This window comes from Drosophila mojavensis, unplaced genomic scaffold, assembly GCF_018153725.1.
Source record: "Drosophila mojavensis isolate 15081-1352.22 unplaced genomic scaffold, ASM1815372v1 contig_36, whole genome shotgun sequence".
NCBI classification, from domain to species: Eukaryota; Metazoa; Arthropoda; class Insecta; order Diptera; family Drosophilidae; genus Drosophila; species Drosophila mojavensis.
This window is the reverse complement of record NW_025318858.1, coordinates 8356367-8933082: the sequence shown is the minus strand read 5'-3', so window position 1 is coordinate 8933082 and position 576716 is coordinate 8356367. Positions and strand designations below refer to the sequence as shown.

The 576716-nt window shown below is 36.6% G+C and overlaps 37 protein-coding genes and 3 long non-coding RNA genes across 79 annotated transcripts; 21 read left to right on the top strand and 19 right to left on the bottom strand.

Moving 5' to 3' along the window:
* Positions 1-16623: 16623 nt before the first annotated feature.
* On the bottom strand, positions 16624-18202 carry LOC6576373 (E3 ubiquitin-protein ligase KCMF1). Its single transcript, XM_002002328.3, has one exon. The coding sequence runs from the start codon at positions 17978-17980 to the stop codon at positions 16733-16735; it is 1248 nt and encodes a 415-aa protein (XP_002002364.1). The 5' UTR covers positions 17981-18202; the 3' UTR covers positions 16624-16732.
* Positions 18203-33405: 15203 nt separating this feature from the next.
* Positions 33406-34160, top strand: LOC26528172. Of its 5 annotated transcripts, none has more exons than XR_004363905.2 (3): positions 33406-33458; positions 33798-33846; positions 33961-34160. XR_004363905.2 is itself a non-coding variant. In XM_032729025.1 (3 exons), exons 1-3 carry the CDS (start codon positions 33633-33635, stop codon positions 34087-34089), a joined length of 273 nt encoding a protein of 90 aa, XP_032584916.1. In that variant the 5' UTR covers positions 33618-33632; the 3' UTR covers positions 34090-34160. The 5 variants fall into 5 exon arrangements, 1 of the variants encoding a protein (XP_032584916.1); XR_004363906.2 differs by having other exon boundaries at positions 33444-33462; XR_004363907.2 differs by lacking the exon at positions 33406-33458 and adding an exon at positions 33463-33493.
* A 43-nt stretch (positions 34161-34203) lies between these two features.
* On the bottom strand, positions 34204-35029 carry LOC122757217. 3 transcript variants are annotated; one of them, XR_006357163.1, is made up of 3 exons: positions 34674-34810; positions 34362-34473; positions 34204-34271 (listed from the first exon to the last, which is right to left on the bottom strand). It is a non-coding gene; the product is annotated as an uncharacterized LOC122757217 (long non-coding RNA). The 3 variants fall into 3 exon arrangements; XR_006357162.1 differs by lacking the exon at positions 34674-34810 and adding an exon at positions 34821-35029 and having other exon boundaries at positions 34204-34473; XR_006357161.1 differs by having other exon boundaries at positions 34204-34473.
* A 46-nt stretch (positions 35030-35075) lies between these two features.
* Positions 35076-41455, top strand: LOC26527466. Of its 2 annotated transcripts, none has more exons than XR_006357160.1 (3): positions 35076-35152; positions 40996-41086; positions 41207-41455. It is a non-coding gene; the product is annotated as an uncharacterized LOC26527466 (long non-coding RNA). The 2 variants fall into 2 exon arrangements; XR_001449377.3 differs by having other exon boundaries at positions 35076-35156.
* Positions 41456-43115: 1660 nt separating this feature from the next.
* On the bottom strand, positions 43116-45727 carry LOC6576372 (antifungal protein). 4 transcript variants are annotated; one of them, XM_015165142.3, is made up of 3 exons: positions 43622-43725; positions 43496-43555; positions 43116-43435 (listed from the first exon to the last, which is right to left on the bottom strand). In XM_015165142.3, the coding sequence occupies exons 1-3, from the start codon at positions 43631-43633 to the stop codon at positions 43166-43168; spliced, it is 342 nt and encodes a 113-aa protein (XP_015020628.1). In that variant the 5' UTR covers positions 43634-43725; the 3' UTR covers positions 43116-43165. The 4 variants fall into 4 exon arrangements, with proteins under 4 accessions (XP_015020628.1, XP_032584949.1, XP_015020627.1 ...); XM_032729058.1 differs by lacking the exon at positions 43622-43725 and adding an exon at positions 45622-45648 and having other exon boundaries at positions 43116-43555; XM_015165141.3 differs by having other exon boundaries at positions 43116-43555; positions 43622-43721.
* A 7676-nt stretch (positions 45728-53403) lies between these two features.
* On the top strand, positions 53404-59051 carry LOC6576370 (COP9 signalosome complex subunit 1). Of its 3 annotated transcripts, none has more exons than XM_015165139.3 (2): positions 53404-53765; positions 57599-59051. In XM_015165139.3, exons 1-2 carry the CDS (start codon positions 53751-53753, stop codon positions 58862-58864), a joined length of 1281 nt encoding a protein of 426 aa, XP_015020625.1. In that variant the 5' UTR covers positions 53404-53750; the 3' UTR covers positions 58865-59051. The 3 variants fall into 3 exon arrangements, with proteins under 3 accessions (XP_015020625.1, XP_043864834.1, XP_002002361.1); XM_044008899.1 differs by lacking the exon at positions 53404-53765 and adding an exon at positions 56092-56198; XM_002002325.4 differs by lacking the exon at positions 53404-53765 and adding an exon at positions 57407-57516.
* Positions 59052-63295: 4244 nt separating this feature from the next.
* LOC6576369 (outer mitochondrial transmembrane helix translocase) lies at positions 63296-64887 on the top strand. The gene has a single exon (XM_002002324.4). The coding sequence runs from the start codon at positions 63442-63444 to the stop codon at positions 64591-64593; it is 1152 nt and encodes a 383-aa protein (XP_002002360.2). The 5' UTR covers positions 63296-63441; the 3' UTR covers positions 64594-64887.
* Positions 64888-70693: 5806 nt separating this feature from the next.
* Positions 70694-71987, bottom strand: LOC116803964. Its single transcript, XM_032729310.2, has 2 exons — positions 71540-71987; positions 70694-71038 (listed from the first exon to the last, which is right to left on the bottom strand). The coding sequence occupies exons 1-2, from the start codon at positions 71937-71939 to the stop codon at positions 70872-70874; spliced, it is 567 nt and encodes a 188-aa protein (XP_032585201.1). The 5' UTR covers positions 71940-71987; the 3' UTR covers positions 70694-70871.
* Positions 71988-112299: 40312 nt separating this feature from the next.
* Positions 112300-114810, bottom strand: LOC6576367. 2 transcript variants are annotated; one of them, XM_032729240.2, is made up of 3 exons: positions 114700-114810; positions 112758-114627; positions 112300-112695 (listed from the first exon to the last, which is right to left on the bottom strand). In XM_032729240.2, exons 1-3 carry the CDS (start codon positions 114700-114702, stop codon positions 112325-112327), a joined length of 2244 nt encoding a protein of 747 aa, XP_032585131.1. In that variant the 5' UTR covers positions 114703-114810; the 3' UTR covers positions 112300-112324. The 2 variants fall into 2 exon arrangements, with proteins under 2 accessions (XP_032585131.1, XP_002002358.2); XM_002002322.4 differs by having other exon boundaries at positions 112449-112695; positions 112754-114627.
* A 4973-nt stretch (positions 114811-119783) lies between these two features.
* Positions 119784-120980, top strand: LOC6576366. Its single transcript, XM_002002321.4, has one exon. It carries the CDS (start codon positions 119949-119951, stop codon positions 120720-120722), a length of 774 nt encoding a protein of 257 aa, XP_002002357.1. The 5' UTR covers positions 119784-119948; the 3' UTR covers positions 120723-120980.
* Positions 120981-124822: 3842 nt separating this feature from the next.
* LOC6576365 lies at positions 124823-126249 on the top strand. The gene is made up of 2 exons (XM_002002320.4): positions 124823-125001; positions 125071-126249. The coding sequence occupies exons 1-2, from the start codon at positions 124999-125001 to the stop codon at positions 126172-126174; spliced, it is 1107 nt and encodes a 368-aa protein (XP_002002356.2). The 5' UTR covers positions 124823-124998; the 3' UTR covers positions 126175-126249.
* A 54597-nt stretch (positions 126250-180846) lies between these two features.
* LOC6576364 (sodium-dependent nutrient amino acid transporter 1) lies at positions 180847-191569 on the bottom strand. 3 transcript variants are annotated; one of them, XM_002002319.4, is made up of 7 exons: positions 190922-191569; positions 186266-186361; positions 185839-186151; positions 184271-184535; positions 181891-182632; positions 181281-181557; positions 180847-181201 (listed from the first exon to the last, which is right to left on the bottom strand). In XM_002002319.4, exons 2-7 carry the CDS (start codon positions 186338-186340, stop codon positions 180957-180959), a joined length of 1917 nt encoding a protein of 638 aa, XP_002002355.2. In that variant the 5' UTR covers positions 186341-186361; positions 190922-191569; the 3' UTR covers positions 180847-180956. The 3 variants fall into 3 exon arrangements, with proteins under 3 accessions (XP_002002355.2, XP_015020623.1, XP_015020622.1); XM_015165137.3 differs by lacking the exon at positions 184271-184535 and adding an exon at positions 182756-182993; XM_015165136.3 differs by lacking the exons at positions 185839-186151; positions 186266-186361; positions 190922-191569 and adding an exon at positions 182756-182993 and having other exon boundaries at positions 184271-184357.
* Positions 191570-224970: 33401 nt separating this feature from the next.
* LOC6576363 (protein rolling stone) lies at positions 224971-226660 on the bottom strand. The gene is made up of 4 exons (XM_002002318.4): positions 226434-226660; positions 226146-226359; positions 225261-225564; positions 224971-225198 (listed from the first exon to the last, which is right to left on the bottom strand). Exons 1-4 carry the CDS (start codon positions 226581-226583, stop codon positions 225030-225032), a joined length of 837 nt encoding a protein of 278 aa, XP_002002354.2. The 5' UTR covers positions 226584-226660; the 3' UTR covers positions 224971-225029.
* Positions 226661-231822: 5162 nt separating this feature from the next.
* LOC6576362 lies at positions 231823-234224 on the bottom strand. The gene is made up of 5 exons (XM_002002317.4): positions 234056-234224; positions 233896-233992; positions 233630-233820; positions 232069-232260; positions 231823-231999 (listed from the first exon to the last, which is right to left on the bottom strand). The coding sequence occupies exons 1-5, from the start codon at positions 234119-234121 to the stop codon at positions 231976-231978; spliced, it is 570 nt and encodes a 189-aa protein (XP_002002353.2). The 5' UTR covers positions 234122-234224; the 3' UTR covers positions 231823-231975.
* Positions 234225-239420: 5196 nt separating this feature from the next.
* Positions 239421-242404, bottom strand: LOC6576361 (serine/arginine repetitive matrix protein 1). The gene is made up of 3 exons (XM_002002316.4): positions 242250-242404; positions 239824-240765; positions 239421-239763 (listed from the first exon to the last, which is right to left on the bottom strand). Exons 2-3 carry the CDS (start codon positions 240760-240762, stop codon positions 239704-239706), a joined length of 999 nt encoding a protein of 332 aa, XP_002002352.2. The 5' UTR covers positions 240763-240765; positions 242250-242404; the 3' UTR covers positions 239421-239703.
* An 844-nt stretch (positions 242405-243248) lies between these two features.
* On the bottom strand, positions 243249-244383 carry LOC26527670. Its single transcript, XR_001449376.3, has 2 exons — positions 244107-244383; positions 243249-243773 (listed from the first exon to the last, which is right to left on the bottom strand). It is a non-coding gene; the product is annotated as an uncharacterized LOC26527670 (long non-coding RNA).
* Positions 244384-282746: 38363 nt separating this feature from the next.
* Positions 282747-370786, bottom strand: LOC6576358 (nephrin). The gene is made up of 20 exons (XM_002002313.4): positions 370014-370786; positions 357916-358524; positions 321170-321296; positions 316994-317111; positions 314648-314741; positions 314419-314532; positions 313754-313957; positions 312723-312868; positions 310448-310592; positions 304816-304946; positions 303714-303873; positions 298863-298965; positions 296520-296631; positions 296346-296427; positions 295178-295319; positions 292842-293023; positions 290949-291136; positions 290692-290800; positions 289873-290141; positions 282747-284281 (listed from the first exon to the last, which is right to left on the bottom strand). Exons 2-20 carry the CDS (start codon positions 358151-358153, stop codon positions 283619-283621), a joined length of 3327 nt encoding a protein of 1108 aa, XP_002002349.2. The 5' UTR covers positions 358154-358524; positions 370014-370786; the 3' UTR covers positions 282747-283618.
* Positions 323816-327671, top strand: LOC6576359 (N-acetylgalactosaminyltransferase 4). Of its 4 annotated transcripts, none has more exons than XM_044008513.1 (6): positions 323816-323910; positions 324036-324131; positions 324357-324971; positions 325044-325386; positions 326405-326833; positions 326901-327671. In XM_044008513.1, the coding sequence occupies exons 3-6, from the start codon at positions 324439-324441 to the stop codon at positions 327561-327563; spliced, it is 1968 nt and encodes a 655-aa protein (XP_043864448.1). In that variant the 5' UTR covers positions 323816-323910; positions 324036-324131; positions 324357-324438; the 3' UTR covers positions 327564-327671. The 4 variants fall into 4 exon arrangements, with proteins under 4 accessions (XP_043864448.1, XP_043864451.1, XP_043864449.1 ...); XM_044008516.1 differs by having other exon boundaries at positions 323827-323910; positions 324031-324131; positions 324424-324971; XM_044008514.1 differs by having other exon boundaries at positions 323828-323910; positions 324031-324131; positions 324363-324971.
* Positions 370787-375101: 4315 nt separating the features above from the next.
* Positions 375102-375849, top strand: LOC6576357. The gene is made up of 2 exons (XM_002002312.3): positions 375102-375210; positions 375277-375849. Exons 1-2 carry the CDS (start codon positions 375148-375150, stop codon positions 375781-375783), a joined length of 570 nt encoding a protein of 189 aa, XP_002002348.1. The 5' UTR covers positions 375102-375147; the 3' UTR covers positions 375784-375849.
* A 631-nt stretch (positions 375850-376480) lies between these two features.
* Positions 376481-396549, bottom strand: LOC6576356 (dual oxidase maturation factor 1). Of its 6 annotated transcripts, none has more exons than XM_032728919.2 (8): positions 396496-396549; positions 393559-393780; positions 390381-390578; positions 389635-389692; positions 389414-389548; positions 377851-378282; positions 377212-377782; positions 376481-377145 (listed from the first exon to the last, which is right to left on the bottom strand). In XM_032728919.2, the coding sequence occupies exons 3-8, from the start codon at positions 390543-390545 to the stop codon at positions 377103-377105; spliced, it is 1404 nt and encodes a 467-aa protein (XP_032584810.1). In that variant the 5' UTR covers positions 390546-390578; positions 393559-393780; positions 396496-396549; the 3' UTR covers positions 376481-377102. The 6 variants fall into 6 exon arrangements, with proteins under 6 accessions (XP_032584810.1, XP_043864649.1, XP_002002347.1 ...); XM_044008714.1 differs by having other exon boundaries at positions 396395-396548; XM_002002311.4 differs by having other exon boundaries at positions 396440-396540.
* On the bottom strand, positions 383791-387387 carry LOC122757197. Its single transcript, XM_044008718.1, has 2 exons — positions 385695-387387; positions 383791-385619 (listed from the first exon to the last, which is right to left on the bottom strand). Exon 2 carries the CDS (start codon positions 385559-385561, stop codon positions 384425-384427), a length of 1137 nt encoding a protein of 378 aa, XP_043864653.1. The 5' UTR covers positions 385562-385619; positions 385695-387387; the 3' UTR covers positions 383791-384424.
* A 12281-nt stretch (positions 396550-408830) lies between the features above and the next one.
* LOC6576355 (dynactin subunit 5) lies at positions 408831-409707 on the top strand. Its single transcript, XM_002002310.4, has 3 exons — positions 408831-408979; positions 409051-409350; positions 409411-409707. Exons 1-3 carry the CDS (start codon positions 408932-408934, stop codon positions 409630-409632), a joined length of 570 nt encoding a protein of 189 aa, XP_002002346.1. The 5' UTR covers positions 408831-408931; the 3' UTR covers positions 409633-409707.
* Positions 409349-410497, bottom strand: LOC6576354 (ankyrin repeat domain-containing protein 49). Its single transcript, XM_002002309.4, has 2 exons — positions 410271-410497; positions 409349-410211 (listed from the first exon to the last, which is right to left on the bottom strand). Exons 1-2 carry the CDS (start codon positions 410401-410403, stop codon positions 409700-409702), a joined length of 645 nt encoding a protein of 214 aa, XP_002002345.1. The 5' UTR covers positions 410404-410497; the 3' UTR covers positions 409349-409699.
* Positions 410498-410526: 29 nt separating this feature from the next.
* LOC6576353 (protein Dr1) lies at positions 410527-411310 on the top strand. The gene has a single exon (XM_002002308.4). The coding sequence runs from the start codon at positions 410626-410628 to the stop codon at positions 411235-411237; it is 612 nt and encodes a 203-aa protein (XP_002002344.1). The 5' UTR covers positions 410527-410625; the 3' UTR covers positions 411238-411310.
* Positions 411232-412579, bottom strand: LOC6576352 (probable tRNA(His) guanylyltransferase). The gene is made up of 2 exons (XM_002002307.4): positions 412073-412579; positions 411232-412012 (listed from the first exon to the last, which is right to left on the bottom strand). The coding sequence occupies exons 1-2, from the start codon at positions 412299-412301 to the stop codon at positions 411306-411308; spliced, it is 936 nt and encodes a 311-aa protein (XP_002002343.2). The 5' UTR covers positions 412302-412579; the 3' UTR covers positions 411232-411305.
* Positions 412580-412695: 116 nt separating this feature from the next.
* On the top strand, positions 412696-414359 carry LOC6576351 (mRNA cap guanine-N7 methyltransferase). Its single transcript, XM_002002306.4, has 2 exons — positions 412696-413963; positions 414039-414359. The coding sequence occupies exons 1-2, from the start codon at positions 412784-412786 to the stop codon at positions 414119-414121; spliced, it is 1263 nt and encodes a 420-aa protein (XP_002002342.1). The 5' UTR covers positions 412696-412783; the 3' UTR covers positions 414122-414359.
* An 11999-nt stretch (positions 414360-426358) lies between these two features.
* Positions 426359-448413, top strand: LOC6576350. Its single transcript, XM_002002305.4, has 23 exons — positions 426359-426613; positions 430864-430998; positions 431092-431262; positions 431327-431543; positions 432199-432364; positions 432438-432681; positions 432750-432899; positions 434477-434619; positions 434682-434805; positions 434870-434986; positions 435058-435265; positions 435327-435583; positions 435653-435790; positions 435846-436092; positions 438949-438988; positions 439842-440018; positions 440627-441032; positions 441092-441703; positions 442975-443232; positions 444512-444901; positions 446132-447012; positions 447077-447284; positions 447359-448413. Exons 1-23 carry the CDS (start codon positions 426362-426364, stop codon positions 447719-447721), a joined length of 5904 nt encoding a protein of 1967 aa, XP_002002341.3. The 5' UTR covers positions 426359-426361; the 3' UTR covers positions 447722-448413.
* Positions 432909-434445, top strand: LOC26528206 (sodium/potassium-transporting ATPase subunit beta-1). The gene has a single exon (XM_015165135.3). It carries the CDS (start codon positions 432973-432975, stop codon positions 434362-434364), a length of 1392 nt encoding a protein of 463 aa, XP_015020621.1. The 5' UTR covers positions 432909-432972; the 3' UTR covers positions 434365-434445.
* LOC6576349 (protein yellow) lies at positions 439677-441875 on the top strand. The gene is made up of 3 exons (XM_002002304.4): positions 439677-440018; positions 440627-441032; positions 441092-441875. The coding sequence occupies exons 1-3, from the start codon at positions 439804-439806 to the stop codon at positions 441767-441769; spliced, it is 1299 nt and encodes a 432-aa protein (XP_002002340.1). The 5' UTR covers positions 439677-439803; the 3' UTR covers positions 441770-441875.
* On the bottom strand, positions 441790-443751 carry LOC6576348 (anamorsin homolog). The gene is made up of 3 exons (XM_002002303.4): positions 443523-443751; positions 442965-443461; positions 441790-442007 (listed from the first exon to the last, which is right to left on the bottom strand). Exons 1-3 carry the CDS (start codon positions 443656-443658, stop codon positions 441894-441896), a joined length of 747 nt encoding a protein of 248 aa, XP_002002339.1. The 5' UTR covers positions 443659-443751; the 3' UTR covers positions 441790-441893.
* Positions 448414-453196: 4783 nt separating the features above from the next.
* Positions 453197-453893, top strand: LOC116803822 (putative mitogen-activated protein kinase kinase kinase 7-like). Its single transcript, XM_032728501.1, has 3 exons — positions 453197-453301; positions 453361-453537; positions 453597-453893. The coding sequence occupies exons 1-3, from the start codon at positions 453197-453199 to the stop codon at positions 453891-453893; spliced, it is 579 nt and encodes a 192-aa protein (XP_032584392.1).
* A 725-nt stretch (positions 453894-454618) lies between these two features.
* On the bottom strand, positions 454619-467433 carry LOC6576345 (myosin-VIIa). Of its 2 annotated transcripts, XM_015165133.3 has the most exons (12): positions 467329-467414; positions 467099-467183; positions 463576-463658; positions 462327-462587; positions 461916-462265; positions 461648-461848; positions 458724-461118; positions 457204-458654; positions 455784-457136; positions 455572-455718; positions 455376-455496; positions 454619-455313 (listed from the first exon to the last, which is right to left on the bottom strand). In XM_015165133.3, exons 3-12 carry the CDS (start codon positions 463591-463593, stop codon positions 455107-455109), a joined length of 6504 nt encoding a protein of 2167 aa, XP_015020619.1. In that variant the 5' UTR covers positions 463594-463658; positions 467099-467183; positions 467329-467414; the 3' UTR covers positions 454619-455106. The 2 variants fall into 2 exon arrangements, with proteins under 2 accessions (XP_015020619.1, XP_015020620.1); XM_015165134.3 differs by lacking the exon at positions 467099-467183 and having other exon boundaries at positions 467329-467433.
* Positions 467434-468291: 858 nt separating this feature from the next.
* LOC6576344 (transcription elongation factor S-II) lies at positions 468292-469779 on the bottom strand. 3 transcript variants are annotated; one of them, XM_015165132.3, is made up of 3 exons: positions 469681-469779; positions 469472-469563; positions 468292-469389 (listed from the first exon to the last, which is right to left on the bottom strand). In XM_015165132.3, exons 2-3 carry the CDS (start codon positions 469541-469543, stop codon positions 468490-468492), a joined length of 972 nt encoding a protein of 323 aa, XP_015020618.1. In that variant the 5' UTR covers positions 469544-469563; positions 469681-469779; the 3' UTR covers positions 468292-468489. The 3 variants fall into 3 exon arrangements, with proteins under 3 accessions (XP_015020618.1, XP_043864403.1, XP_043864402.1); XM_044008468.1 differs by having other exon boundaries at positions 469472-469566; positions 469681-469696; XM_044008467.1 differs by having other exon boundaries at positions 469472-469740.
* Positions 469780-469868: 89 nt separating this feature from the next.
* LOC6576342 (ATP-dependent RNA helicase vasa) lies at positions 469869-484708 on the top strand. 5 transcript variants are annotated; one of them, XM_015165129.3, is made up of 9 exons: positions 469886-469987; positions 470466-470554; positions 476327-476371; positions 476428-476854; positions 482367-482590; positions 482646-483389; positions 483470-483683; positions 483746-484014; positions 484233-484708. In XM_015165129.3, the coding sequence occupies exons 3-9, from the start codon at positions 476351-476353 to the stop codon at positions 484281-484283; spliced, it is 1950 nt and encodes a 649-aa protein (XP_015020615.1). In that variant the 5' UTR covers positions 469886-469987; positions 470466-470554; positions 476327-476350; the 3' UTR covers positions 484284-484708. The 5 variants fall into 5 exon arrangements, with proteins under 5 accessions (XP_043864399.1, XP_043864398.1, XP_043864400.1 ...); XM_044008464.1 differs by lacking the exons at positions 482367-482590; positions 482646-483389; positions 483470-483683; positions 483746-484014; positions 484233-484708 and adding exons at positions 470348-470395; positions 477001-478024; positions 479699-481552 and having other exon boundaries at positions 469869-469984; XM_044008463.1 differs by lacking the exons at positions 482367-482590; positions 482646-483389; positions 483470-483683; positions 483746-484014; positions 484233-484708 and adding exons at positions 470290-470347; positions 477001-478024; positions 479699-481552 and having other exon boundaries at positions 469869-469987.
* Positions 472751-479025, bottom strand: LOC6576343 (plasminogen activator inhibitor 1 RNA-binding protein). Of its 2 annotated transcripts, none has more exons than XM_015165131.3 (4): positions 478802-479025; positions 474954-475766; positions 473961-474245; positions 472751-473449 (listed from the first exon to the last, which is right to left on the bottom strand). In XM_015165131.3, the coding sequence occupies exons 2-4, from the start codon at positions 475609-475611 to the stop codon at positions 472962-472964; spliced, it is 1431 nt and encodes a 476-aa protein (XP_015020617.1). In that variant the 5' UTR covers positions 475612-475766; positions 478802-479025; the 3' UTR covers positions 472751-472961. The 2 variants fall into 2 exon arrangements, with proteins under 2 accessions (XP_015020617.1, XP_002002334.1); XM_002002298.4 differs by lacking the exon at positions 478802-479025 and adding an exon at positions 475955-476061.
* A 435-nt stretch (positions 484709-485143) lies between the features above and the next one.
* On the top strand, positions 485144-516680 carry LOC6576341 (anoctamin-8). 8 transcript variants are annotated; one of them, XM_032728974.2, is made up of 19 exons: positions 485144-485232; positions 486043-486577; positions 503622-503874; positions 504468-504838; positions 504933-505225; positions 505288-505443; positions 506947-507012; positions 509004-509139; positions 509201-509331; positions 509402-509704; positions 510972-511301; positions 511411-511755; positions 511833-511921; positions 512225-512362; positions 512844-513171; positions 514956-515054; positions 515511-515925; positions 515982-516127; positions 516194-516680. In XM_032728974.2, the coding sequence occupies exons 2-19, from the start codon at positions 486310-486312 to the stop codon at positions 516425-516427; spliced, it is 4101 nt and encodes a 1366-aa protein (XP_032584865.1). In that variant the 5' UTR covers positions 485144-485232; positions 486043-486309; the 3' UTR covers positions 516428-516680. The 8 variants fall into 8 exon arrangements, with proteins under 8 accessions (XP_032584865.1, XP_032584868.1, XP_043864638.1 ...); XM_032728977.2 differs by having other exon boundaries at positions 485154-485232; positions 486111-486577; XM_032728976.2 differs by having other exon boundaries at positions 485167-485232; positions 486046-486577.
* A 23660-nt stretch (positions 516681-540340) lies between these two features.
* On the top strand, positions 540341-544968 carry LOC6576340 (zinc finger protein 250). Its single transcript, XM_032728693.2, has 2 exons — positions 540341-542340; positions 544123-544968. The coding sequence occupies exons 1-2, from the start codon at positions 541345-541347 to the stop codon at positions 544966-544968; spliced, it is 1842 nt and encodes a 613-aa protein (XP_032584584.1). The 5' UTR covers positions 540341-541344.
* Positions 544969-544997: 29 nt separating this feature from the next.
* On the top strand, positions 544998-546556 carry LOC6576339 (V-type proton ATPase 16 kDa proteolipid subunit). The gene has a single exon (XM_002002294.4). It carries the CDS (start codon positions 545681-545683, stop codon positions 546206-546208), a length of 528 nt encoding a protein of 175 aa, XP_002002330.1. The 5' UTR covers positions 544998-545680; the 3' UTR covers positions 546209-546556.
* An 87-nt stretch (positions 546557-546643) lies between these two features.
* On the top strand, positions 546644-550738 carry LOC6576338 (protein shuttle craft). Of its 2 annotated transcripts, XM_002002293.4 has the most exons (5): positions 546644-546736; positions 546829-547209; positions 547275-549754; positions 549820-550171; positions 550244-550738. In XM_002002293.4, exons 2-5 carry the CDS (start codon positions 546922-546924, stop codon positions 550343-550345), a joined length of 3222 nt encoding a protein of 1073 aa, XP_002002329.1. In that variant the 5' UTR covers positions 546644-546736; positions 546829-546921; the 3' UTR covers positions 550346-550738. The 2 variants fall into 2 exon arrangements, with proteins under 2 accessions (XP_002002329.1, XP_043864528.1); XM_044008593.1 differs by having other exon boundaries at positions 546691-547209.
* Positions 550739-563430: 12692 nt separating this feature from the next.
* Positions 563431-565490, top strand: LOC6576337. Its single transcript, XM_002002292.4, has 2 exons — positions 563431-565229; positions 565292-565490. The coding sequence occupies exon 1, from the start codon at positions 563567-563569 to the stop codon at positions 565166-565168; it is 1602 nt and encodes a 533-aa protein (XP_002002328.1). The 5' UTR covers positions 563431-563566; the 3' UTR covers positions 565169-565229; positions 565292-565490.
* The last annotated feature ends 11226 nt before the right edge of the window (positions 565491-576716 follow it).

Below are 576716 nucleotides of genomic sequence, written 5' to 3'. Positions count from 1 at the left end.
AAAAAAGCCCCACACACATTTTGCATGCAGTGAAATATAATATTTTTGTGACTGTTGGAAACAGAGGAAAATATTGAGAGAAAAATAGAGAAAAGAAAATTGTGTTATTCATGTGGGAATATTTATAATAAAGGTGTAAATCAAATACATAAGAACACTGAAAATCAAATTGAACTAATAATTAAAATCGAAAACTAAAGCAAATAATCCTAATTTAAATATAAATTCAGGTTAGGCGACATTTAAAATTGCAAATGAACTTAGTTTTGCTGTTCAGATATTGAGAGATTTCAAGAATAACCAAAGGAAGATTTAGAATAGCAGAATTTTGAGTGAGATGGGAGGATGAAGATGATTGATATCAGGTGTATACTTGAGTGATATAGTGCTAACAGAAGTGTATGCAATTATGGCTTATATTGGGGATTAGTGTAGGATACTTTTCGAAAAAAAAAAACAACTTTTATTTAGATCACTAACGTAAGCTGCAGTTGTTTAAGTTTTAAGAAAAGCTCTGATATTATATTTATTTTAAATTTCTTATTATATTTGTTTTAAGTAATGCAATGCAATCAGAATTTTTTAAATATTTAAATATTTATTTAAATATTTAAAATAATTAATTAAAAAATATATAATGTTATATAATTAAAATAAAATAATATAATTAAAATATATATTATTATTAATTTATTTTAAAATAAATACGAGAAAAATTCCCTTGATAGTTTCTGTTGCACAGTCTAACAAAAGAAACTTACTCAAATTATATTATTGCGAAAATTTGTGGCAAACTAAAAGTTAAAAGAGAGCAAACTAGAAAATATTGAAGGAAAGTGCCACAATGACAGCCATTTCTCATGTTAGACGCGCTTTTTATGTGCACGGAAATTAAAGTAATCATTTTTTATTGCGCGAACAAACAAAGGCATTATATTTTACAGCATCAACAACAGAGAAAGAACGAAAGGCGAGAGAGAGAGACAAAGATACAAACAACGTCAACTAAAAAGCCGAAGCAAACCGCAAAATGCGCTGAAGGACAATTGAGTGCAGAAATATGGGGCGCTTGAGAAACTTGCAAACGGATACATAGTCCAAACAAGCGAGCAAACCAAAGTAAACCCAACAAAACTAACCCCAGTCTCCAGACCCAGCAACAACAGCAAGAACAACAAGAAAACCCAACGAAGCGACCAGCGGTCGCTGCGACATCGGACCTAGGCAAGAACAAAGACTTTGGCAGCTGCGACAATGACAACAGCGAAATAAAAACATATAAAAACCCGTAGAAAATTGCATTAAAATCTATGGAGTGTGCATAGAACGCGCCGTTAGTGCCACCAATCCCCCAGCCCCCAGCCCCTACGCCCACTGGCCGTGACTCGTGGCCCATGGCCCACTCTCTCACTTACAGAAGCACCGCCCATCTCTGCAGTTCTCAAGCATGAATTGGAGACGGAGACCCATTATGAACTGCACGAGGGAGCACGAAGAAGCGTGGAAATGCACTGGCTAGCAGTGACAGTTCCTACCTCGCCTCCACAGTCTCTCTCCCCCCTTAGCTCTTGATTTTGGGTTTTCGGAACTACGAAACGGCGAACTCGTGAAAAATTAAAGGAAAAAGGATATGACGCCACATTGCAACATGAACGCAAAATTGCGATTTTATTATATTTTAACAATGCACTTCGTTACGTGATTCCCACTAGAAATTGTCCTCAACATGCCTTTGCTACAGCCGGCGCTGCTACAATCCCTCTTCTGTTCCTGCTGCAGCTCCACTTGCTCATCCTGTTTGCTTGTCGCCGTCTGGGGACACTCGAACGAATGCTTCTCTAGTGCCTAGCACCAATGATGGCTATGCATGCGATCCGGTCTCCTGCCAGTTACATAACTTTCAAATTTCACTCACACACTCATATTTTATTTGCTCGAGCATCGTAAATTCATTTTATTCCTTGCATGCGCCAAGCATATTTATTAGAGAACGCATTGTTTGTCCAAAATTTGTAACAATTTGCTTATCAAATGATGCTCCTTTCGGCACAAGTGTATTCTAGCCATCTTCCCATTAGGCCCAAAACATGCAACAAAATAACAAAAAATCAAGTTGAGAACAGCTTGTCATTTGTTATATACCTATATATGTACATATATATGTATGTATGTGTAAATATTTGTGCTGTTAGGTTTATGAAAATTGAGGTTTATGTTATGATATTTAGAGAAATGAAGGAAGAAATAAATATTTTCATTTGCAAATGCATTTCAGCCAACAGTTGAAGACATGAACTTGGCTTCAAAGTTTTATTTGATAAAATTCTTATTTTGAGAAGTTTAGGTTAAATGTCCTTGAAATGTTATTTCTACTGCATGATTGAACATTTTAATATGTATAAAGGAAAAAAGCCAATTAAATATATATTTTACAAACATATTTTACAAATGCAGATGTTGAAAATTTGCAATACGAATACGAATAGTAAAAATTTATATATGTTTACAATAATAATGTAAATATGCTCATTGCAGGCAGAGAGATAATATTTAAATCCAAATTATTTGATATTTGGTTATTATTTATGAAATCCAAACTATTATTAATAAGAAATACAGTTGTTATATATTATTGGTCTACTAATAATTTCTTATATGTTAACACAGATATTTTGCTATTCTGTACAAATTGAAAATGTGAAATTCTGCTCGTTCGTCTAAAGTCAGAGATTTCATAAATTACAAAATATTTCAAATATTTTAATGTTAATTAATTATTTAATTATTAATATTATTATTATTTTTATTTATTTTTCTTTTATAAGATTATAAATAAAATAATTTTTGCATATATATACAATTCAATACTTTATTTTGAATAAACTTATAATCTTCTTTATATAATAAATTATAAACTCTGGTAGCTTGATTTGATATGGTACCAGAAATTTTGTACATTTCAAATGAAATGTGTATTTATTATTGAATGTAAAAAGTAATTTTGTAATAAATACATTTTTAAACACTTATTTAATCTCAATTTAAATTACAAGTTTGATGTTCAAGAATAAAAACCCGAATCTTTAGTAAAGGCTAGAAACATTTAAATGTACCGTTTACTTACTAATTGCTCATAATTTCTATTATTAAGAAATTCCTCATAGAACAAGAATTATTCAATGACTCATTATGCGTGTGCTATGCGTAGTACATATACTGTTGTTTATGACTGTGGAGATAAAGCACAGAATGATTCACATATCAGCTCTCGTTTCTTAATAGTTATGATTTAATATTTATGTTAACATTGATTTGAGCACTTTGTTATTGCTCTGTACATGTGTCAGTAATCAAATATTGAATATTTGACTTTCATTATTATCCAACATTTTTAACAGCCATCATGCTTGAGCAACAATAAAGAAACGTGCTCACAAAGGAAATAACAGAGATTCCTGTTCTATTCGAGGAAATGTGAAATTTGGCAATTTACATTTCTATTGACTATTTGATAAAGGCAATGTAAATAATATTCACATAATACTTACAGTTCAATAGGTCTTGGAAAACAAATAGGTTTTTGTTTTCGACTCATTGCCAATTGTTGCTCAATGATTTATTCAATACAAATATGAGTTTCTTCGAAAGCCCATCCATCTGACATTTATGCTGATTAATTGACAAAATGTGCCAAACATGCGGGTGGCATAAATCACATTGAGAACGAGACTTGACATTGCCAGCAAAAATCAACTTGTAATTGTTGTTGTTGTTGTTGTTGCTGTTGTTGATGCGATGCAGCAATTCGTTTACAATATTTATGCAACTATTAATTGCTTGGCAAATGCTTTAAAATGATTGCCAGCTGTCGGCCAGCTTTTCACTTTAAATGCCAAACAATGTTGGCCATAAATAATGTCGAGCACTCACACACACACACACACACACACACACACACACACACGCAGTCTCTCTCGCATTACATTTTATTTGCTTGCTTTTCATTTGAGCTTCAAAAATATTATTTACACTTTATGACTTCTTTATTTAACACTAATTGCTGCATCTCAAATTTTGAGCACCCAGCAAAAGCAACAAAGCTGCTCCTAGCTCTAGGCCAAGTCCACATTCCAGGCAAAGCTGCTGCCAAAAACGATCCCAATGAGACATAAAAGGTAAACAACAACAATAATTGAATAAAACGTTATGTATTTAGCACCAAAGCTGAATGTGAAATGCTCTAGCTGAAGGCTCTAAAATCGTATGGATGTGCTCAATAACTAAATAATATTTTTAATGACTAAGCAGATTATTTTTCGTTGAGCTTAGAAAGGGATTTAGTAATACTAAATATACCATAAAAAGTGGAGGTCTAATAAATATAGAGCTCAAAAATCTGTATATAAGAAAATCAGAATAAAATTCCTTAAAATAATATACAAAAGTGAAATATAAAACACAACACTTTTCTATAGCGTAAATTGATTAAAAATAAGGTGTCCCACATGAATAAATAAATTTAATCAAATCAGAGCAAAAAGTTATTCATAATAAGCTGTTCTAAATAAAAAGCTATTAGAAGTTGATTACATCTAGAAATCTTATATGATTCTGAACCATATTCTATTCCATAGTTAAACTCTTATATAAGTAAGCAGCATGGAAATTTCAGTAAATTCTCGAAAGTCAGCTAGGTTGTAAGAAATGCGACAGTTCTAGTTAAACTTGTTGTTGCTCAGCTATGTTGCATGAGGTTTGCATTTTTAGGCAATATATCCATATATAATCGTAGAGTATAATTTTGCCAGTTTCTCTACTTTTACATCAAATGACTATTCCTATTTCAGGGCTCTTTGATATGACCAGCAGTTGCAATTACAATTTTTGGTGCAGGCTTTTATAAGATTCGCTCTCAAGTCACCAGCAGCAGCAACAACAAGAAGTACAAACACACCCATACACACACAAACACACATACGCTATAGCACACACACATATGCAGATAATATCGCACAACTTTTGCTTGCGCTTCTCCTGCTTCTTCTTCTTCTTCTTCCTCTTCTGGTTTATTTTAATGCTTCTGCCTTAGCATATGCTTCTTTATGGCTTCTCTTTGGCTCTGTGTAAAGTTTATTTTTCTTACTTGTTATTATTATTATTATTATTATTTTGGCGCTCGTCTTGTTGTTGTTTTTGTTGTTGCTTTGCTTTATACAAGTCTGCATGTGTATGTCTGTGTGTGTGTGTGTGTGTGTATTCTTGTAATTAATTTCGTGCTTCGAAACATCTGCAGCTGTATTTTTACTGCAGCTTCCTCCAAATTACGCATACGCCCCGTGTTGCCTGCATGACGGAGCTGTCTGGGGTTTGGGTTTTCTGGGCGAAAACTTGATGAGTTGGCTTCGTTCCTTATGTTTGTTTCGCTCATTTTATTCTATTCCATTTTATTTTGTTTTGGTTTATTGTGTTTGTTTGCCTTTTTATTTAGCCGACAGCAAACAGCTCGCTTTAAGTTCTTTGCCAATTTGTCTAACTTGATTTAATGCGATAAATAAATATTTGCCAGCCAGGCAAGCAGATGGACAGCCACTGAAATATACAGACAGACACACGGACAGACAGTCGACAGACTCTCTCACAATTGACACAAGAAATTCTTGCAAATATCATAGGCAAAATCTGGGAAAAACGTGGCACAGCTGCTGCAGCAGCACACGGCATAAGTGCAATGTGCCGTTACCGGCACAGCCGGGACATAGCCACAGCCACAGCCACAGTTACAGTTACAGTTACTGACAAAACACAACAGTAGCAGTAGCAGCAGTAACAACAACAATAACAACAAGAATACTGAGCGTAAGCACACAATTGTTGTTGGGACACACATGAGAAGTTGTCGCTAGTCTGTCTGGCATAAGATGGCAAGGCGATCTATACTCTATACTTGAGTAAGTCAGTTGAATATGACGAGTAAACTGAAAGCAACTTTAAACAATTTTACTTCAATTTATATTTGAACTCAAGCTGCGGTCTGAAGATTGTGTTCAGAATTGTATTTATTTTTAATATAAGCTAAGGCTCGAAGAATGTGTTAGATTTTTGTTGATTTGAATAAATAAATATAATAATAATGAAATACATAAAGAGCGATAACTGGCTGTGTCTTGGTTTAATCAAATTTCAAGCTAAGGCTTGTGAATGATTACACTTGACTGTAAAGGTGTTTAGTTGATATTGATCTTTATTCTTTTGACTCTGGGTATTTAGATCCAGACTTATGTATTAATTTAGCCTAGTATAGATAGAGCATTCACATCCTAATAAGGGGCTCAGCATTGGTCTATTGTTTCTTCTTATATATCGCTGAGTTGTAAGGTCAGAGTTCATCTCTTACACGTTCTTATTATATCGCTATAGTTTTATAGGTCTGCGTTCGTCTGTCTTTTTTAGACCACACATGTGACGCTTAGCTATTCCTATTGAGTGCGTGGGAGTCATGTATACGATATTTGTATATTCATGCTTGAACAGCATGAAAGGAGTAAAAATAAGTAAGTAAGTAAAAATAAGTATGTATTTAATCTAAAGCAATGTAGCTAATCAATAGTTTACATGATCATAACAAAGGATACAATCCTTTCACATTATGAGAAAATTTATTCATTATAAGAAATTTATTCTGATGGCTAGAAATTAATGAAGATTTGATTCATTAGATTCAGTGGGCAAAGCTTATATAAGAATTCAAGCAAAAGCTTATGTTCCAATGCGAATTTCCTAAGCTTAACTAGAGTTTTTGGCCATCGTCTGTTGCCTGATATTTATTTATATATTTCTTTCATAATATCTCAGCTTTGACTAGAGCATTTAGACGTCGCGACGTCTCTTGCATCGTCTCCTCGTTTCCGTTGGGTAGTTGCAGCTGCATTTGCCTAACCAGCCGCAATGTCGCGTTGCAAGGTAAACAACTGGCAGACCCACAGGATTTTCCATTACACAAGATATTTGAAGCAGCCTTTGCCTGGCTCGGGTTCTGCAAATGTTATTTTACTTTTCTTTTTTCTATTTCTTGCAACATTTGGTTTGCTAGTTTCTTTAGAGTTTAGAGTTTTGGGTCTCTGGCATAATCTGACGCCTGTCTGCCGATCAAACACTCAAAAATCACGCGGCGCGCAACAACAATTGTTGCAGGGGCAACCGAAAGGGTCGACTGTCGACTAATCCGGCAGGCAGAGCGAGAGCTGCTTGGAGATTTGCCACAGATTTCGCACTTCAATTTCGAAGGTAAGAAAATGTAGTGCTGTCAGCTCAAGTTATTTGTTGTTGCAGTCAGCAATTGTGTCGCGTTGCATGTCGTTTTCCATTCCGATTGTGTCAGTTACATGTTGCAGGCCCCCACTCGACACGCCCCACTGCCGGGCCATGTGCCAAAGACGGCCAATGATTGAGCAGCGCCCAGGCAATTGCACATTGGGCACGTATGCAAACAGTTTGGGGATCAGCCGGGCCAGAGGCACGATGGCTACGCCTCGTTGTGCGTTTTGGTTAGACAAACTTTCGGGCTGCAATTTTGTCAGGCAGCCGGCATGGCAAAAGAAGAAATAGGTAACAACAACAACAACCAAACAAAAAAAAAAAAAAAAAAAAAAAAAAAAAAAAAAAATCTAAACAACACTGCGTACAAGAGAAAATGACAAATTCATTCGTTCGTTTCTCGTTTCTGGTTTCTGGTTGGAATTTTCGGTTTTCTGTTCACCTACCGAACAATTTCCGTTGCATTTTGTGTGCCAAAAAATTGCATTGCAATGCCTAAATACAAAGTAAGCATCAGCAGCAGCAGCAGCAGGAATGGCTCGAAGGACAGGAAACAAACGTCTAAAGCTCTGCCGCTCCTCCTGCTACTCCTGCTGCTCCTGCTGCCTCCTGTTGTCATTGTTAACTTGGCAGTTAGATTCAACAAAAATGTTGCAATGGACCTGCACCGGAAGTGAGTTTTACTAACTAGAATCGACAATAAGTTTCATAGATGGTCGGAGATGGTTTGAAAATATGCATGGCCTTTGATTTGGCATTTTGCAAGTGTTAACCGAGAATTGGGAATTAACAGCCCTCTGGGGCATCCGAATATCCGTCCACAGGGATTTTTGACAATTCACTTTCTTCAATTGAGTATGGCTTCTGAGTTCATTCTGTAACTTCGCATAGTTTTCCAGCTCTCAATTTGTGTTGCCTACTTTTGAGAGTTGCATAGAAACTTGGCCAAGAAATCATCTAGGTTCTTTATTTACTCTCTTCTAATTTGATAAAGCAGTTTGGCTTTAAATTAATAAAATGAAATGTGTTTCAATAGTATAAAATTTGATAATATATAAATATAATTAAAAATAATAATAAAAAAAAGTCTCCTTTATAATATATCTCTGTTTAAAGTATAATATTTAGAGTAAAATAATTTATCTATTTGTTTTTTTTTTTTTTTTAATTTTTTTTTATTTCATTGTTATTTCTGCAAATGTATTCAAGTTAAGTTTGCCACTTTTATATTTTTAATATTTTCTTCGGGTATTTTTGGTTTCATCAGCTTTTGGTACACCACTTATTGCACAAGAAGAGGTTGGCAATTGTGCCACGCCCTCTATTCCTCTATTGTACATGATAAAAGCGCATTCTCGCACACTGGACACAGTGCAGCACATTGTTCTGCTCGAGAGAGAGGGAGTGGGGCAGGAGTGGGAGGGGCGGAGGGGTTAACAGCAGCACAAACGGAACGCGCTGTAAAATATCACACGCTGAAAACGTTTTGTGCCGCATTTGTGTGGCATTTAATGAAATGAATTTTTTGTTTCTCTGCGAATTTTTTGTTCCTTTCTTTTTGGGGGGCCGCGACGTCACATGAAATATGCGCAGAGCGAACAGAGCTTGGACCACAAGAAATGAATGGAAACGAGAATGTAAGAGCCAACAGGCGACTGTGCAAAAAGGTGTTAATGGTCGACTATGAAATTCCATTTGCATTTTCGCACACACCTCGGTCAGAAAAAATTATAAAATTAAAATGAGCATGTGACAAACCAAAAAAAAAAAAAAAAAGAAGTAGAGAATAGATGAAACACAGAAAGAGAGAGAGAGTGAGAGAGTGAGGGAGTAAGAGCAGGGGAGACAGGTATAAAATGCCAAATTTTTAATGTAAATTTTTTTACACTCACTTGTTGTCGTTGTTGTTCTTGTGTTTCCACCTTGCTAAGTAATGGTAATTAGGCGTGGAAAAATCCATTAGCTGCATATACCTGGCAGCCCTTGAGCTGCTGCACCTGCACCTGCTGTGCCAGCTGCATCCGGTGCAGCTCCCAAAGCAACAGACGGCTGCAATTAGCCAGGGCTAAGGCTGGGCTAGGCACAGGCCTGAATGGATTCACACAGTTGCCACTGGCGAAAGCCAGCGGAAATTTTAATAATACTGTTATATATATATATTGAAAAGGTTTAACGTGAGAAGAGAGAGCTAAGAGTTAATTATATATCTGCAGTATTGTTGCCTTATTCTTTTAGGTAAATAAATCTTGTAACCCTTATATTCAGCTATCGAAATAGATTTAAGAACTAATAAAAAAGTAAGCTACAATAATGAAATCCTAATAATTTATTAAGATTTCGATAGGTTAGGACGTGAATTGAATATTAAACTCAAACGACTCGAAGGGCATCTGCTCTTCGTACAGAATCAACTGGCCAAACTCTGTATTCATTATTGATGTATGCTTATACATATACACATATATATTATTATATATATGTATGTATATACGCGAGCATACATATGTCAAAGTCAAGAAGCGATGATTAACTCGGCAGGCTGGTCATTTTTTTTTATTTGGTTTCCTTTTTTTTTTTATTTTTATTTATTTTTCATTTAATCCAGCCGTGAAAATGCTTTACCATAATTGCATAACACTCGAACTGAAAATGTGCGGTTGACAGGCGACATGTCATTTCACCGCAGAGTGGGGCTTTTTTTGTTTGCCTATAGTTCTTTTTGCGTGGGACGGCAACATAATTGTTTTAAATTAATTGCGAATTGTGTATGCAAAAAGCATAAAGTGCACTTCAAATATGTTAAAGGAACAATGCGAAAAGCCTCCGCACAGCGGGTTATTTATTGACCGCAGCAACAACAACAGACACTCGTTTACGCTCTCGCATAACAACAGGCTTAACTCTGGGTACGACTCCTTCTCCCCCTTCTGCTTCATCTCTGAGTCCAACTCCAGTTCGAATTGCAGCTCACATAAATCAAATGAAATTAACTCAAAGCGCACAGCAAGCAAATAGAGTGTTGAATTTTTATAAACCACAAAAGGCGAGACTTACAACACACAGACAGGCGCACACAGACAGGCACTCACTCACACACATGCACACCCAATCATACTTTATTTACTCTATAAAATTTAGAAGCTCGCCGCATAGCGAAGCACATCAAGTGAGACATCAGCTCGACGACAATTTCTTAAATGTTTCGTACAAATGAGAATAGGATCGTGGCTAGCAAATAACATATACAGGCGTGCGCAAGTTGCTTAAACTAATGCAATCGAAAGCTGGGCCATAGACGAACATGAATATACCGTATACCAATAGAAACCTGAAATATGAATCGAGTGAATCAGTTGAACTAACTGAACAGATGATATCAGAAGAGAATAGGATGGAAAACATCTTTAGCTACATATAAGTATTTATAGGTATATTCCCGTAAGATTCCTGCGTCTATCTATATAACATATTCAACTATCCAGCTATATTATCATGAATCTTGTTTAGTTTCAATAACTTCTTCTTCTCCCTCAATTAGAATTTATTAAATCTCATATTTGAAACTTGTTCACTTCATATTTCGCTAGCCTCGGTGAGTTTGGCTAAACTATGCACTTAACTAAATTTAGAGAGCATACATTTTCCACCTGAACTCCTGTCTGGCACACATCACATGTCTACAAAAATCAGTATTATTTTTTCTGTGTGTTTTTTTTTTTTTTTACGCCGAGAAATTGCGCGCTGGTAAAAAAAGGCGAAACGTTTTACGATTTGCCATGTGTGGCAGGACCATAAGACGGACGGACGAACGGCCGGAGCGACGGACGGAAGGAAGCTGCTGGCTGAGTGCGACAGGGGCGTGGGACTGGGGGGAGGGGCAGACCGCCAAGTTCAGCACTTTGGCGAGTCAAGTGCTTTTCATTTTCCGAGCACGTCGCCGCGTCATAAAACAAAAAACGCATGGAGCGCAACGGGGCGGGCACGTTTAGCATATATATTTTCACACTTGCAATCATACTTTAAGCAGATGAACACACGCACACACACACACGCGCACGTTGACACTAGTGATGGGACTTTTGTGGTGAGACAAACGATGTTTACTTAGATTAGAGACTTGAAAGAGAAGCAGCTGCTCGTATCTCTGAAGTGTCTCACAGATATTGCTGACTAAAGCCGGCTTAAGAATATATATATATATATATATTTATTATATATTACTTTAAAATATTTTCTGTTTTTATTGTAGTCAAATTTTGTTTTGAATTGTTAATTATGCTGTGCTGTTTGTCTAGACTTGTTTAGTTAAAAATATCATTTAGAAATTCTTGCCAATATCTCTTTGATAGAGCCTTTACTTTTTTAATGTTTACTCTCTGTTCCTCGACAGCAAATTCTTGTGACTATCAGCAAACTATTTTAAAGTATTTTACACAATAATTAAACATTCAGTAATTGTGATGACTTATTTTATAATAATTCATAATTCAAAAATAAATCCATTCAGCAATTCAATAATTATTATTTAATTTGAAAGACAAATAGAAAATATATTGCTGATTGTTGAAAAAAAAAAAAAAAACAGGATATTTTCCCATATTTACATTTAAAATTTGTAAATTTGAAGTTTATTATAAACGGACTATTAAAAAAAAAAAAAAAATAATAATAATAATAATAATTAAATAAATAAACTTATAGTCCTTTAGCCTGACTGCTTCATAGTCTCCCTCCAGTAACCCAGCATAGTCTATAATGCAGCCTCTGACTTGCCAATTTTTCCTCCCTTTTACATTCTCCTGCTGCTTATTTTTCAATCGAATCGAATCGAGCATAGTTTGCATTGTGCAAAACTCTGTCAGCTCATCTCTAAGAGCGACATGGGATAAGGCCGTGTTATCTTCATTTACACTCACAAAGTCGAGCCATAAAAGTGCGTCGAAATTGTCGCCAAAACTTTTGCTTTCTTAATTTTTTGTCTTCACATGCACTGATAATAATTTTTTTTTTTTTTTTTTTTTGCTTCTTTGTTTGCCTTTGCCTTTTTGGACTTTGTTGCTGTGGCAATCGCAAATGCAAACCCACACACCCACACCCCAAAGCTCAACACTGTATCTCTTTTTTATGTGTGAGCGCACTTTATGAGGAATTCGCTTCAGTTGGTTATTTTATCTTCGGGTTGAAGCGCTCACTCAGTTGTCAACGTGGAGGTTTTAATTAAAAGCTCATAGGTCGACAACGCGCATCATAATTACCAAAACTGACAAAATTTCATAAATAATTTATACAAATAAATTAATATTAATGTTGTCCTGTTGGCGGCCCTAATGGGCCTCACAGCCTCCGCTCCGCTAGACGGGCGGGCGTCTCTGCTTTATGTTCATTATTGTGGCTGACATTGTGAACCGGATTGACTTAGGTTCGCAGTTTGCCTGCTAAACTGACACTAAAAGGATTTGAGCTGCCAGGCCAAGCCGGGGCACGCCCCACCGCCCATTATGCCTGACATTAATGATAGATATTGTTTAGAGTCGGCGAGAATCTATAAATCTGTACATTAAATATGCCCCAATGCGAAATAATAGTAGTTGAAAAGTTCACAGCGCTCTCTCTAATGCTGATGAATGGCCGTCTCTGGGAGTTTGATAAGCCACGTCGAATGCTGCCTAATGGAACTGAAACCAGTCCTCCACACCCCCACACACCCACACCCGCACCCACTTGGTGCCCAACTGCATTGAGTACTAATGCTCCCATTGCTCGTCGTGCTCGTTGTGAAACTTTACTCTGACGAGTTTCAGGGTTGCTTCGTGGTTTCAACTGTTTTGGTTACGTTGGCAACTTTGCATGCGGTTTGTCTCTGGTTTGCATAAGGGTACAACCGTTCGACCATTCGACTAGTCGACACCCGTTGCCATACCACAAATGAATTGCAGGCCAGCTGCAATTGCTGCACTTGATTTGTGGTACGACTTGATGGCTAACAATTATCTGACAACAGTTTGTCCGACCGACCGACTGTCAGCTCCAACTTTGAATTAACTGTGGCTAGCTCGGGCCCGTTGACACATCTGACCAAGCACAGTTAAGATTTAGCCAGAGCATAACATTTGAAGCAAGTCCAAGTGCAACTTGACTAAATACTGCAGCAATTAGCTCGTTTCAATTGATGTTGTTGGCCATGAGTGAGCTAATGGATAGATATTTAATAATTGGCTAAGCAATTGAATTTATTTGAATCATTGTGTTTTATTTAAAAAAAAAAAACGGAAATGGGAAATTTTAATTAACATTATTTATGATTAAATATATATTTATATATATTTATTGCTCAAACATTATAATTTATATTTAAATATTTTTATTTTAATAAATTAGCAACTGAAAAAAAGAAAAAGAATTCTAATTATTTTCACTTAATATTTTATATATTAAATGTGATACATATTAATAATGTTTTTTTTTTTTTTTTTTTTTTTTTTTTTAGTGCTTTATAAATTATTATTTACAATCCCTTATTTTTTATCATTATTTTTTATTTTTTAGTATTTTTTTAATGCTCAGTTTTTTTTCTGTATATAATTTTCAAACTTCTCACTATTTTGTAAATTTTTAGTTTTTTTTATTTTTAAAGTAAATATAAATTATCAGTAGATATTTATTCTTATTTATGTAATTGAATTTACCTATGACACACGATTATATTTAAAGCTTAAAATTAGCATCGGGTTTCGTGTCAATCAGCTTCTGTCAGTGTGCTGTAGCTGATTCATTTATCAATTAAGCGTAATTAGAATTTTACTTTTATTTACTGCTGGGGCAACGCCTTCAGCTGTTCGCTTTGGCTAATTAAAAGCGAAAAATCTTGCCGCCAAAAAATTGATGGGGCGTGGCCTCATTAACCTATTGCCACGGGTCGCCAAGGCACAAAACAGCTAATTGCGCTACCATTTTCCATTTTCTATTTTCCATTCTCAGAGCTGTCAATAGGAAATTTTCCTTTTTTTTATTATGTTAATTTTATTTTTGTTTCTTTTTTTTTAATGGGTGGAGATTTTTTTTAGAATAAGGTTGCGCTCAATTGCTTTTGTAATCAATCAAAGTCAGACGAAATGTGGGTGGTACGTGAGGTTGTGTAAAGCGAGGGGTGGTGAGGGGTGGTGTATGTTTTATGCTATTCTAAGTTGCGCTTCTAAAATGCTGCCAAATTCATCTCCAGCTGCAGCAGCGGCAGCAGCGGCACCAACTGAGAAGGAACCGAAGCCAGAGACTGATGATTGTCATGTGAGCTGCTCCATTTGCTGTTCTGTGGTGTTGACGTGACACTTGAACGACACTTGACGCCCGATAATTGATATCGTAACAGCAAAAGGGTTTACAGAGCGAATAGCGAGTGGGTGTAAGGGGCGGGGCATATACTTGACAAGCTGCTTGTAATTATCGCTGACACATATCGTTGTTGCCGCTGCCGCAGCGATATTCGATGAATCAATGTCAGCCAAATTTACATATTTTCAATTTTCTATTCAAAAAATGATAATACGAGAAACTAAGAAAATAAATGGAATATGTAATCAAATGGGCCGAAATTTACATGAGCTATAAACTACATTAAAATAATCCTATTTTATCTGAAAAAAATACAATTAAATAAAATAATTATATTATAAAACCATCTGAAAGATCTAATATATTCAGATATTTTTGAAATGTTTATAATATCGTGAATATATTTAATTGTATTTATTTATTAATGTTTATTATAGGGCATAGTCGAATCTCTTGAGCTATTCAGCGATCCATTAAAGCGTTGCCAAAAATCGTCATCTTTGTGAATTGCTTGCATTTTATTGGAGCTGCTTTGCCGCTTTCAACTCAACGATATTGGACACGATGGTAAACAGTCTTATAAGCTCTAAGGATACAATCACATTAGCAATGTGTGTGTGTGCGTGTGCGTAGCCCGGTCATTTAATGCAGAGCTTCTGCTAGTACCTGCCTTTTGCTTTACTTTTAATTACCAACTCAAATTACACGGCCAGACACACGTACACACACACACATACACACGCATACAGTTACATTTGGCTGCTATTTTGCAAGAGGGAACAGAAAAACGTTGGAACAGCTGTTTGGCTTGTACTTGGCCGGAATGCCATAAGAGAGGGAGAGAGAGAGCGAGTGAGAGGTAGAGGGAGATACTCATTGAGTTACTCGTGCTACCACGATGCTGGCAGTCCCGAAGAGGAGCAGCTCACGGCTGGTTGGCAGGGCGAGAAAGTAGAACCGCAGAACTAAACTTCAGCAGTCGCCATCGTTTGCTGCACATTTCATTACAATGCCATTGTATTCAAATCCTATTATAAAACGCAAAGCACTGCAGTGGGAGCAAGGGACATGGCGCGAGAAAGAGTGTGGCAGAGAGAGTGGGAGAGAGAGAGAGAGAGAGAGAGAGAGAGAGGGGGGTATGGTAATGCTGCAGCTGGAGAAGTTCGTGTTTGCAGCACGTTTCCACTTTCGCACTTGGTAAACATAAGTTGGCCACGCACAGACACAGACACAGACACAGCCGCCCAACGCTGGGCGTTCCAGATGGGGGTGTGGCAGTGTAACGGAACTGGCTAGTGGAGACGTGAAGGCAGCCCGCCCGTGTGCAACACTCCATAAAATAATTACCAACACCAACGCAGCAGCAGCAGCAGCAGCAGCAGCAGCAGCCCAGCCAGAGATAGGTAAGAAAATGCAATGGCTAAAAAGCGAGTTGGAAACGGCATGAAATAAGCCGACCTTAACCCAACGAAGACCAAAGTGCGAATAGAATTTAGTGAAAACATGTAAAAGAGAATATAATTTATATAAATCTGAAAAATATATTATAAATGGATTTTTATTTTTTATTAAAATTGACTAAAGTAATATTTGAGTTATGGCTTTCTGGGGTTAAGCAGCTGCCCAGGTAAATTCAGTTGGTAAACTGCATAAGCGGAAGAAATTATTCTGTAAGTCAGTCCAAAAGAAATTAAGGCGCAAAATACATATTTGCAGGCGAAGCTGCAATATTCAGCTACGGTAAAATATGCATTTAGATGTGCAAAAATACACAGAAATAAAAAAGGAAAAAAATAGCTGACAAGCACAAAGCTCTCAAGTTCAATAAGCAAAGTCTTAAACTAGGCTGGGGGGTCAGATTAAGCTCTTTGCGCTTAATGTTGGGGGATTATTAGTTAGTATCGTGAATATGAATATTCGATATACATATATATCTCTTAATTGCCCCAAGTTCAAATAAAAGCTGACTCTTCGCCTAGATAAATTTTCACAATAAAATTTTTATATGCGTATCGCTTAAAAATATAATATTACGGAATACATTTAAGGGGAAAGGAGTTTTTTTTCTTTCACTTTTTGCTAATAACAGTTAATCGATATCTTGCTCTTCAGCGCCCGTGAGTGTGCTCTCGTCCAAGGTGACGCCTTGCAGCTCAATATAGCGCAGCTTGCTCTGCGCCGACCAGGGCCTGATCCAAGGCAGCGACATCAGCATCATGATCTGGGATGGTATATACTTGCACGGCAACAGGGACAGCAAATCTTCACTCTTTCTCTCCAGGGATTGCTCAGCATCATCCAGCTCTGGAAAGAGCAGATGCTGTAGGCTCTCTGGCTCCGGTTCTGGCTGTCGTTGCGATTGAGATTGAGATTTGGATTTTTGTGGCAGCTGCAGCTGCTCCTCGCACAGCATGGAGAGCAGCAGGTGCTCGGTGAAGATCGCGTGCTGCTGCCGTTGGTGATTGTCTCTCCGAGTCGCCTCCACGTCGGCTCCGTTCTGCTCCGCCATCCACTGCTGCAGCAGATAGCGATCTGCCTCCGCGTGGTCCAGCACCATGGCAGAGCTGCCGCCATCAGTGGCGCCTATGTGGGCAGGCCCGTTGGTCAGTGCCTCAGGGCTAGCAATGGCTAGTGCAGCAGGGCGTGAACGTGAATCCCCTTCCAGGTAAGTGGCATTCGATTGGCTAAAGCGCAAATCTGGACGCAGGCGCCGCAGCTCCGACAGCTGGTACAGTATGTCGATGCCCGCTTCGGAGTCCACGCGGCTGCTGCTGTTGGAACGCGCTGAGCTGCGGCTAGTGCTGCCATTCTGGTTGCCCGCTGCCGACTGCTGTTGGCGTCGCCGACGACGCGATGCTCGGGCTAAAGCATGACGTAGCGGCGGCGTACTCGGATCCAGCAGATTGGCGTGCTCGATGTGGTTGAGCAGCAAATGGCGTGCCAGGTTGCGGATGGCCACCAGCTCGATTCCCGGCAGTCCGGCGCACATGGGGCACACCACATGGCTGTCGGCCTGGCGATGCAGCGTCACGACATGATCGATCAGCTCCTTGGCCGTGTGCCCGAAGATGCCGCAATAGGGACAGGTATAGCAATTGGGCAGATGCATCAATTCAAGCAGCTCGCCATTGAGCAGCAGTTCAGGCAGCGGCTGATAGGGACGATCCTGCTCGATCAGCAGCTGCATGGGATGCTCAACGCGATGATCCAGCGTCTCCACATGCTGATCATAGCACTCTCCGCACAGGTCATAGTTCACACAACGTAAACAGTGAAACCGCCTGCCATGGAAATTGTGAGTTTGACAGCCATCGCAGCAAAAATTTCGATGGCCCATAGAATTGTCAGGAATGGATTATCAACGATCGCCACTTCTAAATTGGACACAGAATTAATGATCGATTTTTTAGACAGATTAGGAAATGATGCTTGGGGACGAAATTAAGCAAAAATGTGGTCGAAAAAGTCTGGCAAGACGTTTTGGAATTTCAATTATTTATGCTCAAATGACAGATATCAAAATGTACTGTGCGTTAAGCGAGCTCTTAAATTTGTGATATGAATAATTTTTACGGGCATTTCCCAAACGTTAAAATATACATATATTCGATTTACCGAAATTAAAAAAAAAATCACATTTACATGTATTGCAATTATAATTAAATTGTATTTTTTTTATTAAATATTGTACAAAATATTTAATATATATTTAATTATTACTATTTGCAGATTTTCCCCAAGAGACACAAATATCAAAAAAGGAGAGAGAACTACATTTGAACAATGCAATAAATCAGCAGCCGACTCGCTCCCACTTAAGTCAAATGATAAAGAGTTCAGAGAGGGAGAGAGATAGAGAGAGTCGTGAAATGGCAAGTCCTTGAGTCAGGCACCTTGACCATGCTCACCAAAATAATGGCCGCTTCCCATTCCCCGTTAGATATTCCATGCCTGTCGTACTGCTCACACTCACATGCCTCCTATTCAGCATTGCAAATATATATGAAGAAGCACCACAACAGCGATAATGGCAACTGCAGGTAACAGTAATTTCCAAAATTCTCCAATACAGTGGTGGCTGTTTAAATGAGTATATTCTCAGCCGCTCTCAGTTCAATCATTAGCACAGATAATTCCCACTATTTGCACAGAACCAGTAAGTATAATTAGTACTGCTACTCTCTGTGTTGTTTCTAATTAATGTAATAAAAGTAGTTAGTATATATAAAGTGTAAATGAGGTATATTCCGTTTAAGAAATACAACCTTTTTTTTTTTTTTTTTTTTTTAAAAGAGAAAGTGCTTTCCACGTATACATTTTATTCTAGAAATAAACTTTTTTTTGGGGCATATGTATATCCTACTTCCAGTTGGCAACTTTCATTTTAATTTCTGATTAAATTGTATATTAAGTATATAATGTATATAAATAAAACTTCGCTCAGTAGGTGTTGTCGCCTTTTACTCGCACCCTCTCTCTCTCTCTCACTCCCTCTCTCTTTCGCTCAAAAGATCTATCTCTCGCTTACACTTTCGAAACTCGTGGGCGTCTGTCTGCGCTTAACTTTGTTTGACTTTGATGCTGTGTTAAAATATTTTAATTACTTCATTGCCGGCAGCATTATAAAAGTTTACTGTTGCATCATTACATTCTGCTGCTTGGCGGCTGATGTCTGCCACACACAGCCTAACGAAATGAGAGACTGCTACTTGAGTCTATTTAAATTCATACTTATATTTCACACACGCATTAAGCATATAAAAAATACATCGATTTGAATGGAAAGTGGAGCACTAGCAGGAAGATAAAATGTTAGCTAGCTTAGTTAAGTTAATTAACATACACGTATTATGTAAATTGCTCTCAGTTAAGTGTTATACTGGAATGAGGTTTAATCGGTTGCACTGCAAAGTGTATAGCATCTGAACTGCTCACACGTATTGGAAGTGCTGCAATCGGAGCCGTCTCACTTACACTCACAAAATCTTGCTAGTAGTCTCGCTCAACGGTACAAGCTCGAAAAGTTAGAATACCCTTTCGAGCTCTTCACAGCAATTTCTGATGCTTCTGTTCGAGGTGAACAGCTGCCTCACTCACACTAGCGCAGTATTTCTGCCCTACAGCTATCACACTCGCACATATCCGTACTGTGAAATGCGATTACAAGAGAGAATTCAAATTTCTCTTGCGCTTCACTCAATGATCTCTCACACCTCTTAGGCAATGCTAACGGCTATACAATCAGTTCAAATTCATTATTACATTGCCACTTGATCGTCTGTAACTCATTGCAAGTAATACTTGCTTTGGTCTCTATATATTGCCATCATTTGCGTATTTCGTCATTGTACTTAAGTGTGGATCTCGAAAACTTCAGACTTACTTAGAAGTTTTGTGCAATGCCAAATGAAAAGTAAATAAATACGCAGCTTTAGAGTAGCTGCGTCGCATCATTCGTAATGTTGGTCATAAATTTGGAGCAAATATATTGCACATACGCACTGTGACCCGCAGAAGAACTAAACAAATATTGTAGTTGTAGTTGTAGTTGTTCTTGTTGCTGCAATTGTTGTTATTGTTATAGCCAAGTTTGCTTTTGGGACGAGTTGGGTCAGTATAGCGTAAACTGCAGTTGAAATTGCCTTGACATATTGCTTAAAACCAGACCCAACGGAATCACCAGCCTCCCTCTTGTCTTTGTCTGCATAAGTGTGTGTGAGAGTGTGAGTATGTGTATGTGCATGTGTTTGTGTGTGTGCAAACGAGTGTTTGTCAAAAGCATGCAAGTCATTCAACTCAATTTTATTTATTGTGCAACTGCTGTGCGTTGTTTGTTTGCTGAGACAGCACTAACAACTACAACAACAACAACTGCAACAATAACAATAGCAAAGAGCAAAAGCAAGCATAAAACCCAACACACATTCATCTATTTAATTAATAACAAACACTGCACACATGGCACACAAAAGAACCAAAAATGCTAAAATGTCATGCAACTCCATACAGGGCATAAGATCTAATACCCTAGCTAAATAATTTAGCTAATTGTCAGCTTAGTGAGCTTCACTGTACTCAAGTAAGAGATAAATGTAAATGTAAAAATAAATGATCTTCATTAAATACATATGTATAATAAATTAAATTAAATAAATAAATTAATAAAAATTAAAAAAATAAAAATAATAATAATGATAAAAATAAGAATAATAATAAATTAAACATTTGTAAAATATTAATGAGAATATGTTTTTGCCTTCTGCAGTGTAATTATAGTTTGTAGCAAAAACTTGGCTTAATGAAAGTAAGTATGCCACGCCCAGATGTCTGACATGCAGAAATATAGTACATATCTATATAAAACAAACCCATACATATATGTATAGGGCTAAAGCTTTACATAAATTAACTATATGCGTTTATTATAAAAACAATCAGAGCATGTGGCATGTGCCTGGGCATGCTTCAGACTGGCAGTTGCAGTTGCCCAGTGGAGGGGAGCGCAACGAGGGGAATATTATACTTAATATTCACACAAATGTGCGGCGGGCGTTCACAACATGACGCTCAGAATGGCATAAAAAAAAAAAAAATAAAAATAAATAAAAGGAGTTGAGGGCGGAGAGAAGTAGGAATGCAGTCGCTAACTCTCGGCAGGAGTTGCTGCTGCAGCTTGCAGGACAATAGCTGCTGTCAGTTACAATAAAGCGGTATTCGGCAAGGAATTGCCAAGAATGTGGGGCGACAAGGGACCTCGCTTGGGGTTCGAGGGGAAATTGCAAGCAGTCTCGCCAAGTGACATGTGCAGGCAGGCTGTGAGGCAGTGAGGCAGGCAGTGGGGCAGGCAGTCGGGCTGGCTGCATGCAGCAAAGCCTGCCAAACAATAAAGGATAACATTTACACAAGCCGCCCACGCAGACAAACACACGCACACCCACACACACACACATACATACGCACGCATACTCTCACCGAAAAGGGTCATAAAATGCTTTGGCCAAGTTTGCTTTTGTTCTCGTCATCGTCAACGTACTTTTTGGTCTCCATCTCTCTCTCTCTCTCTCTCTCCCTCTGCCTTCTCTCTCCCTCTTTTCTGCCTGCCTGCCTACTGTCTGGCATTGTCTTTATGCTGGTTTAATCTGTGTCAAAAGGCGTGAGTTATTACAAGCCAGCCACGCCCACGCCACGCCCAATAGCCGCTCACACACACACACACACGTAAACGTACGACACACACATACATCCGGCCAGCTGAAAGCATTTGGCCCATTGTCTAGCCGCAGCTGTAGTTGAGTCTGCAACAAGGGAGAGGGGCAGCGGCGGGGTGGCATCGGCGGGCCAGATGCAGGCCAACAGATAGAACTCGGCCAAGTCAAAGGTTTATCTATTGTCAACGGCCTTTGTGTGGCTAGCATAATCAGCTCTCCCTTTGATCGAGCTGCCTATGCGAGACGCTGATGAGCTGCAAAAGCCAACTGCCTCGTCAACTCAATTACTACAGGGCGAGCTACGAAGAAAGCTGAGCCTAAGTATACGATTAGAATCGTCAGATGCACATGCAGACGACAATGCCGTTATGCACTTAAGTTTCAGCACAGATGAAAAGGCCAAGATGCCAACTCTGCATTCATGCCTGCTGGGACGAGTTGGGGCATCCGAATGGAAGAGGAAAGTGACTTTGATGTGCATTGGGAATATTTCTAACATGTAGTTATCTGATTTCTAAATTACTTATTTGAATTCCTAAATATACGTTTTTTTTATTGTATATTATTTTAATTTTTCCTATTTCAATCAATCAGCTCAATCAATAATATGCAGTTATTTACCCTGAATCTTTGTAAAGATCGATAGCTATGTAAGCCCATTCGAGTCTGCTTAGCTTAGAATACATCTTAACTGTACAATTTTACTGTGAAATAAATATATAATAAATGTATGCTATATATGTAAAATATATAAATTTATATTGTTAATTAAAATAATATTGGTAAAATCAAAATAAATAAAAAATATTATAAATAAAAATAATATAAACCATTTTATGTTTCCCAATTATGAAGAAACGGACGATCGTTTCAATAACTGTGCATCATATCTAATCTATAAAATTGTATAGTCCACAGATCATTGAAATACCCATATAGTTTCCTTTATTGCAATAAGCCAACAGTTCAATTTGCATATTTTAGCTTACCCAAAATGTTTTCTCTTTTCACTTTCAAGTCAGCCGAAGCTCAAATTTAATTCTTAAAGCAATTCAGAGCTGAAATAGAGCATTCCAATACATACCCAAATGGCATATATGGTAAAAGTTTTCCACTTAAACAACTATGTCCTCGCAGGTCCTTGAAGCCATTGGATGTGCAATTTAATTGTAGTGACTTTTTTCTCTTTTCCTCTCTCTCCCTCTCTCTCTCCCTCTCTCTCTCCCTCTCTCTCTCTCGCTCTCTCTCTCTCTCTCGGTTACATGCATGCTGTTTGGGCTATAAAAAGTTTAATGAATTAATGAGCTCGTCGGCAATCGACGATTGCGATTGCAATTGCGTAGTACAGTGTGTGCCACGCCTCTAGCCCGCCCTCGAGATACCCCGCACACCGTGTACAGAGAGGAGTATGCTTACTATGCATTTCAGTTTACCGATCAAAGCTATAGGGTATCTGCTAGTTGTGCCGTCTGTGTGAGTTGATTCCAATTTGTTTTACTTACAATTAGCGCCATCGATTGTTTAATAGCAGTTGATTGTAATAAGCCAATATCGTGGAGTCTGCATTTGAATTCAAAATGCGAAATAAGTTCATTAGCAAAACGATGACGCCCGCAGTGGCGCCCCCTGGCGGACGCTCACTTTGTGCGCCGGGCCGGAAATGCCAGCTGCTCTCCGTATGTCGCCTGCCCGCCTGCCGCTTGCCCCACAAGCACAAAGGACAAACACTCGGATTCGCATTGCAATGTTTGCTCGTCTGTCCGGCTGTCCGGCTGTCCTGCTGTCCGGCTGTCGCTCTGTCCGTTTTGTTTAATTTGAGTTTATGCAACTTTTATGCTTATTAATACTTTTATAACCTGCTGGCTGTTAGCTGTTAGCTGCTGGCTGCTGGCTCGTGGCTTCTGGCTGCTGGCTGCTGCCTGGAAACCTCTGGCCAGTTCGCCCCGCTCACAGCTCAGGTAATTGGCAATTTGATTTGAATTTCAATTGGCCAATTTGGACTTGTTTTTGGCCCATAAGAAGTTTTTAAGTGCCCCAAATTGTTAAAGCGTCGCGTGGTCTGATAATCTATGAGGCCATATTGAATGAATTTAATGGCGCGCCGTTAATCGAGAGAAAGATTTATACAGATTCACCCGTAAGATATGCGAATGTGGAAGATGCGCCAAGTCTTCTGTTATTTGTATTATTATTTAATTAATTATATAGAGACTTCTCTCTGTTAATGAAATAAAGCCCGAGCACCGTATAGAAAATATAAATGTATTTATAGAGATATATACTCTTTATACAATATATAATAATAAGAGCTTTTCCCATTTCCAATGATTGAAATATATGTCAGCTTTACCAAACATTTTATTTCTTTGTCATATTTTCATTTGTGAAAAAAAGTACTCTTAGACACATTTCATTAAATTTGTACTTATATATTTACCTAGGCGAGTTTCTATTTACTTTTTACTGATATTAAAACGATTCGACCATAAAAAATCGTTCAAAAGGATTCAATTTTTTTTGTTGCTCTCCATTTTGTTGTACTCCCTATTTACGATTTGTTTGTTGCAATGCAGCAAATGGAGGTCGGTTATAACGAATTGAATTTCATTGTAGTGTTTAAATTTCAATGCGCTTTTTAAGCTGACAATTCTGTTGTTGACAAATCCAGCGCCGTCCCTCAAGTGCAGCCAGGCCCATAGCTAAAGCATACACACACCCACACACACCCACACACACCCACACAGAGATAGACATGGTTTAGGTAGAGCTATAAAGAGCTAAAGGGATGTCGAGCGGCGAGCAGGGGGTGTCTGAAGGGCATCCTTGTCAGTGGTCCAGGGCAGATGCAGTTGCAGTTGCAGTTGCTGCAGCTGCAGCTGCTGGATTTTTATTATCTCAGCATATAAAGCCATTTCAGTTGATATTTGTTAAGTGGATGCCTGGGTCAGCTGGCCACGCCCTCCCGCCAGCATGGTACGCCCACTAAGCAGGAGCTGCGCTAAAAAAAGAAAATACTGTAGATAACTAAAGAGAAAATAACCGTGAAGTTGTATGTTTTGCAGTTCAGTGCATTTTGGTTATTGTAGCAACATTTCTTTCATATGCCCCGCCATTACAACCGTGCCCCTCGCCCACCGCCCACACTTTGCCTGTAAACGAATCAGACTGGCACTGTTGCAGTTGTTGTTGTTGTTGTTGTTGCTGCTGCTGTGTTTGGGCATGGCTTGTAAAAATGTTTTGAAGTGCGGCCGGGCCGAGCCGGTTCTGGCAAATAACCAAATGGATGCATGCTGGTCAACAGCGAATGCCCCGCCCCCTGTGGCACGTTTGTTTCGCGCTCAAGTAGCTCCATTCAGTTTTTTGTATACAAAATGTACTCGCTTTATCAACCCAGGTCCACAAGTTTAGTTCCGACAGTCTCCATTGCTCTCTTCCTCTGTCTCCCTCTCTCTCTCTCTCTCTCTCTTTCTGTTCTCTGTCTCTATCTGTTTTGTTGTCTGCGCTGGAAACTTTTGCCATGGACATCGGCACTCGTGGAACACTCGTTTCTAGTGGAATTAGCAGCTCTAACCTGCCTACTTTGATGCATTAATACTTTAGCAATGAGTAGCAAAGTCGGGAGCACTTACAGTTGAGCCTCGACACAGCTGATGCGTGCACGAAATATAATTAATTAATTACATATACGAATTTAATGAGTAACTACAAAGGAAACAGTTAACATTCAGTTAATAAAAATTAATAAAGAAAAATCAGTAATAATAACAGATAATCATAAACGATTCAAATTAATAAAAATCATTTTATTTATTTATTTATTTATTTGTTAATATGGGACACTTTATTTTTAAGCAATTTACGATATGCAAAAGTGTTGTGTTAATTGCATTTTAATAATTCCAAATTAATTTGATTAATAATTTTACTTTTAATTTCTACTTTTAGCCATGTTCGACTCTATCGTAACTGTAGAGCAGTTGCGCGACAAAAATTTAATGATACCCCATGTCTGTCCCGCACACAGGCTTAACTATGTAGAACAGTTTTCCATGTATTTTCTAAAACTGTTGCAGCGGAAAACGGGATCCAGGGGCGGCAAATGCCAAGCGGATGCAGCTGGTTTTTGGGCGTGGGGTGGGGTGGGGTGGCTTGTGTGTTGGCTGACAGTTGAGGGCAGAGTTGAAAAATGTTTCCAAGTTAAATGAAGCGCATCAAGCGTCAGTCGATAAATTTAAAAGCCAAAGCTATTGACTTGCAGAACAAAAATAAAAGCAAATAATGCGCCGGCCAAGAGGCCAGACGACAGCGAGCGACAGAGGGCGCCACACGTCGCTGCCGCCGCTGCTGCTGCTGCTGCTGCTGCTGCTGCTGCAGAGGCAATTCGAGTGCATGTGCAAGATGTGACATTTCTGCTGACAGCAGCTAAAGCAGCGACGCGACGCCGACGGCTAGGTCCAACGGAAGTCGACGTGTTGACAGCGCCCTCTATGGGGCCATGAGTGCAACAACAACAAAAAAGAGAAGGTGCAGAGAGCGCTGCAGAGAGCACAGTGATTGGCTACTTAACTCTTTGACAACTTGACTGCTCAGCAGCAGCAGCTGCTCACGATAGGTGGACAGAGACCGATCAGCCCCCCTCTACTCACACTCACACTCACTCCATCTCCCTCTCACTCAGGCTCATATGTGAGCATCAGCTAAAGTTGGCAAAAACTTTGTCGTTTGCATGCGAGCAAAGTTTAATAGAAATTCAATTTCTATTATTTTTTTTCTTTTTCTTTTTGTAAATTCTTTTACTTTATTTTCTTTTTTCTTTTATTTTTTTACTTTAGTTGCGCTTGAGCATATGTTGCATGTTTGCATTGAAACAATAAATTTGCTCATGGGCTGGTGTCCGTGTCCAGCTTTGAATTGCTTTGACCTGGGCGAAAAAGTGTTGAGGCGTGCAAAAGTTACGGATTTTTATTATTAGCTTGAAAGTTCAAACTGCTCTGTAAAGTTTCTGCATGCTGCTGCTGGACAGAGTGTGTGTGTGCGTGTGTTGTGTATAAGCGTACGTATGTAAATGTGACTATGTTTGAGTGTTTGAGTGTGTGTGTGTTTGTTGTCAATCGTGCGAAGCTGCTTGTATTATAAATTCCATTTATGGCATTTATAAATCTGTTAGGCCATGAAATCACACATTTATTTAAATTGAAAATGGGGCATGAGAATTAAATAAAAATAAATATTACAATGCATATTATCGCTTGATACAATAGACTTAACTTACAGTATTATACATACTGATGATCCATATAATTAGATTAGCTTAAAAAAAGTTTGTAAACAGTCATTTTGTTCAATTGTAATTGTTGTTGTTGCCCTGAGTTGTTTTTTTTTTTTCTTCGCAAACTTTAACTGTGATAGCGCTCCCTCGTAATATGTTAAATTATTGTCTTTTGCCAACAATCTCTGATAGTTTTCCCTAACAATTCGCATTTGCCTGCTCATTATATTGTTGTTGTTGTTAAATAACAAATTGCATATAAATTGCACTCATTGACGGCAGCGAATCTACATGAAAATATTTTGTATAGCTACTACATAAAATTCATATTTCACAATTTGCAGCCGCTCGAAATGGGGGGCATGTCAAGTGCCTGTACAGTGTACACTGTACACCCTACCTTAGCTCGCTCCAACGCCAACAACAACATAGGCAAGCGCATTGAGAGTTAGCTAGTTGTTGTTGTTGTTGTTGTTGTTGCTGTTGCTGTGCCAAATGACTTGCCTTGGCAGTTCTTGGTTGGCATTTTTGATGAGCCAGCAGCACGTAGCCGCCCCCCTGGACTACACCTGCTTGGCTATACAGTTGGCTGCCGCGTGAGTGAGTGTGACCGAGATAGAGAGAGAGAGAGAGAGAGAGAGAGAGAGAGAGAGAGAGAGAGAGAGAGAGAGAGTGTGGGAGGACTTCAGGACTTTATTAAAATTATATATTTGCATGTTTGTTGCAATTTGAGCGAGACACGAAGCCAGCAGTCTTGCAACAGCAACAGGAACAGCAGCAGCAACTTCAAAAATTGCAATTGCATATGCATTTATAAATATGAAACGCAATTTCGTCAACTCGGAACAAGCAACTAGCAACTTTTTGCTGAAGTCTTGCTCGATTTGATGAGCGGCAAGTGTAAGGGGTAGGCGGCATGGGGGGGGGCGTATGATATGCCTGCTTCTGCGTTTCATTAACAAAGCGCGGACACGCTGGCATTTATTTCAAGTTATATTTCCAAAGAGTCTTAGCACTTCAAGCCAAGGGCCCTTGGAACACCATTAACCCAAGAAAGCCCGCGAGCAAAATTCCCGCCGACTGAGACTAAAAATAATGAATCAGAGATTTTTTAATCGGAGTGTGTATTTAAATAAAGTTGAGTTTAAGTTTAAGTCTTTGAAGGTCATAAAAATCTCATATATGTACAATACTATATGACTGTCATATAGGTTTGAAAATTGATTTTACAAAATAAGTTCAGTAATTATTATTATTAAATATTGTTATTAAATTAATGTAAATTTTAATACCATATATCAAATGAAAGGTATATATGATCTAGCTCCTTTAGTTCAAGACATGTTTCAATTCAATTTTTATTTTCAATTTGTATAATAAAAGCTTCGCCATAACTCTTATTTTTAATTTTTACTATGAAAATTGAAAATAAGAGTTATGATTTGATTTTTATATAAAAATTGATCTGTAATAATTATTATTGATTTTCATCATATAAACTATTTATAATAATTAAAAATAATTTTTTTTTTAAATTACTCAAAAAAAATTTCCTTTTTTTTTTTTTTTTAATTTTTTGCTATAAAAGTTATAATCGTCACAGTCCCTGAAAAATACTAATATATTATACATAATATAATATATTATACTTAATTATTAAATTTTAGGCAATTGAAACATTTAAACATTTATTTCACTTTCTTATTAAACTCTTCAGCAATTATTATATATTTCATGGTATATAATTACTTAATTAGCTCGTAATTATTTGTGTGTAAATAACGTTAATTGAATACCTTTCAAGCTTCTTTTGCCAAGGTGTTAAATTCAAAGCACTTTTCACCTGTGCATTTTTCAGGCCAGATTCAAGAGCTGCAAGTGTTCAGGCGCCCTTACAGGTCGCAGATTCGAGCCACAAATAAGCCGAGCATAAAATGCTAGCAGAGCGAGAGAAAGAGAGAGATAGAGAGAGAGAGAGAGAATGAGTAGGGGTTGGAGCGAGTGCGACAGCTGAGCAGATCTTGGCTGCCTGCTTGCCTGCAGGATAAATGTTTGGCAGGCTGAAAATGTTATGTGTGTGGTAAATTAAATTGAAAAGCATTGCAGGAAATGCGAGCATAATATTTGCGCCTTGTTAGTTTGTCAACGCTTCGCTGGCTCTGAATGATGATGAGGAGCCATGGATAGGGCTGTGTAAAAGAGGGAGAGACAGAAGGAGAGGGAGAGCGAAACTTTGGCATGATGTTGAAACATTTAATGACATTTAACAGGCGGCGCAGCATAATAAAAATTCTAAATAAATATATGTATATGCTCTACTATATGTATATAAAAAGAAATAATTGAAACATCAGCGGGTGCTCTACATACCGCAAAGGCATTTGGCATTTCCCGCAGCAAAAGTTCTCCCCTGCGGAGGAGGAAACTAACTGTTGGCGGGAATGGGGGCGTGGCATAGAAAGTGCGGTGACTGCCAGAATCACGCTTAAGCTCACGATTTATGTGAGATTCTTTAAGCGAAATCCAAGTCAATTAGTTTCCTAATTCGTTTTGCGAAAAGGAATTTATCGATTTTATCTGCAGACGTGCAGAAAGTAGTTAAGAGCAGTTTTTCCAACGACTTTCATCGTTTTCTTCTTCTTTTCTCACTCTATATGTGTGTGTGTGTGTGTCTGTGTGTGTGCGCTTGTTTGTGTATAAGTGCTGATAATGATTCTCGCTGTGCTCGTGTGTGCGCGCCTTAACAATGAGAGCTGTGCATTTTATGTGTGCGACTCTCTGTGGGGTGCGTGAAGCAATAAACAAGCCGCATTGCTCATACGCCATGTGTATGCATGGGCAAGCGTTCGTTCGGCTAAGCGACAGCAAATTAAATTAGATTGCAATTGTTTTGCCAGTCGATTTAAATGCTCAAATAAACAAACAACAAAGCATCCCAGAGACTTCGTGCGAATTCCTCAAGCGACAACAAACAACAGCAAAATATTCCAATGAACTTGTAAGATAATTCGCATACCGAACGAAATTTAAGGACAAACAATCGCTTGAAGAATTTAAGGTATTTATTGACCAATTTTCAATAGATGTGTCCCTCAGATTTAGGAGCAGCGGTATATGAAGGCAACATAATAAAACTATTTTTCAGGTGAATTTAGGTTTATTATGCAAAATAAAGAATCGCAATTTAAAGAGGAAAATGCATGTCGCCAATTAATTTTGCAAATTTAATAAATATTTGAGTTTTAGATTTATATGAAATAACAAAATTTATTTCATTTCATATTTTATATTGTTTATTAATGTAATTTTCCAAATTGCCTTTGACAAGCAAGGACACTCTTATTCTAAAATCAAGAATATATAATAAATATAAATAATAATAATAAATAGTATATATGGTGTTTTAAATTTAAATAAATCTACTCAATTTAACTAATTTATAATGTAGCATACTGGTAGTAAAATTTAAAATTAAATAAAAAAATGTATGAAATATATGAATAAATAAACTAAAAATTGAAGTTAATCGAGAAATGACTAAATAACTTTTCGTACATTTATAATATCTTATAAAGTTTGCTAAGGTAGTACAGTGAACATCGTGTAGCTGACTATATTTGGGTAAGCTCTCTATAATCCCTATAAAGCCGGTACTTCGTGTCGGATTTTGTAGCTCTCGAAAGTATTGTGCACAAATATAAATCATTTTAAAATGAAAAACTTTAGTTATTACTTTGACTTGTGTTTACACTTGTAGCGGCTATGCTGCTTGGGAGGCGGCATGGTGTGTGGGCGTGGGCTTGGCATTCGTTGTCGATAGGCGGACGACTCAATCTGTGGCGGCATCGTCTTAAAGAATTTTTAATTGCTTCAAAAACAAGTTGAATGCTGTTTTATTTATATTTCCGTCGACCGCCGAGGCGACGCTATAGACAAATTCCATTAAACTTTTGGCTTCTAAACTGTGTCAAAGTTGGGGTAGGGTCAAGAGAGAGGAAGAGCGGGAGCGAGGCGATATGGTATGGGAGCCGCTTACTGGTCCGCTGGCTAAGGATAATTCAGTGGCAGCCGCCAGAGAGACGAGCTCAAAAAGTTTTGCGCAAAGTAAACTCAACTGAATGAAATGAAAATGCCACAGAGGCAAAACCAAAAGCCTCAGAGAGTGAACGAGCGGGAGAGAGAGAGAGAGAGAGGGAAGGAGAGTGAGTGAGGGATGTGTGTGCGTATAGTGGATAGAGGGGAGATGGATAGAGGGGAAAGCGAGCGACGCTTGGTGAGCAATCAATTTCTGTTGACGTTGACAACAAGGCAAAAGTCCGGCCAAAGTTAAGGCCAAAAGGAAACCAAAGCCGCTGCACGAAAGAGACGGACTGTGGGAGGCGACAAATCAAAGTCGACGTCGCGTTTTTAAGACGCCTGTCGAATTGTGCCGGAACACGCCCACTAAACGCCTTCAGCTGGCAACTGGCAACGGCAACGGCAACGGCAACGGCAACGGCGATTGCGACTGAGACTGCGGTTGAAGTGTATTTAAAAGTTTGATTAGTTTTTAATGTTTGTGGGAGGCGAAGCTCTTAAGTTTTTCGCTTCGTGTCGCCCTGTAATTTTTATAAACTTTGCATTTCACTTGTTTCCCAGTTTAACTTTAACATTCGAAACGTACATCTATATGCATGTATCTGCATACATCACGGCACATATATATATATTTATTAATGTAGTCTGTTTATGCATATTTATGCAAAAGTCAACTAATCACAAACATATTGCATAAAATAACAATTTCATAAATTGAAACAAAATGTCTAGACTCATTATGCCACCGAAAATGTATGCAATAAAATTATGCAAATTATATTACGAACAACAACAACAAACCAACTACAACAATATGTTGGCGAAATAATTTCTCATATTTGTTGGTGCTGCTGCTGCTGCTGCCGTCGAGGTTTGTCCTTTGTCAAAGTTTATCTAGTTGGCTCTGTTGCGACATTTTGTAAATTCATTTATTCCAAATTTGATTTTCGCATAATACAAATGCCTAATATTTATAATAGTCTTTGTCATTGAATAATAAATAAGAGTGCTCTAGTCGAAAGATAACGACACAGATACAGATACAGATACAGATTCAGATACAGATACAGATACAGATACAGATACAGATACAGATACAGATACAGATACAGATACAGATACAGATACAGATACAGATACAGATACAGATACAGATACAGATACAGATACAGATACAGATACAGATACAGATACAGATACAGATACAGATACAGATACAGATACAGATACAGATACAGATACAGATACAGATACAGATACAGATACAGATACAGATACAGATACAGATACAGATACAGATACAGATACAGATACAGATACAGATACAGATACAGATACAGATACAGATACAGATACAGATACAGATACAGATACAGATACAGATACAGATACAGATACAGATACAGATACAGATACAGATACAGATACAGATACAGATACAGATACAGATACAGATACAGATACAGATACAGATACAGATACAGATACAGATACAGATACAGATACAGATACAGATACAGATACAGATACAGATACAGATACAGATACAGATACAGATACAGATACAGATACAGATACAGATACAGATACAGATACAGATACAGATACAGATACAGATACAGATACAGATACAGATACAGATACAGATACAGATACAGATACAGATACAGATACAGATACAGATACAGATACAGATACAGATACAGATACAGATACAGATACAGATACAGATACAGATACAGATACAGATACAGATACAGATACAGATACAGATACAGATACAGATACAGATACAGATACAGATACAGATACAGATACAGATACAGATACAGATACAGATACAGATACAGATACAGATACAGATACAGATACAGATACAGATACAGATACAGATACAGATACAGATACAGATACAGATACAGATACAGATACAGATACAGATACAGATACAGATACAGATACAGATACAGATACAGATACAGATTCAGATTCAGATTCAGATTCAGATACAGATATTCAATTTGCTCCACTTCAAATGGATCTTTTCCTTTAATACCGGAACAATAGTGTTAAATACAATTTGATCCATTTCAGAGATTTCACTTTAATACAGCGAAATAGAGACATTCATTGCTAATTTGAAGTATTAAACTGAGTTATCCGTATCAAATGGAACAAATTGTATAAAAAGGCGATTCGTCTTAAGTATAGTGCATATCGAGTGTGTTATCGTGTTTTGATACTTTTTAATTGTAATTGACGTAAGTAAGTGCGAAAGCATAGCAAGTGTGTTGAGGTTATGATAATTTCAGTAATTCCATTTTGCTTCTGTAAGCATTTGGCTTCTTTAAGTATTTAATATTAAAAAAAAAAAAAAAAAAATATCCTTCAAAATACGTAGATAAATCGTATCAGAATATCAAATTTCTCTAAAAATGCCTATTGATGCCAAATGCGTCAACGATTTTAAGCCCCCGTTTAGTCGTGCATTCTCGACTAGAGTTTTCTTACTTGTTGTGCCTAAATATTTGTTAGTTGATAAGATTGAGCTGAACATTGGTTGAAAATATAAGTAAATTGAGTTTTTTATGAACTTCCAGAGCATCCAAGAAGTTTCCATTGTCCGTAGGAATGAATTTCAAGTACTGTGTAAGTATATGAGAACATACATGCATGTTTATATAAACTCGTGCGTTTTTACTCTCACTATATTATTCGCTCTCTTTGTTTCTATAACACTCCCTCTCTTTATTTCTATCGCAGTTGCTGCTGTTATCTATGCTGCTAGCCGGCGCTAGCGCTAGACCGACCTCAGACCCGCTCTCAGAGCCGCCTTGCTATAGCCCACCGTGGTGTGGACCTCCCGGCCCACCCGGTACCCAAAATAAGTAGAGTCGTTTATTTTCGTAATTATTTCGTACCATTTGCGAAAACAATTAAACTTCCATAAAGCATACAAATAAGTTTCTTACTGGTAATTTTGTAATGCTCATGTGGCTGGGAACCTTTCAGTAATTAGTACGGATTTTTATTTCCAAGGGAAAACACACATAAAGAGCGCGAGGTTTCATTGCCTGCGGATTGAAATAAACCATTGAGTTTAGAGTTGCGTTTAGGGTCAGCAGACACCAACACAGTCATCAAGAGCAAACACATGCACATACTCTTAATATGAGTCTCGTTTGTGCAGTTAGAATTCAAATAAGAATTTGCCCAGCGGAACGCGCTGTCTTTCTCTTTCTTCCTCTCCCGTCTTATTCACAGTTGCCACCGTACCTGCAATATAAAAATATTTTAAGACAGCATAGTAAATGGGAAGAGAAGGCAAAACAAAAATCGAGAGCGCAACAATAACAACACGTTACACTCTCTGTGCGAGTGCGAGCAGCGTAAATACGAAAGCAGTGTGATCGAGTGAGATGTACATAGATATGTGCAAGTGTAAATGCCAGGGTGATCGAGGGAGATATACATACATATGTCAAAATACATGTTTATGCAATAGTTGCGTTAGAGAAATGTGTGTGTAGATATGAATTATATATGTCAATATGCGCTAGCTGCTTTGGTGATATCAGTAAATTGGCTAATTTTTATAAAAACTGAGTTGAGTGTTTTTATACCGTGAACCCATTGAAAATGGGAAATCAGGGTATAATGGATTTATTTGGAAAATTCAGATAGAGATACAGATACAGATACAGATATTCAATTTTCTCCACTTTAAATGGATATTTTCCTTTAATACTGGAACAATAGTGTAAATTTAATCCATTTCAGAGATTTCACTTTAATACAGCGAAATAGAGACATTCATTGCTAATTTGAAGTATTAAACTGAGTTATCCGTTTCAAATGGAACAAATTGTATAAAAAGGCGATTCGTCTTAAGTATAATGCATATCGAGTGTGTTAACGTGTCGTATACGTGATTTTGATACTTTTTAATTGTAACGTATGTAAGTAAGTGCGAAAGCATAGCAAGTGTGTTGAGGTTATGATAATTTGAGCAATTCCATTTTGCTTCTGCAAGCAATTGGCTTCTTTAAGTATTTAATATTATTAAATAAAAAAATAAAAATTCGTTATAAATACGTAGATAAATCATATCAGAATATCATATTTCTCTTAAAATGCGTATTGATGCCAAATGCTTCAAAGATTTTAAAATTTGTGCTTAGAAATTCATTTAATGTTGATGTTAAATTTCTCACAATTTTTGTTATGGGTATCGATTTTTCTTTTTAACTATACGCCCTTTTTGGCTTTCAGCAGATGGTTATTAAAAATGTTTCCATGATAATTGCAAGTTAACGAAAAGCATCTTTGACATCGTTTAGGACTTCTTCTCCATATCAAGCAAAAAGCGACCCCAACCTTTCCCCAACGAGCAGGTTTCTTTTCGGCCTTATCGCACTCGTCAACAACAATAATAAAAGGCAGTTGGCAAATGCAGCCATAAATTATGAATATGAAAGGCAAGGTGTCTACGTGTATGCGAGTGTGTTTGTTGGGGAGATCCTCGCTCGCCTCCCTTCGGTGCCTCCCTGGGGTCCAATAACGCAAAGAGGCCGCACAAGGCCGTAGGCAATGCAGGGTTAATAGAAAGTATATGTGCCTGTATGTGGGTGTGTGGGCATGTGTAAAAGTTATAAACATTTATGGCAGCTACTTAAAAATGTCAAGCGAAAAAATTATGATAATGATACGTGACATTTGAAAGCAATAACAATTTAGTTAGCACGCACTTTTTGATTACACTCGAAAAGCTCGACCAGGTTTTATTTATGAGTTGCCTACATAAAATTGAAAAATTGCCTTTAAAATTTGTGGGTGTGTTTGTTCATATGAAATACTTACATGAGTGTAATAACAATAATCATAAAGTACACCACCATAGAATGAGGCATTGGTAATAACAATCTAAGCAGCAGAATAGCTAGCCTCGACTCTATAATGCCCTATGATAGAATATTCATTAGAGCATATTAATGTTATAATATATAAAAATTGCATCTTGTTTAATAATACGTTTACTCAGTGCTTACTATTAGCTTCTTAGTGCTGCCCCTTTGTAGCTAAGTTCGTTAAGTTCGTTGAAATCATAAGCATACCCTCTCGCTCTCACTTAGCGGTAGCCTGGACTTTGTTCAGCAGCAGCTAGCTTTATCTCTTTCTCGCTCTTGGACTGAGAGCTAGCAGGCATAAGAAATGAAAAGCGCTGCAAGTAAAGCGCAGGCTCACACGGATAAACAAGCTCTCTCATTAATACTATTGCAACAGTAGGAGGCAATCAAGACAAAATTGAAGCGATTTTGCTCCGTTTCTATATATCGGGCCAGAGCCTAAGCATGACAATGAGTGCAAGTGAGAGAAGAGTAGTAGTGCGAGAGTAGATCCCTTGGAAGGAAACTCTTAGTGTCACGGTCAAGAGTTTGGATTGTGCTGGAATTATGACAGATGTGTCGAAAACAAAAAAAATGCAATCAGTTAGTGGCCAACTTATCGAGTAAATAATAATAATACAAAAAATGTTTGTATTTACATTAAATTAAATAAAAACTTAGTCAAAAGAAAATTTTTAGTTTTGCGTAGGCTATGCATTTTATGAAATTAACAAAGTGTTAGGAGCTGGCGAAGCTGTCCTTGAAGTGGTCAGAGGGAAGGAGGGGCGGCAAAGGTGGGTCTGCGACCAGGCAGCCAGCAGAAACTACAATAATAACAGCAGCAACAACAACAACAACAGCAACAAAGCACACATCCTGTATGTCAACTGAATAATTCGTTGCATGCACAAAAGGCATGCACTCACATCCGGTTTCCTGTCATTCTTTTCGCCACAGAGGGTCGACGAGGTACGCAACGGGAAGAGAGGAGTGAGTGGGAGCGGCGCAGCAAGAGCGAGAGAGCAAATGACCGGCTTGCAATTTATGTCTATGTGTTGGCGGCTGCAGCACGTTCTTGTTGCTGTTGTTGTCTTTATGGCGTGTTTGGTATTTGTTGCAACTTTTGTTTTGAATTCCTGTGGCCTTGTCACACGCTCCAAGCGCTTGCAGTTAAATTTATGTTTTAACAAAAACACACACACATGCATACCCCTTAACGAACAATGAATGCATAAAAGTGTTGCACACAACGCGAACTCTGCGTGCACCGTCTCTCTCTCTCTCTCTCTATTTCGCTCGCTCTCTTGCTTTGCCAGAGCCATACAAATGCATGACAAAGTAACAGCCAGTGAGTGAGAGAGAGAGAGATGGGAAGAGAGTGAAAAAATCAAGTACAGTGACGGCCAAATGCCAGCACCACGTCTCTTGTAAAGCAGCGTATAATCCACTGATTGCTCCCAAGGTTCAGCTTTCAACAATGAAGGACACTCCAAAGGAGTTGGACAATGCGCAGGAGGTGCCGGGACAATGGGAGTGGCACCAGGCAGGGGCATGGCTATGGCCTGTAGCTGTCGGGTCAACGGATGCTGTTGCTCTTTTGTGTCAGGGCACTGAAGTGGGTATACACAGCTTGACAATCAAGTTGACAGCGGGAGTATAATAAATTGAAATTTCACTTGATGTTGCAGGAATGTTCTGAAATTGTTTCTAGTAGCTAAATGTCTCAGATCATACTTATTCGATGCAGTCAAAATGAGGTCTATAATATTAGTACTCTTGGGTCTTTTAACTAGATTTAGGAATCCGAACATTAATGAAGTCTAAAATCAGAAGATAAAAAGCTATTTTTTTTTAAATGTCTGATATTGATTTTGACTGTATTACTATTCCTTTAATATAAATTCAGTGATTGATCTGCTGCAGAAGAAAGTATTTGCTTTCTATTTTAATATATTTAGTTCACTCTGCAGAAGTGTAACTCAGCTTCTACTTAACTGTGGAGGGCTTTCTATTTTATTTTCGCTGCCCTCTGAATGCTGCTGGAGACTTCGTTTTGATGCAGTCTGCAGTTGTCGCCCGAGAGACCTGCCAGAGTTTTGGCATTAATTTTGCATATGAATACGGAATATGGACAACTGGATTTGCTGTAGCTGTTAGCGCTATGCATGAGAATGTTGTGGCTGTTGGAGTAGTCTCGACAAACGCGCCCTGTTGGGTCAGGTCATGCCTCTTTTACACCTTTCTACACTTGTCGCTCTGCTAAGCAAAAGTCTGAGAATCGTCGCATTAGGGCCTCAATTTTCACATTAATTTCGCTTGCAGCTTCGGACATGCTCAATTGGCCAACACTGTCGGCTCATTAGCAACACGAGCCTGCTACGGAAAGCAGCCTAGCAATTCGAGTAGCCCCAAACGCATGCAGATGCAGAGAGGCCATAAGAGCAATAAACTGCTAGCTATGCAACTGCATTGCCTTCTCGAACGTTGGCCAAAAAGAGGAGCCAAACTGTCGTTTGGCTTTGATTTGCCTATTGAATTGCCTGAACTATAGCAGAAGTTTTTAGAGATTGTTTGCTCGATTCTTTCCTATTATAAATGGCAATAGGAGGGAAATAATTTTGCATTTGGTTATTTCTCTATTAGATTTACCATTATTTATCTATTTTACCATTCATTAGTTATTACGCGTATCATGATTATTACCATAATCTTGACCATTATCATTGTGATTATCACAAAACATCATGATTGTTATTTTTATTGGTATTATTGCCCAATTTTTGTCTACTTATATATCAGATCATATATTGTATATAGAATCTTATTATTATCAGCAACATAATTAATATCATTGAAATTACAAATTATATATTGAATTGATTATATTTAATTCATAAAATACTTGTTCATCATTATCGAATCTTGAATAATGTCAATCGTTTTATCATTATGATTAGCATTATAATTCATAATTGTCATCATTAGCCTTTTCACAATTATCATCATTATTATTAGATCAATGCACACTGAGTTAATATCTGCCAATTCATCGAATCGATTTAGAAATTCAATTGAAACGCAAAGCAAAGGAAATGTTTGCATTTTCGTAGAATAAAATGTGCAGCTCAAAAGTATGCAGTATTTAGGAAGTTAGCCGTAAAACGCCCGTAAATCGTCTCAATAAATTTTCAAATCTTTTGCCATTTGCATTTTGTCATATCGCTCGAGCTTCATTAGGCAACTCCCAAGTAAATCAACATAGCTGCCAGACACGCACAAAATTTTCAAATGATATACAACGAGTTACCTGAACTGTAAATGTGTGGAAGTGTGTGTGAGTGTGTGTGTACGTGTGTGTTAAAGTTGCCAACGCAGCAGCAGCTCATTGTCGACTGCTGTTGTTGCTGTTGCTGCTGCATTTAAGTAAAATGAATTGCCTGCAATTTATTTTTGTTGCTTATCATATAAATTGCACTCGCCTGCAAGTCATTATTTGGCACATTTGCGCTCAATGGCTGCACATTGCCTGCCCGCCCACAACCGAAATTTGTGGCAAGTGGGCGTGTCAGTGTGTGTGTGTGCGTGACGAACCGGAAGCCCAGAGATATGCCGGCAAGAACAATAGCAACAACAATTTGGCCAACTGGAGATGCTGCCAGGTGGCCTTTGCACTTGGCTGCGTTTTTAAGCCAAGGCAACGGCGATGCAAGCCAGCCAGTGCTGCCAAAGGAGCCCAGCCAAAGGGCAAAGGTTGCAAAATAGCCATTGGGGATATGCCCGTAACTGGTACTTAAGCAGTTGCTGCTCTTTTATTTACCACTTGCAACCGCCGCACAAATAAATTTCCGGTTTCCTTTGCTTTTCAGAGCACCAAACTGAAATTCTAAAAAAAAAAAAACCCACAACAAAAATAATAATAAATGATAACTGTTTGCTTAATTTTTTTATTGTTATTTATTTATCTCTTTCTGATATGGGATTTGATGGAAAGTTGTTTTTAATTATAGAAAATTCTCGACTTGTTTAGTTGCGTATATGAAGATTTATAAATAATATATAATTATTTCTAGTTTTATAAAAATGAAAATAAACAACTGATAAGAAATATAGAAAGCTCAATAAATACGAATTTGAATTTATTGTTGAGAGCGCGCGTTAGTTATGAAAGGGTTTATCCTAGAGGCACGAAGCACATATGTCGTATCTAATTAATACTAGACTTTGTTTCACTGTCAATAAAAATGAAACTCAATTGTTTCTACATATATTCTTAGGGGAATACTCCACAGCTACCACATTCACAGTCCACATTGACTATTTTTCAGTTAGCCAATGGAATTCAAATGATAGCAAACGGTAACAGGAAATATATATTACAAATGCAATTGCAATTAACATGTCGGATTATTGGGTCAGATAAGAATGACATTTACAAATTGCGCAGTACATACACACACATAAAAAACAAAAACAAATCGAATAAACAACAAAAAAAAAAAACAGAAATAAGAAATTAATATAAGAAATAAAAGTGTTGTCTGCGACCGTGAAATCTGAGAGAGACCAGAGCAGAGATTTCATACAATACGACATACTTGACCCAATAAAGTACGTCCTATCAGAATATTTTATTTACCTTGCCCAACAAATCGCTTTTTGAACGCCAAGCGATCGGCTATTGAAGCATCTGTAATACTCTACTGAGCTCATAAGTAAATCGAAATATTTGTATTCATTTTTATGTGCTGTGCACTCACAGTGAATTTTATATTATTGGGACACACTTTTGGAATGTTTAATCTCAACAAATGTTGTAAAGTTCAGTTGAGCTTTACAGACTGTGCAAATTCTTTTTTTGTTGTATAATGTATTTTGTGTTGTGATTCAAGCTTATTATCTAAATATTTGTTAGTTGACAAGATTGAGCTGAGCATTGGGTGAAAATAACTTCCAGAGCATCCGAGAAGCTTGTAGCATCAGTAAGAATGAATTTCAAGTGCTGTGTAAGTATATGAGAACATACATGCATATTTATATGAACTCATGCGTTTGTGCTCTCACCATCTTATTCGTTCTCTTTATTTCTATCACTCACTCACTCTCTCTCTCTTCTTCTATCGCAGCTGCTGCTGTTATCGCTGCTGCTAGTCGGCGCTAGCGCTAAACCGCGCGCAGAACCGCCTTGCTGGACGTGGCCCGACGAGCCACTACCTCCCTGCGCCCAAGATTTAAGCTGATGTGGCAAAATCTACTGTAATCGACTGCTCGCTACTCCCCACCAGGAGCAAAAATATGTTGAGAGTCGTTTATTTTTCGTAATTATTTCGTGCCATTTGCGAAAACAATTAAACTTCCATAAAGTATACAAATAAGTTTCTTACTGGTAATCCTGTAATGCTCATGTGGGAACCTTTCAGTAATTAGTAGGGTTTTTTTATTTCCAACGCAAAGCACCCAAAAAGAGCGCGAGGTTTCATTGCCTGCGGATTGAAATAAACCATTGAGTTTAGAGTTGCGTTTAGGGTCAGCAGATACCAACAAAGTGCTCAAGAGCAAACACATGCACATACTCGTAATATGAGTCTCGTTTGTGCAGTTAGAATTCAAAGCGGAATTTGCCCAGCGGAACGCACTCTTTCTCTTTCTTCCTCTCATGTCTTATTCACAGTTGCTTCCATTGACCACCGTACCTGCACTCCTTTTCATTGTTGCCAAAGAAAACAAAAATAACTTAAGGCAGCAAAGTAAATGGGAAGACAAAGCAAAACAAAAATCGAGAGCGCAACAATAACAACACGGTACACTCTCTGCGCGAGTGCGAGCAGCGCAAATATGAAAGCAGCCGAATATCGCTTAAGACACACACACACACAAATGAAATGCGAGTGTGATCGAGTGAGATGTACATAGATATGTGCAAGTGTAAATGCCAGGGTGATCGAGGGAGATATATATACATATGCACAAATAAGTGTACATTCAAGCAAAGCCACCAGTAAGCGATGAAACTAGCTTCAGTTGCTTAACGAATGCTGGGTGCGAGCAGGACAACAGGCAGATTTAGAGAAATGTGTGTATGTAGATATAAATTATGTATGTACATATTTCCTTCCTTTGTGAAATCAGTAATCTGGCTAATTTGTATTAAAATAGTACTGAATGTTTTTATTAATACCGTTTATTGAGCATTGAAAATTGTCCACAGTGTAGGCAATGCCACGCTGCAATTAAAAGCGGTGATGATGTGAATGATGTTTCTGATTATGATGTGAGTTGTGGTGATATGGACTGTGATGTGGGTTGTGATGGTAGTTTTGTTGCGGTTTTTGGTATCCACCTCGATTGCCTCCACCACCACCGCGTCGTCCATATTGGGGCGCTGCCAATGAAGTGGCGAAAACCGCAAGTAACGAAAATAATATTATCTATATTCAAATATAATTGAAATATAACTTTTGTTAGCAATATACTCTATATACTCCACCAAAATATTATACTGACCAACAGTTTCATGACGACGACTCTGCCAACAATGAACTCTAGAGCGCACTGTCTGCGTCTTTTAAGTCAAAAATCTCAACTGCCGAACCCACTGCTATCATTTACATACTACATAACTTATACCTGAGCAACTGAACTGCAACCCAAACGAAAACGCACTTATTTATATTTATGCGGGTCGGCTTATCTGCACTGAACATATGCCCTCAAATATGCTGGACTGCCCTTATGCGTATTTTGACCTGTGTTTCCATTTCGGCTTTTTGGAAAATTGAAGATTGCACACCATAAAAGTGGATTAGCTTGGCTCTTTCCCATCCTTCAATATTTAATTGCCATGCGTGTCACATATGTTAATCTAAGTTGGCATTGACACATTCCAGGGTCAGCTATGCAGAGATAGTGTTGTCTAGGAGTCCACCCGTAATATACGAGTAGACTGACGTATTGCATATCAGTGAAGCTATTGAGAATGCTAAGAGATATGTAACGTCTGGCTACCTTATGATTCCCTACAACAAGTTAGACATATTTCGATGTTGGTAAATTTTAGTCAATAAGGTTTATTGACTTTGTTAATATTAATAGCCAGGGCGTCCATGTTGTCCGCCTTGTTGACCGCGACCGCCTTGGCCGAGTCCTTGATGACCGCGATCACCTGGTCCGAATCCTTGTTGACCGCGACCACCTTGGCCGAATCCTTGTTGACCGCGACCACCTTGGCCGAATCCTTGTTGATCGCGACCGCCTTGGCCGAATCCTTGTTTACCGCGATCACCTGGTCCAAATCCTTGTTGACCGTGACCGCCTTGGCCGAAGCCGTGTTGACCGCGATCACCTTGGCCGAATCCCTGTTGACCGTGACCGCCTTGGCCGAAGCCGTGTTGACCGCGATCACCTTGGCCGAATCCCTGTTGACCACCACGCTGGGGTACGGCCAGAACAGCCACGACCAGTGCTAAGAATACGATCTTTCAAAGGAAATAAAAAAATCATAAGTTTTTGAATACAATCCAAGAATCTTTCTGAGAACTTACGAATAATTTCATTTTGAAAATTTGTTGAATTTGATGCAGCGCTTCCAAAAAAGTTCTACTTGGAATGCATCTAGCGCAGGGGCTTTTATACCCGGCTATCGTGAGAGATTGGCATCAAAACATTTGCCGAACAAAAACAAACAACGGAAAAAACAAATTTATTTCTATATATACTATATATTTAATGTACATTGCTTTTCTACTAATATGTACACACATACAGTCTGAAGCTTATCGCGAGCGTCTCTTAAAACTAAGCGACGAAAACAACCAAATTGATTAGATGAATCAGCAAGAATAACAAAAAGCCCCCCAATTCAATTGAGCTGAAATTGACATATATAAAACTTGTCTACTCAAAGTGCAAATGATATGTGAACAAGCTTAGCAAAAATTAATTAAAATTATTAAACACTCCTTTGGTTTATACAGGATACAAAGCAACGTCTTAGTCCTTCTGCGATATTGTTCCTTTAAATAAATTTAAATGCAAAGTAGCTGCTAATTAATCAATTATTATGCAAGATTATACATTCGGTTAGACTGACATGAGATGGTGCAAAGCCATAATACCTTACATGCCCATTCTAATATGTTTAGGGTATAGAGCACTGATAAGCATGCACATACAATTAAAAAAAAAAAAAAAAAAAAAAACAAAAAATAGTAATAAATTTGAAAAATAATGAAAATAAAATACAAAATAAATATAATAAATAAGGAAGCCGTATATATGCACCACATTATATAAAACCAAAAAGTAGATAAATGCAACGAGAAGAGCTTCTTTACTTTGCATTTGCAAGTTGTATTGTATTTGTTTTACAAATGTAATTATTTCTTTATATATCATATTCTATGTAAATGATACGGTCGAGTCGCAATAATTTGTTCCCTACTAAATCAAAAATCGCGTTAAATCGAAAAATATTCTATTCCGTCGAAAAAATGCATTCTCGACAATTAATTTTTAATTTCTGTGTAAATCGAAAAAACACATTTCGAATTATTATTGGGACTCGACTGTACTTGATGCTGTATCAATGTGGCTTCTTTATTTAATATTTGAATTACATAATTTTATATTTTATATAGTTTTACATATTTTATTTATTTATATTTCAATGCGAATTCGTTTTCGAAGTCATTCTTAGCTATTGGCATGATTAAAATTAATTTAATTAAAATTATTTTAGCTCATTCTACGAAAATAATGATTAATATATATTTCAGAACTGCCATGTTTCTTTTTTTCAGAATTACTGACAACGTTTAGCAATTGATAAGAATTGAGAAGTATTGTATTTAATTTGATTAGAGCATAGCATGCTTTAAGGCTGTTTTGATAGCATGAAACTTCATCAAGAGCTGTCCACGAAGCAAACCGCTTCAAGACGAAATACATAATGAGATATATATTCATATGCTCATCTTACGGTAATGTTGAACTGCTGCATTGACATTTTCCTTATTCATTAGCCAAAAACACATTTAAATGTGAATTTTGCATAGTTTCTTAGGATCCCTAACAGTAACAAGAAACATGTATTGTAGCATTCAGTAAGTTTTAGGCCGTATGGCTTATATCTTTATTGAATTTGAATGCTTAATAACGACCGTGATGATTGTGTCCACCGCCGAGGCCATGTTGATTGTGTAAGTTGGCGTGTCCAACGTGTCCGAAGCCCTGCTGACCGTGACCTCCTGGTCCGAAGCCCTGCTGACCGTGACCTCCTGGTCCGAAGCCTTGGTGACCGTGAACTCCTGGTCCGAAGCCTTGGTGACCGTGTCCACCTACTCCGAATCCTGGTTGACCGAGTCCACCTGGTCCGAATCCTGGTTGACCGAGTCCACCTGGTCCATAACCTGGTTGACCAAGTCCACCGCCATGGGGAGCGGCCAAAACAGCCACGATCACGGCAAAGAATACGATCTTTGAAAGTAAATAATATAAGTCATTCGTTTTTGAGTAAATTTTGTGAACGCTCTTGAATACTTACGAATAATTTCATTTTAAAAGTCTGTCGATTTTACTTCAGCACCGCCAAAAATGTTCTAACTGTACAACATTGAACAACGCGCCTTTTTATACACGAAAATCGTGAGAGATTGGCGTCGAAACAATTGCGAAATAAACACAAACAATGGGAAAACCACTAAAAATGATTTTTTCAAATTAATTTTGTATATACAGAATATATAAAAGTGTATATAAAATGTGTTATACATATAAGTCTGAGCTTATCAAGCGCCCCTTGAAGTAATGGAAGTGACGCTGGCAATGAAAGACTCAACGGAATTCGGAAACAATTAAATTGTTGATAAGAACCAATAAAATGGTGTATTGCTTTGGAAAACGAAAACAAAAATATATATACTCAGTTCGTAAACAATACATATGCATTATATTCAATTGCCACGCCTCCTTCTGACTGTTACATAAGCTTTCACAAAACTATCCTGAAATTCTTTTTTTTGTGATTTGTTGCTGTGAATATAGTGGAGCACGTAGAGAAACCTATGCACTTCTTATATTTTTGTCGTAGATGCTTAAAACATGTATTTTCAATATATAGTATTCAAAAGTATATATATAAAAAAAATATTTTATATATATTATAATGTATGTTTTCATAAGTATATATAAAATATATACAGTATATATTTTTTTTATTTTTTTTATTTTTTGATTTATTAAAGCCATACGGGGTAGTTTATAATATCAATATAATATCAAATGGCATACCCATAATTTTATAGCATACTTTAAAGCTGCTGCGATTATTGAACAGGCGACAGAGTTGTCAAAACCATTTTCAGTAATACGTTCCAGATAATAGGCTCACAAAGGGGTTATCGAAAAACCTCGTATGGCTTTAACAAATAAAAAAAAAAAAAAAAAATTTAAAAGCTCTCGTATATATATGTATACCATATTTTTTTAATTGTATGGATTTACACAAATATTACAGAAAATTATAATTAAAAAAATTGATTAATTATATATATAGACATATCCGTTACATAGATATATGTCCGTTTGATGTATTTTGCAATTGGCACAGATATTACAGAAATGTAAATCAAAATTATATTTCATTATAGTTGAATATGTCCATAGGGTTTAAAATATCGGAAAAAATTTATTTCTAACGGATTATAGAGTGTGACAGTCAAATATGTCTATCTCTTTCTCTCTTGCCTACATACAAGCTGCTTCACACACACACAAACATATGTATATATACATATATATAAGAAGCATTTGTAGTAAACAGAACTAAATTATTGGCGTAACAGAAGACACTTGCTCTTAAGCTTTTTAGATTGATGGCTGAGCTTATGGCATAGCACGATTTTGACTATCGGAATCCAGGACAGCGATTCTAGTGGTAAATAGTAAGTACGCATAATGAATCGCCAGAGCAGTCGCAGGGAATCACTGGGAGTGGCTTTTGGAATAATTTCCCCACAGCTGATGCGTTTGCATAAATCCTTTTAAGGCGTTTCGCCACTGACTGTTGCCTGAGGGGGCGGGGGCGGAGGCGGGGGCGGAGGATTGCCGCGACTATGCCAGCGATAGCTGAAGCGAGCTAATTAAAAGCGTTGCCACTAAAATTGTAAGAAAATGTTGCACAGCTTTGTAAAGGATTTGCCACTCACAGCAGTACGCATCCGCATTCGGATACGCAGTATCCGCATCCGCATCCGCATTCGTGTTCGCATCGCAGAATCCGTAATTCGCAGCAGCGACAGCGAGTCGAGTTTTTAATGTTTAACGATTTGTTTTCTTGTCGTGTCGTGATTTGCTTTTGGGGACTTAGATGAATGCATTAAATATTGAAATTAATGGATTTTCCGAGCGCAACAATTTCATTTGTGCTCGCTCAGTTCAGTTCAAATATTCCGTTTAAATAAGCGATAGTACTATCACTTGCCCTCCAATACAAATTTTCCTTTAATCTCAACTCTTCTTTATATATGTACACATTTATATTGTATGTATGTATTTAAACAGTTTATTTGCTCTATAGATAGCTGACCTTTGTTAGTTTGTTCAGCGTAATCTGTTTTGTATTTCTTGTTTTTCTTGGGCTATTTCGTAAATATGTTTCAACTGTGTATAATAATGTGAAAACATATCTATTATATTATATTAGATACACTGTAATAATCTACAAACTATATATATTAACGCGAGAATCAATCAAATAATTGTAGTACCATTAGCAGTAGTGATTTATTTTATATGCACGACTACATGTTACCCTACAAGATTTAAGAAATTTATTTATTTATAGAATTCAACAATAAGCTAAATTTTTGGGATCTTTATTTACTTATTACACTAGTCGTTTTGTAAGCTAAAGAAAATAAAATGGAATAAATAAATATTTATAAATTATTTTTAGATAATTTTAAACATTTCTGGGACATGCATGATTGACAGATACTCTTTAAAAAAACAGCCATATACAGTAGACTAAATAGCTAAAAATACCACATCAATCAATTTGAGGTAATTAACTTGATTAAATGGTAATTGATCAACATTTATTGATCTGTATTTAATATTTTGCGATAAACTGAAATACATACAAAGGGTACAAAGTTTTAGAGTTTCATTTTGTAGATTCGCTATTCATTCAGTATTTATTTGTTGTACAAAATTTGATTAACTTTGGCATACCTCACCTATTTATGCCCTGAACCCATTGAAAATGGGAACCCCATAGAGTATATATATTCTTGATATAGCCCTGTCCGTCCGTCCATCCGTATGAGTGCGTCGATCTCAGAAGTTACAAGAGCTAGAGAGCTGAAATTTAGCATGAATACTCGTGTGTACCATACGCAGTACAAGTTCATCTTATTTTTTTCGAAAACTCATCCGATACCTTTTTTGTCGAGAATAATCGAAAAATTGATTTGGTTTTTTCAGCCTAATTTGAACATTTTCAGACCTCGAGACTTCAGATTTACTGTGTATATAAAGTTGATCGATACAAAGATTTTGTAATTTGGAATGTACACATATTTTAACCATATGATCATGCTCTGAAAGTTTCATTAAGATTGTCCGTCTACAAAAGAAATTATTCAACAAGTAAATTCTCAAAATATTGTCCACACTGCAGCGCTGCTCAAGCGCAGTCGCTGCTAACTACGCAGAGCTCATGATTAATCATGCGTGTGGATGCGTGTGTATGCATGTGTGCATAAAAGAAGCGCAGAATGAGTAGAATATCAACTTGGAGGGTTCAGGGTATCTCCTAGCCGAGCAGTCTCGACTAGAGCCTTCTTATTTGTTTTGAGCTGTAAGACTGCTTGCCATAATATTTTCAATCAATAGTAGCTGCATTCAAAGGGAACGTTGCAAGTTGTTGCTTACCTTTCGCGTTTGCCCTTTTGTTGCAATTTCGCTTTGGACGGGAGCATGCATAACATAAATTTCGCCTTTAAATGCATGGAATATAGCGAAAATTCTATGCATTTTATATAATGCCATTGCCAGTGGCCATGCAGCCACATATATATCTGTATTGCTATACATGTATGCATATATGCGCATCTGTATGTGTGTGTGTCGAGCATATATTTATTATGCTCGTATGCAGATCTGCCTTTGCATTGGACGCCAAATGCATTCGGAGGCATCTTTGAACATGCACAGCCCCTTCGTTTGCTCGCATAGCACTCATCACTCGTCGCCGACACTCTGCTCTGCCCCTGCTCCTTAATCCAGAATGCGCACTCAGCACGCGTTCATTTGATGCGTGGCAGTATGAGAAGGAAAAATTCTGCATGTAAATATAAGCTGGCAACTAGGAACTGTCTTTCGTTTTGATACGGCGTGGTCTACATGCATAAAACATGCCACATGTATCAGCTCGACCCACGCGCGCACACACAGATAGAGAGAGGGAGACAGAGAGGGAGCTAGCATAAAATTTGTCAGTCGCCAGGGCAAGGTGCGTGCCGTTCAGACACACAACACATAACTGGCCAAGGGCAGGACCTGGGGATTCATGGCAACCAAGGACCCAACTGTTAGCTGTTGCCATTTCCGTCTCATTTTCAATAAAGCTCGCAAAACAATTTTAATAAACAAAAGAAATAATTTTCAATGCACTTTGTTGCAATAGCAGCAGCAGCAGCAGCAGCAGCAGCAGCAGCAGCGAGACACATGCGCCCGCATTGCTCTCATAGTCGGAGAGACAAACAGAGACAGAGAAAGCGGGCGCAGGACGGCAGGGCTAGCCTTACAGAAAGCAATACCAAAAATTGGTCCTCCAACAACGTTTCACATAGTTGGCAGCAAAAGTTACGTGCGACAGCCACCCAGTCCACGTTCAACTTTGCGTGGCCAAACACAAAAAAAGGAGTTAAAATAAAAAACAATATAAAATATACCACTGTAAAATAAAATAAAACTAACATGATTTTGGGTTTACATAGTCGACATTTTGCATTCTCTACAAATTTAGAATAAGGTAAATAAGTCACATTTTGTTTGACGAACATAATGAAATACGAAATAATTAGATCTATTTTTATATCTCCGTCAGTCTATCATTAGCTCTAAGTCATTCTTACTCCCACGTCAGTCCTCGTTTTTTTCGGCTATCTGCTTTGTGTGGTTTTTCAAGCTTACTTTCTATATATATCTGAGTCTAGCTGTGATTTTTGTTTTTACATTTCACATTTTTGTGTATTTTACAAATTTGCCCTCTTTTTCTCAGTCTGCAGTACACTTTTTCTTCTTTCTTTACCATTTTTGTTCTGTCTATTTCGCTCCTAGTAGAAGTTTTTATCTCTCTAATAGTGTCTTGCATTTATATCAATTCCTTCAACCCCATTGGCTATATCTTTTCCCTTTATTTTATCTTCCACCATCTTCATTTCCTTGTCTTTCCCAACCTTTCCCTTTTTCTAATATGCATTCCATCTTTGCCTTTCTATTTTAAATATAAATTTTTGTCACTGGTATATCTACTTTTTTCTCTTATGCTTATTTCACTGTCTATCCTGACTTTATATTTAAAATATTCGTCTCTATTATATTACCATTAAATATTTCCCTATCTCTGTCTAGCAATCAATCTCTTTAATTATATCTTAAGCTTGGCTCTGTCTATCTCTTTCTATATTAAATGAATAGCTAGCTCTAGCTCTGTCTATTAATCTGTCTCTCTGATTATATCAAAATCTTGCATCAGTCTCTCACACGCTTTCATTTACTTTCCCTATCCCAACTTGTCTTGTTATTTTAACAGACTTTATTTTTATTTAGAAAGGAAAATATATTAAATAAAGAACAACTGTCTTTGACTAATTCCATTTCCTATTCACTCTCATAGCTAATAGGCTTTTTAAGTACTATCTCACTCGACTGCTCAGAGCTGGCATTGAAAAAACTGCCAAACCTTTGGCTGCTGCGCCCTTCCTTGATGGGAAGGGGAATCACTGGGTGCCTGGCAATGTTGCAGCAAGTTCTGTTTCGAAATTGGCTTATTTGGTATTTTTATGCGCCCGACACACACACATACGCACACTCACACACACACACACACAACCACATGCCCCGCGCTGGCGTTGGCCTTTGTTTTGTAATTGTTTTGAAAGGGGACGGCAGTAGGCGGCAAAAGTTAACGTCATTGTTGCTGCTGCTGCTGTTGTTGTTGCTGTTGCTGTTTCTGCTGCTGCTGCTACTGCGATCCCGACAAGGCTGCAGTCGCAGCAGAAGGACGACGTCCTGGACGTGCAGAACGACATTAGCGGCAACTGTTTTGAGTGCTCCTTCCGTTGTCGGTTCGTTCTTTATAGTCAACTACCCGTTCGTCTACACCCACTCACCCACCCAGCCACTCACCCGCCGTCCATTCGCTTGGCTTTCAAGTGGCATTCGAGTGGCAGCCATTGTGCACATTATGACGGAACTTTGTGTCGCAAAATGCAAATATTTGAAAGGTAATTGAATTTGAACTTTGCCGCTCGAGGTTGCCCATAGTTCTTGTTGTTAGTCGAGTTTTGGGCTATTGCCTGCTCCATGGGCTTCGGGCGAGCGTCCTTAAAGTGCGAGCATCGACGCTGGCTGGCTTAAAGCGCTGCAGCTGCCAAATATTTGCCAATCGGTTTAAATGTTTTATTTACATGATCCAAACGGTCAACACAACGGCTCCAAAAACAAACCGAATCGGGGCCTAAAATCAAACTGAAACGTCACTAGTTCGCACTCTCTCACTCAATTTCTCTCTCTCTCTCTCTCTCTCTCTCTCTCTCTCCTACTCTCCCTCTCTCACACAGTTGCTCTGTTTGCTATACAAATTATAGCCAGTTTACACTCGCATATGGCCCACAAGCAACAACCTCGCCCACAGTTGGCATATTTTCGAGACCGAAGCCAATGGCATTTTCAAAGGCATGAAATGTGCATGCAATTTGATCCAATACAAACCCCAGGGGCAATTGGGGGTTATATACACCTATATATATAAATATATATATGTATATATATTTCTGAACTGTCTTTAGCCTGAATGTCTGTCTGGCCGAGCCGCAGGTGTATTCAGCAATAAATTGTGCTGAAAATAAACAATTATCCATCTAGACATTGCGCTTTCCCCGCTCTCTGTTTTGGGGCAATTGCCCTCGAGGCATTTACTCACTTTCATTTCATAATTATTTGCATGTATTTATATATTATATGTGTGCTTTTGTATTTATGCCATTTGATATATTTATGTATATTATATTTTTATTGCTTTTTGAAAAGAAAAAAAAAAAAAATAAATAAATAAATTAAAAATAAAACCTTTTTCAAATTTGTTTTGATTAATTAATTATATTATATTAACAAATTATTATTAGCGCTAATATGTATAAAAACTAGATACTGAGTTCTATATATTTTCTCCATTATCTCAATTAAATTAAATTAAAATGGAAATATAAATACAAGAAAAATATGCAAATATTATTTTAAAAATTTCACATTTTTCTTGTATTTAGATGTCCATTAATTTTATTGTTTGCAAATTTTTATTTAAATTATCTCTAGGGAAACATCAGTCTTTTTTTTTTTGCATAAAGAGACATTAAAATTGCAATAACTGTAAATAATGATAATAATACAAATTTGCTATTAATAATAATTTTCAGTAGAATCATGATATCGCTTAAAGCAATTTGTTTATTTATTTGATTTATTTGATTGGTTTTGCTTGAATAAATTTACTTATTACGAAAATATTTTGTATGTACATATTTTTTTACATCATTAATATTTTTAGGAAATTCGTCCTTACATTTATAAAAATAATATAATATATTTATAATTATTTTTCCGCTTTCCGATTCTTATTTATTTATATTTATTATTTTATTTCATTAATTTTTTTAGGATATTAATTTTTTCTATATTTATACTAAATTTATAATAATAATCTTATATATATATGATTATTTTTCCGCTTTCCGATTCTTTCTCCAAGCATTCTGTTGTCATTAAAAATAATGTTATTATATGTTAACCCTTTTAGCTATATCCACGCAATTTAATTCCATTTAGATTGGCATAAACATGAACATAAATTCACAAAACAGAAGAAACAACAAAAATTATGATTCTAAATTAGAAAAAAATGGAAAACGCTTTCATGCTGTTCACAAAGGCCAGAAGTTAACTGGACAAGTTCTCTCAGTAACTTGAGGCTGAAAAGATCTGTAGAAAAACTTTATTTTAATGCCAACATTATGAGAAAAACTTGTCAAAGCGGAAAAGAAATGCAAAGAAAATGATAGAAAATGGGAAACTCGCACACGCCCACCTCGACGGCTGGGCGGGGAAGATGATGTTCAGGCCAACAGACATAAAACGCACAGACCAAACTTAATTAGCACAACAACAACAGCAGCACGCACAAAGGGCACAGGTCGAATGGGCGTTTGTGCTGGAGGCGTGACACTGTGACGCATTGCAGCAACAGCAGAAAGCACTAAGTCGAGGTCTCCATGTCCAGCTACAGCAGCTCCAGAGACCGCAGAGGCGTCAGCTCGTCTATTGCTCTTAATTTCCTGTGCTAAAAATGAGGCCAGTGGCTAGTGCCCGGTGGGTGGAGCTTGGTGGATGCTGAGTGGGTTGGTGAGTGGCAAATGAAATTGAAATATAATTAAATTTCACACATAGCCGCAAAAGTGTGGCAACCAAACTGTTGCACATTTTGTTGATCGTAATTATGAGAATGAATGACAGACGAACGCAACGGCACAATGCGGTTCAAGTGCTGCACAAGCAAAGTGCTTCGCGTTGTCCTTGTGCATCCAGTCAAGTGCAGGGACAATAAAGGACTATGCAAAAATGCGAAATAAGTGCTTGAAAAATAAATGCATAGCTCTGCAGCTACACTGCAAACAATTGCAGGGCTCAACAGCAAAGGGTAGCTATTTAAAAACGAAAGTCTAGTGAGTTAAATTTTAATAAAATTAAAGAGAACTTTTGCAACAATTATAATATATAAAGATATATGTATATATATATAAGTTAAGCGCTCCCCCACTAGAGTAGTAGTGATTAGGGGCGCTGAGTTAGGTTCTCATGAACATAAATAGCTGTGTGTAATATTTTTAATATTATTAATAAACTCTCTAAACTCTCTCTCGTCTTAATATGAACTGATCTATATCAGCTCTAATAGTTGGGGCCTCCTCTTGAATGTCTGACTGGATTCTCTGGATTCTCTAGCCTAAGGAGGCTAAGGAGATAGTCGATAGTCTTAACTTATATATTTAAATTTATAATATATTTTATTATTATCATTTGAGTGCTTTAATGCTCTTTAAAGAAGCCGAAATCGATTTGCTGTGCTTTTAATGCCAGCAGCATCGAGTCTATTCATTTCATTTTTATTGTCCTTGTTATTGCGTCGATAATTAATGTCTCGTCTGATGAAGCTCGCCGGTTTTTTTTTCTGCGCAGTCAAATTATTTTTGCTTGCCTTTTTTTGGTAAGTGTAGGCGTGGCCTAATTGGGCTCTTGTAAATTTGACATGCAGATCGGTTGCCTACGCGCCACAATGCGCTGCAGTGCAGTGCAGTATTTAATGGTTTTGAATCTACTCTCTGTGCATATGTGTGTGAGCGCGTGTGGGTGTGGAGTAGACAGCACTATAAATGGCGTCACATTAGTCAAAACATGGGCACAATGTCTGACGTGGACGTCGTGCAAAAGCGAATCTCGCTGGGCCATTCAAAATTTTGATTCAATATTTCGCTGGGTATTTTTTTTGTTTTTGCGTGGCTACTGTCGCGTCGCCGTTGCAAAAAGCAATTGCCACACACACACACACACACGTGCATACCACTGCAGTGGCCTGTACAGGCCACGCCCACTGCACGTCTCCGAACTGGACCGACAATCGAGCGCTAAGCGTCGCTAGATTGCAATTAAAATCGATTTTGTACTTTGATCGGCGCATTTTGATTGCCAAAGCTGTCGTCCAGCCAGAAGAGAACACGCCCACCACCTCTCTGTCTCTCTCGGCCGCTCGCTGCTCATGTGTTGACGTCTATTGTCAATTTGTGTCTGTCAACGTCTGAGCAGCGTTACAGCCATGCATTCACTGCTGTGCGACGGAACGAACAAATTTTAATGAAATTAGAAATTTGCACGCGTCGAAAGTGTCAAACTGAAAGCGATGCCGCCTCTGCCGTCTCCCGTCTCCCATCTGACCTCTGGCTCTGCTCCCCCTCTCATCCCCGCCACCTATATTACATGCCAATTGCAAACATTTTGCGACTGTGATTGCTGTCGGCTGTCGTTCGGCTTCACATCGTCGCTGCGGCTGCAATCTCTTAATCAAAAACTCTCCCCGCCCTAGTCCCTCCACGTTCCGACCGGCTACAATTTAGCGTGAAGTTTGTTTGAGCTGAAATGTAATTATCAGACGATAATTGATAGACTCGCCTATATAAGAGGCGAGCGATATCAAAAGACTTCCTGGAGTGTGAATAGAGCTGGGTTTTCTTTTTTTTTTTAGCATGACCTGAGGTATTTTACTTTGTTTTATACAAGGTACTTTATTAACATTGCAAATATTTAGCATTGTATGTCAACTCACTTTCATTCTGCTTTTTATTAAATTTTGAAATTAAATATATTTTAATATGAAACTCAAAAAAATTAGAGGGCAGAGCCCGATAGTTGAAGATCAATAAAAATTAAGTTACTGATATATTCTCAATGACTTTGGTTAGTATTATACTGTATTTATTTTTTATTATGGGCATAATGTAGCGTCCGACAAAATAATTTTTTTGTTATTTTTTTTATATATATATATATTTTTGTTAATTTTTTTTTTTTTTTTTAATTATTATCTGATTTTACTGATAAAAGAAAAAAAAAAAAAAAAAAAACAATTTTTAAGCCTAACAACCGAATATTTCACTACAAAATTAGTCCGGGTCAACTTCCTTCAACCAATATTTATGCTTCTATCTCAACAATATTAACAACAATTTCCCTTTCCCTTTTATCAGTCACACTATCAAAGCAAAGATTAATAAGGAAATTCAGGTATGCAAAAGCGATATTGTTTCATTCGTTTGCTTTTATCTTTTGGCATGTTTTTTTTCTATGGATCTCTGACTGGCAACGGCATTAACGCCCCGGCCTGGCCGCAACTGAGAAATGGGCTTCCAGGAGTACCAAAGAGTCAAATCAATTTTAAGCATTTTGCACGTTTTTTAAGTTTCACATTTTGCATTTCCACTTCAGTCAAGAGTTATGGGCAAGGGGTGGGGGCGGACTGTCGCTGGTAAATGGCCAACGAGCAGGCCAATAAATTCAGTTAAAGCGACGCATCAATAAACCGTTAAATAGCGGTAACAATTTCTTTGGTTTCGATTTTTCTTTTCTACTTTTCCACTTTCCTTTTTTTTTTTTTTGGCTTTTGAAGTTTTTGGCTCTCCCCTGATTTATGTGTCTCTGATGTCTGCGATTTTTCAAGCTCGGGTAATTTGATTTTTGCATACATTTCTTTTTTTTTTTGGTTGCTAGCCCCTATTGGCCAACTAGCTAGGAAAGGCAACCAGCTCCCAGCGACCCATCGACACCTGCCCCGTCTGCGGCATTGAATTCGATTTGCCAATTTGATTTGTATCTTCGTAATGGAATTTGCTTGTGCACAATTGTTAGCGGCTGCCCATCTGCAGAGATACATGAGCATTTGCTGCACAGCTCAAGTTTCTGAAACCCTGTGTCTCTGTGTGCCACACACGTGCACAAGTGCAGCTTGTCACGTCACCTGGCGGTCAGATTGGCTAGCACGCATGTTTGATTTGCTGTTAAATAGCAGATTATTCGAGCGTACAAATTTCTTGTAGCTGGCAACACTTGTACGCCATCGTCTTCAACACGAAAAGAGAATCTGAAATGAATAAATATGTATATATATATATATATATTGAGAATAGTTTGAGAGAAGAGAGAAATAGAAAAGGAGCTGTGCGTGTAGCCAATTTGATGACATTCTGTGGACTGCATAGGAAATTTCCAGAAAGAGTTAGATATGATTTATTTTGAGGTAACTCAGTAATGTGGAAATACAGTAGAGTCCGACTATAACGACTCCGCTTAACTTATATGAGTAAAATAATATGGTTATAGCGTCTTCCGGGTATAGCTACGGTGCCTTGAGCGTCGGTATAATCGCATTCTACTGTACTATATCTCGATTGCCTACTATGATATGTATTTTTTCTGTTACCAAACTATCAGGCTATGGCTACCACATTAACAATCGAAACAACTCTAGCCTAACTAAAAACTTGTCTTTTCTTTACTCAATTCATCCATCAACGAATTTCGGCTTAAAGAACTTTACAGCGATCTGGTAAACATCGTCCTAAGCATCTGGAATTTTGTTATTTTATATTCTTTATACTCAACACAAATTATTTGAAATATTCCCACAGAGCATTTGTCGTATCTACATAGGTATGATTTCCGGGTCGGTATCGCTGATGTGCAGCGAGAACGAGAGGAGTTTGGTGCGGGCAACGACAGTCTCTCAGTGTCCCATTGTTGAGGATCCGCAAATTGAGTTGGTTAGCTATGCGAAGCGCTATATGGATATTGCCCGTCTGATTCGATTGCGGTTTATAGCGCAGGTGTGTCCCAAGCTGCGCATGGAAGCCCTGGAGCTGGCCATAATTCACGTCAAGAAGACGTACAATGTCAAGATGTACGAGGAGCTGTACCGCACGCTCTGCACTGAGCGGGAGCGCAGCATGAGCGTGGCCGAGGCCCAAGCCGAAGCAGTTGACGAGGCCTCGTCCAGTTCGGGCTCTGCCTCCGGGCAAGCTGGCAAGGCCAAGAGGGAGAGCGGAGAGGCGCACAAATACGACGCATACTGGGTGGAGGACAACACAATGGAGGCAACGCTGCTGCTGCAGGAGCTCGATGCTGAGCTGAACTTTAAGAAATCGAATTCGGGCAGCGCCTATGTGCGTCGCGTTCTGGAGGAGATTGGCGACTACCACGTGAAGAGCGGCAATCTGCAAATGGCCGTGAAGTTCTACGCCCGGACCCGGCCCTATTGCACCAGCAGCGACAATGTGATCGAAATGTTTCGCAATCTAATACGTGTCTCCATTTTCATGGCCAACTGGTGGCATGTGCTCAGCTACATTGACGAGGCCAAGCAGTACGCGCTGGGCTATCCTAACCTGGCGCGCTCCGTGCCCGCCCAGCTCAGCTGTGCCGCTGGCCTGGCCAACATGAGTCTCAAGATCTACAAGACGGCCGCGCACTGCTTCCTGCTGACGCCCTACGATCAGTACGATTACAATAAGATCGTGGCGCCCCAGGATGTGGCAATCTATGCGGGTCTGTGTGGCCTGGCCACCCTGGAGCCGGAGATGCTACGGCTGGGCTGCTTCAACTCCGAGAAATTCAAGCCCTTCTTTGCTCAGTCGCCAATCATGTGGGACATATTGGCCAAGTTTTTCAACAACCAGTTCGATCACTGCGAGCGGCTGCTGCATGAGCTCGAGAGTCGTGTGCGATTGGACATTTACGTGGCACCACACGTGGATGCGCTCTATAGCAAGATCCAGGCACACATTCAGGACAGAAGACACACCTACGTTGCACCCTCAACGGAGAGCTCAGCCACATCGTTGCTAGAGACGAGAGTTACGCAAAAAGAAACGAGCATCTATTTCAAAGACGATTTGTGAAGAACAAACAATGATATCTCTAATCAGATATTGCGGGAGGGGGAGATGAAGTTGATGTGTGTTGACTTTATGGACTAACGAGTTGTACTTTATGGAAATTACTTGTTCACTCTTCGGATTCCGTTCCAAATTTCGTTCGAATTCAGAATAATAAATGGCAAAGCAATAGAAAAGATTTTCTCTTAAAGGCTTGTTCTTTCATTTGTAGCCGAGAGGAGAATCGTCATTATGAATATATTTTTATATATAATTATATATGGTATATCATATATATTGATATATATTGATTGTTGAATGAATATGAATATATTTTAATGAGATTTATATACCTATATAAAGTTTACATAAATACTCATTATAGATATCGCAGATATGCTGTGTAAATAAATATTCTTGAACTAGTGTTTCTCTTTGTCTAGTCTCAATATACATCTTACAATATATATGCAATATATACCTGCCGCCCCAAGCAGAAGAAGAGTTGTGTATGTGTGTGTAGCAATAGTTTTTGGTATAGAAAGCACTCTTACTTCTCGTTCAATGATCGTGTGTAAAGCAACTCTGAGAAAGGTGCCGAGAGCTGAGTTTGAGTCTGAGTCTGAGTGGGAGTTGCATCCTATATAAAAGACTGTAGACTGCAAGGCAGCTTCAGTCGTTGCTCTGATCGTTTGGAATTCAGTCGTGCAGTGCTTCTCATAATTGAGGTAAATAATTAGACATTGAATAAAGTTCATATAAATTAAGCAGAATTGTAATAATTATACTCATAATTTTTAAGGAATAGTTTAATAATTATGCTCTATGTTAATAAGCAAATGATAATAAATGAATTCTGGTAATTTTGATTGCATTTGCAATTTTATGTTAAGAGAATGATATTTTGATCATTGATTGATGATTTTTTGATTACTGATTTTGATCATTTTTATTACACTTAGAATTTTAAATAACTTGTTTAGATATTACTATTCATAGGGATTTTTCTTCTTCTTTATTTTCGCCGCAAAAGCCTTTAATTTTAAATTACTACTTATACACATTATAAGCCCATTCGCAATAAATTGATGTATTAAAAAGCAATAAATTACCAATTTAAAAGCTTTGAATATTTGAAGCAAGTTACACTTTACAGCTTAGTTTCATCGGCTTGATTTTTAAATTAATTTCACCATATACTAAAAATACAATTCACTTCAACAGAATTCTCAATAGTTGCAACTGCAGCACAACAATTCAAGTGAATCACAATTTCAACGAAAACGAAATTTTTATATTATTTATATATATATATATTTTTATATATTATAAAATTCACTCTTTAGCCTTTTTTTTGTTACAAGATTCTATTCTAACTGCGACAAAAGCCAAAGAGTGATAGTGGCTGCAGTTGCTGTGAGCAACAGTGGGAGCTGCAACAACAACAAAAAGCAACAACAACTACAACAAGCTACATAATTAAATTTTCGTGTGCTCAGTAGAACGAACGAGCGAACTTGACGCTCACAAAGGCCAAAGAGTTTGGTACAGGAAACGAAAGAGAGGTTCAAGTAAAAGCAGAAGCAGCAGCACCTAGACCATGCCCACACCCACGCTCACGCCCACATTTTGAATGTCGTTGAGCGGCGCTGAAGAGATTGACGCAAAATCATGAAATATTGCACAGTTGAAGTGATTTTTATGAACTCTTGAAAAGTAGCTGCGAGACCAGCAGAAGAATAAGGAGACGAGCGCTAACGAGCTTAAGCATAAGATGCCTGAGCCCCAAAAGCGCAAAGAAATTGCTTCAAATACGTCCGCATGAAACTAGAAAGATATCAGACTGGACTGCTGCTGTTGTTGCTCATAAGAGCAAAGCAAAGGCTTTGGAAACTGACCTGATTTTCATGAGCAAGGATTAGGCGAGAAAGACATTGAGGAAATGGAGAAACCTTTTTGATAATATTACTAAATTAAGAATTTGAATAGAACAAAATTAGAAGACATTGTGAGTACAATTTGAAAATATGGCTTTAAATATTATAGGAACTGGAAATATTTTAATAAAGTATTACAACTTCTAGATAAATATTTCTATTCTATAAATTAATGCATACAATTTTAAATATTTAAATTTATAAACATTTATTTTATTTGATTATTATTTAATAATTATTATTATTATTAAACATAATTAATAATTGTACTGTAATTTAATATCTCAATTTCTTAATACAATTATGATTTATTAATATTTATTTGTTATATTACATTATTTGTATTGTAAATTGGGTTGTAAATTTAATTTTCATTTATTTATTAAATTACATTATTACAGTCCAAATAATTAAATAGTGTTTACATTTATATAAAATTTTGTTAATGTGTACTTAATTTAATTTAACTACTTTTTATTTTGTATTAATTTTCAGTGAGTAATTAAAAGATTTTATTTATGCTTTAGTTGGAAAACCTTATTAACATATCTAAAACTAAGTTAGGCTACATTTAACTCAGAACTTTTACTGTAAGAAAATCAGCTGGAAAATCATTAATATTGTTATACCCTGAACCCATTTTCAATGGGAAATCAGGGTATAATGGTTTTGTTGAAATGTATATAACAGGCAGAAGGAGGCGTGGCAGACCCCACAAGGTATATATATTCTTGATCAGAGCGACGAGCTGAGTCGATTTGGTCTTGTCCGTATGTATGAACGCGTTGATTTCAGAAGATATAAGAGCTAGAGACTTTCAACCTTATCGAAAGTCAGTTATAAAATTATATCTCCTACATCTTTAGAGCTACAGTCTCCAAATTTTGAATGTATATTGATATGCATTTTATACAATTTTATAATTTCAAATTCCCCCCACCCCTATATCCACCCCCTCACCATCACCTTTGTAAAAGGCGTATTTCAAATACTTTAATAAATCGTATGTCGACAAAAAAGTTATTAAACAATTAATCTCTAAAGTGTGTGTGTATATGTGTGTGTGTGTGTATGCGTGTTTCTTGTGTAAGCAGAAAGACGCGAAAAATTATTGAAATAGCTATTGCTCGAAGGGTTCAGGGGATCTCGTAGTCGAGCACCATCGACTAGAGTTTTCTTACTTGTTTTTATTTCAATTGCTATAAATTAAATTCTATTGATTTAATAAATTTGAAGTTAACTTGCATTATATTTTAAAATATTATTGTAAACAAAATTACAATTATCCAGTTTAATAAAATTAAAAAATTTTTATTAATTAAAATATTTAAAATTAAGTTAAATTAGTTGGACCTTAAAAATTTAATATTTAAAATTTTTAATTTACTACAAAAGTAATAAAAATTCTTCGGTACATTCCCAACTTCTACGACCTACTCTTTCGTAATTTAAAAGCAAAACCATCTAGAAAATATTTTTGTAATAAACGAGCAACTAGAGATTTGTTTTATTTATGTTTGTCTAGTTCTCGGTATTTTTGTGTTTTTTGTTGTGGCACGCTAATAAAGGCTGTCTGGCACCTGGCGCTCGCGAATATTCAGCATTTCATCTTGGCCAACTTCGGCCAGACATTTTGTGTTGAGTAATTCTTTTGTAATGCGGAAGGAAGTGCAAAAAACAACAGCGCGATGCGACTTACGCTGAAGCGGCTGGAGCTGCCACTAGGGGCTGTGGATGGTGATGGGGACGGGGATGGGGCGGAAGAATGGGACTAAAGGCCCTGAAGTCATGTAAGTTGCGACTTAAGAAAACTTTAAAACAAAACTGACCTACGCGTGCGCCCCATAGCTGGACAAAGCTGCGAAGTTTGGCTTAGAGGCACGAGAGTGAAGCGCCTGGACCAGGACCTGGACCTGGACCTGGACCTGGACTGTGGTTCGAGCAAGATAAATTGCTGCAGTGTTTAGTTAATACTTGTGCTGCTGAACGGTTTGCAGCTTGCCCCAAACCCGATACAATTCAATACAAACAAGTCGAAGAAGAAACAGAAACAGTGGCAGCAGGAGGAGCAGCAGCAGCAGGAGGTGCTGCGGCAGCAGGAGCTGTAACAGTAGCAGCTGGCTGGACAAGTTTATCTTTTGTTACATTGACTTCCGCTAAAAGATGCTAAACTAGAAAACATTTTTTGCTTGGCCAGGGCCAGAGCAAACAGGAAAAGTTAAACAAAAATTAAGCGAAGTCGAGCCAAAGCGCTGCTGCTGAAAAAGAAAAGAGCGTATATACACTGAGAGAAATGCATTTAGGCAGCATGAATCAGCGCAAAGTGGGAGGAAAATAATGAAAGAAAATGCAAAGGAATTTTCTTTATTGCAAGTGCTTAATTTTTAGTGATAGTTATATTTATTTTTAAATATTTTTATTAATATTTTTAATTTATTAATTATAGTTAAGAGTAGCAATATTTAATGAATTCTAAGAATTTTCACACTCACATATCTTTTCCTTGTTTGTCAATATTAAAAACGTTTTGTCAGTTCTCTATTTAAAAGTTTGTTTATAATTTTTTTTTTGTAAATCTCTATTTGGAAATTTTGGTTATAATTGTTACGTTGTAGCAGCTGTCAAGCTGCGTCGCATTCCTGTCTTCGAGTGCTACTTGTGAATATGTGTTTTTATAATAGTTGTAAATTGACAATGGAGGGACCCAGTAGAACAGGCTATCAACTAGTAACGCAGCTGGTGCGCATCGGCATCGTAGCCATCGTTACCTATTATTGCGCCACGTGGATAATTAGCTCCGTGGATCCGACCAGCAAGGCCAAAAAGAAGGCCAAGCGGCTGGCCCAGATCCAGCTGAAGAAACTGAACGAGATGACCGGACAGAGCAACAAGCTGAAGCTAAGCGATTTCAATAGCTATGAACTGATGATAGCTTCACATCTGATTGCTCCCGCCGATATCGATGTCAGTTGGTCGGATATTGGCGGCTTGGACTCGGTTATCCAGGAGCTGCGCGAATCCGTGGTGCTGCCCGTGCGGCACAGAGATCTGTTTCAGCGCTCCCAGCTGTGGCGACCTCCCAAAGGTGTTTTGCTCTATGGACCACCCGGTTGTGGCAAGACCTTGATTGCCAAGGCCATGGCCAAGGAGGCGGACATGCGTTTCATCAATCTGGACGTAGCGCTGCTCACCGACAAATGGTATGGTGAGTCGCAGAAGTTGGCTGCCGCCGTCTTTACACTGGCCCACAAACTGCAGCCCTGCATTATATTCATCGATGAGATTGAATCATTCTTGCGCATGCGCGCCGCCGCCGATCACGAGGCGACGGCCATGATGAAGACCCAGTTTATGATGCTGTGGGACGGTCTGCTGAGCAGCTCCAACTGTTCGGTCCTGGTGCTCGGGGCGACGAATCGGCCGCAGGACCTGGATAAGGCGATTCTGCGGCGCATGGCCACACAATTTCACATTGGGCCACCGCTGGAGCGTCAGCGCCTGGCCATACTCCAGGTGATATTGCAGCAGGAGCAGCTGCATCCCACCGTCGACTTGAAGCGCCTAGCCAACCTGACGCCCGGCTATTCGGGCTCGGATTTGCGGGAGTTGTGCCGCCACGCCAGCATCTATCGCATGCGGCAATATATACGGGAGTTGATGATCAAGGAGGGCAGCTGCGTCATCGATGCGAGTACGGTGGACGAAAATGAGCTGGTCATTAGCATGGACGATCTATTAAAATCCCTGGTCAACATGAACATGTCGAAGCTGCAAACGGGCGGCACCTATTTGGCTAAGAATATCGATCTGGACTAGCATATCTGTATATATATATATTTCTATATCTGCATAGTTGTGGGGACAAACGTATATATATATTGATGCATATATATGTGTATATAGATGTCAGCTTAATTATAACAACAATTTGGTAAGAATAGTAATCCTTTTTTTTTAAGAAATCATTTGACTTGATGAAACGAAATTTTACGTTGAGGTATTCCCTGAGGAGTCTGTACAATGTTTGATAAATAAGCTCGGCAAAATTTTTGTGTTTGAAAAGTGAACTTAACTGTATGAATATTAGAAAATAAATTAGTTGTATATTAAGCGCATTTTATATATTCCGCGGAACAGCGGATCTTTCCTTGAAAGAAAGATAATACATTTGTATTGATGGAATATAAAGAAATATAAACGTAGAGTTTTTAATTTAATTATAATAATTATTCAGTTTAATTGCATATAAAATATAACTGTTATAATATAATTTTTTAAATTAATTATAATTTGTTTAATTAATTATATATTTATATATCTATATCTATCATCTCTTCTATAATAATATATTATTTACCCATATTATTAATATTTTTTTTACCCATTTTAATATTATTAATTTTTTTTTCAGTGCTTTGAACTTTTAAGGTATAAATCCTTTAAGCTAAATACAAATATATTTTATATATACTTTTAAATCTTTTATTAATTGTATTCATTCTAAATAGATGTGTTAAGATTTTATTTGTGTCACTGCTTAATTGATGCTTCTTCACTTCACTTCACTTTCAATATTTCACTTTCTCTAGATTATTATATTTACTTTAATTTACAAAAATATTCTTAAAATTATTCTCAGTGTATGGAACTGCTGCTGTTACTGTTGTTTCACTGGCCAGTTGGTCTTCTAGCCTATCCAATATTTTTCACATTTCATAGTGAAGTCTTTTTGGCCCAGTGAAGTGTGTGGCTGAGCAAAGCAGAGGAGGCGAGAAGGAGAATTAAAGGCTGCTATAGAGAGAGAGAGAGAGAGAGAGAGAGAGAGTGAAAGAGATATAGAGTTGCAAGCTGAAAAGAAATCAAAACAACAAACAACTACGACAACAACAAAAATCTTTTATGTAAAATTGAATATTCATAAGTTGCTCCGCACAACAGCAGCAGGCGGGAAGGGGCAAAAGGTAGGTGTGGCAACAGCAGGCAGGAGCAGTAGCAGCAAAAGCAGCAGCAGCAGCAGAAGCAGAAGCAGAACAGCAGCTGCAGCTCAGGATAAAGCCTAGCTGAAGTTGTTGTTGTTGCTGTGGCTGCTGTTGCTGTTGCTGTTTGGACGGCCTGGCAGTTGATTGTTTTTGTGTGTAGTTTTGTTTGGCTGAGTGAACCTGCAGACGCTTACACACACACACACACACACACGCACATGCACATGCACGTATGCAAAAGTTGCCGTTGTTTGCTATTTTGTCATGCAAATTGTATTTATTGCGGCGCAAAGCAACAACCACAACGACTGAGAGACAAGCGCCGCGCCGTTGTAATTGTTTGTTATTTGTCATAGTGTATGTGCGCACGTATGCGTGTGCATGTGTGTGTGTGTGTGTGGCAGCCATTGTAAACAAGAAAATTGACTGCCGCTGGCATCGTGGCCTGGGCAATACGCATCGCTCGCATTTCTATGCAGCATCAACAGCAGCAGCAACAACCACAGCAACAACAACAACAACAACTGCAGCAGCTACTCTATAAAACATGGCAGCAACACAATGCCAAGTCAAGTTTTTCCCGTCTATCGATCAAATATGCAAAATTCAACGTAACTCATACACACACACACACACGCACTCACACACATCCACACAGTCCATTTGCAGGAGCTGAAAAGTATGCTACAATAAGCCGCAGGCGTTGCTACCGCAGGCACTTAATTGCATTAATATCTCAATGTGCACATGAAATGGCATTTTAATAGGTAGCACAGATAGGGAAAGAGAGAGAGAGAGAGAGAGATGGGGATAGGTGAGTTAGAGAGAGAGAAAGACAGAGAGAGAGAGAGAGGTAGGAGGAAAGCAATTATCAGCAAATGCAAATGCAGTTCAGCTAACAAATACAAAACGAAACTGTTTCAATAAAATTCAAATTCAAGGCAGTACTTCAATTGAATTTTACAAAAATATTACAAAATTTCAAAGAGCAGTAGATAACTAGATTGAACCAGCTGCTAATCAATGATCTAAATATTTCCTCATTAAGCGTTATTATTGGCCTGTCTAGCGGCAAAGTATGCGGATAGGTTAGCTATATAGCATGCGAACTAATTGGATATTTTTTAAATATTATTTTTAAGCAGACAAGTACATAAAACGGTTAAATAATTCTGTAAAGTCAAAAATTTTCAATTATTATAAGTAATAAGGCTCATTAAAATAATAAAATCACACACATTGATTTTTGTATAAAAGTTTCTAAAATTAATATAAATAAAAACAAAAAATTCCATTGTGAGTGCCTAAAATAAAATTTACATTTTTTTATTTTACAAATTTTTAAAATATTATTTTCGTTATTATTTAATATAATTTTTTATTTATTTATTTATTTTTTTTAAATATTTATTATTTATTTATTTTAATTGGACCTTTAAAAAACCTTTCAATGAAATTGACACTGCTATTTCTTTTCTTGCTGTGTTCAACTTTTTACATATAAATAAACTAAAATAAGAATAATATTTATAATAATAATATACATTGCTTTTTAAGTGAACTAAGTTGATGAAAATTAAATAAAGGTACAAGTAAATAAATAATTATTTAATTAACTTATGAGTTTAATTTCCTAATAATTATATGTATATTGATTTATGAATTCGTGTAAATATTTTCATATACATATGTATTTTTTATGCATTCTTTTATATTTTTACTTATCTCAAATCTTGCCCAACTGTGGTTTGCCTAACAAATGCATCCAGCCGCATGCGAATACGAAAATGTTGTGCATATATTTCGTGTGTATTAGCTCCATAAATGTACGTTTGTATGTTTGTGTGTGTGTTGTATATATGGCCCGAGAGAGAAAGCTGCACTAATTTGATTTGCAGTCGCAAAAATTTACGATTGCATTGTGGCCACTTGTGGGGTTTATGTCGCTGTCGTAAAACCCTAAAAGCCCCGCTGGCCAGATGAGGCCACTCACAGCTGCCTGCTAAAAGTCATAATTGTGCCAAGACGGAAACTTAACGAGTGCACGAAAGAAAGAGAGAGAGAGAATGAGAGAGAGAGCTGAAGCCTTGCGGCTTACCCGGCAGCCACAATCAATTTACATACTCCGCAGTCATATATAGACACTCAGTCGATAAATTTTAATGCAGCACACGCAGCGAAATCCTTTGCAGGCTAATTCCAACTCGGATATTAACATAATCCCAACCCAAAAAACACTGTACTCGCTGTATAGCATCGCGAAGCGGCATGAAGCATACAAATCCATCAAAGTTTTTGAGTATCTTCCACGCAGTCTCTCTCTCTCTCTCTCTCTCTCTCTCTCTCTCTCCCGCTCGCACTCAATGTGAGCTGTCAGACCGAACTGTGATGTGAATTGCCATAGTCAATGGGAAAATGCGAATAAGAATGTGAATGAGAATGCGAATGTCAATGTGAATGTGAATGAGAATGAGATTGAGAAGAGGAGGGAAGGCGCACCGTGTGGCAAATAAAACTCCGAATCGTAAAACCAGCCACGCATCTTGTTTAGAACTTTTGAGGACTGACACGAAGTTTATGGGCGCATTTGAGAATTCATTTAGACCAAATGATGATTTACCTCATACTTTAGTTGCCAGCCAGCAAAATACTCGTACTTCAAGCGTTTATAGTAGTCAGCAAGTTGGGCTCTGATTGAGCTTCAATTGGTGAGGTGTACGTAAATCTATTGAAGAGACACGATATGTAATCTAAATAAAATAGATATGTCTATCTGTCGTTGATGTGTTGATGGCACTGTATATAGTTGGAAAATCAACTTTATGGGAAGAGTTTACAGATATTACTTTTTGTTTAGAGTAGGGCAACAGCTGAGCATTAGATATGGAATGATATTAATACGAATAATATGTATTCAGATAATATTTAGAGTATAATCAAATTATTTTTCTATTGAAAATACATAAATACAAATTTAATGATGTGTGATTTTGCCACTATTGTATATGTAATATATTTACGCATAAACATCTACTTTACTTTGTCACTGCCTATTCAAATACAGTTTAAATTGCGATTAGTTTAATTTAAATAATTTAATTTATTTTTCATATCAATAAACATTTAAAACGCATGTAGAAACCGTAAGTTATACATTTATAAATTTATGAAATTTATTCACTAATTTATGCTGTTATTTTCAAAATATCAGCTGTAAACATTTAGATTTCCTATTATGATAGGAATTCTGATCTCAGACTGAAGCTAAGAATTTTGGAATATTTTAAATATTTATTTAATTGACAAAAGTCTGCTACTGGGTCATGTTATAGGATTTTTCTGGTACCAAACCTGGATTTAAAAGGTATCTAATCTGTCAGATTTTATAATGAGAGCATGATGTGTTAGTGCATATCTAGTTTAAGGTTCAAGAGACTTGATTGCAGTACAGTCGTATACTTCACTTATTGATATTTCACTGTAGAGTTAATCATTTCATATCTATCACTTATACAGCTCATCGATATTTTAAGATCTTGCTGAAACTACAAAGCGAAACTATTTCATTCATATACTAATTAACTATATTTCTAAGCTGACTTTCAACCACGACACTCAGGGTCAATCACTTTATCAGCTACTCCTTCTTTTATTTACGTCAAGCTTTCAATTAGTTTTGTCTGCCCACACCTACATATAGAGTGCAGACACCAATTCCCCACTGTCAGGTTCTATAATTTATGTGATCTCTCATTCTATTTGAAGTGCGAACGATGAACGTTGACAATTGTTTACAGCTAATTTTAAGTGGCCTTTGCGTTATTTATTGAATTATTAATTAACTGCAATTGCGTAATCAAATTGAATATTACAGCTGTCATCGAGTGGCCGTAAGAGCATTGCCATTAAATTATTTTAATTACATTCATAATTTAATTGATTTTAATGTTGCGGCTATACCACACACTGCTCTTTATACGCAGCACTTCTACCCCCTTTCTTTCACCCCCCACCCAGTGGCATCTACCACTTTGCCCTTGCGTTTCTCTTGGCTTAGAATAATTGCTGACATTTGACATTAATTAAACTTTGCATTGCGAACTTTAAATTATTTAATTGTGAAAGTCAAATGGCGCACTTTCTGTGTCTGTTTTTATTTGTATTTTTGTATGCATTATTTCCTCCTCTTTTTTTTTTTGTATAACTAATTTTATTATGGCACATTAATCATGCGCCGCCTGTTAATAAATATTAATGGCCAATAGCCGCGCTCCGCCAATTGCTAATTTAAGCCATAAAATTGCAACAGCATTTGCATTAAAATGCCCTGATTTATAGCTACCAAACAAAAACGACGACAACAACAACAATAACTTCATTTAAAAACGCGTAAAAAAAAATATTTAAAGCACGAAATATAACAACAATAACATGGCTGAAAAAATATAAACAGCAATTAATTATTTAACAGTTAAAAATGTTATGCTGCTATGTCGAAGAGTGTATGCCCTATAAGTGTATATATGTATATATCGATAATTATTTCTCTTGAAATTAAAAGATAGGAAATATAGCAATTTTTCAATATTTTAATATTCCTAAATGTTTGATGGTTCTAAAGTTTCAAGATGTAATATAAAAAAAAAAAAAAAAAAAAAAATAATTTATTTTTATTTTGTTGCTCTACTGTAAACACGTTTTTATTTTCATTTTTTAAATTTTTGTATAACTCAGTAAAAATCATTATATTTGTAAAAAAAATATAAGAAATTAAGTATAATATATATTAGTTAAAATTGACTTTTAAATTATTAATTGTTGTTGGAGCATTTAAAATAAAATTTTATTCTATTATTATTTTATTTTAAAAATTAGTATTATTTATTTTTATATTGTTCATTTAATATATTTATAAAAATAGTGATAAATATGTTCAGTTACAGAAAAATGAAAAATGATGCATAAACATATTGGATTGTGCAGCTGTTGACAAATGTATCAAAGCCTTTGTTAACCACATATGTATATGCATATGTATAACAAAATCTGCATTAATAAAGTACTTGTAAAGTCGCCATAACAATTGAATAAGCCAGCGGCTTAGACATTTTAAGCTCAGCAGAATGCACTCCATAAATAATTATAGCTTGTTCTATCAGATTGTTTTAGTATGGCATTTAAAACGGCTCTTTCGATGGACCATTTCGAGCATTCGTTGCAACTCCGTTGGGATGGAGTTCGTGTCCTTTGCTGTTGTCGGTCATTAAATGCATCTGCGTGCACTGAAAAAAAAGTGTTTAATAAAAATAAACTGCAAACATCGTTTGAAAAGATACAGTGGGCGGTCTGCACATACAGAAAGAGAGAGAGAGAGGAAGATAGTGAGCGAGGGAGAAAGGAGAGATGAAGGCGGCTGTCGAGGAGGTGCTAGTTCCGCTTTGACCATTTCTATTTCCTTTGGCCATTTCTAGAATTTGCATATTTCATGCCACAATGTATAATATTCATATTTATAAATCTTTTAACTGCACAAAACACAAACGGGACGCATCAAAAAGCCAACGGACAGAAGTGAAAAATGTGCAAATAGGAAATGAAAATGCTACAAAAAAATGGAAATAAAATGTTACAAGAAGCAACAGCAACAGCGACGAGTAGAGCAGCATTCATATTCACATTCACATTCACATTCACACTTTGCGCATAAAAAGGAGACATAAAAATGTGTTGCAACTCTCAACTGAATGAATGAATGAGCGAATGAATATGACTTTGCAACATACCAAGCAGCAGCAGCAGCAGCAGCCGCAAAATAAAAATTCTCTTGCCTTGCATAGTTATGGGGCTAGCTGAGCAGTTGATGGCACGGCGCTGTGATTTTTCATTTGGCCACCAAGCCGTGTCTGCCGCCCGGACCCATCTCCGCATCCGTCCGTGTCCGTTCGCGTCTCCGGCTGCCGGCTGCCGGCTGCCTGGCGACTCTGTCCGGGGCAACAGTTGTGTCAACGGCGGCGGCCAAGGCGGCAGAGCCAAAAAGGCAGCGCGTGCCGCATGCAACTGCACAACTGACCAACAGTCAGACGCCAGATGGAGGATGGTAAATGCCAAGGGCCAGCCAAAGGGAAAACGGAATAGGGAAACGGGCAGCGAAAACTTGCACGAGCAGACGACGCGCCGCTGCATTTATTAAAACAATTTTTGTTTAGCTTTTTAGCCACATGCCACACTCTGTCTTTATATATATATATATATATATATATATATATATATATATATATTTTTTTTTTTTTTTTTTTTTCTTCAGCTATTTTTTTGACATATGAATAATGAATACGGGCTTGAATAATTTTTTTCTCCGTTTGCTAACTTCATAACGAACTCGCTGACAAAATACTGAGGTGAAAAATAAAGTTAGTCGCTTTTTGTAATCCCCCAGAAATGTTATACATTTTACAAATTTAATTGTAATCTAAATGCACCACAGAGTGCTGAAATTCATATGAGATTTGGCATAGAAAAATATTCAGAATAAATGCTTGCGGGCAGAAAATTGATAAACTCTTAAGTATCAAATATATAATAAATTATTTAGAATAATATATTTAAATATTGGGCAGAAAACCTGTCCAAAGACAATCGAAACTACTCTTAAATAATTATTTTTTGGGTAGTATATTGATTGAAAACAGCAGAGCATTTAGCAAATAAAATCCCTTATAATCTACTTATTTGAAAGTCACATAAAATTCTTGATCAATTAGGCCTAGAAGACTCTTAAGAGACTATAATATTTTTACTAAATATGTATATGTATATATACAAAAATTTTGCAAGCTGCTGACAATTTGAAGCAAAGTTTGATCATTATGGAAAATCATATTCACAAAGCAGACGCCTGATAAATGTCTTGGAATATCTATGCCCAAGTCCTCTCTCTCTCTCTCTCTCTCTCTCTTTCTTACTCCCTCTGTTTTATATAAATTTACCTTCTTCACTGCCCGCATATAGCTAGCTGTACATTATATGTATCATACTTGCTGCGTGCAATGCTTTCTTTGATTTTGCTTTATTTCCCATTTGCCTTTCGAGTTTGCAGGCATTTTAATTTTTGCCAAGCACGCGTCGACTGCTTCGCTGCATGCGACTTTTTGGCTGCTTGCAAAAATTAGCGTAGCACACACACACACACACACACACTCACACACTTTACTTAATTTGCTGGCTGCCAATGTTAAAGACACCTGGTCTGTGAGCAAGAGCAGCAGCACCAAAGTTGCAGATGCTGTGCAAAAGTAAAAAAAAGAAGTGAAAATTTGCTGACAGCAAATGTGAAGCGCTGGGCTGCCCATTTGCCAGTCGCAAGTTGGCAGCTGAAAGTTGCAGCCATTGGAGGCAGCCTGTCATCAGCTGTGCTGTCAGGCTACAAATTTGTCTAGCGCTGCGTACGATGATGATGAGTCCTGCTAGAGTCCTCTGACTCCCTGGCGTCCTAATTAGCATCGACTTGATGCAACTGCCAGCCAACTTTGTATGTTGCCTGTTGCCTGATGTCTCCTGCCTGATGCCTGCCTGGAGTCGACGCTTCGTTAGCTGCGCGTATGACATTCTCAATGGGTGCATGCAACAATTATGCAACACTTAGGCGCATGCCGTTCGTTGTCAAGGAAGCTTCATAATTTTTATCAGCTTCCAAGTGGAAGTGCAAAGTAAAGGAATCGACAAGTCATTTAACTTAATTAGCTATTATTTGATGAAAATGTTGCTTGACAGGCGGCTTAGGCACATGCCAGAACTTGGTCTGAAGTGATATTAAGGTGAAATTAAATTTTAAATGATGAAAGGTACAGATACAGATACAGATACAGATACAGATACAGATACAGATACAGATACAGATACAGATACAGATACAGATACAGATACAGATACAGATACAGATACAGATACAGATACAGATACAGATACAGATACAGATACAGATACAGATACAGATACAGATACAGATACAGATACAGATACAGATACAGATACAGATACAGATACAGATACAGATACAGATACAGATACAGATACAGATACAGATACAGATACAGATACAGATACAGATACAGATACAGATACAGATACAGATACAGATACAGATACAGATACAGATACAGATACAGATACAGATACAGATACAGATACAGATACAGATACAGATACAGATACAGATACAGATACAGATACAGATACAGATACAGATACAGATACAGATACAGATACAGATACAGATACAGATACAGATACAGATACAGATACAGATACAGATACAGATACAGATACAGATACAGATACAGATACAGATACAGATACAGATACAGATACAGATACAGATACAGATACAGATACAGATACAGATACAGATACAGATACAGATACAGATACAGATACAGATACAGATACAGATACAGATACAGATACAGATACAGATACAGATACAGATACAGATACAGATACAGATACAGATACAGATACAGATACAGATACAGATACAGATACAGATACAGATACAGATACAGATACAGATACAGATACAGATACAGATACAGATACAGATACAGATACAGATACAGATACAGATACAGATACAGATACAGATACAGATACAGATACAGATACAGATACAGATACAGATACAGATACAGATACAGATACAGATACAGATACAGATACAGATACAGATACAGATACAGATACAGATACAGATACAGATACAGATACAGATACAGATACAGATACAGATACAGATACAGATACAGATACAGATACAGATACAGATACAGATACAGATACAGATACAGATACAGATACAGATACAGATACAGATACAGATACAGATACAGATACAGATACAGATACAGATACAGATACAGATACAGATACAGATACAGATACAGATACAGATACAGATACAGATACAGATACAGATACAGATACAGATACAGATACAGATACAGATACAGATACAGATACAGATACAGATACAGATACAGATACAGATACAGATACAGATACAGATACAGATACAGATACAGATACAGATACAGATACAGATACAGATACAGATACAGATACAGATACAGATACAGATACAGATACAGATACAGATACAGATACAGATACAGATACAGATACAGATACAGATACAGATACAGATACAGATACAGATACAGATACAGATACAGATACAGATACAGATACAGATACAGATACAGATACAGATACAGATACAGATTCAGATTCAGATTCAGATTCAGATTCAGATTCAGATTCAGATTCAGATTCAGATTCAGATACAGATACAGATACAGATACAGATACAGATACAGATACAGATACAGATACAGATACAGATACAGATACAGATACAGATACAGATACAGATACAGATACAGATACAGATACAGATACAGATACAGATACAGATACAGATACAGATACAGATACAGATACAGATACAGATACAGATACAGATACAGATACAGATACAGATACAGATACAGATACAGATACAGATACAGATACAGATACAGATACAGATACAGATACAGATACAGATACAGATACAGATACAGATACAGATACAGATACAGATACAGATACAGATACAGATACAGATACAGATACAGATACAGATACAGATACAGATACAGATACAGATACAGATACAGATACAGATACAGATACAGATACAGATACAGATACAGATACAGATACAGATACAGATACAGATACAGATACAGATACAGATACAGATACAGATACAGATACAGATACAGATACAGATACAGATACAGATACAGATACAGATACAGATACAGATACAGATACAGATACAGATACAGATACAGATACAGATACAGATACAGATACAGATACAGATACAGATACAGATACAGATACAGATACAGATACAGATACAGATACAGATACAGATACAGATACAGATACAGATACAGATACAGATACAGATACAGATACAGATACAGATACAGATACAGATACAGATACAGATACAGATACAGATACAGATACAGATACAGATACAGATACAGATACAGATACAGATACAGATACAGATACAGATACAGATACAGATACAGATACAGATACAGATACAGATACAGATACAGATACAGATACTTTTGAACAAATTGCTTATTAAATATGCTCAAAAGGTGTATATTTAAAACATATTTTTTAAAACAAACGACATAAAAATGAAATGAAAAACCAGATGACAACGGGAAAAACCAAACCGCTCATTTAGTAGCTGAGAACCGAATTCGAATTAGCAGTCGAAAGTTCACGCAAAGCGAAATTAAAAATGAATAGCAGAAAATCGTAAGCCAAATTCGGGAAACTTTCAGTCAAGCGCCAAACGTCCCTAGCATGGCCTAATACCAGCCCCACCCTCTCCTCCAGCCCATCTCTTCGTCTACGCCCACAAAACACGCCCACACAGCGGAAATTTTTAGCGCTGACTTCATTAAAAATGAAATAAAGGAACAAAAATTGCAAGCAAATTCACGACTTGATAAAATGAATGAGTCTGAAAAATGTGCAGGAGAAAGACAGAGGGAGAGAGAGCAGAAGAAAGAAAGGGAGAGAGAGGGGCAGTGTAAAAGTGGCTTCGATTGGATTCAATGGCCGGCGCTTGTATATATCGGGCCGAAAGACCAGTGTAAACTGGCCCAGACCCACCAGCTTAGCCAATAATCAGGAACTGTGGGGCTGGGCGCGGTCTGCCGCTCGGCAGCTAATTTATTACGAGCATTTAACAAGCATACTCATGGGAGGCGCTCAGGAAGGCCGCTTTGATTTATTAGGTGTGTGGTTCCTGCTTGTTTTTTCTCTTTTTTTTTTTTTTCTCTGCCTCCCATTTTTAAAGAGCAGCTCACAGAAAAAAGAAGAAGAGGGAAGAAAAAAAAATGGAAAGGAAATGCCGAAACACTAATGTGAATGTAATTTGTAGTTAATGTGTATTGTTGCCTAGAAATTTGAACACGACCAGCTCTACCCCAACACCAACCCTAACCCCAACCCCAGATACAGTTTGCTGTTTTAATTGTACAAACGGAAAGTTGGCAAACGCTTTAGAAAGTCGGCTTGCGGTCAAGCTGAGTAAGAGTACACGGAGTGCACGTTTCGAGTAAATTTATGCAGAGCGACAAAGAGGGAGAGTATAACGAGAGAAGGAGAGGGAAATAGATAGAATAAAGAATGGAGATTAATCGGAAAGAGCTTATATAGGAGTAAAGCAGTAACGAGAGCAAAGAAATCAAGAGAGTAGAGATAATATGTAGACATAGTAAAGCTTAGAGTGAGAGAGAGAGAGAGAGAGAGAGAGAGAGAGATAGAGAGAGTTGTCAGACATTAGAGATAGTGTACACAGCAAGGTGATAGATAGAGAGAGAAAGTGTGAGGGAGATTCAATCAAATAAGGTATCATTATTCTTTTGCCTGACAAACGCGACTTTGCTGCATTAGAAATAGGCGATCTCAACCTGCGAGTTATTAATGCAAATTTTGACTATTCCGATATCGCACAGCCAATGAGATCAAGTTATGTGATCTTGCGTTTTATAATCTCAGGATTCTTTGGGATAACGTTAGGTGTTCTTTTAAAATATTATGAAAATAGATTCATAGTCTAATTTTCCTATTGTTCGTCTTGGCTCACTTTCTGTTTCGTTTCTTTATTACTGCCCTTCGGTCTGTTTCTCAGTTTATTGATCAAATAATATTTTATTATTCCTGTTATGCAATTTATAGCTGAATAACATTCAAAGACTTCTTGAATTATTTAGAATTCCCATATACTCTTACGTTTAATTTTTAATTATTTTCTCTAGCATTAAATATTCTTTTATTTAAATACTTTTTCAGCTTATATTCCTCAGTTATTCGGTCGATGTTAAATCGCAGTTTCGATGTTACGGAAGTCGTCAGCAGCGCTGCTGACTCCGCTGTTAAAACGTTACCCCAATCGTCTGGCCCTCTCCCACGTCACCACCACGCATTTCTGGTTTGGCTTGACTGTGCGACGATGCCATTAAAGTCCATAAATCACAACATAGCATAGAAATAAATCAAGCCTTTTATTATCAACACATCGCAATGTTTGTTATCGAAAGGGTTATTTATAGTGCTCCAGGGAGCGACGGCCACGAAGGCCACGTGCCAGCCGCTGCTCTGTAATTTCCGACCGGCTGGCTATGCTGTTAATATGCCACGAATTAAAAAGTCGAGCTCAAAGTTCAAGTTCAGCCGCTGGCCGCTTTGCCTACTTTAACACAGACAGACGGGAGACACTCGCACACATTCAGAGAGTCGGAGAGATAGATAGGGGATGTGTGTGTGTGTGTTGCCTTTGCATGTGTGGTTTTAGTGGAGCTCATTAAACAAATCGCATTATGCGCTCTGAAGAATCACAGCTGAAGCATTTGCAGTGCACTAACCCATCACATGCAGGTTGACAGCTGCGCTTCATTACGTTCCAATTGAAGGGCTTAGAAGAAGGACTGACTCACGAGGGCTCTCATATGCCAAATGAATACATCATTAGCTGCCATGAAATGTACTCCCGCACACACACACACACACACACACACACAAGTGGCCAAAGCCAAGCGAGGGACAAAGAATTGCGACGAGCTTTGCTTTCGTTAATGCAACTGGAACTTCATAAACCTGATGCCTGCTGTGTGCTGCCTGCTGCCTGCTGCCTGCTGCCTGCTGCCTAGCTACTGGTCCCTTGTCAACCGCATCCCTGATCCAATTCATTGCACAAGCAGCCCTGGGGCAGCCCTGGCCCGAGCTGGGGCTACTTAAACTTCTTAACTTTCAAGTGCTTATGCGAGTTGTTAACTAATTATGTGCCCAGCAGCACAAGGTTTCAAATACCCTATTTACATAAAACTCCAGCAAGAACAAGCTAAACGACAAGCCAACAATCAAAGTAGTTGCCGATGAGTTTGTAGACTATACATGCATACATACATACATATAGATATATGGGAGCTGAAATGTCAGGCAAATGTAAGTAGCCCTGCTTTATGGTAGAGTATCGTAGAATGATGTTAGTTCAATTGGCCAGGCAAGTGTTTGATAAGAATATTGCCATGGAAATGGCAAATGTAAGCTACACACACACATACACAATTACATGCTTACCCACCTAGTTACACCTGCACACACACACACACACACTCACCTAGCATAAAATCTCATATGATAATTTACCGTGTTTGTTTTATAAGACTATTAGGAACTCGAAAGCAATTAAGGCTTGCCAAAAGGCAAGCCAAGTATGTTATTATTTATGAGCATGTGGGCGTGGCAGATATGCTTACGTACATATATATGTATGTGAATGAATGTGCAAATATGTAAGTGTACGAACTTATACATATATCTCTATGTGGGCCACATTTATCGGCGCGTTTCTAAGCAGCTTGTTGACAAGCAAATTGCAACATAAATTTCGTCTCGAAAATTGCTCAAATAATTGCAATTAATTTATGCAAAATTAATTTTTTAACGGCAATGCCAATGAGAAATGTTCGCTAAACGTTTTCACAGGAAATTTTAAAATCAACATGAATTGAACACAATCAAAAAGTAATTAAGATAGATAACAGCTACTATAAATGTATTGTAGACTCATTAAAAATATTGTAGAAATTGAATTAATATTTTTAACATTATTTTTAATTACTTGAATAAATTAGTCTAGTCATATTAGTCTAATTTTTTAATGTATTAAGTAGTTAGCAATAAATAAAAAAAAAAAATTGAATACATATAATATTAAATAAATTCTATTTAATTGGTATCTTAGAGCACCATCACTAGAAAAATAATAATTTATAAAACTAAAAAAATATTAAAAAAAAATAAAAATGCAAACGCTATTCCTTTCTCAGCTGCATAATACAAAGCCACATAATACAAAATTAACGGCTAGCCATTTTTATTACGCTGACAGTTTAATTTCCTCTGGCTGCGATTTTTAATCAATTTGCATCTAAAATAAATTAATGCGATTCCGGTTTTCGCACAAATTGCACAAATCTAATTAACGCGAGGCGGAAAATGCGCCGCAGACAATGTTGAATAACATTTGAACAGCTGCACAGGAGATGTTGCGGCAGAAGACGACGAATTGAGAATCGTTGTTATCGATGTATCGAGACACTTTGATCAATTCTGTGGCAAGCGCAGGCATATCCAGTTTGTCGGCGAATCTCACTCCTCTCTCTGGGTGTTTGTCGCACCTCGGCATTTTTAATTAACTGTGTTACCTGCAGCCATATTCAAATATAACTCAGCAGCTCGACAGCAGCTGCTCAATAAATTAATTTCCTTTGCTCTTGGCACGCCCACTCTCTTGGCTGGCAAAATTGGAGTTAGCGATGACAGCGTGAAGGACACGGTAAGAGTCTGAATGATTTATTTGGGTTTGATTTTCTCTTTGTATATCTAATATATTGTGTTAGCTGAGATTAATTAACTATTATTTTTATTGTGTCTGAAAGAGCTCTGCTGATTCAAAATAAAAATGTGCATGACATAAAAAAAAAAATATATATATATATATATTTGATTTTAGCTATAATTTTATGAATTAACAGTAATCATGTGTTTTTAAATATAAAAATTATTTAATGACTGCTATTATTAATTTAGAAATGGAATATCAAGAGCATTAGCATAAGATTAAAAATAATCAAATTACTTATTCATATACATACATAAGTAGACTTAATTATGTACATTAAAAAAAAAACATTCTACTAAATGAGTTAAAGATTTAAAATTATAAAACAAAATATTTAATTTAATATTAGGAAAAATGTTTACTGGAAGATCAATTGAATTAAAAAAAAAAAAAAACGAAAAAGTGTATATATATTTATTTTGAATATCTAAAATTTATGCTTATAATTTTATTTAAATAAAACTTTTTAATTAATACAAACATATAATAAAATTTTAGTATAGTAATAATTAAAAACAAATAGATTATCTAACCAATTATAATCAATTTTAGACTTATTTAATAATTTACTTCAGTATATATACCAAATATAAAACACGCTGTCATCAGCGATTTCCATTCGCTTGCTCACCATCTCTAAGCTCGAAGCGAATCGATTTAATTGAGAAATCAAAACATTTGTTGAAAATCTTCGAAATTAACGAAAATTGAGTAACATCAAAAAGTGAGAATCAATTTAGCCTTTGAGCCGAATGCAGCACAATTAATTGTTATGCCACTTGGCCCAGTTCGTGCCCCGTTTTTCTTTTCAGCCATTTGCTTAACGATGCTGAAATTAAGCATCGCAGCAAATTTGGGCTTTATTTAAATGCCAATTGCTTGGGCTGACGGCGAAAGCTTGAACTGAAACTTTGCAGACAATTGAAAGAGAAACGGCCCGAAATGAAGTGCAAATACATATACAAAAAAAAAAAGTGATTGAGAGGAGAGAGGAGGAGGAAAGTAACCCTAAAAGCAATCCAAATAATAAATCACACCTTTGTCACTCAAAGCGCCCCGCTTTCGTTTTTTTTTTGCCTTACTTCTACTACTTTTTTATTTTCAATTAAAAGCTGAAACGCCACCTTAGAAATTGCTTTGCCCTTTCGTCGACGCGACGCCGGGACATGTAATTAGTTGACAAAGGTGTTGTTCGGCAGCTTAATTGAATTTTTATCTCAGCTTGTTCCAAACGCCATTCCGAGAAAGGCTTCAATTAGAACTTGACTCGATTCGAGACGAAAGCACAAAAATATGGTGGGAGGGGTGTGGCGGTGCGGGGTGGAGGACGGGCAATCTGCTCGCAACGGATGCCTGCAGCAGACGTTCAAAGACTGTGCAAACTCTATGCAAATTACGTGGGCATTTTCAAGGGAGCTAAACGATATTTGTGCTAAATAACAATTAGGAAACAAAGGACCCAAATATTTTCAACTCTATTCAAATTAAAGAATTTTGCATAATATTCTTAAGAAATGTTTAATATCCTGAGAGTTACTTACTTTGCTCGAGTAAATATTACCAGTAATGTATTAATTATTTATTTTTAGAGTAATTAAAATTATATCAACATAAAGAGAGCAAAAATAAATTAATGAAAGATATATATATATTTTTTTAATTATTTCATTTTATTTATTTTGTTTATTTAATTTATTTTACTTATTTATTGTTTACTATCATTATGATTTCTTTAATTTATATTTTATTTTATTTTGTTTTTTAAGTTTTGCTTTATTTTCTGTTTACTATTTCCATTTTATTATTCTTTTATTTCATTTATTTTAATTTTTTTATTATATTTATATATTTTTCATTTTATTTTTTAAGTTTTATTTCTTTATTAGTTTATTTTGTTTTCTTGTTTTTTTTTTTCTGTTTTTCTGTTTACTACTTTCATTTTAATATTCACCGGCATAATAGGCATAAATATTCTCTAGTAATTATTTTTCTATTTATTATTAACAGCTTCAATCCTATTAACCTAAAATGCGCGCCTAATTGCTTAGCTTAGGCAATTGATTTGCCAAGTTACTGCAGAATATTTATTCTCTTCTTATTGTTATTTTATTCATATTATAATGATCTCTGCTAATTGGTATTACGATTTTTAAGCTTATTATATACGCTTCCCCACAAATTTCGAAGCGCTCAGATATATAGGAAAGTCTTTAAGGCCACAAATAATTGCCGGGGCCATTGTCAATTTGTGTAGACTCAAGGATTCAAATCATAAATTGGCATTTTTATTCCGAGTCAACAAAACGTGAGAGCGGGGGGAGGAGAGAGAGAGGAGAAAAAAAAAACACTTTTAATTGCTATTACTTACTGGGCTAGGTCTTTGGGGGCGTGGCTGAGTGGCACTGTCGCCTCTGTTGATTGTTGTTGTTATTGTCACAATTGTTGATTTCTCTCTGTGTACGTTTTTTTTTTCTTTCCATTTTTATTTGTTATTCCTAAGCGCTTCATTGTTTCGCTTTTGCTTGTGGTCGGATTTCGATGTCGATTGTTGTTGTTGTTGTTGTCGCAGTTGCTGTTGCTGCTGTCGAGTTGACAATCGTCAGCGTTGTCGTAGTTTGTGGCATCAAACCGCAGCAATGTCAGCATAAGCCGATTGCGTGGCATTTGCCATTGTCCGATTATTGTTCGGCATTTGTCCAGGGGGTTGGGGAGGGTGGTGGTCGTGCCCCCAATGGGGAATTACGCGTAAACACCACCGCACACAAGTCGAATGATAAGTCAATTGCTGTCTACAATTCCCAATCGCCATACCAATGTTAAATAATGAACAGCGTACAGTTGCAGTTGCCACTAAATAAACAATCGACATGCGATTCGCTCTACCAAGAGAAAAGGGGAATAAAAAAAAAACAAGAAAATTGAAAACTTAAGAAAATTGCAAGACACTCTGGCTCTCTGTTATTAACTGCATTCAGTTTCAATTTGCGGCTACGATCTAATTGTGCATTACGTCTTCTCTGTTACGCTCAATATTTACCCACGACACACACACACACACACACACACACACACACACAATCTACCCATACACCCGCACACACATCGCTCAGAGTTAACACAGACCTAGTCGAGTTTTATGGCCAACAATTGCGCTTAAGTGGACCCAACTTTACGAGCTCTCCCACTCGCTTCACTCCCCGCCAGCTATCGACTCTCGACAGGGCATTGGGACTTAGGCTTGGCCTGCTCGAGCTCCTCGCTGCTGCCGGCTCTGCTTGTTATAGAACAATTCAAAATAGCACGCAAGCCAAATCAAGTTATGTCGCATTGGAACTATATGTAAGTGTGTGTGTGTGTGTGTGTGTACGTCTTCTTGTTGCCACTTCGATGTTGACATGCAAACAGTAGCTCGATGCGACAAGTGAGCATTACAAGTGGCAGCTGCTTGATCCAGTTGATACCCTGTAATTTGTAGCCAAAGCCACTTAATCACTGGTGATGAGTGTTAAGGTGATGATGAGTTTGAAGTTAATTGGGTGTGTAGCATACCCTATACAATTTAATTACTTCTGTTGAGTAGTTCATGAAATAAAAATCGTATTTATTAACTTTTTAATTAATGACATTTTAATTTTAAATATTTTTTTTATATTTTCTTAAGATATTTAATATCTTATCTCTTTTTTGATTTTTCACTTTCAATTAGGTAAAATTAGGTAAAAATGTAAGAAAATATGTTGAATACGTTTATGGAATATTCCATACAAAACCTTCTGATACTATTGTATTTTATAAACATTTAATTTTTTTTTATTTGGTCAAAAATAACAAAATTAATTAGTAATTTTTGCTCTGGTTATTAAAATTACAAGGAAAATATTAAAATATTTAAAAAAATATATAAAAACATCAAAAAAAAAAAAAAATATATATATATATATTGCAGCCATATTATTAGATTATGTTCTTACAATAAAAATATGTCATCTCGAAAGTATGCTACAAATTTTACATATTTATTAAACCGCCTGAAAAAACTAAAAAGGATTAGAAAGATAATTGATAATAAATAATTTGATCAAGAAAACAATGCACTGCCCCTTCTTGCACCCAGAGTGAATATATCACTAATCAAAACTTCCTATTCAGTCGCCCACAGTTTTGACTTCAAGCCGGGCCAGAACGAACTAATATGCCCGTTTGGAACATGTTTGAGCGAGCGCCATGCATAGCCTATAGCAATACCCGCAGACAGGTTGAGGCCACTGAATAAACAGTTGCCATGGGAAATTATTAGAGACAAATAAATTAAATTTTATAGCACCGCGGCACTGTAGGTGCCGACGATAGAGGGCGCCACAACGCCAGGCAGACAGGCAGGGCATGGCTTGGCGTGGAATGGCAGGGCTTGCTACAGGGTAAGCCAATATTTTATGACTACTTAATGCGTTGCTGCCGCGACTGGAGTGGCGTGGTGGGCGCACGGTGGGCGGGGTAAATCGTCAATACAATTTTGATTGCCGTTTGTTGGCAATTATGGATTTAGTCGCTTGTTTGGCTGCGCTTAATTGTTATTGTTGTTGTTGTTGTTGTTGTTCGTGTGATTGTTGATTTTTGGGCAAAAACTTTTGGTAAGTTTCAATACATATGCACGTGTGTGTGTGTACGTATTGTACGTGCCAGGGCATTGGCCAAGCTCCGCACTTCAATTTCTTTCAACTCCATTAATGGCACAGCATGCAAACTAAAAGTTAAGTTTTATGCCAGCCAACCCAGCAACAGCATAAACAACAACACGAAACAAAGCCCGGCGCACACACTCAGCAAAGTTATTGGAAGTTCTGCTCCAGCCTCATCCATGCTCCAGCTGCCGCTGTAGTTGTAGCTGACCATCGTCCAGTCTTTCAATTGAACAACCTACTTTTGTTTTGTTTTTTACAAGCACTTTGCAAATATTTATGGGTGAAAGCAGCGTAAACAATAAGCTCATAAACTGCAGCAGCGCTGACGCTGACGTCGGCGTAGACGTCGACAGCGACGGCGACGTCGATGCAGCAGTAAAACGGGACAAAGCGTTTAAATCGATTTTCAAAAATGAATTATGTTTGCCTTTATTAAATACATCTGATATATGTATATTTGTAAATTATGTATATGGACATGTATATATTTTGAATATATAAGCGAACTACTCTATATATTGTTGTATATTTTATTAAAATTTCATGTATACTGTATATATGCTGTAGCAAGCTGTAGGGTATATAAGTTGTTGATATGTGTAATTAAATATAACTGAAATATATTAATTTATGACAAATATGACAAATATCTTGATAGTCTTGTTATTATTATTATTTTGTTTTTTTTTCATTACTCATTTAGCTTTTTTTTTTATATATTTATTTTTTAAATTTCTGTGTATAAATTGTTTCTTCAATTAATTATTTCAGATGAGTATGAAGTTAAAAAAAAAAAAAAAAAAAAAAAGAAATATTATAGTCAAATTCAGAATGAGTAAATATAACTTTAATTTAGAAAAATTTATATTACTTTTATTGGGCATTTATTAGTCGTACCACCCGCAATATAAAGTCATTTTTAATTTAGTTAACAGAGGAGCAGCACGATGAGCGCAAAGTGCGTCATTGTCGGCACTTTTTTTTTTCATCATGTTGTATGTTTTTCACTTTTGTCATATGTCAAAGGATTCACGCACATGCTTATAAAGCTACGTGTGTACGCCAGAGTGTGTATATGTGTGTGTGTGTTGGTGTGTGCCTAAATGCTGGTCACGTGCTGCAGCAAATGCATTTTATAAATTAGCTAAATATTTTGGCAACAGTCTTTGTCTTGCTGCAGCACAGTTTGCCTCGACTATTTGCACAACATTCAGTGAACGAGAGAGATTTCTCATATTCTCGTTGTTGTTGACTAAATATAAGGTAAAGCATATGCATGTGTGCGTGCGTGTGTGTGTGAGTGGGGAGTGTAAGCACAGCAGTGCCATAATTAGAAGGCGTTGCAGCGTAAAATATTTCAAAATTTGCAGGTAAACAAGAGAGGCAAACGACCCAAACATGAACTCATAAACAGTGCTGCAATTAGATAATTTAACAGACAATACTAGAAGGCATAAATGCTTGCAGTGTGCACTCAACACACATAAATATGTGCATCTGTATACACACATATACATATATGTGCCTTGAATGCAGCTGAATGGCTGCACACGCATATCGCTTTAATGATAAATTTCCATTACAATTTAACTGCTAGTCATGTATAATTGTTCGTAATCCTTAATACAAAAGCCCATTGAACTGATTATTGTATTTAGAGCTCACACCCGGCTGCTCTATCTCCCTCTCTCACGCTATCACTCTCCCTCGCATCTCTAATAAACTGACTTTTCTGGCAACACAATGGCCACGCAGGTACAATATGCCAACCTGCCCAACTAACTGATTGCCCCAAATGCCAAATGCAACTAAATGCAAATTTGTAACTATTTATCGAGCACAGAAATTTATCACTGACAAATACAACAGCAAATATACAAAAGCAAAAAAAAAAAAAAAAAAAAAAAAAAAAAATAGGTAACACTAACACTAATACCAACTCATAGCAAGCCAATAACATTTACAAATTGCATTTTCATGTTAAATACAAAATTCAATGCTCTAACTAAAAGTTTCCTGAACATATGATATTAAAAAAAAATTTCTTGTCTGGTTTATTAACAATATAATTTGTACACATGGATGTATATATTATTAGTTAATATATAACTGTTCTAGAAATAAAAAAAAAAAATGTTACCTTTATATGTATATATATATATATATATATATATATATATATATATATATAATATATATGCATATTAATAGATATTTCATGTACATATATATTCACATATATTTTAAATATCTTCCACATATATTTAATATATTTTTAATATTTTAGTATCACAATATAAGCCTATTAACTAAAGACCCAAATCATTTTATAATACATTCCTCACATAAATATAAATATTTATTTGTCTTACTTCTACATATGAGAATGCAGACAAGACAAACTAAAGATAACTCTCACTGACTGAGTATCTCAGAGCAAATCATTTCCATGTCAGACACGACTCTGCACCCACTCGAGCTCGACCTGGTAGAAGCTGACAAATCATGGGACAAATCAGCTAAGAAATGCATAATATAAACTGAGATGCGATAGAGTGCAACAAGAGCTAATTTACATGTGCACATGACAACATTTTCTATTGAACAATGTGTGCGTGAGTGTGTGTGTGTGTGTACGGGGGTGTGTGGCAAGTGCAGCAACTGTTTGTTGTATATTTGATGATTACTAACACACATTCTCTATCGACGAGACTAGCCCTGAAATATCACTCCGAATGGCGTCTGTCCAGAGCGCACGTATTGAATGTGGCAGCAAATGTGTATGTGTGTGTGTGCGTGTGTGTGTGTGTGTGTGTGCTGCTGCTGCTGTGATGCTGTAATCCTAATGAATCCTGCACCTATTTATTTTTCATTGTGGGAAATTGTGCAAATGCCATGACAACATAAGAGCGGGGCGTACAGGGAACGGGCAGCGAGCAGCTGTCACGCCTACTCCAGCTGCCACGCCCACTGACCAAGTGTGCACGCGTGAGTGCATGAGTGTGTGTGTGTGTGTGTGTCCATGTACAATTGTTTAAATGTGCTGTTACAGCAACAAAAAACAAGACGAAATACTGAATTGTTGCTGTTGTTGTTGTTGTTGTGTGTTAGGAATACAACAATGGCCCAGTTGACAGGGGGGCGGGGTCTGCGAATACGTTGAGTATTTGGCAGCAGCTTCATTGGCCTCATTGTTGCTGCCACTGCTGCTGCCACTGCTTCTGCTGCTGCTGCTGCTGCTGTTGTTGCTGCTGCTTTTGGTTGTTTGTGTTTTACATGAGGCATTGTCTCTCATCAGTTTAATTAGTCGCCTCGCTTTTGCTTTGCACTTGCTAAGGCCCAGGCTCAACAAAAATAATAAATGTTTGTATTTTGTTGCTGTCGCTGCTGCTCTTGTTGTTGCTGTTGTTGTTGCCCTTGTCATGTCGGCACAACTATCCAACAGACTGGCTGAGCCGAGCTACTGAGCTGACTAACTACCAAAACATCAGCCCCGACTCAACTCAAGACTCAAGACGCATCACATTTACTATTCGTCTGCATAATTCATGCAGCAGCTTCAATTTCCATAGAGAACACAGAGCAGACAGGAGCAGCGGAATGCCTAGGCGAGAGGGCTAGGGCAGAGCCTCTTAGAGGGGAATAGGTGCAATATGATGTGAAGTCAATAGCTTCTTGATAATTATTTGTTGTACTTTAATTTTCTTTAAGGGAACTTGTGACTTGACTTGGAAATAAGTAGATTATTGTATTGCAAAAGTCTTTAAGTGATATTAGTGAGAAAATTAACATTATGGCAACTCTAAAGCTGCTTCAACATGATAAGCTGAATAATAGATGTATAGAAATTGCATTTGCAATGCTTTGACAGCTTGAACGCAATGCAGCTGGCTCTGGCCTTACAGCAGGTTCCCAGAAGGAGGTCATCGGTCAGCTATGCTTTGAGGTAATAGGAGGATGAAGTGCTAAGGAGATTACTCTCAGCAAGCCATTGCTTCACAGCGCGACTAACATGAAGTTTAATTAAAGGGCAGCGCAGCATATTCAATACAGATAATAAGGCAAGCCAAGCCCAAGATGAAGCTGAGCTGAATGGCTTGGCAGAAAGGCAGCTGATAGATATTAATTTAGCAATTCCATTGTCTATCACAGCTTCAGCAATGCACCCCGCCTAGCAGTGCATCCAAATGATTATACATATATATATGTATATATAAGATTAGCCGGCAAAATGATGTTACATATATATATATGTATACATAAGATTAGCCGGCAATCGTACACGATTTGATCACACCACATACATATATTGAAACATTTCGCCCCTACATATCTAAATACGTATTGAATGCTGTTATCATTCACAAGATTTCTATCAAAACGATTTTTTATTGACATAACACTGAGAATACAAATTTGAACAATATTTTGTGTTTATTATTTGTATGCATTTATTTATTTCCTTTTTTTTCCTTTTGGCACACCGCTGGAAAATATTAGAAACACTCTGTTTCTGTTTGTGATTTGATTTTTATCCCACCTGATATTTATTCAAAAAATATTTTCTAAGCACCCAATGCCCGGGAGTTTGAATGTTCAGCTAAATGTTGCGTCATGTAAATTGTTTTTCTATTTCCATTTTGAAAAATATTTTGATTTCTTTTTACATAAATTGCCACGCCCTTAGCGATTTATATAAAATCCACAGTCACAGACACGTACAAACACGCAGATTTTTGCCTTTTTAATGTATTTGCAATTGCCATTTGAACCTAGTTCAGTTTAGAGACACAAAAGCATAATTATAGAGAAGTTGAGGTTTGTTGAGATGTTGTGTATGTTACGTAACATTATTAAATTAATAGGGAAATTTATAGATATTTAAATTTATATATAATATGTTTTCTAAATTTAAATTAATTTTTTTTTTTATCAATATTATAAATACTGAAACAACATTAAATAGCTAACTTTCTTACATTATTAAAATCCCTGAATGAAATTTTGAAAATAGTTTATATTTTTTTCTTTTATTACTTTCAACCTCCATGTTCGATTACAAATATTCAATTTTCTCAAAATATTTTAGCGAGAGCATCAAGCTCTGGTCATATTCAAAATTGAAGTGCATTTGGTTATTCGTTTTAGGCCAGCTAACAAACATAAAAAATGCAATTTTATGGAACTAGTCTGGCCAACATAGAAATCAATTATATATCTGCGATTCCATCGATGCATTTATGTTTGTTTGAACAACTCTTTCATTGGCTGTTGTGCGGGGTTTTTTTTTTTTTTTTTTTTTTTTTTTTACCAGTCTGCTTGCCTAAAAAAATACTAACACATATTGGCTAAACAATTCTTTGGCGAAATAAATTCAAGTACCGACCAACAGTATGCAGAAATCCTAGTGTCTGGCGATTCGTATTGAAATGTGCATTTAATGGCAGGCGATTGCAGCAGCGTCAGAAATCGGCATTCGCTTCCGTTTAACTGCCTCGTTAGCTCGGCCATCGAAGGCACATAAAAATTGTACGCTCTCTGACTGAAAACGAAAACGCCAAGGCCAGCTTGCCACTACACATAAACCCGTCAGTCTCTGCATCAGCCCATCCCACGTCATGCCACGCCCTCATAGATTTATCGCTTTTATGCGCTGAAAATCACATTAGCCGCGCATAAAACCAAAGAAGCGCGATAAAAATTTTTGAGGAGAAAAATTCATGGATCTGTGCTTCAGCAACACTTCAGCGGACTATCTTTAATACAGGGTGTTTTTTCTTTTTTATTTTATTTTTTTAAGTAAAAGATAAGTTGAAACGTTGCTAAGAGTACAATATATATGACAATTTATTTTATGAAATCACGTATAAAAGATAATTAACAAATAATGCACAATAAACTAAAATAAATAATGATATTAAAGATAATATATTTAATTAAATAGAAGATATAATTGTAATTGGTAAAAAGAAAATTTAAAATAGAATTTATATGTACCAGTTGGTATTATATAAACTTTAATACATTTATCAGGAAATTTAAAAATTTATTGAAATAAATAAATAAAAAATCCGATACAAATATTATATTAAATTACTGTAAATATTTTAATTATTTATTAATTTTATTTTAAAAGCAAAATAATAAAATTTTATAATATATTATATTTCTCTATATTATATATAAAATAAAGTATTTGTAATTTAAAAAAAAATAAAGAAATAAAATAAAAACCAAACTAAAATTATGTTATTTATAGCTAAAGTTTATTATATTATAGCAACAAAATTTTTAGCTTTAATTACTAATTATAATGAAAAAAATTGTGAGTCAGCTTAAATATTAAATTATATATTGTATATAATATTCAAAATTATTTTCTATATATATATATTTTTTTTTTTAAGTTTCTAAACACCCTTTAAAATCGTCCTGTTGTTTCTAGTAAAAATCATTGCGAGATGGCGGCAAACAGAACGAAAGAGAATGAAAGGTTGTGTGTTTGAAATTATAGGGGTGTCTGACGAGCTTACCCCAAGCCCATGGTGAAGTGGGTGGGGGAGGGTTGCAGGGGATCGAGCTAGTTGCACTTTGCCAATGGTGCACATGAAATATGAGTTAAGGAAATTGATGACAAACATTTCAACGTTTATTGCATAAAATTACCATAAAATATTGCACGCAAATATTTCTCTTCTTTTTCTGCGTTCTCTTTTTCCTTTCTTTGCCGCTCGTTATGAATTCTCTGTCGTTTTTCCACGTTTTCAGCCAGCAGCTTTTACTGCTGATTTTTCCACCAAACGGTTAAAGCGATCGACAAAAGCGCAAGGCAGAATAATTGCAACACAAGAAATTGTTGCAGGATGCAGGACAACAGGGGCAACAGTAGCCGCAGCAGCAGCAGCAGCAACAACAACAATGCATAATTTAACATGCTTTAACACTGAAGCAATATTCAGCTATTATCCAAAATTTATACAAATACATATACATATGTATGTGTTTGCTTATATGCATGCAGTTATTTATATTATGCATTGTTTGACGCCATTCGATGGACGCTTGCGGACACAAAGCTCAATGGGGCTTTGTCTCAGCTGGCAGCCATTTAATATTTGCCATATGAATTAATTAATTTATAAAGACCTGCTGAATACACAATATCAAATACCATAATTTGAGCAATTCCGCATGGCTATTCATTGTTTGCGTAGTAATATTGCCACATAATGTTTTTTGCTTTGGAATGGAACGACCCTACAGGATTTATTGTTTAATAGAAGCCAAAGAGTCTTCAAGAGCTAGTGAAATTTGAAATGCAATTAACTAATAATAATAATAATAATAATAATAATAAAATAATCGATCTCGAAAACAATTGAAGGTATATATATGTATATAGGTATCTAAATGTAGCTATATCTATTTCTGTATATTTAATTAATTTTAGACTCCACTGAATAGTTCCCTAGTTTCATAACTAAAGGCTGCCAGCAGCAAATGAATATTTATAGTCAAATATAATGGAAACAAATGAAAATGAAATTAAGAATACAATGAAAATTGTTTGACCCAGTTGAGGACTTTGCAACTTCTAACCAATATGAGAGTTGCATTTGATTTGAAATGGTAAAGAGAGAGTGTGGCAGCTAGTTAAACACCTTGCAACAAAATGTCTGCATTGGCATAATTAAAAATATTACCAGAGTTTCCCCCTGGACGCAGTCGTTGTTCACCTCCACAGAGTTCCTTTGGCAGTGGCATTGCTGGTCACGTCATATTTATCACTACCTGCACTTTATTTTCCAGCCACTATAAATTGTGTTGCCAGCCGCCGGAGGATGCCGTGCACAGGGCAAAACCAGCATGGTTTGAGGGAGAGAGAGGGGGAGGGCTGCGGGTGTTGGTGTCTTCTCGGCTTTGCCATCAACGTTCTGCCGGCTGGCCCCCACAGGCAACATTATTTGACGTAACCAAAGTAATTTTAATTTTCAGTGCGCAGCACTCAGAAAGCAGCCAAGAATACAGGGGTACAGAAAGAGAGCGATAGATAGATAAAGAGAGAGAGAGACAGAGTGATGATGTGGGCCCGGCAAGAGCAAGTGGCACTACAATGCACTCAACTGCAGCTGGGCGTGAGGGATGCAGGGAGACGGGTTACTTAAGCATATTGTAAATAGACTGCATAATGAGCTGCGTTTGCTCTTTGAGACTGACAGGTGGAAATTGAGGTGAAAATGGAAGTCTGATGAGCCAACTGTGGCGGCACAGCCAGCGTGGCTAGGCAATCAGAAATTATTGCTTGCCACTAAATCAAATGACATCAAATGAAATGTAACGAATCGAAGTGGAAAATCGAATATTTATAGCTGAATTTCCTTATTTAGGTAGTACAACTAGCAATATGATCAGTTAGTTGAGTGATGGGACTGCTGAACGAGTAGATATCCTGGAGTGCAGTTTCAAGAACTCGAACTTAGAGTTATGTATTTTTCCATACTCTTAAATCGACAGATTATAAAATATATATAAACTGATCACAAGTTCTTTATGTTTTCATACAAATTTACAAGATAGACGAGACCTAAAAAAAAGAATTAAAGGAGTACATGTATAGAAAAAATAAATTAAAAATAAAAATAAATATATTTTTGAAAGCGATTTTCTACATTTAATTTGTAAAAAATTTGAAATTTGTAATTATATTCATTTTTAAAGAGTATTTTTAAATCTTCAGCTAAAAAATTCGTCATATTTTTACCATAAATCTCTTGGGCTACTTCAATTATCTCACAATTCCAAGTTCTTTATAAAAGTACAAAAGTTTGTTAGAGTTTGACCCATTTTAATCATCATTAAAACTTTTTAAAAATTTGCTCAGCTACCCTTTATTTTACTTTTTGTATTATTTATAATTTCTTTATTTATTATAATTTATTTTATTTATATTTTAATTTGTTTATAGTATTTTATTTGGTTATTTATTTATTTATTTTTTTCATTATAAATTCTATTATACAAAATTACTGCCAATGTTTCACACCCTTTCATTTTTTTTTTTTTTTTCAACTTCATGACATGTGGCTTACACTCCATTCTAGATGATTTGTGCATCAAAAGTAAAAGTTCATTTCATTTCTGTATTTTGATTTTAGCTTCATGTGGTAAATGAAAAATATTTGACAGACTGAAATTGTCAATTTAACATAATTTCGTTTTGGCAAATGCTAAATCAATTAATATAAAGCTAAAGCCAAATTGAAACAAGATGAACTCTAATGGGAAAAGGCTAGAGTATTCAGGGAGGTTGGTATTCGTACTTTCTACTCTATATATGTACATTTTTCCTGTATTGTCCCAAATTGAAAACAACAAATGTCAGCAATTTTATGTTCTAAAAAAGGCAACAAACAACGCAGACAAATACAATGTATAAATGATGATGCGGCTGATGATGAATGCATGTGTGACTGTCTATCTATGTGTTTGTGTGTGTGTGTGTGTTTGTGTGTGTGTGTGTGGAACATCTGTGTATGTAAACCATTGAAGTGTCTTTGTGTTGGTAGCCAAAGTGAATACTAAATTTGCATACGTTGGCTTTACGACTGAGCTGCAGAGTCTTTCGCCTTTCGTCTTCCGTCTGTCCTCTCTCCATCGCCCTGCTGCTCGTTTCCAGTTCGAGTTCCAGTTTTGGCTCACCAAATTGAGTGCTGTCTGTTGTTGGTTTGTTACTCTTCATCAGTTTTGTCCCAGCTCTGCTCAACGCTCATTTCAACTTTTGAGCATTTAGTCAACAGCATTTCCAGCTCAACCACTTGATTGCGGCACTAAATTATATTATGGTCATTACGAAAAGCGAATACGTATACGAATACGAATATGCATACCAGACTTGACTACATTTTGTATACAAAATACATTTGCTTGGGCATCTATTTGTTTTTGCTTGACTTGTGCTTGTAATTTGCATTTAAATATTTATTTAATTTTGTTTTTGGAACTAGCTAGTTAAATTATGAAAACTTGGACAAGCACAGTTAAAATATAAACTCCAATTTCAAATGCAAACGTGCTATATTATTTATGATTAAGATTTGTTCAGTTGACTTAATAATTAATATCACTGTTTGATTTATTCAAAAATACATCAAATTTTTATTTGATTTTATTTTCTTCCCTTTAAAGTCAACAATCATTTTTAAGGTGCATTAAACGCTTTTACATATTTTAATCTAAAGCGAAAGCAGGTGTGTTTATTTTTCTTTCAACGCTCTTCTTAGAAAGTCACTTTGTTTTGATTGCAAAGGCGAATGCCCTCGCCATCTCTGTCTTTAGACGTTTTTTCACTCTTGTTGTTAATTGTTGCGACAGGCAGCTGCAACATATCCGCAGCAATACAAGCTGCAAGTTCGCCATTCACTTCAGACTACATACAGAGAGACAGAGATAGAGAGAGAGAGAGAGAGAGAGAGAGAGGGAGCGAGAGATTGGAGGAGCCGCTCAGTCAGAGTCAGAGGCCACAAACTGTGCTAATTAGCGCAGACAAAGAGCTCGAAAAACTGAGGCAAACTCTTTTGCGTTCTTTGGCAAAGGCGGGCCTGGCAGACATACTATGAGGAAAGCAGACGCAATAATTACAACCGTTAAAACACAAAAGGCAGCGCCACACACATGCGCACATATGCTGTGCGGGCATATATTACGCATACGCCATGCTGCACGTCTGCAGCTTTATGAGGCTGCAGCATTATTGCCGCTGTTGTTCTTGTTGCCTGTTGCCGCTCAAACAAAAGAAGCTGCATACAATGATACAAAATAAAAAAGTCGAAACAACAAGAAAAACAAAAATAAACAGAGCCCGGCTTTGGACAATGCGTCTGATTCAAACACGAAGTCTGAGTCGGCTTGAATAAAAGCTTATTTACAAGGCTTGTGTTAATGCAGCTCGCGGCTATGCAGCACGGACTTTTGTGGTGTCATTTATTTATTATTATTATTATTATTATTATTTTGTTCTTTTTTTTTTCTCCAATTTGGTTTTTCAACTTTACTTCACGGAGTTTATTAATGCAGCCTCTTAGCTGCGAGAAAGTAAAAAGCTTTTACTTGTGAATATAATCAAAACTTAAATAATAAATAGATATTTATGTAAAAGAAACCCAAATGAATAAAATAGTTAAATAAAAACACAGTTAAAGCAATTTTTATTAAAGAAACAAAATAGTAAAATATGGATATATATATGTAACAAGATATAATAACTGATTAAATTAAATCAAACTGCATCCAAATATTTTAGAATATTATTTTATTTATATCTAAAATATAGATATACATCAAATTATACAAAAAATCACTTGACAATCAATTAAATTATTATTTAAGCTGTTGCACAATACTCTGGAAAATCTTTTCCCACTCAGTTCGTAAGCCTTGTCCATTAACCGATTACCTTTAATGAAACTTTTGCCTCATATATAATTCTTTCTTATGCTCTCGGGCTGTGTGCGTGCGATCTACGTACAGGCTCGGCGGTGGAAGCTTTATGTGTGTGTGTGTGTGAACTACAGAGTGAAACTGTTGTTGCATAGTGCGTATAAATTATGTAAGAGGCATCCATAGACGAAATCAGATTCCATGAATTTGCATTTGCACCTAAAAAAAAAAAAAAGAAAACATGCGAAAGCCCAGGCGACGAATCACGTTCCCATGAAATACATATATATAAATATACATATATATGTATATATATAATGTTATATACATGCATTTGCATCGGGGAGCAGGCAGTCTGCATATCTCTATAGTTATATAGGTCTATGTATACATGGGAGCTGGGAGCTGCCTAAGCTTAAGTGCCATTAGGCATTGCAACTGAAGGCTCCGTAGAGTGTTACACAGTTGTTGTGCTCTATGTGTTTGTGAGTGTGAGTGTGTTTGTGTGTGTGATGTACCTTGGCATGCCTCAAAAGTAGCATAATGCATATTTAAAGAGTTGGCTGGCAAGTGCCAAAAATCGAATATTTTAGTCGAACTCTTCACTTCAGCCCTGGAGTTGGCCATTGGCTGCAGCTGCTACTGCTGCTGTTACGACTCCTGCTCTTGCTGCCGCTCCTGCTGCTGCTGTCCCATGGGTCACAACTTGCCACTCAGTGGCACCACCAGTCACTGCCTAACGGTAAACTGCTTAAGTGCATAGGCAGCAGCAGCAGCAGCTTAAGTTGCGTCCCCAGCTTGACTTTTTATGCACATCAAATATGGCCTAGTGCTTTGCATGGGAAGAGTTTTGGACAGTTTAAGACTGACAGAGACCGGGGATTGCACTCAGACAAAACATTGGCGTACAATAATGCAAAATATACACATATATATATATTGACTTTATGGAAACTAGAAATTGATTTGTATATCCTGAAGCTCATTGAAAATGGGAGCTCAGAAAGCAGCTCAGCGCAGGTCAAGGTATTCCTAGTCGGTCATTCCCAATTGGTGATATGGATATGAATTTTTGTTAAATGAAAATCTGTTTCCATATTATTAATTCTGTTCATATTTTCTTTAATCATTTTCACAACGAAAATTTCATAAAAAATATGTAATAAATAAATTGAATACAATAATTTAAATAAATTAAGAATGAATAGATTGCATATTCTTTATAGTCTGCATAGGTACGCTATAATTTTCGTATTTGAATAAAAAATAAACTCAACATAATTAATTTCAATTTGTTTAATTATTTGCAATGGCTGGCAAATGTCAATTGGTTAAAACTCAAAGATGCGCAACGAGATAAATAAATTTCTACAATGCAGAAAATGCGTGGTCCTTAAATAACTTGCCAACATTTGTGCCTGTGTGCGTGTGCGCGTGCTTTACATGCAAACCACAATAAAATGCATATGTCCGAATGTTGGCTATAAATTTTATATTTTACAGCAGCCACTTGGCCTTTTCTGCCTGCCACTTGAGTAATTAAATTCAGCAGCGCGACGTGCTGCCGAGCAAAAGTGGGGATGGGTGGGGAGGGTGGAAAAAAACAATTTGGGGCGTGGCATTAACGCTTTGTGGTTAACATTTTTGTGGTTAAATGAATTTAAAACGCGCATCGCGCGCTTGCCAGGTGCAAAGTGACAACAACAAATTGCCGCCTTTCAGTCTTCAGCGATGGGCCAAAAAGAACGCTGACATATGGAAATGTTCAGATGGATGGTCCAGACCATCTGCATCAGCCAGACACCCAGCCCAGCCCAGCCCCGCCGCGCCCCGCCGCACCCCGCCCAGACACCCAACCAATCACCCAGCAACCAACTGGTTCGTGCTGACTGCCAGAGACGAATTGCTGCCCATTGACATGCAAATTGTGCGAGCTGCAACAACTGCAACAACAACAGCAACAGTAGCAACAACAAAAACAACAACAAAAATATGTTCACAGTTGTTGGTTTATTTTATTATTTATTTATGCTTTTGTTAAACTATTTAATACCCTTTAAACGATTTTAATTTTATTATAGACGTCACAATATTTAATTTAATATACTTTTCTGCAGAATATTTCTATTTAATTTATAAATTATATTAAAAAATTTTTTATTTACATATTATATTTCATATATGCGCAATATTAATACAATATAATATATGTATATATCACATCTACAATAAATTAACATTATGTTCAGCGAAGCATTACATATTTTGCTGCTGCAGAACTCTATGTGTTCATATTAAATCATATACTGTAATAATTAATATTCAATTTAAGTGCATTGATCAATTCTAGCTGCATACTTAGCACATTGGCCCTAACTACCCAGCTAAATGCATTTCCATTTTTAGTTCAACCCACACGTGCGTTTATTATTATTATTGGCATGCGCTTTTGGCTGGCTGCGAACTGAGTTGGCATTTACCAACACTGGCACATCGCTTCACATGTATTTTTATTGAAAATAATTTCAATTCTTTGGCCCCAACCGCTGCCAACGCCGTCTCCTCCACATGCCGCCCCCGGCCGCTTTCGCCTCCTGCTACTGTTGCCGCCTCCTGCTGCTGCTACTGTTGCCGCCTCCTGCTGCTGCTACTGCTGCTGTCGACTGATGAACTTAAATTGACACTTGCTGGAATTTCGATTCGTTTTGTTTGCATTTTTCATTTCATTCGTGTATTTCTCTTGCGCTTTTTCCACGTGCGCATTTTTCTACCTATTTTAATGTAATTTATTTGCAGTTGTAATTGTTGTTGTTCGATTTACAGTGCAAAAAAAGAAATAATATAAAACAACGAATGCAAATTGTTTCTTTAATTGAATCATTTTGGTGCCACGCGTCGGCTATGCCCAACAGGCCGTTGGCCGATATTTTAACATTTATTTACAATAATTTGCGCTTATCATGCGCTTGCAATTAAGAGCATAAAATAATTATTAATTATTGTTGCACGCATTATACAAACTATTTTTGAAGATATTGCGAGGTAAGAGCGCAAAGCAATTAAATTAATTGCAATGTTTTATATCCCCTGTAAATGTTTCAATGGTTTGATCAGAATGCTATACAATACAGATAATTATTTAAGCAAACTGAATTTGAAGAGATCAGCATTAAAAAGTGGATTAACTTTTATATAGAATATGTAAAATGAAATGAAGAATTTATTTCTATTTAATATATATATATATATATATTATTTATACAATTATGCAAAAAAAAAAAAATAAAAAATAAAAATAAAATAAAATTAAATTAAAAAAAAAAATAAAATAAATAAATAAATAAAAACAATAATCCATTTACAGGGCATCTTCTCGTCACTCTTATAATATCTTATTATCTGCTTAAAAAATTATAATTATTTCAAGTTAATCTTGTTAACTTCGTTTTAATCAATTCAATTAAGTTTATTGCGATCAATTGTTTTAATTGAATTATGCTGAAACCAAAATGTGGATAATTGTATTTCAATAATAAATCTGTAAGCAAACAAATTCAAATAATCATCATAGAAAAAATAAAAAATGCATATTTTTTAAATTTTTTAAATTTTAATTTAGAGAACAAAAGAATAGCATAATTAATACGTGCATAGATTTGTTTTTGTGATTGCATTCAATTAAAAATTACTTAAACATACCGCTCAAGCTAAGCCCCGACTAAGCTCGACGTATATATGGAAAAGTCGCCAGGAAAAACGAAGCTCCACTTGTCGCATTTTAATGCTGAGCTAAGAGAAAACTACAAAGCAAGGCAGCAACAAAATAAAGCACTTGTCGCGCTGAATCTAAGTACAACAACATAACACAGCCAAACAACGACTAGGACTTGAAATGGGGGACGGAAAAAAAAATACGGGGGAAAAGCCCGAAAGACTTTTCCTCGTTGACTGTTGTCTGTTTGCCAAGTTTTCTAGCTCTGCATGATAAATGCGGTTTTTTGATGTGCTTTGTGCCCGGGTTTTTGCAATGAAGAATTAGTCGCACAATAGTTAGGTGCTCAGTCGAATGTGCGTGTGTGTGTGGGCGTGGGAGTATGTATGTGTGTGAAAGATGCTTTTAGGAAATGCGAAACAACATTCGTTTCACACATCATTTGCGGCTGCAGCCTAAATGGAGTTTGTTGAACTTCCCATATAACTTCCTTCACCAACTTTGCATTATAACGCCACATTTGCAAAATTCTGCAGAGCCAAAAGTTATTTTTAAATATCTTAAAATATATGTAGTCAATAGTGTATTTACCTGAAATCTACTCTAATTTGTTCTGCTTATAAATTCTCGATGCGAAAACTTGCCGGCTCATCCATTCGATGGGGCAACGTTGTTGCAACTTTTTCTTGATTTCCAGTACTTATTTTCCATGGGGGCGATGTGCTATTGCTTCAGCTTAGGGGCGTGGCAGGTTGTCAGGGCAGGACAACAAAAAATGAAATAAAATAAATAAATAAACATTGGCACAGTGAAGTGAGTGAGTGGCAAACGTTGCTTGGCTTTCAATTAGATTATAATGCAAGTGTGGTGTGCTCGGATTACACAATAGATGAACTGGGCTGAGAACATGCATCTGCGTAGTACTTGCAAGAGAGAGCTGGTTACACTCTACAACTAATTGGCCTAATGAAAGGATTAAGCTACAGAAAGTTGTTTCTAAACGATTTAAATACAGAGAGAGCACTCTGCTAAGAGCTGTCATGACTGAGAAGAGCAATACGATAATCCTATTATTTCATTTTATTTTCTGCCAATTATATTTCCATTAATACTTATAAACTAATACGATCAACTTTTTGGAATTACCATTTTCATTATTTTATTGGCGAATTGAACATTTGTTATGGACAATTTTGCTAAAGTTGGATGAAATTTTATATATTATATATTCATATTTTTTATACTCGATAAATATCGTTATCGTTAGGCTGATTAATTATATTATATTTAATATTTTTTATCGAATAAGTCATCGATAAATTATAATTTTTATAATAATGAATAAATTTAACTTTAAAAACCAATTTGAAATGACGCCAAGACATCTTAGCTAGTATTAATATTTAGTTTCGATAAATGCTTTCTTATTTATTTCGTACACATATTTAACTTTTCTTAATCAATTTTTAGTTACCACAGGTAAATAATATTTCTCGCAATCTAGCAATCTAGTTCAGAGGGAACTTTCCACTTGTATTGCTGATTAGCCCAGTTGTGTTAGTTTCTTTGCCCAGCACTCAGTTAGAAATTCCTTTTCGCAACTCTATTTGTGCTTGGTAAACTCTTTGGCATGCCATGCGCTGAATGTTAAAATTTCAGCTAGTTAGCGCATAGCGACAATGAAGGCACAGCTGGGGCTGCGCTGCAAAGTATGCTACACTTTACAAATCACTTTGTCAGACGCAGATGTCATGTGTCGCCGCTGCCGTCTGTCAACACGTTGCCCGTCACCCAAAAATTCGAACCATTGCTGAGTGGCATTGAGGTTTACCTCAAACCCTCAATTTGACAGGCGACAGGCTGTAGCTGCACTTGTAGCTGTTGCTTTGTTTTTGTTGTTGTTGTTGCTGTTGCTGAAGTTGAAGCCTGAGACAGCCGAGGGACAAATTGTCACGGGGAAAATATCGCACTTAAGTCTGGGCCAGCAAGGTCTTTAAAGAGCTGTATAAAAGCCACAAACATAACAACAAATTGTCACAGAAAAAAAAAAAAAAAAAAAAAAAAATCAAATTATTACTTAATTATACTTAAACGTCGATTACTGCGGGAACACAGCTGCTATGCCATCGTCCAATATTTGTTGCGGATGTCCGCACGTTGAATTCATTAGAAAATAAATAACAAAATATTTGTAACTTGGCTAAATTGGTCACGTCGCCGGCTCTGTGCTCAGGTATAAAGCGGATATTGTAAAATTAAATTGATTCTCTCTCAATTTCTCTTCTCATTCTTACAAACTGTTTGTCTGCCTGTTGCCGCTTGCTTCTTTGTTGTTGTTGTTGTTATTGTTGTGGGTTTTATTTTTCATCCAGCTCGGGGGGAAGGCGGAGGTGCACGGAGCATAATGGAAACGGCATATACAATGTGCATTTATATTGTGGAATAAATAAATCTAATGCCTGTTCATCATTTTCAGCAAGAAAATGTTACAAATTTACGTGACAGATTAGAGAGAAGCGCACGCACACAGAGACAGAGTCAGCAAACGAGCGCCGATGAGAGAGAGAGAGAGAGAGAGAGAGAGAAATGAGAGTGAGAGTGAGAGACAAGTTGTATTTTTCTTCCTTTTTTAATAAATTTCAAATGAAGCTCAGAGGCGACCACAAAATTGAAGTCAGTCAAATTAAATGCGCAATAATGCGCATTCCGACAGTATCAAAGGAATAAATAAATAAATAGAAAAAAAAAAAAAAAAAAAAAATGAGTTTGCTAAATGATTTAAGCAACTAAGCTGAATTGAAATTAAAAAAAAAAAGCAAGGGGAATCCACATTTCAAAGAAATGCTGCGGAACAGCATATTTATCAAAAGATAAATATTGTACTTTATTAATAATTTATGTATAGCAAAAATAATTTTAATTATATACTTTTGAATTGAGTGTATTTTTCCATTAAGATAAAGTATTTTTAGCATAATATAATTTATAATTAATTATTAAAGCATGAATTTAATTTTCCTGATTATATTTTGTATAAAACCATTTTAAATTAATTTTTCCAAACAATTGTAAGCTAGAATATTTTATTATTTAATTTAAACATTTTTGTTATTTTTAAATATTATTTTATTTATTATAAATAATTTTATTTACTATAACAGCAAGAATAACTTTCGAAAATTATAAAGAATATGTTAAAGAATTTTCGAAAGTTATATATATATATATATATATTTTTTTTTATGATCACATTTTTATGTAAATATAACATATAAAATAAACAATATAAATAGGTACACATAACATAATTTATATTCAATTTTTTGGTTTTATTTTATAAGTATGTAATATAAACTTTATATTATTAAAAAAAAAAAACATTTTATTTGGTTAACTACAACCTTTAAAAATTTTCTGTCTACAAATTCTTCCCTTTAAAAAACCTAAGGCATCTAATTAGCACTGATGGCATTTGTATATTGATCAATGCTTCCAAACTATTCCAGCAATACATTCAAGTTTCGCGCAATTGAATTCCATTTGGATGCTGTCAACAAGCACATCAAAAACAACAGCAGCAGGAATAAAAAAATAATAAAAAAAAAAAAAAATTAGGAAAACCAAACAGACATACCAGCAAAAAGCAATCGAAAATGGAAATGGGCATCTGTATGGGAATAGTGGCGTGTTCGAGGGGGGCTCCAGATATGGCAAACAAGCGCAACAATATGTTGCAATTGTCTGGCAGCGAGCGTTACAAAAGTGAAATTCTAACATCATCACGTAGGAAGCCGGACGTAAAAACTAAAAAGAAGAAAAATCCCAAACAAAAAACCAAACTGAAAAATAAAAGCAAAAGGAGCAGCAACCATAGCCGTAGCCGAAGTGGCAGTGGCAGTAACAGCGGTCGCTGGTTTCTGATTTAGCCAAGGGATATGAGTGTTACCATCGCCGTTGCCATGACAATCGCAATCACAACAAGAACAACTCGCAGGACACTGCGAAAAACAACTCGGTATGTATGATTGTGCAGGAGAGACCGAGAGAGGGAGAGTCAAATAGAGAGAGTGAGCGAGTGGGCGAGACTGTGCGAGCGCATCCAGAGCCAAGTATCACGATAATTGCCTTGACGAGGATGAGCTTCAGCATTCTCATATGTACTGCAATTTGAGACAGTAGCAACAACAAAAACAACATGAGTAAAAAAAAGTTTATTCTGAAGCTGAGATACTCTAGCTAAGGTTGAGAGCTTAGAGCAAATAAGTCACTGGACTTTTAGCTAATAGGACCAAAAAAGAAAAAGTATTATATTACAAATTGTTCATCAATTTTATTTTTAGCTGGAGTTAGGCTTATATTTTTTGAAATATAAGCACATAAGTTAAAAGTTCGTTAAGAATGGAAGGCCGCATGAAAATGGGGAATTCATTGGGAGTTAAGTTCATATAAATTTTTACGTGAAAAAAAAAAAAAAAAAAAAACAATCAGAACTCTGCTGGAAAATATTTGCTTAATAAATATTAAAAAAAAGGGTTATTCATAAGGTGAAAAATATGTATATGTAAAAAAATGAATTGAATTTACTATGCTGTTACATTAGATTTTGAAATATTTAAAAAAATGTTTATTGGTTTGTAGCTACTTATATTTATATAAATTATATTTTAATTATTTATATATATTGTCACTATAAAAAAAAAATTGCCAAAAATAATTATTTCATATTGAATATGGTAAATGTATTATTAAAAAATATATTTTATCTATATGTATATTTTTGAAATTAAAGAAAAAACGTGAACTAATTTTTTCCATTAAAATATTGCTGTTCTCCTCCTTCAATTTGTTCAACTAGACTACAAAATTGCAGATACTCTGCTCGTGCCTTGAACAAGGTCACAGCAAATTGGCCGCCAAACAGAAGTATAAAAAACAATACAACAACAACTGAAAATTCGGTGCGACTTCACAGTAGACAGCAACAACAACAACAACTGAAAAAGTCAGCGTCTGAGGATATTTCTGCCGGCTGATTGCAGTCGTTGTATTTGCGCTTTTTATTGTTGCCCTCTGGCAGCTGCTAGAGCAGCGATGCGTAAATTTTGAACTTTTCAAATCAAGACACACTTTTCGCTATGAGTAATTTTTGACATGACCTTGAACTTTGTGGAGAATAGAAAGCCTCATCATTATTAATCAAGTGAAGCAAATAAAAATTTTGCATCTGATGTAAAGTTGATTACAAATATTAAGTATACGCCCCAGCGAACTGACCAATGCAACAACAGCAACAGCAACAGCAACAACAACAGCAACAGCAACAGCAACTGCAGCAATCATAATAGCAAATGCTGACTTTTAATCATTTTCACACTTCGTCTCACTTGGCTGGCAACATGCTCGTTAATCTGTAAGTCATCAGCGTTAATTTGCTTCAACAGCAGCCAACTGCCAGCTGCCAACTGCCAACTGCAGCCAGTAGCAACTGAAGAAGAACAAGAAGAGGATAGAGTAGTAGTCCAAGTTGAGCAAATATTGCGGAGCTGTTGCCAAGGAAATCGCTCTTTCCATCCACTTTATGCAGTCGAAATTTAAGCGAATTAAATATTAAATTCATTTTCATGTCTGAACAAAATGTGACATGACATTCATATACTAGATATGCAAATAGTCAATTAGAGCATTAAGTGATGTGGATTCAAAGTATTTGTGTGTTTAATTTGAAAGACGAATGCTTGCATATCAAGCTAGTTGTGTGTGCTTGTTAACTGCATAATTAAAATCTCGCATATTCGCTCGTTTAGTTGGATTGAGCAACGGAGCGTGAGAGAGCTTTAGCGATTCAGTTAATAACCTCTCATAGATATTTCTATTTCTATTTCAGAGATAGGCACTATCATGCACTTGCATACCCTTTCATTCTCTCCAATGCACAGTGGGAGATTTGATTAATTTGGCACACAATAATAAATAGCTTTATGTAATATTAAAAACAAAATAAAATATTGTTTTCTTTTTAAAATATAGGATTTTTGCAAATTTTTTAAAGTAATATTTTCGCAAGTTTTTTCTTTTTTTAAATTTTATAAATTAAAATAAATTAATTAAAATTAAAATTTTATAATTGCAATGCAGTTTAGTACAGACTTCAATTTATGCAGCTATTATCTTCATCTCTATATCATAGACAGACGCTATCATCACTAAGACATCCTTTCGTTTCTTACCCTGTAGCCTTAGTTTACACAATTGTTAACTATTTATGTATATCTCTCTCTCTCTCTCTCTCTCTCTTGAAATCTGAAATCCACACTAGTCAAACTTCAACTTTGCACTATTTGTACAACTATGCATAACATTAAATTCAATTAAAAAAAAAAAGAAATAAATAGACCAATAAAATAAAATAAAATATACATATATAATATTGGCAAATATTTAATCATTCAAATAACCTGTCAGTTTCATGTTCGAATGAATTATTAAATATGAGCGCAAAGGATTTACATTCATCTACTTTTTACACTTTGATTCCCTGCGGGCTATGCAAATTCGTTAAGTCCATAAAAGTCAATAAAACCCAATAAAGTGAAATCTTTCAGTGGCAAAAGGTGTATGTCTAGACAATTTCTTAACTTTATCTGTTTTTTTTCTTTTTTTTTTTTTCTGATTCTGATTTTATTTGCTTTTTTTTTGCGTGGTTAAAATCGTAAGAGAAAACACTTTACAAGCTCAAACTTTAGTTTATTTTTCTTCAATTCATTTTTTTTTTTTTTTTTTCATCTGCTCGTTCGGTTTGTATTATTACCCGCAGCTAATTTTGCAGCGTCAGCTTTCTGGGCTTGTGCTTTCAGCAATTGCTGCTTGAGTCGATCCATTGTAGATTTTTGCTTGGCTGAAAACTATAGTTTCCTTCGGCCATTGTTTTACACAATACAATGGGCTGTGCCCCAAAAACTTGCCCAATTTCGGCTTGCCATGCTTCACATGCAGACAAACAGCAGGAGAACGAAAGAGCGAGAGGGAGAAATGGAGAGAGAGAGAGAGAGAGAGAGATAGGATGAACTGCAGCTTGTTTTTGCAAGCCCATAGCCCAAGTGGTCTGTGGCCCAGACACATTTTCGACTTTTTTGCTGGGTGGCTTAGAGGGGGGCGCCCACCTCAATTAACATGCATTCAATGCATGCCAGAGCAGACTCTTTTGCATGTGCTTATCTCCATCGTTTAATCAGCGCCTTTGTATGCACTTTCACTTGCGCTCTTTTTGGCCTCCTGCAATTTTCAATGACACTTCAATACAACACACACTCACGCACACACACAGAGGCAGAGAGATGAGTCAATGCTGTGCTCTTATCACAGCCCACTTAAGGGTTGTTAACAGCCCCCGTTCGCTAACCCCTTTCGCCAGCATATTTTCCCTATTGGAGGCGTTTCGCCTATTTTGCACCTTTTGCCAGGCAGACATTGTCAAAATTCATAATTGAACAGTTTTGCCCTAAGCAACTAGATGTGTCTGTGTGAGTGTCTCTGCGTGTGTGTGTGTGTGTGCTAGTCAAGTGCTTTTCCAGTGCGCATTTGCTAGTCGAAAATCTTTCGTTAATAATTCAAGAGCTTTTAATGTCATGAATATTCATAAAATTTTGAGCATGATTTGATTTTATTGCGTATTTTACTTTGTCGTCAACAGAAGCAGCAGCAGCAGTAACAGCCGCAGCAGCAGCAGCAATGACAACAACAACCAGAGCGCATTGAGACAATGAAAAAAGGATGCTTACAACACACACAGACACCCACACACACACACACACAGACAATCTGAAGCACACACTTGTAAATCATATGCTGATGGGATTGTTGTCTATGATATACGATTTAAGTGATTTTTCCGATGAATTTTTTGCTTAGTTGATTTCTGTCCTTAAAAAAAAAATACAGTTTGTTATTTATGATGCTAGCAGAATAATTTAATTATAATAGGTTTAAGTGGCGTTTGATGTGACACAGGATTTAGTTAATGGACAAATGCTTAGAGAAAAAGTACATATATTTAAGCTAAGCTGATTTATATCAGCATTTAAACATATTTCATATTTAAATGGAAAGAAATATTGAGTTAGCAGTTCAAATTTAATATTTAAATATTACTAAATTGAAGCCAGTCAAAGAGAATGCATTAATTAAAGCGAGACGTCAGCAGAAATTTATTTTAATTCAGCATTAATAACTTATACGCTTCATTAAGAGGCTTCACAAGTATTTAAATAAATCTAAATCTATGAAATATATTTAGAAGTATTCAGAAGTATTTAAATAAAACTGAAATATATTTAGATAGCAGCACAAATAAAAATGTACAAATATTTATTACTTATATATATTTATATATTTATTTATTTATATTTATTATTTACAGATTTCCTATTCCTTTCATCACATTCCCTTTCTCTTCTGTCCAGCAACAATAAAGCATAAATGTTGCTTTACCCAAGTCAACATTTGTATTTGACGTTTCTTGCTTTCTCAGAACGTTAAATCACAATATCATTTTAACAAAAGCTCAACATACCGTTATTTAAGTTAACATGTCTTAACTTAACTTGTCTTGCGGCCCCGCCGACCATCCCCCTCTGGACTTGTTCCCCACGTTCGCGCTGTTGCCAACAAACAAGACAACCCTTTAGAATTTTTTACGACCACACGTGCGTTTTGTTTTTCCGCTTCCTTCACCTGCCCGCCCCCTTACCCATATTTGCCTTTCTGCTTCTTTTACCACTTGCACCTTTTCGGGTTTCTTTCGTTTTTTTCTTGTTTTTTTATTCTTTTATCAGCAAAACGACGCACAGTTCGCGAATTTCTTTTTAAAGTTTCGCAAGGCAACTCGTAAATTTAGTGGAAAATGTGTCGTAAAATATATATGTATATCGGTATGTGAGTGTGGGGCGGCCAGGTGCGTGCCAAGGGAATCAAAATGCTCAATTTCTTATCGATTTTCATAGCATATTGGTTAGGGCAAGGGGAAAGGTGTGTGGGAGGGGGAGGGGAGTGGAGTGGGCATTGCTCATTCTCGGCTAATCATTGCGAGTACTTTGATATTCAGTTCAAGTCCATTAAATGGCTATTTGCTTATCAATTTTTGTGTCTGTTAGTTTTTCTTTTTTCACCCACTAACAAAAAGCATCCCCTCCCCCCTCTGCTAAGAGGCAACGACCCCTTTACAAAAGCAATTGTCGCATTGTTGTTGTTTATGGCAACGAATAATTTGGGCACTGGCCATTCAGAGTTGTTCATGCATGGCCAATACGTGACAGTCGCGTCTTTTGTTGTAATTGCGAGCTATGCTAAAAGGACTCCTACTGAATTGGGCGTCGGGCTGGAGTTGGAGTTGGAGAGCCTCCGCACTCAAATGAAATCAAATGATTTGCCGTGCAACTGATTTATGTTTAATTTATAGAGCTGGCTGCCGGCCTGACCGGCATGCAAATAAATTTCAAATGCGATGAAGACATAAACTCGACTCGGCCCAGAGGCGAAACTACAAACGAGGCCCAACAAAGCTTTGACACAGCAAAATAAATAAATAAAAAAAAATACGAAATAAAACAAAACACACAGAAAAATACTACAGAGAGAGAGAGAGAAAGCGTCAGAGAGTAACAGCGTCTGCTCAGCTAAATATAGTGCTGAATACACGACAGACGAACCCGAGAGAGCGAGTGAGAGAGAGAGAGGGAGAGAGATAGACCCGACACGTTGTCCAACTTTTTGCTTGCGGTAGGACAGGACCAACGAAACCGAAACTGAAAAACTGGAGCAACAGCAGCTGCAGCAAATGCCGGCATTTCGCGTATAAGAGAGCACGAACGAGAGAGAACGAACGAGCATACTCGACTGAGAGCGAGAGAGAGAAAGTAAAGGCAGAGGCGACTGAATAGGTATAAAAGGCATAAACTCGGGCACGTTATATTTTGAATTGAGCACAGCATAAATAAGCTAGTAAAAACTAACACAGAAAATGGAAAACCGTTTAGATGTATTATTTGTTCTATCAATTTAATATAGTTTATTTATATGTTAATTTAATATAGCTAAAACAATTTTTTATAAAATTTTTGTTTATATATTTTTAAATATTTTATTTTTATTTTAGATAATAAAAGATATTTAATTTATTCCTTATACTGAAAACAGAAAATATAGACAAATTTTAGTTATTTCTTAATAGCAATGTGTCTTGGGTGTCAATAAAATACAAATAAATATTAAAATTAGTCATAACTGCAGTTATAAGTAATATATTAAAATCTCTTATTAAATATAAAAAAAATAATGTATCTATGAAAAATTTATTAATTTATTAGATATTAAAATTAGTACAAATTAAGCACTGGCAACTGGGGCCTTCTTTGTGAAATAAATAAATATATTTTATGGTCTAATTTAATGTTTAACAGCAAACTTTACTTTAGCTTGCCTAAGGTTTGTGTCATTGCTAAAGCATGTAAACCCTTTTGTGTGCAAGCATAGAACACCTCGATAGAAAATAAATGTTGCAAAAAACTAAATAAATAAATAAATCTAAAAAATTTAATATGTATGTAATATAGAAAATGCATAAATATTGAAAATTATTTTATGATTTTTTCTAAATTATTCATATATAAATTTTATCTTTATATCATGAAAATTTATAAAATGGATTTAGTGATTTTGTATTATTACTTTTTTTTTTTTTTTTTTTTTTTTTACATATTTAATTCCAAGAGAAAATATCCAAATAAATCAAATTTTTGATTCGACTAAGAACAATTTTGACATATATTATGTAGTCTTACATATTATTATTATAACACATTATATTTTTTTAATACATCTAAATACCATAGTATTAAAGTCTAAAATAAATGGTAATCAAATGTGTGATTTGGCAATAAATTTAAATATAATTAGAGATAAATATTTTTATTTATAATATATTTTTTTTTTCAACTATTTCAGCTATACACCCTACAGAAAATCCTTCTATCTACAATATATATGAACATGATATTTTTCGAGCAAATAAAAACCTAAAAATAGAATAAAAATCAATTTATCTATTGTCATCCTCCCACGCATTGGATTCGTGAGTTTTCCATTTGGCCACCCCATTGCGACACTTTGAGTGCATATTTCCGTTGCATTTGTCGCATCGGCGTTTCGTTTGTCAGCCAAAATGCAAATATCGCACTAAACATAAATCGAAGCATTTTCAATAAATCCCCAAAGTGTAGCCCTCCCGCCCCACTCGTTCCCCTGACTCTGCCTGTCGCCCAGCAAAATGAAAAAAGGAAATTGTCAACGATATCTGTGAGACAAGAGAACAGTGTGTTTCACTATTTGCAATTGAATTTGCTGCTGTTGGTGATTTGACACATGCCCCTCCCCCGCACCCCCGCCACCATGAGCTTCTCCTGCTTTGCCAACTCCAGCAGTTTATGGGATATTTGTGCAGCAGCAAATTTAGTTATAGCAGAGCAAAAATTTATTGATTTGAAACGAAATCCGAATCAGCTAAATTTTTTTAAAATTATTTGTGGTATTATAAATAATCTTACTCACTTAATTTTTCAAATCTGTCATAGACTTTATCAGAAGCAACGCTTAAAAAGAATGAAAGCCTTTAAGTCGCTCTACAGTGCCGTTAACGCCAGGCTGGAAAAGACGCATACATATGGAAAAGCAAACCGCGAAAAGCCCTACCAAATGGAAAGCTGAGCCGTGTGGAAACTAACGTAACGGGTCTTTAATCTTCTTAAGTGCAGCCAAAGGCAGCTTTTCCTAGCTCTCTCTCCATTTATGCGCTATCAGCGGCGCAGCTGCTCGCCAACCAGACTGCATTGAGCTTCGCCAATATGGTTTATGGCTGGGCAGTGGAAAGTTTGTCAGGCCTATTTTTGTGAGGCTCTCTTCTCCTTTTTTTTTGTGCCCAGTTCAGTAAAGAAAGTTAAAAGAAAGTGCCAATATATTCACACTTTAAAAGAGGCTTTATAGATGGGGGAGATTTAGTTCAACAAATAATCTATCTATAAGAAGGCTATTCATGATATTGTCTGGTGATATTTTATATTTCAGACTATACGCGATATCTACTTTTCATAAGTTTTTCATTATCAGCACACATATATATAATATATTTTATATTTTATTTTATTTATTTCTTTAACAATGAAAATTCAGAAAATTTCTTATAAATGATCAATGAAAATTCAGAAATTTTTTTAAATATGATCAATTTCTTCTCGAAATAATAGTATTTTACCCGTCGCATTAGCCAACGAAAATAGATGGGATTCCGATCGGCGAATACGACCATTACGAATAGAAAGAAAACCAAAATTTGGATGCACGTTATCAGCGTTCGAAATATGCTAGAGTACCAGCTCTTTCTTTGAGCTCTTAGCTCTGATGGATGGAAATAGTTTTGTTCGTTTGGCAAAATTGCCAATTCGAATTCCCAACGAGCTCCAAATTTTGGATTTGGATGGATTTTTGCAAAGTTCACAGATCTGACAAGACTTGTCTCTGGAAAAATCAGCGAATGCAATTAGTGGAGTGTGATGTAAGCAGCTCATGAACGTACCTACCTCTCGAGGTCTCCTCAACCAGGCTGAAGAGCTCCTGTAGTATACTCCGTTCTGTAGATACTTGTACACCCATTGGCATCTGAGCAGTTGGTGGTTCGCTCTGATCTGCCATACGCAAACGAGGCGAAATGGCATTGACCAGAGCTGTTCTCTTCTGCGGTTTATAAATTGCAACTGTTCGTACATTGTTCGCTTCCACATTTTGCTGCTCTTTCGCCTTCGATTGTCTCTCTTTTACTTGCATTTTTGTTTGACTCATATTCTTTGCAGCTCTATTGCTCTTGATTACGATACTTTTCATTTTCATTATCAACATCTTGAACTTTGTGAACGCGCGTTGTTTCTTGGGCGATGCGCTCGAATCTTTACTGTCCATCATTTCCGCGTTCATCAATTCTTCATCTTCTGTGCCTAACAAGTACACCTGCTCTTCCTCGTCCGTGTCGTTCTCTAACCAGTCTTGCTTTGCTCCATTTTGTTCCGGTTTTTGTTGCTCTTTGCACTTATCCTTAACTTCTTTCCTCTTCTCAATCGGTTTTTTATTTGTGTTTATAACTATTCGTTTTTCTTTTGACTTCTCTGATTTCTTTGCTGTATTTAACTTTTTGTTTGTTATATCTGGCCTCTGCTGCTCATCCGTTTCCGTATCCATTTCCGTATCTTCTAGCCAGTCATTTACTTTCACTTGTTTTATCTTTTCAATTTTAATGTAATGCCGCTGCTTGCCCTTGTCCTTAATTTGTTTTCTTTTTTCAATGGATTTCTTTTTGATAGCATTCAATTTGCCTCTCGGCTCATTTACCTTCGTATTTCTGATTCTTGGTCTAAAATCCATTTTGTTAGACCCGCGAGGTCTAGGAGTTCTATCTGGATCCTCATAGCTCTTCGAATTGGCCACGGGCAATTTTTTGTTCATCTTATCGAGCTTAATACTTACAGCACTTCTCCAAACATTCGATGCGCTCTCGAGCTTTTTCCTGTTTATTCTCTCAGTTTTTCTCACAGTTCTCTTAGTTTGTTTAACATTTCTTTTTAGTTTCAAGTTGATGTTTATTCGCCCCATCTCCGCCGCAGTTTCTCGTCTGCTCGATAAGAGCTTGGAGTTGTTAAAGAACTGTAATATGTCCTTGTTGAGAGGCAGTAACATTTGCTCGTCTCTATAAATGATCTTGGTGGACTTTTGCATTGAAGTTGGTTCAGCGTCAGGCCGGAAACTCTGTTTCTTATGATCGGACAATATGTTTGTTTTGCTCTTTGGTCTATTGGACGAGCGCAGAACCTCTTGAGGGCTCAGCTTTTTACGCTGCAATGGTGATCCGGCTCTCTCTTTGGACTTGCACACCTTACGCTTGTCCTTCACCTTCTTGACAAAGTTCTGTATTCGCTCTATCACCTCTTTGCTGTCGATTAGCTGCACTTGTTCCGCATTGAGCAGATTGTCGAGGTTTCGTTTCTTAAACTCTCCCGTTTTGGGCTGATCCTTAATATGGCCAAATGTGGATGTATTCATGTTGCTATGGGGGAAATTCGAATAGTTTGGCGTTAATCTAGATTCGACCACAACTGGACTATTCGCACTGGGCTGAGGTGCTCCTGGATAGCTGGGCCTGAAGAAGCTCTCCATTTCCATGCCCAGCTCCTCCTTGTGCTTCGTCTGCACCCCAATCTGCTCGCCGTCCACGACCAGCCACTCGGTGTTGTGCGTTTTGTACATCTTATATGTTTTCCTGTTGATTCGAGCGGCTATGTCCATCAACGTGCTCTTCCTGGCCAGTCCGTAGTTATCGACCCGGCACGCAGGCCGCCCACTGGATGAGCTTCGCTTCGGCTTGCCCTCATCGGATTTGCGCGCGCAACAGGCTATATATCTCTGTATGGGAAATTTCGTGTATCTTATCTAGATCTTCATCTATCATTATATATATCATCGAGGTATACGAACCATAGTTTTGCATTGGTGATTATTAAAAAAATATATATATAAAAATTGTTGTTTTGTAATTTTTGACAGCTGTTCTCAGGATGATTCTAATAAAAGTTTTTTAGTTTTTATGTTTCCTTATCGTTTATTTGTCAACCGAATGTTGCCACAATCTTGATACCAATATCAGAAGCTTTTTATCCTTCCGCCATAATTGAAGCTTTAAGTTATGTCCATGGATTTAATTTTGTTGGACGCACAGTTTTCGCCAATCTGTTGACGTTTTAATGCCACCGCTGTCATTGTTGTTGTTGTTGTTGTTATTGTTATTGTTATTGTTGTTATTGGCACTACAGCGTGGGCCGCCTATTTTGCCAACGCGCCACGCCCCCTCAACTTCGCGTAATTTGTGCACCACTTTGGAGCGTAAAACTTTCAAAAAGTCATCAAAAGTTTATGTGTAGCCAGGACCACCTAAGTCGGGACATGATTCCTTCCGGCCGTAACGTAGCCTTGTCTTGCATATGTTTTTTTCTTTTCGTGGAATACCCATTGCAAGTTTCCTTTGAGGAGTATACTAGGTGAATGGAGAGCTAAGGTCTATTATTAGAGATTCCCATTATTTGCTATGGATGGAGCGGAATTTATTGTTCTGATTGGAGTTCTGCTCCACTGAACACTGAAATTTTCAGCTAATCAAGTGTAGTCTTCTCAAATAAGTCATTTATAATTTCATTTATATTCAGGGCCACCTAAATCGAAATAACTGAACTTAGTCTAGTCAATTCTGTCTGTTTTCGTATTTAACTCTTCTATAAGATTCTGAGAGCGTTATTGTTTGCTCTCAATAAGTGAAGCCCTACTCTAACCAACGAAATCTGATTTTCTATTAAGCATTTAAAAACTTATATATATGACAATTTGCATTTTTTAAAAATTATATTAAATGTATTTAAATTAAATCAAACATAGACTTTTGCAAGTACTAATATCCTATACAACTCGAGCTATAAATTTGATTTTTCCTACTCTGATATATTACATTTTTCGAATAGTCTAAACTGCTCTATCATTTTAAACTCATTCTAAGATCTAAGATATGCCAATCTATGTCTACTAAATACTTTTCACTATATGTATTTACAGCATATCTTTTAGTTGACTACATTTGTTAACAATCTTGGCTGGATGAATTTTCAACGCGTTGGCAACTTGAAAATGTAGTTTTGTTGTTGTTGCTTTTGTTGTTGCTGCTGTTTTATTAAAGCCTTTACAAGTTCATTCCAGTGCGCATAATTTTATGAGACGCGACTTTAAGCTCAAACGGTCTGCGCTCTGCGCACTAATTAGCCAGCAGCAAAAGGAAAATGCACTAAAAGTAAACTGATTCGATGCTATCGAGCTGCCATCCTTTGCTATATATATATATATACATATATATGCGTATATAAATTTATATATGCGTATTCTCCAGTCGCTGGTCAGCGCCATCAGTTGGCGCTGCGCTTTGTATTTCTGCTTCGTTTGCGACGCGTTGTAATTGCAAAAGTTTATCTTTATCTGGGCCACGGCCAGCTCAGCAGTGCCGGCAAATGGTCACATTAAAGTAATTACATTCACCGTTCCAACAAAGCTTGCACAGCTTCAGCTTCAGCTTCTGCTTCTGTTTCTTCTTCTTCTTCTTCTTATTTTGCTTTCACAGCATTCACAGCGCTCGCGTTAATTTGTTGCCCATGGTGAAAGAACGGTGAGTGCCATCAACGAAAGAGAGAGAATGAGATTGAGAGAGAGAGAGAGAGAGAGAGAGAGAGAGGGAGAGCGAATGAGTGAGCAAAGAGAGTATTGGTGTGCTCAACACAGCAAAGAAATCTGAGAGATTAGCCGGCTAAGATTGCAGCTAAGGCAACTAAACTGACTACAGTTGAGTTTCCGCTTGGATTTCTTCTAAAGGCGTGCTGAAATAATGCTAAATAGCGCTAACTCCAACCTGTTATGCCACAAGGAACGTTACACTTCTGCTTATTATGTGCTCTATTCAAATTATCCCTGAGGTGGGGATGGAGGGACTATGTGGGGCTCTGTAGGAATGGGCTTACGGTAAGATTTTAGAATATATTTTAGTAATATATAACAAAAATAATTTAATTGTATGACAATTATACAAAAATGATCAATTATTTAATTATTTCTGTAATTATTTCTCTTTCCCATTATCAAGATATCATAATAAAACTAATAAATACATATAAATATATCTATTATATATATATAAATATTGTATTTAAACTATTATTTCATTATAAATTTGTATAATATCTTGGACTATTTAGATTGATTTCTCATCAATCACTAAATCGACCAAGTCACAGAAGACTCTTAGCACCCAGCTTGGCTTCAGTTAAAAGACGAGATCAAACACAATCGAAATTTATTATGAGATAACATACTTTTATATAAGACACATACATGGATATAATTTTTTCGATGCATCATACGATTATACGATATTTTCACTCTATTCATTTGGTTTTCGAATATTAATAATAATTTTATTGAATATAAGAGCAAATACCATGGCCTGGATCTAACGACAGCAGGAATGCAAGGTAACATGACTCTAAGCTTAATTTTTTTTTATTTTATCGCCTTAGCAATACATTGACTACATTTATAAAACATTTATACCAAAGCGAAAAGTGACAAAAACTTGAAGCTTTCACATCTGAAACTTTGGAATATTTCAGTTAAAGTATGAACCTTTCTGTTCAATCCTCTCACCAGAAAAAAAAGGCTGTCGGTTAACTTGAAATCAGTTGCAAAAACCCTCGAGCCGTCACATCAAATAGCGATTGCATGTCCATGCAACACTCAACGCTCTGCGAGTATTTACTAATTCTTTTAGCTTTTGGCAACAAAAAAAAAAAAAAAAAAAAAAATAGAAGGCAGGAAGTGCACCGAGCTCTCACTCCCGTTAGCCGATTTGGTCAGATAAGCCGAGATATGGCACAGAGAGTGTGGCATGCAAAAATCGGGTTGGCTGCTGGCTGGCAGCAAAAGCAAACATTTTGTTTGTGCTAAAAATTTTGTGTGATTTCCCCACGGAAATTGATGATGGTGTTTGCTGAGTCGCAAACGTGTTGGAGGAGTTAAGCGAGACGGCGACGGTGACAGCGACGGCGACGGCCAAGAGACCAAGAGCAATAGAGCCCACCTACAGTGAATTTGTCATTTCCAGTCTAAACGTGCGGACAAACAGGAGCGGTCGTGGTTTCGGCGCGGGGGAGGCGTTGCCTGAGCGGAGCATAGGGACAACTCGAGTCTGAGTGCCTGCCTAGTGGCGCTCGCTACGTACGTTCGATGGTTCGTTTGTTTGCACGGATGTCAGCGCCATAACAACGAGCAGAGTGGGAGAGAGGGGCGCGCCGAGGGGGACAATTGTGGGAGTCGCAGTGCGTGTCGCTTTAACAAACCGGAAGTTACATGCGATGTAATGAAAAACGACAGAGCGGAAGTTGCAATGGGGCACCCAGAGTATACCCAGAATATGGCATACTACTATGTACATGCCCAAACGCACACCCAGAGCGAGCGCCAGGCATGACCATGAGCAGAGTTCTGTGCGTAGTCTGCGGGGGATTCGAGCTGAGCCCGGACTGGGGCGCTGTGCGCTGTGCGCTGTGAGTGAGTTTGCCTTAACGTTCCTGGTATTTATAGACAATTGGTTCGTGATTGTTGACAGCGCACAGCGTCGCCCAGAATGCCATGAACATCGGCATGACCATTGCCCAGCTGACAGTCAAACCAGCAGCCCTTGCTCGCACACACACACACACACACACACACACACACACACATGCAAACCAACTGAGCTGTGCGTAGGCATTTGATTTGTTTTATTTTTTTTTATTTTTCTTTTTTTTTTTTTTTTTTTTTTTTTTTTTTTTGCATGGCTCATAAAAATTCTACGAAATATGTTCGAGCTATGGCATTGAGCTGGCAGGAAATAGTGCGCAGTTCTCCGCTTTGTCAATTGATTTAGCGCTCGTGGCCATAGCAAATACGCAAAATTCCTTTAGACGGGATTGCCAAATGCAAAAAAACAAAAAAGGAGAAAAACAAAAAATGGAAATATATGCAAGCGACAAATATATTTTCCGTTTCCTGGGAATTTCAGCTATGTCTGTGCAATACAGTCTGTCGTTAATAAAGAGCGCAGCGTATGCGATTTTTATGAACTTCATAATTATGGAAACACAACAAGAGCTGCATTGAAGTCGAGTGGAAACACTTTAATTTCTCTTGGGACAGAAAGCAAATATATATATATATATATATATATATATATTTTTTTTTTTCAAATTTTATTTATTACTTGGAAAGTAAGTCGCGGCTAAAAATGTGCGAATTTTAATAATAATTATAGATAATAAAGATACTGAAAATGTAAAGTAAGAATGCTACAATCTTTTAGGGCCGAAAAGCAACAATTATTTTTTATCAACCTCAAGCACATACTTTTTATTTTTAATTTTATTTTTTTGCCAAAACCTTTAAAGAAAATAATCTATTATTATTTTTTTAATCAAATAATCAACATATATATATATATATATATATATATATATATATATATATTTTTTTTTACGACTTATTTACAATTGGAATCGTCTAGCACCTAAAGTGATAGCGTCTGTCTTTTATGTTATGTTATATACATTTTTCGTGTAGTAAAGATAATCAACTCTATAAGACAGGGGAGCCAACGAAAATAGGTTCAAAATTTCAAATCTCTTATAACGAAGAGAATTTTTGATTAATAATGATTAAAATAAATTTATAACTATATTTATTTGGAATGTATAATTTGAGATTTTATAATAACTCAAATAACTATGAAAAAAAATTTTAAATGTAATGATATACAATTAGAACATCTGAAACATACTAAATTTATTACGCATTTATAATATAAAAATTCGAACATCTCTCAATTATAGCTATACAACATTGAACAAATATTTGTTATTACATTTTTGAGCAAATGAAAAATCTTAATTTTTGACAGTCAGAATTATTGATTTTTCTTCATCGTCTCTGATTGTATGGAGCTACAACATTTATTAGTAACCTTTTCCTAAGTACACAACACATACTGCAGATGTAGAAAAAGGCATAGTTCTGACAGATATGAATTAGAACTAAAATATAAAGATTCAAAATTCTCGTGTATATTTATAGAAAAGCCAAACAAAAAATTCAAAACACTAATAATGAATAGGCATTCGTCGTCGAATTCCTGCTATGGGGTAGACCGAACACAGTTGCTACTGCAGGAAGAGACGGCCATGCAAAATAAAGGTCTGTTCAGCGTTATGGACTCAGTGCATCCGAGCTGCGGCGATATGAAAGCGGCAGAGGTGGAACGCATCGTGAGGAAGACACTGCTACAGATGCAGGATCTGTGCCGCTTTGTCGATGTGGAGAATGTATTGAGGTTTGCGGTGCCCAAGGTGCTCTACGACTTGCATGCGTTCGAGCGCCTGACTCTGGAGGTGCAGGAAATGAAGGAAGCCCTCAACTCCTACATACACCACTTCAAGGCAATGGGTAAAGATCTAGCGGAAATATTTCTAGACTTGCACAATATCTATACGAAACTCGATCAACTGGACAGGAATATGCCGAGAAGGTCGCGCGAGAAGCGCGAAAAGTATTTAAAGCGCTTGCGCGAAGCTGAGAATTTCCTCGAGAATGCCAAACACTTTATAGTAAAACAAAAGACGCCCACGCCCACTCCCACCGTCACGCCCACTGCAACGCCCACTGCAACGCCAACGAGCTCGACGCACAAGCAACGCAAGCGGGATAGGCTTGGCGACGTGACGCGGCAAACGCGAAGCGCTGAGAGGCGGGCATTTCTAACGAATATGATAATGGTGAAGAAATCGGACTTCTCCATGGAGCTCAATCGTAACAAAGACTTTTATATGGAAGCTGAAAGGGTTTTGAGAAAAAAGTACTGCAATAAACATGGAGTTCCATGAGATATATACACCAGATATATATATTTAAGGAAACAAAAGAAAATTTTTAGAGTTTATTAAATTATAACTATTGTAAGGATTAAATAAAGATGTTACTAGATAATCGCAATTGGCACTCATTCTAAAGGACTTTGGAAGAAAAAGGACAGCATGGAGATCCATAAGAAATCAGATATATATTTAAAGAAACAACAAAAGATATTAAAGTTTATTAAATTATATTTATTGTAAGAATTAAATAAAGGTGTTACTAGATAATTGTAATTGCCAATCATTTGAAAGGGCTTTGGAAAAAAGACACCAGCAATAAATATAAGGGCAAGGTATATGAAAAACAATTTTCTGTCAATTTTATTAAATTTATTATTTATTAAAGTATAATTATAATTGTAAGTATTAAATAATAATATTTTTATTATATATTTGCAATTGGCATAAAACAAAAGACAATTTTTACAGTTTATTAAATTATAATTATTGTAAGAATAAAATAAATATGTTACTAGTTAATTGCAATTGACACTTATTCTAAAAGGCTTTGTAAAAAAAAAAAAAAAAAAAAAAAAAAAAAAAAAAAAAAAGCAATAAATATAAAGCTATATGAGAAACAAATTTCTGTTCAGTTTATTAAATTTATTATTTATTAAATCATAATTATAATTATTGTATGAATTAAATAACAATTTTATTTGCAATTGGCACAAATCAAAAGAAAATTGTTAGAGCTTCTTAAATTGTAATTATTGTATTTTAAATAAAAATGTTACTAAATAATTGCAATTGACATTAAGTCTGACCTCAAGTAAGCTAACATTTTGGGTTATCTTCGACTCTCTATATGGAGGCAAAACTTAAAAATTGAGGCCAAGACTCAGGCACTGTGGCACAAGTGCTATACAAACAATGCCAAATGCTGTGGTAAGCCACTCGAAAAAAAAAAAAAAAATACAAACATACTTGACTGTGAAATGCTTTGATTGTTACCTGAAGTGTATCTGTATCTCAAGCTCTCTTTCTGTCCCTGTGTGTGTATTGGTGAATTTGCATACGAAACGTTGCCAAAGTGGCAGTTCGATTGGCTTCCTGCTGAATTTCGGTGCTCTTCCATTCCATTACCGACTTCATGCTGACAGCCACACGGGACAGAACAACACTTTAAAGTGTCTGTTCGTGTGTGTATGTGTGTGCTTGTGTGTATTTGTGGCTTTTCCAAGCTCATTTTCTTTTCTTTGGCATTTTCATTTAGGCTGCTAATCGCATACGCAAATTTGAAAATCCAATGGAAAATGTTGTACTGCTTTGTTTCTGGCCAACACAATTGGCTTTGTTATGACGAAATGGCAAAGAAATCAACAGCAATTTAGATGCCTCGACCAAATGCATCATCTATGGCATGCAGCATGCATAATGGCAGCGAGGGTCTACACAAAAATATGTTGAATTCATTTTGAGGAATACTAAAACATTATATTGAATTTATGGAAATTAAAAAAAAAAAAAAAAAAGAATAGGTAGTTAGATGGCTATTATTTTGAGTGCTGCAACTATAATTAAATAAAAATATAATATAAAATAATATAATTTATAGATTAAATAAAATAAATATAAGCATAATACATTGAATAAATTAAAAACGAAAATTAAAATATTCGGTTGCAAATTTATAGAATAAATCCCATTAACATTATTATTTATTATTTCATTTATATATTTATACTTATGTTTTCCTCAATAATATAATTAATATATAATAACTAAATAAAAAACAAAGTACAAATTCTTATTCTTTTAAGTATAATAAATCCCATTAAAAATTTTTAACATATTTTTTCACTAAACAAACAAAAGTACGAGACTTTTTTTTTTCTTAATTAATACAAATGTGTTGAATGAATCCCATTAAAATTATTATTTTTTTTTTTTTTTTAATTATTAGTATAAATAATAAAATAAAATAAAATTAAATTAGTAGATTTTTAGTTCATCAAAGAAAACTTTTCCTCTGCTCAAAAATACTTAATTTTTCTATCCACCCTCGATGTTTTTTTAATGGTTACCAGCTGCTGCTCAGATTGAATTCTTCCGTTGCTTGAGCTACGGGGCTTTTAAGCAGCATGAGATATTGTGGCTGTCTGTCTGAGTGGGGTTAATTCGATTATCGATATCCATAGCAGTAGCAGGCGATAATTGATTTTAGCAAACGCTGCAAACGATTAATTGAACGCAGACTTGGCCCAGAGGCTCAATGGACCAAGGGGACTACAATTGCTTTGCTTCTCCATATAACACTCACACACGCACACATACACTCACTCACATTTATTGCCAAACAATTGAAGCCCAGTGCTTGTGCTATTCCATTGTTGTCTTTTTTACTGCTGAGCTGTATGTGTGTGTGTGTGTGTGTGTGCACTCAAAATAATAGCACAGCACATAGAAGACAAGTACCAGGCTCCACTTTGGGGTGAACTCAGGCTTGACTCCAAGGCAGGCTTGGGCATTGCGCGAGGGAGACGTCAGGCGGTCGGCAGGAGGCATGAGGGGGGAGGCTTGACTGCAGCCTGTAATGGCAGCATTTACTCAATTTTAGTACATAGTAAACGTATTTCTTTTATGGCCTCGAGGTTATTTGTGCACTGCAGACTTTGCTGCGTTCTATATTTATTTTTCAGTGTCCAGTCGCCCAGTGTTCTAGCTTCTGTTTCCAGTTGCCAACTCTCAGTTCCTAGTTCCCATTTACCATGCCCATTCCTATTCTCGTACCCATTCCCATTCCCATTCGTACACAAACACAAAGCTACTATATATCCTGACACAATATAAACGAACTTCGTTTCCTGAGTGGCCATTTTACTGGAAGGCTTTTCATATGTATGTCTAACCACCCATTCGCCTAGCCATACACGTCCATTCGTGCCCCCGCTCCTCCTAGCCCTCACTCAAAACCTTGGCAAATACTCGCAATACAAAATATGATAAAGCACTCGCTAACATCACTGGGGCAGATGCTGTTGTTGTTGTTGTTGCTGTTGTTGTTGTTGCCTTTGCTTCTGGTTTGCTTTTAATTGCTTTGAAGTAAACACTGAGAAATGCCCCTCGGTACATTCATAAATATAATTGCCAGTCAAAAGATGCGGGGGGAGGGCAGCTACAAAAGTTTTCGGATTGCTGCCAAATTAAAGGCCCCGCCATAAGCTTAACCAAAAGTATGTGCACGTGTGTGGATGCCTGATTTAATTTAATAATGCAAAATATTAGTTCATATATTCACAGCCAAAGGTAATTGTATTAGCTATTGTTTAACAGGAATTAAAATAAATAATCTTGTACATGATTTTCATAATTATTTATGTACTTTTATATATTTGTGTTCCATTCGATTTACATGCTATTATATTTAATGATATTTTATTATTATGTATCAATTGTAAATTTTTTTTCTTTTTTTTTGTAATTATGAAAAAATCATTTGGAAAAAAATTAAGCTTTAAATTGTGCTAGAAAAAATATACAGTCAAAAGACTAAAAGCGTTGGCAGCTGCATTAGGCCATAAATTTATGGCCTAAAAAGTAAACAGTAAATAAATGTTTATTGTTTTTGTTTCATTCGTTAGCTTTCGCAGCTCTTTTTGCAATAATTATTTAACGTTTTACATTGTTTAGTCGGCGTTTTTGTTTGCCTGCCTGCCTGTGTATGTGTGTGTGTGTGTGTGAGTGTGTGTGTGTGCGTGTGTGTGTGTGTGTGCGTGTGTGTGTGTGTGTAAACCGGCTTTTGTTTGTTGTAAAGATTTAAAACGATTTGCATATTGTGCAAACGTTTCATGAATGATTCATGAGTATTACCCAAACAGATGCTAACAATGATTCGATTTTCTATGTCGGCAATGTCACAAGGACACGACTCTGAAAATATGATATATATATATATATATAAATGTATATAGAAATATATACATATATAGGTATTTAGTACACTTGGCTAAAAGCCTGAGTATTTAAGTTATGTTTAAAATATAAATATTTATTGATACGAAATTCCATTAATATTTAAAGCTCGCATTCGAATTAAATCCATATAAATTCTATGTTGAAATTTAAATAAATTAATATGCGTGAGCTTAAATGTCAGAATATATACATATATATCTTAAGCTGTGGAAATTTTGTTATTACATATTTTTGTAGAGTTTGCTTTAGCAGAAAAGGTAAATGCAAAGCATCCCGCTTATAGGATACACGCATACACGCACACACACACACACGCAGATTGTAAATAATGGTAAGTATTCAGAATGAAGTTAAAGTTGAGTAAAAAATATTCAGATATATATATATATATTTTATATAGAAACGCGTTGCTTGTAAAACGACTCCCAATCGGGAAGCATCCCATTGCCAGGGCAATGCGTGCGGCAGGAATATGGAAGTCAAATCTTGGGTCTTTAGGAGAAATACTGGCGATCAGACGACATGGCTGTGCACGCAGAATGAAATGATTGCCATTCAGAACAAGCACATTGACGAGCTGGGCATCAATATATTCAATTACACGGAGCCCCATTTCGAGGCAATCGCACAGCCAGACCAAGAAGCAGCAAATGCAGAAATTGCAAGAGAAGTAGGCGAAATAATACCATCGGCGGCAGTCTTTGAACGTATTAGTGCCCAATGTTTGTATCAAGTCGTTAAGCTGAGTCTGGCAGCGAACCCCTTGGATGATGTGATACGTATTTTATGGCCAGGCCTCAGGAGTCGTTTATATCGCGAGCGATTGCACTGCACTAAGCCAAACACAAAGATCGTAAAGACACAAAAGTTGGACAAACTGCTGAATAGCCAACACGTTAAGCAGATAACCAGCCGAGAGGTGTTCGACAGAGCAAAAGTTTCCAATCAGCATCGAATGCCACGCCAAAGTCGAGTTGTTAAGGAGGTACATCGAGCCGCTCGCAAGCAAAGCCAATTGCTGATATGCCTGAAACTGAGCTGGCGCAGGAGACACTGTGTGCCAGGTAGATATGTTGAGATAGAACAAAAGTTGGAGTCCATAAAATCGGAAGTGCCATACACGGAGTCCACTCAAATCGTCCACTGGATTAGTGTGGAGCAACAAGAAATGGTCAGCCCACGACTGCCTCAAATACAGCAAACTTCCACTGGACATCGCATTGAATTCGAGCTGCTTGGGGTTGAATCAAAAGAGCTGCTCCTAAGGGAAACTGACAAGCCCGAAATGCTGACGATTCCAATTAACAGGAATCGCTTGTGGATATACGCATTCTTCTTCCTTATATACACTGTGCTGCTCGTATCGCCCAACATTATTGAGTTTAGCACTTGGTCTTTGGCCGAGGGCTGCGATAGTCCCCTTCAGGCGTCGAGCTATCGACATGGGAATAGTAATTGTCAGATAGGAACTACTTTAAGCAATCATGGATCCGCTGCTACATAGATTATGCCCCTAAATTAGAACTCATTTCGTATGTTGGCATTGTTGAGTAGAGAATAAAGTTCTTAAATTCGCAAATTTGTTTGCATTGCATTGTATCTCTATCTTTGCATCTGAATCTCTTATCAGCTTTTTCTCATCAAAGTCTCTTAGAGGGCAATCTATGGAAAAAACGCTAGCTGAACGTGTCGTGACTATCGTGAGTGGCATTCGTGGCCATCGTGACTGCTTTGTTCGCATAATGAGTCGCAAAGTCAAGTCCCACAGCCGCCGCATGGCAAATGCAAGTCAAACAAATTTAAGTACTTTTATGCGCCATAAGAGGCACCTGATAGAAATCTTTTATTTGAGTAGGTCGCACCAGCCAACCACCCAACCACCTGGCCAAACAAGCAGCTAACCACCCGCTAAGCTACCTATTGCAACGGCTGCAGCGAGCTTTTATCTTACAGTCTAAATGCACTTTGCATATGGCGCTTTTTATTCGCTCTCTCTTTCACACATCTCTCACTCGCTCTCTCTCACTCTTTCTCGCTTATTCTCTCTAGGGTAGCTATCATGTGCGTCTTTCATATCTTTGCGCTTTGTGCGATTTATGAATTAACTTTTTTGAATGAAGTCAACTTGCAATACAAACACACATACAGACAGTGAAAGAGGGTGAGAACGAGAGGGGGGAAGAAAGAGAAAAAAGACATGGCAAATCCTTACAAATGCTAGCAGACATATGTAAAAAAGCTGCGCTGCAATTGCACAAAGTGAAACGGGCTCCCAAAAGCCCCAACCTCTCCTCCCAATAAGATTTTGTAAATGGCGTATAAATAATAAAAAAAAAAATATATATATATATATATAAAAAAAAAAAAAAAAGCCAGCGTGCAGCGTGGAAATTTTTGCAGATTGCTTGAGCGCTGATAAATGGCAACTGCTCCCATGTCTTTGACGCGATTTCTCAACAATTTGAAATACGACGCAACCTCTCCCTCTCTCTCTCTCTGTCTCTGTCTCTCCCTAGTATTCTCACTCATTCTCGCACTCTTTCTGTCGCTCTGCATATCATATTAGTTGAACTTTTGTGCATGCCTATAATTGAAATGCCGCTCTCACTGACTGACTGATTGACTGACTGACTGCTTGACTGTTTGGCTAACTGTCTGTCAGCTTGCCAGTGAGTGAATGACTTGAGTTGCTTTTGGCTTTGCGTTTGTTTTGACATAATTTCCACTTGCCTGCAAAAAGTGCCTGCATTATGTATAGCATCCGCCCATATTTGCTGATTGCATATAGATAGAATTTGTCTTGCGTGTTTACCGAGCTGAGTCTTTGGACCTGCACTGACAGCACGGCTGCATGTTTGCGTCTGTGCGTCTGTGTTTCTCTGTAATGCGGGCAATTGTTTTTTTTTTTCCTTTTCTTCTTCTTTTTTCGGATAAAACCAGATATCATTCTCATGTGAATGGCAAATGCATCAATGCGTAGCTAGATATCTACGCTAAACTAGTTCATTGCTGTTTGAGAGCTTTTAATATTTAACTCACATATGACAAATGCATCTGAATAGCTCTTTGATGCGAATTCGATGTTTGCTCTGAATCCCTGAAACCCTGCGCAGCTGTGCCACTGCATTGAAATAGTTTGTGTCTTTTTGTAAGTCAAATAAGCTAAGCCACAAATGAGCTGCATTTTTTCAGACTTACACAAAGAAGACCCTCTATAAGCGTTTGCCATGTAATATTTAAATATGCTGGGGTTTATTATAAGAGCTTTAAAGTTTGTTAACTAGTGGCACTAGTTCAGATATAAATTAAATAATATAGATTTTCATTATCATCGGGTTTGGTAATAACTAAATTTCTATCCTAAAAACTATATATAAAGACTTCACTTCTTAAAATATTTGAAGTCTCCCATGATGTAATATAGAGTATTATATCATTTTCTACAAGTCAAATATGTTTGATATTTGTATAAATATAAATTAAACTTTCTATATCAGCACCAGTGGAACTAGTTCTAGGTCTAAATTTATAATGCAATTGGAAGAAATATGAATACCAAATCGAAGTGAAGAAAGCAAACTTTTTAACAGAGAACTTGATGGAGGAGGACTGTTAATGAAGTTAAAATAAACAACATTTAGTAGAAAGTTTTGATGTTCATGCGATTCAGCTACACTCGAAAAGTCAAATGAACTGCGTGAGCGATTTAATCGTGAGCTATTTTTGATATTGATTCCGCGTCATGCAAGGCACTTAGTTTGTAACTTCCACAGCTGCAGTGATAAGAATGCGATGAGATTGCAATAATTTGAAAAGTATTTGCTCGAGTCGCTAATATTAATTTCCCCAACTTTGGCCAAAGTACAAAAGTCATGCCCACAAAAAAAGAGAAAAAATTCCTTATATAAAGCTAAAGAAAGAGTGGCCAAAAAAACTCTCAGGAGTCATAATCATTGTGGTGCAGAGCGTGGCAGACTCACGCGAATGTCAAAGTTAATGTGCTTCAATGTCAAATTGGAAAAAAAAGAAATAAAGAAAAAACAGGCAAATAAATCTATGGACTAGCAGCAGTGCTTGATTTGGCCAGGCCTGAAAGAGAGTGAGAAAGAGAGAGAGCGAGAGAGAGAGAAAGAGAGAGAGAGAGAGAAAGAAACAGAAAACCAACGACTAGACGTTTTATGGCTGTCATTGTTGAGCATTCGATTTGAGCCAAGAGGGTACGAGGTTCAAACTCTGCATTAAGAGTGGGGCTTTGTCTTTGTGTCTAGCGGTTAAGTGCTTTGACGCCTATGGCCCCGCCCAATGCACAAACCAAAGCGTCCTTTGACGCGTCTAGCAGCTTGTCCTTTGTTATTTTTTCCTCTCTTTTCATTTTGTTTTTCTTCTCTTTTGTTTTTTGTTTTTTTATAGGGAAGACTAAACATAAAAATTATGTTGCAGTGGTTTTTATTTATGACGCGAGTATGAATTGCTTTTCTCTGCTGCTAAGCTAAAATTTATGTCTCTATTGTTTTGAGCGCATTGCACATCATGAATCAATGATGTGTGATACACACACACATACACATATAGTATATATAATGTATATTTATATTTATACACATATGTGTATGGTATTTATATCTGCATTCTAATTCAATAAGCAAGCTATTCAATAAAGCCGCATCGTACTATAACTCATTAAATATTGCCTCATATGGATAATAAATGGTTTCGCATTTGGTTTATTATTCGATCGATCTGTTGCTGTTAATTGTAATGCATGCCAGGATTTTATGATTGAAATACACATAAGCTGCTCAGCTGTAGATAATTGAACTGTGGTAATATTCCTAAATTCGTGCTGTGTGGCAAAATATTAAGATATAATAATAGTAATAATATAGGCGAGTTACAGTCACAATAGATTTATAGATGAATATGTATATAATGGCATATAACAATTATGTTATGTGTAATGTTAATTTGTAAAATACGTACTTATAAAGTAAGAAATGATTAAAATAAAAATAAAAATGAAATGCTGGAGAAATAATGAAAAAAAGTTAAGAGAAGAGAAGAGCACCGAGTATAGAAGACAGGAAAGCAGCTTTAAACAAGTAAGAAGGCTCCAGTCGAGACTGCTCGACTAGGAGATACCCTGAACCCTCCAAGCTGATACTCTAATCATTCTGCACTTCTTCTATGTACACATACATACACATGCACTTATAAGCGCTCTGCTAACTGCGCAGTAAGCAGCGGCTGCGCTGGGCTGCGCTGCAATGTGGGCAATATTATGACAATTTATTTGTTGAATAATTTCTTTTGTAGACATACAATCTTAATGAAACTTTCAGAGCGTAATCATATGGTTAAAATGTGTGTACATTCTAAAGCACAAGTCTCTAGTACTTGAAATGCGTTTTTTACAAATTGGGGGAGAAGGGGGCGTGGTATCCAAAATCTGTAAATTACAAAATCTTTGTGTCCATTAACTTTATACACAACGCAAATTTGAAGTGTCCAGGTTTAAAAGTGTTCAAACTAGACTGAAAAAACCAAGTCGAGTTTTCGATTATTCTCGATAAAAAAGTTATCGGATGAGTTATCGAAAAAATAAAGCAAACTCGTACTGCCTATGGTATACACGAGTATGCATGTCAAATTTCAGCTCTCTAGCTCTTACATCTTCTGAGATCCTTTTGCTCATACGGACGGACGGACAGACGGACAGGGCTATATCGACTCAGCTCGTCGTCCTGATCAAGAATATATATACTTTATGGGGTCTGCGATGATTCCTTCTGCCTGTTACATACTTTTCACAAAACCATTATACCCTGATTTCCCATTTTCAATGGGTTCAGGGTATAAAAAAGAAACGAAACGAAAGGAATGGAACAGAGAACAGAAGAAGAGCGAAGTGAAGAGCATAGCGTAGAAAAGACTGAAGATTTGGAAAGAAACGAAATGAACGGAATGGCGAAGAACACTGAAGAAAAGAAAAGTGAAGAGAGAGAGAAGACCTAGCTTAAGAAACGAAGCGAAATGATCGGAATGGAGATGAGAACAGACACGATAGAAACGAAGTACTGAAACGAAATGAGAAACAGAATTAAATGACTTCCTATTCTAATATTGCTCATGATTTGAAAAGCTTTTTAACTATTCGAATGTGTTCCCCCAACCTTCATATGTCATAACAGTTTCCTACTTTTAAGAGTTCTGCCAGAAAAGCAATATCAAAATCTTTCTTTTCATTTCCATTCGTCCTTTCGGAAATATTTTCGTATTTTCATCTTTGTTCTTTTTTTTATTTATTTTTTGTTCTCTCACTTCCTTTCATTGGTTTGCATATTTATTTGGCACACACATATATAGGAGGCCATGCTAAGTGCTGCCTGCAACTTGGCTAGCTCTGTTTAATGAACTGTACATGAGGAAATTATATTTTGCCCAGGCAAGCCAACAGCCAGCAGCCAACAGGCAACAGCCAAGAGCAGTACAGATACAAAGAGTGTGGGAAGAGTGTGTCACGCATAGATACAGATACAATCTCACATGCTATACAAATGCACAGTTTAATTTTTGCTTGTCAAGCTTAATTTGCGCTTCAATGCATTGCCTGCCTGCGTGTGTGTGTGAGTGTGATTCTGTGTGTGAGGATTGCATGCACGAATGACAGGACACGGCAGGCGCTGCCACAAGAACAAGAAGAAGAACTCAAGGCAACAGCAACAAGCAGCGACTCTATGCGAGAGCTGGGCAAGAGAAGTTGTTCGCTTGTTCGCTCCGTCAGCATTTGTTAGAGAATGTTGTCATTCGGCTGGCTTGACAGCAATATAATTACAGTGAAGCTTATAAATAACCCGACTTGCATACAGACCCCATACGGTATACATATGATATTCTTTATCAGAGCGACGATCGACTTTGTTTCTAAAAATCGATAACTATTCCTATCGATTTTTATTTGAATTGGCAGCTTTAGTTTTTTTTTGGTATGTTGATCCCCATAAGTAAATAATATTGAAATATCAGTTTATCTAAGGGCTAATGGAATCTCTTAGTCAAGCAGTCTCAACTTATTTGTTGGTTTTTTTTTTTTTTTTTTTTTTTTTTTTTTTAAGAAATTTTTATTTTTTTTTTACATTTATTTATTTATTTTTTTATTTTATTTAAACAGGCTTTTTACTACCTAATTGGCAAGTTGAACATAAGACACAATTATTTACAGTACAACACTACATAAATTTCATAACAATAACAATATACAAAAACATCAACAAACAATAACAATTTTTAAGTAAATCACATTCAATTTTACTTGATACATTTTTATAGGAACCTCGCAGGGAGGTCCTGTGGATGGCACTTCTTGAGTCTTATTTTTCTGGCTACTTTCTTAAGTCTTCTCGCCAAAGGGTTTGGGTGGCCTTCGAGTCTTGCAAAGTAGCTAGCAGCTACCTTTTGCATTACGTCTCCAACTTTGGGGACCCTGAGATCTTTTTCAATGTACATGCGTACCAGGGAGCGTTGCAAATTTGCCGGAGAATTTTTGCTTGCGCAACTCTTATTTTTTTTAGGTTTGATTTTTGCCGCAATTCCATAGATTTGAAGCGCATATCTCCATATGGCGCTGAGTATTGCTTTATAAATTGTCACTTTATTGTATAGTGACTTATTGGCCTATACCCATCTACTTCACTAAGACTCTTTCCAGGCTTTGGGATCATTTTTATCTGCGCTGTCTTCCAGATGTTTGGGAAGTGTCCCAGCCTGAGCATATTGTTTAGGATCAGCACTATAAATAGAAGAGCTTTTTTGGGTAGGAGCTTTTTAATAATATTTATTACCTCTTCCAGTGTGACAAGCCGTACAGGCAGAGTCATCTGGAACGGCATATCCAGCTGCAGCTCAACAGTTCTTTGCGTAGCTTCGTCGGTGTAGTTGAACGGCATGAATCGCTGTTGTAGGCTGTCTGCAAATGTATCATCTTTTTGCTGGCTGGAGTAACACCATCTACCTGCCGTATCATTAATCGGTACTTTTGGAGCTGCAATTTTTTTAAAACGACTTGTGAGCTTCCAAAGGGAGTAGTTGGAAGACGCATCCGTGTCAGCATTTTCCAGCATTTTATCAATACTGCGTTGCTTGATTTTAGCGAGGACCTTTTGTACGCGATTGGAGATTCTTTTATAAATCTGGTGGACGCGTATATCTCCCGTTCTCACATACTCTTTCCTCAGCCTTCTCTTCATTCGCAATAAAGTAGCATCATTTGGGGGCAGCATATCCTGATGATGCTGTCTTGTATGACGTACATATTCTGGGGTCGCGTATGTTTTTACATTTCTAAAATTAGAAATGCGCATATTTAAAAACTTAGATCATTCAGAGTTCAGGGCATCTCCGAGTCGGGCTCCGCAACGAAAGCTTTCATAATTGTTTTGATATTCACTTAGTCACACTTCAAATAGTCAGACTTTATTACATATATTCGTTTTGAAGCTGTTCACAATGTGAAATTATGCCATGCTGTTTGTCATGCCAAAAAATGCTGTTATGAATATAAAATAATTATCAAGTAGACCTTTTGCGATAGTAAAAGCTCCAGAGCAACCGCACAGGACCTTGCATGTCTCGCAGACTGTGATATTATCCACTTCGGAGGGTCGAAAAATTGGATGACATTTGCCATCACTGCTACCAGAGCATACAATATCCGACAATTCGCCTAAAATATCGTAGTTTACAAAATGAAAATAAAATATATATATAAATAAACATATTTATATGCTTAATTATTTATTCATATGCATTTAAAAATGCGAAATTACCAGATATTGTGAACCCGGGATTCAGGCACTTTTCCAACTCTGGAGCCGGATCACCTTCGTTATTCGTATGCACTATTTTTCTTCTATCGTGCTTTTCCATGGAATCGATAAAAGTTTCGTTTACTGTACAATTTTCCAACATTGGGCAGTCAGCGCATATATTTGAATATCGGCTTTTCGCATCTGTGAAAATTTCGAATGATTTGCCACAGATTTTAGAATTTATAGATTGTACCTTAAGCCTTTTATAAGGATGCTTACGTGAACTTAGATAAAGAAATGAACAGCCAAAAAAGATAATCACAATTGTAAATACTTGCATTTTCGAATTGAACTATAATATTTAATATAAGAGAACTGACGATGAATACAAACTCTACGAAACCTTATTTTTTCTTATATATTGGGCAATTCTCTGGTGGCGAATGTGACATTCGTACGTTTTTGAGTTAAAAAAAAACGAATGCCAAAACTTTTTTTTATTTTGACGAATAGTGAATTCTTTGGCTCTTGATTAGCTCTATAGTTGGAGCTAAATCTGATTTCAGGCAAATGTAACTAACAAGAATAATCACAAAAAACCAAGAGGTTATTATGAATAATTTTAAATTATTAAAAATTTGCACATCTTTACAATGTTTTTTATTTGATTCAAAAATATTGAGTAGTTTATTTTTTTTTATTATTTTTTAGTTTTAATCAGGGTCGAAGGTGACGTGTCGAATGACACATTTTTTCCACCATACTTTTTTAATTTTTTTTTTTTTTAATTTGTTTTTTTAATTTGTTAGTAATTTTACATGAATAAAAGCCTTTGAAGTGATTTAAAATATATTCAATTTATTAATTATAATAAAATAGAGAAAATTCGAAGTATCCAATTTCATTGCATGGATTCTCCTTTCTGGAGAAATGCCCATATTTGGAAATAGTTTGCTTGTAAAGGCTTTAATATTGATATTTGACATTTGCAGTGTTCCATTATGCTCGAGGTGTGGAGCATTTAAAATGTGACATCACATGCATTAAAATAAATTATGCAACAAATATGATCAAATCAATATAATTAAACGTAAGGCTTTAGGCAGTAGACAATAATTTTGTTGTTTTATTAAAAATTGTATTATTATATATTATTACTATTTTTTATAATTTTTGTATTTTTACTTATTTACTTAGATCATTTATTTGCATATTGATTTTTAAATTTATTTACCTATTTATTTATATTATGAGTAAGTTGCACTTTTAGCCATAGCAATTGATTCGATCTCCGCGTATTTCAGTTATATTATTGAAATTGATGAGCCTTGCGGTTAAGTTGGCTTACTTTAGTACCTTTGGCTAAATGCAAAATGCGCCACGACCCAAACGGAAGTGGGGCCTAACAACCTCTACTTGATAGGCTATTAGCGATGCCGTCACGGCCAGAGGAGAATAAGGCGAAATAACGCTAGCCACTAATGCGCATTGATTTTCACATTTCCACTGGCGTCATTTTGCATTGTTGTTGCTGCTATTGTTGTTGTTGTTGTTGTTGTTCTTGTTATTGTGGCTGATATATATTTTTTTCCTTCTGTAGCATCTAATGGCAGCGGATGTGGTTAAAAGCATTTGCCCAGCTACCTTTTACATAGACCATTAAATTTGCATTTGACGCTGACTGGCTCGATTGCCCGAACAGGAATTTCCATATATACATGGATATATAAGTATATATAATAGGAGAGGTAAATCAACTTAAAGAGAACTTAAAAACATTTAAATATTTAAGCAGATAGTAACAGACTATGACTATCGGAATAACTGGCATATAATAGTACTTAAAGCATTATAAATATATAAATGAAATTGTAATAAGAATATCTAGCTTTATAGTGAAGCTGCATTCAAGTCGTCTGTTACTGGATGAGATCCTGCTGTGTAAAGATGAGTGAATAAAATTTCTCATTCAGAGCTGGCATCGTTGCATTGCTTTAAAGGCATGAGACATCAATCGGAAATTTAGTATTATTGCATGATCATAATCAAATGGATATATATTTTGTATATTAGATAACTCCATAGCTGGTATATATAGCTCTGATCAATAATACCACTCTCGTTTGGTATTGTATATGTATATTGTATATGACACCGCAAACTTGTCTTTTGTCTCCCACTCTTTCGTTTAATATTTCTTAGCTTGATATATATTTACTAATATTCCAACTCTATGCACTCGAATGCCAATGGAAATCAATCAACTGTGCGCAGTTGCTGCAGTCAGGCATGAAATTGAAAACGCTAAATAGCTATGAAATGCACAGCTTTAAGGAATTTTTCAAAGGATTGCCCTGTGAATGTGTGACTTTTCGTAACCAGTACAAGTGTGACAATCAGGCTACGAATCCTCAACAACAACACTTGAGACCAACAACAACAACAACAACTACAACAACAGCAATAGCAACATGAGCAAAAATGCGCAACGTTCTTTGAGGCGCATTAAACGTAAAGAGGTTGAAGCGTTTGGAGAGTTCTCTGGCCAGAAGCTGTACGTGATTTTATCAAAGAAAAGCAAAATATAAACCGCTTGCCCCCTCCCCGCTCCTGTGCTGACACATTTTGCCCATACCAAGCGGTACGCTTAGCTGTCTGTCTCTTAGCTGAAGGCCCGGCGGCTGCGTCAAAATATGCCGCAATCAGGCTGCAAAACATTTTCATTTATATTTAAATACAAGAAAAGCGGCGCCAGAGATGCGAACGCGTTTTCGATTATGTTTAGATGGTATGTGTGTATTTTTTTGGTCGAGGGTGGACAGCTTATCGACGCCCACGCACATGCTGCCAGAGGGGGGGGGGCGAGCGACAGAGAGGTGGGGCGAATGGCAGAGACTGTATCTGGCTGGGATGTGGGTGCCATATTTATTGCGTGCCATGATTTATTATAATTTTATGCATGAATCTGTGCAAAGTGGTGGGCGTGGTGCTAGGTAAAATGAGCTCAGTGGCCAATCTTTTGACATTGCCAAATGAACGTTGCCTCCAGCTGCCCCCCCAAAGCTCCTCCATTCACAATTGCAGTTCGCAGCATATTCATACATATTCTGCTGCTCTTGTCACAATGGTCGTCAAATCTATTGTGAATAACAGGGAATTTGCTGTACAGTTTTTGATGAACCTTTTATAAGTAATTTTTACTGTAGTGTGTGGTTGAAAATTTATATAGCAATAAATATTTTTATAATAATAAATGCTAGTCATTAATTTTAGATTTGAATGTTCTACTGCAGAATTCAATTTTATTGACAAACTTAACACATGTTTAAATATCATAACTAGCATCAATAAAAATATTTAAGTTATGTATTTATTAATATAATGCAACTTTCCTTATCTGCATTTGTCCTGAATCATATGCTCTTCATTCGCATAACATAGACTCGCTTTCTCTTTCTCTCTCTCCCTCTATCTTCTCAGAGTAATCTTTTAGTATATTAAATGTCTCTCTTCTCTCAAATTTTCTTATCCATCTTTGTCTTGCATCATATACTGTTCATACGCATAATACATGTAGGACCCGTCTCACCCTCTCTCTCACTCTCTCTCTCTCTCTCTATCTTCTAAAAGTCTTTTAGTATATTAAAGGTTTCCTTCTCCCTTTATTCCCTGCAATAGCTCTGATTAGTTTTTTATTTTTGTTTTTGTTTTTGTTTGTAAAAGCTTTTTTTTATTTCGTGCTGCAGCTCAGGAGTACATCAAGAATTTGATCAAAAGAATGAAATTCAAGGCATTGCTGCATACCACACGAACACGCAGCACGCACAATCCAATATATCTATAGTGTATGTATGCACACAGGCACAGGCACACACACCCACATACACACACACACACACACACACACACACATAGTCAGTTGGAGGCAAGCAACACATGAATATTTCACACGCCACACAATGGCATTCGGCAAAAGTGAAAGCGAATGCAAAAGGCCTGCAGATTATAACACTCAATAGTGCCATTTGACATGTGGATGTGTGTAGAGTGTATAGATGTGGGTGTGAGCTATACCCTGTAACAGAGAAATGTAATTTGCTAAGTACTTGAGGAGATTATTAGAGATAATTTACTGGAAATATTCTCAGGCAGAAACTGGACTGTGTTTAGGGTAGCTCAAGTCGTCTTATGTGATTCCACTTGATAACGTCTTTTATTATATAATGATTATGTTTTGAATATTATTTATATTATTTTTCTTTTATTTATTATTTAATTATACATCTTAATTTTCCACATTCCTTATGCTCTCTTAGTAATCTGCTAATACATATCTCTCACATGCATTTTCTTTAAATTACAGGTCATCGCATAGTCTTATATATCCTGCCACACTAGCTCCTGCTGCTGTTGTTGTTATTGTTGTTCTTATTGCTGGTGAGTACAGCGTTTGGTCATTAATTCATATGACGGTACTTTTGCTTCATTGGCTATTCATGCCTTTGTCTCCGTCTCGCTCGCCCTCTCGCCCTCTTCCACTCCCCCACTCGCCCTCTCTTTGTCATGCGTTTTATAGAACCGGCATCGAGCCGTGCAATGTAGCTAAAGCTGAAACCGAGCAGAGCGGCAGTAAAAGGTTAAGTGTCGAATTGCACAGTCACTGCGAGTCCCCAGGTTCAATTATGCATGCATAATTGTTTACACCTACAAGGCGGCGCAATTACTTAAAGGGCAAAATAAATACAAATAATGTGATTAACAGTCGCCCACTTAAGTATGCTACAGTGTGTAACCTGCAACACAACGGGGAATGAGCACTAATCCGATTAAATTTTGTTAAATAAGAGCAGTAGGCAAAGGAATAGAGTAAACTTTATCTAAAGAAAACGTTTCTCCCATAAAGAAGTTTATTTCAATTTAGTCTTTTCTTATAAATCTTATGAATATTAAATTTTTTTCTTTCAGATATCTTAGCTTGCATCCATTGAAATTTCGCGTGATTTGCTTTAAGATCTTGGCCCCATTTTCGGATGCAAAGTGTGCTACAGTTTTTCAGCAAATTTTCTTTTGCAAAATACCGAATTTCAATTTGAATTTTGTTGCAATCTTTTCGGCTTGTTAGCGAGCATTTATGCAGCAGTGAGAGCTGACAGAGAGGCAGAGTGAGAGAGAGTGAGAAGAGGAGTAGCAAGTAGAAAGTTTTCCACTCGCCTCCACAACGTTTGAAATCGGTCTATTTCAAAGTGTTTATGCGGCTACAAAATAAAGTCCAAAGTTTTTGACAAACTTTTGGCCACAGCAGCAACAGCGGCAGCAACTTCTGCGCTTGTCAGCTGGCAGCTAAACTGAAAGGCGGCCCCGATGCAAAATGTTTGCCACTGGGGCAGGGGGTCGGGAGACGTGGCCGGTAGCTGTTTCATAAATTGAAAATTGCACAATTTGAAAAGTATTTGCGCCCAGCTTTAATCAAGACACAGCACAAAGCACAAAGCAAGGCGAACGCGGGCTCAATCAATAAGGCACAAGACACAATTGTCCTGCCTCACTCACATATATATATATATATATATATATATTTATTTATATATGTATGTAGAAGTGTGTCTGTGTGCTGGCCAGGGTTATTAGATAAATGGGCGCCCGGCACGAGAACGTTGGCCAACCGCACGTCGCATTGCGTAGGGCCAGCAACTTGGGCAATGTCTTAATTGATTTAACACGAAATCAGTCAAACGATAATCGAAAATTGCTACGCAAACTGTTTGATTACATGCAATGTCTCCCCTCACTATCTCTCACTCTCTCTCTCTCTCTCTCTCTCTGTCTTTTGTTGGCTGTGCCCATCAATTGACCAGGCCGTAGCAGTGGCCAGTTGGCAGTTGGCAGCGGCATCTTCATCCGGTTTAGCAACGCTTCGCTGCTCTTGCCACAAATAACGGGGCACGTTGACAAAGTTGCTTTGGCCATAATTGAATTTCCACCTTGCCCCTCAAAATTACATGCGCTACGCGGGGGCGTATGAGCAATTGCCGTAATTGTGAATGTTTGCTCATCATTCATAACCACACACACAAACAGAGAGAGAGAGAGAGAGAGAGAGAGAGAGAGAGAGAGAGAGAGCGAGAGAGTCTCGAATTGATTACATTCGCTGCTCGCTCTCTTATCTGCATTCAATTTGCAGCCAAAGACCTTTTGACAAATGCCACTTAATTAGTCAAACTCGTTTTTGTTTATTTTGCGGCAACTTTTCTTTGTTTTTCTTGGACTCGCACCCAAGCTCGCACTCTATCTAGTTTGTTTGTTTTCTTTTTTTTTTTTTTTTTTTTTTTGTTAATGCTAGACGATTAATTTTTATTTAGTTCATTAGTTTATTTCATTATATTGGGTGTTAATCTGGGCATTCATTTACTGCAGCTAATCAAATATTTAGTTGAGCCAAGGAAAACTATTGTAAAAACCTAATTAAAGCAACATTGAAATGTTTGATTATACTAAAACTACACAGACTACACATGGATATATATGCAAATTAAGTCGCTCACAATTGATTTAAATACTATTAAGCCCTATGTCACTTATGTCGCTGCAAATTCCAATTACAGCAAACGCCTGTCATTAATGCCAAAAATAAACCCGCTTAATCCAAAAGCAACAGCTGTGATAAACACAAATTAATATCCAAAAAAATTTAGCGGCACAATATATTTAAAAATATATATCTATATTTGTTTTCTTTTTATGCAAAAACTGACAGCGAATATTATTAATAATATATGCATATATATTTCACACTGACCACAATTTTGAAATGCTTCAAAAACCGATGCTTTTTGCACATAATTCACAGGCAATTTATGTGAACTCCCTCTAGTCTACTCCGCAGCGTTTTTAAAACATAAACATCATCATCATCATCATCATCTCGAATATTTCGTTCTCTCGTTTCCATTAACTTGGCGCAACCACAGAAATATTTATTTTATTTTGTTTTTAAATGCGAATTTTTCCCTCTCTCTACATCGCATTTATTTTTTATTTTACTTTATTTTATTTTTTATGTTTGTTGTTGTAGTTTGTTTTGCCGTCAAACGATTTGCAAAACCAACTTCAGGCCGTTAACAATTGCATTTCAGTTCGGTTTCTGTTCTGTTTGCGTGGACAATTTTATCGACTATGCCCCCTACACCTCTCTCCCCCTCTCTCCCACTATCTCTGTCAGACTCATTCCCACTCTCTGTTGCTGTTGTTTTAAGCATTAAATTTAATTACTCAACAGCGGGCGGCAAACGGCGTGTGAGGCTATAGAAAAAATAACTGCTTTTTTTTTTTAGAGGAAAGAAGCAAAAATACATAAGAGATATTTACACAGCTGCTGCTGCTGCGGCTGCTGTATAATGCACGTTACGAACACGGCAAAGGAGCCTTGACCACATGTGAATGTCCTGTAAATATTAATATTTATGAAAAAATACTTTAAAAAAATAAGAGAATTATAAAATCAACAAACAAATACGTTAAAAAATAAACTGTATGCTAATTAATACCTAAATGGAATACTATAAATGAATTAACAGCAGCTGCTATGGAAAAAACCGTGAAGCATATAAGTGCAATCAAATATGTTTTATGTTAATTCTGATATCGATAGAAAGATATTTCAGAAATTAAATATACAATTTAATTATGGATATACCAATACTTCCTATAATAATACCAATAATTACCTATGATTTATTAAATTATAGGTAATTATTTATACTAGGAAAACATTTTTGCAATTTATATTATTAATGGAAAAAATTAATTAAAAAAGAAATCGTAAAATATTCCGAATTATATAAATTATGCTATGAAATATATTTTTATAGATAATAAATAGTAAAAAAATATTAGCATTTATGTAAAAAATAAGTAACAAATGATTTGTTTATTATATTACTGATGTATATTAAATTACAATTTTTTATCTTTTATATTTTACCTAAAACAAAATTTAATTATTGAAGATTTCTAAATACTTATTATTTTTATTTTCAAGAAATTTCTTCATATATATATATATATATATATATATATATATATATATATATATATTTTTTTTTTTTTTTTTTTTTTTTGCGTAATGTATTACCTGGCAAATAGGTCGTCATATGTTGCATTAATTAACTAAAGCTTAACTTAATCACTCGTTCGTTCAAAGCGAACAGATAAGTTATTGAAAATACAATACATTTGCAAAATTTTAATTGATAGTAAAAACAATACAAATTGCAATTAATTATTTTCGGAGAATGCAATTATTGTGCATTGAAAGCCTAAGCAAACATTTCTGTTGCTGTCGTCTGTATGGCTTAAGCTCTGCAGGACTCTGGCTGAAGGCAAAGACTCATCTAACATTGTATTCAGGCAATTACTGGACTCTACGAATTTATGGCACGATTTGATTTGGCAAGCATTCAGCAGCTGCTTCATTTGGCTCTATCGGCTGTTGGTCAAATGTTTGCCGAGCACGCATTGAATTTAATTAATTTAACACGAAAATCATTCAGGCGATATTTCCGAAACTAAGCGAGAGAAGTCCACGAAATGGCTTATTGACATGCCACTCATCTCTGTATGTATGTGTGTGTGTGTGTGTGTGTGTGTGTGTGTGTGTGCGTGAGCGTGTGTTTGCGTGTGTATGTGTTGGTGTTGAGAGGGAGGTGCGGCTCAAAAAAGCAGCCAAACAAAGGCGGGCATAAATCTCATGCCACCAAAATAGCCTGAACATACAAAATTAGCCCTGGGTGTGTAGCTAAATAATCTTTATCGGAAATTAAGCTCATCGAGTACATATTCGAATTGCCAATTAAGTCCTTTCGTAATAGATAAATCAGCACACAAAATGTTGCAGCAGATAGAGTCATTAATTTAATGAGTTATTCCATTTGATTTGTATAGTAACTTAATATATACATATATTGGATATTCATAATTATTGCAAATACTAATTGATTTGCAATTCGCTATGTCAAATTTAATGTAACTAATTTAATACATTTAATTATTGTTTTCCCAAGAATATTTGTGGGGACACACAAAAGCCAAATGAAACAAGGAATTTATTGATTCAATTTCAGTAAGGAAATTGTATTATTTGAAGTATTTTATTATTGCTATATTTCGTAAGGCTTAAGAGCTTAACAAATAATATATTTAATTGCACTTGCATAACTAAATATGCCAAATAAATATGTAATATTGAGCCATATGAATAATTTAAATTTTGTTAAGTATTTGTAAAATTAACTTTAAAAAATGTTAGAAATTCATAAATCAATAGTTTCTTCATTGTTCAGCTACGTTGAGAGTTTAACTCCCTGTTTAGTCAAACTTCCCACTTTAAAGCCCCATACTCAATCGATTGCAGCTACCAAAATTCCCCAAAATTCGTCTTAAGCTGATGCATGCTGAGCTGTAAATGCAATCTATACCTGGCCAACTATCGAAAGAATTTGATGCCCCAAATCATATCAATCTTTAGGTACGTTATGCAAATCAGAGGAGTCACCGCCAAAAGCAACCGCCACAGGATCCAGACGATGCAGAAGAAATCCGTAATTCGTGTCTGTATAGAGATCTCAGCTTGGTAATAGTGAAGGACTCTACTCTTGTCGATATAATGAGTCGATATATCTATATTAGTAAATAATCGAAATCTATCCACAATATTGAGACTCAGGGAAGAAAAGAGAGCTAAAAGAAGCCCTGCATATATGTATATATATATAATTATTTATTTATTTATTTATATAGTACACTTTAATCAATTTAAATTTAAGAGTACAGCACACATTGCCCTTTTATACTTAAATATAATTATATTTTTATATAATATATCAAAAACTATTACCCATCATAATTCGACTCCAAATTTGTCCTTTAGTTCTTCCTACGGCTTGTGCCCTTTCAGAGGCAATTGTAGCGCATGTAATCACTGCTGTAATAATTCGCCGTGGCCTAATTGCAAAGAGCTGCTGTCATCTCGGATTGTAATTATCTCTGGGAGCGAGGCACTCACTGCTAATTGAACATCACAAATAACTGCGCTTTTACAACTGCTCCGAGAACAATTTGGGACTGGACTGGGCCGAGCGTTGTTGGCATTTGTTTTTCGCTTTTATTGCAATGCATAAAAATCATTAATTACAACAACTTGTCATGAAATTTAAATGCCGCTCGCCGCCTTCACAAACAAAATACAAAATAAGTGAGACAAATATTGGAAAGCAAATTGAATTTTCATATGCGTGGCAAAGGTGAAAGGCATCAGGGGTGCAGGACGTTGGATGAATCAAGGGGATATGCCGCACAACTTTGTAAATGTAGCCAAAAGAGAGAGAGAGAGAGATAGAGAGAGAGAGAGAGAGAGAGAGAGAGACAGGGAGTAAGGGAATGAAGAAACATGGGGTCTGCTCGCAGTTCGTTTGCTTTTTGTATAGCACAGCATTTTGTGCCTGTGTGGCTAGGGCATATACCTACACTTACACATACACACACACGCATGCATGTGAGCTGCACCTACACAGTTTCATTTTATGAGGGCGGCAACATTTTTGCTTTTTATGTTCGACAGATTTTCGTGTTGGTATGTGAAACATGCTGATTCCCAGTGATTACAATTGTTGTGCTGCTGCCGCTGCTTTGGGCTGCCCATAGATGGGGCGGGGCCACGCCCACACCCACACTCACTGTCACAGCCCTGGCCAGAGCCTAGCCCACTCCTTCCACCAGACGCCCCCTGCCCCTTATGACCAGCACTTGGCTCGATGCCGTAAAAAGCACAACGAAAGCAGATAAATAAAAGAACAACAACAACAAAAGCAACAGCAACAACAACAACAACGACCAATAGTCGTGGCAAAAATTTCGCACACAAAAACAAAATGTAAAAGAGGGCAAAAAAAATATATATATATATTTATATGTGTATATATAAATATATATGAATTAATAACAACTACGAAATGCCCTACAAGTGCTTGAAAGAAAGATGCAAAATATAAAGCCAATCAAGCATTATATGAAAATTATTTCCAGTAATTTATATATTAAAATATGTTTTATTTTTATATCGCTTCTTATTTATGCATAAATTTATTATACGAAACTACTTTAAATTGTAATCAAAATTTGTTAAACAATCACTTTTTGTTTGAATAAATAAAATATTAGGTATTATATATTTTGATCAATTAAAATACGTGTTTTATAGAAAATAAATAAAATTATGTAAAAATGATGTACGTAAAAAAAAATTTAAAATAAATTAAATATAAATTGAAACAATAGCAAATAGTAATAAAAAATATATTTACAAAAAATATCCTAAGATAGTAAAAGATGCACAAAAATTTATATTAATATTTTAATTAAATTATTTTAATAAATTAAATATATATAACAATTTTCTTATACAAATTAATAAATTTTTTGAGCTACATAATTTTAATATATTTGATAATTTATAAAATGTATACTGTACAGCATAAGTTCTTTTAATTTTATATAGCTAAACGACCCATTGCTGGGTAGAGTATACAAAACAAAAAGAATGCCATGTTTTTATGCCGCTCGTTACAATTTTCGTGATGTTCTGCTGACAACTCAACAGAGATCAAGTTATTATGTGTGTGCGTGTGTGTGTGTGGGTTGGTGGGTACACACACACACTCACACACATGGTTGTGTATGCGTGTGTGGAGAGCTTTCGGCGCGGTTGTGGCGATCCATATGCAGGGCTGACCAGTCTCTGGCTTCAGCTTTAGCTCTGCCTATGGCTACGGCTCTGACTCTGACTCTGACACTGGACACTGGACACTGGGGCCTGTGTCCGGCCGTTGACAATTAAGGTGAATGAATATTTTAATATTGGCAAACAGATTACACATATGGGCAATGACAATACGCTGGCCAGGACATGACTTGTAGTCGAGGACCACTGCATGGAGCTGTGTGGACCTGCGAAGACCTGCCTGCACTCGAGTAATGGCGTTAAATTTAATTCAATTGAATTGAATTCTTGTTGGCACAATGCATCAAAAGTAAATGCAAAATGCAAAATGCAAAATGCAAAATGTGCGACTGTCTGCCAGCAGACGAAATGTGCATTTATTTTCCGTTTTTCCTCTCTTTTTTTTAAATTTCATATTTTCTGCTTCGGTTGAAAATAATCAAATAAGAGAAATCAACGATATGAAATACAATTGCATATGCTTTTTCTTCAATATTTATTTTCCGCATTGCATTCCCAGTTGCCGTCACAGAATGGCCATAATTAAACGCAAGGCGTTGCCAAAGAACTCTCCTGGGAGTGGCTTATGAAGCCAAAGATGAAGTTCATTTTGGGCTCTGAACCAAATATTAATTAAGAAGATTCAGTAAGAACAGCTCTCAATAATACGGGCATTATCGAGAAGATAATAACACAGAATATTTTATATTCACGCAGATGGAAAGGAAAGAGGTGGAGAGCTCAATTTCCGCTTTATAGTAATTGGAATTGAGAACTCGAATGTAGCTGGCAAGATGAGGCGTGGCAAAAGCGTGAGATAAGTCTGGATTATTTATGACAATATGATATCTCTGAGTAGCTCTTAGCCCGTCTAGAATATCTCTTCTACTCATATTATACATTACAATCTAGATCCCAGAGAAGACCTGCACACACTAAATATTTTCGGTAATTTCTCTTCAACTTAAGTTGCCCAAGCTCTGATCAGTCAGCTACGGTTCTTAGCTGCTAAAATTCTCAATAAGTGCAGATTGATGCACGATGGAACGAGGGAAGGCACAACAGACTCAGGGGAACGTGCTAAATTTCTAATTAAAATTGCCGAAAAACAGCAGCGCAGTACAAAAACTGATTGTTTGCCTATACATACATATATATAAGTTTATATCAGTGCGTGTGTGTGTGTGTGTGTGTATGTGTTCTTCGTGCTGGTGGTGCTGAAAATCAAAAGCCCTTTTGGGCGACTGTAAAAGTTGATGAAAATCGATTTTAATTACAAAGTCAATGCGCGTAATTGCTTTGGCACCTAACTCAAGTGGGCAGCGCACTTTGATGTTTCCATCGCATTCAACACGGACACGCAATTCGCAACGAGTTGGCAGCGCCCATGGCAATTAGTTTAACCCTGCTTAAAGTTCTAGGCGCAATATCAAAAGTAGCAAAGCTGTTGAACAATTTAAAATTTTTTAATGTGGATGAGTGGGAAGAAATTACTTAGAATTAATATAAAAAAAAAAAAAAAAAACTAAAAAAAAAAATATGCTGTAATTAGATTTATATAAAGTTAATTTTATAATAATTACAAATTTTGTATTCATAAACTTGAGCTATTTTATTATTATTATTATTTTTTTTTATTTATTTAAATATTTATATAAATTTGTAATTTTTTTATTTATTTATTATTAGTTTTTTTTTTTTTTTTTCATTTAACAATTTAGTTTTTCTCAAACATTTTTCCTTTCCTGCATAATATGCATAATATAATAAAAAAAAACTTCTTCAACAAACGAATTTACAGTGCATAATTAAATAAAAAACTTCCTCTTCAACTAAATAGTTTACTAGTCCACTGATTATAGTCCCAACAAAAGTTTAACTAAACCAAATAGAATTTTTCTGCTGCAATTGAAAAGTGAATTTTAATTAATTTTTCATTTCAGCCAGCTTTTATATTCTTTTGTGACCAGTGAAAGCGGTTTTAATAACCCCATTATTATGCTGAGGGTTAAAGAGACGCAAATATCAACAGAATTTGCATTGCATAATTTTGTGCGCCAATTATTGCCCAATAAGCGGAAGCGGAATGTTTGTATTTGTTTTGCAACCAGTTGCAATCAATGAATTGCATGGACTTGGAACGAACTACCAAAGCCAAAAGCAAGTGGGCACATGAACGTAGATGGGAGAGAGAGAGAGAGTGGGAAAGAGATGGTGAAGGGGGCCTAAGTAGTGACAAGAGAGGAGGGCAACAAAGGTTGGTCCCACAGCAAGAGAATTTTGGCATTTGTGGCTGCCTATGTGGCATGCATGCATGCATTTACATGCACTTCATGTCTCACTCACACACACACATATACACTCGGGCGATCCATTCACTGCACTATGCGTGCACATGTATGTGTGTGTGTGTGTGTGTGTGTTTATACAGACGAACCAAATTTACTGCACAGTTGCATGTCATTAAAAGCCGCGCATCGCCCAGGCATCGCAGCTCAATTCGATTTCGACTCAATTTCGCCAAAGAAAGTTTAATTTTAATTTTACAACAAATTCATCAAAATAAAATAAGTTTGAAAGCTTGAAAAAAAATAATTTTTTAATAATTTAATAAATAAAACAAATCAAACTTATCCAAAAATGCACTCAAAAAATATAATATATTTAGTTGATAAATTCTATTATTATTAAATTTATTAGTTCTATAGTAATATATAAAAATAAGTAAAATAAAAGAAAATAGTTTTATATGATATTTTCTAGTAAATTTAATTTATTCTTATTCTATAATAGTATACAAAATACTTATTTAAATAAATAAGTTAATTTCAACAAACGTAATTTTTTTTTTTTTTTTACTCTGCTCAAAGCCAAACATATACATACATATTTTATCAATTAAAAATTTTACTTGCATGTTCAAATATTCCACAATGAAAATATCAGGGACCGCAAATAAGTGTTACGCATTTAAAAAAATTGAGGCTCAAAAGTATTCCCAAAAAGAGAGAGGAAAACACACATAAGGATATTTTTTTATGGCGAGTTCAAAAAAAGGATAAACTTTTATTGGTAATTTTTTATAAAAAAATTATTTTTAATTATTAAAATTGATTTTTATGATAAAAATCAAAAATAATTATTACAAAACAATTTTATATAAAAATCAAATCATAAGTCTTATATTTGATTTTTATTATAAAAATCAAAAATAAGAATTATGATTTGATTTTTATTATAAAAATTGAAAATAAAAATTGAATTGAAATATCGCTTGAACTAAAAGAGCTAGATCATATATTTATATATATATATGATCTACGCATTAATACCTTTAATTTGATGTACATACAGTGATTATGCTATATTTGTATGTGTCTCCCCCTCACTTTACCTGCTGACTAGGTACTGGCAAGTGCACAGGGCGAGTGCAATGGGCAAGAGTCTAGCAGATAATTAAATATATATGTATATGCGCATATACATGTACATATTTACATACGTATTATACATCAAATTAAAGGTATTAATGCGTAGATCATATATATATATAAATATATATATATATCTAGCTCTTTTAGTTCAAGCGATATTTCAATTCAATTTTTATTTTCAATTTTTATAATAAAAATCAAATCATAATTCTTATTTTTGATTTTTATAATAAAAATCAAATATAAGACTTATGATTTGATTTTTATATAAAATTGTTTTGTAATAATTATTTTTGATTTGTATCATAAAAATCAATTTTAATTATTAAAAATAATTTTTTTTTAATTTATCAAAAAATAATAATTATTTTTTAATTTTTTCCTATAAAAGTTATAATCGTTACGGTCCCTGGAAAATATTAACACATTCCATTTACACATTGAAAGCGCGCTGAATATCAGAAATATGCAAAAGATAAAATGTAATAGTACAAAAAAAAAAAAAAAAAATGAGTTTTTGATAAAAGAAATTTCACTTTTTGCAACTTTTACATATACAAAATACTCAAAATTGCACCTGAATTAATATTGTACGATTGATAATGTCTTTAATATTAATTTGTAAAAAAAAAAATATATATAGTAAATGTTCCTTAATGATTTAGATATTCGTGAATTTGCGTTGTTTTTCTTTTCTGGAATTTAACAGCTGGCAAATTTAATTAAAGCATTCTCAACCAACAACACACATGCATACACACACACACACACATGCAAAACTTTCAGCTGCAGCAGCCACATTATTGTTCTTGCAGTAATAGTTGTTGTTTTTGCATTTGTTGTTATTGCATTGTCAACAATAAGCAGCATGCGCACCAGTGCACATCCAATGCATAAACAGGCAACGCCCTACCCTGCACCCACGCCTTTAGCCACGCCCCCACACCAACAGACTTGCCAATGCGTTTGCTTGGCTGCACACACAACAAACGCAAATTGCCAGCGCATTTTTTAAACATACTTGATTATATATATAAATACATATATGTTTAATTTTTTCTGCAAAGATTTTAAGGCCGTGTTTTAAAGCTCAATTGGTGCGTTTATTTTATTTTTATACATTTATTTATTTTATACTATTATTATTATTTTTATACCCTGAACCCATTAAAAATGGGAAATCAGGGTATAATGTTTTCTTTTTTTTAAATGTATGTAACAGGCAGAAGGAGGCGTGGCAGACCCCATAAAGTATATATATTCTTGATCAGGGCGACGAGCTGAGTTGATTTAGCCCTGTCCGTCTGTCCATCCGTCCGTCTATCCGTCCGTCGATCTCAGAAGATATAAGAGCATATTTGCTCTATTTTAATTTTATTTTCTTTAAATATCGATAACTTGCCCCGTTATTTTCTTATCGATTAAAAACATTATCGAAAATCAGTTTTAAAATTATATCTCTTTCATCTTTAAAGCTACAGTCTCCAAATTTTAATTGTACACTTATTTGAGTTTTATCCAATTTCGGTTTCGGCCCTTGTGCTTTGGCAAATATATGCATATATATATTATATTCATATTCATAATCATGATGATAGTCCATCCACAAGAAAAGTTATTAAACAATTAACTTCCTATAGTGTGTGAGCGTGTATGCGTGCATATTCGAATATTATTGAAATATCAGATGCTCGAAGGGTTCAGGAGATCTCGTAGTCGAGCAGTCTTGACTAGAGCTTTCTTACTTGTTTATTATTTATTTTTTTAAATATTTTTTTTAAGCTTGAAAAAGAGTTAAAGCACCGACAAAACGTCAAGACAGGAAGCGAAACACCCACAGCCAAAGCAACAACAACAACAACAACAACAACAACAAAAACAGCACTCGCAGCAATCTTGATTTAAATGAAATTTAACTTTGTGCATATTAAAAAAGTTTTGCATTTTCCATACGAAATAAGAAAAGTTTCGGCCTTTCTTTCTATTATTCTCTTTTTTGTCTGTATATATATATATATATATAATATAAAATATATATATATATGTATATATATATTATTTGGATTTTGTAGTTTTGACTTTCGGACGGCAGACGTCTGTAAATTAGATATGCCTAGACTTTCAATTCTCATTTCGATTCAGCTGATGCAGGGACAAAGTTTACAGCAGATAAATTAATTTAGTAGATTGCAGAAACTATGGAAGCCATGTTATAAAGGCTTTAAATTCTGTTTGGACTAATATGTTGAGCTATTTTTTTAATGAGCGATCTCGTTATCAAAAAAAATTTGTTTAATAATAATAATTTTGTAACCTGAATTTACTGAAAAACTAATTAAATTTGTAAAAATAAATATTTGTAGATATTTTAAAATTTTGCATAAGACTGACTGTATAAGACTGAAAAAAAAAATAAAATAAAAATAATAATAATAATAAAAATAATTTTTTTAAATAATAATAGAAGCGAATAATTGATTGAAATAATTTTACCTGGTTCTTAAAACAATATACATAAAATAAAAAGAAATAAAATATAAAATATTTATGAAAATTAAACATAAACTAATATGAAATATTTTATAAGAGTTTTTCAGCTAAAATTTATTAACTCGTATTAACATTGACTTTAAAAGTTTCTTAATGAATTCCCCATTTTACGTATATAAACATCTTTTAAATATAGTGAGTGCCTGTTCCTTAAGATTTCGCTTTTCTGTATAGAATATATACATATGCGTTATATAATATAATCTATTAATATTTGGGTCGTTGGCAACTACTTTGCTGGGAGAAACTTTTTGGCTGTTGCTGCGAACAACTTGGAGAACATTCGCCAAGCAGCTGCAGTGGCTGCTCCTTTTGGCCAGGTATCTGCTTTATTTTATGTTGAATTATGGCTGCTATTGTGAATGTGCAGGTGTCGGAGTAAGTGTGTGTAAGAACAGGTGTAGGTGCTTGTATGTGCATGTGCACGTGTGTGTGTGTGTGTGTTGCTATTTACTTTGGGGGGGCGTGCCATCCGCAACGTGTTTTATTTACAGGCGAGGGCGTGCAAAAAATTAGCAGCCAAAAAGGGGAGCCGGAAATCCAAACCAAATGGCTGCACAGGTAAACTAAAGGAAATAACCGTAGATACAGAAAACTAAGAAACAAGCTGCAAGCAGCGAGCAGCGAACATCGAGAGGCTGTGGCTGCCCACAACTAGCTTATTAAGATTTATGTGAGGTTCTGCTGCTTTCCACCTTTTTTTTCACTTTTTGCAATCTTGCATTGCAAGAGCAGCAGCAGCAGCCACAAAAACAACAACAACTAACAAATACGTGAGTATTGAGCAAATTTGGTGTGTTTCGGCTTTTTTTGCCTGGATATTGTCTAGCCTTTTTCTTTGAGAGGCCGCATGTAAAACAAGTAAGAGGTCAGCTGTAGTCTGCAGTTACAGTTGAAGAACTCTAACACAAAAACTTGAGCAAGAGATAAATGAGAGAGAGAGAGAAAGATATGAAGAGAGTAGATATGAATAAGAAGATAAATATATCAAAGTAAATCAGTCAAGAATGAGAATTGGAAGATACACTGCAATGTGCAAAATATTTACTTAGAATTTGTATAAAATGTATGTATGCTGAAATGATTTGGAATTGAGTCTAGGTAGACTAAATATAATAGAAAATATAATAGAAAAATATAATAGAAGAATTTAATCGAAAGATTTTCGCTCATATTGCTCTAACTTCAAGAAATAATAAATATAGATATATATTTATGAAGATAAAAAAAATATATATTTATAAATATATATTAATTTATTAAAAATAATATGCAAGTAAAAAGTAAGCAAATCATTGCATTGTATTAAATTGAAGTAAAAATAAATAAGTATTTAAATTAATTTAAATAAAATCTAAAAATTTCAAATATTTCCGCCAAGCATGCCAAAATAGCAGTTCGTCTTTATGGCAGCTTCACTGTATTTAGAGATACGCGTATCTATTGCAATAAATTTCAAGTCATAAACATGCTGAAGCACCGTCTTCAATCTGGCATCCCACTGCCGCTCTGCCCCTTCCTCAGCTTGGGCTTTTTTTTAGCGTGGAAAGTGATTTGCGCTTTTCTTATTTTGTGCAGCGCTCTTGATAAATCAAATGCTGTCGTCTTTTGTCGTTTGGCGCAATTGAAGTTGAAGTTGAATCTGAAGTCTGAATTCTGAAGTCTGAGCATCAGCATCAGCATCAGCCTTTAGCCTCAGCATCAGGCTTTAGCATTCTCTAAAAACTCAAGCACAACTCATTGTGGCGCTGCAAAATTGAAGTTCTCATTGATGGCTGGGTGGTGTTCGGGATTGAAAGCGGGCGATAAGGAAGTTAAAATTGTATGGCAGCCGTTGCAGCAACAACAATGGGCCGCACTTTGTCGTTTAGAGCTGGCACTCAAGTGCATTGCCTTGCCATTTTTCTTGGTGCAGATTGCCATGGAGCATCCAGCACCGTTCCACTATTTGGAGCTCAAGTGCTTCGAGTGGCAATTGCCATTGTTGCTGCCTGTCTCATGACGTTGTTTAAAGAATTAGTACAACGCAACACTTTGTCAAAGCCATTCAAACTCACTCACTCACACTCACTCACTCACTCACTCACTGACTCACTCACTCACTCACTGACTCACTCACTCACTCTACGACCGCAGCGTCATAAATCTTCTCAGTTTATTAATTCACGATTAGAGCAACGTAAAGCCGAGTGCCAATTGTAATTAACTGCCGGCTAGATATTGCAGCACCATCGACACACACAGAGATAGAGAGAGATAGAGATAGAGAAAGAGAGAGAGAGAGAAAGTGTGTGTGTGAAACGTGTTACGTAAATCATTTTCAATTGCTTTTCGAGCATTCGTAAAGCATCGAGCTTTCCGATATTCATCTGTCCATTTGTATTGTCGCTCGCTTTTGTTTCGGCGCTACCTGAGAATTTCTGGTCACTTTTTGTTTGCCAGCGGGCGGCAAAATTTGTTTGACATGCGGCGCATTTCTTGATTGCAAAAGCAGATATGCATAGATATAAACGTCTATGTATAGAGCGAGAAGGAGAGAGACTAGCTGAATGCATTTCGATATATTAAAATGCAAAGCGATTGCAATGTTCGATATCAAAAGGCGAACTTTGCAATACATTGCAAAGCAATCGTTAGCAGACGATCAAAACAATTATATGTATGTGCATTTATATATTTCTATATATAGCACAAGAGCAGGAAAAGCTTTATCAAATTCATAGCAAAAAGAAGGAGCTGCTCTTCTACGAATCCATAACAAATTGATTAAGTATTTAGTATTCTTAGAAAAGAAGCTCTCAGATCCACCATTCGCTTGTATCCATCCCAGGCAATTCCTACGAATCATAAAATAAAATTCTTCAACTAATTTCTGCAAGTTCTCAGACTCAACATTTTCACATGAATTTGAATGAATTCAAGTAAATGTATTTATATAGATATTTGTATATATACCAGGTCTATATTTAGCTAATACCCACTTATAAGTATATATGTATAATATCAAAAGCAACTAATTTAGCGCAAACTTTTATTTTCTATTTCTATTTATTCAGAGCTTAAAGACAATATGATATGATAACTACCCTATAGTGTAGGGCACTGAGCTTCTTATAGACTTGATATATTTTCAATATATGTTGCCCTACTTAAAAAATTTCCCTGACTCTCGCTTTTAAAATTAGCTGCAAGTGCTGATCACTTTATTGACTGACGAAACGACCTAAAACTGTCAGATGAGTTAAATTTGTTCAAGGTCTAACTGACAGACGCAGAAACAGCTAAAAATTACAACAAAATAAAATTGCAGAAAAGTTTTATCCCAAATGCTCGCTGACAAAATGCAAAATGCAATTGAAAAGCTGTTGATGAGGCTGAAAGTATGCCAAAGCAGCAAACTAAATGTCCAAAACTATTTACAGCTTATGGAAATGCGTTAGTTAAGTTTGCGATGTTCATAGTTTTCTCAGTGCTTTGGCAGAGTGTGCGGTCAAGGTCGTAGATGAAATAAAAAATGAAAGAAAATAAGTAAGCCAATGTAGAAGAGCAAAGAAATAATCAAGAAATATTTCTACTCGAAATAAATTGAAAAACATGAACTGAGATAATGACATTTTCAGCTAACTAGCTGTTACATACAGTTGCATAATTGCAATGTACCCATTATAAATGGACTACAGAGCAAGTTAGGCAGGAGCGTCAAATGGCAAATGGCAAGTGGCATTAAAACGCAATTGCCAAATTAACACGCGCTTCCTGTAAAAGGCAAAGAAATTTAATTATTTGCAGCATACACACACACACACACAACAAAGTTGTGGGCGTATCTACGTGATCAAATATGCAAATAATTGCAAAATGAAAATGTGTGCGCAAAGTCAAACGAAGAGCTACGCGCCAAGTATCTCAAACAACATTCTCATTTTTTTTCGTAATTTTCTTTTTGCGGAACTGTTTTTGTTTTTCGCTTTAAACAGTGAGGTGGTTAGCGAGGAATGGGGGCGTGGCTGGTGCCATCAATTTATTTGCGCCACGCACGCGAATGCAAACAAATTAAATTGCAAATCATGATTAGCTGGCTCACAGCTTGCAAACACCTCCCTCAGTGCGAGCGCAGCTCGATAAAAGCAACAGAAGTGAAGCATATGGAATGGGTATGACAACGTTATCCGACAAGCACTTCAATATAATCATATATTCATACACACACACACACTCACACAGAGAGACATACATCCGATATGCTGGCAAAACATGCCAACAGCAACTTGTCGGATTTTACTTGGATTTTGCTTTAAATTTGAAGCAAGCGAGAAACATTTTTGGGTCGCGAAGGTTTCACCCGGACGGATATTGCAAGTCATGACTACTCTATAATATGAAAAGTCTCTTGATTTAGCAGTTGAACTAGATAAAGTTGAGATTTTGGTATTAATATTTTGTTGCCAATTTGAATTCTTATGGACATTTATAATACTGCAAAGATAAATTAAATGGGTTATATAAATCTATGGTTATATAGTAATTTAATAGTAATACGATATATATAGTATATCTGTTATAATATAATATAAAATAAATATGAATGTTACGACATGGTAAATATATAATATAATTTAAATAGCAATAAATAAAATATAAAAACCTAATTTTTTTTATTAATATTTGTTGAGCACAACAAACGATGCTACGTCTAACACTAGAATCGAAGAGCTATAATGTGAGCAGTATGTGAAATCTATAAGAGTATCATATTTCTAGAGATTGCCGTCATACGTTCTATTTTCATTTCGTTCCTTAAATGTGACGCAACGGCTTGATCAAGCGAGCAGTTCGAGGATAAGGAGAAATTATCTATGAATATTATTCTAAAGGTCTTCTAGTCTAGTAATTCTAAAGAAATTAATTTTAATATTTTTTAATTGATTTAATACTTATCTGCTAATAATATTTAATATTAAATAATTTAATATTGATATTAAAAATTTTATTTTATTACTATTTAGCTTAACACATTTAACTCTACAAACACTCTTATCAAAGTGAGAAAATAAAAAATTCTATTTTATATTCCAAAAACTAATAATTTTTAATATTTCATATATAATTTATTTTCAATATTTAAATTAATTCTAATATACTATTTTATTTCACATTTTATTCTACCAATACTCTCATCAAAATGAGAGCATTCGAAATTCGATTTATACGCCAGCTACTCCAGCTGCTGCTTGTTGCGCTGCACAACAATTTATGAATTCCATTTTCTATGTATGAGCAGCTCGCAATAACTTGAAATCGCAAGAAAAACAACGCATACCGCATAGCCACGCCCACAATACCCACTGCAGCCACGCCCCAACACACACGCACACATACACATGTCATGCTCGGCAAGTATCGAAACGTGCAAGCATTTCGCTAGCATGCCTCTGTGTGTGTGTGTGTGTGTGTATGTATGTATGTGTGTCGGGTGTGCAATTGAGTGTATGTCTGTGTGTATTGCTTGTGACACGTTTGTTATTATGGTAAATAATTTAAATAATCAAATAACAAAAAAAGAGAGGAAACTAAGCGAGAAATAGCAACAACAACAACAACAACAACAAAATGTCGCAATCGCAGTCGATGTCAACTCTTTGTTAAATTATGTGTGAATTATTTAGCATCAATGCATGTATCGATGCGAAACAGACAGACAGAGAGACAGAGAGAGACAGAGAGAGAGAGACAGAGAGAGAGAGAGAGAGAGAGAGAGACAGACATACAGCAGCAAATGTGCTGTGGTTGCTGTTGGTTTAACAATTGAATTGAATTTGTGGTTCTCGACAATTGGTTTAGCCGCGCGTCGCTGTCAACTCTCTCAACTCTCTTTGTCAATAGTTAAGCCACTTTTGGCAGAGGCAAATTCTTAAAGTGCATTAAGCACTATATATACATATATATATATATATCGCCAGAAATACTTTGATTACAGCTCTAATGAAGCTCACCTGTTGAGCAGCCGTTGATTTACAATAGCAAACGAATGACAAATTTTGCGCACATATTCAATTTCATTTTCCATTTTCATAAATCAAATACCGCATATGTATCTGAATAAAATACCAAGAAGAACAAACATTTGTGTAGCAAGTTCTTGATTGAGCGACAGCTGCTCGGGGACTCCTGCTTCTGCTCCTGCTGCTCCTGCTGCTGACTTTGAGTGCATCTTATTCGACTCAGAGCAAAACCAAATCAAATTAGCCTATGCTTAAGTAGGCTTTCAACAAGTGAACAAAAAAAAATCGAGAGTAGGAGAACCAAAAGTTACCTCAAACTGAATTAACACACAGACAAATACTCATAGATTATATAGGGGGAGGCCTACGAAATGGCTGTTGAGCTTAACCTCGAATAAATATTTACACACGACCCTACCGAAAGGTGGGCACGTACTCCAAGCGAAAAAGCAACAACAACAACATTCGCATGTTATTCAAATTAAGCTGCGTTTTCCTGCCGAAAAAAAAAGAGAGAAAAGTTTTTGGCCATTCCCAGGGGCTGGTGGACGACCCATCCCTTAGCATCTTCCAAGCACTTTAACATGACCTACGCTTCAGTTATTTGTTTGCACAGTGTGTCCAGTTATTGAATTCCACTTGTTTAGCTTGATTTTCTAGTTGTTGTTGTTGTTGCTGCTGCTGCTGTAGCTGCTGTGTAAACGTTGCGAAAAACTTTTGCGTGTTAACAACATTTTTCAATATAAGTTTGTAAACTTTTTGCTCTTCGCACACACACACCCAGACACACACATAAACACACACACACACCCACACCGAAATAGTCGAACATATTTGCCAAAGCCAAAAGTAAAAGTCTATGCGGCAGCAAGTCAAGGATGTCAGTCAGAAGGTCGCCCAACGTTTCTGGCCAAACGAAGTGTTTGTCTGTCTGTCTGCTTGCTTGTCTGTCTATGTGAGTGTGTGTGCATGTATGTGTGAGTGTGTGTGTGTGCACTGCAAGTGGCAGCTAAGATGAACAAATAAACAGAAAAAAACTTGTAGCACAGAAAAGTAAGTAGCGAATTGAAGTGCTATCAGAGTGTTCGACTGGCAGCTACCCTGTAAATATTTATACCTAAATTAAATATATAATAAATATTAAGTAATAATTGCCTCCTCGTTTTATAAAAAATAAATAAAAATAATTTTATGAATAAATAATATTTATAAAATATATTTAATATATAAATATTTAATGAATGCATATATGTAAATATTTATTTATATATTATATTTATATATCCTCCATTAAATATTTCTAATACACTTATGGACAATAATGTTTAATAAATTGATCATAAATATTATTTAACAAAAATATATTTATATATAAATAATATAAGGAAATTGATTATATCATTTAAAAATATTATTACTCACAGAAAATCATATTGCTTTTTATTTACTTTTCTCTAATAATTCACACCAAATATACCCTTTCAACTCAACAACAAAACAGCTCTCAAGGGTGTTTCAGTTAAAGAAAATAGAACCGAACGTAACGAAATTCGATGGCAAAACGAAACTTTCGCTTGATGAATTGAATTGTTGACAAAAAACGAAGCGAAACGAAACGAATCGAAACGAATCGAAAATGAAATGAAATGAAATGAATGAACGAAGCAGCAAAACAGAAGCAAATTGTGTTTATTCAGTCATGTTACAGGTTGGTAAAGGTTAACTTTTATTTCACAAGTACTTATCACACACGCGATAAGCAAACGCCAGTTGTCTGCTGATGGCAGCGTCAGAAGTCGATGTCATACAACACAGTTGAGTATGTAAAAGCTGATCCAAGCCCCAACGGGAAGGGGGCCGCAAGTGCTTGACCCAAAGGTGGCTACGCATAAGCATAGCACTATGTTTACCGAGTGGGAGCTAACGTTAATGCGATTCCAGGAACAGAAACCTTACAAAATGAAATGGAAGACATTCAGGGTCTTTAAAGACAATAGAAGGCAATTAATCTTGTATAAAAAAAAGTCTAAAGAATTACTTGATTGAATAAAGTAATTTATTTAAACAAAAAAAAAAAAAAAAAGAAAGTTTTTGTTTTTTGCCTTTATTACTAATTGATTAAAAATGATAATCGATTTTGTGTTGACACTAAAATCAAAATTTGACTACCTTGAAAAATGCTTATGCAAGCGATATAAAAATTTCATGGCGCTTTTAAGCACATGGTTGACCAGAGAGGTTAAATATTTAAATAGAGTATCTATATGCAGCCATGGCCCACATCTACACGCCCACAACAGAAACATAACGAGACACAACGGCAGCTGGGCGAATCCAGCAAATTGTCTAGATGAAGTTCACTTGCTGCTGCTTCTATTGCCAATGCTGCTGCTGCTGTTGCCAGTGGCCCATAAAAGTAGACTACAGAATATGCTTAAATATGCATTATGCGCTTATATGGGCAGCAGGGGCCGAAGCTGTCCAGCTGAAAGCACAAAACTGAACTCAATACGACTTAAAACTCGATTGCATGTAATGGCACTTAAGCTTACAACACACAGTCTTTCGGTGTGTGCGTGTGCCTGTCTGTGTGTGTGGCACAGGTGCAAATGTAAATGCATCAAATCTGAATTGTATTGGCTGGATGTTATTGAGAAAGAGCAAAGGAGAAAGAGACAGAAAGAGAGAGAGAGGGAAGGAGAGAGAGAGAGTGGAGAGAGCGCGAGTTAGAAAAAAAAAAAAAAAAAACACACACACACACAGAGCATCGACAACTGGCAGCTATATGCTGGCTAAAAAGCATTTCAATTTTCCTACACACAGAATTTTTTTATTTTTTTTCCTCTCAACAGCTTCTTACTAATATGCACCCAATCCCTTGTCCGGTCCCTGTCCCTATCCTTAGCCCGTACCCGAAGCCGGAGTGCCACTTTGGCAAACATTTTGCACAGCCGAAAGAGAGATAGCTAAATTGCTCCAATTGCGACTCCTGCTGCTCCTGCTCGTGACCTTTGCCTCATGTCCACCCATTTCGCACAAATGGCAGCACATTTAAATTTGAATGTGCGATGGAATTGATATTGGAAACTATGCTGAAGGGCGTCTAGTCTGAAAAAAAAAAAAAAAAAAAAATGCGGTGTAGGAAGGGTTTTTGCAATCCAACCAATACACGTGATTAGCAAAAATGTCAATGGCAAAAAGTTGTGCAACAGACCGAGCGAATTTCCACTTCATTTTAAGTGCCTGGCACACTGTGCCAAAGGTCGATTCGTTCGATTTGAGAATACGAAATTATACAAATAAACAGCGCTGTAAATAGCGAACTGAAAAAGATGAGAGTCTCTTAATCGACCACTTACATAAATTGTATGAGTATTAATCAATATGAAAGTAGTCCATTCAATTCCAATTGCCACATTAATAATTGTTGTGCATAAAATTGAATCATAAAATTGTTATTCATAATTTATTTCTACAATGAGCCCAGATCCGACTGTAGAGCCCGTCCTGATCCAATTCGTATCAAACGAACAAGAACTAGTTCTAGTCGAACATCTCGACTCGTTGGTCTTTTGAATTGCTCATATTCCTTGCATAAATTATTCTATCATATGCAGTGTCGTATATCAGGTGCTCCACACCTGAGGCATAATGTAGCACCAAAGAGAGACAGATTTAGCTTTACGTACTTTAATGATATGCTTCCCATGCAAAAAAGGGTTGAAAACGGGAGCATTCGTCAAAATTTAATGTCTTCACAAAACCAAGTAAATTGTTTCTAATTATACAGAAACTTATATAATACAAATATTCCGACTTACATTTAAATGTATAAAAAAAAATATTTAGTATATATAAGAAGTAAAAATATTTTGAAAAATATTTTCATTTGTAATTTATGTTTAAATGAAAATAAAACTAATTTTCTTCATTATTTCAGTTTTCTGCAGATTAAGTAATTTTCTTACTATACTTATAAGATATTGCTAAGCAAATAAAACTATTTATATTTACTGTTTTTCCTGAAAAAGCTATTGAAGCTAAGCTATACAGCCTCACTTCAAAAGTTCGCTGGAAATGCGAAGCATGTAAACCGCTTTTGGACACCAGAAATGACAAACACTAAGAGCGACAACATGGAGTAACAGAAGTAAAAGAAGCAGCGAAAGAAGCGAACAGAGAAGCTGAAAAAAATGTAACTCTCTACATCTTCTCCATTTGTTTGCTCAGACAGTTCGTGCAGCGGAGCACGTGAGAGCCTGGGTAAACTTGATATCCCCTAACAGCATACGTATGCATTCATGTATGTGCGTGTGTGTGTGAGTGTGTGTGTGTGGTTGGAGCTCTGGCTATTTTCATTTGTCCGAAACGTGTTCGGAAATTTAAAAGTTCGCTGTGAAAACGAAAGTGGAGCAATTTTTCGGCTTGTTCGTTGTTTTGAACGTTGCAAATTTATTGAGGCGTGCATGTGTGCAACTATCCCCTTCCCCTCCCCGCCAGCACACACAGAGACGAATTTATTTGCGAGTCTCATTGTTTGTTTATCATAATCAATAAAACTTATTTTGACAAGTTTTTGTGGGCCCAAATGAAACAGCTACTTGGCCAACAACTTGAATAGCCCTGCCTCTCTATTAGCTATGGGCATGGCTGGCAGCCAAATGCAATAGCTATTCATATAATGCATGTACGTGTGTATGTGTGTGTGTGTGTGTGTGTGTGTTTGAGAGTATTTGCGTGGCCGAAACTTTCATAATTTGCATGACATGTGTGGCGCCATCTGCCGGCACCGTTTGTCACAATACAAATTGCCAACAACAGTTGTGCAAACTTCAAAGTGCCCGGAAAATGTCAGAGAAAAGCGTCGCTGTGATTAATTTTGCACTGCACAAGCAGCTGAGGCCGCTGTCTCCTATTCCGCACCACCCAAACCACCGCAGCCCTAGCCGGCCGCCCGTCAAAAACTAATATTTGACTTGGCACATAACAGAACCTGAAATGCTGATACAAAGTAAGAGCAAATAGCTCTGCGAGCACATAGATGATAGATATATTTAATATACATTTCAAAAATATTATTAAGGACTTCATTTCAGATAACATGACTGAACAAATTTATTAATTTTTGTATACAAAATTACAATTTTAATTTTACAATATTCACAAAAAATCAGTATATATGCTAAATTCATAATGACAGACAGAGCAATAAATTATGCTTTCCATTAAGAAATACCATAGCTATGGATCATTTCTCGATGTCTGAAAATAAGTGTCTTTTACTCCCACTCTGAGAAAAAGTCAGAGATCAAGCGATTGCTTCAGTTCTTCAACGATCTCGTTTACGATCAGACAGAAACCTTTTTTATCGCTCTGGTTGGTCTCTAAAGGCGCTCAGAGCAAGACCGATTATTTATGTATGATATTTGCACACATTGACAAAACTCCTAAAAGAGATTGTTAATGCCAATTAAGTCGCTCAATCACGACACACTAGCTAATCAATCAGATTTAACTTTACTATACTTTCGATCATAATAAAATATTTTGAGCATATATACAACATATATAGATATAGCTATATAGATTATACAGATTAATGAAATTAATTGTTGAGAGAATTATATGAAATATAATTGCTTAGTCAGCAAAACAAACTATATAAAGGTATTCTTTCTTATTGACAGTATTTAGCCAGCAGTATTTAATGAAAATTCACTTATAAATAATGAATAAATATACAGTTATTAAGTAACACAATCGTATGTGAACTTATCATACTTTTTTTCAATATATTTTTATTTATTTTTTATTTATTTATTTATTTATTTATTTTTTTTTTTTGCAAGATTTCACACTGAAACATAAACATGTGCAGTTGCCTTTTAACATAATTATGTGAGAGTCGCTGCCAGAGCTCACTCAAACCACAAATATCCATTTAATCAATTTTTCCACATGCGCAGCCGTTAAAGGTGAGTAATTAACATGAAATTGATGGTGGCTAAGGACAAGCAAACATTTGATTGGCCTGTTTGATGCGAGCTGTCGTGGGCTGGGTGGGGTTATTTTACAATATGAATATCAATAAGCTTAATCAATTACAGTTCACGGCCCAAACCAAAAATGCCAAGCAATGCTTAATTTAATTTAAGCATTGCTTAATGGAAACATTTCACGGCTATGTGCAGCGCACAAACCACATTCTCCTTATCATTCATAAGCGGTCACATTTTCAATTACATCTCATTTTTTCACCAGTTTTATTTTTAGTTACTCCTTTTTTTTTTTGGGGAGGCTTTTTTTCATTGCACTCGAATCCAATTTGTAGCCAACTGTTGAAGCTTTTTGTCCACTCACTTTTTTAGCGTCGCAAATGGCCGTTGAAATGTTCATGGCGCACGCGATGCTGCTGCCCAGAGGACCTGGGGGAGCAAGGATGGGCGCATTGGAAACTCAACGGCTGCTCAGCACAGGAATTATTAACGCAATGTGCCGCATTTACATGCAAACAGCACAAAGGCCCCGCCCCCGCCCACTGCTCACCTCATAAGCCCAGCGGCCCGTATTTCAGTATATTTTTTTTTAGTTTTCCTTGTCGCATAAACAAAAAAAAAAAAAGTAAATATAAATATACAAAATAAAAGATGCAAAATTATTGAAAAAACAGCTTCATGAGTAGGAAGAGGCGAACTCGTTTGGTCATTCAGGCATTTGCATTCACGCATTTAATGCTCTTCGCGTCGAACGGGTAACTAAAGTTTTGTTATCTTTTTTGTGGCATCGCCCGAACGTAGCCCTAAGCCAATAATCTGTTAAAAGGGCCAATGCGGCGAAAATCTCTTACTAAGAGTTCATAAATTTATTTTTCTGCAATTTACACAAGTTCAGTGGCTTTATTATAAATTAAACAAAATGAGTAAATGGGATCGTGTAGAGAATTATTTAAGTTTATTCTCCTATATTTTATGATATAAATTAAACGTTATTATTAAAAGCTTTAACACTTAAAACAAAAACAAAAAACAAAAAAAAAACAAATTAAATATAATAAATAAAAAATTAATTAGCTAAAGAAAAATTTAAAAAATTTTAATTTGCTTTCATTAATATAATTCTTTACCCTAATTTTTGTTTTTTTTATTTTTATTTAAAAATACATATTTTATTAATTATGTTTTCTTATTATTTTAAAATAATTGTACAATAGAATTAAATACATAATTTTACATTTAATAATTATAAAATATATATAATTTTTTTTTTTCAACAAAATAATATATATATTTAAATCTATTTGAATTTAACTTGTATTTAAAATAAAGAAGAATATATAATTTAAAATTTTTGATAAATGTTTAATTTACACGAATTTCATATTTTTACAGCAAAATAAATATATTGAAGTTTATAATTAATATTAGGCGTATTAAAATTTCTGTTTGATGTTTTTTAATTTTTATAATATAATAATTATTAAAAATATTAATTTTTAGTTTATTTTTTTTTATTTTCTTGAAACATAAATAAATAATTAAAAATATATATTTTTGGTTACAATCAAATATTTATTTACTTATTCTGTAGTAAATTTTCAGCTTGAGACAAGGGCATTTCATATTTGTGAATTGAAGAATTGCACTTTTTCAAGACTTTTCGTTTTTTGATATTTGTTTATATTAATTTGTTTTCTCTTTTTTAATTTTGTTATTTTACTTTTTTCTTATCGAATGACAAATATAATTAATAGCGCACAAGGCGACAGCGACGGCTGTTGTGCATTGGGCAACAAAAACAATCAATATTCGACAAATGCAGTTGCGCATATAAATTGGTTATTTATTGTTGGTTTAACGCTAGCCGAATAATTTTCAATGCCAAAAAAGCCGTTGCAGCACTGGAAATTGCGCCTTTAAAAAGTGAGAAATCAAAGCGCTCACCATACTGAAATATTATATATGTTTTTTTGTTTTGCGGGCAAAGAGCGCACAAAACTGTTGGCAGTCACGCATCCACAGGAAATTGTATCTAAATTCAATTTATGTGCCAGAAACCTGTCCCGGGCACCATCACATATACCTCTCTCTGTGTGTGTGTGTGTGTCTATCCGTGCGGTTATCTGGGATAGGCCAGAGGCCTGGCATTAGCTGCCGAGCCTCCCATTAAAAGTACGTGTCAAATTAAATTGTTGTGCTCCAAAACAATTGAATTTTGTGCCGTGTTTCATCAGCTGCTGCCCCGACTCCTGCTACTCCTGCTGCTCCTGCTGCTCCTGCTGCTGACTGTGTGGCGCTTCGACTACAGTTGAGCCTGCTACCAACAATTTCATTTTGGCATCTAAATGGTCGAGATTTATATTTATGCGTGCTCCATTTGCTTATGTGTGTGTGCGTGTGTTTTTCTAAAATTATATGTATATATACATAAATACATATATAGGTATACATATATAGGTATATAAATATATTGGTATACTGCTTAAAAAAAACATAATAATAATAAAATAATTTCATATAATAATTTTATTTAATATGTTATTTTAGTGCACTACGTTAAAGAAAAATAGTTTATTGAAAGCGAGCTCTATATCAATAAAATAATAATTTGAGCCCCACACATAATTATTATCATCTTTTGCCTAAACTCCATGACCATATTATTCATCATCATCTTCATGTTCATTTTATAGCTTATATTTTATATTATACTTATAATACATATATTTATATTTATGATTTTTATTCTATTATAACCATGACGACAGTTTTTATCAGTTATATGAGCCCCTGCTGTAAGCCCAAATGAGAGAAGTTAGCTTCATGTTGGTCACATCTGAGCTGAGTTGAGATTCAAAAATCAGCCTTTAAGCTGTATTTGAAGTGGAGTTTTTGATTTCGGCTAGAATGTAATCCGCTGCAGCTATGAAATCCGTTCGCCAATTGCCAAGCATTGCAATTGGAATGAAAACGAGCTGACGAAAGGGCCAGTCAGCCAGCCAGCCAGCCGGCCAGATGATGTGAGAAAAGGAGTCGACGACTCTCGGCTTGGCCGAAACGTGCGCAACTTTTGTCCAAAAGTTGTTGATAGATAAAAAAAAAAAAAAAAACGGGACAAGGGTCACTAGACAAGCAGTAGAGCAAGAGGAGGAGATGGAGGCGCAGAGCAGGGCATGGCACATGGTTACTAGCGTTCAGTGCAGCATCAAGGGACATGGGTAATTATTGAAGACAATGCGCGCTGGGCTGCCAAGTTTGCCTGGAGCCGCAGCTTCTGGCTCAATTTCTCTCCGTATATGTGTGTCCATGCATGTGTGTGTGAGTATATGTTTTTACTGGCCAGGAAGTGCAGTAAATTGTGCGACACAAAAATAGTACCTACGACAGGACAATGGCGTTGAAAATGCGCCATGCAGTGAACAGAGAGGGGGGGTTGGAGTTGATAGACAAAAGAGAAATGCACAGATATACACAGTGGGTAAACAGAGAAACCGAAAGAGAGAGAGTGAGAGAGAGAGAGAGAGAGAGTGAGGTGTGGGGTCAACTATAGTATGCAGGAACATTCAATATGGGTGCCAGTCGGGCGCTTTGCTTAACAGACGCTTGTCAACAGCAGACGTGACTAGACGACGTCGACAACACCAGCAACAGCAACAACAACAACAACAACAGCAGCAGAAACAACAACAAGGAGCGCAACAACTACAGCAACAAGCAGCTGCAAAGACAAAACATGTTAAGGGGATCTGCTTGGTCGAGTGCTTTCAGTGGGTGGCAATGCACGCCCGACTGTTGCTCAAATAAACCCAAGCAATTGCGCATTAAATTGCACTAAGCCAGCTGATGCAGATGCCGCGAACGCGATACGAAAAAAATTGCAAACATATATATATATAGCCTTGTGGCAAAGTTTAATTAAATGACCCCAAGATTGAGAATATTGTAGCTACGCAGTGCATAAATGTTTAAATTAACAAGAATTGCGTTAAACTTAAAAAATCAAAGCATTAAAAAAAAAAAATAATAATAATAATAATAATAAATTTAAAAAAAATTAATTTGAAAAAAAAAATTCATAAAAGTGTTATAAATAAATAAAATAAAATTTTTAAATGATAAATATATATTTTTAAATTTAAGAATCTTTTCAGCCTTAGGAATTATTGAAACTAAAAATAAATTACCAATAAATTATTAAAGAATAATATATTATATTACAATAGTTTAAAATTGTTCGTAAAGTAAAGATAATTATTATATTTATTATATAATAATTAAATATCTTTTATCTTTATTATATAATGGCATCGATCAAGCAATGCCATAATAATTTTACAAATATTTATATACATATATGTACTCTATTTGTTGTGGTTTCACAACACAGAACTTTCTCTTAATAAAAGAACTAGCAAGTATAGCCTATAAGCTTCACAAACTGCAGTAGCTTTGTCTAGAAATCAATCAACTTTGACATTGTAGGGCCCAGCTGAAGTTCATTAAACTGCGCTGCTTTCTTGCATTAAGCTGTAAAAACCCGAGCAGACACCGCCACAGACTGGAGACGCTGCGCGACCGTCTATCTCTGTCTCTGTCTCTGTCTGTCCCTGAACTTAATATGTTGACTCGTGTAAGTCGAGCCACTAAATGAGCATCGAAAAGGCAAACGAAGGAGTCAATTAGAATGAAAATGGAAAAAAATCGAAAGAAACACAAGAGAAAATGTCGCAGACTTAGGCTTATTAGACTCAACAATACTCCTTCATGAAACAATAAGTATTTAACAATTTAAAAAAAAAAGCCTACTATCTAGTTTCTATAGAAAAGAAATTAAATAGACATTATACAAAATCAATATGCTCTCTTTACACTGTGAGCGAGTGAGACGAAATAGAAAATAGTAACAGGAAAAATCGTTTTTAATTAGTCATCGAACAGCTGAAAAGGAGACGAAAGGTAACTAACAAGTATTGGAGGTTAAATGAAAATCGGACTTATCCATGGCAAATATCATATTTCAGTTGTAACTAAATAGAAGCTTGCTGAAAGAGACTTAATAACTCTTTATATAGAAACATTTTTAAAGCGAAATTAATTGCGTTACAAATGGGTTCGAAGTGCAACAGCCAATGGCACTGAACAAGAAATGTTATCAATAAATTTTTGATTATCAATTAAGTGAAGCGTAAATAGAGCATTTAGCATTCAGCATTGAGCACTTGGCCGAATGGCAATTCGAATTGTCGAACTGCTGTGCTGCGGATTTTGGCTATTTCGGTAATCGCAATTTCTGGCTTTTATTTTTGCGCGTTGAAGCGGAAGACGAATTGAGCTAACGGTTTTTTGAGTTACGCGAATATACAACTTCCCTTCAACGTAATAAATATACAAGGCTAGATGATATATATGTATATAGATGTAGATATGTATATATAGATGTGTGAAAGAGATTTATGTGAATGGACATCCGATGCGGCGATAATGCAGCAAGTTGTAATTTTCTATGTATTTGCCGAGTTTAGAGATATAATATGAATTCAAAAAACTTAATGGGATTTTTGTCCATAACATTTTCTGCCCGAAAAAGAACAAATTTTATTTGTAAAATTATCATATGATATATGGCTTGGAAAAGATTCACTAATCAACTTATATTATTTGAATAAGGAGTGAAATAAAAAATAAAAAAAAAATCAAATTAAATATGAATTGAAAAAAAAAAATAAAATAAAATAAAAAATAAATCAGCTCAAAGATAACATGAATATCATATTAATAGCTGCCATGAGTCATTATTACATTTAATTTCTAATATCATTCCTATCAGAAGGCATGCTATTAGTAATACACCCCTATAAATATTCCTTTACACAAAGCCCCTTCGATGTCATTTAGCAAATAAAATAACTGTACTGAGCCCGCCCGAAAGTACTTTTGCAACAGAGTTTGTGACTTTCCTGAGGTGCTGCCCGAGACGTTCTTAAATTGGCATTAAAAAGTATTTAGCATGTTAACAAGCCAGCACTGAATGTGTAGCAGAGGGCGGCGAGGGCGTGAGGCAGGGGCAGCAACCCCTGTGTAAAAATAATAACAAAAATTGATATGAGGCAGAAAGTTCATATGTAAATGCTGTACACACACAGACACACACACACATACACACACATTGGAAGTAAAGCACACATGCAACATAAATATAAACATCTATACGATATGTATATGTTATAGAAATTGGCTTTATAATCGGCTTATGTTTTGATATGGGAACAACAGGCAGACAAACAAGCTTAAATTGAGTCTCGTATATGAAAAAGGAAATAACAACAAGTAGGCGGGCGACGCTTGAAGAGTGACTAACTAACAAATACCTTCCAATTGGAGAATTATTAAAGTCCAATACGAATGTTGCGTATGTTCTGTAGCAGCTCTACTCTATTCATGCACATAACTCTATGAGTAGTATACATATAATATTTTACTAATTATCTCTGGCATACCCCCTTGCATAGCTGACACATTCAGAGGGCATACAAATATATTGTAGCAGGCAAGAGCTAAATTATGTGTATAAATAACATATTTACATTTTACCATAATACTGATTGCAGATATGAAAAGCTGAAAAATATTATTCTCCATTTCACAAACAATTATCGAGCAAATTTAACGAGCAAAATTCTTTTGCCAACATTAAAATTAATTTTTCTAGAGCTTAGTATTTTTCAGTCTAAATTCTTTTAATAATTGCAGGCAATTAATTTTAAAGATACTCGATTTTCTTCTCAATATAAAGGATTTTTTATTGAATTTTTATAAGAACAAACATATAAAAATAATAAATAAATAATTAAGAGATCCAAGAATATTTACTTTAGCTATGAGAGTATAAATATTTAAATATATATTTATATATGTAAACTTATGCCTAGCAAATCCTCTTCTAAAGTCAAAAATTAGTTTCAATAAATGAAACATATATAATTTGATTGCTCAAAGCTGACTTACCAAACAAAATTAAATATAATATTTAAATAAAATATTTTGAAAATATATTTAATAAGTTTTGATGGTATACAAAAGTTGAAATTTATGCACAGCTTTCCCTGTTTTAGTTTTTTGATTAATATTTTATCAGGCCAAATATCAAACACATTTTCAGCCATTCAAGTCAGCTTCCATTCACGCTAGCTAAAGTCCTTTTGCAGTGCTTTGTTGCATCGCCACAAAGTGAAGCGACGCGTTTATTGTTGCCGCCCGACGATAAGAAGCAAAATTCCAAAGATGAAGCGATGGCCAGGAGAAACAACACTCGAGTACCATTTATAATGGTAGCGCGTGCTTCAAGCTGTCACACAGGAGAAGCTATCGTCGAGTTGCCATTGTGGAGGCATCTTCTGTTGCAGCAGCAGCAGAAGCAGCAGCAGCAGCAGAAGCAGCAGCAGCAAATGCAGAAATTAATGCACATTGGGTGAGGGGGGCGGGTTGTTTCAGCGGGTGTGTTGGGGCGAGGTGCAAAGCGGTCCTTGCTGCACTGTCAGACACAAAGGACACTCACACAGCGGGGACAGACGCCGCCACACAAAACAAACGATGTGGTTGCAAATTAGTAGTAAACCACCAACTACATCAAGCGTGAGTCCAGGACTTTGGATCAGCCACGCGGCCTGGGGGGAGGGGGCGTTACACTTAGGTGCAAAAAATATGCAGAGACTACCCAACAGCAGCGGCAGCAGCAGCGTCCCACAGCCAAAGCTTGTGAAATAAGTCAGTCAGCCAGTCAGCCAGAGCTGGCGGCACAGAGAAGGCTGCCTGGGGGCCGCAGGGGTGCAGGCGTGGCTCGGATATGGAGTTGCTGCTGCACAGCGCTCGTCTGATGAAAGGACATCGTGTGCACACAGCTAACAAACAGAATTATTTCGTGCATCCTGAAAACGGATGCATGACAGAGGCGGCCAGAGAGATACACAGCAGCAACAGCAACAGCAACAGCAACAGCAACAGCAACTAAGAACAGCAAGAGTGCAAAGTCTTCAAACAGAACAAACCGAATGTGAAATACTCTATTATATTCAAATTAATAGATAGGGGACTTCTAATAAAACTGCATTAAATATAATTGAATTCGCAGCCGAAGGCCCCTGCTGCCAGTGCTTAACCTTAAGTTAGAGTTAATTTTATATTAATTGTAACTTCTTAATAATAATAATAATAATAATAATAATTGAATTCAAATAAATATATTCATAAGCTTAAGTTTTTTTTTTCTTTTGTTAATCATTGAACACATACTTTACTTATTATTTTTTTTTTTAACTTGTTGAATCTTTTATTTTAGGTTTATTAGACTTTATTTTTTGTTATTATTATTTCTTTTTATTTATTTATTTATTTTAAATTATATGGTCTTTATTTAATTTTATTTTTTTAGGCTTTTATTTTAAGGTTTTAAAGATTGCTGAATTATAATTTAATTAATCTTTTATTTTATGTCTTTAAACTTTATTTAAATTTATTTTTTAAACTCTTACTTTAGGTTTTTTAAGACTTTTTTTTTAATTTAATTTATTTAATCACTTATTTTGGGTTTTTAAAAGTTTCTTAAATTTTACGTAAAAATAATGTTGTTTGTGGTTTTCAAAATTATTATAAAATGATTAAAATTATGTTTCTTTTGTTAAATTTGATCATTAATATATTTTTTATTTTATTTTATTTTTATTCGTTAAAAAATGTCAATTTTCTACTTTTTTTAATTAAAGAATTTAAACGATTAAATATTATTTTGTGTATTTGTGTATTTGTATTATGTATGTAAGCACTTTACATCAGAAATGAAAAACGTCTCTATGTTTATTGAGAAAAGTCTTACGTATGATCGCTTGATCATATGGCAAAGCAAAATCTGTATTCAATTAATAGCTCACTCTATCTGCCTCTCAATTTTCTTAGCTCCCTCTCTCTCACTCACTCTCTCGCTCTAGTCACTGTTGACTTTTCTAAGGCGCTGCTAAACCAGATGGCGTAGCTTTTGCAATAGCCAACAGTCAAAGTGTATCATAAACTGCATTTGGCATCTCTGACACTCAACGCCCCTCTCTCTCTCTCTCTCTTTCTCTCACTGTATAGTGCACACACGCACATACATGATGTCTATCCCACACTGGCGCTGGCCTGATAGTGTTGCCTTAGCACATAAACTATGATGTGGCCATTGTTGTTGCTGGCAGTTGTTAGTAGCGCAGCGAACGTGTGACAAGGCCACAGGAATGCTGCCGGCAACAGCAACGGCAATGGCTAAAACTCAGCCAACAGCAGGACAAACAGAAGCACACAGAGAGAAAGAGAGAGAGAGAGAGAGAGAGAGAGAGAGAGAGGGAGAGAGGGAGAGTGGCAGTGGGAGGAGGCCAAGCAGGAAATACCGGATGTCACCGGATGTGGAACTGTGTGCGCCGTTGTCGTGTGACTTTGGTCATGGTTATGACTCAGGTGTATAGCATGCCTCTGGACTATGCCGTGCTGTTGTCTCCTGCTCTCTGGTGCGACCCATGTCGCCTTTGTGCAGTTGCGCTGTCAGTTAAATGTCAACAGGATATGTGACTATAATAATTTGTTGGCCACGGCACGGCACGGCACAGGCATCCCTCATCCCTCATCCCCCACCCCTCACGGCCCTAAGCAAAGCCAACTATATTTTATGAGGCTGCATTTGCATTGCTATCTATAAGAAGTTTTGAAAACTTTACAGGCATCAAATATAAAAATTATTTATGATCACATCAAGGTATACTAATTACAATTAATTCTTATGCCTTTACCCAAATGTCAACCACATATTGGTTGCCTCTATTTTTCAATTCTACATCAATTCCATTCCATGCAGCATAAATTTGGATTACATTTCCAATTACATTGACAGCACTGCGCATTGCATTGATGCTTTATGGGCTATCATCACATTATGTGCCATAATTAATTAATCATAGGAAATGAAATGCCGCAGACTTTCTCACCTGGCGTATAATTTGAAAATTCCAATTTCCCGCGCCACATTCGCCAATTTGCCGAACGGGCATAAAACCCAATCAGCCCATTGGGCTGGGCTACCTAGTCGACAACAAAGGAAAGTCCCGCGGTGCTATACCCTGCAATGGCAACGAATGGGTAAAGTGGGTATATGAGTTTTCTGTAAATGTTTGTAACATACAGAAATACAAAGAGTTTACTCTTAGTAAGAGCTTAATAAGTTCTCTTCTAATAAACGAATTATATTAAACAAATTCTAAAAAATTAGTCCGATTTAGGATTTTAGTTCTAGATACGCGGACAGACGAACAGCGCACCAAAATATGAAAATATAAATATAAAACTCGAGTTCAATTTACTATACCAAGCCAAAGGCCTTACCATCCAATGCCTTAGCTTTAAGTTAGCGTTAATTAAATCAAATTATTATAAATAAATCTAAGGTATTATCGACGACAATCAGCGCTAATTTCCACGGTATCTCCTAGTCCAGTTCTTGCAATTGCCGCATTCTAACTGATTTCAAAATGTATATTTATTACCGGAAATGTAAAACAACAACAATGATAGCGCCAAGGGGTGACATCAGCCCAGGTGGGGGTAGATACAGCGGTCTGTGGCGAAATGACAACGTTGGCAACAGATGCTACGAATGCTGTATAATGTGGTTAGCTGTCGCTAGATGGCGCCACGGCCACTGTCATTTGGCAATTTATATATATATATGTATATGTATATATATATTGATTTTTTTTTTATTTCAGCCAGAGCACAGGAAATAGTTTTAATTGATTTTGTGCTGCATTTGTTATTACAACGTAAATGAGATTTTATTCGGACAGGCAGAGCCATGTCCGGGCATACGACAGAGTCACAAGAATAACAGCTGCCAAATGCATTTGAAAAATGAAAATAAAGCAGATGACCAAAAAACTCCATTTCAAATCATAACAGAGCCAGAGAAGTGCGAAAGTCAACTTTTTGTGGAGAGTTTTAAAGCGACCGAAAAATTAGATCAAGGTCAGACGATCTATGCAAAGACGAAACAGCAATCTAAAATGCATAAAAAATAATCTACAAAAATGATTTAAATAATCAAAAATGATTTGCTGTTAGTTACAATACATATAATATAAAATAAATATAAATATACTAATTAATAAAAATATAAAATTTAATAAACTTACCAAAATGTTGAAAAATAAATGTATTGTGAAAAAAAAAAACTATATAGTAAGTATTTAGTAAACTTAAAAAATAATGATACATATATTTTTAAATATTATTTTGTTACCAGTTTATCTTATTATTTGTTTATTGATTTGTTTGTTACATTTAGATGTAACTTAGATTCTAGTGAATATATAATTGAAAATCGCTTACACTTTACCTAATCTTCTTTTATATAATTTTAGTATTTTGTTGTTTTGTTCCCTTTTAAGCAGCGTTAATTTTAGCCCTGCAATACACGACTGTGTTGCTGCCAAATGAAAATCCGCGCAGAGCCAAGCATTTGGCCAAAAATTCTGACAGACACCAATGGAGACATAACTTGGCCTGAATTGAGGCAACGGAAATTGGTTCGCTGTGGTTCCCATTTCCCATTCAGCGCTGGCCCCCTGCCCCCTCTCTACATGCTCCCTTCCGCTCTTTCCATTCGCATCCTTGTTTTTGGTTGTTTGTTCAAACAGATGTTGCAGATATTGCCAGAGTTGTTGCTGTTGTTGTTGTTGTTGTTGTTGTTGTTGTTGCTGCTGCTGCTGGTGCTGCTGTTGTTATTTGTTTCGCTGTGGTCGCCATTGGTTCGGTTTAGTTTTTGCGGCCAGAACTTGGGCGCAACTCGAGGGGCGTGCCGCTGGAAGCTTTTTGGCCAAAGATGGGCGCAAATGCCCATTGTAAAGGGGCGTGACCGACTGCTTACTGTGCTTATATTTCGTTTTTCTTTTTTTTTCTGTTTTGTAAAATATGTAATTGTAAAATTCGACCTGAAACTTTGTAGTCTGACAAATTTAATACAAAATGTTGCTAAATGTAAATTTCATGCTGCAAATTAAACCGCAAAACCCCAAAAAATTAAGGGGGAAAATATAATTATTCGCTACGTTTTCAAAATTTACTCCACGAGTTAATTGAGCGGCAAGAAATTTAGCACAAACTGTGGTTCGCAGTCCAATATTTGAACTATTTTTGGAACTAGTTCATTAGAGCTAGTCGAAGAAATACCCTAATGTCCACATTGAAGAGGCGTAAAATAAGTTCGATATGTTCGAAGATTTATTATGGAGATTTATAGAATTTATTAATATAAGTTAATTTTAGAATTTGAGTACTATTTAAAAATATATATGTATATAATTAAAATTAAAAAAAAAAAAAAATCTTTACCCATTTAAATAAAGCTTTCTTAGAAATATTTAAAAATATATATTTAAAATAGCTATATAAATTTTAAGTTCCACTTATCTAAAATATTCACGCGCAAACTATGCGAAAGCCATCGATGTGAACCACTGCCAAAAATTTGCAGTGGTTTTTGGGACGTACAATCGAAATTATTCTAAAATGCGCGCGGCTGAATTTAAGCAAGAACCGCAGCCTATTTATAAACATTTAACAGTATGTATAGGCACGCCCACACACCTACGCACTCACTCACATACGCACTCAAATAGGAATGCGGGTGAATATTCGCGGACTGCATATCCGCTTGTGGTGCACCGCAAACGCTGTGGCCAATCTCCTGTCTCGCGCCCCCCGCCCCACAACCCTTGTCCCTGGCAGTCAATGCTCGACTGACAAGTGTCGGTCGATTGCCTTTTTCGCTTTGCTAGCCAACAAAATAAAAATAAAATGGAGAGAGAGAAAAAAATTGCTCAAATTTATCAAATACCTTACTACCGCACTGCTCTCATGGAATACTCTTCTCCTCTCTCTCTCTCTCACTCTCACTCTCGCTCTCGCTCTTCCACACTATCTTAAATTATTTTTAAAGCATGCTTTTAAAGTACTCTACAAGCTAAGTTTAACACACATACATATGTATACATATATGCATATATGCATTCATATACGTGCCTCTCCTCTCTCTTATTATCCGCTTGCTTACACAGTTTACATGCTTAAGATTCTCTTCATTCCAATCGCACACATACATATATATACATACCTATATACATACATATATACGCATGTTACTATTAGCATGCTCACTTCATTTATTAACCGTAGTTTTTCACTTTATGCTTTACGTGCGTCGTCCGCATGGCTGACAAAAGGAGAAGACACTCTCACGTTTTCTGACTTAGAAGAAGAGTGCCTGTTAGAGAAAATGCGATTGCTATAAAATAAGAATAAACTATAATTTTTGAACTATAGTATTCAACACTTCGTTCATTAAGTTTTAAATGTATTAAAAAACTCATATTACTTTAAAATACAGTCATTTCGCAATCTTTTCTTCACCGCAACAACACTCGTGCAACGATCAAAAAGTTATGTAGGGGGGACAAAGCAAGGACGAAATGCCGCCATAGCGGCATCCCACTCCCTCACAAGCTCACTCAAAGGCGCAACCAACAATGCTAAGGACGCCACAAGTATGCAAATCTTGCGACTGCAAATTAACTTGAGTTTTTAATTTTGCTTAACTTTTGCAAGTATGTTTATAAATGATATTAACACTCGTATATTTCGTGTTTCATTTTACGCAACACACAAATTTCACATTAATGCACTATTGAATCGATTAATATCGAAGAAAATGAAGAACGCACTAAACACAGCTCAGGAGAAACGAAACTTATTCATCGCGTGGTGTTACTTTACAGTTAAGCAAATCACAACCTTACAGATCTGAACGCATGTGTTTGTTGGGTGTGTGCAAACTCACGCGTGTCAAATGAAAGGGCAAAGGTTAACCCAGACCGTGGTTAAGTATACGCACCATTGACGCGCGCAGAGTATCGCCTTTGATGGGCGGCTAATTAGCGTCAAGTCGCTGGAAATTGCTTGCTAATTGGAACATACAAATTTAATTTTGACTCAAGCCTAAACCAATTATCACAATTATTATGCTACAATAGATATCGTTGCATGTCTCAGCCCAATCAGCAAATATCGATAGTCTGCGAACTTAATGGCAGATTGCAAATGGGAGAGAAAAAGATGTTACACTCAGCTAATTATTTATATTAATCAATATATATAATCATATGAATATAGTATTTTTTAACGAGTTTCTTACGAACGCAATCTTCTCTCTCTTCAAATACTCTGAGGTAATTATTTAAATATTTAAAATTTATCTTAATCGTACAAAGGAAATATACTACGCAATAGCAAAATAAAAAGCAATTGCTTTTTTTTCTATGGAAATTCAATTACTTAATTTTTTGCGCACCCCTTTCCACACATACAGACAAACACACACATATGCGAGCGCCATCTGCCAGCCACAAAACAAACATGCAGTCCACACACATACACACACACACCCGCGCAGCGAGATAAGAGAAGAATATGGACGTGCATAGCGGCGCCACCTGTCAGCTCTTCTTAGCACCAGGCATTTGCCAACAAATTCGCGCACACGCCCACCCGCCTCCAGCGCTAAATTACAACACAGAAATGTTCGCAATGTGTGTGCAAGTGCCTGGCACACACTAAAACACAGTTGGCACAATGAAAGAAGAAAACAGAGTAGAAGAGTGCAAAAACTGGAGTCCAAAAAGCACATAGATCCCATCTACCGACCGCTTGCACTCCGCACACATTTGCGGCTCTCCTTGCATGAGTGCGCAACCTTTCTTGCAAGTTGCCAAAAATGTGCTGCCTTTTCATGCTGCTTTGCTCTTCACTGCCATCTGTGGATACCCTGTAAAATAAATATAAAGAGTAGTATAAGCTTAACTGCGTAAGCATATTATTCTTTTGAATATATATATGTATATTTTTTATATGTATATTTTTAGTTATTAACATTTATGAACAAATTCTGATCGAAAGTTTTATTTTGTTAGCATTAGTTCGTGACACGGTGCAATCTCTGTTGAATATGCTTGCGTTTCTCTTCTAGCTCCGCTCTCTGGCTCTCTTTTGTGCACATTGCTTTTTGTTCGCGCGGCTGATGCAAGAGAAATGCGAGCGTGAGAGCGCCAAAGAACCAGAAGACAGGCATATAGAAATAGAGAAAAGAGCGGCGAATGCAGCGCGTGAGCGAGACAGCGATAGCTGACGCGCTTTTTAGCTTTTAGTTAAATAGATTTTTATTTGGATTTCTGCTGTCTGCATGAGTGTGCACATGCGATATTGTGTGAGTGTCAATGTGTGTGTGAGAGTGTGTGTGCAAGAGTGTTAGGTGCTTCTATTTGCTGGACGTACTGCTGATTGGCAATGTGTTAGCCGAATGAAACGAAAAGAAAGATGAACAAAAATAATAGCAGACGTCTTCGACAATCGCTGAAATTGAAAAACTTCGCAGAGCAACGCCCAGACCAAATAACTTAGCTAATTGTATTGGCTAGCCCATTTTCAGGCTTTACATTTACGGTTCAGCTAACGAGTAAATGCTACTCAATGTGCTATCCATAGACAAAATGCATTAAAGAGTCTTAATCAAATAAAAGTCGAAAAAAAAAAAAATTTAAATAAAAAAAAATTAAATATTTTGAATTAAAATATTTTAAATTTAATAAAAAGTAAGTTTTCAGTATACATGATGACCAAATTATATTTGTTTTTCTTTATGTTTATTTAATTATTTAAAATTATTTTTATATACATATTTTATATACTATTTATTAATCCTTCATTTCTTAACCTTTTTTTTTTGTAAAGGTCCCAAAAAGTACGCTAAGCGTGGAAGCCACAACTAAATTGTATCATATAAATACATATCAAAATAATACCCTAATAAAAAATTGTATTTCATTTGATGTGCCCAAAAAGTAACAATATGCTTTATCTAATTTTACATAAACAACAAAATATTTGTATATAAATACGAAACGAAAAGAAAGAAAAACAGACTAAGCGAAGTTTTCCCTGCCTTTTGTTTCACTTCCCCAGCAGGACGCCAAAGAAAAAAAAAAAAACGTAATTATGTTGTATTTATTACGCGAAATAAACCTCCTGTTGCCTTTCATGATAATTACGCAGCCAAGCACAATAAAAAACAACAACAGCAACAAGAAATAACCGCAACTACTTAGCAACATTATACACTTCCGTGCAGCTTCCCAAAAAGGAAAAAAAAAAAAGAGAATAGCACTGGCCGAAACGTAATTATTGTTGCGGTAAATGCCACGCCCCGCGCGGCTCTAGTACCTGCCGCCGCCCATGCACCAGTCTCCCTCTCCCATGTTTCTCTCTTCCTCTCTGCTCTAGCCACTGTTGCTGTCCCTCTTCCACCCACTCGCAACCACAGGCCGTGCTTTTTAATTTCTTTATAAAAATTACAAGCGAGAGAGAGAGAGGGAGAGACTTATAGAGTGAGTGTGTGGGAGCGAGTGAGTGCGACATATATATGACAACGTGCCGCGAAAATTAATCCATTTGCTGTGACAATGACTTTTATGCGGTTTTGCAGCAACACGGCCGCCATCCGGAATCCCGGACTCGGGCGCTCGCTCGTTCGACGCCCCAGCCAGGAAGCCGGACAGTTGCAAAAAGTCAAGCCGCAAGCCAAATGCGGGCGCATAGAGGCCACCAAATAAAACAAGAAAAAAAGAAGAAGAAAAACGAAAGAAAAAAAAAACAAAGTTGTTTTCGCTTAACAATGCCGCGACATGTAAATATTTGGTGACATTTATAAAAAAAAAAAAGAAGAAGAAGAAAAGCTCCCCATCGGTGCTGGCGCCCGTGTCCGTGTCCGGGTCCGGGTCCGAGTCCGGCGTGTCCTTATCAAAGCAATTATCTCTAAGATGGCGTCGTCCGCTGCAAAGTATTTTGGCTCTTCACAGTCTTTGTTTTGCCAGTTGGAAAACGTAACGGAGACAAAGTATACAGCATTTCTCTTGATTTTCATTCTCTTGCCCAAATTCCAAATTGTCAATGTGATGGTCAATTTGTGGCCAGCAGCGAGGAGTGTAAAAATGTCCAGAGGGTGGAAGCGAGGTGTCTCGGAGCTACGAAAAATACTTGTGGTCCAAATAAAACGCAGCTGATTAGAGCAGAAAACTGAAGACCTAACTGAGCTTGCAAGATTAATATAAGTTTGAGTAGATAACTGAGCATGAGATAATGTTTTCAGCAGAGATTTGAAAGGGGCAATATCTTTATGGAAGAGCTGGAATGTTTAATAATTAATAACAGTAATTATAATATGGGAGAACAAATTATTTCTTGGGAACATGAAGTCTTTCCCTGGAACTTGGTTTTTCAATATAATAAACTACATATATTTAATGTAAAATAGCTAAATTTATATATTATTAAATATTTATTTCTTGAAATTTAAATTTAAATTGCGTAAAAAACATATATGCTTATAAATCCTACTTTCTCAAATTATGATATATAGTAACAAAAAAAAAAAAAAAAAAATAAATAAAAATAAAATAGAAATGAATAAATAAAACCAAAAAATAATTTTTTTTTTTAAATTCGTCACATTTAATTCGTACACTTACAAATAGAATATATCAAATAGTTTACACACATATATATATACACATCTTAAAGTAGACATCTTCAGAGATCTGAAACTCAGCCCATGATATTTTGCTTAATGCTGGCCCAGAAGCCTTGTCCTCGCTTGGGCATTAGCTCGTGTTCGATTTGCTTATTGTACTGCTCCCGCAGCAGCGGATCGGAGGGTCCCCAGTTCTTCTTGGGCCTGAAGGCGCCGCAGATCTTCTCGCCCAGCGTATTGCCAGGCTCCCGAATGATGGCGACGAGCATCCAAAGTGGCAGCTGTATAACGCCAAAGGCTGTGATGGACCAGCCAATGCCTGAGAGACAGAAGAGAGGAAGGAAGGAGATGATGATGAATTGAATATTAGTTATTGAGGCAATTATCTGAGGACTTACCATAAGCCCAGGCTGGATACGCTTGATTATTGTAGATGAGCGGCTCATAGGTCGCATAGAAGTAGATCAGAATAATGGTCATGATGAGTGGGGTAAAGATGCCCCAGCATAGCCGCCAATAGAGTCCAACCTTTCTGCCCAGCATGAACTCAATGTCCTTGCACAAACGATCCGTGCCATAGATCCAGCCAATCGTATAGAGCTCTGCAATGCCCAGCACCAAGGCGATCATTGAAGCGCCAAAGAAGTCCACCAATGTGAGCATATACTGACCGCCCTGTAGAGAAGGAATTGATATAAATTAAAAAAATAAAAATTAAAAATAAATAATATATAGAAAAATAAAATATGGAAAAATTATATATATGAATTTAATATATGAAAAAAAAAATTATAAATTATATATAGAAATTATATATAAATTATATATAGAAATTTAATATATAAATAAAAATAAATATATAAATATAAAAATACAAAAAATATTATACAATTATTTTCTTTACATATTAAAAAAAAAATATATATATATGTATATATAAATTAGGATATAGAATATCTTTATATACAAAATGAATAGAAAAATTTATATGTAAATTCCATGTCTTACCGGTGTTATGTACATCAGTCCAATGAAGAAGCTGACGACGGCTATGAGCAGCGAGCATTGCCACTGCTTGAAGTTGGGAAAACGATCGCGAATGGCGGTCACTGTACAGGATGTCATCGCTATGTTCGAGCCGATGCCCAGCACGAAGAGCATGAGGAAGAAGAGCACGGAGAAGATTTGCGGCAGCTGCTTGAACTTGGCTATGGCATCCGGATAGGAAATGAAGGCCAAGCCGGCGCCACCTTTGACCACCTTGCCAATGTCATCGGTGCCAATTTCGTGGGCCAAGTGGCCCAGAATGCCAAAGATCGTGAAGCCCGCCAGGAGCGAGGTGGCTGTGTCCAAGGCGGTCACAATGGTCGCATCCCGGTGCACATTGTGACCGAATTTATTGTACGACGCGTACATGATGATGTTGCCAAAGCAAACGGACAGCGAGTAGAAGCACTGGGTGACCGCCGCGTACCACACCTTCGGATCCAGGATCTTGCCCCAATTGGGCTTGATGAAGTAGTAGATGCCGTCCAGCGAGCCGGGCAGGGTGACGGCGCGTATCAGCAGGACGCCCATGATGACGTACGGGAAGAGGGCCAGGAAATAGGACGCCTTGCCGGAGCTCTTCACGCCGCGTCGTATGATCAGAAAGACGCACAGCCAGGACACGAACAGGCCAATGACCAGGTCCCAGTTGGGCAGGCCAATGCCATCGGCTATCTGGTCCTTCTCACGCAGCACCTCCTTGCTAAGGAATTTAACGGGAAACCACATTAGATTCTGGAGCTTGAGAAACAACGGAAAAATGTCAACATGCATGGCCAACACCCCTCGGAAGACTTATGCCCATAACTAAACCCGAAGCACTTACACATAGTACAGCTCCGAGCTGGATATAATGCGATCTGTATTATTTAGTGTCCCATTCGGTTCATCGCTTGGCTCGCTGGGCGCTGCATTGATACAGTTCTTGCCCCATTCGTCACGGCACGTTGCCCATGGCAACGGACTGTGGAACGAATCGACGAAATATCGACAAAATATGGCAACCAGTGAGGCGTAGTAAGTGCTTAGCATGAACACCTGAAATGCCTGGCCGATGCCAACACCTTAATGATGATATATATTTATTGGAAAGAGTTAATCACAATTTCGATAGATGCCAGAGGTTAGGTCAGTTACATTATTATTATTATGATTATGATTTGATGATATGCTTGCGATAAATGTCGATATTAGTTGAGCGAAACAAAATGTAAATCATTCGACTTTAATTGAAAAAAAAGTTACTAAATTCTCTTAGTTGTAAGTTATAAGAAATTTGAAAATTAGGAATTAATTTAAAGAGGTCATAAGTATATCTTAATTAAAATTAAATTAAGCGTTAGCTTACGATTAATTCAATTAAAAATACAACGGGGTCAATGGACGCACTAACAAGTATTAAATCATTTTCTTGGGAGTGCCCCAATTGAAGATACTCTGAACTCTGTGACGAGCTGAAAATCTCTTTTTCTCTTTCTTTCTTCTTCTTCATAGAAAACTAGTTTAGAAAACGTATTTGTTGAATAATTCTTCGTTTAGTCTAGCTTCTGTGATTTATAAGATCGCTGTACTTATATGAACGGACATGGCTACAACTATATAAAATGTAAAGTCTACCACGCTTCTGTCCGTTTACATATTATTTTATAGAACGTATATACTCTGATATCCGCTATAAAGCCTTATAGGAGGTGGTCTATATAACTCGCTAATGAATTATGGCTGAACAGAGAGGGTATTGATCTATAAACTATATCTACTACGTAATATTTAGTACCCATATCTCATATCTCATCTCATAAATCATATCTCATATATTACATCTCATATCTCATGTCTTATATCTAATATCTCATATCTGACATATCTCATACCTGATATCAAAAATCAAATATCTAATATCTTAACATTAATCATAATTTGATTTGCATTCGAAAGATGTTGATGCACAGACGCCAGTCTTCGGTCTCTTGTCTCAACCGTTAGATTGCTAATTGAAGTGGCCTTGCAACATGTCGCCTATCGTTTGGCTGTTGCAATCGTCTAGGGGCTATTGCAGCATCCTAACCTCCAATACCGTTAATTGCTGTCAATTTAGGCGCCACAGAGGGGAACAACTCGGGTGTCATACTAGGGACTCATTCAATTAACGTCAATAAAGCGAGCATTGAACGGCCATAAACTTGAATCTGGCATTGAATGCCAGAGTGTGTGTCCTCTGTGATAAGATTACCCGAAAAGGCTGATAAAACCCAACAACCAACCAAACCAACACAGCAACAACAACAAGCCATAACAACTACTACTACAACAACACCACAAAGGTAGAAAAGCCACTTACAGAAAATACAGCTCGGCGGATGCAACGCGCTGCCGATGCGTCCCAATCATATTTAAGCTGGAGTTAGCGCCAAAGCTGGAAATGGCGCTGGAGCTGATGTTGCCCTGGCTGGAGGCCACGCAGAGCGCACCCCATTCGGCCTGGCACTCGGACCAGGGCAACGGATTACGGAACGAGTCGTAAAAATAGTTAAGTGTTATGCCCATTATGCCGACGTAGTAGGTGGTCACCAGCGATATGGATATCACCTGTCCAATGCCAACGCCTGGAGATTCGATTATGATACGATAATGGTAAAAATATTATGTATATGATATATGGATTATGAATGAAAATTGGGAATAGCTGTGCATTACGAGAGAGAGAGATAGATAGAGAGAGAGAGAGAGAGAGAGAGAGAGAGAGAGAGAGAGAGAGAGAGCGAGAGAGAGAGACAGAGAGAGAGAGAGAGAGAATCTTCTGATAGGCAACGGATACTGAAAAGTTAGTAGTCTATGGAATGGGAAGATAGAGAAGGAGTCTACATGTTCGACGAACAGTTTATAAAAGTACATATATATATTTTTTAAATCATCCTATATCGAGCAATTATATATGAAAGTAGTAGGAAATTGGTTTATTATTGAAACTATTTGTTCCTTTCATTTTGATAAACGACAATATATTCTCTATATGAAATGCACAGCTATTCCTAATAAATATTACCATATTCGGATGCTATTCTTATGCACTTGCAGCTTGTAGGAATATAGTTGATACGTTTTCATATATGTTTTCATATGATTTAACAATATATTTCTAATATTTTTTCTAAATTCTGGTTATTTTTCTGTTTTTTTTTTTTTTTTTTTTTTTAAGTTTTTAAACTCCGTTAAAAAAAATTGTACTGCTATTTTTATTGCTTCTTGCTTTATTTTTATTACAATTTGTGCTTTTTGCTTTTTTGTTATTTTTGTCCACTCTATATTGTTTCATTTTTTTTATTTAAAAACATTCCTATATAAACATAGTTATACATATTAGATATACATAGTTAGCTTTAACATATTTATATAAATTGTCTAAAAAGGTAAGTTTTTAATTTTTGAACAAAATGTAAAATATTCAACAATATTTTATTTAATATTATTAATTTCAGATACGTTTTCCATTCCATTTTGTATTTAAATTTTTTTAAACAATATGAAAAAAAATAAATAAATAAATTGTTTAGCAAAAAAAAAATTCCGATAGGCTCACAAAAAATGATTGATATGTTCATTTAATTGATTTAGTTCTGCTAAAATATTTAATTTTATTGATATAAATTGATCAATTTAGACATGATCTACGCATGTTTACATATCATATTGGAATCTAAAATAAAAATATTCAACATTCCCCTTTAAATGAAAATCACAAGCAATTTAATCAAATGAAATATATATATCCAAAAACTTTCATGCCTAAACTCTTTATATCTTTCTCTCTCTAGTACATTCCACTTTTGACTGCAAGTGCATAGAGACTTCGACTTGTGGCACTTCGGGCATATAGTGCTCGCCATAATTTCGAAAGTTTTCGCTTACCTTTCATAGCCGGGCACAAATCGAATACCTTCACGGAGCCGCGACTCGAAAACTGTCCAATTACCATTTCCAGATAGTAAATCGGCTTGCCAATTAGGAATAGCACAATGAGATAGGGTATTAGAAAAGCCCCGCCCCCATTATCCAGTGCCGTGAACGGGAAGCGCCACACATTGCCCAAGCCCACAGACATTGCAATGCAGGACATCAGGAACTCCACGCCTTTGCCCCATGTAGCGCGCTCGCCCTGCCGCCCGCCCGTCGATTTGTCAGCTTCCTGTTCGTCCTCTGTTGTCGTCTCTGCTGGCAGTGACTATGCGTGTGAGTGTGTGTGTGTGGGTGGGTGCAGTGGAGTGCATGTGTGCGAATCGAGCGATTAGTTTATAGGTCATTTGAAATTTTCGGCCATAGATTTTGGTACACTTACCGACATGGCCAATGTGCTGGTGGTGCTATTGCCATCGTCGCCCACAAAGCCTGGATTTCGTTGCGACGTTTTCATTGTGAAATCTGCGCACTGGCACTGTGTGGATAGAAGAGACAACGTGAGAGTTTCAGGTGTTCTATGAGCTATGGTTGTGCAATTAACACTGACTGTTGGATTCTGATAGTGGGACAAGCCATAAAACTGACAATCAGATAAAGTAAGAGACTTTTAGACTTTTAAGATAAAAACTGAATTTGCTGGGATAGATGGATGCTTTGATCGACTAATCGATGACCTGTACCTTTGCTTCTGGAATACTTGCAAATTTTAAACTAGGTTTTTGCAAGGCCAAAAAGTTGCTTTAGACATAAGGCAGAAGACAGCCAGTTAAAGTAGAAACAGTATACCTTAATACTAAAAAATTCTATCTATCAAAAGAAGAATTTGTGAGAGATTTCATACACTTATAAGATAAGTAACATAAATGTATGTATACAAAAATCAATAGAAATAGATAGCATTAAAATTAAAATTCAAGCTCAGTTTCGTTGTATTTAAAGGTATTCCTTAATTCATTATTAATTTAATTTCATAAAATTTTATGAATGAATGTCTGCCTGTCTCTCTCTGTGTCTGTCTCTCCCATTCTTCGCCTGTTGCTCTCTCTCTATCTCTCTATCTCTCTCTCTCTTTCTCACCATATCTGCTTGTTGTTCTCTCTCTGTCTCGGTCTCTAACTCTCTCTTTCCATTGATCTCTCTGTTACTGTCTCTCTCTTTCTCTGCACCTCACAATATAATACGCATAAAAATATAAGATTATTTTCGATATTTTCTCAAGCAAAGCCCTTGCACACCCAACTTATGTTGGGTATTCAAAATGATGTCAGTTCCACGAGCTAGAATAGATTGCGACTATTTTAAGATAAAAATCGTAGACAACTTTATATTTGCGAGTCAGCCGAGCGAGTAGAGCGAGCTATACTACTTATAAGCAAAAGAGATAAACTATAAGGAATGATTATATATGTATATATTGCATTATATGTATATGTATACATATTACATATATATATATATATATATATAGACACATACAATGTGGTTTTATTGATCCATTTTGTATTGAAGCAGACCCGACTTTTACAGTTCATTTGCTTTGGGTAAGAACAATTGTTTAATGGACTCAACTAATATCCCGATAAGATAGATGTCAGGAAATGTCAAATAAAATGCAAACAAATCAAAGTAAACACAAATTAGTGCACCTATTAAAATGCAATCACAGCTGATATCTTTTAAAGATGTCTAATACTGAAATTTAGTGTATTGTACGACACGCAAACAAACGCTTACCCCGCCCCCTCCATATGCACAGATAACAATCCCCAACAAGTTTGAATAGCTGTTGTGTTTATTCAACTCCACACCGAACCCATTGGAAGTTGGTAAGCGGGGCATATTGGTTTTAGTAATGTGAATGGAACGAGTTGAAGTAGTTGAGGTCAATTTAATTAAGTTAATAAATTTATAAATGTATATTTATTTATATACTTGTTCTGAATCACTAGCTGAACCTATTCGATCAATTCCATTATATGAATGTATTTACGAACATCTCTCAGATTTCAAATGCGTGACTCTTAAATTTCGCTGCTTAGGTTCTCCCTTACATGAAGAGTAGTTCACTTTTTTGAATAACTCTCTCGATGCAAGGCATCTGCTAGTCGAGCACTACCGTCCAGAGCACCCTCACCGGCATTTTTGTACTGTTCTTGATTTAATGACATAATGAAAAAAAAAAAACATTCTCTTACTTTGTATATTTGACGATTTGTTTAAACAATTTTCACGTCGTTTCATTTATGGCGATTATAAAGCGAATACTATTAATTTTATTTTTAACAGGGTTAACAGCTGTTTGACGTGTGCCAGACCTAACGGTACTCTAGCGAATCAGAAAATGTTGTCAAGATAATAAACTGGCTTTATATAGAACAGAACATCCACTTTTATGGAACATCATTATAAGACAGGTTTTGTTATCAAGAGAAATAAGTTTACTATCTGATAATGTTATTACTGTTATATTATACTAAGAAAACTTTCCCTGAACTAAAAGTGAATAGCACTACTAAAGAGAATAGTCTTCTTTTCGCTCAAAGATTTAAGCTTCATTTATCCATAAAATGTGGCCTTGCACTTAATTCAAGCACAATTAAATATAAATTTAATTTAATATTTATAGCTCTGTGTACTTGACAAATGTTTTAATTCTAAACACAATACGAAGAGCACTTCTTAACATCTCTACCCAGTCTGAATGTCAAATAAAAATAAAATAAAAATGCAAATATAATTTCTGAGAAAGAGCGAAATTCCCACAATTTGGTATCAATTATAAATAGATCTTGCCCATTTCTTGTTGGGTCAATGCTCGGAAATTACAAAATAATTTGTATGATTATTTAATATATGTAATTTATTTAATAAGCCAATGATAGCTCACAAATTCAAGCACTGAATTAACAAATTTCTACGGCTGAACAAAAAGCAACAAATTAACAAAAGCAACAAAAAAAAAGTACCGAAAATAAGCCTCATGCTGTGTTAAAAAAACAGGTTTTTCATGCTGCTTAAGTAAAATGATCTTTCTTTTGTTTATTTTTATTTATTCATTTTATTTATTTATTTTTTTTTTTTAAAAACATAGCCAACATCAGGTGATGAGTCAACATTGTAGTTGGCTAAAAATTATGTTAAAATAATGACTGAAGTACTATGCTTCAAGAGATTCTAGAAACGATCTGACATCAGTGTTCGGCATACGAAAGCAGTTGAGAGCGGTTTCAACTAGTTATTCAGCTGAAGACTTGAAAGTTGTTTTCGGGCAACTCTTCTGGAAAACGGATACAGTCGACAAACTATAAGTATTTAAAGTTCTTCAAGTATCAATTCAACTCTTGACTATTTCATTTAATTATTCAATCAATTTTTGCTGCTCATTCAAACTCTGCTACAGCTTCATTCATTCAAATATTCCACTTCTATACATCAGCATCTTGCCTTTGTTAATGTTATTATCGATTTTTTATTTAAATTCCACTTCATATTTGACAGATACATTATTGAAGGTCTTCCCCTTTGCCAACCGCCCCACAAACCAAGTCAACTGACGCTTGCTCGTCTTATAAAGCGCCCGATATCCCATCCGCTGCATTGGTATGCAAAAACGTGTTTCATATCGTGCTTGTTACGCACCTCGCCAAAAAAAAAAAAAAAAAAAAAAAAAAAAACACACACACACACAAAAAATCGAGATACAAATACAAATATTAATGAGCCACTTGAATACATTGCGTATACGTCACAAATCAAATAGATTTAAGACAAGACAACAAACAAAAACAAGCAGGGAAAAAATTAATACAAATGTTAACTAAAAATATTAAATAAAATTGACTTGAAAGCCGAAATTCAAATACTCTTACTAAATAAAAAAAATAATAATAAATAAAAAAAAATCAATAATAATAAAGAATGAATAATGATAAAGAATAATAAGAAAGAATAAATGAATAATATAAGAAAAAAAAGGAAATACAAAAAAATTAATTACAAATAAAAAAAATTAATGTATATAAAAATTAAATATTTTATATAAAAACCAAACTTAAATCTATTTTAAATTAAATTAAAACAAAGAAGCTTACAACTTAAAAAAAATTCATATATTTATATATTAATAATATATGTATAAATATTAATAATATATTATTAATAATATATTAATAAAGTAGTTTATTATTAATTTGAATATATATATGTATGTTTACATAAATGCCTTTATATTTTAATCTCAATGTAGATGAGCTCAGGCTAATTTACATTTGCTTGGGTTTGGCTTGCCTTTATCAGAATTCATAACATTTTAAGGAAATCGTTAAAAAAAAAAAATACATAAAAATTCAGTTTTTATTTGCTTATATTTGCTTAAATTTTGCAGCTGTGACTCACAATGGAAACAAAGAACTTTTTTATTTAAAACAAAAATTGCTTCAACACATTTGAAATTTCATTTTTTACGCTTTCCGCGTTTTCATTAAATTTTAAAGCCAACAGTGAATTCTTTTTCAGGTTTATTGAATCTAGTAATATCTTTTCAAAGGGGAAGTGTAAACAGATTTAGGCAAATAGACAGTGTCAAAACATCTTCAACTTTTGATCAATATTGACCGACTGAGGTAAGGTAGCAGAAAAAGTAGTATCAGGCGAGGAGTGATAGAAGTAGTAACAGAATTACTAGGAGTGGCAATACTAGTGATAGTAATTGTAGTTACTTTAATAGTAGTTTTAGTAATAGTAGTAAAATACTAGTTCCATTTCTCTATATATCTCCCCTATAGCTACAATCCGTTGACAATTGACAACTCGCCTCACTGACGCTTCAGATTAGCCCTAACTAAAACAAGTTAATGCTCGACTTTTCTGCTGCAACAGTCAACACTGTCTGTCCCTGAGCTTCAAACGGAATACCTCTGTTTCTGTCTCTATCTCTATTTCTGTCTCTGTCTCAGTCTCAGTCTCAGCCTCAACTAGTCACGCGCTTGCGCAGCTGCGTGCTGCAATGAGCCATTGAGAACTTGCTGGGCTTTACCTGGGCTTTAACAGTTCAATGTGTAATTGATATTGTTATTGCTGTTGTTGTTGCTGCTGCAGTTGTTGCTGTTGCAGTTGTTGTTGTTGTTGTTGTTGCTTGTGTAGTGCCTGCTGCCAAAAGCTTCCGCTGCTTGACTTTTTCAGTTGTCTGCGTTTTCTTCTGCTTCTTCTTCTTCTGCAATTAAGCTTATGCTTATTTACAGTTGTTGTTGTTGCTGCTGTTGCTGTTGTAACTTTTGCTGTTGCGAGTTGTAACTGCTTTGAGCCGGTCAAAACAACAACAAAAACAAAACAAAAACCACTTGGCTTTACTCGAATTCAACTTTTAACATTTGGCCCGCGGCTTTCAAGGCTTCAACTTTAACACTCAACTGTTTCTTATATAAACTTTATATATATATTCATATATATGTATATCTTTTCTTTGTACTTATTTCGGCTAATTGCTATAATTGCTAATTATTTATTGCACTTTATGAATCACTGTTCTACTGCTTCTTCTCTTAGGTACTTCCTAGGTGGGCGATTGCAAACGCGTACGATCGAAACCGAAATTTTTGACGACAAGCAGCAGAACGAAAAACCCGTTAGTTTTTAAATTGTGCCGTTAAGTGAGACGACGATCGCTTGGGCAAAGCGCCAGCAGCCAACTGATTGAGCCAAGGCGCAGCTCGGAGGGTTTTATGGCGAACTTGACTTCAACGGCGCACAGTGGGCACAGTTGGCCGAAAATGTTGGCAAAAACTGAATTGGTTTTCATAGAAGAGGTTTTGATGTGGGTAGAAAAAAAAAAGTGGAAAAGTCAGAATAAATATACTTTAATAATTATTTATTTATTTATTAAAAAAAAAAAAGAAAAAAAAGAAAGAGAGAGTTCTCAGTGAGAGTTAACAGACGTGTTTACTATTGTGCTCTTCAATTATTCTTGTTTTCTTAGTTAATTATTTTTATTAAATTTCACATAATTGCGGTTCGGTTGTATATAGCAAATATCTATATTATCCTGTGCAAGGTTTGATCCGTTGTTCACTGCGTTTTTAATAATTTGCTTTTTTAATTTGTGAAGCTTTGTGTGCAGTGTCGGTTCATTAGTTTCATTATTTGCATTTTTGCTTTAGTGTTTCTATTTGTTGGCGCTCTCCCCAGTTCACTCTTTCTAAGTTTGTGTGAGTGTGTGCATAAGTTGCTCTCTTGAATCTTTGATTTTTGTGGTGTGCAAGTATACTCTCTCGCTGAGGACTTTTGATCTGCTCCGTAACGGCTGTTTTTGTTGTTGACTCGCTCTCTCAACATATATTTTCGTTGCGCTCTGTAACGGCTGTTTGTTGTTGGACTCGCTCTCAACACATTTATACCTCTCTTTGTTGTGACATTTCTGTTTACATTCAGTAATTTTGTGATCTATCCCGATTGCCAATATGAGTTGCTGCAAAAAAGCTTGCACTTTCAGGCAAACAGTTGATTCTGCACAAGCGCAATTTATAAGTTGCTGGCTGTGTGATAACATGATGCATACTAAGTGTGCAGGTCTTACTGGGCGTGAATATGACAAGATTATGTCTACTACTAAAGCTGGTAGTGGAGGCATACGCTGGTCTTGTCCGATTTGTTTGGAAAAACAAATAAACTTTTCTAAAATGTATAGTGCTGTGAGGTCTCAGTTTTTAAAACTGAAGAAGATTTCTATGCAGTTGACCAGTGACATGGCTGCTGCTGAGGAAATCTTATATCAGTACGGCTTTGAAAGTCCTCTCTCTCAATTGGATACTCCTTTGTTGTCGGTAACTCCTTCTGTAATAGTACCGTCACCTAATTCGCTTGCTCCTCCCTCACCTTGCGCTTCTGTTTTGTCGTCGGCTCCCAATTCTCTAGATCCTCCTTCACCTTGTCCCATATCTGTTTCTCCTATTGAGGCTTCTATTGAAACTCAAGCCCCTGTCCCAAATTTGGATGCTACTTCTATTGTTGCTCAAACAATGAGTGTCAATAAGTCAGCCTCTCATAGCATTACCTTATCTGTTGTCTCTCCTAGAAAGCAAGTTTTCTTATCTAGGCTTTCATCTGACACTACCATTGAGGCAGTATCGGCTTTTATCTCAAATAAGATTCCGGTTAATGTTTTTATATCGAAGTTTAGTTTCGCGACACCGCGTGAAATTGCTTCGTTCAAAATCAATGTGCCTGTAGAACACTTTAAAACCCTTTGTGACCCTAATTTCTGGCCACCTCATGTAGTTGTTCATGAATTTAAACCCAAAAATCGTAACAGATCGATGCCTATTTCAGTAAATTTACCTTCGGTGCAATCTTCATCAAACGTTGTACCAAAAAACTAAATTACTTACAAACCTCTTCTCAGCTGTCCCTAATAATATTTAAAAAATTTTTGGTCACAATTTTATTGAAAATCATTAAAATATACATATGTAAAAAAAAAAAAAAAAAAAAAAAAAAAACAAATAAATGAGCTAGTCTTTTATATAAGATAAACAATACATACAAAACAACTATTTCTAAGAACTTTTAATCCGAGATGGCTCATTATTATAATATCTAGAATATTTTTATAATGTCATCCATCATTAACTGAAAACACTTGATTTTCTTTTCTTTTATTTTATTTATTTATTATTTATTATTATTTTTTTTTTTTTTTTTCTCCCACTTATTTGCCGCAGTTCCGTTCCCACTGTGCTTTGCGTCGCCAAGCCTTTTTGGGTTGGCTTAAGTACTACAGGCAGAGCGAGCCACAAAATATAGGTGAAAGCTTTGTCTACAGAGCAACAGCTTATGTGGGTTTGTGACGCGACTAAACTGATCTGTTATCGAAGACAGTTTTTCGGCGGCTGTAAAATGATTATCTTAAAATGGTGGGTGACTCGGATAACTGATCTTATACTGACCTCATGCTTAGAGAGTAGTTTGAGAGCAATTGGCTTGGGTAATAAACTGAGAAAACTTATTAGATTATTATAAATATTTAAGATGTCAATAATATAATAATTAAACAAAGTTAAGTATGTGCAGAGCCAGATTTAGATTCTTAGCAAGGCTGGTTTAAGGTTTTATATCTTACAGAAAAACGAAATTGTGAAAATATGATTAGTAACTGTTGTATTTTCAAATCTATCTACATATCTATCTGAAACTTATTTTTGCTTTTGTAATATTTTTTGTTACTATCTTAAATTTTCTAAAAATTATCAAAAGTTAAGGTCAATAATTTAAAAGTAGCTTAGATTATGGAATGATTAAAAACTTTTTTTTTTTCAATTAATAAAGGCTAGAGCTTGAAGCTCTCAAATGCTTCGAATTTAATAATTGACATGCACAACAGACTCAAATCTCTCAATTTATTAATTAAATTTCTTTTCACAAATCTATCTCTGTGACTATCTCTCTATATATATATCTCTATATTTCATTAAAAGATCTCTAAAATGTCATTTGCTTTGTTTTGTCAGGTTTAGTCAACTTGGATGAAGTTTCTTGGTATTTGTTTCCTTTTGCCTTGACTTGGTTTCTGTACAAGTTGCACTTACACTTTTCTCATTAGGCACAAGCCAGTACACACATATACGCACACGCACAGGCACACACATACGCACTTTGGCACACTTGGTTTATTGTTCCAGGGACCGCAGTACAACACAAATTGTTATGATAAAAGTTTTTATCAAGTTTTCATTTTATTTTCGAAAGATGTGTTTTTTCTCTCTGTCCCACTTTTTTTTTGTCGTCTAGCAACGTTGATATAGCATATAAGATAAAGTGGCATACAGATGAGGGAGAGAGAGAGAGAGAGATTGAGAGAGTGAGAGTGTCGCCTAGACTTGAGACAAGTCAAGTAACTGGGCAGCTGAATGCAAAAACAATGCCTCGGGGGCGGCGCTGCCTCATAAAATTTTAACTACTTGCAAAAATACTGCTAACTGGTAAACTTTAAGCCAAAAATCATTAAGTCTGCAGCCTGGACAGCCACTAAAAGAGTTTCCACTTGCCAAGCTTCAAGAAATCCAGGGAGACAGAAAGAGACGGCAAGTGAGTGTAAGAAGGGGTAGTAAAAGTGTGTGAGCGAGAGAGAGGGAGAAACTTGAGCTTCACTTGTTTTTTGCCAACAAATTCGTTGCATAGCCATTTTGTGGTTCTTCCGGGCAGGATTCAGTTTCAGCAACATCCTTCAGTATATGGAACTTTGCCTCTACACGCTACTCGCTACACTCTCCACTCTACTCTATTGCTTGGCATTGTCATTATGACTGGACCTTGGAGACGCTATCAACAGAGATGACTGTGGAGATATTGCGAGACACTGAGAGGGAGGGGAGAGCGGTGTGAAGCATGTGACTGTCTGCTCTTGCGGCTCTCACAACTTTTTAATTGCAATTAAAAACTAAGCAAAAGACTTTTCAAAGCTTTCAACACGTTAGCATGGTATGAACATATAGAATATGTATATATGTATGTATGTAAGAATTGATATGCATAGAAAATACTTAGCATTGACAGAAAATCAACATTGTATTTTAATTAATTAGGAATTCTGGCAATATGAAAAGTACATTTTACATTACTTTTTTATATACATATATTATATGCATATATAATGTATGAATGTATAAAAATGTTCATGATCTAGGCGTACTATAAGCTAAATATGTAATAAAGATATATATATGATTTCTCTGTCTACATCTCTACATCTCTCCTCTGTATTTAATACGAATAATAATCCATAGATTATATGTATATATGTATATATCTATATATAATATTACTCTATCATATCTCTATAAAGTCATTTGTATCCACATATACATATAATATATATGTATAATATCCTCTTTTTTATTACTATCAACCATATTCTCTATCTAATCTCGATGTCCTCTAGGCAATGCCACAAAGAGCAGGAAAATCCCGCTTGTCCAATACCTTTTATCCAACTGCGCCAGACATGCCCAGCGCGATTTCCATTGTCTTGAGCATTTCGAGTAAAAACTCTTTCGCAGGCCTCATCTGGCTGCATTTGCGTGGATTAGAGGCCAACTTATGCCCTGGCAGGCCATGAAAATTCACAGCCAAGAGCGCCAAGAATTTTACGGCTATCCATTTCTATTCGGGCTAATCCCGGGGCCTTGGCTAAAGGCAAAAAAAAAAAAAAAAAAAAATTAAATAAATAAATAAAATAAAAATAAAGCAATTTCACTTAAATTTACGAAATACATTTAAGTGCATTTCTGACCAGTTGCTATTCAAATTTTCTTGCAGCTGCAGCCTCCATTCACCGACTTTTTGTGTGGCTGAAGTAGAAGAAGAAGAAGAAGAAGAAGAAGAACAGGAACATATACATATATAAAATAATTTTTGTCTTTGGAGCCCACTCACATGTTATGTGTAGGTAATCTCCTTTATTACTGCGGCAACTTTTTGTGTGTCTGTGTGTGTGTGTGTGTGTGTGAGCGACATAAAACAGGATTTTGGGGGCAGAGATTTTGTGGCGAGGTGGGCGTGGCAGTTAGAACTTTTGCATAACGCAATGCAAGAGAGCGGCACAAACTGTGAGCATTACGTAAATGTTTATTTTACGAAAATAGAGAGAACGTTAGAGAGCGAGACAGAGACAGCGATAGTGAGAGAAAAGCCACAAGTCATAAAACAAAGTTTTGCGCCCCGAAAATTATATTGTAGATGTCCTTGCCTGATGTCCGTCTGTCCGTCTGTCTGTCTGTCTGTTGGGCTGTTTGCCTGGCCGGAGATGCGCTAATTGAAAATGACTTTTGGGCCATAAAATGTGCATTTGGCTAATGAAAATGCTACACAGCAGCAACAACAGGAGGAGCAGCAGCAGCAGGAGCAGCCTAATTGGCACAATTGAGGCACTTGCCACAAGTAGCTGCCCGATTCATTCAACTAATTTAAGATAACTTGATAACCAAACCCAAGACCACAGCTTGAGACGTTGCTCAAGTAGTGTCCGAGCTCCAAACCTTTTTAAATATGAAATCCACATTGGAATTGGCCAAGCTTAAAATAAACTTAGTTTTTGCTGCCTTTTTGCCTTTTCTCTGTTTTTCTATCTCTCTGTGCTTACCAAGTCGACATTTGTTTTTTATAGCCAAGCGGGCACGCCTCTAAAATTTTATGGTTTCTTTTGCTCCCTTTTTTTTTCCCCTTTTAATGAACATATAATTTTTGGACATTGGACAGACAAGTTTTGGGGACCGTTAAAAACGAAAATATATACATATATATTGTATATAAGAAATTCAGTTAAGTAAAACAGGGTATGAATAACATGCTTCAGAAAAGTCCCGTAAAAGGATCACATGAGTTGCTTAATAATATTAATGTATTTTAAGCATTATATATTATTTTATTAAATATTATTTTATTTTAAATATTACATATTACTATTAAATATTATTATTAAATATTTTCATATCTTAAATATTATATATTATTATACAAAATATTTGTATGTATATAAAAAAATATAAATTGGTAATCTAGTTTGGCCTAGTTTTAAATTTTTAAGTAAGACTTGCAATTATATATTCTTGGCTAAGACGAATGACATATTAAACAAATCTAAACAAATCGCTTAAAGATAAAATTCACATCATAATTATATGATAAACCGCGCTGCTTTTATACAAAATATATATAAATAAACTAAACTTAATAAAAACAGCACACTTGACTTTTTCTACTAGTCGAGTTGATAATTTGCATATTTAGTAAATGCAATAAAAAATTAATGCAATGGCCAATTACAGAATGGGCCAATGACATAAGCTAATTTGTTTTGCCGTCTGCTGTGGCTTTCCCTGGCTCCTGCTTAGCCAATATCCTTGTCAGGCTCTCCTTGGCCGGGCCAGCGCTTGCGGTTTATTCCAGTGTCCGTTTTGCTGTTCAGCTCCCATTACGTGCATTTCCCGCATCGCGTGTCTTTAATGACGCTCAACGGTGACTGCGATTTCGGGCTGCCCGCCCACTTTTTGCATTTTCCAATGCAGCTGCCATAAAATTGCAGCAAGCTTCTGCTCCAAATTGTGCAGTTGATAGTCTATGGAACAGAGAGAGAGAGAGAGAGAGAGAAAGAGGGCGAGTTGAGTGCAGTTTATTAGCTTGCAATTGCAGTTGGAATTGCAGATCGGAACTGCAATGTTGAGGCTTGGCTTCGCTTGCAGCTCAGTTAATCGTTCGGCCTCATTGAGGGCTGCCCCAACTGCAGCGGCACGCAAATTTGTCGCAGGCATTCGGCAGTACGCAACAGGTTGTAGGAGAAGGCATCCAAATGCAGCTGTAGAGAGACTTAGTTATTTAGAAAGCACTCACAGAGAGAGCTTGTTAATATGTTTAACAATTCTTAAAACTACGTAGACTAAGGTAGGTACCGCACTTGGTTTCTGATTGATTTTCTGATTATAAAAATACAATTTAGTTGATTTCCTGATTATAAAAAATATAAATTAGCAGAGAGCTTGGCAGAAAGCCAATACTTGCATAAACAGATTTAGCATCTGTTAGACACTTGCCTAGATTTCCTTCGTCTTTCAATTATATATAAGGAAATTTAGAGTCTGTTAAAAAATGAATGAAATAGCTTTGGTGATCATAAATTAATATATGTATAAAGAAAGCGCATATTAATATATAAACAACAAGTTGATGAGTTAACATCTCTATATACTCACTTTCTTCCACCTAAAAATATGAAAATTATTAATTTTAATATATAAGCAATAGTTAAATCACACAAATTATCTTAAGCTTTTACAAATCTAAAAACACAATTTGAAAAAGAATAGCACAGCTCATGTATGTACAACTTATTTTATTCCTTTTAATTTCGATTTCTTAGATTGCCAAATAAATTGCCGCAGCTCGTGCTTCTTCTTGCAACAAATTAAAAAAATACTGACACACCGTCTGCTTCCTCCTGCTGCTTCATTCCCTTTCCTGCTCATTTTCTTCACTTGTTTAAGTACCCTGAAGGAAATAATTTACAAAATAAAATGTGAATTTTCCAATTAACAAACATTTTGTAACTTTGGCGTTAATTAGTCTCTCATTAGCAGCACGTCAGCCACACATCATTTTAAACATTAAACACACAACGTGTTAACCCTCGCCCTATTACCAAGACACCAAACAATTAAAAACCAACAGCGAGCGAAATTTCGTTGGGCTCAGCCCAGTCGTAAGGCAACCAAAGGCAAATGAAACCGAAATTGAATATGGCTTTAAGTATTTGTTAAACGTTATGGCTGATCATCTCAATTAATAAATAAATTAAGAAATTTGAAATGCAGAGTCAAATGAGTGAGTGAGTGAGTCGCAAGAGCTGCTGACAGACAAGAAAGAAAAAGAATTTATGGTATGTTGCAATTCTTATCTGAATATCATGCAGCATACCATATATACATCTAGAATGTGATTTGTTTGTCAATAATTTATTGCCTTCTCTTCAAAGACTAGCTGAAGCTAGACCTTATAGTGCAGTTCAAGTTCTCTATCTTTCTCTCTCTCTCTCCTTCTCTTTCCTTGACAGCCCGACAACCAAACATTATCATTGGTAAGCCGCAGTGCCTGCAGCACTTTCAAGCCCAAGTGGATGCCAAAGTGGCCGCCAATTTTTCGCGCTTGTTTGACAATTGTTGCGGTGTGGCAAATAAGAAGAAGAAATACATGAAAACCCCATGGCCGACATTTAGTCCATTCGTGCGCGCAACTGCAGCGGAAGCAACGACAGCCTGCTACAGCAGCAGCGTCGACAGCGGCAGCGACTGCACGTGACCATGACAACGATGCCGTCAAACATCCATTCGAACCTCGACTCGCAGCGCACTGCCACTGCTAATGTTGTGCTAGTTGTTATGGCTATTGTTAGACTCGGAGAGCGTCATGCAATACTTTTGCAACTGCTTCTTATTCTAAGTCCTGATGGCGATTCATATACCCTGTGCTCACAAAGAGAGTGAGAGAGAGAAGGATATGCTCCAACAGGTCCCAATGATCATAGATCATATGGCTTTTCACAATATATATTCAACTGATTGTTGCATAGTATTTTCAGCCCCTTTATAGACATCAATGCCTATAAAAATTAGGGATCATTTAAGTACCTTTTGGGTGCATCTCTCTGGCTCTCTCTTTATTTCTGATTCTAATAATAATATAAATACATATATGTTAATAAAAAGGCCACATAGTTTGCAGGGTATCTCTTATTGTATATACCCAGTTTAAAAATACTTTCATTTATATGGCTGTTGCTGCGGTGCGTGCAGTTCACAAGTTTTCAACTTTTAACTGCTCTCCCTCTCACGCATTCGTTGTGTTGCTCTCTCTCTCTCTCTCTCTCTCTCTCTTTTCACACACATAGCGGGCCACCCAGTGGCGCACTTAAACTTGAGTTTAGCTAAGAACATTCGCTAAGAGACCGATGATTGTGATCAGCGTCAGTAATTGTGAATGCCTGGGAAGTAGAGCAAATGATTGTGAATTATGCTCAGAGTTGATATACTAAAAACGTTAATAGAGTGCTTTAAGAGTGTTAGCAAAACTTTTACGAAATGTTAAACATACAAATTGTATGCATACATTTATAAATAAATAATAATAAAAAAATAAAAGCAAAATAAACATAATAAATTTAAGATTAATTTAAATAAATTAAAAATTAAATTAATATATTTATTTATTAATTTTATACACATATATTTATATTTATCAATATTTTATTTTATTAATTATATTTATTATTAATTATATTATTATTTATTTATTTATTATTATTTATTATAATATTTAATATAATACAAATTTGATATAAAACTTAATTTATATGTTATGAAGCAAAATATGTATTGAATATTGATATATGTAGTCTTATATCTTATCCATAGATCGGTATCTAATGAAGGTGATAAAAAATTTATGAATAACTAAAAATGATCAAATTTCGATAAATATTATATAAGATAATATGACCAATAAATAATCAACTTTTCAGAAGCACAATATAGCATGATCATATGACATTATATATAAACCCAAATCGCATATAGGAATTCCCTAATGCACATGAGCATCATTCACCTGGTAGTCTTTAAAATTTACTGATATTTCCGCTCTACTGTTCAATGATAAATAATTCCCTATGAATTTGCATTTTAAGAAGCTTTTGAAGGGCGTTTGCTCGAATGATAATTGCAGCAGCGGAAAATATAAAATGATGATGAAGCGTGGAAAATATATAAATAATGTATATTAATGTTGGCAAAATGCTTCTCAAGGTATTTCGCTTAAGTTTGTTCTTCATCTTCTTCTATTTCTTAGCTTGTCAGCTGTCGCAGCCATTGCGATTTACGGTTATGGCTGCTATGAGAAGCAGCAGGTGTGCCAATCCATACTATGGATGGATGCGAGGCCCTTTGCTATTCAACTTGCCTAATGCGTGTGTGTGTGCATGTGTGTGCGTCTATGTGTGTGTGTGTGTGCATAAAACTCAATGCAAAAATACTTAACAAACATTTATTTGAATTTTCTTATTTTTATTATATATACATATACATATACATATATATATTTGTATGTATTTTTTTTTAGTATTTTCTTGCATGTGGCAAAGCTTCCAACTGCTTTTGTTGTTGTTGTAATAAAAATGCAAATAAGTTTGGATGGGTTGCGTTGTCGATGGCGTATGCAAAGTGCCAAAAGCGAGTGCGGCTTCTCCAACTCTCTCCCCCCCACCCCCCCCTCTCCGTCTCTATCGGTGCCTTTCTCTTGATTTTTCTCTATGCAGCATCAGCAGCCACACACACATCCACATAATTTTAATGCCAATTCAATTTAATGGTTCATTTCATATGAAAATTGTAAAAAGTCATTGCTGGCCGAAAGAGTAAAATACCGAAAAAAAAAAGCAAACTAGAATATAACGTAAGTGAGAATGCTGGCGGCGAAGCTGATCGAGTTATATATACCCTTTAGATAGACTACTTTTGCTGAGCTGTAGATGGATGATGAGAGCGATCTATTATAATCTGCAGAGAAGATGATCTTGGATGATTGAGAGGATATCATCGGAGATGAGGGTATTTGTGATCATGATTGAAAAATCAGTTAATCGATAAATACTGATATCCATATATTGATGTATCTATATTTATTATTATCATAAGCTAGAACTCAGAGCTACAAAATAACAATTAATATATATTAATTGTATTATTATTTAATATTTTTTATTTTTAATATACTTTTTTACTTGCAGAGTATTCGCAAATAAAATGAGGTAAAACCTCCATTCGAAATATTTTCCCTTTTTGCCACTTGGTATTTTGTCATGCGTGGTTTTTCTTAGGGCGTTTTTTGCCGAATGGGTTGGGTAGGGGCTAGAGGTATATCGGTTGGTCCATTGTGTTGATGCAGCTGCGGGTAACAAAAAGAACTTTTCATATACTGCTTCCTCTGTTCCCTATTCTACTTCTCTCACCCTCTCTCTCTCTCACTCATTCTCTCTGAGCATATATAAAGTATATATGTATCGTAATATATATTTGCGTGTACACACACGACGCATTAAATATGCGAAACATGCATTTGCATTTTGATATCACAGAAAGAGAATGTGAAAGAGAGGGAGAGACAGAGAGAGCGAGTTGAATGCGTAGTGAAATACTCACATATCTCGCATCGCACCCTCTTCCTTCGTCTCCTGCGTACGTCGTATTGTAATAGAAAAATCATAAATAGCAAGCATTTAAATGTGAATTTTCCTTGCAGTTAGCCAAGTTGCGATTGGTCCCAACATTCACAATGGCAATTCTGATTTCTTTTTGCAGCTATTCGATTTCCATGTTATAGTGAATTACCGTAATTATGGCAACTAATGCTTTATGTCGATTCTTAAGTTAGAGTAAGTGTTTGCAATTAATGACGGATTTTGTAGCGTATTTAAAAATTATCTGATAAAAGTCAAAAATAAAAAGAAATAAAAACTAAAATTATAGTTTAAAATTATATTTTATAAAATTTTAATAATTTTAATTATTAGGCTTTAGTAGTATAGTAAAAGAAAGTTGAAATAATTAAATAATAATTTTTTATTTAAGAGAATTTTTGATTTATATGCGCGTATGTGCTGTGGTTAATTAAATTAGTAAATACCTTTAAAAATTTAAAACTTCAATTTTTTTTAATTTAAAAAAATCTTTTTTAATGTTACTATTTAATTTAATTTATATATTAAGTTATTTATTAAATAATTTCAAAAATAATAAATATATTAAATTTAAAATATTTGTTTAAATATTACAATAAAAATATTAAATAATTATAAATTTCTATTAATACTACTTTATATATTTAGCTATTTGTTTTAAAATATATTTATTATATATTCTGGCATAGTTCAATTTTGCACTCTATAGAATCCTAAATGAAATTGTATGAAATTATGCTTTTTATAATATGTAATTATAGAGAATTTTTATTATTTATGTATATTAACAATTTATTAATATTTAGCATTAGATATGATTATAAATTAATATCAAATAAAGGCCAAGAATTGAATTTCGATTTAAAAAAGATTAACAACATTTTAGTCTGATCTTCTGTTACGAAATTCTTATGTATTTTAGTATTAGCCTTCGACTTTTATATTTATAGGGTATATAGGGGTATATAGAATACCTTAAATGGTCTATTAGCTATATATAACTCATCTTTACTCCCACCTCCTTTCTTCTGTCATGCAATTCTACGACTTCGTCGTGTGAACATTTTCAATTTAGTGCAGCCATGGAAATGCTGGAAAACTCTATGTAATTTTATTTTTCATAAATTCTTTACACTGCTGGGCTTTCTAAGCAATTTGCAAATATTGAATGGATGTTTTGACCATTTAGCTTAACCTGAAAGCCGGACTAAATTTATTTTTATTTTTTTTTTTCGGTTGAGAACAAAATCAAATGGAATTATGAGAGTATTCAGTTTATATTTGTGTTGAATAAAGGGGAGGGCAGGTGAGGGGAGGCAGGCACGTTCCATAAATCCATTTGAAAGGAGAACTGTTCGTTAGCTTCAGCTCCGACTCTTTGGTGAAAAGAGAGTTTTGTTTACGGAAGTTCCTGTAAATGTTGTTGTTCGCACTCGAAAACCCATTTGCCTTTATGGTCTTGAAAAAGGTTTATCTAACGTGTTGGGCAAGTCGCTCCTAGGAAGCTTTCGAGATTCTATAAAAAAGCGCCACGTGTTTTGCTCTACACATTTCTAGCTATTTTTTTTTTTTTTACTACACTTACCAAATTGAATTCGCGATTTTTTTGGTGTGGACCAACTAGCGGAAATTCCTTTGGTGCTTTTTAGCTTTTTTTTGTTGCTGTTGTTTTGTTTTAGATCTGTGTGTGTGTGCTCCAAACAGATTTTGCAGCTGCAGGGCGCTGGGCGAAGGGGGGCGGGACGCGGCATAAACTTTAAATGTCCTGTAAGTAGGCAATGCGCCGAAAATATGCGGCACGCTAATGGATTTTGGGCTAATGGAAGCGTCGACCTTTAAAATGTAAATAAATGTTTGTTTTCTTTTTTTTTTCCTTTTCGTTCGTCTTCTCTCTGGGTTTTTATTTTTATTTTGTTTGGGTCTCTCGTTCGCGGCTCACCTTGTGCTTAACCCCTTGGCGTCCGACGGCAGAGAGGTTGGTCGAGGTGGGGGCAGACACGTTTGCCGCTTTTAATGCCGCGTAAATTTTGCAGGATAATCCAATAAAGAGATTTTCGCTGTGGCTGCCGTTGACGCCGTTGCCCGTTGGCAAAAATGCTGCTAAAAATTTCCCAGGGACAACGAGCCAGCACACACACATAGACAAACACCCACACACACACACACATACAAGCAACAACAAAAAACAACAACGAACAAATGGTTGTGTAAAAGTTGGCTGAATCTGTAAACAATTGTCGCAGCCCGCTGGATTTTCTACTGCGTCTGGCTTTGGCTGGGATCTGTGTGGTGCGCCTGCTGGCTGCTCCACAAAATGTTTTCTATGCCAATTTCAATTGTTGTTGAGTTTAAAAATAAAAAACAAACGTTTTTCGAGTTTGAGCAGTTGGAAAAAAAATTACGACTTGAGGTGCAAACTAACTGTTTTTCTTGGCATGTTGTTAATGCAAAATAGAGTAAAAGTAAATGCCATACGGCATACTATTTCAGAAGATCCAAAAGCCACCGCCATTTCGAATATCGCACGAGCAGTGGCTGAGATTGCTGACATTGAGAAAGGTCTCACCAGCTCCATCATTGGCATACAGCATAAATAAACAACCATTTTCATCATACGTTTTTCCTAGAATCCATTCTGCTGAGCTAGTCATTCTAATTAATTTCGATCATATTCGCGTTCGCTTTCTTTTTGTTCTTTTTCGACGATCACATTTGCAATGATTAAAATTCTAATTGTTATATGACTTTATCGGGAGAGACTGGAATTATCTCGTTGACTTCTTAGAGTTGCTCAGCGATTTTGATTTGTTAATCATGGGCTGTCTCTCTTTGCTCCGGCGATTGAGAGCTCACAATATTTTGAAACCCAATTGATGAATGACTCTGTCGGGAGAGCTAAAATCTTCTCGATCTCGACATTGTAAGTAATCTATTTCGATTTTAACATTTACGTCAATAATCACTAATTATAGTCATTCGCATGGCAATACATATTCTATTTCCGACGAATACAAATCATGGAAAAAGTCATCCCAATCGGTGCAGTCGTTCCCGAATTAAATTGAACGTAATATACATTGAAATCATTTTCTGGAATAGATTTTGTAATACAAATTGCAAAAGTATTTACATTCATGAGACTGAACTAAATCAGTTGAGCTGCTCTGGGGACAGTTTCGCAAATGGGATGCATACAAAACGAACGCGTTGCGCGTTGGGGAAATGCCATCAGCAGAGCATTCAAATAATTGTTAGAGTCCGTCAGAGATGCTGTAAAACATGTATGTGTGCATGCATATAAATCCGTTTACAGTTAAGCTAGAGTGTTTTATTTAAATCATTTAACACGTGTTTGCGGCTTAAATCTCCGTTTTTTGCGCTTTTTTCATTTGCAACATATTTCGATTATGCCACAAAAGGGCCTCTCAAGTGGATGAAAAGGCCACTAGAGGGCGTTAACTACTTGTTAAAAAAATATTTAAAAAAAACTCGCTGCATAAGTGTAATTTCCGAATAATAATTCATAACAACAACAACAACAGCAGCAGCAGCAACAACAACAACAACAACAACAACAACAACAATCATCGTCATAAAAATTGTTTTCAACAACTAAAACTCATTGAAGCGTTAGTTCATATGCATATTACTCATACGCCCAGTTGAGCAAACACTTGAAAGAGCGCGCCAAAATAAACACAAAATCTCCTTTAAAATAATGTGTATATTTTATTTTTTAGCATGCTGCTTGAAAAGTTGGCTTTGCTGTGAAATTTGAGTTTGGAGTGAGGCCTTAGCATTCTTAAAGTTTTACGATGAAAGCTGAAATCAAAGTATTAATATTTTATTATCTTACAATATTCAGTTTCGGTTATCTGGTTCACCGCAAAACTAACTTAGCTTGAGAAAATTTTGAGTATAGGCAACTAGCCGATGCCCTGAATAGTTATTAATTTTTAATTATTTTTAAATTTAATTACAATTACTTTTTTACTATTTTAACTATTTATTCTACAATAATCTACTTAAAAATAAATATATGCATAGTGAAATAATCAATTTAATAAGTAAATAAATAAATTTTCAAACGTAAAATAAAGTGAGAAGAGGCTTGAAGCTTAAAAGGAAAACTGCCAATTCCAAGGGAAAATCAAGCAGCAAATTCTATTCATTTGTTGTTTTGTATCCTTCGTTGTTGTTGTTGCTGCTACTGCTGTTGCCTTTTCATTTCATTTGATTTCATTACACATTGTAGTCAGGAGTTGAGTGTGCGAAAGACAAAACAAATAGTAGCGAAGCGTTGCGCAAATTCCTTTAGCAAAAAATCAATAAATTTCAAAGGAAATAATTAAGCAAGTAATTGACTTGGATTTCTTTTAGGAATTTCCACATAAATCTCGCTGCTAAGCCAGCGAAAGCTGAGTATCTCTCATTGACTGTATGTGGGTGTGTGTTTATGTGTGTGTGGGTGTGTGGGTGTACGTGTACGTGTGCTGCTGTTGAAATACGAGCTGCTAGCAAGCAAGACGGCGGCGGTCGTCTTGTTAGTTATGTCCCGGCATGTGAACTCAACCAACAGCTAAAAGGATGTGCGCTGTGGGCTCTCAACTAAGTTGCAGTTGCACTTGGACAAAGCGAGAAACAGAGAGAGAAAGAGAGAGAGAGAGAGAGAGAGAGTGAGCGGGAGCGGAAAAGAAAGCAGCGGGCAATTGAGAGATTGGGGCTTCGTGCTGCTGGCTGCTGAGATGAGCATCTATTTTGCAGTTTTCACATGCTTGGAATGCGAACACTTACACTTGGGCAGGGGGTGTTATAAATAGACAAAATAAAAGCCAACGCCTCGAATATTTCGAAATTAAAGCCAACGGCAGTTGCCCAAATATGTTGGCCCGAGTCACATACTTGTCTATGTGAGTGTGTCTGTGTGTGTGTGTGTGTGAGTAGATTGTTTGGTCAGAATGTCGTAGCTAACTAAAACGGTTTTTGCCTTGTTGCCTGTGTGCGCGCTTTAAGCCAACAAATGCTATAGAGTAGAGGCGACACAGTCACACACACACATACACATACACAGAGAGAGAAGGTCAGCAAAAATATTCCTCTCAAATTAAACTGTCCACATTTTTGTGCTGTTTTTATTGTCCCACATAATTGGCTGCCATTGCAGCTGAACAAAAGACGAGCAGCCGAGCCCAGACTGTGCGTGAGCACAAATTATATTTATGCACACATGAAAAAAGTGAAATACGAGTCATGCAATAAACTAACTGATTAGTTTAGAACTTACTTTGGCTTTTTATGGCCGTGTGTGCAAAAAAGAGCTGAGAAATCTAACTGGGATTTTGGAGTAATTTGCATGTAGAAGAGCTACAAGTTTTAAGTATTAAAGGATTAACATTGCGTTTTTCTTAGTTTTATTTTGAGACTACTTCTATGCCAATATATATTCTATATAAGCTCACAATATTTAAATGATCGCATTGCCAGTGCTGAAAAAAATGTTAAATTTGGGAAGAATCGACTACGTTTGCATATAAGTCCAAACAAATGTCTAAAGTCTTTTATTTTTATTTTGAGAAATACATAGTGAGTTTTATAGCTCTGGGATAGCACTAAATGGGTGCGTTTTCAAGAAATTTACAAAAAAATCAAGAAGTTCGCACGCTACAAGAAGTAGATTTTTCTAGGGAAATACACATACATATATGTTTTTCATATATACAGTGAGTAAAATTAATATTCGGATTTTTTATGTTTCAACTTCAAACGCCCATAAAACATGTAATAATAATTGGAATTTAAAAAGTGCATTGATAGAGTTATATATAATAGTTTCTGAAACTATTTTGTAGGCACTAAAATATAAAATTATATAGAAGCAACTGCTTAAACGAATGAATGAATTTGAAAAAGAATACATCGTACATCTATTTTTTCGATAAGCATTTTAAGCATTGCCTGCAAATAACATTTGACTCTCTTATTCATTATGCTCTGCTCACGAAATCAACCGAAGAAATAATATTTCCTCGCTCTCGGCCTGAAAAAGAGCTTCGGTTATGCTAGTTTTTGTTATCGGTTGATCGCATTGAACTCAACGATTTATCTTATGCTCTTTTCTCGAACATCATTTGGGGAGCGATTCGATTGACGTTCGTACAGGGAGACGAAGTAAAATTGAGTCAGTAATAGCTCATCTAGTCAGTAAACGGTCTTCCCATTCATATACACACGCACACACTCAATCCACTTTCGCCATCGACACCAATACCACAACATTTACAAAAGACTTTTTGATTAATCCTAATAGCTCTCTCCTAATCCAACTAATAACGATGCCTAATTGATTTGCCAAATTTGAGAAACTTTTTAAAAATATTTAACTTTTGACTTTTGTCTATTGGCGAGTCTACTCCAACTGCTGCTGCCTTACATATTTATCCTCATTCAAAGAGGATGTGTAAATATTTTGAAACGTGCAGCAGCATATAAAAAAGTTGATATAATTTTCGCTTTTGGCTCTGTAATTTCATTTTACGTGATGCGTGCATAAAAAATTATGTAAATCGACAGTGTGAGAGGGTGTGCTCGTGTGTGTGTGTGCGTGTAAAAGTGTTTGTTTGTGGAGACAACAAAAGTTGCTAATTGTGCGAAAAATTGTGGGCACAAAGTATTATGAACATTTTGTTCCACCCGCATGCTGCTACAAAAAGTTCTGCCCTTCACTTTGCCTTTCGCTCTCCCATCTCTCTCTCCCTCACTCTCTCTGTTATATTCTTGCTCTCTTTTTCTCCCCTCTATCGCTGTCTGGTTTGTCGCTGTCAAATTGTAATTTATACGAGACAGCGGCAACTGCGACTGGAGCTTAACTTTTACAATGCATCAATAAATTACATTATCCTTAATTTCCCGCGTTTTTCCGGTCAACAGAGCGACATTTAACCCGCCCGCAGTTCGTTCGCTCGTCCCGCTGAGCCAGCAAAAATATAAAATAAAATATAAAGACATAAAAAAAAGTAGTGGAAGGACATAGCAGAAGGATAGCTTGCCTGAGTCGGTATGAAAAAGCTGACATTTTATTGAATACATACAAAGTACTAGAGATTATTAAATCAAAAATTTAAAATTCAAAATGAAAAATTTATATATTGGAAAAATTTGTGCTCAATTAGGCTTTAAAATTCTTATTTGCCTAATTTTAGGAGGCGTGAGAGCATCTGGGGTAAGCCTTGCAACAAGATCAAAGATTTTAATACGCTGCAAATGAAGTCAAATTTAATTTCAGTTAGCAAATTGTCCGGCACAAACATAAACTCATTAGTCGACAATCATTTTTCGGCCGCGGGCCACAAAGAGGATACCACAAAATATTCAATATGCCGGACAAGCAGACCAAGCGAGAGAGGAGAAAAAGAGAGTGAGAGAGAGAGAGGGAGTACATCAGATAAACGTTGCCTATGCAAACATCGCTTAATTAAGGTTTAACATTCGACAGTTGGTGGGTTACCTGCCTGCCTGACTGCTTGGCTGGCTGGCTCTCTCTGTGTGTGGGTGTGTGTGTGTGACTCGCCCACATGCCCACGAAGCCAAGCACACTCATAGCCACGCACACACACTCACACAACTCTATGTAATTATGTGCTAAGTGCTCTAGGCACGAGCAAAATCCATTCGATATCGCACAATAGCTATAATCGTATCTGGGGCAGCGGCATCAAAATGAACCCAACGTGAACCCAAATGCGCCAGCTGCATATCAATAAACCCATCATCATTATCGATGCCAACTGCCAACTTGCAACTGGCAAATGCAACGCGACTAACTGACTTTTTCGCAGCAGCAATTCATGCCAAATATCTGCAATTAACAGCAACGCATCATTTATAGATCACACTCGGTCTGCATTCTGTATTCAGAATGGAGAACTCTACTTATGTAAAAAAGAAAGTATTACTTATGTACTTTAAAAATGTGTGTCAAGGGGCGTATACTTTATAAATTATATAAAAGCTTAAATATGAGCACAAAAAAAAAAAAATAAATAAATAAAAAAAATAAATAAATAAAACATATTGATATATTGATATAATATATAAAATGTGAATATTATAAAAAAATATATATATTTACTTAACTAAAATTAAATATAAAATATACTTATATGAAATATCAAATGTTTGCATTTTTTAATTTGATTTAAAAATGATATATAGCATATTTTTAACATAAAATATCAAATGTTGCCAAGGGGCGTATACTTTATAAGTATTATAAAATATGAATTTTTTTTTTTTTTTTTTTTTTTTTTTTAAATAAATATGATAAAAAAATTTATAAATATATATTAACATATTTAAAAATTATAATTAAATTGAAAAAAAAAAAGAAATATATCAATAAACATAACATATTTGCAACATAAAATTTATGCATATTTATAATATACACATAAATCGAAAGAAAATGAAAGAAATATTTAATATACAAGATCAGCATGCCTTTAAGCATTTTAAAATATGTTAGGCTCTATATCCTATACGTTCTGTTCGTGTGCCCCTACTTGGTCTCGGGAGAACAACGAACAACATTTTTGGAGTGATACGACTCAGTAATAGCTCGTCTGGTCAGTGCAAACGGTCTTCACATTCACATTCATATGCTTACGCTCAATTCTCAGGCATCCGACTAGTCGATGCCAATCATGAACGAACTTGTTTTTGCTCTCTAAGCATTTTTTTCTCAAAGTGTAAATTACAGACACCGAATGCGAGTTGTGATTAAAAATTAAATTTAAATATTCAATTTTGAATAGAACGTAAAACTTTTTATATATTTCCGAATAATTTCCAGTTCTTCAAATATTTATTTTGATTTTTTATGAAGCAGCAAAATAATACCTTTGTATGTGGGTACATTTAACCTTTTGGGATTTTGCTAAAAAGCTAAAAGAAATTTTAAAATTTCCATAGGATTTTCTGCGAAATGTATTTTAGGCACAGCCCGACGAAGGTGTTTCTTACTCGTGGGTAATGCAAAGCCCGAGTTTGATGTGTGAGCGAAAGTAACTATTTTTGGCCAGCAAAAGCAGGCAAATAAGGTGCTTTATTTATCAGTCAGTGGCTCGTTGAAAGACCATGCTTTGTTCTTAAAAATAGATTACATTTTGGCCAGCTTTGAGTAGGGCCATGACAGACAGGCAGCCGCTCGCCTGGCATTTCGAGCCACTTTCGCATCATTGCGTAATGGTGCGCAGTAAATAAACAAGAGATAGAAAAGTTGTTAAGCGAAGTTGGGCGATCGATGAAATGTTATGAAAATAATAGATGCGATAATGTTTCAGTTGCATGACACACACACACACGCACAAAGCAACAAGAACAAATGGAAAGTCGAGCAACAAAATGTAAAAAAGGCAAAAGGTTCTTTAATAGCTTCTCGTGCTTTTTGTGATTTTGTTCCATTGTTTGCATATGCAAGTTATTTATTTTGATCAGATTTTACAGGGCATTGCGGAGTAGATGGGAGTAGGGTAATTAGTGGACTTGAGATTATTTAATAAAGCTTATTAAAGCTTATATACTTTCTTCAAACAGCTTCCTCTCCTATTCCATAGCTCAATACAGGGTATCTTGCAGTCAGTCCTTTGAGCAGCTAGAGCGCAACGTTTTTGTCTACTTTGTCTGCATGTCAATGTTAAAAATTTTTATTTTTTACGTTTCAATGAACTTTTAGTGCGACATTAACAAAGCGTCGAGTAGCCAAAAAACGAATGCGACAACCTTTTGCCCAATACTTTTTTGGCTTCTGCTTCTTTCTTTATTGTTCAACGAAATTGTCGTTATGCTGCCTCTCACAAGCCCACTCTGTCGCTCGCTCCCTCTCACCCCTCTCTCTTGCTCTCTGTCTCTTTTTGTTGCTTTGCCATGCTTTATGTACTCCAACAACAACGAGAGCGGCAGCAGCAGCAACGAGCAGAAGAATTTTGATTGTGGCCTTTCTCCTCGTCAATTTGACTTTTTATTTTAATGCAACAAACGAAATCAAAAACAACTTGTTATCATTGTTGTCATTGTGCCATATTTTCGGGCTTTTCATCCCAAGCAAAATACAAATAAAAGTAAAAGGACCAGCGAGGGCGTGGCCTCGCCCATTGTCCTGCCGTTGTCGTTCGTCAATATTTCGCGTGATTGACTTTTCGGGTTAAATTAATTAAGCGTGTGCGTTCTTATTGTTGATTGAATGCTTGCGCAAATGATTGAAGAAGCAGCGGCAGCACCAATACCAACACAGTGACAGGACTGGCCAAAGGAACTTCATAAAATTCCATTTGTATTCTAGGCTAAGGTTGCAGAATAAATGAGCGCTAGCTGAGCTGAATTCATACAAAATATAATTAGAAAATTCAGATCGATTTTTGTATCAAACTTGTTCTGATTTAAATTAAATACATAAATAATAGAAATTGTGAGAAATGGCTGTGCATTAAATAAACCGAAATAATTCGAATTTCCAGCTAAACCGATCCATTATTTATGTATTCAAATTTGGCTAACTTCCCCGTAGGAGAGCTCACAGACCCACCCACCCAGCCCCGCAACTGAAATGACTAAACCAGACGCATATAAAGAAAACTTGCGTTGGATTCGTTGTTCGTTCTACTACTTTCGACTATATATTTCGAGTGCGTCTGAAAGTTTGGCATAAAATTCACAAATTTCATAATGTGGCTGGCAGACATTTATTTCGACGCTAATTACAAACATTTAAAGTTTTAATTAGTTTTCAAACAACAAAAAACAGCGCATGTGTGGGGCGGCAGAAAATTCGAGTAGAGCTTCACTTAAGAGATCAACTCAAGTTATTTCTTTGCTGTTGCTGTTGTTGTTGTTGTTGTTGTTGTTGTTGCCTTTGCAAATTTGTATAATTTAATACATGTCACTAGAGTCGCATAAAAACTGCGATTTCATTTATCGCTGCGCAGCCAAAACAAACAAATAAAAAGACCTAAATAAAAATAAGCATGAAAATGCCATAAACAAATCCCAGCACTGATTGCCACTCATCGTATGAGAAAGAAAAAAAAAGTGGAAATGGAACTGAAAATGAAACTAGTAAAATGGAGAGAAATGAAACTAAAATGGAAATTGGCTTAAAGTGAATGGCCATAAGCAGCTAACAAAATGATTTTGGCCAAACTGAATCGGAGCTAATCAAATTTTCTTGCATTGCACATCAAATGTCGCAAATGTCGCTCTTGTTGTTGACAATTTTCAGTTGGACTGAGACTTAATTGAAGGGTGCCCTCATTGTTGGTGTTCTTGTTGTTGTGTTGTCGACAATGCGAGGCAGTTGAGAATATAAATTCCGAATGAGTTATTTAGTTGACAAGTGGATGGAATGCAAAAAGAGCGTAAAAATAAAGCCAACGAGCGAGTCGCAGCAAATGCAATTTAAATAAATAGTTGTATTAAAAAATAAGCAGCACGGCTCATGGCGGATGTCGCAATGGAGTGGGTGAGAGATCAAGAGAGAGGAGGGAAAACAGAGCGAGGGAGATGTATAGAAAGAGAGACAGAGATAAGGAGAGAGAAATTATCTGAGTTGCATCTGAGTTGTAATGTATTCAACTTTGTTCTACAAATTAGTTTGATCAAACAGTTTCACTTCTTGTTAGTTTGATTCAATTAGGCTAAATTATATTCAATTTTATTCAATTAAACAAACTGATGAAATATATAATTCTTATTTAATTATTTATTTTTCCGCCGTTGATACATTAATTAATTATTTGTTAGCTGTTAACTGTTAATTGACTGAACCTTTATGTCGAAATGGGGAAAACTTATTATAGAAGATATGGTAGAAGTATTAAAATAATTTATTAAAAAATATATATTTTTAAAAATATAAATAAAAACCAAAATATATTATTTTCTTGCGTACTCTATATTCGTATGTTCTTCAATGATTTGTAAGTAAAAGATAAAAATAGTATGATGGGAAAGTAATAAAAAAAAAAATGGGAATAGATTTTTGGATTTTTATTTTATTTTTTTTTTTTTTTTGGAAAACCTTAATATATATATATATATATATATATATATATATATATATATATATATATATATATATAAATATTTTGTTTATTTTCTTAATTAGTTTATTAATCAATGCCTAATAAAGTAAAAAACTTGTCAGTGGGAAAATCGGCAAAAAAAAAAATAATAAATAAAAAAAAAATAAGAGATAAAACTAGTTCTTCAAAAGCTGTTGAACTTCAGGCAAGAATTTATTTTAATTGATATATATTTATATAAATATGCATGTCTAATTAAATATATCTTATTAATAATAATAATATCTTCTTCAACTTTCTTCCTATATAATTTCATAAGTATACAAAATTATCAACTTTAAGTTTATTCAAACTTTTCTTGTCTCGCTTCTTGATTAACCCTAATGCAGTTCAATAAGCTGCTAAACCGCTTTGGATATTTTGTTTAAATGGAGATTTACCGTCTAATGTACTCACGAGAAGAGACAGACAGACTCACACACACACACACACACATATTCACCTAGAACGAATTGCCTCGGCCCGACACATTATTTGCATTCACTTAGCCAGCTGCGGGGCAACCAGGACGTAGTCGACTAGACTAATGTGCCGCCATTAAATCGGCTTGCCCAAAACATTAGCAAAAATGGCGAAAAAAAGATACAAAAAAGGAAACCCCGCAAACTAAATTCAAATTAATGCACAAGCGATCAGGCAGGCGAGCAGGAGGAGAGCGGCAGGGGTGGGGCATTTAGAGGGGTCGCATGCAGAGGACGATGCCAAGCGAAGCGTTAAAAGCCAACACAGAGCTCGACCTCGTTGCACGGCTCAAGCCCCGTTGCGCTCCGTCCGTCCACTTTAAATCCCCACTGAATGCTGTGGCTGCTGCTGCTCCTACTGGTGCTGCTGCTGCTGCTGCTGCTGCTGCTGCTGTAGCTGTAGCTGTAGCTGTAGACAAGTGTGCACTTGTACTTGTAGTTTAGCCAGCGTAAAACATATAAATAAATATGAAAATGAAAATCACACACAAACAACAGCAACAAACACCAAATATTGTCGTCGAGCAGTGCGCCTGTAAGTGTGTGTGTGTGTGTATGTGTGTGGCATGAGTTGTTGCTCCTGCTGCTGCTGCTGCTGCTGCTGCTGCTGCCCCTGCAGTAAAGTGCCATGCATTTGAAATTTTAAGCACAGCGCTGCGTATGATCAACGCTCTCGCTGCTTGTGGCAAGTGAGCGGAAGGCGACGCCGGAACGCAAGGTGGCTGCTTGGCAGGGGGCGTGCCGCGTCGGCCTCGCTCCTGCAGTGGATGGCTGAGTTGTGGGCGTCGCACTGCACATGAAATAATGACAACGGCTATAAAATTTAGTTGGCTTTTTGCGACAAACACAGCAACAGACACAGACTAGGCGCACGTTCCAGAGCACGGCAGACGGGCAATTGAATTAGACTGGAGATTTTGAGAAGGATTTATGAGAGAAAATATTATAAATAATTGTTGAAATTAAAAGTAATAAATAAATCTGGAAAATATACAAAATATATATATATTAAAATATGAATCTGAAATTATTAAAAGCCACTGATAAAATAAATAATAATGTAATATTAAATAATTATCAAAATAATGTTTGCCAAATTGTATTTAAATAACAAATAATAAAAAATATAAATAAATATAATATAAATACATATATAGTCTATATTTAAATCGTTTTGTTTATTTCTTTATTTATTTTTTTATTTTTTTTATTTACACATACATTTGAATATGTGTGTCTATATCTAGAAAAATCATAAATTATTATAAATGTAATATAAAAATATAATATGTACGTGTATAAAACAATAAATAAATCTTTTTATTGTGATTAGTTTTTTGTTTTAATATTTTAAAATTCTTTTTTATTTATTATTATTTTATTTATTACAATTTTTATTCTTATTATAATACATAATAAATTATGAAATGAGAGCGAAAATGATTTTGGGAACATCTACTGCTAATGCAATCGCATTTACTCAAGTGGCTTTTGACGCAGTGTTTCCTGTTGCTGCTGTAGCTGTTTCTGCTGCTGTTGTTGTTGTTGCTGGTAATTGTAGCTGTTGTTGTTGTTGTTGTTTCTGCGCTTCGTTACTGGTGGCTGGCTGAATGTCTTGAATTATTATTCATGAGCGCTTTAATTTATGCTGCAGTTAGAATTAGTGCGCTTTGCATTTTTCGCCATTCGCCCCGTTGTCTCATATGAATGTGAATGTAAGGCGATCTCTTTCACACTGTGTGTGTCTGTGTGTGTGTGTGTGTGTGTGTGTGTGTGTGTGTGTGTGTGTGTGTGTGATTGCCATGCATATGTATGGGCTTCTTTTTGGGCAGCTGTATGTGTTTAGTTTTCGTTGCGGAAGTACTTAAAATGGCATTAATACTTTTATGACTTGTGGCTGAGGCAATCTGCGGTCAGGTGGCACCCACAAACATGGCCATCAAATATTCATAAGCACACATATATATACATACATATATATACAAATCTGTGAGTGAGTCTATGTGTGGCAATGATTGTATTCATTGTATGCATTTATTATGATCAACTGGGGAATTAAATTAGACAGTTTATGTGACAGCAACTGTGCAAGTTCTTATTATGTTTTTAGAAATTGAATTTAGGCTTACAGTACAAATTCAGACGTCGCTTAAGCCTTGGGTTTAATTCTAATTCCACTTCACGTCAAATAGTCAAATATGAAGATTATAGATTATGCCAAAGTACAATCAAAAATTTAATTAAATTAGAATTTCTAGGAACTGTGCCGAGTTAATAGTAGAATTTTCTTGCTATTTGATTAATTTTTTAAGAGCATATAATCTAGTTGAATAACATATAGTATAATTTAATTAAATAAAATGTACACAGTAATTGGTTATTAATATATCAAGCCAAGGGACTTGGACGTAATTCCCCTGTCACTCTAATAGAAAAATAATAAGCTGCGCCAATAGAGTAAATAGTAAATTGTAGACGAATAAGACGGACTACTAATTGCCAGTGCGCAATGAAAGCGAAGCCATATACAGTAAGCACACACACACACACACACACAGGTATGCACACCCACGCCTGGTCATTAAGCAATATAATAATAGGTAAGCGCATTAGGAAACGCCAACTTGTCGGTGCGACTGTCAAGGACACGCCACAATCATTACTCAGAGCCAACACATATACAAGTATTTTTATATATATATATATATATATGTATATATAGATATGATTGTAAAATTGCGTTATACATTTCATTCTCTCTCTCTCTCCCTCTCGCTCTCTTGTCTCTGTCAGCTTTCACAGTTGTAAGTTTCTCGCGCCAAAGTTAATCATACGCTACTTAAAATTACAAATCACCGCAATCAGCAGGACATCAGAGACCAAAAAAAAAAAAAAAAAAAAGCCGTGGCCAAAAACGCAGCCAAGCTGAACGCACGGCACAACTCGTGAAGCTGCTGATGATAATGACGTTGATGATGATGATGATGGCGATGATGATGCTCCAGCTCATGCTGCTCCTGCTGCTCCTGCGGCTCTGGCTGCTGCTGCAAGGATAATAACAGACGGCCTGCTGTGGCAGATTGAACCTTTTTGCGAGCACCTCCTTTTTGCGGCACAGCTCTTAAGTGTTTTAAACAGCGACCATTTAACGGTAATTATTGCAACACTGTGGCACATTTTAAGTGCTGCATGAAGAGTGTGACTGTGTGTGTGTGAGAGCGGAAGAGAGGGAGGCCGAGAGTGAAGGATGGCAGCTGCTGGCCAACGTCCACCTGGCCACAGTTGGCTGCATAAATTTCCAACGCAGCCTTTTACTTAATCCCGTCTATTTTGCAAAAGGATTATCAAGGCAACTTTTTAATTCGCGCCGCCGCCAGCCGCCAGCCACCAGCCACCAGCCGCCAGTCGTGATGTCAGCACTTTTCTGTGGTGGCCGTTTAATGGGCCTCATTTACCCCAACACTATCCAGCATCTGCACCATCTGCACCTGCACTCTGCGCACCTTTGCCGTCCGCCGTTCGCCGTTTACCCAACTCGTCCACAGTTAAGGCCCATTGAAGGCCATTTGATGCGTGGCCAAGTGAGCGTCGGACTTGGCGAGTTTGTAGGACCAAGTGATAATAATTTGAAATGATGGATTTAAGTAGCCATTAAATTGAAGTGAAGCTACATTGAAAGCGTTTCGCGCCATGCACCAAAAAAAAAAAAAAAAAAAAAAAAAAAAAACTGGCAAAGAGTTGGTACATTTGTGCTACAACTTGAGCCGCAGCCGCGACTAAAAAAACATAAATACCTTCAGTTTTGTTGCATTCCACTTTATTATTCTACTTACTTAATATCGCGAGATTAAAGTTTGAGGGATTTAAATGAGAGAAATATTTTGTATATACTGTAAAGTAATTATTGTGAGAGTTATGCTTTTAACAGCGCAGAGTGCTGTAAACGATCTATAGTGAGAGCTATGTTAATAACAGAACATGATTCTGTACAGTAACTACAGTGGGAGTTGTGCTATTAACAGCGTATCATACTGTTAATGCTGGAATCTGGCATTAACATAGAGCAATTCACAATTTCATTTATTATTTTAAACAGCTCAACAAATTGGATGTTGCTTAAAATAAAAACCCAGCTATATGCATACATAAATGATTTGCTGTTTACTTTAAGTATATACGAAATAATATTCAGCTCAATTCTAACAATAGAATTCTTCACTCTATAATAATAAAGGCTTTCATACAATGTATATGCCATAATTATTCGTAGGCTTTCGTAAAGCAGTTTAAGCCACTATCAGATATCGTTCCAAAGCTCAGGCACTTCAATGTGATCAGCGAATAATTTGAAATGACGGATTTAAGCAGCTGTTAAATGAAAGTCGGTAGCAAAGGCAGCAGCAACAATATTAAGAACTCCCTGCTGTCTGAGGCCTGACAAGGCGCCCAGTTTGTGTGCCTCGCTTGCCTCACACACAGACGCACATACATATTGAATGTCAGTGTGTGTGCGGTTGTATTTGCGGTTTATATTTGATGCGCCGTTCAATCAATTCCTTGGCTCCCTCCCCATCCCTGCCATCCTTTCATCTCAATAGTGTGGACTGCTGCTGCAGTGCACGATTCGAGACGCGTCATTATCCTTTCACGCAAAGCAAATGCTACGGCTGAATCTTCAGGAGCCGGAATATTATTGGCTATACGGCTTGAACCGCTTGCCTTGGCCATATCCTGTGACCAGCTCAATCTTTGCATTTGCCTGACGTACGCTTATTTATTTATTTATTTATATTTATTGTCATGCTTGTTTATTGTTTTGCCTCTGATTGGCTTCGGCTGCGATTTCGGTTTGGGTCTCTTTTGATATTGATTTTGGGCTTGGCTTGGCATACCACATACTCGCCTCTCCAATAGGGTAGCTGCGTGTCCGCAGTCTTTTGATTTATTATCATTTATGAATAGTATGGAAATACAAATCAAATTTATATCTTTAAGGCCTTAAATCATTGTGAAAGCAACTTGCCGAAATATATTTAAGTTTCTTTTCATAGAGTATTTTCGTAGTCTGACAAGTTTTTTTTTTTTTTTTCTCTCTCATAAAAAATTTCCACTCAAGCTGGCGACTGTCCCTTTTGCAAATTCTGCTGGCTCATGTCCCGTCTTTTATTTTTTTATATTTTTTTATACCTTCTTCCATTTTTTTTTTTGCGCTTGTATTTTGTATTACTTGGTTGAAATCCCTCTTATTGGCGCATAGATTTATGGTTTTATGCTTAAATGATTGTTTGCTTTGCAAAGGGGCCAGAAAAAGTCCATAAAAAAAGAGGGAAAAGAAACCAAAAAACAAACGCCCATATCAAATGCAAATGCGATAATCAAGTTATAAATTTATGTATTTAAACTCATAAATCGCGGGCGAAAGAGAAAATGTTTTCAAAGTGTAGTGCGTTGCGCCCTCATTTATCGATATACATACATAGGTATATATGAATATGTGTGGGTGTGGGTGTGTGTGTGTGTCACAGTGATATTTATTGCCGGAAATCACATATTTCCGCTCGGTTTTTCGGGGACGACAGAGCCATTAATGAGCACCACAATTAAATTTTTCATTCGGCAAAGTGACATAAAATGAGGTGGAATAATAATAAAAAAAAAAAATAAAATAAAAAATGAGAGAAGAAAACAAAGGAAAATACATAAATGTATGCAAAATATTAAAACAGCAAATCCCTTTATTGTGTGCGGATGTCTCTCCCTCTCTCTCTCACTCTCTCTCTCTCTCTCTCTGTGTGCGCTGCCTTATTTTGCAGGCATAATATAAAACATCCTGTTGCCGGTTAACAGCCGGCTGCCTGGCTGGCTGCCTGACTGCCTGGTTGCCTGCCTTGATTGTTGTTGTTGTCATAAATAACCCAGAAAAAGGTGTAGATTCAGGCGAGTGTGTAAATTGTGTGTGTGACTGGCTTAAATTTGCTGCGTTATTTGCGTCATTTCCGCAGCAAATCAACACGAAAACGCCAAGGACAATACACACACACATGCTCAAAATAACAAAAGCCCCTAAAGTCAACAAAAAGTTTATATGTATATGTTGATTTTAAATGGAATTTATATATAGATATATTCACAAGAGCCTGTCCTGCGTGTCTATGTGTGTGTCTATGTGTGTGTGTGTGTGTCTATGTATGTATGTGGGTTTAATCAGCCAATCAATTTCATATACATATTTTAACACTTCAATGCACTCTAAAGAATCAAGTTTCGTGCCGCTTCACTAGGCCCCAAGCTAAATATATATAAATATATATATTTATTATTATGATTATTATGCAAAGTAGTTTTTGCCTATAGTAAAATATTTCACTATGTTTTTCTGTATTTGATTATGAAGTATTAATTTATAAATAAATTCGCCAAAAGTATTTGGATATTTATATATGCAATATAAATGTTTCAGTATAATATGTATTTTTCATGAATTATTTTTTAAAATACATGAATTCGTATATAATTAAATAAATAGCTATAATACATATTTTCCCATTTATAAATTTATTTATAAAAGTAAATCTATTACAAAGGATTAAGTATTGAAAGTATTTTGTAATATTTGTAAGATTACTTAAATTACATTTATTTCTCTATTTTATTGATAAGTCTTTTTGCTGTTTAATTTTAGATTTACAATTAGTAAATTGTTTTACCTTTCATTAATATTTTCTTCATAAGCGTTTATATTTTTATACCCTGAACCCATTGAAAATGGGAAATCAGGGTATAATGGTTTTGTGAAAAAGTATGTAACGGGCAGAAGGAGGCGTGGCAGACCCCATAAAGTATATATATTCTTGATCAGCGCGACGAGCTGAGTTGATATAGCCCTGTCCGTCTGTCCGTCCGTCCGTCCGTCCGTCCGTCCGTCCGTCCGTCCGTCCGTCCGTCCGTATGAGTGCGTCGATCTCAGAAGTTACAAGAGCTAGAGAGCTGAAATTTGGCATGCATACTCGTGTGTACCATACGCAGTACGAGTTTGCTTTATTTTTTCGATAATTCATCCGATAACTTTTTTATCGAGAATAATCGAAAAATCGGCATTGTTTTTTCTGCTTATTTTGAACACTTTTAGACCTGGAGACTTCAAATTTGCGTTGTATATAAAGTTAATGGATACAAAGATTTTGTAATTTACAGATTTTGGATACCACGCCCCCTTCGCCCCCAATTTGTAAAAAACGCATTTCAAGTACTAGAGACTTGTGCTTTGGAATGTACACACATATTCATCATATGATTACACTCTGAAAGTTTGATTAAGATCTTATGTCTACAAAAGAAATTATTCAACAAATAAATTCTCATAATATTGCCCACACTGCAGCGCAGCCCAAGCGCAGTCGCTGCTTACTGCGCAGTTAGCAGAGCGCAGGCTTTTGCGTGCGTGTGAATGCATGTGTATGTATGTGTGCATAAAAGTGCAGAATGATTAGAATATCAGCTTGGAGGGTTCAGGGTATCTCCTAGTCGAGCAGTCTCGTCTGGAGCCTTCTTACTTGTTTTATATTTTATATTTTGTGTTCAAATATTTTTGTATATTTTTCACTAGAAAAATTGCACAATTATTTAGAGCTAACAAATTAGAGAAGCATTCTTAATTGCTTTAAAAATCACATTAGCTGCACGTTAAGCAATTTAAGAGTGCAGCAAGAAAAACTTGACTATAACAATTGTATGACGATGCGTTTTTATTTTGCATTTTTTTTTTTTCTTTTTTTTTCAGTCCACTTTTTATGCTCGTTGGCTCGTACCTGCAGATCTCTCTCCGCCCGCCGTGGTAATACATTAACTTCTGCTTCGATAAATAAACAAGTTGAGCTACTTAAGATTTAAGTTGCAGTTGTTGTTGTCGAACGAGCGTCGAGTTGTAAGTGTGCACAAATTTATAGTGGGTAGTTTTTAACCGGCACTCAGTGCTTCCTACACCCCCTCCCTTCCCCTTTCCCCTACCCACCTGGCCAACTGTTACCCTTATGAAATGCCCCAGGTATTGCTACAAAATGCACATTACGTATACGCAGCGTATGCGTATTTCAAGCATAAAACCTCTTCTGCACAATGAACAGCAGCGACAGTGACGTCGACGTTGCGCGGCGTACTATAATAAACATATAAATGCTAAAATGTTAAATTAAATTGAATGCAAGAAGGCGGAAATGTTAAAAAATGTTAAAATGTTTTGCGCCTTGTTAGCTACGAGGACGGAGGGAAGCAGAAGAATGCCTCACTTGCTGGCGCTCCCTGGCGTTAGGCGTTGGCAGTTTAAGATGCCGACTTTAAGTGTGCTCTTAGCACTGCACACACACTCACACACACGCTTCCATTTGCCACGCCCATTCAGTGGCTGTCTGGTAAAGTGCAGTCATAAATACGTTAACGTTCGATATGTTTCGACTGCAAGCCAGCTGCAACTAACTGGGCTAAGTGGCTGCACTCACAGTGTTGCCTAAATGTGCCACGCCCCATCCTCCGCTGCACATTCCTAACTGCAGCCGATTCATAACTGTGCATCCATCAACCCGCACTCAGCAGCAAAGCAGTAAAATTTTGTATAAATTGAAGTCACTTAAGTAACTTGATGCCAAACGCCGCTGGCAACATTGGCAGCTCTGGCAACTCTAGCAACGCCTTCTCCCTCTATCTCTCTCTGGTAACTTTAGCAACTGTGACAAACTCTGCCTGCTTGTGTTGACATCAATTTTTCAATAATGTCATTCACACGAACCTCAATATTATGTCAGCCTGAGAGGCACTTGTGGCGCTTGGCTCTGTAATTGCGGATTAATGATACAATGAGCTGAGAAAGGGATAAGAAAAATATATATGTTTTTGTATTTTGACTGAAGTAGATAAAGATTGGTTTTTATATACAAGATTTGAGCTTAAAAAAAAAAAAAAAAAAAAAAAAAAGATAAATAAATAAATTAATTAATTAATTAATAAATAAACAAGCTAACAGACGTATTATAAAAATCCATATGTAAGGAAGATATTTACGATAAACTAGGTAACGAGCTGTAGATAGACATCATAGATAGATAGATAGATAAAGACAGATATTCGATAGATATTCAGGTTAATTAGTTTTTAAAGCATTCACGCTAAAGCAATTATATAGATGCAATTAATATTAAATTTTTTTCGTGTCTAAGATAAAAACATATATATAATTTATTTAAGCACACGTTACGTTTCTAATGTATACGTATATTTGCTCACTTTAGTATCGCATAGTATCCACGCTGAATTCCCTGTATACAAAATGTTATTCAAATTTAATTCAATATTCAACTTGATCTTTACATTTTTGTGGTATAGCCAAGCATAATTATATTTGTTTTGAATTCGTGACTCAATTCAAATATTGAACTTAAAAAAAAAAGTCATAAAATTATCTAAACATATTACAAAGTCAGAAAATAAAAGCAAACAAATTGTGATACACAGCAGCAAGCGAGAGCAAACTTGAGCATAACAATTTGCTTTGCATAATAGAGGGGGAAACGGGGAAAATCGTGTTATATAGATACAAATGTGGGGAGACATTTGGAATTCGTTTTTATTTGAAGGACATGCAAAGCACGTGCCAGCGACATAAACAATAAGGAGAAGATATATAGAGAACTCCTCGAGCTGAAAGAGTTCAAATAGTCAAATGCAATTAATAGTCAACAAATATTTATTTATTGATACTGGTATATTAATTCACTCATAGTTGGACTACTGCAATCTTTTCGCCTTGCGAGCAATACCGACCCGCATTCTATATGTGAAGTATTGCAGGATCGTTAGGGACATCAGGATACATATTATCATGCTCACAGTCACGGCCCCTTGCAAGGGCTTAGCACTAAAGTCTAAGACCTTATAAATAAAGCGTCTGCCAAGGCTGCAATAGTTTTCGATTAAATTTGATCACATTTCAATAAATATTAAATACGCAATGCTTACGGATCTCTGCCGCCGACGCAATAATAGATTATTGCAAACAGAAGATAGAGCATTCCGAACATAACCGGATAAATGAAATGGAACACACGAGTGGGATGTGCAACAACCATGTGATCAATTGTGTTCACCAGTGACGGCAGTACATGCGACCATATATTAAAGAACGTATTCACTTTGAGGGGCCTGGTTCCAGTTTTTTCGTACGGAAAAACAGTCAGCCAATACAAAATGTTAATGGCATACGAAATAACCAGATTGGTGATGGAACTGATCCAATAGCTTCGAACTAAGGCCGTTTGGCTAGCTATACGATAAGGAATATGAAATAAGAAACAATAAGAAATTATATATTTAAAATACAAATAATAAATAATAGCAAAACAGAAGGACATCGACAGCTAATGCTTAAACTGCAAGTTAGAATTAGTTTGAACTAAATTCATTATTAAAAAAATAATAATAATAAGAAAATATATATATTTTTTTAAATGCGATTCAGAGAAGATCCTCTTAAACTGTAACTGTCTTCATCAAACTTTCAGAACGTGATGATAGCAATGAAATGGGTGTCATATGCCAAAGCAGAAGTCTTTAGTACTCATGATATTCATGCAATAAATCTAAAGGGTCTAAGTTGCAGAGCATTTAAAATACGCTTAAAAACGATATCAGCTTATAGAGAACGTCCTAAAACAAAAAACGTAAAGATATAATAAAATCGTGAAGCGATTATACATATAATCTGATATACATAATATCTGATATCTTCGAAGACGTTCATACTGACAGACGAACGGACAGACGGACAACTGCTCGTCGCCCTGATCAAGAGTACATTTTACGCCTCCGTCTGCTAATGGGTTCAAGGTATTAAAAAACACTTACTCATTCTCGCTGGAGCTGCATGATAGGTGCTTACATATAGAGCGCCAGTTAGAGTCGTCACGGCACATAACGTGAATCCCCAATGAGTGAAATAAATGAACCAGTATCCATTGCCAAAGTATTTTATAATGTGTACAAGGAAAATACTGCTGAAAACGATTGCCAAAAACCAACGGTAAATTAGAAAACCGTACGATTTCTCTGACCTTTGCCACTAGTTGTTGAAAGACATAAACAAAACGGCATGATATTATGTGAGATTGCAAACGAAAGACCAAATGCTTTTACTTGTGATTTAAAGAAATCCTCTAGCGCATGATGGCGGCAGCCAAAATGCTTGCACTCAAATTCACTCCAAAAACTGATTGGTTCTTGGCGATAATTTCTATTAATGATCTCGGACATAGAACAAAATTTACAAATTAAAATTTTTAACATAAACAATAAAAAACAACATTTTTTTGATAGAAATGCCAAATCAGGTAGCTACGAGAGCTACAAGTAAACAGCTCCCAATTAACTGGTATTCACACATAAACATGTATTTTTTTGTCATTTTGTTCCGGCACCCCGTTAGACGTCTGTCGAGCCTCTTATATGCGTTGCATAATTAACAGTTACATGATGGTGGGCACGGGCCTAGGACTGTGTCTGGGCCATGTTGTGGTCCCGCTCTGGGGCCAAGCGGCCTGATGCGCTGTGCGGCAAATTACGACATGTGCCTGACATCATTTCCCTTTCCACTTTAGTGGCATAGCCAAGCCCCCGCCCATCATCCTGCTTGTCCTTCACCGTGGCGTAGATCCCACGGCGACGACATCCTTTTGAGCCAAGCAGACACTTTTAATTGAGAGACACTTGGCTGAGTTGTAGCGCGCAATTAAAATGCCATTATATATAAAAACAAGGCTCAAGACCAGCACACTGAGTCTCCTACTAAATAAATGGTAAAAGTTTAAATTTTCTTCAAAATTCAATTTTTTTTTTTTACCGAAAACTATATATTTAAAAAAAAAATTATAAATTGTAAAACTATATACATATAACTAAAATTTTGGAGCATTTTTATTAGAGTGAAAAGTTTTATTTCTAATTATATTTAACAAATGAAATAAATAATAAATCTCATTTAATTAATAAATAATAAATATTTCTGATAAATTAAATTTAGTATAAAAATTAAAAAAAAATTAAATTATATACATTACATGTGATACATTAAAAAAAAAAAAAAAGAAAATATTTTCAAAAATTGTTTAAAATTATATATGCATAGTTTTTATTAATTTTGTTGATATGCACTTTTTTATTAAATTAAAAAATATTAAATACAATATATTTATATAATTTTAATTTAACTTACTTATTTTCTTCAAATATTTATTTATTTATTTATTTTTTTTTTTTTTTTTTATTATTATTTGACTGCCTTGCTCCACTATGCCGTATCTTGCTGAACCCTGCAGCAAGGCTTAGGGCGTGTGTGCGTATGCATGTGTTGTTGTCGTGTATATGTGTGTGACGCACATCGTGACGCGTTTGTTAGGTGGGTGCGTGCAGCTGAAATGGCATCCCAGGGGGTTAGCTTTGGGGCAAGCAACCGTTTCGTTAACTTTACACCGCAGCATAGTTCCAGCGACGCGTTGTGATTTACTTGGAGCAGAGAAATATTTCAATGCGTTGTAGAGCCGATGATGGCAACTATGCTTTGGCAGCGTTGGAAACATTTCTTTTTTTCTTTTATTTCATACGTCTGGTTTGTCCCTTTTTCACTTTCCTAGTTGCTTCATTTTGCTTCTTTTTTTTTTTTTTTTTTTTTTTTTTTTTTTTTGGTTGCTTCCGTAGTGCACAAATCACGCAGTTCTATCAAAATCACATGTAACGCCCACTACCACGCCCGCATTCACCTGCGGGCATTGGAAATGCAAATTTAGTGTAAAAAGTTGAGCAGCCAACGCGTTTCGCTCTCGCTCTTTCACTCCTTGCTGTCTCTCTCGCTCTCTCTCGCTGTATCTGTCTCCCTCTGCTTCTATCTATTTATTGCTGGGTCTGCTCTGCTCCATTTTTTGTGTGTTAGTTTATTTTTGTGGCATTCCAATTGATTTGCCGATTTGCGCATCAATCAAAGAAAATTTGTGCTCCAACTTTGCTTTCATGTGGCTCCATTGTCTGGGGTTTCCTTTTTGGATTTGCCGTCATCGCATTGTTTATATATTGACGGTATGTGAGCAATGGAGATGCGCGGATTACCAACTGACTTGACGTGCCTTTTGTATGGCTTAACGTTAATTTTCTCTTTTCACTGCTGCATTTTCCTTGTTGTTGTTGCTGTTGTTGTTCTAGGAATATTCAAAGCGCTGTCAATTATCTGAGCCCAACTTTTGCCAAAAGACAAATCAATGACAGCTAATCGGCAATTCGAATTTTGAATTGAATATAGTCAAACCCGTTTTCCGAAGAGCTAAGAATCGTTTTTATATATTCTGTAAAATGAGGTTAGCTTCCCTGGAAATGCCCCACTTCTTGGGAAACTAATTTCAGCAATATTAGTGAATTATACGTATGTATAGCAACAGCTAGTTAAGTATTCCTTTTGGCGAGTTTCAATTCGTCTACGGGCTGAATTCCTGAGCGCATAAGCTACCAATTCCATTGGCCTAACCCCAACAATGGCAGCCAATAATGATTTGTAATCTGTGCCAGTTACGAGGTACATGGGACACAGGACACTGCGGATCGAGGCGAGGACATTGGACATGGTTGACTGACTGGCTGGCTCGCTGGCTGCCTGGTTGGCATAGTCTGGCATGTTCCGGTATGGTATGGTATGGTATGGTATGGTATGGCATGGCATGGTTTGGTATGCTGCCACCCACAAGGCTAGGCACAAAATTCAATTTTGCAAAGAAGCAGCGCATTGGCATGCAGGTCGCAAACGTCATCATCGTCGACATCATTGTCAGCTCTTTGGCAGTTTGCCATCAAATTGGCGGATTGGCGGCTTTAAAGTGCGTGCCATGCCATGTTCTATGCCAGCCCAACTCAAGGGTTAAGTGTGTAAATGTAAGCCAGTTCAGCTGAGCGCCATTTTGGCCTTATCGCAATTTACCAAGCGCTTCCTTTAACACACTTAAATAGTCGTGTGGCCCATGCGCCGCACAGTCGAGGGATACTTTTTAAAGCAAAAAGGTAACTCAGCCCCCAGGGCTATGCGTTGGCGTCTCTCACGTGTCATTATCTTAATTTAAGTCAGCCAAGAACCCAGAGCCCAGAGCCCAGAGCCCAGAACCAAAACCCAAAGCCAAACCCAATTCCTCTGCCAGTTAGTGCACCTCACAGCGATAGAAGCTTCTTTTAACTCCCATATCTCTTACTTGAATACACAATTATGTGGTTCACTGTGGCTGTCTGCGTGTGTGTGGGTGTATATATCTAAGGTGTATGGGTAAAAATTAAATTTCTCATGCTAAGAGACAGCAATATCGTTGCTCATCATTATACAGTCAGGCACGGACCGTGGCTTGTTACTATGCATGGCTATATCACGGCTTCAGATTCATCTCGTGTGTATCTAATGCGGCAGGGTATATGCACTATGTGCAGGCGTTTGTCTGAAATAATATTGAATTATGAATAGATATGTGATTTATAGATTATTTACTTTTATTTTATTAATCAAATATATATTTCTCCATATCTTCATAGCCTATTATATATAGAGTATCACGGGTTCGGTCTCACCCAACTAAATTAACATACTTGTTTTTACTCTGTTATTAGACTCGTGGGAGTTCTCGCATGCAATTTGCAATCTTTCCGAGAGCGTGTGCTATGACAGTTTTTGTATATAAGTATATTTATCAAATGCAAACATAAATACATGAGAGCATGTGTGTGTGTGTGTGTGTGTGTGTGTCTGTGTGCATGTGTGTGGGTGTGGTAATGAGGCCTGCGGTGTCGACTCTGTGCGAAGAATATCAACATTTTATTGCACATGAATTTCAAATTTCCAACTCGCGCAGTTTACACATGAAATCAGCCAAGTGTGACAGTTGATGTGACCAATACACCCAGACACTCACAGACACACACACCCACGCACACACACACACACACACATTATATCCGAGTGTATTCTGTTTTGCACATGTCCTGATATTATTGCATTCGCAACGCGGAGCTGTCAAAATCTGCTCGCGCAATGTGCAAATGGATGCAATTTAAAATAGAATTTGTATGTTTTAAACGAATTAAAAAATAAAAAATAAAAAATCTAAGCATGGCAATTTTTAAGTCTGACATGTGTATAAAATTATTTATGGTGCACAAATTTTGCCATATAAAAGACTAATTGGCACAAATCAATTAATAAATTTCAAAATTTCAATCATGCAATTAAAGCTACATAACTAAAAGTTTTGAATTGTTATACTTAATTCGTGAATTCGATTTTTGTACTTAAATTTATATTTTTTTTATTTCTAAACACTAAATATTCTAAAATCTCGAAAAATCTTCTATGTGAAGAGAACAAAATTTGAATATGAAAATTTGACGGAATTTCTGTTTTTTTTTTTTTTTGTTTTTTTTTTTTACATTTAATGAAAAAAAAAGCACGTGTATATCTCCTGTGAAATCAAGTTTTAGCATGGTTTTTCTTAATTATCATTTTCCTCGTTAGGCACATCTGGGATTGCTTGAATGAATGAAGCTTCCTGCTGCCGAAAGTGAATTTTACGTAAAATTTCTTAACACAAATTCAATGTTTCACGCAAAGTTAAATCACACTGCGGTCTAAACTGACTGACTGCATATTGAAAATGTGCATAAATTGGGGCGAGCAGGAGCCACACACACACACACACACACACACACACACACAACTGCACTTATGTAAAGTTACATCCATACATGGCGAGAGACAATCAATTATGCAATGCGAAAAGCCAAGTTGAGTCCACGAATGAAGCAGCACGAAAAATCGAAAGGCATTTGCGTCAACTTCTCAATGAGCATCGAAGTGGGCGGGGCAGGGCAGGGTAAAGGCTAAAGTGAGCACGCCTGCAATGCGCCATAATCGCACCAAACTGAAAGTGCTCCGATTTGGGACAATAACTGGCAACCGGGTAGGCCCGGCCCGGCAGCCTGGCAGCCCGGCAGCCCGGCAGGCAAGCTATTTTGTTTCCTTCTGATTTTTTTTTTTATGTTTTTATTGACAAACTGAAGAACTGTCGACTGGGCGGCTGATGACGATTTTCATTCAATATTTGTGCCTGCATGGAGTTGAGTGTGTGTGAGTGAGTGTGTGTAGCCTGAGCGTGTCAAAAGTTTGTGCCAAAGGCTACACAACAGTTTACACACGGAGCAACAGCACAAAGAGTGCTTGCCGCCTGCAGGGCTCGCTGCACAAAATTTTGCTGACCTCAATATTTGTTCAACTTTTCAGCAACAATTTCGTTATGCGATTTGCCTGCCACACCACGCCACACCCACCTCCCCATCCCTCAAGCCCAGCTGGGGAGTGTCATAAATGCCTGCAGTTTGGCAGTTCTCGACGTGCTTGCTACTGATATTGTTGTTGTTGCTATTGTTGTAGTAGCACTAGTAGTAGTTGTTGTTGTTGTTGTTATTGTTGTTGTTGAGTGAAAGTGTATTTGGTTTATGCAAGTGCCTGAAGTTACTCAGTTTGGTTCGTTTATTGCTTTGATTTGATGCGAAACTTTTGCATGGCATTTACGCCCAACACCAACCCATATCATGTTCTTCTCTATAGCTTGACTCCTAATGGACAGCGTCTTCGTTGGCTTTGGGGTGCAGTCAATTTCGTGCCTCACACAACAATCCAAAGGTTGAGCTGCCGATCAAAGGGTATATGCATTTCGTACAGTTTCACAACCAAAACGGGATCTCTTTTAGTACTCACCAGCATATGCGCTGTAAAGCGAAACATGAGCAGCAGTTGCACCACCGGACCCAAGCAAAACATGGGCAACAGGTACAGAACCTGCGACAAGCCGCTCAGTATCAGCCACTTCCACATGGAGTACAGGAAGCACAGGCATAGCGCTAGATTCGAGAGTATGACCAGACTGCTAACATAAATCAGTTTGCAGCGCTAAGGGTTGCGGGAAAAATGTAGAGTTAAATAGAGTTACAAATAAAACAATGAAGAAGTCTCTAGTTGGGAAGTGCTCGCCGAACAATCACTGAGCTAACGATGCCGAAAGCTACAAAGCTTTTCTTATAAATTAGTACAAAATTAATTAATACAAATTAATTGCTGTTCCAGATAGCATTCATATGAAAACGTTAATAAAATAAAATCCAAGTCTGACTATTTTTCATTTGATATAAAGCTACATATTTATTCACGACATAATTATTATAAATGAAAAAATAATATTAACTATAATTTAATAATATTTATTTTAATATTATTAAATATCATTCATTTTTAATCAATATTATTATCCTTAATATTAGTTTAGTATTCTTTTTGAGCACAATTTACTAATTTAAACCACGATACGATCTTAGCATAACGACCTCATATAATGATTATTTTATATCATTTAATTGTATGCATCATATTAATATTTATAATATAAATATCATTAAACTAAAGCAAATAATTGTTATATTTGTTATTTATGAATATGTTTACTTAATGATTATTAGCACAGTAATAACGATTACTTATTATTTACTAATCATCATCCAGACAACTATCATTATAATTATTATAATTATTTTAATATTATGTTACAATTTCACTCAATATATTCATTTTTAATATTTACCAGAAAATGAGTATGAGGAGCACTGCACTACACTACTGATCAGCAGACGGTTGAGGGGAACGACTGAATCGAAGCTGCAGTATTCGTGTCATTATATAGGGCGAATTTTAGCTCAACAACTGGCGCCTCTCTCTGAGCACACGACCATTGAGCTATGGAAAACGATATTCGACCGTAAGAGACGTAGGTCCCATTCGTTTTTGCTTTGTTTTGTTGAGCGCCTTGAGTTGAACTATTCGTGTGACGCTCTTTTTACGAACATTATTTAAAGAGAGATACGATTAACGTTCCCACAACGAGACTCGGTAAGACTCTCTAATAGCTCATCAAGACAATGCATACAGTCACCGACGCTATCGATGCGATCCCTTGCATACAAATACATACTCATAGCAGCTCAGAGAGCGAAGTGATCAATTGAACTCGTTGAAGAACTGATGCACTCCGTTATTCTCCGAGTCTTTGATCTGAGTATGAGTGGAAGGCACTTATTTGTAGACATCAATAATAAGTATAAATATTAAGAATAATAATAGTACTAAATGAGAAAGATTTTTGCGCAGCTCCTAACAGAAAGCATTGCTGTTTAATTTTCTTCTTTTTTTTTTTTTATGTTATCAACCTCAAATGGTCTCAGCGAATCAGACAAACATATCAAATCAAATTTATACATATATAACTTACCGGCACCAACAAAGCGAGTAAGAAGGGCAGCAGCAATGCCAAATGGTGTCTGAAAAGCGTTTCCAAAAACTGCCATGTTGAGGACTTTAATACTAAATGCATATCCTCATGAGCTATATAAGTAGCCGGTTCCTCATAGACCAAGGGGACATAATAGAACGTGTTGACAGGACCGAAAATGTTAATAGAAGCTACACAGCAATGCAATAGATAAATAGATATAGACGTTGCATATCGTATATAGTAACAATTTGAAGCCAACTTACCTTGTGCCAAATGCTTGAACCGATTTATGACATAGTACATGAATATATTGTGAACGACGAGCATAAGGGCTTCTCGCTTAATGGGAATTATGGCGCGCTAATTAGGATAGATGAAAGAAGACAATGAAATTGACTTCAAGTAAATACTTAATACACTCACGACATAGAGACATAACTGATATAACAGTACAATGACGGCTACTATGCCCTCGTGCACATCGGCCATAATGCTTGACAAGCTGTTAAATTTTGAGCAATTCAGAGAATATAATTTTTAGTGAGTGAAAATGCAAAGATTAATACTTTTTCCAATTGTCAAAAATGATGTAGAGCCTTAACGTGTTTTTTCTTAAAGCCTGTTCTGCTTTTAATGATAATAATTGACGTGCATTTTCATTTTCAATTTCAGTGGCCCTCTGGCTTTTTGTACCCAGTGAAAAGTGAGAAATGAAGAGTGTAAATTATATATAAAAGCTAGATATGAACTGAAATATGAGAGACCCTGAGAGAAGTATTTACGAATATTCTTGATTAGTGTACGACTTAAAACATGGGATTTGTATATATTTTTAAAAGATATATTTATTGCATATATATTAAAAACAAAACAAATTTATAGCCATATTCTTTCAATTCTTTGAATATTTTTCTTATGACTAAATATTTTGCAATCATTTATTAGAGATCGAAAAATCTAAATCAAATTGAATCTGTATTATTCTTATAAATTAACAGACAATTTATGTTTGTTTTTTTTTTTCATCTCTTAATACCCAAATAAAATACAATGAGACTAAAATAAATATATAAATATAATATATTATTTGATATTATAATTTTATGTTTTGTTATGTATAATAATAGCAGTAGATATCTGCTATTCGTTTGCTTTACCACTTTTACTACACTACAATATTCTTAGTAGTTCCACTGCATTCGCATTTTCTGCCTTTCGTCGACCATTTCAATTATTTAATGTTCTTAATGAAGAGCAGCAGCTGGCCGCAAGACTTTTGCATAATGGTTTACAATTACCAATTATCAGATTGTTACATTCAGAGACTAGTTTAGTAGCTGGATAAATTGCAATTGCATAAATCAAAACAGAGTCGTTTAATTTAATTTGTCCAACATGTGTAAATAATGTTCACGTTTCTCTATCTTAACGTTTCATTCTCAAACCAAATTGACTGGCTGTCAGTTTCAGGCAACAACAACAGCTTAACTAAAACAAACGTGCTTAATTTACGTGACCAACTGACTAGTTCAAGTTAAACAAAGAAATGTAGGAGATAATGTGTTTAATTAAAGTTGCTAAAGTTGAAAGCCATAAACTGTGCTCTATACAAAGGGCCAAATGTGTGAGAGTCAATGATAATATAATATAATACATAAAATGGGAATATATTCTTAATAATATATAAACAAGATTATACTAATTATTGCTATATAAGCTAATACATTTATTAAATAATTGCAATTATTGCGTTGCAGGCCAATTTGGTGCTTTTAATTTTAACACGAGCATAGATTTTGTTTCTATTCTTAAATAATAATAAAATGTTAAAAAATAGATTTAAAATTTTGCAATCGTACTATTTCTAAGCTTAAGCACTTTTATATTAAAATACATATTAATGATTTATTTATGTCAAAAATATATATTGTTTATTTTTATAAATTTGATTGATAAATATGTTACCCAAAAATAATAATAATAAAATAATAAAATAAAATAGCTGCATGGTAAAATAAAAAATTAAAAATAAATATTGAAATTAAATATTAAGAAAATATAGAAATAAATAAAATAAATATATACTAAATAATTAACCGATAGCTATAAAATATAAATCATAAATCACATATCTCCGTTAAACTTTATATGCATAGTTAAATGATCTTTTAAACGCACTTATTAAGCTACACATATACGACTTCAACAGCATCCACATAAATATATATATATAAGCTCGTTCGGTGATATCTCGTTATAAATAATGACTACGATTAATTATGATGTAATCCTGACGTCGCTTGTTTAAACAATTTTTCCCCATTCTTCTCTTTTCTTCATTCTTTTTTCAATATTATTATTTTGTTTGTTGTTGCATTAATGTTTTTGGATGCAAATGTTGGAAATTTAATTAAACATTAATCATAGCGCCAAGCGGGCAGCGAGTGCATTAAATTGGCGTCGAGCACATTAATTAACGTTGGCAGCCTTGGTAACTGGGCTGTAAGGGATTTGCGTTATTAATTGAACGATATGCAACGGTTGTTCATGCAGTTGCAAAACCTACAACTTAATGCCATAATGCGGCATATATATATAAATCTATATATAGTTTTCTATATATATACGTATATATATTATGTATATATAGAGAGAGAGTTTTTGTTCGGCTTCCGTTTGTATACTTTCAGCACAACTGTCACGTACGAAATGCTTCACCCAGCCGCTGCACACTTCATCAAAGGAAATTGAGCTTGAATTGATTTTGCGCAGAAACCCACACACTCACAGAAACACTCACACATACATGCGTGCACTCAGTGTGTGTTACCTTGGCCTAATGTGTATCATTTGGCTGGCATTTATCTGCGACCAAATACACAAAGGGGCGGTAATTTTTTACTGGCTGCCTGATCGGTGCGTGCCATTAAAACAAAGGGGCCAACCACTCCCTGGCAACTTAGGTGCTTCGATTCCATTTAAGTTCGTTTTCACTTTTCGCAATTTCTTTACGTTCCGCTTTACTTACTGGTAATCACATTTCAGTCATCCATGATTTCATTTCTATACATTTATTTTATTTTTTTTTTTTATAAGTTATGTTTTTTTTTTTTTTTTTTTTTAGAACTTATTATGGTTAGCACTTATTCGGTTTCTATGGAAGGTTATGTTTTGTTATAGTAAATAAAATAAAATAATATAAATAAATAGAAAATTTATATTTTATGCGTTGTACATATATTAGTTGCAAAAAAATTATAATAATAATAAAACTTAAATTTATTTTTTAAATTAATATTTTTATAATTTTCATGTAAGTTTTGATAACTGTAAAATTAACAATTTTAGTTTGTATTAATATATTTATTTCTATATTTTCTGAATCATTTTCAAACACTCACAAAAAAAAAAATAATAATAATAATAATAAAAATAAAAATAAAATAAATTTAAAAATTCTTATTTAAAGTAATATATCTTCCATAACTAAAATTTCATATAAATTGTTGCCCTAATCTGATTTACTTTAAAGCTGTAAGTGAATTAATTAAAATGCCAACATTTATTGGCTTACTTTCAATAAAGAAAACTTTAAATAGATGACAAGACTTGATGCTTCTTAAATTAGTTTTTAACCTAGTTGTATATGCCCTAAGTCTATTCAAAATGGGAATGGATTTGCTTTTTAATAAATCTTTTCTCTCAAATAGTCCAATTCTGTGGACAGCATTTTCGCTTAAGCTTAACACATATTTCAGTTGACAATCTGGAAAGTCTGCAACAAGTTTACCCTTCCACTTCCAAATACACAAATACAAATGCTGAGAGAGTTGCCCACGCATTTGTTTCAATTTTCATGGAGTAGCAAAAAAGCAGAGCTGAAATTCAGAGTGAGCCACAAACTCATTTACACTTTTAGGCTAAAGCTGTCGGACGCTGAGTAATTTATGCATACAATAGCATTTAAATGCGTTTAGCGACGAGCAACTCAGTCCAGAGTCGAATCGTGTCGAGAGTTAAGTCAAGTCGGGTCGAGTCACTCGGTCAGTCACATAGACAGACAGACAGACAGACAGACAGACAGAAAGAAAGAAAGCATAGCTGGCAATTTGGGTTCCCTTTCATTTTTCACAGCGTTCCTTTCATAAAAGGCAAAACAGTTTCAGCGAAAAGAGGACAGTGGGGGTGATAGAGCGGGGGCTAGAGCTGAAGACAAATGAGCGTAATGGGTGCCAAAAGCCAAAGAGAGACACGGACGACATTTTATGCGACTTTGGGGAATTGTTTAGAAAATTGACAAATTATGGCCATAAGTGGCACGATTAGTTTCTGTTGGCCAAGTGTCCCAAGGTTGTCGCCTTTTCACTTGGCTTCTTTCCACACATATACCCAGGAATATTAGGACTTCATATATACATCTACATCTGCATATACTTATAGATTGTTTCAGTCGCGCTGCGTGTTATTAATAATTCAATTTAGCTGCCTCACAGCAGGCACAGCGGAGCACGCAACGATGAGCGAAATGCAGCCCACACCTGTTCACTCGGCGAAAGCTGTTCCTGTTCCACATTTTCTACCTAACTACCTTGGCCCATACACGCTCTGCTCATTATATATTCATGCAAGTTAAGTGCGAAAGCTCATATGGCGGAATAATAAATTGAATTTGGCCCACAAGCCTGCACAATTGCATAAGTAGCTCCACGTGCTATGCCCATTTATGGCATGCTCCTCATTTATTCTCCCTCTCCCACTCTCGCTCTCTATAGCTCTCTCTCTCTCTCTCTCTCACTCTATCTCTGGGCTCTGCTTGATGTCAGATACAAATGTATCCAAGTCCCGCCACTCACGCAATATTCACCCGCTTCCTGTTTCATCCTGCAGAAAAGCATTTAGTGCTACTCTTGGCTGCCATTAAAGTCTTAGTTTCGAAATTAACTTGAGATATCATTTTCGTTAGATTCAATACAATTGAAATTTATATTACGGCAGCACTTTGGCAGAGGGCGTGACATGCCCTATAAGATATGTAATTAGGATAAATATGACGATGGATTTGGCTCTGTTTTGAATGTTTTAGCTAACTGATTTGATGACTGATTTTTAAATATCGAACCTTGGCTTAGAATTAATCAATGCATACTTTTATCAGGGGGAAAAAAAGTAAGGTATGGTATGGTATTTCCATATAAGTAATAATGAATTCTCAGGTGAATAAAACCCCTACTCCGCATTCGATCGCTCAAAAATAAGGAGTTAAAATAGCTCAGGGTAATGTTGAACACGATTTTGAGTGGGAATTTTCCTATATATATGCGGCAGTTCCGATTCAGTCGTTCCACCTTCCCCTCGGTCGTCAGTCGCCCAAAGCTCATCAGCTTCTTCGAGGTAAATATTAAATATTGATAATTCAATATATAAAGCAGAATCGTAATAGTATTTGTAGCTGTGGATTAACTATTATGCTAATGATCAATGTGATAATCACCTTAAAGTAAATATAATTGGCTAATATTTTTAAAATAAATATATTATTTATGCTTAAAATAAATAGTATGATTATAAACATATTGCTGAATTAAATCGTAGGCTTCGTATTAACACTAAGAGAATTAAACTGTGATTTTCGATATATAAGTAGTAATTAATTACAACTGTAAAATATATTCTACATAAATATATTGTTCCCTCGATATGCTCTATATATTTATACTGAGTCCTTTGAGGGCAATGCAAATATCCTGAAACAAACACTAAATGCAACAATAAAAAAACACGTTCCACATATGTTTTACTTTCACTATCATTTATCTCTATCAATTTATGATAAAAATTAAGTTAAATTTTTTTAAAAGATTAGGTGACGCAGATTTCTAGTAGGACGACATGCAGCACATTTCACAGGTGGTTTCGTAGACAACATTGGGACAATTTCAAGTGGATGGTAGCCTCAGCTAGTGCAGATTTGCCACGATACTGATTGGATTAGGACTAGGACAAAATGCAGCACAGTAGACAGTTAGCATCGTTGACAAGATCTGCAGACAGTTTTTTAGCCGAGGGCACCCTCATTTTCCAGTGCAGACTTTACGCCGCTTGTGGCGACAGCTTTTGGTGACTTTGCAGGCCTAGGGAGATATCACTTGAGTATTATATGTGAGTGGAATCCACCTGAATGACTATCTCACCTGGCGGCGATAGAAATCCTTCTTACACTCTGGCAGTCTACACCATGCTCTTGCTGCTTTCATGACCAACTCCTTGGGCTTGAGGCCGCAGTGCTTGCGTCGATAGGCCCGCAGGAAGTTCAAATAGCCATTGTTTGTGATTGGGCCGGGCTTCTGGCACTTGATTCTCTTCGGACAACATGGCCGGGGCTTCGGACAGCAGGGCCTCGGCTTCGGACAGCAGGGCCTCGGCTTCGGACAGCAACGCCTTTTGCGCTTCGGGCAGCACGGCTTTGGGCAACAGGGTTTCGGGCGGCGTTTCCTTGGTCTGGGACAACACGGCTTAGGGCAACAAGGCTTCGGCTTGCGGCAGCGTGGTTTGGGTTTCGGACAACATGGTTTCGGTGGGGGGCAACATGGCTTCGGCTTTGGACAGCATGGCGACGGACTGCTGGGTTGGGGGCAGCATGGCTTACGGCGACGCTTCTTAGGACAAGGTGATGGGCAGCATGGATTCTTCTTGCGCTTCTTGGGGCAACAGCCGTCGTCCTGGTCATCCGTATCATCCGCATCATCAGCATCATCCGCATCATCAGCATCACTAGCATCATCAGCATCGTCAGCATCGTCAGCATCGTCAGCATCATCAGAATCAGCATCATCCGCGTCATCCATGGCGTCCATGTCCTCGTCTTCATTCTCGCTGGCCTTATCGCTGCCATTCTCGCTCTCCTTGCTGCTGACATCATTATCATCCTCGCCATCGACCTGCATAAACCGATAGTTCCTCCGTTGAGATGGGGTCAGCCTGTTCCACATCTTGCCACCGGTTATCGCATCAGGTACGTCCAGCCCACGTGCCTGCGCTGCGTAATCTCGCATAAAGTTTACAAACCCATTGTTGGTCACGGGCCCTCTGAGAAAGCTCTTTTGAGCTAACAGAATCGCGCTATCGCCCATTTTCTGTTGAGAAAAATTATATTGAATAAAATAAATTGTATTAAAATAAATTATATTATTTTTTATTGAATAAAAAGTGTAGGACTAATATGAATAAACCTAAAATAGATAATATCTCTCAGAGAACTTCGCCTCTGAGCAATTGAAATGGCACCTGCCTTAATATCACAGACAGAAGCAGACTCGGAGAATGTTATAGCCCAAAGACCCCTATAATTTCCATTGTTTAAGGCGCAAATGAGTGGGAAGGGGAGTGGCAGAAAGAGATGTGGAATGTCATCTATGAGTCCTTTAAAGCTTTTCTCTTTAGTTGATGTGAGTTGGATTTCTCCTTATATTTAAACTATCCAAATATGTATTATATTCAGTTGAGGCATTTGGCTTTGATAAGAATATATACAGTCAGTCACAAAAGTATTCGTCTCTATGGGTCCCCTATTAAAGTTCGTTTCTGCTCGATATGTAACAATGAAATCAATCGATCGTTCTCACAAAATGGGGTAGATCAAATATTTATCTATCTATGAATATACGACAATTATTGTGCACAATGCTTTGCCTGACGTTATTGTTTCACTCGATGAAGCTCTTTTGCAGCTAATGGACTAAATTGTGAGAGAGAAGCTGTCAGATGACTGCAAAAGACGAGAGGCGCACTTCAAGGCTTACAAAGAAAAAATCGCTAAAGCCAAGTGGCTTATAATGGAGCAACCTGTGCTTGGAGAATATGTAGAGGAGAAGTGCATCAGACAGCTAGTTGTAAGGGGCTTTATGCTTTTGATTAAGAAATTGACAAGCAGCGGCAACATTTCCAGCTGAAGATGCGAGAGCTGGGTTGGAGCTGAAAGAGGAATTAACAGCACAGAGGGAGCCTGGCTGATGGCGCACTAGAGGTAAGTGCAGAGGGCGTTGAGCGATTATCATTAGCCGCCAGAATAGTTGCCATTTAGCACGCACAACGAGCAGCAGTGGCTGCACTGGCAGCAGCCGCAGCAGCAGCAGCAGCAGAGGCAATGCAACGTGCAGTTGCAACAATGTTTGACTAATTGTTTGCTGTTGTAGCAGCAAAGGTAGAAGCAGGAGAAGCATCAGAAGCAGGAGTAGCAGTGGTAGCAGCTCGACAGATGCAACAAAATTTGCATGCATTGAGCCCTTTGGCCACCCAACCACCCACTCGGCTGCACTGTCAACTGTTGTTGTTGTTGTTGCTGCTGCTGTCTGGTTTGCTGCACGTAGCCGTGCAGTGGCAGCAACTGCAGCAGTAATTGCAACAAACAATTAGCGTCACTTGGATTTATGTTTACGAGCGGCTGCCTCGGCATTATCCCGGCAGAGCCAAAGCCCACACACAGAGCACCCTTCACTTTACTGTTGATGTTGCGTGCGTGTGCAAAGAGAGAGTTGCCTCAATCACAAACTTTTGCTCAAAAAAAACAAAAAAAAAAAAAAAAAAAAAAAAAAATCCATTTATATTATATTGAACTTACCTATTTTTTTTGTTTTATAAATATTTATCTTGATACAATTTTAGAGCACATATACAAAATTTATTACACAAATTTCCAAACACAAACTAAAGGGATATAAAATTAAAAAAAAAAATCGGTTGTTTGTTTCACGAGCTGTGACTAAATACTGAACTACTTAGAAAATGAGTTCCGGTAGCTGCTGTGGGTCACCGATTGATAAAGCATGGAGTACTATGTTTTTAGATTATTTATGATTTAGACTTAAAATATGAAACCCAGCTACTTTGATTGAACTGGTTTCAGTATACCCCGTACTCACGGTAATGGGAGTTTAAGTTCATGTTTGTTGTCTGTCTGTAAACTTGAAATTCTTGACCACAAAATTTAATATCAACAATGGCAAATTGTGGAGATTTATGAAATATACTCTTTTGTTTGTCTTTATATATCGTATTGGATTTTCTGATTGCTCAACTCATTTGCTTATAAGCGGATCTTAAATGCCGAAAGAACTTGGGATGTCAAGAGTGGAATAATTACCCTATTAGTTATTATAGTCCCCCGATTTTGAGTCAACCTGCATGTTATAACCCTGGGAATACCAAATAAGGGTTTAATATAATAGTTTTACTACTCGATATGAGAATGATTTCTGTCGTACTAATTTGTATTGGACTACATCATCCATGGCTTCTAAGGACGTGGGACTAAAGCGCCAACATAGGAAGTTTTTAGCTGCGCTCCTCGCCATTCTCAAAAGCTTTCCACCTACGCGTAAATTAAAATTGAATTTGTCGTCTTTCAGAGCAGTTATACGTGAGCTGAATAGCAATTTAGTTTTTAAAACATATCGGGATGTTTATGTATATTAATATTGACAAATAATCATATTAAGTACTTAGATCAGCACTTGTAGATAAAACACTTCCTTTGATTATCTTGACGAAGGTCTATGAAGCACTATAAAAGAGTTTTCGATCTATCAACAACTCTTCAGACAAATAAAACCAATTCAACTTATTCTTTTAATTTTTATTCATGTGTAGTAGTGGACGTCTTAGTGTGAAAATAATGCTAACAATAAAAATAACAATGAATTTTGAAAAATATTCTCAGCAATGCAAAGATCGAGCGTCTTGCTTTACATTTGAATGCGCTTTGAGTAGCATTCGTTATTTGAGCGGCTTATTGTCGATAGTGAAGGGCATTGCTTCGAATGGACAGACGTACAGATTTATATCCAACTAGGCATAAACAGAACAGCGATTGCTAGTTCAATTTTATGGCGATTAGAATTCTTCTTCTTCTTCTTCTTCTTCAGGTATCAGTAGCTCGCAGCTTGTAAGAATTACGGTTGTCTCTGTGCCCTCTTGATGCGCCCCCCATTTGCGAATTAAGGTAGATTCTATATAATTGCAGCTAGCTCGTTCACCTTTGATAGAAATCGAGTCGGCCAATTGGATTTACTCTCGTTTCATAAAGATCAAGCCCAGGTCTTTGCGATCTTTGTGAAGTTAAACTCAAGCTGCCATTCTGATTGTGCTGCAAAAAAATCAGAATAATGAGAACGACTTTTCATATCCCAATCCATCCCTGAGCTGCCGCCAGCTAAGCCCGTTGATTTATGAATTGGACGCGATTGCAACATCAACGCCTCGACCCAACCAAGCCAAGGCAAGGCAAGGCAAGTGGAGCTAAGCCAGGCGCCAGCAATTGCTTGTAATGAATGTTGTTGCACCATGTAAATGACGTCATTACATGGCAGTGGGGCGTGGCAGGCGTCCAGCTGAAGGCGGCTTTACAGTATATACGATAGCTCGCGCGCGCCTCCGTATTTATCCAGCTAAAATGATTTCTATTTTATTTTTCACTTACCTCAGTTGTAGCAGTTCGACTTAAAGTGAAAGCATCTAAAAAGAAAAGTTCAGACTTACAAAAAAAAATATATATATATATTATTCTTTCATAGGAAAACGTTATGAACTATCCGTGTGTTAAATTTATACTAAAAATTTATGAAAAACTCAGGGCTAAGCTGTGCCCAGTGGTGATTGATAAATCGTGGGCTGCTATGTGAAGAGAAGAAAATTATATAAAAAACCGAAATATAAATATTGTGTATATATTCCTGTTGTATCAAATAAGGATTGATGTCATGATCTACAAAAGCCGAATTACATATATTTACATATATTGTCTATATTCAGATTCATACAGTTTTAGTGGATCCATAGATTCATAGAGAGATTTTCTATTTATCAATTGTTGAGAACAGCAAAGAAATCGTTTATGCCAATCAGGCATAAAAACAACAGAAGCAACAAGAAAGGCAAAAACTATTAGAAACTCGGTTCGTTTTGATTGGATTGAATTGGTTGGGTATTGTGGTTCGACTTCGGCGTCGGCTTCCGTGCGACGCCGCCGGATATAAGGAGCACATCCTGTGCGAGCGTGTGCTGTGGTCTGTGCCTTGGCCTCAGCCAGCGCTTAAATTATGTGCGAGATTGAGAGAGGGAGAGAGAGGAGAAAAACCTTTTCCACTTTTTACACTATGAAGTTTTTTCTGATTCGACTCCTGCAGCTGTTTATTAAAATTGTAAGCCGCAGGCTCTGCGATTAAAACACACACACACACACACACACAGGGCTCGAAAGGATATTGGATACATGATTCAGTATTCAAGATTTCATGTATGCCAGACGGTTTTCTATTATCTCTAAAATGTTATGATTTATTATATGCGGGTTCAAGTTTATGTTTGGGCCATAAATTGTCTGCCCCCAAGGGGGAATCAGAGACGCTGCCGGTTCTTGTCCATAGTCAGAGTCAGAGTCAGCCTTTGGCTGCTCTCTCTCTCTCTATCTCTCTCTCCCTCTCTCTCTCTACCGGCAGCAGTTAAGCCAATTAATTGGCCTTAGATTTATTAGTTTTATTTTTTCACAACCCTTTTTGCCTTGCAACTCTTTAATAGTGAGGCGCGTATGTGTTTTGATTTATTGCGCGAACTATTTCAGCCGAAAACGGAAGTTTAGCTCCTTTGGCACGCACACAGACAAAGCCAGGTAATAATAGTACATGTGTGTGGGTGTATGACTCTCCCTCTTTATGTGTGAGTTCGTTTGCCCGGAAGGCGTGGCATTTGCATATAAATAGATATGTCACCTAAAATATTAGATACATGCGAATTGCCTCGCTTCGCTGAGCCTTCGAGCCAGACAAGTTGTTGCGTGTTCACTCAGCAACAACAACAACAACAACAATAACAACACCAAGGGCGATAATAATAGCAGCAATAGTGGGAGTAAAGACGGTTTTCCATTAAATTAGTCTAAGTGTCAAATGTGACACACAAAATGCTGCTGACACTCATCTTAGCCATTCATTGTATCTAAATTATTAACTAGGTCAAAAGGCAGCACGCGATATTTTTTTTGTTTTTTTTTGTTTTGGTGTTTTTATTAAGAGTCCCGTAAGGAACTGTCACAAGCCAAATGTGAGAAGCGCAATTTATGGGATAAGTTGTCTAAAATATGAAAAATATAAATAATTGCTATAAGTAAATGTTGAATTGAAAATGTATTTTATTTAATTACTTTGAGTGGAAACCCAGATCAAATTGAAGAAAGACAAATTTGTCTAAACTCTTGTAATTCTCTTTTAATGTTATATCATTATTTATATTACCGGAATTACTTGTTCATTTTTAATCATGTGAGGTAGATTAAGAATATTATAAAATAACTTTCTAGATAAAAATTTTAAATTATGGAATACAAAACATTATTTTACGCATAATTCAAACTACTTATTTTAAACTCTATGTTTGCAAATAATAAAATAAAAATAATAAAAAAAAACATTATTTCATTTTGCGCTTTAGAAAAAAAAGGTTTCCTAGTTTATATTTTATAGCTAACTTATTAAATTTTTTTTGGGAATTTTTTGAAATTTTTTATAATTGATAAATATAAATGGTGAAACATCTTTCATAGCTTAAGTTCCCTTATACTTTTATTCTTTAAACTATTATACTGTACTATATTTATTATTAGTTATACACCAAATTCTATGAAATGTACCAAAAATCTCTAGACACTCAGTGCAAACCCCTTTTTGGCCTTCGTCTTATTGCACCTAATTGAAATACATTTTTTGTTGTCCATTTTCTGCACTTGTTATGCTTTTGGCTTTCAACACAAATGTCACATGTGCGTATGCGTGTGTGTGTGTGTGCTTGTGTGCGTGAGCGTAATGCATGCTCAATAGCTTAAATTATGCGTGCGTGTGGAATATGCAATTTGAATGTGAAATAGTTGACATTGGCCACACACGGGCAGAGCCACAAAACAGAACAGAGCAGAGAAGAACAGAGCGGAGCAGAGAAGAGCAGAGCAAAGCAGAGCAGAGCAAAAGCAGAACCGCGCGGCACGAGCCAATTGCACAAAATCAACGCAAAAACCTCAGCAGCATTTAGCAGCGATGCATAAATCATGGAATACTTAACAGTGCACACGCACACACACTACACAAACACACACACACACACACACACACACACTATACGCATATAAATTGGTTGGATGTCCTGCTGCGTAACTGGCTCGCGGTTGTTTTGATTTCGTTTGCAACCTTTAATTAGAAATAGTGCCACATTCTAAATGAGCCGAGGCTACACACCGGGCCGCAGCAAAAACAAATTAAATATTGAAAAACGGAATAATAATTATGATGGCAATCGAAATGGACTGGGGCAGGTGGTTGCAGTTGGGGATATGGGGATATGGGGAGTGCGACCACAGTCATATATATTCATTTTTGCATTTATGCACAAAATTAACTAATTTAAGTGACATACGAAATATTTGGTTGCATTTCGGTCAGCTGCTACAAAAACCAAACGACAAATTCGTGGCATTGCATTGAATTGCCCGCCAATCGAGTTATAATTGACTTAGTTCCTGCAATATAGAACAGCGTGTGCACATTCAGTATTCACTATTCACTATTCACTATTCGGTATTCAGTATTCAGCATTCAGTATTCAGTATTCAGTATTCTGTGCGTACACATCAAAACATGATAAACAGATTCATGCTGCAGCCATCAATTACTAATTAAAATTGTATAAGTATGTTTTAATTGCCGGCGATTGATGTAGTAGATGTCAAATACATACATATATACAAACATAGATAGTTTTAGAGGTATCTATAACGCATAAAATAGATGTTGTTGCCGATTACAATATTCCACCTACAAGGTTTTAATAATTAAATATATTATTTTCGATAACAATATTTCAGCTATTGATAAAATTATTGTACACTTCGGATTAATTCAATCAGACTTTCCATTCAATCATGTAACGTGCTCTCTCGAAAATACCAAAATAATTATTTTTGGCTGAGTTTGCAGAGCATCCAATGTGAATTAGCATTTGATATCACAGGTAAGAGGCATGAAGAGCTTGAAATTGTACACCAAATTCTTGCTTTGAGGGAACAAAATTATAATCGAATGCATAAAAAAATAAATAATAATAATAACAATAATAATAATAACAATAATAATAATATTAGTAATAATAATGTCTAAAAATGTTTTTCTATTTTGATATATAATTGCTTTTGCCATGGCTATTATTTTACCCCCTATATTAATAAACTTTTACTTTCTGAAAACAACAATTTAAATGATTATTAATTGAAACGATTTTTTTTTTTTAATTTTATTATGATTTTTTTTTTTTTTGGTAATAATAATTTTAATTTAATTTAATTTAAATAAGTACATTTGTAGATATATTTTTTAAATTGTATTTAAAAACTTTTGAGCAGCCTTAAACGTTAATTGCTTTAATTCTCTAAATACCACATTGTTAATAAAAAAAAAAGTGAGAATAATTTATATTTTGTTTAGCGAAATATATATTTAATAGATTTTATCGTGTGTTATTTAATATTTGCTCAATATTATTCACAATTTCACCTTTGTTATTGATAAAATAAGAAGAAGTCTATCTGCTCAACATTTTATTAGATTGTATGAGCTATTAAAAGACTTTAAACCAACATTGCGAAATGCAGCTGTAAGTTATATTTATATATATAATATTTATTATTTACCAAATTTATTAATTTTTCTAAAAATTTTCCATATTTTTAACATGTTTTGTATTATTTTATGTAACATTTTTAGCATTTATTTTATTTCAAAATGCTACTAAATAACTCCCTGAGCATAGCACATTGGCATAGAATTTTCCAAGACAAATTTCGTAGCCCGAGAGCAAGATGAATAGTGACTTGGCAATAAGAATGCCTTCGTGACTTCAGCATGATTCAGTTACGCAGGCAATGCAAAGACAAACGATTAGCACGGCCACTTCAAGCTTCACTGGCAGACAGAAGAATTTGCGCTCGTTGGGACTGCGGCGTCTGAGCTGAGCTGCAGGTTAATTGAGTAAGAAATATGCTCACAATCTGGTATGGTATCTGAGCTATGAGACAATGCGGAGCAACAAAGCAATGCAGCTCAGCTGTGCGATATTGTCTGCAAATGAGGGCTAAGCGATATGGATTTAGAAGCAATGCCGCAGATGCTTTCGTTGGCCTACAAAACAGAAATTAACAAAAGAAATAAGCTTAACATTTCCTGCCTCAATGCCAGTCAACCGAGAGCATATGGAAGAGAACAACAAAACAAATACTAGAAAAATGCCAGCTAATAGCCAAAGTCTATTGTCATAGTTGGTTAGATCGTGACCGGGGTCTACTCTCGAAAGACATTCCAATAACTGTACAACATCCGGCCGGGCCACACAATGCCAAAAACGTTTCCAATTTCAATGGCGAAATATTTCTATTTGAACATGAAAATATTTTTAGCAGCAGTTAATATGAGTGCACGTGTGTGTGTGTGCACGCGAATGTGAGCGTATGAGTGTATATGTGTGTGTATATAGAGATCTAAACGACTTTTCACCTGGCAACGACGAGATAACACAATGGCAAAAAAAAAAAAAAAAAAATAGAAGCTTAGCCTATGTGACTGAGCGACTCAACGGTACCCTAAGTACGACGAAAAGCTGCTTTATATCTCTCCTCATATTCGCTTCATGTTATAAATATTATTTAAGGGAAAATACATGTGGATATATATTTTAAATACATATATTTATATGTTGAAGTGAAGGATATCTTCGATAGATTTCTAATTGAGGAAGTATATATAAGATGTTAATTTTAAATAAAAAGATATGATTTCGTCTTGCTGCAGAATTTTCTGATATTATATCAGATGTAAATACATATATAAATACATATATATATATATATATATATATATATATATACATATAAAATAAATTATTTATCTATAACAATAATTATCTCAATATGTTAAATATCAACTATGTCTAATCTGGGTTTCATTTGAATCATCGTCTTATAATAAGTAAAGTTACAAAACTCTCTCAATTCTACATTTTACCATTGAGCAGAAAGAGTATAGACAACCGACTAACAGGAATAACATGCGATGCACTTCTCGACAGAGGTTGGCTGGGTCATGTGTGTATACATATATGAATGGAACCGGTGACGTATGCACTTGACTTGACTTGCACATTTGTGGCGAAAGGCAGCAGGACGAGGAAGAAGTCAATTCGAGCCGCAGTCAAATCCAAAGAAAAATAGTTATTGTTAGGCAAGAGAAGAGATGAGCAGATAGAGTGGATGAGATAGAGAGAGAGAGGAAGAAAATGAGAGAGGGAGAGAACAAGCAAGCAAACCTCTCTAACAAGTTGGCAGCAGTCAGTAAGTAGCTTTATTATGGGATTTTAAGTTATTACACCAGAAGAAGAAGAAGAATAATAAGAATGGAACGACAGAGAGAGAGAGAGAGAGAGAGAGAGTATGAGCTGAGCGTTGGCAAACAGGCAACTGGGTGCCATTGCGAGCCACTCACATATGCAGTTCTTTACACTTGAGCGAGAGAGGCTTACGAATCTGTGATGATATGCACCCACAGCTGCAGAAGGCTGAGCATTTCTCAATATGTAGGTTTTCGATAGTTGTGAGTAACCAGGATTAGAATTTATGTTTGCTTGTCGATGCTGTTAAGTCAGTGTGAGAGATTACTTAAAAGATTGTTGTCCAAATTTTATTCGTCTACAGTTTGAATACCCTCTTGATTAATATTAATAAAAAACATTTTAATCCTCTATTATATATATATATATTAATTGCCAAGTGTTTGGTTCCGGTTCTCAGAATTCACTTTATCTCCTCTTAAACGTAAGGTGATTAGCAACTTTTTACGGTTTTTTTTATTTTTATTTTTTATTTATTTATTTATTTTTTTTTTTTGCCAAGCCGATGCCAGTTGAGTTTTAATCCTCGAAAAGCTGTAGCCTAATGAAATTGCACCGACTCACTGCACAGAGTTTGAGATATTGCTAAGAGCTGGCCAAACAGACCAGCCAACAGTTAATCCTGCCCGCAGCTATTATTATTATGGCATTTTGCTATTCTGAATATTGCTATTGATGTTGCGGGCTTAGCCGCAAACCAACTGAATTTGCAGTTCATTTTGTCTGCAGTCTTCACTTCACTGAGATATTTTGGTTGCCTTTGGCGGAGGCCAGAGTGAAAGCACCGACCGGGCAACTACCCTGTAATGGAGAAAAATTATCCATAATAACATTATATTTTCTACTTAATAATTGATGAATTATATAATAATTTTAAATTTATAGACAAAATTAAAGAAGTCAGTAAACAGTGCTTTATTATGTCATTATTTATATTTTATTATTTTATTATATACATTAATACTAACTAAAATATATAAATTCAATAAGCAATATATTAAATAATAATTTATTTATTATTATATTATTACTATTTTATTACATATATTAACACTAACTTAAATAAATAAATTAATGAAATAATATATTTAATAAAAATGTATATACAAGAAATTAAAATACTGAAACTATTCAGGAAAAGAATTTTATAATTTATATATTTTATTGTTATTTGAAATGCCGTGCTAAAAAAAAAAAATATACTCAGAAATATAAAATATAATATAAATTCAAAATAATTTTCGAATACAATCTTATCAGGACAAGTTGCAATTATTATAATTATTATATTTCCGATTTTAATAACATTTTTTATCTAAGTACAGCTTCTTTAAGATAATTTTTTAATTAAACTTCAATTCTATTAATTGAACATCGATTTTACTGTATAGTCCTCTAATTATATTACACTTCGTTTGAAGCTCAACTCCTGCATATAGATAAGTATCTAAAAATAAATATGTATGTGCGTATATAAGTAAAGGATATTCTCCTGATTCACTTTGTTCTCCTTTGCCTGCTATTATTATGATTTTCCCTTTTATGTGCTGTGTGGCCTCAACCTATTTTATTTTCTGTTTCACTTTTTTTTTCGGCTTCCTGCTTTATATTTTCTGTATTTGTATGGCCTGTAGGCAAGGTGCCTGCTGCTCGAAACCTGTGTTTTTTGTTGTTGTTGTTGTTGTTATTATTATTTTGTAGCGCTGTGCGTTGCCTTTTCCGACTTATCGACATAATTATCTTAAAAAATATGAAATTATATATCGCGCATAAAAAATGCCAACATAAAGAGAGGCTGCAGGAGTGGCAGGAGGAGGAGCGGGAGTTGGAGCTCCCTTGTAGAGGCAGACGAAAAGGAAAGTTCAAGACGAGTGCTAGCCACGCCCCCAGCGCCCTTTGATTATGTGACCGTGATAGCGGCGCTGGGTCGTTGCTGCTGCTGTTGTTGTTGCTGTTCTTGTTGTTGTTGCTGTCCTTGTAAGCTGGAAGAAAGTTAAGGAAACTGGCAAGCACTTCTCATTAGAATGCTCACAGCGCAGATTTGACAAGGCAGCTCGCCTAAATGCAGGTAACGTTTTTCACTTTCCCACACCTACAGCTCTAAGTGAGTGTGAGTGTGCGAGTGTGTGTGTGTGAGCTTGCTTCGTCCCTTACGCGCAGTCACGCAATTTCCCTTTTGGTGCCCTACAATTGCCGTTGCTGTTGTTGTTACAGCTGCGCATTTTTAAACAAGATTAAAGCGCGCACGTCGCCAGGTTGGTAAAGAAAAAAACTGTCGTGACAGGAGACGGCCGGAGTGGGGATTGTGGGGGTGTAAAAAGAAACGGAGATGAAATATTGTTAAAGACACAGGACACAGGAGCGTAGGAGGACGCAGGATTTGCTGACGGCAATTTGTTGACTTGACTGCAAATGTGTCGCATCTTAATGCGTTCTTATTAAATATCTGAGAGCAGCAACAACAACTACAACAACAACAACAAAATAGAAAAGTGTAAAACATTTTGAACTGGAATTCTTTAGAAAATATATATTGCATAATTGTATGGGAACATTTTTGTTAAGAAATTACGAAGTTCAGATTCCATTCAATTGTTGAATTAATTTCATCAAGAGAACATCAAGTATGACAAATTAAAATAGGTGGAAAATCTCATCGTCAAATATTGTATTTTAGGGCATTAATATATTTCGTAGATAAAATATTTATAAATAAATTAAAATAAATAAAGTTATGTTTATTATTTACATTAAACTCAAACTATGAACTTCATTTTCGTATTAAACAGAACCAGAAGATTAAAACCTTACCATTTTTTGTAAACGAAATTCGTGAGTTTATTTAATATTCTAAACTTTATTCATATATGTTTATATTTTCGATTCAATATATTTAAAATGTCGATTCGGTCACTTATGTTGTCAAGCCAATACAACAAACATTGTGGGCGTAAATTCGTTGAAAATTCGCAATAGCTTGGCATGTATATATGCTTTATATATATTGCTTAAATCAATGTACACATAGTATGTAATGAATATGTTGCCTTCATTGAAATAATTAAGCCACAAAAAATGTCGTAGGTGTGCATATCATTGATGACCTAAAAGGACATGTTATGCAACTTTATATAAATATATTTGTATTTGAATGTGGTACATTTATACATATATACATATATAATTTTTTTTTCTCACTTAATTTACATTCTTGCCGTCTGTTGCGCAATAAATTCGTTTAATGGAGTTTAAAATCGGTTGGACAAATTTATTTAAAAAGATAGCGCAACAGGCTTGGAATACCAATGACAAATACCCTGTAACTATATGAGTGAATAATAATAATAATGAATTCTTATGAATAATATTTAACGGCAATAATAATATGAATATATGAAAAATATATAACGGCAAAAATATAAATTTATCATAGCATCAAGGGCTATCTATTGAGCAAAGCATACCCCTTTTAACTAGTGAGTGCACGTATTAACAGGCAATGGGCATTACGCTGTGGGCGTGACAACCTACATGACACTGCGCCCATACATTAAATGTAATTATTTCTTTAATTAAAATATTTAGCACAACAGCAAAAAATAAGAATGAGAGCAGCGAATAAAAAAAAAATCAACTTCGACAGTTTTCGTCTTTTTTTTTTTTTTTTTTTTTGTCGTTGGATTTTACTGTAAACTGTGCGTAACTGTTCATAAAGTTAAATAATTCCCATTAATTGAATTCATTAAAAATATGACTGTATATCTGTGAGCATCAATCTGCTTTGCATATTCATTATGTATCTGAATGTTCAATGAACAGAAAATGTTTTTCTTTGAGTTTGTGAATAAAGAACTAAAGACAATACATAATTAAGTATTTTATGTATTTTATGTATTTAATCATTTATATGTATACATAAGTCACTTTGCAAGGGCAGCTTAAATCTCTTTTCAGTTTCCTCGATGTGATTACGTGGACATTCTTAGAAACTCTCTCTTATCAATCGTTAAGGGAAGTCGGCTAACTAGATTCCCACGAGCTTTATCTGCTCTCCACAACACCTTTAAGGTTTCCGCTTGGCATCTGGGCACTCAACAGTAAATCAAATACAAAATACCGGCACGTGCGTGCCACAGTCACAGAGCAAGTCAGTTGCCTTGACCTAAGCCTAATCAGAAAACTTGCTTTCGTCTCGTTGGACTTTTCTTGGACTTTCTTTAGTGTAGGGCAGAGGGAGCATCGAAAGGCCGCAGAACTTATGACAAAGCAGTTTGCAAATCCTATTGATACATTTTTTAAGTTAAATATGGCCATGATAGAAGGATCTTAGCGGCAGCTATCCTTTTAGCTTCCGGCCGCTTCGACTGTAGCCATCTATAAATCACAGGCCCAAAAGCAGCTCGGACTCTAGCATTGGCTGTGGCTCACAATTTCGACTCCTGTTGCTGCTGCTGCTGGGGCTGTTCCTTCTTCTGTTTTGTGCCACTCTAATCGCATTAAAATCTAAACAGCAAAATCTTTACTACGTGTTCTTGTTAACTTCTACCAGGTTCAGGCGAAAGTAGAGGCGACTCTTTTAACAGCGCCTTCTGTTGTGTCTGGTCATGAATAGAATATGATTACTACATTATGCAGTTAACAGGGTACCGAACTATGAATACGCTCTTTTTTATACTTTATTCAAAATTGTTAGATAAAAAATGTTTATTTTATGTTTTGAGATACTTATTGATATTTAAATTTATTTACCATGTTATAGCTTCATTTATTCATTTATTTGTATTTTTTATAGCATATACAATAATGATTTCAAAGCCTTATGTCTTATTAACAGAATAATTGAAAAAAATTAAAATTAAAATTAAATAAAATAAATAAATAAAAACTCCGAATATAACATAACAAATGAACATATTTAAATTTCTATTTTTATACCCATATATTTTAAAATAATATATAATTGAAATATTTAAAGCCCGCAAAAAAAGAAAATTAAAATAAAAATAAAAATATATAATAATAAATATTAATTAAATTAAAAATTAAATAATAATAAGCATTCAAACTATTCAAATCAAAAAATATTCTATACAAAAAAAAAATAGAAAATATAGGTTAAAAAATATTACAGATTTATTTATTTATTAAATGTAAATCAATTTTAAGACATCAATTAATATTAAAATATTACAGCGGATTTATATTATATATATTGTTTTATATTATATTTTTAACTTATTTTATTTATATTATATTTTTAACTTAAAATTTTAATTTTAAAATATTTTAATACATATATACTTCATTAATAGTAATAATGATAGTTTTTGTTTTCAGATTTGCATATCAGTATTATTTGATTCACCGAGCTTCCCTTCCCCTAGATATTGTTTTCAGTTTAATAATTTGTTTAGAATTTTCACGTGAAACTTGGGCAAATTATTTACTTATGTTGGCTGCTGGAAAAATATTGATGAATTTAGAGCTGTTGCCAACAGTGAGAACCAAAAGTTTTACAACAGGCGCAAATTTAATTTAAATTTGTTTTTCAGCTTGTCCGTTTGTCACCGAAGAATGAGAAACACAGAGAAAGAGAGAGAGAAGAGAAGGATGGCGTAAAAATGACCCCGGGAGAGAATGAGATGGAGATGGGAGAGTTAGTTAAGGTGCGGGCGGTTGGTAAATGGATTTTCTTTTATTTCTGTATGTTTGTTGCTCCAGACTTTCAGACCAACAGCCGCTAGCCCTGGGGGGTTAAGAACTTTGAACTTGCCGCAACTTTCTGGTCGAGGGTTGTTTTCCCTTTTTCCCCCATTTCCCATTTCCTCAACGCTGCCCCAGTCCAGCACAGCATCGGTTGCTGGTTGCCGCATGTGACATCGTTTGATTGCTCATGAAATCGATCGATTGTCGAAACGTGTTGATTGTATTGTTGCCATTGCTGTTGTTGTTGCCATTGTTGTTGTTATTGTTGTTATTTTTGGTCCCCCGCAAAAGCGAAAAGGTCAAAAGTTTCAGCTCGTAAAATTTGGCATACAAAATGAAGTCCCGGCTTTATGATGAAATTATTTAAATACGCTGCAGCAGCAGCATCAGCGTCAGCATCAACATCAGCCGTAGGAGCAGCAGATGGTCATTAAAAATGCATGCAAAGCTCCCCTGGGGTGGGTGGCTGTTACACCCACAGCGCCAGCCACTGCTTGGCTGGTCTCCCCACTCATTTGCCAAGAGTGTGTGGCCCAATTTTGTGTGCATGATTAATCACAGTCATAACTGATATGATATGATTGGAGCCACTTTCGTGCCGTGATTCTGTGATTTGTGCAACTGTTCGCATTAAAATCATATTGATAGGCTCTTCTCTCTCGCTCTGGCTCACGCTCACTTGTCCCAAATGATGGATGCCCCATTTGGCAGCAGAGCTTGTCCCATGCACTGGAATACTCGCATACTCGGATACTCGATACTCGACACACGACACTCGCTCTTCGTTCCATCCACTAATTAGAGTGACACCCAAGTGTCAACGACATTTCAGGATTGTGCGAGTTCTATCAAGCAGTTGGGCGTGCCGCTGTCGTCACATGTTGCTCAGCTCCTTAGCAGGAGTCGAGCTGAGTGGTTAGCTAGAGTGATTGATTGATTGTTGATTCTCAAATGCTGAAGCGCTTAGATATGCCATCCACTATGCACAATACTTGTAGCTAGCTGACTTGGCAGATAATCGAAATTAATTAAATGTTTCGTGAATTGAACGAATTTAGAGGAAAAAAATTTAAATTTAATAAATTAATACAAATTAATACAATGCAAAAAAAAAAAAAACAAGAAGCTCATGAAAAAACTAAAATTTTAAATATCTAAAATCGAATATGAATATTATATATTACATTTAAATGCATATTGTCCACATTATTAAAGTCATGCAAATATATCTATATATTTACTATTGTATTCTGTGCATGTGATCAATATGCCAATTGGATTCGCATTAGAACTCAAACAAATTTCGATTCTATTAGCCACCGCCCCTAGAAAAAAACTAACATTTTGGCATCATTAGCTAAAACACTTTGGGTTTGAGTGTGATAAATGCACAAAAACTGTTGGCAAATGGCGTCAAATATTTTTGTGGTGCCTCCAAACGGCTCATTTTGTGTGCATGTGTGTGTGTGTGTTTGCTATTGCTTCGGCGCTATTAGGCCTCGCTATTGTTCCGCGACTCTGGCTTCCTCATTTTTGCCTAGTCGAGCTTTGTAAACAGGCCACAAATTAATTGATTGTACATCATTTATAAGGCACGCGCTCGCCTCCTCCCGCCCTACATGTTCGCCCATATTGTGTAGTGCAAACAAAAGAAAAAAGTATACGCCATGTGCCATAGCAGAGCATAAAAGTAAATCAAAACTCAACGCTCAATTGCTATGCAAAGTACACGTAAATATAATTTACTTGAGCAATTTTGTGTGCTGTTTCATTGGCTTCCACTTCTCCAGCTACGCTTCTAGCTTCCTGCCCGACAAAAATGTCAAAAAATCAACACAAACGAAAATTTCTCACACATTTTTATGGGCGCCGTTGCCAATGCTTTTTGAGTATTTCAAATCTAATTTATGACATTGAATCAATTTCAAGAGCGTGTCGTGTGTGTGTGGAGTGGAGTGTGTATGATTTTCTTTTGGTTGTCTATATATATATATATATATATTTTATATATATATATATATATATATATATATATATATATATATATATATATATATATATATATAAATATATATATATATACATATATTTTTTTGCGGTCAGCAACGATTTTTCATATTTTGTGCGAATTTTCTTTTTGCTTTCTTTTTTTTTCAATTTTTTTACGCTTCGGCTTCGACCTGGTTGGAAGCTTTCGTTTGATGTCTGCTGTCGTTGGCAAGAAATCGCAGCCCAGCTTTTGCCGTTCGCCCCAGTCTATTTATTTCTTTTTATTTTCTATTTCACTTTTTCTCCTGTTTTTTTTTTTTTTTTTTTTTTTTTTTTTTTTGTGGGGACTTGGATGTTTTTTTTTGGCTATCGCTGGTCGTTGGCCCTTCGTTCCAATGCCAAATTGAAAATTGATGAATGTCCTTGATTGAATTTGATAGGTGCCAAGCACTCAGTGCGGCTATTAATCTCCGCGTAACTTATGATCTGCCAAATGCCCATCGCCACCGACTGCTTCTTATTATTTTCGATTTGTTTGTGTGTGTGTCTCAGTCTGCTTCAGCTGACACTTTAAGCAGACTACAGCGATTGATATGTGGTGGGAGCTGATCAAATTGTTATTTTATGGCCATTATATTAGGGTGTCTGCCCTTGCAAGCTGGGCTGAAGAAGTCACTGGCGACTGCATAGGGTATGTAGATGCCTATGTATATGTACGTATGTATATAGTACAATCGGTATCAACTCATAATTTCATTCGTTCTCCTTTACGCATTTATGTTAATATATATAAAAGCCTTCATATCTGAATCTATTTGTTTTGTGGGTTTGACATTTTATATGAAAGTCCCATGCATGCACTGATCGAATACGTTCCCAATTATTATTATTCACTTTTTATAAAACTGAATAATCTCATAACTCTCAAGAGATATTCTTGCATTTCTTATTGTTTTCTAAGGCATGCAAATAAAAGATCTCATCTCCGTTTCCCCTTAAAAACCACGAAACCTAAATCCAGCACTTTGTAATGGTTTGGATATGTCAAAGTGGTGACGAGGGAGAACGAGAGCGAGACAGTATGTTCAGCTAGATTTATAGGTCTCTTAAAATGTATGACAATTAAAAGTGGAGTTTATCTAATTTATGTTGAGGATTGATCTCGAAAAACTCATCATCAAGTGAGCATTTGAGCTAACGGTAAACACAGTCGTCGGCTGATCGCACATTTGTCTCTAGAATAAGAAACCGAATGTTCTGGATTATGAAATAGACGCAAACATAGAAGCATAAGGAGACATCCAGAACATTCGATATGCAGTAGAAGTAGGTATATAAGCGCGCTGTAAGTCGAGCCAAAGTTCATTCAGCAAGTTCATTGTGTAAGATCAATGTCAGTGTGTCGGCTCGGTTAGTTAAGTTCAAATCGTCGCGGTACGTGAAGAAGTGTACTTGTTACTGAATATTGTGTTAAATAAACTTTTTGCGTTGCGCCTACATATACCGTGTTTCATTTAAGAAAAACCTTCAACAGGTTATGGGCCCAGACAGTGCTAAACGTGTAATGTAGTGTGAAATCGAGTGCAAGTACAAAAGTGAATTAGTGGCAAATTTGTAACTAAATAAAGACAATGAAAATGGAGCCATTAAATATGAGAATTGAACGATTACGCGACAAAGACAATTGGCATTTGTGGTGTTTTTATGATTCGTACGCTATTGGAAGAAGACGACGATGTTCTTGCCGTTTGTGAAGGTAGTTTGACGTGTCCGACACAGGAGTCTGCAACATACGAGAGAGACTCGAAAAGGTTCTTGAAAGCTGATAAGACTGCAAGGAAAATAATTATTCATTCTATCGAGAGAAGACCGATGGAATTGATTGTGAGCTGCAAAACAGCAAGAGAAATGTGGATAAAATTGAACTCAGTGTATGATATGAAATCAGAAGAAAATTTATCGGCTATTCAGAAACAGTTTTTTGATTTCAAATGGATTTAAAGTGAGAGTGTGGACTACAATATTTCAAAGTTGGAAGTTTTGTGGAGCAAGATGAAAAATCTTGGAAGTGCTGTGCCTGAAACAATGTTAATGTCGCGAATCCTGTCATCTTTGCCTCAAAAGTTTAACTATTTTCATAGTGCGTGGGATTCGGTCGAAGACAGCAAAAGAACATTGAACAATTTGACGACTCGTTTAATGACAGAAGAAATGCGGTCAAAAGAACAAGAAGTGGTACCTGAAGAGTCAACAGCGTTAGTCGCCGGCAACGGAAAAAATAAAAGAGAACATGAAAATAAGAAGAAAATTATGAAGTGCTATAACTGCGGCGTGATGGGACATCTGAAGAAGGACTGCTACAGGTGTTATATATGCAAGAAGAAAGGCCACAAGAGCAACACATGTCACCAAAGGAGAAATGCAGGAAGTCAAGCGGAAAATAATCAAGGAGAATCGGGTGAATCATCGAGGAAAGGATTGATTGCGAGCAGGGACGGCAGAGAAGATGACGTGTGGGTGATCGACTTAGGAGCTTCTGATCACATGTCAAGGCGTCGAGATTGGTATTCTACTTATGAAGAATTTTTGGAGCCCCTGAGGATAGGCGTAGGTAACGGTAAATATATCACGGCGCACGGAAAAGGTAATATTGATATTGAAATTTATGTCAATAATAATAAAAGGGCGACGACAATGTTTGATGTTTTGTATGTTCCGGAAATAGTTTACAATTTATTTTCTATTATGTCAGCTGCAAAAAGGGTGTTGATTGTCTTATTAAAAATAAAGGAACACAGTGTTTGTTGAGACGTGATAATAAAATAATTGCAACAGGTTCTAGGTTCGGAAACTTATTAAAATTAGATGCGAATGTTTTGATGCCAAAATTGTGTAATTTAACAAGAAAAATAGAATCGAAAGAAAGTGATTCTTTACAAGTATGGCACGAGAGGTTTTGTCATCAAAACGTTCGACATGTTCGCGATTATTTGAAAAATAAGAATATTGATTTTCTAGAAAATGATTTCTTTTGTGAAGGATGTGCTTATGGGAAGCAGCATCGGCTAACATTTCACAAAAATATTGACCGTGCAACAAAGACACGAGAGATAATTCATACTGATGTTTGCGGTCCGATAGAGGTAGAGTCTATTGGTAAAAAGTTGTATTTTGTTAGCTTTAAAGATGATTATTCAAGTTATCGGGAAGTTTATTTTATACGTCATAAGTCAGAAGTATTTGAAAAACTCCAAATTTTTATTCAGGCAATTCAGAATCAATTTCATGAAAACATTAAAGAAATTCACAGCGATGGGGGTAGAGAATATATTAATAAAGAAGTTAAATTGTTCTTTAATAAGAAGGGAATAAAACATATTGTTAATGCTCCTTATACACCTGAACAGAATGGAGTTGCGGAACGTGAGAATAGAACTATTATTGAAGCTGCACGATCAATGTTGCATTCTAATTCTGAGTTACCATTATTTCTATGGGCAGAAGCAGTAAACACTGCAGTTTATGTAATTAACCGCACAGGTCCAACAAAACATGGGAATAAAACTCCATATGAGTTGTGGTTCAAGAAAGAGCCAGATATCGGAAATCTTAAAATTTTCGGGACTGAATGTTTTGTACATGTACCAAAAGAAAAAAAGGAGAAAATTAGATAAAAAGTCTATTAAAGGATTTATAGTAGGATACGTTGAAAATTGCAAAGGATATCGTGTATATGTTCCAAATATGAGAGATGTAATTATAAGTAGAGATGTATGTTTTAAACCAGAAAACTTTACAGCTCAGTTTAAAAAACCTGAAATTTTAGTTGACAATTCTGAAAGTGAGACTAATGAAAGTGAATACGAAAATAATAAAATTGAAGATGAATCAACTGAACATAATAATAGTGAAATGGGTCGGCGATTGCGAGATAGATCACAGATTCGTATGCCAGATTTTTATGGTTGCCCTGTTACATTTATTACACAAAGCTTGCCTTTAAATTATAATGAAGCGTTAAAGTCTGATGAAAATGTATCTGAACAAAATAATTGTAATGCACCTTACCGCGAAGCAATAGGAAATTTAATGTTTTTACAAGTTGTTTCAAGGCCAGATATAAGTTTTTCTGTTAATGTAGTTTCCCGAGAGCTAGAAAACCCGAAGCAGCATCACTGGACGTTAGTTAAGAGAATATTTCGTTATTTGAAAGGAACGATGGATTTGGGAATTTTATACAGTAAAAATAATAATATTTTTGAGACATATAGTGATGCTGATTATGCAGGTGATAAGAAAACTCGGAAATCTACATCTGGAATTTTGTGTAAATATGCGAATGCTGCAATAACGTGGCAAAGTAAAAAACAACAATGTGTAGCTTTATCAACAACAGAAGCCGAATATGTAAGTGCAGCTCTAGCAAGTAAGGAAATGATATGGCTAAAGAAATTGTTTTTTGATTGTAACATTAATTTAAGTAACTACATCTTGTTTATAGATAATATAAGTGCGATTAAGCTAATCAAAAATCCTGAATTTCATCAACGAAGCAAACATATAGATGTTAAATATAATTTTGTACGCGATTTATTTGAGAAAGATGAGATAGATGTAAGGTATGTAAAGAGTGAAGAGCAGATCGCTGACATTTTTACTAAAGCTTTGCCAAAGCCCAGATTTTTGTATCTAAGAGAGAAATTGGGAATGAAGAATAAGGGACAAATTTGTTATAGAGATGTTGAGTTTTAGGGAGGGTGTTGAGGATTGATCTCGAAAAACTCATCATCAAGTGAGCATTTGAGCTAACGGTAAACACAGTCGTCGGCTGATCGCACATTTGTCTCTAGAATAAGAAACCGAATGTTCTGGATTATGAAATAGACGCAAACATAGAAGCATAAGGAGACATCCAGAACATTCGATATGCAGTAGAAGTAGGTATATAAGCGCGCTGTAAGTCGAGCCAAAGTTCATTCAGCAAGTTCATTGTGTAAGATCAATGTCAGTGTGTCGGCTCGGTTAGTTAAGTTCAAATCGTCGCGGTACGTGAAGAAGTGTACTTGTTACTGAATATTGTGTTAAATAAACTTTTTGCGTTGCGCCTACATATACCGTGTTTCATTTAAGAAAAACCTTCAACAATTTACAAGGTAAACAATTCTGTTGTTAGAGAGTCCAGAAAGAGTCTCTTCAATTTATAGAACCTATATAATATTTTATATATGCATTTTACCTTTAGTACATTGAAGTTAGAGAACCGCTCATTAATTTTGCTCTCAAAATCTTTTCAAGCTCATTTGCTGTACTCTTGATTGTAATTATTCTATATCTATAATATAGAGTTTATAGTTATTTTTATACTCCAACTGTACTTGTGTTGCATTAATTCATCTCGCAGTTACATCTCCCAGAGTTTAGTGCGGGTCTTTAAATATTCTTGAGAATTGCCGACAATTAGACATGTTGAGCACGTCAGGTTTCAATGGCAACGATTGGTTCGATGGGCGGCAGTCACGTGCCGCAGATATTGAAAATTGAATCGGTGCCATTAATGCGCACAAATCTTGACTTTAGCTAACGTCAATGCGATAATGGAAGCGGCAGCAGCAGCAGCAGCAGCAGCAGCGGCAGCAGAAGCTTTACCTGTTTGATGTGAACAGTGGGTGGGGGGAGGTGGGCAGGTGTTGAGACATTGGAGCGACAGATGGCGGAATCTGCTTTGAATTTTTCAACATTTCCGCTTATTATTTTACGTGTCGGATTTGCGTGTCACGCAGCTCCATGCAATGCAACATATATTACAGATAGAACGGCTGGCGAGTGCTGTTACGAGAGAGTCTTATAATTTTATTCTTTTATTACACAGCTAGGTAGGGGGTATTAAATGCCAACATTTATTCAGTGCTCATGTTTATGCAAATTAAAATATGTGCATTCGTATTCAATAAACTTTTAACACAAATTATTTGCATATTATGGCAATGGTCCAATTTAAATTCAATTTTTATTAGCGCATTTAAACAAACTATAAATTGTAACTGTAACTGGATAGATAGCTTTAGCACAAAATTAGCATAAAATTTCAATAAACTGATTTAAAAAAAAAAAAAAAGAATAAATAAAACTGTTTAATGAAGAATTTATTTAAATAATCGGTCTGCTTAATAATGCAGTTAGGCTTTAATGACAGCAATTATGTCAATACAATACATAAATAATTGTTATACTGAATATAAGCTAATCTAGAATAGCGGCAGTTGCAGTTGGAGTATTTATATAAAGGCACATTAAATGAGAGATGAAATTGTAATAAAGTCAGAGAATGATCTGGCGTCTATAATATTCCAATGAGTTAAGCCTAAAAAACAAAAACAAAAAACAAAAAAACAAAAAATCACAGCTGGTGATTAATTAATTATTTTTTAAAATATATATGTAAGCTCCTGCAATATCCGACCTCATTAGAATTTCTACCATCATTATTTCACCTTTAAAATGTTTCTGATTTCCAATGAAATTATCTATAAAAATGTTTGTTTTGCTTCTGCCAAATTGCATGCTAGTTTATATTTTGTTTAAAACAATATTTGAGCGAGTGCTTCAATGGATTTGGCCAATATTACCAGTTCAAACTCTTTGTTTTACTTTATCTACGAAATGTATAAATATTTACATACGCAAACCAAACAAACCGAAATTTCTAAGCAACAATATTGCTCTATACAACACTCGCTCTCTCTCTCTCTCTCTCTCTCTCTCTCTCTCTCTCTCTCTCTCTTTGCGCTTTGTGAGTGAGCGAAAAAGAGATAGAGAGAAATAGAAAGAGACAGGGTGAGAGAGTATTGCCCAACGTTTTTATGACTGCAGTAACTTTGCACCATAAAATAGGATTTCCTACTGAGCCTATTCACAACTTTTCGCATTAGACTTAAGCGCAAAGCTCGCCGCCAGCTTCCGTAGTAAGCCCCACTGCTTTCCCCTCTGGCCGTTCTCAGAAAAAGGGGTCAACCCGTGGCAATTGCAAAGACAGCAGCGCCAAGCGTTTTGGCCCACACACACACACACACAGACACTCACATGGTAATAAAAAACCTATACACATGTGAAATGCTAGCGGGATTTATGGACGTCGCGAATTCACATTCACAGCGCAACTCCCTGCGTTCAACAACCGCCCCGCCCCGCACCGCCCCGCCTCTTAGCTCACACACGTCTTGCGGGCCAGCTCCTAGCCAAAGTTTTGTGTTTTCTCTTTATTTTGCGTTCCTTTTTATTTGTTTTTGCTGTATTTTTTTAAATATTTTTTGTTTTGTTTTTAATAACCAGTCAAATAGCGAAAAGAACCATCAGCCGCTTGTGGTCGTCAGCGCTGCGGTTAGCTCCTTTTTAAAATAATAAAAAATAAAATAAAAACAAACCAGAATACATTAAAAATATTTTTAGTGCAACGAAATTATGGCACTGAGCTACAAAATATAATAAAAATATTTGAAAACTTGGGCACCTGAACTAAATTTATTTATTAAAGTTACATTGAAATATATAATTTATTTTGCATGTATAAGAAATACAAAATAATTTCATATACAAAAATTTAATATATAATAAATTGTAATATTTACTAAATTTGCTTATTTCTATATTATATATGGCTATTATTATTATTACTTTCTTTTTAAATATTTCAACTTTATAATAAAGTTCTTATATAATAAATTGCCTATTATGATATTAATAACTGAATTATTTGTTTAATTGTATTTTTTTTATATTTTTAAATAATTCTTTTAAAAATAAGATAAGATATTTTTCATGAAATTGCCAACAAAAATATTTCTTTAACTGTTTTAAAATGTCATAAATTTGATTTTCTTTTCAACTCAAAAATTTGCAATAATCTGGTTGGACAGTGTGCTCGTTTTTTTATTGTTTTTTTTTTTTTTTTTTTTTTTTTTTTTTTTTTTTTTTTTGTGTCGCTGCGTGTGACGTTGACTTTTATGAGCGTTAACAAAAGCATTTTAATTAAATAAATTCGTGCAGAAACAATTTGGTGTATTTGAAAATGTGTTTTATGCGAACGGAACGCATATAAAAAAGGGAAACGCATGAAACGTGTTTCGGTCAGCAAATTGCGTTGAAAACTGATGCAAAGCAAATGAAAAGAAACAACAGCAACAGCAACAAAGTAAAGAATAAAACAAAGGCTTTAATCCAATGGCAGCCCAAACATTAAGCATTTTCCTAACAGCCTAACAGAGGAATAAATCAACATCGATAATATCGTGCGTCCTTTTTCTTTATAATAAAAATGCTTTATATGTATATGCGATGATGCCAGCTCCGCTTCGACAGCGACTCTGCCTCCGACTCCCCACTCCGACTCCGGCTATGACTCGAGTCGAGTTGGGCAAATCCCAATAAATTGAAAAACAAAATCATTCAATTCAATGGCAGCAAATCAGGCGTAGGCGAGAGAGCGTCCCATAAAAAGGGTTGAGTAGGCGTGGGGCATGGTGCGTACGGCATGAGGCGTGCTATTGGCGTTGAAGGGGAATTTCTCTGCATGGTATGCTACAAATAAGACATCAAGCTTCAAAAGGCAGTGAGATAGCGTATAAAGCTTAGCTCGCTCTTACAGGAAATTTACAAAAAAAAAAAATAAATAAATAAAAAATAAATAAATACAGACATATTTTTAAGATCTCTTTATTTTTGATTAGTGTCAGCAAATTTTCTTTTAGCTCTATAATACTTTATTATTTATTATTATTTTTATATTTCTTTTATATTTATATAAATTTTCTTTAAATATCATTTTGGTTCTATATTTTTATTTATTTATATTTTTATATTTCTCTTATATATATGTATTTTACCTATAAATATTCTCTTTGTTCTACAATATATTTATTCAATTAATATTTGCATAATTTTTTATATTTTTATATAAATTCATTAAACTTTTAGTGTTCAAATCGAATAATTTGATTCATGAATATTTGCCTGGGTCGAAGTTTGCCTCACGCTAACTCACTTTCGCAAAAACCTCTTTCATTAATTTCACTTTTGAACAAATTCGCACAAATTCGAGCAAATGCGAGCAAATAATACCGGGCCATAATTGTGGTTAGACTTGACCTTTTAAGCCGACGGCTTGCATTTACCTTTTGGGCTTTCAGGGTCGCGCCTGGTGCAAAGGTCATCAATGTCGTCGTCAAAGTTTTCGTCAAGTCACGGGCCAAAAGTTTGCCATAAAGTTAAGTAGCAAACAAATACTTGACTACTGCTGCTACGCCTCCTGCTGCTGCTGCTACTCCTGCTGGCTGGCTGGCTGGCTGGCTGGCAGGCGCGTTGTCCAAAGATGAACAAAGAAACTAATTGACTTGGATTAACGCTTCGGCATTCGCTCATAAATCTTTCAATCGAGGGGCGGACGCGGGTCATACAATCTTCTTTTCAAGGTTGTCCACGCTTCAACTTTTCCAGCTCGGCCACAAAATTTTCAAATTGAAATTGCAAAATTGCGCATACGCCATGTATGGCGGGCTCTATATGTGCTGCTGGGCTTTGTGCTTTAAGTTGCTTACAAAATCAATAGGCAAGCGAACCGTATACGCCCCGCCTCCTTTCGCAACCCGCATTGCCACACTGCCGGCCTTTGCCATCTCTCAGTGCACGTATCCGTTTTCGTATACGACTTTCCTGCAAACGCTGGCAAAAATTTATTGTGTGTGAAAATGTGTTGACTTCAACTCAAAAGTTCTCACTCCACCTTACGCTCTCTATCTGTCTCTCTTCTTCGCTTGCTCTCGCTCTCGTTCTCGTTCTCGTTCTCTTGGTATGTCTTACGGCTGCCAAGTTGGATTTATATCTATGTCTTTCGCTCATTGTTTGGTCAAGTTATCGTGCGTGGCGCTTTATGTGTTCCTCGCCCGCTTCTGCTTAATATTGCAAAGTGATTTTCGCATTTTCACAGAGCACCAGCTCAGAGCTCGACTCGACTCGACTCGTGTCGAGCAGTCCACAGATTTATGGCCGCCTTTGATGTATGTTTGTCCCTTTTCGCTGACTCTGCATTTCAGAAAAGAAATAACTAAAGCGAAAATCAAAATAAAAACGCGTCTACATGCAAGCCTTTCCCGCTCTCTCGGCCTTCCTTATTTCCTTTGCTCCGCTGTAAGCATAAACAAATGATTGCATGGGTAATAGGACGAGGGAGCTTAGTCTTCAAGAAACCGTTGTCCCGCTATTAAAAATCACTTTGAGCATTCGGCCGTAGCTCAACAGCAACAACAAAAATAACAACGAAAGAAAGCAACAACATGTCAGAGCAAAATATACCAAAAAAATATGATAAATTGTAGTTTAATCTGAAGAAAATTATGCAAATGTTAAAAAATAACTGATGAAAAACGAGAGCACAAAAAATTATTCAACTTGGCTAGCTGAAATTGAATTACTCTTACCAAACAGCTGAAATTGGATTTTATTTTGAACTGGCAAAGCCTAAAATATAAAAAGATCAAATATTTTGTATGTATATAAAAAAAAAAAAAAAATATTATGTACATAACATTTTGTATTGAATTTAATATTTGTAAAAATTGAAGCAGGGAATTTAAGGTTAATATTCCTATATGTAATCTATCCACATTTCTTGACACTTGAATATAGGAAGTATATATTCTACACTAAATAAGGATTCCTACATTTTCTAATTGACCTTGAGAAATTATTTTCACTATGTTGCTTAAAATATGAATTATTTTAGTACTTGACTTTATGGTTAAAGATTATTTATTTAACCATAAAGTCAAGCTAACCCTTTGAAGTTAGTGTACATTAGCTCTTTCTCAAAAATGTTTCTCGGTTAATGCCAAGAAAAAAGGAGAAGAACGTCAAAGAGCTGTTGGGAAAGGAAAAAGGGTTAACGTAAAATGGTCTCAGTTTTGGTCTCATTATTTGAACATTTCATTTATCTTCTTGAATTGATGGAAACGTAATGAAAATTGGATTATGTTGTAATCATTAGGGTGGGTCGTTGACCGACCCAAAAACAAAAGCAAAGAAAAATGGGAAAAACGGATTGAAATTATTTTAGTTGCTGTTTTATTTTTCTTTTCGTTATATATATATATATATATATATATATATATATATATATATATATATATATATATATATATATATATATATATATATATATATTATTTTTTTCGATTTTTGTTTTTATTAAAGTCTGCGCAATTTGCTGGAGTTTTCTTAACGGAGTCGCAGCATATTTACGTGATTTATGTGCTAGCCATAACAAACCAACAATGTGCCAATAAATCACGCCCACTGGGCGTGCCGAGTCGCGGCTGGGTGGGGGGTTGCGCCGTGCGAGGCCATTCGCGTATCGAGTTGTTCGCCGTTCTGACCGAAAGGTCTTACGACAGCTCAGCCGCGCGCAAATCTAATTGTAAAGTTTTGTAAACTGAGCCAAAAGCCCGCACCACCAGCAAAAAGCCCCAAGACACAAGCCACCATGGCGTCATTATCAATGCGACGGAGACGCGCACGGCGTACGGCATACGGAGTAGGGCATACGGCGTAGGGCATTCGGCGTACAGCGCACAGCGCAGAGCGCACTTCCTCTGCCAAAGCACAATTTCGTGGCAGCCCACTTGGAACCGCACACAGAGAGGGCTGGGTCGAGCAGGCACGCCCCCACTTTCCGTTAGCCGCCTTTCACTTTCAGTGGCGTTCGCTCCGCTGGGGTCTGACTTTACGCTAATTTTAAAGCCATCAATTTGATGGCATTTTGAGTGTTTAAAGTGTGTTTTCAACAATGTCTGATATTTGATATAACAATTATATAAATGCCGTATGCTTATGTCAATAGACAAGCAGCCATAGCCGATAACAAGGCCAGCGGCTTAAGCTGCCACGCTCTGCCCTCTCTCTCTCTCTCTCTCACACACAGTCTTTCTTGAATCGAAATAATAGCTGCAGGCGAGAAAAACATTGACTTTCATTCCCTGCGAAAAACACAATATTTTTATTACGTATACGTCATCAAGAGCAGCAAAGGAAATATAATATATATACACACACATATATATATATATATATATATATATGTATGTATATATTTTTACTTGTTGTTAACTCAGGGCTGAGCATTTAGACAATAGCAAATTAATAATTCGAGCTGGCATACAGATTCCATCAAATAATATTCACATGTAAAGGCAGCTATAAATATTTAAAAAAACAAAATTAATTTTTAATTAAAGACAAATATTTTGCCAGTCAATAATACACGGAAAAAAAATGAAATAAATTCCCAAACACAATATAATAAATATGCAAATAATTTGTAAAAACAAATGCAGACGGAGACGAAACAAAAAATGCAAAAAAAAAATCCAGTTAAAAAATAAAATGACTGAATCAACAGGATTAAGAGGAATAGAGAAGGGACGAGAGCCGAATGGATGTCGATGCTGACATGGAAATGCCTGTGCACACATGTGAGCACAGTATTTTACAGGGTATTAAGCACATGTGATTGGCTTAACCATCAGCATTGTTGGCCAACTCAAGTCTCAATTATTCAGACATTAGTTCGGCAGCGGGCAACTATTGCAAATCACTTGAGTGGGAATTCGTGCCAGCCCTGGGTTAGAAAGCCAAAATTGTAGCCAGGGTGTCCTTAGTGTCATACTAAAGATGCGCAGCAGCAACAAATCCCCAAATCCCCGCTAGCAAATTTATTTTAATTCACTTTTGGACGTAGCCGTTGCTCGTTTGCCTTCTTGTTTTTTGCTTTGTTTTCTTCTTCTTCTTCTTCTTCTTCTTTTTTGTGTGAGGCTTTGACATTGCCAATTTCCTGGGCTATGGCTACTAATGCCCGCTGCTGCTGCCACGTCTTGGCGGCTGACACTTGGCGACATTGAAATGAGCACTTAAGGCAAATACGCCAAGGGCCAAAGGGGATGGTGCCGGCGTAGGCGGTGGCTAGGGCGTAGGCGGTGGCTAGGGCGTAGGCTAGGGCGAGGGCGAGGGCGAAAGCTAAGGCAAACAGCAAACAGAACGCGCTGTGTTATCAAATGTATTTTTATGCTCTTTTGATTTTTATGGGCCTCTGCCAGCAACAATAGAAACACGAACAACAACAACAACAGCAACAACTCTCTAGACAGTTGATAAGTGAGCTGGGGGAATTGAAGAGACGCGTCCAGCTTTGCGTTGCGATTGCCGCCGGGCTGGACACAAAAACCCATGGACAAGCCAAATAGTGCTCCTACAGCTACTTAAAATTAAACAAATTACAACACTGGAGTCGCTTTCGCTCTACACCTCCCCCTCCCCCTCCTCCTCCTCCACGCCATCGCCTTTCCTCTCTCGTTCCCTATGTGCTTACCCTGGCCAAATATTTCACAAACTGTCGTCGAATTGTCCTCAAAGCTGTCAGTCGCATCGTCAAGGATATTCGGGCTGTGCCGTCAAGCGCGTGCTCGAATTAAATGTGCCGTGAAATAAATCCAACAAGAATACCCACACACACACACACACACAGAGAGAGAGCATGTCCTTCAGCAAATGCTGAGCAACTCCAGTTTGGCAGATCTCTATTTGAATATAATTATATGTGTGTACAAACATATTTCAAGTTTATTGTTGTCTGCAGCAGACGCAAACAAAAGTCAATTGAAATTAAAAAACAAATAATGTTCAACTAGAAAAACAAGAAACTGAAAGTAATGAAAATGTGAGCAGCATATGGAAATAATTTTAAAGAAACTTTATTCAATTGAAAAACCTCACGTCTTATCAAATATTTTCTTAATATTTGCCCAAGTTAAAGTTCTTAAAGCATTTGTCAAATCAACACTTCATAACTATGAAGTAAAAGCCAAATGGGAAAGCATTAAATGCCAATGCCAGAGCCAGAGCCAGAGCCAGAACCGGCATGAAAGTGGGCGTGGCCACTGTGAACGTTGCCACATGATTTACTTAATACAATTTTGCTTAGCCATTGCTAATTTATGTGGGGCCCAGGAATGGAACTCAAACTTGAGCTCGACCACTTAATGCCGCAGCAATGTAATAAAAATTCTGCCCAAAATGATCAAGGACAAAGGCCAAAAGGCAGGAGGCAGGAGGCAGGAGGCATAGTACATGGCAAGCAAGCCAAATAAATGTGCCGTTAAATATTTAGTTGATTTAATTATGTGGACAGTTAGGAAATGAAGAAAATGCATGAGCTGTGCATGGGAGAGGGGCGTGGGTGGGAACAGTGATGGGGGGGAATGACCATTAAATCAACCCAAAACTACACATAAAATTTACGAGCGCTCGCTCAGTCGCTCAATGGGGCCTGCCTTGCTTACATGGCATGGAATGTCTTTGGTTATCTGTTGCTAGATGCTTATTTATTACAGCTGCCATATGCCATATGACATAATGGGGGAGGGGCTAGCTATTGTTCTTATTGTAGTTGTTGTTGTTGATTGTGTTCTGTGCCTTTTTCAGCTTGTTTTTGTTTTTTTCTCACTCTCTCCCTCTCTCTCTCCCTCTCTCTCTCTCTTGCCTCTTGTTTTGTAAATTAATTAAACAAATAAAATAATATGTCAGCAGCAGCAGCGGCAGCAGCAGCGGCAGCGGCAGCGGCAGCAAACGGCAATAAATACTAATTTGCCTGTTTCAACACAAATGTCATCTTTGTGTAAAGATAACCAAGGCGTGGGCTGAAAATCTTTGCCTAAATAAGTACAGACATATATAAACAGACACGCACGAGGGTCTATGTATGTGCGTGTGTGTGTGTGTGGGTGAATAGACATAGAGCAAATAGCCTGTTGTCAAGCCAACAGCTGCAGGCCTAGTCAGTCTACTCTGACTTGCGGCTGAGCTGAGTACATAGCAATTTATGCACACAAACACAAACACACACACACACATGCACATGCAATATATATAGATATATATGCTTAGCCATATCAGTTATGATGGGCATTGGCTGGGTTATTAGTTGTTGTGGTAAGCCAGACATTGTTCTTCGGCCAGCCTACATGGGATTGGTATTGGGAATGGCAATTCAATCGCAGCTGGCTTTACATGACGATGACAGCTTCTTGGCTATTTACACACACACACACATAGATACTTGCATACAGTTTTTAAGCGTCTTAGGGTTTAAGCTCTTATCAACATTTGATTGGAAAACCATTGAGAAAAACAAAAATGAATATCAAATGCCAAATGTTTTTCTATTATTAAATTGAGCTTGAAATGCGAATAAATATAATGTTGGTCAATTAAATAGGTTTGATTATTAAATTTAAATTTGATACAACATTTTTACTCCTGCCAGTCGATTTACAGCTTTCATGATGCTGGCATCCAGATTATAAATTTTATATTTATTATACAGCATTTTATTTTACGTTTTTAAAGCTCTCCAAGTGGACTTAAATAGGAAATTTAAATAATAATATTTTTTTTAAATATGACAAATAAAAAAATAAAATAAAAATACCTTTCAGTCTTTCAATTGACCACAGCTAAAATCTTAAATTAGATTCAAAAACATATTAACATATTCTTAAATAAAAATAAAAAAAAAATATTAAAAATATTAACTAAATTTTAAAAATCACATTAAGTAAAAATTTACAGATTTTAAGCTCTTGTTCACCCTAACTGCTTAATTTTTTTTTTTTTATAACAGCATATAGTTTTTTGTTTATTAAAATTATTATTTACCAGATATATCTTTTTAAACTTTTAAAAATAACGAACCTATTCAGATGCGCAGCACTGTTGATGAGGCTATCATATTTGGTAAAAACTGTTGCCGTCAGCTATTGTAAGTATTAAAAAAAAGAAGGGAAAATAAATATTTATATTTATTGATATTGATATATGCTACAAATATTTTAAGTTCTCTTTTCTAAAAAAACTTAAAACTTAAAGCGAAAACATTTTTGTAAACCCAAAGTGTGCGCCATAACACACACACACATATACAGTAATAGGAGTCAAGCGCCAGGCATCGATATGACCACACATTCACACCCACTTTAGGACACACATACACCCACACACACACACACATGGAGAGAGCCAATGCGCAACGTGTCTTGTGCCAAGGTCGACATTTGGCGATGTGGGCCAAACGTGAAGTGCGTTAAAGGCAAACCGAACGGACGCCCACAACAAAACGCAAAAAGGAGGCGTGCCACACACACACAGACACTAATGTGTATGTGTGAGTATTTGTGGGTGTGGGCAAAAGTTATTGTTGGTAATATCAAGACAAAAAGTGTTTATGATATGAAAAATGTTGACAGCAACTGCAGAATAGATATGCTGCGCCCTCAGAGAAAGAGACAGCCAATGGCACACACACAAGCACACACGTATACACACTCACACTCACACACAGAAGCACAGCTAGTGGCTTGTATTATTGCGGCCGTTGTGTGTTTTTGTTGTAGTTTTTATCGTTGCTGCTGACTTTGATGAAAAATATGATTATGTCCTTTATGCGAATGCCTTGCAGTAAAAATAATAATAACACACCACACACTAACACACACACACACACACACATACAGCTGCCTCGTTGGCTTCCGTATCAGATGCGCTCTTCATTTTTGGCAACGTTTTTCATGACTTTGTTCTTGACTTTATTGGCTGCTCGTCTTGGCTGCCTTTGGCTGCCGGCTTCAAAAACTTTGTTGTTGCTGTTGCTGCTGCTGTTGCTGCTGCTGCTGTCATATGTTTGCTTTATTATCGCCATTCGCTCAACCCGTAACAGCGCTAACACTAACCATAACAATAACAGCAATAAGTGCAGCCAAACCGTTGACCCATAAAGTGACAATGTTGCAGGCGAGCAAGCGCGAGCTGTAACGCAACAGCCAACTTCCTTAGGCAGCCCCCCCCCCACGCGTACACGCCCACACTCATACACAGCTTGTCAAACGCTTGATTTCACTTGTTAAATGGCAGGTGGTGGAAATATCTAGCTGGAAAAACTCTTTAAACATTTCCCAACAACATCTTAGGCTAGTCAGATATTGTTGAATTTTTTGTCATATATATCAAAATTTAAATTTTATTAATGATAATAATTTATTTAATATAAAATAGATATTTTTTATTTTAATAAATTTTTGAGAATTCTTCCAGTAGTTCTTAGCAAAGCCTTGACTTCTATTATACATATATTTTAGTTTTCCTAGTAGTTGCTGCACATTTCTTTAAAGAAGAGAAGACTTTGTCATGCTTTGTTGCTAATTATAGCACACACACATACCACTGTAAGATACGATAAGGGTTTTAAATTCCGAGCAGTCATTTGTGAAACCCTTTTTTGGCTTGGCTCTTGCATCACGTGCGCTGCAATAACTTCATTTGCTTTCTATTTGTGTTTCCGAAATTTTCTAGATACCGCAGGGTATACACGTTGGCATGTCTAATTTGTAATTGGTCTAATTCAATTAGAGATTCAAGTAGAGATTTGAGACTCAAATATCTAGCTTGACTATTATTATTATTATTATTATTATTATTATTCTTTATTCAAAAACATTTTTATTATTATTATTCTCAAAAATAAAAAATTCATAAAAATTAAACTTTAAAAATGTTTCACAACAAAAATTATTTTATTTTATAAAATAAAATAAATAATATAATAAATAATAAACATTAATGCAATATACATTTAAAATACATAAATGAGCTTATTGATAAAGAAATGAATATTCAGAAAAATAAGTTTTTGAAATTATTTAAGAATAAAGACAACACTGAAAAATAGCCTAAATCTGAATTAGTTTTAGAAGAAAGTTTGAAGTGAGCCAGGGTATCTACTATTCTAGCCTGCTCGACTGGACCACACTTACTTTGTTTGCTGTTGCAAGTGCTTCCCCTTTTTTTATAAACATATATATATATATTTTTGTTTTGGTTTTAGAGAGATAATTACAAAAAATGTTTTGCGTGCCGCGCACAGCACGATGGGCCGGGTATAATTATGACTCCTGCTGGGGTTTTCCTTCCAAGTGGAGATTGTGGCTTGTGAATGGCTGGGGTTGGGGGCAGTGCTCTGTGTAGATTTCAACAGTTGAAAGTATTTCGTATTGTTTTCATTTGCCTTTTTTTCTTTGCTCTCTCTCTCTCTCTCTCTCTCACCCTCGCCTCTCCTCTTCTCTGCTTGTCAGTTGGTTTTTATGCACTGCGCGTGTGTTTTGTGTTAAATTTGTTGCTTAATTTGAAAAGGCAACCCACGTAGATAAGACATTAAAAAGAAACAGATACGACGAGGAGCAAACGAAAATGCGAGAGTCGAGAGTACTTAAGGCCAAAGCTTGTAAGGGTTTGGGTTATGTCAGACAATTGCTGCTGCTCTGCCGACAGCTGACAGATCTGTCCCCCGCTGTCTGTACAAAGACTTGCAGTCAGCACTGTTTATGGAATATTTTTTCAATTTGCTATGCAAATAAATCTATAGCTGGCTCTGGCTACAGATCAAGCACACATGTTGCGATGCCCGCTTCACTGTGCTGGCCCTCACCTCCTCACCTCCTCCTCCTCCTCCTCCATCCTCCTGCAGCACTTTTGACCAACTGCAGTTTTCATTTTACATTTCGTTTTCTGTCATTTCGATTTACGTGGCGCTGCGGTCTAAAACCTTTACCCTAGCAGTTGAGCACACACACACACACACACACACAACGACGAGCATCTCCATCATCCCCTTAGCTCGCTTGCAACCTGATGCCTGGCCATACCTTTGATGGCTTGCCAAACAGTTGGAATATGATTTTTGCAATTTTCGCATGAACTCAACCAAAAAATTAAACTTGACTATGCTGCAAAATTGTAAAGTTTTTAATACGTTTGGGGCAGCAGCGCCCACTCTGTATGTGTGTGTATGTGTGTGTGTATGTGTGTGTGTGTGTGTGTTTGGGGTGCTTTTTGGAGGCGCGATTGGTCTTTGGGGGCGTGCCAGTTGCCTTTGTCATGCTTGTCAATCTCTGTCCGAGTCAATGAGCAAAAAATACAGAGCTTTGCAATTCTTTCAGTCTCTCTTTTATTCTCATTCGCTCTTTCTCCTTCCGCTGTCTCGCTTGTTTAGCGCAAACATTTCAAATTATTTTAATTAAGGCATTTTAATTAACACACACGCATACAATTACAACTGCTTGTTGCCGCCGCTGTTGCTGTTGTTGCTGTTGTTGTTGTTGTTGTTGTTGTTGCTGTTGTTATTTTAATGTTGTCGCGTTTTTGCATAAATTGTAGAGCCTACTTCAGCGAACGCATACCTTTCTGCCTCCCACCCCTCCATCAATGCTTAGCTGCATGTTGACACAGAATTTAAATTTATATTTCGTGTTGCTATGCTTCTTTTTTTCCCGAATACCCTTAGACTAGGTATTGCTCAAAAGTCATGCAACATGTGGACCCAAAATCTGTTCTTTGGTCTATTTCAAGCTGGACTCACGAATCAAACTTCAAAGTGTAGAAACCCTGATAAATTCATTTAGATTTAAACGTAGATCATTTGAGATTTCAGTCTGAAATACAATGGAGCCTCGATAATTTGTACCCCGCAAAATCAAAAATCGAGATAAATCCAAAAAAAAAAAAAAAAAAAATTCTTTGTAAATCGAAAAAAATTGATCCTCTTGCCATTTCTTACTATCGGTATTCTACTGTACAATCATATATTCATAAGCCATTCGCACTCACGGTCTCGCACTCGGCAGGGTATCTAAATTTCAGTTGAATTTGGTGTCTTCTCTTTATTGCCGCCCGCTGGGCTTGAAGGGGGCGCTCTGGTTCTGCTGCTGCCATTAGTTCAACTTGGCTACGTCTCAGGCTTTGGGGCCTGTAATTTATTGACGTGTTTCTATATAACGATATTTATATACGTACATGCATGCATGTATACATACATATGTGTGTGTGCACATCTACGCATGCAAGCCTTATAAAACATATATACATACATATATACATTTTTAGGGCAACTTGCGCGCTTAGCCATAAATTGTTTTGGCCAGCATATGTATATAAAAAGGCAAAATAAAAAATCTAAATAAAAACACACAAAGTATGGAAAGAGGCCGTTGCGCTAAATTTCATTTCATGCAGCGCTGCGCTTAACAAAATATCCTTGTCGCTCTCTCGCACGCTCGGGGTCAAGTTGACTGAGTGCGTAGAATGAAATTTATGGCAGACGACCACCCAGCCCACCAGCTCCACTCTCCCTCTCTCTCTCTCTGTCGCTCTCTCTGGCTCGCTCTTTCTGCGCGCTTGACATTTTGCAGAACCCTTTATAAATTTTGCGCGGTCAAGTCAACGGTTAATTGAGTTCAAATATGCAATTACACATGCGTTTGTCAGTTGTGGTTGTTGTTGTAGTTGCTGTGCGTCATATGCTTATAATAAATCAAATAATAAAGCTCTGATGTTTTAATTAGAGCTGCTATGAATATATAGAAATAGCAAAAACTATAAAGAGAAAAGCTCATTGAGTGAGGTTGACTAAGGAATACTTTAATATATATGCATTTTTGTGTGTATATAAAATTTATATATCATATAATTCGAATATAATTATTGTGTACTTATGTGACATAACGATCGATCAATATATGAAGAAAATATAGATTCAAATAATTTTCCCTTTACTAGGGATATAAAGTATAATTATTTCTATTTTGTGAATGTTTTTATTAATTTAATATACATTTATTTTATATTAAATAAATAATTTATAAATTCTAGAAAAAAGTACAGAAAATATTTATTATGCCAAAAATATAAATCTTTTGATATTTAATTCTATAAATGGGCTTTCCCACGTTACAAATCCATAGAGTGCATCATAATACCCTTTAGTCCAATTAGATAATCGTAATTAGCTTTAAATTGCAAATGTTTCATGCATTAATTTAGCTAACAAAAACTGTGGCTAGTTTTTAATTAAAAATAAATTGAAATATTGTAAACCAAACCAAAAATATAATATTTATTTTATATATTTATTTAAACTAATAGCTCGATACTCGAGTTGTTTTTATTAGTTAAAGCCACAAAGCAATTGCAACATTAAAGCTTTAGCTAATTGTGACTGATAAAAACCTCATTGCTTCTTCCTCGTCCGCTGCCTCTTCTTGTTTTGTGGGCATGGCGGCGCCTTCTGCTAATGAACATCGATTGCCCGCAGACTAACGTCAGCTGCGAGCTCTCTCTGTGTGTGTGCTTGTGTGTCTGTGTGTGTGTGTGGCTGTCCCACAATCGAAATCGGAATTTAAATTGACTCATTAAAACGAGCAAAAAGCGGGTCGCACGACAATTAAACAAACGCGCGAGCCAACATTTCCTAATGCTTCCCCCATCCTCCAGCACACACACACACACACAGACCAACTTCCCCCTTGATTGAAGCAACTCCCGCCCGCTAAGATTCCTGGCACCTAATATGGGGTCATTAGTTAATTTGCTAAACGGCTTCAGTTGCCCTTTGCATACCCTGGTCAAAGGGACTCTATTGAATTTCTTATGAGATTTGCTAGAGCTGAGAATATTCCCTGATATTCCTAATTGCTTTGCTTCTATACAATACAAAGATTTGGAGTGAGGAGTTTTGAAAGATTATTTACCCACGATACAAATTTGTATTTATATGTTTATGTATCTACATTTGGTACATACATACTTCGAAAGGAATTTAGTTTTATATATATTTATTTGATATACTTATGTAAAACCCTTTAAAGGTAAATCCATTAAAACTTTAATTGAGCATTAACTAAAATAAATATATCAAAAGATCATTTAAGCTTAAAAACTTCTTTAACTAAAAAAAAAAAAAAAAAAAAAAAAAATCAGTAAGATAAATATAATAAATTAAAAAAATGATACAAATATTTGAATTTAACAATGCAAGATAAGTTAATTTTAATTTTTATTATGAAATAAATAAAAAGGCAATATAATACAATTTATTTTTTACATGCAAAATTCATATAGCTTTCACCAACACTCTTATATATGTTTCTTACAACTCTGAACCAATTCTTCACTACTATTAAAAAAGAAATTTTCCCATTCAATTCTTCAACTTCTTCACTCAATTAGTATATTTAATGAAATTTCTTAACAACACTATCTAAACCTAATAGCTAACTAAAAACAATTCTGCTCTCCCATTCACACATACTGACATATAATTGACTTCTATGGATATGCATTATGGGAAAAACAGATTCCCGCTCGAATGTAGGCGTCTATGTACATATATTTTGTCGTTGAATGCATAAACTAAAATGAATTCAGTTAACTAGGGCATGACTGTTTCGGCTAATCAAGGATCTCTGGGGTCCCTTGGTCCCTTGTTCCCTGCTATGTTGTTTTTGTTGTACGGCGCCGTTGCCACTGTCAAGGACGACGTTCACGTCCTTGTTGCCGAATGTTCGTCACCAGCGTCTGTTAATTTATGTGCTCGTACCCAAAGTTCCAGGCAGCGCGACTCTCATTGAGGTTTTTTGTTTTCTTTTTTTTTTTTTTTTTTTTTTTTGGGTGCGTGCCGAGCCGCAATCTGCCCGGGACTATTAGATTTTATTGAGCCGCTGATTTATACAGCGCGCTTCAATTCAATTTCGGTCGGTCGGCGCTCATGGGAGCGGGAGGAGGGACGTCTAACAAAACTTTATAGTCGGGCCAGAGCAGCTTCAAATGGGAATTTAATTTTCACACGGGCGAAAATCGATAAAAGCGCAACGAAAAAAAATAAAATAAAATAATGGAAAAATGGAACCACAGAAAGACAACAACAACAAATACATAAATTACCTGCATAATTTTGTTACAATTTTTGCTATGCAATTTCTATAAAAGCTGCCTTCTCTTTTTCTCTCTCTATCTCCCTCGCTCTTGCTGTCTGTCTGCCCAGTTTTTGCTCAGATAACCGCTGACAAATGGGGCGTGGCGCTTGGGATAGGCATTCGCGTCCATTTTATTTACATTTATTGACCGCACGGACTGAGTGTCTGTGTGTGTGTGTGTCTGTGTGTGTGTCTGCTTTGTATGTTGGGCTAGTCGAGTGGTTGGCATTTCAAACTGTGTAATTTGCAGCACGTGTGAACAGTTTTCTATTAGACGCGCCTGCGATGCCAACACTGGCGTAAATGTGCAAACGGAAGTCAGCAAAATCGTAACGGAAGTGAATTGAAGTGGCCCGCTCTAGCCTGGATTGTGTAATAGATATATGTATCTAGATAAATTAGGAGAGCACTAGAGCTAGTTGAGCTGCGAGCTTGATAACTATATATGGGCTGCCCAGCCCAGTCGAGCAGACAGATATGAATGTGCTGAAATCAGCGGCAGATTGAGATTACAACCAAATCAATTATCTCTCCATATAATATATAATATATGCTATATGAACTCTTTGAACACATATCAAATTCAAATTCTAATTACAGAATTACAAAAATTAGCTATGTGAATGAAAGCAGATGATGTAACATTTGTTTGTTCTAGACTCGTTAATTAATTTTCAGGCTTTTTGGAGTACAACAATTTGGAAATTATGATTTGTGCTGACACACACTATATTTATCGAGAATTTGAGTATGACAAACAAGTTCGATAATTATATATAAGTAGATTGCGCCACATGTTTGCCTTGGTGTCAATTGGTGTTGCTATATAGGTTAACAGCCATACAAATGGTTGTTTGTGTATGTGTATGTAAGTCACACACACACACACACAAGAAAAATGGACACTCATGAGCTAGAGGGTTGTGGGCGAGCTGTCAGCGCGGTTTCCAATTATCCAAAACCCAAATGAATCCGAAAAACTTGTCGGCTGAGGCACATTTCCATGGCACGGCCACAAATCAAAGGCAAGTTTCACTTTTCCTGTCAATTTTGCTACAGTCCAAAAAGTTTCGTGTGGTCAACCACGGCTGGTTCGTCAATTGGGTGGTTGGGTGGTTGGGTTACTTTTCGAACTGCTGAGCTGGCCAGAAATATCTCTCCTGTCCTGTATAAATTTGATTTGCTAATGAGCCGAGTCCAAACCATATGAAATTTAAAATACTTTTTCTCTCTCTCTCTCTATCTCCCTCTCTTACACACACTGGCCTTGGCTTGCCTCCTCGACAGCTCCTGCGGCTTATCAAGTGTGGTATGTTGGCCAACTGTGGTTTTGGCGCCCCCAGAGCTGTGGCACGTATTTGAGCAGCGGTTTTAATTGGTCCAGCTGTGGATGTGGGTCACCCAAAATTATATTTGAACGTGTGATAAATGAATAAGAAAGCTGCAACTTTTTGATTGCCGAGGGAGACCAGCAAGAGCTGCTAAACTAAAGATACCTGCTTCGTTTTAATTGATTATATTTAATCAATAAGTTACAAAGAGTTTGCTTAAGAGTTTACCTAAGTTGTTTAAACTGAGAGAAAATCACAAATTGCTGAACGTGTTTTCAGTTTGAATATGTCAAGCTGGATTTTTAAAGTATAAATAAATAATGAATGCAAGGTTTATAATTAGACAAATATTGAAATTGTAATCTAAATATGTATCAATACTTCTGGTAAACTATGCATATTCTATAATAATATATAAATACAATTTACTTACCCATACCCTCTCACAATCTCCCTTGATTTGCATTTCTAATTCGCAACTCAACTAAAACAAAATGAATTTGTATATTTTTTGTAATAATTAATAATTTTATTTTTACCATTTATCTTAGTATTCTTATTTTTTGTCACATTTCTGATGACTTAGTTAATTTATTTACCAATTTATATGCATAGATTTTCCTTTTGTTTAGCGTAACACACTTTCTTTAAACTTAAAACTCTGTCACTAAATTCTGCTTAAGCGCAATGCGCTCTAACAATTTGCATTATCATTACCTTTTCTATATATATATAGATTTACTTTTACTATGCAGGACATTCCCGATTTCATAAACGGGTACACTCACACCGAATCGAACTGCCTTTACAGTTAGCTGTTGGCCATATCTAAATATACATACAAATACAACAAAAATCGTAGTCTAAATAAATGTTTGCTTTATACAAGTATTTGACTATGCAAGAGGTTATTTATTTACAAGTTGACTTAATCGTAATATTTCTAACTCCAATTTCTTCAAATTTTTTTTTTTTTTTTTTTTTGCTGGGAACATTTTTGCTACAAATAAAATTTTTCTACTAAGTTTCAGAGTCTTTTAGAAGTTGCCTTAATTTTAATTTTAATTTTTACTGATTTTTATTTATAGTTTTCTATTTTTCTTTTCTACACTTTTTTTTCCTGGTAATGTAAATGTAGAGAATTTTCAGTTTATTTGTTTTAAATGATATCCTTTAATCGATATGGTATCGATAAATTTTCGATTTATTGACTGAGTCGCATTTATATTCTCAAATATACAGATATACATATACATACATTGATATGATTCAATAACTAATCTTTGGATATGCGCCTATCGATATTTCTCTTTTGATATTGGAAAAGGATATGCCTCGAAATCTATGCGGAAGATAGGCCAGATGGTCATAATAGAATAGAACTTAGCTATGCACAGCACCTTAACGAGAACAGAACTATAACATATTCATATATACATAGAACTACTTACACACGTATATACATATATATCTATCAGTGTATATGTATATGTATATGATTAACACGATTAGCTGACTATCTAGTCTAGGTTTAGGTCTAGCTGCTTACGTCTGCTTCGCCATAGTCGTAGATTTTGCGTCTAGACGACTTAGACGCAGCTCTCGGGCACACGTTGCGTCATGAGGCAATCCTTAATCGCATTTATGTTGATGTTGTCATCCAAATCCTGTGACGAGTTGCACGAGGTGGTTGTTGTCGAGGTCACGCCCACGCCCATAACGCTGCCCACGCTGCCCAGCAGCAAACTGGAACCGGAGCCCGGCTGATGATGTTGCTGATGATGATGATGTTGCTGCTGCTGCTGCTGCTGTTGCTGATGATGATGATGGCGATTCAAGGTGGCCGTGTGACCCTGCGTATGCTGCAGCCTGCCACTGGCATAGGCATTCAGTATATACCCACCGCCGCTGCCCAGGCCGGGCGGCAGAGTGCCCACGCCGCTGCTGTGCGCCGGCTGCAAATGCGCTGCCAGCGTCGCAGTTGAGGACAGCGATGTGGGCGATCCAATGATGGTGCCACCCATGCCCAGTGTCAATGGCTTCCCGCCACCGCCACTCATGCCCATCCCCATGCCCATGCCCAGGCTGCCCATCATGCTGCTGCTGGGCGAGATGACGGTGCTGCTGCAGCCCCCTCCCACCGCTGCGACGGCGGCCAGCAGCTGCGCTCGCTGTGCATTGATCTGGTTGTAGGTGACCGGCGGATTCGCCGGATCACTGGACAGCGCTGTAGTCGTCGTCATGGCCGGCGCCTGCAAGCATAGATGTGCATGGAAAAGTTAGAAAAGAATCGCTCAACTGGAAAGTTTTCAGTTGCTATTCTAAACCAGCTACAGTCTCTGATATTTGTGCCTGAGTTGCGCCACATTTTGGCAAAGGCATTTTAACAATTTGCCAATGTAACGTGGCTAAATCATTTTAAAACTGTTTCATGTGAAATTTGTATGCACTTTCTCATGGCAGTTGATAAAGCTAGCTGCTATAGATTGGGCATAATATAAATAGATTGGTTCAACATGATTCATTGTTCAAGCAGAAGAGTTAGCTAAAATTAAATTTATCAAAACCAAGCAGTCAAAGTGCAGATTCAATATCTTAAGTTATCGTTATAACTGGATTCTACTGTACTCCATTTTCACGTAGAGCAATTACTCATTATTTAGCTTTTAAATTTTTCGCAAATCACTTGTTATAAACTATATATAATTTAATGCTATTATTTATTTTATTATTCGGTATTTAATAAATCTATGCTAACCACATATTATCGTATCTGTGTGATGTTGTGTTCACAGATTCATTTATATTGTGCTTAATGAACTTTAATCCTATTATGATTTCAAGCGTATTCACATTTTTATCCAAATTGCCCCGAAATGTTGTGAGAGCATGAAAAGCGAATGTTTAATTATCGAAAAATATATTTCTTTATTTTCTTTTATTTTTGGCAGTTTAATTGAAAATTCTAATTGAAAATCTCTCGATGCGATTACCAAATTGCTGAATTGCATTGCTGCTGCTGCTGTTGCTGCTGTTGCTGCTGTTGAGTTGCAGATTTTTCCTCGATTCGCCTGTTTCTGTTATGTTTGCCCATATTTAAAAATATTTAATTAACGAATTGAGTTATGCCCAATATGGGCAACGCACCATGAGCCACGCCCCAACACTGCCTGCTGGTAATTTAAATGTAATTGACATCAGTGCAGCCAAACTCCATTGGCTGCCCCAAGTCCCCACTGCAATACCCAGCAGCCCAGACTGCTGTTTATCTCCGGAACACGTACTTTTTTTCTTAACTTATATGCCTATTGCAGTGAATAAATATTGTAGGGTATATATGAATATAAATTCATAAAGATTTTGCTTTATCGGTTTAATTAAAATTTAAATGCTGAAGCTATTTCGTTAGGCATCTGTCATTAAATTATTACATCATAAAAGCCGTCTCTGTAAGAAACTTTTTATTCGGATCCTAGAGGGTTACTGATTACAGGGTATTTGCTGGACCTTTCTACCTGTGCATAAACTTGTCTCGAGGCTGAATGTGCTTGAACCTCATATGTCAGAGCAGGGTATGTTGTAGGGGAGCCCAAACTGTTAAAGCATTTCAACGTGTTTAATATAAATATTTATTTATTTATATTTTATATACTTATTTATTTTTATGTATTTATTTATTTATATATATATTTATTTTTATTTATTTTTTTATTTATTTATTTACTAAACTTATGTCTGGACCTGTAACACTTAATTTACTTAGTGTCACGCTATATTTAGGTCAAGAACATCACATAAAAAGACTTCAGTTCGTTATATTGGGTATATTTGAGTACATCACAACAATCCTAAAATAGCTGCATTGCATGTGTCTGGCTCATAACAGCTCAAATTATTTACTTTCAAAGTAAACATGTCTGCTTGTTCGGCACTCATTTCTTTACCTACAGAGTATGTCTTGATCGAGCACACCCCATTGCTACTTATTCGACATTTATTTTGGTTTGGCGCTGCGAATGGGCTTATTGTTCTGTTCTGTTTCAGCTTTCAGGTTAGATTAGTAAAATGCATGCAGGATATTCTATTTGCATATAATGCAATACTATTCATATGCATATGGAATATATATGGTATATTATAGAGAGATATGGCTTGCTCTCTGGTCTGTTGTCAACATGCACATATGGTCACGAGCAGGGAGCACTCTAATCGCACTCGGAACAGCTTATGTTAATCTCGGCCATCTCGACCAGTCGAAATCAAAATCCATAAATGAACTCTAATTGCAAATTTAATGAAATGAAAACAAATGGTTGAGCGGGCGCTTCAAATGCGCAGATGCTCCTATCCCGCATTCATAATTAAAGCCAACAACAACAACAGCACCAAATACAATTTTGGAATAATTTATAGAACTAATAAATAGTGCAAACACGTTCGTTGTCCCCAATTTATGCATTTGTTAAAATCATAATTGTATATAAATGTTTTATTTGTTTTTGGTTTTTCAAAAAAGATGAGAAGAGAGAAATTGAATATTTTATATAAGCTTCACACATTGGAATTGGGAAAACGGTGTCAATTGTTTTAGAAATATTTTCTATATAAGATAAAACTTATTTCCGTTACATATGCACAATTAAATTCCAAATATTTATTAAATTTATGAAAGTATTGTAGTGATAATGATTTATAAAATTTAAAATAAATTACAGTTAAAGTGTTCTAGTCAGGAGCTAACTCTTTTAGGGTTTGAGAACTTGAATAGATTGATAAAACTAAGAGCTAAGTAAAGCAAACCTGCAATTGAAGCACCTACGAATACCTTTGAAATCTTTGGGCTTTTAAGAATTGCAAGAGACACGCAGACAGACGACTGGACAGACAAACAAACTGTCGCATAGCCAGATCGGCTTTCCTCTGATCGACATCGCTTAGTCAATTACGTTTCCTGCTATATGCCACATTCTTCTCATCGGTAAATTTATTCCCAGTGACTTTCCCTTTTCTTCTCTCTCACTTTCACACTCATTTTACCTCATTCCCACCCTCTTCACTCTCTTCATTCGCTGTCTGTCTGTCTCACTCACTCACTTACTCTCACTCTCAATTTCACTCTCTCTCTCTCTCTCTCTCTCTCTCTTTGTCACTCACAGTCTCCCTCTCTTTCTTTCCCACTCACTCACCCTATCCTCTTCCCGTTACCGCCTATCCCTCTCTCGCTCTCATCCCATTTAACCATGACAAATTTGCATATTCAAGATTTCAGCGAAAGTTTTCCATTCCACATTCAATCACATTCAACTGATTTACGGTCACAAAGTCCCGTGCGTGCCCTTCTGCCGCTCCCCTTCAGTCAACAGACTGTGTGTTAGCAATATAAAAATACTGAGAATATTGATTGATTATGGCTAGCTCGACATGATGTATTGGGTTTGTTATCGGGCGAAATAAGGAGCGTAGCTTGCAATTACCTTGTCGCTCTAGCTCTTGGCTGGTTGCCTCTTGCCTGTTGCCTGTTGCCTGTTGCCTCTTACCAGTTGCCTGTTGTTTGGTTGCAATGCAGAAATGCTTGCCGCATTATCCCGGGACTTAGTCAATGGCTTTTATTTATAACTCCCGAGCAGGGTGGAAGGGACATGAGGGAGTGGAGTGGAGGGGTGAAAGAGTGAGCGGCTATGCGTCCGCTCTGACAGTTTAAAAGCTTTTTTTAATAAACACCCCTTGGCATGCTTTGGGGCTTTCGGTTTGAGGTTTTTGGGGCTTGGGGTTTTATTTTATTTTATTTTTTATTGGAATTTGATGCCCGTGCTGCGGTTATCCACACTTTTGTTTAGCAATTTGGCAATTTGAGTATTTGATTGGTTTTTCGGTGTAAACTAACCAAAAGCCCCAATAAATGAAAGTGGAACCGAGAAATTGACAACGTGGCTAATAATAACCAACAAAATATGAACCTGACACGAGGCCGTAATTCGAGACCCTCAAAGCTAGCAAAAAAATATTGCCAAAGGCCGAGCCAATCAAATGGCAATGCAAATGTCAAGGCAATCGTCGAGCTGCTGCTTCAATCACTTTTTGCTCATACTCCAAGCAATTCCTGTTTCGCTTGGATTGCCCATTTTAATTATATTCCACAGTTTGCTGATGCTCATATAGCTTTCCCTTTTCCCTTTGCACTTGCAAAGAGGCAAATTTAATTCTCTTTTGCCTATGCTTATAAATTCTGACAGCCAACTACAGAAATGCACAAATATGCGAGTCTAGTTGGCTCGAGATAAAGTTATTCAATTATATTACTAGAGGTTCATTCTCAATAAATTCCAATTGAATGTATATAAAGCAGAGAATTTTGTATATTTAAATCGTTTCAAAACTTTGAGGCTCACAATATCTACAGAGAAAGCAGATATAGATTACCATATGGATATTGCTCAAACGCAATGGTGCTTAATTTTATCCATTTGCTTAATCTGAACAAGTAGGAAAGCTCTAGTCGAGACTGCTCGACTACGAGATCCCCTGAACCCTTCGAGCTACTGATATTTCAATAATTATTCGCACATACACAGACATACGCACGCACGCATAAACACGCATTGGCTGCAGTGGTTGCTTACTATGGGAACTTAATTGCTCAATAACTTTTCTTGTGGATGTACTTTCATCATGGCTATAACATGAATATGCATGCATTTGCCAAAGCATACGACTCTAGTATAGGAAATACGCCTTTTACAAAGGTGTTGGTGAGACGGTGAATATGGGGGTTAGGGGTAAATTAAAATTAAAATAAAAAAAAAAACCGAAATTGTAAGTTTACATTTAATATTTGGAAGCTCTAACTCTAAAGGTGTAGGACATATAATTAAATAACTAGCTTTCGTTAAGGGTTTTAATCGATAAAAAAATATCGGGGGTAGTTATCGATATTTAGAGAAAAACTCGATATGCGCGTGATATACACGGACCTAGGAAAAAAATTTCAAGTCTCTATCTCTTATATCTTCTGAGATCGACGAGTTCATGAATACGGACGGACTGACGGACGGACAGACAGACGGGCAGGGCCAAATCGACTCAGCTCGTCGCCCTGATCAAAATTATATATACTTTGTGGGGTCTCCTACGCCTCCTTCTGCCTGTTACATACTTTTAACAAAACCATTATACCCTGATTTCCCATTTTGAATGGGTTCAAGGTATAAAAAACAGACATACATATATAACCTATATGGAAATTTGTAAGCCAGGTTTAATTCATTTTGATTATTAATTAATCGATTGATTTTCAATGCCACACAAATGATGAAATGAGGGATTGCTATATACACATTAATCTCAGCTCAGTTCGCATTTGATTATTTGATTTACATATTAGCCGAATTTAATTAAATATTTAGTGATTCTAAACTCTCCAGCCGAATCAATGTATATTCTAAATTAAGGTCCATTGAGCTTGTGTATGGATGAGATTCAAGCATACATATATTTGATTTTGCAAACACACAATTTATTATATCAAAAGTATGTCATGTCAGGTTAAGTCAAATAATTCAAGTTTAGAAAAGCTCATATATAATTAAACACATTTAAAGCCTTCTTCAGACAGGTTATAGCTATTATTAATTTGAATTATGCCTGCAGCAGAGTTTGTACTAATCAGCTTAGACTTTAGTCTAATAATATGTACATAAATTTAATATATATGATATATATTATTACTCTTTAGCTCTTCAGCTTCATTTGGCTTCACTGATCCATAATAAATCCTAAAATCCTTATCAGTTCAACAAAAAACAGTTATTGCTCATTTGGTAAAGACGTCAAGGGAGCTACTTACATTGCCATTGGGTGACCATTTGGAAATGCTGCCAACGAGTCCAGCAGCCGATGGCGTTGCAGCTGCTGCCGCTGCTGCTGTTGCTGATGCTGATGCAGATGCTGTAGCTGAGGCTGTTGTCGCCGCAAACTGATGCGCATCGCGGTCGGCTGCAGGGACAGCAGCAGCCACCGCTGTCGATGTGCTGCTGCCGGTGGCGGTGCCGGTGGCTGTGGTGCTGCCGACATTGGAGGCATTGCTGCCGCTGCTGCCGGCGCTGCTGCCGCCAACTGTGCGATTGAAATTTATTGATGTTGCGTTGCCACGATTTTCGGGGGTCCGAGCAGGAGTTACCATGTGAGGATGCGGTTGCGTTTTAGATTGGCAGATACCATCGTTAAAAATATTTACGATTAAAAGAAAATTGCATCCGTTGATTGGATTGGATTGGATTGGTTATTGGTTCCGTTTCGGGTTGGTTTGCCGAGGTGGTTGATGTTGTTGTAGTAGTTGTTGTTGGTCGTATTGTTATGTTGATGGAATTGATTACGATTACGCGTTGTCCGCACAGCAAAAGTCAGGAAAGCCAGACACAGGCACATGGAAAGTAAATGGCGGAAAAGTAGTCATAAGAATTTGATTAAAGTTCAACATGCACTATAAAATATCAAAATGAGCCCCAAAATGGCAGTGTGAATGTCAAGTCGAATGTTGGATACACTTTAAAACTATCTGAATCGGAATTCGAGTTTAGTGATAAACAAAGTAATTTCCATCTTGATGAATATCTTTGTTAATAACTTGAGCTAGCTGAGTTACTCGAAGAGTAAGGGTACTTACCATATTGTGAGGGTATAACATCTGGATCACGTTCATCCTCGACCAAATCCTCAGATGATTTCGTTTTGATGTCCGTGTGCTGCCAGCGTGGCTTCTCCAGGTTGTTGCTCTGCAAAATGTCATCAAACATTATTAATTGCATGCGCATGGCAAATCAGCAAAATAGCTAAAGTGGAGAGCGGAAAGTCGAAAGTGGAAAGTGAAAAGTGAAAAGTGGCAGCAGGTGGAAAAATGAATCTTCCTTTTCTCACACTCACCTTGAAGACGTCGCCCGCTTGGGTGACCACGCCCGCTGCCGTCGCCTTGTTGCCGTGCTGGCGATTGCGTCGCAGATTGTGCACGAATGTAACCACAAAGATGCGTATCGCGATGGCCACCCCAATAATTATGATGGTTAGAACGCTGCCAACAATCACCGGCGACAGCGTTAGCGTCACATCGTCGTCTGTGTGTTATCGGTATTATTGTTGTCATCAGTTATTGTCGTAATTGCAGGTTGACAATCGTCGGTCATAAATCATCGTCAATTTTAGATAGATTGCCATCGGTCGTCGCAAATAGCACACATGGACATCATGTGTGTGTGTGTGTGTGTTTGTGTGTGGGTGTGTGTGAGTGTGTATGCCATTTCCATTCAATTTAACGTTTGACAGTTTTATTTTTAGGCGATTCGTGTGAGCAGCATATGATTAGAAATTTAGTAATGTGAACGTGAGTTATATTTATATTACAAGACACGGTGCACAGTGGAGCGAGTTGCACAAAATTCTGGGTAAAATATAATTATATGTGTCTTGAAAGACTGCTTGGCTTGGAAAATATGATTAAATATAATAGTATATATTAAAAGATTGCTTTGCTTGTTTATTGTATTAAGTCAACTGCAAGACTCAACTTGAAATTGGAAAAATAATACCTAGCTTATCATTATGCCTATTACATTAGATTTGGGATTGAATAGGATTACTAAGACTATAATTTCAGCAATTCGACATGCTGAAAACTTATCTAGCAGCGAATATTAATATAAGAGGGAATATCCCTTTAGAAAATATAATTTAGAAAACTTTGGCATGTTTTTATTTTTATTTTTGTTTTATTAATAATTATTATTATTTTTTTTTTTATATACATTTAACTTAATATATGTTTATTTAATTTTAATTATTTATTATTTTTTGTTTTTAATTTATTATTATTATTATTTTTTATTTATTTATATTTATTTCATGTTAGTTATTTACCATTTATTTATTTTTTATATAATTATTTTATTTTTTTTTTTTTTATTTATTTATTTATTTTTTTTTTATATATATATATTTTATTTATTTAATTTTTTTAGAATTTTTTTCCTATTTTGTATTTTTTGTATTTTTTTTTTTTTTTTGCAGCTCTTTGATATTCTTTTTAATTAATTGTTTTTTTTTTTTTTTTTTTTTTTTTCCTTCTATATTGTATTTAGTTTTGTATTTCAATTTATTTTCTTTATTTTATTGATATTTTTTTTTAGTTTGATTTCTCTATTGCAGCTTTCTGCTTTATAGCGTAGTTTAATCAATGCTTTATGCATTGAAAATCAGCTTTGAATGAATATTATGCAGATAGCTTAAGCTCAGCATTCCTTAAAGTCGTACTCATACTCACATATTTGTTATTCGTCTGTGCAATGGAATATGAGCAATGGAATAACTAACTACTTCATACATATGTATATATGTATATATAATATAACGATATTTTGTTACTGCTGCTCCTGCTGATGCTGCTGCAGTGCAGCTGGCAGATCTGAAAGCAATTTTGCACATATTTCAGGGCAGCAGAGGGTGGCCCAAGCAGAAGTCGGGCTTGTTGATTATGTGAGTACTTCAGATGTGAGTACTAGTACCTGTCAAGTGTCGCTGCCATATGTGGAGTTGCTAGTAGGCGAGTAGACAACAACAAGACTGGCCTGGGATTAAAACATGAAATCACTGAAAAGCAGCTGACTCGGGTGGGCTATGCTCTCAGAGGCTGCTTTTCCGTGTCAAATGCAAGTAGCAGCCCAACAATTCCCATCCATCAATCAAGCCTAGCCAGTCGAGTGTATTTGTGTGTGTAAGTGAATGAGTGTGTGTGTGTGTGTGTTTGTTATGTTGCGTGCCACTCACCTGTCTTGTAAGCCGTTGAACCAATTATGAAATCGGGCAACAGATATGCTGCACTGCGTCCTTTTTGATTGTAGGAATAAATGCGCAGCCTCAACGAGTTGTTCTCCTGCATCATCATCGAGGTGAGCGTGTCCAGATTCTCCAGCGAGAAGAGCGCCTCCTCCGCGTTGCTCAGATTGAATCTGTGCAAAGATTTAGAGCGTCATCATACACATTCGTATTATTACTATCATCATTATGTATTATTAAATCAGCATGGCAAATCAACAGCTCTAAGCCCTTAATCATGTGCAATCAAATGTCAGCTTGGCACTGAAACCCTCTGGCTTATATCTATATATAAATATAGATTCCTTTTTTTTTTTTTTTTTGGCAGCTTACGCCTTTTACATTTCTGCTTGGACTATGCGGCCCAAATTAAGCGAAAACCCCCACAGCCCGCCCAATGCCCCAGACACACACCGAACCGAAGCCCAAATCTAACCGAAGCATTGCTCCAATCATGACCTCAATTTAAATTTGATGGCTTTTGCCTCGTTGCGGCTTTCACTTGTCTCTTGTCTCCTGTCTTCTCTTTTATTTTTTTCTTCTCTTTATTTTTTGGCAAACTCTGAAATATTAGGGTTCAATGTCTACATACATTTTGCATCATTTTTTCATCCCCTGGAATGCTCTCAGCTTGAGGTATTAGAGATTCATGAAGCAATACGTAATACACTGAGCGAAGACTGAGTCTGAATTTATAATTATTGTAATTGAGCCAAAAATGTTGTCTTCTTATAAAAATGTTTATTATTTTCCTTAGCATAAATCAAATAAGACATGGAAAGCATAAGGAATACCCTGAATAAATGGAGGCATATATATTTAACAGCAATAATTTCTCTTCTTTTACACAAATTATAATTCATTATTTATTTCATATTTCATTATTCTTTGTATATATATATTTAAGTTTTTCTATATCTCTATATCTCATGTCATATTCTCTCTACATAATTTTCATTCTGCTCTATCAATTTTATAGAGCATTAAAAGTTCATCTTAGCCCAGCAAATTCTACTCTCTTCTTCTTCCTCATATGCCATTTACATCAACAAACATTTTTACATTGATGAGGACGTTTGTTGCGTTTTAGCGCAATCTCTTTGAATGAGGGTCCTTTGATATTTTTTCTGGAGCTGCTGCCCGCTGCCCAAACAACACATCTCCCCTCAGGCCATTTTGGCATTGTTTTAATAAGCAATATTTATTAAATGTTTGCGGGTTTGCTTCGATTCGTTTCGAGAAAATTTATACATTGCCTGCCGCATAATGTAATCTGTGTGTGGGTGTGTCTGTGTGTGTGTGTGTGTGCATATGAATACGATTCGATTCTTTTTGGGCTTGAGCTCGGTAATAAAATGCGCATCTTTTTAAACACGCATTTGACATGCATATAAATTGTTGATTTGCGCTGGCAAAATGTTTGGAATGGAAGCAACTTGGCCCGAAGTCCCTCTCTTTTACGCCTAATTACACACTCGCCCCTGCTAAGAGCAGGAGGTGTAGTCGCTTTTGACTCGCCTCCTGCCTCTCTGTCTCCCTCTTGCTGTCGCTTCGCAATTGTCCAACTGAAACTGATATTGAATAATATCGCATTCGGGAGGCTGTCAAATGCAGAAAGAAGTTCTCCCCATTGTGTGGGGATGTGGTGGATGCGGGCGTGGGCATGGGAGACCATTATAAATATATCTTTAATTTATAAATTTTATGTAAATAAGCATCTCTATATGCACATATATATATTTATAAATGAGTTTCTATAGATATTCAGGCATTGAACTGTTAAACAAATACAAAACCAAATACAAATGAAATTCTTCGAAGCCATTGAGTAGTATATATGTATATATTGTATATATGTTTGCATTATTACGTATTCGCCCCGTACGTAGCTATTCGATATTTATGTAACATTAAGAAACTCTTACTACACTTAAATTCACACAGTTTATAAATTTGTAGGAGTTATGCATTTTTTTTTTAGTTTTCTCAACTCTTTTTCTTTTTCTTTTATGTTATTAATACACTTGCAACGCAGTTTGATTAACCTCAGGTTATATTTAATCGCATATTTGACTTTTTTGACATATGCTGAAAAGCTGAGCCTTGGGGTGGCAGCCAAGCAAAGTTCCCCAAACGTAATCCGCTTATAAGCAATCCACAGAGGAAAACGTGCTTGCTCTTTATGTCTCCCTGTGTCTGTCTACGTGTGTGCTTGTGTGTGTGTTTGTGTGTGCCCATCCGTTTGTTGTAGTTGTCGGTTTATACGTGTAGCTGATTAATATGCTTACCTGGTAATGCCGGTGCGTGTTGAAAACATTTCGAGCACAAATATTTGCGGCAGGCCGCCATCGTAGCCGGGTATGCATTGTATGTCAACACTCAGTTCGGTGCGATTGAAGATGCTGCAATTGCTGACGCCATTTGGCAGAGCTGCGCCCAGATGGTCGGAATCGGAATTTATGTGGTCCAATGTTTACAGATAGTGCAGCAAGTTAACATGAATGAGAAAGCGAGAAAGCAGGAAAGAAGAGCAATGAACAGTTGTTCTGTTGTTACAGCGAGAGCCCATGAGTGTTTGCTTGTGGCCTTAACGTGTTCAGGCCAGAAGAAAAACCCTCAGCGGGCAGATATACACACAGAAATCAGTTGCTACGGTTAAACAATGCAAATGAATGTAAATAGCCTGGTGCCTTTGGTGTATTTATATTGTATATGCATCGCAGTTGAATTTTAAGACTGTAGACAACAGATGTATCACACTCGGTTAACAGCAATGAGCAATCTACGAATACACCCAAAGACTCTCACTCAAATACTTTCTGTACTCTTCGATCTGCTCTCTCAAACTACTTCTTTTATCGCTCTGATGCCTGCCATGCATCTGTTGCACTCACACCTATATATCTTCAGCTCTCATTACGCTGCTGCATTGCAGACCAATCAGAACAAAGATCGCAAATGGTTGACTCATTTTTCGCTCTCTCCACAGCAATGGCTGATCCGCTAGCGCTGTAAGCTGAGTGAGAGTGGAATAGAGAACGTCACTTAACAGAGCGGCCACTGCTGTTGAGTGCGTGAGAACAAAAAGCATGCTATAAGTGATTGTAGACAACAGACATCTCTCTCCACAGCAATTTCCACTCTGTTAAGTTATTCTGTCTGTTAAGAACAGCCCATTTCCTTACATCGAAGAGTGATAATGGTGTCTGAGCTATATTTTACACTCTCCACAGCAATGCCCTCTGTAATCTCTGTCGTGCATCTCACTTACTCGCACTTATGTTCATTCGTGCTCTGAGCATTTCTGTAGCTCAAATAGAGATTAAAAGCCTGAGCCATTGCTCCAGAACACAGAATGTACAAATACTACAACTGATATATACAGATAAATAAACATAGCAACTTTTCATGTGAATATTTCTTAATATAGCTGTAGTTGAACTACCGATGAATTACCTGCTAAAACAACTTGAAAGAGACAGGGATGCTGCTGTGTTCCCACTTCGTTAGCTGCCCAGCAGGACAGTGTACCATAGTCCTGCAAATATGTCAAGTAAAAAAAATATTTATATACTTATATATATACGTTTTTTCTACGCTTCTTAATTGGTCAAGGTAGATGGCCTTTACCTGATCTGTAACCGGAGTGTACTTTAAAATGCTGCGGCTTCCATTCACACTGAATCGTTCACTGCCCACGTCCAGAGTTTCGCCTGAGTTGTTAAATTTCCAGCGAAATGTTCTGCATGTGTTTGTTGGTTTTATTTTTATCATTGTTGTTGGTGTTGTTATTGTTGTTGTTGTTGTTTGTGTTGCGTTGACATTTTGACAGTTGCGTTGTCAGTGGCAAGCGCATGCAAAAGACAGAAACATCAGTCCAGCCAATGGGCGAATGTCACATGGGAGAGAGAGAGAGAGGCATGTTTGAAAAGTCTTACATTTTTAAAATGGCTCGTTAAAATATTAAAGGTTAAACACATACACAAACACACACAGTATTACAGTTGACCACCGTAGATGAACAGAGTTGACTCCGCTTCGCACATGAAAAGCCTCTTAAAAGGTTAATTATCTCTGGCATATTCGGTTGGACGCTTTCAGTTTTTCTCACGGCTTTAATAAATTATTTATAACTATATGCAAATATATGTAATGAAATCAATCAATAAACTATCTGCAGAAGCATAAAATTGAAAAGAGAAGAGGCTTAACAGCGCTGTTAAAGGTCAACTCTCATTGCCCAGTTAACAGCCACAGAGCGGACAAAATGCGCTAAAAGATTGCGTAGCAGAACACAAAAGAACATACTTAGAGCTAACAGCACCGTTAAATGCCATCGCTCGATTCCACTATAAACATCCAGAGAGCGGTAAGAGTGTGCAATGAATCAGCACAACATTAAACTTATTTATGTTCACAGAAGAGAGCAACAGTGTTAACAGCAGAAAGATGCTATATTACTTTGGCAGCAGAACTAAACGAACCCTTCATGCTGCTCCTTATGTAAAGTCGGAAATGAATTCGATATCCATAGCGGAAAAGCGATGTTAGTGCTCGACTACGCTCTGTTAGCATGAACTAACAGCGAGTATAGCATATCTGTTAAAAAAAAACTCAATATTAATCAATCACAATCTTGCAGCAAACTAACATAAAAGTTTAACGGCAACATTTAGTAATAAATTTTATAATAAATGTACTATTTCTATTCTCAGTGAAAATACTTATAAAATCAACTTTCAGCTTCATTTACATTTTTAAAGATTTTCCGCTTTAATTCTTACTCTACCCAATGATTTGCATTTTTCACGAAATGATACTTTAATTTAAGAATTACACACGACAAAAGCAATGCCGACAAAAAGAGGATCAACAAAATGGCTGACATCGCTGTCAAGCAGTTAAATGCTGATAAATTAACTTGTAGCCGCCCACCTTGGGCTAGCCCAGCGGCGCGCAGCTAGTCCCTCCGCCGGCCTTAAAAAGTATGCAGCCGTTTTTTTTAACGCTCAAGCTGAGCAACGGCCGCGGGCGAGGCTTGCCCCTCTCACTCACACTGCAGCCCGTCCCGCGTCGCCTAGAGCCCGCTCTCGCAGCTGTACCACAACAATTACATAGGGCAGCTGCGCTGCCAGCGGTAACAACGCGCATATTTTGCGCCAGCTAATGATTAATTATTTTAGCATAAAGCGTCAACTCAAGACGCAGCCACAGACACCAACAAAAGCAACAACAGCAACGAAAATAGCAAGCCCTACAACAACAAAAGGAGAAAAACAGAACGAAAAATTGAAATTATATACAAGACAAGGCAGCTGGACAGACGCACAGAGAAAGAGAGAGAGAGAGAGAGAATGAAACATAGGGAGAGGAACGACGCGAGACGAGCATAAAGTCGCTCGACAGGCCACAGCGGTGCGTTGTGGTGCGAAGGCGGCGGCTGGCTCATTAAAAAAACATTAAAGTGGGGCAAATGTGGCAATGCGAATTAACAGAGTCCAGCAGTGAGCGCCAGCGCAGCTGCCTTCCCTCACCCCCACACCCACCCCCTCGCGCTCCACTCACTGTAGCGGCAGCTGCATATTTAAAATAAATTAAAGTGCCTCACATTAGCCAAGGCGTGGCAAGCAGGGACAACGCTTTGAAGTGCCGGCAAATCAAAATATTGCTGAATTTCGCACATTTCCTAACATACAAACAGCATTTTCCGTTTCGCTTACCCATGCAATAACACACAGACACACGCACACCCACACACACATATATATATAGAGATACAGCCATTTGTCAATTTAGCAAACTTCCATGCAACAGGAAACCGGAAGCAATTGCCTACATAACAAAAAAAGAGAGAGAGAAGGAGAGACAAAGCCTTGCCAGCGGCGCGGGAAGGGTTGCAGAGCAATGAATTTTCTTTTGCTGTTTTTCGATTTTTTTTCTTGTTTTTTTTTTTTTTTTTCTGTCAAAACTTACCGTGGCGGTGGATCCGCTTGTATCTCGCATACAACCTCAACAGTCTCATCCTTGGAGGCACCAATTAGTATAACGCGATCCGTGTGCTTGCAAACAGGTGTATCTGAAAGAGAAGCAAAGAGAACAATGTGAATATGTAGTCAAATATATATGTATGTATGAATAAGTGTTAAGGTAAATATATATATATATATATATATATATATATATATATATATATATATATATATATATATATATATATATATATGTATGAACACATATAACAGATATACATAGGTATATGCAATAAATATACATATAATCTTTACTATCATTGTTAGTAAACAATTATTATTATTGTATCAAATAAATAATTATATCAAATAAAAAAAAAAATGCTTTTAAATATTCAGCATAGATTATTCATTCACTATATATTTTTGTTGAAATTTTGAATTATTTATTTGTTTTATATTATTTATTTTACTTTTTTATATTTTTATTTTATTTAATTTATAATTAATTTGTTATTAGCATTAAAAATTGAACTCAACTCAGCACTAATAGCAATAATAAAAACTCGACCAATATAAGTATTTATATCAATATCTATGAAATTAAATATTTCCTATTTATATACCATATTCAATATAGTTATTTTTTTTTTTTACTATTCCGCAAATAGTATTTATTTATTATATTGTATATTTCGAATATTTTATTACTTATTTATTATTCACAACATTAATAAATATCCCTTCAGGCAACGATAATAATTGAATCATTTTCACGGCGAAATCAAATTAATCGCGACTCTCGCGAAATCAATAGTACCAAAAATAATTCATATAGTACACAAGAGAAGACATCTATAGCTACTTTTATAGCAGTAAATTAGCTTGCAAATGCGAAAAAAAAGAAAAGAAAAATAAAAGAACAAAATAAACAATAGCAAGAAAAAAAAGCGCAGAGAAAAATGAGGCAACTCATTTTCTTTTGCTTGCCAAGTTGCTGGGGCGTTGATCACGTTGAGGCAAACGCACAAAAGTGATTTAGACAGCTGGGCGGCTCACTCATCAGTTAGGCTACGAGTGGGCAGAGCAGTGGGGTGCGGTGCGGGGCCGGGCGTAGGAATAGGGGTTGGCAGTCAGTCAGTGTCAAAGGCAACGATGGGTGGCAACGCGTTGGCGTTCTTGTTTACTTGAAATTAATTGATGTGGCAACATGATTTAGTACTCGCAGGTAAATAAGGCGTTCATAAATGTTAAAGGATTATTAGCTGACAGCACACGTGGCGTATGCGTAATTTCACGTTGTTGTCAACAGAACGCCCTCCACCGGCACCCACCACTCCCTCGTACCTTTCATCCATAGCGTTAAAGACCAAAACCCCAACCACCGACCACCAACTCCCAGAACCCCAAAAACCCCCAGCAGAGAAACCAAACGCATTAGCAGTCAGGCAAGTTGAATTTTTGATGAATTGTTTGTCTTAAAAATTTACAAAAGGGCGTAATTAATTAGCCAAAAAATAACAACTCCGCTCTCTTCCTCTTCCTGTTTCGCTTCCCTGTTGTAATTGTTGCTGTTGCTTATTTAAATTACGAGTTCACGAGGGCTGTTTGATCAGTCGACAGCTAATTAGGCAGCACTCGAGACAGCACTTGAATAAGCACTTGTTGCTGGCACAAACGCCCAAAGTTCAATGACATCAAACATAATGTAGGAAATTACATTGCGAGAGAGAGAGAGAGAGATAGAGTGAGAGGGCGATAGAGAGGAGAAAGAGATGGTGGTTAAGAGCGAGAGAGAAAGAAAGGAATAGCAGCAGAGTCATCGAGAGAGAAACATATTTAAAGCCAGACTGAGAGAGAGGGAAAGTCATACAGAGAGAGAGAGAGAGAGAGAGAGAGAGAGAGAGAGAGAGAGAGAGAGAGAGAGAGAGAGAGATAGAAACTGAGCGAAAGCATGTGATTTTGCCTTTGATACTTATCGCAGAGGTTAAAAATGTGAGAAGGCTGAAATAGCTGAAATTCCTCCTGGATTAAATTATGAATAGAATTAATTAGCAAATTAAAAGCAGAAATTTCTATAAATAAACTGGAATTTGGTATTAGTAGTTAAGATAAGCTGAGGTGTTTGTGGAGTGAGTTTTACTCTATGGAACATAAACTGTTGTTAAATAATCAAACTTCTTTCACTTCACAGGGTTTCTTTGCTAGCGCTTAATGCACAAAAATCTGCAGACAAAAATATGCAATATATAAAAAATCGTTGCATAACTTAAGGGGCTGTTACTGCAAACAATGTTTTAATATGTTGTAAATATGTTATGTAACTAATGTTACTTTAAAATAACTATGCAGTGTAAAAGCCACGACGCCAGCGAAATCAAATTATCATTCAGGGATCGACGCGTTCATATATACGAACGGACGGACAGACAGACGAACCACCTCCACACCTCCATCAGTCTGTTACATACACACACAAATTTATTACTATTCAGTGTATAAAAACTGATGCAAATCTGCTTTCTACAGCAGCTGAGCTCCCATGGTCTGTAAACATGTTTAAATACTCTTACATATTAAGCATATTTATACATATAGACTTATTTGTGTACATGTAATGCTTCTTTAAGCATTAGCTGCAATTGAAAAGAAATATAAGTTTGTCGCTTGAACAAAAACCAGCAGACGACAACAGCAGCAGCAGGAGGAGGAGGAGCAGCAGCAGGAGTAGCAGCAGCGGGACTGCTTTGTAGAGGCATTTAATTTATGGCTCGAAGCAATGCGTCAGTCTAGTTGCATGTAGCAAAGAGGAGAAGTAGAAGCGGCATTTGAATTGCTGTTGCAACATGTGTATGGCCCAGAGGCAAGAAAAAAAAATGAGAAAAAAAAAGGACGGGCTACAGACTATATATGCCGCTAAATCCGGCTCCGAAACTCATTATGAGCGCGATCAGCAGCCGAGCGAAGGCGCTTGTCAAATTGCTTGAATTAAAGCGCAGCTGCAGCAGCAGCAGGAGCAGGAGAAGAGCTGAAGCTGAAGCTGCAGCTGGCAACATTTCGCGGCCTGTTAAATTGAAGCATAATTCCGCGGCAGCTGCAGCAGCAGCAATGAAATATGAGGCAACGCATGTGGCAAGCATATGAAAAGCGACTGGATTTTCCAGATAAGCGACGCAAGGCTTTGGATGATGAGCGCTAGCGAGGAGGTTTACTGCTGCCTGCTATAGCTGCTGTATCTGCCGCTGCTGCTGCTGCTGCAAGGATGATGATGAGCGCTAGCGAGGAGGTTTACTGCTGCCTGCTATAGCTGCTGTATCTGCCGCTGCTGCTGCTGCTGCTGCTGCTGCTGTTGGCAAAATGTTGTATTTATGCAAAAAGCGGAATGAAAAATATTTTCACAGCCTTGACTTGCAACTGCGCCACATCGAGACGACGCCGTCGACGAGAGCGACAACAACTCAACTCGAGTTCAGCTCAAGAGCTCCAGTTGTAAAATGAAAACGGTCGAGCGAAACAAAAATGGAAGAAAAAAAAAACTTGCAATACATAAAAAAAAAAAAAAAAAGTAAAGGTTGCTGTGGTGGCGAGGGGAGTGGGCTATAGCGGTGAGGGGAGTGGGCCGTGGTGTCGCCGCTGTAGCCTGACAACGTCGCTGTCTCACTGTGTGATAAGAGACATGGGTCAAAGGGTCAGCCAGAGAGCCAGACAACCAGATAGATGAGGCATTCCAGCAAACTGCGCATAAGACCAACTGATGCGAAGCGAAAACAAAAGAACTGAATGGGATTACAGGGTATATGTGACTTATCTATGATTTTGATATACAGGAAAATAAAGTATAGGCAACAATGCTCGGAGATCCCTTTCAATATGTCTAAATATATATTTTCAATATATGAATATGTTTTGAAACACAGGCAAACAAGTTAAAGGAACAACTCTCTTGGGTCGTGAAGAGTCTTGCGCGTTGATGTAGAGGAGAACAGAGTACAGAAAAGAATTCTCTAGGATTCAAGGATACGGAGGTCTCTCTATATGTCTGATTTATATTTTCTAAAAATTAGACCTCAAGCTGTTCTTTCAGTATATGAATAAACACTCTTGAGTATATGCCTGAACTATTTGTTGAGTATTGTGCTTACTTAGAATATATGAAGAGAGATTTGATACATACATTGACAATCCCAGAGAGTTGTCATGAATATATGTATGAATTCTGGGATTGTAGGGTAGGGCAAATAAATAAATAAATAAATATGTCTGTTCTGTGTTATGAGAAGAGTCTTGAGTCCATTACGTATATGAAGAGAACTTTGATATAAAGACAAACAAAATACGGGCAATAAATCTATAGGAACTCCTGAGCAGCTCTCTATCAACTTGTGAATATATATAGGAAAACATATAGGCAACAACTTTCTGGTATTATAGGGTTAATGCTTGATCTATGTAGTGAGAAGAGTCTTGCGCATCCATTCAATATTTGAAGAGATGATATACAGGAAAGCACAGAATATACCTGATCCATGCTCCCTTGCAGGCAACATCTCTCTATCAACATCTCCTGATCAAAGCATTGAGCACACTCTAGCAGCATCTCTTTATATATGTATGTGTATTCATATGCCCACATATTTATTTTACTCACATTGATCTATGCTCTCTGGAAATATCTTTGAATATAGTTTTGATATGTAGGTAAACAAAGTATAAGCAACATCTCTCTAGATTTAAAGAGTATATGCTTGATCAATATGTCGAGCAGATTCGTGCAGCCTCTCTTTATATATTTATGTAAATTTATATTTATATGTATATATGCGTATATTCTTCTCCACATATTTGTTCTACTCACATTTAACGCGCAGCGGCAACTGATTGCTGACCGTTTCGCCTTCGTCGTTGATGGCGCTGCACGCATAATTTCCGGCATAGTGTTTCGTTATCTTCTGCAGCACCAGGCTCTGATTGGAGCGTATGACGCGAGCCGAGGTATTGTGTTCCAAGTGAATGCCCTGTATGGAATAGTAAAGGATATTTATTGTTCAAGCAAAAATATTATTATTGTTATTGTGGGCTGTGTGAGAAATGTTTGATCAAAGGAATATGAAATATTAAAGAATGGAGGCCCACGAAAGAGTGTGAAAGGCCCAAGTCTCTTATTGAAATTTGGAGCATATTTCAGGCAGATATTATTTATTTTCTGGCACATATATCGACTTCTCTTTGTTAGGAAAAGTTTTCTGTCAGTTGCCGTCAGTATTTGCCAAACATCTATTTTCAATTGATAGACATTCTTCATCTCACTGTCATATTTTCGGCAAACGATTGCAATTTCAATTTGCCTGAGATGTGCGATGCAATCGAGTCGAGCTTGTTAGGCCATTCAGAAAGCCCAACAACTATGGCTGACTTCCATGTCAGCTCGGGCCGTACGTATGCTCTTTACTGATTGATTGAGAGGAAGGAACGAGGCGGCGACTGCAAGTGAGCGACTGCAGCCAAAGCGTTGCTTAAATCAATGCCGCAAATCCCAAAACTATTTTGGGAAATGGAATGGCATATGGCGGACGTCACTCTGTACTCCCTAGCCTCGCCCCCTTGGGCTGACGACGCGTCGGGGCCTTGGTGTGAAATGAATTGAAATGAGCAAATGCAGCAGGGAACAGCAGCAGCAGCAGCAGCAGCAACAGCAACAGCAGCAGCAGCAGGAGCAGGAGCAGGCTCGGCAGGAGCAGCAGCTATACGCAGCTTGCCAATGCTATTGACACTTAAGCAGAAAATGAATGGAAAGCAACCAAGCAGATAGCCGGGGTCAGAGCATCGAGCAGCGAGCGCAGACTCGAGCACGACCTGAAGCTCAGTTCCTGTTGGCATTGCGTATGTGTGTGTGTGTGTGTGTGTCTATTTGGGGTTCTCCATGAGGTTTCATTTCCAGCTGGCTTCACGCGACTTACATTATGTAACCACAACAGTTTCCGCCATTGAGGATTCGATTGTACGTGACACTCGAAGTAAACATCGTCGCCTTCCTTGATATCATCCGGTGTCAGCGTGGAGCCCAGGCGCAGCGTCACCAATGGAGGATCTGCAAACAATTAGAGACAGGTATTAGGTGAGAGCTATAAATTGAGAAATGATTAAGTGTTCATTATAGGCAATGACTTGTCTGAGAGAGGATGCATATGGGTATATACAATTAGTAATTATTTGCTTTATATATTTAAGTTATTACGTATACGTACTATATCTGTATACTTATATATTTATAAACTCTAAAGCCAGGCTCTCTCTCTCTCTCTTTTTTTACTCTTCTTCCTTAACCTTCAACTGCCTAATATATATGCCCTTGCTCTACAATTGATCGCCAACAGCTGCACAAAGAATCGAATTCATATTTTTAACAAATTATTTATAATCATAATTTGTTTTATAAAATGTTTAAGGTAAATAAACTTCAATGAAAATATTAAAATTTAAATAAATAACAAAATTTTTTTATATGTATATTTAAGTAACTTAGAATGATATACTTAGACCCATAAAAACTCCTACTTGATTTATCTTCAATGTATTTTAAAATAAGTACAGGTTCTTTCTTTCTCTCTCTCTCTCTCTCTCTCTCTCTCTCTCTTTCTTTCTCTCTGCTCTTCTTCTCTGACTTTCAACTGCCTAATAAACTGCCTACTATATATATATGCCCTTGCTCTGCAATTGGCCGCCATCAGCTGCGCAATAAGTCAAGTGATCTATTTGATTTAATAGTGCTTGGCAAATATGAGAGCGATTTGCTGCAACGACAGCAACATCAGCATCAGCATCAACATCAACAAAGAGTTATGGCAACAACACAGTCTAATGGCAACTGGCAACTGGCAACTGGCAATTGGGGACAAGTAACTGGGATCGGTTCGCCTGGCCTGGCCGAACATGTGTTGCCGCTTAAGTCGTTTGAATTTGCTTAACGAGCCACAAACTTTGCGACAAACACAGCAAAGCACGGCACAGCACGGCAGGGCAAAGCATAGCACAGCATAGTGTAGAGGACCTTAGAAAGGCTGCGGCCAGCATGTTGAACGTTGAAACGTTGAACGTTCAACGGTTTGAAGGAAGGACGTGCCACGTGCCAACCTTAATATTGTTGAGTTATTGGCGGCCAAAGCCAAACGGCGCCAGTCAAGAGTTAGACGACGACAACGACGACGACGATGGGGCCAAAAGTTTGCTCACTTTTGAATGGCCTCGCAAAGTTTACTCAACACCCCGCCTCTACTCGCCTACTCAGCTATCCTCACCGCCTACAGCCGCCCACCGTCCCCTCCCCTCGCTCCGCGCAAACGTCTGAGCTCTGAGCAGTCGCCTCGCCAATCAGCAAAAGTGCTCGAAAGGGACCCGCTGCAAAAACTCTTTCGTCGAAAGTCGCGACGCCGTATTTCCGCACACATGTTGCAGGCCATTTTTGTGATTATCATTTACCGTTAGCTGCCAGCAAACTGCAAAAATGAAACCAGCAAACTCCCCACCCTTGCGACCCCACCACAACTCTCCACTCTGACGCCTTTTGGTTTCGGGCAATCGATCGAGCCTCCAGCAATTTATGTGCAAATGAAAGTTGTCTTATTATATCACATGAAATGATATATGCGCTGCGATTTGGCCGTTTTAAAGCTAAGCTCAGATGATTTTAAAGCCATAAATTAGCGGCAAACTATTTGGAACTACGAGTTCAGAGTGTACGAGAATCGCTCAACAGCTATGATTTTAATTTATATTTAATTTATAAAATAGGAGCCCATCAATTAATATTATTTATTTGTATACATATTCCAAGAAAAGTTCTCTTTATCATATTTTTAATCTCAGACATAAATTCCTTATACATTTCAACTTTCCATGGCAAGGAACAAACCTTCTTTATATATTCCTTCTATATTCTATTCTCTCGAAATAAACATTTCAAATATTAATATATTGTTTTTATTCATATAGAAATTGCTTTCAATATTTATTTCTTCCGTACCAGTTCTCTCTTTATCGATTGCCTCTCTATACCAACGCTTTCTCTCCTTCATCATTAATCATAGTCTGTCCTATATTTCGGGTAGAAGTACAACCAATACAACAACAAAACACAACTGACAATAATATATTTGTTGTATCCTTTTGCAGCGTAGAGCTTTAAAGTATGGAATTTAAAATAATCTTGGATGATTGCCTGGCTGCCTTCTATATATATATATATGACTATATATATGCACATATATCATATCTAGAGAGCATAAGCTGGCACTTCTATTGCTCTGCTCTGGCGTGCGTCCACTTTAAAAATATCAACTCAAATTGCAGCATTGAGAAAAATATCGCGATGCTTTCGCTTCTCCGAAATGCGAGGCACGCACAGAGCACAAGCGCCAATGTATCCCAGCCATAAACAACGGCCGAGGGACATGCACACACACACACACGTACACACACATACACACACACATAAATATATTGTCTGCGTAGTGCGCTCATGGGAATCTCTATGTCTGTGATTGCATTGCATGTTTTGTTGTCCTGCTGCCTTGTTTGCTGGGGCCACATTATAAATTTTAAAACGAGCGTGTCACATACGCACACACACACACACACACACACATAGCGCGCGCGCACTCGCTCTTACACATAAAGAAAATTATACGTACGGAATGCAGCAGCAGCAGCCCTGCCACGCCCCCCTCAGGCAGACTAGCTGGCTGGCTGGCTGGCTGGCATAAAGCATGGCAAATGGCCTTGCCAAATGCCGTGCCTAAGAAGCCAAAACGAAGTTGGCATAATAACTCAGGCATGATGCTGAATAGAGATATCGCATAGAAATGACAACAACAACAACATCCAGGATAACAACAAGGACATGCCGCACACAACACAACACAACACGACAGCATAAGCAACAAATGCGAAACGATGCGGAACATATTTGCCATGTAAGCTCAAATTAGAAATACGAAAAATAAATAATTGAGATGAAATAGACAGCAGCGACTAGAGAGTGCCCCATAGAGTGCAGAAATCCTTAAGAGAATTTCATATACGAAATATGTGTATGCGAGAGATCAATAGTGCATGAATATTTTTCGTATGACTATTTGCTGAAGGCGCAGCTAGGAGTAGTCTAAGAAGAGATTCCCTCTAATTGAGGTATACATATAAAGAATATTAAAAAAAAAAATTTACTCTAAATAAAAAAATGAAAAAAGATTTATAACTAGCTTCAATATTGCATAAAATTTTATATTAATATTAATTCAAGTATATATGTTGAATAAAAAATAAAGTATGTCTATAATGAAGTTTAATTGGAAATATATATATATATATATATATATATATATATATATATATATATATATATATATATATATATATATATATATATATATATATAAATTCATTTAAATAAATCAAAAATAAATTTATGATTCAAGTCGTAATATTACATAAATTTTATATTAATATTACTTCAAATATATATAAAAATGTATAAAAAATATACACAAACAATAATTATTCAATAGTATATAAACTGTCTCTAATATAAGGGTATACAATTATTTTCCATATACATACTAAAATATATATATCCATATCCCAATTTTCTATATAAATTCATAATGATTTTCTCTACTAAAATATAAATCAAAAACTCTTAAGGCCTTATCCAACAAAATTTCATTATGTACATCATTTTATCAACATCTGCCTGATTAAGACTTAAATCAAGACTATAAAAATGCATGATCATTTTATATGAACTTTTTTAAGACATACTCAAATGTCTGCAGGGTATTACATGCGCTCAAATTAAAAAGCTTAATTTATCTTTAAATATGCATATATTTTACTAGCTTTAAAAATCAAGCGTTTGCATGACATACACACATATGTGCATGTGTGTGCGTGTGCATATTTATATATGAATATACGGTCGTACGTGCTGATCATAAACTTTATTCGCGTCAATGTTACGAGCAGCGTTGCCCAAAAGGCAAAAATAAAACAGCAACAAAATAACAAAACAAACAAATAAAAAATAATTTTCTAAATTATAAAATTTGAAGCCAAGAAGTATGTGTGGAGCATAAAAGATATAATAATAACACCTTATATATACATTTATATAGGTGTACATCTACATATATCAAATACATATGTATGTTTTGTTTAACATCGGGCCTAAACAACAACAACACGTTTTCGTGCTGTGTATTTTGTTCTCTTCTTTTCTTTATTTATTTCTTTTATTTCTTTTTTTTTTTTTTTTTGACGTCAGCAGATTGCAGTAAAAATTTAATATTTGAGGAAGTGAAAAGTAAAGAAACAACATTACGTGATGTGCCGCACACACACATGTGAGACTGTATGTGTGCACAATGTACACACAGTCGAAATAATAAAATACAACGCGACGTATACGTAACGTGAACTCAAACACAACTCTGGCTTTGGCACTTTACGATGTCCGCAGTGCTTACTTAGCCGTCTATTGACCCATTGACTGTACAATTTGGGGCCAACAGCATGGCCGTTTGGCAGTTGGTTAATCTTTAACTACGATCTGAGCTTGGATTTCAGAGCTGTGGCATTAATAACTAAGAAATGTGGGCGGATATAGAATATATGATAAAGTAGAGATAGACCTTGTGAAGCATTGAATATATCTATATGTTTAAATGAATGAACTAGCATTATAAATAATGGAAATACTTTCAAATCTCTTCAGGTAGAACCTATGAGAGTTATGCCTATATTTCACTTTTGTCTAGACTTTTTCTTATAGTATTCACTTATTCGTCACAGATTTCTCACAAAGGACATCTCACATCTATATATATAACTAACATGAGCTTTACCTATTTTTACTTAATCTATTTCATATGCTTTATAACCATATATAACGCAACCATATCTCAACTGTCAATCGTTAATATATGCTTACCTCACCTCAGCCTTCCAAACTTGGCCTAACCTATATCAGCTATACTTGAAACAAAATTACAAGAGCCTGGCCATAACTAGGCAACGAAACATTTACTTTGATATGATTTTGCTTGAGGGGGGTATTTGAGTCTTCTGCTTTGTTTTGGAGTAGGCATAGACATGGGCTAGGTATATGAGTACGTAAAGTCCTTCATATAATTTAAGCGCCTGCCATACATTTTGTTAGCCAACATATTTCATTTGGGGCGCTGAAACGCTCCATGCCAGCGGTCTGAATGCGAAGAGGTGGTGCGGAGTGGGTGGGCGCTGGGGACTCTTTTTGTTTTTTGGGTGGTAACATGGCGGCTGCCTTCTGGCCCATAGCAAATTATTCACAATTTGTCATTTGTCTTTGATTTATTTGCATTTTAAAGGCTTTCAACGGCGACGACGACAGCGACAGCGACGGCGACGGCGACGACGACGACGGCGTAATAAATTTCAGCTGGCTGTCTACCTTTCTGCTAGCTGTCGGCAAATTCTTACCTTTTTTTTTGGGTTATTTTTAGCGGTATACACAGTATATATATATATATTTTAGACTTAAACACAATTTGTAATACTTACAAACGACATTCAATTTCCACATGGTCTCCAAATAGAGGCCGTTCACATTTGGATTTTCCGCACGGCATGTTATCGATTTGCCATCGTCGTCTGTGGTGGGCACAAAGCTCAGCTCGGAGCGTGTCGAGTTCTTTGATATGTCGTCCTGCAAAATGTGTTTCTGCATTAATTAAGTTTCGGACTTAGAGCAAGACAGAGAGAGAGAGAGAGAGAGAGAGAGGGATACCTCACAGGGAGAGAGTGGTGCGCGAGTGTGGATCTCCTTTACACTTACACTAAAAAAATTGTCCTAAGGCGTTCTGTTCATTGTTTTCTTTGTGTGTGTGTGTGTTTCTTCTTCTTCCTTTTTTTTTTTTTTGCAAATTTGTCGAAATATTTTATGTTTGCAATTTAAAATTTATTGCTGTATACTTTGGGTTTTATGTGCCTTGTGTGGGTATTATAAATTTTATAGCGCCAAGCAACAACAACAACAACAACAGCAACAACAACAACACATAATTAGTTGTGCTGTTGTAGTCGTTATTCTTGCTGTTAGTTGAACAGGTCATAAAATTGTTCATTTTTAAACGTGTGTGTGTGTGTGTGAGTGTGAATGTGTGGGTGGTTGGGTGTCGCCCCCTAGCGGCCAGCCACCAAAACTTGCTAAACGGCTGCTAAACCCGTGAAATATGCACATACTACTACATACATGCAAAAGTTACTGCGTCGGGGGCTGGGGTCGGGGGGCGTGGCTGGCTGCCTGTTTGTAGTGCCACGTTTTTCTGCAGTCGCTGCTTCGAGAGGTGTTAATAGCTGAACAGTTGGCGAAATAAATGGGGCATCATAAAAATGTTTTTGGCACTCGAAAAGTTCCTCAGACGAATTCAAAATATTTAAAATATATACAAAAAATTCAAAATATGCGTATGAAACACTTTTTGGGATTTGGGGGGCTTTCTGGATTTTTAATTAACTGAACCGCCCCGCCCCATATATATCCCATTAGCTTTTATGTAGAAGAGTTCAACCCAGTTGACAAGTTTAGGTATTTGAAAAACATTTTGTAGTAATGTAAATAACATGTTTTGGGCCAACTGGAAGTCGGACTCGGACTCGAACTGTCTAATTAGCTGCAATACGTAACGAACGACACGATTGTTGGCCGAGTCGTTGGCCCCAAAAACGTTGATTAATGTCGTGCTCCATATGAAGTTGCTAGACTTTAGTTTTATGCCAGCCATATTCCCATGTCTGCTACACACACAAAGAGGGCACATGGAGTGGGAGAGGGTAAGACACACAAACACACACATCAAAGCCACCCACAACGTCCGCACATTAGAGTGGAAACTAAGGCACCAAAAGGCATGTAGCAAAAGCATGTCTAAAGGCCAGTACATCGGACTGTTTCTGTAATTCTCTCACTCTCTCTCACTCCCTCTTGCTCTCTCTTTCTGCATGTGAGTGTTCGTCTGTCCGCCCTCTGTCTGGCTGCCGTAGACTAGAGGGCGGCCTTTTGCCGCATTACGGCAACTTTATGCCACGTGAAAAACTAGTGAAAAACATTTCCGGCCTTTAAAGGAGTGTAGCTGCAAACGGCAAAGCAATCAGCGCTGGTATGCATAAACGAGTATGCATATAAGGCGGACAGACATGGACATAAACAACAACAGTTTTTCGGGTTCCGGACAACGGCAGGCCCGGACAAGTCAACAGCAAAGCGGCTCAAAAATGAATTGCAACAAAATTGCGCTAAAACTCCCATAAATTTGTCCCAAGTTGAAACAAAACAAAACAAAAAAAAAAAAAAAAAACAAAAACAAAAACCGAAACAAAAACACAAAATACTACAGCAACAACAGCAAATGAAAATGGCAAAAGGAAAAGCGTAGCAAATAAAATGAAAAGCCAAAGGATTGCGGGTGCGGGCGGACGCCGGGGGCGTGGCAGTGGGCTGACATGGCAAGGCGTTGCTGTACGTTGTGTATTGTGGAGTTTATATCACATTATCTGTGTTTATTCTAACGGTGAGTGCGGAGCGCGGCGAGTGTGAGCCACGCCCAGGGACAACAAGTGGGTGTTGCGCCCCCCTATACCCAACGAGCTGCAGTCTGTGTGAGTGTGTGTGTGTTTGTGTATGTGTGCTTGTGGCTTGCCTATGCAAATACAATAACTTATCGTGAGTCAGTCAACAGACCCTTTGGCTGCCCTCCCCCCGCCAGCGTTGGGCCGGGTACGCCAATTGCGGTCAGGTGCGCGTCAAGCCTACTACAGGCCCCCACCTCCTACTCACCTTTGTGCGTCGCAATTGACGTTTTCCCTTGTACCAGGTGATGATGGCATTCGGACGTGAACCGGACGATTCACAGGTGACTTCATACCGTCGATCGGCAATCATTGAACTGGGCGGATCCAGAATTTTAACGGTTAATGGTTTCACTGCGAATAGAGCAGTTTATAACTTATGTAACGGCAATTAAATACACTCTGATAAATTGCTATAGATAGTAAAGTGCATTCAACAGAGATCTTAGAATTAAGTATATATGTAAGTTAACATTTATTAACATATCCTTAACATTTTCTCAACATTCATTGTAAACCCACTTTGCTTGAAGCTATTCCACCACCTAACTGTAGCATGTCAAGTTTATATAAATAATGCGAAGCTTTAACAATTTGTATCTGCTCTACGTACGATAGCATCTAAGCACCGTCTCAACTCAAGTGCTGACTACACACCTGCTCTTACCTGTGCATACCTAATGGCCAGCACGAGTGCAGCTGTAAATGGAGCGAGGTTAATGTTAGGTCTAACGCCCCTTCATTCATTCATTTCATTGTAAACGTGGTAATTATTTAATGGCTACTTGGGCGATACATACATATATACAAATATAGATATATATATATATATATATATGTATTTTGGAGCAATATACAACTTGTTCTTTGTTTATCGTGAAATCATGAAATAAATTGCATTGGATTTGTTTATGTTTATACAACAGCTGTTGACTGAATGTTCTGGAAATAATTAAGAGCTTTTCCCCTGGAACAATCGTATTTTCATTTCACTAATTGAATTGTTTAGATTCAAAGAAAACTTTTCAGTACATCTAGTCGGAGGAAATAGATCAAATGTGATCTAGACTGCATATAATAATATATATAATAATAATATAATAATAATATAAAATAAATAATACTTTACACCGTAATTGCTCAAACTCTTGGGTCACATGGTATATACTATACTATATATATATATATATATATATCGACAGCTCTATCTAGTAGAGTATTGGAATTTGGCCCACTTACAGTGCATGTCCAGTATGAAGCTCTTTTCCTTGGGCTTATCTAATTGCGTATTCAATGCCTGACATGTGAATACGGAATTCAAATCGTTCCGCTGCACCGATGGCCACAACAGTCGATTCTCGATAACATCGCCGGAATTGTGCTCGTTTTGATTGTCGACAAGTAGTCCATTTACGAGCCAGCGGACCTGTGGTTGCGGTCGACCTATCACATCGAGTCGAAAGAGACGAACAGAACAAAAACAATTGTAGATGGGCATATACATATATATGAACAGAGACAGAGAGAGAGAGAGAGAGAGAGGGAGAGCATAGGGTGCGCAAATTAAAAAGTCAAGTTTTGGCAAGGCTAAAATAAAGAAGAAAAAAATATATAAAGCAAAGAAAACGAAAGCAAAGCAAACGAAAACTTTGTGATATTTTCATTTTCGGTCAAACTGCGGCTTGAGGTTTTTTTCCGATTTTTTCCAGTTTTTTTTTTTTTTTTTGCCAAAGTTTTTAAGGAAATTAACCGGAAATTGTCTAGCCGGTCGAGCGGATATACTCATGTGTAGAGAGCAACAACACACACACAAAGAAAAAAAAAGGAAGAAAGAAGACTGTATAAAGAAATGGGGGCGTGTACATTGGCAATGGGGTTAAGCAACGTTAGTTGGGCTTACTTACCGCCCACCACACGACAAGTGATAACAATATCATCGCCCTCCTGCTTGGGACCCAATTGTGTGCCATTCAGTTGACGACCCCAACGGTCCAGTATGATGGGCTGCTCCGGAAGTACTAAAAACAACAGCAACAATTGATAGGTAGATAGGTATATATATATGTGCTATAGAGTGTGTATATATGTGTATGTGTGTGTGTTTGTGTGTGTGTCTGCATTTTGGATACTCACTTATGACAGACAAATTGAAACGGAAGCTCTGTGTTTGAGCTGTGCGAAAATCGACACGACAACGGTAAATGCCTTGATCATGCCTTTTGATATCCTGCAAAATTTCATACGTTAAATTATTATACATGTGTGTGTGAAAGGAAACAGATGATTAGCATACACACAGACTTACATCCACACACCTGCACACCTGCCCACATAATACAATTGTTTCTGCTTGCAGCCATGTAATTTTCAATTATTCCATGTCAACCAAGTCGCACGACTGCGCTGTGGTCGCCCTCTCTCTCTCTCTCTTTCCCTCTGCCAGGGCACTTGAGATATATGTATATCGTAAGCCTCAGTCCGGGCTAAGCGCTCAAGTTGTGGCCAACTAGTTCTCTCAGCTATGGTTTGGTTCGCTTAATTATGCCTGAGTTCAGTCTATGAATGGTTTCAATATGTGTGTGTGTGTGTGTGTGAGTGTTTTTGATAAATGAACTTGTTCGGTAGAACAGTTCAATGCTAGTTCATTGATATTAGCAACCCAACAGGAAATTGCAAAAATCTCGTTTGAACATTGAACTAGTTCTTTTAAGTTATTTTCAGGATAAGAAGAGCTAGTATGGTTCAACTAGTTCTTTTTTATATCCCTTTTGCTGCCTATATGTCTCTACATGAGCTATTATCCATGAACCAGTATAGGCTATTTAGACTAGTTCCGTAAATAATACATAATGTCAATGAATAATGAGTGTCTTCTATTTCAAACCTTATAATCAACATCCACGTAATTTATTACATTTATATTGAACAGAATTTAAATTTTTATATTGAAATTAAAAATTCCAATTTTAAGGGAGTTTATAATTATTCTACTCTCTGCTCATTATTGATATAATCAAACGTATCGTATTCGCTTCAGCGGGAGAATTCTCTAACTACTTGTTCGTAATTTATAGTCGACCTGGCGTTAGGTTAATTTCCTGGCAATTGGATGGCAATTAAAATTCATTTATAAAGTCAACTCCTCACCCAGATGCCAGCCATTTGTCGCACATAATTCATGGGACTATTTGAGTTATATGTGCATGAAGCTATATACATATATATGCACATATGTATATACACATATATAAATTTCTGGTATAACGCTTTGCATTATGAAGCTTCATGCAACCGCGAATGGCAAATTTATTGGAGAATCCTTCAGGCTGCCTCTTCGTGTGCATTTCACATTCATTTTCAACTCCACAGTTGAGTACGTGTGTGTGTGTGTGTGTGTGTGTGTGTGTGTGTGTGTGTGTGTGAACATGCAGCTCGTTAGCCTTCCCAGCAGGTTGTCTTAAGCCAGGAATTGTCCAAGGATTCCAACAGCCAGGAACCGAACCCAAGTCATGTTGGCCTTTAAAAGTCAACGGTTTGTGGCGTCGAGGCGTTAGTTCAAGTAGCTGCCACACACACAGTGTAATGCGTATATGCATGTCTGTCTGTATGAATAAGTGTGTGTGTGTGTGTGTGCATTGCATGACAATAACGGTAAATCAAGTTATCTGTAAACATGCAAGACATTAATAAACATTTCGCGTGCGCGAGGCAATTTAACAACTTTTGATATCTAAATTTGTTTTCGCATTGCTTCAGCCGCAGCCGCAGCCGCAGCCGCAGTCACCGTCGCTGTCGACGTCGCAGTCACCGTCACAGTCGTATTCACAGCTTTCTAACTGTATTCGGCATTCCGCAATCCGACATTTTGCCCATTTACAAAATGTTCGGTACATCCGCTTGCTGTTATTCGCGCTGACTTAATTCTTAGCACGCATTCGCTACGCCAATTGCCATTTGCCATTTTCAGATTTTCCCAATTGGAAAGCCCTTTTCAAATGCTATGGAAACCGCAGTTAACTGAATGCAAAGGCAGTAAACTTTCATTCAATTGAATACCATAATGAACATTATGTATTTGGACTAGGAATGCGTCCTATATCTATATTATATTACACTACAAATCTATTCATAGATTAACGTAAACATTCTAATTATAGAGCATATTCTGGTCCTTTATTCAATCCACTCATACTCCATTTACATTTTCTTCTATCCATTTCTACTCAACGCAACAAACTTCAATTGAATTTTAAAATTGTTGGTAGCCAAATATTTGTGCCCCTTCCACATTTCGTGGAAAGTTTCTTAAATAGTCCAAATGCTTCGAATCGGGTTTTGTATTTCAAGCACAAATGCCCTCTACTCTATGGAATATTTAAAGAATTTCATTTCATTTAGGTCCAAATCGTATTTTCATTCACACACAAAATGAAAGAAGCAAACTGCGAGTTGCTCTTGGTTAACCATGGCGAATCTTACCTTAATTTCCAATGTAGCTGGCTGCGAGTCAAAATGAAATTTGGCACGAGAGCCAAACACCTCCGGAGCTGACCAATGTCTGGGCTGCTCAATGGCCATGGTATCGCGCACATCGAAGCTGCAAGGAGAGCAGAGATAGGGGAGAGAGAAGGAAAATTATTATTATTATCATGCTGGAGCGTAAATATTTTAGTTGCAACAAAATGAAATCGGGTTGATATAAATTCGGGACTTCACACATAGTAGATATAGATATTTTCGAGAAGCTCGGGCTTCAGCTCTTGATTTTATATGTATAATTGAGCTTTTGTTATTCTCATTTTGAGAATTGCGAGCGCCAAAACTAGCCTCATTTATATCTGAACTGCTCATTAGAGAGAGAGAGAGGGAGAGAGAGAGAGAAGAAGAGAGAAAGCGGATGATGCTCTTGCCACGGGCTGGCTGCCAAAATGGAATTTATGGCCCCATAGATAAACATTTTTTCAATTTTCTTCCTCTTGCTGCTGCATTAAATGCGCCAAGTCTTACCTAGGCTAAAACTGCATCAGCAGCAGCATCAGCACACAAAAGGCCATAACACTTAAGACATGGCTAAATGCTGAGCGTTGCAGTTTCATTCAAATGGCCATAAAACTGCCTCGCATTTGAGCTCTGCTCTATTGAACTTTATGCATTTGCAAACAAACAGAATATATATTTGTATATATATATATATATATATATATATATATATATATATATATATTCCTATTGTTTATATGTACATTCCCAATTGGTTTATCCAATTAAAGTTAGTTTTATTTGTTATTTTCCGCAATCATAAATAAATTAAGTTGTTGCCATTTAAAATAAATTCTTTCTGGAATTTGTCGAAATCTACTGCACTTGTATTGCCTTTTTTCAGTATATTATATATTTGTTTTTCATATATTTGATCATATTTTTCTGGCAGAGATAAATTCAATCATGGAGCTTAACAATTTTTATAACAGTAGCAATAGAGTAAATAAAATAAAATTTTCTAAATAAAATGTTGAATTGCGAATGTTACGTTGTTACTTTTATTTAATACTCTCAACAAAAAAAAAAATTAATTTTTTATTTTTTATTTCTATAAACAACACTAAGATTCAAAAATTCTCAGTTTTTTAGTTTGATAATTCGATACTTATTGTAGCTACTTATTTAGGTTTCTTTTATGTATTTATTTATTTAATTATTTGTTTTTTTTTTTTTTTTTTTTGCTTTATTTTTTATATACTATATTTTTTCTTACTAATAAGTATGTGTTACATACATATAAAGAAAAACAATAATTTGTTTAATTAATGTTGGATTCCTTTTCTTTATTAGAAATTTCAAACCTAGTTAATTTTACTATATTGGTTATTTGTCTAAGTATTAAAACAGAAAAAATTTAAAATATATAGAGAAAAACTTTTAATGCATAAAATAGTAGCCGCATACAGAATTAGTTAAGTATCTAATTTAGTATCTGACTAAACAATTTCTATTCAATAATCCTTTATATATTAGCTTATTTACAATTTAATTTATCAGATTCATTTTCTTTATGCTCGCACTTAAGTCATATCAGATAATGGTTTTTGTTTTTAAATTTATGACAACAGTTGTTGGCTGAGTTGCGGAGGCAAAGCTCTTGCCACTACAATGAGTACCAAAAAAGGGAAAGTCAAGTATTGTAGGGGTTAATTGCATTTGTTGTTGTTGTTGTTGTTGCTGTTGCTGTTGCTACTGTTATTGTAGCAGCCACTTTTTGAGAGCCTCTGCGGCAAGTGGGCCGTTAAGCGCACTTTTGTATGCAACACGCAATAATTTATGCGGGCAGCCAACGACAGCGTCGACGTCGACGTCGACGTCAACGGCAACGGCAACGGCGACAGTGCAAAATGCAACAACTTAATTGCTGCGTGCCAAGCGGGCAGCCGTTCAAGTAAAAGCAACAGCCTGAGAGAGAGAGAGAGAGAGAGAGAGAGAGAGAGAGAGAGAGAGTGAGAGAGAGAGGGAAAGAAAGGCCAGGAGAGAGGGAGATGGAGGCAGAGCGAGCACGATTTAGTGTGAAAGCGAGAGCAACGTTAACCCAATTCTCTTCCATTTGCCTTCACTTTCTTCACATTTTTTTTCTTTTTTTCTGCTGGCTGCCATTTTAATTAAAAACTAAAAAAAAAAATAATATTTAAAAAAAAAAAAATTTTAAATGTGGCTAAGCAGAGTGAAACGTGCTGTGGGACTTCTATGGGGCCTTAGCTTAATAACTGCTCTTGGGGGCCTATGCTGCAAATGTTGATGCCCAAATAATACGCTACGTGAACCCGAGCAAATTGAGCGTAATGAAAATGGCCAAAAGCAGAGAGGATGAAATTTAAATTCACTGTGGATGTGGTTACGAATGGAGAGTGCTGACGAAATGCTAATTATATAGAAATGTAAAAAAATATATAAATTATTTTAGATATTTCATCAATGCAGGAATTTAAATATATATAAATATTTGTAGATATTAAATCAATACTTCAATGAGGCTTCTCCAATATAGTTTATTCTTCGTTTCATACCAATCTTTGCCTATAGCCTTACCTTTACATCATCATTGATAAGGAAAATATTAATATCTTTATGTCATTTCAATTTTTATTCTGATTTTTAGCCATATCAATATTCAGTCAATTATTTTTATTATAATAATATATTATATATTGTATATTAGAGCCGAAGGCCATAGTAGCCAGTGCTGTTAAAATTAAGTTAGATCTTAATTTTTAATTATATCTAACTTTATAAAATAAATAAAATAAAAAAAATAAAAAAATATTGTATATTATATAATATATATTATATATTATATATTATATATTATATATTATATATTATATATTATATATTATATATTATATATTATATATTATATATTATATATTATATATTATATATTATATATTATATACTAAAAACTTTGAAACTTTGACTATATATACATATCCTTAAAAACTAAATTTTTTTGAATTTCCACTAAATTTAAATTTAAAAAAAAAAAATAAATAAATAAAAAAATAAAAAAAAAAACTTTTAAAAACTTTTAACAAATATTGAAGCTAGTTGTGCCACTGCTAGTTACCAAGTCAGAACTTCACTTAGTATTCCTAGAGCTAGATATAGCACTTAAATATTGCATTTGACAGCCAAAAGGCGCAACGTGGCGCGAAAATGTCGTGAATGCAATTAGCAGCACAGCTCAAGGGAGTGGGCCAGCTCGACCCATGCACTTTGCAGGGCACTTTCATATGGAGTTCTTTATGAGCTGAACTGATTGTTGTTAGCCAGGCAACAGCAACGAAAACAATGCCAAATAGCCACAAGAATTTGAAGTAGCCGCAAGCTTAGCAACAGCTTAACGATAAGACCTGAATCCATATAAAAGAAATTCAACATCATTTATCCACATAATTCTTGTGGCTTTACGTCTGAGGTTAATTAGGAAATTAGGTAAATATAATTAAGTTAATTTACTGTGAGCTTTGCGACAACTAAAATACACAAACACACACACACAGACACACACATGCACTGGCATACGCACAAAAGTTAAATCACATATCCAGAGAGCAAAGGCCACTTATCAGCTGCCAGGCAGCAGGTGCAAAAAATAAACAGCTTAAGCTTAATACACAAAATGCGTGTACTCAACGGAGGCATACCATGGAATGAAATGTGACATTATTATATATTAATTTATAAAACTTTTATTATATAAAATTGTAATCAACTTAAATTTAAGCAAAGGCATCTAGGGCCTTCTGCTTAATTATAAATATTTTTTACAATGCCGTAAATGAATTACCAGCATAAGCATGTTTATTATATTGTCTCACAAGCCTATATACCCTATTGCCAAAATCTGTTACAGGGCATGGCAGAAAATTACTGTAGCATACTTTTGTACGATGCGGGGCCGCACGATTTAAAAGGCAGCTGCTCTCGAGGCTCGTTTGCATTTAATTAAATGCTTATAAACACACACACACACACACATACACGGAGGCGGACAATAAGCCAATTGAGGCTGGAACTCACACACACATACAAAACAAAAAGAAAGAGAGCGAGCGCGAATGAGAGAGAGAGAGAGAGTGTATGTGTGTGGGGGATAGTACTCACCTATATAGAGGTATGCCCGCATTATCACGAAACCATAAGACCATATAAACATCATGCAGGGGCTCGGCAATGGGGCAGGGCAGCGACACAGATTTGCCCTCGACGGCATCAATGTCCTTCGTTTTCACTGTGCCGATTGTGGTTTGTGGTTGCGGTTGGCATTAGTTGTTTTTGTTGTTGGTGTTGGCACAAAGTCGCCGCCATTTTATTCAGGCAAATTATGTTGTCACGGATTTTTTTTTTTTTTTTTTTGGTTTGGTCAGCAGCATCGTCGTCGTCGTCGTAGTCGGCGCACATGAAAATAGAAAATAAATGCGTAAAATTTGTTAATTAAATGTTCGTTGCCTTTTTAGCATGCGTGGCTGCTTCCACAGAGACACACACACACACCCACACACATGCATATATATATCTAAACATATATAGCGTTGCGTCTGGGGCTTTTAGCAATTAAATGTTGATGCCAGCTTAATTTCTACGTAATTACAAACGCGTAAATTTATATGAAGCGAGCGCACCCTGCGCTTTATTTATTCATAATGCATGCCTGTGCAAATCCCTGTGAAATACACTTTGAGCCACGCCCACTTGGTGCTACCAATGGCTAGCACAAAAAATTTAACGCGAAAATCTGCTAGCAAATAAACCAAACAGTGAAGCTTGAATAAAAAAACAACTGAGGCTTAATTTAATTGCATTTTAGAAAATATAAAAAAATAAATAGATAAATAAATTTAGTTGATTACTATTATTTAACTAGGCATTAGAAGTAAGTAATAAATTTAGAGCCAAAGATGGCAGATTAAAAAATTTTTTCCTGTTTTTTTTTTTACTTTTTTATTTTTTAGTATTTTTGGCTGAGATAGAAAAGCAGAGAACTAAAGCAGATATCAAGCCTAGATATTTGTTCTTTTGAAAATGATCAATGTTATCTTTAGTGTACTAAAAATGAATTAAAATAGTTGTATTATGTCAGTGTTATATTGGAAAATATATAGCAGGAAAAGTATATAAAAAAATAAAAATAAAAAAAAAAACAATTTTTAATGAAATAATAAAATAAAAAAATGTTGTTAAATAGCAAAATCTAAAATGTTAGTTTTGTTAAAATGCCTAAAATCTAAAATATTGATGTTGTTATTTAATTTTAAGTATTTTTTTAATCTTTGATTTGATTGTATTATCATTACTTGTTATTTAATTTAATATTTCTTTATATACTAAAAATATAAACACAATTAATTTTTTTTTAATTTTTAATTTTCTGTCTGTATAGCTATTGCAATTTAATTTACATTATTTATTACTTCTTACTTCCATTTCTACTTATTTCATATTATCTTGCAAAGCTTTGGCCAAATTAATTCCGATTGTGATAGCAAAAAAAAAATCAATGAGTAATATGCGTAATTAATGCACTTAACAACATTTACGATATGCAATGCATGAATCGATGGCTATCAAAGTGAAGACAACAGTTAACAGATAACTGGTGGCACATGATAAGCAAACATTGAGGGATAGATAACACAATACACTGAACAGACTTGCGTGACAACAAATAACAATAATTAAAAGATAAGATAAATACACACAAATAGCTGTCAAATATCTAAATATAAACCCCATTAGCAGCAGCAGCTGTATTTATACTAATTATTTCATTGTGCGTATGCCTAAATCAAATAATATTTTAATTTAATTACTAGCCAATTTAGATAATTTTATTAGATTGCTAACAATGCTTAAATACTATAAAATCAATGTGAATATATATAGTAATATATATACAGATCTGTTACATTTATATTTTATCATTTTTGTTACCGTTGAAAATGTTTCTGTTTTTACAATATTTGGCTTTTATTGCTCTGCTGCGCTTTTAGCCGCGACAACATTTTGGCAGTTGAACCAGCCAAAAGCAGAAGCCCAACTGAAAGCCTCAACAACAAGCAGCCGCAGCTGTCAAATGTGGCCAACTGGCACAGTTGTATTTGTTCGGTTTTCTGTGTGCCTCACAATGGGGCATATCTAATTTTAAATGCAACTCGTAACGTACATCTGATTCAATGCCAACCCTAAAGATCTGTTGCACATCTTAAATATGATATACGAAATCTTATCAGTATATTTTGTTGTCTTATTAGAGCATTAGATATTTGGTATATTTTACTTAATTTTCGCACTTCAGCTTTCATATCAGGCATACAGTTTTGTTGTTATATATATACATATATCTTCATGCAAAAATAAAAATGTCTATTTCACATCATGTGAAAGCAAAGGCTATAAAAAATTGTAAAAAAGAAAAAAAAAAAGCAAAACACGAACTCTACTCTGCCCTCTGCCTCTACCTCTACCGCCTAACTGAACTGGTGCTTCACGGCTGCGTTTTTGGCATTGACTTTATGTGTGTAAATATGAAAAAATGTCATTTTATTGCCACAATGCGTCGAAATTTTGTGAGAATTTATTGCGAATACGCCGCGTTGTACAATAAATATGCGTTTAAATGCGAAACGCGTGTGTGAGCGTGCGTGCGTGTGTGAGTGTGTTAGTGTATTTGCTTAGAATTGTTGGTACAGTGGTGTAGACACAGCTGTCATTGAGCTAAAAGCGCCCCAATGTAAACTGAGTGCAACATCTGCAGAATGATGTATAAACATTGATCGTATCGAGCCAACGAAATGCATAAAATAAATTATTATTAACCATAAACCCGGCTGTAACGGCTCAACAAGGTGAGAAGTTGACGATAAAATATAAAATTTTAATATTTTTTGTATTAAAATATAGAAACACAAAAAGAAAACTGTAGTTCTATAATGTAAAATCATTAATTACTATATCTTTTCTTGCAGTGTAGGTGGCATTATCAGCGCGTCGAATACATTTTGATAAGTTCGCATTAGTTCCGCCAGATGGCGTAAGCGTCAAAGTGCTCGCATCGTACTCGAAACAGGTGAGTGGAAGTGAAAAGTAGTTGGCAGCTGATTTACAGTTAGTTGGGCCTTGGAACGAGATAGATAGCTCTCTGATTGATATTGAAGAACGATGTTCATGCGGCTCGAACTTCAGTTACTAATAACTTATCAGGCAATAAAAAAAATAAAAAAAAAAATAAAAAAAAAACCAAAATATGTTAGAAAAAGTTGCAATTAGATTAATGGACATCGATGCCACGCAGTTGCAGTTGACTCAACGTGTCTGGCCGCTCGGGCCCGAAACCATTCTGAATCATAGCCTCCCAGCAGCACAACGTATTGGCCATGGCCTTAAAGAAGCGCCAGGTGAAGCGGCTGATGCGCAAGCTCATCTTCCTCATAATGATCATCGCCTTCATCTCGCTGCTGACCACGGTGATTGTGGAGAAGCGTCTGAGCAAAGCGAAGCCATCGGAGGAGGTGGACGAAAGTAATTTGGATCCCAATGGGGATCCAATAACGCCGCAATTCCGTGCCGCCAATGTGGAGCCGACACGTCGACAAGCCCGTCCGCCCTTTCAGGATCGCAACTCTGTGCGCGATGGTGGGCACGTTGAGCCAGTGGAGACGACCAAGCCGGAGACATTGAAAATGTTTACGCTGCCAACGCCGCTGGGCGAGCGCAAGGACTGGCACGACTACAAGGCAATGGAAGCGGACAAGGCGCGCGTCGGCCTGGGTGAGCACGGCCAGCCGGCTAGCGTGGATCCCTCGGAGAAGGAGCTGGAGCAGCAGGAGTACCGCAGAAATGGCTTCAATGGCTACCTCTCCGACCGAATCTCGGTGAATCGCTCAGTTCCCGATGTGCGAAAAGAGGCGTAAGCTCAGGTCGAATGCATTCGTACTTCAGTTACTCAGATCTTCTCTGCTCTTCTTTTCTCCTCCCGCAGTTGCAAGACGCGCAAATATCTGGCCAAGCTGCCCAACGTCAGCGTCATCTTCATATTCTACAACGAGCACTTCCAGACGCTGCTCCGCTCCATTTACAGCATCGTCAATCGCACGCCGCCCGAGCTGCTCAAGCAGATTGTGCTCGTCGACGATGGCAGTGAATGGGACACGCTCAAGAAACACTTGGATGACTATGTCGCCCTACAGTGGCCCAAATTGGTGGACGTCGTCCACAATCCCGAGCGACGTGGCCTAATCGGAGCACGCTTAGCGGGCGCCAAGGTGGCCACCGGTGAGGTTATGGTCTTCTTTGACTCGCACATTGAGGTCAATTATAATTGGGTAAGTCAAGGCAACTTTGATGAGAGTGAACTGAGATGAAAAGGGGAGAAAGTGAGTGGGAGAGAGAGAGGTTGAAGGAGAGAGGAAGCAAGAGAAAGTGATAAGGCCTCAAAGAGAAAATCAGGCAGAGGATAGAGATGGTGATGGAGAGAGCAACAAGTGTAACAAATTTGAGTTAGAGAGAGACGGAGAGAGTAATAGATTAATAGAGAGAGAGTGAACGAGGATGAGAGAGAGAAAGTGAAAGTAAAATAGGTTCCAAGACAGAGAAAGAGAGAGATAGAGAGATAGATAATGAGAGGATGAGATGGAGATAGAGAAAGGCGATAAGAAGGAGAGAAAGAGAGATACAAAGAGAGTGAAAAAGGATGCGAGGAAGGGAGAGAATCAGGCAGCTCAGATCTAGAGATGATAGGGAACTAGAGCGAGAGTAAAAGAGAGAGTGAAATGGAATAAGAGAGGAAGTAAATGAGAGAGCGAGAGAGAGAGTGAGAGAGAAAGAGTGAAGCGAGATAATATGAAGAGAGCATGAGAATCAGGCAGAAGAAAGCATTGAAAACATATGAATACAGCAGAAAGTCAAGGGTTGCCCCTTTGACTATAATAATAATACAATAAATAATATAGGAATTATAGCTATTATTATATTGCAAAATAAAACTTTATTAAGAAAGTAACTTGAAGCATAAAGCTGTTTCCATTTGAAACAAACACAAAGAGCTGCGCTGAAAAAGCAGTTAAAGCAGATGCAAGCTTTATATAAGATAAGAACTACTTTTCTGCATTTCCAGTTAATATGAAATTGACATCTTTCAAAGCACCTTGCTTTCTTATTAGTTTAGCTAACAAACTGTAATACCAGCTGAACAAGTGAAGCTTTGAACAGTCATGTAAAGCTTCAATTTATTTAAATTTCTGCAGGTTTTGATTAGTACAGTAAAGCCCACTTGAGCCAGATGAGTCCACAGATTTAGTTAGCAAATAACATATCAACATAAGAGCTCAATTCTCATTCCAGCTGCCGCCGCTCTTAGAGCCCATTGTCATCAACAACAAGATCGCCACGTGTCCCATTGTGGACATCATTGATCACAATAATTTCGCGTATAATGGCGGCTATCAGGAGGGCTCACGGGGCGGCTTCGATTGGCGTTTCTTCTACAAGCAGCTGCCGGTGCTGCCCGAGGATAGCGTGGACAAATCTCTGCCGTATCGCAGTCCCGTCATGATGGGCGGCCTATTCGCCATCAATAGCAAGTGGTTTTGGGATCTGGGTGGCTATGACGATGAGCTGGAGATTTGGGGCGGCGAGCAGTACGAGCTGAGCTTCAAGATCTGGATGTGCGGCGGCATGCTGCTCGATGTGCCCTGCTCTCGCGTCGCGCACATCTTTCGCGGCCAAATGGATCCGCGACCCAATCCACGCAATTACAACTTTGTGGCGCGGGTAAATTGAATAATGAACTGGAGCGAAATTCATGCTGAATTTGGCTAATCAATTCAATCGATTCTAGAATCACAAACGCGTCGCTGAGGTCTGGATGGATGAGTACAAGGAGTTCGTCTATAAGCGCGATCCTGCGACCTACAATAATATCGATGCGGGTGACTTGACGCGACAGCGCGCGGTGCGCGAGCGCTTGCAGTGCAAGTCCTTTGACTGGTACATGAAGGAGGTGGCGCCCGATTTCCTGGTCAAATTCCCGCCAGTGGAGCCGCCCGCTTACGCCTCGGGCGCCGTAGAGAGCCTGGCCTTCAAGGACCAGTGCCTGGACTGCTTGAATCTGGGCTCCAATCACCCCGTCGGCCTGTACGCCTGCGCCCACAATCGCACCCATCCGCAAGAGAACCAAAACTGGGCGCTAACGGCCCATCGCGAGCTGCGACGCTTGGACGACGCCTGCCTGGATGTGCAGGACTCGCACCCGAATGCCACAGTCTGGATGTGGGACTGCCACCATCAAGGTGGCAATCAGTTCTGGTACTACGATCGCAAGCACCAATGGCTGGTCCATGGCCATCACGGCAGGAACTGCCTCGAGGCCTTTGTCGAGAATGGCGTCTCGAAGGTGGTGACCAATCGATGCGATGAGCACAATGAGCGACAGCGCTGGAGGATCGGTCAAGTCAATGACGATCTGCTCGATCGTTTCTTTGAGGGCTTGGACAAGAACTAATTCGTAACGAATAATCTTGGATTCCTGTTGATTTTAGCAGGACACTTCCTATATTAATTTAAAACTATTTAAAATAGCAACTAAATAAAGTCAAAGTCAGATTTCTAAGCACGATGAAACCTCAATGCGAAACAGTAGACGAGCTGAATGAAAAGCAGCTCATCTCTTTCTGCTGCAGCTCGCAAATTGACAGAGATTAGAAATCATGAATAGCCCTGACTAAAGATCGATGAAAGCCCATTAGCTCATTGGCATTTGACTCGGTGCGTCCAGAGTCTCAAAATGAACTTTGCCTGCCAAAATCAACTCTTTCTGGCTTTTTTGTTGTTTTTGTTTTGTGTGTAGCCAGCCATTAGACTGCAATTTGAGGGATGGCGCCGCAACTCTGGCTGTAAAATGCCAATGCATCAAAGGCAAAGATGCATCACGTTGACTGCATTACTAAACGACTTTAAGAGCGGGCTGCCCACCTACCCCTCACCCGGCCGAGGCACTTTGAAAAATGTTACTCAGGTACAAGAGTTGAATTCTCGTTTTTCGGTTGCATTTTTGTGTCGCCTTTGCTTGGCCTTCACTTAACTACGCCAGCACCGACAGCTACACACACAGTCAGAGCCAGGGCCAGAGTCAGAGTCAGAGCTGGAGCAGAGCTCGACAGCTCGTGCATGTTAAAAGCTATTTAAATATGCTCTCTTTGAATGCCTTGATTGGCTCCATGCCAGCCCTAACCATTTCACAGCCAGCCAGCCAGCCAGCCAGCCAGCCAGCTAGTCTTTGCTCCGTTTGCCCAAGCTCTGCCATTGGCTTTGTCTTTGGCTTTGCCTCCAGCTTTGCCTGCCAAAAGAAAAAAAATAGAAGTGAAGAGGAGAAGAAGAGTTGCACCACCCACACACCAAATCAACTCAGGCTCAGCAACTGCTCTCTCTCTCTCTCTCTCTCTCTCTCTGCTCAACCTTTTCGCATGAATTAACCCTATAATTGTTAAAGTACGTCAGGAAGCCAAAAACTTAACCGCAACAGCATTTCGAGCACTATTTATTAGAGCTATAAATAAATTGTTATGGGTAAAGGAAATTTAATTTATAGTCGAATAAAGAAGATGAAAATAGCAAACTGTAATAATCAAATGAAATAACTGTACTTGGCAATTTGGCTAAAGAGAAGCAATTTTTAATTACTCTTAGTTGAATTAACAAACTGTATTAAAATGAAAATTAAAACCGAGTCGAATTCGCCTGCAAAAATATTTAATGTTCTTTAGCTAAAAGTAAAAGTTTGCTAAGCTATTTCCTACTGGGGTTAAGCTAACCTAAATTCTACACACACACACACACACGCACATGTACACTCACATACACTCTCAGTTCATCTGCTCGCACTCGCAAAGCTGTTTCGCTGCACTCGCTTATCGCCTGATATTCTCTAGTGTGCCACGCCCCTCTGCAACAGGCCTCGCCCAGACGCATTGTTGATGCAATTTGAAATGCAAAACTTTAATGGAATTTGCTGCTGCTGCTGCTGCTGCCGCTGCCACTGCTGCTGCGACAATAGTTTTGTGCAACTTTTCAGCATAGACAACTTTTATTTCGAATGCATTTGCCACATACTAACACGCATACATTCTAATGCAGCGCACTCTGCCGGCTTTTAGCTGTACTGTGACGCGATTAAGGGCAAAAAAAAAAAAAAAAAAAAAAAAGAAAAAAAGCTGAAAAACAACATTGAAACATTTTAATTGATATTTAAGTATGGCCATTGCGATTGCTGTGGGGCTTCGCTTATGTAATTGCCGCAGCGTCTTGGGCCCTCCAATTAGCATAAATTCACACACACACACACACAGACGCACTCGCCACATATACTTGCATATATAATTTACCATGACGCAAGCCAATACCACGCCCCCTCTCTGCAATTACAGACGTTTCTCTCTCACTCTCTCACTCAGTAGGTGTATGTGTTATATGTGTGTGTATTTGTTCCCTTATGGAATTCGTTGACTTCATGTCAAAATATTTTTGGTTGACAATTACACGTCACCAGGCGCCCACATGAAAGACTTTCGCCGTCTTTTTGTACATCAGTCACTCGCTCTCTCTCTCTCACACACCCTTTCTCTCTATGTTGATGTATGTGTGATACTTTGCGATTAATCGTCGGGCTCATTAGTGGTGAAAATATTTATGAAGACCGCTGGGAAAACGCAACGTTGTACTCTCATTAAATATACATTGAAATCATTCTTAACTATGTATGTGTGTGTGTGCATGTAGTACATTGCATATGCATATACATATATGCTTATCTCCATAAGTATGTACATATGCTTGTATTTGTGGTTTGTGCGGTTTTTAATTTTGTCTTGAAATGCGCTGCTGCAGTAATGAGAAATTCATTTCGATTGAAGAGCCTCTATATATGCTATATGAATAATCAGAAGAGTAGTCAAAAATTTGCTTTCAGTGTTGGAAAATAGCGAATATATATTTGATAAGGCTCTCCTTAATATTAATTGTATAGCATTTCTAATACCCATTAAATATACATATATACTGAAGTATACTTACTATGCTAAACTCTATCTATTTACAGAGTATTTCTGTTGATATATAATTAATACTAAACAGAACCTTATCAAATTTTAAGATTTATTTTAAGAGTCGCTGACATTAAATTTTACTTCACAATTTGCATTACCGCTCAGATGTTTTCTAAAAAGTTTTTTATTTTTTATAAATGTAAATACCACACCGCTATAGCACCCTTTAGTTTTATGTTTTGCAGCTGCATCTTTACATATTCAAGCTCAAATTTGATTAGCAAAAATCATAAATCTTCAGCAAAAAGTTCATGAATTTTTAATGCTACCTATTTACCCCATAAGTAGGGTAAACAAATTGCACATACTGATAATGCAATACATATATACCAAAATATATACAGCGCATCTAGCTAATAGTGCCTTAATGCTGATAAGCTTTATAGCAATATTTATGAAAATGATTCTCGTTTCATTTCAGTTCAATTAAAAGCATTGAATGATGCAGAGCGCAATACTTTTAATACTTGCTTTAACGATTGTGGTAAGCTATCGTTAGAATACCATGAGCATCGAGAAAATAAATATGCGCTTCGCCTATTTTAGAGCCTTGCCTCAAGATGTGGCACTGATAGCTGACATTAAGCAGTCGGTGGATAATAATAATAATAATAATTAATGTATAATTAAATTAATAAATCATACGAATGTCTAAGATGTCCAGCCCAAAAAAAAAAAAAAAAAAAAAAAAAAAAAAAAAAAAAAAATCTATATAGTAATTTTTTAGATAAGCAGAAAAATATAAATAATAATAATAAGAATATACATATGGATTTCTTTGAATGGGTTTATATGCTCGTATATATACGGCGTTGTCCATATTTGATGAACCCATCTGGTAACCCTATATCTATATCTATCAACAGAGACGTAGCCAATAGGCCGTACTGGCTCAAGGCAGTCATTTGAGAGATTTTCTATTCAAAAAGTTATGTCAAGTAATCTACTCGAAACAAATAAATTATTAATGAATTTTTATTGTTGTATTTTTATTTTAGTAAAAAATAAAAAATAAAAAATCCTGCGTCCCTCAAATATGCCTTATTGGGTTACCAGATGGCTTCGTCGCTTATGTGTATGTGTGTTTGTATGTATATACTAATATATGTATATTCTTGAACTACGTCAAGTCCAACGGGTTATCAACTAATTTTTAATGAGTAGCGGCTATATGCCTAAATATAATTATACATATACATATATATTTATAAATCATTGTATTGCATTTACTGCTGCTTTATAGATATGTCCATTTAAATCCCAACATATATTCTCCCTCAATTAAATGGGCCTCAGACATGTGTTTGACTTTTTGAGCTGCTTTTGCGGTTGCAGTATACAGATCCCTGAACAGTGAGTTGAATAAAAAAGAGATAGAGGCAGCTGAAGTGAACGAGAGTGAGCGAGGCAGAATTTGTGTGCTGCGCGTGTTGTGGTTGGCGCAGTCGTCGCAGCTGCAATTAATTCAGCATTCAATGTAGACTCAAAATGTTTCCAGTGATGTCTAACAAATTCCGAGAAATATATGTGAATCAGCTGTCATAGAGCTATCAATACGCAGAGCTATATTATCTCACGAGAAGAGACAGTTGTATGCCATTTGTTAAGCATTCAGAAAGCAGACGCTGGAGTCACTCAGCGACTCAGCTCTGAGCTCCAGAGAAGAAGCAGAAGTCGAGGACAACGAATTAGCAGTCCATGCCATGCGAAGATCGATGCTCTCTACTCTCTCAGTCAACCTGCTCGAAGTTGAAGACAACTCACATTTCGCTCACTCTCTCGCCTCTCACTTCTCTCAGTTTAGAAACGAGCATATTAAAAATAATCAAATAAATAAAACAATATTGAAATCATGTTAATCCGCTCCAATAGCTAAAGCTTTTAAGCGCCTTTAAGACACTTTAAGACACATTGCAATGCAACCTAACTCTCAACAATTGTTAAAAGTAGAGAAAATTTCATTTCAAGCTAGCTGGAATTTACCTTCACAAATATTTAATATAACAAAATTACTAACCAGATAGAAAATGCTTTTCATGTGCAATTAAAGCTGCAATGGAATTAAAGCCGAGCTGCTGGCCAAAAAATAACCACAAAACGAACATTGCACGCCCATAACAAATGCATGTTTGTTGTATTGCATTTTAAATTTGATCAAATTTCAATTTGGCAAAACAAGAGCCATAACAACTGCAATTGGCTGGGATTGAATATTTTGCAAATGCCACCGAAATGAAATTTGTCTGCAATATGAAAAACACAAAAACTGAATGAAAATCGAATTTAACAATCACAGACAGAGGAGACTGAAGAAGAAGAAGAAGAAGGAGATGGAGAAGTAGTAGCAAAAACAATACTATAAATATGGAAAAGGCAATGCAGTTATGAAATAACCAAAGGAATAATCAAATTCGATTAAAACGTCAAAGTGCAGTTGGGTATTAAGTGCAGTGACTAGAAACAAAACAGAAAGACTATCAAATGATATCTGCAAGTGGCGCCATCTGTTGTTGAGATTAGCTCTTTGATGTGACAGCTAAACATATGAGAGTAGATTATGATGAAATGGAATGGGCTGGCTATGCATAGAAAGAATCAATATGTTGTAAATGTTTTTTAGCAAATTACTGAAAATTCAATAAAATATATATATTTATATTTAGTTTGTCTTACGAAAGCCCAATTTGCATGCACATTTAGAATATACAGAAATTGAGCAGGACAACAAAGAGCAGAAGCCAAAAGTCAAAGAGCTCAACCATGATTTTTATTTGCAGCAGCAGCAACGAGATAAGATAACAATCAATAAGCTGAAAACAAGAAACTGACAAAGCATGGGAATAAACTTGAGTCTAGCTTACATACAATGAGGTTAACAGCAACTGAAAGGATAAAAGGCCGAAGGACGAAGGACGAAGGAGCAGCTAGGGCCAAGCAAACGAGCCAGACCAAGCAAACATAGCAGACAAATAAGCCCACTTTTATAATCAAGTAACAAAAATTCGAAATCTGTGTAGCAGCTAAAGCCAAAGTGAGAGAGGGAGAGAGGTAGATACTGAGCCCCAACCTCTGAACTGACCCAATGAACTCTGCTGCCAGGACTATAGAAAAGTTGATTTTATTCTGCTGCTGCTGCTGCTACTGCTGTTGAAGCTGCTGATGCTGCTACTGCTGCTGCTGTTGCTGTTGCTGCTGCTTCATTTTTATTCAAAATTCTCTGAAAGTTCAGAGGTGTTGACCAGGTTTTCAGCTAAATGTGTTGCGCATATTGAATTTGTTTTAAGTGGCAGCGCTTAAAAAGCAGACCAGCCACACAATTACCTGACAGAGAAGATATTTTAAAATATAATAATAATATATTAATATAAAAATATATAGTAATAATATAAATATAATAGCTACAGTAGAAGAAAAACTAAATCTGAAGAAAAGCTAAGTCTTATAGCCTGTCTACTAGGTATAATTATATCTCTCTATTTTCTTTCTTTCTCTCTTAGATGATCTTAAATTATTATTATTAGTTTTCCTCATCTAAATTCTTTAAATAAATCCTTTCATATAACTTTTGATTCATTCTAAATCAGTCAGCAAATAATCATCAAACATTTTGCAACAGTAAATCTATTTGCATGGACCTCAACTGGATATGTCAGAGCTCTATTTGGCAAGAACAAAAAAAAAAAAAAAAAAAAAAAAAAAAAACTTGTTTGATGCAGCGAGTGCGTAAGCCAACTTTAAGTCTTTGTCCATAAACGGACATTAAATGTGTGTGCGTGTGTGCTGTGTGTGGGAGCTGTTCTTAGCTACTGTGCAGCCTCCCTTTGTGCGACCTAAAAATGAAAAAATCAATACAAGGCAAATACGCTCGAAAATAAAAAAGAAAAGCAAACAGAGAAAACGGAATGAAAAGGTAAAACGTGCATCAGCCGAAACAATTGTAGATAGAGCATCGAAAAACACATAACTATTTTGCATAAAATAAAAGTTTTTTGGGTATTTGCCGTGCGTGTGTGTTGAGTGTGCATAGCTCTGTGTGTGTGTGTGTGTGTGTGTGTGTGTGTGTGTGTGTGTGTGTGTGTGTGTGTGTGTGTGATGTTCAAGCCACACTATTGAGTCATACAAAGCACGTATGTACTTCAGGTCCCCAATGCGGATCTGTGTGTTGTACTTTTGTCTCTGCATTGTTGCCTGTCGTTTGTTTGTTGTCGTCAGACAAAACAAGGCATAAGTAGAGCCCGCCGCAACAACAACAACAACAACAGCAACAACTACTGTTGTGCAACAATAACTGAACAAAAGTGGGCAGGGAAAACAACAGTGAACACAATAAAACAGCACATACATTGACCCAAATTTATGCAATCGAAACTTTAAAGAATCAAATCAAATAACACGACATAAGGGGCAAGTTTTTCATCTCATATGAGAGCGAGAGAGTGGGAGAGGGGGAGAGAGAGAGAAGTAGAGCGCAAACTATGAAAATTGGGTGATATTAAAGCTGACAGTCTGCAAACGAGCTGTGAACGTGGAACGTGGCATTGAGGCAGGCAGCGTCAAGTCATCCGGGTTTGTTGTTGTTGTATTTTATTTCATTTATTTGTATTTTTATTTTTTGTACGCCCTCTGCTTTCATTCATTTATTTCTTTTGTGCACTGTCATTTGCTGAATATTCATATTTTTTGATCCCAAAAACTTATGAATTATGAAATATGCATACAATTGTCTCGCTGTCTGCGCGCATCAAAAATGGGCGAAGTGCAGCTGATAGGCATAGACAGAGAGAGAGAATGAATGGTCGGGGGAGAAGGTGAGAGCGAGCGAGAGCACAGACTGAAATTCACTTTAGATGACAGCAAAACAAAGAGCTGTATCTATATATATATATATATATATATATACTTATATATATTTATATATGTACAGAAATTGCTAAGCACGCATTTTTACAGTTAACCGGCATACCTGGCGTATGCGTAATTGTTTGTTTCTCTCTCTCTCTCACTCACTGTCACACTCTCTCGATGTGCAATGATGCATAGCTGAGAGCTATTGTAAAATTAGGTGACACAATTTCACTTTTCTCTCATCGCCGTTGCCTTTTCTTTTTATTCAGTGTGTGTGTGTGTGTTTTCCACATTTAAAATGCATTTTCTTTGATGGCATTTCAAATGCGTTTCTCGTTGCACATGCAAAAGTGTAAAATATTGTGCATAAATTAAAGTTCTGCATGAATATCAGATATGCGATAGAAGCCAGCTGCAGCCGCAGATCCTTAATGAGATGCAATAAGAGCCTTACGCCACATGCATTTCATTGCATAACTTAGTAATGGGGAGAATATGCCTTTAATAGATAGAGAGAAGTTGATTCTCGAGGCAGATAAAACTAGATAATTTATGGATAATATGTGAATGCTATATTGCCCTGAATTGAACTCCCGTTAAATAAACACAAAATATTATATATAGAAAACTGTGCTAACATATGAAAGAAATTTTTTTTTTATTTTTTTTTATTTTAATATAATTCTAAAAACAAATTCAACAAATCTTTGCTCTAAATTGCAGTTAATTAAATTCTTCTTTGATATTTCCATATTTCCATTTAAGCAATAATTGATATAAACTCTGCATATATTCTTTTTAGAACTTTTGCTGCTCTGCTTCTTCTCCTCTTCCACTCCAGCACTCTCTGCTTTAACAATGAGTTGTTAGGTCTACTGCATAACTACACTCTGCTACACGCATATTCTTTCTTGTTTAACTTGGCCGGCGTAAAAACCTTTAACGCACTTTAGCTATAATGATATTCATGCTGGGCTATTTCCTGGTCTGCTTTCACAAATTTCTATATACATGTCGTCATTTACTGTTTTTTTTTTCACTCTTGTTTCTTTGTGACTTTTGTTGTTGTTGTTGTTCGTGCTGCTGCTTTGGCTGCTTCTCTGCTCAGCTGCTGGCTGTTGTGTCGAGGAAATAACTTACAATTGACCTCGTTAGCCGCTGTCTCATGTGAATGCCGCTTTATGGACTCTGTCTCTATGCATCTTACTTATACCACTTCTTACTCTATCTCTCTATCCGTCTCTTTCTTTCTCGCGCATTGTCTTGCCCACTGTGAAAATGTGTGTCTGACTGACTCTCTCTCCCTCTCTCTCTCTCTCTGTGTAGTGCAATAAGCCGGCTAGTTGGTCGTATTAGTGCTGTGACCTCTTGACTATATCATTTTCTGCTTTTTTCATAAAAGGAAGCTGCCTGCGCCAGCTCAGCTAATGCAGATCCAATTACGCTGAAAAAAAAGAGCGCAGCATCACTGACAAGAGCGAGATGGATATACGAATATGTATGTATATATATGGCATACATGTGTATCTGATATACATGGCCTTGTTGTCTGCGCATAAATGAAGGTTTACATGCGACCCGCTGATAAATATAAATTATTGTGATTATTTCTTGAAAAAGTCGACGCTGCAGTTTTTACTCTCTTTCTCTTCTTCTTCTGCTGCTGCAGTGATTTTTTTTTTTTTAAGAATTATTGCCATCAAAGCGCACAGTTCGACTCGTGCTGAGCTAATTAAATTTAAATTACATTTCGTTTGTTGTGCGTGGCAGATTTTAAAAGGATTCCACGCCCAGTGTTGTGTGGCTTGCAAATAAATTAAAAATGATTGTCTGTGCGGCGATGTAAATATGAAGCATACGCCCCGTTGTGCCACGGCATGCGCCGCATGTTCCATTGCCATTCGTTTCAGCGCGCTGCAAATCAGCGCACATGAAATTTCAACAAGCCAAACGCAATGCTCCCCCAGGACAGACAACAAAGCCACAAAAAAAAGAGAGGGAAAAAAACTTAAACACTCGCTTATACTCACACATGCAACAACAACAACGACAAAATAATATAACTTGTTATCTCTGCAGTTGTTTTTTTTTTCTTTTTTTTTTCGTTTCGTATAAATAACATTTCATATGCCTCGTTTTCGTTTTCGTTTTCGGTGGTTCCCCAGTGTAAATGTAAACACGCTCTTATCAATATATATATATATATGTATGTGTATACTTATGTGAGTGAGTGTACACAAAGTAAAAGTGTGAGGGAGTGTGCCTCTGTGTGTGTGTGTGGGTGTGCGTGTTTGTTTGTGTGCCTGTCAAATGTCATTGCCAGTTGCTTATGTTGCTTTTGGCTAAGCGCGGCACAACAACAACTGCCACACATCACAATAAAATATAAGCATTTATGTTTGATTATTATTTGAAATACTCTAACAATGTGTGGCAACATGAAATAACTGTGAATATGTATTTATATATACTATATATCAGAATTATTAAGATTTCCAATATTATTAATGAATATATTTTTTATAACTAGAACATATGTACCAGCACGTGTGGATGTATGTATACAAATATGATATAGAACTCCCATTAAAAAATAGGTGAAAAGATCTAATCTATAGATTAGCGTTCTTCTACAATAAGTTAACCTTAGATGGTCCAAAATAGTGAATCCTCTAGCTAAGCTGTAATATAATATACCATATTATTTATTTATTATTTTATAATATACCATATTATTGTATATCATAAGAAGAAGAACTTATCCTAAAATTAACTTATTTCATTATTTTTAATTAGAAAGTCAATTTTGAAGAAAAAAAAAAAGGTTAATATAGTTTATCATTAAAATGTACTCAACTAGTATTTTCTCTTTTTGTCATTTAAATACTAAAATATACCAAACTAATATTTTCTCATTAAAGAAATAATTTAATAATATTAAAATATACAAATAAACAAAAAAATAAATAAATAAATGTAGTATGAATTTTATTTTCCTAGTATAATCAAAAGAATATTTTAACATCTGTAAAATTCATTAAATTTTTTACTAAAAACTCTATTCCTTAAGTATTCAGTTGTATATAGGTATATACCACATATAATAAATTTCTGAAACCAATTCTAAATTTGCAATTATTTTTAATATTCAATAAAAATATTATAATCTATATACATTTATATAAAATATGATAAGGTATATATGTTATCATATAAAATATTTTATATTCTTTTATTTATTTATATATTCGTAAAAATATTATATATATTCATATCAAATATTTTAAATTTGTATTATTTTATTTATATACCATACCATATCATATATGATCCATACTCTATGGCAAAACTCTTTTTAATCTCTCTTTCAATCATGAAACAAAGTGTATGCCACAGCTGTCATCAGGAACTGAGTAGGCTTTAACCCAGCTCAGTTGATTTCCTTAACCCACACGATGTGTCATTTCGTTTTAGCTGCTGCCATAAGCCGCAATGGGCAAATGTCATAACTTGGCTCTATGGCAGCAACAATGCTGTCATTGTTGTTGGCCATATAAATGTAGGTTGAATATTGCAATATTTTGCTTTAAAAATGCCAACGCACAAGTGTTAAAATCGCTCATCATATCAACGCTCACAGCTGCCAGCTGCCAGCTGCCAACTGCAAAAGCGGCCAGAGAGGCAAAGATCAGGCGCAGAGGCGGTCGCTATTGAACTTTATATGCACAATATATACGTGTATGTAGTTAAAATATATATGTACATGTATGTGTGTGTATATACATACACATAGATATATACAAACGTTGGCAACAGCAATCCGCTATGTTATGCTGAGCTAAGCATCCGCTCGACTGGCAGCAGCTGCCACCGATTGTTGCGGCCTTTTAAGTCGGCTCAGCCATATAAATTCTGTGCGTGTGTATGCGAATGTGTGTGTGTGTGTGTGGTGTGGCATTGAAATAGCTTCAGCTGACAACAATTGTGGCAAATGTGGCACATCAGCTAGGAAACGACAACAGCCTCGTTATTAGTATGCCAGCCGCAATCTTTAATGCGGCAAAAAATAACTAATATTGCTCAAATTTATATAGAACTTTGGCAACGAGTAATGAAAGTTTGTTTTTATTAATAATCAAATAAACAAAAGAAATGCCAGTTAATTAAAATAATAATAATAAAAGCAATTACAGTGGGCATTCCTTTGCATTACTGCGTTTTCATTTCTTTTCATACAGAAAATGAAATGAACAATTTAGGTATTTTTTATTCATATTTCTTTTTTTGTCCTTCGTTTATTATGCTGAGATTTAATGAACAATTCGTCACAGGCAGTCAAGACTTTAAGTCAACTAAGGTCAAAGCAGCTGGAATGCCAAGTTAATGGCCCGACACCTGCCCGACTGCCAGCTAACTTGGCCAAAACGAAATGAAACAAAACACACACACACACACACACAGAAAGAGATTTACTAACTGACATACCAAACATGTTTTTAGCGGCTAGCCACAAAACTCAGCCAGCTCATAATCTTAAATCTACGTTTTATGAGTAAAGGAGAGAGGCAGAGTAAAAGAGACAGATAGAGAAAGAGAGAGAGAGAGCTGGACGTGAAGGCGTATAAGTCTGGAGCTGCTCCTGCTGCTGCTGCTGCTGCCTTTGGCTTGGCCCAAATACACATAATGATATGCAAATGTGCATGAATAAGTGTGTTGAAGTATGCAACACCCACATACACACACACACACACACACATCAGACTCTGCCATATAGCCCATTGGTGAAGTTGAGGCAGCAGCAACAACAACATCAAAGCAAGGACTTTTCCCGCTGCGTCAGCTAGTTAAGGGTTTAGTGGAGTGAGTAATAGTAGTAGTTGTGCCTTAAGGGTGCGGAGCGAGGGGCAGCCAAAGGGCAGGTCATGTTGAGCTGACCGCGTTAATGAAATGTGCAAATGTACCAATTGACCGAGGCACATTTCGCATACCAAAAACCAAACGAAAGAGCAGGAGAAAAAGCGCAGAGGTGGAATGGGAGAATGTGGAGCAGGGTAGCAGAAGTGGGAGCTAGACACCAGTCGGAGCTCCTTAAACAACTCGACTGTGCCGCCGCTCATTTAGTCATTTGCATATTAAAAGCTTTTGTCGCACAAAGGTTAAATCTAAAGATAAAACACAATATACCTATGCTGCCAGCCATACACATACATATTAATATATTGTATATGTATATATATATACATTGTGTTTTCTTGCCCCAACTGCTGTTGTTGTTAAACATGCGAATCAAGTCTTTGGCTAAAGTCAGACGGCGCAGGGTTTGCGGATATTCCGTTTGAATGTGCGTGTCGATAAAATATTTTACTTTGGCGCTACGCAAACACTTCTGTGGCATTTCCCTGCCACACTGAAATGTTATTATGGAAGCAGAAGCAGAAGTGGGCGTGGGCGAGGGCGTGGGCGTGGGCGTTGGTTGAAGACCACAAATGTTGGGAATTCGCCATTTGGCACACCGAATCACATAGCGAGATTATTGAACATTTAAGATATATATCAAATGAATAATAGATTTTAGTCAATAGTATAAACCTAAAATAGTTTGAAAAGCAAACTTTAGCATTATTTATAATGCAGGTTTCTAATTTAGGTTTTTTTTTATAAATTTAATAAAATATTAAAATCTTAACAAAATAAAAAAAAAATAAAAAATAGTTATAAATCTAAACAAGCCTTTAGAATATGAATCATTTTTTAACTGTGACTAAATATATATAAAATTCACACAACCTGTTAGAGCTTAAATAATTATTTGTTTCAATAAATAAAAAAAAAAAAAAATATATATATATATATATAATAATAAAAAAATAATAAAAATTATATGCATTAAAAAATTTATAAATTTAAAAAGATATATACAAATAAAAGAAATAAATAAAATATATATATAGTATAAGCAATCTTTTAATAATTTTTTATATTTTTTATATTTTACTTTATCTTATATTTTATTTTTATATTTTTAATAGATTTGTATATATTATAAAAGTTTAAAAAAATTATTTTAATTGAAAAATGCCAATTTCATAAAACAAAAATAATAAATTTAAATATAAACTTAAAACTTAAAATTCCTTTAAAACGCATTTCAATTATATAAGCCCAAAGCTCAAATTGGGCACATGAAATGCTCTATGAAACTTTTACAACATTTTACAACTATTTAGCTATGTGTGTGTGCGCTTAATTAAGCATTATTGTTGTTAGAGCTCGTCTCGGAGCGCAGCGCTCAAAATCCAATTAAACCTAAAATGGCAAGAAGTCGACGGCATTGCCGTTGCCGTTGCCCGTTGCCCGTTGCCATTGCCATCGCAATTTAGCCCGTCTGAAAGGATGCCCAATTCCTACGTGACATATGCACAATTTAATTTTTTAATTGCCCAACAAACTTGCCAGCGCAGTCGTAGGTAGTCGTCTATGTCACACAAACACACACACACACACACACACACATGCACACGAGATTTGTAACCTTGAACCCTGACAGTGGCTGAAATTGTAGATGAGGTAAATGCGACAACGACTGCACAGCGACAATTCTTTGACTTGTCTTCTAATAATAAGACAAGGACACTTTTGTTGTTGTTGTTGGCCTTATCTTGGCAGGTCTAGGCGCTGCCTGTCTCACTCTCTCTCTCTCTCTATCTCTCTCTCTCTCCCACTGTCTGTTCCTTTCTTTGTCTTTCGCTTTGCTTTCAACGTTTAAGTTGCGCTTTATACTAATAAGCAAAAGTGTCTAACGTAGCGTAACTAAATGCGAAAGGCAAACATTTCATTAACAAACACGCACAAAAGTGGGCGGGGCTGTGCTTGGGGGCTGTTAGACAGCACGACCCCCTACTCGCCCGGTTGACAGTTATGTGTGTAATATTTTTCTTTTTCCTCTCAGAGCTTCTCTACCCCAAAAGGCCGACCGACTGTCTTCCTTGTCTAGCGAACATGTATGTATATGTGCACACTTATACACACACACACACACACACACACACGCTCACACTCATCCCTTGTGCGCCATCTCTCAGCGTAGGGTGTGTTTGAAATTTCATAATATCTTTTATTTCATTCTTTGCTTTACTTTACTTTATTTTAAGCTCTTTGCTTGATTAGAAGGTGTTGCCATAAATGTCCTTTGCATGTATGTACATCTATATGTATATGTGTGCGCATACCTATGTGCGTGTGTGTGTTTGCTTCAAATATTATTCCAGCTTTTGTGCTGTTTGCTCATGTGTAATTTACATTTGCCAACTGCTTTAAAGCGACAAGGCGGCAAAAATTTAATAAAACTTTGCTTTGTGTTGGGATAGAATCGAGTTGTCCTTGATATTCATGATATTCATGCTGCAAACTTATACATAGAAATGTGAACTTCACCTAAACTATGAACATGAGCTTTGACAACAGTTTTCGGCAAGTTTTTGTGTTATTTTAATAAAATATTGTATATGAATATAAAGATGATTCTTGTATAGAGTGGAGCGAGAGGAAGACTTCATTTAGATATAGCAAAGCTCAGCTCTGCTTCATTTCCTTATACATGTTCAATATATAAATTGCAGAGCAACTCCCATACACTAGATCATTTCTAATATTATTACACGTACTTTCTCGCTGACTGAGTGCAAGAGACTTGCATAAAGTGCAGACTCTAAAATCAGCAGCAGGCACCAGCTGCCAATTTAATGTACACCAAATACTCGCCCCTTCGCCCTTCCGTCGCGCCTCTTCACTCAATAGAAACCGCAATGAAAATCGCCGTCAGTTGTGTTCGCACCCGCTGAGCCAAGTTATCCTTACCCAGTCCCTTATATAAGCTACATAAAATTCAAAGTGCTGCTATTGCTCCTGTGGCTGCTCCTGTGGCTGCTCCTGTGGCTGCTTTGCTCCTTTGGCTGTTGCTCAACGGGTGCGTTCAACTTTTACGTATTCGGGCGCTATAAATGTCATATTTTATCTGATGCTGATGCTGCTGCTGAGGCGTCATCATTGACGCCATCTCCTGCCCGCAGTCTGTCCGAAATATAACAGTATTCTAGCTGCAAAACTTTATTAAAAATTTATATAAACTTAATGCTGGCTTTTGCCTTGCAGCTTTAAAGTTTCATCAGTCGCATTTGTTTTTATGGCTGCCCGGCTAAGTAGACAGCGCATTCGGGCCATGCTCATGGACTATTTTTAGTAGTTTGCCCAATTGGGCAGCCGAGGGCAGTGGCATTTCTATAATTTAGTGTGTGTGTGGATGTGGCCTATATATGTGCCTGGCTGTGTGGGTGTAGGAGTGTGTGCGTGTCTGTGTGCGTGGGCAACAGCCACAATAGATCAAAGAGTTCACTTTCACCCAGTGACCCCAACGTAATTGGGCGAGCTTTCACATTATTTTTGTATCATTCCAGAAGCTGGGCAACAAGTTTTCCTTTTTCACCCAATTTACTAGGGCTGCATGTCTAACGATCTGCCCTTCATTAACTGCCGAAAAGGACCACGTCTGAAATTGTAAATTTAATTTCAGCTGAAGGCAAAAAAAAAAAAAAAAAAAAATAGAGCACAAACTAGAGAAGTCATGATTAAGCAAAGCAAATTAATATACGCAGCTGAAAATAGCGAGAGTCCTTGTATAAGGCAAGCAGTATACATAGACAAAGTCAACTTAAAAAGAAAAAAAAAAAAAAATTTAGGTAAAAGAAAAGAGAGAGAGAGAAAAAAAACATATGAATATATACTGTTCTATTACACTCTGTATATGATAACACTCTCCAGTCATTTTTCCAAATGGCCTTGAAGACTTATGAGTATAAGCTAAATACTTTCATAGCTCAGAGGTCAATGAAAGAGACTCTATATATGTTATAATTAATATACCCTGTATGTGCTGAAAATAAAAGGGGTGTATTTGTGAAGAACACAGCTCTTCCTGCTTTTATATACATCATCATATCTTCCCTCTTTATTTTCAATGTGTAGAGAGATTGTTTCAGTAACTGTTAATAGATATATAGCCTGTAAATTAAGTAGTAGTATATGAGATTGTAAGTGTAATTGTGAAAGGTAAAAGAAAGCATATAGTCAAATGAGGTAAATTTAGAAAAAGGTTTATTAGCTCTAGAGCTCTTTCTAAATCATATTTGTCTATTTTAAACTAATGTCTTTTTTTCTTCTAAAATTTAAACACAATTCTGAAATTTAAAAATTCTTCGCCAATGACTCTACTTGACTAAGATTTTGTTAATCTAAACCACTAAATATAAATATAAATAAATAGCTCAAATTTTAAATCAATCTTTAAATTAAACATAAAAATATTAAAAACATGTTCAAATATATATATTGACATGCATTCATGTATATACATATATTTATGTATGTATATGCCCAATTTGTTGTTTTGCTTACATTTGCTTTAATTATATAATAGACGCCTACATAACTAAACTATTTTTTTTCAGCTCAATGGCATGTACACGCTCTGAGCCGTTCGGTTTAGTTGAGCAGAAGAGCCTTAAGGCGACATGAGTCGACTCATGACAGAGACAAAGACAACACAACAGTTCGAGGCAAAGAGGCATCAGCAGCAGCAGCAGCAGCGACAACGGTAAATGACCAAGGTAAAAGATCTAAGAGTCTAAGCCGAAGCAGCAACTGGCAGCACCTGAGCCGGGGCCAAACTGCTCGAAGCGAAACCATTTAGCTGGGTAATATAGTCAGACGATGCGCTCGTAGTTTATTTAAATTAAACCTTTTTCAAAACCAAACGCGTGAGTGTGTGTGAGAGTGTCTATGTGTGTGTGTGTGTGTGTGCGTATCTTTTTCAATTAAGTTTCTAGGCCAGCCACAGCCAACAATCAACAAGAGCAACTACAACAGCCACAAAGTCGACAAGCAGCTGCTATTTATAATGATAATGATGATGGTGATGATGATGATGTTGGCGACAGCGTCCAAGCAGACGCAGAGGAAGAAGCAGAAGAAGTCTAACAAATTGCAAAATCCACATCAAGCCACACCTTAAGCAAACAGCTTCGACTGCAGTTAGCCCCACCTCAGACTGGCAAGCGCACACAGTGCGTATACTTAACGCTAAACCCTAAACCACTAAAACCAACTAAAAAGAAAACAAGCAACGTCGTCGTCGTCGTCGTCGTCATCATCGTCGCCAGCTCACTTTAGAGGGTTCCACGATGCCAAACGTAGCATTTTATTTAAACTGCAGTTAATTTTCACTAAAACATTTTAATTGTATTTTTGTAATCTGTCTTCCACTAGTTTTACATGCGGCCAAAGCAAACAGCCATCCGAGCCACCAGACAGCCGTCGCCTAAGCAATGCACAGTGGTACGAAAATCAAATCAAACCAAATAAATTACGTTTTAATTTGCGCCAATTTGTGAATTATTTACGAGATATTTTGGCAATTAAGCGAGGAATTCATAATATGAAACGGAGCTTCGGATTAATAAAAGAGCTGTATAAATTGAAGAAACCAAATGAAGCATGCAAACTTGATATGCTTGACTAACATATTTTGAGAGATAAGAAAATGCAATACATACATATATATATATATATATATATATATATTTTACATGTAATTGTAGGTATATTTGTATTTATATCTTTATATGTGAGATTTTGATACATTATTATATCTTCATAACTAAACTCATCTAATAGAAATTATATTACTTTTTCAATATCTGATGAGAATTTCTTTTATCATTCAGCTATGACTGTAAACTCCTTTGATAACAATATAGTCTCTATATAAAACAGAAAAAAAATTATACATTTGTATAAATCATAAACAATTAATGCCCTTATAGCATATTTTCATATCTTAACAGTTTTTTTAGAAACTTAATTGAGATATATCAGACAGAAAATATATAAATATATGTATATTATAAAGAATACATCTCCCCTTATATCTAATAACACATAAGCTACACATATTACAATATCATTATTTCTAAACTCTTTTGACAGATATTGATATGTGGAAAAAAAAACAGAATATGACTATTATAAATTGCTTTATATAGTTGCTTCATATATTTAAAAAAAAAAAAAAAATCAATAAAATATAATTCATCAGAATACATTCAGAAATTATATTGAGATATATAAAAAAAAAAAATAATAATAATAAAAAAATAGAAATATATATATCCATATATATATATATATATATATATATATATATATATTCCTCATATGAAATTCAAATATTCCTCTTCAGCTCTGATAGACATTATATTAAAATATATGTATGTATTTATATTTAAAAAAAATAAATAAATAAAAAATAATTCTACATAAATCATTCATCATATAAAATTCAATTCTTCCTCTTGCTTAATCAGAGTTTTTCCTCACTCTCTCACAGCATTTTCGCTCAAATCTTTGTCAACTTGTTTTGGTAGCTGTCAACCACAGTTCGTGCGGCATTTGGCAACGCCTTAGCCTTCATTTCTTTCCTTTTTTTGGCCGCCGAGTTAGGGGCTAGGGTTGTGGCTGGCAATGGCAGTTTTACAGCTGCGGCCAAAACGGCAAAGCCACTGCCATTTTTAATGCAATAAAAGTCAACTTAAAATATGCAAATTACGCTAGTTTCAAATTTGTGCAGACTGCCGCGGCTTGCGGCACGGGCCAAAGACACTCCCACCCAACAAGGCCGACACCGCCTTGCCTTTCGCTGGTTTTTAGTGGCAGCTCCATTTTGGAGTTGTTCACCGCCAGTGTCGAGTGTCGAGTGGGTCGGTCATGGTGTGAAATGTCATTAACATTTCTCTGGGCCATGGACTTTTAATTGTCTGGCTGAGTCTGTCTCGGGGTCTCTGCCGATTTGACCTGGCCACAGCAACAGCAACAGCAACAGCAGCAGCAGCAGCAGCAGCAACGCCTTTGAAGTTGGCCAAAGACATTAATGTATATTAGTGTCGCAATAAATTAAAAGCATTTTGCTGTTCATATTTGCCAGCAGTCCAGAGTCTGCAGCTCGCTGGCAGCACTCAGCAGCCAGTGCTGCGAAACGCACTTAAATCTAATTGCGGCTCAGCCTGTAAAATGGCCATTTAAATGGCCCCCGACTTTAGTTTGCGTAATCAAATACGTACAGGGCTCTAATGTAATAATACATATACAAATCACCTGACACCCCACTCCAGTGAATCCCCTAATGAGCCATATCACATTACGTCCAACTACAAATTCCAAAAGCAGATCCTTGCTATTGTTTGTCTAATAAAAGAAACAACAACAACAAAATCAACAACAGCAACATAAAACACGTGGCACACACACACACATACACAAAGAGCTCGGCCAAAAGGCATTGGGGCGTGGCGTGCGCCAGCCTTAACAAAGGCCTCAATTCGAACAATGAAGAACGAGAACTTTGGGTGGCAAGGCATTGGCACCTTCCAGGTCTCGAGGGTCGCGCATTTTCCATCACTAAGCCGCTTAGCGCCAGGTGTCAAGTTTAAAAATCAATTACTTCAAAGTATTACAATAAGAAATCGAGCCGCCCAAACGAACAGCAGCAACTTGGGCGCGTCTCACGACAAAAGGCTGCAAGATGTTTGTTGTAAACATGAAATGCGATTCGCAGGCAATCGATAAGAAAGTGCTGCAGTAGATAAAAACGAAATCCTTCAACTTAATCCCCCAGTGTCTCCACACATACACACACACATACTGGTTGCTAGACACTTACCGAGCACTTCTCGGCGATTCTCATAGTGTTGCAATTACGCTCAACTGCACTGAACAAAGGAAAATTTGTTCTTTATGTGCGTAATTCCATTAAGCCGCTTATCAAATTGCATGCAATTGTCGCAAATTGATTGATAAAACAAGCCAAAATGTTCAAAATGGGCGAGGTCGAATGCCCCATTCTCGTTCAGGTTGATTAAATAATGGGAGTATTAGGACTTAAATGAATATTTTAATATCAGTTGAAACAGGAAGACTCTAAATGTCAAGAGACATATAGATTCTATATTATTAATACTACAGTTCCGATATATAATACTAAGAAGCCCTATAGAATAACTCTAAATACTTAATGCTTTCATTAATCATATATTATATTAATTTCATAGCGATTCTGTAGAGCTCGGCGCAGCAACTCATTTCCTCTAGTTTTTAGTTTCTGGTTTTAGCGATCTGCCACTCCCACAAATGGTGGCAGTCTCATAATTGAATCTTATGCAGTAAAAGCCGGCTATAACTATGCTCAGTGGAGCGTCGTTATACCCGGAAAACTCTATAACCATTTGAAACTCATTTAAGTTTATCCGGAATTTTCGTCGCAATAACCATACGAACTCTATAAGCAGTCGTTATAGCCGGATTTTACTCCATTGCAATCACTTAGTCATTGGAATAGGCATGAATATATTGTTTCCACTTCACAATCGAGTAGACAAAATAAAATCAAACAAGATTCAATGTTGATATTCATGATGGATCTCTTAGTGCAACTCATCAAAGCTGGAAAGCGCAATGAGCTTGTGCCAGGGACACGTTCAACATATGCCGCAAATGCTGATGCCTTAGGCAATTCATAGCCTACTTTCGGGGCACTTGCTTCGCTTAGAATCTATGCATAGAGCCAGGGGCAGCGGGGCGTGGCGTGGCGCGTGTTTTGTACAAGTTCTCAACTTAAATTGCGCAGCGAACGCGTTTTGATGGCACGCACATAGAGCCAACCGCCCCCAACAGCTCCCGCCCAATTTATATATATATATAGGTATATATGTATATTTGGCCAGCTGCTCGAAAGCATGCAAACTGCGCGTTGCGTAGCCTTTGATTGATGAAGTTTTTGAGCAGGAGAAGCAGAAGCACGAGTGCCCCGAAATTGAGGGCCTGGCTGAGTGTTAAACACTAATGGCAGCTTAAATTAGATTAGAGAGCTGTTTTCCTACTCGCCTCTACTCTTGCCCTGCCCCTCCCCCACCCCACGCACTGTGAGTGTGAAGCGTGACCAGCGCATTTGCCATTTCCGCTTCCGCTCGAATTTGAATTTTATAGCATTATTTTCATTTTTGCGGATGGCCATTTATTTAAACTATTTGGCGAAAAGAAAAAAAAAAAAACAGCGGGCTCGAAAATATTTCTGTATCAAGTATCAACTCGTAAAAATCGCACAAAAATACATAAATAAGATTTATTATTATAGTTGCCACGCATACAAACACTCTCACACACACTCGCAAATTTCCATGCTCATTACGTATACGCAATGTTGGCTGTTCTTTAGCGCTGAGTGTTAACTTTAACGTAAAAATTACGCTCAAAATTGGGCATTAATATTTAATTAGAAGCATTAAAATACACTCTCCATAGAGCATATGGACAGTGGCAAAAATCTAATGCTGATTAAATATAATTAATTAAATATATATGAAATCAATGAAATCAATTATTTATAAATTATTTAAAAAATTAATTTAAATATATATATGGCAGAAATCTGTTGTAAAAGATTAAATATAATAAATTTATATAAAAATTGAATATATATATAAATTATATGCAAATTGCATATTGCAGAAATCTAAAGTAGAATAAATATTATAAATTAAAAAAAAAATGAAATAAAATCGAAAATACATATATAGAAATTATATACAAATTAAATGAAATATATATTAAATTTTTTGTTATTTAAATTCTGATGATTTTTCATGTTTAATAACGTGTTAGTGTATTTTGTGCTCTCTACTCTACTTGCCTTTTTTTGCATTAAAATCTAACAAAACTTTTGTTTACTTTTCTGCTTTCGTGTCAGCCAGCAGAACACAAATATTTTACTCTCTGTTTTGTTATGTTATGTTATTTATTTTTCTTTTTTTCTGTTTTGGCCACGTTAGCTGGCTTTGTGTGTGCTTGTGGAATTTCATGGTTACAAATAGTTAATGTACAGTTAATTATTACATAATCACTCGGCCGCACGACACGGCCAACGGGCATACACGTTCCTCGAACTGGCTGCCAAGTCCATTGACTCGCTGCTATTATATGTGCTATTATATGTGTGTATTTGTATATATAAAATATATATGTATATAGTGCTCATTCCGGCTGACATTTGCTCGTGCTGTCAGCCATAAATATTAATTAAAATAAAAAAAGAATAAGAAAAAAATAGAGCACAGGCACGAATAATCAACAAAAGGGTTGACCATTTGACCCGCAACATTTCCTGTTACTTCAATTGCTATTATGCTTTCATTCGGGCTAAGACGCTGCTGGCCAGTGCCAATTACAATGAAATTGTGGGGCGTGGTCTATTTTTAAATTGCTGCCTATACATAAGTAAATAATATGTGGTTCAGTCTCCATGCAAAGAGCAATCCTAATAACCCATTCTAGGTCGAATACAAACGTAAAAAGTAATATATAATAATCGGTTAGGGTATCCAGCTCAATATCTTCATTAATTTGTATATTTAAACATACAAAAACCACGTGGAAACACACTTAATTGAGTAGAAGGCAATCTATTCCCAATTAATTCATTTTAATTTCAAAATATCTATAAATATATACATATGTGCACAAGGAAGTAATTTCATTCGAAGGCTTAACCATCAATTAGAGTGAAACCCGTTGGCTAAGAAGTTACGGTAATTACTTTACTTCTTTCCCATTGAATAGGTGACTTAATGAGTTTGTTATAGAAGCAAAAGTGGCACGTGGGGTAAGCCTATAAATTATATATTTACTCTTGATCAGGGTCGACAGACAGCATTATTTAACCCAATCTGCGTAAGTGTTTGTTCGCATTTCCATTCGTCCTACCATAGGAATTACCTTATAGTTAATCTCTTATTAAACTATATGTTGAGGGCAGAAAAAGACGCACGTGCGGGAGCCCTATAAATTATATATTTACTCTAGATCAGGGTTGACAATCAATCTGCCAAAGTGCTTGTCCGTATTTCAATTTGTCCGACCTTTAATCTATAATTAGTCAGTAATCTGAAAATCTTGAAGAAATCCCCACACTCGATATCTTTATCTATTCAAAGTAAACACTCAAATTATCATTAGACAGCGCCTAAAATCTAGAACAAACTCATTAGCCTGGGTGATAGGATACGATAGAACGAAGCTTAATAATGAACGATTCATGCACGAAATCTCATTATAATCCGTTAGAAAACACTATCGATATGTATATGAGTAGAGTTAAAGAAATCTTCCAGTCGGATACTCCTTATAAGGTAATTATGTCATCTTATTTCCTTTCCTTCCTTTCCTTAACCGCCTTTCTATTTCAGCTTAATGCAAGTTTCCCTAACTACAAAAGTTATCCGAAATATCAATCATAAAACATTTAACACTAATTCTGTTGATATTAAAAGATGTCAACAAAATTTATATAAATTTTACATTTTCAGCCGCTTGACTGGCCAAAATCCACTTGTCAATGCCTGACCACTGGATGAAGTGGCGCAATAAATTGTTTGGCTGACAAAGTCTTGAGCTGGCAAAGGCGCTAAACAGCTGCAAAAGGCAAGTTGATTGAAAAGTTGTTGGCCAACTGGTTAAGGTAGTTACCTGGCTAACATTGTTTAGCTGGAAATTGTGCTCGACTCCCTGTTGGCTCTAAGCTCTGCAGCAGCATCAACAGCAGCACACACACACACACACATGCACACACATACACACATACAAGCACACACACAGAGGCAACTTTTAGCAAAACACTTTGCACATGTTTTTTTGGAACGTTGCGAGCTATTTGACAAAAGTGCCAGGCCAAAAGCTGGGCTATTTATTATGCCTGGCACTTTGGACCAAACACACACACACACACATGCATGCAAGTGGGCAACTGCGTAAATCATTTCCACTTTATGCGCTCTGTAAGCCAGACAATGTCAACAAACAGCAAAGACAGAAGACGCTGAACGCTCAACGACTTGGGCGGGGGCGGGGGTGTGCCCAGATGCGCTGGCAGTGGGAGACAAGCATTATAACGCATTAAAAAGTAGCTGCAGAGTTACGAACGAGTGCGAAGAGGGTTACAGCCCGGCAGAGCTCTGCTGCTGCCAGCAAACGACAATCTCTAGCCAGCCAAAAACTTTGGCCGTTTAGAAAAGTGTCAAGCATTTTATCACACCAGGCGAAAGTCCACAATAACAGCAACAGCAGGAGAGCAACAGAGAGAGAGAGGGAGAGAGGGAGAGTGTAGAAACAGTCAGGCCATAATAAATCTGCAGCAAGCGAACAAGAAACGTAAGGCATTGCAGCTAAGCATGCGCCTAAAACTATGCAACGTGCAACAGTAAACAGCGACTAAGTCAAGTGACTGTCTGGCTGACTAACGGACTGGCGGAGTGACGAACTGACTCACTGACTAGCTGTGTGAGTGAGTGACCAACTGACAGTTGGCCATTTGCTAAGTTTGTCCGCACAAACCGAAAAACTTGTCAACATGTTGAGTGCAGCCGCCTCGGGGCCAAGTCGTCGCAGTTGCCCGCACAAACTTTGTGGCAAGCACAAAATGTAAAACAAGCGGTAAAAAATGTGTTAAAAATAGGTGAATAGTGCATGCTTGAATGGCTGATGCTCTGCAAGCTGCTAACCATGTTTGTGCGCAAGAAAAATAATTTTTAAAATAACTTTAGAAATTATGAACATGATTTAAGTCCAGAAAAAAACAAACTCTAATTGCTTCAATTCATCTAATTATTTATTTAATTTTATTATTTTTTTTATTTTTAACTATTTATTTAAAGTTTAATTTACTTATTTATTATATATATTTTGTTATTATTATTATTTTTTTTTTTTTTATATATATATATATACGACTTTTAACTGTATAATATTTTATTTATTAACAATCAAAGAAAAAATAGATTTTAAGTATTAAAATAAATAAATAATAAAACAAATAATAAAAAATGTATATTTGTATAATTCATAAGCTGAGAATAATTTATATATTTCCTAGTAATATTAAAGCAATAAAAATAAAGCATTCATTAATTCGCCCCAATTAAGCAAATTTATTCGTAATATGCATAACAAAGGGCATTTCATTTGTATATAATTCAAATGTCCACCATTTAGCATCTTTACAGGGTATCTGAAGCACCGAGCTAACTAAAAAGAAACCTCAACCATAAACAAGCAAGAAACTAAAAAAAGAGCTGTCATCAAAAATGAGCACGTGTTTGTTATTTGCGCTCAGGTTTACCTTCATTTTTTTTTTTTTCAACCATTTGCACAGTTGCATTCCTGCGGGAGCAAGCGTAGCCATTTTGCTTGCCCGCATCGTGAGTGGATTTTGGGTGTATTCTTTTGGCACATAAAACAAACAAGAGCTACATCAACAACTTATTTGGGCACTAGCTAATTGCATTTGAGATTAACAAGCAAACAATAGAGTGAGAGAGAGAGAGAGAGGGACAGAGAGAGAGGCAGAGAGTGAGACATAGAGAGGGACAGAGAGAGAGTAACTAAATAAACGTAGAGTCAGTTAATAAAGCTGAAATACTTACAATAGCTGGTAATGAAACCTGATATGATATCAAGATTTATATAGTATATAATAAAGTTACTTTTCCAACTAAGATACAGATATATATCTATCTTTATCTATAGCCCCTGCTGCTGATTATATAACTTCAGTAAGTGGAATAAATTATTTAAGCTAAAATCACAAAGTATTACGAGAGTTTAAGAATTTCTATCGAAATACGTAAAGTTCTTTGCCTTCGCCTGTTCTTTGGCTCCCTTGACAGCTGACGGGTTGAAACTATAAATCTTTGGGAAAATCTCTGGCCCTCACAAAAGCCTGTCGGAATAGCTAATAAAATAAGTTGACGTCAGTTGGAGGCTGGTGACGAATTTTCATTGAATTGTTAATTACCGCTGAGATGAATTGACAAGCGGTTGACAGGTGTTTCATGTTGCCCACCTGCGGCTTTAATTAATTAAGAGTGAAGCTACAGATTGAAGCTACACACACAGACACACCCAGAGAGATGGCACAGGGACAGCCTGTGCGGCAGGTTAAAAGTTTTCGCTTTTGGTCCGTCTTGGGAAATTTTAAAACAAGCTGAAGCGGAAAACATCTGCAGGACATTTAAAAGAGTCCTTCGGTTAAGGTGTTTCTGTAATTTGATAGCGCTATAAATTTGCGGCTTGCTGTGACTTTAATGCCTCGGCTCAATTAACGACTGCAAATACCCTTTACCAACTGCCAATTAGTCCTCAAAGTTGGCCAACAGTATTTGGCCAAGCGAAGTATCCTGGGCAATGGGCATACCCAGTTGTCGGTGATTCACTTTTAGTTATAGTTGGCGAGACGGGACAAAAAGCAAATTACGTCGCTTATCTGCACAATTTACGTGCTCGGGCACAAAGGACACTGGCTGCCTGGTTAGGTCCTTCGTCTTTTTGTCTGCTGCATTTTGCGCGTCTTTGTGCGCACAGAATTTGTGAATTTCACGTCGAGCGGCAAATTTCGCCAACATCAAATGCAGCGCGTGCCTCTCGAATTCAAAGGGATTCATAGCGCAAAAGCCCGACGCCGCCCCGTCCGCCCCTTCCCATCTTAAAACAAAAGAGCCAAAAATGCGAAAACGCCTTGAAGCCAAGGCGACAAGGATGGCGAAGGCGCAGCACAGTTCGCATTACAAAAGGACGACGCATCGCTGCAGACGCTTAGAAAAGCGCAGCGCTTGTTGCCCAAAAATGTTCATACTGAATGAAAGTTTTTCTCCCTACATTGTGGAAGCTCTCGCTCTCTTCCTCTCACTCTCGCTCTCTATATATGGTGGGGCATATTCGTGGCTGACACAAATTGCTTATCGATAAATATGTATTTTTTTTTAATTGATCTGGGGATATTTTCTAGAGCAAGCTGCATGGCACTCTATAGAGATGCTGGCAGCATTCGATTTTACTCTCCTCGCAAAGGCTATAGAATTCTCAGCTAGTGAAAGCTAGCCTGCTTAATACAATACTAAAATAAATTCGAAGTCAAACTAGTTTCCGTTTGCTAGGGATAGAATCTGTTGGTTTTTTTATATAGATATGTAGAAAAACTGCAAAATTTAGATTAAATTGTGAATTGTAATTTCTAATTTTATATTCATTCCAATTCCAAATGTTAATTAGAAATTATTACGAATTTGATGGATACATATTAGTTTAAGTTAGAGAAGCTGGTGAAACCCAATAATGATATGTTATTACATATATGCAGAATCTGCTGTATAGCTTAAAAGTTATATGAGCAAACTTATATGGTTAAAGTGTCTTCCGGATATACCGACCATTCAGCGTCGTTATTACCGGATTCTACTGTGTTTGTATATTATTATTCAGGTTTAATAATACTCGTATCAAGTTCATGTGATTGAGAAATGTACATAACACGAAATGACATTTCAAAAGCTCTGTGGCTAACAGTCTTAGAGTCACTGAAGCTGTAATTGCTCTCATTGCAAGTTCGATTTTCATTTAACTACAGTTCAGCAATTATGATTCAAGCATCGTCAGTCTACCTACAATGCAGTCTATGTATTAAGCTCGACCTCAGCTAAATTTCTCGGTCTTGCAGTTCAAGAGGCACAGCTATGCATATCGTAAGCAAGTCGTCTTTGAATAAGAACTTGATTTCCATTTTAACAGCGCATGGCCGAGCTGTGCATACCCGATTGCAGCGTAGCAACTTGTTTTCCATTTTTAAGGTCTTTTCTATGCGATGCCAGGCATAGAAATTGCGACTTATTGTATGAAAATAGGAGTCTGTATATGTATGTGTGAGTGTGCGTGTGTGTGTATGTGTGTGTGTGTGTGTGTGTGTGTATATAGAAAGCTACCAAAAAACATGCTACAAAATTGTAAAGAGCCGCCCGAAATGAGTTGCCAACTGCTGCCACTGACAGCAGCAACAACAACAGCAACATCAGCAATAGCAACAGCAACTCCAATGGCATATGGAGTATGGGCCCAAAAGCTGGGCTCGCATTTTTGTGACTTTCATGTACCATAAATTATTTTATGTTATTATTATACAATACAAACAAGAACAACAGCCAAGGGGTTGAGGGGCCCAGGCGACGAGTGCCACGTCGAGCAACAAGCAAATGGTAAATTTTACTTTTATTGCGATTACGCTGGCATCTTGTGTATGAGTATGCATTACTCATATTTTAAAGGAAATGGGCAGCAGCAGCAGCGCCCAAGAAAATACTAAAACAAGACAATGACAGCACATAAACTGAGCTGCACTTACAGCTGTGACATCAAATTTAATAGACATCATTTCAATGCGATCGATGCGCAATAATAAATAAACTACAAATGTGCATTAGGTGAATGCTCATGAATATAATTGGATAATCGAATGAGAATAACAGGGGAATAACAGTGAAATGCGAAATATGCAGGGGAATAGAAAATAATTTCGGCATCAATAAATTAAAGCGCTATATTCATTTATAATAAACAAATATTGAAACAGTACTAATCTCTTTAGGATTAAGCATAGCGCTTACAATTCCATATTTCAAGTCAATTCATATTTATAATTTTTATTATTAATTATTAATTGTTATTTAAAAAGCAGCATCTCTTTGGAGTCAAAAGGAATTAATGAAGTAAGGATATGTTTAATGGGTTTGGCTGGATATGCTAACAGCATAGAAATAAGGTTAAGAATTTAATATTTTTAAATACTGGAATATATATTGTTTATTGTTCAAATAATTCATTTATAGACAATTTCCATACAAAATCAATTTCTGAATCGTTAATTTTCTTATTCGTTCTTAATATTCAGCTTATTCAGCTCCTTTTTCTAACTTCTGTAACAAACAATCCATAGATTTTTGTCATACCCCTTTTTATTATGGGTAATTTAGAACAAACCAAACAAATGCTCAACCTACTACTTAAGATGAAAATATTAGGGACAAGTGGCTACGATTTTAATATGATATAAAATAAATCGAAGTTCATATTTCAAATGAATTTATATTACGAATACGTCCTGATAAATCTACAAATTTTTCTTTATATAATAATAAAAATATATATAAATATTATAAAAAAAAAAAAAAAAAATAATAATAATAAATAATTTTGATCTGTTGGATCTACATATTTTTGTTTTAAATAATAACAATATATAAATAGGAATATTAAGTCAATATTTTTAAAAATGTAATAAATAAATAAAATAAACCTAACTCAATTCCTGACAAATTCTTATAGCTAAATGAAATGAAATTAAATTAAATTCCGAACTATTCATACAAAATCGATTGCACATGTATGAATATACTCATATGAGCATATACTCATATTCAACTCATCTGACTATCTTGCCCCGGCACTGTCATGTACTTGATTTTAAAAATTCCATAAGCGTATGTCTTCTGCTAATGGAGAGTTTAGACTGGCGACTGGCGCCTTTTATCGCACCGTCGCGCTTGCAAAGGGCCAGGATAACAGAAACTGCAGCAGCAGGAGCTGGCAAAAAGCAAAAGCAAAATGAAATCATAAATGCCCGGACACGTGCCGAGGCAGCACACAGAGCAGCTGCCACGTGCAACGCTTGCTAGTTGCAACTTCTCAGTTTTCAGTTTTCAGTTCTCAGTTCTCTCAAATGGCGCCATTTGCGAGCTTTTGGCAACGAGGTGTTAAAGTTCTCTTTTCTATGTTATTCGTTGCATTTGATTTTTATTTTTTATTTTTGGCAATGCTCCCGCATACTGAGTGAGTTGGTTAAATATTTAAATTTATTTATTGGCGACCCATTTAAAATAATCAACAACTATAACAACGAGCATAAGAGAGCGCCGAGCTGAGACTTACCGTGTGCTTCCTTCCCAAGTCCAGAGCCCATGCCCATGGTCATGCCCATGCCAGCGCCGTGGCCAGCGGCCGAGCCGCCTCCTGCAGATCCTCCGCCGCCGCCGCCGCCGCCAAGCATCGAGTGCTGGTGCGCTAATGTGAGCGGCATTACGAACGCCGTAGCCACAGCCAGCAGAGCCATAAAAATTTTCCACATTGTTAACGTGGCCATTTGACTTTTATTGCACTTCATTTTCATGCGCTGCTCCTATTTTCTTTCTGCACTTTCTTCGCTTCCTCCTTTTTTTTCTGTGTGTGTAATTTCCTTTGGCCAAAAGCTGCAGTTAGCTTTTCTTGTTCTTGGCTTTTTTTTTTTTTTTTTTTTTTTTTTTTTTTGGAGGACGCTTGCTATGTGGAACGCTTGTTGATTTTAATTTGATGTGACTTAAGTTGGATTTGGTTTGCAGATTTTGCCAGTCACAGCTGCAGTTTTGGCCCGTCTGCTTGCCAGTTTATGCTGCTCTCCCTCTCTCTCACACTCTCCTTCTCTGTCGGCTTCCACCTGCTGCAACAACTACAGCTCCTGTGCCTAGTGGTAGCGCATTTCGACTCGCGCCGCGCTGCCAGCAGCTATAAGAGAATAGAGAAAAGAAGAAGAAGCATATAAAAAGAATTGAAATGCCATCAATTGAGTACGCTGAAAAGTTTTGCCGGGGCAGAGTAGAAGCGTTCTAAGGCGGGTCAGGGGTCTTGCAGCTAGTTAAAAAGTTGTGAAAGTTTTCGTTAAAGTCAAATTGAAGCCGCAATTATCGAGTTGTAAGACGCACACACACACAACGAGTGTATGTGTGTGTGTGTGTGCGTCTTAGCCTGGGGCAAGTTAGAGCTAAGCCACATTGGAAATGAACATTTTTAAGCAACTGTTCAGTTTGTCAACTTGTTGAAAAAGTTTCGTACATTCCTATTTCTTAAGGCCATCAACTTCTCAACTTGTTTAAAGAGCGTATATGTTCTGGGCATAGGCAATATATATATATATTATTTAAGTAAAAAAAAAAAGCAAAGTATGTTTAAGAATTATTATGGAATGAGGTCAACGGTTAAAGTTCAGCTTCAATGAAATACGAATATTTAATATTAATATGAGAGAAAAAATGTGAAATTATGAATTTCAAATTAATGTGGGGAATGGGATCTAAATGTAATTACGAAATTCTACATTATATTGCACTTAGGGCCTGAATAAACTGTCAGCTGCTTATCAAGCCCAATTAACTGCGCATAATATATATACATATATATATATACATCATATATACAGTCTTTTAGCTTGTAGTCTATGTGCTCGCATTTATATTTCGGTAATAAAATTTGGCTCAAACCACACGATTTCAATAATTCTATAGAAACTCAGCACAAAAAGTTTTCATCTCAATGACATAAGCAATGAGACTTTCATTTCTGACTTTAACACAGTCGCAACATCAATAATATTTCGCATGCTTTTGGTTTGAGGGGACTCGTCTACACGCAATGTAATTCAAATCCCAACTCAGCCGTCAGCTGAGCTGCCTTTGTATAGCAGCCAATAGCATTCGCTATCGCAGCGTCATCGTCATTGCCATTGCCATTGGCATTGCCATTGCCAAGTAGTGTGCAGATAATGTCGCGACGCCGCAGCAAACAAAAAATTTACAATTTCCGGCAGGAGTCCCTTAACTCACCGATAAAAAATATTGCCGTGAGCGAAGGATATTCAAAAGGGATGCCAAGGAGAAGAAAGCCGAAAATAGAAATAAATAAATAACTAACATAAAAATTAAGGTACCAAAAATAAAAATGACATACGACAAGAAAAAAGAAGAAAGTGAAAAAGCAGCAGATAGGCAGAAAGTCACTCATATATCTTTCCGTTGAGGGCGAGCAGAAAAACCATGAATTCTATAAAAATGTTCAGATGCAAATAATAGTGATGATTTGCAAATATAGAATGAAAATGTAGCTCACTGCAAACGTGGGAGCAACAAAGAACAGCAGTAGAAGCGGAGGAAGAAAAAGAGGCAAACCCCAAACAGAAAAAAGGTTGCAAGAAAAAGGTAAAAGAAACGCTGACAAGCGAAAGGTAGCGCTAATAAATAGACACAAAGGCTGAGGCCACGAGGACGAAACTCGCAACAGATACAACACGCCGAAAGAGCCAAACGGTTCACAATGGCATCGAAATTGTGAATGGGTTGCCTCAATGGTTTCTTGCAGCGAGATGGGTAAGCGTCGGAGTTGAAAATAAGAAAATTTGCCGGCAAATCAATAGAAACGCAACCTGGGCAATTTTTAAGTGTCACCTGTCCTTTTTCTCTTTTTGTGCCAAAATACTCTAACAGCTTTATGGGTTATATCAGTTTGTTAGAAAACAGGTAACAGTTCTTTAAAATATATTTAAGAAATTTAAATAAATAAATTAAGACCCTTATTAAATTTATATGAGTTAAATATGCTTTCTGATGTTATAGATATATGCATTATAGCTTACGGAATATTAAGAAAAAATATAAAAATAATAAACAAATTTGGATTTCTTCAAGCAATCTTAGAGCTTTCAAAATAATTTAAAAGTAATTATAATTCCATCGTTTCTTATTTTAAGCAAATTTAACATTTATTTTTTCAATTTAATATACTGGAATTTATATAATTGTTGGAAAATTGTTTTCTAAAATATTTTAAGCAAAGTTAACATTTTTTTCTAATTGAACAGACTAGTATTTTTTTGACATTCAAAACTGTTTTTAAAAAATGTTAATACATTTTTTTAATCAAAGAAGTCAATTAAACTGTCAAATAACGGTTACTGCCCAATTTACACAGTCGAAAGACAAAGAGCAGAGTGCCTAGAATTCGTTTTCGCCTCGTTTCTAATTTTGTTGTTGGCACTTCTGTTTCTATTGTCATTTTGTCAACGCGTCCGCCGAGTGTCGTCACTGGAATAGAATGGTCTAGGCATGGTTTGGGTTTGGCTTTGAGTTTGGGTGGATTGCTGTTGCTGTTGCTGTTGAATATGGCGCAATAGATGCGGGAATCGGTATAAGGGAGAGGCGCTTAATAATGATAAGAATGTAAGACATTGCAATAAGCGGCCAAATGGCCGACAGATAAGCGACGGCACAGCCTCAACAATGGGAAGGTGCCAATGTGAGTGAAATAATAATGCCCCAGATGATAATAATGATGATGCTGTTGATAATGACGTTGTTAATAATGATGTTGTTGCCTTTGCCACAGCCACTGCTGCTGCTCCTGCTGCTGCTGCTGCTGCTGTTCCCACTCCTGCTTCAGCTACTGATGATAATGATAAAACTAATGGGCCGACGACAATTAGGTATGAGAAATTTGTTTAGGTTCTTTAAATATCGTACAATATGAGAATATGAGAATAAAAACTGAATGGACAGCTTCAACTACACTTGAGCAATTTGCGCACAGTCGAGTGCGCACATTAACCCAAAGAACAAACACATCCAACAGCACACAAAGAGCACAAAACAAACACAACAACAGAGAAGGGGCCTGAGCAAAATCAACATGGCGTACAGGCGCCGGAAACGGAAACGTCGGCCGGTCGAGCGGGCCAACGGACCGAGCGACACATACACACACACACACACACACTCCTTTAACACACACACACACACAGACACACCAGCATACACATTTATACAAACACACCAGCTTAACGACCCAGCGACCGACCAATAGACAAACATTCAAACAGCAACAGGAAAGACGGCGATGACCAAAGCAATGCAAAACAACAAATACATTATTAAATAAAGACGAACTGTGCATGCTCTACATTGTGAGAAGTTGGAAATAAAGGAAAATGTATATACGAAATAATGAAAACCTAAAATTCTCTGTCTCTCTAAATTCTTTCATATATGGATTTATAAATATAAAAATATTTATAAATTATATATAATTATTAAGTATGTCATTATATTATATTATATAGTTTATTTAAAATTTATTTAATTTATTTATTAGTATATTACTTATTTAGTTATAAGTTATTGATATATAATTTATTTACAAATTTATAAAATTTATTTATTAGTATTTATTTTATTTATAAAATTTTAACTTATTTATTAGTGTTTAATTCATTTATTTAATCAAGTATATTATTGGTATAAAATGTATTCAAAATATAAAGCTTGTCTTAATAATCATTTTAAACATTTAGTACTCAGTCGCTCACTGAATGCACAAATATACTTATTTATATATAATTTATATGTATATATGCATATTTTCTTATGACTATCATAGTATTTTTACATTTTAAATTTACAAATTTTAATCAACTCTTATTTAATTTATTATGAAATGTATGAAGAGCAAGATTTAATAAGAATTTATAAGTCAAATCGTAGTCTCATATCTCTGTTTGTCATATGTAAGTAATAACTGCATATATTGCATATAAAAATCTTTAGAATTATTGTTGAATTCAACAAATTTTAATATCTGACTTCTCAGAAATATAATTTTTTTTTTTTTTTATTTTCTAAACCAAACAAATAAATGCAAATTGTAGAGTAAAAGCAATTGCAACATTTTGCTTTTATTTCAAAGCAAAGGCTACAAATGCAATTATCCTGTTATACTCTATGCTTTCGGGTCAAAAGGAATAGGACGAAATGGAAATGGGAAAACATTTGATAGACACATTTTATTGCATGAAGGCAGCCGCACACAGCCAAGCCAGACAGCAGCAGTGGCAGTGGCAGCCGTAGCTCGTCTCGTCTAGCAATTGCTACTGACATGCACTCATATGGCATGCACATACATGTGTTTGTGTGTGTGTGTGTGTGTGTGTATTTGCTTGCTTGCTTGCCTAAACACTCTAGACAATGGGCCGTCAATAGCTGCCCGGGCATTTCCTGCTGCTGCACAATGAAGAAAAAATACTAAACCTTAACCCAGCTTCCCGTTGTAGTTTATTATTCCCGCAAGTCTCATGCTTTTCTATTTGCTCTAAATAAATTTTTATCATGTGCCACAACTGAAATGTTTCCCCCACTCTCTCTCTCTCTCTCTCTCTCTGTGTAGTCCATCATGCCAGGCTGCTAGCATCATTCTGAGCATTATTCATTTATTCATTCACTTCATTCACTCGCTGCTGGCGCTGTTTCTTATGGTTTTTGTGGTTATTGAAGCGATCATTCGGAACATGCACAGCATTTTCATGTTTGTTATTTTCGTTTCTCTCTGTCCACCGCTTGTCCCCTCTTTTGCACCCTCAACTTTTCTCTCTCTGCTTTTATTATACTGCCCAACCTCAGAGCAACCCAGCCAAAAACTGTTGGCTCCATTATTAATGGCCAAAACGTTTAATATGCGAATTTAAGAAAATTACTTTCATAACACGACATTAATGGTGACATATAAATGGCATTACTCACACCCCACCCCGGACACTCCTTATTCCCCCTCTCTTTCAAGCTCACCCTCTCTCCCTCTCTCTCTCTCTCTCTCTCTCTGTCTTCCGCTCCCTCTTTGGCGTCTGAACTTATAGCTCATACATCTGATTTTTAGTGTCGATGAGATTTATCGCTCCAACGAATTGCTACGCTGTGGACACAAGCGGAAATCTGTGCGCGACATCCGATTCGTTGCTTGACTTATGGTCAAGAGCTATATACGTCATATATATGTATATATATTTGTGCCACTCTCCCCTCACATTGGCCGAGTACTCGCTTATTTATTGGCCTCACTTATGTCTGTGCGACACTCGCGGTCAGCGCCAAATGAAATGAAAGCGTTTTTAATATTGCCACAAAACTTCACATAAACTTAAGAAGAAACAGCAAAAAAAAAAGCAGAAAAAATATATATAAACAGATTTATATAGATGCTGGTAAAGCATATGTGAGCTATCTGAGCAGAAATCCGTCATAAACGTTTATATATTCATTAAGATGAGCTTTTGATAGTTTTTGCTCACAGCCTTTAGCAGGCCTTTTTAGCAGGAATTGAAAGAAAATTTTTTTTTTTATTATTATTTTTGATTATTAATATAAAGAATGATTACAAAAATTAAATACAAATATTAGTATACATATATAAATATATAGTATTAAATATATGCATAGTCATATTAATAATAATAAAAATTAATATAAAAAGCAAACAAAAATATTAGTATATGTATATATACAAAAATATGATAAACAAATTTAAATAATAATAAATATTATTATTATTAAATATTATTATATATTATTAAATTAACAATTTCTAAACCTGTCATTTGTAACATATGTAGTTTCAATTTCGTTTTGGATTATCATTTTTCCATTATTCTTACTGCTTTTAGGTTTTCCATTCTAGTCTAGTCTAGTCTATTTTCATTCTTATATATACATCATATACATCTCTCTCCCTCTCTTTCTCTCTCTCTCTCTCTCTCTCTCTCTCTCTCTCTCTCTTCTTTTCTTTATTCTTCACTTAATTCAACTTTAATTTCAAACTTATTTTGCCAATATCGACAAATAATTTCACATTTGCACCATTTAACGAGAGTTTGAGAGAGTCATCAGTTTACCGTTACTTTTATAATACACCAGCGTTACATTTACGGGTTTTATTGTGTTGCGTTACTCGATCCTAAGGGGTTTTGCTCGTCCTTTTTGCATTTAGTACAACATTTCCAATGATGAGCGCTCGTTTATTAACGAAATGAAACATTTCGTTTGCTGAACAAGACGAAAAGTCTGCTGCGATTATATGTACATATAAATACTGTATATATATGTATGTATATATATACTGTATATATGTACTTATTTGCGCCTTTTATGAGGTAAGTTTTCCGAGCTGGAACTGGAACTGGAGCTGGAGCTAAAGCTAAAGGCCGACGTAGTCTAGGGGCAATTTTTGGGACTGGGCTGGCGACTGTACGCCGGAGGCCGAAGGCGTGGCGTTTGCCCATTGCTCGAAACTCATCTTGTATTTTGGCTTATCTGCAAGTTTGATGGATTTTTATCCTTTTCGTTGGACGGGGGAGCCAGAGAGCTGAGAGCTGCCTGCCAGACGCCTGCTTATGTATTTTTATTATTATGCCTGTGCTCAGCTACCTCTACCGTTCCATCTCCCTCTCTCTCATTGCCTTAGTTTGTTTGTGTTGCTTTGCTGCATTTGTACTTTTTTTTTGTGTTGTTATTTTTTGTATATTTTTATTATGGCAGCAGACACACGCAGTTTATTTATTGTGCCTGTATTTTCTTTTGGTCTTTTTGGAGTTTTCCATCTCATTCGCTCCCTCTCTCTCTCTCTCTCTCTCTCTCTCTCTCTCTCTCTCTCTCTCTCTCTCTCTCTCTCTCTCTCTCTCTCTCTCTGTTTCTTCAGCTTGGCATTTATTTATATTCGCTTCCTGTGTTTTCGCCGCTTGCGTTGTCGGCGCATTTATAAATATAAATGAGTTTTGCTCGATGAAGGTTAAATTGAAATTTACTTTGTGCACAGCCATGGGTTCCCATTTTTTTTTTTTTTAAGAGGCAGTCAACCAGCCAGGACACGCAGTCCTTTCGCATTTATATATACCCATTTATACATACATAAATAAATGTGTGTGTGTGTGTGTGTGTGTATATGTATTTGCACATCTTTATGTGTGCTGTGCATGATGGAAACCTGCTGCTGAAAAGTTTTAGACCTCTGCATTTCCGCCTTTATGACTTCCCCCCAATTCATTTCACCATTCGCTTTCTTTTCTTGTGGTTTCATTTTAATTTTGATAAGCAAATGCGGCGCATCCTTTTTCAGACTGTTTCTTCTTCTTGTTCGCTTCGAACGTCTTCTTTTCGTTTTGGGTGTGAAAAGTTTGTTTGCCTGGCTGCCTTTTGTTTGGCCTTATCATTTGTCAAAAAGAGCCACAAACGAATGCCTCAAATTGAATATTTGCATAAGTTTATTGAAACAGGCGAACTTCGCATTAAATCTGTGTCGATGGCGTGGCGTGTGTGTCTGTGTGTGTGTGTGTGAAAATAGGGGACAGGTATATCAGCACCTTCTCGCTGTATATTTATGTGTGAGCTCGGCATCTGTTTGATTTGGTTTATTTGATACTGAAGGCTCTGGGCTGATTGATTCCTTTGGCACATTTTGAAGCAAACCCAAATAAATTAGCAGAAATTTTACTTCGAGCTTTTACTCCTTCGAGCTTGACTGAGACTTATACAAAATCATATTAGAGCATATTCTCAGTTATCTTATAGCACGCTCTTAGCCAACTAGATAATGTTACCGGGAAGGGTTATAAAGCAGTCTATTAGCTAATTCTAATTTAAAATTGTATATCCAGGAATGTTACAATTTTAGCAAAAATATTTTTACATTGGAAAACTATTCTCTTTCTTCTCTTCTTTCAGATTTCGCTTCTGGTACATCATCATCAAATTTTACAAATTTTGTTTCAGTTTGATAGAGCTGCTTAAACTTTCAATTAGGAAATAATAGAGGAAATCTTTACAAACCATATATAAAATATTAATGTTTTAAAAAAACACAATGATAGATAATTGAATGCAAAGATTATTTTTACTAGAATCAAAGTCACCAACATATTTTATTTATGTTCAAATATACTAATATCGAAAGTATATTTTAACTAAGCAATATAAATATTTATGGCAAAATTAAAATTGAATGACTGCATCACACTTACACGTCCGCACACACACACACACACTCATGCAGCTCTCCAGGCGCACTTGATATTATCACAATTTCAGCCAAAGGCACAGTTTTTCCATCTGCACACTCATTTTAGTGAGCGTGCCACACACACACACTCACACACACACTCACACACACCCACAGTCTGTACACACGCAAAAAAAAACGGGGTGCTCAAGTTTTATGCGCCCTGACGGATTGTTGCTTTCATTTGTTTTTCTCGTTTTGTGCTTTTCCTTTATTTGGCTTTTTTCGCCAATTCATGCTAACCGCTGTTGTTGTGGGTGTTGCTGTTGTTCAGATCGATTACCGTTACAAGTGCCAGATACTTGAGCGTAAAAACGCAAGCGCACGTGTCTACAGGTTCATCTCCCTCTCTTCGTCTCCCTCTCACTCACTCGATTCTATGCCCTCTACAGCTGCCGGTATTGTTGTTGTCTGTCATTAGGAAGATTGATTTCAAAACGTGGCGCTTTTTCCTTCATTGTTGTTGTGGCAGCCAAAGCACGCAAAGTAAAAATACTAAAAATACTTAAATACTAAAATACTCAACCCATAAACACACACACACTCGCAGAGGAACGCAACGCCCCTACCTAATCTTTTTATTTGGTTTTGTTCTGTCAAGCGCAGATCATTTTGATTATATTTACCGTTGCGGTTGTGAGGTAAATACAGGTGAAATTCTTTTCATTTAATGTGAGCACTCGTATGAACATTTCAGATTTGCTGTCCTTCAAAAACAGAATGGAATTTATATAAGCATTCTCCATTTATACATCATTTAAACATTTAAGCAATACAATTAAAACTGTGTATGGATACGACATTTATCAATTTTAATTTGATATTTATTTAATTTTAGCAATCTACAATAGTCAATAATTTTCATTTTAATATAATGTAAATTTAGTGATTTAGTCCATTTTTATTTTATGTTATTTTAAGTGGAATTATTTAGTCAACAATGTTAATCTTATATTTATTTTAATTTACTGATTTAGTCAACTGTTTTTTTTTTTTTTTTTTTATTTATTTTTTTTTTTTTTTTTCTTTCTTTTTTCTTAAACAGTTATACAAATCATAAAAAAAACAGAAAACAAAAATTTAATTAAAATGAAACATATTATACTGAATTAAACTTTGAAGTGCATTAAACTTTTTTAAGCGGAGCACACACACACGCGCACTCAAAACACTCACACACACTCGCACAACTGGGAATTGTGGGGACACCTAAAAAGTACATTAAAATCACATTAACCCGTCAACGCTTTAAGCTGCGTATACGTAACTTTTGTTTATGCGTTTTGCTTAATGCCCAAATGCGAAGTACACAAAGCGCACGCAAATTGGTTTTTCGGTTTGCTCAGCACTCTGATAAGCCAATGACAATATACACATATATCATATATACATATATATACATATAAACACAGATATGTATGTGTGCGCAAACCCTTTTCTATACAGGGGCGCAGACAGTTAAAACTCTCAGCCAAGTTGCTACGTATCAGCTGGCAGACGTAATTGGCTTTTCGCTATAAATTTCAACAATTGTTTGGCACGCAGCACGCATCATGCCGCGACCCCGCCCATAGCTAAGCATCGCCTCCCCAGCAACTGTGCCGCAAGCTCCCCAGGGACACTAGGCTTAAATCGTGCGGATGTTTAGGGATGTATGAGTGGCTGTGTGTGGGTATGTGTGTGTGTGCTGTGAGTGTGTGAGTAAATTGTCAAAATTTTTTGGACATTTGGGCGACACAAGCAGCTTATCAAAAATGCAGCATGCGAAGCTTGTGTAACTGTAGCTGCCATCACATACCCACACACACACCTACACATACACACAGCTTCAGCTGCTGCTTTTGACCTGCTCGTGCGTGCTTTGGCCAATTGGTTGGCCCGGTCATTTGTGTAAGTCGAAATTGGTTTTTTAGTTGTTCCCTGTTTCAGCCTCATTTGCATATTCCAATTGTCAACTGAGGCGCACAAAAACATAGGGAGAGAGAGGGAAAGAGAAAATGAGAGATAGAACAAGCGAGAAGCTGCTCTTTATTTATTTAACTAATTTATTTACATTAACTTTAACTAGGCGCCAACTAGCTGCACGAAATGCTTTCAGCTAAACAGCAGCTGCAGGAGGCAGCCGAAACAAAGAGACGACAGCAGCATCTTTTCCTAATGAAAACCTACAAATTTAATAAACAAACGTCCTTAGAGAGTCAAGAACAGCGAGTCGCCTTTTAGAAAATGTTGAAATAAAAACAAAGAAGTTTTCTTTGCTAAATCTTAGCTGTAGTTCGGGCTAGGTTTGCTTAGCAAAGGCATATATGGTTTTTGAGTTGAATTCTAAAGTAATGTAATATTAATTTTCCTTCATTATACTTACAATTTTCTTTTAGATTTTTATAGGACCAGAGATTTTATATATTTTTATATTTACTTAGTTTTTTAAACATATATTTTTTTAACATATTTTTTTTTTTTTTTTTTTTTTGTAGCACTTTTTTATTTAATTTCATTTAGTTTTGTATTTTTTATAACCATTAAATAACATTATTATTGAAACTCGTATGTATATATTTATATTTTATTTTATATTTTAATAAATTTATTTTTTTTATATATATTTTTATTTATTTTATTATATTGTGTAAAAATATTCTTTCATATTTATTTATTAATTAATTTATTTAAGGTATTGTTTAAAAAAAAATATTTAATTTTCGACTCAAATTTTGCAAACAAAATTTCTATTTTCCATATGTTTATTTTTTATTCTAACTTTTAATATGCTAACAAATATTTGCGTGTATTAAAAAGTAGAAATAAAAAAAATGCAAATATATTAAATTTTCTGCAGCTACAAAAACTGTTACATTTATTTAATTATTTCTCTCTGAAATTTAAGATTTCAACTGGCCTAAAAACGTGCACAACGGAAGAGCATTTGAATACGGTCTTAGACTAACTTATCTAGCTTCCTGCAGTTAGACAACACACTTTGAAAATATATAGCAGAATATATATAGAATTCATACATATATTTCTATAAAAGAGAAAAATAAAATTATAAAACAAGTAAATAAACTTGAGGCAAAAGTTTTGCCAACTTTTTGGCAGACAGTTGGCGCATTTTAAGTTACGGCAATCGACAGAGCGAAGAAGGCGGCGTAACGGCACTTGGGTGGAAAGGTAACGGGACACAAAGGAACAGAAACAGGGAGAGCAGAAGTGTGCGAAAGTGAAAAACTGGCGCAGCGAGACAAGAGCTTAAAGTACCGCAAATTTTCACAGACCAAAAAATAAAAACAGACTCTGAATATTGAGCAGACGCTTTAAAGCAGCTGTTGGCCATATATAACGCCAAAACTTACCTGGCCAACAAATTGAGTTTTGGCCTGGCGAACTGATAATCCTTGAGTAGTTTCTGCTGTTATTGTTGTTCTTGCTGTTGCTGTTGCTGTTGCTGTTGCTGTTGCTGTTGCTGCTGCTGCTGCTGCTGCTGCTATTGCGGTTGTTTATTGTTGTTATTATTGTTGCTGGACTGTGTCACGCACAAGGGCAGCAGTGGTTTGGCCGTTCACAAAACATGGCTCAAACTTTTTGGCCACGTGACCAAGGAGTTAAACCGGAACTACAGCTAGAACAAGACACACTCACTTGCACTCACGCAGAAACACAGATCGAGTTGTTGTTGTTGTTGTTGCTGATACGCTTTTAATATATGCCAAAAATATAGAACAGAGCACAACAATTAAAGCAAGTGACGAAAGTTGCCTAGAGTCGAGTGGGTTTACTTCACTTCACTTTAGTATTACTGTAAACAAAATTCTGAACACTCGCCTCACTCATTCTCTAACTGTAACTACATCAAGATATGCCCCTGCTTGCTTTACGCACATACATTTGCGAGATTTACCGTTAATGCACTGCAATGGTAATTGGTTTGGCGATATTTGTTTAACCTGAATATGAGTTTTGCTTTTATTCAACAAACGCTTTGATAATTGTAATTTTATTGTGTCTTCGATTTGCGTCGTTTTGCCGAATTCACCGTTACGAACGAACACGATTTATGCGCGAGACAAGCGACAGCATTTCTGCATACGTTCAGTACACTCCGACGGCTGAGCTTCAACTGAAGCTAGAACGGACAACAGCCGCTTCGTTGAGCATCGTTCAGACCAATACACGAAGCGTGTGATACGTGTACGTACTACGTAAGCAAACGACCATACGAGAGGACGACATGGCACGATGGCATGAAACGGACACAACAATACGAAGTGTAGAAACGAGCAGCGAAACTGCTGAATACGAGACGATGTAAAGCAACGACGACGAGAGACCGAACAGGAGAGAGAGAAACTGCTAAACAGCTGTAAGTGCACAGGCTGATGTTAGGATTGAGCGGGGTTTAGTCTGTTAACAAAAGGGCAACGGCAATTGCATTCAGCAATTTATTTATGCTTTCTGAGCTTGATCTCTATGATCGGCCAGATTTCAAGTGAAATTGCTCATTATATTTAAATATTCAATTAGCCAAATATATGCCTAATTAGACAACACTTACGAAATAAGAGAACTGCTGAAAAACATTGACTATAGCACAAATTATTCATTTATAAATAATATAGAGTTTATGATCATTTAATCGCCATACTTAACAGCGCACTTTCGCTTAACATTGTGCTTGTTGCGCTCCGTATAAGACTCGTATGCTTCTCTTGCACATTCGAGCACTTAACATTACACAGAAAGCGCCATCTAGCAGAAATACCTGCGAGTTTCATCTATATAAGAGAGCGAGCAAAATAGGCATAAAAAGGGTTGCCGTCTTGGCTAGCTGTTAAGAGTCACTGTTAAGTTTAACTGTTAAAATATGCTGACTAACTGACTTTGACTAACTGTTCTTATTATTTAAATAATGAAATGAGATAATTAATTAATTAATTAAGCACACAAAAGCAACCCTTTTGCATTTAGATATGACATAAATATACAAATATCAGTATACTTTTCTATAGGTCTCTGTATTTAACTATAATGTTTGAAGATATTTCCATCTCCAATAAGCATTTCTTCTTATATGATAATCAGCTCTCAACTTTGAAAACTTTTGCCTTTACAGCTTTTACACACACTTAAAATCAGAGCACCGCAATGCAAGCCAATTAACTTGAATGTTTTCCAACACTAACATACATTCATTCATGTGTGGTTGTGTATAGCATATATATCTATGTTTTCTTTTTCTGCTTCTTCTCAAGTGCGCTTCTTTATTGCCTTAGTGAACTTACACCAATACCACTCTCCCTCACCCACCCCTTCCATTGCCGTCCCTGTCTCTCTCATTTAGTTCCAGCTGCAGCCGATGCCGCTGCAATCACTCAAAGTAAAAATTGTCATCAAGTTTCTCACAGAAGATGCTAGCAGAAAAAATGGCATAAAAAACAGTTGTAAATGCTAGTGCTGTGAATGAGCGACTAACAACTACCCTGTAATTGTATTGATGCATTTATGTATTATATTTGTTTATTTATATTATTTATTTATTGCAAGTGTAAAATACCCTGTAAAGTTAGAATCGAGATAGTAATTATATAAAATATAATAGAAATAATTTGAATTATGGCATTTATTAAACCAAGCACCCCTATATAAGCATTATTTTTTGTATGGCATTCTAAAGGAAAATAGTAGTAAAACCAAAAAACGAATTGCAACAAAATGTTCAAACACACTCAACGAAATTGACTTAAATAAATAAATGGCATAAAAACAAAGACAAACAAATGCACTGCAGCGGCAGCAGTGAGATGGAGAGCGAGAGTGTGAGAGAACATTCAAAGGGCATGGCACACATACAAACAAACAAACACACACGCACACACTACATCCAATTGCCTGACATCAAATTTACAACTAAGAAATGACCGAAGCGTAGCTTAGACAAAGAGTATAAGAGAGGGGTTAGAGCTTAGCTACTGCTGTTCCTCTGCGCTCATTCCATTTGATGCACTCGATGCAGCAGCAGCAGCAACAACAGCAGCATCGGCAGCAGCAACAATGACAACATTTAGTAGCTCATCCATTTTCATTTGTATTAAGCGAAAAGCCAAAAGTGCCGTCAACTTTTCGCAAGCACTGTCTCTCTCCATTGCTCTCACCCTTCCACTGGCGCATTACTCAGCAGAGTTTGCGCTCGCTGCTTGACAAGAAAACTAAAAATTGCAGCAATCATTCCATCCCACTCACCCACGCCGCTCACTCCATTGAACGCTGTCACCCTTCCACTCACACTCCCTTAGGAGCCAGCCAGCCCACCTATTCTGAGACGCTCGTTAGCGCAGCTGCTGCTGGCTGGAATTTATCTTATTTTTCATGCCACTCGCCATTTTTTACTTTATATTGTATTGTATTGTTTTTTTTACCATTTCCTGTTATTCTGTTTTGTATTTCTGGACATATTGTTAGCCCAATGATCGATGCAAATTGATGCGTATTGTTAATGGAATTTAAAGGGAGATAAAGAATCAGTACAAGATATATGTATGTATATCAAAAGAATTCAGTTTCTGGCAACCCTAAAAGGGTACTACATTAAATATGCAAAAATTTCCATATTGAAATTCGAGATTTTTTTTTTTTTTCCTATATACTTCTTACAGATTTATTGGAGCAGCAAAACAAAACAAAGCAAAACAAAACAAAAACAACAAAAACCCAGGCCACAATAAAAGAAATGCAGCAGCCACTGCAACCAGGAGAAGAAGAAGCAGAAACAGCTTGCCAGAGAAAAAATCATAAATAAGAACCGCTGCAATTTGTTTATATTAAAATGGAGAGTCAAAAACGCGTCCTAAGGTCCGGGTGCACAGATTTTTCGCATTGCATTTGCCAAATGCTAACTGCCAACAACAATCAGTACATTGAGAGAAAGAGACCGAGCTTGCTCTCCACTCTCTCCTCTCTGCATATTCCTACGCCTAGACTGTCCCGTTGTTTTGTGAATTATGCGCCTTCCGTTGCATGCGGCGGCAGAAACCAGAGCCAAAGCTTTCTCAGCCTTAGGACGTACAGCCGAGCGAGAGGGAGACAGAGTGAGTACAAATAAGGCCTTGATGCGCCCGGCTGCATATTTTTAAAGTCAGCAGGCAGCGGGCAGTCGCCCAAATAGTCACTCTCCCACTCTAACGCTCAGCGCCTACCCACCACTGCACTTTACTGTGTGTGTCCTATGTATTATTTTTACAGTCGCTCCCACAACAAACGGCGCTCGTTTTTGTAATAAAAATGTCATAAATCTTGATTTCTGCAACTAAACCAAAGAGCGTACGATAACAACAGGACTCAGTCTCTATGTGTTTGTGTGTCTCTGTGTGTCTGGCAATATAACTGTCTATTTACAGCTGTGCATATGAAGTACATTTTATTTGCTTTTATTTATATGCACACGTTTGAACATAATTGATTTATATTTATGTTTTAAAAAAGAGAGTGAGTGAGGGAGAGGCAGACTAAGAGAGAGAAGCTCCTCAAGCGCAAAGCTTTCTTTGCTAAAAATATAACAGCCTGCTACATGAAAGCGCCGCAACTGCCAAATGAACTTCCATATGTAAAAAGAGAGTATTCTGACTCAATTATATGAGAAAGAGAGACAGCATATTTGCACTGATCGCTTGCTCTTAAGTGGTATCTTTTACCAGCGTTCAACTTTGTTAAAGAGGGAAAGCTATACGATGTACATGCATGGGTCTTATTTATACAAAGACGCAAGGATAATGAAATTAAAGCTTTAATACACATATGAAAAAGTACAACTAGGAAAACTATATTGAAGATTAAACCTTTGAAAAAAAATTAAGTACAATAACATAAATCTTTCGTACCGCATACTTTGAGTAAATTATAATACAGACAAAAATAAATAAATTTACTCAAAACATTTACATAATTAAATAAAATAAGTCTAAATTATAATAGTATACTATTATTATTTTGACAAAGTTTTAATAATCTGATAAGAGTTAAATACCTCCAACTAAATTTGATAATAGGATCTTTTCTTAAGGGTGACATAAACTAATTTTTTGGAGCATTTTGGGTAATAAAGTTAAAATATTTATAATATTTCATATTAGCTAGATAATCAACATTTTTAAAATCGGCTATTACTAGAGTCTTGATCTTGGAATTAAACAATCTCAAATTGTCTCTGATAAGTCATTAAACCCTAACCTAACCAGCCTCAAACAAAGACAATTAATTTTATATTGAGTCATTTCAAAATTTAGATAACCAACGACCAAAAAGAAATACTTTTATTTTAATTAGTGTGGATATCTAATCTAATAAATATTATATTATATTATACCATATTATATAGATCAATCAGCGACAGCAATTAAACCACTTGTGTGATATGACCAAGTCATAGAGATAGATGAGCTCTTTAAAAGCGGAGACTCGTTTCGCGAACCGCACATTCTCCGCCAACTATTCAATATGAAAAGTTTAACTCTTTGCCTGCTGCTGCTCGTCTGTGGCAGCTGCCTGTTGAGCTCCAATGTGAGTTGGGGAACTGCACACACACTTTGATATTTTCGCTATTAAAAAGACTTTTCTTAATTTCAGGCCAACACTATCAATGACGACTCCGTTCACTACGAGGAGGTGGAACTCTATAGCGACGATGGCTTCATCAAGACAATGGAGAAAATTCTAATGAAAGTTTTGACGACAGTTCGTGGTGTCAATTGCACGATAAAAACCGTTGCTGATATTTTGATAGCGACCACAAAGTATGTGGACTCTATTGATGCCTGCGGCATGGCTGTGCCCAGGGAAGTGGCCAAAATTGTAAAATGCTGCAAGGACATCATCGCCATATGCGAGGATATCATTCATCTCAACAGCACCATTTGCGCTGCCGAGGAAAATGGCAAAATGACGTCCGGCAAGTGTTTCTGGAAACTCTTCGAGGCCGTCATGAAGTTGACCCGCAAGCTCAACACAGCCCTCAAGCTTATAGCCAAGCTGCCAGCAGACACGGAAGCCTGTTTCGTCGATGCCACCAACGAGGTGGTCGAGAGCTATGATAACTTTTTGCCAAATATAAATAAGTGTATCGACGAGATGTAGAACAAGTATACGATATATGAAATAGTTGAATATAGAATGGAATAAAAAATGATAATTGTAATAATATATTAAAAATAGATAATTTGTTTGCGGGGTATTGTCTAATTTCAAGAGTGCACTGGGGTTTTCCCATATATAAGTTGATAAGAAGTCCACATATTAATTATCTACATAGCTGTCTAATTTATATTATTTCTAATCACAATCGAAAACACTATCAAAGAAATTAATTAGATCTCCACATAACATAAATAAAACGCCATGATAGAATAGAATAAGAAATATATAACTTCTATAGAGGTTATGCAGCTGAATGTGAAATGTGAATAACTTACATAAATTGATGATATGATAGTAGTGTGAAATGATTCATAAAATAGTTTTGCCAAATTCTCCAATATATAAGTCTATCACAAGCATTTTCCTTATCAAGCTGAAAATGTGATATGTGAGATAGATAGCTGAAACAGAATGAATTTGAAGGGCTTTAAATAATAAGTACTTTGTATAGAGTATTAATGCACCATAATACCATAAATATGGTGTAATGAATAGGTATTATGTATGGGTATTACTTTAGGTATATTCGAAATGATTAAGATGAAAAATAATTAAATGATAATTGTAAAAATTTATACAAATTTAGGTACAAATCCATATATGCATATTAAAAACATCGCTCTACATTCTAGTAGTCTTTAGTTTAGGTCGTTGCATTTCTTGCTCTCCATATATTTATACTTTAAAAACATCGTCACAACTTAAAAACTTAGTTTAAACACATATATAAAATAGTAAACTAATCGTTACATACACTGGCATGGAATTCATTTTACAATTAACAGAAATATATATTTATGTATCTATATCTTCATTCGTATTTATCGAATCGTATAGATTTACAATTATATATAACTAAAATGCACGCATTCTGTGTCCGTCGTGTGGCAGAAGATTTATCTTATCTTATCACAAGTGAACATCACGTCTCAATGATAGCTTTACAAATTACAATTTTGTTTAACTTAGGTATAATAGAATAATTTAATTAAGCTTAAGTTGATTTAAATTTGTATATATGTAAGTACGTCAGGTAAATTATGCAATCTTGTCAATTATTATAAAATTTTAGTTGTTTTTTTTTTCACTTTTCTTCTTCCACTTGTTTTTAAATTAAGAAATTATCACAAATTGTTTTGTAGCGTTTTTTGTTTTTTGTTTTTTTCTTGATGTTTTTGTTTCATTTGTTTTGTCAATTAGAATTTGTTGAATTGTCAAGAATTCGTTGAGGACTCGCCCAGGATGTGTGCTCCAGCACATTACCAGTGATCCATGTCGCGAACGCGTTCCACAGGCGGATTACTGGAAAGAAGAGGAGATATATGTTATTTAAATATTGAATAAATATAGTATTTAAATCGAAATTACGGCAACATTCGGGCCATTGCATGCTTATGCAAAGGTGAGATTTGCACAGCAGCGGAGGCTATGCTGGAGCCCGAGTCCTGTGAGAGAGTGCGCTGCATATGGTGCATGGGATGAGCGCCGATTGGACCGCCGCCCACAAACTGCAGCTGCTGCTGATGATGATGCTGATGCATTGGATGCGACGAGGCAGAATGCGACGTGTGCGGCAGCTGTTGGGCGCGGCGGAAGGGATGACGCCAAGGACTCTTGGGCACATCACCCTGAAATGCCTTGTTCTCTACGCCGTTGCTGGAGACACCGGCGGGACTGCCGCGTCGCGGCGCTGTGGCATGCGGCTGCATATCACGCGCCTTGGAGCTGAGGCGACGCAAGATGCGCGAGCCGAGACCAGGCGGCTCCTCTAGACCGCGACTGTTGCGCGACTTGCGATAGCGAACATCGCTCGACTCCTCCAGTATAACATGGCGATCGTAAGGAGTGCCATAGTAGACTTCCAGCACAGTGGAGAACGTATGCGGCCAGACCAGGTCAATGATGGAGATCAGCACGCCGGCAATAAAGCAAAGAATGCCTGAGAAGGGAAGATCAATAAGCGATAATCGAGCAAGCAAGGGAAGGGAATCGAAGTTGCCCACTCACCTGCAACCAGGACCAGCCAGAAACACCAGCCAAAGTGAAACTCCAGTCGTCCGCCCTCCAGAAATATGCACAATGGCCGCTGCGGCAACAGGCAGTGGTAGCCCACAGCTGTGGAGACGAGCAGGGCTCCCGTCAGGGCTTTCAGATAGGCCCCATAGCGCGGCACCGCCAATAGCAGCAAATTCATCAGCAGCCACGAGGCCAGCGAGGCCCACAGCATGATGCTGGCAAAGTAGCCAGCGGCACGATACTGACCACCCCACGAGAAGCCCTCGCGACCCAAGCTGAAATACTCGGCCACTGTCAGTATGGGAAAGGGCAAACCGCGCTGCAGAGCCAAGCGATAATTAGCGCTCATATCGTTCGCTCCCTCCCAGCTGAAGCGTTCGTTGTAGTCAATGTCGGGCTGCGTCCAGTTGCCGATGGGAATGGCTGTTGAGCAGAGAGAGAGAGAGAAAGAGAGAGAAAGAGAGACAGAAAAACATATGAGTAACAGCTTTGCTATGAGTTATGTTAAAGTTTACAGAGTGATTAACAGAGCTCATCTTAACATAATATGTTCATGCAAATGAGTTCATGTTATAATTAAGCGATGATTTCTGAGTTTCTCACAATGTTTCATAAGGCAAACTAGACTAGACAGGAGAATGACAGTCACAGATTATGAGAGCGCCTTTAACATCACATAGATTAATATAATATGTTAATTTCACTGAATATGACAAATCTACATATTCTTAACAAAACAAAAATATTTTTAACTCTGACTATACAAAAAAGAGATTTTGCTAATTTATTAAATCTTAAGGTAAAAGTGTATAATATAGTTTACAATGCTACATAATTTTATTTATTCAGACAAATATGTTATGAACAGAAACATTTGGAATTTTAAGAAAGGTTTTAATTCTTAAAATTCATAAAATTAATATTTTCTGTTAGCTTTTGCTTCTTATTATGCAAATTAATATATGTTTGAGCAAAAAGACCAAATTCGATGGAAAGCTTACGAAGAACACACTTGAGTCATCTTGTATTGCCGTTTATAAATATTATAAATATTTTAAGCGACCTGTCACTGACGTCTTTTTGACTTTCGAAAAAAAAAAAAAAAGATGAGAGGAATTTGCCGTCTTTTACTTCAAGCTGCCGTTAGAGGAGATCGTCTTCTTTACTCGTTTTCTTTGACTTTATTCTTGTTTATTTTTTGTTATTATTCCTCTTCTCTTTACTTCTTGCATATTTTGTCACTTGGTGCCAGACACTTTGGCAACGCGCGCGTCTCCACAACAAACAACACACCGAACAAAATTAAAATCATATATCATTTCAGTTTTATTTTTGGAGTCTTTGGTGATGATGATGATGATTATTATGATGATGATGCTGAAGACACCTTTTAACTGTTAAAAAGTAACACCAAAAAAGCTTTAAAAAAAGAAGATTAATGGCTTGCATAAACCAAAATGCTTTCAGAATTAAAAGCACAAATTGTTTGAAAATCAAAGAGCGTGGGCCGCAGCCCAAAAGATCTTTCAATGTTTCGAAAGGCAAAATCTATAAAATAAACCGATCAATGATTAGCTTACGCAATGGTGCGGCTGATCGATATATATAAGTATATTCATATACATATATATATATTTTTATATTTCTTCTGATCTTCTTCCGATTATTCAACTCATGTCGCACTTCAAGCTTAAATCCAATTATCATATAGTCATAACTTTGATATTCAAATATACCTTTATACAACGGAAGATTGCAAGAGTTTTTTATGGGAGCAAAGCAAATACAAAATATTATTCATAAATTATGCAAATGTAATGCTAAACTAAGTAAAGAAAAAAAGCAAACAAATAAAATTTAATTTTTAAAATCAACAACATATAGAAGAGGTAGGTTTGATTAGTTTAGCAAACTCTTGCATTGGGGTATTCAGAGAACCTGGAATCTACTATATGTCAAATAATTGTCTATTACTTATTTAAATCCCTCTCGATCACTCACTCATTCTCCGTATATTTCCTTATTCTCTTTTTGTTGTTTGCTCAAAATCTGTTTCTAAGTATAGAATAGGATGAAGAGCCCTCTTTTTCCCGTTTCAGTGGTTCTCTCTTTTTCGTTCCGTTTCTGTCCCTCTCTGTATTTTTGTTCCGTTCCTGTTCCTCTCTCTCTATCTCCTAGCTTCTCTACCTTTGTCTCTCTGTTTCATTCCCTGTGTCTCTGTATGTCTGTTTCTGCATCTTTTAGAGAGTTTCTATTCATCATCCCTCTCTCTCCTATATGTTCCTCCTCTTTCTCGTTCCGTTTCTGCCTCTCTCTGTTTCTAACGCTGTATATCGGTTTCTCTATTTCTCATCCATCCTTTTTTTCTATTTATTCACCTCTGCCTTCGCTTCTGTTCTCCTCCCACTTTCTTACTACATTTCCCTTTTCTTCAATGTTTCTGTTCCTCACTTTTTCTATTTCTTTGTCTTTGTATATCTGTTTCTCTATGTCTCCTGCCTCTCAAATTCTAATTATTACTCAAAGTCTTTATTCCTAATCATACAATTAAATAATATAGTTGCATTCTTCAGCTAGAACTTTTGAAATATCCCTCGCGCGATCGCACAACTAAATTGGTAGCTGTTCGAAAGCGCGTGCGCTGTTGTAAACCGGAAAATGTTGACGAATGTTAACAAAATATGCAAACATTTGTTGCTGTTGCTGTTGCTGTTGCTGTTGCTGTTGCTGTTGCCATTGCTGTTGCTGAGCAGCAACTGCAGCAATTGATTATGCGATGTTGTTGTTGTTGTTGCACTTATAGGCCGCTCACTCGACTTGGCTTGTGCTTAGCGATTGCTGTTGCTGCTGCTGCTGTTGTTATTGTGGTTATTGTTGTTGTAGTTATGTAAGGTTAGCTTGAGCTAGCGTCGAGCCATTGACAATGAATTGCGAAGTGCGAACGAAGCCAACGAACGTGCAACGTGTGGGCCGCAGCCCGCCAGCGCGACAAGCTGCAATGCGTTGCACACACGTTACGCATACGCCGCGTGGCCGTCACTTTGACGCGTTGCAGCTAGGCAGCCGAGCAGCTGCAGCAATTTCCGGCTGCGACAGGAAGTGAGTTTTTCAATTGCTTTTCATAACTGCGAAGGTTGCAAATTTGTTGCTGCTGCTGTTGCTGTTGCAGTTATTGAAGGTGTTGCAGTTGCATAGTTGTTGTTGCTGTTGTTGTTGTTGAACAGTTGGCATGCCAGGTTGCGGCCAGGGTCTGCTTGTCAAATGAACCGTTAAATTGTAGAGCCTGTCAAGTTGCTGTCAAGTGGCCATTTCAAGTGTGTGTCAATGGGCTTTTCAGTTATTAATGAACTACAAAAATGCCTTTGACAAATCTGTGCTATATACCCAAGTGCCGCAGTTCATTAAGAGTATATCCGTTCTTTTCTCTCCGTTCCTTTGCTCTCTATTGTATATATACATATATATATGTATGTTTATACCTTTCACATTTGCTGTATCATGCGCCTGCCCCTCGAGTCCGATGAATATCTGTATTATAATAACGCTCTAATCCCCCAGCAACAACAATTAGCATTGCAAATAGTTCAACAAATTGAACCGGTTGAAGGCAGAAGAGGAAGAAGAAAACAACTCAGTTGCCAAGCCCAAAAGCAAAGCAACGTGTTGAATTGCGATTAGCCACTGACTGGGAAATCATATCAATTCGGCAGTTTAATGACTTTTTATGATCGATCGCAAACGCAGACGCTGCGTAGACAATTTTCGATTGGATTTTCCTATTTTGGGCGCAAACGAAAACCTTGGCGCGAGTTTAAGGCCGATTGTGAATTAACTGTCGACAGCATTTCGATTTGGCGTGACGTTTTTATGTAATTGTCAATTGAAACGAATGTAAACTTATATATATAGAGACTCGTATATTTTGTTCAAATATAAACAATATTGGGATTCGGACATCACAATTGGCAGACACAAATTTTATAAGCGGCTTACGCGGCGTATGAGTCACATTACAAATGATAATCAGTATCCGTTTCTTATGAGCGTGGGAATTAGGTTCGCAAATGCTCGCTTGAAATTCATCGAAGTCATGTATAAGATGTATGAGCAGAGTGTGAATGAAACGTTGCCGTCCTATACCCTACATTAATTGGTACCAATGGGGCATGATGAGAGCAGAAGATATAATTGGGTACATAACAGAAGCAATCAACGCTTGTTAAGTGAAGAAAAATATGAAATAAATAATACTTTCTTTTTACTCGATAATTATCGATAAGTAGCCATAATTCATCGAATATTGATATCATCGGCAATAGAATATTTTTCAAGTATTGTTATATTATTTCTGTTATTATTTATACTATTAAAAATATTTCTCAAATTATTGTATATATAATTTATTTTATATAATATATCAATCTATATTCATAATTTTTAATTAGCATTTTATACACTATTTTTAATTTTATTTTTTATAAAAAAAATATGAACGTTTCTTTGCTAAAAATTTATAAATGGTAATTTCATGTTTGATTTACAAAACGTTTTTCTCAAGTATATCTAACCCTTTGATCACTTCAAACGTAATGCCAACCATAAGTTTTCATAACAAACGAGATCATTTCTGATTTAATCAGTAAAAATAAAGAAAAACACATGTTAAAACAAAACAAAAATAAATAAACATATAGCAAGCGCTCTCATTAATTAACAGTTGCCAAAAACTTCCTGAAACTTGTACTAAAAAAAAAAAAAAAAAAAAAAAAAAAACAGTAAATAAACATCGTAGACAGAAAAAATAATTAAAGGCGAGTTAAGACCAACAACAAAAAATTACCATATCTGCGGCAATAAAATTGATGTTTTCCTATTTTATGCTGCTTGTGGCACAGCGCGAGGCAGCAAAGCAGCTCGCGCTTAAGTACATACAGCAAGGCAACAACAACAACAATAGCAGACATACGCATAGCAACAACAATAAATAATAATTGTTGTTATGACTTTTCATAATTGTGAAGTGATGATTATGCTGATTTCTGTATGTTGACTTTGCTGCCCCTCTCAAGTGGCAAATGGCCAATGGGGCGGCTAGAGGGAAACGCGGGTAGGAGTAGGCGTCACACACACAGGCACAGCATACAAAATTTGGCAGCAGCTGTAGCAAAAATGAATTAATAATCAGTTTTTGTTTTTTTTTTTCCTTTTGACAATAGACCAAAGGCACACGACAAAACGACAACAACAACGACAACAACAGCAATGATGAAACACTAGAAACTGTTTAACAACGCTTCTGAGCCGCCTTCTCCTCCTCTATGGACTCTGCGTGACAAATGTGTGTAAAAATAAATAAATGTTCCGCATCTGTCATCGTTTTGACAACTCTCGAGTGCCCCATGTCCAAATTCATAGTCAATGCTCGCAAATAGAACTTGACGATTTTTTAGAAAGAAAAGTCAAACAAAAAATAAATAAATATTTAAATAAATCCGTATTTTAGAATTCGTTTAGACAGAGTGGGCGTGTTCACCTTAAGTGCTTGGCAATAAATAGAATTTGAATTTACCCATTTTTTTTGCTAAATTTGAAGTTAATCTAAGAATATTTAAAAATAGAAATCTCTATATCAGGTTGATGATTAATTTCTATAAGGAACATATATATTAGGCATATGTATATAAGCATATTTATCTGTAAATCTACAATTAACCTACTGTTGCTTAGGAATATTTGTTCACACGTATAACCCTTCTATGCAATTCTCATAAAATTGAAATGCTTTTGCATGCTTGTAGAATATTCTTCAATAATTCTCCTGCTTTCCTTATATTTTTACTATTTATTGTTTATTATATTTATTTATATTCATTATTATTATTTATTTATTATTATTATTTATTTATTATTATTATTTACTTACTATTATTCTTTTTTTTTTTTTTTTTTTTTGTTATTATTTATTTCTTTTTTCTTCTACACTAGATATACTAAAGTATTTATAACTATTTTAAATATTTTAAAAGTAGCTTTTAATCCAATTATATAGCAAATAAACTCTGCAATCTGACTTTTCCGTTCAAAATCAATTTCTGCTATACAATGTGTATTTTTTCATAACCTTAACATTTTTCAGAGCAATTTCCATAAATATTTTTCATATTTATCTCTTTGTTCGTTTTACTCTGCCGTACATATAAATCCTTTAAAAATTCTAAGCCATATTGTTCAATTAACATCAATCAAAGTTTCAGCGTTTCAGTGTTTCCCCAAACGTTAGACAAGTTCTATTGTTCACTTCGATGCATTATTGTATTTCGAATGCACTATGGGCAAAAATACCGATAGTGAGGCATTAACTGCAACTTTAAAGATAGAGCCTTGAAATTTTGCACATACGTTGCTAATATTAATACAAAATTTCGGTTTTTTTTTTTTTTTAAGTTTGAGCCACGCCCTCCCCTTGTCCCCATACATGTGATTAATTTACCGATGAATATCGAAACGATTGCAAGCAATTTCATAAATATTATATATTTTAAGTTAATAAACACTATAAATAAATTCAAAAATAAGTAAATAAATAATTTACTACATATATATTCGCGATTCGCAAATCTGAAAGCAAAACATAGGATATGATATTATTTCTAGTATCTATTAATTTCAAAGGAATTATAGTCGTCACAAACAATGATTGGTCTATGCCATCAATATTATCTCTGTTTATATATCTCTGTTTATATATACTCTGTCCTGTTGAGCCATCAAAGCCGTAGCTCAAAATTAATGAGCAATGAGTTGGGCCAAAAATTTCTAGTACTTCTTGCTGCATGGAAAGAATCCGATCAACTGTATGATCTAACAAATTTTGTAATGAAACTTCCACTTTGGTTTCAGAATAGGAGATTTCTTTTGGTCTACATTTCAATTTAAGTTCGCTAAGCTCTGAATAGGGAGGATAAATGTCACATCCATGCATTTTATTTAATGTTTTTATGTTGATATATTGTTGTTTGGACAACCCATTTTCCATTAAAAATGCTAATGCCGCCTCAGCAGTTATAGGTACTACTGCAATGGATGATTGCTTATTTTCTGCTTCCCACACATTCTCATTGCTCATAGCTTTTTGTAACAGATAAGTTTTTTCGGTTTCTTTTGATTTTTTTGATGAAATCAAAGCAGCATGTACCAAAAGGGGTGTTGCGTTTTTACTCTCTTCGGCAAGCTCAGAAGCTAATTTCCTCCTTAATCGGGATCCCGCTTCATTATAGTTTAAGCTCTTCCGACCTCCCATATTATTATTGTTGTCATGACGGTGTATTTTAAACTTAGCACTAGAAGCTAGCCAAAGAGAATGTTTTTGTTTAAATCGATTCATATTTCGATTACATTTTTTCAAATTATATTTCATATACGACGTCAAATTATGGACTTTCTCTTTAATAATGTCAAGTTGCACTTCAGATATATATTCGCTGTTTAAATTTTCCAAAATGTAGTTTCTGACAGCGCTTTCTTGCCTATTGTTGCTGCTCCAAACTTCTAGCAACATTGAATTGCTAATCTCGTATGTATCTGCAACATACGATATTTCGCCAAATGGAGCAAAAAGGAGCAAAAACCCTTTATAGCATTTGATTAAGGAATGTTTACTGAATACCTTGCTACTTAAACATTGAACAACAAACTCTAACATTATAAGTTATCTTCCACGAAACACACAAATATTTTTAAGGTTACGGCTGAAAATACAACTAGCAACACATTGGACGATTACACAATAAATCACAAGTAGCACAAAATCTTTTAATACATTCTGTTAAGCATACCTTTAAGAAGATTTTCCATAGTTAAATTGGTTTGTAAATTTTAATTGCAATAGTTTTTTTACGTCGACAGCTGAGAATAATTTGGCGCACTTTTTGCCATTCACCATGCAACCCTGAATCAGCTGACTTTGACGAAGCTTAAAACATTAGGGGAAGTCCCCAAAATTTTATAAAAATTGTTTTTATGTCTATTGGAATATCCTTAATGAGATAAAAAAAAAAAATTGCGGATTCGAGATAAAAAAAAAATTAGGTTTATGCCTCACTATCGGTATTTTTGCCCATAGTGGAATGGTGAAAAAACTCGTTTGCTTAGTCATTTGACTGTAGCTTGGCAATCAATAGCCTGGCTATATAAGGTCTCAGCAATTTACGGGCGCCCGATCGGAGCCACTGCAACTGAACTGAAGCCAGGTGCACAATATAAAAAAAAAAAAAAGACCAAATATAAAACTCTAAAACACAAATGCCTCCAAATGTGGCGGCTGATGGAGCGTGACACACACCCACGATGTGCAAGGCAATGCAATATCTAACCTCCTGCTATATATCCATAAACATATAACAAAAAGTGCAGCTAAAACAACTTCAATAAAGCCAAGAAAATTGCCTCCAAAAATACCAACATAAATACCAACATCATCATCACAATCATCATCATTACAGTCATCATCGTTGTCATTATGATATTGGCAATAGTAATGGCTTAGCCGCAATTCAAATTATTACAGCCAGACATATGATATTAGGTAGGTGAATAAAGACTTTTGACTTGACATTGCATAAAAGCGCTTCAATTTCAATTTCAATTCAATTTCAAATTTTAATTTGAATTCAATTCGAGGGGCCACAATTAAGTTGTCAGCTTTGGCCTATGCTGAACTACTCAATATAATCAGCCTGCCAAAAATTGACATACGCAATTATCATATTCAAATGCGGTACTAAAATGGTATATGAGTAAAAAGTACGGAATACCGAAAGATACCCTATAACTATTTGCACAGAAAATCTTTAGGCTTTTCAAATGAACTTGGCAGAGATCTGCTTAAGCACTCTCAACATATCATATGCCTCATTATAAAATACTAATTCAATCAAATCTCAACAAGTACAGGGTATCTAAGACTAACTACAAAAATACTTGAACACTTGGGCTGTCTATTTGTCAGTAAAATTGAGCAACTACGTTTGCCCTTTTGGTAAGCAACGCCCACAAACTGACACTGGCCCACAAATACGCACACACACATAGCTACTCACACACACACATAGCTACACCCACACACAAACAAATAACAACAAGAAATCACAACAATGCCAACTCGAAACAAACATGAAGCACTTTTGGCAGTGTTTATTTCGAAAACTGCTACTGAAACATTGAAAGACATCCAAGGGGTCGGCGTAAGGGGGCAAGGGGATAAGAGGGCACGAGCTATAGGAGGTAAATGGGTGCAGAAAAATAGAAGTTAGCAGCTAACGTGAAATCTGTATTATAATGTAAAAACCAATATGGAAACCGACATAAACGTTGGCCAGGCAAATTGCATGCAGTTAAGTGAGCTTGAGCGGAAGGGGAAAGAAGGGCAAATACTCTGGCCGACAGAGATAGAAAGGTGAAAGCAAATCGAACGGAATCCAATGAAATTCTTAAGGGAGTTGGCAAGAAAGGAAGTTGGTACAGCAAACTAATAATTTGAAAATACGCTGGTATGTATATAATATCTGTATCTGTATCTGTATCTATCTATATGTATATATGTATATATATATCTATCTATCTATATATCTATATATCTCTGTATCTATGTATGTATGTATCTATATCTATCTCAATTTCTTAATCAGCCTCTACCAAATAGAGCAGTCAGACTTCGCTCAGCTAAACTAACCAACACGACTACATTTACATACATATGCACATAATAATACATATTTTTGTATCTTTACCGTCAGTTAAATATATTGTTATAATACGTTATTTATAAGTTGTAGCTGCAGCTCTTGGCTGAGTTGGTTGCTTTAACATTTGACCAGGATTACTTCGATTGTCATGGCATTTTGAATTGATTTACTGCGTCAGCTTCAAACAACCATTTCACCTTTTTTTCTATTGTATTCAAACCTCTTCTGCTTGCTGCTGCTGTTGTTGTTGTTGTTGTTTTCGCTTGCTCGAGTGCACGAATCAATGAATGAACAAATGTGCGATTGAGTGAGTGACTGACTGACTGAAGCAAACAAACAAATGCGAATATGCATGAGTATTTATCTATATCTATTCGTGAGTGTGTGTGTGTGTGTGTTTGCTTGTGGCTGTGAGTGTATAAGCCCAGTTAAAAGGCAGCGCGTCAGCAGTCACTTGTGCGAATATTTCCGCAGGTGTTGAGTGGCATTTCATAGGATTGTTGTTGTTGTTGCTGCTGCCGCTGCTACTGCTGCTGCGGCGGTCTGTGCGGGAATCGTGACATGCAGCTTGACTTGGCACTTGGCCATAGAGCACAACACAAAACCAAGAGCCGGGCTACCTGCTGACGTCACACCCTCAACTCGGCGTTATATCTATTTATATAGAGAAACACATATACATAGTATTTGTTTACGACTTCCATGGCGGCAAATCAATTAGCCAGGCCCAAAACGTACGCAGTCAAAAGGCCAAATTGTAAATTGCAACTGCAACAGTTGCTCCAAACGTACAAATTTAATTAAAATCGTTTTGAATGCCGATTAAAATCTTGAATGAAAATTGCTCAATTGTTGCCGCTTGCGACATATTCGACTTGATGCCGATGCCGCTGCTGCTGTTGGCTGAACGTCGTTTATCTTCCGCTTGGCATCAGCTGGCAAAGGGGCACCACAACAACAACAACATCACCCTAGCTTGGACTATATATCTCCGCTTATGAATTATAAACACAATATCGTGTTTTTTTGGTTTTTTTTTTTTTTTTTTTTTTTTGGTATTTGAATGTATATTCATAATCGTAAACCAGTTGGCAACAAAAGCCATTCAATCAACAGCACGAAAAGCGGGCGGGCCTTATGGAAGTTAGGGCTGCTGTCGATGCTGTTGGTTGCTGCTGCTGCTGCTGGTAGCATTTGTTGTTGTTGTTGTATTTAGTGCTGCAGCTAAGGCTGCTGATTTAATAACTTTTAAACATTAAGTAAATGAGTTTTCATATAACCCATCCAAAGACAGTTTATCAAAATGTGACGAGGGCAGATCAAAAAACAATTTTTGTTTTTTAATTTTAAAAAATATGTAAATTTTAGTGTGCGTTGAATGGCTTAAAATCATGTTTATGCTTCTGGGTATTGTTAAAAAAGTTGCTATATATTACTATGGCACATATATATTATTTTTATTTATTTTTATATATTTATATTTTTATCTTTTTCCCATTATTAATTTTCTTTTTAAGTTGAGTTATATTATTAAATTAAGAAAAAAAAAAAAAAAAAGAAAATAAAAAAAAAACTCAATCCAACAATATTAAAATAAGTAAGAGTGCTCTCAGCTGGGTCTCCCGACTACGAAATACCCTGAACCTATCATTGTAAAGCTTCTTTAATTCTAAGTATCACATAAAACAACGTAATCTATCGCATATCGCATACACACTTTGCTTAATAAGTACTTTATTTATTTATATATATGCATAAGCATATTTATATTCATATCCCAATCCATATTCATATTCATATTCTCATCTCACCTGTCAGTGTCACATTGACGTGCATCAGTCCGATGTGGGTGCCGATGCGGGCGAGCAGTTTCTCGCGTGAGAATGCCTTATATGGTGCAATGATTGTTGCATGTGCCACATGCCACGCTGAACCCAGCCGGGTAACTGAAATTGACAGAAGAAGAAGAAGAAGCAGAAAATTAATATGGAATTAACATAGCAAACGGCACGGCAGACAGGTAAATACTCACTCAGTATGACTAGACCCACAAAGAGACTCAGTGTGACCGTCGAGAATGTTGTGAACTTCTGTGAATATGAAAACGAGACGTCGATTATAATGAGATGCTCAATTTACACGTGCGTGTGAGTGTGTGTGCGTGTGTGTGCGTTTGTATGTGTGCTGTAAGTGAAACTGTAATTACATAAGACGTAAGCGTTTTAAAGCCAGTTACGGCCAACGACTCTGCCAATTGGTTGACTAATTGAATAAGCCAGCCACTCAATTGGCCAAACGAGCTGAGCGCTTATTGATGGAACAGCAGCAGGAAAGGAGGAGGCGGCGGTAGAGAAGCGTGAAAGAAAAGGGCGCACCGGGCAAACAGGTTATAGAGTTATATCTGACATCTATTTGAAAACGTGCCGACGATTATGATTACAGCTGTCACTCTTAAATACGAAACGTAGACAAGACGGCAGCAGCGTGAGAACTACGTGTAGCATTGTCATACTAAAGTCAAGTCAAGTCCTTGGCCTGCCTATAAACTAGTTCGAGGAACTAGAATAAAAACTAAGCTTTTTTGAGTTCTAAAATAAAAACTAGCAAAGGCAAATCTCTTAACAACGATTTCCTGTACAGCTCGTTTCAAGTTTCATAAATTCTATTTACAGTTTAAAGTTCAACTATGAAAATATGATAAAAAATACTTTGGCTAAGGTTTTATAGAGCAGTCCAATTTTGTATAGTCCAGTAAATGAAACACCTTTTCACACTCACCTGCTTACGCACACCAGGAAATATGACGAGGAACGCCACATAGAATGTGGCAAAGAGCACTGAGACAGCCACAATGGAGACATCGCCTGTGACGGGTGTTCGATTTGAGAATGAATAAAGCGTTGGACCGCCATCGTCTCGAAATGCGTCGAACCAGCCCTTCATGCTGGATATATTTATCCTTTATGCAGCTGGTGTCTAAAAGAAAAAATGATCAAAAATAATATAAACAGAAAATTATTAATTATTTTTAAAAATTTTGTACATGTTTTGCAATATCTTGTAAATATTAGATGTGAGCTCAAGAGTCAATTAAAATGCGGATTTGCATATCTCGCGTGCGTGCTTAAAGCAGCGATGCTCAATTAAGCCAAGACCAAAGACTAAAACCACAGCCAAACACATCGTGGGTAGATACGACTTATTACTATATGCAACCGCAAGATATATAAAGAAATAATAAGCGAAAATAGTTAAGTTTTGCTCTATCGAACTTTGCATACACTTTTTTAATTAAGTACCAATTGCTATTCTGCAACAACAAAAACGAGGATAAAGAGTTTAAAACAAGATTTATCCAAACCAAAATAATTTAAGTCTTCATGATGATCACTATCATCAAATTAACCATTGCAATCTTATTCTTTTTGGTTAATAACCAATATATTTATATCATTAATGAATATTTATTTTGTATATGTTTAATTAATTAAAATAATAATTATCATTAACATAAAAATGTTAACTACGATTATCATTACTGATATCGTAATGCTCATACTATCATCAACATAATCAATGTGATTCCTTATATTATTCGAATTTGAATTATTCTAAATAATTATTATATTATATATTTAATTTATATATTATATTATTCTTTTTTTTCTAATTATTTATTCTTCTTTACCACTGTTTTGCGACTGAACAGCTCCGCTCAGCAAATGATCAAATACTAGAGCAACCTTGGAATTTCACTCAAAGAACACGAAGCAGTCAGAGAGAGTTTTTATAGTCGCTCGTGTAGGAAAAGTGATTTATAGAAGTCTAATCTACTGACATTATATATTCCCCTCTTAATGTGTTACATATTTCATGGCACGCTTAGAATACCTACAGTAAGAGTATATCAAATATATAGAGGCCCGTTGCCAATTGCCAGATGCCAAGTAGCAGATGGATTTGCACTTTTACGGCTCGGAACGGATCGCTTTGGTTCGTGACTAAGCGTTTAGGCTGCAGATAGACCTCAGCAAAGAAAACCGCGAGCTGGAAATATAGATGGCAACAATGACTGAAGCCGACTTATAGACAAGTGACGGGCAGCAGCTAGAAGCAACAGCAACAGCAGCTCAATGCAACCAATCCAGCTGCTAAATTAGTTAAATAAACAGAGGGCAGTACAGTAAAGCCCCCCGCTAACCGGAAATGTAAAGCTAAAGTCCAAATAAAAATATGAAGCAAGAAAAAAAAAATGCTGAATTAATAACTAAACAAAATAAAAAATTGAACAAAGGAATTGAATTTTCAGCACTCGAAAAAAAAAAAAAAAAAAAAACTTGTTAAAAATAAGAGATTTGAAAACCAGAAATGCCTAAGATTTAGAACCGGATTTAAAAAACAAAACAAAAGCCATCGCGGGAGGGCTACAGAAGAGCAACAACAATAGATAGAAATAGCAACGTCTATAATCATCATCAGCTGTTGCTGAGAATGACGTAGTCAAAAAAGTTATAATTAAGTGCCGATCAAATTGAATAAGTGAATATTAATAATGCCCTAAGCATAACGAATCTTTAAATACTCTAGCCAAAAACCGACCTATACTAAACTAACTAACCATATCATCCGCCAGACTAACTAAAATTTAAAGACTTTCGTGTTTCTTTATTAGTTTATTTTCGTTTTAATTTTTAAAATCCGGTTTTTAAATAAGTCGCTACACAAAAATCATTAAAAATTTTAGCATCAAGGCGTCGTTTGGTTGAATTCAATAAACCAGACATTTGAAAATTTTTATTAAATATTTATATATTTTGTATAACAGTTAAATAAATAGGTAGATAACCTTAGCAAATTAAACTTTTTGATCATTGCATAGACAGGCGTTCATGATGAACTTAAATTTTATGACAATCTAATGAATTCACTCCATACTTAACTCAATGGCCATTCTAATAATTAAATTTCAATTAGCATTTATCTTGTTGAAGAAAAAGAGGACTTAAACAATATTGTGTTTATTTTATTTTATTTTATTTATTTTTTTATCCATTGAAACGGACATCGAGCACATAAAAGGCGAAATAAAGAGAATTGCGCATACGCAACGTGTTACGTATGCTGGCACGCGGATGTAAGTAAAACTTTTGTTATGATTGAAGTCTTCAAGTGTTTAAGTATCAGCGCAACGGGGTTTTTCCCTGTCGGCGAATACAAGTTCTGACTTTGTGAAAGTTGCAGACCCGGCGCGCCCTGAGGCCAATCAGTGCCAGCGCCACTTACAGATAGAGAGTTTTAATGAAGCAACAGATGGGCGAAAAAAATAAGAAAGAATTGAACATTATAGCTTAAGTTTAATGCGCTCAGCATGCGGGCAAGTAGAACTGTTATACATTGTAGTCAGTTATACTCAGTTGTCAATTGGAATACTGTATGGAAAAGAGAGGAAGAAGGAATTAAACAGTAAGGCTTAACTTAAATGTACTCAGCGTGAGGACAAGTATTGTTATTGTCTGTTATACATTCTTTGTTATAGTCGATTCTCAATTGGAAATAGTGTGTTGGGAGCCTATGAGGTCTAATATTATCTCAATTTTTAATCGTACACACTCTTAAAACAAAATGAAGTCCTTCCTCAATTCTACTCAAAAGTTTACTTGGTCATCTTACAGCTTTCAAATAAAGCTAAAAGTTTCATCTAAGTCCTCTGCTTTACTGTTTCTATACTTTCAAGATTCACTTCTGATTTTTCTTAGCACTCAAACTGAATGCTAATCGTCTATCTACTTTTAACTATAGCTCAAAAGAATGAAAATTGCTTGATTTGATTGACTTTAAGCATGCATTTCTAATATGTATATCCGAACTATTAAATTGATAATATCTTTAAAATGTACTTAAAATTTCTTTCAGTGTCTCAATTAATTATCAATTCCTTAAGCAAAAGTTCACTTACCAAACTTGTCAGTTAATATAAAACCGGCATATAAATATCGTTGTGTTTCTTTGTTTTCGTTGTTTTATTTATTTCTTATTTTATTTATTTAAATTTTGATTTTTTCACTAATTTATTTGTATTTTTTGTTTGTATTTTGATAATCGTCTCGTAAATCCAATTCACAATTTCGTTCAATTTTTAATGCATTTAAGTAACGCGTCGGCTGCTACTAAATAATATCTAAGCAATAAAATTAACATTTTTTAATATCAATTGATTTATTGATTGCGTTTGATTAATGAAGCACGACGCACACGGATACACACATACACAAAGTATAAAAACGATCCATGCTAAATTATTGTCTTTGTTTTTTTTTTTTTAATTTTGTATAAGTTTGTATCCGTTGTCTTCACAGCTTTTTACATATGTTTGCAAAATTTGGGATTTTCTCACTTCTAATATTTGTTTTGTTTCTATTATTACTTTTAGTTTTATTTTATACGTTTTTGTTGCACCCACTTGGCAATTGTTATTGTTGTAGTTTTGCACTGCTTGAAACCGGTTTTTGGCTTGGCTAGTCGACGTCGTGCACCTTAGCGCCTTAGCACATAAATTGCATTTTATTTTTAAAACCCGGTAATAAATTGTTTCATTTATAATTAGAATTTTTTACAAACTGACACGAAAATTTTAATAACAACACCAACAAAAATAAAAGATAAATAAATAAAAAAAAATATGTGTGTGTAAAACGTGAAATCGAAAATCTCATTGGGGTGCCTCATATGTAGCTCTGTCTGTTGTCGCTGCTGACCTTCGCATAGTTGTTGCAGGAGCTGTCGCTGTCGCGGTCGTCATCGCAGTGAGCGCATTATTAGCTCGATTACCTAACAACAAAAACAATGCAACTGTCGCTGTCGGTGCTGCGGCTACAGCTGCGGCTACAGCCGCTGCTATAGCTGTTGGCGTCGACGCTGGACTTGGCACCAAAACGTAACACGCGACGGCGTAGTGCATGTGGAAATCTTAAAGCGCATTACGTTATTACGTTATTTACTACACAACGACTTAACGAAAGAAAAAAGAAAAAAAAACTTTGCGTGTGTCTGTCAAGCAGCAAGCAGGCAACAACAATGGCACAGGCATTACAGTTACAAAATGAAACCGAAACTATGCGATGCCAGAGCAAAGAAAAAGCAAAAGCAAAACAGTAGCAGCAGCACAGCAACGCCCCAATGAGACACCAGCAACAGCAGCGCCAACAGAAGCGGCATCCAATGCAGCTGGTGCTCACTCACTCATTCACTCTCACTCTCACTCTTACTCTCTGACTCGCACACTCGCAGCATGCTGCTGCAGCTTTTCAAGTCCAACGAAAGTGAAATTACTATTTCTCTGCTCTTCTGGCTGCCGCTCAGTGTGTCTTTGTATTTCTTTTCTTTTTTTGGTTGAGGAAATGAAGTAAACATGGAATTGACATAATCAAGACGCGGCGCGGACTGCAAATGCTTTAAAAGCTCTGTCGACGTCGCCTTGCTGAATGCGTTACAGGTTTTTGTGTCGTGCCGCTGCTGCTTTTGCTTTCTGTTTGCTTTTGCTTTCTGTTTGTTGTTGCTGTGTGTGTTCAATGAGCGCTGGTGCGTGTAAATATGTAAGAGTCGCCTTCAACCGGCTTTTTTGCGATATTTTTTTTGTTTGTGTGCCTAGTTTTTGGCGTTTTTGCTTTGCTGCGCTTTTTGCGCTGGTCAGTTTTGGCGTGGGTCAGTTACATGTGTCCGCACAGCACATAGGAAATAAACAGCAGATGAAGTAATATCGACAGAAACATTACAGCAGCAGCACTAGCTGCGACTGCAGCAACGCACCTTAAGAAATTGTCGTAACCAAAAAACGCAGCAGCTACAACAATAGCGATAAATGGGCGTCTGTCGTCAGTATACACTTGATGCATATATGCATAGACACAGCCACAGACATCACACTGAGAGCGATAAAACGGTAAAGTCTACAATAGAAACTCCAACAAAAGAGCGCACACACAAAGGCAAAGGGAAAACGTGCATAATACGCTGTGCAAGTAGAGCGAGAGCGAAAGAGACAGCCACATGCATAGGAGCAGACAGAAGCTACAAAGTTCTCGCGCTAACTCTGAATGTTTCTCTATTCGTTGCTGGTGTCTATGAGTTTTTAATTTGTTATTTTAAATTTTTTTTTTTTTTTTTTTTTTTTATTGGCATAGCTTTTCGTAATGCCTAAATAGAATAAATAAACGATGAGTCGCTATTGAATTTTAATTTTATTTAGTGGGAAATTTTATGACAAGTTTTGTTTTGTTTTGTTTATTTTTTTTTTTTTTTCTCTTTTTGTATTTTATGATAATTTAGCCACTTTTTATAACAACATCTTTATGTTTCTTATTATAATTTGCGCAACTTTTGTAAATTTGTAAATTACAACACACTAGCAAAAGCATTTGCTGTTTTTTTTTTCCACTATTACGTCAAAGATTTGCTCACTTTTTTATTAGCTCTGATTATGTGTAATTTAATTTTATTGGCGTTAATTGCTTTTGCACACTTTTTTTTTGCCCAATTTTCACGAAGATATCACATTTTTTGTACAAAGGAAGACGACAACAAAGCATAGCTATGAATTACTAGAAAGAGGAGCAGGCCAAGTACCGTTATAGTTTTATCTTTGCTGTTCGTCAAATTAAAAAATATTTAGCTAGATTTTATTTTCGATTTTTAGGTTTAGGTTTAGTTTTATTTTTATTTATTTTTTGGTTTGCTGATTTGAATTTAGCTAAGCGCCCGGCGCATGGCACAAAACACAAAAGCATAAAACAAACCAAAAACGAAATGAGCACAGTTTTTTTTTTTTTTTTTGATTGTACGTGTTTTTGTTGGTTAATGCGCCTGCGCGCAACGTTCGCGTCTTTTTACTATTTACTTGCGCCGTCGCGTCCGCATCAAACGCCTGTCGTTGGCAAACTGAGCGTCGTTAAGTGCTGAGCGCAAGACAAAATACACACAGAGAGCGAGAGAGAGAGAGAGAGAGGAGAGCGCCAAAAAGCTTTTGACGCCACAGTAAAGCTTTTTAGCACAGTGAGTGTGAATTTATGCTCTAATAAAATTCATCAGGCACGAGGGCTAAACTCCTGCTGCTGACGAAGGTGGACCTTGTCAGGCCATTAAACGAATGCAAGGAATGTGAATAAAAACTCGCTCACTTTGAGACGACCTCACAAACAAATCAAATTTAATAAGCAAGTCAAGAATTTGTATTAATCAATAAAAGGTAAATAAAAAGCACAGCTGCTGTCACACGAAAATTAAAAATATCTATATACAAATAATTATATGTACATATACATATACATATATTTATAACTGACAGGTTGGTAACATCTGCTAATTGAATTAGCATCGAAATGAACGAAGCTTGTGCATTGCATATAATTAATATTTAATTTACTAATTGAATTTTTACTGCCGACTACCGTGCTGCAGCCTCTTTGATCTTAACACTGCTGTATGTATAAATACGCACATATATATGTATGTTTATGTCGTTAAAGATCTTGACTGTTGCAAATTTGGCAGGCAAACACAAAACCAGGCAGAACCACTCAGAAGAGTTAATCATAGTTGTACACAGTTAGACGTATGTAGAGGTAAAGCTTGAGGTAGACGCATGATGCAATTTTTATGATGTGCCAAATTAGCCATAAAATACACACTCAGATATGTATGTGTAAACAATTCACAATCTATATTATATAAGCACATAAAGTCCAACAGCGTTTATGCTTACTTAAATTGTTAATATTAACACACAAATAACAGTTAGTTTTATGGGCAGAATGTGTAAGCATTAATTTTTTAGTTTATGTACCAATATAAAAAATTATAAAGACTAAGTCCTATCTACACAAATTTAATTACAACATTTTTTTATATATTTTTGAAATTAATTTAAATTTAAAAAAAATCTTTATCAACTATTTCTTAAAAATATTATATGTATGTGTTTATATTTTTTACCCAAACTATAACAAAAATATTTGTGTAAATTAGACAAAACAAAATGATTTAAATTTAAACAAAATATACCCTATCAAAATATTGATATATCTATATATTTATGTTTGTTTATAATTCTAGCTATTTAAGTTTTTTTTTTTTTTTTCAATTTATAATGCATTTTGGGTTTATGGTCCTAATTATCTATATTGTTTATATATTTCTATCAACATCTCCATCTATATATAATACTAATTTTGTAAGTCTCAGAGACCATAGTTTTCCGTTTCAAACTCGTTTTCCGTTAAGATTTCAAGATCGAAATTCATGTCTAAAACCAAAATTTATGATCACGTTCGCTCTCTTCAAGCACTTAAAAGTTTATTTATATAAAAAGAACTATGTAAATTATCGATTATAAAAAAGTATCGATTGCCTGGCATTATCAAGTTCGTTGCCTAAGTCTTTTGTTTTAGCGCTATTTTAATGCTAAATTATGGCCTTGCCGACAGCTGGCATCAAAACTTATTGAACTTCAATAATCAACGACAGCCCAAAACTACAATAACAACAACAAGCTTAGCACAAAATAATTTAACTAAATTGGCGCGCAAGGTCGTCCACGGTCAGTGACTGAAGAAGAAGAAGCAGATGCAGCAGATGAGCCAACTGGATGAACTGGACTTGAAACTGAAATTGGGACCAGTTGCCGGTTAAAATGCCCTTTTTTGACAAGTTATTTTGTGCAGGCAATAAAAAAAGCGCCAAAAATGAATCAACCAAAAATTTAACAATAAAATACTACAAAATTACTACAACAACAACAAGAAAAATTAACTACCGGCTACCGGAGATTTAATGAAAATATAAAATCAAGAATCAAATGCCATACGGATGTGTCGCCAGCGACTCGGAATGCTCACAAAACATGCCGAGGACGGTCAATGGTCTTAACTAAACCAAAAAAAGAACAAAAAAAACAATAACAATATATAAGTTTATATATATGTACATATATAACTATAGTGTTAAAAGTACACATCAAGCGACGTGTTTTATTTCAGAATTCAAAACACGCGCCAACTGCTGCTTTGGAATTTTATTCAGAAGTCAAACTCAATGTGATTCATAACTCAAAGAAACAGAGCAAAGCCAAGTCAAAGAAGAAGAAGAACTATATATAATACATATCTGTACATATATATAAAAAGGGAAAGGGAATCTCAAGCTTATGCACTTCGCTCAAGTTCAAGGTGAAAGACAATTTAAATCAAGTTGCGATTCGAGTTGAGTAGAGTCAGTGGGGCATTGGGAAAGGGGCAACATGTAATTATGCTAATAAGTGTTATATATTTTCTTATGCTGAAAGTCAATTGTAATTTAATTGTGATTTAATAATTGAAGTCAACTGGTTGTTAATGACATAACCGATAAATAAAAGCAGTTCAGCTGGCATAACGAGTTGGGAATTCCCAGATAATAAACCAAAGCTAAAATGCATGTATGATTAAATCAGTTGAACTTTTTTATATATTCTATATAATAATAAAAGAAATACAAAGCTTTACTCCGGAATTTTAATGGGTGGTTCATTACGTAAATCTAAAATTAATAATAAAATTTGCATCTCTTGGTAAAACTCTTCCTCATAATTGAGAATAATATTTCGTATAATAAGTTTATAGATATAAGCACAATTATTATCAAATCGTCTTGATTTATTATGAATCAAAATATTATAATACTTTCAAAAATAAATAATTTAAGCTGAGGAGCATTCGTATTTACATAATTTATTATTATTTAAATTTGATTTTATGAATCATAATGAATTTTATTTATTTTATATATTTATTTATTTTTATTTTATTTATTTATTTTTTTTTTTTAGTTATTCATTTAATTTTTTTTTTTATTATTAGTTTTTATTTTTTTTTTTATTATTATTATTTTTTTTTTTTTTTATTATTATTATTATTTTTTTTTTTTTTTTTTTTTTTTGTATAATATGAATATTTTATTTACCTTCATTTCATTTATATTTATTTATTTCTTTTTTTTTTTGGTTTTTTTTTTTTTTTTGTTTGTTTTTTTTTTTTTTTTTTTATATAAACTCAATATTTTATATATTTAAATTATATTTTATGAATCAGAATTATAATGATACATTCTTTAGTTTGCTTTAGTTTTTTTTTTTTTTTTTTTTTTTTTTTTTTTTTATTTATTCACATTTTCAATAATTCCCATCGTTACAAATTTAAGCTTTAGCTTGTAAATTTGCTTAACCCACTTGAATGTTGCATAATTATAGCTCTCTGGATGCTGAGCGGCTGCGCCAAGCACAAGTTCTTCCCATATACATTGTTAGCTACTGCTTCTACTTTGAATATATATTTACCTATTCATATATACATATAAATACATGTATATTTAATGATCGCTTGGGCCATCTCACTCACACTAATGGTCTCTAATATGCCCACTAATTACAGCGATTACACAAAAGGCAACCCAAATGGCTTCCTCATGTCGAGAGTTCTATGCAGCAGCTACGTTCGAGTCGACTGACACAGATTAGTTATGGCTATGCGCAAGCGTTCAAGTTTCCCCCTGCGGGTTCAAGAACTTAACTAACTAACGATTCTATTAAAACATTATAAACTGGATAGCAATAGTCACACACATACATATATACAAATATATTATATGGACACATGGAACACTAAACAATGACAATAGCTCAGTGAGTTCTGTGGTTTTTGCTTTTCAATTAGTGATGAGAGCGTGATCTAAGAAGTTGAATGGTATATTAGCTTTTTCACAGATGGATTTTAGGTCATTATAACTAAGGGGCATTTTATCGATATTAGAATAAAAAATAAAGTACAATATATAAACTAATAAGATAAGAGAGGAGATAATATTAATTTTAACTGTCTTCGAAGCCCTCTGGCTAGCGAGATCTGTATTGAATTTCTATATAATTATTTCACATTTCTTTTATTTTCATTTGCTTGGTTTTTCTTAGCTACAATTGACTTTATTTTTTTTATATTTTTTATCATATCTATTAATTTTATTTATTATATTTTAGTTTTTTTTTTTAGTTTTTTTTTTTTAATTTTTAATATTTTTTAGTAAGTATTATTTTCTTCAATTTAATTTATTTTTTTCTTGGCAAATAATTAAAAATTGAATAAAATAAGTTTATACATCAAAGAGAAATATATAAACATTAAAAAAAATTAACTATAAGTAATATATATAGACATTTCAAGAAGTGACTAAGTAACGACTATTCCATGTGGACTCTCAAATGATTAAGCTCTCTTTATCAGAGCTTTCGTGTCACGCACGTGTCATCGCCAACAGATAGCTTGACGGGAGCTAATTGCTCAGGCAGGTGAGGATTTGCTGTTCACTGAGGCGTTCATTAGGCTGCCTCTTTATTTTTTCCTCTTTAGATTTTCCTTTCGTTTCGATGTTTTATTGTTAATGTGTGCGCTTAACGTCGCGCCAACTACAAATTAAAACTAATAATAAATGTGCAAAAAAAAAAAAGAACAAAACAAAAAATTACTGTGTGAAACTTGAGTGCGCCCCCAAACCGACGTATTATAATTATAATAATAATAATAATTACAATGTGCGGCCGGGCGTGGATACCTAATACTAGAACTGAGCACCGCGTCTCGACCTCAACTCCAATCAATGTGTCTGTGTGTGTTCGTGTGCGTGTGCTGCGCGCTGCTAATTAAAACATTATTTTCAGCTGCCACTAACCATGCCCCGAGGCTGAGTTTTTGCATGCGGCACATGCGAATCGATCAATAGAAAAAAATAAGAAAAAATAAAATAAATATAAAAATTCGACAGACAAGTGGCCCCAAAAACAACTATTTTATGAAACGGTAGGCAACAGTTGTCAGCTGTCATAAAATCAAAATAACAACAACAAAAGCCATGTGAGTGAATAAATAAATGCAGAACTTTAAATACTCTAATAATATCTATTGAACAGACTATACCAATTTACTTGTTTATAGACGCTTAAAAATATGCATACAATCTATAGGAATAGGAATTAAAAATTAAATAAATAATAAAAAATAAAAAAAATATTTAGAATGTTTTATAAATAATAATATAGAAATATATAAATAAATATACAAATATAAAATATTGCACTTTATAAATATAAAAAATTTTATGTATCTCATCGGATAAATACATAAGAACTATAAACAAATTTAAATGCTTAGGAGTTCGCATAAATATTTAAACTTGTATATAATTTAAAACAAAAAGTTGAGGTGTTGCAATATAGAATAATTAAGATTTTTTTATGAATGCATAATAAAAATGGCCTGACTAATTAATTATGTTTAGTAAATATTTGTATCATTTTTAGTCTATTTAAAAATATTGCTTGATAATATCCATTAAATAAAATTATCGTATTTTTATTTTCCTACTTCATAAATGTATAATTATATTTGGGCATTTTTAACATTAATTAATTTATATATAATTTTAAACAAAAAACTAATTTCTTTTGTTTCAATGTGCGAAAGCTGTATAAGAAATTAAATTTAAAAAAAAAAGAGTTTAGATGCATTTACATAAACATTCAATTTCATCTAAATAACTGCATTGTAATTTGAATTTGGCCAATTTAAAGTCACTTTTCGATGCATTTGATGAGCTCATTAAGTCGTCCACTGCCTCTTTGGCAAGGGTATTATCGCAAAAGAGAAACTGACGACGCACGACAACAGCAGCAGAAACACCGACACCAACAACAACAACAACAAAGTTCGTCAATTGTTTATTGATTATTTTATTTGTTCAACATGCCAACGGATTGTTCCAATTTTGATCGGTTTATCGTCTTTGCATGCGGGCGCTAATAGTTTTGAACCTGAAACTATTTAGCTTTTTGCTTTTTTTTTTAATTTTCGCAGTTTTTTTTTTTTTTTGGCTCTTTGTGTGCCAGGGGCAAGGTCATGCGAGGCAGGCTGCCTGGCGATTATTATTATTTTTTTTGGGCAGTGTCTCTTTATTTTGGCAGTCCGTCAATTAGAGCTTTGCCAAATTATGAGATTAAATGGACTAAAAAGTTTTGGACTTTCTTGCCTTGAGCATTTCAACAGCGACTTTGATAAGCGTTAATTAATAAATCAGCATTGCGCGGAATAACAATGATCAATTAGCAGTTACCCTGTAATAATTTAAAAGACTTTCAATTGTTCTATGGAGCTGAGTATTTTTTTAGTATTTTTCAAATATTAAATTCAAACTAATGAGAGTTTTTTATTTTCTGTTATTTTCAACTAGGCAGATGTTTACTTTGTAGACTAATGCATATCGTGTATACTATACGATAAACTATAAATATACAATAATTATTTGGTTTATGGAAAGTAAGAATTGACTTAAAAAGTGAACTATAAATATCAAGTATACACAGTCACCGGGTATATAAAATTCAGTTGTGGGCTGTATATGTATATGAGGTATGTATATGTATATGAGATAAGAGAAGAATAAAGGCTCAAATACATAAAACACAATGATATAAACCAAAGGCTTCCTCAGTAAACAATTCTAATTGAATTAAAAACACATGAATACAGGGTATACCGTATACAAAACATAATTAACAGCAGCATATGCATCTACGTACACACATATGTATATAAATATTTATACATTGTCTGCTACCAATTAAATCTCTTCAGCTTTGAAGTTGAGTGAACTTTAAAAGGTTTCTCTGTCGCTCTCAGTGTCATTGTCGAAATGTTTGTTGCCTGGGTGGCCCGATCACTGATTGACAATGATTGACAATTAAGTTGCGTATGTGTCAGACCTCAAGTGTTATGCTAGACTGTTGCAAACACGCTTTACGCTTCATGCTGTTGGCTGCTGCTAAAATAGCTACCATTTATGTGGAGCATTGGCCCGGCTTATTATGGCCAACCGACTCGAAGGTTGTCTCAAAACATATTTGGCTAGGAAGTGGTTAGCTGATTTTTCATTGTGGGTGCTTAATTGGAAAACAATTTTTTTACTCATTATTTCCATAATTTTTTTATATTTTATTTTGCAATTCGACGCGTGTTTCGATATTCGGATAAGACGAGTAGCAATTGCTGTACGATCATGGGAGTTTCTTCAGTCCCGAGCAACAAGGGCAACAAATAGTCTGCATGAAGGTTGACCAAAAATCTACAAATTACTGACAGAGAAGAACTGAATGTTTTAAAATCGTATAGTTTGATATGAATAATATAATATAAGAGAGTTTAACTATTACTTAAAAACCTTTTAAATTTTATATTCATGAATTGAGTAGCTAAATCGATATGAGAAAATTATGTATGTTCTAGTAAAGCTAGACAGACTAAGAGATATTTGGAGTTTCGTTTAAACCTTCTGCTTCAAGCAAGAATATATATGAGAAATCATAATTTCCGTTCTCTAATAACACTAAGTGCTAACTGCAAACAGTTTCTAGTTTAAGGTATACAAATTAGTTCATCATATCATTCACCAGAAGCAACTGAAGAAGCACAGCTTAATTATCTTTAAGCATATTAAGCTTGACATCTTACGAAACAACATTATAAATTGGATTACTCACCTGGTTATTTCCTCATGGCCAAAAGACAGACAGCTCTCAGGCACAGCAGTCAAAGCAAGCTAAGGTGGCAGGCGAACCATTTAGCAGCGAGCACCGCCCAAGTTGCGTGCCGCTTGTCACATACATCAGTCAGCTCAGCGCAGTCAGCAGTCACTTGTGAGGCGAAAATATTAAAAATTAATTAAACAAAAACTTTGCTACTAATGTAAGAAACAATATAAAACACATTTATCGTCGTGCACTTGACCTTGCTCGGGCGGTGGGCAGCGAGCAGCGAGCAACGCGGCCAAAGCCAAAACAAAATCAAAACAAAAGGGAAAGTCAAGCGCAGGCAGAACGAATTACGCATACACTAACCAAAGTAATTGCTGTTTTCTATCTCTTATCTACTCTCACCAATCTACCATCTACTATATACTATATCTATCTATCTACTATATATTTCATCTGTCATCTATATCCCAGGTAGAAATTCTGTCTTCTATTTTCTATCTTCTATCTTTTACCTATATATATATATACCTATATTCTATCATCTATCATATTCCATATATATTCATATATTCCATCTTCCTGCTTTCCTCTGTCATCATCCCTCTTCTCTTTTCCATCTTTAATCTTCCAAGTTCCGTCTTATATCTTTCATATTCCATTCTCTGTCTAACATAGTTCATTTTCATTTTCCGTCTTCCATCTTCAAGATCTTCCATTTTCTATTCATATATCTTTTATATCCTATCCACTTGCTATTACCAAGTCAAGTCTAACCACATAGCTAATATACTCTCTAGAAGCGTATGGAATAGCATAAGTTGTAAGGGGCGTTCAGTCTGACGAGGGGTACCCACTGTACCATGTGAGGGGCGAGGTGCGTAGAGGCCTGTCCTCGTCGCATGCTTGCCACGTCATAGTTAGCAGTAGATTTTTCGAATTTGATTTCATTTTCGATTTCGAGTCTGTATTTGAAGTTCATGAATCTAATTTGCGCGCAGTCGACAGTTTTTTGATTTTTTTTTTACGAGCTCAGAAACCAAGGCAAACTGATATGACAGCGCTTACATGGCGCACACGCATTCTCTCGCTTATTTATGACGTTTCCACATTGCGTGTAATTGACATTCACATCGATTACTTCCTAGTTTTTTTTACTAACGGCCCTGAATGGCACAAGCTTTGCATATTATCAAACTCAAGTGAGTGGAAAATGAATGTTAGAAAACATGTCGAATCACGTGTTGAGTCTTATTAATCAGAGTTGGAGGAAAATTAGATGACTGAGGTTGAGGAGCATGGGCTGTTTCTAAACACCTTAAAAATACACAAAAAATATCAAATCAAAGTCTAGCTCTGGTTTAAACGTTCAACTTAGCTAATGTCAAATTACAATTATAATAATGATAATAATACAATACAATAATAATGTCGATTTATTGATATTTATTGCTGCATAAAAACAAAAGACTTAGGCAACAAACTTGCGGTTTGCGTTGCATACAAAAAAGTGAAAATATCAAATGCAATTGTTGTCTGCCCTCAGCTTACGACTTGCGACGCCTCACCTTGTGCGCATTAGAATTCAATGAAACAATTTTCTTAATTTTTAATGACTATTACTAAATAGTCAATTCGAATTGTTTTTAAATGAATGTTTTTTTTTTTTTTTTTTTTTTTTTGCATTATTTTCTTTGCGACATTGAGTCTAGTTTTTAATGGCAGTTTTTTAAAAAGTTTTTATGCCGATGATAAATAATTGTTTTTGTTTATAATTTATTTCTTTAATTAAAAGTATATTTTGAAAAGAATTCTTAAATCATTAAATATATTCTAGAAATTCCATTTGCATTTTTTAATAGATATTCGCCAAAATTATTTTCATTGCTTTAAAAACTAATTAATTATGTGATTATTTCTGATATTTTTTATGTGTGTTTTTTCCTTTTTTTTATCTTTACCTTTGCCTCTGGGCGCACTTCACTCGCAGCAACTTGAAAAAATCGATTAAAACGCTCAAAATCAACAACTAAAACAATAACAACAAACAAACAAACACTCTCAAGTTGTACACACGCTCGCTACAACAGCAGCAGCAGCAACAACAACAACAACAACAACAAAAATAATAATAAAAAGATAATAATAATAAAAATTCACTTTAATAGCAAACAGATCGTGCGATCGGTAGAATTGGTTTGGATATCAGCCCATGCGGATGCGTAGTGCGTGTATGTAAATCTTGATTAGCTCTTTTCGGCATTTAATAATATAGATGGCAACGACGGCAACAAGAAGAATGAAATACAACAATGGTAACAACAACAATCAGCAATCGCAACAACAATGTGGCTATCATCAAGGCCATCGCTGCGCTGGCTTTTGTAAATATTTACATAGATGCCACCAGAGAGATTGGCTGGCAGCATTCAATGCTCGGCTGCGGCATGGTCAAGGTCGAATTGTGGCAGCTATCAATGTAATATTTGCTGTTTGCCGTTGTTGTACAACAATCGAAAGATGCGCCAGTGGATACTATATAAATACCTAATTAAGTCAAGTCTGAAGCACACTGCACACGAAACTGTTTATCTTATCTGATTTATGTATATCAGCACATTTTCACTATAATTTACTGCGACTAGGATTTAATTTTTATTTTAATGTGTATATTTTAAAGCATTCAAATTTGTTCCCCTTTACTTCTCATTTAGTGGAAGAAAGAGTCCTTTCGTCTCAATTGACTTTCTAGTCCATTCCTTTCGGCACCTGTTTCTCTCTCTCTCTCTGTCTCTCTCGCCTCTCTCTTCTCTTCCTCTATCACCTGTATCAATCACTACATATGCTTCCTCTGAATTTCTCATATATATACCTAGAATGAGAAGAGAGAGAAAGAAAAAAGAAAAAGAGAGAGCGAGAGAAATGGAGGGAAGAAAATAATTTATCTCTCTCTTTCTTGGTCCCTTATGGGTTTTTTATCTCCCTATTCGATGTATTCGGCTTTATTTATTAAGATATATGTACCTATAATCAATGTTTCATTCCATACATTTATTATTATTTTTTTTTTTTTTTATCTATTAGTATAATCCACATATTTGTGTATCTAGCTCACTTTGTTCTGTGTTCTAGTATAGACTCACTCAGAGTTATCTTAATACTCTTAAGAACCAAGACAAATACAGTCTTTCTCAAGAGCCAAACAAATTCAAAGCATTTGCTTATTTGTTTAATCAGTTGTACAATTGTTCATTTGTTTGTTCGTTAGTTTGTTTGTTGGCTTGTTTGTGCTGCTTGCATTTGGCTTTCAATTAAATGTTAAACATGAAAAGCGGCTTCTAACCTTTAGCAGGTTTCAAGTTGAAGTTTATTGACCCTTGGCCAAAGGCGCAAGCCTCAAAGCCTTCAACTGGCGGCGGATCTATAAAGATCGCATGAGATTCAGTTTAAATTTTTGTTCACTGGTAATTGCCTCTCTATTCATTGTTGTTAGTGCTGTAAATAAATTAGCCAAAAAGTTCAAATGGTCAACTAGCCAAAAATAAAATACAAAATAAATTATTGGTAAGGTCGAGCCAAGCAGCAGAGCAGCTGAGCAACCGTTGAATGTCTAATGGCTTTCAAAGTAAAGCCCCATACCGAAATGGCGAAGCAAATTCATTTACATGCAGAAAACAATACGCCGCAATATTATCACTATTATTATTATTTGTAGAGGTGGGCCATATCGTAATGGATTACCATAAATATGGCTCTGAATGTTCTCTGCATGCAGAACCAGGTATTAAAACTCTCTGCTTGCCAATTAGCGAATGTGGCCGAGCTGCCGAGCTAGCTGGAGGGCACTTGGGCATTGGGTATGGAGTCTTGGGTATTGGGCATTCAAGCGTGCTGTCCGAACTGAAGGCCAATGGAGGGGCCGGGCAGACCCGATTATAAATAACAGCACAGACCAATTTAATTGGAACATCATTGAAGCAAAAACCAAGTTGAACAACTAAAACTTTTGCCATGCCTGAGGTCAATTCCACCAGCTGTCAGTCGCAATTATTTATCTAGAAATCGATGTGCATACTTTTTGTTTCATATTATTAGCAGACGATCTAACCACCACCACAACAACAACAACAACAACAACAACAACAGTAAGTAACATAATTGTTGCCAACTGCATGCAAAGTTCAGGGTTAAACATGGCTAAACACCTGCAATTGGCAGGCACCCGCATTCGCTAATTGCATACAAGTAAGCACTAGCAAATGGCTGATTAAGTAAAACAAAAAATAAATAAATATTTTAACCATGCATGTAAATAACAAACTTTTTTGAAAGGTGTTTAACAGTCTGTAGATGATTAACAGCAGGCTAACAATAGTTGGCAACGCGTCAGGAAGCAACAATTGTTAGCTACAACTGCATAAGTTTAACGATTATTTATGCTAAATAATTTATATTTATCAAATAATAATATTTTAACATTAACAACTACAACAATTAAGAAAAATATATAAATACACCTCGTTTTATAAAATTATTTGAAAAAGAAGTTATTTAATTTAAATATTGGCTGTTAGCAGGAGTATAGCTGGCAACGCTGCACATACAAAGCAGCTGGCGTATCGATGGGACCAACTATCGATAGAGTTAACAGCTGAGCTGCATTGACTGCAAACGCAAACAAAATAATTGAAAATAAAACATTTAGCTATATCGCATATTATTTTAAGTTATGGAAATACCGGATACATATTACAGCAAAGATGAATATGTGGAAACGGTGAGTAGCAATACAACAAATATATATGCTTGCATATTAATAATAACTTTCTTTGGATGACCTCATCTCAGGCATCCGGAAACAAGGTGAGCCGCCACACGGTACTCTGTGGCTCCCAGAATATTGTGCTCAATGGCAAGGTGATTGTGCAGAGTGGCGCCATCATACGCGGCGATCTGGCCAATGTGCGAACTGGACGTTATTGTGTGATTAGTAAAAACTCTGTGATTCGGCCGCCCTACAAACAATTCAGCAAAGGCATTGCCTTCTTTCCCATGCACATTGGAGATCATGTCTATATAGGCGAAGGTGCTGTCGTATCAGCAGCTAACGTTGGTTCCTTTGTGTACATTGGCAAAAATGCAATCATTGTGAGTCAGGAAATCAGTTTAATATTTAGCATATTTTCATGAGATTTGTTTTGATTAAAGGGTCGTCGCTGTACGCTTAAGGATTGCTGTGTGATCGAAGATGGAGCTGTGTTGCCTCCAGAGACAACAGTCTCCAGCTATATGCGTTACACGGCCAAGGGCACCATCGAGGGCGGCCAAGGTAATCCTTACTTTGTGCCCGCTGCCATGCAGGATGAAATGGTCAACTATACGAAATCATTCTATGAGCATTTTGTGCGCACTCCAGCTCCAGCCAGCTAAACAAATAACTAATAATTTATGAACTAACATTAAGTATTATATTTAATAAAAAGAACCGAATGACATTTCAGTCAATTAGTCCGGTGATGCAGTCGTAGGCCTCATTGGCGATCTCAAAGACGAAATAGCTCATGCCAGTGCGACGTGCTATAACTGCGGCTGTCTCCTCGGTGTTGTTTTCCTTGCGTGGTTGGATATTGCGATCCATGAGTAGAATAGTTGCCGCATTTCTGCAATTTGAAACGGTGGCCGTTACATGCAACGGCGTTTGCTGTCCATCTGATTCGGCATTCACATCCGCACCAAATTGCAACAAGAGCTGCACACTTTCGGGGTGACTCCATTTGCAGGCCGAGTGCAATGGAGTCCAACCGAGCTCGGTGCGTGCATTCGGGTCAGCCTGATACTGGAGCAAAAGCCTTGCAATGTCTAAGAAATTGTTGTAGCAAGCGCGATGCAGCGGCGTGTATCCATCGTTGTCCTTGGCATTGACGGTGTCCGCATCCAGTTGAAGAATTTCGCGCACCTCACTAAGACGATTCTCACTCACGGCCCACAATATCATTCGTTCAATGCTCGCTGCTCATTGAAAGTACTTATAGTTATTTTAAATCCATATTTTGTCTACATGTGATTACCTTGTGGATTTTTGTCCTCCTCGATGTCATCGGTATCATCATCCCAACCGCTCACAAACATGCCGCGCGGCACTTTGGCATAGCGCAGTTTCTCCATTTGAGATTTCTCATCATCCGAATCATAATCGCCCATTTTGTTATTTCCAAATACTGATTTCTTATTTTTGCAATAAATAAATGTTGATTTTTTGACAGATGTTTCGCAATCGATATTTCTATATCACAGTATCGATATACATGCGTGTGTATGTCATCTATTTTACAGCACTGTAAATGCTAGCGGCAAGAAGCAGCAGCATCGTTGGTATTTATTTTTCGTTCATCGCGGTTTTGTTTACGTTTTTACGTGCACGCCATGTCAAATCCACAGGAGGAGCTTTTGCCGCCTAATGCCGAAGACGATGAGCTAACATTGCCACGGGCGAGCATTAATAAAATAATCAAAGAGCTGGTGCCTACGGTACGCGTCGCCAACGAAAGTCGCGAACTGATTCTCAATTGTTGCTCCGAATTCATCCACCTGATCAGCTCAGAGGCGAACGAGGTATGTAATCAGCGCAGCAAGAAAACCATCAATGCCGAACATGTTCTCGAAGCACTCGATCGCCTCGGCTTTCGCGATTACAAACAAGAGGCCGAAGCTGTGCTGCACGACTGCAAAGAGGTGGCCGCGAAACGACGCAGACAAAGCACACGTCTAGAGAATCTGGGCATACCCGAAGAGGAGCTGCTGCGCCAGCAACAGGAGCTGTTTGCCAAGGCGCGCGAAGAGCAGGCACGCGAAGAGCAACAACAATGGATGAGCATGCAGGCGGCTGCCGTACAACAGAGCAATGCACTGATCCAGCGACCTGCGCAATCGGACAAGGATGCAAGCGGAGGAGGTGGCGGCGGCGGCGGCGGAAACAGTAGCTTTGTGAGCAAGCCCAGTGAGGATGACGATGATGATGACGATGATGACTACTAAACGAATTAGTTTATTTGCTTTGCGCTTAATGTAATTTGTAATAACTGTAATTAAACTATTGTCATAAGTCAAATCTCCGCTATCGTTGCCTCTTTCTCCAGCTGTTTGGCCAGCTGCCTCTCCAAGTGTCTATTTAAGCTGCTTACTACATACTTGCCCGGCACATATTTACCTAGAATTTCAGTATGTTGCTTCCAAAATTCATTGCCAATTAAATCCTCGTGTATGGGCACTATGGCCTGCCGGCCCTTCTGCTCGTCTTGCGAGCCTATCACCACACGCTTGCGCAACAATATCGTGCCTTTCCGATACATTGCAGGCAACGTGTTGTAGTTGATACCAAACTCCTGGAAGAGCAATTCATTCTTGTCGGAGGAGAGTGTGCCGCGCAGCCGTTCCTCGGCCTGTTGATTCGTTAGACCCGACTCCAATACCAGCTTCCAAAATGCCGTATTATATAGATTATTTACATGGACATCCGCTTGTCGCCAGCTCAAATAATCGCGCAGATTCTCATCCGAGGGATAGAGCACAATCCGGCCATCGAAGCAGGGGGCGTAGCTCAAAGGGCGCTGCATCCATTGCGACCAGCTCAACACGTAGCTGCTGGTGAACATGCTCGTCACATAGCTAAGCAGCTTGGCAGCGCGTCTCTTAAATGCCGATGTGTCCTTACGAAAGACAAAGGAATATTCATCGCTTTGGCCATAGCCGAGAACAATATCCCGAAATTCCTCCATAACAGCAATGCCAGCCGCATTCATCACATTCAAAGCTGTACCACAGTATTTTCAATAAATTAATTATTTTTCAATTGTGTTTGCACATCTCTCACCATTTTCATCGTTGGGCTTTTCAAATTTGTGCGCGTTGGCGAATTTGTGAAACTTTTTGCCATCGACGCGTATCACAATCCAAACATTTGGCAATATTTTATCATCCTGTTCGTACGACTTAACATATTCGTATCTGCTGCAGGCCATGCTGCGTGTGTAGAGCGCTGTTTCGCATTTATTTGTAAACGAAAACTTGGTAAATATGCGGTTAAGCGCACGGAAATACATTTAAAAAAATATGTTTGTTTTTACCACATGTTAAACAAAGATATTTAAAAGGTGCAAGGTGACACACAGTAAATCGAAAGTTTGGTGACGTCATAACTACATAATTTAAATTGGTCATTAACATATTATGTACGTAATGTATATTATATTGCAAATATAACAATCGTCCTGTCTAAATTATGTTTAAATAATAAATAATAGCTCCTTGTAGTTGGCAGCATTGTATTCGCATCAACAAAAATTTAACAACCTCTTGTTTTGTTCTAGACACATTTCGCTTTAACAGCACACTTCGGTTTGTAGCACTGTTAAAACACACAGTGGTACCACTGGTTAGTGGTATCACTCAATCGTGGGTTTGTAGCCACCGATAACTATCGATAGACTGCCTCAAAATTCGAGCAGCTGTTGAAAAGTATCTCAGTCGTACTTTTCACTATTAAGCGGCGGTTGAATTTATTTGCTCTGAGCGTCTTCATATAATGAGTATTAATTATGAAAAAAGTACGACAGATGAACAACTCGCACCAGTCAAACTGTCAGACGATGACGAAAGCGAAGACAACAATACAAAGACAACAACAGAGCAATCAACTGGCAAACAGAACAGATCGGAGAATGATGATGCAGATGTTGAGGCTGATCCAGGCGCCGAAGCCGAGGCTGACGCCGATGCCGATGGTGAGGCAATTGGAGCAGCCAACACACACGTTGTGGCACATCATTACAATGAGCTAAAGGAGACCGGACGCAAGGAGCGACACAAGTCGAAAATTTTGTATATGCGCAACTTTAACAACTGGATCAAGAGTCAGTTAATTAACGAATATATGGACCTAATCAAGCAGCAGAAACGGGTGGGCGATGCTTTGCGTGTGCTGGATATGTGCTGCGGCAAGGGCGGCGATCTGCTCAAATGGGAGAAGGCATTCATATCCCATCTGATATGCACCGACATCGCTGAGGTGTCTGTGGAGCAATGTCAGCAACGCTATCAGGACATCTTGCAGCGAGCAGAAAGTTCGAAATTCGCACATAAATTCACAGCCGAATTCTTTGCCTGCGACTCGACAATGGTGCGGCTGAGGGAACGGTATAAGGATGCGTCGCTGCAACTGAATTTGGTCTCATGCCAGTTTGCCTTTCATTACTGCTTCGAGTCACTGCAGCAGGCAGATTGCATGATCCGCAATGCAGCCGAGTGCCTGCAGCCAGGTGGTTATTTCATAGCCACCTTTCCGGATGCCTACGAGATTATGAAGAGATTAAGGGAAGCTGGACCAGATGCTCGGGGCTTTGGCAACGATGTCTACAGTATTGAGTTCGAGTGCAATACGAAAGTATTGCCGCTCTTCGGTGCCAAATATCGATTCCATCTGGAGGGTGTTGTTGATTGCCCAGAGTTCTTGGTACATTTCCCCACGCTCGTTAAGCTGGCTCGACGTCACGGCTTGCAGCTGGTTAGGCGCAGCAGTTTCGCCGAATACTTCAAGGAGACCCTGCCTCAGGGACGACAGCTGCTACAGCGCATGTCTGGCCTGGAAACGATTCAACCGTATCGCTGCGACACCAAAGATCAGTTCGAGCATGTGCTTCGCATATTGGGCACACAGCGAGCTCGATCCGTGGGCACACTCTCCAAGGCCGAGTGGGAAGCAACAAGTGAGCGCTAGATTTATCTGTGTATACTTTATATTTTTATCTCATCTTCCCCCTGTCTCTCTTTCTCTCATTTAGCGCTTTATCTGGTCTGTGCGTTTAAGAAGTGCAAGAACAGCTGGGATGCCAATGGCAAGCCCGTGTTCAAGTTTGATGACTGAATTATGCTCCCATAAGACATTTATATCTCTAATTGCATCAATGTTCGCCGAAGCTTTGATTTTCGGTTATATTTTGAAATAATTACGACACATACTCAGCATGAACAGAGTGTATATTTTAAGTTTGAAAGCTTTTAACATTAATTTACAAATATTTCAGTTGAAAGATTGAAAACATCTAAGACTTTTGATGTTCTTTGAATATGCATAAATAAACATAAAAGTTGATTGTGTTCTAAAAATATATACAAGTTTTAACGGACTATACAATAGACATATGAATACAAACAGATCTTTTAATTCAAAATACTATAAAAAAAAGTCGCGACTCTAACTGCAAAACATTAGTAGAATACTAAAAAAAAAGGAGCTGAGACTAGTTAAAACTTAGAAAAAAGCTCGGAATTGTAGAAGTTTACACAAAAATATGGATATTACGTACATGATGGATGACATTCATATATGTGAGATATGCATTAAAGAATGGAAAATAAAAGCGTTTTATATATACATAAAACTATAAAAAGTTTATCTTTAACATACTAGAACGCAGAACGTTATGATATATACGTATTTTATTTATATATGTATATTTTAAAATGTATTTTACGAAACTTCTTTTTTTTGCAGTTATACAATTGTAAGTTTTTGGCATAAATAAGGGAATGTTCAAGTAAAACACATTAAGCTAATATCTTTGTAATATCCGAATGAATTATAGCAAACTTATTATGCAGCCCTCGTCACAAGAGAATCTCTATCATTTCAGAAGCTTTGATAACGAAGCTTTGTCCAACCAGCGAATTCGAAACTGGAAGTCCACTTGGCAATTGCCGAAAAGCTTTATGGAACGCACAGGAAATATGTATTGAGAGAGCGAGAGACAGAGAGCGAGCAAGTTCACGCGAGAGAGTGAGAGTAAAGAGAACGCGCACAGCTGTTGCTTTCACAGCGACGGCGCCATTGAAGGACAACGGGCAAAGGTTAGTCCTGACGTTTACGTTGCCGGGTCGTGCCCGAGACCGATTACCCAGCGTGTGTGCGTGTATGTGCATGTGTGCGTGTGGATGGGTGCGAGCCTGTGCCTGGCATTCAATGCATCAATGAATTATTATAGCTCAAGTGTAAATAAATATTTGATAACACAAACGAGAAGGTACGAAACGAAGTTTGGGCAAAATAACGGCATAAATTACGTCCATTGATTGGCTGATGAAGGCAACAGAAGCGGATAAGCGCTTTCTCTTATCTGTTTAAGTGTGTATGTGTATGAGAGAGACTTAGATCTCAAGCACACTCACACACACACACGCACTGCTTATGCTCTTGTTCTGTTCATTTTTTTGCAACTCTCCCTCTACAGCTCTGCATCTTTCTCTCTCACTCTCTTTGCCTCTCTCGTCTAAGTCTCTCTCTCATCTCTCTTTGTGTAATGCTTTGCCCATCTTCAAGTTCTTGTCAGATAATTTCATTATTTAAAGTTTTGCTCATAAAAATAAACTTTGGGCGTAAAGTTTAAATTTGTTTTGCACACACATGCAGCCACACACACATACACATATACAGACACATGCATACATACCTACATGCATGTTGTTTACAACAGAGCAGCATGCATGAGTGTATGCGTGTGTGTGTGTAAGTGTCCGCTTCGCTTTGTTTAAAGTAGAACGTGCGTATTTAGAAGGCAAACAACAAAACTGTTTACATACACATATACACACACACACACACGTAGAGAGGACTCGGTCGACTCGTGGCACAATATTGCCTTCCCTCTCGTGCCGTCCCCTTCGCTTTGCTCTTACCCTTTAGCACCTGCTACCCCTCGGCCTGACGCGCTTTGCACTGATTGGCCCTAATGAATCTTTTTGTTACCTCCTCATGCAGCCGCCTGCGCATTGTTCCATGCGGTCTATGCAAATTAGTTCACTTTTAACCCATCAAAACGCCCAGGACTTGCATTTGAGCATGTGTTTACTTGATTTCATTTACTGTCAAATAGTTGATAATGAAACTTTCTAGCATTTCATTAAATATGTAAACGAAAAAATGAAGAAGTTTAATTTGAGTTGAGTTGACTCTAAAGGGACTCAATTAAGAGCTGACCTTGTGGGAAGTTCTGTAAATATAATTTAGAATTTGTTTGGATATTTATATAAATAAACAAAATATATGTAAATATACATTTGAATATATACATATGTAGATCAACATTTAAGATTCTATAAATGCAATGTAAAATAAGTTGTAAAAGAAATATTTTGAAAAATATGTATATATAAATTCATAAACAATTGAAATTTGAATTTTAATCAATATACAAAATTGATTTAAAAATTATAGAATTAGGGATTTATAAATTAAAATTGTAAACAAAATAAATAAAAAGTAAAAATAAATATTTTTAATCTTTATATTTGGAAGAGTATTTACAGATGTTTATTACAAAAATGATGGCAAAAAATTTAATACATTAAAAACAGATTCCGCAATATTAAAAAAATAATTAAAAAATAATTAAATAAAATAATTTGTAAAAATTTGTTTTCCGTTTTAAATTTACTTTTAGATACATATTTTTTGAATTAAATATATATTATAATAAAATCGTTGTATTTTATTTTATTTCAGTACCACACAATTTTTTTTTATATTTTAGTATGCAAAATTACTAAATTCAACCTCCTCCATATGTTCAATATTCGGACTAACTAGAATGCTCCATTTTTCACTAGAATTAAAAGCAACATCCAGAAAATTCTTGTACATTGGATTCAATATACACTTTAGGGCGAAATCATGCCGGAAAATTCCCACTCAAATTGAAGTCTGATTAATAGGTGAAAACTTGTTTATTTATATTTGATTTCTTTATAACAATTATGTTATTTTTAAGGTATTTCTTAACAAATGAATTTACATATTATTTTTTTCTTGGAAGCAACATAAAATACGTTGAATCTATGGTTGACACTGGGACTGAGATATGGGTTAAATCATTTGCCACACAATGGTTTGCCGGGCTGCTGAGCTCTGCTGCAGTGTGTATTCGTGATGTATTCTGTATGTGTGTGTGGGTATCTTTTGTGTGTCGTTGGCCACTGACAGTCAGCCAGGTGGGTAGGCGAAATGAGTGGCCTTACATTACGTATACGCAGTGTGTACAAACAAAATACATACCGCAATGTTTATTTTGTAAGCCTGTCGAGGCAAGCGAGCGAATAAGTGTCTGTATGGCGATGTGTGTGTGTGCAGCTCATAAAATGCATAAGTGTATATGTGCACAAGTGTGTGTTTGTGTATGTGTAACGGCTTGTGTTTATTCAACCGCATGGAACAATGTGAAAAACGCATGCCAGGCATTTGCCTTTGTTGTAAGCAACAACCCATCCTCCCATTACACAGCCCCCTCTCTACTAGCCCCCCTCTGTGCCGCTTCTTGGACGCCCCTGTCGCCTCTTGTGCTCTATGCTAAACTTTCACAAGGATTGCCCCCTGGGTAAGGCTCAAGGGGCTCGCTGCTTAGGATGAGGCGTGCAACAATTTAAAAAGATGCGAATGTGTGTCATAGCTGCGTGTGTGTACCTCTGTCTATGTGTGTATGTGTGTGCGTATGCACACAAAGAAAGACTAAAAGTATGAGCCGATCCGGGCTGAGCGCATGTTAATCTTTTGTGGTTCCTGTCCAAAAAAGCAAACTTGAACTTTGCCACCAATGAAAGAATGATTCATTCCATTCATGATTGATATGAATAATAAAAGGAGGCATTCACAAAAGACGACAACGAATAAGAAGAAGCCGAAGACCGACTAACGGCAACAACAAAACTTTCACAAAGTTTTAAGAAAACAATCAGTTATCTGAGTGGCTTCTGATGACTTAAGTCAAACCAAATGCTTTTATCTATCATAGTTAGATTAACTTTCATTCCAAATTCTACTTTGGATGCCTTCAAATTAGTTTCCATTGCAGAAATGCTAAAAGTTTTGTTTACCTTGTGAAGAAAAACAAAAATAGAAATTCAATTTGAAAATTGTATATATACAATAATAAATATAGCTATTAATTTAATTTTAAGCAAATGTATATATTTTTTATTCATATATATTTTTAAAATTATGAATTATTTTTTTTTTTTTACCTTTTATTACTTTAATGTTAATTATTTAAATAATTTTTTAATATTAATATTAATTAATATGAACTTTAACTTTTGGAAATATACAATAAAAACGAACAAAATTTTAATATCATTTACAATGAAAACGAACAAAAATCAATCTTTTTGTTTCTCATTTTATTTGTCATAAATAAATAATTTCCTATATTTTAATTTAGTGTTTTTTAGTACCAAAATAATTTCCTAAAAAAATAAATATAAAAATATTGAATTTCACAGTAACTTGATATAATAACACAATTATTAACATATATAATATTATTGCTTAAATCTATATTTATATTCCTTCACAAAGTCAAAGGAGTCTATTTATTTTAGGCAATGTCCATCTTTCCCTGTCCGTATTATTGTTTCCTAATAGAGCTGGAGGCTTGGAATTTGAAACATATACTCGTGTAGTCAAACCACCCACAAAAATATCCATATCTATAAATATATATCTAGTCTCATCGGACGCAGCGTGGGAATGAGAAAAAATCCATAACTGCCAAAGTTTTTAGAATTGAATGTGGAAAACTTGGCCAATTTAAACTTAATTGTAAAATTAAGTAGCTCTTGCTCCAAAACTATGCATGAAATTGTTTTTTCCAACTTGCCACCAATGGGCATTGGTTTATCTAGTTGTGTATATGTGTATATGTATATGTTGAACTATTTATTTTTAGGCTAAGCTACCCTCTACAAGTATATATTTTACTGTATTCTTCTACTGTTTCAACAGTTGCAGCCTTTCCCAATTAGCCACGCCCATTGTGTGTATACGCCCACTCTACATGTAAATGAAAACACGAACAAGTACATGTTTTGAATATGAAGTCTTGTTTCAATAACGACAAACGGAGAGGAAAATGAAGGGAATCACAAATCGAATATAATCGTTTCGCTTTGTGAACGAGTATAAAAGCAGAACAGCCATACAGCAAGTACTCATCTCTTCTCTCATTCTAAGCCACATTTACGTATTAATATTTCATTCCAATCAAATAGTCAAAGAACTTTTTGAACAATTATCAAAATTTGTCTTTATGGAACGTCATTTGTTACCAAAGAAATACATTGAGAGCTGTTCTATTCCTTGTGCGACAGATGACATGGGCTTTATATTCTACTGATGCTCTTGCCTCGGCACACCTTGTGCCTGCATAAAATAGCAGCAATACACTTTGATATGAATATCTCAGCTGAATTGCACACGACACGCACGGCCATAAGCTAAATAATGCATATGAAATATGCTCGCATTAGATATGCGCAACGATTGCATTGATTGGAGCATTCGGACTGGATTCGCTTTGTGCAAATTGTGAAAGTCATAAGCCTAAGAGTTCGGCTCGTTGTCATTGTCCTGCTCTGGCGGCATCTCGTTGCGTATACGTAGTGTGGCAGACGAGAGAGTGTGTGTGTGTGGGTTTGCATGTGTATGTGTCTGTACATGAAATGTAATTGCATTGCTCAGCTCATGCTTAATTCAGAGCAATTAGCAAAACTAATTGGCTACACCGGAAATGTATCGATTTAAAATTCAATAAGTTTGAGCCTTGATAAGCTCATCAGGCATGCACGTGCCGGAGTACAATTTCTTTGCGTACTTAATTTTCATGTAGCTGTTTTTGTTTTTGTTGTTGTTGTTTCTTTTTTGCGCTCAAGGCGTGGCATTTGGGTATTAGCCATAAAGTTGATGTTGTTGTCGTTGTTGTTAGCTGGCTTGCTTGTGTTCGTTGTTGTGAAGTGCACACACACGGCAAAAGGTCAACTTGGCAAGTGAGTTAAATGACAAGGACCTTACCTTGTCCATGTCCGTGCACGGGGTACACGTGAATAAGTGTGTGTTTGTATGTGTGTTTGTATGTGTGTGTGTGTGTGTGTGTGTGTGTGTGTGTGTGTGTGTGTGTGTGTGTGTGTGTGTGTGTGTGTGTGTGTGTGTGTGTGTGTGTGTGTGTGTGTGTGTTTGTGTATGGCCGCCCGCGTGCCTGGCAGCGGCAACGTTGTTGCCTGTGCGTGTTTGCATGTTTGACTGTATTACGACCCCAAAACTTTGGCATGCAATGCCACAACACAGGCACAGCCAGTCCTAAACAGCCCCGGCCAGGCCAATAATAATGGCTTTCGCTTTCAAAACAAACGCCGCCTGACATTGGCCATAAGTTAAAGCCAATCGTCCTTGGCCATAAAGCCTCTATGTTCTTCAATTTTAGCGGCCATTTGACAACTTGCAACAACAGCAACAACAACAGGAGCACAAAAAAGCAAAAATCCAAAAAAAAAAAAATCAACTAAAATGCCGGTCACACAGCCACAAAAGCAACCCAATGCCCGCTGGCCAAGTGGACCTTCGCAGTCATAATTACGGCACACACACACATACAGAAGGAGGCCGAATTGACAGTTATCAACTTCGCGCCCACTAAAAATCAAACTTTACCAACACTCACGCACTTGCCTAGCTGGAATATGGCAGCAAGCAGCAAACAGCAAACAAAAGCAGCGACGCCTTCCAGAAAGCTTTGGCAAAGCTTCAGCTGCTGCTGCTGCTTCTGCTGCTGCTGCTCTGCTGGCCGCTGTCTGTTTTGCGCGTGGCTCAGGCCAAATGTCGGCTGTGTATGGAATGTCAGTCATGGAGTTCCAGTCGTCGGATACATGTGGAACGCAGCGGATAAAACGACGTGCGCCTCGCCCTCAAATACGATGCGAAAAAGTTTTTTACAAAAATTGTGTATAAAACAAACACAAGCACAATATCAAGCCAAGCTAATACGACGTGTGTGTGCATGAGTGTGTGTGTGTGTAAATTGCTAAAGGCAAAAATAAATGAAATATATAAAATAAATATATATACCAAATTTATGCTAAGCACGTGCAGAAGCGCAAAAATAATACAAAAGAAAAAATTTACATTAAAATTCTGCTTTTAAATCAAATTCAAAGCAAACCAAATTTAAATTAAATTTCTAAAAATACATAAAAAAATAAAAGTAAATACTAAAAAAAAGAAAGGCCAACAAATTTTGCTGCGAGAAATTTAAAATTCAATTTGAAGCTTTTTATGCTGCGTTGTTTTTTTTTTTCTTTTATTTTTTTTTTCCTTTTTGGCATAAAGCTCCACGCCCCGACGGCTGTCGATGCTCGTGTTGTTGTTGTTTGCTGACAGTGCAGCAGCTATAACAACAACAACAACCGTAAACAACAACAAGCGCAGCAAGAACGACAAAAACAGCAACAACAACAGCAACTGATAGAGACATTACAACAAATTGTAGAACAGCATCAACTAATAAACATCATTTAAATGGATAATCTGTGAGGCTTACGGCATTTCATTAAAATGGATTTACGCCAATGCCGTTGCACTGAGCTGCATTTGTGCATGGGATTATCGATTGTAATGCACAGTCATCAAACAATACAACAACATCAACAAAGCCGCCACAACAACAACAACAAACATTGAGTTTTGGCCTAGCCGACAAAGCAACAAAAAAAAAAAAAAAAAACGAATAGAAAAGAAGAAAGCAGAAAAGCAGAGTTCTTGTGTGTCTTATGAAACAATTGAAGAGCCGGGCCAAGCCATCAACAGCAACAGCAGCAGCAGAGGCAGCAGCAGCACAATACTATCAACAGCAACAACAACGACAACAATAGCAATAACAACAAAACCCATCAACAACAGCCAGAAAATCGCATCACATATTTGAACGGCATACGCAAAAGTAAGTGAAATTGAATCAAGTTAAGTGTGAACTGATGTGAAGCGAGACGTTTTAGGGCATGCAAAAGAGTGAGAGAGAGGGGGTGAGAGAGAGAGAGAGAGAGAGAGAGTGAGACCGAGAGCGTCTGTGTGTGTGTGCAAGGGGATCAGGTGTGTAAGCAGGTGTGGCAGCTAAAGCGGGGACGGACAACAGTCGTGTGCTTCGTGCACTCAAGTGTTTAAGTGGCAAAAACGCGGTCTCAGTCACAATCGCAATGCTCGCGTAATTATTCAGCGTGTGTGCGAGTGTGTGTGTGTGGGTGTGTGTGTGGTGAATCTAGGTCAGCGGAAGTTGCCCACCAGCAACCAGGCACAACAGCAACAACAACAACAACAACAACAACAACTCACTTATAAAGGTGTCAAAGCAATGCGTCTACCGCTTTTGCTGATTAACGCCTCACTCAGTCAGCCAGCGCAGTTTTGCCGATAATCGCCGCGCAAAATAATGTTGCCTACCTATCAGGGCACACGCGTCGCATGCTGTGTGCGGTGCGCGCATTAAAAAAATATTGCCTACATTTGGGGGCGCGCGCTTCGCAAATCATTTTGCCCACAGATTGGAGGGCGGCCATTGCAGAATAATGTCATCTACCTTGGAGCACTATGCCACTCAGCCAAGCGCACGCACGCAATGTCACCTGTACAGTAAAGCACACGCACATGTCACACTTTAATACACATTATATGAAATTGCAATTTTCATTAAAATTATGTTGGCAATTTCGTAATTAGTTATTTTATGTGCCAAAAAGAGCAATGCCACCTGTACAGTAAATAGCCATAGATGTGACAGTTTTATGAAATATAAATATCTATATAGACATAAGTATGTATATAAACATATTGTTGGTTTACGAATTATACTAAATATTAGTCTATTAATATAGTAAGACTTAGTAAATATAAATACTTGTTGACAAGTTACTTGCGATTTATTTTATTTACATATTTTATAAAATTATTAATACTGTATATACATGGTAAACTACAGAATTCATTACATGGACATATTTCTAGAAAGGTCTATTGGGCAAACACTTTGGTTTCTTTGTAGCTATCTTAAAAATATTGAAATTTCAATATATTTTACTTTTACCTAAATGTTTTTAATATTTTAAAAAGGCTTAATTTAGCTCAGTTTTAGTTCGGCACAATATCAATATAAGTAGAGTTGAATTTTGAAGTATATTTAATTATTTATGTGCAATGGAACTTAAGGCCAATTGGCATCATTAAATGTTTCAATTATTGGGCTTTTACTGTATTGCCTGCTACACGTGCGTGCCTTTTGGAAGGGTCTTTCTGTATATGTGTCTGTGTGTGTGTGTCTCTTTATGTGCCTATCTGTATCTACCTCGCACACACACACACACACACAGACGCACACAAGCGCGCAATGAGCGTGTCGCTACGCAACTGATTCGACAGCCGCCGCCTCATGAGGCTGTGGAAAAACATTTTCTTTTTTTTCCTTTCTTTATTTTTTCATAAGCAATCGCTTGCTGAAGTTTATAACAAGACGATTGCGGTATGTGTTTGTGTGTGCGTGTGTATGTGTGTGAGTGCCTGGGGGTGGAGGGAGGTTAAAGCTATAAAACGAAACGTCAAACAAAATGACCTTGCTGAACGAGAGTAAAAGAGAGAAGTGAAGAGTTAGACAGAGAGAGAGAGAGAGGGACAGAGATAGAGATGAAGATACACGAAAAAAGGAGACAAAAACAAATACGTATATAAGAAATAGAATCTAATTATTTATTTATTTGTTGCCACAAACGTCAGTTGAACTAAAGCTTAAAAGCTTCCAAATCAACACTAAAATAGAAAACTGGCAATCAAATCAGAACTATTTAAGGATAAAATGAAATTGGTCTTAGCTAACGGTTGACCTTAAGATAAAATAGAACGACATGACAAGCAGACAAGCAACCTGAAAACAAGCAAAAAAAAAACAAAAACCAAGAAAAGAAAAAAATAAGAGAACACAGTATATCAATTTCGTCTTATCGAATTTTAATGCAAATACTGAATGGACTAAAATATAATGGAAGGGAATATATAACTATGTATGTGGATAAATATATTATAAATATATGAGCAAAGATTATATTTATATGATGGATATACATACGCTATAATATAATATATAGATGATAAAAGAAAAGTCAAATGAGAATGTGAATGAATTTTTTAGAATGGACTAATGGAGATATAGCAAGGAATATACTTAATTGTATTGTATATGATTCTCTACTATACTGTCATTTATTTAATATGTAGTCTCTATCAATCCACTATTCCTATAATACATTTTAAAAATGTTTATAAATTTAGTCACATTCTCTTTTTAATTGGATATATAATACACATATTCGCAACTGTTCTATTATATTGCTGAGTAAGAACTTATATAATTAATGAGAGTAAAAACTTTCTTACATTTCTTATTATATTCTCAACAATTCCCTTACACCCCATTGGCTCAAAAAGAAAAAAAAGTTTCAATCAACTTATGAAAGAATTCAGTCTGCAAAGTAAACATAGGGTTAAAGTATGAAAAGTTTGTTAAAAGCCAATTGAAATCTGATACACACAAGGTCATGCACTCCAAAAGTAATCAACGATTGTCACAGCTGTCATTTGCCAGCTATCTATATATAAGTTTGCTAAATTATAGCCCTGAGTACTGTTGACAGGCGTGTTAAAGCATTTCGCTAAAAGCGAGCGCAAAAATAGTTATAGCCATTGGAACTGAAACGTAGCAATCTGATTGCATTAAATTTAGCTGCAAAAACAACAATTAAATTTATTTTTGTGAAATTGCATGCTGAGCTGTGTCGAGCGGTTTGGCATTCTGATTACACAATCTTATGGCAATACACAGGATGGCAACATGAATAAAGAAATACATTTATAGGGCAAGACATATACGCGAATGATTAAGAGTCAATTAAGTAGATACAGTAATTTGAAGTTGTATAAAGTTGTTTAAGTTATTATATTATTATATTCAAAAAAAAAAAAAAAACTCTCATTCTATTGATTACAGTTAACTATAATTATATACACAATAATTGTTACATATGTAAATACATAAATATTATATGATATTATATTATGTATTTGCCTGTGCCTTACCTCTAGGCCTTCACTTACACGGAAATTACATACATATACAAATTACTTTCTCCTGTACTTTTCGTTTATAATAGGTAACGTTTACTATCCGAATTTAGCCCTTATGTAGCATTGCCTGTGTACTGAAATAAATGAGCTGTCTTAAATAATATAAGAGCAATCGATTGTATAATTAAATTCAAATGATTAAAGGGAGGTCAACAAACTAACATTGGTGAATAACAATGATTTGCATACCAGAGCTGTGTATAATAGTCCTACTTAAAGCGCATATAGCGTGTCTTTAAAGTTAAATAAAATAGAATATAATATGATATAAAAGTTGTAAAATAAAATTATAATAAATTGTAGTAGTAAACACATATAAATATAAAGAAAAATAAGTAAAATACAAAAACATACATGAGCAATATTTGTACCCCGCTAAATAGAAAATCGCGATAAATCGAGAAAAATTCGATCCCCCTGAAAGAAATTCGTTCTCAATAATTCTCGATGATTTTAATATCTGTGTCATTTCGAATTATCAATAATCTACTGTATATCATTGGCAACAACTAAAAAATCCTCTACCCATGTATAAGTGATATCTAATATCACTATCTAATATATATAAAATACCTTTAACAACACAAAAAAAAAAACAAATTGAAATAACACTCTCAAACTCTGACCGGGACGCGTGATGCGCACCCCTAAAATTGACAAGGAATCTGTTAAGCGCAAAACGAAAAATATGAAATAGTCGAAAAATCTGAGATGCCCACACCTTAGAATCAGGGTGTGTGAGTGCGTGTGCGGGTGTATGTGTGCCAAAAACGAGAAATTGCTTGCGTTAGCTGTAAACATAGCCGAGGCGAGTCATAAAAAAAAAAAAAAAAAAAAAAAAAAACGAGAAAAAAGAACCAAAAACAAAACAAAAGTGCTGGACACATAAAATGTCGCTTGAGGCACGTTTCGGTTTCCCATTTCCACATTTCTATATTTCAACATTTCCACATTTCTATATTTCGACATTTTCCGTTAGCGAGTTTGCCCATTTGCTCAGTTTTGCGCATTTGAGGTATTTTTCGCGTTCCATTGTCCATTGTGTTTGACTTTGTATTTGTGAATTTGTGATTTGTAATCAGATTGTGGACATTGAACGAATTCGTTGTTTGACTTTTGCAGGATATGACAAGTGATGGTGCTGTTACGTTTTGGATATTTTTGCTTTGTTTGATCGGAACGCCGCAGCTGAAGGGCAGCGAGGCGGGCAGGCCGGATGAGCTGCATATTGGCGGCATATTTCCAATTGCCGGCAAAGGAGGATGGCAGGGTGGGCAGGCGTGCATGCCGGCCGCAAGACTGGCATTGGATGATGTCAACAAGGAGCCAAATCTTCTGCCCGGCTTCAAGCTCATCCTGCACAGCAATGACAGCGAGGTGAGTTCAAACACAAATACCCACACATACACACGCATACAAACACATATATATATATATATATATACATATATATGTATGCTATTTACTATGATAAGTTGGCAACCAATACCCTGGTATGTATAGCTGCGTCTAGTTTCGACCCCTTGGGTCTCACTTATTTTGTTTCGTTTTTGCGTTTTGTTTTTGCGACCGTTTTGCCTCGCATTGTCGTTGCCAGGGGTTGAGCTGCTACGCTTGTCCAGGGGGGGCTGCGGATAGCAGTGGCATTCATTAGCATATTTCTCTAGGGGCCACGCACACACCGAGTGTAGCGTTTTATTATGCTTTTGTTATATTGCGCATAAAGGGTATTTGACGTAAGTGTTCTTCAAATCAATTTCAACGCAATTTCGTACAACTTTTATTGTCATTCATTCAATATGCACTACGATTTGGGCCATCTAATCAAATCTATTTGATATATGCATACGTACGACTTAGTATTCTGACTGTAGCTTTCTGCAGCTGTTGAAGCTCTCCAAATCATTTATGTTTTGTTTAGCTCCGAGGGTTGTTTTGGTCTAGAATTAGCATATATTCAATGTAATTAAATATATCTTAACTTATAGTATATGTGGTTTAACTTTTACTGTAAAATATAGCAAAAAGGGAACATTTAAAAATTGTTTACTGCATCGAAAAATTCTTTGAACATATGTATACCATTTTTGTTTTTTAAAGTGTGTTAAAAAACTTATTTATTATAAATTATAAATAATTGTTATTAATGCTTAGTATGCTTATGCTTAAAATGAATAGCTTTAAAATAAAACATAAACATTTTATTTATTTATTTATTTATATAATAACAAAAAATTCTCTTTAATTCATAAACAAGATGAAAATTTACCTTAATATTCTTAAGCATTCATATTAATTTATAAATTTCAATTATTCTTATATTATTATTATAATCAATTTCTTCCTTTAATTTAAGAAATAAATAGCATATAAATTAGTTTTTATATAAAAAATTCTTTTTAATGAATTTATCAAATTTCCACCATTTGCATAATTATTTTAATGTTCATACGGCTTCTATTTTAATACATAAGAAATTAAATATTTTACCAACGTATTTTTTACAAAAAAAATTTATCTTTTTAATTTTGTGTGTGTGTTTTTTTTTTTCAATTCCCATAATAACTATTGGCGAATATGATTTGCAGAACACAGAAAAAAATACTCGAGTCTGTGTGTGTGTATATAGTTAAATATATTTACTCGCATAACTGTCATGTGTCATAATTAATGGCTGGTTGTTGTCGCGCAGGCTAGCACGAAAAGTTATCAATGCGAGCATTTATGCTTATGAATGGAGGCAGAGAAAGTAAAAGTGAAATGGAAGGACACACACAGTTTTGTACAGTTACAGATGTTTAGCTATATATATATATATATAGTAGTAGCAGTTACAGTTACATTTACAGTTACAGTCACTGTTGGCTGTACTACATGGGATGCCTATTTATAGGCGTAGCTCATTAGTTTTAAGTGAGCGAAAGCTTACCGAAAACTTGTTTTGAGTTTTGAATGAGGTCACTTTGGCGCGCTCGTCTCATCATTTCAGTTTCAGTTTGAGTTTATTTTTATTTTTATTTTTATTCAAGGCTGGCAGACAAACCTGACTATATATACACTATATAATGTATACTATATATGCATATATCTTTATACATATATATGTATTTGTAGATGGGAGTATGTTAAGTGCTGCTTGAATTGAGTTCAGTTTGGTTTCGCTTCGCTGGGCATTGCAACTGAAAGGGCTTTTACTATATATATATATATATATATATATATACATATACATACATATATATGAATATATTTGCTCACTCTGTGACTGTGTGTCACAGCAGCTTTGGCAAACAGCTTCCGTTAAATGCTGCATAATTAGTTCGCATCTCTGCGCTATCTACGTGCCATCACCACCAACAGCAGCAGCAGTAGCACCACCACCACTACCAGCAGTAGCAGCATTATTATCATCATCAGCATCATTATGATGATCATCTTTAGCATCCGTAGGCGACAAGCAAGCAAAGGTCGCACGCAATGCCTTTGCCTTTGCCTTTTGCTTGACCTACTTTGATGTGTGAATTGTCCCGAGGAACGCGCGCGCTCACACACCGAAATGATTAAACAAGTGCGCTCATAATGCGGTGAGCCCTACGGATTTATATGCACATATACATACACATATATATATGTACATAACATATACTCTGGTAAATGCTCTCGGTATGCCACGTACAGGATAATAATAAAAAAAAAAAAAAAAAAAAAAAGAGAATAAGAAAGGGAAAGGCAGGCAACACAATGCGACTGGACACGAAGCCAAACCAATTACAAAGGTTGTTTACACGCAAAGTCAAGTTAAACAAAAGCATTCATTAAAAGCATGAATTTAATGAATCATCATTATCATTTCATCATCAGCGTCGTCATCGTGCAACAAATGCAAATGTATGCATGCTTTATGAGCACCTCTAACAGTTGGCTATTCAACCAAATACATCAATTATTCATTTTATCTAATGAATAGATAAATAAACACGCTTCAACTCCAAATATGAGCAGCAACAAATTATCGAAATAAAAGAGTTGATGATTGAATATCACGAAAAGGGACGAGCCGTAAATTTGTGAAAATTTAAATATCCCTATTAGCATAAATAGAAATTCCCTCGGAAGTAACTGTTGACTGTTTCTCTGAGAAAAGTTTAGAGAACAATCGATTGCTTCAACTGTTCAACGTGTTTGCACGTAATCGGACCTTCTGGGTTTTCTCCGAGCTCAAGGAAGAAAAATGTGAATGTATTGGTACATACCAATACATAGGCGTGTAGCGCGCGTGAAAGCTCATCCCGTTCCGTTTGTGCAGTGAATGTGAATACCTCACTGAATCTCATTAAGCGATCATCAATCGTATCGCTCTCTAAATGATGTTCGTCAAAATGAGCGCCACACGAATAGCTCAACTCAAAGCGCTCAACAGAAGATAAAAGAAGGAACCCAAGGCTCCTGCTCAGAGCGAGAGTGATTGATTAAGATTATTTCCGTTGATTTTGCAAGAATAAAACAGTTAGCCATTATTTGTGGGCTATGGTATTTATAGAGACCCAGGGACGTCATCAAGCGTAAAATTTTTTTTATACGTACTTTTTACTTTTACATTTGAATATTTATATATCTCATCTGAACGAATGCTCAACATAAATATCACGTATACGCATAAAGGGCTCTTGGATTAAATTTCTCATTCTGAAATGTAAATTAACGAATTAATATATAGAAGCTAACAAACATGCTAATTATAAAATTAGACGAATCTATGTTTACCTTTAAACAAAAATACTCACACAAATAAATAAATTGATTGTTAGCTTTATAGATCATTATTTAATGTAAATATTGTATGTTAACTCGCTTTTAGAAGTAGTTTTATCAAATTATTTATAAATCATTTTTAAAGGAAAATAGTCGTTTTATTTATATATACATAACATAAAATAAACTAATCTTTTAATCATTATGTTCATACAATATTTTTCGTTGATAATAATTTCTCTCTATTATTCATGATATTTTACTTTGATATATTCAAATATACAGCAACAAAAGACCAAAAATAAAATTAAAATAAATTATTTAAACATATGAAGTACGTAAATTTTCTTTGCAGAATAAATTATTGCTGTTACGTGTGTAACAAATAAATAATAAATGCGAATTCTCATAAATTCAAAATGAAAAGTCAGTCATATTAAAAAAAATAAAAATAAAGGATAGAATTACAAAATTACTTCAAGTGAAGCTATGAAGTGACATTTTCCCACAGCTCTGCAGCTTTTAAATATTTAACTAAGTTAAAAAAGAGATACAGACGAAAAAGAAATAGAAAAAGGAAACATCAATCAATTTTATTTAATTTAGCATAGAGCCTGCCCGCCAGCTGGGCTTGAGGTATATTCAATAGACTGCATCGAATATTCTTCACTTTTAAATTTATTTATTTGATTTCGTGCATTATGTAAACTTGCATTGAAGCCTGACTCGTTTGTTGGCAGCTGACAAACTGGGTCATGCCCTTTGCCAAATGCCATTTGTAGACATGTGTAATTGACTCGCTCACTCTCACTCTCCCTTTCTTCCTTGCTTTCGCCCTCTCTATCTCACTTGTTCTGTCTATCTTATTTGTGCAGTGCGAACCGGGTTTGGGCGCCAGTGTGATGTACAATCTATTATATAATAAGCCGCAAAAGCTGATGCTCTTGGCGGGCTGCAGCACTGTCTGCACCACCGTTGCGGAGGCGGCCAAAATGTGGAATCTAATTGTGGTAAGCCAATTGAATATAGCATATATAAAAACTGTACTGTAGTGTAGTATATATATATATATATATACATACATACATCTGCTTGCACTTTAGCTCTGTTATGGCGCTTCAAGTCCTGCTTTATCCGATCGCAAACGTTTTCCAACACTGTTTCGCACCCATCCCTCGGCCACGGTGCACAATCCAACGCGCATCAAACTGATGAAAAAATTCGGCTGGTCACGCGTTGCCATTCTACAGCAAGCCGAAGAGGTATTCATATCGGTAAGTAAAACCCATATACATATATTTAACGATGAATAATATAGATATTGATTGACTTTTCTAGACCGTGGAGGATCTTGAGAATCGCTGCATGGAAGCTGGCGTCGAAATCGTAACTAGACAATCATTTCTATCCGATCCAACAGACGCCGTACGCAATTTAAGACGCCAGGATGCCCGCATCATTGTGGGCCTCTTCTATGTGGTGGCAGCAAGACGTGTTCTCTGCGAGATGTACAAGCAGCAGCTCTACGGGCGTGCTCATGTCTGGTTCTTTATAGGTAAGCTGAGCATACACTCCAGAGAGCATGAGCATTCACACTTCATTCATAGACGATTTAAAGTGAATGTCACTGGATAATCTCAAAACGTGCAACGTGCATTTTATCATATGTAAGAGAGCTTCTTTCAATTACATTCCAGTTCAGATTTACTTGACAATTGGAGAATGGCTTCCATAACTGTTTTGTTATCTATGAAAGCCTTCTTATTTACTTGAGAGTACACGCAATTAATTATATATACCTAATATCAAGTTAGCTTGTCTTTTTAAAGAGTTTTTACTCTCTCTTCTAAGAGCAGAATAAAGTAAATCTCCTTTCCAGCTTTATACATATATAATATGTCATAATTCTTGCCCTTAACATTCTCCCATCAACATAATATATGTATTGATATAATTGATTACAATAGTACATGCCAATATATAAGCTCTTGTCAAATTTTATCGCAAAATTTTTGAAAACTTGACACCCAAATTGAGGTAATGTCATATGTATAATAGCGATAAACCAATAATCGAGTAATTCCGTTAATAAATCCAAAAACAACATTTATAATTAATTAGAACACGTCAAAGTGCCAGTAAAGTTTGACAGCTACATGTGAATAGGCAATTCAATATATAATTAATAAATAAGTATATTTTCAATCTAGGCTGGTATGAGGACAACTGGTATGAGGCAAATCTGGAGAATGAGGGCATCACGTGCACAGTGGAGCAAATGCGCATTGCTGCCGAGGGACATCTGACAACCGAGGCTTTAATGTGGAATCAAAACAATCAGACAACAATATCGGGCATGACCGCTGAAGAGTTTCGGTAAATTCTATTCAAATATTAATAATAATAAAAATCAAACTACATTCTTAATCATTTTTTCAATATCAACTAGACATCGACTGAATCATGCGCTAATCGAGGAAGGCTACGACATAAATCACGATCGCTATCCGGAGGGCTATCAGGAGGCACCGCTGGCCTATGATGCTGTCTGGAGTGTGGCATTGGCCTTCAACAAGACAATGGAACGCTTAACAACCAGAAAGAAATCGTTGCGAGATTTTACGTATACAGACAAGGAAATCGCCGACGATATATATTCGGCAATGAATTCAACACAGTTCTTGGGCGTTTCTGTAAGCTATTTAAATATATAATTTAAAATATCTATATAAAAATCTAAATATTATATGATTTTCGTTAGGGCGTGGTGGCATTCAGCTCTCAGGGCGATCGAATTGCGCTCACACAAATCGAGCAGATGGTGAATGGAAAATACGAGAAGTTAGGCTATTACGATACACAGCTGGACAATCTAACTTGGCTAAATACGGAGCAATGGATAGGCGGCAAGGTAAACTAAATAGGCTATGATTCAATAAACTAAAACTAGAACACAAACAAACATAAAACAAGAGACTTGAGAAATGGATAACGAAGAAAAAGACATAGATAAAGATAAAGACAAAGATAAAGATCAAAATCAAGATAAAGGTAAAGAAGAATATGAAGATGAAACGGTTGAAGAACTTAACGTTAAAATAGGCCCTACGATTAGAGAATCTGATGATGAAACCTCTCAAAGACTCCCACACAAAACAATATCAGATACTTTAACTATGCCCATCGCCCATCCGAGACCTCAAAATATTGGCATTCGGATATCTTCTGTCAAGTCGTCTCGTTATTCTGATGCGTCAAGACCGACATTTTTATACAATCGAATAACGGAAAGTAGCAGTAATAGCGATACCAACATAAATTTATCGATAATACCTTCTATGTTTACCGGTTCCACGGTCTCGAGGACAATCGATGGGGATAGCGAACACAGCTTGCAACACCGAGGTATAGTGCGTTTGCCGCCGGAACACAAATCATACGAAATTGATGGAAGCCCCCGAAAACTATATCCCAATTGTGAATATCATTTTCCACACACCAAGCACTTGTCACGAAAGCTCTTTTATGACGGCAAGCGTAATTTGTGCTTTTCGCGTAGACCAAAATCTTGGATCTATTCGTTGATTTACGTATTGGTCTTTATGTTTTTCGTTATTTACGTCGACCGCGTGATTTTCCGTCGATTTGTGCTTAATTATAATATGATTGCGCCAGAGCTCAAAATAAGACAGCCATATTTGAGCTTTGCACCGATCGGAGCGAAACAAACTTATCGTCTCATCGAATATGATTTATCGAATTACACAAGTGTAATTCGCAAGCGCCAGCAGTTGCAAGAGTTTCTGGATAGGCATGGTCGTTCGCAAGGGGCAATCCGACGATTTGGACCTTGCCAGAAGGAGTATCATTTTGGCTACAACAGCTTAAGTCCGTGCGTATTCATAAAAATGAATCGTTTACTTCGCTTCACAGCACAGCCCTATAAGACGCCAGAAGACATAAGTCCAGCCGCTATTGTGTCGAAAGATTATGAAAAGCTTATGTATTTTGTTTGGAATGCAACCGAGACGCAGAAGCGAATAAATTATATTTGGTTAACATGTGATTCCGAACCGATCACGCAACTTAAATTCCATCCGAGACCGGCATTTGATGCGAGATATGTGTGTGTGAAGAGATTTAAGGGTATCAAAACGACAGGCAGGGACCTCGAATACATTAGCAAACTTAGTATGAATCGTTTGATAGCAATCAAATTGAACAACTTGAAATTGAATGTAAAACATCAGTTTACTTGCAAAATCTGGGCAAATAATATAAAGAATAATCAGCCCGGTTTGGGGCAAGTAACGTTTTTTGTGCTACCCAGAACCCGGGGAAATGTCAAAAATATTCATTATCATGAAGGGCTATAAAAACAAAAATGAGATATATGTTAAATATTATATGAAAATCCAAATATATTCTGAGACCAACTTTGCTTTCTCCACACTTTAGTATAAACTTCTTACTTTCCGACTTTTATAGGTGCCTCAGGATCGCACAATTGTTACCCATGTCCTAAGAACGGTCTCATTGCCGCTATTTGTTTGCATGTGCACCATCTCCTGTTGCGGCATCTTTGTGGCCTTTGCTCTGATCATCTTTAATATATGGAATAAGCATAGAAGGTATTTATATGGGTGTAAGGTGTGTTATTCTACAGTATGTATTATATCTGCCAACTTTACAGAGTAATACAATCCTCGCATCCAGTTTGCAATACGATCATGCTATTTGGCGTTATCATCTGCCTTATATCAGTCATATTACTGGGCATGGACGGACGCTTTGTCAGTCCGGATGAATATCCTAAGGTAGTGTTCTATGAAATAGATATACCCTTATATATATAGACTAATTTTCTATACCTTTGTTCAGATCTGTCAAGCTCGTGCTTGGCTATTATCCACCGGTTTTACATTAGCATACGGTGCTATGTTCAGCAAAGTCTGGCGTGTGCATCGATTTACAACAAAAGCAAAAACTGACCCAAAGGTAACGCTATTCAAAAACCAAATTCTAATAAATCTGATTATTTACATATATTATATTCTTCTGTTCTTCAGAAAAAAGTGGAACCTTGGAAGCTATACACCATGGTTTCGGGGCTCTTATCAATAGATTTAGTAATATTATTGTGTTGGCAGATCTTTGATCCGCTGCAGCGTATACTTGAAACATTCCCACTCGAAGATCCAGTATCTACAACTGATGATATTAAAATACGTCCAGAGCTTGAGCATTGCGAAAGTGAACGCAATTCTATGTGGTTAGGTAAGTACTTGAATATCTATTTCAAATTCGTTTTAATTAATCGTCCACTTACTTTTTGCAGGACTTGTTTATGGCGTTAAGGGTCTTATATTGGTATTTGGTCTGTTCTTGGCCTATGAGACACGTTCGATCAAAGTGAAACAGATAAATGACTCACGCTATGTGGGCATGAGCATCTATAATGTGGTCGTGCTCTGCCTGATTACAGCGCCAGTTGGCATGGTCATTGCATCGCAGCAGGACGCATCATTCGCCTTTGTTGCACTAGCTGTGATATTCTGTTGTTTCCTAAGCATGCTGCTGATATTTGTGCCAAAGGTATTGCGGGATAAGCATGTAGAATAATTAGAAATTCACGCTTTATTGCATGTATATATTAATTTTCAGGTCATTGAGGTCATACGACATCCAAAAGATAAAGCCGAATCCAAGTATAATCCAGACTCGGCCATATCCAAAGAGGATGAGGAACGCTATCAAAAACTAGTAACCGAAAACGAGGAACTACAACGATTGATAACACAGGTAAAAATACAGCAATTTTTAGAAATAATAATTCCCATACTATTTCTATATTCAGAAAGAGGAAAAGATACGAGTATTACGGCAACGGCTTGTCGAGCGGGACGTGAATACGAAGGGCACAGAACTGAATGGGGCATCTGGTCCCGGAATCGGAGCTGGCGGTGCCAATGGTAACGGTAACGGTAACGGCAATGGCGGCACAGCAACAACCTCGCTGGCAATCCAGCCACTGGCTACAAACATCATCAGCACAGCTGCCTCAGCGCATCCCACGCCCGCAGCCACACTCGCAATCACACAAGGTGAGTGAACAATTAAAAATCTAACTAGCTGCATCTGTAGCAGTAGTGGCTTTAAATACATATGTTTTCATTACTTTCTACATTAGAAATTTTGGCCATTTTTGCGGGCATTGAGAAAATCGATTGAATATTTAGCAATTGGAATTGACAGGTTATTTCCATTTATTTGTATTAAGCACAAACTCACCCAACTACCAATTGGTGCATTTAAATGTTGGAAATTTATTGCAGATTTACTATTATTTTTTGCGAAAAACTGAAACTCACACTTTTTAACAAATAACGGTGCTTGTTGCTTAACAGAGCGGCAAGCTAACATGACACTGCTAAAGCGCCCACTGTTAAAAGACACAATCGTGTGAAACACCAGTGATCGTCTCTTTGCCACTCACTGTGCACTGTTAAAAGCTCTCGCTTTAGAAGCTATCGATATATCGTTGTGTAACATCGCTCGCTATCGCAATCGTTATTATTTAAAGTGTCCATTAAAAATGTAATGAGCATATATTTATAATTAATAAATCTCTTTCTCTCTTACAGATACTCATGAGCACCGTACATGAAAAAACTTGTCAATTTCCTTTGCGTGATAGGTGAATTATACAAATGAAAAATTGAGGAAGCTAAATGATAACTTAATATATGTGTATGTAACTTAATGAACTTTGTATCAACTTTAAGCTGAGCTAAATATATATATGTATACATAAATATATATTCAGAGAATTGGTAGCAGCAATTTTGTAGAATAATTGAAATATGTATTGTACCTTAAACGTGTTTAGCAAGTACTTAAATCGAAATATACTTCTAAATTACAACAATTAATTAATTAACGACATTAGAATGTGAACTAAGCAAAATTGTTAGGCTTTAAAGTTGAACACAAACCACAAACATAGTCAAGTCATTTAACTAGAAAGAAAAATAAAACAAAACAAATGCAAAATAATTCTAAGCGAAATCATGTTAAAGTTAATGTAATTTTTAAATGAAAACAAATTGTTGTGTTAGTACATATGTTTCTTGTATAACGAGTAATTTACCCCATGAACCTTTTTTGCTCAGTGCACTGTCTCCTAGAGCTACAAACACACACGTCCACATGCACACATACACCCATGCACACACACATATACATACATAGAACATGCATTGGATTTTCCCAAGGCGGCCTTTTCCCATATTTCATTATTTTATGTTTGTGTGAAGGACTTACAGTCCTGGACTCCTATAGACTCCAGTACCCAAATACTATCACAAAGTTTTGGCCTATGAAACTCGTAGTCGTAAGTTAGTGTTAGTATTTATTGTATAGAGCTGGTGTGTGTACGTGTGTGTATAAATATTTTTCGTTGTTTCCTTTATTTTGGGGGCCTGTCCAAAAGAATTCTTGTACTGTTAATTATTATTGCACGCGAAGTAAAATGTTTTTAAAATAGCTTAAATTTTCTGTCTGAGTCGTAAGTAGCACAAAAGTAAAAAGAGCATAGCAAATCTTAGATCATTAAAAATATAGTCTAATCTAGTGTAGTATCAGCATATATTTATATAGATAAATATATGTCTGGGGGCGGGTTTATGTGCTCAAGCAACATTTTCAATTGTATTTAGTTTTATTTACATAGAGAAATTATGATTGGGGCAATCTAAAAAGCAAAAAGGAAAATTTTCGAACATACTGTAAGTTCTAAAATTGCATTTATACAAAGTATATACATATATGACTATATGTGTATATAAATATAAATATATACATATATATATGTATGCATATACAGAAAGCAAATAAATTGGAAAATATATGAGTGCGTCGTTATTAAAATAGGAATTGACATTATATAAAATCGTAAAGCAAACGAAAACTGAAAACTATTGAAGAAAATTCTCAAAAAATAGAAATATATTATATATACATATAAAAATAAAATTAAATGGAACCTTTTTTAAATGCAATCACTCTAATCCATCACAAGAAGTGCTATAAAAAATTAAAAAAAAAAAAAAGCCATCACATAGACAACATCAAATTCCTACGAAATGAAAGACTTTAAAATCTAAGCCGTTAATGAAATAACACTATACACACACATACACATATAGTAAATATATACTAATGCAAACATTCATGATTTACCATGAGTAAGAGTAATTTTCACCTTGCAAAAATGACATCGTCGATAGTCAAAAAAAAAAAAATTTTATTAAATAAGGACATTTAATTGTTAAGGATCGTTGGAATTTGTAGTTTAATTGATTATAATTCATTTACATACATATAGGGAATGGTGTTAGGGTAGTCGTAAAATAAAATATGTATATTGTATATAGCGTATTAAGCGAAACAAAAACCACAACCAGAAAACTAAGCGACAAATGCAAGTTTTACTCAACAAAAAAATCTCAAATGTTAAAAATTTCATGTTCAGTTCTTTGCTTTTCCGTCTCAAAAACACACAGATAAAAAAGTTAATAACTAACTTTAGCAAAGCTAATCGTTGTAAAAAAAAAAAGAAAAACAAAAATAATCCAAAATTTCAAATAAATTAAAGAAAATAAAAAAAAAAATAAGATAAAGAAAATTACAATTGTAGCAATATGAAGCAAAGAAAACTCGGTATGTTCTTATGAAAGTAACATTAACGAATTAATTTAAAGTCTTATTAACGGAATATGAGAATTTTACTGAATAAACAAACAAAAAACAGAATGAAAAAAATATTTCCATTGACTGACAAATTGGATGATCTATCAAAATCTTTTTTCTTTTTATGAAAATATTAACAAAAATATTTGATTTTAAACAGAATTTATATACAATTTATATTTACTTTGAACGTGCATTAATCCTTTCAGTTAATTTATTAAGTTATGCAATCAGCGGTCGTGCCAACAGGTATGATAATTATTTGCTTTATTTATTAATAACTTATCGTGTTTGAAGAAATATTATAATGTTTTTTTTTTTTTTTTTTTAATAATTTAAATACGCTGAATTTAATAATTCAAGAGGCGGGGAGGAAGCGAATACCATTCAAGTTAAAGCTGCAGATAAAGTTAGCTTTGTTTCAGCTAAAATTAAAAATTTATATTTTTTATAATTTTCCCTGGCTCTTTAGTTTGAAATAGCTAGGCTAGCTCTGATGCTGCGAGGCAACGCAATCGCTTATTCGTTTACTTTTATCCGTAGTTTTCCAGATGTTCAGCTGGATTGTCACAATTCTCTGAGAACTTGTTTCGACTGTAAACTAGTTTAAAATTGTATTCAGTTCGATAACAGCCGATGCCCGGTAGCTTCTGACCCGATATGAATTAACAACCAGTTGCATTACAAATCAGTGCAGTTGGCTTACAGATATTTCACTCTTATTTTTGCTTTTATCGCTCCATTACATTTATTTTTACCATACCTTTATTCCCTTCCGCCAATGCTAATTTGGTTGGCCCACCCACTGAAGAGTCCGACAGGCAACGGCAACGGCAACGGCAGCTGTCGTCAAGCTTGCAAGATATTTATGTCGTGTGTGCGAGAGCTTTGCGAAAGCTTTTTCAGTTTTCGCTCAGCATATTAAGCTCGGAACAGCGCTCAAGCAATACAGTAAGCGCGCTCAGCTCAAACGTTACGGTGGTTCAGCGATTTTAAGATAAAGATTCTCAAGTCCAAATCGAATATTTTCGAAACCTAAAAGCTAAGAAAAAAAAAGGCAAGTCATGTTTACACTTAGGCTGCTGGCTCTGTGCTTTATCAGCTGGCTGGGCGTTAATGCCAAGCTGGAGGAACGGTTCTCGTGGAAGCAGCTGACCTTCGATTGGCCCAACGCCGAGGCCGAGGCGGAGGCCAAGCAGAGCGGCCACTACATTGCAGAGAACAATTTGCCACTTGGCGTGGAGCGCTGGGAAAACAAAATCTTTGTCACTGTGCCAAGGTAGGTGACCAAACAAAAAATATAACCAAAAAAAATTTGCGGCTATTAAGCACACTGTGTACTTTTTTTTATATGTGTATATATTTTTTATTTTGAAAGCGGGGGATTGCGAAAAACCAATTGAGATTGACTCAAAAACCGGTTACTTTTTTTGCTGTTGTTTTTGTCTTTAGCTCTTTTTTAGTTTACAGCTATTTGCATTTTAGATTACTGTTATGCAAATATGACAATAACTTGATTTATGCCTAAGCTAAATGTTTGAAACGAATTGGTAACATATATACTGCCTGGGTATATATATTTTGATATTTGTCTATGTGAAATTGCTCATCAAACTTGGTGTGACGTCATCATAGCTCGGTGATTTACCTACATCTATCAAAACAAAGAATTCATTAGTATATGCTATGAAAAATGACTTCTATAAAAATAAAAATATAATTATAATAACAACATAGTTAATTTTAGCAAAAAGGAAGTTATAAAAAAAAACTAAATTAAATTAAACAAACAACTAGAAATTCGTTAGCAAATTGAATTTTAATTTAACTGATTCATAATATCTCTCTGTCTCTTTCTCTTTTTCTCTTCCTTGCTCTGTCGCGCAGATGGAAGGCCGGTGTTGCAGCCACCTTAAACTACATTGATCTCTCGACAACCGAGAAATCACCAAAGCTACGTCCCTATCCCAGCTGGGAGGCCAATAAGTTGCCCATCGATGTGCAGCCACAAGAGCAGAAGACGCCATCTGGCGGACGTTTGGATGCGGAAAAGGCGCAGGATGTTGGCGTTCAATTGCAGAACAATGCAACAATCATTTCCACTTTCCGCATAAGCGTTGATGTCTGCGATCGCCTCTGGGTGCTGGACACTGGCCTGGCCGATATCTTGGGCAATCCCAAGCAAATTACACCCAGCTCGATATTGGTATTCGATCTGAAGACAGATCAGCTGCTGCGTCGCTTTGCCATACCCGCCGATCAGAGCAAGGAGGACACATTCTTTGCCAATATTGTAAGCCAACTCAGGCTAGACCTTTACTTAAATAATAACTTTGATATTCTTTGTTCTAGATTGTGGACGTGGACCGTGAGCAGTGCGAGGATGCGTATGCCTATGTTCCAGATTTGGGCGCATACGGCGTTATTGTCTATTCGCTCAGGGATGACAAATCGTATCGAGTGAAGCACAATTACTTCCACTTTGATCCGCTGCAGGGCGATTTCAATGTGGCCGGCGTCAACTTCCAATGGACCGATGGCGTCTTCGGCATGGCCATTGGGCCCTTGAATCCGGATCATACCAAGGACGTGTATTTCCATGCCCTGGCTAGCACCAAGGAGTTCAAGGTCTCCAATCGTGTGCTCCAAAACGAAAGTCATGTGAATGGCGGCGATTCGTATTATGATTTCAAGCTGATCGGTGATCGCGGCATGAACGGACAATCGACAGCCGAATCGTATGATAAGGAGACGGGCGTACTCTTCTACACGCAGGTGAACAAAGATGCCATCGCCTGCTGGAATGTGAAGCGTCCATATACGACCGACACGCAGGGACTAATCGAGTCCGATTCGCATACTTTGGTCTTTCCCAACGACCTGAAGGTGGACAACACTGGCAACCTCTGGGTGCTATCCGATCGCATGCCCACCTATCTGTACAAAGAGTTGGATCACAATGAAGTCAATTATCGTATAATGACGGGCAAGACGGCTGATCTTATCAAGGGTACACCATGTGAACTCTAATATTAATATATAATATAATCTATATAAATATTCTTCTATATTTCTTTTTGAAATGTATTTTTTAAATATAAAATTTCACTTAATAAAGTGTTCAAGTCTATCTGAATGCACTGTGCCCTAAGTTCTAAATATCAGATTTCAGCAAATTATCAGCCAGCTGCACCTTCTCGCCCGGCTTAAAGGCTGGCATGCCCAGATAGGGGCAAGTGGAGCATCTAAACGCATCGCCCAGATAACACTGCAAAAAAACGAAAAAAAAAAACTAGAAATTAGATTTTGCTTACGGACATATAAATAATATATGCATATGAAATATGTACCAAAACATTATTAAATAGTGTATTTGCTAAAGACTTAACGGATATTAAGTTCACAAAGTAAAATAATAAATACAATAATAAATAACCAATGTTATCTGAGGAATCTGATAAAAGCTTCGATATAAAAATAGATAAAAGAAATAAGTTTATTGAATGACAGCTGCTTGATTTGCTATATAGTCCTAGCTCGGATCAACTTAAATATAAACTAAATCAAGTTAATTTTAAATTCGCTTTGATCGATTTGGCTTTCGACTTCATAGAGAAATCATCAAAACGAATACGAAGCGCTGTGCACGTTCCGCTCTATTTAGCATCTAGTTAATTACCTAACATTGTGCATAGATCACTTTTCTCATTATAATTAATTATAATAAGCTGATCCATTGTTAAAATTAATTGCATAGAATTTAAATAATACCAAATATAAACAAAGAATTTATGCAATAACTAACAAAGCTTCTAGCTACTCTGCTATAGCGTACAAATAGCAATTCAATTACAAACACAAAAGATGAAAAGATTAAAGATCAGAGCATGAAAGCAGTAACAATATACAAAAGCAAAAATAAGCGCCAATTTCTCTCCTGTCACGACTTTCTAGAAACTATTTTGCACAATAATATAGGAAGCATTAGAAGCAAATAGAACACCTTTTAGTTATATAATCGTGAAAATGAGACCATAAGACAAACAGTCTAATGGAGCGAAAAACTAATGTATTTCTTAAAGCAAATCCAACTCGTATCGTAACCTAATCACAATGAGCCTGTCTAGGTTTCCAATTTCAAAAAAGTTATAATTTTCTAGAGCCACTACACTGATAGGGCTTGCTTTACTGGAGACATAAACACAAACATAAATACTGTACGTACATTTCCACAGCTGGACTTTGCATTCTCGGTTGCTGCTTTTGTTTTCTTCTCATCCTCCAGCTCTTCGGCCAAGCCGCAGGAACAATTCTTGCATGCTTTGCGTTTGCCTGTGGTGCTGCAAACACGCAATCCAGCTGGATCTGGCTTTTGTTTGTCCTCCTCATCGAGCAGTTCTTCCTCATCGATTAGCTCCTCATCATCGCCGCTTATCTTCCACACATTCATGCTGGGTGATTTCTTGGCGAACGATAGGCGAGCCGATGAGCCGGTCTCATAGCCAGGTTTCTCGGCTGTCAGAGTGTTGGCCGCAGCATCCTCGCTGCAATTGATGAAGCCTGATAGTTTGATTTCCTGCAACAAATTGGCAGCGGGTCCGATGTAAGCGAACAAGTGCAGTTTGCCGCTCGGTTTGAGCATGTGCAGTAGTTTTACGTAATTGTCGGTCAATTGGGCGCATTCAATTACAATCAGATCGAAACTCGAATTGGCGTAGGAGGCTAAAATGCATGCAATTGGCTATAAACATGCTGACTCACACCCAACATTGTTAACACTTACAAAACGACAGGCGATGCACGTTCTCAACAGCCACCTCGCCGCCGGTGGCCTCTTTCAGTGCCTGTACGCGTTTGTCCAACTCTCCGCTATCCGTCCATATGTAAAGTGATTTTTGTAGGCCTTTAAATTGTTCCATTGTTATGTAGTTGGTTCTTGACTTTTTATACAAATACAATTTTTAAGCGCACACAACGAACTCAGACTGCCAACTGCCCTGCTGACAGATTTAATACTGCCAACTCGTTCGAAAAAGTATTTTGTCAGTCACAACGAAACGAACCCATCTTAAATCAAAAAAGGAAGTTTTGAAGGAGCACAGATAACATTAAAATTAGTGTAGAATAAAATTAAATTAATATTTAATATTCTTAAATACCTTTTGACATAACTGCGATATTCATTTATTATGTCAAATTAAATTGACGTCACAAACTGCGGTCGGCGATAGATCATTCTGCAAACCATCGCTTATGCTGTATTCAGCTATCGATATATGCATCGATAAACATATCGATACGATAACAACAACCCTAGTTTGTTTGGTAGCTGCTGCTAGTGGGGTTTGGTTTCGTTTTTATTTATTATAAATCAGTTACCTGAGTTTAGTTGCACGTTTAAACAGCCGCCAGCCGCAACAAGCTTCAGTCATAGTCGTAGTCGCGCTCTTAACTTAACACATGTTAATTATGGCCAGGCGGGCATTCTAAAGTACAAAAGCAAAAAAAAAAATAACAAACCGCAACAACAACATCGAAAGCGAAACCGTGAGAAGCGACAGCTGCTGCTTGCTGCGTGTGCTGTGTGCCAGGATACAACAACCTGGACAAGAAAAAATAAAAACAGGAACACAAACAAAGTACAAGTGCAAGTGCAAGTAGTGCCAAAGTGTTAAACAAGTTGCCAAAATAAGAATTAAAACAAAAACTACAAAATAATCGAAAAGAAATACAAATAAATTGACTATTTAATCAGCATGTGTTTAAATGAAGAGCTACAGCCAATTTAATTTAAACGCCGTTGCCGCCGCACCGCCCGCCATTGTCTACGAGAACGCAGCCGTACCAGCAGCCGGCAGCAATAGCAACTCCGTGGACCATAGTCAGCTGCACAGCCACAGCCAGGATATGCCGCACTTTGGACTGGGCAGTGCGCCGCCGCCGCAACAGCAGCTACAAGTGCATCATCAACAACAGCAGCAGCAGCAGCAACAACAGCAACAACAGCAGCAACAACAACAACAGATGCAGCTATCCATGCTGCCGGTTGCTGTGCCAGGTCCATACCGGTCGCACATTGAGGAAAAGAAGCTGACGCGCGATGCCATGGAGAAATATATGCGCGAGCGCAACGACATGGTCATCGTCATATTGCATGCCAAGGTGGGTTCAAAACATATATTAGTAACTTTAATAGGTTGCCTTTCGCGAGAGGATAAGCATGCGTGTGTGACGTCACGAGTGTAAACAGTAAGAACAGTTGCGCTTTGATAGCTTTGATGAATGAAATGAAAATATGAATATGACACTTGATTAATGTGAACAAGTAGACTTTTTATTTATATCTATTTTTTTAATAAATTATTCATTTTCACTTAAAATATATATATAAAAAAAAAAAAATAAATAAAAAAAAATTATTAAAAAAATTAAATTCAATTAAATTATTTTCAATGCGCAAAATTTTTATTTGACAATAATCATTACAAATTATAAATTTCAATCAATCAATAAAATCAATAAAATAGATAATATGTATTAATGTTTTAAGTAGCCAATATTAACTGCTTATAATTAAAGAAAAAATAAATCCGATAAAAATAAACTAAATCAGTTAAAATTTTTTTTTTTTTTTTTTAATAATACTAGAATTAAAAGGTAACATACTATTCATGAACTTAAAAATAATAAACTAAATTATAGCAGTTGAATAAGGAAAACAACAATAATCTAACTTAAAATTTAAATCAGATAATTCTTATCTAAAATGAATCCTAAAAAGTAAAAAGTAAAAGTGATAGATATAATAATCTAATAGTCAATTTTAATTAGATTAGAAATTAGCATTGTTAGTAATTATAAATTTTATAAATATATTAACAGTAATAATTGAATTTTTTTTTTTTTTTAGATATGTGTATATTTTTTATATATTTTAATTTAGTCATGCACAGATTAGACAACAGATATAGGGCAGCTTTATATAAAATATATGTACATATGTACACATATTTATACATATCCATATATATTTACCGTGAGCTCCACTTGCCATTCCACAGCGAATTAGTGCTCCAGTCTGGGCATTTTTTTGCGGTTTAGCGCGGCTATCTTCAAGCGGCGTCGGCGTCGACATCGTCAGCGTCAGCGTCCGCCGTCCAGGCATCGCATCCTTCACAGTTGACTGCATCCAAATTAAGCAAACGGCGGCCACAATAAAATAATTGAAATTAATTATACGACAAATTTAACAGCTGCATTGCTGCGGTTACAATTTGTTACGATTTGTCTCTGTCGATAATCGAAGCGCTGATTATTATAATGATAATTATAATTTTTACATTGTACCTAATGTAATTAATTGATTTAATCCAATTTTTGCTTTTCGCACAGGTCGCACAAAAATCCTATGGCAATGAGAAGCGCTTCTTTTGCCCCCCACCGTGCATTTATCTGTTTGGCAGTGGCTGGCAGCGACGCTACCAGGAGATGCTGCAGCAGGGCGAGGGCGAGCAGGGGGCGCAGCTATGCGCGTTCATTGGCATTGGCAGCAGCGATCAGGATATGCAGCAGCTGGATCTCAATGGCAAACAGTATTGTGCGGCCAAGACGCTGTTCATATCCGATTCGGATAAGCGCAAACACTTCATGTTATCGGTGAAAATGTTCTATGGCAATGGCCACGACATTGGTGTGTTCAATTCGAAGCGCATCAAGGTCATCTCGAAGCCGTCCAAAAAGAAGCAATCATTGAAAAATGCCGATCTGTGCATAGCCAGCGGCACCAATGTCGCCCTCTTCAATCGCCTGCGCTCCCAAACTGTCTCCACGCGCTATCTGCATGTGGAGAATGGACACTTTCATGCCTCGTCGACGCAATGGGGCGCCTTCACGATACATCTGCTCGACGACAATGAGTCCGAGTCGGAGGAGTTTCAAGTGCGCGACGGCTATATCCACTATGGTGCGACAGTCAAACTGGTCTGCTCTGTCACGGGCATGGCGCTGCCTCGTCTAATCATACGCAAGGTGGACAAACAGATGGCGCTGCTGGAGGCCGATGATCCGGTATCGCAGCTGCATAAGTGCGCCTTCTATATGAAGGATACGGATCGAATGTATCTATGCCTGTCCCAGGAGAAGATCATACAGTTTCAGGCCACGCCGTGCCCCAAGGAGCCCAACAAAGAGATGATCAACGATGGCGCCTGCTGGACAATCATATCCACCGACAAAGCTGAATATCAATTCTACGAGGGCATGGGTCCAGTGGCGTAAGTGTTTCCACATTGCATATGATTGATGAGTTTTTGTAATTCATTTGCAATATCGGCTTAGATCTCCGGTTACGCCAGTGCCAATCGTTAATTCACTGAATTTAAATGGCGGCGGCGATGTGGCTATGCTGGAGCTGAGTGGCGACAATTTCACGCCGCATTTGCAGGTCTGGTTCGGAGATGTCGAGGCGGAGACCATGTATCGCTGCACAGAAACGTTGCTCTGTGTGGTGCCCGAAATCTCACAGTTTCGTGGCGAATGGCTTTGGGTGAGTGCAAAGGGCATACAAATCCTAAACTATTCTATATACTATAAACGATATATATACATATATTTCGACAGGTGCGACAGCCGACACAGGTGCCCATATCGCTGGTGCGCAATGATGGCATCATTTATGCCACTGGCCTGACGTTCACCTATACGCCGGAGCCGGGGCCGCGTTCGCATTGTAATCAGGCTGAGGATGTTATGCGTACGCGTCACAATAACAATAACATCACAGGCATCAGCAACAATAATAACAATAATAATAATAATAGCAACAGCAATAATAATAACAACAATAACAATAACAGCAACAATAGCAGCAATTCACCAGCCAGCGGCTCCAGCTTACAGCAGAGCATGCAGCAGCAAACGCATCAAACACTGCCCTCGATCTCGGCGGTGCAGTGGAACAGCCATGGGAGCGGCTTGTCTTGAGTGCGGCAGTATTTCTATTATTTGCAATTCCATCTACATTTATTTATGCCAAGTTATTTAAAGCTCTTCTAGCACACATTTCTACCTAGTTCTTAAGCAACACCCAACACATCTCTCTATCATTTATTTGTATTGCTTATTTTTTTCATTCTTTCTGAGAAAGCGATTGATTGTCCTGAATGCAAAACGAACAAACCGAATGAAAATCTATTTCAAGTTGACCAATATTTACATATTTTTTTGTAGTGCTAGCCGGTACCAATAGATGTATGTGTAAATGCTAAAGGAAATGAAATACTGAAAAACAATACCGAAAACATAACTGTACATAACATAACTCGAAAGAGCTCACTGACATGATGAATTGTAACTCTAGTTAAATATACATTTATATAATATACATATATATAAATAGTATATATATAGAAGATGTATGTGCTGGGCCTATGCGCTGTGCCCGAATGTTTGCGACATTTTAGTTTATAATAGATCTAGATATCGCAAACACTTAAGAATTGTTCACGCTTAATTCACTTAAGCTAAGCTCAACATAAGCCCAGCTCTAGACCAGAAATATATATGTATAGATTTATATACAAAGCATATAATTTTGTAAGATAACTGAAAATATGAAAGTTGTAAGCCTAAGAGAAACCCTAAATTTAAATAAATATAAAAAACAAACGAACAAACATCAACAATGGCAGTTGAAAAATTAGTTCAAAATTTGCAATGTTTAAACACATTTCATCTGCTCTATCTAGCAGAAGCCGAAAATGATGAAAGAGCAAAAGAGTTAGAAGACTTTACCCCCTGGAAGGTCCGCCCTCTACACTTGGTTAGGCGAATAGTCGATTTAAATCGGCTTGGGAAAATGTTGCCATGTCGTGTGAACATTTCTTTGTGTGCGACTTAAACAAAACAAGTGCAGCACTTCCCACGGTGGGCTGCCTCTTCAACTTTAATTACAGTTGGTTGGTCGATTTGAATTTTTAGCGGCCATTACGAAAAACGCAAAGTCAAGAAATATATACATATATATGCTTTATATATACATATATATATATGTATATGTATATCTTTATATCTGTTTGTGTGCATATATATATATGTATATATGAGGCCGCATTGTTAGCGTTGAAAGTTTCAGGAACAGAATATTCACACAGCCCCAAAAGGCGTTGACAATAAGCTGAGAACCTTTTTGGTTTGTGTTGTTTTTGTTTTAGTTTTTTTTTCTTTCTAGTTTTTAACTATCTTTGCTTAATATTTATGCATTATTTGCCCGACTACCTGTTATTGTTGTTTTACAGATTTACAAATTAACAATCGTCGTTTTGCATTAATTATCGCGCTTCCGTTTTGGATTGCCAAATCACAGCACACAACATCGAACTTGAAGCTTTCATTGAATACGCTACAGACCTGAGCAAACCTTAATAGGCCATCAAAAGTTTATTTGCAAACGGCATTTGCCAAAAATTCCCATAAATCTTGGCCGCTTTATTGATTAAGTTGAGTTTCTTTTGTACTGCTATTTTTGAAGTAGTTGATTCAAATATTATTTATTTATGAATATATTAATATATATATATATATAAATTAAATTATAATTGTCAGAGAATCAATTTAATTAATGCATTCTTCCGTTAAGTAACTCCCAATAAATGTTTGCTTAAGCAATATAAAGCTGAGAAACACCTAACTCAAGCACTCTTACTAGGCTTTAATTAGAATTATTATGACTGAGACATCAAGAGTCTGAGACAATTCTTATCAGAATCAGCGAAGCAGTCAGCAAATGCAACTCACCCCCAGTTTGGTGGGAAATTTTTCGTTGTAGATGGCAAACGGAAGACTTAAACGACAAACTTGACGAGGCGTTGTTGCGTGCGAGATGAGCAAGAAACCAGAGCGAGAATGAGAGAGAGAGAGAGAGAGAGCGAGAGAGAAAATATACCGAAGGGGTCAAGTTGGAAAAAGAGAAGAGAAACCACCACCACCAGGTTGTGTAATTGGAACTGCAACTTCTTAAGGCCAACGCCGTGCACGGCATCTTATAAGAAGTTGAATATGAAATTAGTTGAATTTTTAATGAACATTCACATTTTGAGTGCATAATTTTTGCTCTCCCTCGCTCCCTGTGTCTAGTTGGACATTTGAATGCGTCGTTGGCCTGCGGTCGAGCTGTAGGGCCCGCGACAGGGGACAGCGGCAGGTGCTGGGGATTGCGTCTTCAAAAAAGTTCCCAGGAGCTTCCACTGCACTAATTATCTTGGAAAATCAGAGTCTTGACTTTAAAGCCGGCTGCCGGTTTTCACACGCTGTGAAAATTCTAAACACACAATGCGTGGGAAATCGCCAGCCGGTTGTGTGGGAGCCAAAATGGGGTTGCATGCAATCATGCTAATAAAAAAAAACAATAACAACAAATCAAATAAATAAATACACTTACTAAAAGATATTATATATATTTATATAATTTCATTTTGCTTCAATAAAATCAATAATAGAAGAAATTTTAGCAGCCTTTGCAAGTTTCTTTATCAGAATTATGAACTGGGTAGAGCACGTAACCCAAGTTCATAAATTATGATAAAGAAACTTGCAAAGGCTGTTAAAATTTCTTCTATGTATTATTGATTTTATTGAAATTGTCAATGGACTTTGAGTCCTTGTAAAAGTTTTCCATGAAGAGAAGCAAAGCGATTATTTTCTTTGACAGTCTCTCAAATAGGGCAGCAAATGTATTTGAAAGTTAGAAAAGCTTAACTCGTTCATCGCTCTCGCTCTAGCTGAGACAGCATTGAACGGAATATATTATATCATATATTATACATTTTATTCGCTCTAACCTATTATAAATATCCATTTTCTTCAAAATAATTTACAATGTTATCACCCGGTAAGTTTATCAATTCTCAAATTTATTGAACGTATACTTTCTTAACAGTGTTGCCAAATCATTTTTTTCCCGTCAAATCTGGCTTTCTTAAAAATCCAATTGCGGGAAAAATTCCAAAACAGCGGGCAGCGGAAATTCTGTTTTTTTTCCGTTTTATTCTTTACTGATCAATTTATCATAATTTGTAGCGATTAATCGTATGTAGAAGTGTTTGTCATTGCAGTTGAATTAAAACTATATAGTTAATTACGTCAATTTTCTATGAATGAACCAATCGATAATAGAGTGGAATCAACAAAACTAAAATATGATTTATATTTTATTCAATATAACTTATTGTAAGCAATAATAACGAACTTCTTGATTCTATGTAAATAACATGAAAATTCTCTAACAGAGCTTATAAGGCAATTAAAAAGAATGTATGCAACTCATTTGATAACGTGTAGTACAAAAATTTATGTGTTAACTAAATATGTTTTAATTAATAGGTTGCCTGCAAATTTTCAAATAGTGAAAAATGTTGATTCGTTTTCTTGCATATGTATATATTTTGCGAGTAAACAAAAATAGTATCGTTCCAATACTAGAGTTATTCTATTCAAAGAACATTGCAAGTGTTGAGAATATTCACCCAATTCAGTGGGGAAATTCTTAAGACTCTACATAGTTTAGGGTGAGAGGTGTACTTTAAGTATTCGGGAGGAAATAAAAAAATGTAGGGACTTGGACTTTTGAATTGCTTTCCTTGCCATGGTCGCGCGCGCAATATTGTTAATACTGTTAAATCGCAATAAAATGTGAGGTTCCAATTTTCAGCTGGGGCAGCGTCAGTCTGCCCAGGGTGGATATCACAAGAATATTTGTGATTTGCTGGGACCGGAATCTGGAGAGGGGGGGTGTAGGGGACGATGGGGGAACAGTGCTGAGGGTTTGGCCTCTCAGCGAACGGGCATAGCCGCGTTCTCTACTCTGGTTATTTAGTGCCGGGATGTGCCTCGGCCAAACAACGAAACATACGATGGAAGGGGGAGGAAAGGGGTCCACCAACACTGTTAGTTAGTTATTAGTTGTTAAATAAAAAGGAAAACACACAGGAGTTCACTTTTGGGCAATCTCTTTAATCTGACGACTTTATTAGTTTCATAAGCTCGCTATTTGGTAATAACTATTATTCACGCTCACCCACTGTTCTCCGCTACGCTGTCGCTTACCATGCTTACTCAATTTGATATGAAAACACAATCTTGTGGCAAAAAGTTAGAAAACTACTGCACAGTGCACAGCTTTTTGCGGCTTGAGCGATAAGATTATAATGAGCACTCGAAAGAGCGGCAGTGCGGGGCAACTGGTCATCTCTGAAAGTTTAGTTTTGGTCGTCCTCTAGTTAGTTAGTTAGTTAACTTAAGGAAAGTTAAGTTTTGCTCGTCCTCTATCTTTTTATATTACTGACTATTGGATTACTGTAAAGGAAAGCCCATAGCCCAAATGAAAAATTTAACGCAAAGTTGTTCGGACAAAGAGGTAAATTTCAATTGACTTTAAAATACAGCTTCATTTTTATGAGAAATCTTACAGTTGGTAGACATGCTGATGTCATACGATAAATACAAATGCCCTCAAAATCGATACATTTGTGTAATCAATAAATTTGAATTGGATATAAGTCAAATTCGATTTATACTTAATATAATTCAAAATAAAGTTATCAAATATGTTGAACTTGATAATGATCACATACTAGTGGAATACGCAGATTATAGACAACAATTGCTGCATGACGATGACAAAAGTGAATCTTTTCCTGCACTCAAATGGATCTTTCACGCAGTAGAGGTATTTCATTGCTCATCTAAATCAATACACATTCATGCATTATGGTCTGCTTCCAATTGATTACAGCACGCCAGATGAAATTGAAGAACTCAATAAATCATTGAAGGTTAATGTCGGAGAAGTAGACTTTGATGATCTTAGGATAGGCGAGGTAGAATTATTGATCTACAGCGTATAATAGTTAATACAGGCACAGAGGCACCTAAAACCTCATACATGTAGCAAGGAACTCCAAAAGTGTGTGTGCTTGCTCGTCGCTTAATCTTATGCTTTATGCGCCCCAAAAGCTTTCATACCCTTCCCACAAATAATAATGAAATCGCTAAGATTTTGCATCCTTTCAGTGCTCCTGCTCGAGCCTCAAGATACCGAGCCGAGCGAATACGAAGTTGAATGGTCTCTTCATTTAATTTTTTCGGCTTTAAAAAATGTTGTACATGTATGTCTACTCTATGTATTGTATGGTTAGTGGTATAATGGTTAATATTAATAAGGAAAATTAATCGGTATGTATATTTTTTAATTACGATTAATATTTTATTCTGTAGGAAATTGGACATGGCGGCTTTGGCAGAGTCTATAAGGCAATATGGCATCAAAATGTCGTCGCTGTCAAAGAATGCAAAAAAAATGAGACGTTCAAAAAGGAGGTTAAACAAATGTCCCGCACTAACCATGAGAATATTGTACGGCTATATGGAAGTTGCTTTGACAAGGACTTCGTATACTTAGTCATGGCTTACGCAGAGTGTGGATCCCTCTTTGAGTTCTTGCACGGCAGCGAGCAAAGGGAGTATACCATGGCAATGGCTATAGACTGGATGATTCAGTGTATCCAGGTTAATTCTCATTCATTAAACTAATAATATCATGGCTTAACCTCTACTGCCGTTTATAGGGTATTAACCACATGCATTCCATGGAACCAATACTGATTCATCGTGACCTAAAGACTGCCAATCTACTCCTAACCAAAAATTACAGGAATTTGAAAATTGGAGATTTCGGCAATGCGACGGATCTAGGAACTATGATGACAGATATGTCTGGCACTGCCGGCTATATAGCCCCAAAGGTTGTGTTAATCCAAATCTTGCATACAAATACAAAATTTATACCTTCATACATACACAGGTTCTCTTAGGAAATACGTATACGGAAAAGTGCGACATTTATAGCTTCGGGATTGTTCTATGGGAGGTGATGGCGCGCAGGAAACCATTTCATCACTTGTCGGATCCAAATACAATTGCAAAGATGTACTTACCGACCAAGGATGAACGACCAATATTATTTGATATAATACCGAATTGTGAGAAATTTCGATTTGTGATCGAAAATTGTTGGGATCAGGAACCGAAGAATCGACCCACAGTCAAAGAAATTCAGCTTACAGACATTCCATGTCTTAATATTATAATGCGACCCTAAGATAACCATTATTTTTATATATTTACAATACTTATATATTTACAATGATGTATAAAATACTTCTTTTAAACTAATTATGAAATAAATTCCAATTTTATATATTACTCGATAAGCTAAATGACAAATTAGTGATTCTTTGTATGACATATGCTCAAACAAGAAAAATCATTGTTCAGTTAAATATGCTTGATCTCAAGTCTATAGCTCTAATGATTGCCGAGATAAACGACAGACGAACAAGGCGCAGTTGATTCTTGAATTAGTCTTGAAAAATGTCCTCTATGGGGTCATCCATGTTGTCACCTGATATATTATATACTCGTATATTTTGAATTTGTTATTTGAAAATCTTATCGACAGCAAACAAATATTAATATTGCAGCCAAGTTTCAATTGACTGTGAATTTATTGAAGACACAAACCTACACAGCTAGCTAGCAATCGTTGCGTACTGGTGGAAAAACACGCTACGACGCGCCGAGACATAACGTAACAGTCTAGCAAACGAGTTACGCAGTCGATGGGCGACGGCGCAGACGTTAGCAGCAGCTGCTTTAAGCGACAGTAAATAGTATAATATCTTTGTAAGTATTATATATCTATATATATTGCATTAATATTAGAAATAAATGATGGTTATTTCTATTTGAATTATTATTACACTTTTTTATAATCTTAAAAACAAATTAAAAATTGCAAATTTGAAAAAAAAAAAACTAAAATTGTATTTTTATATGTATATATATATTTATATAATTTATTAAGTAATTGAACATTTCTATGTATTTGATACAAAACGTCATCAGTACAGATATGCAGTTGAGATGTACATACAGTTAGATAGAGTACAAAATGTTTAGATACAATAGCTTATCTATAAAAAGAACTTGCAAGACCTTCTATTTGATATGTTTAATTAATAAGTTAAGTAAACGGAATGTGGTGGCATAAGATAGATACTAAAAACAAGAGTTTGCATATTTTTACAAAAGAAATGCATAATAATATGAAACAGGGTTTGGTATAAGAATTAACAGCTAAAATAGCCAAAAAGAAAATCGAATGTGTATTGAGGAGTGGGAATGAACAATAGGTAATTAACTATAATTTCTAGTTATATCAATTATTGCATTTATAATTTATAATTATTATAAATATATATGTGTGTGTGTGGTTTTTTTTTTTTTTTTTTGTTTTTATATATATGTCTTTACTAGTTGGCTCGTATAGTTCGATTTTTGTTCATATTGGTCAGCATCAATGATATATACGATGTTAAAAGATCGTCCATTTTATAGCCCAACGATGTCTCGCAAAGCAGTTTGGAGCCACGAACCAAATTCCCAATTGTCATATGGAAATATGTATTACCCGATGACCAGTTCGAGATGCGTGTAAATGGATGTGTGACCAGTATATCCTGCAAAAGTAGACAACAATATGAAATATACCATAATAAAGGATCAATCTGTAACCTCATACCTTCGTTACTGGATGTATGAGACTCACGCCGTGCTTGTTAATGGCAATGAGCAACATTTCGGGATAGTTTGGCTCGGTGGTTTGCTTTACCTCAAAGAATGCGGAGCCGAAGGTGGGCCATCTAAATAAATAAGATTTTAAACGATAAGTTGAAAAAGCAAATTCGATCTACACGTTCGCGCATATGGAGACCTACCTGTATACGATCTTAAGGAATGCAACTTTGGCATCCTCAGAGCTCATGCCCCCATCCTGATTGTACGAGGCAACAATGGAACGTTTCCATTCGCTAGTGCTCTGCATCTTCATAATATCAGAGGGTATCAATTCACGTAGCATTTGTCTGGTAGGAAGAGTTTACCATTTTGAATACATGTGCTGGATAAGGGATACTGGCTAAGCACTTACGGTATGGCCTGCAGCTCCTGCTTGTTTTCACCGAAGCGAACACGAAAGACAAGCGCGGCCAGCTTGGAGGCCTCCTCGCGTGAGCATTTATGATAGCCGCGCAAGAGTTTCGGCAGCTCCTGGTGATAGTGAAAGATTAGATCAGCATTGCGATCCTTGCCTGGCACCGTGTTCGTCCATAATTTCTTCATGAAGAACACCTGATAGGTGAACTGTGGATTGGCGCCATCGCGTATTGGTCGCGCCTTCTTTATCCAGTCGGTCAGATGGCGAACGAAATCGAAAAAGAAATCACCCTCGGGCACCGAAATCACCTTATCGGCAATTTTCACGAACAGCGAGAAGCCTTCGCTGGTGCGCAACGATAAGCGTTGCGAGATATTGTTGCAAAAGTCCTTGGCGCGCGTGGACGAGTCCACTTCGAATGCCTCATCGGTGTCATCCGGGAAATAGACCTTGTGAAAGATTTGCGTTGTCTTATGCTGTATGGCCTCCACCTCCACCTGATGCGGCGGATACTTGCGCTGTCCGTGTCGTATGGTCTTCTGCAATCGATGCATCGAGTCCTGTGAGATGGGATGACGGCGTGTGCGCAGAAATAGCAGCAGCTCCTTGAGCAATCCCTGCGAGCAGGCAAAGAGACCAGTTGCGAGCCACATCAGCTCCCAGCCACGCTCCTCGGACATGCGATTGCGATTGTCCGTCAGCTGCTTCATCAGCTGGCAATAGATCTCGTCGCGCAATATCTCATGCTTGAGCGGACCGTCGAATATGTGATCGGTGATTTCGTTGCCCATGCGCGGCCGTTTCGATGGCAAATCGCCCATGTATTTGAGTATGGCAGCAAAGGCGAAGCATGCCTCCTCCACAAGTTCCTCTTTGCTCTGCAGTTTGCGTAAGAGTGGCGCCTTAATCGGATCCCTGGCATAGCGCCACAGTTCTTCGCTGCGCTTCGAGCTGAGCGTCAAAGTCTTCGACATTGTTCGCTTGGGTGGCAAGCGGAAATGATCGAGGGCATATTCCATGAGCGTGTGCGGACGATCGCGTGGTTCTACGACGCCACCGTTCGATACCATGCTTAGACGCCGGCCATGATGCGCCTCCTCGATGTTGAACAAGGCCAATATATCCTGCGGCGGCTTGCTCAGCGTGGGCAGCACATACACCGTTTCGGCTGGAAAATCGCCGCGTTCCTGTGTGCGATCACAGCGGCCGATGCACCAGCCATTGTTTAGCACGGACTCGCCGCACGACTCGTCCTCCAGGATGATCAGATCGCCTTTGAAGAACGACAAGAAACTGGTGCTGTCCGATGGTGCACGATAATCCTGCAACGCAATCACATATTTGGAGCTGCAAAAGAGAGGAAAATTTAGATTATTTAAAGGGGAATTGAGAATAGAGATGACTCCCTTCGTACCGCTTCTTGAGACCATCCAAAAAGTAGACGACAAGGTCACGTATATCCTCAGCATTGGGACTCTGGAATGTGAACTCCTCGCCGCGCACTGTTGACAGGCTGAAGGTCTGGGTGAACACCTTGTTTGTCTTCTGGCTGGCCACCGCTGTGATCTCCGGGAAGCTTAGCTCGAGCAGCACCTGCTCCTGATCATCGACGACATAGACGCCCGTCCAGTTGACCGCTATGATGACATCATTTTTGGGTAAATTTGGTCCGGAATTGCGATACGCTTCATAGAAGCGTGAGAAGAGCAACGGCCATTTGTATTTAGCATAGCTAACAATATCTTCCTTAATCTTGAGCGGCGCTATCTTATCCTTCACATAGTAGGATTTCTTATAGGCCTGCAGCACAAGGGCCGCCCAACGTTCGATGGCCTTGTCCACGCCGCTGAGACAAAAGTCGGGTATGAAATTGGGCAGCAGCGTGAAGAGTCGCTCCATGGACATGTCTGTGCCATATTCGATGAAATACTGTTGGGCAGCTATCATGGCCAGATCCTCCTCCTTGTCGCAACGGTATTCGCCGAACTTAACACCGCGCACCACCTGCTGGTAAATGAGATTTGTGGCCACCTGATCGGTGGTTGGCTCGTGCCACGGCGCAAAGATCTCCTTGCGGAAGAATAGACGCCACGGTGCATTGCGCTCCTGGGCGCCCTGTTCCTTGGCATATTGCTCGCACTGTGATATGGCGTCCATCACATGATCACCGCCGCTGCCCAACGAGCTGACCTTGTCGAACAGCGCAATATAGAGCGAGAAGCCGAATTGATCCTTGAGCGTGATCTTCTCCGACAGCTGGTTGCACAGCTCGCGCGCTGTCGTCGCCGAATCGGCTAGCAATGTCTTCGTATTGCCATCCATAAACGTGATGGGCAGCATGATGGGCTTCTTCGATTTGGTCGCCTGCAGCTCCAGCCATGACGGCGGCTGATTTCGCGTGCCATTATTAAAGGTGCGCTTCAGGCGCTCCTCACAGTACGGCGCATAGCCGGGTGGCCCCTCCCTAATGAACGCCCGCAAGTAGTTGACAAACTTCTCCGAGGGCGCAAAGCAGCCGACGCACAACGACAACAATATCCAGCCGCGTGCATGCGACGACTTCAATGGATTGTTGGTCAATTGCTTGCATATCTGGCAATAGATTTCGTCGCGCAACTCAGCACGCAATATGCCATGGCCGATGATGAAGTGCAGCTTCTCCAGATTCGATGTGGGACGCGATTGCAGCCACGACTGATAGCTATCGGCCGTGTATTCATCATCCTGCAGCCGTCGACGCACATCCTCGCCCAATTTATTTTTGCGCTTCAAGGTCAGCGAGACGAGCTTGTGGCGTATCGAGCGCGGCTTTTGTTTCAGAAATGCCTCCGGATCGAGGCCCATCAGTTGGGCTTCCTGGAATTCCTGGAATTGAGCAACATTTTATTAATATCAATTGGCAAATCTCTGCATTCCATTCCAACACCCACTCACCTTGCTGCGTATAAAGTTCCGACCGAGCGTCGCCGTCACCTTGGACATGACTGACGTGGTGTCCATGCGATCCATGGTATGATATTTGGGCTCCTGCATGTCGCCAGTGAAACGCAAAATGGTTATCCACAGTGCTTGCGCGGCCAATTGATCGCCCTGAGTGTGCAGCGGCAACAGCGGATGCTTCAGTGCCTTCTTCGCATACTGATGGTTCACATTGCCCTGGAAGTAGGTGGCCGCGAATTTCTGAAACTTATATTCGGACAAATCCTCCTCGTCCTCGGAGATGTGCATTGGTGTGATGATGTCATCCTGATTGATAGTCTGCCCATGCGGCAGATCATTGAACACGGACGTCTCGCGGCCGCCATGCGGTGTGGGCGCATCGCTGCTCGAATCGGGCAAAAAATCGAACATGGCCTCCACCAGTTTGCCATCGTCGACGGGCTCCTCCTGCTTGCGGGCCGCATCATTGATGATATTCATTTTGACCTCGACCCGCCGACGATCCTCCAGCTGCTCCTGCATCTCGCGCCGCTCCAGCTCGTGCAATCGATCCCTATAATGCTGTTCGGCTATCTCGCGCGCATTCTTGTTGCCCCGATGCAACAGCTCCTGCTCCTCCAGTTTGCGCAGCTGCAGCACCTCGGCGAACTGCTTATGCTCCAGCTGCAGCTTGCGATAGCGACGCACGGCAATCATGCGCCTCACATGCGACTGTATCTTGATGACCGCCCACATCTTATTGCCGTACTCGCGTCGCACCAAATAGCCGCGCGCATGCGCCTGCAGTCCCACAATGTGTCCGCGCAAGTGCCGGAAGCGATGCGAGAGGACACGCGAACGGATCAGCGCCTGCAGTCGCATATAGCCCACGCGCATGCTGCGATACCGTTTGCGCTGCGCATAACCCTTCCACACCCGCTGCACGCTGATCGCTGCCGCGCGCAGCCGCAGGAATCGCCGCCGGTAGACCCAGCCGCGTATGCTGCGCTGCAGTATCAGTATTTTGCGTGTGAGCACACGATCGCGCTCCTGCTCCAAGAACAGATCGTGAGCGTCCTTTAGGAACACCTTGGTGTGCCCCAATTGGTAGTCGGATTTGCCCAGGACCATGCCACAAATTCTCGATGTCGCCGACATGCAGTCGGTGCGATGCGCCGGCGGTACGCCGGCTATCAGAAAACGATAGCGTTCCACGAATTCCCGGAATCCATGTCGTATGGGATAGCCGGCACGCCGTATTCTTATCGTTTCCATCATGCCCGAATAGCGCAACTGGCGACAGCACAGGCCGCGATCGAACATCATCGGCTTCTTCAGCTCGTTGGGCTTGATGCAGCGTATAAAGAACGGCTGGCAGCTGCTCAACGTCTTCATCAGGGCATCCAGACTCTTCCGAAACTGTGTGGACAGTGTGGGTGTGCGTTTGCGCGTCTCGGCGCCCATTTCGATGTCCTGGGCAAAGATCTGGCGCAAAAACTTATTCGCGCTCTGGCTAACCAAGTGCAACAGATCCGGACTGAAGGTGTCCCGATTCTTGTCCAGAAAGCCGCGAGTATCGTAGAACACAATGCCAGCGAAATGATTGAGACCGAAACTCGTATTTATATCCGATTTCGGTTTCAGATAGTTCTTGTGCGCTCCGTGCGTTTTATGCAGCTTGGCGAGCATTGTCTGATCGGTGCCCTTGGGAAAGCGCGCCTCCTCGTCGATCAAGGCCATGATGTTCAATTGCTTGATGGCTATCAGATCGAGCGCATCCTGATTGTCCACAAATTCGATGTGCTGCCAATTGATCGCCTCGTGATTGTACTCCTCCTGCTCCAATTTGAAAATGTGCTGCACAAAGAACTGCTGCAGATTCTCGTTGGCGTAGTTAATGCAGAACTGCTCAAAGCTGTTCTGATCGAAGTTCTCGAAGCCAAATATATCCAAAACGCCGATGGCATTGCGTGACGTCGCCTTCGGCTTGAATATGGCCGAATTGATTTTACGCACAATGTGCACAAACAATCGACCATAGATGCCCTTGACGAACGCATCGCGCACATCCACCGACTGCTCCCGCGACAGCGTCGACACGACCGTCTCGCCATGGGCGAACAACGTGCGACGCGTCAGCGCATCGATCAGCGGCTGTAGGGGCAGCCCCAACAGGCCGGCAACTCGTTCCACATTGATATGTTCGGGTATTTCCGTTGCGTCCAGATTATCGACAACGGTTGCCTTATACTTAATATTGCCGCAGTGCAATAGGGCGGCCAGCAGCTTGATGATCTCCCATATTTCCTGATCCGAAAACAGCAGAACCTTCATCGCTGATCGTATGTCCGAGAATTCGGCTGCATCATCGCGACCCTCACACGTAATGCTGTTGCCACCAGTCAAATATCTAACGGAAAGAAAGAGGACATTAAAATATAATATATAATATGATGAAGAGACTTGTGAATAGACTAATATATTAAAAATACGCAATGGGTTCAGGGCATAATGAATATGGAACATGATTATGATATAATAATACCTAAGATATAAGATCTTCTTTATTGATATTACGATGATATCTGTGCCATATTGATATATTATAAATACAAGAAAGAATATTAAATAGTCTTTGCATTTCTATAGTATAAATATGTTATGAACTATATATACTAAATATTGGATAATCAACAGATCTATAATGCCATAAATTATCATATAAAATGTACTTTATGTAATTTCACAGGATGTATGCGTCTACCTAAAATGCCAATGCATTACTTTTAAAAATTAAGCTTGGCTTTATTCTTCCGGATATACTCTAGTCTATACTCTACATATGATAGTACAAGTTACTACATTAGGCCTAATTTCGATCGATCCTTTACACATTTATAGACTTGATATAAACACATCAGAGATGAGTTTTGACTCACTTGTAATCCGCTGCCGCGCCCAACTCCAGACGACTCTTCTCATCTGCTGAGAGACCCGCCAAGATGCAGTAGAAGACATGATAATTGCGTTCACTGTGATTTTGCGACACAATGCGCGACTTCTCCAGCAGATACTGCTCGATCTTGGCGCCCTCGATAACCCCATTAGCGCTAAAATGGATGTCTATGTATTTGCCGAACCTAAAGTAAAAAAAAAAAACAAAAAAGTAATTAAGTTAATTGCTTTGAGTACGCCACAGAGGCTTACCTTGAGGAATTATCGTTGCGTATCGTCTTGGCATTGCCAAAGGCCTCCAAAATGGGATTAGCCTCCAGTATTTGCTGCTCAATCCACGAGTGTTTGCCACTGATCGCTGCCAGATATTGCAAGATCAGCTTTGTGCTCTCCGTTTTGCCGGCGCCCGATTCGCCCGATATGACGATGCATTGATCCTGGCGATAGCGTTTCATATGCGCATACGCATTATCGCCAATTGCGAAAATGTGCGGCGGCAATTCGCCGATTTTGCGCTCCTTATAAAGCTTGATCTGATCGCCCGTATAGATGGGCAATATCTGATATGGATTGACCGCAACCAAAATGGAGCCGGTGTATGTCTGCAATGAGTATATTCAATATGAGAACAGTAGTAGAATATATACCTATCCACATACATACATATATTAGATTCTCTTTGTAGCGTATGAGTAGATTACGCAATATGCCCGCCTCGTGCAGATCACCGAGCGATATCATATCCTCGACACCCTGTACGGATGAAGCATGCATCGCCTTGATGCGACGCTCCGGCGCCAGCCACACCTCGTCGCCATCGTCGTCGCGCACCTGAATGCGACGACCCTCCGCGGAGATGACACGTGCTCCAATGGCCACATCGAATTCCCGTCCCGACGCGGGCTCTATCCAGATGTAGTCACCCTGTGAAAAGCAAAAAAAATAAACAAATATATGTATGAATACGTATGTAAAAAGCAAGCGCTTACAATTCCAGTTGGGAGGGTTGCCACATAAAACCTTCTTTTTTTACAAGAATCACTTGAGCGTAACATAAAAAAAAAAAAAAAAAAAAAACACTAAATAAACGTACTCAGGGACAGACTTGATAGATATACGAGGCATGGGAGCTATTCACATTTACAACTACAAAGCCAAATAAACAAGTCGAAAGGCATCAATTGAAAGTATGAAAGTGGTAAATACCCTATATCATATAAAATATATTGTTGACCTAAATGAATATGAGCTAACTCCTGCAAAACTACGATATTATAAATATATATGTAAAATGAATCTCATCAGCATATATTTCCTTAACTATAAATCTATATGCTTCTTACACTTCCGTAATAACTATTGTAACATATTGAACCATTAGATACCTTGAAACGCATTTAAGCTCTATTTAAGTGATAGTTACACTCATTATATTTAGTTTAAGAAATTCTAGAAAGTTCGAATCATATTCAAATTAACGACTTTCATCGACTTTAAAACTGTCGCAAAAAATGCAAAAATATTTATTTTTGTTCATTAATTGGTTGTTCAACACTTGTAGCACTACTATTTCAATGAACACAGGTGTATATATAAATAAAATATTATATATAAATATGTACATATATATATATATATATATATATATATGTCTAACATATGCTCCAACATTCATTTGCATATCTACATCATCTTCGTTTTACACTTTTCTTTTAATGGCTACAGGGCATACACGTATTGGCACGTACATGTGTGTGAATATATGTATGTTTGTTTGGCTGTGCTTGTGCACTTCCGTTTGCTGTTTGGTTTAGCCATAAAGAGAGTTGATGCATGCATTCTTCCACTCTCACACTCACACTCTCTCGCTCACTCTCTCTTTGACTCTCTTTGATCGGCGCTCTTTACTTACACGTGTTACAATCACCATGTTCGTCGTCCTTCATTTACTACTCCTGGCGCTCTCTGGCATTCAAATGTAAAGCCCGTTTAGCTCTGTAAGCAGAGAAGAGAAAATCAGATAAGATAAGAGAAGACTGAAGACAAAAGAGTAATAACAATAAAAAGAAGAAAATAACAAGTTGCTGCAGGCGCTTAAAACCGGCTTTAATAATAATAAAAAAAATAAATAAAAAAAACAAGTAGAAGAGTTGGAAATTAAGGTGAAGTTTACGGTAAATTGAAAGAATTTACACAGTTGTCGTCGTCTCCTGCTGCTGCTTCTTCTGCCTCTTCTTCTTCTTCAGTAGAAACGTCTCTGTTCATTTCCTCATTTCTTTTTTGGCGACAATTTGATTACTGTTGTTATTTTTTCTTAAAGGGAAACTAAAAGTCAAAAGCTTAACAAAAGAAGAAGAAGAAGCAGAAAAAAATATCGAGAGACAACAAAGCCAAAGCCAAAATATAAAATATAAACCTTTAGATATGCAAAAAAGGCCAACGCACAATTTCACTTTTAATAATTGTATTTGTTGTTGTTGTATTAAGTTCCCAATCAGAACGAACATTGCGTTTTGTTATGCAAATAATAATAAATGTGTTTTGCTTAGTTTGGCTTATTGGAACTTTATTTTTGGATTTGTTTTCATTGAAAATATTTACTTTCATTGCTTATACGGCGCTGTGGGCCATAGAAATTTGTGGGCCAAATGAAAGGTGAAGACCATCACTAAATAGGAATATAGTATTATTATATGTATATTTATGTATGTGATATTTTAATTGAAAAAAAAAAAAAAACTATGACTAATTTGAAAAAAATATTTATGACTTCAATATTGAACTATATACACATATCTGTCTACATATATACTTTTAATCATTTCAACGGAGCTTATCTACAGAAAAAGCTAGTTTGATTCTAAATCAGTTGTGTATACATATGTATTTAAAGTAAATTAGTTTTCGATTAAAAAAAATATATATTTTCAGGTAATCTTGGACCAGGTAAAAATGCGTCATAAGCTAATTGCACAGTTGGAGGCGTCGCTATGTATACACATATGCATGCCTGTATACATATATATGTATGTGTGTGTAATTGCAGACAGCTAGTTTTTGTGGCACACACACATGCACACATTAAAGTACGTTAAATAGTCTGGTTACGCTCTGACGATCAAAATACAATCCACCCCACATTAAGCTACGGAGAGCATGAAAGAAAGAAACAGAAAATGTGGGAGAGTGAGAGAGTGAGGAAGAGCTAAAGACAGGTAAGTGCTCAAGTGTTCTACACTCAACATTATTTAAATGCGGATTGCCTAATAATGTTATCAGTAGACAAGCAACTGATAAGCCCTTACGACTGTTACACTGGGCATGACGAAAGGAAAAAAAATAAACAAACAGTAAATATAAATATTATCATTGAAGCTCAAGCACGTTCCAATTGCATATTCGGATGGTGACAGACACAAGTTCCAGTTGGAATTCGTGGAAGAGTGGGAAGCTAAGCATAATATTCTGCTTGGATTGTGATATTAATAACAAAGATACTCTATCTGATTAGAATTTGCCTGTTTTAGTTTGGATGGTAACATACATGCATTCTAGTCAGCAGGAGATAAGGAGTGAAGCAATGCAACATATTCAGTTACTACTACGAACTTGTCCATTTTGGCTGAGCTGTATAACAGAACATACGTAATTCTGATTGGCATTGGACAATGCATACAAATGTGTATATGTATATATATATATATAATTAGTATATATCTGCACGTTTCTACAGAATATGCAAATTTCTTATTAGATTCGAGACACGATTTCTGCTATAAGCTATCTAATTAGAATTTGGCAAAAGACCGTAACAGTGCATGCATGTAAGCGATAACAGCGGCTAAATCGAAATAAAATCTGATTTGAATATACTACATGACATTTCAGCACGTATGGGATAAGCACGTGCCTGTGTGTGCGTATGTGCGTATGAGTGTGTGTGTAAACGAATGCATGTGTGCAGAGTTCACCAAGTCATTAGTGAAAGTTCGTATCGCACTGCCACGTACATTACGTTTTAGCTATAAGTATAATGTCTATCTGCATGTTAACATATCGCATACTTCAGAAAAAGAAAAAATCGCTTTTCGTTGTTGTTGCTGTTGTTTTTGTTTCACTTTGACATTAGCAGCACTTCAACTGTTAAGGCTGCAGTGGCGTATAAGAAGCATTTACCGCTGCTCTCTTTTGTCTTCCAAAATATACAAAGCGTGTTGTATTAGTTATGACTGCTATGCGTGTATGTGAGTGTGTGTGTGTGCATTTGTATTTGTATTTTTTTTTTTTTTTTTTTTATTATGCCGATGCCGACCTTAAAAAAGTTTCACCAAACAAACAGAAAGTCGCAGTCGACGCTGGCTGCGTGTGGCGGCTGCAAAGTCGCGAAAGCTGCAAAGCCAACAACAACAATAACTATGTTAGCAGAGAAGCAAAAACAAAATACTTATTAAGTGTAGCGTTTAAGGTGTTTTTATTGAAAAGGGTTCTCAGCGCAGCAAGCTACAAAATGTCCCGTTGTGCAACAAACCGGCCAAACAAGTGCTGTTGTTGTTGTATAAAATTCTAACCCCGGCTCAAGCGCAATCTCAAGGCTTGAGAGCAGCAAGCTATCCACTTTTTTTTTCTTTCCAACTTTTCTATGAATTGAATGTGTGTGAGCAAAAAAAAAAAAAAAAAAAGGAAAGAGCGTGGCAGAGGGAGAGAGCGCGGTGTGGAGGCACCCATTTATACGAATGTGCAGTGTGAGCCGCTCTTTACACAGTGTACTCTCTTTAACAGGTGTCCAAGTGTGTGTGTGTGTGACTTGATGTGTTGTTATTTATTAAACTCTTTGGCTTGCTCGCTCTCTCTCTCTCTCTTTGCACCCATGTGTGTGTGTTTGTGAGTATGCGCTTATTAGTACCGTTCTAGTCAACGAAACCTGAAGCGTAGCTAACTATAATTTGGTCAGAGGCTTAGCCATAATGCAGCCACGTCTCAGCTCATCTGCTGATACACACATACACATACAGTTGGGTGTCAGTTTCACTTGTGACCCTTAAAAACCACACATAACTACGCCCTTGGCTATCTCTGATACTCTTATTAGTTTTTCAGCGCACTTTTCTAGTTTTACACACACTAACACATGACTTGCAGGGTGAATGCACTCATTTTTTTTTCTACACCATTAATGAGTTTGAAGAGAGCATTTGACTGTTTAAAACAACGTTCGATAATAAACGAATCTTTTTTCTCATGTTCTAAGCCAACAGCTATTAGCGTATATACTATAATTAACACTTTGTTCACTTTTTAGTCCCGTTTAGGTACGAGTTCCAGTTCCAGACCCAGACCAGATCCAGAGTCAGAGTCGGGCCGAAACTTGTAGCATTGGGCGATTTTTGTTGAAGCGGTATATTCTTTAAAACAGGTTACATAAATAGGTCACGCACCATCGAGTGCCAGTGCCAGTGCCACTGCGAGTGCAACCGCGCAACAGGTTAACAATGGCCGCTTGGACTTTAACTTTGACTTTAACTTAAATGAAAAATAATTGCCAGCATTAAGTACACACGCGTAAACACATTTGCTTAGCTAATTTTGTTATTGGCTTGGGTGATTATTTTCTTTCTTTCTTCTTTTTCTTTCTTTCTAGCTGTTGCTTCTTTTTAACGGTAGTTACCTCAACAACCAAAATAACCAACCGAGCACAAAACCGAACACAACCGATCGTTGCTAACAAAATTTGTGAACTGTCGGCAATGTGACCTGTCTACGATAGTAAAGAAAAGCGCCGCTCAGCTACAGCAGTGTGACCAAGCTGTTTGTTCGCTAAATGGTTAGTCGTTTTAATTGTCAACTTTTATGTGTTCTGTGGCTAGTGTTAAAAGTGATGTGTTAAATTGGAAGTCTGATGTTTGATTCTTTTAAAATGTGACGTCACAAAAGCGTTAGCATTTTAATAATTGAAGCGTTCCTGGCGTAATCTAGAGTCATAACAACGGCAGCCGACTATCCCTTAAAAAAATGCTTAACGACCTCTTTGCCAATGCCAAAAATAAAAACACAGCATGCACGCAGCCCGCTTTATGCATTCGTAATGTGCATTTGAAACACGAATGCACAAAATTAGATTTAACCGTTACGTAACAGGTACGTAAAAGGTTACGTAACCGCTAAAAGAGGCTAGTGTGTAGTGCAGTTCTAGTGAAATTTTCAATATTTTATTCATTGTTCATACACAAACTTGCAATCAATTATTATTGTTTTTTATTGATTTTACAAATTTTTAATATACTTTTATTATTTGAAATCATTTTGTATACGAGAACATTTTTAAAAATTTATTTTAAAATCTAACAGTATATTCATTTTATTTTACTGAAAACTATTTAGAATTTTCAATCAATATTTTTATATTAAATTAAATTTTCAGATAACTAATGAATAAAGTAATTATCAATTCGTCTTAAATTTCTACATAAACTTGAGCAGGTATAAAGCCCGCTGGAAGCGTGAAAAAAAAAAAACACTGCAGCTGGCAACACTGGCTGCCGTGCATACTGTACCTCAAGTTAAAAGCGGGCAAAATACTGATAAAAAGAACACGAATATGTACATTCGTACAATACATACATATGCAGAATTATGTATGTATTTATTTATTTTTTATTTTGTTTTTTTATTATTGAATTGTTTTTTAGTTCTTTAGGTGGTCAGTGAATGCATTCAAATTTGTTTACAATTTGACTTTTGTATTATAATTGAATAAGAAGCTGAAGTGCGCTGGGGCCGTAGTGGGGAAGATGATTAAAAAAGGGGGTGACGGATAAATGGGTGGAACTTAGCAGAACTTCCAACGATTGCCGCACTCGTTGCACATGACGAACGTGGTCATCGGCTCGTCGGCGGATCGCGTTTGCAGCTGGTTGTAGGTGCAGTTTCGCTTTTTGCACTTGCCGCACTTCAGCAAATCCGTTTTGGTGCCTTGCACAGTGGCCAGTTGGGCATCGTTGATTGCCTCCTTGACGAACTTTTCGCGCAGTTTCTTCATCTCGTCGCTGGCCATCTCTTCCGGTGTCATTTTGGCCAGCTGCTTGGCAGAGACGGCGCCGCACATGAAATTGCCACGCAGCCCCGGATTTTTCGGATCTTTCAGATTGGCGACTCTCGATCGGATGCGATTCTTATACTTCATATCGGTATTTTTGAACTCCGAGTAGATGGCATCCTCCAGCTCGGCGGCCATCTCCTCGGGCTCGGCACAGCCCTCGGGCACCTCGCCAATCTTCAGCGCATTCGTCAGCATCTCACGGCATTTGAGACGAACTGCATCGGTCATGCCCCCGGCTGGGAATGATGTTTGCGCCGACGACGGCTTCTTCTCGTCCCGCTTATCTTTTGTCGAACTACTGCTGCTGGACTTGTCTTTGCCGCTGGAACTCGATTTGCTGGCGCTCGATGTTGACTTTGATGAACTGTTGCTGCTCTCTTTATTGCCTCCAGCTCCGACTGCCTCTTTGGGCGTGGAGTTGCTGTTGGCACTGGCCGCGGGGGGTGCCGGACTGGCCAAGAAACGCTTCCAGTTCTTAATTAAAGTCTTCGCCAGGGCGATCACCTCGTCATCCTTGCTGCTTTTGCGCAGCTCATTCACCGTCATCCCGATGCGTGTCTTGGTCAAGATCTCCAGATTAATGTTGAGGGTTTGCAGTGCTTTGAGCAAATCAAGCGCCTGGTCCTGGCCCTGTAACATTCAACGAAATATGGGCACTAATTATAGACAAACTATATATTAACCTAACTACAATTTAATTGCATTTACTCACTGTTCCATCGCTGGAAGTTGAAATTTTGCCAATTTTCTTTTGAATCCGAAACACTTCGTCCTCCACGCTCATTTTTTCGACAGGTTTGAAATCTGCTTAAATGAGAATGTTTGACAGAACAGAGGTTATGTTAATTGTGGTTTAATTAGTTTCAATTTATGCTTTTCAATGTGTTTCCTTAGTTTAGTTTGTCGCAATTGGTCTATTACATTATTTCCCTCCAATAAAATGTTGTTTACTAATTTTTCTTTTATGTATTCTTTAGAGTTATTCTATTGTAGAACTAGTTCCAAATGCCGCGGCCGCCGCATATGCTGAGCACGTAAAAGTGCCTTTTTGAGTAGATGCTATTAACAGTGCAATGGTAATTTTATGTTGATGCAACAACGGTCACATTGTCCCACTCTGTTAAGAACCAAAAGCTATTTTTGCAGTGTTAACGTTTCGAACTGGACGCGCTGAAAATTAATGAAATCTTGGCGTGTGTGTTTTAATTAAAACAGTTGTATATAAGTGGTGAGTACTTTTTGTTTTTTTTATTGTTTAAAATGATAAAAAGAGAGCTGTGCAAGAACAAATTATATTGTATGTTTTCCTCCGCAAAGTTTTTGAAATGCAACGTTTTAAATGCGTCTATTCTTTTTAGTGTTCGGAGAGACATGTTTATTTGGAAAAATAAAGTAGTTAATTTCTATAAAAATGTACAAATTTATGTATGAATGCTTTCAATAATAGAACATCCGACCATTATTTCACAATTGTCAATTTTTACTTGATTGCCTATTCTCGTGCACTTCTCTTTCACCGTTATATTTCAGAGTTGTCAACTTCCCGCAGGCGAGCAATATCTTACTAACTCTCCACAATTTTGCACAGGTCAGCAGCGTTGACAACACTGGTGTTGAAAAACGGCAATTCCAAAATGTCAGCTTCAGATTCCTCTGTGATCTGCTCTTTCGTATTTCTCACTAACGATTTCATTCTAATTTTACAGTCATCCTGTTCGGACGTTAACGGAACGTAGTGTGAAAATTTTGACATTAGCAAAAATAAAAAAACATATTGATTCATAGATATTTAAAGGTGAGTTTTAAGTGCAATTATTTTAATTAAACAGATCAGCTTTAAAAAGAAAGAATTATTCAATATACGAAGTTATGTATTTTTTTGTTTAATTTATTGTTGTTCATCGCGTGAATTTCATTTCGATTTTGCCTTTCGCGTTTGTTTTATTTTTGACGAGAGTCCATTCCGTACGCATTCCATTATTTTGCCTTTTCTCCTTATGTTAAGCTTGTGTACGAAATGCTTCGATTCTTATTAGTTTTAGGCAAAGAGGAATATCTGTAAGCCTCCGAAGTGCTCTGTTTCGTTCATAAAACACGCGCGCAGCGCAAATGGCAGCATGCTGCGCACAATGAGAACAAGTACAATCTTGTTTGCTCTTTAAATTTGCGTGATTTTTAACAGTATTTGTGCAACCAAAAAACCATATTATCATTATTTTCATCGCAAAAGACAATTTTGGATGCTCCTAATTTCTCAGTATGCATTGTTAATTTATCGCATTAACAATGAAGCATTTCTAAAAGCCTCTTGATGTTTACAGATAGTTCTGGTATGTCTCAATGAATTAATCGTCCTCAAGCCTTTATAAATAAATAAGTTACAAAATGGTGTTATGTGAGCACTATCCGACTAAAAGAACCCTGATATGTTAGTTGGACTTAACCTTATGGGCAATGGGTTCGGCATATAAGAAGATTAAATATAGTAAGATGTAATGTAGGATAATTTAAATTCAATACAACGTTAAAAGGTTTTTTTCTCTTTATTTTTATCAAATAATTTTTATATATTTTCTTGTGGTTTTTAAACGAGTTTCTCTCAACTTTTTTGTTGAATTGGGGCTTTTATGTTTTTCATATTCTCTTTGGGCTCAAAATACAATACAATATTAGTCAAAAAATGTATTTTATATTTTTTCATTTTCATTTTGGATTTGTGGTTTAATTCGTAAAATTGTTGTTGCCATTTCATTCAAGTATTGTTCATAATCAACTTCATTAAATATATATATGTCTGTATATATATATATATATTTATTTTTAAGAGATATTTTTATACAATTTCTAATTGTAAAAGCATAAAATTTTACAGGTTTTACATGATTTTGGTTTTGTTTGTTGTTTTATTTTTTTTTTCTTTCTGTGTTGTAATTGTTTATTTTATTTTATTTAATTTTTTTTATTTGCTTTTCCTTGTAAGCGATTTTCAAATTAGTCGCGTGTGTGTGTATGTGTGGGTGTTTGTGTTTAGCTCTACTTAGTAAGGTTTTTTTTTTTTTTTTTTTTTTTTTTTTTTTATATATATTTGCTCCAATAGTTAATATAAATTTTGTATTTATTTTTTTTAAAGGCTTAAATGTAAATTTTTTGTCAGCGTGTGTGTGTGGGTGCTTTGATTAAATTTAGTATATATGATGCACATTAATTTGTTTTTATAATTAATATAATAGAGCATGCATCATAGCGGTATACGTATATATATGTATAATTGTATATATATAGTATCTTAATTTTTTATTTATTTTTATTTTTATTTTTTTTTAAGAAACACAATTACAAGCTTTTAACACATTATTATTATTTTTTTGTATAGTTTTTCTTCTATTTTTGTGGACTACAAAATTTTGCGTTTTTTGTTTTTGTTTTTTTTTTTATTAATTTTTAAAATACAATTTTAACACAGTAAAAATTAAAAAAAAAAGAAAATGCATTTTTATATGAGGGGCGTATGCATATAAAAATGTGTTTTATTTTTAACAAAAATAAATGTAATGTAGGTGTTTTATTTTTTTTTTTTCTTTTTAATGAATAATTGCCTTCCCATTGATGAGAAAAGTTTAGTTCGTGATGTTTTTCTCACTGGAAAGCGAACTGTATTTGTATGATATAAATTTTTAAACAGTGCTAAAGAAAATGAAAAACGGAAAAAAAATTGAAATAAAAAACAAATTTACAATGCGTGTCATAGTAATAGAAACTTTGATCTTTAGTTTTTGCTCTCTAAATTGCTTTTGCTTATGATTTACAGTTTGGTTTTCTTCTCATATTATGTATATATATTTTTTTTCTTTCATTGTATATATATTTATAATTTCTCTCGTTTGCGCTCTTATTGTTTTTATCAAATTTATTTGTTTTTGTTGCTTTTGGCTTTGGCTGCGCTGCGGCCGCCTAAAATGAAATCAAATTTTCCAACTCTTGCTTACAGTTCGTATGTGTGTGTGTTTGTGTGTATGAGTGTGGGTGTGTATGTGAGTGTGAGTGATATATATATTGGTTATCTGTTTCTGCTCCTAATCTGCAGATGCCAACTCTTAAAAATTGAATGCACGCCCCGGCGCCTCTATCGAGCGCCTCCCAACCTCAGCTCCTTTTCGTTCTGCTCCTCTCTGCTCTTCCAACATTTAATCTCCAAATTTAGCTTAGGCGAGCGTTGGGAACTGACGCTCATCGTTGACCTTGGGCGCAGCATTCTGTTGCCGCTCGTTGCCAAAACGCTTGCCAGCATGTCCACCTCCAATGCCACCGCCCAAGCCGCGACGCTCAATCGGCGGCCGATTACCACCTTCGGCACGAACAGATGAGCCATTGCCACCGCTGCCACCCACATTGCCGCCATCGGCATTGTTGCCGCCTTGCTGTCCACCGCTCTGTTGCGGTCCGCCCCGATTGCCCTCGCTGCGTGGTCCGCCGCCGCGTGGTCCGTTGCGTCCGCGTCCATTGAAGTTGCCGGCGCCGCCGCCACGACGACCGTCGTTAAAATTGAATTGAATGTCAAGGACGCGCTGCTGACGGCCCACGCGTTGCGGATACATGGCAGGATCGTATTCAAGTTCCTCTTCGCTTTCGTTCTCCTTCTTTTTGTTATTGTTCAGCACAATCATTTTCTTCCATTGCGACGTGTCCTCACCTGCAGCATAGATGTGAAAATGTGATTTAAATTTTGAATTATTATATGTATTCATATTTAGAAGTATATAAGAAAGCTTGAAATTTAATATAGGATAAAAAGTACTAAACAGATACGCTATCTCTATATAACTATAGTATTTAATTAACTAAACTAGTTAAATCTTTCGTACTTTTGAATCCCGAATATATTAGACTATAATTATTGTCCAGCTTTTCTTTGATCATACAATATGGTGCCGATATTTTAAGATGATAAGATATGTCAAAAATGATCAACATACAAAAATACTAAAACGAGATACAATTTATAATATATAAATAAGAATAATACTGTTATTCGAGCATTTTACAACAGTAACTATACATCAGGAACTTTTTAGACCTATCACCTAGGTATCAAAATTGTACTATATTTTCTTTAAATTTTCAAGATTCCCCTAGAATTCTTCTAGTATATCAATATATGGCTATACTTATATAAACATATTCCTTATCTATATTCAACCCACCTTCCCCGGCTTTGCGTATGTTAAACTTGGGCTTAATGCGCTGCTGCTGTTGGGCCTTCCATTCGTCTAGGGTCAGCTCTTTGGTCTCTTCCTCTGGTGGTGTTTGTTCGTTCGATTGCTCATTGCCAGATTCTTCGGCTTTGCCTTCGGTATTGTTAGAGTTGTTTGCATTGGAGTCATTGTTGTTGCCGCCTTCATTGCTCTTGTTAACATCATCGATGGCCTCCTTAACCGAGCCCCAATTGTGAGCGCCAGCTCCATCGCGTTTATCAATTGCCTTGACACCTGGTTTTGAATTTTAAAATAAAATATTAATTATATAATATATGTAAATATATATATTGTTTTACATCAACCTATTCGAAATGGTTAGTGTAAAATTGAATCTTATCAGGTTCTAGATTATAGTGGAAAATCTTTGATAAGAAACTAGGGGCCGGAAAGTGTTGCCCTCTATGTGACAAGCTTTTGGAATTAGGCTTGTTTTTTTTTTCGGAATAATAATGCATATAAAATGACAGTTTCTTTAGTTCTTGAGCAAAATCTATAATATATTAGAATACATCTAGAGGCGGCATATTCCCCCCAGGCCACAGCTATGTGTGTATTCTTTGTCCCCCCTTCTTAGAAATGTTCCATGGCGTGGAAAACTTGTGTGGGATAGCCATGTACACGATTGATGGGCTTTGCGGGTTGGTTGCGGGGGAGAGGGCCTGTAGTAGAATCAAACTATTTTTAAACATATTTCTATACAGCGTGTTTTGCGAGTGAGGCTAAAGAAATGTGCGCCACACTCATTTCGTTTCTTTACAGTTTTAAAATATGGATTCTGAATGAGTAAAATCAAGAAATGCGCCCGAGTGTAATTAGTCGAGGTAAACCTTTTGGGGTTAGGAATAATCAGAAATAACAATAATAAAAAAAAATATATATAGACAGAGTTATATATACATAGTTGTATATCTAATATAAATATATATGCATATAGCTCACCAGTTCTATCAGAGCCCGATTGACGATCAAATTCACGTTTACGATTGTTGCCCTCAAAGTTGCGATTCTGGCGCTGTGGCCGATCACCACCAAAGCCGCCGGAGGCGCGATATGGTCGAGGATTGCCATCGGCACCAGTCGAATTGCCAGAGTTGCCACCCGGAGCGCCATTTTCGCGCACGTTGCGGCGATTGTTGCGCTGCTCGCGCGTTACCTCACCCCCGGCGCCGCCACCTCCTCCATTCTGTTGACGAAAATTGACATTGCGCTGTTGTTGTTGCTGCTGCCCTTGACCAGTTTCACGTGTTTTGCGCGCAGCGACCGTCGAGCCAGCCCCAGCCCCACCTTGTTTGCCGTTCAGTTTGTCATTGTTGTTGTTGCCCTGTGCCGTTTTCTTGCCATCATTTTTGTTGAGTGCACCTGGTTTGTTTTCCTTTTCGGCTTGATTTGGCTTTTTGTTCGCGGCGGCTGCTGATGCTGTGCCCGCTGGCTGCTTCGCTGCTTTGGCAGTTGGCGCCGTTTTTGTGTTGCCCGCCGCTGCTGAGGCGCCAGTTGATGGCTGCTGCTTCTTCTTGGCCGCGACAAGATTATCTAATGGATCGCCAACATCGTCGTCCATGAACAAGAGTTCATAACGATTTTTACCGGCGCTATCCATGTTGTTGTTATTGCCTCTATTGCTGTTATACTTGCAATATAATCTTCCAATTGATTTTTCCACACACAACTGATTTTTATGCAAAAATCACACACAGAATTTCAGAGTTTTCTGTCAGAAAAAAACTCGTGTGTGTTTGGTCGCTGCTGCTGCGCCTATAATGTAAAAATATATAAGTATGTGTGTTTTTGAGAGTGTGTATTTGTTTGTTAATGTATGCGTATGGATGTGTGAGCGAGTGTGTGTTTGAGAATATAAGAAATTAGTTTTTTTAGTCTTGCTTTTTGCTATTTTTTTTCTTTTCGTCGTCGTGTGGTGTGTGGTTGCCTGGCTGCGCTCTAACCTTAATTTTCTGCGTTTCTGCTTTGGCTGCTACACACAAGCGTGAACATCTACACACATATATACTCTACTCAAGCGCACATGTGTTCTACACTACCAGAAGGCAAGGCGAAAAAGCGCAAGCAGCATGCTGTCTGTGTATACATACACAGAACAGAGCAACTCACGTTTTTCACTTAACAGAGCGGAGCGCATTGGTGCGCTTAACATGCTCTCATTTCTGCGTCGGCGAATGGCAAAGAAATGAAATACCAAAACGCAGCTGTGTTTAGTGTGCACGCTGTTTTTTTTATGGCGGCAAATTTGAGTTCGTTGTGCATATGTAAATGTATATTAACTGTGTTTATTAATTATTATTATTTTAATCTTTCAGCTTAGTTAACGACCAAGAGTGATCATGTCTGACTGGGAAGATGAGGTGAGTTGATATTCATATTAAGATATGCATGCAGTTTAATATAAATTTTCATTTAGCCTGTTGTGCCTGAGCGCACCGATCAGATTCGTAAATTACGTGATAATGTCAATCGCGACAATAAGGAGCCACCATCGAAATCCAAAGAATGGAGCGATGATGACAAACCGAATGAGAATCGTCAGGGAGATGGCAATGGCTATCGTGAGCGACGTGCTAATGGTGAAGGAGGTGGATACCGAGCACGTCGTGAGGATGGCCAAGGTGGGGGCGGCGGCTATCGTGGACGTCGCGATGATGGCCAAGGAGGTGGAGGAGGTTACCGCGGACGTCGTGATGACGGCGAAGGAGGCGGAGGTGGCGGTGGCGGCTATCGCAGGCGTATGGATAACAATGATGGAGACGAGGAAGGTGGAGGCTATCGTGGACGCAATGACGAAGGAGGAAGAGGAGGCGGTTATCGCGGACGTCGCAATGAGAACGATGGTAAGTGATTCTACACTAGCAATAATTTTCTATATTTACATAGGTATTTAGTAAGATTCTCATGAGTCGTGAATTTATGGTCCAACTATATGTCTTGTGTGTCTTTTGCTCTTGTATCGTCTCTAAATTGTCTGTAATACTCATAGCGGATCATTTGATGTGCTTCAATTTCAACGTGCCCAAGAGCTATGATAAGGAAACCATTGCAGCATTTTTAAAGGATCTAAATCTTAATGCAGCCAGTCAGTCGATCGTTGAGTTACGTAAAAAACGCGACTATTTGCTAAAAGCTTTCAGAGAACTCGTTAAGCAGGAGTGGGCAAAACTGGAGGAATCGGACCAGAAACAGCGAATGGAGGAATTGAAAAGATTATGCCCTGTCTCTGTTAAAATGTTAGACATAATGCCGGATATAGAAGAGTTCCTCAAACAACCAGAGGATGAACTGCTGCAGCTGCATCGTTTGGATCTTAATCTTCGGCAATCGGGTGAGCAGCAGGAGAAACAGCTGCAGCAGTTGCAGCCGCAGCAGCTGTTAGAATCGCAACTGAATGGCGATGCAATCGTGGTGCCGGGACAGAGTCGAAAAGCTGTAATGCGAACGAACTACTCCACAGCTGGCATGAGAGATCGAAAGCTAGCCAAGGAGCAGAATAGAGAAAGTGTCATAAAACGCATAACAAATTTGCTTAAGAGTGCGTCTCGTAACTACGAGCTAAATGATGGGGTCGTAGAGCCGGTCGATGAGGAATTGGCCATAGAAATACCAACGGAGCGAGGAGAGCAACGAGTGCCAACACGTTGGCTATCGGAGAACTTTATGCGCTTGCGAGAAATGCGCAAGCCACATTTTCCTGATTCAACTGAATTGGAGCAACCGCTGTCCTGGCCATTGGGCGTAGACAAAAGGATTTGGCTGTCCAATCGACAGCCGCCTCCGGTACTGAACATGTGGTTTGTGCATCGTGCAAGTGACTCGGCTGCTAGGCGAGAGCAGGACCTGGAACAGTATGAGCTGGATCTGGAGCTAGCGCTGCCACGTCAGGATCTGCAATCCCGCAGTCAGAATACGCCCAGTCATGGCGGCTTGTTGCCGTTGAGTGTGCAGGATAGTGGAGGCAATGCGGCCCAAATGATCAGTAGCCATGCGGCATCACTCTCCAATGATGGGTATATACTTCTGTCTCTCTCTATCTCTATAAGCAACAAAATTCATCAAATGATTTATTCTCTTCTCGCCTGTTGTTCTTATTTCTATCTATATCTCTCATATCTACTTATGTATGCAGACTGCTTCCCACATTCTCTGTTTCCCAATGTCTCTCTATTTAAAGATATCCACACTTCGCTTTGGCCTTTCAGCTTCGACTGAGTAATTCGACTGTCTTCGGCCTTCCTAAATGTTTCATTCCGTTGTCGCAGGCCGTCTGCTATGAAACACTAGCTTGTATTTATATTGATAAACATTCGCTTCATTGTCTGCATCGCATTGACTCACTCTTTACTTTACAAAACTGCAATTTTCTGTAATTTTACTCTCAGACTATCTAGATTTTTCCCTCTCTCTCTCGCTCTCTCTCTCTCTCTATCTCCTTTTCTATTTCTGCTTCTATTTCTTTTTATCTATTTTGTCATCTCAATTTCAATATCTCCTTACATTCTATTTATCCTTCCCTTTTTAACTATATTGCCATCTCACTTTTAATATTACCATCCCTCATTCCATCTCTTTTTGTCTATCATATCTCTCTATTGCTAAACCTTATCTGTACTTACAAGTATCCATTTATCCATAATCCCATGTCTCTTCCTTAGTAACTTGCTTTGGTCTTTTAGGATATATTTACCTGTCTATCTATCTATCTATCTATCTATCTATAATTTTCCTTTATCTCTACTTCTCTATATATAACTCTCTCCTCTCTTTCTATAACTTTATCCACTCACCTTATGCTAAACTGCTTCGCCGCCACATTAGCCTTGGTTGGGTTGGGGTTTTATTTTCCTTTTTGTTGTTTTTACTGAAATTCGGTTGATTTATCTATAAACACACACTATATATTCACCTATTTTGGTATACGAACAATTTTGACATTCACTCGAAACATATGAAACAAAAATGATTTAAATGTGTGTGTAAATGCGATGGGGGCCTCCTGTATGTGTGTGTCTCTCTGTAAGTGTGTGTGTGTTGTGTTTGTCGTAAATGTAAAATAAAAACTCAACTGATATCAAACAGGCTGTGCGTAGGCTCAAATATTCGCTTCACATACGTCCTTCAGCTTTCCGATTTAGACTTTGACTTTTCTACAACTCGCATGCTCGATCGATCTCCTCTTTCTCTAAATATTGTGTTCAAAAATGGAGCTTTGGTATATTTGTTTTGAAATTTGATTTCAATTCAAATCTTATAAAATTGACCCATTAAATCATATTCAATAATCGCTCTCGCTCTGAGCAAGAGCCTTCGGCTCTTTTCGTTTTTGTTTCGTGTGGCGCTCTTTGAACGAACGTCGTTTCGGTCGTTTCTATAGTAAGGTAGATTCTTTGGTTTCAGTCAGACAGTATGACTTTCAGAAGGCAGGATGGACGTGAGCGAGTTTATATAGAAAGTTGCAGATCAGTAGAAGAATTGTCTAGACGAATTTTAAATTCCGTAAATAATAATATAGAAATTAAATATCAATATAGAAATAGATTTCTTTACGATAATATCAAATTCAAAATGAATCAATTTCAAACTGATTTCTGGACACAATATTTTGTTTGGCCATTTGATGCTGTTGCTACTCCATGATTGACCTTATCAGAACTCACAATTGCAATTGGTATTGGTATTCGCAGCCTTTCCGCCGTGCAACTGACAAGCGGTGGCAATCAGGCAGCTAATTTATCAGCTGAAGATATCTATGCTGTGTGCCCACCGCCGATGCCGCCTGTGACACCCATCGATGTGGACAATGGCGGTGGAGTGTCCATAGGAGAATCTGCTGCTGCTGCTGCTGCGGCGTCGTCTTCTGCTGCTGCAGATGCAAATTTGTCAGCATCGCTGGCGTTGCGCTCGCGTCATGCATTCGCCTCGACGCCTTATCGCACGCTGTTGCCGGCTATTGACGAGGAGCCACTGCAGCAGATGAGACCCTCGACAATGCCACGAGTTCTGGAGCTGAACGAAGTATCGACAGCTGAGTCGTCAGTCGGAGCCACAGTAATTGAAGCAGCGGCTGTCGGGACAGTCGATATAGCTGTCTCCTTGACGCCACCAATGCCGCGTGATTGGACCTCCATATTTAGGCCACGCACTGCTCTGCCAAATTACACAAGGGGCGTGGGATACGACAATCTTCTCACTCCGCCAAGAGGTTTGCGCCGGCGCAAACGGAAACGCAGACAGCCAGAGGCATCAGCAGCAGCAGGAGCAGCAGAAGCAGCTGTGACAACAGCTCAAAATCAATTGGAGCAGATTGTGAATGTGCAGCCGCCCAGCAATGATGAGGTGATGCTCGATTATTTGTCCAATCTCTTCCACCAAATATGGTCAGAAGTCGAGGAGCCAATGGCAGTGGCAGCCGCTGGACAAATTGAGCCAGCGCCAGCTGCAATTGAGATAACAGAGTTGCCTCCAGGAGCCGAAGCCAGAGAGTTGATTGAGTATCAGCCAGCAGCTGGGGAAACAAATGAAATGCTGGCTTCGTCCATGAGCACGGAGAGAACAACCGTTGTAGAGGTGACGGCGCCACCAACTCTGTCCACCGACATAGATGGATTGCCCGAAGGATCAACGCTCGCCTTACCACTGCCCGAACTGGGCGGCAGATCTCTAGAGCAGGCACTGCCATTGCCCCTGAGCTTGGATGAGTTGCCTGAAATGCCATTGGTGACCTCCATACAGATTATCCAACAGCCTTCGAGTGCGGTTGTCAATGCTGGTCAATCGATAACTGATCTGAATGAATCAACTGCCATTATACAAAGCGCAACCGATAAATCGTCTGGGGCAAAGGAAGAGACCCGCCTTAAGCGTGTGGAGAGAGAATTGCGTGAGAGTCTCAGCTTCATTGTGGAGCACAAGCATCTGTTGCGTCTCATGGTCGATCATAATATCCACTTGAGCGGTAAGCAACAGAGGGAGGATCAGCTAAGGAGTCGCCATGGATCTGCCATAGCCACCAGCATAAACTTTCCTCAGTCGGACGGCAACGAGGACAGCAGCGACGGCGTGCGATATGTCGCCATTCCAGCGATGTACACCTACGATCCACAGATCATACTCAAAATGTCGGAGGTTAAGCTGAGTGTGATGCATAAACTGATTGGCGCCTTAATCCGCAATGATCGTGTGGATTTGCGTGCCAAGGGTTTCTTCGAGACGCGCATGGAAGCTGCCATTGGCTATCGTGTGCTCTTCGAGCTGAAAGCAGCCAACATAATCACGCTCGATGCAGATGCTCGCTATGCAATGCTATTATAGAGGGTGAGACAGAGAGAGGGAGATGCGAGAGAATTCGATCAAAAATGAATTTTATTTAGATAATGTTGATTGAAAGTTAATTTTATCTCTACTAAATTTTATGATAATTATTAATAATAATCCAATGTCTATTATAAGGCAAATGTATTTCCAATTGCCGAATTTTAAAAACATTTTATCCATTTTAATTTCAAGAGTTACAAAATATTATAAATAATAAATTTTTACATATGTTTTTTTTTATTAAATTACAAAATATATATATATATATATATTCAGCATTAAAATAACGCTTTGAGTATGTTATAGAAGAAACTCAGCTGAACAGGATTTTATATTTTGATTTTGAGCATTTTAATATTGTATTTAAGATACTTTATAGTGCATATGAAACTAAAGAATTTGAATAGAAAAGGGAAAAAATTAAGATTTTTGAGAGATATAATTTCTATGTTACAATACATAACATACATTAATGTTATGTATTGAAATATATGTACAGATTTTTGTTTAATTTTATTTAATCATGTATCTATTAATATTTTAAATAATAGACTGCATTAGTTGTTTGCTAAATTTTTAAAATATTTTAACTCTTATTTTTAATTTATATACATATCTATCGATGTACACAAAATATATATTCATTTGGTATTTTTCTATTTTTATATTATTATTTCAATATGATTAGAATGATTATACGAGAATTTTCAATTTTCATAAATTCTATATCAAGAATATGAATAAAAATATTTGAAATTAAAAGAAGAATTGGTTAAAGTTCCTGAATTGAAAATGAAAAATGTAAAATCAAATTGATTTTTAAATGTTATACTCCTGAATAATATATTTCTATTTCGTTTTTGTACACTTTTAAACTAACAAATAAATTTAATTTAAATATTAGAAATTTAAATACCAAAAAAGTATGATGAATATTATTTATATGTTTGTTTTCGTGTTGTGTGTTTATCCATGTTTCGCCTTAACTATTTAATTTTTTTTTATCAATACAATATTAATTGAAAATTTTCAATTTAGAGTACAACAGGGAACGCGGCGGAGACGAGCGTCGTCACCGTGATCGCGATGGCGATGGAGGCGACATGAACAACAATCGCGACGACGTTGGCGAGGAGGGCGAGAAGCAGAAGGCCCGTGAGTTCTATATACCACCCGAGCCGACCAACGATGAGACTGAAGTGTTCAGCACTGGCATCTCGTCGGGCATTAACTTTGCCAAGTATGATAATATACCTGTTAAGGTAGGTGTATATCAATTACCCTTGCGAATTGGTAATATATCTTCAACATTTCCAGGTGACTGGCGAGAATGTGCCGCCCCCCATCAAGAGCTTTGATCAGGCACGCTTGCGTGGCAGTGTGCTGGAGAATGTCGTCAAGTCGGGCTATGTGGTGCCGACACCCATTCAGAAGGTGTCGATCCCAGTGATAGCCGAGGGACGCGATTTGATGGCCTGCGCCCAGACGGGCTCGGGCAAGACGGCAGCGTTCCTCTTGCCCATTCTAAGTAACATTTTGGACGAGAGCCATGATCTGGAGATTGGCAAGCCGCAGGCGGTGATTGTATCGCCGACCCGTGAGCTGGCCATCCAAATCTTCAATGAGGCCAGGAAGTTTGCGTATAGCACTTATCTGAAGATTAGCATTGTCTATGGCGGCACCTCGTTCAAGTATCAGAACGAATGCATTACCAAGGGCTGTCATGTGCTGATTGCGACACCAGGTCGCCTATTGGACTTTGTGGATCGCACGTTCATCACATTCAATGATACGCGCTTTGTGGTGCTCGACGAGGCCGATCGCATGCTGGATATGGGCTTCTCGGACAGCATGCGCAAGATAATGCATCATCAGACAATGCGTGCGGAGCATCAGACACTGATGTTCTCGGCAACCTTTCCGGAGGAGATACAGCGCATGGCTGGTGAATTCCTACGCAACTATGTATTTGTGACCATTGGCGTGGTCGGCGGCGCCTGCTCCGATGTGCAGCAGACCATCTACGAGGTCAACAAGTTTAACAAGCGCTCCAAGTTGATGGTGAGGCGGGCAGATTGTGACTGGGAGGGGCGGGAGATTGAGTAAACTGAAGTTTATTTACAAATATTTATATTTTACAGGAAATTCTACGTGAGGGGGCCGATGGCACCATTGTCTTCGTGGAGACTAAGCGTGCCGCTGATTTTCTGGCTTCGTTTTTCTCGGAAACCGAATTTCCAACCACGTCCATCCATGGCGATCGTTTGCAGAGTCAGCGCGAGCAGGCATTGCGTGACTTTAAGAATGGCACCATGAAGGTGCTCATTGCCACGTCCGTTGCATCACGTGGTCTTGGTGAGAGATGCCTCCAGCTGTTTGTCTATTTTTTGTTTAAACTAAATCCCTCCTTTGGTTAGATATTAAAAATGTGAAGCATGTGATTAACTATGACATGCCCTCAAATATCGATGATTATGTGCATCGTATTGGACGCACCGGGCGTGTGGGCAATAGTGGACGTGCCACATCCTTCTTCGATCCCGATCAGGATCGCGCCATTGCGGGCGATTTGATAAAGATCTTGGAGGGTTCTGGACAGGAGGTGCCCGATTTTCTTAAGGAAATGGGCGGAGGTGCAAGCTATTGCGGTGGCTCCGGTTTTGGCGGAATTGATGTGCGCCGTGGTGTAAGTAGTGAAATCCTTTGAAAAGTTTATAACTCTCTTTTATATTCAAATTCATTTTTTAATTAATATTTTTATTTGTATGACTACTTTCATACTAAAATATTTTAAAGTTAGTGTCGCGCATTTTTTAAAATTTCCTATTTTATATTATAATTTATATATTAGTATTATCTAATTTATATTATATTTTATTTTATTTGTATTATTTATATTCATAGGTTAATAATGCCAACCCCGTCAACTTGGAGGATGAACAAGATTGGGACTAAATTAGTTTACTCTATATTACATAAATATCGACTTTTGCTTACCAATAACAAAAAGAACAACAACAAAAACAATAATTCTAACAAACCGAGCAGAAAAAAATGCAACAACCAGAAGAAGAGCTGCAAAAAAGACAACAACATTTGCATTGGGTATTACTAAACGTAAATTATGTTAATCATATAATTCATCTTATAACACAAAGTTATATGAATATTTAAAAAACAAAATTCGAGGAATGCACCTAATCATTATTTTTGTTAAACAAAATTATAGCAAATTTGTTTAACATTTTATTAATCTGAATTAAATAAAATCATTTTTCGTTTGACAAAGTATTTATTAACGGCTTTCAATTAAATTTCTATAATAAACTCAGTTTAATAAATTTAAAGAGAGCCACACCAAAGGCAACAGATCGAACTAACTGTCAGAGTTACAATTGTTAACCATATAGAGAAAAAGAGAGGCATGTCAATAGCTTTTGACAAGATAATCATATGTTTGTTCTTTTTGGGGTTTGCATTTGTAATGTTTTCGCTTGCTCTTTGCCTGCCATGTGCTCTGCTCTGCTCTGCTTTGTTATCTGCCGGCTTTTTGCATGCTGTCTGCAGCGTGCGGCTCCCTTAACGGGCCGCTGCAGGAATAGTGAGGCGTGCATGAAAACAAAAAAGGCAATACAAATTTTTGCTTTGCTATGTTTTTGTCTTTGAACACGCACGCACACTTTCACACATGCATACACATATACACGTACGCATACGCACACAACAAAATCAATAAATGCGAAACTCACCACGCGCGCTCTCGCGCTCTCTCTCTCTGCAAATGTGTTGAACTTTTGCTCCGCTTAGTATTTGCGTGTCATTTCAGTCTCTGACGGCATTTTCCAACGTGTGAACGTTATTTCGACCGGTGCGCAATAAATTACAAAACTAAAACATTTTGGTGGTATTTAATGAATTAAGAATTTATTTACATTTGCCAAAGTCAAATGCAAATGCAGTGATGCGCTAAAAAGTGTGCTATATTTGAGTGAACAACGGCTTTCATTAAGTGAAGTTTGTTTGTGTTGAGTTTTGTTGTTGTTGTTGCTGTGGCATTGGTTTAACCTAAATCGCTTCTTAGCGATTATGAAATAACGGCTTCAAGTGGCACTCGTCGCTGTTGTTGCTGCGGTTTGAATAGCAGCAACAACAATAATAACAATACCAACAACAGCAACAGCACACTAACAACAGCAGCAACAACAACTAAAAGTAGGCAACAATAATGTAACTGTTTAATGACGGCAACGCACATTGAACCCTAGCGGGGATGTTCTGTATGCAAGATCCCGTTACTTGCAATGTTACCCCGCGTGGCAAAAATTCCCCCAGCCCGCGCACGCATGCTTAGCCGGCGTTGCGTGTGGAAGACTACAGTTTATTTCGCCTAATTCCTTTTCTTTCTTTTTGTTTACAAAGTTCAACTGTGAATATGGCTTGCTCTCTCTTGAGCTCTCTCACAGCTCCGTTCAAATGAATAGCTGCACTTATTGAAATTGAACCAAAATTTACGGTTCTTAATGCATTCCATTTGCACAGTGGGCTGTTTTTATGAATTTTTAATTTTGTAATTGAAGTCGCTAAGAAGAAGATTCGCTAAGAAGATTCGCGTGTTTCATTTAGTTTTCTTCCGCAATTTATAAGCAATATCAGTGAATCGGCAAGTTTTATGTCTAACTGTAAAAAAATGATTAATGTTTGAATGTTTTTCCAGCAGACTTCCGTTATACTTTTACGTAATAAACACGCCACGACACTCTTTTTTTTTTTTTTAACAAAAAGCGAAACTCCACAATTTCGAGAAATAATTTATCAAAGAAAACTAATATCCAAAGTGAACAAAAAAGACAAAAAATTAAGAAAGAAAACAAGCGGCAAACAAAACGTAATATAATAGAAAGCCACAAAAGAGAAAAGAGGAAAAGACAATATTTGTTTTTAGTTTTATTTTTTATTATTTTCATTTTTATTTTGGCACACAATGAGCCAAAGTTTTGATAGTTTAACGCACGGCGGAGGCGGAGGCGGAGGTGGGGGCGGACGGCGAGACTATGCGGAGCGACAGTCCTCGGAGGATGTGCCGGATTCGACGGCAACAACAACAACAACGACAGCCGGCGATTTAGCCGCTGGCACAGCAGCTGCGACACTGCGAGATGACGAATTCAGCGAGGATAACAATTTCGAATCGAATTTGCGACGTCGCAAAGGCAAAATAATATCCTGTGCCAAGGAGACAATTGAGAATGGTAAGAATGCCACTCTTATACATGTGTATATGTTGCATGTCTTACATATATAATATTGCCTACAAGCAATCCCTTCGAAAAGTATTTTTGAGTACGAAAAATCTACCTCACTCCTTAATTGTAATCTTATCACAAAATAATTAAATAAAATATTAAAGAACGGCTCCTTATCACATAATCTTCAACTCACTTAGAAATCGAAATCCTTTTGTCACTCTTATACATATTGTATACATATTGTATAAGCGATCGCTTCGAAAAGTATTATTTTCTTTTATAACATTCTCTTCTCTCTCTTTAATATTGAAATCCTAGTGAGGTGTTTTTTTTCTGGCTCACTTATTGACTTTGTAATTTGCCCAATAAACACACCTTTCTCGCACGCAATTCGGCCTTCTCTCTGCCTGTCTCTGTCTTTCTGTCTCAAGAGTTTCAGTCGAGACGCCAATTTCGTAGCTTGTTAATGGGCCAACCCTTATGTTTGGGCACCCTTAAGGCAAAGCCATAAATATCATATGGATTTCTTCAATGTACTCTTTTCGTATGATATGGAACACACGCAAAGCCCTTCACATCCTTGACCCATAAAAATTAATTTACCACCTGAAGTAAATGTGGGAAAATTACTTACTGCTGGCCATTCCCATGTGGGTGTAAAAAATCATTTGCATTAATTAAATTGAAAGTTAATATAAGAGAATAACGAATTTGCCTGCAATGGCACAGTAGAGCTGTAAGTAAGTGTAGAAGTAAGGGAAATGACGCTGTTGCCATCAGTACTAATCTCTTAAGCTTTACATTAAAGAGCGGCAGGGTCAGTACAATATAATAACGGTAATTGCGCATCTTTAAGTAAATGTACAAGGCAGTGGCATAAGCAAATGCAGGAGTAAAAGGGATGACGCATGAATTTTGATCTCTTTAATTTAGCACTCAAGAGCGGGCAGGAGAGAGCAGAGCATTCAGGTTCTCCTTTCCTACATTAGATATGCAAATGCAGGCTTCCATAAAAATGAGCGAAAGTGCATGTATAAATGTGTACAGCGCTGCTACTATTGTTGGAGCTGATCTATTTATAGAGCGTATATTGCATATGTGTGATGGTGAAGCCTCTCCTCTTGCAATTGTATTAGTAATCAGCAGTTCGTTGCTTTACTTTTAAAAATGCATTCGTGTTGAATAGAAAGGGAGAGAGAGGCAATGTGCCTTTGCTCAGCGAGCGCTGCTGTCATTGGTTGAACTGTCGTTGATCTCCTTGTTGTATGAGCGAGCAAGGTAGATGAATTGAGAGCGTAGACTTGGTGCTGTGCTCATCGTGCAATTATAAATGCTTAATGACTCTATTATCTGCTGTGCTGATGTCTATTTATTATATATATTGGAATTATATTTATTGGAAACGAATTAAAGAGAATATAATTGTAAAGAATGTTGTGTGTTCTTTGCAATTTATTCGTGATAAGAATTTCTGTTAAATATTATTGCACCCAAGGACTTATATTTAATTTCTGAATTGCGCAACGCATTTCTTGCTAAATATTATTCACTCCAACCCAAAATGGCGGACAATTGGAATGACCTAAGATTTCCAGGCAAAAATAATCAAGGAGAGAAAGGCAAATAAAAAAAAAATATGAATAATAAATGAGCAATTAATATCAACTGTCAACGAGCAAAAAAGAGATTAAATTAATGCTGCAATTTAATGAAATAAAACGAAATGAAAGGCAACAAAATATATTTGTGGAAATTAATGACAGAAAAGCTGAAGAGCTCAAGGCTCATCAGCGACTTTACACTTTACCAGAGAGTGAAAATATTATTTATATTATTACGTTGAGAGACAAAATTGTTTTTGTTGTTGATATTAATACGAATGTCCGCAGAGCTTGTGGATAGAAAGAAATGTAGAATTGAAACGCTGCTCATTTCCTATATGAAAAAGATAAAAGTAATGAATAAAATAATATTTACAATTTTTGGGTTAGCAATATATTAAAAAAAAGAAAAGAAAGAGGAAAAGATCGATGATTTTGTTAGACCACCCTCGCAGCCACACACATACAAATGCACTGTGTTGATTTCTGACTCTGTTTTTAGAAATAGCGAGGATTTCCGTGCGCCAAAAAGAAGAAAAAAAAAAAACTGACATGACTTTTAAACTTTGCTCGCTTGACGTATAGCTACGCTCTCATCCTGACGCCGCACCGCCCCGCCACACCCCAATCTTGTTCTGCTAATGGCAAGAAGACGCAACTGCATCGCGTGCGTTGGCCTGGCGTGAAAATTTCTAAAGTTTCACTTGGAATTGGGCACTGGCGTAGGAAAATGTAAGCAGCTCGTATCGATTTTTTTAGCTGCGATAATGTCTGGCGGCCATTAGGGCAATCGTTAGGCTGCCTACCGCACCTCGTAAGCCCCATTCTAGTTTAATATGCCATGTACTCTATATATTTGCCATCACTGTCACAGGCCCCCTCCAACGTTGATTATCTGGGCCCCATTGTCCGTGCTTAGTGTTTGTTTTTGTCCTTTTGATGATTGTTTTCGTTGTCAGCCCTATGAGCAGCGGTCCCTTGCCTGTCGCCGGGCCATCAATCGAGGCGTCACCCGCAGACGTTTTATGGCTCCGAGGACTCTGGCAATAGATTGGCATTGCCTTCTGCTTTATTAACCCCTTAGCCTCGATTCGTTCGTCTGTTGTACGTCGACAAATTACAATTTATTTCTTTCCCTCCCTCTCTAAATAGTTTTTCGAGTATTCCACATGATTCATTTGTTATATAATTACCCGTGTGTCAAGCCATTTAGTTAACACTTAAAGCGCAAAAAAGCTTGAGTATATGGCTTATAAAAGTTTAAACTGAAATATATTTGAACTGAGAAGAGATTGGGTTGCAAACAATCGAAAAGCCATTAAACCAGTTCTCCAAGCGCAACACAAAAAGATCTCGCAGTCTAATGGATAAATAATGCCCACATCTGGCAACGCTTGCTATGATATGAATGAGGCGCTCATTCGGAAGGGTATTTTTATGTCTAATGAAATGGAATGAAACGGGTGTATCAGCTGTATATAAACAACTAGAGCAGGTTGCATAGAACTGAGCTAGGGTATCATTGTATGGTCTAAGTAAAAATGAAACAAACGGGTATATTGGTTTTAGAAAGCAGTTAACAAGAACAGTAGAATATAGCAGCTGAGTTCATTTAGATATAGCCCGTATTAATGAGTTAATAGCGATAGCTAACAAATCAGCTTGAAATTTAAATAATAATACAAAAAAAAAAAATTGTATTAACTCCAATCATATTATAAATTAATTATCTTTAGGTATTCAAAAAAATTTAATAAAGCAAATCTAATTTTTAGTTATTTAAAATATATACTATATAAATATAGTCCAAATTATTAAGCATATTATAAAGATCTAACTAAATTTTTTGACCGAAAAATACTTATCGAAATGTATAGAATATCTTATGTCGGTTCATATATATCTTTTAAATTATTAAGTTACTTTTAGAGATATCCAGGGTAGCTGCTACTCAGGCAATCTCGATTAAACCACGCTTGGTTTTTATATACATTTTCCTTTAGCTACACTCAAATGGCAGTCTTCAGGCAAGTGTCCAACATTTTGTTGCGGCTTGCGAGATAAAAACAACAAAAAATATATGAGAAATATGAGAGTGCCATAAACAAACGCTGTGTGGCAAATATACATACACACATGGGTGTTTTTTTTTTTATTTACGATTGTTTTTACTGTTGCTTTTTAAGTGTTGCACAAAGAAATGTCAATATTGAATTTAATGAAAAACTACGTAACAATGCAATCTAGAAGATAATAAAAACACAGAAATGTATAAATATTCATGGGAGTAAAGCGATATTTAAGGAATTTGACTTTAAAAAAAACCAATGTGTAAAAAATAAAATAAATAAAATAAACGAAGCCATTCATGGCTAAACTGAATCATTGGACTTCATCGGCTATCTAGGCTCGGAGCCTTTCATGGCAATGGGTCAATTGTGCCTTTATTTCTTCACATATTTTGCATATGAATTTCTGGAGTGAACCCATCAAAGCCGATTAAATTAGCTCCATAATGAAGCAATGGTAGCGGCTTATTTATGTTTCCTGTATGTGTTTTGGATATTGTGTGTGTGTGTGTGAGCTGTGAACCCAAAACTCAACTCAAAACAATATTTGCATATAAATTTTGGTATGCCAGTTGCTTGATGAGCATCGACGTTGATGACGGCGTCGGCGTTGGCGGGGGCGGGGAACGTTTTGATATGCAAATTCTGGTTTGATATTGAAATGTAGAATAAACTTTGGCCAAGTTGTATAATCAGCAGCAATGTCCTGCGGATTTTCAATTAATCTGTATTTATTTAAATCAGCTTAAAGCGACAATTTGCTTGGATAGAGAACAGAGCATAATCTGGCTTTAAAGGTTGGGGATAATAAAATCGATAGAGTTTAAAGTAACGCAACTGAAAAATTTAAATTAAATAAGATTGGGAACATTTTTCAATATTTTGTACATGAAAGTAAACTATCTAACTAAGTAAAATCGTTAAATAATTGAAATAACAGCTCTGCACAGTATGCAGAGTATCCCCAAGTCGAGCAATCCCAACTGGAGCACTCTCACCTAGTTTATAGAACGCTATTTGGTTCACAGAATTCAAATTTAGTTTAAAGCATTTGTCAATAAAAATTGTTGATTTATGCAAATGTTATCTGTATCAAGTATTTCTATATTTGTCTGCAAAGATCCACAAAGCATAGCAAATGCTTGTCCTGTGGCTAAAATATTCCTCAGCTCTCAGTCGCTCGCTCTCGCTGCTCTCTGCAGCAAAAGTTTTCATCTGCATGTTGCCAGCAACCAACCTGTCAATCTGTGCTCAGTCAGGTGTTCATTGAACTACCGTCAGGTGCAATATGTTTTTACGCACTGAAAAAAAAAAAAAAAAAAAAAAAAAAAATAACACCAAATAGAAAGCAAACAAATTTCGAATGCTACAATTTTAGAAGATTGAAGTATAGATTTGTTTACTTAATTAGGTTTCTTCGAAATTGTATTCACTTCTCATTTTCTACTTAAGTGTTTATATATTTCTTTCAGTGTATTTACATATATGCAAACTATCTTTTATTTAAACATTGACTCACAACAGCTGCACCTCTAAGCCCAAGCACAAAAATTGGTTTCCAGTTCAAATGTCTCAACTGGCGAGATACCAAGTCAATACCCATCATCATCATGAGCATCACCATAGTCATCATCATCATCATTATATCTCTGGCAGCCTGTGACATTGAAAGCAGCTTAATTTCCGTTAAGCATATGCTAAACTGCATAAGTATGTGTTTATAGGTGTGAGTGTGTGAATGTGTGTGACACCTTTGATTGGGAGGCTAATGCGATTGGTTTCTGTCGACGATGTTTCATGTTTTAATTCCTTATTGATTAGCATAGCATCACGAATGCATTACGCAGCAGCAGCAGCAGCAGCGTCAGCAGCCGCTGTTGCATTTGCCATGCATCTGAAGCATGTAATTCAATTCTGAGAATGCACATGCATAGAGAATTCAACTGTGAATGCAAGGACTATTAAGGGAGCTGAAGGAGTGGAAAATGTTGAGAAAATGTGCAGGATATATTCTGGGCGATTAGAAATTATTTTTCAAATAACAATAATAAATAATAAAAATATAAATAATAAATATTAAATAATAAATAATAAATAATAAATAATAAATAATAAATAATAAATAATAAATAATAAATAATAAATAATAAATAATAAATAATAAATAATAAATAATAAATAATAAATAATAAATAATAAATAATAAATAATAAATAATAAATAATAAATAATAAATAATAAATAATAAATAATAAATAATAAATAATAAATAATAAATAATAAATAATAAATAATAAATAATAAATAATAAATAATAAATAATAAAGAAAAATTTTAAAACCTGATTTCCATCAAATTGGAATATTTGTTTAAAAAAACCATTATAAATTTTAAATAAAAAATATCAGACCGTTTCAGTTGAGCGGCTCAGTGTATTTTCTTTTGTCTAGCGTTAGCCTCAATTTTCGTTCAGCTAGCGCTATCTATTCATCTATTCATGTGTTAACCATGTGCAACAATTTCCTGTTGGCAACTGTTTGGGCATGTGGCACACGTAAACCAAATCCACTCCAGCTAACAAAATCTACTTCGCTTTGACTTCGGCCCTAAAGTGAAAATACCATCTTTTGGTAGTTTCTTTTCCTTTTTTTCTCTTTCCAAAGCCCTGCAAAAGCTAATCTCAGCCGATCAATCTGCATTTTTCACATGCACAAGCTATGTACATATATGTGTATATCTGTATAGACATTGTTGTACTTTTATGCCCATGTCCGGCGGACAACCGCAGGATGAGAACAAAAGAAACTAGCGTAGAAAGTTGCAGTAGTTGCTTTCGCCAGTTGCCACACCTGGCCAACCAACTAGGACTAACTGGGACTGGGCAACTCATGGCACCCACGCCCACTTCATTTGCCGTAAAATTGGCAAAAAAAAAAAAAAAAGGTTTCTAAATTTTAGCCAAAGCATTTGGTTTTCTATTTATAAATGAATACGCTGCATGTGTCTAAATATATTGGCATCCAGCCAATTTTCAGGCAACTTGTTTTCTCACTTTCTTCTTTCTCCTTTCTCGTCCATTTTCAAGTAATGGCTGACATGTGCGGAGCGAAATCGAATAATCAATTCGAGCAAGTAAATGTCGAAATCCTAGCGAAACTCTATTAATATTTCAACAGCAAAAATTGAAGTTGACTCTTCTTAAGATATGTAAATCTTTAGAAGTGAGGAAGTGAACTCGCCAAGAATGTAGATTGAATTTCAGATAAAGTATTTTATATTTTCTATAAGGCTGGAGGTATGAATGAGAACTCACAATATGATTGTTAAAAAGACTATATGTCCATATAAAGCTATAAAGGATTACTGCAATATTGTAGAAAACACAAAATATATAATTTAAAATTTATTCCTTCACTTTTTTAACAAAGTTGAATAAATTTATATAATTTCTGTTGGAAACTCAGAAACATATCTCCTTCAGGGTCTGAGAAAGAAAAACTAGCAACATATAGTTGCTGAAAATAGTATTGGCCTATAATAAAAACATCTAATCTATTATATGCATTTAATAAATATGCATTTTATGTCTAATAATTAGTCATTAACCTTTTTTTTTTTTTGAATTAATGCATCTCTTTTAAATTCTAAAAAAAAAAAAAATTAATTGTGACTGCATCTTTTCCATAAGCCTCCTATGTTTTACATGGACATCTCTTTAAATTCCGATGGAGTCCTTACATTCGTTTTTTTTATATCATAAATAATGTATGTAGTTAATAATAATTTACCTTTAATTTACTTTTATGCTTCATCAATTTATCAACCATAAAAATAAATCTGTAGAAAATGTATTTTTTTGCTTAACCTTTAACCTTTCAGGACGACCTCTCACACGTAGCAGAGTAGGCAATGCCTTGATGCACTTAAAAGTAGGCAATAAATTTAATTTATTTTGATGATTTCGCTCAGAGCACGCAATAAATATGGCATTACCGCCATGGCCACGCCCACGCACACTGCAAAATGTTTCGACATTCATCATACGTTCCATGTGGCTGCGCTGGTGTTGGGCTGCTCCTGTTGTTTTTGTTGTTGTTGATGGTGTTTCGCCATTAATCCAATTGAATTTTTTGTCGCTTTGGTTTTCCTTACAAATTTCATATTATTTATTTGTGTTTGCAGTTTATCATTTGCCAGCCACTGGATTAATCTTGATGTTATCCAATTGTTGTTATTTTGCAGATTGAATTATTTAATTTGGAATAAACAATTATTGGTATTTACTTAGTTATATATATTCAACTGACAGTATATAAAATATATTTGCTGTCGCCATTAAATAAGCTTTGAAAATTATGATTATATCAAGTTAGCCGTTAGTTAATGCATTCCGACGTCTTGCCACTCAGTGTTTACACAAATACACTTGGTCAACAGCTCTGGTTTGGTCTTTAAGTGCTGTTTGCTGTTGCGTGCTCTTTCTATTAATTTTCCACTTTGCTTGCCTTTACCCAGTTGTGTTTGCCCAGTTGCTTAACACATGTTCGGGTGTCAGTGAATCAATTGTGTTTATCCTACATACATAGTTTATTTTGCCAACATATGAGTATGAATATGCGAAACGTGCTTTAAGGCTGATTCGCTGCTCTCTAACTATATTATTATGAAAATAAATAGAGAAAATATTTCAAATTGAAATTAGAATTTTTAGTTTATTTGTAATTCATATTTCAAATAAAAGCTTTCAATTTGTTTTATTTGTTTTGGGGGACTTATTCTAAATCACCACCAATCAACTCAAATGTGATTTGCCCGCAAAGTTTTGTGGTTCATCCTCAACTTTTCTAGGCTAACTGTCTTGGGTTGTCAGAGCTCTTGTTGTTTGCTTGTTTGGGTGCTGCCCATTAGCAGCTGCAATCAATCATGTTTTTTTCTCACTCTCTGCTCCTCTACATAGCTCAAATGCCCTGTGGGCGTTGCTAACATGGCTCATAAATGAGACCAGAAACAAGTTGGTCAATTCTCGGCCAAGCTGTGTGCGATGGCTTGTAAAAGCAATTAATCAGACTATTTTTTGAGCGGGCTTGAACCTAATTGAGGCGTGGCTAAATTGGTATCAAAAGTTTAGCTATAGAGATATATGAATATGAATATGAATATGAATATGAATATGAATATGAATATGAATATGAATATGAATATGAATATGAATATGAATATGAATATGAATATGAATATGAATATGAATATGAATATGAATATGAATATGAATATGAATATGAATATGAATATGAATATGAATATGAATATGAATATGAATATGAATATGAATATGAATATGAATATGAATATGAATATGAATATGAATATGAATATGAATATGAATATGAATATGAATATGAATATGAATATGAATATGAATATGAATATGAGTATGAATATATATAATATTTTTTAAAAATAAAACCTATGTTAGTCATTTTATGCAAAATAAGATTATCATCAATCATCTTTTGATTGTTATCATCGATAAACAAGTCAACTTTCATTTGACAGAGGCAAGCTGAAATTCTGGGAAAAGCCAACAAAACACAAACTGATAATCTGTTAAGTTGGCTTTTAACGTTTCCTAAATCTTATCTCAAGCTATATTGAGGCTTAATGCTCACGCTGAGCCCTGCCGCGGGCAGTTGTCAGTTTGGCTAAATGTTAAGATATAACTACAAATTATGCTCTCAAATTAAATAATAAATCCCGTCCTATACTTATAATGAAAATCCATTTAGCGAGTCAGAAACTCAACACGAAAGGCGAAAAGCGAAAGGTGCAAAAACAGAATGAACTCAAGCTGACGTAAGGATATTCAGCTATGTGTGAGTGTGCCCGTGTGGGATTACTTAGCTGGTCGCGTTGATTTTATAATTCAATAGTCGCAACACATGCAAGTCGGAAGATGTGCTTTAATATTTTAATTACTTTAGACAAATCTTGTTTGCCAATAACAATTTAATGTGGCTTAATTATGTTTAAAGATCCGCCGTGGCAGACATGTTGGCGTCTTTAGCCGCATGTTTGTGGTTTAACAGCCGCAGTTCCAAAATACATTCACACACACACACACTCACACACACACAATATACATACAGCTTTGTCATGTATGCCGCTGCGTATACGTAATATGCGTACAAGCCTGCGTATACTTAATGTGACAGCCATGTTAGGCGCCAAGCAGCGCCATTCATGTCACTCAAGAGCTTTGCGTTATGTATGCGTATACCCTGTATTAGCGGGTGAATATGTGACAGGTAGCATTGGCTTCACACTTGGGATAAAAACAAAATATTTCTATTGGCTCTTCAATATCAAAATTATCAATGTTTCTTAATTTGTTCCCCACTTACTTGTTTACAGGGCATAACTTAGTCGTTTTCGATTGATTATACTCAATTCCTTTTTTATTATTTACGAATACTTACGCATTTGAGCTGACAGTTGCGAGTTGTTAGGTTTTTATAGCTGTCGCTTGAGATTTTGATGCGTTTGTTGTAGCCAAAAAGCCAGCAAACAGTTGACAGATATATCCGTATCTTGTGCACTTAACAAGTTACCAATTGAAATACTTGTGCATTGACACTCACTCAATCGGATTATGTACTTGGGGCAATAAATAAGAGAGAATGTGAGCATGTACTTATATAAATATTATATATCAGATATGTTGAGGTAATTTCTTAGAGGAGACATTATGGTTGAACAATATGAGAATATAAGAAGGAAAAATATATTTAATAATACATGATAAACATAAAAACAAATTGATAAAATTTAAACATATATTTGAACTATTTATGAATAACTTAAATATTAATTATTATTGATAATAAAATATTTACATATAGAATTAACTAAATAGGTAATAATTAAATTTTCTCTTAATAAATAATAATCTTATGATTTACATAATTTTTGGAACCCTTAAGTTTTAGTTTCATCTATTTTAATGGCCGGACTTACTAGTAAAGCTGCATATTCTTTAGTTTTCCAAAGTTCCATTTAATTATGATTAAAGTAAATTCTATTTTATTATATTTCTAGAAAATCTACTGCAATCTTATTTAATAAATTGACTGAAGTTCATAAATTTATTTGAAGTAAAAAATTAAAATATTCCTTAAACTTTAGTCAACTGTCAATAGTTCTTTTATAGTTCTTTTGGTCATTCGTCTTATTCCTTCTTTTCAACATTCTTTTTTTTTCACTCGCATTTCTCATTTTGCTATGCAACTACATAATTTCTTTTCGGCCAAATTGAAATTTGTTGCTGTTGAATTCTTGCCCAAGTCGTTAAAGTTTTTGCTATGCTCGCACAGTTCACGTCTTGCCTTTGCATTGCCACGCCCTTGAGTGGCCGTTTGGACGCCCTAGGGCCTGCAGTGTTGGCTTATTGTTCAAAGTTTTACAACTCATTAAGGTCTTAAGATGTGCATGCAGGTGATTCTTGGGATATATATATATATATATATATATATATATATATATAGTATATAGTGAATATATATAACAGTTCACATAAATGATTTCTGATTTTAGATTTTCAAATTTCTTATTGAATGAATTTGCCTGAATTCAAATGAATTTTAAATTCCATTGTAAATCCCTTGTATCACAATATTTATCATTGGTTAAACTTTTGTTATGCCAATTATTTAGAAAGTTTACTTTAACGCTCAATCATTTCAAAAGCTTAATCTATATTAATGTCCATTTTGGCACGGCCATCATAGTTGGCCTCCATCGGCTTCTGTCCCGCCCCGACGGACAATGCTTGCTTTCAGTTTGATTTTCAATTGTGCGCTTCAATTATATATGCAGATCCAATCAATAGGTTGACATCACTCTTTGAAGAGTCACCAGCGTCTTGCATTTATATGATAACCTACCCAGTCTCAGTCCCAGTCTCAGTCCCAGTCCCAGTCCCAGTTCGCCTCCTCTATTCCCGCTGGGGTCGCTGTCCGACTGCTGGTCGTTTTGACACTTTGAGTGGTTTGAGTTGTCAGAGTGCGCTGAAAGTGTGAAAAGCGTTGCTATGAAAATTCTTTGCATAAAATATGTGCGCTAAAGGGTCACAGAAGTGAGTGAATGAGCGAGAGCTCAGCTTGGGGAATTTTCAGCGAGCAAATATTATTTGATTGAGGCAAAAGGCGAAAGGATTTCAAAAGATTGACAGTTGGAATACAATGTAAAGTATAGAGCAAAAGTTGGGCATAAATAAGTGCAAAGCTAAAAATATTTTTAATTGGATGGGAAAATAAGAAGAAGGAAAAGTCAGGCCCCTTAGAGATTATTAGAGCAACTTTAACTCTCTCTAGATTCTTTCAAAAAGTAGTTGATAGTTGAGATTATTAACGAATTTTAAGCACAGCTGAAATTTAGACACATATCATCAGCTTTGATAGTTCGCCTATTGAGCACTGAACTCTGTTTCTCTATTGACTCCAAGCCATTTGGATCCAATAAGTGCAATACTTAAATATTTTCCATAGATGACGTGAGAATCTCTGGCAGCTTTTGCTCTTTACGCTTTTCCAATATTACATTGTATTTCACACAGGGGCACCATAAAGTCGTTTCGGTAAATTGATGTCGGTCCCGTCTCCAGTGTCTGGCTCTGTAAGTCGACCTCCACTTTGGCAGCGTTGTCCTTTAATGGTATTTGTGGCACATTTTTATTGATGCACTGAACTCTTCGAAGTGATTAAGTGGGGCAGCCGCACTTTTGTATGTGGGCGCCACTTGGCTCTCCCTGACAACAACGGGCGCTTCGCCTGCCCTGCCATTCCCTTTGCTGCTGCACAGGATTAAACGAGGACCAACAAGGACTAACGCTTGGTCAGCATAAATTAATTACATTTGTGTGCATGGGACACAGGCAGCAATGAAGTGACAGTTAAGGCGGACAATGTCAAGTGTTGAATATCATGTGCTAAGGCTGTGTGGCCCAGCGAGTGAGTGTGCGAGTGTGTCCCTGTTCTACTTCTCTACTTTGTAGTCAACTATGCACAGCTATCAAGTGAGCTTGGGCCATAAACTTTTAAGCTTTATGCGGTTAAATTATTATTTTTATTTTTGCACAGAGTACTTTATGGCACGTATTATTGTTTATGATATCGTAATACTTATGTATGTGCTTAAATTTTAAATATTAACTATTTTCTTTGATGATTATCTCTTTCATTCATTTTTTTTAACAACTCATACTCTAGTTGCAAATCGATCTCAGATGGTATCCATGTCTTCTTTTTTTCTTTTCTGTGTCTATCCCTTTGTTATATTGTCTACGATTCTTCTTTATGCGTCTGATCTCTATTTTTCATTGAATTTCTGTATTTCTCTCTCTCTCTCTCTCTCTCTCTCTCTCTCTCTCTCTCTCATTATCTTCATTTATATTTTTCTTTTTGTTTTCTCTTTCCTCAGTGTGTCTCCCTCTCTCTCGATTTCTAACTCTCTTATTCTCTCCCTGTCTTTGGTTTTTATTGATCTGTCTTCCTCTCTCTGTATCTCTTTATCTCTCTTTCTCTCTCTCTCTCTCTCTCTCTCTCTTTCGATTTCTAACTCTCTTACTCTCTTTCTATCTCTCCCTCTCTATCGCTCTCTCTCTCTGTCTCTCCCCCTCTTTCTCTAGTGACACTTCTATGACCCTGTCTCTATATTCTCTCTATTTCTTGTCTAGTCTAGTCTGTATACTAACCATTTTAATCATAATAAATCTCATTTCTGCAAATAGCTCACACAATAAATCACAATTAATATGAGGTGCTAATGATGATTTCTTGGCTGTTCGTTTACCTAGCTACCTTCGCTGGGCATTAGCAGAACTATGTAATTTGATTTCAATTAGACGCATTTAGTTCGAGTAGATTAAGCCGCAGAGCGTCAAATGCGCAATTGCTAATGAGTTTTTCTTTGGTCAGTTCAGCTGCTCGTCAATGTCAGCTGCGTTGAGCTAATTAAAACATAAACTGTTACCGCAGTTCCCCGTCTCGTTCCCGTTTCGTTCACACAATTACATGGACTTAAGTTAGTTGTTGCCAGCAACTGATTAAATTTGAGCCTTTTATTGGGTGTTTTTGGGTGGCTAACTGGTTGGATGTTTGGGTAGGCGGCTTACGCTGCTCGATCCCAATTGCCTGCAGCCAGAAGGCAGCCAAGGTCTTTGCTCTGATTAAATGCGCTTTCAACGCCCGTCCCAGAGCCGATTTCATTAATTATTCAGAGCACAGTACGGTCCGGTCTCCAGCTGCCTGCTGGCAGTCATCTTCTGTCCGATATCCGGACAGCTCCAGCTGTATTTGATTTAACAGGGAAACGTATTAGCTGGCACATTTCAACAATGTCAACCGATGCCAACTGATGTCCATTGAAGCTAAACGAAATATATACATACATACATATATTGTTTAGCTTTAATAGACTTGCCCCCCAGCCAAGATTCATGCTCAATTAGCTTTGAATAACGCTTAGTCTTATCAGAGCAACATTAGCAAAATATTCCAATAGATGCTTAAAAGCTTTGAGCATTTTTGTAATGAAAATACGCCTATTAGCTTAAGCGAAGTTATTTGCATAGCTAAATTTAGTAAGCTCGAGTAGCAATTGAAATTTAATTAAAATCGAGAGGGCAATTAGGGCATATTCCAAATATATAAAACTCATTACGCTGTTTAGAGCTTGCTGTTGCCTCTGGGAATCGCAGATTAATAAATTTCAAAAATAAAATCCGAACCACAGAGGCAAAGGCACGCACATTATGATATATAGGAACAATATATATACATATATATTTAATTATATATATCCGGTTTGTACATTCCATGAATATATCTGAATTATGTTTGGCTTCCCACATGGTAAATAGGCTACAAATTTTCTGTTTGCCAACCACGAGAACAAATTGTCAATGCAAATTTCAGCCAATAAACCAGAAAGAGAACATGTGAAATATACAATTGCTATTGCTATTTCCGTATGCCGCCCGCATAGGACTCTATTCCACAGGGCATCTGGGATTTCATCTCACGCCCCGCTCGTAAAATTCGAACAATCTCACGCACAGCATCAGTCTACGCGTCTGCGTTTAGTTTAGTTAGTATATATGCACATATGCGTGTGTGTGTGTGTATATATGGGTTGCTACTATTTTAATGCATGAGTAAATGTGTTTTAGCATATGAATAGAGATTTCAGGTTCATAAAATGCAGAGCTTATTGGATTGGACTGCAAAACGCACAGTGTGCCTCATTAAAGTTATCTGAGTGCAGAAATTTGCAAATTATAAATTGAATATACAGCCATAAAAATGGAAAGTGAAAGATATATATATCAAGATATCGATAATATTCTGTAGTATGCATGCAAAATAATAAATATTTACCTCATATTTGTTATTTAAAACTTATTAAACAGTCATATTAACATTCATCATTTTGTTAATGTTAATAGTTATCAAGCTTATGGATAATTAGTTCAAAATTTTTCGTATGGTATAAAAATGAATTATCTTAGAAAATTTATAAAAGTAAACTGCAAATTGTGATATCGATAAGTAGTTCTTATAAATAAATATGTGACACGATCATTTTGATAATTATTATTTCCTAATAATCATCAATCTTTATTATATAATTATCGATCAAACTTATCGATATTAATTTATTACGTTTCTCATATACTATGCCACTCAAATCGTGAGCAATACTTAATATCCATTAACAAACGTAAGAAAAACAATATATATCGAGAGCATGAACCATTAAATACTAAGTGATGGCTGCCCCTTGAACCAAATTAAACTTGCCACCGGCCGGAAGCTGCTATAAAACGTTGCAAATTGCATTTGACATTCGTTTAATGGGAAATGGAAGCTGTTGATAAGCAAAAATGCAGTTTGAGGTCGACTCTTGCTGCCGCAGCAAGTTTCCCGCTGCTGCACACTGCCTGCTATCAGTTACGTCCCAGGCCTTGGACTTGTGCTCATAATTAATTACAACCTCGTGTATATACATATATATATGGCAGCAAGTGGCAGATAGTAAAGGACGTGGCATAGGAGGTCCTTCAGTTGGCTTTTTCGTAACTTTTGGTAGCTGTCATTAGTCAATTTCTTGTTGTTGCTTAACTGAGCTTTTTCCTCCGATTTTTGCACCGGTTTTTGTATCGTATTTTTCCTGGAATGTTGATTTTCTATTTTTGTTCAGTTTGTCTGTTCCTTTAATTAAAAGTTGCGGTAAATTTTTGCGGTTTAATATTTACCTGTCTGTTTGTTTGTTTGCTTATTTTGCTATCCTGCTTTAGCCCCTGCACAATTTGGCATACCTGTTCGTGGTTATGCAACACAATTTGTGCGACGCACAAGTGCAGAGGTTGTGCGGCTTTTTGCGTCTCGTGCATTTGAACTATGTCATGTGGCATGTGCTTGACACATAAGCCCGAGAGCTTTTCTATAAATAATAAAACAAGATTTTAACAATATTTGCTTGCAGCGCAGAGCATTTTTTTTTTTTTTTGCTTTACTAAATATGTTTGATAGATAGCTGACATTTGAGAGTAAAGGTTATGCTTGCAAGGCTGATGATGTTGATATAGCATTTTTAATGCATTTTCTCATTAACTTTGTCTTCTCTCTGTACGCTATGAGCTTACAGTTGACTACAATTAAGAACTTTTAAAATTTGTATTTATTTCTTGAAAATTTCCTAGATAGTTTTCGTATCCCTATTTCTCTTATATTTAAGTCCTTAATATGACCTTAATATTTTCTCTGCAACTTAAAAAGCATCTCTCGCATATTCTGTGCGGCAATTCGACAGCTGATAGAATTTCTGTTACCTGCCCTAAAAGCAGTTTTTCTGCTGGCGCCAATTTTCCATTATTACCTATATAATTCTTTTCTATCACAGCTTTTTGCTGACTATTTTTCCCACGCTTCACTGCGGTTTATTAATATGCATTCGCTGTACAGAAAACAAAAGAGATTTTAAATTTTACGAAAAGAAAAAATGCGCTAAGCGGAATAAAATTTAATTATTATTTTGGAGTCGATTCTAGGAGTAATCCATATAACATAATCCTAAAAACGATATTTGAAATGAATTAGATTTCGAAATCAACTCAATTTGCAAAAATATTTTATATTAAATATAATAAAGGAGATTAAAATTTTTAAATCTGAAAATGACTTTGAATAAATTTATTTTAGAAATTATATATTTTTTTATTACTGATGCACATGAAGGAATAAATAGAAAATAAACAAAAAACAGCAGTGTAAATTCTTGATATTAATTAATTTTCATCTAATCTCTGTTTTAATATTGCAGCTTCCCGCCAATTACGCCGTAAAGTGCCATACGCTGGCCATTTGATGACGCCGCGTCGCCTCTGGCTCAACAAAATCCCCACACAATGCGATGTGGTCATTGAGTTTCCCGAGGATGCACCAGATGAGCCGCTGCGATGGCTGTTAGCCCGGATTCGCTCGCAGCCGCCAGCTGGTCTCGGTCTGCTGGTACAAGTGAAGGCCCACGACAGCTCCAGACGTAACGCGTTCTATGTGAGCGCGCCAGTTAATGTGTAAGTGGCGAGCGAGTGGGCTATAAAATTAATTAAGAGAATACATGTACATACATGTATAAGAGTAGAATTTAGTGGAATTAGCTAAGAGCACTTCCAGATGGAATATAATGATGTGAAGTGAAGTGTGGACTCTTATGAAGTAAAACTGGGTGACAGATTAGAATAGATCCATATTTTAAAGGGAAGTCTTTGATTGATAACATTGCTAGATGCTTTTGCTAAGTCTAACAAGCAAAAGAGCTTTATCCTGGGCTTTACGCACAGCTGCCTTTTCAATATATCGATTTTTATCGATAATGGCTTTAGTGACTAATGAGATTTGATAGACATAACATCAAGTTATCGATATTTATCGATTATAGCTTTAGTGATTAATGAGATAAGGCAGACAATCTTACATAATTATTCCTATGTATATTCCCTCAGCTTGTCGTCCCCACGCCTTCTTCTATCTGTTACAAACATTATCTCAAAATCTTCACACTTTAAGCACAGCTCAAAATTATTTATGATTAAATAAAACTTGTCTGAAAATCAACTTAGTTTAAATCAAATCAACTTAAAGTCCAATTAACTCTTTTGCCCCGCAGTCTCTTCAAAGCCGCTGAGGAGGCACGTTTGCCGAAACGTTTGCGGCCCGATTTGGGCGGCGCGTTGCGTGAGTTTACGACACGGGAGAGCCATTGCTTTCAGCAGCTGCGCGGCGATGTGGGCAGCACGGCGCTGTTCACCTCACAGGAGCGCCAGTGGCTGGTGCTGCAGGTGTTGCAGGGTCTGCGTGCCGGCTGCAGCGACATCGATGCGTTGCAAGGACGCGCCGCGGTGGCCGAGGGCCAGAGCATTGTGGCCGCCTGGCAGGAATCGGGTCTGATCACTCAGGTTTTTCCCCTGCACGAGCCACGCTCGCTGGCACAGCTGCAAACGCAATGGGTTAAGCAAATATTTGCCCCACAGCCATTGGGTAAGAGATCAAATATCAAGTTATTCTTGATATATATCGATATATATCGGTATATATCTATTCATATCTTTGACATATCCAACTATCGCTTCAGATGACATCGCCGCCTATTTTGGCGTTAAGGTCGCTCTGTACTTCGCCTGGCTGGGGCATTATACGTGCGCGCTGGGCGTGCCCGCCGTGTTTGGCACCATACTTTATTGCATATTGTGGGGCAAGGGTCAGACGGCGCAGGATATGGGCCATGTGCTGTTCTCGCTGTTCAACGTGGCCTGGGCCTCACTGTACTTGGAAGCCTGGAAGCGTTACTCCGTCGAATTGGCTTTTCGCTGGGGCACGCTCTCAACGCCGCCCGAACTGCTGGAGCCGCCGCGGCCGCTCTATAAGGTGAGTTGTCTAACTGAGAATCGAGAATGAATATGAAATTTACAACTATTTGATGCTTTCAGGGCCCGCTGGAGGAGAACAATGTGACGGGTCGATTGGAGCCAAGGGAGGCGCCCGCCTGGCAGCGTCGCGCCTTTCGCTATTTGGTCAGCTTTCCTGTGATTGGACTGTGCCTCTGTGTGGTCTTTGCTGTTATGTTTCTCATGTTGCGCTTCCAGGTGAGTGCAGCTGTGAATAATGTATAAACATACATATATATATATATATGTATACACAATATAATAGGTCTAGTTTTCGGTTCACCGACGGCTTGAATATATTTTGCAAGTGGTGAAGAGATGGAGAGAGAGAAAGAAAGTTTTAGATTTGCAATGCAAAAGATATTTTAATTTGAAATTCATTCTTTTTGCAAATGAATAAGTGAAACATGTATAAATGTAAATTATATTATATTAAAAACTAGCTGAAATGTAACTCCTTTAAAGCTCCTTTTAACAAAAATTTTATGAAAACCATGAATGTAACATTTTTGTAGGGAAAATATTTGTTAAAAATAATTTTATATATATAAATATATAAATATATTGAAGGATTTATAAAAATATAAACATTTCCAAATATAATTCTTCTATTCTGTACAAATATAAATTTATATTTAATTAAAAATGATATATTTTTATTAAATTTTGTATTGTCTTATTTAATTTGTTTTAACTAAATATATTTCTTAAATATTTTTTGTATACTTATATTTATTTTTATATGTTTGCTATATACACTTTATATATGTGTATATTAATATTTATATATTTTTTTATTATTTGTTATATTTACTTTATAATAAAATACTATGTAATAAAACAAAATTTCTGTTTCACATTTAAAAAGATGTTCTATAAAACGCATACTGCTCTATTCCTCTCTTGCTCTCTCTTTATCTCCCTTTTATAAGTGTTAGGGTATTCTCTATTCAATATTTTATATATATCTGTTTTGACATATTTCCCTAAAAAATAATTTACTTAATTGTTACACCGTGCGTATACTTAATATTGTTTTACATTTTATGACAAATCCGATTCCCTATCCGCTTAATTTGCTTGTGTGTGTGAACGAGTGGCTGTCTGTGTGCGTGTGCTTGTGATACGTGTTAATGTGTGTGTGTGTTGATTTTAATGTTTTTTATGTGTGCATGTGTGTGGGAGCGTGCTTATCAATTTGCTTAACGGTATCCTTTCGCATTTCATAAGCGAGCGCATTTCGTATTGTTGTTGCTGCTGTTGTTGTTGTTGCTGTTGTCGTTAACGCGTTTACGAGCACACGCATTTAAGCACCTGCATACACGCACATTTGCCATATACACACACACACGCAGACGCACACGCACACACACACGCACACGCACACGCACACCCATTCGCATTAATTCTGTTAGCTTCCGTTTGCCTTTTGCCATTATTTTTTGGCTTTTTATGCGCACAGTTTTTTCTCTTTCTTCATGATTTTTATGCTTTCGCAGTGCATTTCTGTTTTATTTATTTGCTAAAAACAACCAAAACAAAGAACAAATAAATCCAAAAATATTAAATACAGTACATATAGAAATAAACTACAATAAAAAACATAATTTATCCCATCTATCACGCCTCATTGAATTATTTTCTTTCTTCTTGCTTTTGTTTTTTCTCTTTTCCGTTTGTTTGTTGTTTCTTTTTCCACAGGATTGGCTGGATCATCATAAAATACCCGATAGAGGAATTGCTCAATGCATGTATAATTTGCACAAGGTTTTTATTGATTTCATTTAACTTTTATTATTATTACGACTAAGTGTTCTTTTTCGCTCACCAATTTTGTTATTTAGCAATGTAAACATCATGTCGTAGCTGTTATTATCAAGTCACAATATTAACACGCGCGTAATGCATAAAAAAGGGGCCTAACAAGAATTTAAGAGGCTCAATTTCGTGGCATAATTTTACGATTACCTTTTTTAGATCCTTCGACACAGAGGGGCTTAGAAAAGCCGTGAAATTTGTTGAAATGCCTGAGCATATGTTTCAGGAATTTCAATTTAAATTGAGGCACACTTTGCTGCCTCTTTGAAAGAGGTTTTTAGATATACCCTAACTCATGAGTTGAGCTGAAAAGCTGAACTGTAATGCCACACCGAAGCTCATGAGCCATAAGCCTTTTGTAAGTCTCATTAAACTCAAGGGAATATTTCCCAGAATTTGATGGAGACCTTTGTTCTCTAACTGCAAACCTCAAATATTAACTTTTTTAATATATATTAGAGCATAATTAAAATGCACCTTATAGCATATTGCACTTGCCGTCATTCATTATGTCACGCCCTTTGTTCTGTGCTTTTTTGCCAACGAGCTGAGACGTAAATTATAATATTCAGCTGGCAGCTAGGCTAACTACCTGCTTACAACAAGCTGCTAATTAAGTTGAAAATTATGCAACAATACAAACGAAACGAGCACACACCCAAAACTCTTGCTCATGTGACCAGAACAGAGATGCCAACACGCTCACACACACATGCACACACTTTCGGAAGTGCTGGCAAATTAATAGCGCTTTTGTTCTAGCGTAAAATGTTAGCCAGGTTTGCTGGTAAATGATTGCCGTGCAACGAGTGTCTGTGTCATGAATACCCAGCTAAGCGCCTGGCTAAGGGGTATATTAGATTTCGCTAGAGGGTACGTGGAAGTGGCTCAATTTCGATATGAATTAATATAACTTGTTTATGGCTAAAAGTGAAAGTTATTTAATATGGTACTTAAAAAAATTATATTGATAATAAATAGCTATATCTATATTGAAAACATTGGGCATTTTAAAATAATTTAATATAGGGTATTTATAAAAGTATTTTATAAAATATTTAATAATATTTCAAGGTGTTTGCTGTCTTTCAAAGTGTATGCTGTCTCTCATAGCGATATTTTATCAAGATAATAGTTTCTTAACTTATCTTATAGTTGATAATCCAATATATTGAGACATGTTATACTTCAGAGGGTGTCTAATAGTTGACATTTTTTCATTCTTCTGCGCCTAAATAGAGCATACTTTAGAGGGCATCTGGTAGGTGACACTTCACTATTATAAGTTTGGGTGAAACTAGAGGGTATCTAATTGCTTATTATAATATTTATTGAATATGACTAATGATATATATGAAAATGCTCGAACTGCAAACATATAAAACATGAGGAATCTATAAACATAAAACAGAAGAAATCTACGGCAATAACTGAGAACAACTATCCTAAGCAAGCATTATATCTTGGCTATAAACTACATATTATACTCTCTAAAAATATAGCACACTGCACAGGGTATCTTCTAGCTTATATGTCCGCACAAGCAATCGAAGTGCCTTTTAATTGTCACGAATTACCGTAAGAGTGAGTGAGACGTAGAGAGCGGGGGCAAATGTCAGTTTGATCTCGTGCTCACGAAAAACAACTCCCACAACGGATATATATCGTAATGGAATCAAATTAAGCTGCAATTTGATAAATGGAGTGTCTAAGTGTGTGTGAGTGTGTGTGTGTGTGTGTGTGAGAGTGCAATAATTGAGTTGACTGGCTGGCAAAATGAAATGATGTATTAAACGAGCGCTGTTCGCTATGCCAAACTCATGCTATATCGTTAACTAATAAGTTGGCTTAATCTAGCGTAAATATGCACACATTAACTTTATATATACACACTTATATATACATATATAATTGATTTATTTTCGTTTTTGTTGCGTTAGGACTGGTGGGACTCGAAGCTGCCCGAGGACAGTGTCTTGTGCTGCCTGAGTGTGATACCCAAAGTGCTGCTAGCTGGTGCGATTACCTTGATGGATGAGGCCTATTTCAAGCTAGCCGTTTGGCTGAACGATAAGGGTAAGATTTGTTTATATAATATACGAACTATATATAATATGATGTGCTAAACTCTTCATAGAAAACTATCGCCTGCAATCGAAGTACGAGAATCATTTGATAGCGAAAGTTGCGCTATTTCAATTCGTCAACTCGTTCCTTTCGCTCTTCTACATTGCCTTCTATCTGCGGGATGAGGACAAGCTGAAGGAGGTTTGTACATAAACATCATTAAATATCTTTGCAGTTCTCTTTTATTTAAGCATTCTTTGTGTTTCTTTAGCAATTGGCTGGCTTGCTCATCTCTCGTCAAATTATTGGCAATCTACGCGAATCGGCTGTACCCTATGTCCTCGAGCAATGGAAGCTGGCCAAGTTGAGCTTCAATATGTGGGGCGCTCTGAGCCCCACACAGCATGTTAATCGCAGTCTAGCCGAGGAGTTGGCCACGGCCGAGGAGAAGCTCAAGGCTGAGGCGGCTGCCACAACTAAAACTACAGCACAGCAGGAGCAACAGCAGCAGCAGCAGCAATCGGCTAATAAACGTGACATTGGACAAGCCGAGATTGAGAGCTCTCTATATAAAGTAAGGGATGCTTAGAAACTGTTGGTTAGATTTGCATTATAAGCTATATATTATGTGGAACAGGTGTTTAGAGATAGCAAGTGAGATATAAATATGCTAATAATATAATATGTAACGGAAAATCATTCAATGAGTTAAGAGATGTGAAAGGTATTTGGATTAAATTTGTAGCACCAGATCGAGATAATATATGGATTTCTTTTAGATATCAAGCATGAAATATATAGAAAGTATTTATTTGATTTGTAGCGTGTAGAGGTAAAGAAGATCTTTTAAATATATATTATTAAATATAATTATTCAGCATATAATATATATTATTCAGATATTAAATTGGATATATATTATTAAATATATGTATATTATTTAGAATGATAAATCAGTTTGGAGATTCAATGCATAAAAGTTGTTCATAATTTAACTGAATATAAAATTTTTTATATTTGATTGAAAGTAAGAGCAGTAATTTTAGTATACTATAGTAGTAGTAGGCTATTGTGGGAGTAAAGTATAAAAGTGGCAGTACTAATACTATTAGTAGTAGCAATTGCTGTAGTAGTAGAGCTTATCGAAATGGTAGTAATGTTAATAGTAGTGATATAAAAATATAATAGTAGTATATTATAAATGTAATAGTAGTCTTTATAGTAGTAGTAAATGTAGGAAATTATTAAAAGTATTGCTACATAGTAGTGGTATATTTTAATATTAAGGGTAGAATATTATAGTAGTAGTAGCAATAGTAGCATTTATAATAGTAGTCATTATTATAGAAGTATTAGTAGTAGTATATTAGTATTTTAGGAGTATTTATTATAGAAGCAGTAGTAGTAATAGTAGTAGTTAAATAGAATAATTATTAGCAGTAGTAGTAGTATTATTGATAATAGGTGTATTATTAGTAGTAGTTGTAGTAATATTATTAGTAGTAGTACTAGTATTATTATTAGATAGATAATAGAATAATTATTAGCAGTAGTAGTAGTATTATTGATAATAGGTGTATTATTAGTAGTAGTTGTAGTAATATTATTAGTAGTAGTACTAGTATTATTATTAGTAGTGGTAGTATTAGTATTTTTAGTCGTATTATTAGTTTGAATGTAGTCAAGCCAATGTCTAAATCAAATACGAGTTGTATTTCATATAAAAGTCAATTAATTAATCTTGCTTACTTAAGAGAGTTGATGATAGTTAAATTCATATAAAATATATTTTTCACTCTAATTTAAACTGCATTAAACAGCCCTCGCTTCTACTATTGCAGTACGACGGGACATTCTCGGATCATTTGGAGATGCTGGTGCAAATGGGCTATGTGGTGCTCTTCTCGGCCGCCTTCCCGCTGGCCGGGGTCTGTGCGTTAATTAACAACCTGATGGAGATCCGTTCGGATGCGTTTAAGCTGGCCCATGTGCATCAGCGGCCGTTTGGGCAGCGCGTGGCCAACATTGGCACCTGGCAGAATGCGTTGAGCATTTTATCGCTGGCCGCGGTTATTGTCAACTGTGCGCTGATTGGCCTCTCCGGGCAGGTGTCGCGCCTCTGGCCTGGCCTGACCACGGCGCAAACTATAATTTTAATCGTGACGCTGGAGGTGAGGCCAAATGGCAATCATTTTTATTTATGTACATGCATAAAGTTGTAATGCATTTTCTGTTTGGCTGTTGCTCTTGTTGTTGTTGTTGTTTGCTTTCTGTGTGCAGCACATTATGCTGGGCCTGCGGCAGGCGTTGACTTGGCTGCTGCCGGAATTGCCCTCGTGGCTGGCGGCGGAAATAGCGCGTGCCGAGCACTGTCGCCGCGAGATGCAGTGCAAGGGCACCTCGCCCCGGCCCACACCACCGACACCGCCCTCAACCACATCCACGCAGCCGGAGCAGGAGGTCACAGGCGCCGAAACCACGCACGATCAGTCCATGGAGAGTCAGCTGGCTGAGGATATGCTGCTCTATGGCCACGAGCTGGGCGCCAGCTATGGCCGCAGCATTGAGGCGGATGTGAATATATATGAGAATCGTGACTCTTCGCCCGACTCACCGCCATCGCAGGTGCGTGCAATGCGCACATACTTTCTACACTATATTTATACTTTATACTATAAAGCTAAGAGTTTAATCACTTTCAGACTAGCACCATACTCATAAGACCGCTGCATGAATCCACGCCGCCGCACGGTGGCGCCTCGCTGAGCAGTTTGCATCACGATGGCAATGGGTAAGAGAAGCCAAGTCTTGGCTCTGGCTAAGCTCTTAAGTATTTTGCACACGCCAAGTTAATTAAGGTCCATTCATGGCTGAATAATATGACTGGCAAACACACACACACACACTATAACATTGATATATATTATAAATATCGCACACTTCAATTTATTCAACAATTTTCTTAATATTTAATACCTTTTTCCACGATTAACTCCATTTGCCATGGGCTCTCGCCTTTTTGTGTCATTCTCTGCATTTGTCAATTTTTCTTAAAAATTTTATTCATACATTTTTTTATCGATAACTTTTGTAGCGCTTGTAAAAGTTGTAGGCAAAAATCGCAATTCTTTATACCGGAAATACCGCCATTTCTTGGATATTCGGTGCGCAATTTGAGTGCTCTGTCCGCGCACGGTCAGAGAGTGCAACAACAACAACAGCTGCTTAGCGGGTAAATTGTGTAATTCATTAACTATAGATGTGTGTGTGCAGGAGGAGGAGGAGGAGGCATTGCAACACAATGCAACAATGCAACAATGCAAATTCAATGTGTTTACTGTGCTGTGCTCTAATTTCTTGCTGTTTGTTGTTGTTTTCGCTTTCCAAAAAAAAAAAAAAAAAAAAAAAAAACCAAAACCAAAAATTCTAAACAATTTCTCTATCAATTGGCCAACATCTTCACTTTACAAGCTGCTTACTCTAACTATAATAGATCTATGTATATATATTCAACTTATTTATTCGTTAAAGTAAGGGTATTCCAGCAATTGTTTTTATAGTTCATAAAATTTCTGTAGTTTATGGAATACCCCTACTTTAGATTCTTGTTGCTTTTCTCTACTCAACTTTCTACATACACTCTCTCTTCATATATATTTCTCTTTCCTACTTTTTTTTTCATTATCGCTCGCTTCTGTTATGGCACCTTGCAGCGCTTCAGCTAGCACGCTAGCTCTGAACTCAGCCGCTGCCAGCTACGCAGCGCCGATGCATATACAAGAAATACCGCCGTTCCGCAAGAAATCGAGCGATTCGGCTGATCAGACAGGCAGCAGCACGGGCAGCAGTCCACAGCGCGCATCGATGCGCCAACTGCTGCAATCAACCCACCAGCAGCAACAGCAACAGCAACAGCAACAACAACAGCAGCAACAACAACAACAACAACATCAGCAGCAAACAACAAGAATCGCAGAGATTCCGCCGTACAGCAAGCAGCGTAAAATATCCACAGAGAGCGTTGCCAATGTACCGCTGAGCGTAAGAACAGAGCACTATATAATTTATATATATCTAGATATATCCACATATTTAGATATATTTCAATGCTATTAAAATCTTTCCCTTTCACATAAACTGAACCCTAGCTAAACACCCTCGACTTGTGCGTAGTTTGACCAATAAAACCTCGATACCTGACCAAATAACACCTAACTGTTGACAAATACTAATCTTAGCGCTAAGTAGTAGAATTATTAATTATTATTATTATTATAGCTATAAGTATATAACATTTTAGCAACAATTGAACATTGATTAGACACTTGTGACTCGATGTTGTGAGTAGAGCAGAAATAGTTTTTCACAATACTACCCTATGACACTACTTCCCCTCTGTTGCTGACAATGAAAGTAAGGAATTAGGCCCCATGTTTATAGATTGTGAAAATTATATGATTAGTATTATCAATAATCAAGGATTAATTGCAGTCTATTATAGACTGTATATAGAATTTAGATTAAAAAAAAAATTCAAAAATAAGAATTATTTTCGATTTTTTTGAGCTATTTAAAAAATATATATATTGTTAATTATTAAAATTAATATATAAATAGTATTTTTAAACTGGCATACTTATGTATTCTGATTTGATTTGATTTTTTTCCTATACATGGTGTCTTGGAAAGGTATTGCGATTTTTATGTTATTATTTTTAGTATATTATTATTATTATTATTTTTAGTATTTTATTATTATTATTATTAATATATATATATATATATATATATATTTTTTTTTTTTTAATTTTTTTTATTTTTACTTTGAAACGTACAAAATATATTCATAAATATCATATCAATATCAAATAACTGTTAACCGTTTCATTCTATACGCTCTGTTCGTGTGATCAACTGAAAAAATTCATATTCAATCGTCTTCACTCTGAGCAAGAGCCTTCGGTTATTTTCGTTCTTTTTGACGAATATCATTTAGAGAGCGACACGATTGACGATCGCCCAATGAGAATCTATGTAAACGCTGCTCACGCTCACATACACATACACCCATTTCACGTAGGCTATCGGTGTGCTTAGCGATTCACTAATAGACATAGTTATAGCAAACACAACTCCCGCATACAACCAATACATGAAAGACTTTTTACTCAATCACAAGAACTGAAGAAAAAGTTGCTGGCCGATTATGATCGAGGAAGTTGAAGAACCGACGCAATCGGTTCCTCCTCTCAGACTTTTTTCTCAGACATCGAGGAACGATCAACAGTTATTTGAAAGCTATGATATATAGAAATTTGTATATATAAATTATTTTTGAATAACAACAAATTAGCTATACCTTTTAAAAATACTTCGCTTATTTTTTTTTATTTTTAATAATTTATTTTTATTTATTAATAATTAAATTTTTTTTTTTTTTTTTTTTTTTGAGGTTTAATTCTTGTCCGATGAAGCGTGATGTCATGTTATTAAAGGTAGAAAATAAACCTTATATTAATATTAAAAATATATTTATATTTATAATATTATTTTACAATAAAACATGTGAACATTTGCTTATCTATAAGTTCCCAAAATAATTGCTGCCACAGTCTGAGCTGTTGCACGAAAGCTATAGAAGAAGCCTTTTAGATCTGATATAAAATATGTCTCTTAGGTATTTTATATGAAATTACTTATTTTTATGGTATATTCTTTACTGTGCTCTGTAGTCCTTATAAAACACACAATTCTCAGTTAATACAACACCACACTAAACCGTAAACAAACAAAGTTCACTCTAACAAATTGTTTACTGTTTAAAGGACAAACTACATATAAAACTTCACGCACCCGAATGGATGTCACGCTTAAAAGTGAACGACAATGTGAATCTCCATAGAAGCATAGATTGTATTGCCAAGGTAGTGAAGAGCTGTCTAAAGCGATATATATATATAAATATATATCGTATATATGTTAATTGATGTGCATATGGGTTGAGTTTCGAATAGTAGCTGATATACATACATATATCTACATATATAGATATAAACTGTTGTCCTTGTTGTTTGCATTGCAATTGAAACTTCATTTGGTTCAGAGTTGGATTCAATTTGCAGGCAGCTATAGCTACATATATAGAAAATATACGTTAAGCTTTTATTTGGGCATGGCAGTTGCTTTATGTCGTTGATCGTAATAAAAATAACACCTAGAAAACAATTTCACGCTGGCTTCAAGTGCTCATTCATTCATAATCTATGCATGCCTTAAGCTTTGAGTGTGTGTGTAGCATTGCGAGCATTTATTGTCGATATATGAACCTTCAAGCCTAATCCATCATATCATTCTACATGTAATATATTTTGATACTCAAGGAGCTCGGCAACACGGCGGACAACTCAGACATATTGAAGCCGGCGCCATCCTGGAGCAACGTGGCCTTGAAGACAGGCGCTCCGGGCATTATGCTGGCCACGCCCCCAGCTGCTCAGCAAATTGTCGCCTCCTCATCGTCGTCGTCGGGCGGCGGTGGCAGCGTTTTCAGTCCGAGTAGCGTGGGCCCAGTCGTCGCCGCTGCCAGCAGCAGCAGCGGCATCAGCAATTCACAGTCACGACCCAGTGTGGGCGCTTTATCCAATTCCTCATCGAGTTCATCGCACAAGCAACAGCAGCAGCAGCAGGCGAAACAGGCAAAGGAGGCCAAGGAGGAGCGAGAGAAAGAGCAGGAGCAGGCGGCAGCGGCAGCCACTGCATCCACATCCGCTGGCAATACAGACGATGAGACAAAGGGTAAGTTAGTTCAGCTCCCTGCATATATTAAAACTAATTATTCATTTCATTTCTAGCTGCCGAGTTGGCGGCCAAGAAATCGCGGCTTAAACAAAAGCTGGTTAAGAGCGCGCGATCTGTGGCCATATTCTCGCTCAAGCTCAAGGAGCGGCGACAGCGCGAGGCGGAAAAGGCAGCCACAATTGCTGTGGAGCATGCCAAGGTACATATTTTGGATTCATGAGTTAATTGAAAAGATTTTGAATTCTAATTCTCTTCTCTTACCCAGGCTCTGGCTAAGCTGCCAATGCCGCAGCCCGTGGGCGGTGAGCTGTCTCTAATACCCATCGAACATCTAATACAAATCGATGATATCAAGCCAGCGATCAAGCCAGCAGCAACAACAACAACAACATCAGCAGCCGTTTCATCGAGTACACAGCCGGGCTCCTCTATGCATTATCAGCAGCAACAGCAGCATCAGCAGCAGCAGCAGCAGCATTATCATCATACGGATAATTAAGCTTAATCGACAGAGCTTAGACTAACTATAAAAACAACGCACACTGTAAATAGTTTTTTTCTATGCACGTAATACCCATATCTGGTCCATGTTTTAGAACGATCTATCGCTAACATATTGATGATATGAGCCATTTGCTGAATGTGTGTCTTGTCCAGAGTTGGAAGCAACTAAATAACGTCTATGTACTAGTACACCTAACAAACTAATTAACGAATGTTATTAACTATGATATGATATGGCTTTCAAAACATAGAAGAACATAAAACAAAATGTTTAAATGTTTTTTAAGTCATATTCTCACACTCACATGAATGTTTGTTGATATTTAAAAAATGAAAACTGATAAAAACCAGTTGTGAAACGAATTTTGTTTAAGCGTTTTAGCGTTTTAGCCGTTACATGTTTTTGTGTAGTTAATGTTCTTAGCCATAAACGAAAGAAAGCAAAAAAAATATGAAGAAAAATATTTGTCATTTGTTAAAACTTGATGTTACGCATTTATGTTGCGATTACTTTTTACTAATATCGATTCATTAATTAACAAATTAATTATGTACTTAACAGAAAGCTGCAATGAGTAACTATCAATTATTATTTTCGACCATTGCATACTCATTAAATTTCGATTATTATTTACAGACTTACGTTTGATGTACTCGTTGCAGTGATCTTTCAATCAATCAATCAATCACACACACACACACACACACACAAACACAACGACAAGCATTGTGATGCCCAATTGCATTGCGCACTCAAATGTCGTCCATTGTTCCTTCCATATATACATGCATACATATATATACAAACACATATTGTATATATACATATATATATAAACAGACTTTGCAATTGCTTAAACAAAAACAAATTAAACAAATCTATTTACAAATGCTTATTATGTTTATTTAATGCTTGAAAGGAACACTTACACACACAAACACATAAGGACACACAGACATACATATATACAACTAACTCTACCGATGGATATTTGTACATAATATTTAGTATTTAAGATGTCAACGAGAAATTTACACGTGAATATAAAAATAATAATAAATTTAATGTGCTCTTGAGTTGAAAACTAAAAACTAAAACGAATAACTAAAAAATATAAATTAAAAAAAAATTAATAGGTAATGCAAATTATTTAAACAAATCCTTTGAAAACAAAATTTTTATTTGACTTTTATGTTGTGTTCTTTTAGGCTTGCTGCTGCAGTTTATGAAGGCGGGGCAATAGTTGCATGTTTTAGGGCGTTGCTTGAAATTTCAACAAGACAAACAAGAAATTACAATTAGAGTGACAAAGTGCAAGTGAAAACGTAAATGTGATAAAGAGATAAGAAACGGAGCTATTCAAATTATTGGTAAGTACAAGTGAAAGACTTTATGTATATTATTATTACAGTCTTTTTTTTTTTTCAATTTACAAAGGAATTCATATTATCGATAATTATCGAGAAAGAATTTTGTTCAAGGGGATAGAATTTTGTTCGATTTATCGGGGTAGTAAATATTCAAACTCGACTGTTTTTATATACCCATACAAAGAATCATATAGAGTTTGATTATGTACAGCGATTGTGGGGAAATGCTAGGAAAAGATTTTATTGCAAATTTTTAATGCCAATTTGAGCATTAGTTGAAGATTAATATACAAGATTTAGATAGCTAGAAAACTATTTTAACGCATATATTTTAGAAATGTAGAAAAATGTGAATAATTTCAGATATATACATATACTTATAAAATATATTACGAATATGTTCTGGTAGGTGTGCCAGATGGGAAAACATCGGAACTCTAATAATAATAATAATTTTAAATTGTAATTTGCATTTTATTGAATTTAAGTTAAACATAATAATTTCTATATATGTATATAGTTAAAAGGGGTTTTCTTTAAAATATATATTTTTATACAACGCTCTAATTTCATTTAAATCAGTGCAATTTAGATTAAGTATCAGATTATAAATATTTTTATTTTTAATAATTGCAATATACTTAGATTATATATTAGATTACATATATATTATAATTTCATATCGTATCACAGCGAACATTTCACAAGTTATAAACATTTTCGTAAAATACATTTTATACCCCTTTCCTTAAGGCAAACAATTTGTCATATAACACACACACCTGTCATTCCAGCCCATAATATGCAATATATATACTTGTGTGCGTACATATATAAATAATGTATATAAAGTGACTTATCTGTATATGCTCGTAATGGCCGTCGACTCGTGCGCCTGTCCGACTGTTGGGGAGGGGGCCTTAAAACGCGCGCGCGCTAATTAGCGGTACGTGCGGAGTGCGTTTTGTCAGGCGCTCGAAATGATATAGAATATGAACCTGGTGACAGAGGAGTGTGGAAAGTGGTGTGCGGAGTACGGAGTGTGTGGAGTCTGGAGATGCCCGAGGGCATTGCCGGCCAACTCGAACGACTGTGACAGCTGAGATCGCGTTGTGTTATCAATGAATTCAAATCAGGAGACATCAGACGTCAGACAGTCGACAGCGAACAGCGAACGGCTCACCTGTAACAATGACATGTGTTGCTGTTGCTGTTGCTGTTAGCTGTTAGCTGTTTTCTGCTGATGAGAGCGTGCAGTTGTGACCCCAGTGACCCCATCTACATCCAGAGCCACATCCATGGGCCCCTCTCCTTGTGCCCGCCACTTGGTGCTGGGCTATAAAACAAAATGAGAAATGTTGTTGCAAAAAAATGGCAAGCGGACATAAGTGCACTCTAGTCGGGTGGGGAAATACCCTGTAGACAGTTAGATAATTTATATTTCCTTAAAATTAGAGGCAGAGTTCGAGATTACACTGAGTAGAATTTATTATTAAATTCACTTTTTTTGTATTTATTATATTAATATTTATTTTTTAATCGTTTACACATTTTATTTTTGAAGTTTTATCTTTTGTTTATCAAGTAACTTTCAATGTAGGGTGGTTGAGAATATGAAACATTGTTATACTAAAATACTTATATAATATAAGAGAGTATACATAAAGTGGGAGATTTGTAATACTAAAACCCTTAATTAATATAAGAGCGTCCACATTTAGTATATAAAAGCAGCTCTCAGGCGAATGTATAGAAGAGCTTGAAGTGTAGAAAAATAAGAAATCTTTTACTTATGTATATATTTCATAGATATGTTATATATGTTTTTGGCGGGCTCAAAATTTTTAGACTTTTCTTTATAGTTCCTTTAGACTAGTAGTTAATTCTTCCTTAATTCAGATACCATTTTAACTCATAAATATCAATCCACTCACACATACTGTCATATTGTTATCCCATCAGTTGTCTTCCATTTCAAATTAATGAAGAGCACTCAGTATACCCCCATTTAACTATTTCCATCAATCATAGGGTATTGATTGCATATACTTGTATGCTGGCACTAGATGCCCTATTAGATTTAAACGTAATGATTAAGCCATTTGCAGTGCGTGTGCATTCAATTTATTGTTGTTGTTGTTGTTGTTGCTGGCATCTGGAAAACTTTCAACTGCCCAATCATTATCCTTGACCCACGGTCTACGGTCTACTGCAACAGACAATGTGTCATTTTAATAGGCCGACATTATTCACAGTCGTGTTTGAGTTAAGTTCAGTTCAGTTAAGTTCAGTTTCAGTTTCAGTGTTCGGGTAATTAAAAACACTTGTCTGATTTAAGCATAGGAATTTTACAGCAGGTCTACTGCGACAGAGAGTGATATGTGCTATAAGTACATTTTTAATGGACTCGAATTGCATTCAATAGCACTTTCTAGTCTGACAGAAATGATATGTTTTCTAGTAAATGATTTTATTAACTTATGAATATTTTTTAATTTTATTGAGAATGTTGTGAATGGAAATATTTTTTTTTATTTTTTTTTTTTATTTTACAGGCATTTAATAATAAATTATATGTTTTTCTTATTAATTCTAATTATGTTAAATTTTGTAATACAGAACACATAATAATAATAGCATAACACTATATATTATACTATATAGTATTTTCATTTAAACAAAAAACACATAGTCATAGTAATGTGTATTTTGGATTATATTGATAATTTATTCTGAGAAATATCTATTTTTATACCCTGAACCATTTTCAATGGGAAATCAGGGTATAATGGTTTTTTTCTTCTTTATTTATTTGTTTGTTTATTTATTTATTTTTTTTATACCCCGAACCCATTGAAAATGGATAACTCATCCCGTTATTTTGTTATCGATTAAACACATTATCGATATTCAGTAATAAATTTGTATCTGTTACATCTTTGGAGCTAGAGTCGCCAAATTTTATTGTAGATTAAAAAAAAAAAAAATTCGGTTTTTATTATAATTCACCACCACCCCTAAGTCCAGCCCCTCACCCTTAAATTTGTAAAAGGCGTATTTCAAATACTAGACACTGGTGCCTTAGCAGGTGCATGCATTTCTATGTTATAATCACAATCTAAAAGATTAATAAGTATACCATCCGTCGAGTGCCATATCATTCAGCTTCTGTCATGCAGTCTCATCGCATTTAGCTTAATTGAGAGCATTTATATTTCTGTGAATCATATGATTATGTTCACTATTTCGTGAACAATGAGGATACATTTTTCCACAAGCTTTATATTACTCAGTCGTTGACATTGATGTACCTTACACCGAGTCTTGTAACATTCAGCTTTTGTCATGCAGCTGTCTTCACTCTAGATTTTGCTACATTTACTAGAAGAGTTGGCCCACAGTTCACGGGGCTATGCGTTTTTTCTAAGCAAGCAAATTATGATCAATATTTCCCCAAGTTTTATTAATGTACTTCTATCGAGTCTCGTAGCATTGAGCTTTTGTCATGCAGCTGCCGTCACTCTAGTTTTTGCCCCATTTACTAGAAGAGTTGGCCCATAATTTCAGAGGCATTCATGGCGCTATGCTTTTTTACTGAACGAACAAATTATGATCAATATTTCTGATGTGAGCAGAAAGACGCGAAGAATTATTGATATATCAGTTCCTCGTAGGGTTGAGGGGACTTCGTAGGCGACTAGAGTTTTCTGTTTAATATTAAAAATACATTCTACATATATCTATATACATATGTTCTTTCTGTCTTTCATATTAATAAATGGATGTTAAAGCATTAATATTTAAAAATGTATTATTTATTATTATTATTTTCTACTAAATAGTAAAAATTTGATAGCCTTTTCTTCAGTATTTATATGTTATTTTATGTTTAAAATATTTTGGATAAATTGATGTTTAAATATTTAAGTCATACTTTGAAATTAAATTATACAATTACAAACACATAATTATTTTTTTTTGTTTAATTCTTATATTAAAATCTGTTAAATTTTTATTTTAATAAAAATGAATATTTAATTATTTATTTAATTTTACTCGAAAAAGTTATTTCATAATTATATTTCATACAAATTTCAGTTGTTATTTCATAAGCACATTTTATATAAATCTCATTTGGTGTAACTAAAACGCAATCGCTTTACGCTTACCCGCAGTATCATTCATTTCGCCCATTTGATTAAGGTCAAGCTACTCTCTTTTCATTTGTTTTTTCCTTTGGTTCACCGGAAATTGCAGCGAAGCAGTTGACCCAAACAAAAAACAAAACGATGGGCCATAAAAAACAACAGCTACAACAACAACAACAAGAGACAAACAAAAAACTGTACCCAAAACAACTCTAAGATAAATCTGCGCAAAATGGGGAATTAAATCTGCAGAAAATAAAGAGAAAAATTAGCAAAAGGTGAACCGAACCGAACGAGGCCCAAACACAACAGCCAAATTCATGTAGGAAACCATAACGAGCTGATGTTATATATAGTATATACAAATATATGTATATATATATATATATAACTGTGTCTAGAGATCAGCGGATGATGAGCGAAGGCTGACCACTTGAACATGATCCACGAACGATCATTGCGAACATCATGATCATGTTGAAATAGCATATATATAAAAAAAAGAAGAGTTGAAGCTTTATGAGCGATATTACCGTAAGATAATGAAAACTGTGGGGCGTTGGCTGTTTGTTTGGGTGAAATCTCTGGTTGCCAGCGGCAACAGCAACAGCAGCAGCACCTGACCCGAAAATGTTTCACATTTGCTCAGTTACAGTTAAACGCCATTTTTCCGTTGAATTTGTGCTCGTTAAGCAGCGTGCGCATGCGTGAGAGCGAGATGGCAAGTGCTTTGTCTTATTCACATTGGAAACACAATTTCAGCTTTAGCTACAGCATCACAGCTTGAGCATCAAGTTCAGCTGGAGCTGGTTGTCCATTCGGTAGCAGTTAAACAGAGTTTTTTGTTTTGTTTTTGTGTTGGCCTCAAAAATGAAACATGGCCACGCCTCGAGGGCGCAACGGTAAATGGCCCAAATGTTGTTTGGACTTTTTAATGTATTTTTGTAGTTTAAGCTAACATTTTGTGTGTCCAAGTGGGTGTGTGTGTGTGTGTGCTAGCTTGACCCATGGTTTATTCACCTGTCGTCATAGTCGCGTTGAAATTAAAATTAAAAATTAAAATTGCAATAACTCTTCTTGCTTGTTTGTTGTTGTTGTTGTTGCTGTGGCTCATGCAGTGAGCTGTTGTTGCTTTTATCTTAATGAAACACTTTTAAATCGCTTTTAACAAACGTCGGGCTATTAAACCATGCGCTATTTATAAAGCTCACACTCTCCGCACTTGAGCTCCGATTTAAATGCATTTAATTTTGAGGCATGTGAAAATTAATTACATTTAATTAGCTTTGTCCTACCGCGCTTGCACACCTCATACATTCTATATAAGCAGAGATAGACGTGTATATATATGTATATATATATTTATTAATATATATATATATTTATGTATGTATATCTATATACATTCTCAGCAGCTCAGCCATACAAGTTGCCGTTTCAACAACTAATGTTGGCTTCTGTGTTCTTAAATACCCTTTAAACATGGGTAGACTGGCTGTATCGGATATTCAAGTATGTTTGTCTTCGCATAAAACTGTGGCAATTAAAAAGTTTAAAAAAGGTAAAAAAATAGAAAGTGCTATATAGGCTGACCAAATAGCAGCATCAGAAAAAGTTATTGTCTTATGATATAAACAGTCTGAAATATAACACAAGTTCTATTTAGAATCGGAAACCAGCCTTCTAGTTACTATTTAGGGAGTAACATATTTCGTTTCAAGCTTAAGACTTAATTTTGTATGATTCATTTCCAATATGAACAGTGTAGTTCAGTCTATAACAGCTGCGAATTTTGGCGAAGTAACAAGTTTACTGGGTGTTCCTCTGTTAATTTATATTTCAGATTGTCTTCACAATAAAATTCTTATCGCTTATGAGCAACAGAGCAGGAATTTAGATAACATTTTAAAAATATTTCCATATTTTTTGCAGATATTATAAACTTTGAAAATAACATATTGTAAGTAAAATATAATTTTAAAAATATAATATATTAATTTTTCTACAGATATGAAATGATTCATGGTCAATTCGTAAATGTAAAAAAAAATATATATATTTAAAATATTGAATGTATGTAGATAATGTATTCGTAGATAATTTTTTCTATGTCCATTGAAGTGAGGTTCAAGTTTATATATGAATGTGAGTTTCAAGATGTTATAAAACTTGGTTTATATTATATGTATAAGATATTGCATATGAACATACATATATCAAAGTTAAACTTTTTTGATTTTAAATTAAATCTTGCTCCCCCATAAACTCTGTTCAGATTGCAGAGTATTTCTTTTACTCAACGCAATCTCACTCTTTGTATGGTTTTTTACTTTTTTTTTTTTATTATTATTTGTGCTTTTTTAATTGCTTTATAATTTAAATTTTCGGTCATCCGCAGCGCTCATAAAAACAGTCCGATTGCCTGAGCTGCCTGCCTGTCCATGCAGTAGTCGAAAAGTAGCTGAGCTGAGAAATCAGTTTTGACGATTACTCGTTTGTGCCAGCTGTTTGATTGTCTGCCGTTGGAGAATGAAACGTTTAAAGGTCAAATGGAATGCATTTTAATTGAATTTCAAACGAAATGTACTTAGGCCTCCGTTGTGCCAGGCTCGGTAGCCTCTTATTCCAGTTGCCATTGCCATTGAGATCGATGCTTATAAGCAAATTAAACGGAAGCTTCACGAAATGAAGAGAAAAAGATTTTGGCCTAGAGATTGATTTTGGCGTCTTGGGTGTGCACCAATTAGACATTCGGCAATTAGCCGTTTGGTTTTCAGTGGAGACACACAATTAAGGTCAGACAGCATATAAACTATTAACTACTGGTATTCATTCACTATTTAACAGGAAATCTGCTTTCAACAGAAACCCATAAACGATTCTAGCTTGGCCCGAAGGCAAATAGTCTTAATTTCGTAATTAGATATTTGTTTTCATAGAAATTGGCCAAGAGGCCGAGACATCTTTGTTGCAGAGTGTAGCTATTGCATATGTATATAGTCGGGGTGTTTGTTTAGGTATATATTCTCTATGTAGAAATGGGTAATTGTAATAGGAATTATATAGTTAAGTATGGAAATACAGATTGCTTTACGTTTTAAACATAGGAAATATTAAATAAATATTATGATTAATGCTTACTGAATACTGTTCAAAATTTTAAGCATTTTGTTTTTGTAATTATGAATATATTTATTTTATTTTCTAAATGGAAATCCTCTTCAGAAAGACAAGTGGCAACATCCTATCCTCGATGAAATATTTTTTAATAATCCTGTTTAGCTTCTTCTTAGATGATATTTTGTATCAGCTCAATCATAACTTAGGGCGTTTACTCATAGTTTCAGGTAGAGGAACGAAAAAATTCATAGAGAACAGAGCTGTTTTACGTTTCCCTTATATAGATTTTTTATTTTTATTTTTTGCACTATGAATGAGTAAACGAAATTAAAACTGAGAACTTAAGTGATCATCTAGCAAGTTTTTCTAAACATATATTTATTTCAAAGGCGAAATTAATTAAATTGATCAAATATATTTCAAATTTCTTGCAATATATATTCATAAATATAATTTTTCGAAACCCTTAAGTAACCTTTTATAATATTAGTGAATCAAGTTATATTTTATCTTTGTAGAGAAATATTTTCTCAAAATTTCTCCCCATTTTCATTAAGTACAAAATTTGCTTACTCTTCTTAAAAATTCTTTCACTTGAGCTTAAACATTATAGCAGCTTCTTTAACAACTTCACATATTAGAAGTCAATTCTACTCTCCGGCTGAAGCTCTGCGAGCAGTTGCAATTTTATGCACTCTCTCTGCACATAACTTAGAGGCGCGAAATCCCCGAAGCGCCAATGCGCTCATTTAATTAATTTAATTAACTAAATGGATGACACAAGCAGCGCAACGAAATTGACAAAAACGACACCCAGTGGGATGGCATGAAAATTAAGGGGCAGCACTGCACCACAGCACCACAGCACCACTGAATGTGGGCAGGCGGAAGACGACGTGCTCCAGGTCTAATCAGGCGGCATGCAGGCAATGGCAACGCTTTGCTATGCAGTCCGCACGCTTTATAAAATAATGGGAGTGCCCGAGTGCCGAGTGAGGAGTGGGGAGAGCAGTGTGAGGAGTGGGAGCAGCCGCCTCAGTTTGCGAGACGGTTGATTGCACCCGTAAGTGCCATATTGTCACCGTTTGATCAATCAAATTGCCGCCAATGGGGCAACAACGGGAGCTGTGTGCCACGACGCCAGCTCGTAAATGTAACTCAATCGAATCATTCGAGCATCATCGCACCGCATCGCATTGATGCGTAGCTGTCGCTGGCGATCGTTCGTAACTTGTTGCGTAACTTGTTCCTGTCTTAGCCAAAAGCCATACGCAATTAGCCACGTTCAGCTTGTGGATGGAGTCTATGGAGGGCCATCGTTCCATCGTGCCTTCGTGCCTTCATGCGCCTCCGCTAATTGACAATATTTATGAACACGTACGCATTTTGTCGCCGCCTTAATTGGATCGTCGCCCACAGCTCGCAGCTCGCAGCTGGCCAATTATTTTCATCAAAATCGCTCGCAATTTTCAGCGTGCGCGTTTTCAAATGAAGATCTTAACTCAGAACTGAGCCAAACGGACGCCGATCGGTTATACGAATGCCACACAAAATCGTAATCAACTGCTAAGAACTTTTGCTAATTGATGAATGCCGAAGTTTTAATACACTTGCGGCTAAACTTAGTTGAATAGTTTTAAATTGATTGATTAAAATATGGTGAATATATTAAAAATCCAAGAAATGCCTTAGAATTAATTAATTTAGAATTTGAGATTTATATTAAAAATGTAAGAAATTTATTTAGAATTTAGGGAATTAATCTTTGCTGAAGTTGATATAGAATTTATTGTTAAGAATAGTAAAAAGAGGAGAAACAACAATTTTTTATGTATCTTTAAAAAAAAAAAAAATTTTTGAAAATTTGTATTTATATTATTTATTATATTTTACATTTTTATTTATACAAAAAACTTTGTAGACATGTGTCATAAGATACTTCAAATAAAATATTAGGGAACACCTAAATTTGGTAAATCTTACGAAATCAAAAAGAAATTATATTAAACTTATTTTCACTGCATGACACAGTGAATATCATAGTCAATATGCCCTTTGGGTAGTGTGCATAACACGAAATGTGTATAAAATGTGTGCCATAAATTGTCACTAGATGAGATTTCTACGATTTATAACTAGGACCGGGTCTTGACTTGCTTTTACTTTGCTTTATGATTGTTTCTAATTTTTTCTTTTTTCCTTTGTTTTTTGGTTTTTTTTTTTTTTTTTGGCTATTTAATTCAATTAACTTTAATTACACATAAAAGCATTCTTGACGCTCGCTTTTTAGACTTTAAGCCAAACAAGTTCCATTTTGCACGCAGCATTTGAAAAGTTGTTTTTCAGCTGCCTTGGGAGGGGGAGGGGGACGACGACTGAGGTGGGTTTTATGTCAGTGTATTATTAATGTTATAATACTAAATAACTATTTGCTTACAACTAAAGCGTACAGTTAGTTTCCCATATTTGATATGATTCAAGACAAATTTCAACTGCCAAATTATTTGGCAATGGAATTACGCATTGAATTTATTTGAATATCGTTTCTTAATGCTGAATGCAAATTGTTAATTATGCTAATGAAGTACGAATCTAATAGCTGTGAAACGTATTTTTTTAATATCTATATGAATTATACAAAATATTAGAAAAAGTTGAAGAAATTCTTATAATTCTTATTTTTTAAGAGTAGCTAAAAAGCTAAAAGTTTACTTTAACTTTGAATTGCAATACAAATAAATCATTGAGTGCTACAATAGTGGAGTTTGATATGAAATAAAGAATGAATAAATATGGTTGCTAAAGACGACTCAGTTAACTGGAATCTGCGCCAGCATTCGAGACGTTTTTGAATATCACTGCACGTCTTGAAATGAATCATTCGATTTGAATGCTTGAATAATGAGCCGCTGAATAATGTGTTATTCCATATATTCACATGTACATATAATGGCGATGAAACAACAAAATACATATAAACAGAAATTACGTTTTATCTTACACTGTTTATGTTTTATGCCTTTCTTTTTCTATAGCTTAAAGTCATTGAAAATGGAATATCGGAGTATAATGTTTTTATTTTGATTCTAATAAAATTTGAATATTTTTTTTCTTAATTTTTAATGAATATTAGTTTTCATGTACAGTATATGTGAATTTTTTTTTTAAAGTTGCAAAGATTTTCATAAAAAAAAAAACACATATTCTTTTGACTCTAATTAAATTTTCATAAAGTTCAACTAAATGTCATGAAAAATAAGCTGTAAAATAAAGCAAGGCTCTTAGAGAAACCTATAAGTAGTTAGGAAAAAATTGTACGCTGAAGGAAAGATTAAATAATCAATAAAAAAGAATAACTGGTTTAAACAAAAGTAATGCATTCAATCATAAATCTGAATAGAATTGAATCTACTATAACCATATAAATATATTATAAATGCCATCGTAAAAATCTGTTATCCATTTATATATATATATATATATATATATATATATATATATATATATATATATATATATATATATACATATATTCCCCAAACCTTCTTCATTTTATTCATTAAAATTGTATTCCACTAAATCTTTTTCTCTGTCCCGGCTCATCCGGTTGTCATGAACCTCTAAAGCATCTTTAATGGCCCATTTCGATTGACCTAAAAATCTTGAACGCTTAACGTTTAGATAATATCTTGTGGATTGTTTTCGGAATGTGTGATATGTGGTTTAGTCTCTTTTACCGCTATGCGGTGTATAGGAAGTGCTCGACGGGGTTAATAGTTGGCCCCACCGCAGTTGGCGGTTGCTCGTTGGTCGCTTGGAGCAGAGTCGGCACAGTTAAATGTGCACAACAACAATATGTCGCATTGGTTTGTGAATTGTCATTTGTCAAAAGGTAGCATAAAGCAAAAATCGACCAATTAGCGGCACAGTTAAACGTCAACATCCTCACGGCACAGCACAGCACATCCGGAATCCGGAGTAGCAGAGATTTGTGCCGCTTGGGCTGCCACTGCGGCTGCAACTGCGGTTCGGGAGCTCGCCAGACCACATGTAACCAGTGACGGTTACATTTTCGCCATCAATCAAAGAGGCAACGGGCAGCAGCTGGGGACAGCCCAAAGGCTCGGGTCCGAACCACGCCACTCGAACCACTCGAACTGCGGGCGCCTGCGCGCAAAAATGCGGAACAGACAAAAAACGAAGCGAAAACTGAAGTGAGCCAGAATGAAAATTTCACATTGAAATGACGAAGATCAAATACGCTTCTCGAAAGGGGAAGTATTTAGAATATTGGAGTGCATATATTTGTATAGCCTATGCATATGGTATATTTAATAATACATGTAGTTAATAAATGTTCCCAATTCGCATTAAGAGCTGCATGCTAGCTTTCAAGCAATCTTAGACATACTAGAGAATCTTATGTGGCATCAGAGCATTATATATGTGCTGTTATATCTATTAAGATACACTTGATACAATTTGCCAAGACATTTAAATAATTGCCTCAGTCGATAGACTTAATATAAATTAAAATTTTATATTATTTTTTTTATTTATATATTCATTTGATATTGCAGCTTATTGTGCTGTAATATATTTCGAATTTTCGTACTGTAAAATTGTAAGTATTTACAACATTTTAACCTCTCGATAAAAATATGGATATATAATTTCATTTAATAAAATATATAAAATAAATAAATCTATATAAAAATATCTGGGATTTTCTGCAAAGAATATCAACTGTCAGTAATTGAGTTTCAAGAGAAGCCGAAGATGTTGATATTGAAGACATAGAAAAATAGTTACTCTCTAATGATAAAAGAAGATTTCGTATTATATATATCGAGACAAATTCGATATTGAAGAACTTATAGATGAATTAAAAACCCAATTAATATCAAATAAAATAAGTTAGTGAAGCAACACACACTAAGCAACACTAACAACAAATTCGCAATATCCATCCTTCTAGGGTATTGCGTAAAAGTAGGAGATGGCATAAGAAAATGTTGATGATGACGATTTGCTGGACATGACAAACATCAGCCGTAGCCGTAGGCTGTCCTGGGGATGTCGCGAGACGCGCAACTGACTTGCGCAATTAGTTGTCAATTATCACATAACTGCGTGGCCTACAAGCCAACGGGCCTAGAGGCAACAGGCCCATAGGCCTATAGGCCAGCCATCTGCCTTGGCTGGCCAAGCGTTGCAGTCGCAGCAGAGGGTCTCGCTGGTAGCCGTGAAATTGGGTTTATTGATTTGCTAAAACAATTTACAATTGTCACGAGTCTTCAATTTATTTATTTATGTTTTACAGCCCGACTGCTGACCCAGCGGCTCTTAGCCACTTTCATTAACGTGGCCATAAAGCTGAGGGGGCCACAAAACGTATATTGTGTAGCAATATTTCATTTGATCGAAGAGGCTACCGTTTGTTGTGGGTGCTGTGACAATCTTTTCCATCCGAAGGGAGAAGTCCCTCTTACTCTTTGTCGTTCAGTCTCCCCTCTCTCTCTATCTCTCTCTCTCTCTCTCTCTCTTGCTTTTGGAACACATAGCGCAACGTCTGTTTTTTGTCGACTTACAAAGCGTTTCCATTGTTTGGGGTCGTTCGTAGCTGGCGCTCGGCTGACATCTAATTAACACCATTGGCGATAGCTGTGTTTTATGATTTCATTTATTTAACTTAGTTATTCAAGATGTACGGCATGAGCAGCCGGAACTAAAAGCCAAGAAATTGAATTGAGCGTAAAATTCCAGCGATTTCTGTTGCGCCTCCAGTTGTAAATGCTGTGGAATTGCGGTAATTGTAGATATCAATAGGCACAGCAGAGCCATAAACGGGAGCTTAACTTGGAGTTCTGTCGCCAAAGATAATTCTATACCCGAAATTTGGGTCAAGAAACGTGGTGTAATAGAAAGTTTTTAGGGATAAGTTGCATGGAATGTAAATATATGAGATGTTATTGATTTATTTTATATCTATTATATTCCATACATATAATATATCTATTACTATCTATATGGATATTCTATATGGTTCACTGAGTATTAAATTCAGATTGATTAATTTATTTCTAATTATGTATTTTTAGTTCTTAAGCAATCTACTTAACAATATACATATATCAAATATTCAGCAGATCGCTTACGATCGCTTCCTTTTTATTTTCATAGCATGTATTATGCTATAATATTATTCTTAATTCTTATACATTTCATCATTATAACATACATTTAAGCAATTGAAATTGTTTCTTATTGATATGAACACATTGTTAAATCATTTTTAGGTGTTCTTTATAAGATCAAGCAAAGAAGTACATGGAAAGAAGCTCTTTATTCGAATCATTTCCTTATTGATTCTTGAAGAAGCTTAAGCTTGAAGTGGATTCTGTTGTACAAGAAAATATAAACCTCTGGTTTTGCAAACTCAGATATAATTGTCTTTAATGTATACAGTATACGTATATTTAGGAAGATTTGATAGCATTTGATTACTTGTTTTTGTTTAGTTGGTTACTTGGTTTAGTCAGTGGTCTAAAATGTACCTGTTAATCTTCTTAATCTTGCAGTGCATGTGCAAGTTTTTCTCTGCCAACTATGTATATGCAATATAACTCTACTTAATATGCAATTTTAGTTTAGTTTAATAATTAAAATTTAGTGACTATGATCAATAAGTTTTCAGTTTTGATTTTCCTTTGCTCTTTGTCTTTCCTCAATTCCATTAAAAACTTTTTACTATTATAAATAGATTTCAGCCGATTGCGTTAACTTTTTGGCCTAATACTTGACGATTTGTGTGTTGGCCATTAGACGTATTTCATTTGGACCAAAAACTGTCATCCCAGACAAGCAATTTGTTGGCAATGTTGCTGCAATGGACACAAAAGGCGGCAACAGGTGCACAATTAACAACAATAGTAACAGCAACAACAACTACTACTACAAAGCATGCGTTAATTGCGAGCTGAAGCAGCAGCAGTGAGAGCCTGATGCCTGCCTGGCCTGGAGCTTGGCTTGGGTGTTACAAGCTGGCCAAATGGACTCTAACCTGGGGGCCTGGGCACGGTGACAAAATTAAACTTAATTGTTTTATGACAGCCGACAAGAGACAAGAGTTATGTATGTGTGTGCGTATAGATCTGTGTAGCCCATGTGGCACCCAGGCATCAAATCACAGCTACAATTTCAGCCTCGAGCCGACTGCGACGCCGACAGCGACTGCGACTGCGACTGCGACGGCTGTGAGCGGCAGTTGACATTTTTTAGGGTCTTTAACTGCGTAGCTTTGTTTTGTTTTTCTTGTTGTTGTTGGTTTTCTCTTCTTAGTTAAGTTTAATTGTTTTTCTTGTAAACGATTTTGGTGCCTGTTTTTGTGCAGCTTCCATTTTATAATATTTATGAAAAAATGTTTTACACAGAACTAGGCAGTCAAAGCACAAAAAAGAGCCGCCACACAATGGACGACAGGTGTTGCTGGCTTCGCTTGAACTGCTCGCTTGGTAGAGCTGCTCCGGTGCTTAGCTGAGCTGAGCTGAGCTGAGTGGCCCCAACAGCTCAACGCCATATAAGCAGCATTTCTATCATTGTTTTAAGGTAAACTTTAAGCATTTTCATGTCAATCATGGGAGCTGCTGCTGCTGCTGTGACTGTTGCAGCAACTGCTGCTAGTTAGCGGAATCGCAGCCTACATAACTCAAAGAGTTTACTTTTTATATATGCCTTTCCAACTTTTGATCTATAAATATAAATATGATTTGAAAGGCTTGAGGAATTGGAGCCAAGGGAGCATACATGTAAGTATCTTAGTCTCCCTTATGGTTTACAAAAATACTCTAGAATTTGAAATACTCTTTATATTCCACATATATGTATTAAGAGGAGATTCCAAAATTATATGCATTACTAGGCAATATTTACGGCCCAATATATTATCTTACTGGTGAGAAAAAAATTTGTTTAAATCGTTGTCGATCAAACGGTGAGTCTAGGCCTTAACTTAAATTGAATAGCTAACATGATCTCTGAGCTAAAATTGCAGAGAACAAGAGTAAAACTTGTCAAGGTTTGAAGAGCTCAGGGCTATAGCTGAAATATTCAACAAGTTTGTTTAATACATCAAATAAAATTCCTATAAAATTTTCATAAAAACCTTCATTCCAGCTGGATTCACAATTTTCTCAGTCTTTTCAGTTAGTTTTTTGGATTATCAAAATATCAAATAAACTCCCAGCATCTCTTTTATGCACTTCCTGCAAGCAGCACATAAACCAACATATCCGCAGCTACTGGGAAGGTGTTTTTGTTACTCTTTGGCTTGGCTCTTTTTACGATCCTTTTACTGGTCTTTTAATTTTTGTCATTTGTTGATAATAATTATGGTCATTTGTGATAATTGTGGGCCATTGTGTCGTCATGTCTTGAAAGACTCTCTCACTCTCTTCGCTCCCTCTCTTTGTCTCACTTTGATAATAATTGTCATTTATATAATTAGTTGGGATTGGGTTGGCATGTGAGTTGGCCGACGGTCGACAGAGTTCCACGAGAGTTGATTAAACGAAAAGTTATGAAAGAGGCGCACTCGAAAGATTTATGAGCGCTGATTAGCGAGCGTTTAGCTGAATGGACACAGAACGAGGAGCGTCCATCAAAAAGAAAAGTGAAAATTGGATCCTTGTGTGTGAGTCGTTAAGTTGTGATCGTAAAAAACTCTAGATTATGAATGAGGAGAGATTTTGCTCTTAATTGTGTGAAAAGTTGTTGGGCTGGGAACGCGTCTTTCAGAATGCTGACCCCGACACGAAAGTGTTACTCAGAAATGTCAGCGACTGCTTCCTGATCTATGGCAATACAAAATCCATAAATCGCCGAGAAATGGCCATACATCTTATCGCGATTAAGCCACCCAAATAGTTGCCATACGCAGTAAGACACACATAACACATGGAAAGAACTCATAATTAAATTATGCAAATTTGCGCACTCTCCCAGGCGGCATCTTCAAATGCGACACGTAAGACAATAAACCGAAACTCCGAAGCACCTAAACACCCAAGCAGCGACGCTTTAAAGACGTATAATGCCTGGGCTAACGCCCAGCCGTAGTCAGTTACGGAGTTAGAGGCAAGGCCCCACACATCGTTAAAATTTTGATTGATTTTGCTCAGTGGCAGGAAACCAAGCCGAGCTGATGCTCATGCCAGATCTTAATGAGAATGTAGCGCATTTAAATGTGGAGCTGGCCATTAAAACCATTTCGAGTGTCGCAAAGCGAAAAGTGTTTGTTTTTATTTTTTCTCGCTTCTTATTTTGGTTTGGGTAGCGTTTTACCTTGGCTCATAAGTATTCAAGAGATGGCCAACAGCACAGCAAATGAGCTACACTGTGAAAAGTTATTGTTGGCTTGGTAAATTAGCTTAAACTAGATGATATACAGCTTATGTTCAAAACTATTTCAAATACCTTTATGTGTTATGTTATTTCTTAATTATTAAATAAATTGTTTAATAACAATTTTTATTAATCATTAAATATATAATTCAACATATTTTAATTTTAAAGCCTTTATTTCATTTCAATTCGCTTCCATTTAATACCTTATATTAACGATCGTGTCACATTTTTAAACATAAATAAAATAGAATAAAAGTAAATATAAAATATATATATAAATATATTTTTTCTGTAATCCAGGAAAATTGTAATATATGTATATATTCATAAATTTCGATATGATCACATAAAAATGCTATAAATAATAATTATAAAAGTTCAACTACTAAGCAAATATTCTTATAAATTCAATTTATACAATGTAGAACAAAATTCCGTGCTATAATTTCCCCACTTGAACATCAACATTTTTTCCAGTGCTGCGTAAGGTGTTTTATCTATATACAAATTTGTATTTAATCGCTCATTTTCGAGCACACAAAACAGCTCGTATAGTTAAAAAAAATAAATAAATAAAATAAAGCAAACCTTGCCTACGTATTAGCCGAAAACATACTTTGTGTGATGATGTGGGGGATTTATTGGGGCGCTCCATAAAATTTCTCAATAAGCAAACAAGATCCTAAGACACGCATGCTATCCCACTCTAGCGCGCAGGTTGTCAATGAGCAATGCCATCTCTGTTCGACGCGATTCCAATGAAATGTGTTTTTCGATAAAAATGGTCCATGCGATGCGATCGAATTTAAATTGAAAAATTTGATTTTAATTCTTGCATTCTAAATGTGTTTTCATTAGCATAATTAACGTCGAATTAAAACTTGGCTCGTTCGTTCGTTTTCGGTTTCGAATTGTAAAAATAAAATAAATTACATTTTTACAAGCAAAGAAAGTCTCTTGTTTCTTCTGTAGTGGGAATGTGCTGAGACTGGAGCGTGGTGGAGTGACAGCTATTCGTCAGATCGTTAAATAGCTGTTAAGTATTTGTTGAGGATTCATTAAAGCATTTGGTCTGTGCGCGGTCCATTTTGAGTGTGTGGCTTTGGGCTGGTTTTTTTGGTTCGATCTGTCCGATTCTCTGTCCCTCCGTCCGTCAGTCAGTCCGCGTGTCTGGCTGGGTGGCTTTTGTCTTGATTTATGCTTGTGGTTCATTTGTATTGAAATTTGATATATTTCAGCATGTGCTCGATTTTGCGAAGCCGCCGCAAGAGCGTATATGTATTTTATATTCGAATTAATTGAAATGATTGTGATCTACAACACGACTCGTCGGGCACAAATACACCCATACACATACATATATAGTGTATATAATTTATGAATATCGCTTTGCTGGCCTGTATGTTAATGCTCGCAGTGTCTTTGTGTCTTCTCTTTGTGGCCAACGGCGTATAAATTATACGGCACACACAATAGTTATAACACCTCCTAAATGTTTTCCGTAACTGTTGGCGGAGTCACAAATTTTTAGCAGTTTTTGTGAAGAGAGAGTATATTGGTTTGGCAATGTCTATATTGCTGAATGTCTATTCCTCCGTCTATCCATCCGTCCGTAAGTCCATTCGTCCGTAAGCTCATTCGTTCATTAGTCCATTTATCTATCTATCTTTGGTGCAATCTCCATGTTGTCGATTGCTCATTTGTCTGTCTATCCATCCGTCCGTAAGTCTATCCATACATCCGTCCATAAGGCCATCTAACCACCCGTCCGTCCGTTGATCCATCAGATTGTTTGCTCTTTTCTTCCTGCCAGTCCGTCCGTCCGCTCATTCATCCGTTATTCTGTCCGTCTGTCCATCCGTCCGTACGTCTGTCCTTCTGTTGCTCCGTCCTCCCGTTATATAATAATTTAGTAACTGCAGACTTTTGACTTAAGACTTTGTAAAATTGATTTAACCATTCGGAATCATGAACGAGTATTTTTCAGCTGGTGATGCCCGATTGCAACATTCGATTTTTTTTGTCTTTGGGAGGTTCCTTTATTCCATTTTATGGCTGTATTAAAAGTCTATTTAGCTGCTGTGTGGGCGTCGTTTTGCATAGCTTTTAAGGAATGCAAGTTTAGTGTTTTTGGGAAAGTCGCGTTCGATCATTTGATGTTTTCCGCTAGAATGTTAGGCGAAGAGACAAAGTTTTTGTCTATCTATCACATCAAGATCGTATATCACGTCTCTGACAAGCAGGTGTGTTAAAACACCTCTACTTTTATTTAAGTATATCATAGTAAAAGAGCCAAAACTTATTTCAAACTTTAAAAGTAGACATAAAAATAAAAAATAAAAAAATCAATAAAATATTTAAATTTAGTCTAAAGAGCGAAATAGTTAATAATATGCTTAATGCAGGGAATACTTATAAAAATGGTTTTGATCCTTAATTGCATGAGTTTTTATAAAATAAATGAGATCAACTGTATTTATCCAGTATGTAATCAGAATTTATGTTGTTTTGTTATTTAAATTATGTTGGTTTATTTTTTATTTGTTTTTTTTTTTCTAGCATTGAACTGAAACAAAGAAATACGTAGTAGCAAAAGTCTATTAAAATTAAATGATAAATTTGATTTCTTTGTATTAAATTCATGTGCTTTATATGCAGTTTAAATGTTTCGTTTCTCTCTCTGTCTCTCTCTCTCTCTCTCTCTCTCTCTCTCTCTCCCTCTAAAAAGCTGTTGTGCATACATCCTGGGTTAATTATGTTTAATCAATTGAGTAGAGATTCATTCCCAAACTATAATATACTATTTAAGTGGCTAGAAAAGGCGTTTCGTTTAATTCATATAAAAAATTCTCTAAAATAAGTAAACAAAATATATATATATAAATATAAAATTCTTCATCAAAATGGCGAATCACCTAGTCATTAATCGCGCCGATAAAGGTATGAAAATCATGCAAAGGAATATAAAAACAAATCAACACATTTGTCAGGCTACACATTAAGAAACCCGAAATTAAAGTCACATGGAGATGCGTTTAGCCAGAAGAAACAAGAGAGAAGAGAGAGAGGAGGAGAGAAAAACCGAGAGAGAGAGAGAGAGAGAGAGAGAAAAGAATGGGAATGGGTGATCACCCGCTGACAGAAAATCACTTGGCAACGGCTGATCATTAACCGATAACACATGACATTAAAGGTTCAAACAAAGTGAAAGAGTTTAAACGCACACAAAATGTGATAAATGCCGACCACCCCATGGAACGACAACAACAAGAGAGACGGCAACGACAACAACAACAGCTACAACGACAACAGAAATGACAATGACAGTGACCACATCAAGACGAACAGGTGAGGCGAAAAACGAGCGGAAAATTAATAGTGTGAACGAAGATCGGCAAAAGAATACGAAGTCGAGAGCGTGTGTGACAGAGTGAGAGGAAGAGAGAGAGAGAGAGAGATGAAGTGAGAGAGGCAGAGGCACAAGCAGTAAGGCACACACACACACACACACACACACGCAGATGATATCAGCATCTCAGATAGGTATCAGCTTACATTGGAGCCCCGTTTGTGGACGCTCCGCAGCCTCTCCACCTCCCCCAACAACATGACGGCAGCGAGCAGCCGGAAATTTGTCAAAATGTCAACGGGTGAAACAGTTTGTGGCATGGAGTTTTTCGTTTTGGGAGTCCCAGCTCACACACATACTCCACACACGCCAGACTCCAGACTCTGGACTCCAATTTTCAGGGCAGGCTCAGGCTCGGGCTCAGGCTCTGAATCAAGCCACGTAGCTTTTGTAAAACAAACCATTAGCAGCTAATAAACATTAGTCATGCGACCAAAAAACGAGTAAGTGTGCTTAAGTGTTAGGTAAACGACTACTAGATACCCTGTAGATGCTACACATGGGCAGAGATGGGAGTATATTGTCTTGATATTTATTTGTTTTATTTATTTATAAATTAAATAAAAATACTATTCTATACAAAATTAAGTATTTTGCCTTAACGACATTTCTGTCTTAAATAGAACATTTTTTATAATTTTAATTTTACTTAGGTATTTCAGAAAAACCTTTTATATTCTTAATTGTCAAATTTTAGTTTTATTAGGTATTATATTGCTATCGTCCCTTTTTTTTTCTTGGTCCAGCTTCGTTTTCCTACCAGAGTCAACAACATAATTAATACTCCCAATTCCCCAAATATGGTATCTGTACAGGGTATTGAGAGTAAGGGGCTGGAGAATCTGGCCCGATGATTTAGTGAGTGTAATTAAAATTTAAAGTTTCTTTCGCTCGCATATGTAAATGATCTGTGCGGAATTCCACGAAATAAATGAACAAGTTTTCTTCTCTTCTTTAATTTTTGTTGTTGTTTTATTGTGTTTTATACTCTTTTAGTATTTGTATTTCCACTCTCTTGTAGTTTTCGTTTATAATTATAATTTATGCAGCTCGGAGCGTACCGCTTGTTGACAGCAGACCCCATCAATCAGTCTAGGATCGCTGTAGATCGGTCTATTGGCGGCACGGCAGGGTACGGCAGGGTACGACAGGGCATGGCACGGGTAATGCTCATCTGCCACCGTTGCGATGACGATATGCATCGCATTTTGTAAGTGAGCCCAGACAAATCGTGTACAAGATAAGCTTACATTAGATTCAAGTCCCAGGTAGCTGCGCTCTAATTGGCCATGCAATTGGATATCTCGCTGGCCAGACCGCCCGCTCCTTGTTGACTCAACGCCTTGTAGCTGTTAATTATACATATATCACTTCATTTACATATACATATATCGGTATAGGGGTGATTCCTTGAATTTCCCGCTTGGCCGTCTGTGTCACCATTTTGTTGCTCATTCTGCGTGCGTCCTTTAGATTTATTGGCCCTGCGCTCCATACAAATCAAGTTGGGCGTTTTGTTTTGCACATTTTTATGGGCGCTACTGATGCTATGCAAATCAGCTATAACTCGATATATATATATATATATATATGCATTTGTGTATACATGTTTGATATGTAAACTGCAGTCAGCCGAGTGGCTTGTAAAAGTTGTTTTAGTAGTTGCATGAATCACACGAGTTCAACAGTAGCGAAACAATGCAGATCAGGAAAGGATATGTTATATTTAGAATTATGTGCGAGGTCTGTTTAGGAGATTTCTGTTAAAAAAAAAAAAAAAAAAAAAAAAATTGTTTAATTAGTTTATATTTTATTTTTCTTACCAAGTAGTCTCCATAAGATATTTTGGAACTGGGCCTATATTTTTTTTAATTATCTCCGAAGCACTTTTTAACATCTGGCTCATATTTTCTTTGATCCTGTTATTATTTCCTCTTTTGCTGCTTTGTAACTTTCTTTTTAGGTCTCTGTCAAGAAAAGGGAGTCGACTCCAAGTCGTGGAAAATATAATTTACACCTTCTTTCAGCATAAGCTAAATTTATTGCATTATTCTCATACTGAAATATTAGTTCAAAATAAGTAATTTATAATTTGATAATAATCTAAAAATTATTTCAAGTTAAATGTGAAATTAAAAGTAGATATAATATAAAATATGAAAATTAATTTAAATTTAAAAAAATTAATATAATAATATAAAAATAAAATTAATAATTATTCTTATATAGTAAAAATGAAAAATAAAATAATATTTAAATATTTTGTTTTTCGACCTGTGAAATGAATATTAATTACTTCAAAATTAATTTTATTTATTTGAAATTGATAATATTTTAATAATCCTCTATGGTCACTAGTAAAGAGAAGTCTTAATAATTTTCTGTTTCTGTTTTTCTGCTCTAAGATACATTGCCGTTGCTGGCCAACTTACTTAGCCAACTTATGCACATCAAGATCTATCTGCACTCCTGCGCCTGCTCCAGCTCCTTTTGAGCTCATTACATAAAACTGGACAACAGATTATGTCACGCTGCTTCCTAGTTTGCCTGTGGGGCATTCTCACCCACACACACACACACACACACACAGGCAAGTTGGGAGCTGAGAGCTTGCAGCATGATAAGCTGAGCTACAGGCAAATGGCCAGGTGTATGCGCATAACCGTAAGATTCACACATGTCCAAGGCAGGACAGTCGACAATAAAAAAAAAATTAAAATAAGAAAAATAAAAACAGCAGCAGCCTTAGCCTCAGTCTCATTCTCAGACTCAGCTCCAGCAGCCGCAGCAGCAGCAACAAGAGAAATACATTTTGAAAATTTAACGATGCGCACATTTTATTACCGCAATTAATTACAAAAACAACAACGCGCCCAAAGAGATCTTCAATCTCAGAGAGCCATGGAGAGAGGCAGCTCAGTGGGAGAGAGACAGAGCAGCAGAGCCTCTGGGTTAAATGAGAGAATGAGCAGCTAAAGCGTTAGATCTACTGATAAACGTTATGATAGATGTGACTAGTAAAATGCTACTACCAAATAGTTCTGGGCCGCTGCCTCGGCTGTGGCTGTGGCTGTGGCTGTCGCTTTGGTAATTGGAGGCGCAACGGGCAGCTGCTGTTAGCCAGGGCTGCTTAATTGGCTCAACTGCATGGGAGAGCGTTTCACTCACAGAGCGCAGCCTCAAACTCGTTTCTTGACCAATTAAATGACACAGCCAGAGAGAGAGAGAGAGAGAGAGAGAGAGAGAGGGAGAGCGAGGGAGAGCGTGTGTGTGTGTGTGAGAGAGAGAGAGAGAGAAAGAGAGCGAGGGGGAGAGACGGATTTCAGTTGAGTGAGTGAGCTCGCGATCAGCTTCAATCACGACCTGGCTCAAAAGACGTTGTGGACCGTTGGCCGCTTTTGTAGCCGCACATTTCGTATTTTGACGCGTAGCGCGACAGACGGCTCGAACAACTGGTCTATGAACGTTAACTCAAACGCAATGGGCTTTAAGCATACGATGCTGCAGCGCAGCTACGAGCTGGCCGCCTCGCCGGGCCCCCAACTGGCAGCGGCGCCGGCAGCGCCGCAAGTGACGGACTTTAGCATAAGTCGCATACTGGGCAGCTCGGCCAGCAAGGATAATGCGGCTAAGAAATCAACAGCAGGAGGCGTAACAACAGGAGCCACAGCAGGAGCAACAGCAGGAGCAGCAGTAGCAACAGCAGCAACTGCTGCCAGCAATATATTGGATCTATCAAAGAGTCGCCAACAGGCTGCAGTTCAGGCCGCGCCGGTGCAGCTAAGTCCCGCCGCCTATGGCTATGCCATGCTGCCGCCGGATCTGTTGGCCATGGCCAGTGCGACCAAGTTCTATGCACAATTCTTTCCACATTTGCTGCCCGCCTATGCAGCGGCAGCAGCTGCCGCCGGGCTGACAACGCCACCCACCTCGCCATACCAGCAACATCAGCAGGCACAACCACAACAACATCAACAACAACAGCAACAACACTCGCAGCAGAAACGTTACTTTGCGCCGTATGTGATCAATGGACAGAGTCCGACGCGATCCAAGTCCTCCAGCGCCTGCACTCGCGCCGACTGTCTGGAATGCCTGGATTATTATAAGCAATTCGGCGCTGGCTATAAGCCAACGCCTCTCATATCGCCGGCGGCTTCATCGGTGAGCAGCTCCAGCAGCTGCCGGCTGCCATCGCGTGAGCTGCTGCTCAGCGCCAGCGCCAGCAGCAACATTTCCCTGACCAACATCTCTGTGACCAATCTGAACCTGAGCAACACGGCAACAGCGACTGCGATTTCACCTGTGGCCATGTTGCCCAACTTGAGCAACAACAACAGCAACTCCAACAACAACAACAACAGTAATAGCAACAACAGCACAAGCGCCGGCGAGGAGATCAGCTACAAGTGTCGCATATGCGACAAGGTCTTTGGATGCTCCGAAACGCTGCAGGTGAGTTGAGAGCAGAACAGACTATAAAAAATAAGCGTGGATGGGTGGGCTTGACTTACCCTGAAACTAGAACAGTTATAGATGAGGATATGCGAGTTGGCTTAGCGCACTTGTAGAGTGGGTGAGTGGGCGTGTTTTGTAGGAACTTAGATCAGTTATAAATGTTCATATACGAGGTTGCTTTGAAGAATTTTAATCATGCACTTGTATAGAACACATATAGAAACCAAATACATTTTATTTGATTTTAAATTTATATTTTATTTGTCCAAAAGGAAAAGTAATACCTACATCGCATGTACTAGTACGATAGCAAATTTCTATGGAATGGATGCAATAAATTATAGTATTTATTTTAAAATTACAAAAATTAATATTTGTTGTGCTTTTTTTTTTTTTAATTATAAAAATTGAAAACATTGTTCTTTACTGACTAGTATTTTATCCCCAAACATATATATATATATACATATTTTTGTAATAATATAATAATAAATAAAGAAAATTCTTGGGCTAGGTCGTATGTAGCAAATTGATTAAAAATAAAGTGTCCCATATAAATAAATAAAATAAAAAAAAAAAAAAAAATTAAAAGTCTTGAGTTAGGCCGTAGATTTCTGAAGTCTGCCTCCTAGAGGCTAAAGGATAAGTAGACTATTTTGCCACTTAAAGAAGGTTATTTATTATATTATGAGATACATACATAAGGTATGGTAAAGTGAAGAGAAGAAATGAGGTACTAGACTGAGTTATTTTAATTTGAAATAACATATTAATTATGACGTAATGCTTATTACGGAAATTTCTTACAAAAGCTAATCAATTTTAAAAGGTATTTTAAACCTCTATAGATTTATATGATCCCATTTTATTATCCCATTTGAGATATTTAAAGATATCACTACTCATCACTATCAGTAAATCAAAGTTTGGTTGGGTTTAGAAAGAGACAATTTATAAAATTATGCCCTCAAATACAAAAATATAGTGACATTTCAGACAAACCATAGCATATTATATAAAATTTCCATAATTTATGGAAGTATGCATGCTAATAGTACCAAAAGATCTCTCATACAAAAACAAATAAATTGCTTAAACAATAATGATATTTTATATCAAATTTATAAATGATTTGGTTCGTTTATGGATTATTTAAAGTCCCAAATACCAAATATTTGAAATATAAATTGTATTTAAATTCGGAGAAATCCAGTTTGGCTTATCTTAAGAGTTCAATCTGCATAAGCAAAGGCACTAGCGATAGGCAGCAGCTCAAGGCATCATTTTTCTTGTTTCAAACGTGAACACGTTATGATCACAGCGAGGCAGCCAATGGGGCGGGGTCTAAAACAAAGGCGGAGCAAACAGCGTAGAGCAGTGAGCGTAACAGGCGGGCGGCGCAGGGGCAGCTGAGTGATAGCAGCGGCGCAGCTGCGCTGCTCATGCAAATCATGTTGATCGTTAAAAATGGTGGCGCCCAAAACAGAAGCAAAACGGCGAAGAAGAAGAAGGCGAAGAAGCAACAACACCAAAATGTGAGAACTGGTTTTACGCATGGGTGCAGCAGCAGCCACAGCCAAAGAGAGAGCACAGCAACACAAGCAAACGAGAGTACAGCCGTTAGAAAGAGAGCGCAATTGAGCGCGCTTAAACAAAATGGCCGTCAAGCCAATGAGCAGCATTGCTCAATGCTCCCTTTCCCACACACACATACACACTAATTGACTCACACTCACCATCTCTACCGTTCTCTCTCTCTCTCTCTCTATCCCATTGTAGGCGCACGAGAAGACACACAAATCGCCGCGCTACGAATGCTCCGACTGTGGCAAAGGCTTCTCCCAGCTGCGCAACTATAAATATCACCTATCCGTGCATCGTGGCACCAAAGAGTTTGCAGCCGAGTGCCCGGAATGTGGGAAGACGTTCAACGACAAGGGCTACCTCAGCAGCCACATGAAAATCCATCGAAATCGCAAGGAATACGAATGCCCCTATTGCCCCAAATCGTTCAATCAACGTGTCGCCTTCAATATGCACGTCCGTATCCATACCGGCGTCAAGCCGCACAAGTGCGCCGAGTGCGGCAAACGATTCTCCCGCAAAATGCTGCTCAAGCAGCACATGCGCACCCATAGCGGCGAGAAGCCATATCAGTGCTCCGTCTGTGGCAAATCCTTTGCGGATCGCAGCAACATGACACTGCATCATCGCCTACACTCAGGCATCAAGCCCTTCAGCTGCCCGCTCTGCCCGAAGGCCTTCACCAAGAAACATCATCTGAAGACGCATCTCAACTACCATACAGGCTGCAAGCCCTACGTCTGTCCACATCCCAATTGCAATCAGGCCTTCACTCAGTCCAGCAATATGCGCACGCATGCCAAGAAATGCCAATACAGGCCGCTAGATGGCGCTCAGGCATTTCCGTTGCCCCCCAAGCAGCAGCAGCATCAACAGCCACAGCAGCAGCAACTCCAGCAGCATCTACAGCAGCAGCAGCAGCACACATTGTCTCTGGCCACAGCTCCCAGTTTTGTGATGCCACCAGCAACGTTTGCTGCCGCCGCATCCGCATTTCCGCCGGCACAGCAAACGCTGCTCAGCAATCTGCGCACATTCTAGCCAAGAAGCGGAAGTGAGAACTCCGAGTAGCAAGTGACTGAATGAGCTGAGTATGAACAAGCGCTTTAGGGCTTAGGTTTAATAATATATTTTCTAATGTTTCAATAATTGGCACATGCTTGAGTTTAAGTTATAAATTTTTGTTTTTCTATAAAAATTACTTTCCAAAATGTTCAGATTAACAAAAATATTCATAAATAGATAGCTTAATATAACAATTTATTCTGTTATCTTACTGTAAAAATCGAGCATTTTGCAGACTAGCCTAAAACTTTCCTTAAGTTTTGCAGATTTTTCTCGATTTGTTCGACTTGCTTTCTATTGATTTTGAAAACATATGTAAATTCAATTCAACCGTAGATAAATTAGAAAAATTTTAAAATGATAAAATGAGCCACGATTTCTAAATTAATTCTAATGAAGAAAGAATCGAGAAAAATACCAAGTTTTGTATATAGCTATAAAAGTTTAAATACAAAAAAAGAATTAATTTATAACAGAGTAAAATAGAACAAATATATACGTAAAATATCACAGTTACTTGTCACTGTCACAGTTCACTGCAATAATTTGTAAATATTTAGGTTAAGTTTGTAAAGTTAAGGTAGCCTTTGCATTTGCATGTGATTTAAGTTAAATCAGAGACGAGTTTTCAAGAAATAAAAGAAAATACATTTTTAAAAGAAAGCGGATAACTGAACGATAATTAGCAATGAATGACGAATTTGAGTTGAATCCAAATGATGAACGTCTGATCACGGATCTTCAACTAATACATTATCCGACCTACGGTCCGTTCTATGGCATAATGGGCGTGTCGGCGGCCATCGTCTTCTCTTCGGTTGGTGCCGCCTATGGCACAGCAGTGTCGGGCACGGCGATTGCTGCCACGGCTGTGATGCGACCCGAGCTAATCATGAAGTCGATCATACCCGTTGTCATGGCCGGCATTATAGCCATCTATGGACTGGTCGTAGCGGTGCTGATATCTGGCAAATTGGACTCGGCTGTCACCTATTCGGTGGCCAATGGCTATATACATCTGTCGGCTGGTTTATCTGTGGGCTTTTGTGGAGTGGCTTCTGGCTATGCCATCGGATGTGTGGGCGATGCCGCTGTACGTAATACGGCCCTGCAGCCGCGGTTATTTATTGGCATGGTCTTGATTTTAATCTTTGCTGAAGTCCTGGGCCTCTATGGCATGATTGTGGCCATATATTTGTATACCAAAGAAATTTAGTTGAGGCATTGTTTATGTTAAATTCTAACCAAATAAACTTTTTTTTTTATTGTATCTTCATAACAAAATGTACCTTTATTCCATTAATAATTTGCAGACATTTATTCAAATTACATATACCTTTAATATTTGTAGTACAAAAATCAAATGTGGCGCCAAAATTTTCGTGCCAGTTTTAGAGATGACACACCGATCGTTTACGAACGTTGCCTACTTTTTATTCGCTGTTAAAAGTCTCAGTCGTGCTGTCGGCAACATTGACTGTTAACAGCAATACGGTCGTCGTTAACAGGGCGCTCCACCAGCTAACAGTAAAGACTCGTAAAGTTAAGCAGAGCCGCTCCGCACTTAACAGTCACTTCGACGCATTTGTACCTGTAAAAAGGTAACAGTTCACGTCAGCAACATACACACGCACGCCTCATAGCTATCTGTCACATTTTCACACACACGCGCATGTCAGTGTGTCTTTAGTTGTTTTTTTTTTCCTTTTTCTAATTTCGAGTGAAGCATATTACAAAAATTCGTGTAAATGTTACAATTCCTTGTGAAATCATATATATGTAGATATAAATTTATATATTACTCACTAAAAACGTACACTTTGCGTTTGCTTGCAGGCGCAACAACAAGAAATACGCAACAATTCGGATTCACTTTTCGCCAGCGTGGGCAAAAGCGAAAAGCGAGGAGAGAAAAAAGAACACGCTGCCATGGCCGAGTATTGGCAGCAGCAGCAGCAGCAGCAGCCGCAGCAACAGCAGCAGCTGCCCCACCAGCAGCAACAACCACAACAGTTGTCCCAACAACAGCTAACAAATGGAGCTGGAGATTCAGCATGCTCGAACACAACCAATGGCCACTCTAATAATAATAATTATGTAAATTTTAATCAATTTATCAGTCAACACAATTTGGCCAGTTCCGTTTATAATGTTAGCGGTGGCGGCGGGGGTGCCTTTGGCCTAACTCCAAGCAGCAGCGCCAGCAGCGGCTCTAATGTGAGTAGAATTACTTGCCATTTACTGTTACTTTTATAAATTTAGCCCTTTTGTTCTATTTACAGTTATATGCGCCACACTTTTATGGCAGTCAAAATGGCGACAGTTACAATGCAGCTGGCGCAGCTGTTGCCTATCCTGTAGTCTATCCAAATCCGTATACATCCTTCGGCACCAATCCGTTTGCTTCTTCTGCTGCTGCCTCGACTGGCTACGATTTCAGCGCTTCCAAGCTTCAGGCAACAGCGCCCGAATTTGTGCCGAATTTTGCCAAGCTGAGTCTAACAGCGGCAACAACAGCGACAGCACCAATAACAGAGAGTGACTCTGTTAAAAGTCATAGCAACAACAACAACAACACTGCCACACAGCCAAATGGAGGAGCAGCAGCAACAGCGGCGTCGAGTGGGAATTCAGCTCAGCAGCCGCATCGAGCGGAGCCTAGACAATCGAAGAGTCAAGTCATCAGTAGCGGGGGTGGCGGCAGCGGCAACAATGGCCGCCAACAGCGACGCAACGAATATCGCGAGGAGCGCAATGAGGAGCGGTATGAGCGCGGCAAGAAACCGCAGAAACAACAACGCTACGATAATCATCGCAGTAATAAACGACGCGATGATTGGAATCGTAATCGCGATCGCATCAATGGCTATCCACGCGCTGCTGAGGAGCTGGACACCAGCAACAGCAATGACAGTGCGCAGGCTTCGCCCGAGAAGCAACAAAATCAGCAGCAGCAACAAATCTCGCCCAGGCGCGCACCGGAATTTGAGAAGCTGTCCCAGCGCGAGAAGCTCATGCGCGACATTGAGCAGCGCCGACTCGAGTGCCTCGTCTGCGTGGAGCTGATCAAGGCGCATCACGGCACCTGGTCGTGCCAGAACTGTTATCATGTGCTGCATCTGAAGTGCACCATCACCTGGGCGAGCAGCTCCAAGTCGAACGAGGGCTGGCGCTGTCCGGCCTGCCAGAATGTGCTGCAGGAGCTGCCGCGCGATTATCTCTGCTTCTGTGGCAAGCTCAAGAATCCGCCGTTGACGCGCAACGAGCTGGCCCACAGCTGCGGCGAGCTCTGCTGTCGCGTCGAGGGCTGCAGCCATGCGTGCACCCTGCTCTGTCATCCGGGTCCATGTCCGCCGTGCCAGGCGAACGTGACGCGCAGCTGCGGCTGCGGTCGCACCTCCAAGATAATGCAGTGCGCCATGAAGCAGCCGCTGCAGTGCGACGCCATTTGCGACAAGCTGCTCAACTGTGGCGAGCATCGCTGCCAGCAGACCTGCCATGCGGGCAAGTGCGAGGCGTGCGCGGAGCAGGTGCAGCAGAACTGCCATTGCGGCAAGCAGCAGCGTGAGGTGCTGTGCACCCGGGAGACGCAGGACAAGCGTAGCTACTCGTGCAAGGAGTGCTGCGGCAAGCCCCTGCCGTGCGGCAATCACAAGTGCAAGGATTCGTGTCATGCCGGCGCCTGTCGCCCCTGCAAGCTGAGTCCCACCCAAATCACCAGCTGTCCCTGCGGCAAGCTGCCCGTGCCGGCGACACAGCGCAGCAGCTGCCTCGACCCGGTGCCCACGTGCGAGGGCACGTGCAACAAGACGCTGCGCTGCGGCAAGCCAGCGCATCCCCATCAGTGCGCCAGCAAGTGCCACCTGGGCCAGTGTCCGCCCTGCCCGAAGCAGACGGCTGTGAAGTGCCGCTGCGGCCACATGGATCAGATGATCAAGTGCCGGCAGCTGTCGACGCGAGCGGACGATGCGCGCTGCAAGCGACGCTGCACCAAGAAGCGCAGCTGCGGCAAGCACAAATGCAACGCCGAGTGCTGCATCGACATCGATCACGCCTGTCCATTGCCCTGCAATCGAACGCTGACCTGCGGCCGGCACAAATGCGACCAGCCCTGCCATCGTGGCAATTGTCCCCCCTGCTACCGCAGCAGCTTCGAGGAGCTCTACTGCGAATGCGGCGCCGAGGTCATCTATCCGCCGGTGCCCTGCGGCACCAAGAAACCCGTCTGCAAGCGCCCCTGCTCGCGCACCCACGGCTGCGAGCATCCGCCGCAGCACAATTGCCATGCGGCGGCCACCTGCCCGCCTTGCATGATGTTCACCACGAAGTGGTGTCATGGACAGCATGAGCAGCGCAAGACCATACCCTGCTCCCAGGCCAGTTTCAGCTGTGGCCTAGCGTGTGGCAAGCCGTTGTCATGCGGCCGACACAAGTGCATCCGGCCCTGCCACGATGGCGAGTGCCAGCAGGCGGGCGAGCAGTGCCGCCAGAGCTGCACCAAACCGCGCCTGCTCTGTGGCCACAAATGTGCCGCCGTCTGCCATGAGGGCGACTGCCCGGAGACGCCCTGCAAGGAGCTGGTCGAGGTGCAGTGCGAGTGCGGCAATCGTAAGCAGAATCGCAGCTGCCAGGAGCTGGCGCGCGAGCATAGTCGCATTGCCACCGCCCAGCTGGCGTCCTCCATGGCGGAGATGTCGCGCGGCAACTACATGGAGCTGAGTGAAATTCTGGCGCCCAACAAAAATAACAAGTCCAACAAAACGTGAGTGGAATAAATAATTAAATATAATATAATAATAAGTAAATATTTCCCTTCTGCTCCGACAGCTTGGACTGCAATGAGGAGTGTCGCCTGCTGGAGCGCAATCGTCGCTTGGCCATTGGCCTGCAGTCGCGCAATCCGGACGCACAGCTGAAGCCGCTGACCAAGTACTCAGAATTCTTGCGTGGCTTTGCCAAGCGCAATCCGGCGCTAACTAAGAGCGTCTATGAAACGCTCACTGATCTGGTGAAGCTGGCCAAGGAGAGCAAACAGAAGTCGCGAAGCCACTCCTTTCCCACCATGAATCGTGAGAAGCGCCAGCTGGTGCATGAGCTGTGCGAGGTCTTTGGCGTGGAGTCCGTCTCCTATGACAAGGAGCCCAATCGCAATGTCGTTGCCACGGCGCACAAGGAACGCGTGAGTGCCATGCAATTAAATTAACAATTCTATATATATTTTAATTATTATTGATTAATCTACCTAATGTAGTGCTGGCTGCCGGCTACGAGCATCATGGAGGTGCTGGCACGTGAATCGGGGCAACGTCGCATCCCAGTGCCCAGCAACAATGCTTGGGGCCTGAAGAAGTAACATTCGTTTAATGTTGAGGACAATACAGAACTACAACAACAACAACAACAGAAAGAGAGACACAGTTTGTAGAGTAGCTTAGGATGATGGGGAGAGAAAAAGAGGGGAAATAGCGATCTCGACTCTTTCTCTATGCCGGAACAAAACTGAATATAACTTCTTAAATGTTAGCTAAAAAAAAAAAAAAAAATCTAATTGTTGGGAAATGAAAAAGAGAAAACGAAAAGGATTACCGTGCCGGATATACCAAAAGAACATTATGGAAACAGAACAATACTTAATGCAAATGGATACTGTTAAACGACTTTGAACTGTTGTACGATGAATTTATGTAAAGCTGAATCCTACGACCACGTTGCGTATACAGAATAATAAACAGAATATGAAAACAAATCATAAGCAAAAACAAAAGCAAAAAAAAAAAGAAAAAGCAGTGTAATCAAAAGGATAAATTGAGCCAGCGACTGAATACCTTGTGGCCTGCCAAGGATTTCGACTGCATGGGCTTTGAGTAGTGCGTACAGAGTTCTATTACTATTCTACTAATGATAAATAAAATGTGTCGTCTTTGTTTAACATTTTCAAAAATACGCGCTTAATGATTGTAATTAATAAAGAAATACTAAAACGAACAGCGTTGCTTAAGTTTAACCGGAGACATTTTTCTTTGACTATGCAACACTGTTTTTGTTGTGTGTCCTAGCTGGTTGCGGTCTGTGCTTAATAGGTTCCATATCCTGTAGAGTTTTATGAGAATGTTTAGGGTATTTTAGTTGTTAAAAATCTGCTCAGAATCACAATTGACTTTAATATAATATTTTAGATTTCCACTTGATTATGCAGATACAAGTTATCTAATTTTTTTTTAAATAATCATGAAACATTCATTTTGCTCAATAAACCTATGTGTATTGAAGACACACACCAATTCGAAATGGCCTAGGGCACTGTCGTTTGTATTTGTATCAGGTTGTTGTCAACGCTAAACGAATTCCACTTAGTGATGCTAGGTTTGAAAACTAAATGAAATACAATTTTATGGATTCATACATAAGAAAAATCGAATAGTTTATTAAAAGGTAAAGAAATATAATTATTAAAAATATAATTATAAAAAAAAAGCGTGCAGCGTGTCAAACCTGATTGGTTTGAAAATTAATAAAACCTAAAATGAATAAATAGAACAATATTAATATGAAATATCTTTGATTAAATAATTTTAAAAAGTAAAACAATGAATTTAAAAATAGAATTAATTGCGGGAAAAATATATATTTTATTTTAGTTTGAAAAGGTTTTAATTAATATAAAAATTGCATTATTTTTATAAACAATATTAAGTGAAATTATTCAAAACTAAATTTGTTTTAAAAAATCACCCAAGCGGATATATCTATAAATTGATTTGAATTAATATTTGAATTCTAATTGATTTCAGCAGCTCCATGCTTTGGATACATTCCAATTCAATGTAATTAATTAGTTTGAATCAATCAAACAGCAAATCGAGGGATTATTGTTACGGGTAAGTCCATCTTATTTAATCATATTTGTTAGCTATTTAATGTGGCAAATTGCAATTTGGGCTTTCATTTGGCCAAGACGAAGTCCATTTGTTAATTGAAGATGCCAATGGGTGGTGCACGGCCTAAGATTTGGTTGGCTGATTGCAGGGCCGTCAAGAAATCTCGTAGAACTTGGCTATATTCCAATTAGATCAGGCCAAACGAGATTCAGCTGCTGCTGCGTTCGTTTCGGGCGTTGGGCACGCTTCTAATTTGTTGCCATTGCCGTTGCCATTTTCACGGAAAACAATAAGCGGCGCCCAGGGAATAATGCCAAAATAAAGATGAAATGTTACGACAAGCCAAAGTCAAAAGACGGAGAGTCATCCAATAGCAGCAATAGGGCAACCCAGCTGAAGCTTCTCTCGAAACGCACTCACGCATGCGGCAATCGGTAGGGCAGAGAGGGAGAAAGGGGGGGGGCGCGGGAATAGAGAATAGAGCGTGAGTATGAGTAAGGGTATATGGAGTGGGTAGCCTGTTGGCGTATATGAATATAGACCTGACATAATGAGCCAGCTATAAGCGAAATGGCGTCGTCGTTGTCTTTCTCGTCTATGTCTTAAGATGTGTGCGTAATTTGAATTTAGTCTACCAGGGAGTTTATTAACAAATACAAAGAAGATGAAAAAAGAAACAAATACAAACACACACACACACACACCCGGACACACACTCTTCCATACAGGAGAGAGTAGAGAGCTCCGGAGTGGCTGCTTGAAGACATACGCTTGGCCTGTGCATTGAGCATTGGGGCATGTCGGCCAAGAGACAGGGCTGAAGCATGGAGCTTGGGACACGGGGTGTGGGGCATGGGGCATGAAGCATGGGGCATATATAATGCCACAGAGATTATATTGTGGTTGGCCCCTCACTTGGCTCGTGCCAGATAATAGCTGGGGTGGGGTTACTTGGCTTCGAGTGGGTTTCGCTCTGGCTGTAGCCTTCTCGCCGAAAGAGTTCAATTTGGGTCAGAGCCCGACTCGAGTCGACTGGGTATGAGTTGCACTTTTAATTAGAAGATTGCGCCAAGCGCAAGAAACACAGACGCAACGCAAGTAAATACGAGAGAGGCTAACGGTAACGCCAAACCTAAAACATGTGATGCTCCATCGGGGAGCTCCATAGCGGAGCAGGTTTCTATATGATTTCAATTGTTAGCAGAAGGCTGGCTTGAGCCCATGCGGGATGCCCTTACTTTCGGTTATAGTTGATATAAATACAGAAATATTTAAGCATTTCATTAAAGCGTATTTAAAATAATACATAAAGTGTTTAAAATTAAGTGAGTATAGAGTTTTGATGTGTTACTATAAAATGTCATGATTAAAGATATACTAATATAATAAATGAAAGGTGGTCTGGCATTTTTCTATAACTTTTTTTTTTTTTTACAACTTTATAAATTTTTAATATTGATATTTTAATATTACTATTTAACTAATTTTAAATTAACCAATAATATAGTTATTAAAAAATTAAATAAGAGATAATATTAAAGAATTAACTAATATTATAGTTAATAAAAAATGAATTAATATGGTTAATAAAATTAAGTTTAGTTTGAAGTACATCTTTTCAATTTTCGCCCTGCAACTAGTTAGGAAACAGAGTACTTTTTTTTTTGAAAGGTAGACCTGTTAGAGTGAGTATTAGAGGATAAGCTAAGAATATTTACTACAATTAACTAAGTTAATGAATTAAAATACGAACTAAAAATCATATCTTAACTTTAGAATTTGTGAAAGTTTTGGGATCTGCCCTATAAACTTACTAGCTTATAGTATACAGAATATTTACGTATATAATAAATCTATATAGCTAATACTGCTCACACTTTTCAGTCAGTTAGGTTCTCGTGTTTAGGTAACTCTAGTTTGATAGCCTGACCGACCAACTATGATTACATCAATTCAATTTTCGGCTATTCTAGAAACCTAATGTGACACATTTGTCTATCTAACTAGCTGTAGCTACTTTTGGTTGGGCATTCGTGTCACTGCATCACATTCAAAATCAATTTGCGAATCCAGCTCTTTGTTGCTTTGTTGCATACGAAAGTCAAGCAGAATTTTTGGTTTTATTTTGGGGCAGAGCTCGAGCATGAGTTCGTAGCTCATTTAGTTTGACATTTAGCTGATGCTACAGTTGCAGGAGCTTTATATATGCTATATATATGTATATACATAATATATATATAGAGGCATGAGCATGGTATGCATATTATATATTAATGTATGGACAAAAGATAGGGAGAGAGAGGGGTAGAGAGAGAGAGAGAGAGAGATAGTATGACTGTTGAAATATTCATTAGGCTCAGTGCAGTGACAGAAATTATGCCTGCGTGTCGCTCTGCGGACAACATGGGAATGTTGTTGCTGCTCCTGCTGATGATGCTGATGCTGTTATTGTTGCTGTTGTGGCACTACTCGCACGTGCGTCATATAGCTGAGGCAGAATACCGCAGCAAATGCCGGCACGAGGCGCATTCAATTTGCGCATTTGGCTTTTTAAAAAATGCATTAAAGGCGCGTGCAGCAGCGACAGCCACCTCAAATAACTGGCTAACGTGAATAACGTGCCCCAAATGCAAGCCACAGACGGACAGAAGGACGGAGGGACGGACGGACTGGCAGACAGACAGACAAAAAAAATGTAGAAGAAAGTTGCGATGAAAGCGCGAAAATTACTTCCTAAATAGCCGCCTGACTGGCTGTCAAGACGCTACAGAAAAGGAACAGGAGCAGGAGACAGGAGACAGGAGCTGGAGCAGGAGCAGGAGTAGTAGCAGGAGACACAGCAGGAAGACACAAGCAGGGGACAGTAGACAGTCGACAGGCAAGACCAGAGACCAGAGACCAGACACGAGCTCAATAAAGGATATGCATATATAGTGGCAGGAGACAGAGGCCACAGACGAATTCAAATTGCAAATTCGCCGCAGATTTTTTATGCACTTTTCCCTAGACCAAAATTAAGCCAAGCGAACGCTGCGGAACGAAAGGAACTCCAGACGGGTAAGGCCACGACACACACACACACACACACACACACAGAGGAGGATGAGGACGAGGACGTCGCTGACATTTTTGACGACAAAATAAAAATATAAGAAGCAGCAGCAGCAGCGGCAGGAGCGGCAGGAGCGGCAGCAGCAGCAGCAGCAGCAGAAGAAGAAGAAGCTACTGCAACAAGGATGACAGCACAACTGAATGCAAATATTATCGTATCTGTATGCGAGAGACGCTGAAGGCAGAGCCTCAGCACACAGGGCAGACCTCGTTTCAGAAGCGAAAAGGTGACAAGCTGGCCGAACGGAATATGGGTTCAGTTAGGGCTGGGGTGTGATAGGGAAATGTCTATATATATATATCTGTCTGTCTCACAGTCTGTATATACACATATATATATATATACCTGCCTTTGCCGCCTTCCAGCTAAATGCATTTCGGTTTTATTCATATTTTATTCAAATGTGGCAACCAAAATGGCACAAACACTGTGCAGTTATATATGTTTCGTTCTCTACTATCCTGTGCAGTGCTCTTTCACTCACTCACTCAGCCAGGGCTGCATGATGGCGCTTAAAACGGAGTTGATACTCAAAAATGGGCTAAACAATTGAGGAAATCCTTTGAGTTGAGCCGGAGCAAGAGTCGATAAAAGAACGTAGCAAAACTGAAATTGATTAAAATGGATGATTGGAAATGTCAATTAAAAAATTTACTATATTGGCAGGAAGCAGTTTAATTAAGTAAGAAACCTTTTAGGTGTACAAAAAATTACTATAGAAAACTCGTTTCACTTTCGGTTCCACATGAATTGATTCTTCTCTCAAGAGTAAAATGGGTTGGCTTGCAGTCAATATTTAATATATCAAAGTAGGGATTGACTAGGCGTACATTGCTCCCACATTTTTCAATATGCTCTTCTGTATTTAATTTTTCTTTTTATATATATTATTTACATAAATATTCCAATTCTCTCTGGCTTAGAATTATATATTTCCTTTATTTACTATTTATTATCTTATTTTTAAATTAGGGAAGAAACTAACTTTTGATTTTGAATTATACATTCACACAGTCCTTCCAATTGATGGTAGTTCTTATAAAGCTGCCTTTCAAATCTTTTTCAGCTACATTCCCCTATAGATATTAGCTCAGATTCGACTTAAAATATTAATCAACTAACTGTGAATGCAGCTCGAGGACATTTCTATTGATTCATTTGAGAGTCTTCTGAGTGTTGAACCAGTCCCTGAAGGCAGCTCTTTATGGAGCTGCCAAATTGTTGTGGCCATTTCTCATCGTGTTTTTGTTGTTGTTTGCGTTTGTCATTTGAGGGCGAAGCAAATACTTTGGAACTCTCATTGCCTCAATTTTGTGTGCAGCTGGATGGGGGACGGGCGGAAGGGTAAGGAGGTGGGGAGCGATGGTAGAAAGAGAAGTAAAGCCACAGTCTGAGACATCAGTTTTGCCATGAATTGCATTTTTCTGTGCCGCGCCTCGCTGCCCCGTTTTTAGCCATAAACTTGTCATCATTTTAATATTGGCAGCTTATAAGCCACGTTAGACGCAGCCACGACCAAAAGCAACAACAGATCAGCAGGGAATGTGCAATGAAGTGGCAGCAGGAGCAGCAGGAGCAGCAAGGGAGTACTACAAAACGCGAGCATTGAGAGGAACAGAAAGAAACGGGAAGAGGAAAAGGCAAACGAGGGGCAAGGAAAGGAACGACGACCCAAAGCCAATGTCAAGCCAAGTCAAGACAAGCCAACTCAGCAACGGATTATCTGCGACAGCCCCATGAAAGGCGTTGACGTGCTAGTGGAACGCCCCCAGAACGCTGCAGGGCTGAGGGGCCGTGGTTAGATCGAGGACTATAGCTAGTTTGTGTGTGTAGCAAAAATTTACTGTAAAATACAATTTCCCGTTTTTATAGCTCATTTCCAACAACATTTGCTTAGCCAGCTCGTCGCTCGTCGCTCGTCGCTCTGCGCCGTCTATGGGAAAACAATTTTTATTGCATTTCGCTGGCAATGAGCAAAATGAGCGGTAAGCGGGCGGTGAGGTGAGCGGGCGACGAGGTGAGAGTTAAAGGGGTGAGTGAGTGAATGCGCTGAACGTTGGGCGGTGCAATGACTCGCTGCTTGAATGAATGGATGGATAGATGGATGGCCAGCAGGCTGACTGGCTGGCTGGCTGGTGGGTGGGCTAGTGGGCTTGCTGGGTTGACTAACAGTGGTTGGGGGAGTAAGTAAATATTACTTCGTTTCTTTTTTCCTTTTTTTTAAACACTTGGCATTAAGTGCAGCAGCTGTGGGCTGACGAAGAAGTAGAGGACGGGCGTCTGGCTAGCAGCTGCCACAAGCATCGACATAACCGTGGAAAACGGGAAGGGCAGGCAGGCAGGCAGGCAGCCAGCCAGGCAGTCAGGCAACGTTTCCTGCGTTAGTTGTGCGCTTCAAGATTCAATTATAATGCAATAAAGCGCGAATCAGAGTTACAATAAAAATAACAAGAGCGAGCTGCACAGCAGCAGCAGCAGCGGCAGCATCAGCAGCACACATACACAGACCCATGTACAAACACACATTGATAATGTCAGTAGACATGCCGAGTATACAAGAAATCTGCAAAACACACACACACACACACATACAAACAGACTGCTACAATTGCAACTCTTCATACGCCTGTACCTCAGAAAGTGTTCCAGAAATTATCATAACAGAAGTTTTGAAGCTATTTGAATTAAATCAATTAATATTTTTGTTTAAAATTATTTATAAGTTTATTTCTGTTTGTTATTTTTTATGGTTTTCCATATGCTAACCAAAATAAGTTGTCTATTGCAGTTTTTATTGGAAATATCAATAAATAAATATATAGGATTAAAGAGGGAATCTCTAATGAAAGTGAAAGAATGTTACTTTTAATTTACTAATATTTAATATTTATTAAAACTGCAAAATTGTGTAAAAAGAAAAATTAATTTTTAATCTTATAAAATTAATAAAAAATCATGTTAAATTGATTTTCATTAATTTTATTTTTCATTTTTAATTATTTATTATTTTATTTTATTAATTTTTGTATGTAAGCAAACGAATATTTTTTTTTTTTTTAATTATATAAATATACGAATAAAAATATTTTGCTTGAATATATTTAGATTATTTATTTGTCATATTTAAATATATTTACATGAAATTGTATTTTAAAATTCTTTTAAAATTCGTTTTCTTCAAATTCATTTATTTAAATTATATTTCACTTACAAAAATTATTATTAATGAAAATTAATTTAATTTTAACATATGTATTTTTATTATTGAAAAGCGATTTGGTGGGGTTCACCATTGAATAGTTGCCTAATAAATTCAAAGTAAATTTCTTAAGAATTAAATTTGTAATCACGTTTATTCAATATTTAATCAACATTTACTGCTGAACGAAAATATTAAGAGAAAATTCCTATTATATTCTTTCCTTTATTAAGTCGACTACAAAGAACTTAGGTGACGCTATTTTTTATTTGATTTTTGCTTTGTTGGTTGAATAATGTAAATGAAATTCGCTTGAATTATGTTTATAAATATGCGTAAATTAGTGTTCTAATAGGCTTCCCATGGAAATGTATTTCATTGAAAATTAGCTGCAATTTGAGCGGAATCAAATTAATATTGATTTATTTATGAGACCCAAAATAAAATAACGATGAAAAGTGGCTTAAAAAGCAGAGAAATTGATTTCTGGATCGTGTTTGGAATGAGAGCAACTTCGGGCAGGAGCTACAGTTGGCTGCAACAAAAATGCTGGCCAGACCTGACGAGAGAGAGAGAGAGAGAGAGAGAAAGAGAGAGAGGGTGTGAGAAGAGTTGTTTCCCGCTCTAGTGCTGCTGCAGCAGCGCCATCAGCAGCTAAGTGTTTAAGTGTTCTAATGTAACTTTGTCTCAACTGCTTCAGTTGCCATTTCTCACTCATTTTCTTGGTGCACTTTGGTCGATGGAAGTACGTCGACTGCTCCTAATATGATTATGATTGTTTCTTTCCTTTCTCTTGTTGCTTTATGCAAATTATCGACTGTAATCAGTCAGTCATAAAAAAAGTAAACTTTAAATTGACTAATTCAAAAAAAAAAAAAAAAAAAAAAAAAAAAAAACAGTAAAAATATTTCAAACTGGCCGACGGTCATTTTAATTATCTGGCAAAAAAATGCAAAGCAGCTACAACAAAAATAGCAACAGCAACAACAACAATGACAGCCAAAAAGAAATTCAATTAAAATGGAATCCCCGGAAATTCCTTGTAATCCAAAACAGCCCAGAAAAGAAGCAGCAGCAGGAGCAGGAGCAGAAGAAGTGCGTATAATGCGTATACATATTGTCAAAAGGCAAATTGTACAACTCACGAAGGTAGCTCAAAACATGTGGCCAATAAATTCGTGAACAGCAAAAAAAAAAAAAAAAAAAAATGGACGAAAAAAAAAAGAAGAAGTAACTTAAGTATGTAAATTGCCGCACGTTCATTTTTTGATTTTCCCCAGCATGAAATCAGTATAATCTGTTTTGTCAGTGCCCTGACCAACAACAGCGACAGCAATGGCAGCAGCTGAGCAGCAACAGAAAAGTCAACGCAAACTTTGCCAGCTGAAGTTGATTTAAAACGCGATGCCAAACTCGCTCAACCTACTCTGTGTGTGTGTGGGTGTGTTAGCCCACCGGGTGCTTATCCGTGTCCGTGCTTTGGTCCGTATCCCTGCCCAGGAGCGCTGATTAACGCACTCGAGCGCAATCTGCCTCACTTCACTTTTATGTAAACACAAAACAGAATATAAAGGCATAAAGCAAAATAAAATAGAACGCCTCTCTTTCTATCTGTCTGTCTCTTTCTGTCTCTTTGGCTGTCTGTCTGCAGAGCAGCAGGCCTATCTAGATGTGGAAAGCAAAAAAATAAATATATGTTTGACTCTCTGTCTGCCTTTTCATATTAAAGGTAATTTTCATATTTTTACAAATGGCTGCCTAGCAGTATCTTCTCTCTCTCTTTCCATCCCTCTCTCTCTCTCGCTCTTTATATCTTTGTGAGCTGTTTTAGCATACGCCAAATTCAATCATTTAAATTCAAAAATACACGTAAATATATTTATGTGAAAAGAACAGAATAAAAAAATATATATTACCTATATACAGTTAAATATATATATGTGTATGTGTATATATATCTACAAAACTCTACTGGTACATTGTGTGGCAAGGTCAACGGCCGACAATTGAATAAAATGAAAATATATAATATCCACGTGGATTTTGGCAAAGCAAAGACGATTGTAATACCCTAAGGTGTAAAGATTACAAACACGATTTCGCTTGAGCAATGGGCGTGTGCTACGCATATCAAAATGGACTATTCAGACTGAAAAATTTATAAGAGTTTCATTCTTGAATTGTGAGTGCTCTTGTGTATATATGTATATGTATGAGATGTGGTTAGGCATAAATTTATATCAGGGGAAGAAGGAAGGAGTTGGCAATTGTTTGAAGCAATCGTGTTAATGTGCGGCTAGTCGATTGCTCTTGATATATGTAGGTCACAATAGGCTGCTTATTAATTATGTAACATTAATATTAATCTAGTTTTACTTTGATTTATTGGCAATTTGCTGCAGCTGCATTGTGTGATTTAATTAGCCTAAACTTAAATATTAGTTATTCAAATAATAATATTGATGAGTGAAATAGATTATTCTTTATTTTAAAGTCAAGTATTATACAATTTTCTGTATACATTTTTTTGTTATATATTTTCAAATATTTATATGAAACCAATTTTTTATTTCAATTCAAATAATAAAATAAAAAAACATATAATACGGAATTTAATTTTTGTTACATAAAATAATAAGTATAATAAGCATAAAAATAAGCTAAAAACAGGAAAATTCCATAACTAAAAAAACAAGTAATAAATACATATGCAATATATATATTATTATTATTATTATTGTTTTTTTGTTTTTGTCTTTCAATTTTTGTATAAAGTTAAATTGGCAAAGGCGCTGTAATTTTAATTGAATAACTTCATTATGTAGCCGTAAATAATTATATAATTAATAATCAATTGTGCTTAATACCTTACTGTAACTAGATTATAGTGAAGCTTATGTCATATCAAATGCTGTCATATGTTTAGTTATGCATACATAGTTATGCAACATAAATATTAATCAATGCTATGCTCTGCCGGAGATAATAATTATTATTTAATATGTTAGCAAAAATAAAGTGCATTTTATTGCTTTAAGTATTTGTATAAATAAGTATTTTGTTGCCTGAATTTTTGAACCTTTTTAAAGCAAAAAAATAAAAAATCTGTTTTCCACAAAATTGTAGGAGTTGATTTAAGGTTTCTATTTTTCTTGTTTTTCTTGACGTCAACCTTTGAACTTTGTTTCGATTTGGCACAAGCCAAAGGCTTGACCCTTGACTTTTTTACCCAATTTTAGATGCGAATCAAGTTTATTTTGAAGTGTTCCTATGGCATTGCTTTGCTCTTGCTCTTTTAAACTGGGCTAAAACTTGTTCTGCTCTATCTCCAGCAAGCGTTACCAATCTCGTGCGCAAGTTATGTTATCCATCGTCCCAAATGCGAGTGCATCAAAAGGGCAAAAACTGAACTGAGTCGCGGCTTGCAAAACTTGCAAAAAAAAAAAAAAAAAAAAAAAAAGAAAAGATGGAAATATTGTAAGCTGAGGCACCCAAGCAGCGTGCTGCAAAAAATATTTATTACTCACGGCCAGGCAGAAGCATCTATGTATGTGTGTGTGCATGAACGTGTGTGTGTGTGTGTGTGTGGGTGTGTGTCTAGTGGAAGATTGTTTGCCCTCAAGGTGAAAATATGCTAAGTAACAAATAAAAGCAAGATCTCTATCAGAGGCAGGCTGCCTCAACTGCGACGGCGACGGCGGCAGCGACTGCAGCGCCGGCGTCGACTGAAAATGTTGCAAACGAGTCGAAGCGTCGCGTCGCGTCGTTTCTTTTGGCTTTTTATGTATTTCTATTTTATTTTTATTTTTATTTTATTTTTTTTTTGAGGTTTTTTTGAGAAGTGCGGCAAAACTAGAGCAGGATGAGGAATGAAACGAAACGAAACGATACGGAACGGATCGGAACGAAATAGACGGCCAAAAGCAAAGCTTGTAAACAAATTAAGAGATTGCTTTCGGCTAGGCGGCCCTCAAAAGCGTTGAACTGAAGGCTAAGCCAATGGGCGTGGCCCCCCAGCAATGGGGCAATGGGCGTTTCTAATCAAATCAGTTGCTGCATGCAATAAATTCCAACGGGGGGCAACAAAAATAACAAAAATATTGAGAAGTAAAATGAAAAACACTTTGCGGTTCCTGCTGCTGCTGCTGTTGCCACAAGCTGAAGCGACAAACAACAAAATTGATTGGGCGACTATTTTTTTTTTTTAGGTGTAGTGCGTGTAAAATTTTTGTTTACAAATTGTTCAACTTTCATAAAATGTGCCCAAAGGGGCACAAGAAGGGGGCGTGGCTATGGCGTGACTGCGTTTCGTAAAGGGCGGGATTGGTTTTTTTTTTTTTTTTTTTTTTTAGTTTTCTCTTTGGCCTATATCATGTAAATGTGATTATTTTAAATCATGAAACTCTCAAGCGTTTTGTAAATAATTTCCAGCCGGCCAGTTAAAAGCTGACAAAGTATCTCCAACAACTATGAAAAAGTGCTTAGACTTGAATGTCAAAAAATGTATATATGTAGATGTATATGTATGTGGCTAGAACAACTTAGTGATTAAAGAGATTTGAAGAGTGGCTAGGCAAGGTTGAAGTGGCCACTGGAAGAGCTGGAAAATGTTCTTTACTTAAAGAGAACCGAGAATTGAAAACAAAGCAGTTGAGCAACTTAGAGAATGTTTCATGTAAAAGTGAAAGTATAAAAATGTTGCACACGTATATAAAATACAATTTAATTAAAACGAAGGAGAAATCTGATGATATGTCTTCTATTTATTTAATAAAAGTCAGAAATATATTTAAATATATGTAATATAAGTATATATAAAATATATAAATAATGGAGTCTAAGCAAAAGCTGCTTTATTATCAATAAATATATAATATTTAATAAGATTTGTTAGTTACTCATGAATTGTATAGGTATTCTATGTTTATTCATATTTATAAAGTTTATTGTAGTTTTTCTGTACTTATTAATATTCATAAACTTATTTCATCAATCAGGAGAGTTTAAAGAAAAAAATATATATTTATATATTATTATATATTTTCTTATTTTACATATGTTATTGTACCTTTTCTGTCTTTATTAAAATTCCTAAACATATTTCATCAATCAGGAGATTGGTTATAGATTAAATATATAGATATTCCATATGCATAAGTTTCCACATGATTTGCCATTTAATTACGAATTATCTCTAGCTTGTCGAACTGGTAGCAATTAATTTGGGATTTTTATAGTTAAACTTAATTCAAACTCAAAAAAACAGTAATCAAGCTACTCCACTTAGTAAAAATATAAAAATTTTCCATCAAATATCCTAGTTAAAGCACATGCCAATAAAAATTCAGTATATTTTGTATAAATCAATCCATTACTTGTGAGCCGATGTCAGAAGTTAGCTATCGTCCCTTCTATGGCCGCACCATTGCCTACACTGAGGACAACATCGAGATAAGGAAACTCTTTGTGCGGGCTGTGCCAATCGAGATGGAGTCGGAGCTGTTGTCGAACTACTTCAACAGCTTTGGCAGAGTGCTGCAGATGGAGCTGACAGAGAAGGCGGCTGACAGGAGATTTAAATACGGCTACGTTCTGTATGAGAGCTCACGGGATGCAGCGGATGTGCTGCTGAAGGGGAGGCATTTGGTAGAGAAGCAGCTGGTTAAGGTGGAGGCGTTCTATAGCTGGGGTCAGCCGGCCTCTGTGGAGCGCTGTGGGTCCATTTGCCAAATGTCGCCCATAATGAGGCTTAATGATGATTGCCTGCTCTGCATATACCGTTATCTAGCGCTTGCGGATCAACTCAGCCTGGCACGCGTCCTGCAACGCTGTCCGCCCCTCTACAGCTCCATTAATCTGGGCGTCTTCAAGGGGCTCAGTCTGTGGCATATACGTGATTTTCTGCTGCTTTTCGGCCAGCATCTGAGCCAGCTTGTTGGCCAAATACCGCGCAATCATCACCAGAGGCTGATTGAATACCTGGCCAGCCATTGCCGCCAACTCAAGGTGCTGCGCCTCAGATATAGTCCCATATCGTTGCGCAACATGCACAAGCTGTTCGGTCAGCTGCAGCAGCTGGAGGAGCTGGAGCTGTCCAACTGCGACCTCAGGGATGAATGCCTGCTGGAACTGAGTCATCTGGCTAAACTAAAGACACTGAATCTCTGCTACAATGACATGCTGACTGGCCGGCACATGGATAAGCTGCCAAGCTCTATAGAATCATTAGATCTCCTATATTGCTTCGATCTGCAGTTTGCGCTCCTGCCCAGCATCTGCAGCTGCTTGCCCCATCTCAGGGAGCTGAGCGTCAAGGCTGTGCACACTGAGCAAACGGATGTATTCCGGGCATTGGCCAACGAGCACTGCTGCGAGCGTCTGGAGCGACTTGCACTGAAGACGCTCAGCTACCAGGAGCAGCCTCTGCACCTGGAGTACCTGGCCAAGCTGCCCGCTCTCCGGCAGCTGATCATGCACGATAGTCCGCCCAGCCTTGAGCTGCTGCAGTGGCTCGTCACATACAAGGCGCAGCAGCTCTTGCAGCTGGAGAGCAGCTCTCGCATCTCATTGGATGCCAGGCACTTGGAGCTGGTGGCTCAGCTGAAGGCGCTGCGTATTCTCTCGCTGCCCCATCACAATCAGCTCGACAATGATGGCATGGCAAAGCTTTGCAGTCTCCAGGACTTGCGGGAAATCTCTTTGCAGTCGTGCAAGCAAGTCACAGAGCAGGCGATTCTCCGTCTGCTGATCAGCTGCAAGCAGCTGCATGTGCTGCATCTGGAGCGTTGCGTCCTGCTCTCTGGGCAGCTCATCTATAGCATTATGAGTCAGCTGCGTGAGGAGCTGCACAGTGGGCTCAACCAGCGCCAATTGCCAGTTAAGCTCTTCTTCTACGGCTCGAAATTTAATGAGTTTGTGCTTAAGCGCCCAGATTTAGTGGATAACGATGTGGTGCATGTGGAGCTGACTCTTTGTCCGAATTGGTAGAGCAGACCTTGGGTGGGCTGGATAAATAGCTGAGGAGAGTTATGAACGTTCATGTTTGCAGGTGTATATTTATTTAAATTTTAATAGTTGATCCAAATCAATAGATCTTATTACAATTCATAGAAAGATGATTGTGTTTCAGTAAAGTTCGAAGCCAAATAGCAGCTAACTAGACAGTCTACTAGGACATTAGAAAGCTGCATGAAGAGGCCAAGCTGAAGCGAATTAGTTAGTTATGAGTATTTAATAAACATCGTTTGTTCAAGTTCCTAAGAAGTTGGAGTTGTCTAGAGAAAAAATATTAAAGCAGAACGAAATTTGATATTACTTTCGTTTTCTTATAAGATAAATACCTCTTTGAAAAGGTAATTTTTAAATCTATAACTCTTTTTAATTTCAATTAATATTATATATTTTAATTGCGTTTGAAGTTGAAAAATAAAAGCCGAATATAAATTTTGCTGTATATAAAAAAAAAAAAAAAAAAAAAAAAAAATACATATGTATATACTTTTGTGCTCATAAATATGAATTATTAAATTAAAATATAATTTTGGCTTAAATATAAAAGCTTAATACACAAGATAGCTTGAAGTAGTTTTCTATATGAGAAATAAAATGATATATATAATAATTTCAAATTCCTTAAAGTGCACAAAAACAGTTAAATAAATCAGGCATAATTGGGATATAAATATTATAGACAGACAGATAAATAATAATAATGATAAATTATAATAGTTTTTACAAAAACACTTCAACTGCAATTATAAGTTTCTAGTTTTGCTTCATAATATTGCATTTCCGTTAGCATATGATGAAATTTCCTTGGCCGTTTGCCTGGCGCCTTGTGGCAACTGAATTGAATAGCGCAGCAAAGGCAGGTGTAGCTAAGGAAAACTTACTGGGTAAATAGCAGCCGGCAGCTAAACAAAATGACCAAGGTTATGCATATATTAAGGATAAACATAACTTTTACGGAAATTATAATTAAACGTGGGCGCCTCGAATCGAGAGTTGAGCTGTGCCGAGGCGAGGCGAGGCAAGTCGAGTCGCGTCGCATCGAGTTGAGTTGAACTGAGTCGCGTGGAGAGTTCAAAAGTTGGCAAAGCGCCGCACGCGGAATAGTTTTCTAATTAACTGTGAACTATGCGCAGCAGAGAAAAGACGCACAGCAATATTAAAAGAGAACTGAGCAGAGATAGACAGAGAAAGAGAGAGAAAGAGAGAGTGAGAGAGTGTGTGTTAAGGGCGTCCAGTGCAGGAGCTGTGAGATAAACCGTGAAATCTCATGAATTAACTGTGCCAACTTTTGGCTTCTGGCTGGCACACGAAACTATTTGAAAAGAAAGACAATTGCAACGTGAGAGGCAGAAAGAGGCAGAGAGAGAGAGAGAGAGAGAGAGAGAGAGAGAGAGAGCGAAAAAGAGAGAGAGACAGAGATGGGAAGCAAGCAGAGTCTGCTGACGGCAACGGCGACAGTTTCTCCACAAATGATTTAGTTGCGGCGGAAAGCGAAACGTCGCCAACAAACAACTCGAGTGCGGGCTTGCCGCCATTGTGCCCGCCATTGTACCGGAAATGCCGCACAAATGAGAACTGGAAATGGAAGGAAGTTGACAAGGCATGCAGCGTGGGAGCCACGCAGGGCGCTGCTGGGAATCGAGCAGCTCGTGTCCCCGTGGGGCAGCGCGCACAGTAACGTGCGAGGCGTCAACAATGTCACATGACAGGTCGTCGCAACACCAGGCCAGGCCGACAGGCCGACAGTTGGACAGTTGGACAGTTGGACCGTTGCACATTCGGCAGTGGCTCTCAACACCGAGTTGGAGTGAGTCGAGTCGAGTCGAGACGAGACGAGACGAGTCTGGAGACTCTGACTCTGGCAGCTCCATTGGGTCGCTTCTCTAATTAGCTGCAGTAATGGCTTGTCAACAGTGCCAAGCGTGGCATCAACTTGCACAGGACAACGCCTAGACAACGACCGCCGGGTTGCTCCGATTCCTGCTTCTGCTTCTACTCCTACTCTCTCTCTCTCCCTATCGCTTTTCTCCTTCTCCTTCTTATCATCCTTATCCACAGTGTAACTGGAGACAGGCGCCATGGCACCAGCTTTCCCATGCCATCATCTAGACTGTGATATGCGGCTCTTAACCCATTTTGCTCAACAAAAACGCTTCACGAAATTAAACACAAACTATAAACAGTGGCGGAAAGCATTCTTAACAAAATATGTATTAAGTTCCAAGCATCCCAGTTGCTAGCTAGTTTCTACTTAAGCACTGAAAACAATTCTAAGAATCTCTTCTTTAAAATGCTTTAACAATTTTTCGCATGTTTTTCTTTTCATTTTGTTCTGCTCTTCCCGTCCACCCCTCTCTCTCTCTCTCTCTCTCTCTCTCTCTCTCTGTCACTGTGTCTTTTTCCCACGCAAACAAACAAACTGGCTGTGCTGAACAGTTTAATCTGAGATAGAGACCAAATGGCAGAAAATTTAACCAAATGTCAGAGCAGTATAAAAGACTTTGATATTTTTACGTTAAGCGAAATCAAATTATACATAAATTAGAGGTAATAAAAGTTTAATTACAGTCAATTATATACAATTGCAACAGAACGCAGTCAATAATTTGCAATTATGCGTGAACGGAGCAGACGAATAGACAGACAGGTGGGCAGGGCTGGATCGACTTGGACTGTCCAGAATATCTTTATATATTAATATATAAATGTCTGTCTGACTTCTTCTGTCGGCTTTATATACTTTATAAACAGAATTATTTGCAGAGTCTTACATTTAAGGTACTGAGCTGATTTTTAGATTTCGGATTCTGGATATCTTCAGTAAAACATAAAACGTATTTAAATTCGTAAAGACTTGTTCTCTGGCATATTCATGCATCTGCATGCCATTATTATGCTCTGAATTCATTCATATCATTAAGAAACTGCATTTGGCACAACAATTTTTCAACAATTAATTTCATACAGTAAACTCGAGCCCACAAAGAGGCCCAAGCACAGTCGTTGCGTTAGCTGCGCTGATGTGTGTGTGTGTGTGAGTAGCTGTGTGAATGTGTGTGTGTGTGTGTGTGTGTTTCCGTTTGGGTTGCTTTGAAAGCATGAAAGAAGCGTGGATTTAAAATAAATTAAGTAATCTTTAAAATAATGTACTGTACTGGTTTCCTTAATACAAAAAAAAAAAAAGAGATATTGAAAATTCAAATAAACCAGAGTAAAATTGATAAACACCTCCTTTTTTATTTAAGTCAACCTGCTCCAAGCAAGTTGTTAATCATACATTTTTTCGATTTTATAGTCAGGCAGATCGCCATGGGATAGAAAATATTCATCTGTTCTTAAAAAGGTTGTTCAAAAGGAAATGAAAATGCCTATAAGCTTTGCTTTAATATCTTACCTAGTCTTATATTCTTATATTATTAAGTTTCTAATAGAAACTTTCTATATAAATACAGCTCTTAAGGTTATCGACTACATTCAGCTGTTAAAATATAAAATAAGACTTGTTATTTATCCATGAAAAAATATTACCCCTGTCGAACTTTAAAAAATATTTAAATACGTTTAATGCCATTTCGGCTTAGTTCTTAAGACGCAAAATAGAGGTTTCCTGCAGAAGCTTGAGCATGTGTGGAGATTTTTGGATCTTGAGTTCAATTTCAGAGAATAAAGAGGTGTGCAGCTTGAAGAAGAGCTAAGAAAGAGTTTTTGAAATTTTAGCATTTTTATTTTGTTACTTAGTGGTATATAGAATTCTAAATATAATGCCTTGGAAATGGCATTAAGCTTAATTAATAATACAAATTTAAATATAGTATAATGTGTGTAATAATTTCTGTTTTATTTCAATTTCGTTTCGAAATTATAATATGACGAATATATTGATTACCATATTAAAATTTTTTAAAGATATTTTTAAACAATTTAAATTGAAGACGAAAAGCTAAACGACAACTCAATGTTAAACTTCCTTTTCCCCCTTACGTATATAGAGTATGTCCATGTTTAATTATAATTCCTTAAGGAGCATTACGTTCCTTCAATCCTCGTTCAGCTCCTAAGTCAAGTATTTCCTGCTTGCTGTAGATTATGAAAAATTTCATTTAGATTCGTTCCACTTAACACGAATTTCCACTTATTACCTGTATTCCGGTGCATTTCGTTGTGGTTTACCTTTTCTCGCAATCGACCCAAAGCAAAATCTTCGTGATTTTTCCCCTTGAACATTCACGAATCTTTTTTGGCTGGGTTTTTTTTTTTTTTTTTTTTTTGACATAAATAATTGGCGCATAATGAGCATAACTTGAAGCAAATTACAGCGCGTGTGCTTCGAACGCTAAGCAGTTGGGTGGCACTGCCATGGCCACGCCCACGCCTACATGGGCGCCCACGACAGCGCCAGTGCCCTATAGGGCTCCAAGGCATTAGGCAAAAGGAAAACTTAAAAATATGTCCAGGCTGTGGGTGTGGGCGGAATGAGGAAGAAGGCGAAAAGCGATGCCAGCCTTAGTTATCAACATCCAGTCTGTGTGCGTGTGTGTGTGTGTGTGTGTGCTGTATTTGTCGTCCTGCTGTTGGTCCTGTTGCTGGCACAGTTTTTGCGCTATTTTCGCAGCGCTCTGCTTCTTGTTAAGCTGCGCCAACGTTTTTCTTTAATTATTCAAAAGATAATTACACTAAAAATTTTTTGTCATTTGCAAAAACCGTCCCCAAGTAACCCAACTTGCAGTACAAAATCTATAGACGCTCTCTTTTCTTTTTCGCTCCTTTTCATATATATGTATATCTTTCGTTTTTTATTTTCCATATTTTTTTTTTTTACCCTTATTTTTTTTTGGACAAAGTTTGCTGTGCGAAGAAACTTGCAGCCAAGCGCTAAAAATGCTATTTTTATTTTGCTTTTCATAATTGCCAGCCAAGCGAGAGACAGAGAGGCAGATAGAGAAAGAAAGAGAGAGAGAGAGAGAGTGAGATAGTCAAAGGGAAGAGCATCTGCCGGATGGCAACGGAAAGTTTAAGGAAACGCAGCCCAGATACGAATACAAGCGGTTTGGCACATAAGATACAGATACCCAACGGGAGGACAATCACATATGCTTATATAAAACATGGGCTCGCCGAGCAGCTACAAAATATGTGAGAGGTGATGCAAAAAAAAAAAAAAAAGACGATGAAGAAGATGCAACAAAGTTACACGGCTTTTGAATAACTTAACTTTTAGAATAATTAACGAAAATGCGAAATTTGTATTGAGGCTTCGAACTTACAATGTGAGGAACTTTATTGAACAGGGTAAGTGAATGAAAAATATTATTATATAAAGCCGAGAAAATAGTTTATAAAATAGTAGTGTATATATGTACATTAGACAGAGTATCTTCTAACCGTGCACGAACTTTTACTTGATACTATAATTTTTAAGAATGTTTTAAAAACAATTTTTAAGTAGTACAAGATTTTTCATGTTCGGTAAACATTTTGAGCCGACCAATGTTATTTGGTCGAGTTCGATAATTACGGAGACATATTAAATAATAGCAAATAATAATAAGAATAATAAAAGAGCTGCAGACAGTGCTTCACATTCACACACACGCACACACACTCACACACATATTATAAGTGTTTGGGCTGGGCATAATTGGCAGAAATTAACGTGACCGTACAATCAATATTTATCGTCTATATAAAGTCCATGCCTTCATACATATATATTTATAAATTCATATTTTATACGAGCACTATTTATATATCTGTGTGTATGCCTGTTTATTTATGTATGTATTTATTTGTATATTTATTCATAGTTGGTTGCCTGTAATTTGCCATCGTCGCGCTTGCGTTTTAATTTAAATTCAAGTTGAAAGCTGCATTTAAATACCCTGTAGAGCAGGGCAAATCACTAAAATGAGGAGCTTTGGTTGGTTCGATATGTTGGTGCGGATGAGAGGAAAAGAGTGTCATTGACGCTCTGCTGAGAGAGATGGAGCGATAAAAAGAGAAAGAACTAAACAGGAAAAATAAGCGGCTCTCTTTAAATTTCACTGATTTTGTTTCTCTCTTTCTCCCCATCTTTTCTTTGATGTAAGTTTCTTCAGCGGAGTTTCCATCTTATGCCAATAGACTGCATTATGCGATATTATTTATACAAGAGTTGCAAGACTTTTCTCACATCTACATGTCTATGTATTACTTTCTACATCATCTTCTACAGTTGAAGGGTGTCTCTACATTATTCATTAACTAGCTTTGTCTTCTTGCTCTTGCTCTCTTTTCTTGTCATCTTCTTCTGCTCATCTTTAATAGCCTATACAAAATATGTAAACAAAGACTTCTTATCTGCCTTTCCCATCTTCTGTCACATCCTACAGGGTATCTCCCAGTCACTCACAGTCACTCTGTGGTCCGCCACTTTGTTTGTTGCTTTTGTTACTGTTGGATGTGTTGATTTTGTCCATCAACAAACAAAAATGGCTCGCAAATTATGAACCGCAAATGTGCGTGCGAGTCGGCCCAACAATAAAGGCGTTGACTACGCGTGGGCGTGCCACTTGATGCAGCATATCTACTATATATACATTTGTATGCATACATATCCCCCTCTCTCTCTGCATACATATGTATATACTTACAGCTGCAGTGCCTCTGAACGCAATTGGAAATCCGCACAACGGCCGCACATCTATTTTTAATGGACCCATTCTCATGCGTATCTTTTTTGTTGTATTTTATTCATGTTGCTGTTGTTGTTGTTGTTGTCTTTATCTGAAAACTGCAATTTTTGGGTCAATGTAAATTTTGGTGTGTTTATAGTGGCATAGGGATATTAAATCAATCGTTCGCTTTTCATAATTTTAATGCTGCGTTTCAAGCAAATATTTTAATATTTATTGCTGAAATTGTTTTAGAATTTAAGTGCGCTTCAAAGGATTTATTTTATAACAGTTTTTAGTAAAACCTTGTGGATTCTGTTTAAAATTTGTTTAAAATTGCATATTTTTGTTTTGAACTTAAATTCCTTTATAATAATAATTTCCGTTTTGCTGATTGTCCTTCTCTCAGGCATTTCGCTACTGTTCAATTTAAGTTCTGAAGGATGTGTGAATCTACAAAGCTTAAATTTTGGCAAATGATGTGATGTTGATATTCTTTACAAATCTAGCTGTAATTTTAGTTTTCTATTTTCTATAATCAAGGAATATCCAATAACATCTAGAGTCTTAGTGCTCTGTTGAACGACTTCTGCAAATGTTTGTTTCATTGTTATTCTGCAAGTCAAATATGCATATAAATAAAATTTTAGATAATGTAAAACTATTTTGCATTTTCTTAATCTCAATTGCAACGTTTTATTATCAGTTAAAATTAGTTTGTAAATTATTTTAGTTGCATGTGCTTGGGCACTCTTTGCCAATTCTTCATTTGGTGTTCATTTGCATTTGCTTTAGGAATATGTTAAAATTGCTGTTTACACGAAACTTTTAAGAATTTGTTCAACAAATCTTTTGCAATTCGCCCATATTTCTACAACTTTTAATAGCATTGTCCAAGGCAAGTTTTACCTTCAACTTTGAACTCAGCTCAATATTGCATCAACTTTTTGACCGCAAACTTCATCAACTCATCAACAGCAACAACACAAACACACACACACACACACACACATACACTCACACACACACTATTTCTGCCCCTCTCTGTCTCTCATGTGTAAGATGCAACACGTGGCCCTTGCGTGCCTATTTGCACTTGGCAAGTGGCAAGTGGCAAGTGGCAAGTGGTAAGTGGCAAGTTTACATTAAATACAATAAATGCTTGCCACAATTTATGCAACATCAACAAGAAGCATGGGATCCCAGAGAATTGCTGTAGAACCGCATAATGCGGGCAAATCCAGCAAAAGTTATTGCTGCCCCATGCTGCAAGGCAAATGCTAATGCATATTATTGCAGCACAGGTGTGAAATCATATAAAACTAATAATAATAAACAGCAATACTTGAAAAGTAAATAATCCAGACAAAAACAGGGAATTACTTAATGGCGAAAGAGGGGAGCCAATGTGTGTGTGTGTGAGAGAGAAAGAAGAATAATAGTAAATGAAGAAAGCTAATGTGTGGGGGAAGGATAGTTGTAATTGTGAGAGAGAATGGTAATAATAACTATAGAAAGTTTTTATTTTAATTGTTAAATCAGTTGATGAGGAACTGAAGAAGCAAGCAGAACTCTAAAGGGAAGTTGTGGAAAAAGCTTATAATATATAGGTTAACTCAACAGAGAGAGAGAGAGAGAGAGAGAGAGAGAGAGAGAGAGAGAGAGAGAGAGAGAGAGAGAGAGAGAGAGAGAGAGGGAGAGAGAGAGAGAGAGAGAGACAGAGAGTGTGTGAGAGAGAGAATATTTGCAAAATAATAATATAATATTTTAAATGATAACCACTGATTGATAATATGTAGATATTATAATATTTTATATCATACGACATTTTCATTTTTAATTGTTTAATGTCTGGCATGTAAGTCCTCCTGAGTATATCAGAAGGTTAGGCTCTATATATATAATCTAATTGTGTTGTTAAGGTACTTGCATTGTACAGATTCAACGCTTCAAATAAACCAAAAAATTAATTTTAAAAAATTAAAAAAAAAAATGTCTGGCAATGGTCCAATGCATCAAAAAGTGCTAAACTTTTCATATATGAATGTTGCTCATTCACCATATAAAGCTTCTCTACAGTGCGGTCCATGTTTTCCATGAGCTTTTAACAATTTAATTAACGAAAATGTAATGCCAAAATAATTTTATTTTAAACTTTACAATAATTGCGAAACTTTTAAACATAGCCCCCGAAAAATATCCAATTAAATATATGAAAATTGTTGCTGAAATCAGTACGAAATAGACAAAGCAAAAGTTTGGCGTTGCCAGACTAATTGGCAACTAGTTGCTTGCTGCAGTTGCCAGATGCTCCACAAAATGGCAACCAAAGTGCATTTTATGCGTTGCTTAATAACTTTATTTTCAAAATTGCGACACACGCACAGCAATTACACACCCACACAACACACCCACGCTCTCTTTATTATAGAGGCATGTCCCTCACGCGTTGCCAGATCAGCCAACGTGCGTTGTCCTTTGGCCAGCAGTTTTGGGCAACTTCACTGTTTATCGATGATGTGCAAATTAAAATTCGACTACGTGTGGGCGTGACAGGACGGCGGGCGATGGGCCGTGGGCGTGGGCCGTGTTTGGTCTGTGACAGTTGCCGGACAAAGCATTGATGGATGCGTGGTGCACGTGTTGGCAACCGCAATGCAAAATATTTTTTACACTTCCGAATTATGGGCCAACGGAGTAAGCAAATAAATAAACCGAGTGAGGCTAACGGAACATTGTGGCTGCCACACACACACACACTCGGACATGCACAAATGAGAAATTGATAAACAAGCGCCAGTGGCGCCACCTAGCGTTGAAAGTGTGCTGTGGTTATGTGTTACGCTTTTTATGAAATGCAATGAGACAAACACACATACACAGCCACACTCACACACACACATAAATAACCAGAAAAAAAAACTCTACACACAAATGCAGCTAATTTTGCAAGTACCAACGCACTATGGGGAATTTTGCCGTTTTTCGGGTATTTAGTCATTTTTGCGAAGTATGAAAATTTATAATTTTTTTATGTTAACATCTTAATAAAACTCCAAACTTTAAGGTACTGTACCCAAAATGTTGAATAACAGTCCACTGTTAAGCCTAACAGCTGTTAAAGTCAGCTGTTATCTTCGAAAAGCATTTGCCTTCAGCTTACAATTTGTGTTAGCCGATTTTCAAATCATCGTTATTCAATGACCAGACATTATTTTTGAGAAATTTAAAAAGGATATGAATTTTTAGGGCTTCTACTATGCGTTGGCTTAAAAACCAATTGATGTTTGAACTTATTTTAATCATTTATTGTATAATTAGCAAATGTTGTCAAATTTCATTTCTTGTAAATAAAATTAAACTTTGCAAAGACATATAAAACAGCCACCAGGGCGCACCAGTGTAATTCCAATTGCATGTTATAGAGTAATCAATTGGGATCTTAGTGCCTTTGTCTCAATGTGCACTTTTGCGCACAACCGGCGCAAATCAATTTTTAGCAGGTGACTATGAGCTGACCTGTGTGATATTTGGCTCAATGAAAAAGGCAACTCTAACCAAGAAATAGTAATTGTGATTTTGAAACTAAATAAGACTAATATTGATTCAACTTATAAATGATATTAAAAAAGCAAAAGCCGCTTTTTTTTGCCAAAATATAAATTACAAATGGAAGAAATGCAGCAGGAACAAAAAACTAGCTGACAACTATGAATGACTGCCTATGACAGCAAATGTTTATAAAAATAATTGTTCATTTGAGGCAGATTATGGAAAGTACTGTTCATCCTGTAGGCTTTTTTGGTAAGGGAAGCGTCTGATTTGCCCAACCAGGTCTATAAATCAGACTAATTTCATCATGCATGAGAGCATGAGAGCAGAATCCATAATTTCGCTGATGGTTTTTAACAATGGATACATCTGATCAGATTATTTCTTCGGCAAATCTTTAGAAAAGAGTTTGAAAGCATAAAGGTCGCTGTCTAATGAAGTTGTACGTATTGTATTATGTAAAGTTGAAGGCACAATTAAATCAGTTGAAGAACCCGAATTTTTTTAGCGGATCAATATTTCTGGCTGATTTGGAACTCGAAACTGAAGAAAACTAATTTCGATTTTATGAAAGTTCGATTGTTTTCAATTAAAATTATTATTTTAAAGTATGAACAAGCAAAATTCTTAAAAAAAAAAAAAAATTTTTAATACAAAATTTTAATAAATTTTTTTTGGGTGGGCGGTGACACGCCCATTTTTCTAAAATATATTTCTGATGGTATACATATTAATAATACAAAAACCGGATCAAAAAATCTGGCTTAGTTTTTAAGTTATTAATTAATACCCGATAATTTGGATTTTTCCCCATAGTGCAACGGTGGGCGGCTGTAATAATAGTTATAGCTAGGGGCGTGGCTACTGACAACATTTACAGCAGCTGACATTCGTTTGTTGCTTTAAGCCGTTGTGTGCATATGCTCTGGCCCAGTAGGTGTCCCTAAATATGCGGAAAGAAACAGAGGCATGGCTTATTAATTTATAGTCTGCATAGAAATCAGCCACAGTTAATAATATATATGTATTTCTATATGTATATCAATTCCAGCAATTCGTAGTTTTTCACCGTAGTCAATTATTCTTAAGATGTTCTAAAATCCAAATACATTCCAAAAATATTATTGTTCTTAGGGAGATCAATTTCTTTATTTCTGTATGTTATATAGAATTTGTGCATCCTTTATTTTACAGTATTCATTAACGCTAAATAAAATTCAAATATAATAATATTCTTTTGTTTTCTAATTTTCTGCCTTATTAAAGTGGAATAAGAAGATACCAAGAAGTCAACTATCGCATTAATAAATTTATAGACATAT

Bases quoted from the DNA above. Each gene is read 5' to 3' on its own strand.
- LOC6576363 (XM_002002318.4), bottom strand. From the start codon at position 226,583: ATGTTAAAAATTTTAATTTGTAAATTTTGTTCTATGTCCGAGATCATT. The intron at 226,360-226,433 runs GTAAAAGCATTT...TTCAACAACTAG, and splicing joins AGGATTTCTTTAAATCACAA to TGGCAAAGGTCAGAGAAATC. The intron at 225,199-225,260 runs GTAAGCATTGCG...AAACTATTGCAG, and splicing joins TGCGTCGGCGGCAGAGATCC to CCTTGGCAGACGCTTTATTT.
- LOC6576359 (XM_044008513.1), top strand. From the start codon at position 324,439: ATGGCCTTAAAGAAGCGCCAGGTGAAGCGGCTGATGCGCAAGCTCATC. The intron at 324,972-325,043 runs GTAAGCTCAGGT...CTCCTCCCGCAG, and splicing joins CCCGATGTGCGAAAAGAGGC to TTGCAAGACGCGCAAATATC. The intron at 325,387-326,404 runs GTAAGTCAAGGC...TTCTCATTCCAG, and splicing joins TTGAGGTCAATTATAATTGG to CTGCCGCCGCTCTTAGAGCC.
- LOC6576357 (XM_002002312.3), top strand. From the start codon at position 375,148: ATGAAAAGTTTAACTCTTTGCCTGCTGCTGCTCGTCTGTGGCAGCTGC. The intron at 375,211-375,276 runs GTGAGTTGGGGA...TCTTAATTTCAG, and splicing joins GCTGCCTGTTGAGCTCCAAT to GCCAACACTATCAATGACGA.
- LOC26528172 (XM_032729025.1), top strand. From the start codon at position 33,633: ATGCCTATTGATGCCAAATGCGTCAACGATTTTAAGCCCCCGTTTAGT. The intron at 33,728-33,797 runs GTTAGTTGATAA...ATGAACTTCCAG, and splicing joins CTTGTTGTGCCTAAATATTT to AGCATCCAAGAAGTTTCCAT. The intron at 33,847-33,960 runs GTAAGTATATGA...TTTCTATCGCAG, and splicing joins GAATGAATTTCAAGTACTGT to TTGCTGCTGTTATCTATGCT.
- LOC6576373 (XM_002002328.3), bottom strand. From the start codon at position 17,980: ATGGGCCATCGAAATTTTTGCTGCGATGGCTGTCAAACTCACAATTTC.
- LOC26528206 (XM_015165135.3), top strand. From the start codon at position 432,973: ATGGATAACGAAGAAAAAGACATAGATAAAGATAAAGACAAAGATAAA.
- LOC6576354 (XM_002002309.4), bottom strand. From the start codon at position 410,403: ATGGGCGATTATGATTCGGATGATGAGAAATCTCAAATGGAGAAACTG. The intron at 410,212-410,270 runs GTAATCACATGT...TTCAATGAGCAG, and splicing joins GGAGGACAAAAATCCACAAG to CGAGCATTGAACGAATGATA.
- LOC6576340 (XM_032728693.2), top strand. From the start codon at position 541,345: ATGAACGTTAACTCAAACGCAATGGGCTTTAAGCATACGATGCTGCAG. The intron at 542,341-544,122 runs GTGAGTTGAGAG...ATCCCATTGTAG, and splicing joins GATGCTCCGAAACGCTGCAG to GCGCACGAGAAGACACACAA.
- LOC122757197 (XM_044008718.1), bottom strand. From the start codon at position 385,561: ATGTTAGAGTTTGTTGTTCAATGTTTAAGTAGCAAGGTATTCAGTAAA.
- LOC6576349 (XM_002002304.4), top strand. From the start codon at position 439,804: ATGTTTACACTTAGGCTGCTGGCTCTGTGCTTTATCAGCTGGCTGGGC. The intron at 440,019-440,626 runs GTAGGTGACCAA...TCTGTCGCGCAG, and splicing joins ATCTTTGTCACTGTGCCAAG to ATGGAAGGCCGGTGTTGCAG. The intron at 441,033-441,091 runs GTAAGCCAACTC...TCTTTGTTCTAG, and splicing joins ACACATTCTTTGCCAATATT to ATTGTGGACGTGGACCGTGA.
- LOC6576356 (XM_032728919.2), bottom strand. From the start codon at position 390,545: ATGAAGGGCTGGTTCGACGCATTTCGAGACGATGGCGGTCCAACGCTT. The intron at 389,693-390,380 runs GTGAGTGTGAAA...TCATATTCACAG, and splicing joins TTCCTGGTGTGCGTAAGCAG to AAGTTCACAACATTCTCGAC. The intron at 389,549-389,634 runs GTGAGTATTTAC...TGTCAATTTCAG, and splicing joins TGTGGGTCTAGTCATACTGA to TTACCCGGCTGGGTTCAGCG.
- LOC6576364 (XM_002002319.4), bottom strand. From the start codon at position 186,340: ATGAAAACGTCGCAACGAAATCCAGGCTTTGTGGGCGACGATGGCAAT. The intron at 186,152-186,265 runs GTAAGTGTACCA...TCACACGCATAG, and splicing joins CCAGCACATTGGCCATGTCG to TCACTGCCAGCAGAGACGAC. The intron at 181,202-181,280 runs GTAAGTCCTCAG...TCTGTCTCTCAG, and splicing joins GTATCCAGCCTGGGCTTATG to GCATTGGCTGGTCCATCACA.
- LOC6576353 (XM_002002308.4), top strand. From the start codon at position 410,626: ATGTCAAATCCACAGGAGGAGCTTTTGCCGCCTAATGCCGAAGACGAT.
- LOC6576344 (XM_015165132.3), bottom strand. From the start codon at position 469,543: ATGAGCGTGGAGGACGAAGTGTTTCGGATTCAAAAGAAAATTGGCAAA. The intron at 469,390-469,471 runs GTGAGTAAATGC...TGAATGTTACAG, and splicing joins CAACTTCCAGCGATGGAACA to GGCCAGGACCAGGCGCTTGA.
- LOC6576361 (XM_002002316.4), bottom strand. From the start codon at position 240,762: ATGGGCGATAGCGCGATTCTGTTAGCTCAAAAGAGCTTTCTCAGAGGG. The intron at 239,764-239,823 runs GTGAGATAGTCA...ATATCTCCCTAG, and splicing joins AGGATTTCTATCGCCGCCAG to GCCTGCAAAGTCACCAAAAG.
- LOC6576337 (XM_002002292.4), top strand. From the start codon at position 563,567: ATGTCAGAAGTTAGCTATCGTCCCTTCTATGGCCGCACCATTGCCTAC.
- LOC6576339 (XM_002002294.4), top strand. From the start codon at position 545,681: ATGAATGACGAATTTGAGTTGAATCCAAATGATGAACGTCTGATCACG.
- LOC6576358 (XM_002002313.4), bottom strand. From the start codon at position 358,153: ATGAAAATGAAGTGCAATAAAAGTCAAATGGCCACGTTAACAATGTGG. The intron at 293,024-295,177 runs GTAAGCATATTA...ATCTTTGCACAG, and splicing joins ACACGCACCGGCATTACCAG to ATTCAATCTGAGCAACGCGG. The intron at 291,137-292,841 runs GTGAGTGGCACG...GATAACACACAG, and splicing joins TTCAACGGCTTACAAGACAG to ACGACGATGTGACGCTAACG.
- LOC116803822 (XM_032728501.1), top strand. From the start codon at position 453,197: ATGGCTTACGCAGAGTGTGGATCCCTCTTTGAGTTCTTGCACGGCAGC. The intron at 453,302-453,360 runs GTTAATTCTCAT...TGCCGTTTATAG, and splicing joins GGATGATTCAGTGTATCCAG to GGTATTAACCACATGCATTC. The intron at 453,538-453,596 runs GTTGTGTTAATC...ATACATACACAG, and splicing joins CCGGCTATATAGCCCCAAAG to GTTCTCTTAGGAAATACGTA.
- LOC6576345 (XM_015165134.3), bottom strand. The intron at 457,137-457,203 runs GTACGAAGGGAG...TCTCTTTTGCAG, and splicing joins TTGGATGGTCTCAAGAAGCG to CTCCAAATATGTGATTGCGT. The intron at 455,719-455,783 runs GTAAGTGCTTAG...TCTTCCTACCAG, and splicing joins CAGGAGCTGCAGGCCATACC to ACAAATGCTACGTGAATTGA.
- LOC6576348 (XM_002002303.4), bottom strand. From the start codon at position 443,658: ATGGAACAATTTAAAGGCCTACAAAAATCACTTTACATATGGACGGAT. The intron at 443,462-443,522 runs GTAAGTGTTAAC...CATGCATTTTAG, and splicing joins CGTGCATCGCCTGTCGTTTT to CCTCCTACGCCAATTCGAGT. The intron at 442,008-442,964 runs GTACGTACAGTA...GTTTTTTTGCAG, and splicing joins CAAAGTCCAGCTGTGGAAAT to TGTTATCTGGGCGATGCGTT.
- LOC116803964 (XM_032729310.2), bottom strand. From the start codon at position 71,939: ATGCAGCGGCGCGTCGTCTGCTCGTGCAAGTTTTCGCTGCCCGTTTCC. The intron at 71,039-71,539 runs GTATGTTGCAAA...CTTTTTTTTCAG, and splicing joins GCTGCTGCTGCTGCTGCTTG to TGCACGCAGATGCATTTAAT.
- LOC6576343 (XM_015165131.3), bottom strand. From the start codon at position 475,611: ATGGATAGCGCCGGTAAAAATCGTTATGAACTCTTGTTCATGGACGAC. The intron at 474,246-474,953 runs GTGAGCTATATG...ATTCAAAACCAG, and splicing joins ATCGGGCTCTGATAGAACTG to GTGTCAAGGCAATTGATAAA. The intron at 473,450-473,960 runs GTGGGTTGAATA...TCTATGCTGCAG, and splicing joins CATACGCAAAGCCGGGGAAG to GTGAGGACACGTCGCAATGG.
- LOC6576352 (XM_002002307.4), bottom strand. From the start codon at position 412,301: ATGTATTTCCGTGCGCTTAACCGCATATTTACCAAGTTTTCGTTTACA. The intron at 412,013-412,072 runs GTGAGAGATGTG...ACTGTGGTACAG, and splicing joins AAAGCCCAACGATGAAAATG to CTTTGAATGTGATGAATGCG.
- LOC6576351 (XM_002002306.4), top strand. From the start codon at position 412,784: ATGAGTATTAATTATGAAAAAAGTACGACAGATGAACAACTCGCACCA. The intron at 413,964-414,038 runs GTGAGCGCTAGA...TCTCTCATTTAG, and splicing joins GGCCGAGTGGGAAGCAACAA to CGCTTTATCTGGTCTGTGCG.
- LOC6576355 (XM_002002310.4), top strand. From the start codon at position 408,932: ATGGAAATACCGGATACATATTACAGCAAAGATGAATATGTGGAAACG. The intron at 408,980-409,050 runs GTGAGTAGCAAT...ACCTCATCTCAG, and splicing joins AAGATGAATATGTGGAAACG to GCATCCGGAAACAAGGTGAG. The intron at 409,351-409,410 runs GTGAGTCAGGAA...TTTTGATTAAAG, and splicing joins TTGGCAAAAATGCAATCATT to GGTCGTCGCTGTACGCTTAA.
- LOC6576342 (XM_044008465.1), top strand. From the start codon at position 476,351: ATGTCTGACTGGGAAGATGAG. The intron at 476,372-476,427 runs GTGAGTTGATAT...ATTTTCATTTAG, and splicing joins TGTCTGACTGGGAAGATGAG to CCTGTTGTGCCTGAGCGCAC. The intron at 478,025-479,698 runs GTATATACTTCT...TGGTATTCGCAG, and splicing joins GCATCACTCTCCAATGATGG to CCTTTCCGCCGTGCAACTGA.
- LOC6576341 (XM_032728974.2), top strand. From the start codon at position 486,310: ATGAGCCAAAGTTTTGATAGTTTAACGCACGGCGGAGGCGGAGGCGGA. The intron at 509,705-510,971 runs GTAAGGGATGCT...CTACTATTGCAG, and splicing joins TTGAGAGCTCTCTATATAAA to TACGACGGGACATTCTCGGA. The intron at 513,172-514,955 runs GTAAGAACAGAG...TACTGTTTAAAG, and splicing joins TTGCCAATGTACCGCTGAGC to GACAAACTACATATAAAACT.
- LOC6576369 (XM_002002324.4), top strand. From the start codon at position 63,442: ATGTGTTTTTATAATAGTTGTAAATTGACAATGGAGGGACCCAGTAGA.
- LOC6576362 (XM_002002317.4), bottom strand. From the start codon at position 234,121: ATGGCCGATGTGCACGAGGGCATAGTAGCCGTCATTGTACTGTTATAT. The intron at 233,821-233,895 runs GTAAGTTGGCTT...ATTGCTGTGTAG, and splicing joins GTTCAAGCATTTGGCACAAG to CTTCTATTAACATTTTCGGT. The intron at 232,000-232,068 runs GTGAGTACTAAA...TTTGATCGGCAG, and splicing joins GCTTTACAGCGCATATGCTG to CTCAACCTTTGGATTGTTGT.
- LOC6576338 (XM_002002293.4), top strand. From the start codon at position 546,922: ATGGCCGAGTATTGGCAGCAGCAGCAGCAGCAGCAGCCGCAGCAACAG. The intron at 547,210-547,274 runs GTGAGTAGAATT...TTCTATTTACAG, and splicing joins GCGCCAGCAGCGGCTCTAAT to TTATATGCGCCACACTTTTA. The intron at 550,172-550,243 runs GTGAGTGCCATG...TACCTAATGTAG, and splicing joins CCACGGCGCACAAGGAACGC to TGCTGGCTGCCGGCTACGAG.
- LOC6576366 (XM_002002321.4), top strand. From the start codon at position 119,949: ATGAATAGGCATTCGTCGTCGAATTCCTGCTATGGGGTAGACCGAACA.
- LOC6576367 (XM_032729240.2), bottom strand. The intron at 112,696-112,757 runs GTAGGTACGTTC...TGATTTTTCCAG, and splicing joins GGTTGAGGAGACCTCGAGAG to AGACAAGTCTTGTCAGATCT.
- LOC6576350 (XM_002002305.4), top strand. From the start codon at position 426,362: ATGACAAGTGATGGTGCTGTTACGTTTTGGATATTTTTGCTTTGTTTG. The intron at 434,806-434,869 runs GTAGTGTTCTAT...ACCTTTGTTCAG, and splicing joins GTCCGGATGAATATCCTAAG to ATCTGTCAAGCTCGTGCTTG. The intron at 443,233-444,511 runs GTCTCATAGCCA...GTTTAAATGAAG, and splicing joins ATAGGCGAGCCGATGAGCCG to AGCTACAGCCAATTTAATTT.